Source organism: Micropterus salmoides, unplaced genomic scaffold (assembly GCF_014851395.1).
Source record: "Micropterus salmoides isolate LMB-PRFRI ecotype aquatic unplaced genomic scaffold, ASM1485139v1 Ms_hic_scaffold_1, whole genome shotgun sequence".
NCBI lineage: Eukaryota > Metazoa > Chordata > Actinopteri > Centrarchiformes > Centrarchidae > Micropterus > Micropterus salmoides.
Genome location: NW_024040040.1, coordinates 26,497,812 through 26,996,326, shown reverse-complemented (window position 1 = coordinate 26,996,326; position 498,515 = coordinate 26,497,812). Strand labels below are relative to the sequence as shown.

The window sequence follows — 498,515 nt, the reverse complement described above, 5'->3', positions numbered from 1 at the left end:
CCTCCCTCATTCTCCATTCATCCTTTCACTGTACTTCACTTCTGCTTGTTGGTTGACAGCTGACTTGAATAACATCAGGTTCAGTGCAGCTGACCTGCCGCTCATTCATGCCAAGGATGGTGCATTCAGTAACTCAGTACTGCAGCGTTACTTGGATTAGTATCTGTAATAACATTAGTGTTCTGGAAATAGTTATCTGTTACACTACTAGTTACTTGGAAAATGAGTAAATGTAAAATGAGAAAATGAGTACAGTTCCTGCCCAACACTGCTAACAGTAGGTCTAGCTATGAAATTAGTTTTAATTTAATGTTAGAATATTATACTAATAGAAATACTATAATTACTATAATATACTTCACAGATTCCGTGCAACCAAATAAATATTTTTTAACAATTAAATAATACTAAAAAATTAAACTCAATCAGCAACAGAAAACTACTTCCATAAAAGAGAAAGCAAGTATATAACAAGATTCACCTGAAAACACAAGACTGAACCCTTAAATTAGTAAACTCTTTTAACACCCTCCCTCCTCTGAGGGAGTAAACACGAGCACACAGCTCCACACTGCTGTCTGACTCTAACTGGTCCACTGACCCTGTAGAGGTCATTTACACTTGGGGACATGTCTCCACCACATTTTGAAATGGCGGATTTTGTCCCCGTCACTTTTTGAAAGCATTTGTTAAAAATGTTCTGAAAAACAGATTGCACCAAGAAATGTTAACTAACAAATGAAAATGCTTTGCGAAAGGTTGATTTGTACAATAAGAAAACATGCAATGCAATATAGTTTTCCCTCCTATAAAAAAAGACATTTCCACCATAAATTGGAGCAGAAAATGTCTCCAGAATGCAGGAAATTACCAGTTAAATGCTCAAATTTTGAGGGGGGGGGCGACTCCCAGACCCCTACACATAAATTCCTGCATCACTTTTTAATAAAAGTAGTGTTTCTTGTCTTGTTCTCGTGCATCGTAACGTCTCATGACCCAAATCTATCATCAGGCCCCTGATCTGAGCCCTTATGTCCCCGTCACTTTTCAACACAAGTAGGCCTACTTATTCTCCCCACCAATTAGTGACTTTTGCAAGGCATTGTATGCATGCTACATTCTCATTAGGGGCTGAGCACCCCTAAAGTTCTGGGCCCCGTTTCAGAAAGCGGGATTAGTATATAGACATACATACATACGTACATAGAGTATGTTAAGCCTGAGATGAGGGAAACTCTGAGTTTTCCATTTCAGAGAGCAAGATCAGATAATCCCTAGATCAGTAACTCCGGCAACTGATGCAGCATAAGTTGGAAAACCATCAGTTTCTCTCTAGCTCCTCCCCTCCTTTTCATCCTGTCGATATCAAAGCACATATTTGAACGCATTTACATCTTAAAAAACTTTAAAATCCCAGATAGATAGGCTATTAGTTTTTTACCCAAACATGATCTTGAACACGACCGCTTTTACGATCAATCTGTCATCGATGTATGGACAGATCTTCGCACATTGTGGATTTATCCTCATCCCAGAGTAAAATCTATGTCCGTCTTTAGGTATAACGCTGCAACTCTGTGGACAGTTGCACTGAAAATACGGAATGTGGGCTACATTACTACAATAATCACTGTTTAATATGTAGGCTAACTTATAAAACTGATCAATGAACAGTAATCTTTCATATTGTAGTCGCACTGATTGGAACATTCGTAGTTATCATGTGTTTTGACAGCATTAATAAAATACGAAATGAGCAAGATTTTATTAATGTAAAATAGACGTCTAAAACTTACCTACAGACACATTTTCCACCGCAAAAAATAATTAATAGGCTAACCTGCTGGGTGTGATTGTGACTTTACAATCACAGGTCTTAAATGTGATTTATAGCCTACCTATTTTCATAATCAGGTAGCCGATTGCCACCAGCATTGTATCCCGTTGGGTTACAGCTTAATAAATATAGCCATCCTATTTAAAATCGAAGGTAATGGGCTGTAGCACTTTATCATTCATTAAGGAAATTCCAGTCTGGTAAATGATGAATGAGCAACGCTGTGTAGTAGCCTAATAATGTTAACGCATTGATTCTTCCACTCCAGCGTTTGAGAGCCGATCAGGGTCCACGTTTGTACGCATTCATATTTCTAACTCCACCCGATTAAAATGGAGGCTCTGCCTTTATTTACCCGTTGCCATGGTGAATCGTAGTATCGGAGCTCCGTTGATGATGGCTTTTTTTCATCCCCGCGCACGCGCTTCAATCAGGCTCAACACACTCAGAGTTGATTGAACTTATTCTGATCAGCTGTTCTGGAACTGAAAATTCCGAGTTTCCCACCTCAGGCTCAATCAACCCAGAAAGCTCAGAGTTTGTTAAGCCTGCTTTCTGAAACAGAGCTCTGAACTTTTTGGAATCCCTACATAATGCAGCTACACAGAGCAGACCAGGTTTGGGAAATGTGGATGAGGTGATGTGGCCAGACCCTAAGGTGTGATCCATAAAACTATCCACCCCACTGTTTTGTTTAAGAGTCCACTATAATTTCACTATATTTTTTTGTTGCTGTGAGTTTACAAAAACATGTTGTATCCTGTAATTCTACTTCTGTTTGTTAACAATCCTGAAGCCTCTCTCTTTTTGTGTTTATTGAAATGTCTATCAGCATTTGGGTCGGGCTGACAGATTTGAGCCCAAATGCAAGACATGAAACAGTTCAGTTGGCAACATTTATTCTCACTCACGGAAACTTAAGGCCTACACGAGTGGTGTAGGTGACATCCACAAAGCAGAATCTGCCACAGACAGCATATTCCAAAAACCAACAGAGACATACACAAGGGAACAGAACACTTGACTGACAATGATGACCGGACACAGATCAACAGAACAGACAGCCATTTATACATGGACAAATGAGCAGGGCAGGAGCACAACAGGTGACAAGGATCAGAGCAATCAAACCAAGGCAAACAGGCAGACAGAAACCAAGCATGAATCAAACACCCCACACAGGCCATTTCAAAATAAGACAGGGGAACAGACTAAACACACAGATACACAGACCAGGATGTATGAAACATAACCGGTGACAACTGAGTGATTGCTGGCACCACAGTAGGAGATATGGCTTGGAGGAGTACCTGGTTGTTGAAAAGATGGAGGACCAGTTTCAAGTAGGAAACACGTAGCTACTGCTCACCAGATAGGCATCTGTAAACTCCATGACAGGAGTCAATGCCTTGTTCATGGACTCCAGGACATCCAAGTCACCCCAAGTTAGGACAAGATGACACGTTTTCAGGTCGGCACCTGTGAGGGAGCTTTCTCCTGCACTGAGCCCCACCTGGTAGGCATGGCTGTGATCAGCTGATGAGCAGGCAAGCCCAGTTCTACTTAAGCCTTGGCCAATTCAAGTCTTCTCTTCCATGAATTAGAGAAGGCATTCACCAACTTAATGCAGACACCAACAGTTCGATGCTCTTTGGGTAGTTTCCCACCTCTCTGTGTAAATAAGGAGAAGATAAATGTAATATAGACAAGTCCAGAGGAGAGGAGTAACAAATATAAATGAAAACCGGGCCAAAAGAAACTGTGCAACTAAATTAAAGATTTCTATTACAGAAAGCGACTACGCCATTGACCAAAACACACAGGTTTAAAGTCAACGGCACAGCATTCCACTGTTTTCTATCAAATAGGAAGTTTTGCCTCAGGGGTCGGTCTTAGGACCCATTTTGTTTTCCTTGTTTCTGCTTCCCCTTGGACATATTATCCATAAACAAGGTATTTCTTTTTATATTTATGTTGATGACACACAAATGTACTTGCCCGTCAGATCCACAGATAATGGAATGCTGAGGTCATTTAACAACTGCCTTTGTGAAGTTAAAAAACGGATGTCAAATAATTTCCTCCAACTGAACTCAGACAAAACAGAAATCCTGGTCATCGGGTAAATCTGAGTAAATCCCATTAAGCCTGTTCAATCATGTTTTTATCAACTTAGAAATATAGCAAAAATTCGATCTATGTTAACTTTTAAGGACACCGAGACCATTTTACACGCCTTCATCTCATCACGCCTGGATTATTGCAACAGCCTTTTCACCTGTTTAACCCAAAAATCTACTGATTGACTCCAGAATGTCCAGAACTCAGCTGCCAGGCTTTTAACCAGAACAAAGAAATATGACCACATTACCCCTGTTTTAGCTTCATTACACTGGCTCCCAGTGTGTTTTAGAATTGACTTTAAAATTTTATTGATCACTTTTAAAGCTCTTCATGGCCTCTTGCCTTGTTATATTTCTGACCTTTTAGTCCCATACGCACCAGCACGTACCTTGAGATCCTCGGGCAGAGGTCTGTTGTCTGTTCCAGAGTCTCGACTGAAAACTAAAGGGGACAGAGCGTTTGCTGTCAGGGCCCTGAGGCTCTGGAACAGCCTGCCCGAGGAAATCAGGTCGGCTGAGTCAGTGAATTCTTTTAAGTCCCTTCTTAAAACATACTTTTATAGGAGAGCCTTTCCCGATCTAATTTGATTATTTTGATTATTTTATCCCTTTTATTTTATTCTATTTTACTTATTTTATATTTATCTTAAACATGTATTTTGGTCTTTACAAAGAAAGATTATTATTATTATTATTTCTGTTTTTTAGGGGCACATTACTCCGGTGGTAAAATGCTATAAAGAGAGACGCAGTGCACATTTACGCACAAGGCACAACATTGTAACTTAATTGATTATTAAAATCTCCTGACATGCCGACAGGATCAGTCAGGATCTGATGTTAATTCATGTTTTGTGTTCTTCTAGACATCCAGAAAGTCTCACACACAGTCCAAGTTCATACAGTGAAACTGTTTGGAGTAAAGCAGTCATCCTTCTAATCAATCCAGAGCTCCATCAGAGCATCTAAATGATCTCAGAAGCTAAAAGTTGAATTCTGGAGGGTTTCCTCTGTCCTGTCATGTCATGTTTCTAACTATATTTGTTTTTGTTTTTCTGCTTAAATGCCCCACAATGACTTTATTGCACACATGGAAATATTTAAAATGACTGACAGCAGCCTCTCTAATCATGAAAGTAAACCGTTAAAGAAAACAATCATACATCAATAAATTACAAAATAAAGAAGCCACTGGAAGAGAGACAAATGTGACCCAAGACCTGTTCATCATAGTTTCTAAAAATGCAGGGCAGTAAGGTTCCATACGTTTCATAGTGGCAGCATTAGAAAAAAGCAGACTGGAGTCTGTTAACAGACTCCAGTCTGCTTCACTGATAAACACAGAGCTGCAGAGTAACATTAAGCTTCATGATCAGAGATGGTTTTTATATCACGTCCACACTTCAATCCATATCCCGCCTCTGCGAAGGAAATGGGAGATGACTCTGATTGGTGTATTGCATATTACGCCCAAAACACACCCATGACTAATTCACTGACTAAGTACAACCCTTTGAAACTGGAATTTAAACAGAAAATATGTACATTTCTCTCTGCAGTTGTTCTCTTATGTTAAACGGAACTGGGTTGAAGTAAACTTTTAACTGATATTATGCTGGTCTGGTAGAAGCTACAACAAGCGCTAGCGTTAGCTAATACATGACAGTGTGACATTAGGTATACATATGTGAAAAACAACAGCAGAGAGAAACAGACTTACATAGTTTGGGAGTTCAAAGTGAAAAGCCACTGCTGTAGGTGTGTGTTAATGTCAGAGGATTACTGTGGTCAAACCAGCTGCATGGATTTCGATGTGTCTATTTGTCACATCTATTTGTGCAGTTACGTACACCAATACTCATATTTCAGCCCTCATTTCTCACATTTTATACTGTATTTTGTTAAATGTGTAGTCCAATAATAATAATAAAATGCTTGCCACGAAAAAATATCATATCGTATAATGTGCATGCCACCTAAGCATAATGTTCATTTCCATCACTTTAATTTAATAAACTCAACAATATAATAATGCTGTGTTGATCTAAAAAGTGTTGTTGTCCTGTTCCAGTCACTGTGGGTGTATTTGTATGTAATGAAATTATACCAAACTAGAATGGGCATTTCCTAAAGTAAATGTGTGTGAGAGCTGCCGCTGCAAAGTGCTGCTCCATCAGCAATCTTTCAAATCGCCACCTACAGGTAAAATAGCAGAAGCAGAAGCAGACAGCCTGAGCAAACATACACAACACGATTACATTTAGAAATGCAATCTGTAACTCAGTGGGAACTGATGCCTTAATTTATACTATCAGTGCGTGGTTTCTGATTGTCACACAGAGCTTACTTCCTGTTGCCAGAAGGTGGCGCTATGACTGTAACTGAATATTGGCATGAAGATGTGGGATGGGGCTATTATCAATCACATAAACTTTGGTACTGATTTGAACATGTGCAGCGAAGCTATATCAACTTCCTGTTACATGGCAAAGCATGGTACTTTGCCGCAACTCCACGGAAGTAGATATGGCCAACCTGCAAGAAGTGGTTCATCACAGCATAGAAGTAGTCACTCCCTGTTGCCAGTAGGTGGCGCGACGACTTTATGAATATATTGGCTCTTTTGTTAGCTACATCCACCGCTGCTGACCCCAGTTGCCTGTGTTTGAGCCAATTAAGAAAGTAAGCTGCTTATTGAGATCACAAAAGAAGCTACATTGACATAAAGTGATGACAAGCTAGTTATCATGCTGATGATAATTCTTAGATAATGTTCTATGGCTTCAGTATAGTTTAAAAAATGAAGCCTACAAACTCACCTGAGCATTCAGAAGACATAAAACTATAATAACCCACAGTGAAAATAATTATTCATGCCCTACCATGTAATTCGCAATACAGGTGTAAGCTGGAATCAAAGCAGCTCTTTAATTAGCATATTTCCCCCTGCTCTACTCACTGTTAAATACCTTTTACATTACAGCGCCTGAGAGCCATTCATTTTTGTTTTTTTTGTTTTTTTTTAGCCTGTCCCGCTCTGCAGCACGGTCAACAGTATAAGGAGCTGGATACCATGTTGTGCCAGACAGATTTTAATAAAAATAAATAATAACAATTAATTTAAATAAATAACTCAGTGAAAAGCTTAAATAACAAGACAACTACCAGTTGACAACCACGGACAAACAATGTTTCCATCTAATTGTTATGCAAATTTTAAGTGGACTTTTGAAATGTTGCAAAAAAGAAGAAAAAAGTAAATACGAATATGTGCGTTTCCATCAGCTTGTTTGGAGCAAATAAACCAGGCTACGGCAAGCGTAGTTACATCAGTAGTTGACGTTACATGTGGCTGTAATAAACAAGATGTATGGGTTCCAAACCAGAAACAAAACCATTCACATGGACCTGATGGCCATTGATCTTAGAAAAATGGAGAGAGGTCCTCAGGAATGTGTTTCAAGTGGGCGTTATAGGAATATCCGGCAAGTGGAAACAGCTGATCAGACGTGAGTTACAAGTTCGCTACGTCAGAACTTATTCAGCAAAAGTGCTTCCATCTCCCATTTAGCACATTAATTGTTTTCGACAAAGGTAAAACCACCTCAAGCGAGCGTAAAATCTTTTTTGTGAAAATAAGGATTTTTTTTTTCAGGGACCCGAGACCACATGCCCAGGGGACAGCCACACCCTTCTTTGTAGAATTCAGCAGGAAAACCATCTGGCCCAGGGGCTTTATTATTCGCCATTAGTAAAAGGGCTTCATGGTGTTCAGCCATTGAAGCAGGTCAATCCAGAGCCCTGATCTGTTCATCATCTAACCTTAGCAAATCTATATTGTTCAGAAATGCATCACTGTTAGAGCTACATGGATCAATTTGTGATGTATATTTAAGCAATAGCTCACAATAGGCCGTGGTATATGCTTATTAGACTATATAGGGGCGTTAACTGTGATATAATAAGTGTACATACAGTACCACAGCCTGAAGTGAGCTGTTGCTTATATAAAACGGTTACGGCTAAAAGAAAGTAACAGACACATTACAATTTGACTTTGATTTAATTCATCATTTCTTTATGAATTTAAAAAGTAGTTCCACCAGGCTGCCGGTACATAGTGCATGATGGTTGCTAAGCAACATACATCAAAGGATAGATTATTAGAACTATTTATTTGTATCTCTTTGCACGTTGCTGTTTATTGTGCAGCTGCTAAAAAACTGTCCAGCGTCAGTATAGATTCTCTTTGGTAACTTGTACTTGGCTTGCATGTTTTGTGTGGAGATGTGTGTGTTGCAGTGAGGATATTACTCCACTTTCTCCAGTCCCCAAGTTTCGGTTGCCAGTTGCTCTAGAGAGAGCCTTTGCACTTGTGTCCACTTACAGCCATAATCTCTCGTTTCAAGACCTGCATCTGAGAGTTTTTGAATTGCGGTAGACTGTGGTTTGCGTATCTGCAGTGTCCCCTGCTTGCTTGCAACAATGTTGCCAAGAATTTGATGCCCATTGGCTCACGAGTGTACCTGTAACACACCAAATGCATTTCTAGATTTCTTTATTCTCTTTATTTCTTTTTAATTTGTATTTTGTATCTTGCATTGTCCATATGTATTATATCTTTATAGTGGTGTTACGTGCCCTTTTTTATGCTGTGTTTATCTTTTGTAAAGTACTTTGTAATTTTGTTTGAGAAGTGCTAATAAATAAAGTAATTATTATCATTATTATTATTATTATTATTCGCCTGTGCGTCATTGTGATTCTTCGTATGCTCACTGAACATTTGAGTGGCATATTTTAGTCAGTTTTCATCTCTTTTGTTCATGAACGATGTGGGTTTTCGATTGCCCTCATTTCTCCTGCGCCCGAAGTGTAGCTGAACGTCAAGCCATACTTTGTTTACTGGCCCTTCCGCAGTCTTGGGATGCAGTACTTGCTTGACGGCTTTTAAGTTATCCTCTGATATTGGTGTGTGATGGACCGTAGTGTCTAGTCTCTGTCTTCTCAGTGTTTTCACATAACCAGTGAAAACATTGTTGCTCGCTGGAAACTCTAAGGAAACTCTATCTCTGATGAGGAGGCACCAGGACAGACTGAGTGGTGGGTCGTTAATGTAACAGTTGATGCCAGCACGGAGACCAATGTAGTTGCTCAGGCCATATAGTTCGCCATTACTGTTTCTGACAGTGGGATAGAAATCTTGTAAAATGTAATCGAAACAGTCTTTTGATGTGGTTGGAAAGTCTATTGCTACACCTTTATCCTTACACCACCCTTTTGGTCCAATTGGTTTGCCTCACTGTTCATTCCGGTTCTTTTCAAGTGGGTTGACCTCCTCTTTAGTTAGCTTCACATGTCTGACAGGTGTCTTTTTTTTTTACAGCGAAGTCTTCTCAAGCCACTCCTCCATGGTAAGGCCTCCCAGGAGTTTCTATTTCCATTAGTTTCAAGCCAGCCAGTAATTTAACGTTACTTTCTAATGTTACTTTGTCGCGGACTAATACAGATCCGTGTAAAAGAATTTGACGTCATAGACGTTGTACACGCTCATTATACCTCTATGAACCAATCAGATTGAGCTACCCGTTTTATAAAAGTTTTTATAAAAATCAAGGTATTATTTATGAGTCATATTCCCATCTAAGTCCTCAATGGAGGAAATAGTTATTTTTTCTTTATTCAGTTGTTATTGGTTGGCTGCTGGATCTGCTGGATTTATTACCATGTTCAAAGTTCTCCAAGCGTAGTCTTTGCAACTGGAATTGGGTCTTTTTATCAATAATTTCATTTAATTCAAGCTTCTAAGCTTCTAAAGTTTTTACTTTTTGTTCTAGCTGAGATTCCTGGCAGGTCATCAGTTTCCATAAATATTGCCCACTCCTTTTTGAAATGATAACTGATAATACTAGGTCTTTCAGCAATGATGTATTAAGTCTCCAATTTCTAGTTGGTGGTGTGACTCTTTTTAGTAAGAGTGATAGAAACCAGTGCATGATCACTGAGAGTGGTAGGGTGAATCTCAGTGTCTGAGATGTCTGTCATAATTGAGCTGCTAACCAAAACATAGTCAAGTTGAGAATATGAGTGGCAGACTGGTGAAAAGAAGGTATATTCTCTGAGAGTGGGGTGGTGAGAACGTCAAACATCACAAAGACCAAATTTGCGAATGTATTGTTTATGGGTGTCTGTTGATTTCCAAATACGGTGATTGCCTGCCGTACTGGGCCTGTCAACTACTGGATAACATACCAGGTCTCCTCCTATTATAAAAGCTGTGTCCGAGTGAGCAGAGAGTGATGTGAAGAAAGCATGATAACAGGAGGGGTCGTCAACATTCGGGCCATAGATGCAATGCTTAAATGAGTATTTTAAATAGAAATGTTAACAATAATAAAACAACCCTCTAGATCTATAGTAGTGGTATTATGATTGAAGGGTGTTTTTCTATTTATCATAATGGTGACACCTCTTTGTTTGGAGTTATAACAGGCTGAGTACAATTAAGGAAACTGTGGTGAGGTCAGTTTATCTCCTGTCTTGGATAAATGAGTTTCCTGTAGTATGACAATGTCTGCTTGTAGATTATTTAGATGGTTAAACATTTTTAATTTCTTTTCCCTTGAACGAACTCTGCATACATTCTAGGAGGTGTGGTCATCATTCAACTAAAAGATGTAGTGAAGGCTAGTGTGTGCAGTGGGGTGTATGTGGGTGTGTGTGTGTGTGTGTGTGTGTGTGTGTCTGTGCAAGTGGTGTGCCTGACTGCTTGTGAATTAGACAGTTTGAAAATAGATCAGCTGGTCATTGTGTCAATGGGGAAATGAGCAACATTAACAGAAGAAAGAAAAAGTGAAACAAAACAGGGGAAAATACACAGAACATTATCGGACAGGCAAGTCATATAAACACAGTATACTGTCGAGACGTGCATTGTATTTGTATATATAACTATTAACCTGCGATATATATCATGGATGAATGAAATGAAAGGGGAAGAGAAAAAAGGATGTTACCACAGCGATGCAGTTCACATGTTGCTAGGTTTGTGTCATGGTTGTGTCTTGTCTTGTTTTACTTCCTGTGGCCTTTGTGGCCTCACTGATTATCAGGTCATTTCACCTGTGTGTCATTATGTTCTCCCCTCCTGTTGGATTTAAGTGGTTTGCTGCCTTTGCTCAGGGCTGGTTCATTGTTTCATTCATTGTGCGTGATGCTGTCCCACACTGTGGCCTTTGGATTTATCTTGTTTCATGTTGCACTCCTGTTTCTCCAGTTGTTCTCGTGCCATATGGATTTTGCTTTCTGTTGGAATTATGGACATTGTTTGATTTTGGACTTTCAACTACTCACCTGTAAGTTTTTTTTAATATCATAAAGAGACCTCTGTCTACTCCTGTATGCATTTGGGCCCAAAACCAATGTTTTCCATGTCAGCCTATGAGCTGATCCTGACAGTTTGGTTCCTAGTAAAGCCAGGTAGTGGTGTCCTGGTCGCGGTACAGCTGGCCATAGATGTAAAGTTTATCCACCGCAAGGACAGCCTGTGATCCATCTCCAATAAACTTCTTCCTTATTGGGAACAGGACTCTGCGTCGGTCCAGGATCTCCCAGGGAAACTTGTCGTTCACGCTGAGGTTAGATCCTTTAGAGAGCCGTGGCTTTTAACCAGTTCCTTCTGCTTGAAATGTTCAAACTTTGTGACTATGGGCCTGGGCCTTTGGTTTTCTGGTCGCCGTTCTCCCAGCCAGAGAGAACCATTCATTCCACTGTTGGCAGACTGATTACCCCTGCTGCAATCTCATCTGCTAAAAGAGGGGTTATGCATAATATGCCACTTTTAGCTTTAAAGGAAAATGACATCTGGAGAATATCAAGGTGCTTTTTACTTGCCTCCTTCCTCTGCCCCCCACCCACCACCTTCCATTGATGGACTAATATTTATCTTCAAAATCAGCACAAAGATTCCTCAGTGTGTCATTTAGCAAGGAGTTTTCCTCAGCCACAGGCTTCAAAGGTTACAGTGAGGTTATTAGCCATGAGAAGTATGGAAGATGATTCCATATATCAGTTGCTCTTCAAAGAAAGTAACTGCAAAGGCAGCATACAAGGAACATGATATGATAGGCGAGGGCTTTGCCAGGGAATTAATACTGTGCCATAAAAAGGTGTTAAATGCTCTGCCTGAAGACTGCTTTGGTACAGGACCCGTTTGCTGCCCTGTAGAATATTACACAGCACTGTTAGTTTGGATTAAATACTGCAGGAGCTACTGTATCTGATGAGAGCTGTGGTTAAAGCAACAAGACAACAAATAAAGTTCTGTAAATAGCTTATAATAAAATAATGATTATTCTGAGAGCAGCAGCAGGGCAAAAGCTGTGAGGTTCATCCTTTTGTTGAGCGTGAATGTGTCAATCTTGAATTTTGATATTTATATATACACATATTTTTACAAATTTGATATTCTGTAAATGTGGAAGAGCAGGCCAGCTGCACAAAAAAACTATTAAAATTTATCCTGTGGGGATGATGAATTTCATGAAAATTCAAACATTAGTTTTCAACATTGCTTGTGTCTTCTAGAAATTAAGTTTATTGCAGCTACTTGGCAACAGCAAGTAAGAATTGGAAGAAATGTAATGTCACCTGGAGTACATTTTCTATTAACATAACGACATGTTCGCAACATGTTCGCAATGTGTTCACTGACGACTCCTGTAACCACACAAAGGATTCAGGATGCTGCCTCCCTATGACTGTGAAAATCTCTGGAGGTCACCACATTCTTGCCCATACAAAATCTCAAAGCTGTCTCAAAACTTCTGGACTGACCCAAGTACCAACTGGGAGACTCTTAATGGACCTCTACGACGTGAAGGTGAGAGTCACATGACCAACGGGGTAGCCAAGTTAGCGCTACCACTTAGCATATTTACTGCCAGCTGACCACTTTTTTAAGTGATAGCTGTTGGTTTGACAACATTCTTTCGGAAGGTATCCATTGTTAAAAATTATGTTTATTGTCTTTTTATCACAATGGCAGAGCTGTGCTCTCTTGATTATCTGATATTTCTGCTGTCAGACATTCTGAAGAGAGCTGGTGGAAGTCATTTGTTAGTCAACAGTCAAGAAAGTAACTAATGAGGAACAGTAAAGCAGATATTGTAGAGTTACTTAAGTATGTATTAAAGGGATCCTTAAATCTGGTTTTCAAAATTGGAGAAGTCATGTAAATGGTAAATGGCTGCATTTATATGTGCTTTTATCCAAATCGCTTTACAATTTTTACAACTCATTGACCCACACACACACACACACACACACACACACACACACACACACACACACACACACACACACACACACAGATGGCAGCAAGCTACCATGCAAGGTGCCACATGGAGACAACAAGAGCTGTGAATGGTCAACATGGGCTGCGCATATGTTCTCCTACAAGTTCCTGATGCTGTTATAGATTGTTGATGGTGAAGATGACATGAAGGAAGTAGAAGAAAGATATTTTTAGTAGCACAAATCTACTATAGCAATGACACCGCAAACCTTCTGCTCATCCAACACGTTCTCATCCCAGGTCGTCAAATACCAACACTGCTTTGTCACACCCCTGGTTGGTTAGGTTTAGGCACCAAAAGATCATAGTTTGGGTTAAAATAAGTTAGCATGTTACTTTAAGTGACTTAAACTTCAGTCAGTGTTGACTTTTTGTTTCGCACGGGACACAAACCCCAATGATCTAGTTGCTACAGGGATTAGTAAGCAAGCAGCGCCTCCACTGCTTCCTCAGAAGCAATCTGGAACCAAACGCAGACGCACCTTATCTTCATTGCTCCTATTTCACCTGCTTTAATACAGATCAGTAAGGTATAAATAACCCATAACTACTGAGTACGTCACCTAACATTATTGTTTGTTTTATGTTTTGAATGTGTACAGTAGTTTTGACATGTGTAAAGACAGGAAGTAAGTTTGTCCTGTCGAAGTTTTACCGCAATGACGCCATGTTGGCGCTACGGACACTAGACGTTCAAAGTTTACGGTGGGAAAGTGTTGCGGCGGCTCTTGTACACTGAAGATATTTTAGGTGTTTGTTGGATAAGAGGTTAATAAGCAAAATGCACTATGGGAAAACGCAACTTGCTAACTGTTTCTGTTAAATATATCGTTAAAATATGTAGCATAAGCACTTTCTAGTCAATGCATTTCAGTGGACTGTAATTATTACAGAAGTTTATTGTCAATTCTGACACATTAAAGGGGCAGTATAGGCGATGCCCAAGATATTAGACGTAAATAGGAGTGTAAAAGCAGTTACATACTGTGAGAAGAAAAGGTATTTAAATTACTAAAGATGTTTATTGAATGTGAAAATCAAGGGAAATGTGTTTATCACAGAGACAGTAACTGACCAGAGTGAGAAGATGTTTTATTGAGACAGTGAGAGTGTTGAATATGTGATTAAGCTTGACTGGACCTTGACATTGAACCTGAAATGCTTCAAACAGAAATGTGTTGTGTTAACCCGGTTTTGAGTTGTTTAATAAAACACCTGCAGAAGCAATCTGGAACGAAACGCAGACGCACCGTATCTTCATTGCTCTTATTTCACCTGCTTTAATACAGGTTACATATCTGCTACTGAGGCACCTATCCCTGGGGCCCGTAACAGAAACAACCATTTATTCAGTGCCAGGGGTTAGTGAAGCCAGGTAACGAAAAGATATCCTGGGTATGTTGAACTTGCTTTGCATTATAGGCTCTAGGTGAAAGAGAAGTTACCTGGATGTCACTGTAGCCCATCATTGTTCTATATTACAAAGTAAATTAAAACATGTAAACACAGGGGGATGATCACATACATCTGTCAAGTGTTGTGGTGATACTTTAATTAGACTGGGCTCAGAGACCTCAGAATAAACAACACTCAACAACATGGAATAATAGATGAAATGACAATCTTTACTGCATTAACATCATTCAAAAACAACGTCCTTGGGGTTTAACTAGACGGGAGAGCTGCCAGAGTGCCAAAGGTTGGCAATCAGTCACACCTGATGTTCATTAGTTCATTACTTGTTGGTCCAATGGTGGTAAGTTCAACGATAAACCTCACCATTCACATTACTACATTAAGGTTTGAAATCTGATGTTGAACAATAAAACAAAATCCACGCTACCACTTGTGTCAAGTATAAACCCAGTTCTCCATCCCTCCTCTGTTGCTCCTCCTTCGTTAAAGAGTTCTTCCTTGTCCAAAGTCAAGTATAGATAACATTGTAATCTGTACAGGCAAAATCCTCAGCAGCTTCTACAGATGTCAAGAGCATCCTCACCAGCTCTATCACAGTCTGGTTTGGCAGTTGTATAGAATGGATCCGCAAGGCTCTACAACGGGTGATGAGAGCAACTGAAACCATCACTGGAACCGCCTGAACAGCGCTGGAGAAGACCAGTGTCAACAGGAAGAACCTCAACATCATTAAGGACAGTAGTCACCCCCAGAGTAGCCTATTCACACTTTTATCTTCAGGAAGACGCTACAGGACTGAAAAACACCCACACACACAAGAAACACATACACACGGGCATGGACCTGAACGACTTCTGACAGCCTACCTGTAGACTTTGCACTGTCTCCTCTTGTTTACATGGAATATACATGCACAACTGTGTACTTTTTGCACATAGTTATTTATGTCTCTCTTGTTATGTCACTTGTCACTTATTTATGTCTTGGGTTAGGGTGTTTAATTAATGCCTGATGAGTATTTGCAGAATAAGAATTTCATTGTACTGTGTGCCAACTGTTTGCTGTACATATGACAAGAAAAAAAACGTTTGAAGATTGAAAATCCCTTTGAGGTAAATTTGTGGTTTTGGGCCATATAAAGTAAGTGATTTTAATAGTTTTATTATGTCATGAATTAATTCATACAGTCATACATTCTTGTGTGTGTGTGACTCCATGGACAGATTCTTTTTCTTGTCGGAGTCATATGTATAATACATTGAGACTAGAAAAATAATTAAAGAACAGAAACTGCTCCATATATTTAGACTTTAACAATTCAGAAATGTTTAGTAAATTTCAGTAAACGTGGGAAAGGGATAAATTAAATGTGTCCCAGATATAGTCATGGTACACATATCCCTACTGAGTGCAAATATTCTAACAAATTAACTAATAACTGTTCAATTTATAGTTTGACAGAAGAACACTAGGTGTGAGGTGAACATATCAGTTGTTTCTTACAATGTTTGGAAAGAGCTGGTGTCAGAGTCTTTTGTAGGGTCGGGTCTAAGTCTAAAATAAAAGCAGAGCAGTGGTATGACTGGCAGGGCTCCATCCACACCATCAGATATCAGGGTGGAGTACGACAACGTCCCTAGACAGGGCACAGTCTGTTCCCTTTAAAGTTTACACAACACAACAGCCACACTGCAAGTGTGTGTGTGTGTGTGTGTGTGTGTGTGTGTGTGTGTGTGTACAAAGCAACAAATGGTATTCTAGTGTACTAAATAATGGTGACCCAACAATAAAGACGTTTACAGTTTGGAAACACATATGCCATCTAAATAATGGCCATGCAATACAGACTGCTGTCAAAAAGTACTCTTGTAACGCTTAGATTTACAACAGTTAAGAACCCAATACCATGTCTCATAGATAGACAGGTTTAGATAAAAGTCCAAGTTTACTTTACTTTTAAAAGCAGGCAAGGGTCAAAACCAGGTGGATACTCAGACTATGGCAAACATATCCAATAAGGGGCTATGCAGGGAATCATCAAATTGTGGATAGGGCAGCATGTCAGGCAGGCATCATTAATTTTTTAATGATAATGAGACATTTAGCCTATTTAACAGAATTTTTAAAAAACTCCATCACAATAACATTTAATATACAGAACTTGCAGATTGTGCATTTCTAAGGGTGTTGAGAGAAGTGATGAACAGAGACACTTTTCTTGACGTCACATAAAGCAGCTGAATGATTTTTCCCTCCTTGTTGTCACTTGCTCCTCCTGTAACATGAGCTGCTGCTTGCCCATAAATACTCACATTTTTGTTTTCAACATAGATTGTGTTTTCATTCGCAGCTGCTCATAGTTCACATGAACACACGATTATGCATGTAAAGCCTAACCCTTTCATGCATTGGCATATATTACTATTTAGCCTGTGGGACATACATAAACATTATTCAAAAGTGTCATTATCAATGTATTGATTCATTTAATGCATGGTGACACACCACAGGTTCACTCATTTCATACAACTACCAGACTTTTCAGCTAAGCAATAATCGCCACGTGCTTCCCGAGGCTAAAGGTAAATACTCAAGCTTTCCTATTAACTCTCCCTACCGGCACATGTACTGTTTATTTTCCTCTGTTTGACCTTTCTTTAAAATGTACTAATAAACGTTGACGATTCACGATCTTAGCTAGCTGCCAGCGTTACCATGCTAAAAGGGCTGATTTCGAGACCTTTCTTGACCTCCAGAATGGATGTAGTGACAAAGGTACAAGTTACAAGGTTGTTTATTTGTCATTATACAGCACAAAGCGGCATAATGAAACGAAATCCCTTGAAGTCCCTCAATGCTCCACTCAGCCCTCAAACACCTTGAGAAAAACAACACATAGATCAGAATGCTGTTTGTGGATTTCAACTCAGCATGTTTCTGCTGCCACACCACCAGACTGCAGAGCAGCTTTTCCCCCCAAGCTATCAGACTCTTAAACTTTAATTCATCCTCAGCACTGCTCACTCTGTTATATTGTGTCAAAATAAATCTACCTACCTATCTACACACACAACATATGATTAATTATATATTTAAAAATGGTAACATATAAAATAAAATAAAACAGTTGTTACATATATATATATATACAGACACGTATATACCCAGAACATTCCCCAGTGCGTTTTTTGAATTTGCATCTGGGGTGAATGTAAACAGCAGCAACCAGATGATAATATGAAAGTTTCATCTTCACAAGAAACAGTCTGACATTTGGGTCCATCTTGACTGCGTTTGAGCACCAAGCATCATCAATGTAAAACACAGAGTCAACCTCCTCCAAACATGGACCACCTGCTGAGTGCTTGATCCGAGATGTTGATGGAACAGTTCTATGTAACGATGTGGGCTCAACAGTCTCTGATTGCCGTTGCTTGGTCAACATGAGTCCATTTTGTCCAGAACGGACCTTTAGGAGCAGCCTTAAGTCAAAGCTGGGCCAACATGGCTCCTATCCCGTCTCTTTTTCTCTCCTCTGTGCAATCATCGCACCCACCGTGGTACCTGGTCTGGTTGGTTGGGCTGAGTGGATTGTGGTCCGCTGCTCCTTAATCCAGATTAAAGAAACTTCTCAGTTACCTATCATCTACCTTCCTACACAGCCTTCTCCAGGTGAAACAGACAGACCTCCAACGACAAAGATTTTATTGAGGGAAATGAGGAAGGAATAACAGACAACATTGAATGTAAGTAGGTATTATTTTGGCAACATATATATATATATCTTTTTTAGTTATGTGCCATGCACCTTTGGTCACATCAGGCTGGGGTGATAACAATGGGGAATGCTGGGGTACAGGCACAAAAGTCTCAGAAGTTAGGGGAGGGGCAAGGAAAAAGGATGCAGAGTACAAAGGGCACTTTGTTCTATCATAATTAATTAATTAAGTGCATTTTATTTTTGTACTGTTCATGCTAATTACTTTTTTATAAATAAAAAAACAACATTTTCTGTATTTGATGATTACAACAGAAAACCTGCTCCAGTTATTTATTTATTTTTATATTTCAGTTCATACTGGGGATCACCCAGTTATTATGATTCATCCTCTGGGACTATGAATAATCTGTACCACATTTTGTGCCAAACCATCTAGTAGATGTTGAGATTTCACTGAATAAGCCTGCTGACCTGCTGGTGGTGATGGAAGAAAAGCCAGGGCATTACCAAAGTCATTCTACCAAGATGGCGCCGCAGACGGCCGCATCGGGATTACGCTCCGTAGTGCTTTTTGTGATTTTGTTGATTAACGCTGTTTTCTGCCGTCCCTCTCTGGTAAAAGTTACCAGAGAAGAGCTCTTAAACATTGGACTTTCAGCTGCTCATACTATTCCACCGCTCTTTATTGACCCTGGAACTTTCCCGGAGTTATTAGTTGGAGGAGCGGCAGCTCTGTTTGGGATCCTCCGGAAACATCGCAGGGGAAAACATGCAGGCACGCTGGTTAAACTAAGACAGCGGGGATTTCGCACTGCGCTCCCTTCAATCCACCTGGCAAATGTCCGCTATCTGGCCAACAATATGGACGAATTGCTGCTCCTCAACAGAACTAACTCGGATTTCTGCAGATATGCTGCCCTCTGTTTCACCGAATCCTGGCTCACCCAGCAAATCCCGGACAGCGCACTTTACCTACCGGGATTTAATCTCATCCACGCGGATCACGAAGGGAGCTCACGGGAAAAACACGGGGAGGCGGACTCTGTTTCTCTATAAACGAAGGTTGGTGCACAGATGTCACAGTGTTGAAGAAATCATGCAGGCCTCACCTAGAGACATAATTTATAAACTGTAAACCATTTTATTCACCACGGGAGTTTTCCCTCGTTTGTTCTAGTCGCTGAAATCTGCTAAACCTGTTGTAAAGACTGTGAAAAGATGGACCAACGAGTCAAAACTTTAGTTACAGGCCTGCTTTGACTGCACTGACTGGAGTGTTTTTGAGGCTGCAGCCACTGATCTGGACAAACTAACTGACACTGTGACATCTTACATCAGTTTTTGTGAGGACATGTGCGTGCCGACTAAAACCTTCCGCACATACAATAACCAAAAACCCTGGTTCACAGCGAAACTCAGGCAGCTTCGACAGACCAAAGAGGAGGCCTTCAGAAGTGGGGACAGAGTCTTGTACAACCAGGCCAGGAACACACTGACTAAAAAGATCAAAGCTGCAAAGAGGTGCTATGCTGAAAAGCTAAATAACAGCTTTGCAGCCAACGACCCTGCGTCAGTGTGGAGTGTGGAGCAGTGTGGAGCGACTTGCAGACACTCACAAACTACAAGAGACCATCCCCCAACACTGCTGGTACTCAACGACTGGCAGACGAGCTGAATGGTTTCTACTGTAGGTTTGAAAAGCCCAGAGTCACACCTCTCCCCCACTCCAACTCCATCTTCAAACAGTCACCTTCCCCCTCTGACCTCTCACCTGCACTCAAGATCTGTGAAGAGGATGTGCGCCACCTCTTCCAAAGGCAGAAGATCCGGAAGGTTCCTGGACCTGACGGTGTCTCACCATCGTGCCTGAAAATCTGTGCGGACCAGCTGGCCCCCATATTCACTCAGATCTTCAACAGATCACTGGAGCTGTGTGAAGTTCCCTCCTGCTTCAAGTGCTCCCCAGTCATCACGGTCCCCAAAAAACCCTCCATCTCTGGACTAAATGACTACAGGCCCGTCGCCCTGACATCTGTAGTCATGAAGGCCTTTGAAAGACTGGTGTTGGCCCACCTGAAGGACATTACAGGCCCTCTGTTGGACCCCCTGCAGTTTGCCTACAGGGCTAACAGGTCAGTGGATGATGCTGTCAACTTGGGTCTGCATCACATCCTGCAACACCTCGACTCTCCAGGGACATATGCAAGGATCCTGTTCATGGACTTCAGCCCGGCGTTCAACACCATCATCCCGGACATCCTCAGCACCAAACTCACCCAGCTCACTGTGCCAGCCTCCACCTGTCAGTGGATCACACACTTCCTGACTGACAGGAGTCAGCAGGTGAGGCTGGGAAACATCACATCCAGCTCCCGGACTATAAGCACTGGCGCCCCCCAGGGGTGTGTGTTCTCCCCACTGCTCTTTTCCCTCTACACCAACGACTGCACATCAGGAGACCCATCTGTCAAACTCTTGAAGCTCGCTGACGACACAACAGTCATTGGCCTCATCCAGGACGGTGACAAGTCGGCCTACAGATGGGAGGTTGATCAGCTTGCTCTCTGGTGCGGTCAGAACAACCTGGAGCTTAACACGCTCAAAACTCCTTCAGGTTTCTGGGTTCCACTATATCCCAGGACCTGAAGTGGGAGCCCAACACTGACACCATCATCAAGAAGGCCCAGCAGAGGATGTACTTCCTAGCTCAACCTGCCTAAGGAGCTCCTGATCCAGTTCTACACAGCCATCATCCAGTCTGTTCTCTGCACCTTCATTACTGTCTGGTTTAGATCTGCCACCAAAAAGGACAGGAGCAGACTACAACGGACAGTCAGGACTGCAGAAAAAATAATTGGTGCCAACCTGCCCTCCATTCAGGACTTATACATTTCCAGAGTCAGGAAACGGGCAGGAAACATCACTGCAGATCCATCTCACCCCGGACACAACCTGTTCCAGCTCCTCCCCTCTGGTAGGCGCTACAGAGCACTGTACGGCAAAACCAACAGACACAGAAGCAGTTTCTTCCCACAAGCCACTATGATGAACCGCTGATTTCTGACTCACTCTCAGGTACAATTCCTGTGCAATATTTATATATATTTATTCACCATTCTCTATTTCAGTGCTGTGCATACTATGTCATATTGTATATACTGTATACCAGTACACCTACCTCAGGTGTCATAAGGTCATAGGTCTTATTTATTTTTTCCAGCATCCTTTGCACTATGCTCCATCACACTGTGTACATGTATGCATGTATGTGTACCTGTATATCATATGTACATAATGAGAATAATAGTTTACTCTTGCATCCTTTGTACTCTGATCACTGCACTATCTGTCAATATGTCTATATTGTTTTGTTCATAGTGTGTATATTAGTGTTGTCTATACTGTAGCTTGTGTCTGATTTTATTATTGTGTTATGGTATTTTTGTATGAGTAAGCACATCATGAGCAATGTACAATCCTGAGTCAAATTCCTCGTATGTGTACACATACCTGGCAGTAAAGCTGATTCTGATTCCCTGTGCACCAAGAATGTATGTGCCAAATCTCATGGCAATCCACCCAATAGTTGTTGAGATATTTCAGTCTGGACCAAAATGGTGAGCCGACTGATGATCTTTGCCGTCCAATTAATCCACACTGATTTCCACCACCATTTGCTGTTTGTGTCCTCCTTGATGCATTTTTTAATTTGGAATATTATCAGTTTGCAACAGACAAGTGATAATCTGTCTGACGTCAAAAATACACCAGAAACGCTTCAAAACAGCTGGTCGTGTGTGTTTCCATGTATACACAGGTATATTAACAGCTACCCAAGTATATTTGGCGACCCATTTTAGAATTTTGCAGAGAAACACAGAACGACATCTAATCTGATGTAGCCTAACGTTATACGCGGACAAGGTAGAGATTTTAGATTACAGAGCGACAGTGAACGTGCCGTTGCAGATGTCAGTCAGTACTACGCTGGTTTCGATGCTGCGCACTTGCAAACGGAATAGCAGGTGAGTTTATTAAACACAGCGACTTTAAAAGGATACTGCTGATGGAGAAAATGAGCAGGGCCGATACTCCTGCAGGGAGACACAGAAAGAGGTGGAGCAAGCTGCTAGCTATGCAGAGAGAGAGAGTGTGGGGAAAAGACAAGTGAAGAGAAAGGGGGCAGATTCTAGTAGTGAATAAACACTAAAATAAGGTGGAAAATGACCTAGAATAACATACTAGAAATACAAATAGGCAACAGGCATTTACATCGCTACCGCTACACCCATCCGTCCTCGCCCCCCACTCCGCCAGCCCTGCCCCCACTGTCTAAATTGTGTCGGATTTGCTTGGTTACACAGGCCCTTTTTATATATAGTCTATGTGTAACACCCCCAAACTAGTTCCCAATTGACCAACTAGTGTATAAAATAAGCAGGCAACAATAGAACACGCTGTACAAAATATAACCTCCAAATTTATTTGTATAAAATAGACATGCAAAGGGTTAAAACAAGACTGAGGCTAAGATAGTTAAAACGAGAGTTCAAATGGGGGAAACTGTTAGTTAAACGGAACTGCAGTTTGTCATGGCTGGGTGTGCTCAACTTCGTCTTCCTGCGTGGGCGAAGCCAAACACAACAGGAACGGGTCTGCTGTTGGTCACAGGCTGGTCGGTTGTAGCCTCACTGCTTGGGCCTCTGGTAACTCTACTAAGTAGCGGTGGCTCTACACTGGCAGCTCACTCTAAGTGCTCATCCCTCACACTACCACTGCACTCAAAATTGGCTGATACAGGTCTACCCCGTTACATATGCACAGGCTCTGACAGTGTAGCAGCCCTAGGTGAGATTTGAAATTTGCCCCCCCAGCAGCCGAACTCATAATTGTAGCATTATAGATGAACAGCCAAGACAATAATCATGGTCAATAACGAAGAAATGTGATCAGCCTCCATATAGTCTTGTCAACCTCCACATCATAGCCTAAACTGGGAGACCAAACCCAACCTGGGATCTGGGAATGTGTCCCCCCCCATAAACTGTGTTTCAACCCAGAGACTGTTTTCTTGCATTGAATATATGAGGTAATTTTCCTGAAAGGCAAAAGCATTGGTTTAGTTTTAATGGTGGAGGGGACAAATTAAGAAGAGGGACTGGGGGTTCTCCCCCAGGAAGTTTCATGCATTAAAGACTTAATTTCCTGCATTCTGGTGAAAATTTCGGCACCAATTTATGGTTTATCTATATAAAAGGAAAAACAATATTCAGACGGCAGGCTCTCAGGCATTCTGCAGCTATTGCTTTTAAACATGTTTTCTCCTGTAGATCTACTTTTCTAATTTAAAAAAAATCCCTGCTGAGTCAGCACACATGCGTAGTCTTCTTAAGACTAATGTGCAAGGAATAAATAATTTTATTCCTTGCACATTATGAGCCCCAGTGCCACCGCTCATTATTCTGGATTTGTTGTACCTAAATAAAAAGTTTTGTCACAGCTCAATTGGATGATTGTGAAAGTCATTCTTTTTTTCATTATTGCTAAAGTAGTTGCCTTTAAATCTTAAGGTCTTTGAGGGTGAACTGATCTTCACTGTGGACTGTTCATTCATTGTAGACATTGAAAATGAACTCCAGGATGTAGCTGTCCACAAATACTGTACAGCATGTAGCCTAAGGAACAATCCTTGTCTTATAGCAGACATAGACCATTGAACTGGTTACCTTAGCCATCATCGAAACAATTGCCCCCCCTGAGAGATTTGTCAGGAGCCACCACTGCTTTCTGGGCTACACTGTTGTTAACTCACACACTTGGCCAGTTGAAGCCTGTGTCTCAGTATGTTGAGCTGAGGTATATAAAATAAAATAAAAATAATGGAACAGCTCTTAAAATGGTAGCAGAGATTCTCCTGAAGGAAAGTGCCAAGGGGAAGTGAATGAGGACAGATTAAAATGACTAATGAAGCAGAGCTTTAGTCATCTGTGCTCTCCCCTGTCCTTCCCAATGATAGAGAGACCTTTGACCTTCCCCCTCCAGACAAAACCGAAGAGGGGGTGAAAATGTATTTACTAAAGGCATATTTACCTCCCCCACTGAATCTCCAATCATTGATTTTGTTCTGAGAAAAAAACTTGTTCTGTCTCTGTCCTTCACTTCTTTTCCTTACACCTATTTTTTTGTAACATCATTCTCTGTTCATAGCAATATCGTCACTGACCTTTAAACTACTCACCGTTGGTTGCTTGTAATTTTGTGATTAACAATCTGAGCTTTTTCTACTGCTCCATATATTGCAAGTCACTCTGGATGAATGCTTCAGCCAAATGCCAAAATTGTAAATGCAAATGAGACAGGTACAAGCACTAAAATATGAACAGATTTGATTACTGCTAAGAGCAGGTGGTGCCTTTGTGTGTGAGTGTGTGTATTTGTTTGTGTGCGTGTGTGTGTGTGTGTGTGTGTGTGTGTGTGTGTGTGTGTGTTTTAGAGGGGTTGGCTGTCAGAGGTGCATCTACATTTAGCAACATCTGTTTAAGTGAATATAACATTTAGGGTTTTAAATAAGATCCTACATATTTTATCTTTTTGCATCATGTGAATCATCAATGCATATGTTGCTCCATTAGTTTGACCAGCACTATAATGCTCCATCTCTTTAGGCTTAACTACAACAAATATGCAGAAGAGTGTACACGCGCATGTGCGTATGTGTGTTTGTGTGTGTGTGCATGCGGCCCGTGCAGGGCTCAGTTGGACATCAAATAATAGGCCGTCATTAATCTCTGTCACACTCTCCATGGACTCGGGAGTGTGTGTTTGAGTGTGTATGTGTGTGTGTGCATTAGAAGGAGGGGGAATGGGGGCTAGGTCAAGTGTGTGCGTGTGTGTGTGTGTGTGTGTCTACTCTAGAGATGGACTAAATGTGAACAAGACAAAGGAAGGGTTATGGGCTTTAGAACAATTTCCGAGGGATGTGTGTGTGTGTGTGTGTGTGTGTGTGTGTGTGTGAGAGTGTGTGAAAAAGTGACATATGGACGATGCACATGGGTCTAGCCACAGCATGTCATTGAGGATATCTTATCTGTGAGTGAGTGGCAGCAGTATGAATGTTATCTCTTTTTCTGAAGTTGTTATTATGTTCCCTCAGTCAGAGCCACTGTGACACGTTCTTTCTGTCTGACAAAATCACGAGTGTCACCTTCCTCTCTGTCTTCCTCTAGCATAAAATACTGTTTTCTTCTCACAAAGACGTACTTTTCTGTAGAGGATTTTATTTAAAACTAGGCTGTGTAAGAGATGTGCAGCGCGATCATACGTATCCCATATGTTTAGCCAGTGACTATATAGGTGTTTTCCTACATGTTCAGGCTGTTATAGGAGTTATACGTTTTCTTTATAAGGTGGTTGTTAAACGATTATAATAGAACTTGTTATTCATCAAATTTTCTTATTATAGAAGTAATATGAGTGTAACTTGAAAATGTTATATTTTGTCGTTATAGTAAATAGCAACAGTGTTTGTTTACAGCAGTGGAAGAGTTGCTCCAGTGGGGCGGGGTGTGGCAGGTTTCTCCACCAATCAGCATCACCCTTCCCCGAGCAAGCGCTGAAGAGGCGGAACTTGTGGCTCTATCAGCCAATCAGCGTGTACCTTCCTCAGTGCTGGGAGAAGTTAGCTGTCGGCTGGCAGTCTGGTCCGGAGCCACGATGGATGCAGTACCATGCCTTCTGGTCGTCCTCCTGTTCTGGACAAGGATACAAGAAAAAAACGGTGAGTGCCCTCAGATGTACAATAGAGAGTTGTGTTTTGTGCTTCACAAAAGTTACACTGTCGGGTCAGGACAGTTCCGCTAGAAAAGGTCTTTGTTCAAGAAGCCTGAAGAAGCAGTGTGTGTCTAACTAAGATGGCGCAGGGTCGGCGGCCAGCCTCCTGCTCCCTGTCTGAGGAATGTTTATTGTCTGGGAAAAAAAGGAGCAGGGAGCTAAAAGTCACATTGGGTTTAAAAGGACCGACGGCTATAGCTCAGGATCAAAGCTGGCCCCTCTTTGGCTAGGTTTTGGTCACAGCTTTTGGATTCTACTTTGCCAACAAAAAGCACCGGAGTCCGTTCAATAGTCCTCAGTTTCGTATATACAAAGTTGGCAGCATCACTGAGTTGATGTTTGCTTTTTGTCAAGCAGTGGTTGTTCATTTACCTTGTGAGTGGAGCCTGTCCCCTAGTAGTTTTGTGGAGCACATAATTGAACTGCATAAGTTTGTTGCCTCAGGCTGAATGCTTGTCTTGTTTCCTGTAATGTTTGTTCCTCGGTTGCTGTTTTCTCATCTCAGATGCTGTGACAATAACGTTCTTGGCTTGGGTTAAGTTAACAGATGTTTGGAGTCTTTAAGTAAAGTGGGCAATTAAATTCCTGACTTCACGTTATTTCTCGAGCTAATATTTGTTTTCCAGCCTGGTAGATTTTGTCTCTAGCTTGCTACCCTCTTTCTGGTTAGTAATATGCTGCAAAGAGCGTTCACTGGGACTTTAACTTGCTATGTGACACATACTCCGCATCACGTTAGCCTGCTAGCTGTTAGCTACGGCCATACCGCTGTTGAACTAACACGCTGTGTTTGGACATTTTTGTGTTTCTCTGTAACTTAAGAATACAGACACCGTCACGACTGTCAGGGTCTGGGAGTTTTTCGTGTGATAGGTGATGACTTTAGTCTTCATAGTTTAGAATTGTGGCATATAGCGGGTTTGCCCCACTACGGTTAAACAGCTGGATGTCAAAATATTAGAAACAGTTTCTTCAGCACTTCCTCTTCCAAACAGTTTAACAGTGTGCCAAACTCCATTCAGAATATACCAATTTAATCCTGCGTAGTACTATCGATGTCTTAAGCGAGTCATTTTACTCTTCTGGTGCATTTGGCATATACATTTCTGATCGGCACATCATTTTACTAAAAGTCGACTATGAAAATAGCTGTGCAGTGATAGTTGTGTGGAAGAAGACAGCAGTTGATTTTTATTTTATATATATATTATTTATTTATTTATTTAAGAAAACCTGTTAGATGTCATTCATTAATGCCGAATAACGGGACTCTCCTAAATCTGCACGGAAGAATCTTGAGTCATGTGTAATGGGGTGTTTATGCTTACCCATAAGCTCTACAGTATTGAATTACCCGGCTAGATTTGTGAATTGGATTTGACGTTTATAGCTCCTCATTAGAGGAAGCCACTGATACCAGTCACCACCGCCGCTACCATTCATGCTTGCTGTTGTTAACGATGAGATTTTTATTTTGCAGCGGAACTGTTAGTGTTTCCATTGGGCAGCGTATTGCAAATTAAAAGGCTTTTCTCATAGGTAGTGGATGGGTTTTTTCTTACTGACTGGCAGACTCATGCGTTTCCTTTGTGTGACATTCCTTTGTGTAGAGCGAGAGGGAGAGAGAGAGCCACATCATGAGTGTAGGGGCATGATTTTCAAACGGCATATATAAAGATCTCATCAGAACCTCCCCATGCCAAAAGCAGGGTGTTGTCCTTATATTTACCCCATCCCTGCCTCCAATGCAGGCTGGTTATTAAATTGATATGTTGGCTCAGGGACACACAAGAAGGGAGGGAATTCCATTCTCTTTGTCCAGCAATAGGATTGTCATGGCGTGGGTCCATGGCCAGAGCCGCATCATTTACATCAGAATAGAATTCAGTATTTTAGATGCAGATAATATGACCCACAGATTAGAAAAAGGAACGGGTGCACCAGCGCACATTTCAGAGGTTCTGTGAGTGACATGAATATCAAGGCTGTATATTAGATTTTATATACATTCACAAAATGATGGCTATGATTTAACCAGAGAGCACCTTCATTGACATCTAATCATGTCCTGTTTCTGTTGAGTGTTCAGGACCACACCCCTGCAGCACACACACTTGTATTAGAGGCATTCACGTACAGCAGTGTACTACACAAACAAAAGCATCTTTACCCATCCAAGTGCTGGCAGTGGGCTGAATTAGGTGGTGTCACTATTACTCTCCTCATTCTTCCAGCCGCAGTCATCCTCCCATCTAATAGGCTCTGTTCTCATGCTCTGTCACTTGTTTCTCCCCCTCAGCCCTCCAGTTTAATTTGTCTGCTCTGAGTCTTGTGCTTCTCCCCCTGCACCCTTTTTAGGCGTAGTAAGTAAATGGGCCATATTTAGCTGGAGTGGCTGGTATAAAGGGTGAGTGTCGTGTCAGCACTCTGAGTCAGATGCAAGCCACTGTCAAGGGAGACTCCAAATCAATCCTGACTGTCCCTGACAACAGAGGACATGGGGGATCCGTTTAGGATGTTATCTCAGCTGTTCTTTCTTCAGGGTTGTTACTAGGCTTCGGCGGTATCACAGTATTATGGTAAATCCCGACAGTATGGCCTCCAGCACAGTCAAATATACAGGCATTCCTCTTTCTGTTTAACTGATACGGAGATGCTATATTGAGCTGATGTGTTGTAGTGTACACCCTCAACGTGGGCAGGCGATGTCACTGAAACTGTCTGACATCATCTACAACACGATAACCCCGTTAACTTTTCCAGCAGCTGGTAAACAACATAAAAGCAATGGCAGATCCCTTAATCATGTCATGCGTGAGTGTTGCATAGTTTCACCAGAAGGTGCTCTGCAACTCCCTGTTCAAAACAGTGCTACACATCCACCACAAAGCAAAGCAGTCAGCCAAGCGGAGTCTTCTGGAGCATGCAGAAAAAACAACGGAGTGTAACTGTTACCGGTGAGTTGGTCATTTTTTACGTGAAATACATGACTTAAATAATAAAAATAGGCCTCATCACTTCTCCTCTCCTGAAAGCATTCATGAATCATGCTCACTAACCCTCGCGTTTTTAACTGGTTTTCCTCCCAGGTCACAGCAGTATGTTTAATGTTACAGTAGGTGAGTAGTGGAGGCTAGGCTACTGACAGACGTGATTGTAGATGTCGAGCTGCAGCTAACGATTTTACTCAAAGCTTCTACAGATTAATTTATCGCTGAATCGTTTAAGAAATATGTTTGCTTGACGGCGGCGCCCCCCCGCCCCAGTAATGGGAACAGCTGTTTAACTTAAGTCATGACTGTTATGGTGAGTGGATAGTGCCAAAGCAAGGATTATCAAGAGAAGGACAAGGAGCAGAATACCCTGCTGTGGCAGCCAGACCGTGTGGATTTTTAAATGGGAGTGATTTGGACTGTAGACGGGAGAACGGAGGGGACTTGGCGGCGCGTGCATGGAATGAACATCTTCTGGCGGCAACGTTATGGCGGCGTATATTAAAATTAATATATGCTGACTGTGACGTTGCAATCCCAAAACATTCCAAAATATTTTTTTTCGGCATGTAAATTGTCTCCTTTTCAATTTAATCGCCATTGGCCCCCCAGAACCCATACTGGTCGGGCTCTGTTCAGAATTAATAAATATACAAGAGAACAGCTCTTGCTCAGGCGGGCCTTAGGCCACTCCACTCTGCAGCAGCGCGAGCAGGGAACACTTGTAGTGCTTATGTGCTCTGACATAGGGCTGTGCGATATGACGATATCTATCATTTGACAATAGAAAAACGTCTATTTTTAACAATTATGGTCTATCATTTATTTATAATTGTGTTGCAAATTCCACACTTTACCGTAATATTTTGGTGAGGGAACAATGCTTTGCACCACAGTGAAGTTAATTTGAAGTTGGAATTCGACATCTATCGAATGTCCAACGTAAAACTAATATTCAACTTGAAACTAACTTCACTGTGGTCCGTTCTTATTATAATTGAAGGGAACCGCATGATGTCCCCAGAGACGCCCCTCTGGGACAGAAACTCCTTTCACTTTAGCTATGAAGGGGAAGATGAGCAAGGAGGAAGTGATGAGCTTTATGGTGGAGGGGTTACATCTCTTTGCTACCGTTGAGTTTGATGTTAAATGTATTATTGATATCTGCTCATTCACAGCAATATTCATGGACTTGATCCTCCTTTGATATTTTTACCCGAGTCAGAAACAGCTGACGGATCATTGATCATTCCTTGCTTAGAATATTGGAATCAGAACTGAGATTCATTTAAAACCGTATTCAATAATCATAATTGGAATCGATAAAATTGAAATGACATCCCTAACCGCCCTAACGACCAGACATGAGACTTCAAATAGGCTGAAAAATCTCTGCAGGCTGTCACTGCCTTCTGCCATGTTGCATGCTGCGCCTGCGTCTGGGAGACTGTTGCTAACTTTGGGTGATTCTGAACAGTACTCACTGTCAGTTTAAGGGTTAGTAAGTGCAGCAACTTAACAACACAGTTTAATGATATTAAAATTTGAAACAACAGTATCATTTGTGATTATTACTACTATTTATTCGTTATCCTTCTGTCACATACTGTACATATTTCCACACTATTTTTATATTTCTATATCATTATTTCTATTTCTTTAATACCTTGTTTAGCAACGTAAGCAACTGTAACAAAACACATTTCCCCTCAGGGATCAAATGAAATATTTCCGATTATGTTCCAGATATAAGACTGAGACATTAATGTGCATGTAAACATACTTGTGTGTCATTATGGAGATACTGTCCAACAGCTCCATACTAGTCTGCACACTGGTGTTTTGAAGCATTCTTAATTTTGTCATATTCCACTACCACTCAAAGGAAGGTTAGAATAGTTGAAGCGTCCTCTGGGGACAGCCAGTCATTGAAATTTGAAATGGAGGCTTTAAAATTTACTGAATTCTCTAGGGATGTCGGTGTACTCTGAATTTTTATTTTTTCTAATTTATTGGGACATATATTGTACTAAATGTGCTCTGTAGTTGAAACCAGTGTTCACTCCTAGAAAAACACCAACAAATAAGGAAGGAATATTTTTCAGTTAGGCAGCAGTCATGGGATTTTTCATGCAGGCCACTGTGGGACTTCTGCTTCCTCTTTTCTGGAGGGTTTAAAAGAGATATTGTGGTGTTTTTTGCCTTGGTAATGTAAAAATTACATGGAGACTGCAGAAAGTCAATGTTTTGCACTTCCTGTTTTTGTTCTAGTCCCCCATCTCCAGCTGCTGGGGACTGTGTCCGTTCTGTGTTTCTGTGACATGCTTGTGTAGCGTTGTTTTTCTGGGTGCAGAGTGCTGCCACTGTCAATACTAGCAGTAGAAGAATGCCAGGCATGCGGGTGACCCTGGACGCCTGTTGTCCCGGCCTAAGGATCCAAGACTAATTTGAGAGGTTGCAGCCATGCCAGTGACCATCGGATTCAAAGGCACCAATGCGTTAATGAATGGCCCCCCACTCTGCTCTCCTTCATAGGGGAGCCGGGGAATCACAAGCTCTGATTCTATGTTTATGAGAGCTGAAAGTTTTGCTTGTTCATGTCAGATTGGGACAAGAATTGGAACGAATTCCAAGTTAGTTAATCTCTGTAGACTCTGGAGCTCAGTTCCAGCTCAGCTTCTACTCTTTCTACCTACAGATGTTATAGATACCTCCACACTACTACACTGCTGACAATAATTAAATGAATATTATTAAGAATGGCACACCCGGTCTACCACAAGTTAGACTTTGTGCACTGTTTGTCCAAAGACCTGGACAGACCTGCATCTCAAACATGAAGCCTCCGCCCTAACCTCCTTCGACCAAGACAGAGCACACCATATTGCCTTGCCTGATCTCGTTTGCTTCTTCCAAAGAAATGCAGCGACTTTCTCAGAATGCCATTGGCCCCCTTTACACCAGGCATTAAAATGTGTTTTGGGGGATCAGATTGCAATCAAATAGCGCTTGACCTCATGAAAGTACAGGTGGAAATGCACCAAAGATGCAGTGAGGACGGACTGTGATCTGATTGACCAAACCACCTCTGGAGGTGGTCAGGGATGAATTGTGACCATATTGAACAAAAGTGTAAATGAAAAGTGTCCACATACAACAACTACATGAAATAAAGAATAAATGACCAATAATGTCTGAATATTTTATTACTCTTGCAAGGAGATCACACTGGACACAGAGGCAGTGCCTTCTGTCAAGAGTATGACGCACTACTGTATCAGTGCAAGCGTCTTCTACAAAAGCAGAACAGAGGTCACAGCTGTTTCAGACAGGATGTGGAACTCGTGTAGACACACAAAGAACTCTCACCTGCCGGTGACCTGACCTTTGACAGGTGTATGTCAACGGTTGGAACGCTGTGCACAAACAAGTCATACATTTGTGTTACCGGGATAGGAAAATAAATGACTAGAGACATAGAGGTCTCAGCTAGGTCAGAAACAGAACCACGCTAAGATCAGTTAGTTGTGTGAGGGTTTAGACGTGGGTCATGTTACAGACCTGGCTGAGAAATGCGTGACATTTAAACATCAAATTATGATTTTATAGAGCCGCAAGTACACATTATATAAGAACAACAAATCTTAATAGGTGACAAACGGATATTTTGCTGCACTAAATTTCCTGTCAACAGCTGTCCAGAGATGTTGCTGTTTATGAAGTGAAGACACACATTTCAAGCAACAATTGCCATGGACCAAACAAGAAAAGCAAACTTTTTGGAAGACGACATTGCTGCGATGGTAGAAGAGACTGAAGCCAGACAACACGTATTATTCAGTGGACTAAATAGTGGGTTTACACCAAGCCGAACACGTAAATTCATAAAGCTAACGCAAAGTCCATCAAAGTAAGGTTCTAGAAATACTATTTTTATGTGGTTTTCTGGTATTACTGTACACCAGTTTTGCACCAAGGCCTGCCCTTCACTTGGCCTCTGATTGGCTAACCCTAACATTAACTAACAGAGGCAACGAGTACTAGCCAGTTTTCTGTGTAAGTCATATTTGAGATCAAGCTTGATCTTAAGTCCTTTTCATAATGAGACCCAGGCGTGTTGTGGACGTAGAATGCGGGGCCAGGCGCCGGAGCAGCCAACCAGACTGAGCTGTGAGTCAGCTGCTTTAAACTCTCCTTTCTGGCCTCCATTAACTTCCTCCGGTGCTCTCCACCCCCACCTCTTCCACTGCCCCTGCTTCACTCCTTCAGGAGGGTTTCTCTCTGTTTGTGTGTGTGTGTGTGTGTGTGTGTGTGTGTGTCTCCGCCTTGGATGTGACGTAGTCATTTCAGAGACCGCCCTTCAGTTGGGACTGTCCAGCATATTTTATGTTGAGTAGATGGCGAAAGAAGTACTAGGTGGTTTTCAGGTGAAATGGGATTTGTCAGGGCCCGTGCACATATTTTTAGGAAGATGAAAACAGCGATGTCCATATGGTAAGGGTATGACTCTGGGCTACAATGCAACTATAAAATATTTATAGATTTCTATACATTTTTTTTTTTTTTCTCACTGACTGCTTACTAATATTAAAAAATCGCATTTGTAAGGATCAATAAATAAAATAAACCTATTACTTCCATCACTGGTTTAGTTTTATATCAGTCCATCCTCAAATACTGGCATGTTGTCAGTAAGAAATAAAATAAATCAGTAATGCTCCATCATAAGATTCTGACCTGTTGATAATTCCTGATCTGCAGACCCAGGAAAGCAGTGTTCTTTAAGACACAAAGGAACAGAAAGAAGGAAAGATCAGAGAAAGTACATATGAACAGGTGTTAACCAAGCCCTCTGTGGTGCCGTAACGATGAGTCGGAGTATCCTTTCTGCTGTAGTGGATTAGCCAGACGTGGAAGCAGAGCCTCATTGCAACAACAGACAGCCTTGCCCTGTCTAGCTGACATACTGTCATCTGTGTGAGGAAGAGGACTTTTGGAAGATGACGATGGTGATTATTTAGTTTGGACTCCTTGATCAAGGGCTCATCCTTGAACTCTGTAAATTTGTGTGTGGATGCGGTGCCTGGGTTGGAGCAGCTGGCAGGGTGCAGGCTGACTAACCTTTAGGTCAAGCTGCTGCATATTTATAAGCTCAGCAACTCAGACAGATGTACCCCTCCTCTCCCGTACTCAGTCTGTATGGCCATCCACACCTTCTTCTTTGTTTAGCTGGAACAAAAAGCTGCCTCAGCTTTATTTCCTCTTTTGTGGTAAAACAAACAGGTTGCACGGTGCACACATTGTTTTCATGAGGATGTGTTGCAGTTGATGCAGCTGTCAGCAGAGACTGTCTCCAAATATTTTGCAAATGCAACACAGTAAAAACAGCTATGACATAGTGTGCTAAGGCCAATTTCTCCATTTTCAGCACATAATTTTTGCATCATTGATAACCTGTATTATTTAGAAAATCAATTTGCAGACATACACACATCGATAGAAATAGTAATTTCTCTATATCAAAGTAGTACTGCTGTCATGTCCTGTCTTTCTGAAACTCAAGTTAATGCAGATTTTGTGTGTGGCATGTTGCTTTACTTCTGACAGGCATTTCTTGCTACCTCTCCACTCTAAGCTTCCTGTTCAAAACTGGGTTCACTCGGGTCTGGGGCAGTGAGCTCCTTTGCCCAACACACACATGCATAAAGAGAACACATGTGGTATGGACAAAAGCTTACCTTAATGGGGCTGGATGGATATATGGGGGTGGGTGGATAGTGCGGGTGGGGCCATGACCTATGGAAATGACTGTGGGAGCTGAAAGGGCCCACTGAATAAGGGGGAGTCAAGTCAGACAGACAGGAAGATTGACGGAATGGAGTGGGGGTAGGGCAACATGTGGACAGGAACATGTAGACCCATTGATGTGTGTTGGTATATTATAGCTTTCCTTCTGACCTTGAGCGTAAGCGAAATTATGTTAAACATAAATGTGTTGTGATATTTCTGTGTAGCCTGCTGGGTCACACTGTTGTATACTTTGGGTAAATGAAGTAGTTGCATCGGCGAGATAAGTTTATACTTGCTTATACTTTTTTTTTTTTTTTAAGTTTTGCTTAATCCTGTTTACCCCAGGGACATTAAAATAGAAAATAACAACAACAGGGTTTATAAGCATAATGCCACATTGGAGAGCAAAGAGATTGTGTTTGCCATGGTGGTAAAGGTAATTAATTTAGCGCATGACTGGGGTGAGAAGAGAAGTGTTGTCCATGTGACTGCACATACGACTAATAGCACTCCTTGGGTGAATTAGATGAGGAGCTGCAATTTTTACTAAATGATTATGTTTTTGTCATTAAGACCTTCATCCTGGATACTCTGCAAATGATGCACATAGGATACAGTCCATCAGTGAAACACAAGGGCCCAGTGTCCCACAGCAATTATTTGACCACCACTTTCAAGCTGGATGTTCTCTTTCATTTGCCCAGTCGGGCACGTGGGTCAGAAATGTACTTGTCTCTATCCAAATGTATTGGTGGTTATCAAATAACAACAAGATTAAAGTTAATTGTTCTGTTTAATCTTTATAAATAATAAAGTCAATGAATCAGAACAAGGACACCGTGTGTCAGAGATCCAAAGTAACAAAGATTCTTACAGCCTTTTACTGCCATTTCTTTGGGAGTAGAGATGGTTATTGATGGTTTTATGATTGATTTTATCGAATGGGCTTCTAATTCGTTTGGTTCTCCATCGATGCTCTTGGTTCTCATTACTAAATAATTGGTGTTGGGCTAATCTGTGGCAAAGGGCCCCTCTTCTTAGTTAGGCCACTTATTCTTGGACCAGAAATGTTCTGAATTCCATTGTGGTTAATTTCTCTCTGTACCAAAGTTCTGATAATACAGTGATGCATTTGAAAAAGTCTGGCTTACGTGGGTAAATTGTTTCTGTTGAAACGTGTGTTCATACTGAACAATCTTTTGTATCAGTAAAGCTGTATGCACATATTTAAGAGTATTGGAGCTGCGTGGGTATTGAAAACCTTGGCTCTACCACTGTGCTTTTTGTGTAGTGATGGGGCTTTGCACAGAAAGAATTATTACAGACAGTCAAAGTCGACCAATCGATGGTATGTTGAATAAACATGATGAAATACTTTCATAATTGGCCTCACAGATTGCTTTTATTTCTATGTTTGGAGAGACGTGTCTGAAGTTCTGTCTTTTATCTGCTTGTGTTTTTATATTTAAAAAAAAAAAAAACCAAAATCTGCCAGTTTGTTATTTGTCCTTATTGGCAAAGACTTACTTGACAGTAGCTTCATATACAGGGGAGACGTGTTCCTCAAAAGGTTTGTCAAGTTCAGAGGCATTCTGGTTACAGATGAAGCGAGGCTGAGATGTGAGCTGGGTGACTCAGGTGGGACTGTTGTTTAATTCAGGACGGCGTTTGAAATGTCTAACAGCGCTGCTCTTACAGATCTCAGGAAAGCAAAGCACTGAACATTTTGATTCTCATTGAAAGTGCCTCATGTCAAACTTTTTAAATTTGTGGAGCCTCGAACAGGCCTTTGTTCCACACTCACACAGAGGAACATGTGAGTACTTGAAAATGTACAGTGTTCATTTGAAATGATATTGCCTTATCCAGAGTGGTTGCAGACTGGTAAAACTGGGAAGGGGGCCCCTATTAAAACTCCCCCTGAGTCTTACGCCCCATCCACACTACTACGTTTTCGTTTTAAGACGTAGGCGTAGGCGAATCCGAAGGCTAGTGTTTTAGTGTGCACAGGTGAAAGCGGAGGATGCAGTCTACGCTCACATTTGGCTTCCTGATTGGGTCTCCTCAGTCATGCAAAGCAAAAACAGAATGCTACTGACACTGTTTTTGTTTACAGGGAAAGAGAATACAATACAACACAAACTTAGAGTATATTACTGTCAATGTTTCCCCTACATTGATTTATCTATGGTGGCCCACCACGATATCAACACTGACCACCACGTATTATTTCTTTGCTGCCACAATATGCTCGAATGTTAACGAAATGAACTGAGCTCATCCAAAGTCAACTGCTCCCGATCAGAGCAGCATCTGGTGTGACTCCGGGTGTTTACTCCTGCAGAGCTCAGCAGTCTGTCAACATTAGAGTTCCTGCAATATCTAAACCCTAAACTAACTCCCACGCCGTCCTGCATTCGCTCTGCTGAGGCTCTGCTTCAGACATCCCTACACCGTATGCCTGGCAGCAGAATAATAGGCTCTTAGAGTACAGTCCCAGCTTCCAGTAGATTGGTAGTACTGGAGGAGCCCACACGCTCACTGGAGTGTGCAGGCTTCATTTTGTTTCATTGACAGTGTCTGCTCTGCTGACTTTCTCGGACATCAGCAGTACGTTTTATAAAGTCGCCGAAAAGACACAGAACTTGTCTTTTGGATTTTTCCAAGTTCACAGCAGCAGGTGTGCTGCATGCAGAGGAGGCTTGTTAATGACTGTAGAGCCAAAGTCTTCAATACCCTTAAATGTATTCATACAGCTAAGTTAAATATCCACTTGTCTTCTAAAATCATACCAGATAACACCTCTGTGTTTTTTCTGTGTTCTCAAGTAAAGTCTATATGTTGGAAACTGACATATTTATAAGTAAGTGAGGAAGGTGAATGGACCTGGTAAGGAAAAATGAAAATGTCTGCTACTTGATTCAGCTATTGTACTATACTATGAAACAGTTACCATAGCCCTGATCCATCTGAATTCTATTCCGAAAACAAGCATTTCAAAAGTCGTTTGCTTATCGTCAGACTGCAGACAGCCATGACAAAGCATGAATTCAGACATTAAACACTAGCATCATGATGTAGTTATTTCAGCGTCCTTTTGACCTATAATTAAATTGCAAGAAAACCTGTTTTGGTTCATACCGCTGCTGACTTGCAGCATTTCTACCTGTACTCTGGAGTAATGCAGTTTACCAAGCATTCTGTGGATCTGACTCAACCTAAGAACTAATCATAAAAACATACAATTTCTTGTATATGATGATTAAAACTCTGGCAAAACATAGCGATGGCAACAGAAGCTCACAGCAGAGTTTGGATGAATGGACCTTGATGGTTTGGCCCTCGGTTTTCCACTGCAGCACTTCACCCTCTTCTCCTCTTTATGCTGCAGACAGCCTGTGCACAGAGTGCTAGATAATTCAATTACTGCCTTGGACATTTCAAGGCTGTGTGTGTGTGTGTGTGTGTGTGTGTGTGTGTGTGTGTGTGTGTGTGTGTGTGTGTGTGTGTGTGTGTGTGTGTGTGTGTGTGTGTGTGTGTGTGTGTGTGTGTGTGTGTGTGTGTGGTGTGTGTGTGTGTGTGTTGTGTGTGTGTGTGTGTGGTGTGTGTGTGTGGTGTGTGTGTGTGTGTGTGTGTGTGTGTGTGTGTGTGTGTGTGTGTGTGTGTTTGCCCAGCTTTGTGTGACTTTATGGTTTTTGCGTAGGGGTTGTAGAATTGAATTGCTATTGATTTGTGCAATGCGAAGCCATTGTCTTTTGCCGTTTCTCTTTCCCTCCTGCCCTCTGCTGTAAATCGATGTATTAGATTAAACTTTATCTTCTCTTTTCATTTGAAGCCTCTCCTGGGGTTTCCTCCATGCTGCGCTGTAGCCACTTAAAGCCTGGCCACAGCAATCTGCTTTCTTTCTCTCACACTTTCTTTCCCCTCGTCTTACTCCCAGCAGCGTTTAGAATAATAGCTTTAGCCCTAATCAGATTGTCCAGAATGGCATCAGGTTCATTTAGAGGAATTATAGATGTTCAGTGACTGCACACTACATGCCTCCCAGGACCTGTACAGACCTTGTGTTTTGGATCTGGATACATGCAGACTGAGTTTCAAATAAAGAGAGACAGGTTGTAGTTCACGCCAGGCCTTGGACTGTGTCTGAACTGCATCTGGCCTGGGTGCCTAAGAGCAGTGTTTCCCCTATATGCATTCAGGAGTGGCAGGGCGCCGCTGCTGAATCATGACCGCCGCTACTACAATTTCCCACGATCATTAAACTATGCGCTACAAATGTTTTCACTCGCACACTGTGCGAGCACGGTAACACTCAATGCTTGGATAGCCTCCTCTTATCGTTCTATACAAAACATCTACGTGACAGATGCTGTTATAAGAGAAGCGTAACTCCTGTAAGGAATTGGGAGGTATGTAGCGAGTGTTTGTTTTCCGAGCGGCAGAAAGTGACGGTGAACGCGAGCAAAGGAAAATATTCTGGCAGTAAATGTACTGTGTCTGTTACAGAGCTTCTCAAGACCAAGTCTGTCTGTCTGTTTCCCCAACTGCTGGAAAAGTGAAGCCTGATGGCGCTACTAACATCTCCCCTCCCCTTAAGACTGCGCAGCTGAGCAGGAACGCTTCTACAGTAGGCTGCATCTTTTGGCTGCTATGTAACTTAACATTAGCTCAATAGAAAGTAACTGGTAGCTGTATTTTTATATTACCTACTTTTCCAATGTTGAGAACATCAGGTACAAACTGAGAGTCAACTGGCATAGCCTTCAGCGCTGTCCTGTACAGACTGATTCAATTATTTTTCAGTTTTCAGATGAGTCTGAAAATGTGGTTGTTGAAAAAGAGAGTGCGATGGTGACTAATTAGGGCCTGAACACGACCGTGCGAGGTCCCTATTGAATTTGCTAAGAGTGTGTGTGTATGTGTATATATATATATATATATATATATATATATATATATATATATATATATATATATATATATATATATATATATATATATATATATATATATATATATATATATATATATATATATATATATATATATATATATATATATATATATATATATATATAAAAAATGCATTTCTTCTTCTTCGTTGCATGATTTAGAATAATAAGGTGAGAAATGGGTCTGTTCTGAGTTCATCCTGCACTGCAGCAGCTAATAAAGTCCATTTAATCCCAAAAACGCTTTTCTTTTAGGCAGGCTGGAGCAGAAAACAACTCACCTTTCTCAAGTTGTACAGTAATGTCACATGTGTATGAAGGTGGATCAAACAAGCTAATCTTAAATGTCAAAGTAGAGAGGAGCCTAGTAGGCCTATTTATTTTCATTCATTACACAATATGAATAAGCTATGCAGACAGTTGTAAAGAAAGAACATCTTTTTCTTCTGTTCTCTACTTGTTATAGTTACACAGTATTAGGGGTGTGGGCTGTATTAAAAGTATCCACTGTTCTCCCATGCTCTAACACACAGTAACGATGAAATGTGTGCTGTTCTCACATTCTTCCTCTGTATGTACACATAAACAACAAGGCAGGGAAATATAAAAGGAATTTATTTTATAGTTTGGGTACATTATTGTTCAGTGTACATGCTCACATCTGAAACAAACTTTACGTGCTTGATAACTCTCCCACCCCGCAGACATCTACACGCCAATACCGATTTATATTCATAGCGGCAAGTGCTATGTAGCTCCACACAGGGGACACAGGAAGTGACATATAACAACTTCATGCGGCGTCGGAACCGCGTAGGAAATTCACAGCCGCACCGGCAGAACTCCAGAATATGCAACTCGGCCGGCTCACACGCGGACGCGCTACAAGTGTGAGGGCCCGCCCAACGCTGCTTGCAGCTTTAATTTTCTGCTGTATTTTGTCACTATAGAAACCACCCTTCTACAGCAAAATGAAACACTTTGTTGTTTGGTGACATATTTCCCCTTTTCCACATGGTGTCTGGCCAACAGTTGCTCCCACGGCACAGTGCTGATGTGGTTCCAGCCCTCTCAAAGTCAAATTTTATTATCTCTTGTGGTTTTGTATTCAATATGCCTGTGCTCTCTGTTTCCTATCCACCTACTATTTGATGGCACACAACTGAATAAAACCACTCCTCAATTTTAAGCAGATATTTGTTTTGCTAGGATTTAGCATTGTCTTCATGATGCTTTCTTTTTCCCGCTCCCCTTAGCAGTAAATACATGTGAAGAACACTTTCATCATCATTTGATCTGATTCAACCATGGAGCCCTGTTGTATTACCAAAAAATACTTTAAATCCCTAAATGGTTTCATGATAAAAATATCCACATCATGTTGTAGTTTTAAATGTCCTCTTAAGCATTGGTACAACCAAATAGTTGCAGTTCTTATTCAAATTGCTAACTAGAGCATCTTGTTCTGCGTGGAGGCAACATATCGCCATGTTTTCTGGCCTTTACCTGAAAGAAGAACTTTAAGCCCAATGTCCAAGGGGGGGGGCTCCGATCGATCGGTCACTGATCGTAATCGGCTGATAATGGCTTTAACTAGTTTGATCGTTGGTCTCTAAAAAGGCTGATCAGAGACACAGAACCACGACACACCCGCTCATTGGACTGTTGAGCTCTCAGTAAGACAGAGCAACTGTGGTGGTGGTAGGTGGGCTCGGTAGCTGTGTATTCTAGGCTATTTCTAGTAAGAGGAGGTTATTCTAGGTCATTTTCCACCTTTAGTTTAGTGTTCATTTACTTGAATCTGCTCTTCTCCCCACACTCGCACACACCTAGCCTGCATCTCTGGCCGGCTTTCCCCGCCTCTTTCTGTCTCTCTCTCCCTGTAAGTGTGTATGCTGACTTTCTCTATAAGCAGTACGTTTCATAAAGTTGGAGTGTTTAATAAACTCACCCGTGATTCACTTTTCAAGTGCGCCGCAGGTGGATCGAAACTGAAACTTAAGGTTAGCGAGTGACATCTGCAGAGGTGCGTTCACTGTCTCTCAGTAATGTAACATTTCCTGTCCCTTAACGTAATACTAGATGACCTCTCTCGCGCGATATGAACAGAACCGTGTCTCAAAAATCGAGGTCTGAACCAAACCGTGGATTTTGTGTATCGTAATACCCCTCGTAACTATGAGTAATATCAATATACTAACAGTATAATGTGGAATTAACATTGTACTTTCATTTATTTTTAAATTTCCCTTATTTTCAAATCTCAATGATGACAGTTTTGACTCCTCTCTGTAGCCCACTCTCCCTCTCTTTGCTCCTCTCTCTACCCCCTAAAGCCCACAGAACCTGCCTGAGCTTTCCAGAACAAAAAGCAGCTACTTCAGAGTTTATCATCGACTCAGGATGCCTATGCTCCTTTATCTCCTAAATGTTTTGGCTACAGCCTTTTTTGTTGCAGTTTTTATAGTTGAAGTAAATTTATAAAGATGCTGTTTGTTCTGTTTTTGTAGTTTATTCCACAGGAAAGCTATATCTGTTAAGCTATAAGATGTTCGCAGTAACCAGGCAAAGGCTGCTATGGTTTAAGTCTGTAAGACAGAAGGAGTGGAATTTGTTGCCCATGTTTCCAGGCAATAAAATAAACATTTCATTCAGTATATGTATAGTATTCAGTATCATTTCATACTTTATCATTTGTTAATTTTAACACTTAATACATTGTTTTTAGGACTAATTAAATAAATATACAGTATACTGTAAAATGCTACATGATAAATAAAAGGCTTCAAATGGACCAAGTGATCGTATCGGCCGATACTGCTTTCAGCAATCGGTGATCGGCCCAAAAAACCCTGATCGGTGCACCCTTTAGTGTGTGTGCTTTCACTCCTGTCCCATCCCACTCTTTTAGTTTAATACCGTGTTTCAGTACTCATCCCTAAAGGGGCCTTTCTTTCTTATTCATTGCATATCAGGGAGTCTTTCACTTGTACTAAAATATAGGAACGCAAAAAAAAAATGTGGATAGGCCAGACGACATCTGGAGATGTAACTAGGGGTTAAGTAATCGTTAAGCATAATGCTTCAGCGATGCTTCTCAGCAGCAAGCAAAAACGAATAGCTGATACAGAGATCTTTAATGAAGATCACATCATCACCTTTCACTGGGAAGACATTCAAGTCACGTCTAGTAGCTTCACCAAAATAAACTACTGTAATGGGTCATGCATTATTTTTATTTTTTTATTATCTACAGGTGAAACTCGAAAAATTTGCATATATATTAGCATATGTACTCAGTACTTGGTTTGGGCCCCTTTTGCATGAATTACTGCCTCAGTGCAGCATGGCATGGGTGCTATCAGCCTGTGGCACTGCGGAGGTGTTATGGTAGACCAGGATGCTTCAATAGCGGCCTTCAGCTCTTCTGCATTGTTCGGTCTCATGTCTTTCATCTTTCTCTTGGCAATGCCCCATAGATTCTCTATGGGGTTCAGGTCAGGCCAGTTTGCTGGCCAGTAAAGCACAGTAATCCCATGGTCAATGAACCAGGTTTTGGTACTTTTGGCAGTGTGGGCAGGTGCCAAGTCCTGCTGGAAAATGAAGTCAGCATCTCCATAAAGCTCATCTGCTGAAGGAAGCATAAAGTGCTCTAAAATGTCCTGGTAGACGGCTGCGCTGACTCTGGACTTAATAAAGCACAGTGGACCAACACCAGCAGATGACATGGCTCCCCAAACCAACACAGACTGTGGAAACTTCCCACTGGACTTCTCAAGCATCTTGGATTGTGTGCCTCTCCATTCTTCCTCCAGACTCTGGGACCTTGGTTTCCAAATGAGATGCAAAATCTGCTCTCATCAGAAAAGAGGACTTTGGACCACTGAGAAACAGACCAGTTCTTTCTTTCTTTAAGACGCTTCTGACGTTGCTTGTTGTTCAGGAGCGGCTTGACAAGAGGAGTACAACATTTGAAGCCCATGTCCAGGACCCGTCAGAGTGTGGTGGCTCTTGATGCAGTAACTCCAGCCTCAGTCCACTCCTTGTGAAGCTCCCCCACACATTTGAATGGACTTTTCCTGACAATGCTCTCCAGGCTACGGTCATCCCTGCTGCTTGTGCACCTTTTTCTTCCACACTTTTCCCTTCCACTTAACTTTCTATTAATGTGCCTTGATACAGCACTTTGAGAACATCCAACTTCTTTTGAAAATACCTTTTGGAGGCTTTCCCTCCTTGTGGAGGTTGTCAATGATGGTTTTCTGCCCAACTGTCAGGTCAGCAGTCTTCCCCATGATTGTGAATTCCACTGAACCAGACTGAGAGACCAATTAAAGGCTCAGGAACCCTTTGCAGGTGTTTTGGATTAATTAGCTGATTAGAGTGTGACACTTTGAGCCTACAATACTGAACCTTTTCACAATATTCTAATTTTCTGAGATTTTGAATTTGGGGTTTTCATAAGCTGTAAGCCATAATCATCGAAATTATATCAAATAAAGGCTTGAAATATCTCTCTTTGCATGTAATGAGTGTATATATTAGTTTCACCTTTTAAGTAGAATTACTGAAATAAATGAACTTTTGCACGATATGCTAATTTTTCAAGTTTCACCTGTATAACACTATTTGATTCAGCGTTATAGTTAGGGGGGGAAATTAACACCCGCTAAGTGCCATTTTCCATTTGGCGCCTAAATGGTGGAATGCTACCTGCTATGTTTGTGGGTAAATGTTTTTGGTACAATATCGCCATATAATATCTTTTTGACTGTATGTAACAGCACATCAGCGTAGCTGTTTGTTGTGTGTTGCACTTAAATTGGAACCCGCTGTACCAAGGGATCTAAAATGTAATGCTGCATTTTCAACAGCTTTTGAATAGTTCTGCTGGCTTTCACAAGCTATGTGCATTGTAAGTACTGCTGTTTGATTACATCACTGCAGTGTATGTGTGCGACAATTATTTTTAGTAGTAGTGGCATATTCTCCCTTGCAGTTTACATGAAGAAATGTTCCATCGTTTCATTCGTGCACTTTACAGTGTAGAGCAGCCACATTAAGCAGTTTTCACAACTAAAAACATTACCGACTGTGCAGTACGACCCCATCGCACCAGTTTCAGCCTCTTTTCACAAGCTCCCTGTTTGTTTTAGGATTGATTATAAGATTACTTTTGACATGGCTCCAGATTAGCTTTTTGATCTTTTAACTCCTTTGAGATCTTTAGGCAGGGGTCTTTTGTCTAGCCTTGAAACTAAAGGGGGACAGAGCTTTTGCTGTTATGGCCTGAGTCTCTGAAACAAATGAAATCAGGCTGTCAGTGTCTTTATTTAAATCTCGTCTAAAAATGCGCTTTTATCGGAAAGCATATCCAGATTTTATCTGAGGTGCCTGTTTATTTTACTGTTTTTGTCTTGTTTGATCTTCTCTTATATTCTGCGTAGTTTAATGTTATATTTGATTATTTCTTTTTTTTTTTTCTTCTTTTTTAACCCCCCACTAAAAGCTGCAATTAATCTCGTATCTCCACACCTGCACCATGTACAGTAGCATTATCTATGGCTCCTCCTAGCATGTGAAGTTAACTGTCAGGCTTTGTGTCGTAGCCGCTGGCTAACTGAGTTACTTGGCACAGGACTGTTAGCTTTTGTTCAGTGTACATGTAATGTTACTGAGGTGTCCTTCTGTTAGTTATAGTTTTATTTGTTTCATGGTTAACATGAGGTTATTGTGTAACCATAGTTCCCAGCCACTGCTAAATTTATGTTATTAATGTTACGCTCCTCACAGACAGTCTTTGCATGCTAACTAACTACTTTCAATTTGGCATTGTTATCCGACAGATCACACACCACACACACTTTATGCTCCCCCTTCATTGTGCTAGCGTCACTCACTGAAATTAGGTAATTGGCTATTAGGACTGGAAAATAAAACAACAATAATTATCGCGATATAATTTTTTTTCAATAATATAACAAATATTCAATAAAGATTCAATAAATGTTTGTTATTCACTTGAATCAGACTTAATTTTTTTTTCTGAAGATGTTTACTTTGAGGAAAAAGGACTGGAAAAAAGCTTTTACTTCATTTTACTCGTGCATATTTCTTGACAAAGACTTTATCATAATTGATTTGAATGTTCTACCTCAGATTTGTGAAGTGATCCACTGTTTGGCCCCAAGTGTTGACCATAAAGAATATTTTAAACTACAATTAACCATCAGGTTTCTTCAATTTTCACTGAGGAGCCAAAATCAGCCTTTAAACTTGAAAGAAATAACGATTTGATACTTATGGTGATGATTATCGATATCAAAAGATATGAAACCTTTTATCGTGATTAAAATTTTTGACCATATCGTCCAGCCCCATTGGCTATCAATTTTCTCTTCATTATGAGTAGCGAAGTTAACACAAGTTAAATTCTATTATTAATTATTTAATATAACTACTGATGCCATTTAAACCCTAATTTCCAACAGTGCATTTCTAATTTACAGAACAGTGTACCATGATAGAAGATTTTGGTGATATCCTAATTGAAATATATCTCAGGCAACACAATAGATTGGACCCACTGTGGTGCTGGATCGGTAGCAGAAGAAATTTACTGACATTAATTCTTGACTGAATCAATTTCTGGGGAGTCAAAAGTCTAATTGCTGTCTGCAGACCTATGCTATAGACAGACACATTTAAAGTGCAACCCTTCACATTTAAAAACCCCTGTGGACATCTACCACAGCTGTAAGCCACATGCTTGTGCACTAAAGTCTAATTCACACTACACGATTTTTAGCCCGTGTTATCTTGACAGAACAGTTCCACTCAGTGAACTGAAACACGGCCAAACGTTCAGCTCAGCTCGCTAACGAGCACGGTCTTTCATGAAGGATAAGCCAGTGAGCTTGAAAATTGACCCTTCGCTAAGCCACGCCCCAAATATGCAGCTGGCCATTCACAGCGCAGTACAGGATTCACTCTAACTGAGGTCCGACACTTTCATGGCTGCGCTCCATTGACGCATTATGCAATAATGTAATAATATAATTTTCTAGCTTTTTTTTTTTGCCAGTGTTTTTCCAAGATATGGTCAAACACTGTTCCTGGGGCACTTGTAGTAATAATAACAGTCGATACCCAGAGAGGTTGAAAGGATAAGTAAGATTTATTCCCTTTCCAAAACCTAAAACAAATCCAGAAAAATATAGGCTGTGGATTGTTCCTAATGTTAGTTAGCTAACTTACTACTGAATGTAACATTTAAATAGACTTTCTGTTTTTGCTTTTTAATGAGTAGAGACCTACCCAGCTTTACAGGAACAGTGCTAATCCTTAATATTGTTGTCCTTTGTCTCAATCGTCAGGTGATACAAACGCATTATGCAAACCTTTCAGTCTGCTTCTTTCTGATCGCTTTTTTGTTTTTCTAGGCAAAGGGTAAATTTAGTAGGAGGAGGAGGATGATAATAATAATAATAACAAACTTTATATACAAATCTAAACAAAGTGCAATGTGCTTCACAGAGAGAAAGATGAAATGAAGTACCAGTGAAAGACTAAACAAAAATAAAAATAACAAGAAAGTGAAAACCAATAAACAGGCAACCCAGATAAAATCAGGATATGCTTTCCAAAAAAAGTGGCTTTTTAGAAAAGACAGCCTCAGATAGCCTAATTTAAGTCCCAGAGCCCTGGGAGCCCTAATGGAAAAAGCTCTGTCCCCTTTAGTTGTCAGCCTGGACTCTGAAGACCTGCCCGGAGATCTCAAACTATGAAAAGGTTCATAAGGAATTAAAAGGTCTAAAATGTAATCTGGAGTTCTGTATAGTCTGTAGTCATTTCAAGGTTTTTTGATTAAGAGAAGAGGCTGTTTCAGTAATCAATACAAGAGGAGATAAAAACATGTACAGCATTTTCTGCATCTCTGACATTTCAAGTAGATCTGAGGTGAAGAGGATTGGGCAAGCTAGGTGATAGGAATGAACACAGCCTCCAGATTCATGTCCTTTGCCCAGTAGCCATGAGCACCCACCAGAGGAGAGGAGGTAGAAAGAGAATGGGATGAGGGATGAGACAGGAGGGGGGGTGTTAGTAAGGAGTAAGCAGTGGGCGAGGAAGAGATGGGAGGCGTGGATGGAGGAATAAATGTGGTCGGCCCCTAACTGCTGACAGGCTTCTTTGTATGTTCCTCGGTTGCCTGGCTGCTACACAGCGAGCAATGTGCAATATATAACATGGCTGTAAAATGGTGTTTCATGGATCAATGTGGTGGGAATGTCAGGAGGCAGTGCTGGCTGGCTAAAAGGGACCAGCACAGACTGAACCTTCAGATAGTGCTGCAGTTAATTTGCATGTTGAGCGAAAAATTTGAGACTACAAAGAAATGCTGGTCCACATACCAATAAGTGACCGTTCAGAAACAGGTTCTGATGTTATGACTTTCTCCATGAATAAAAACACAGAATTAGTTCTGATTCCAGAACTTGATTTTTTTTTTTTTAAATCAATTGACTAATATGACTATATGACTGAACTTTTTAATCAGACACTCCAGTCTCTCTTCCAGCTTCTTCAGTGTAGAATTTGCTGCTTTTCTCTGTTTTGTCATTGTAAACTAGGGCCGAAACGATTCATCCATTAAATCGATTACTAAAATGCATCGACGCAAACTCTTTGCATCGTTGCATCATCAGGTGATGCAAACGCATTATGCAAACCTTTCAGTCTGCTTCTTTCTGATTGCATTTTTATTTTTCTAAAAATTAGACAATTTTTCTCACTAGTTATAGACAGTGGCAGCGCCGTGATAAATCCGACAGGTCCAACAGCTTACATTTACTCATTTGGCAGACGCTTTTATCCAAAGCGACTTACATTTGAGGAACAACATACAAGTATCAACAGAGCATCAAATACAGACTACATCTGACAATACATACTAGTAAGAGCAGCAATAAATACAAGTAAGAGCTCATAGTACATATCACATCAATGGGATAAATACCTAGGTTAAACAGTCCTGGCCCAGTTTAATATTGCGTCTCGGTGCCATCGTGAAAAAACATTGCTTTCTTATCCATCACGTGTGAAGTGAAACCAGATTTGACACTCGAGACATAACGTTACATTAGGGCTGGCCAATAAAACAATGATGGTAATCGCATTATAATTTTCAAGAATAACAATATAATGTTCAATATATCATCAAATATTTGCTTTAATTCATTTGAATCACAAACAAATGGCACTTAATTTTTCTGTTAAGATATTTTGTTGAAAAAAGATTAATAACAAATATGATTAATATTTGTTGAAAAAGATAATAGTTTTGAATGTTCTACCTCAGACTTGTGAAGTGATCCACTGTTTGGCATCATGTGTTTATCACATTCTGACCATAAAGAAAAGTTTAACCACAAAATTAACCATCTGGGTTTTTCAGTTTTCACTCAGGAGCAAAAATCTGCCTTTAAACTTGAAAGAAATAATGATTTGACATATATCCTGATAATTATCGATATTGAATGATATGAAATGTTTTTATCGTGATAACATTTTTTGCCATATCGCCCAGCCCTACGTTACATTATAGGACTCTCTGGTCTCGATAGCAGTATCAATAAGCTCAGAACTTTTTCGGGTTTTAAGAAATTTTGGAATCTGGTATTGACTCCTCTGGATCATCCAAATGGTCATTGGCAAACTGAAGACGGGCCTTGACATGTGCTGGTTTAAGCAGGGGAACCTTCCGTGCCATGCATGATTTCAAACCATGACGTCTTAGTGTATTACCAACAGTAACCTTGGAAACGGTGGTCCCAGCTCTTTTCAGGTCATTGACCAGCTCCTCCCGTGTAGTTCTGGGCTGATTTCTCACCTTTCTTAGGATCATTGAGACCCCACGAGGTGAGATCTTGCACGGAGCCCCAGTCCGAGGGAGATTGACAGTCATGTTTAGCTTCTTCCATTTTCTAATGATTGCTCCAACAGTGGACCTTTTTTCACCAAGCTGCTTGGCAATTTCCCCGTAGCCCTTTCCAGCCTTGTGGAGGTGTACAATTTGTCTCTAGTGTCTTTGGACAGCTCTTTGGTCTCGGCCATGTTAGTAGTCGGATTCTTACTGATTGTATGGGGTGGACAGGTGTCTTTATGCAGCTAACGACCTCAAACGGGTGCATCTAATTTAGGATAATAAATGGAGTGGAGGTGGACATTTTGAAGGCAGACTAACAGGTCTTTGAGAGTCAGAATTCTAGCTGATAGACAGGTGTTCAAATACTTATTTGCAGCTGTATCATACAAATAAATAGTTAATAATAGTTAATAGTTAAAATCATACATTGTGATTTCTGGATTTTTTTTTTTAGATTATGTCTCTCACAGTGGACATGCACCTACGATGACAATTTCAGACCCCTCCATGATTTCTAAGTGGGAGAACTTGCAAAATGGCAGGGTGTTCAAATACTTTTATTTTTTTATTTTCCTCACTGTATAATGCTAGCACAAATGAGGATTTAGGCAGGAATATGCATGGACCAAAGGGGAAAAGCAAACTTTTTGGAAGAGGACAGCGATGGTAGAGGAGATAGAAGCCAGACAACACACATTATTCAGTGGACTAAACATGTTGCTTGGTAGAGATAATTCCTATCACATTGTTCATAAAGCTAATACAAAATTCACCACAGGCTTAAGATGCTTGACATTCAAAGTTAATTTGGTGCAATGAATCGATGTAGTCAACAAAAATCGACCAAATTATTTGCCAACAAATTTCATTATCGACAAGTTAGTGACATCATTGATCTGAAGCATCTAAAGAGGAGGCCTGTTGGCTCTCTGGATGATGAAGACTTGTTTCTGTAGCTGGCTGAATGTTAAAGACTGTGACAGCCCATTCAACCTGCCTGCAGACGTCGTCCTTTGTCACAACCATGTGACAAAGTAGTAATGTTTTGTATGTATGTATATATATGTGTATATGTGTGTATATATATATATATATATATATATGTGTATATGTGTGTATATATATGTGTGTATATATATATATATATATATGTGTATATGTGTGTATATATATGTGTGTATATATATATATATATATATGTGTGTGTATATATATATATATGTGTGTATATATATATATGTGTGTATATATATATATATGTGTGTATATATATATATATATATGTGTGTATATATATATATGTGTGTATATATATATATATATATATATATATATATATATATATATATATATATATATATATATATATATATATATATATATATATATATACGGCTGGAGAATGTGATGCTGGAGTGTACACAAGTTTAGAAACACCAAACAATTTGATACTTTCTCAACTACAAATAAATTGTACAGCTTGTGTGTGTCCACTGTGGTATCGGTAGGAAAGTCCATTAAAAGACATCTGAATGAAGACTTCATCTTTGTTGTCTTTGTTAGCACAAGGGCTGAATGATGTTGAAAAGAATATCAAAGTGTGATTATTTTGACTGATATTGTGATATGATTTGTGACATTGGAATAAATTGTCACTTTTATATCATTATTCTAATTTTTGCTGATCAACATATTAAAATTATTATGGTGTAATTTCTGCAGGGAACTGCACCAAACAAAGATGTTTTCTTAAGTCTATAGAATATGATGTGTAGGCCAGGACATCCCTGCAGCCGGACAGTGTTTAATTTAAAATGGTGTTTTAACACACCTTTTACAAATATTGCACCTCCTGCGATTTGAAAATTGCAGTAGGCCATACTGTAGACTCTTATCAACCACTAAAGTTAAATGTGTGACCAGGTTTCTAGATGCTTGGCATGAGACAGGTGGAGGAGGGGAGCTGGACTGGTGAATCACAGGCTAATGACGAGACAACAGCTCAGATTCCATGCTTGCATAGATACCACACTATTGTCTCTCACTCACTCACTCACTCACTCACTCACTCACTCACTCACTCACGTACTGACAAGCTCTCACACCTCACTGTTGATAGTCAGAAACTAACTACAGCTCTACTCTGTCCTAACACCTCCACCCCCCAGAGAAACACACACACTCTTCATATTAAAGTAGGCCAGAGCAGCCTTGGGAGCAGCAAGACAGGCTATTGGTGCATGTTGTGTGTGTTTAGTCTGGCTGTCTGCCTGGCGTCACTCTAAGCAGCGCCTCAGATTAGTTGACCACATTCTGTCAGACAAGGCCAGGCTTGAGTGTCTGCCCACTCATACTTCCTCTATCATATGTGTGTGTGTGTGTGTGTGTGTGTCCCAGTGCTCATTTTAACAGTGGAACTGTCCTTATTACAACAGCGCCACACTACTTCAACAAGTGTCAAATCTTTTAGACTTAATTAGAAGCACACTGTCCTCAATACTGACGTTCTTCCACTTGATGTGGTTTTCTCTGGGATTTCTGAAAGTCCCAGATGATCCTCATTTGATACAGTGTGACTTATGAAAGCATGTATAATGTTAACCAGTAGTAATTTGATCAGTGATAATTTTGTTTGACTGTCACTGGTGTCCTGTAGTGAGAGCTGCTCCCACTGTTCCGTTCACACTGAAAATATCACTGCTTTTAAAATCATTTCACCTCCCTGTTGTGGTACATATCCATGTAAAAAGTTTTGGTTTTATTTGTCCAGGTGGAGTAATATTTCTGCCTCCACCCTGATACAAAGTAGGTGAGTCAAGTCTTGTTTGTGATCGGGCTGTTAAAAAAAAAAAATCAGACAAATAACTCACAAGCACTTAATACAAATGTATTTGGCCTAATCTTAAATTATATTGTGGAATGTAACAATTAATTATCAATCAACCTGTCAGCTAATAGTTATTGAATTTATAATGATATAAAACAAATGCAGCAAAATCCTCACATGCAACTTTCCATAGAAAGCTGTGGATTATGAAGAAATATTCTCCATGAAGACTGTTGAGCATCTGATTTTGTTTTTGGTTTTTTTGCGCACAACAAATGGAATTCCATTCAGAGATGGACATCTCAAAGATATCCAATGTCTGAAACTATGCTCATATCCAGGAACCACTAGAAACATGTCGCTGAAAATGAAGCGCACCCATGTGTATATCCACCTCTGCTAAACACGGCTTTTCTAAGCTAAAGCTGACTAACTACTAAACATATGCAGAAATAACAATATTACAGCAGTTTGTGTCTTTAACATATAATAGACGTGTAACTGGTGTGTTTATCCTGAACACTGATTATCAGTGCTTGTTTTCTCTTTAACTGTCTCTGGTGATGCTGCTTGTGCCTCTGAGAGGAAGAGTGCAGTCTTAATCAAATGTAGGTTGAGGGTGCATTATTAGCTGTTGTGTGTTGTTCAGTTGTTGCTGGTGTAGTTCTGTGACTGCAGCTGGGCATTTGAATCTCTGCAGGTGACTGCTTTTAATACATTTCCCCTGCTCGGACCAAGCCAGCTTCACTTGTTTTAACTTTATGATGAAGAAAAGTTTGTGGAGGAAAACGTGGTTCAATGGCAGAAGTGACTGTGTATGTTTTTGTTTTGTTTTCCTCTGCGTCTGCTGCTGACTCATCTGTGTTACTCAAAAACAAACAGCCGCTGTCTGCATTTAGAGAGCGATCAGTCTTGTTGGCGTTCTCTCTTCTACACACTGACTGATTTGTGATCTGCTAGAAGAGCCCTAATCAGTTGTGTGTGTGTGTGTGTTAGTCACAGAGATCCACACAGGACTTCTGATGCACTGCTTAAGAGGAAAAGATGATGAGCCATTTCAGACATGGAACACTTAACATTAGTGGCTTCAAGCTGCTAAAGTGACCACTTTTCATCTAGTGGCACCATGAGGTCGGCGTTTATGGGCTGGAGAAAAATGTCTCACCAACTATTTGATGAATTGCCATGACACATTCATGTGTACATGTTAATCTGAGGATGAGACGTAGTCACTGTGGTGATCCCCTGACTGTCCCTCCACCGCCACCATCAGGTCAAAAGAAAAGGGCATTGTTTGCTCATACTTTGGTTTATGATCAAATAACTGCAAAAGTAATGACCTTCCCATCAGCCATTCCATCCACAGCTGTGCCTACGTACAGCCTCAGTGCTGCTAGCATGGCTGTAGACTCTGTCTGGTATGATGATAGTGGAGGGGGCCTTTGTTTCTGCTGTCAAACACAGTGTGAAACCAGCAGTAGTACTCATTCATTTCAATGAAAACACTTTGTTAACACAGCAAGGATGTTGACACAGGGGCCTCCTGCAAAGAATAAAACGCTGAATCGTCCAGCACAAAAAGGATGAACTTTTCCAGAAATGCCACATTCAGGAGCAAGGTGCACATTCAGACGAGATTGCTTTGCACCTTGAATGGGGCACTTCTCCTGTTTACCTGGCCCTCAGTGAGACGGAGGACACAAAGATTGTCACAATGATAACTCTGTAGAGTTGTAAAATTCTTCTTCTCCGGGCGCTGCACAGCACCCTTGATGTGTTAAATGCAGAGAATGAATTTGGCTACATGTGACAATTAAAAAGTACAATAAAGTACATTTCTAATTAAACCACACAGGCCCTGTCTGAACACCCAGTAACAAATTAAAACATTAATTCTTAACATCGTAACATACAGGAATGAAAGTGCCATAAGGAATTTTGCAGGACATTGAACCACCACTTCCCAGTAGCAGGGGCTTTTAATACACTACCACATGTAGAACCTTTGAGCGGTTTTCTAGTCTAGACATCTGAGACATACCTCGATGAGACAGTGCTGTTTGTTAGTGGGACAGACTTATCTGAGGTTGAGTCAGCAGACATGAGTATCAGCTGGCTTTTATATAGCAGTTTCCTGCCGTCCACTGCTTGATACATTGTTCCTCCTTCCTTAATACCACACAGACACAGACACAGAGACACACACAGACACACACACACACACACACACACAGTGGCTGTAATTGTTTTCACTTTGTCTGTCTGGAATTCACCTCCAGACAATACCATGAATTCCACAATGGAGAGCCGGCTCTTGCATCAAAACTTGGATACTATTACACTAGCAGTCTGATGTTGTTTTATTTCTTCCCAGTAATGCAATGGACAGTTTTACTGGCATTTACTTCCACCGGGGTACCTTTCATACTCTTGATCCCATCCATATGTTTGTGTCAACGTCAGATACTGTCTGCTCATTTGTCTGCCCTGTTAATTATTCAGAGGTCTTGTCTCAGAAGGTGTGTGTGTTGCTTTACCCTGACCAGCCATGCACGATGTGTTTCTGAGCTGCATAATGATACCAGACTCTCGGCTCTCTGCCTGCCCTGTGCTGGGGGCAAGGACACTGTGGAGACAAGAGAAAGTGACCTGGTTTATTCATAGCACTACTAATGGTCTGAGGCCTCAGGGATTGCTAAGCAGACACCCTTATATTAAGCACATTCCTGGCTCTGCTCCTATCTAACCTGCTATTTCCCCGTGTTGAAAGGTGATTAAAGATGACCTGATCTGTGGTCCCAACATCTTTTCAGAAATGTAGACAAACAGCCATGATGCTTCACATGCCCATGAGTTCAATTGAGTTGAAACATGAAGAAAAATTATATAATGTATGTGCTAACCCCCTAAAATATCCCAAATCAGCGAAACCCCCGAAGGTGCATCCGAACATTGTGTGTCTGGGTTTTTTTCCTAGCTGACTGTTAGCAGCATCATTAGGACTGCGAGATGCTGCAGTGGTTAGCTTTAATTAGCAATGCAGAAGATAAGAGTGTTACAATTGGACCAGCCTGAGGCCTGGTGCACAATGCGGCATTTTTTAGACTCAAATATAATTGTTTCCTCTTTAAGGCAACTTTTTTGCATCATATTGTGATGAAGCAAAATGAAATTGTTAAACACATTAGAACTGTATGCTAGTCCTCACCATATAAGTATAAGTAAAGCCGTTCACCAGCTGATGTTGAACAAAACTCATGATCAATGATGAAACTAGATTGGATTTGGACTCAAATAATATCAGATAAGGGAGCAGGAATGTTACAAATGAGCTGTTGGGATGAGAGCTTACCTCATGTTAGGTATCAGGTGTACTGTCGTTATCTGGTTGGTAGAAAAAAAAACTTACTTGATATGACAAAGCTCTCTTTTATTTGATTTAAAACATCTGTAATATGTACTGATGAGAAGATGGGATTCTGTTTGTACTGGAACAACGTGAATAAAACTGTAACATAAGCTTCTTCTTCCAGCATGAGCCGTATGATTCCACTTCACCTGTGTCAGTATGTCGTCTGTAAAGATGAGGGTACTTTAAACTGAGTAATGGTGGGTAGAGTTACCAAACATTGTTACGATATGCATGCTCAGGTTTCAACTCTTTAGTACTGCGTCCGCTAACTAAGAACTAGAAAGCATAAATGAGAAGGCTGGGATTTTCAAAAACTGTCTATCAACAGATCCCCTCCCCGTGAAAACCAACTATGTGGTTTGTTTTCTCACAAACACATAGTTTCATTTTCTATCGGCTCACTGTATTTTTTATGAAGCGTTACTCAAACAGGAGGAAATGCATCTGTTGGGGACTATTTTCAGCAGTGGATGAATCCACATGTGGTGCTGTAGTGAGTATCAGGGGCAGCAGGACGGTGTATGAGGGACTGAGTCAGAATAAACTACAGTGCGTGTGTTCATGGTGATGAAGGAACATGTGACCCAGGTCAGCAGTGGGGCCCACTGATGGGTTTAACAGTTTCTGGACAACAGTGGAGCTCTACGGCTCAGAGGAAGGAGAGACATCAGGTTATCACACACACACACACACACACACACACACGACATTCACTGTTTGTACACCTGGGATTTGTTGACAATAAGAAAAATCTAGAATCACTTCTTGAAATGTCAGTCCCATTATTTATTATGCTTATACGTCCGACATTACAGAGGAGACGGAGTTGTCAGTGTTTGTTTTCTACAGCTGCCCCCGGATGTTACCAAAGAGAAAGTATTTTACTGACAGAACATAGTGAAGCACTTAAATGACTAAAGGTAGTTATTTTGAAGAACACTGTGAATACACGCACATTTCATAACAAAGTCTAGCCTAGAAATTGGATAGGACTTTGGCTGTCTGTTGTTAATAGCAAGTCAATATTAAAAAAGGAATTATTCCAAGTAAGATCAGACTGTTGCAACATCACAGCATTTTCTGGAAAAAAGGACTAAAGGGCCTGACTTACATGTCCAGCTGTATAAGGAGTTTGCACGACGGTAAACAAAAAAAAATCTTTCTGATGCCAGCCATGTGCTGTCCAGCTGTACTACAACTGTGTCCGTGTGCGTTATGTGTGCTTGACTGGAGTGATGTAATGTGTCACATTCCCTCAGTGAGAGTTCCTTCCCAAACACGCACACATCAGGGAGGAAGCGCTGTACAGAGGGTTTCTTAAACCTCTCAATCAGTGAAAAACAGAGCTCAGTACAGTGAAAAAAATTAACTTGTTTATCTCAGCATAGGAAAGTGAAACAAGAAGTGCATATTCATTTGGTTATTTTTATTAAGAAATGTTCGAAAGATTTCATTTTCCCACACAATGGATTAAAAAAATGTTAACTTGGCGTGCAAACTCCATGAGATGTACAGTAGAGATTATTGAAAAGTAGTGTTGAATCATCTCAAGTACTTTCAGCTTTATAGGTTTTCTGTCAAGGCAAAATGTCAGACATCTTGTTCTCTAAAATGGGACAAAAGTGCAGAAAATGTTTAAACCTTTTGTTGGATTCTATTCATATCTACTTTTGACATTTGAATAAAAACAATTTCAGCCTTAATTCTATATGGTCACATTTTAACTTTCTTTTCTCTTCCTCCAGCCCTGCAGTGTTACTGTGACCGTTGCAGTGCCAACTCCAGCTGCACGACTGATGGCGTCTGTTTCGTCGCCATCCGCAAGTCAGGAATCCGGTTTATCACCGAGCAGCGCCAGTGTGTACACGAAACTGAACTAATCCCGCGAGACCGGCCCTTCATCTGTGCCCCGTCTGTCAAACATGACACAGGCATTTACCCAATGTGCTGTACCTCAGACTACTGCAACAAAGAGCCCAAACCGGAAAACTTCCCTGGTAAAAACACACACACTCTAGTTAATATACTTGTTTATGACTTTGGTGCACAATCCAAGCCTTTCAGGACCATTCTGACAATACAAGGCTCTCACAAGAGGCATTAGGAGAAAGAAAAGTATAAACTACAGACACAAACTAGAGCATGAGTTGCAGTGCAACCTGCACTGACAAGTTCTTCCCCTCTATTGGATTAAGTGATGATCATTGGGTGTGGGTCCTCTTATATTATGTTACTAGCACTGTTTATAAATATTTAGGACCCGAGCACGACCGTGCGAGGTCCCTATTGAATTTGAAAAGATTATATATATATATATATAAATTTTTTTTCTTTTCTCCAAAGTAAGCTCCATTTTGGCGACCTAAACATACTCTAAAACTCACCAAAATTTGCAAACATGTCAGAAGTGGTGAAAAATTTCGTATTTTATGGGTTTCGCGCATGGGCGTGGCAAAATGACTCGCTAGCGCCACCTAGAAAATTGGAAAAAATTAGCCCCTCGTTCACGTTCAACCTACATGCACGAAATTATCTGGGGACATGTATCATATCAAGACGCACAAAAAAGCCTCAAGAACCCATAGCCTAAAGTCAACACGAAGTCGGCCATTTTGAATTTTACGGCCATTTTTGGATGATTTACACACTCTGTACTTTAACAAACTCCTCCTAGGTATTTAGTCCGACCAACTTCAAATTTCTGCTGTGCCTTCTAAAGGCATTGAAGATGAAAATTTGTGCTATCTGTGAGTTTTTCGTCAATGGGCGTGTCCGTGGCGTGGCGTCAAAGATCAACTCTTCGCCACGACACAGGAAATTGTTGTAACTTCAGTGTACATGCTCACATCTGAACCAAACTTTACGTGCTTGATAACTCTCCCACCCCGCAGACATCTACACGCCAATACCGATTTATATTCATAGCGGCAAGTGCTATGTAGCTCCATATAGGGGACACAGGAAGTGACATATAGCAACTTCATGCGGCGTCGGAACCGCGTAGCAAATTCACAGCCGCACCGGCAGAGCTCCAGAATATGCAACTCGGCCGGCTCACACCCGGACGCGCTACAAGTGCGAGGGCCCGCCCAACGCTGCTTGCAGCTTTAATTATACTTTGTTTCAGTGTGGTATGGTTATCATCTAGTAAAGTACAGTGTCTGTATTTGTGGAAGGTGAAGGGATATTTTGTGTAAAGGTGTGTCTTCAGCTGCAGGAGAGAGGAGCTCCAGAGAGGTGACACTCAGTAACAGAAGTATGTTGACTGTGTACATTCACCGGCCAAGAGGCAGGTGAAGGGGGGTGCAATTTCTGCGTTCAGTCAAGTGAGTCAAGTAAACTCAGGACTTTCACTCAGGAGACAGAGGTTTGAGTGCCGAGTCGAAGTTGATGTGTTGAAGTTTTAAATGTTTCATAGGTGACCTACATCACCTGACAAATGTAATTTACTTATTTTAACTTTATGCTTAACCTATTGACTTATGTAATGTACTTCAGGTCCAGTTCACCTGTCGCTGGACTCGTACTTGCCAATGCTCATACATATCGTTTTGGAAAAACAGTATGTTGTTTAGGGACAATTGACAATCAACCTATTTTGTCATTTAAGTATGAGGACGTATTGGTAAAACATCAAACTAGGGCTGCAGCTAACGATGATTTTAGTACTCTGTAGTTTCCACAGATTATTTCATCGATGCATTGTTTTAAGAAGTACTTCTGCTTGGCAGCGGCGGCCATACTCTTTCTTCTTCGTCCCTCGCTATTTTCTCTCTCTTCCTCCACTACAGTCACGCCATGTTCACACAGGGTAAGCGCAAAGTGCGACAGTAATAAATGTCCGTGCGAAACTGTGTTATAGTGTTATATGGATTAAACGAAGCCTCAATGCAAAGAATTTTCGTTGATGCATTTTAGTAATCGTTTTGATCGATGGATCGTTTCAGCCCTACTACAAATTTGTTGTTGTAACTCAGTGTACAGTTGATAGCCTCAGATACAACTGCATTGGCTAGCCAGAGGAAGGCGGTATTATATTTATGATTGATAATCATTTGTAGGCACAGGTTGCAAAGCGCGTCTGTTTTGTGGGTCTGGACATTTGGGCAAGTTGCTGATGTTATTTCTTTGTACATGCTGACATTCAGTGCAATTTATTTTGCAGCATAAGGCTTTGCTCAGACAGCACGTGTTTTTTGCAGTAAGAGGCACCTTTTTTTCTGTTGTTTTCTATTGGCAGTGAGCATTTTGCAGGCTGTTTATGCATCCTGGCGCCTCCTGTTTTAGGCACCTGCTATGCTTCATGTGTTCAAAGGAGCGCTCAGAGCGCACAAAGTTGAAAAATATTCTGAGCAGAAAAGCGCCTGGCGTCGTTCCGTTTTTTTTTTTGCATTGTCCAATCGAATGAATGTAGAGGCGGGCACTCAGTTGTGCTGACGGAAGTTTACAGTTGCTTGGATTGTCCAGAGACTCCAACAAACTGTCCCTGACTCATCCTAAAATAAGCCTTGAACCGACCATCATTAAGACGAGGCTCCTGGACCAACTGGTGGTGCTGCCAGCAGTGTCTCCTCTTTCTGAGGGTCTCATGTACCCACACGGATCTCCGTTTCCTGTCTCCTGCCTGTTTGTACACCTCTTAACTCTCAATCAATGCCAGAACAAGCTCCCTCTGTTTGTCTGTTTTTAGCAACAAAAGACACAGACCTGTGAGTTGTGATCAAGTTTCTGCTAATATGATATATGACCGCAACAAACCAAAGATTACAGAGCGCTGGCACTATAATCTTTGATTAGACTGACAGGACAGCTGATTCGGCGGTTGCCTAGCCATATAAAACAACACAGCGCACTGTACAAATTCAACTGAAAAGGCACCTCGCATTTTTCAAACCTGCAAAACGTTTTCTGTCTAAAGGTGTTCAATTTAACAGAAGTATCATTTATCATCATATAACATTTTTCTTTAGAAATGTTATGGTGTGTTCACATACAATTTCCTCGCGGGGGATTTATCGCTGGACAACTTCCAAGTGTTCACACAAAACGCGATAATGCAAATAAACACAACTTGCCATCTCTACAGCTGTATGAACCCAACATTTTACTGTGATTTAATTGCAATAACCGGATCAAACTGATGCTGAAATAACTAAAATATAATGCAGATTTGTTAAACATATGAATTCATGCTTTGTCAGGTCTGTCAGCAGAACAACAACTTTTTAAAGGTTTGTTTTCTGAATAAATTTCAGATCGATCAGGGCTATGATAACTTGTTCACAGTAAAGTACAACAATAGCTGTAATAAAGTTACAGACACACATTTTCTGAACTCACCAGGTAGTTCAACTTCCTCGCTTTCTTTTCTCCAAGCAATGTCCAGTTTTGTCCGGTTTGTATATAAATATGAAGTAGTAGTCCAACAGATCTCTGGGTGCCAACCGGCGCTAACAACATTGGAACCGGAAATTCACAGCTGGCTGCTGAGAGGCCCCAGTGAAGATAAATCAACGTTGTAATCCGAAAAACTAAAGTAAAAAGCTAATTTAATAAAAGCAGTTTTCTCTGAGCTCCTCCTGCAGGTAAACGGCGTAGTTGTCAGAGCATAATCCAGTCTGACTCTGGGGGTTTATTTGTCCAAAAGCTGCAGCGCTGCTCTTTCTTCTACACTTCCACATAGTTTAGCAGCTCTCTGTCGGCCAGCAGCATGTCACTCCCCCGCTCTGCCTGGTTCTCTCCAAAAAACGCTCTGAAGCCGTCGGCGACGTCCAGACAATCTCAAAGCTTATAGGCATTCGCAACATAGCGCCAAGTGAATTTCTTGCTCAAGTTGAAAAATTTTAACTCGTGCGAGCCAGTGATGATTGCAATAATGCATCTTCCGCACCTCCCGGAGCGAATTCGCATCGACTTTGTATGTAATCAAGCCGCACAAAATGCTGGATTTTCTTCAGCGCAAACACACAATTACTGCGTTACAAGTACTTTTTTTTGTTTGTTTGTTTGTTTTTGTTAAAATTTCTTTAAAGTAACAATACTTTTACTTGACTACAATATTCTAGTACTCTTCTCTCCATGATGGTCTGTATGCTCCAGGAGGTGATGGTCTGACACCTTTCAATGTAATGTAATCCACTAGATCAAACTATAGGCTCTAAAATGAGTAGTCAATGAGTTGTTGAGCATTTGAAGTTTGTCGAAGGTGATAAAATGTGGTTAAAATGTTGTTCATTAGAGAGAACGAAGTTCAGTTAACCAAGTTGGCTCAGTTTTGTAGCCGTGAGACTATTAACCATTCACTGGTTAATGCTTGGGAGATGGAGCATGTTGAAGAGAAACTCCCGGGACTTCAGACTCTTATACATGGTCACGTTTTAATTGACGTATAGGTTTTAGTTTTACTTGTCATGCGACACGTTCGGCAGAAGTAAAATAACAATAACAACTAATACTGTGAGGAATTGGGCTGTCTGTTTATTTGCAAAGTATGTAGGGTTACCAGAGTGCATGCATGCCTCTCCTGGCGGATTTGTCGGTCTGGTCTCTGTTTCACAGCTGTGTCTGGTTAAGCAAAGAAAGTTGTGTACTCAAGATACCGCCGCATTCCCAATACAGCTGCAAGTGTACCACTGCATTTCCCTCAACTCACAGAAAATAACTATAGCCTGATTTATACTGAGATCTGACCAAAGTTAATATATGTGCACAAAAAACTGAAGGCAACGACAATAATGGAAAGAAAGCTGCCTGCTGCCATTTGATCGATGCCTCAGTTCAGTCAAAAGTCAAAGGCCAAAAAGGAAACAAATACGCATGAAAGGCACTGTAGTTGCATTGGAACATTTTAATATGACATTGCTGTCAGTTCATATTGAGAAGTGCATATATCTTACTGTAAAAGTCATCCTAAAATGTACAGATGTAAGATGTACAGTGGAACTGAGCATGAAGACTTCACAGCCATGGGTTGTTTGGGGAGATAAAACCACCCAAAAAGCCAGTTCAAATTATCTTTTACCCAGTATTATCACATACAACAGCAGTTTATATTTTACTGCAAATGTTGCCTCTTATCTCCAACCCAATATAACTGACGTACACTCGCAGCGTTCACTCCGTTACATGCAGGAGTAATAATGCACGAAATTAATGCTGTACTAAGTAACGATATTTACAGCAGTTTGTTGTTGTGTCACGTCTGGTATGGTTCTCACCCTCAGCAGTACTGAGAATCTTTCCTAAGAATCACCATGTTTTCAATAACTGGAAGCGGTCGCATACAAGCGTTGGGAAAGTGTGTGTGTAATACAGTGGAGTTGGGAAAGAGCAGAAAGAGAGCATTAGTGGTGCTTTTAAACAACACAATACAGTGAATGAGACCATTATTTGTGTCAGATCATTTCTAAGTAATACTTTTCAAATCTCATTCACCTTGCCCTGTTAGACAAAAGAGGAAGAAGCCTTGACAGGTTATTTGCAGGACTTTAAAAAGTGTTTAATTCAGTTTCCTCAAAAATAGGCTTTATTTAGAGCAGTTTTGGTTATTTCTGTATTTGTGTTTCCCTCTGGGCTTTCATGCTGGGTTAAAGTGGGTAAGATTCAGGAACCTCTGAATGACAGTAAAGTCTGAAGACAGGTGACTGGTTGTTTGCTTGTGTCACCACTGTCAGTCAAATCTGATCAAACCACACCCATGCAGTCCTGACGAGCCGGGTTTATGACTCATAAATAATAATGTTAAATGGCCTGTACTTGTATTTCTAGTCTTCCAGCCACTCACAGCGCTTTACATGTCATATTAACCAATTCACACACTGATGGCAGAGGCTGCCATGCAAGGTCCCACCTGCTAATCAGAATAATAGCAAGGATATTTTCTCTGTACTTCCTTAGTTATTTATGAATATTTAATGCTACAGAAAAATTCTAAAGTTTAAAGCAAGTTTCAGGGAGTGTGTGTGTGAGAGAGTGAGTGCTACAGGCCAAATCTCCCATCACCGAGCAGATGGAATGTGCCCCCGCACCGTTTGGCCCGTTGGCTTCCTGGCTCATGGCTAGCACTCTAGCCCTGCCACTTGCCAGCCATGCCACCCTTCGAGCAGTTTACGGTCTCATTTGATCTCTCACATGTTGATCAATTTTGCCTGTGTGTTGATCTTAAAGCCAGATATAACCCACTATACTCTCAGGTCATACCTTTTGATCTGTGGTCTGTCATATGTTGTAATCTACTGTGTCTGTCTCCTTTCCGTGCTGCAGTCCCCACAGTAAAGACTCCACCTCTGGGCCCCGTGGCCCTCGCAGCAGTGATTGCTGGCCCGGTGTGTGTGCTTTGCCTGCTGCTGGTCTTGGCGTTCTATGTTTGCCACAGCCACAGGGGTCTGGGGGCCGGAGGTGCTGGGGCCCATCATCACCACCACCATCGGGTGCCCAACGAAGAGGACCCTTCCATGGACCACCCCTTCATCACTGTTGGAACAACTCTGAAGGACCTCATCTATGACATGACCACCTCGGGCTCTGGATCAGGTACAATGCTGCACCCCAAGGTCCTGGTTTTCCTGGACAGTCTGTTTCTCAGCTCAGATTTATTTTGAACTGCCTGCAGTTAGCCCATATGTGTTCTGCAGGAACTGTAACATCTAACTACTGTTGTTGGGGGTGGAGTAGAGCTGGGCAATATGTCAAAAATGTTATCGTGATATATTTTAGTAAGTCATGCTTAGAATCTCTCATTTTCATATCAGTACCATGTCTTTTACCAACCGATTGCTTCTTAACAATGGAAAAAACGGTCTGTAGCAGGGCTGCTATCAGAGTGCCCCCCAGCAGCTGGTTACATTAGCTTAGCATTAAAGACAGTAAGCAGGGGGAACTATACCACCAGTACCTCTAAAGCTCACTTATTAACACATTCTATCTAGTTTGTTTAATCCATACAAAAAGTGAGTGTAAAAAGTACACTGTTTGTAGTTACGGGCGATCGTGTGCTGGACTATTTTGTGGCCATGCACAGTCACTGGCTGGAATCCAGGAAGTGACTGTGCTAGGCCAGGAAATAAAAAAGTCTTTGTGAGTTGTGGAATAAGCTCTATTTAAAGAGGTGGTATTATGCTAATTTTCACGTTCAAAATCTTATTTGGGGGTTGTACCAGAACAGGTTTACATGGTTTAATTTTCAAAAAACACCATATTTTTTGTCATACTGCACATTGCTGCAGCTCCTCTTTTCACCCTGTGTGTTGAAGACTTTGTTTTAGCTGTGGAGTGATACATCTTGTCTCTAAATGATCTTTGTTGGGAGTTGCACATGCAACATGTTGCCGACCAGGTTGGCAATTTGCACTGGAGCAAGAGTTTCAGAGTAGTGAGTTTGAACTGAGCTCTGTCTCTACATCACAGTAACAACTTTATGTCAACTGACTGCCTGGAGGGTAGTTAGTGTTCAGTTAGTGTTTTTGAGGGCGTGTCGGACTAGCCGCTCAGGGAGCATTATGACACGTATTTTCATTGTGACGTCACAAGAAAGGGAAGTAAAAGTTGGACTACAAATGAGCTGTTTTCAAGCAGTTCAGAGCAGAGTTTTGTGGGAGATGGGAAGGATAAAGGAGAGGGGAAAAAGCCAAAAAACCATAATACCACCTCTTTAATATATTTTAGTAATGACTGAGGATGCTACTTTGTATTTGCTGTGATTCATTCACAATGTGTGTTTCTGACATTTAAAGGTCAAACTATAACTTTACTACTTAGTCCAGCTTACAGTGTGAGCTACAGGTCCACTAAAGGAAATTACAAGGACTATGTTTGTGCATCACTTTGATTTGTTTCACATTAGGTGTTTGTGTGTTTACAATTACACAGGATAACGTGTTACTCAGTAACGTTATTACTTTTCCCAGTAACTAGTAGTGTAACTGATTACTTTTCGAAAACAGTTATATTATTACAGTTACTAATCCAAGTAACGCTGTGTTATTGCGTTACTGAACGCACCGTCCTTGACGTGAATGCGCGACAACAGACTTGGTTGTTCGTGTCAGCTGCTAGCCAAAAACTAAAGGAAGAATGGAGAACGAGGGAGAGAAACACAGTCTAAGATGCAAAGAACATTGTTGTCTATTGTAAACTCTGTGCGATGAGCAAAAAGCTTTCAACCGCGAACATTTCTACATTTACTTTATTGAATCTGATGCATCTGCTAAATCAGCAGCATCATGAAACTTACAGAAAGAAACTCCGGCAGCTGTCAGTGATGCTTGAACTCGTTGGGAGAGGGTGGCGTTACGTAACGTTATGTAAAAATACTGAATAGCCTATTGCTCTTATAAACAGGCTCCATGTGCAGAAAAACAGTAGTTCAAAAGTCGGGATTTACTTGCTTTATTTTTTTATTTCAGCCGGTGGCGTAAAGAAACGTTAAACCTATAAAAAACACACTCCTGGCTGCTGTTATGAATATGATAGTTAAAAAGTCAGAGACTGCTTTCTCTGGGCTTGAAGGGGCGTGGTAGTGAAACCAGTGTTTCACATACATTGATTTATTTGTCGCGGCCCACAAATAAATCAATGTATGGGATAATTATCAACGCTGACCGCCACATATTGATTTTCAATTTTTTTTTTAATTAGCCACAGTTATGGTACCATTCTGTGAGAAACACTGTTGAATGTTAAGTGGATGATTTTTTTTCTTACTTTCAAAAGCTTTCTGTTAAAAACCGCTTAAACCCTAGCCTGGGCAAAAAATACCTAAAATATCATACCCAGTCGCGTGTGTGCACACATGTACAGCAGCACATCTTGAAGTATGAGTCTCTTACAATGTCTGGCTGGCCCACATTCAGGCTGCATAAACACACACTCACTGGCAGAAGCTGTTCTCTATGCTAGCCATATTTTAGCACCTCTCTGTGGAGACTGACACCAACATGCTGCCAAGGAAAAACTGGGATTCAGTTTTTCTAGCTATTTACATTATATTGCACAATACGCAATTGTGTGTGTGTGTGTGAGAGAGATTGGTACAATATATGTGAGCTCTTGTGTGTTTGCATAACTGTGTGGGCTGTTTAAATTACTTTGAGTCAGAATATGTGTGTGGTGCCACAGAGTTATGGTTATTGTAAATGTAATTAAGATAAAGCACTCATGTAAATGACAAACAGTGGCAAAAAGAGTGGAGCATTTTCCCACCAGAACATCTGTGGATCAATTGAAGCAGGATAGTTTAAGTGACTGTACATATAAATCACTAAATTAAAAAAAGTAGATTCAGAGTTAAGTAAGTTAAGTCCCTCTTTAAGATAGCAGTTCAGACAGGTCTGGCTCTGAACCACAGGCTGGACAATAAAAACACTGAATTTCTAAAGCAAACAAAACTAGGACATTAAGCATATTAAAAATAGGTGAAGCAATAAAATCTATATATACATATTCCTGTCTGCTTCTCACCAGGCCTGCCGCTGCTGGTCCAGAGGACCATCGCCAGGACCATCATCCTCCAGGAAAGCATTGGGAAAGGGCGTTTTGGGGAGGTATGGCGGGGTAAATGGCGTGGTGAGGAGGTGGCTGTGAAGATCTTCTCTTCCCGCGAGGAGCGCTCCTGGTTCCGTGAGGCTGAGATCTACCAGACTGTCATGCTGAGACATGAGAACATTCTGGGCTTCATCGCTGCTGATAACAAAGGTGAGAAACCTCCAGAAGAGCTCTGAGAGGCCGTAGTAAGATAAGACTGCACAAATACCTGTGTGGAAAGGATAAGGGTTAGCATACAGTATGGAAGAATAGAATAGAAATCAGACTAGGGCCAGCAGGACAGACAGGAATAACTTTGTACAAAGACATGAATGGAAACACAAAGAAACCCCATTACATAATTGTGAGGCCATCAAAGAAATCAGTTTTGATTTGTATAAATTCCAAACCTTTGTAAATTACATCTTCATCAGACTAAGCTTATCATATGCAAATGACAGTGTGGGTGAATAGTGACAGTGTCAGAAAGACAATAGTGAACCTTGAGCTGTCGAAACAGAAAAGCAGCTCTGTTAAAGGTGAGGTTGGTGCAGGCGAGCGTTCGCTGTGAATAGACAGGCTGGTAGACAGTGTGGGGGAGGAACAGTTCACAGTGAAGGCCAAGCAGACAGTACCACACAGTCTAACAGTAACACACACTCGCACAGGAGCCCAGGAGCAAATGGATTTTGTGTGTTCATTACAATTTCACTGATAAGAGGCTCTGCAGTTTGCGGCCTATATGTGTATGCAGGATATGATATAGTCGGGGTGCGATTTGCGGGGTGGATGCGTGGGATTTCCCCCTTTCTGGTTTGTATATCCCTGCCTCTGCTATATAATTTTTATCCCCGGTGGGGACAAAATGTATCCCCCCCTCAGAGTGATAAATGCTACTTCACTAGAGATGCAACGGATCACAACAAAACAAAATGGACTTTCATAAAGAAGAAAAAAAATCCCCCCCTCTGTTTTTTGTTTTTTTCACAAACCGCACCCAGGATATAGTTATGGTGTCTTGTTCTGTGTGTGTCTACACAAACACACTTCACTATAATGAGTAGATAGAATTTTCTTTTTAATACCATCTGCAAAAAACCTCAAACCACATTTAGACAAAACATTTTAATTTTAATCCTGATTGATGCAGTTTGCTTCAAAACTCACACACCTCCTTCTTCATGACTCAGTCAAATCAATCAAAAAAACACACACACATCAAACATAAATAGCTGGAATCAGGGTAACTCATTCTTTCCAGTTTGATGTTTGATTAAAAAAAATTAGGTTAACCTGCACCCCATCTCCACGGCAGAATTATATTTCTTTTTCTCTTCCCTCAAAGCATTACGGGAACTCCAGTAGGAAAATCTCAGAATGTACTTCTTTAAAAAGAGAGACAAGACAAGTAACAATAATCATGAAAATTGTCTTTGTTTAGTCGAGTTTTACATGACAGTTCACGTTCAGAAAGTCAGATTAAATGTGGTTCTCACATCTCTTCTGTCTGTCTGTTCATATACAGGTATTTTTGTTTTGAAAAGCAAAGTCTTTTTCTCATGAACACCATCCCAAAACGTGTATAGTACTACTCACATGGAAATTGATGGCATAGAGTGAGCAGCCACGTAAATTACTCTGAAATGAACATATGGCATGCAGAACTAAGACATGTAGGGACTATGTCATAAGATTAAATCAGTCAGGCTCTAGTGGAGGCAAGTTCTTCCTCCAAGAGCAGAACAAGGACAAAGCCATTTTTATCTTACACCATTTATCTCCTTGCTCCTTCTTCCTGTCTGTGTGTAGATAACGGAACGTGGACTCAGCTGTGGCTAGTGTCTGATTACCATGAACACGGTTCCCTGTTTGACTACCTGAACCGCTACACCGTCACTGTGGAGGGCATGATCAAGCTGTCCCTGTCCACAGCCAGCGGCCTCGCCCACCTCCACATGGAAATAGTGGGCACACAGGGTGAGACACACACTTTTACATTTACTGCATGCCTTCCTGGGGATACTTTTCATATACGTGCAAAAACTGTTTTTATTTTCACAATGAATAATTTTATATAAATGTTTTCTTGTGTTAAATTATACACCCTACTTAATGAATAACATACGTTACCTTATTTCACATGCAGATTCATATGTTAATAAAAATTAAACTGAAGCGTAACATGCCTTCCATATAAAACGTCCTCATGAAGATGTCACCTTAACAAAGACCTTAAGTGGACACAATCTCTGAAGTGGTGAATGCTGCTGTTCAGTTTCATTTTACACCAAGAAGCAATACTCCGAGGCAGCATGAAACAACAAAGCAAGTTGAGGTGAAGACGCGTCAACTTGATTTGGAAACGTATCAGCTCGAGGTAAAGTTTGAGGTTCTTCTGAGATGGAAGGCTGTACGCTAAGTAGAGTGTCAGCAGAAAAGGCTGGAACTCCTCTAAGTGTGGACAGAGACGATGCTTTTTGTCAAAGGAAACGTCCGTCTGTGGCCCAAAGACACTTAATGTGTCTTGGGTGGATGGTTTAACGATCTGTTATCAAAAAGGGTAAATGCATCCAAGAAACACATTCTAAGACACATTGCAGCCAAAAGCTGTAAAGTTGTAAATGCATCCATCTGTCCAAGGCGCATAGTATTGAAGTGAAACTACATCAGTAAGTGACCTGTGTGGATAACTGCAGGGTCCGTCCCCTGGGATAGAAGCAGCTGAAGTGACATGAAACTTTCACTGAAATATATAGTATAGTATAGCGACAGCAAGAAAGGAGGCTCAACATGCTGTTGGTTGGGGCATGCTCTTAATGTTAATGAATTTAAGGTGGAGTACAGGATTAATACATTTAAAGGCTTACCAGAAGCACTGTAGAACGGTTTGTAAATAACACAGACTCTGCAAGTTATCAAAGCAGGAAATTCATCACAGGTTAACACAGGTACAAATATAGCATTAATGTTCCCGGAATGTGCACTTGTATGTATTTGAGGGGTCGACACTGGGCTGGCTCCCTTTAACTGAAGGAGAGAGCTGCGTGTTCTACGCAAGGCAGCTGCCCCTCACAGACTCAAATAAAAGTGTATTAAATCTGGATTTTGGATGGGTTCAAAGCAAACTTGTTGACTTCACTGTATCTAAATATATATTTTGTTGTCTCCAGGTAAGCCAGCTATTGCCCACAGAGACCTGAAGTCAAAGAACATTCTGGTCAAGAAGAACGGGACTTGCTGCATCGCTGACCTGGGTCTAGCCGTCCGCCATGACTCAGCCACCGACACCATTGACATAGCTCCCAACCACAGAGTGGGAACCAAAAGGTATTCTGCACAGACCTTTAAAATGCCAGCAGTTTTTATTTCTTTGAAGCAGTTAACTAAAGATTGGGCATTCACTCATCCATCTTGTTCTGTCTCCGCTGTGGTTCTGTCAGGGGGTAACTGGGATTCTCTGGCTCGGCCATTTAGGTTCTTTGGCTATCTTTCATTATGACATGAGCATCCTTTTGGGATAAACTCACCTCTGCTTCACTGTGTAAGCAGGCGTGATGTTGTCATTGTGAGTGAGTGTGTTTCACAGCACCACAGTGAACTGGGGGTGTAAATAAAAAGTCGGACCATTAGAGTGTCAGGCTTTCTGCCTCCACTCTTCAGACTCAAAGAGCCGACTCTATTTCAGCTCTCAGGTTTATCAGGACTTCAGGATTGGTTCAGATCAATCATCTTGTCACTTTTGGCTACCCTTGTCTCACTTGGTGCTCAAACTAGCAGTGTTGATCTGCAACAATTTTAACAATTGATTAATTTCAGCTTCCCATATGTTCGTATTTGTTGGTGATATTGGTCTTTATGCTAGTTGACTTAATGTCTTTGGGTATTACACTGTTGGTGAGACAAAACAAAACATTTAAATATATTTTACATTGGATTCTGGGAAATTGTAAGTTACCTTTGTCTGACATTTACAGACACAATGAATAATCGATGAATAAAGAGCATAATGATCAAACTGTTTGATAATGAAAATGAAATCAATGCATTAATTGCAGCCTTAGGTGAAACATACTGATGGTAACCACACCGCAAAAAAATGTACGTTTATAATGGAGTCTCCGCTACTACGTTTAAACCGTGTGCAGCAGAGCGAGAGGCGAAAAATTGTTTCAAAAGAAAACATTTGAAGATTAACTGATACTACTTTGTCAACAAAAGTGACAATTAAATCATTAATCACAACTATTTGTATGTCACTTAGTCATCAACTCAAATGTGATGGTTGTGACAGCCCTAGACATTTCCTTGTTTTTAATAAAAAATCAGAACATGCATGCAAAAACAAGAGTTGGAGACACTAACCTCATATACGTATGCTGGTTCGTCATTCTAGATTGAATAAATGTCAGTGGTGGTTCATAGAGAGAGAGCTGAACTTTCACATTTCACACCAAGCAACACGTTATCCAACGTCTTACTTTTAGCATGGACTGATTCTTTGCTGGAAGTTAGTGGGATCAGATCTATATGTAACGTGGATTTCAGCCCTGAGGCTTACTGAATCATTTAGTGGCACTGTAATACGCCGGCAGCATCAAACCACAAAAAAGAGGGAGAGAAAAGCAGAGCAGGTCTGACTGTGGGAAGGAGGAAGGGAAGGAGTGCCCTCTATGGCCTTAGTGTGCTGCTCACTTTCCAACCCTACAGCTATACAGGTCTACATAACAAGAGATGTGTGGACAGAGACACACAAAGGAAAAGAATTCTGAGGAATTATTAGCTGGGCAGAAAGAGAGGAAGTAATATATACTTGTTTTTTTGTGTGTCTGCTGTAACACTGTAGCATTTTATCAGCCTCTGAATAAAAGTCACATTACTGACCTTTAGCAGGATTTTGTTGGATTAATAAAAGTTGCTCATTCAGGGGTTTAGCTGCTATGACTTACTTGGTCTGGTGTGACCAGTAACTTGTAGTGATGTTAACTAATACTTATTATGTAACATTACTCAAGTAATGACTCTAATATTGCAAAATATGTGAGCGTGATAGTTCAGCTTTGATTTTTGAAACGTCAATTTGCCATTTTAGTATTTCTTTGCCAGGATCAATAACTTCTTGGCGTCTTCACTGGTTGCCTGGCAACTGCTCCCTGTCTAAATGGTAGAACAGCGAATTGTCATTTTTACAGCATCATGCATACATGATAACATGCAAACAGTACGTGGTTACCAAATGATTTGCATAAATATGTACATGGCTTATACAGATCAAATATAGGATCTCTTCCTAAACACATTTCACAATCAGTAGATGGATTTATTAACGGTTTGGTTTTTTAAATGCTAAAACAACATATCTGCTATCATAAAATACTGTGGTTTGTTTGTTTGATACCGGGGTTCGATTGACAGCTTTCACATCAGCCCAAACAAACCATGCTGACTGTGCAAAAGTACCAGGGATTTGTTTTAACCAAAGCAAACCGGTTAGGTGTAAAGGCACCTCAGTGTGCTACCAGAGGGACTTTGGTAGCACATGATTTTGAGGTTTATTTGTGGTGTGAAAGCAAAGATGTTGGTGAAGAAACACAGTATGAACAGTACAGTTGTGAGCAGCAGTGTGTCTCTGATTCCCAGAATCCCATTAACCAGAGAGACTGTTTCTTCAAGGTTAAACACTAAACTTGATATATTTGGCCGTGTTATCTTTTTAACATAAAAGCCTCTCTACGGACTGAGATTCAGATGCATTCTGTGGGTGTGTTTTTGTTGTTGTTGTTTTAATATTGATGTTGTTGTTTGATATTGAGCTTGCTTTTTAAATTTGATACATAATTACACTTTCTCTGAGTTTCTCTGCAAATATTGATGAAGGTGTTTTGTTTTCTGCATGATGTTTTACTCTTCTAATTTATCTGAAGCAGCAGCAGTTAGCTATCAGATGCCCTCCATTCATTATTTGTCCACCACTCAGTTAAATAATTCAATGAAGACTTGTTGTCTTATGCCCAGAGTGGGAGTTATTTGATCACTCTGATCCATCTCATTATAGCTCATCAGAGACTGTGTGCATATCGGTGCCCACAGGTTTACTTTTCATGGATTTATCTGGTTTCTGTGTGAGCAGAGATTCAAAACGTCAGCCAATTTGATGTGGGCAGTTTTTTGAGGTTTTCGGGTTTATTTTGCAGCACCCTAGTATTATTTTGTCTGTTTTGTTATGCTTATTGTCCTGTTTAATTATGCTTATCTGTGTTATGTATGTACATTTAGAGCAAAGTTCAACCAGAGTCAAATTCCTTGTATGTGTACATGTACCTGGTCAATAAAAATGATTCTGAAATAGTTTGGTTACAGTCCATTATCTTTCTGCTTAGGTATATGGCACCAGAGGTCCTGGACGACTCCATAAACATGAAACACTTTGAGTCTTTCAAGCGAGCTGACATCTACGCCATGGGCCTTGTCTTCTGGGAGATTGCCAGCCGCTGCTCTATGGGAGGTGAGGATCAAATGACAGGCGGGTGGGTCAACGAAGGCGAGGTTGACAGATTAATGTAGGGAGTGATGGATGAATGGAGCAAAATAGTAAGTGAGTTAATTATGGAAATATTGACACACAGGTATGTTTATAGATCTGACTGCTTCAATATAAAGCCGGAGTATTTACATATTTTTCTGTCAGGTATCCATGAGGACTACCAGCTGCCCTACTACGACCTGGTTCAGTCAGATCCATCAGTGGAGGAGATGAGGAAGGTGGTTTGTGAGCAGAAGCTTCGGCCCAACATTCCCAACCGCTGGCAGAGCTGTGAGGTAGGACAAGTGTCGCTGTCTCTGAGTCTAACTCACTTTTCAGAGGGTTTACAGGGATGTGGATGTAGACATGAGGCAGAGACACTGTGTGAGGTTAAAGGGACGAAGGAAGTGCAGTGTTCACACCGCTTACCTGAGTCATAACTCAGATCTGTACACACAGACAGGATACACATATTTCTAAATTCAGAGTGACATCACGGTTTTTAAGTTTTCTTCAGTAATCCAGTGATGCCTGTCGGCACACCTGTGGATACACTCCTAACAAGAGCTGCTTATAACTAATTCATCTAATTTTAATGGTGCCAATTTTCCTAAATGTAGCTGACTCTGTGACAACATTATCATTCATTTTTACAGCCACCAAAGAATTATGCGAGTTGTGACACAGTCCTCTGGCTTTATTTGAAAATATAGGTAGAAGTCAGAATTTGTTATTCAGCCCAGGTAGACCAGTTGTTTCTATCTGTAAGTCTGAACCTGGAAGCCCTGGAGTTCATCTCCAGAACACTGCTACAGCTAATGGTTAGAAACTATTGGATAGGGTCCAACATGGGTAAACACTAGCTCTGCAGAGAAGTAGCCGTAGCTCTGTTCCTTAGCTGTACCCCCCCCAAAAAAGTCCACTTTCTTGTCTACACAAATACTATTGCACAGTTAAATTGCATGGTGGTTGGTCCAGCTCTAGTCAGTTTGCTTTCAGTCAGACTGAACCACAGTCTCCAGCTATTTGCTGTTTAAAACAAACTTCTTCATAAATACAGACTCTTATAATCCAATTCAGTTTTATTTTTATAGCACCAATTCACAACAGAAGTTATCTCATTGCACGTAAGCTTAAATTATACTTAAAAACAGCCAATCCTGTTTCCCACACACACTGGAAATAAATGCTCATCATCATCAGCTGTAACATTTGTGATCTGGAATGAATCAGTCTTCTTTTAGGGGTCAAACTCAGTGGTCACTGTTTTAATACACAAGGCTTGTTTGTACCATAACAATCCTATTCCCACACCTCTGTCCCAGAGACGATCCTGAGAAATTTCCCTCAAAGCAAGCAAAGCTTCTGCGCCAAAGGCATATAGATTTAAGGGACCTGGAGTTTGTTTCTCTGTAGAGGTTGTTTCTACAGACAGCTTAGCAACATCACTACCTTTTGATTACAATTTAAACAATGAACGCTTGTTCCTCCATGTTTAATCCTTTCCATCTCAGACTCAGAGCTACAGCATGATACTGTTGTTTTCTGCCAATATTCTATACAAATGGTTGACTAGGGATGTAGCAGAATATGAATAAGTGTGCTCCGAACTGATGTGAACAGCATCGGAAATAATTTTTTCATATTTTTAGGTAACCTCTAACCTGTCTCCCTAGTGACACAATTTGCCTCAAACTCAAGAATCACAACTTAGTCAAATGCTTAGAAATCATACTAACTAGGTGCTCCTTATAACGTCAGATTATCAAATTCCTTCGTTTTGTTTATTATCAGGAACTTTCTTAACTATCTTTAGTTTCAAATCCAGTTCATTCTTATCCATATATCCACTGGTACAGTGCAAACAGGACCTCATCCGATTGGACCCCCTTTCTTATTTTTAGGACCTGAGCATGAAACGTGTGAGGAAATTATTCAAACTGAAGGAATGAGTCACACTCATCAGGTGGGGCGAAGAATTAATTGTGTTTTTTATGGGTCTCGCACATGGGCGTGAAAAAATGGCTCGCTAGCGCTCCCTACAGAGTAGTCCACGGCCAAAGTTTCACCTACATGTATGAATTTTCTGTGGTACGTAGCGATGGGGATTGTTAATTTTTATTGATATTGATACCTTTATTGAGACAGCTTAACGATCCGATTCTTTATCGATACCACTAATTATACTTCACTATTATTTAGTGATGGTTATTTGGTAAGACCAGACCCCACAGAGTATGCCTGCAGGGTATGAGGAAAACATTCAATGTGCGATAACGTTGTATATTGAGATGGCGTATCATTTGCGATAAATAAACATTGAATCGTACATATTAATTAATATTGTTTTTAATTTAATATTTTAAATACCGCTAAATGTTGTTTCTAGAGCAGCAACGTTAATGTTTACAACAGCAAAGTAACTTTATCTGACATCACAAGTAATGTTAGTGAGTAACGTTAGAAAGAATAACCTTTTTATATACAGTCTATGGTAGGAACCGACAGAGAGCAGGCAGAGACTGTACCCTGATGATTTTCTTATCCATTGCATTTCAAATTAAATCACATTTGACGCCCGACACTTAACGTTACATCATAGCAAGTCTCGATAGCAGTATCGATAAGTTCGTACCTTATTGATTTTCGGGTTTTGAGAAATTTTGGAACCGGGTCTCAATCCCCATCCCTAGTGGTACGTGTATCATATCCAGACGTGCAAAAAAGCCTCTTGGAGCGATGTCCAACACACAACAGGAAGTCTGCCATTTTAGATTTAATTTTTGGCAATTTACACACGTTGTACTTTTAATGAACAACTCCTAGCGAAACGGTGAGTTTTCGTGGAAAACCCAAACACATCTACATGCTAAAATTCAGTTGTAGTTGCAGCACCACCTACTGGCAACAGTAAGAAAGCTCTGTGTGACACTCATCATGTGATTTAAGTAAAGTTTTCACGCAGGGTAAATTGAGGGTAAATTGCTTAGGCCCCATCCACACTATTGCGTTTTTGAATTACCTGCACCTCCCGTCCAGACTACAACGCCGAAAACAAAGACCTAAAACGGAGAAGTTTGGAAACTCTGCAGACCCCGTTTTGCGTTTCAAAACTCCGGAGAGTGTTTTAGTGAAGACGGGCCACAACGGAGGACTTTAGAAACGATGACGCAGCCGGTCGCGCACGGCTCTCTGATTGGGTCTTGCAAAGCAGAAACACGATGCTGTTGGCCGGGTTTTTGACATCATATTTTTATTAAAATATTCTGTACCGTGCAAATAACACTCATCTGCCTACACTTGTACTGTGCATGTTGCCGTTTACTTTGCAACAACTCCCTGTCTGTTTTCTGCCGCCACACTCCCGTGTTACATTCAGTAACCGTCCCAGCTCGTTATTGAGCCATGCAACAACAACAAAAAAAACGGTCTGATGCTTAGTCTGTATTTATTTATTCTTTCGCCAAATCTTCTGTAACTACGGAACAGACCGTCTGCTTCATGTTTACACTGGCATGCACATGCCCAGTGTACCTGAACGGGTCCTAGCTGTGCGTTTTTCACTCGTTTTAATGTAGACAGCGATCACCTCCAAAACGCAGCGGAAACACTGGTGTGGACGGAGATCGTATTCGTTTTAATTCTCAGTTTGTAAACTTAAACAGAGTAGTGTGGATGGGGCCTAATTTTCCCTACCAGTCAGTCAGAACTGAAGAAGTCCTCTGGATGGGGGCCAAAACATCTTCTAGTATCTTCAAGTCCAGTTGCCCTTGACTTTAACCTTCTTTGGATAAGGTATAGTTAACAGGTGCTCTGTAGCCTCATATAGGGGACACAGGAAGTGATGTTGAAGACCTACCCAATGCTGCTTTTTTAATTTTAATTATTAAATATTGTCAAATTCTGCCTCTCATTTCTCATAGTACCAGACACACTTTGTACCAACGTGATCTTTATCTGGGCCTCATCTTATTCAATACACAAGCTCCAGTTTAAAGAAAATAATGCAACATAGCCTAATGACATTCTGACATTAATCAAAATCACCGTTACCATGTGTGTACACATACAAGGAATTTGACTTTGGTTTTCTGTTGCTCTCAATGCCCCCACCCACATTTTTAGCTTTGTGCTCCACCCCTAGTATTGAACAGGTCAGTAAACTTTGAGCAGCTCGTCATTTCACAACCTCAGTGGGCCTGGGCCTCAATGGACATCTGTCTGTGACCAACACACAGCCCACAGAGTAATGGCATGAAAGCTGCTGTGCACATTCACGCCATCATCAGGCAAAACCTTCTGTAACCAGCACTTCTAATAAACTCCTGGTTGGATTAGCATGCAATGTGCTATGTGCATTTACTCTCCAGAAATGTAAACATCTGTTGAGTTTGCAGACCATGTGATCTTCAGGCCAACCTCTGCACGTCAATATTATCTCCTGGGATGTATAGATTAACTGACATGCATCACACACACAGAAAGAGCCACTCATGTTCACAGAAGAGTGTTGCACAATTAACCACAGACTAGCAACAATGATACCCATCCAGACAGACAAACAGGTGTAGCAAGCTGAAACTAGACGGACTACATTTGCAGACCCAGGGGTGTTTTTAAAGCCAGCTCAATCTACTGCAGCAGAAATGGGTGATGGAGAGTGCTGGTGTGCAACTCCAACTCTGAATGTTTGACCAAACTGAAGGTCCCCAGAGTTGAATTTCGCGAAATATTTTTAACTTTCAACAGAAAGGGGTCGGACGGGAAACGCTATCAGCTGTAGGACTGTGATGCACTAAAACAAGTGTGGCCTTGTGCAAGAAAATCTGTCTTAATGAGCTACACGAGCCAAAAGTGTAATCAGCACCTGTCATGTAAAGTAATTGGTTTATGAGAATAGAGCAACCAAATGTTGCATTCTTTTAACAAGAAAGAACTCTGTAAAGTGCTGACAACTCCAAGGCCTTGTAATCTCTACACAGAGAACTTGTACCCGCTACACTGTTGAGCAGACTTGCTCAAAGCTGATTGGCCTGTTGGGATCAGACAAACACACAAAGGGACAAACACAATCCATAGCTTCTGCTACTTGCTGGACGAAAATATGTAATCAGAGTTTTGTTAATAACAATTTATTTCAGTTTTTGTCAACTTCATAAGAATAACAGGCAAATACATAGATACAGTTTTTTTTATAGATAGATAGAGATATAGATATATATAGATAGAGAGATAGAGATATATATAGACACACACACCTGGGGGGGGGGGGGGATTAAATAAAAAAGCTGAAAAACGAGTGTCAACAGATGCTTGGTGCGGCAGGGCTCACTGAGCAGTTTGGTGAGGAAGAAAATGATGTGAATAAAATGCTACGGCCTTTGTCTGTCACCAGATCTGAACTGTCTCTGATGCTGTATGTCCTCTTGTTCTGTCTGTCTTCTGGACTGAGGTCTCTCTTGTGCATTTTGACAATTTTGATTTAACTGAACTTTCCCCTCAACTTATCTATGCCCCCACATATATAAATATACAGAATACCCTCACAGGCATACACCACAACAGTTGAAAAACTAAATATGAGTTATGTTTAGTTTTTCTGCTGCATAGCTTTCATAATTCCCACACTAGACATTATAAGCATGCCAACACTTCTATACATACTGCACATATTCCCCCATATGCATCATTTCCATGTCAAAGTAGTGTGAGCAATAATGCTTCTGGTCTGACAGCTACACAGTTTACTCGCGGGAGGAGCTCGGAGTAAACTGCTTTTATTAAATTAGCTCCTTACTTTTCGTTTTTGGGATTTCAACATTGATTTATCTTCACTGGGGCTTCTCAGCAGCTAGCTTCCGTGCACATCCAGTTCCAGTGTTGTTGTTGTTAGCGTCGTCAGCTCTGTTGGATTACGACTTCATATTTATATAAAAAACGGACAAAACTGGACATTGCTGGGAGAAAAGAAAGCGAGGAGGTTGAACTACCTGGTGAGTTCGGAAAACATCAGTCTGTAACTTTATTCCAGCAATCGTTGTACTTTACTGTGACCAAGTTAGCATAGCCCTGATCGATCCAAACTCCATTCAGAAAACAAACATTTTAAAAGTTGTTGTCCTGCTGTCTTGCTGACAGACCTGACAAAGCATGAATTCATATGTTTAACAAATCTTTATCATGTTGTAGTTATTTCGGCATCAGTTTAATTAGTTTATTGCTATTTAATCACAACAAAATGTTTACTTTGGGTTCATACAGTTGTGGTAAAGGCGAGTTGTGTTTATTCACGTTATCGCCTTAAAATTGCCTTCTCGCGGTGTGTGTGTGTGTGTGTGTGTGTGAGAACACATGTACTCACGCGAGGACAGCGTCGTGAGGCGAAAATTCGCGGTTGGTCTGAATGTCGCATAAGAACTACACATTCAGAGTCGAGTCTTGCAGAGGTGTTGCTGTTCAAGGCATTGGTTTTAACAGTGGCATTCCCAGGAGAGATTTCTTCAGTTGGCTCACCATTGTACTGTTCAGCCCATATATCAGAGTAGCAGATTAAAGTAAATTAAGCCGTGCCTGGAAGCATTTGTATATCTGAAAACCTTTATATAGGAAAGGAGCTTCAGCTAGCTCTGCTGAAGGAGAAGGCGTGCGTGCGGCAGCTTGCTTGTCCGTGGCAGTGTAGAGTTGGCACTAATCCACTTGATGAATAAAGGGCTGGAATGTGTCGGCTGTCTTAATGAGCACTGGAGGAAGTTGGTAGATGGAGCACTAGCATCTCACCAGACAAACACTGAGAGAGACACATACAGACATTGACTCATACATACCAGATGCTGTTTACAGCCCCACCAACAGAGATGTGAAGGAATTGGTGTAAACTCTGGAGGCTCATTTTCAGTGTCTAGTCGGAAGTCACCACTTTAGTGAGGAGAGACTTTCTTTGGGAAAAAGTTAGTCACCCTCATTTTCCAGAACAAACAAATCCTTGATTAAGTTAGAAAAACTGGAAAATAACAGACTGAAAATGGACCGAGGCATATTTTGTCTGTTTTTTAACTCGCTAACAGAAGCAGGGATAGGTGTCAGGATACAGCTGTGAAATGACTTTATTTTCACTAATTTCATACCTTCTCTTCAATCAGAAGGCATGAGTCTCGAGCCGCAGGATTTAAGTCATGTAAAAACTTTATGGCGTGGAATGCATTCCAAAAGAAAGACTACAGAGACAGTTGTGATCTGACTGTATTCGGTAAAACCTTCCAGTTCACAGCAAAATGGATTGTTGTAAAGAATTGAAATAGTTTAGATGACACTTAAAGCACTGGGTGATAGAAGCTGTTGTTACCTGCACCTACTCCTAATGATGGTGTAAGTAAAGTCTGCTCTTCCAATATTTATTAATGTCTGTATTGCCTGGTTTCTGGAAGGCTACAAATAACTGAATACCTAAGGGGATCAGTTATCATCCACAGAATCATCAATTCCATGATGGAGCCATGAGTAATGAGACACAGTTTCAGTTCTTTGGACCCTGGGAAAAGCAGCTGCTGTTCTGGTGACAGCTAATGAGGATCCAGATAAATATGTAAATCGCGTTCTGTTCACCAGAACAGACCAGACTTGTGTAGAGTAACAAATTAGAGACGCATCGCAAGGATTCACAAATATATAAAGCTGAATATATTCATGTTAGAAAGCTAAAAGACAGTCCAACTGACAGGTATCACAGAAACATGTAGATACAAATATAATGGGACCACCACATCATGGTGACATCTGGAGTTTGTCTTGAAGAACAATCTATCACCTCCCTAAAAATATGGGTGTAGCCCAGCTTAACTCAAAAACAGAAATGGAAAGTGCTACACTGCCCACCAAGTCCACAGCTGTTGTATTTTTGTACAGCAGATAGATGGATTTCCCAAGACCTCAGACTGTTCCAACATCCTGTAGTAATTAAGTCATATTAACCTTTGTTGTCTCTCTCCTCTGCAGGCCTTGCGGGTGATGGCGAAGATAATGAGAGAGTGCTGGTATGCCAACAGCGCCGCCCGACTCACGGCTCTCCGAATCAAGAAAACCCTCTCTCAGCTCAGCCAACAGGAGGGAATCAAGATGTAGACACAAACCAAACGCGCGCACGCACACAACACACACACACACACACACACACACACACACACACACACACACACACACACACACACACACACACACTCTGACTGTCATCCATATCCTTAGCATTACGGCATTACTATCGCCATTATTATTCATCGATTGTTCCTCCCCTTTGTTTTGAAGGGAAGTGAAGACTTTTCCCCCTTGTGCTCTTTTTTTTCTTTTCCCATCTCATTCATTGACAAACTGATCAAGTCCCGCACCTGAAAATGAGGAACTGTTCGTGTATGTGTGTGTTGCACTGGGAAGACATATGCACATGACTGGCTGGATGGATGGATCTAATGAGGGATGGTTGTGTCTGAGGGGGATAACAGGGGGGCATTAAAGGAAGCCCCAACTCATCGTCCTCCATCTTCCTCTGCTACATTCATCACATGAAGTCTCTGAAAGACTCATTGGGGCAACTGGTGTCCATCTCAAGTCCGCTGCTCATCACACCCAACAAATAAGGCTCAGATCCCGTCAGGTAAAGAAAAGGCCAGACAGGCAGCTGGCAATCACCAGAGGGGCCTCTGAGCTGCCAGAGCTTCGCTCTCATCGCCCCACATCTTCATCATCATAACACATTTGTATATTAGCATGTCATTCTTCACATCAGAGATTTAAGCTACACTTCAGTAGGGCTGCAAATTACTCATTTACGTCTCTGAATAATGTTGGGAATTGTGAAAATTCAAACGTCCTCTCATCAGAAACACAAATGTGTTTAGAAGTGTTAATGGAGATTTTGGAGTCATCCAAACCACCTGTCATCAGCGCAATACGTTCTTTAACAAATATAACTATGTGCACTGATCCACAATACTAATGTGGCATGGTTTTAGGGTAACCGCTCCAGGAGTTTACATATGTCAGTACAGTGAGGGATGGACTGGGAGGCAGCGCTGGTCCTTGCAGTGGTGTGTGGAAAAGTTTTTACCACTACTGAATAGTTAATGTTGATATTTCTTTACCACTTAATTTATAGCTCTTTTTTTTTGTTATTTTCTGTCCATCTTTTCCAGAATCTCATGTTGTGCTAACCCATTTGGTCCTTTCCAGATCGAAGTAAAAAAATCAGGCTGTCCAATTGGGATAGTGAAAGTCAGCAACTGAAATTCTTAAAACTTGAACATGGGGGCATCAAGGATAAGCAATCAAGCCTAAATGAAATGTATTGGCCCTCTGTTCTATCAAGTTCAGTGTGGCTCAGGGGGTAGAGCAGTCGTCAATTTATCAGAAGGTCGGTGGTTCATGTCGACATGTAGTTGGGCGACACCAGATAGCCTAGTCACAGCTTCTAACCTGCCCACTCATCATAAAAGTAGCCCCGCATTAGATGTAGGTTTATCAACCATCCAACAGTTCAGGAAAATCCAAAACCATGGTTATAATACTTAAAGATGATCTCCATCAAGTCTTTTGAATAATATAACACTATGTTAAAAGAATCTGTACTTAAATGAACTGTTGTAAGCTTTTATGAAGCTTTAACTCAACGTTGACTGCATAAAAGGGCAGAAAATTCCTGCCTTGTTGTAATCTACTAAATGTCAGTGGGTTTTGTCCATCATCAGTTATCAGACGTTGCATTTGAGACTACTGAATCCCGTGTCCTGTCAAATTACTCATTGTGGAAAAACTGCCCACATGGTAAAAAAAATTGTCTAAATTATCACAAGCAACTCAAGAACCTTTTTACCTGCCCTATCAAATAAAACATAGTTCAGTTGGGCCAACAGTCTGGCAGCAATGATCATGTATAACCTCATAAATGAGACAGTTACATGTTTCAGTATATACATTTAGTGGTGTTTAAATTTCAGCATTAAGTAGTGGTTACATTTTAGAATGAGATATTAGGTTGCTTATAAAATTGAAATGATTATATATTTCGGCTTCCGTATGCACGGCGTGAGAAAAGCAGTTTAATATCAAAAGATTAAATGGTCATTTGCTTGAGTTAAAATCTAAAAGGCATTCTTGGAAAAAATATGCACTGCACATTTAGTTCAACACGCCTTGTGAAATATACAGATTCATGCATTCACCTTAAACACATTGTTCTTGTGGTTATTGGTGTGCTGCTAGAAAAGGGGGCAGCAGAATGACCGTCAGGGCTGCTATACACAATTCCTCCTAATCTCCAAGCTGACAGTGACTCAGCCATGATCATCAGTATTTCATAGTAAAGATGATTCAACACAGAAAACAGCTTTGACGTGAAGTTGTTTGCAGCCCTACTCTGGAGTTCTATTACAGTAGCATTGGGCACTGAAGTCTGTAAGCCCGCTGAGGTCCAGACAAACAGTGGCTTCATCTGTTCTTCATCTAGTCGAGTTGTAAGCAGGATCTCTCATCTCTGCAACAATTTTGCACCTGTTTTTTCATTTGTTACTGTTGCATTTCCACGTCTCCTTCTGTAATGGTAGGGAGTCGGACAGGTCAGTTTTAATTTATTGTGTTTTTAAATTTTCTTTTTGGTGGCAGGGGATCTTTTTTGCAAAACTAAACTGGACATGATGACCTCATTCATTTTTGGCAAACATGCTGCAACATATGCAATATACAGTAGATAAATGTGTCTATTTTCTATACTCTGCTCTGCTGAACCACAAACAACAACAACAGCAGCAACAACAACAATTAGCTGCCACCATGCCTTCCAAGCCAGCTGTAACCGGAAAGTGCCAGTGCTTTTACAACCCGACTCCTCTCATGTCGGCTGCTGTGGAGTGTGTTTGCTCTTGTGTGTATGCAGCACTGTGCGTGCGTGTGTCAGAGAAGGCCTGCGTGAGCCATGCGGCGCATACAGCAAGCTCGTACTATGCACACCCAAGAAGTAGGGAAGGAAAGCAAGAAGGGACACACACCGCACATCACAGCCCCACAGCCCAGCCGACTCTGGTGCCATTTCGTCAACCCCACCCCCCCCGCCTGAACACCCAACCACCTCAGCAACAACTCATTGTACAGCAGTCTGGAAACTGAGCTCCAGCACCTCAAACTGTATTAGTTGGAAAACCGATGCTACTGAAGCGCACGGTGGCTTTAGAAAAGAGACACAAAGAATTGTTAACATTACTGATGTTGCCCTATAAATGTAAACTCTTGGATTTCTTATTTTGGTTCTTCTCACGTGTTTGCGCCGTTGACAGCGCAGCAGCGCAAATCAACCTTTCAAGTGTTTTCTTCTTTTGTAGGATAATCAACAAATATGAGGTACATTCATTTAAATATAGCAAATGGATATTTACTAAGCCATAGTTTTTCCAGATTGTGTATTATTTTATTTTTTTTTGTGGCAAGGTCTTTTTCTACTAGAATGTACATTTCTGAAAAACAAAAGATGAAAAAAAAATATGAGTAAAAGCTTAGCAAGCCTTAAGGGACCAACACATAAGAGTCAGGATCTGCCCCCCCCCCCCCCCCCCCTTTTTTTTATGAAAAAGAATATATAAAAGTGTGTGTGTACATAGCACCTGTTGTTGAAATTGCCATACATCTAAACCCATTTGATCTTATTTTACAGATTTGCATGCATTTAAGTTCCATCAAAAGCACTTGTCTTCTAGTACACAGGTCACAACCAAGTCCATAATGAGGTACACAAAGTGTTCACCTGTCAGTACATCCAGTAAATCAAATCTGCAGAGAGTCAATTGCTCAAAGAAATCCCACAGAGTCACTTAATTGGTCCGCAATAAGTGCACTTCTGGGCCACTGTGGGGTTTATGTGTGTGGCAATTCGGGTGTCGGTGAGTCAGTCTGTCTCCATTGCTTGTCTTTATGGTTACATAATGTGTTGATGTGCTGCTACTTAGTTGTCCGCCTCACTTTCTGAGTTGAGGTGAGAGCTGTCGTTGGATGTAAATATCCTCGGATTGCCTGAATCTGATCAATTTGTGCCATGTTGCTCTGAAGCAAATCCAGCCCATCGTCATTTGGTAGCCAGTAAAAGAGTTGTCAGCCACCCCACCACCCTCTGCAGCAGCTAATTTCACATAAGAGTTCTTCCCCTCTAACTCAAAGTGCTGATCAGTTTAATCAGCTGCTTTGTTGTTCAGGTAGAACAGAAAACTGCAGCCTCCATTGTCCATGGTGGAAAACCTTGGTGCCAATCTATCGATGGGTATCAGATTAGCTAGGGCATCTCTCTGCTGGGATGCCCACACATAAAACATCTGCTGGAAATGCATTGAAACATACATTATATGGACAAAAGTACTGGGACACCTACAGGAATAATAATGATATCCCAAATCTATAGGCTCTCTACAAGATGTTGGAGTGAGTCTGGGAATTTTTGCCCATTCATCCAGAAGAGCATTTGTGAGGTCAGACACTGATGTTGGATGAGAGGGCCTGGCTGGAAATGTCTGTTCTAGTTCATCCCAAAGGTGTTCAATAGGAATGAGGTCAGGGCTGTCTGCTAGCCAGTCAAGTTCTTCCACACCAAACTCACCCAGCCATGCCTTTATGGACCTTGCTTTGTGTACTGGCGCACAGTCATGCTGGAACAGAAAAGGGCCTTCCCCAAAGTGGTCCCACAAAACCCCATAGCCTTATCCCTCCTCCCCCAGAATTTACAGTTGGCACAATGTAGTCGGGCAGGTGTCGTTCTGATATTCACCAAACTCAGACTGATCAGATAGAGGAGTGTGATATGTCACTCCACAGAACATGTTTCCTCTGATCCAGAGTCCAGTGGCGACGTGCTTTACGCCACACCATTCGACACTTGGCATTGTGCTTGGTGATGTAGGGATGCATGGAGCTGCTTGGCCTTGGAAACCCCTGCCATGAAGCACCCTGTGCAGTTTTTGTGCTGATGTTAATGCCAGAGGAGGTCTAGAACTCTGCAGATATTGAGTCAGCAGAGTGATGGCGAGACTTTTACACACAAGTTTGCCTCAGCACATCGCGATCCCACTCTGTAACTTGAAGTGGTCTGCCACTTCGTGGCTGCGTAGCTTTGGTCGCTAAACACTTCTACTTATAATAATAATAATAATAATAATAATAATAATAATACCACTTACTGTTGATTGTGGAATTAATCTAGCAGGGAAGAAAGTTCTCAAACTGACTTGTTGCATTGGTGGATATATATATATATAGGCCATGGGACTGAATGTAACACCTGAATTCAATGATTAAGAAGTATGTCCCAATACTTTTGACTATGTAATGTATTCTTCTAGAAGCTGAAGTCTAGAGGATGGGGTAGGAGAGCAAAGACATACATTTTTGACGTAGTGATTTCTTTAGTAAAAAAAAATCTGTTGAAGCCCTGATGCAGCTGATAATGTAACAACCGATGGATAATGTCAAAATATGCAAACTACACCTCTAAAAAGTGTAATAAAACTTTTTGAGCATTTCATAATGAATGTTAATATATAATGTAATAGCAGTACTAACGCACCTCATCTAAGGCATTCATTCCCTATCAGAGGAAGCCTAGTGCCCACTACTTCAGCATTTTTGTTCACAATTGATGGTCTGTGGCAGTCCCTGCTTCAGTGGAATGGCTATTGGGGCATTTGGGCTTTACACTTCATTCTTGACCTCAGAAACGACCTTTTACAAAACCGTCTCCGGTCAATGTCCACTTACTGGCTTGTTTCCATCTTTTGACTGTATTGCACAGTCTTTATCAGTAGATGAAGTTCTGTCAGCCGACTCGTGAAACACACCATTATATAAATGTTGCAACAGCATCTGCTAATGAAGACCGTAGACTGAAGAACCAGACAGTCTGCATGTTTAGTTAGCTGAAATAAAAGAACATTATCCAGAGCCTTTAAACCGTACAAAACATTTCAAACGTGATGTCCATTTTAGTGAAAGTTACATTATCAGTTGCTACAGGCTTTAATCAGTGATTCTCCTGTTCTCTATGAAAATTTAACCATGACAAAAAAGTAAATTTAAAATAAAAACAATGTTGTGATGTATCCCCCTTTACAGTTCGCGGTTTAGAGTTGTACTTGTGAATGAAGTATCCCTAAATATGTAGAAATGGTCAGCAGTGGCATATTAAGCCTTGTAAACAGCTCATGGAATAAACAAAAAAAGAAAGCTATCCTGATATTTGATGAAAGTAAAGTGAATATTGCTGCTATGTTTAAAAACAAAAGGGTGTCAGGCTATACTGAAATAAATGTGCACAAAAGTGGTCCTATTAGTAGGGGAATCTGGTGCTTGCCAGGGAAGACCAGGGCCAAGGATTCATCTTTTTAAGCCATGTGGGTTTGGTGGCAGGGCTGGGGTTTGGTGGTGGTGCAGGAAACTAAATTTCCAAATCTCAAAGTATCCCTTTAAGTAAGACCTGGCTAGCAGTGCTGGGCCTTTGGGTGGGATCGAGACTGTAGATTATGTGTATTTCATTAGCAGTGTCATTCTCTGGGACATTAGCAACAACAAAAGCTCAACTCAACAGCACCTCTGCTATGCCTCTACTAGGACAACTTTCATTCTGTCTTAAAGTCACCAGCAGCCTTGTACTTTTTCTTTTGAAAACCCAAGATGACTTAACTGTAAAAAGACATGTTTGCACCCAGCTGTTTTTCTCTTGTGGTCTTTATACAGCAGTTTTTCTGTTCTTGATTCAATCTTGCCTTTCTCTCTTGTCATTCCATGTTCTCTAATTGACTTAACAGATATCTCCCAGCTACAAGTGCCACACTTCACTGCAGCCGGTTCCCCGGCTTCACAGCTCCGTACCGCGTGAACCAACTCGCATCCATCCCTGCCTACTTTTTTCTCTCTCTACACTCAGAGACTGGGGTATGTTTGAAACAAAGATTGTTCGTACGACGCATTGAATCGTACAAATGGGGATAACAGCTCACACTTTCAGATAGTCTGTCCTCAGACATTCCTGGTGTTGCACAGAACAGGTGGCGCAAGTAGTTTGTGTGGAGAATGATCAAGGAGTGCTTGAGAGAGATGTTCAGACTTTCTCACCACTGCTTACCTGGCCAATCACTGAAGTGGACGTGCTTGTCAGTTTGTTGCTTTCAGAAAGTTACTGAAATTGTACAGTCTTTATGTACAGTGGCAAGCACTTAGTTTGAAGCATACTGATGCATTTTTAAAAAAGTACTCCATGAATTTAGCATTAAAGAAAGATTCAAAATCTGCAGCAGAACCAGAGACACGTTTTTGTTATTCCTTCCTCCACATCTGATATTGCTTGTTCATTTCTGAAACCACCATTCTAATGGAGGAGAGTCTCAAAGTGTGTTCTGTTATCTCGCATCAAATCTTGGTTCGCTGGTCTACACCGTGGAAGGTTGGGAATGGGAGCAGCAACGTGGCTGAGCCATTTTGTGACTCAAACCCAACAAATGAGATGCACTCGGTTTGGTAGGTCTGGTGAAATATGCAGCCTTTTTACACCAAGAAAGGCCCAAAACAAGCAGTTTGTTTCTGCTCTGTGTGCATTGATGGGGGGCCAACATAAACTATGCCAGCAGCTCTACCGCTTCAAACCACGCACTGAGTAATTCCCACAGCTGTGAATGTATCGGCCCTCTCAGAGTCTCCAACCAATCAGAGCACAACCTGCGTAGCTCAGCCCAAAGGTCGTGCCAGCAACTTTGTTAGCATGGAAATATCTGCCGCACGGGTCTGTTTATATCTCTTTCTCTTGTTATGCAAAGTCTGGGCCAATCGTGTCTGCCCACTCAGTCCCTCTGGATCACACAGGCTGAACGACCTATCTATGCTAGCATGATCCACACACTGTGATGAAGAATGCGTTAGGGTCAAAGCGTTATCACGTTCTCCCTTCATGGTTGCCCTCCATCGTCTCAGAGACCTGCTGGATGATGGTTCAGGTTGATGCGAGGAGGGGTTTGGGTCACTAAAGGGTTCAGACTTTGCTTGGCTTTAACAGTTTTCCTCTCCGGTTCGATGCTGCAGTGAGGCCTTTGTGGCAACAAGGGTAGCAGAAAGCTTTATCATGTTTTATTTGGTGCCTAAGTTTGACAAGACTTCTTTAACTTTTCACCTTGAATGACAAGATTGCATGTGATTGTGTGTCTGCATTGATGTCTGCATATTCTGCTTTATAGATGTCATCGAAACGCTGAGAAGTATCTTAAAAAGCATAATTAACATATTAAAAAGGTCACTTAATCAAAAAGAAAATACCTCCTTTTACAGACCAATGTGTTTTACCTCACTGTGTATATATTCTCAATTTGTTTACTCCAAGTTTGCAATTTATCTCTTTTGTTTCTATGAAATGCTTAAAAAAGTTGAAAGAGAATATTTTGTTTTCCTTTTCGATGGTACTTTTTTGTCAGATGGCATTGTATTGTGTTTGTGTCGTGCCCAAGCAGTATACTATTCCTCTTTTACCATGCTCTGTATATGACTTGTTGGTTGTGTTCTGCGTGAGCTGTACAGTCAAAGCGCTTTACAAATGTCCAAGCCCCCCTCTGAGCTCTGGTACAAATGCCTTGTTCAATATGTTCTTTTGTTTAATGAAAAAAAGGAAACAAAGAGGGGAGGTGGAGGAGGCTGAAAGTGAGAGGAGGAACTGTAAAGCGAAAACCTCAACAACTGTTGAACCCTCCTCACCTCAACCCTCTTGGCTTTCTAAACATATTATAATCTTGACTTTTTTATATAGTGTGTACAGATGAATGAGAGATCAACATAGGAACTAGAGGATTGACACTTACGTTAACTTCTAACATAGCTGGAGTAGAAAATGGTGTGAATAAAGAAACAAAGTTTCACTACAAAATTTGTTTGTTTGTGTTATTTGTTTGTTGTTTGCTTACAGTGATTAAACGACTGCATCTGATTACAGAATGTCAAAGAAGTAGAACAGGGGTCACCAGAGATTGGTTGGGAAGACTGACCTGCAGCGTAGCACAGAAATACTGTTTAGTAGTCCACTAAGAAACAAATTGCTAAAGCTTTAGATTTTTACTGCATACTTTTTTGTACTGCCAGTGTACCATTACAGTACGTACTGGTACATGTATGTAGGGGACAAGGTGTGAAGTTTGGGAATAAGGAGGTAACAATCTCTGAAAATGGATATTGTAAGTATAACTACGAGGTGCCTATTGTAATAGTTCTGGGCACAGGACGACCTACTGAGTGACAGAGTTGGGAGTTTTCAGGAAGATAGGATAATGAGTTCTGAAGCACTTCATGAATCTGCTGCGATGTATACAATACACTACTTAACTAACACTGGAGAGTACAGATGACAAAAAGACGGAATAAGCCCAAATAAGTTGTGGGATGATTACTTAATAACAGCAGGGAACATTAGGTGCCTCATTGTTATCGAACACGTCAATTTTTTTTTTCAACGTATTTTAAATGTAGCTTTTCCAAGACAGATATTTGTATTAATTCAATAAAACTACACAGATAAAGAAACCGTAATATTTTATCCATAAAAGTTCTGTACAATAAAGTGGAATGACAGGAAATAGAACTGAGTTTATTTAATACTTGTTGGAGAAACTTTTGTTTGCAGTGACTGCTTCAGAACTCATTTTTGATTGGTTGCCAAGTTCATTTAAAAAAAAGTCATACATGAGCTATATTGCCACTACATTAACATTACTATTAAAAAGAAACGTCCTGTTTCCACACTGGGGTGCTCTGCTATCACTGTGAAGTGGAACTGGTGGAAACAGGATGTTTCCATTTAATTATAATTTGAATCTAGTGGGAATATAGCTCTATGACATTTTAGAGGGCTTTAATTTTAAAAATCAACATCAGACTGATATTCTCAGACTTTAATTATATTTAGTATTTAAAATATCTTAATTTTTAAATGTACTTATTGTGTTTTTTTTAATCATTTGTTCATTATTGACTGACACAATGGATGTGAATTGAGTGAGTTGAGATCAGTTTAGACGCTCCTTCTGTAGTGCCTAGTGTACACAGGTACTGCAAAACAACGTGGAGGCTGGCTTGACCTCAGTTGAGCAAGTCAGCCGTCAAATTGCCGACCCTGCTGCAACAGAGTGGAGTGATGGCGGAGGTGGTCGAGGTCACCTGCAGCAGGTGAGTGCTGCATCCTTTTCTTGAATGGTGACCAAGGTGTTCAGGTTATGTAATGGCCTGTTGGTATGGTGCTGGTTTAGCCATAAGGCTCAGTGGTAAAGATGTCCTAAACCTATAAACAAATCATTTCACCAGTATCACCTGTACCCTGACATAAGTTGCTTTGAACAAAATCATCTGTCAGATGAAGGTATGGTCATGGTTTATGTTGGAGAATGATCATAGTTTAGTAAAACGTGTTTTTCAGTATTTATCCATGACCATCAGCTATCCCTAACCTTTACTGAAGTGCTGTGAGTGTCCAAGCAGAACCAGAAACAATTTAGTCATGCTTTAGTTTATCCGAGTGGATATTGGTGGGGAAACTAATGAAGTATGTTCAGTCCAAATGTTGCAGATATGATTAATATGAACATTTTGCAACTTTGCACAAACATTCATTCAATTAATTTAGGTGGGTTTAAGATTGAAAATGAGTAAAATATGTCTTTAGGAGACATGGCTGTTTTAAGAGAACATCAGGCGAGAAGACGAGGAGGGTGAGAGGTTAGTGAGCATGACTCCTGACACAAAGGCTGCTGGGTCTGGCAGCACAGTTATGATCAGGCTGCTCGGTGGACAGCGGATCACACTGTGGTTGTACTGGGCAGCTTTCAGGTGCGAATGCGTCTCATGCCAGGTAAAATAAATGTTGAGTGAGTTGAATGACAATTATTTCCCCACCAATATGAAAGCAGCAGCAGTGCCCAAGCTCCAGAGAGCACTTCCTTTGTGTAACCAGAGGCCCTTGTCGATTAGCGATGTATAAACTGTTAATATGCATTAGCGGAATGAAGCATGAAAACTGACACTTAATCCCAATATTGATTCCTTTAACACTGCCTAACCTGAACAGCTCATTTGTGAGTGGAATTGACTGCAAGTTGTTCTTGGGCTGATGGAGCCGGTGGTGCAGTATTGAGGCTTATTTTGATCCATCAGCTCCACCGATTTCAGTGACAGAGCTGATTATGGACTGACAGCTCAGATTTACAGGCTGCCAAACAGAAAGTGACGCTGCAAACAGGCCCATGTCTACTGGCTTTAAAACTCTGACCACACACACACACTAACCTGCTTCATCTTTGCTGAAAACTGTTTCTGGTTTTAACCACATTTTCTTCTTTTGCCCTATTTTTACACCGTCTTTATTTTTACATTTCTGTTGCTATTTCTGTTCATCCTTTGTTCCTTGTTGTCTTTTTTCGTCCACCACCCTCTCCACTTGTTTTGTTCATCAAACACACCTGGATTCACATCACATGTCTGTTAACTAGGCCAGGAAGTTCATCATTTTAGTAGCATGGCCACTTGTGTTGTCAATGTTTGAGGGCTCAAAGGCCAAGTGCCACCAAATAAAACATTGATTTTAAGTTTACAGAAATGATGAATTCATCTTAAGGTTTAAGGATGACTTAAATTTTATTCTTTGTTTTTTATACTGTGTTAATGCTCGTCAGTAACCATAGCCATTCGTCAGGGATGCTGAAAGTCAGTCACAGTTAGGGGGTGCTGACAGAAGTCTACAGAACATCACACTAAGTGCTGTGAGATATTCATGTTTTCTCTATTCATTTTTTGGATGGACGAGTTTCACCTCTGGGCATCCGCTCCCTGCCCCAAAGAAATTTTGACACCAAATTGAGGACAAAAATTAAACACTGAAGTAGAAATGAACTTCTTGGTTGGGACTCTTGGTTAGAATGTCTGCACAAATGTCATGAACTGTGACGGTTGGCTCAGCTACATCACTGCAATGCTGCTCCAGAGAAAAGCAACACCTGTTAAACCACAGACAACCTGCTGAAATGGTTTCCCCATCCTTGTGACCTATGCTATGAAAGAAGTCCCCGTCTTCAGGCTAAGAGTCCTTTTAAAATGTTATGTAAAGGTTCAAACAGAGATCTGTCTACGCCTTTCTTATTTACCTGTTTTATGCATGTTTAAAAAATGACAATGACTTACTGAACAAAAGCTTGCTGGTCATTCCTTGAATCTGATCACATTTTAAGTTTGACGTAGAAGAATTGAGCTTCGACTAATGTCTGAATTGTAGTTTCATGTTTTACCTTATTTAGAAGAAAGCTTGAGTTCTTTCTGACCTTCACTGGACAGTATAAAGGAGGGACATGAGAAGTTTCTGGCGCTGTTGGCTGCATCTCTCTTTGCTGTTCTGATCTCCATAGATTAGAATGTTTTTATATTTGATCTTACTTTATGTCTTGATCTTGAGCATAGCATGCTCTGCAGTGTTAATTTTGTGAGAACTCATATTAGATTTGTTCAACTTTAAATAAAAACTGTACATTCCAAAATCGAAAGATAGTTCCTGTAAGACTCTTCTCTGAGCTCCGACTGCACCAGCCTCTCATCTTTAGATGCATGTTGTATGATCCTCCTTTGGGACAGGTGGACAATTTAGGAGGAATTTCATACAAAATGATCAAATTGGTGTTGAACAGTTGAATGCTAAAACTGAAACCTCTCAGTTCTACTACCTGTTACATGATTAGGCAGTTATAAGTTAACTATATGATCTATTACTGATATTATGAATTATATTTAGTTGGTGGAAAATAGTAATGAAGGGTATTTAATCTGCTAATATTACTAAATATTTGATTTGATCCATTGTAACAGTGTTAAAGAATATTGTTAGATAATCATTAAATCACATCATTTCACATTGTTATATTTGACGTTTTGCTAAAAGTATTAATTTGACTTTGATTAATTCCATAAGACATTGAATGATATTGGATCTGTTGTAACAGTTGTTACGGTTATTGATTGGACTTAAATTGCTTACTAAAGGTGTTAATGTGTAGTTGATTTATTGATATTATGTGAATTCAGGATTTGCTTTCAACAGGTGAATTAGGAACTGTTTCTCTTTTGCTCGTTTGGGCTGCCCAGAGCGACCCGGTCCTCCTGATCATCAGTCCAGCTATGGTATCTTGTCTTATTCACTTGCTAATTTATCAAACTTTCTGACCTCACCTCAGCCCAATAAGAATTCAGAAGACACTGCTGTCTAAAAAACTGGATTGTCAGGAAAGTGGCAGAGGAGAAAATGGCAAAATCAGCCGGGGCAGTGTCAGTGGGTCATCAAGGCCACTGTGGCCACAAGGCATGGGCTCCAGAAGTAGGGGGTCAAAGGGGCCATTGGTTTTTTTGGCCACTTTATGCACCTTTTCTTTGTACGTCACGAATCTCCGTATCCCTACAAACGCTCCTATATGTTGCACCAGACATTTCAGTCACTCCCGTCCACCCCATGCCTAGACCACAGTTTTTTTATTCGCCTGTCTCGCCACAGAGACGCAGTTGTCTGAACCGGCTCCGCTGCAGCTACAGTTTTGACATCTGTTCTATTTTTTCCACAAGCAAATCTGTCAGGAAAACACATAATCTACTTTAAACTATGTTAATGAGAAATGATTATATATGAAATGATCTGATTCGGGTATATGCGTCCTGCTCTTGCCAATCCTTTTGATTTCTCTGTCCTTCTGTCCCCCCTGCTGTTCTCCTGGAGATTTAGTTCCCACGATGAAGTATCTAAATCTGCCTTTCCACTATAATTATTAGATACAGCATCACTGCTGTGTGAATGTGTTTTTTTACTTATTCCACATATTTGTCAGTTGTGAACATGATGGGTCATGTTGTTATTTTTGAGCTGGTTTATAGTTTTTAACCATCAGTGAGGTGACTGTATGCTGTTTGACCTTCTCACTTCTGAACTGAATCTGGCGGCGTTGCCTCATTTTTTGTGTAGTATAAGGACAAACTGAGGGGGCATGGTGGCCTTAGTCCCAACAAATCCACTATTTCCTCTAACGTTGACTGTGCAAGGAGCGATGACAACCCACATTTACATTTATTGTTAGACTGTGACCTCTAGAGACCATGGTAATTTTGACAGGAGAAAATGAGGAAGTCAGGTGACATAGTATACAGCGACAAAGTTCTTGTTAACGCAGGATTTTCCATCAGGAGACTGGGGTTCAAGTCCCGTGAGAAATCAAGTCAACATTGACTTGTTTCAAGTTTTAAGTTAAATAACGTTACATTGCAGATTTAGGTCACATACTTATTTTGACCATAACCACAATCTTTTCCTAAACCTAAAAAAACTGCCACCGTTTGACAACGTTATCCACATTGGGAGGGCTGGAGTCAATCGCAGCTGACATCTGGCGAAAGGCGGTGTACAATTTGAGTCCAGGTAATGGAAAAAAGTAAAAGAAGAAAAACGTTTTAAAGGTTCATTGTGTAAGTTTTACTGGCATCTAGTGGTGAGGGTTGTGAATTGCAATCAGCAGCTCACAGTGCATTCACATGCTCCTCGGATGATCCCATTTCCCAAGTTGTTTAGTCATTCTTTGTTGTGTGTGTTGGACAGCGAGGACCCAAACGCAACACTCAGACGAAACAGGTTTTATTAAGGGGAAAAGGGGTTGAGGGAGTGGAGGTGAGGGAGAGGTGGATGCCGGGGGAACACAGGCACGGGGGACTGAGGAGCAAGTAGGGCAGAGGGGGCTGAGGCAAGGGAGCCAAGGGGCACCGGGGGCCGAGGAAGAGAGGAGGCACGGGAGAACTGACCAGGGGGTGGTGGAGGAGTGTGGTGGCAGGCTGACTGCGAGGCACGAGGGGGAGCTGAGAGGATGCCGCGGAAGACGCCCGAGGGGAGAGGGCAGGTAGGCAAGCCCAGTTGACTCGACGGAGGATGGAGGTGAGTGAACCAGGTGAGGAGCTACGGCGATCAAGCGGAGATTGTGTTGAGAACCGGGGTTGAAATACTGGCAGAGATGGAGTTGATTGCTGGCAGGTGTGGCAGGCAGAGGAGGTGGCTGATGAGGTACAGGTGTGGACTGTCAGCTGGGCTCAGGAGCAGAGAGAAAGAGGGAGAACACACGCAGGGGGAGGGGAGGAGACAGAGACAGGCAAAATGCAGGGGAAAACAGAATGCAAGAAAAAAGGAGAAATAGACAGGACACTCACTGTCAGCCAGGCTGCCACCACAACATTCTTCTGACGTGTGACGTGTGTGTGCTCATGTGCTCTTAAGTCTGAATGTGGAATCAACATGGACGCTACTACAGAGATGTGTTGGATTTGCATTATCAGAGCATATAAACATCACACAGACATCTAGTTCACTCTAGATGGACAGAAAACTAGTTCTAACCATATTACAAATGACATGTTTGCAAAATATGTATATGCAATACGTGATTTTGCACAAATCAAAGTTCTTCTTCGCAGTTATGTAGATATAAATGGCTCATTCTAAGGTAATAAAACCATAGCAGTTCTTTATGTAAGGTCTTTATACACCACTGAAAACGTAGTTATGGATATTATACTGCTTTTCTGTCAATGGATCCTCCTAAACATTACACACTGAACCTTTAAAAAAGAAAGATATGAGACCTGTAAAATTGACTTAAATAACTAAAAAGTAAAGAACTTGTGTGCTCAAATTATTATCTGTTTGTTCAAGGACTTTGGGGGCTGTATAGAAATAAGTTGCAACCTCTTTTAAATCAAAGCATCCCACTTCTTCATCAGTTTAGAGTATTTCCCCGTTACTAAAGCAGTGACACATTATTGAGCATTATGTGTTATTCAGGGATGTGGAAGGAACGTCATCAGGAAAAACATCACCAGGTAAAAACCTAAGATTGGTGAAGCAAAATTCTTTGGCAATGGTGATGGGTCAGTAGATATGACACATTCCTTTGGTGTGGGAGACCCGGGTGCAATTCCAACTGTGACACATCCATTAATGTGTCCCTGAGCAAGACACTTAACCCCTAGTTGCTGCACAGGTGTCCCTCTAACATACATAACAATTGTAAGTCGCTTTGGAAAAAAGTGTCAGCTAAATGTAAGAAACAAATCACCCACAGACATACTGCTACTCAAAACTATGTTGTCTGTATTTAATCTTTAATAAGTAGGACATGTTCATCGTTAATCAGCAGATCTAACTTTCCTGTGGCTCTCCTTTTACTTAGGTCTCCCTCCATACACCAGGCAAATGCCTAAACACAGCGTATATACAGCGCTGTTTCTCTCCCTTCCCCCTCTTCTCTGTGTGTCACAGCCGAGGCTCAGGGCAAGCCGTGGGAATAAAAGGTCAAAAGCAAAATGAGGAAATCGATGCAGTGAATCATTAAGTGCGCTGCTGCTCCTTCTGCCTGCACCTCCACACACTGCAGTGTATTGCTTTGCCCAAGAGCCATTAAGCTGAGGACTGCAGCAGCACCTCCTATGGTATAAACATGTAAACTACAGTAGACCCTCAGGGGATTCCATATAGAGTATATTTAGTATATAATATGTTCTGTATGGAATGTTGTGTTGCAGAGGCTGGACAGATTTCCCAAGAGAGAGTGAAAACTGTGCTGCAGTAGGTTTCAGGAGCGTGGTATGCATTAAGATACAATACGCACAAACACTGTGTCCTGGTGCGGACATCTGTGCGTCTGAAAGGAACACACGAGTGCATGCTCTTCCCTCTTCATCCCTTGGTAATACTAAACATTTCTAGTTTCTCCTCAAAGGGCACTGGCTGCAGCAACACCCACAAATCATCCACAAATGATTGAGTCATCCTCCAGGAGCTCCTTTGCCTTTTTACTGTACTGTTGGTAATGATGATATTTCACCTGCATTGCATTGCAACACTAAATACGCCTGAAGGAGGGGATGGGCACTTTGTTAAGTTGCCTGGGAAGCAGGGAGTGGTACTGAATTTTCCTCCTGGGTCTGTTTGTGCCGAGGCTAAGAATAGCTTGACAGCCTCTCGGCAGATCGACAGTGATGTATGGATGTTGGCCTGATGCTGCTCCTGCTGCTGCACACACGCACACACACACACATACATACACACACACACACAAAGAGTTCAGCATCTGTCAGCAAGCTGAGGCCTGGCGTCTCCTGCAATACTTATGAAAAATAAATGTGCTGTTTAGTTGATGTTAGTGCAGCAGCAGCTAATGCATTAATAATTATTTTAAAAGGAGAGATTATTTCTTTAATAATGGAGCCCTGTGATGTCAGAAAGATGTTTGCAGTCATGAATACTGTGATTCTGCACCATCTATACTTACATTTTTATTACATTTATTGCTGACCATATTCAAATGAAATCTATACCATACTATATACTATATAGTACTTTTTAATTTTTGGATGTGATGATATTTTTCTGTTGTAAATCATTTCCCTACAATGAACAAACTCTTGCTTGTGTTGTGTAATCCCTCACAGTGAATATTAACCCTTTAACGCCGATCATCACACCTCTTCCTTTCAGACTGCAACTGAGATAGTGTTTGTACTCCCCCAATGCATGTTTGTGCATATTCAGTACGTACCTGGGAACCTTTGCCTGTTGTCGCTAATTTGCATCATACCTGAATTTATATCTTTTCTATGTTCTATAGACAAATTAACAATTTACACTTAATTTAACATCAACTTGAAAGAAAATGAAAACAGAAATAAGTTTTTTTATATTTTTATTGTAAATAAATTCAGGCGTCAAGGGGTTAAGTCTGCATTACTTTCAGTCATTGCTGCATTATCATGGCATGAAAATTCTGCTTAAGTACAAACTCATTTGAGAAGCCTGCGCTGCATTATCTCATAACAATGTAACTCTGACAAAATGAATTACACATGGAAGTTTAGAGACTTGTGAGTTACACTTTACTGAAATTCCCCTATTTAGCATTTCTAAGCAGTATGTAAACATTTAATACATGTTCATAACGCACTATATAAGCAGGTAAGGACATTGTAAGTGTTTATTAATACACAGTATTTGTCAACAATTATAACTTATGAAGACATATTTTATGTTATTACAACTGTTTTAATAGATTGTCATTCGTTATCTGCTTATACAGCAGCCTTCACTTACAGATGTGCACAGAAGGAACTGTAGCGGTTGACAATACATTAATTAACACTTACAACTAACATCGGATTACATAATGTTATAAACCGTTTGATAGATGTTTATATATTACTTATAAATATTAAATTACTGACTCAGGATAGAGTTTTGTATCTTACAGAATGGAAACTAATGGAAACCTAAAATGCAAATGTTCTACAATACTGTAACATAGTTTGTAAAAACCTGTGATATTAGGTTGATGATGACAAGATGATGTGTTTCAAGTCTGTTTTTATTTAGTCAAAATCGGGTTGACTGGGTTAATCCATGTCATTTGCATCATGATGTTATTTTCTAGTTTATGTATTTATTTTTTAAGAATTGAATCTATCACATATTCAGTGTAATTCACTGCTGTAAAAGATGGTTGTACACGTTTTTGATTACATCACTTGTGATTACAAACTAACAAGACAACACTTAGCTAACACAGACGAACATCAAGCAAGAGCAACAACACAAGACACAGCAATACTACTGACTAGTCCAACAGAAGGAAAGCCACTCGCCATCTGTCTTGCAGCCTTTTATTAACAAAGCTCTCGCAAACATCCAGCAGGCTATTGCTTGGTTGCTCTCTTTTTGGCGTCCTCCATCAATGTCTTTTTCACCTCTGCCACTGGCTAACATTATGTCCATAGAGGCTGCTGAACCCGGCAAGCAGCATAATTTTGCTTGAAACGCAGGAGCACTTACAGTAACGTTAGCAATGTCTGAATGTGTTTTCTTGTATGTTGGCTAACATCAACTCCAGGTTAATAGCTAGCAGCTAAACCTCTGTCAGTGAAACCTCTGGTTGATTTTGCTTGAGTCGACAACTTTGCTAACAGTAATTCACTGCTGTCATAAATAAAGACAGCTATACACCTCTATGATTACATTACTTATGATCAAAAACTAGCAAGTCAACACTTAGCTAACACAGCCAAACATCAAACAAGAGCAACAACACACAAGACACAGCAATACTACTGACTAGTCCAACAGAAAGAAGGCCAGCTCAGCATCTGTCCCACATCCTTTCAGCTCTTTTAGCTCACGCCAATGAGTAACAGCCAGTCCCGTATTTACTCTTGTCCGGTCTCTTTCTCAGTCACTCTCTCTTTTTCTCTGACGACGTCTTCTTCAGTCTCTTTGCTGCTTCTGCCATGATATCTGTAAGTTCTTTGCTGAGAATACAGAGCTAGTTTGCCATAAAGCATTACGCTGCTGTCACCAAAGGTTTCGTGCACAGGATTCCGATGCCTTGAGAGGCTATGACAGAGATTTCATTCTCCCTACAAGTCCATGTACCATCAAAATGGTTCGAAGCTGCTATTTTAAGATAAAAATACTACATTCTATTGCTTTAAAGCTGCAGTAGGGAATTCTTTTATATCCTGACAGCAGTACATGAGACAGAGAATCAGGTTCCTCTGGCTGCTCCTGATGCCATAAGCAAGAATCCACCTCTCCCTGAACAAAACAACCAATCAGGGCCAAGAGCAGTCTCTAACACAGTGTCAGTCACTGCTTGTGCAGATGCTGTGCAGCCCTTCTCCTCACATGCTGTTACTCAGTCAAGCTCAATATTTTCAGCAAATGCAACGTCTGAGAAACAACCAGCAGCAGTGAAAGAGCTGCCCATACCCCCTCTGCCAACAGCATTAGTACAAAACACGTCCCGGCTCTACACGGAGCTTCAGGCTCATTTTGTTTGATGCCATGCCGCTCGTATTGATGAGTAGCAAAGAGGCATGATGACAAACAGTGGGGAATAACTTTTTTTATGAGGGGTGTGGGGGCAGTGGTGTACAAGCCTCTCATCCTGCTGTTAGATGTTGTTTCAGCTGCCTCTGAAGCCTGGGCCTCCAAGTGTTGGAGGGGCGTCTCTGAGAAGTCAAGTCAAAGCGAGAGCAGGGTCTTTGCGAGACTCTCACCATGGAGAGAGAACCCTAAGCAGGAAGACGTTTCCACATCCACCGGTCCTGCTTGTGGGTTTGGTGGGCGGGGCTTAGAGGAATGATACAAGCAGCAGAGAGAGATGCGAACTGTTTTGCATTATATGTTCAGCTGTTTCTAGCTACTGCTTTAATCATTTAATAATTTACAAGAAAAAAACAAAACAAAAACCAGAGCAAAGTCTTAACAAGCAGGTACAACTACTCTGCTTTCCTATACTGCTCATCATCTTGTGACCCCTAGGTATAACTTGCAACCTTGTGTTAATGCATAACCCAAGCGCTGTGGCCACCAGGGGCCCTCCCACAAGAGAATACAAAATGTGAAGTCAAATTTTTGGAAAATAATTTCAGCATTTATCTCGAAAAATAGATTCAGTTTTTTGATTTCATTTAATTTGGTGATTTTAAAGGATCATCACGTCTTGACTCATAAACCAACATATCATTGTACTCATAAGGTTTCATACTAAATAAAATTTTGAAAAAAACATTATTTGAGAATCGGGGAGGTAGTGATGAGTGTATTGTTGCTGGGCGGCACTAGCTCGGACCAGAGTTGCGGAGCATGGACTGGTAGCTGGAGAATTGCCAGTTTACCTCCTGGGTAAGCCCCTGAAACCCCAACTGCTCGGCGCCCCTCACTCTGACATCTCTCCGCGTGTTGCAATGAGTCCTGTTTGTGCGTGTGTGTCTTTACTAACATAATAATAACAGAGTTTCCCCTCGTGGGATTAATAAAGTATATCATCTTCTTCTTGTGGGCTGATGAGGAAAAATGCAGCTGTAGTGTACAATATATGTGCATTTGACTCATAACAGTTTAAAATAGCACTGTAGCAGCAGGACAGAGGGTCAGTGACCTCCTAAGGGGAGAGCAGTGATTGGTGGTTATGTAGGGACTGAACCCTTCAATAGAATTTGACCTCTGACCCCTTGTTTTGTTACCTCAGAATAGTACTGTACCGTTCTATGGGTTGGAGCTTTATTTTGCAGACTCAAACCCCTCTATGGTACCTAACAGATACCTAAACATGTCCTATATAAGCTATGTTTGATGTACAGAAAGACAGAGTGGCCATCGGGCTGGGTCACTCTCCAAGCTGCTGCAGAGCTTGTAATTGATGCTGAACTCCTTGATTTAATAAACTTTTATGATCAAAAACAGTTTCAAGCGGATTTCTTCTCAACACATCATCGCAGCATTATTGTTCGGACACCACACAGCACAAACTAAGGCAATTATAGAAAAAACTGTAACCACTTCAAATTCCCAGAGACTAAGTTGACATCTTCAGATGTTTTGTTTTGTCTGACCAACAGTCCACAACCCACAGATATTCAGTGTGCTATCATAGAAAACAATGAAAACCAGAAAATATTGCCATTTGAGAAGCCAGATTTATGTGATTAATTGATTCATTCAACTCTTCTCTTTAAATGCAGTACATCAACTTAACTGTTTCAGCCACCATCAGGTATTTCCTCTGGAAGTGGACTGGAGCCCGGTCGTGATCACTTGGATCATGTTAGGCTCACTGCAGTCACAGGAAGTCACCACTGGGGGTTGCTGCACATCAGTGTGTTAGTATATTGTATCAAGTATACCTTACCTTACTGCTGACCATTTTCCAAAGCACGCTGTCAAAAAGACTGATTTTCTAGCTACCAGGCATGGCTTGACCAAAGATCAGCACAGACTTGAAGCTTACAGAAGTTCCAAGCTGTCTGCAATCGCTCCAGCTAATCAAATGTGCCACACTGCTGCTCCCTCCTGCCAGCTGCAAAACACACTTAGTAGGTTCAGAGCCACAGTGAAGTACTTAATTAAAAATTCTACAACATACATTACAGTAAAAACAATGATATGTAAGAACATAAGGTGGAGGTTTACTTTAAAATTAATTTTGACCTCCACTGGAAGCCAGGTTGTGCTGCAGGGTATTTTTAAGTGAAATTGTAAAGCATATAGTCTTCAAATGAAGTGGTTAGGCTGCACAGGAACATGTTAAATAAACCTGTGATCAGCAGATATAGTCTGATTATACACCAGTTAACAGCCACGCTGGTTTGACAGTAGCTAATGTGAAAATGAATATGCAACCAGTGACAAACCAAATAAGACACTCATGAGAAATGGTTCATACAGACCATAGCGTTGTCTTAATTCTGCACTACACATTAGTTCTAAGAAGTTTAAAATGTGTAGCGTGTTCACACTAGAAAGGTGACAAGATTAAGTAAACTCAAAACAGTCAGCATGCAGACTAAAGCGAGGCTTGATGTTGATGGACGCCGAGGAGCTGCTCCCAGCAGCAACAAATTCAAACACATTTCAGATGGCGATGAGACGAAAAACAATATTCAATCAAGTGTAAAATTCAAGTGTAATAGCAGCGTTTCACTGCCCTCTGACCACAACCACCACTGATGAGCCTGGCTGTTCATCCTGCTGCTGTTCTGTGATTGGCAGTGTCAATCAAGCCCCAAAATAAAGAAAAGTGCAATTATTAAATGCATTGATTTCTTCTTCATTCATTCATAATTTTTTTAATCTTTGTCCAAATAAAGATTGCACTTTTTGTAAGCTAGCTGAAAAAAAAGCATCATTGTATCCTTTGCTAAAAATATAAACTGGACATCTCTTTGTTTATTTATATCTTGGTGACAATGTTGTGTTTGCACGTCATGGGACTACATGTAACTACAAGGCTACCTGTCACACTTTACTTTATATTCCTGTCACCATGCACTCCTGTAAAAGACAGCATGCTCACAGTGACTTTTCCCTTTATAAATATTAGTTTAAATCAATCAAGCAATCAACATTGTACATACTGTTTATAATTAGGATTTGATGTACAATGTTCACTAAATTTTGGAGACAAATCAAAGAGTCAGCTCTCTGGCTATCAACATTTTGTATTAGCCCTGTTGATATTGGGATGCAGTGGAGGGTAGGGCTGAACGATTAATTACATTTGCGATATTATCGCGATGTAATAAAACGAGATTTTCTAATCGCAAAGGCTGCGATTACACTCTGGTCACATGACATCCAAGCGGAAAGCAGACGTTACGCTGTACTTTGCCTTCTTGTTGTACAAGTTTGACAGAAGCTGACACTACATAGACTTTAGTGTCACGCAGGGAATGAAAGTAGCAGCCGCCACCCGCCGGTAACTGGGTGGTGGTGTTGGTGGGTGAAATCGTCGGGCCATCTGCGGCTTTGACGGACAGGAAAAATGCACAACAGAAAGACACGTGTAGTAAGGTAAGCTAATGTGGCGATCGGCGCCTGCGTCACTACGGCACACACAGCCACCAGTCAGCTCAGGAAATATCTGTGAAACGGCGATTCAAACCAAACTCACACGTCCGAAAGAGGCGCAGTTTGTCCCGAGTTACAGCCAGTGCGCTGCTCACCAGCATCGCAGGCTGCGGGGGTGGAGGACTCCGGTGTTGTCGGAGAATTACTAAGCTTGTCTATTAAACACGAGAGGCGTCACTTGGTTTTACTTTCGTTGGCCAACTTTTGAATTGAACCTCAAACTGAGTATTTTTTGTTTGCTTACTGGGATACAGAAAGATGGACTAAGAGATTTGAACTGAGATAAGGACTCATTAATTGGTGGTTGAACTGTGGGTTTTGTATTGAGCACTTACTGTGGTGAGTTAACGTTAGTTTTTCTTATGGTCTGTAAGTAGGTCGACCTGATGATATTATATCACATTATTTAATGCCATTGACACTCAAATTATCTTTCTCATATTACAATTTGATATATCTTCTCCACCATTGCTCATAATAATAATAATTCTACCTAATTCATCATAACACAAGAAGGAACAGTGTAGTTCTATCTATCTAATATTGTGTATACACTGATTTACTTCTTGTCCATTTTGAATAATACAGGACGTAAAGAGTTTAAAAATTAATTGCATATTGTCGCAATATTGGTAAAAAAAAAATCGCAATTAGATTATTTTCCAAAATCATTCAGCCCTAGTGGAGGGTGAACGCACATAAACAGTTTACTCACCTTTTTCAAATGCAACATAGGTTTACTCACCTTTTTTGAGTTAAACATCACCTAACTTTGAACAGTTTAGCCAGCTGACTCTGTTCCACCGCTCTTCATCTGTCATCCGCCCCCTCTTTCTTCTCAGCCTTTACCCCACCACTCTGTCATTTGATTGGATTGGTCAGGATCTGATCTGATGTATTGTTCTATTGGATTTATACCTGGGAAGTAAACTGAGTTGCATTCCCTTTCTACTTTCTCTCCTTCACTGAACAAAATTATAAACGCAACACTTGTTTTTGCACCCATTCATCATGAGCTGAACTCAAAGATCTAAGACTTTCTCTATGGACACAAAAGGCCTATTTCTCTCAAATATTGTTGACAAATCTGTCAAAATCTGTGTTAGTGAGCACTTCTTCTTTGCCGAGATAATTCATCCACCTCACAGGTGTGGCATATCAAGATGCTGATCAGACAGCATGGGTACTGCACAGGTGTGCCTTTGGCTGGCCACAATAAAATGCCACTCCAAATTACTTAATAATTTACAAATTATTTGTGAACACTATTTGAGAGAAATAGGCCTTTTCTGTACATAGAGAAAGTCTTAGTTCTTTGAGTTCAGCTCAAGATGAATGGGGGCAAAAACAAAAGTGTATGTAGTTATAACATCTTCAAATAAAAAGTTTTTTAATTGTAAAAATGTTTTTAATTTTGGTAAATGGTGCAGAATGTTTACAGCTAAAGTTACTTTTGTAAAACTAACACTGGGGGCGTCAGTGTCAGACATTTACAAATTTACAAAATTACTACTTTAATTTAAAGAGTCAGTCCACATATATTTGATTTTTTTCCCCCACACATTTTTTATTACTATCTTTCCCTTAAAACTGTTTACGGTGAGGTCTGTGGATTATACAGAGGAACAGGGGCACTGTTTCTGGGAAGAGATCTGCTGCTGTATATTTCTTGTCTTTAAAAATGAATTTTTTCTGTCAATCTTTAATTGCTTTTAGCACCACAAACAAAATGCTATTCATCTCTACTGTACTGTGGTGGAGACAGATAGCTCACAACTAGCAACTGGCACAGGTTACTGTATTTCCATGATTTTCCATGGCTCCCCGCTCTGATGAAAGCAAAAATACACATTAGACAAGCTCTGTATGGGGTGTGTGTGCATGCTGAATGTGATTATAGCAGCAGCAGTGTTGTCTGTAATTAGATGAGAGATCAAGCTTTGCTGTCAGCTTAATTATTGCATAATTGGAAGTCTCTGTCTCACCCTCTTTGTCCTCAATGCTCCTTTCAAAACAGAAGTTTTGCCTGAAGCTTTTATACAGCTCAGATTTACAGGTCAAGTTGACAGTACAGCACAGGATGCAGTACTGTCAACTTGACCTGTAAATCACAACACTTCTGCATTTAAGATTGTATAATAATCAAAATAAGGGAAGAACAGAGAAAATGGCAAATGACAAATACAGAGAGGACTAGGAATGAAACGGTATGAAAAACTAAACGCACTAAACTGCATAACGTGTTATCATGTGCAGTGGAGGAATAGACTCTGCAGACACACACAGCAACAGAACAACGTGTAGCGTTTTTATATACAGTCTATGGTTTTTACAAGAGCAGCAACACTGAGAGCTTCAGTTTACACGCTGTTAGCAAGTCAGAGAGACAAACCAAAGCTAAAAGTTAACTCACCCTGCGTTCACTATAAGGTTATTTTATTCAATCAAGTTTCCCTCAGCACTCTCATAAAAACTAAAATACGACTGGACTTCAGAGTGACTGAAAAATCTCCACAGCGTTGTCTTCCGCCGTGTTGTCATTGACCCAAACAAACCCACGTTGCATTCTGCGCATGCGCGCCTGCTTCTGGGAGACGCTAGACAGTGTTTGCCGTGAGATTAAAATAGCGCTGTTAACCATACCCGGTTATCATGGTAATTAAAATGTGTACGGTAATAATAACCGTCGGGAATGTTACCATGGTTTACCGTTAAACCGGTAATCATTTCATCCCTAGAGAGGACACGGAGTGTAACTGCCCTCTATGTTTAAAACATAATGCAGACACTATCTCGACTGATGTCTTTACGGTTTCTTTCTTTCTTTCTTTCTTTTCCTCCGTATCCAAATACCGTAGTACACCGTGAAAAATATAACAAATAGATAAACATAAGTACTTTTATAGACATATTACTTTAGCTAACATCAAACATGCTACAACAATAAACCTAATTAAATACACAAATTAAACTTTCAGTCACTCTATACCAATACCTATATACTACACAATAACCTTTAAATCACACACTTAATTAATACATCAAAGCTAAATGGCTCTTTGTCAATACATAGCTAAACAACTTTCAGCAATAAACATGAACACTTCACTCCCGCAGCACCCGCACATAGACAACTATACACACCTCGTTTCGCTTCCCAAGGGCGTTAAGCTTCCTTTGTTACTATCTTCACTAAGTTGGCGTCTCTGCCATGTGCTTCGAGTCTGCTTGCTCTGCTTTCGTTTGTGGTTTGCGACCAACCGTAAACTGGTAAGTACAGGGTTTATCTACAGTTATCCAGGGGTTAGTTTAGCCTAGTGGCAGAAACTATACTGCCCACTGGTGGAAGCCACTGGTACCTGCGTGGAGTGATCTGCCCATGCGTAGGCCATAATCCTAATAAAAAACATCTTTTACATATACAAAATATGTTCACAATGATTCAAATCAATACACCTTCAAAGAACTCCAAGCTTACAGTTACACAGAGGATTGCCAAAAGTACACATGTTTATTAAAACAACAATGAAACTAATAACTTCTAATATAGAATGTGTCAGTCAGTAACATCAGTGGTGTAAATGTGAGTGATGAATAGTGTGAAGTTTGGGTGTTGAGGAGAGGTAACAAAACATAATATAACAAAACAAAGATGTGCTGCTGCTGCTGCTGCTGCTGGCAGTAGTAAAAGGGCCAGGGTATTTATCCTCCCACAGCGTCTGGCCCAGGTGCTCAAACATTCAGAGACAAAAGAAAAACTGTAAACTGTCCCACAGTCATCACACAGTTAAATACCCCACGGCTGGTCCGTCACAATATAAAAAGAAACAATGTCGTCTACAGCAATGGTATGGTATATCTCAAGCTTAGTATAAATTATATGTATTACATGTGAATATATGAAGATATCTCAAAATAATATGACCGTACCAAACTGGTGCAATAACTAAATGTGCAAAACAATTCAGATGGTGTACTTGAATTTAAACTTTGGTGAAATAATTATTTTCACATAGCACCCAAATCAAAGTATAGGGATGGATTAAGCAATTGCATTATAACAATGTCCCATGTTTACCAAATATTCCAGTCATTTTTTATTTTTAAACCAAAAACTGTCACTGTCACTTTATATGACACATTAAACTCTATTTCTCCCTGTAGCTCTGTCCTGGCAGTGTGAAGAAGGCTAGAAGGTTTGTGATGCAGTGTAGTGACTATAATCACAAGGCTAGCTAAAGTCCACATCTAGGCAAGTCCAAATGACCAGCAGTGTTCTTCCTCCACCTGTTTTATCCAGGATACTCTGGGAGCTGAATCGTTTGAACTTGGGATAGACAAGTAACCTAGAGGGCATTTCGCCCCAAACAGTTGTGGTAATAAATTCCTTGTTTTTTTCCCCCTCTCAGTCTGAGCTTCTCATCTGTACCAAAATGTACAGCACATTGCTAGTAGATTTGCAATGATATAGAACAGAGTAGTCAAGGCTCTGGTGAGCTAATAATCAGGAATGAATGAACAAGCCTTTATAAAAACATGCCAAAAATGATGTAGGCCAAAATGGTGCACAAGTAGGGCTTCCACCTAATAGTCAATAAAGCCATTAATCGAGCCATTAATCGATGATAATGCTTGTTCCATGATAACATTACATTTAGCTGACGTGCTACATTGATGTTAGCTCGCCTGCTGCTTTCAGTGACTAACATTACTATCTGTGTATCTTTCACTGGAGGGTCAGTCGTGAGCACAGCTAAATTTTTAGATGATAACATAACAGTGAGCTGGACTGAATATTATAATGAGATTGATTGCCACACTTTATAACAGTTAGACCGCAGTAAGTAACTTTACTGTAGTGGATGGGTCTTCCTCTGTGGTGTTGTCCTGCGTCATTAGCAACTGCACTGCTTTGCCGGCAAGCTAACGTGACTCTCTCAGTGTTTCTCCAGTGATGTTGACCGTTTTCACCGACATCATGTGTATTTTTATTGGCCTTATTGTTGTTTTGTATCCCTACATGGAGTGTATGTTGGAGTCTGTGTTTGCTGGAAGCCAGTTGTTTTGTGGTGTTAGTGGACTGCATGTCGTTAGCTGCAGTGTTGTTGCTGTAGTAGGAGAGTCTCAGGAGCGTGCACAGGGCTACTTCCCGACCCTGTGCACGCTCCTGAGACTCTCTAAGGACGTCTTACTTGTAGAGACCCATACAGGTACAATGAAGACACTTGAATATGGGTAGGAGAGGAGAGAGAGGAGCTTGAGAGACACAAATATGTTGTGTCTTTTAATGTATTAATTACATTTAATAATGTAGTAATAATAATGAAATAATTTCTTTAAAATCGAATCGTAAATGGACGGATTCAGTCAACCAGTATGGGAAGATTTTGACTGTTATTTACTATGACACTAATATTACATTTTATTGCACATGTTTGTATAGAACTTATTTGTTTTCTTAGTGAGAACGTGTTGAGGGATTATGTTCAGAGTCTGCACTGTTTTTGTACTGCACAGGAGCCACAGGCAGGTGGTCGGGGTGGATGGTTTGCAGATACTTTGAATCCCACATACACCGTCCTGATGCCCCAAAAACTCACTACAGCGCTAAATGTGTATTAGCCCGCAAGTGAAAACAGTCCCCAAAAAATGCACTATTTCCTCCTGAAAAACTAGAGTGAGCAGCTGTTTTGCAAGATAATTAAACTATATACAGTAAAAAAATATATATTTGTCTTTTTGCCTTCTTAAAGATTTAGGTCTTTAGTAGGAACCACTGGACTTGGGGCTGAATGGCAACAGAGAAGGGAAGTCAGAAGCTTTTGCAATTGTTGGTTTTGGTCTTTTGTTTGTGGGATTTGTTGAAAAGGAATAATAGAATTGTTACAGCCACCGCCTCTATCTGTGTATATGTATCTGTTGTGCAGCTGTGTGTTATGTTAAGCAGGATGTGCGAACCCTTGCCGAGGATTGGCTGGCGCCAGACCCGCCTACTTCCTGGTTCCGGCCGGTGGTCTGATTGGTGCGGCGCCTGGCAACCTCCTCCAGTCATCTACCGCTTTCCAGATCATCCCCTGTTTAAATAGCTGCCTACCTGTGTGAACTTGGCAGTTGTGATTTTCCCCTTGATCAACTTGCCTCGTTCGTATTGTTGTGAACTCAACCAGACGCACTTCAAAGAAGGTCAGATGGTGTCAAAAGAGGGAGGGAAGTTTCCCTCCCCGAGAGTTGACCTTTTCACATGTAAAACCCAGAGACATCGCCTGGTGTTGGTAAGGACCGAAAGACACTCAATCAGACAATGAATCGCTTATTGTGTATTCAAAGAGCCTTAGTGAACCTTTCTAGCCGTAAAGGTGTCACTAAAGACAGTCCACAGGACAGGAAAAGGGGCGATCTGACCCCTTCTCCCTCCAGCAGGTCACCTCCAGCCTCAACCTGACTCTTTTCTCTCCACAGAACGGCTGAGCCATAAACCACCATTTCATTCTCTGATAACCGGTGCGATAAGCCAGGAATGCAGAGAAGAAAGACCATAAAAACCCCTGTTACTCGAACCAAGCAAGGTTCCAGTATAACTGTGTTTATTCTGTTTAAATAATAACCTTGCTAAGTGAGCAGCAGTGTTAGCCTCTGAGTTTAGTAAGTAATAACCCTGTTGTTATCCTTTAGTGATGTTTGAAGACTAGCAGACCCATAGGAAAGTAATCTTTAACTAGTTTTCTAACCTCTTTCTGTGTTGTCTTAAGTCATTCCTGTTACTCCCTAGTAATCACTGTCTATTCAATGCTAACTAATGCTTTAGTTAAATGTTTCATATACAATTTCTTACTAAATTATCCATGGAAACGCTCGTAAGCATCACCAGCCTCCCAGTTAAAGTGGAATGTCTACTCTTTTCTTGTGTGACCCGAGCGCGACCAAGGGGACAAGAAAGGTATAACACGCAAGTGTTTAAAACTCGGCTTACACTGACAGAATAGTTAAGTAGGCCTAACTATCACCATGTAATTGCATAAATGAAATTTTACTGTAATGCTTACATCTAAATTGTCTCATGAGTTAAAACCAGTAACCAGCAAGTATACTGAGGACATGTAATCAAGCTTTGTTACGTTTTATATAACCATTAGAACCTTTTTCCATAGTGTTTAGCCTTGTTTTAACTGTCTTTATCCGAATGTTTAGAACTAAGTATTTTTCCAAATGTCGATATTGTGGAGAGAGAGAGATCAAAGAGAAATACGCGCAACGTATATTTCTTTATCCCAAAAAGTTAACACCTTAGCGACGTTTGGGAGACCATCCCCAAAATTGACGTCACTACCTAGCGGAATCAATAAAAAGGCCTTGCTGTCTTTTGTTCCAGCTTCTTCCTTTTCAAAGAAAACTTTTTAACTTTCTTGAAACTAAACGTATACGTTCTCTTAACTTCCTTTACTTTTGAAAGTCCGATTTTTGTTGCGTACTTAAATCTCCTTCAAACGAGCTGAGAAAGCTACGACCCTGAATCCCCAAATTTCTTAGCGGGAGATTTGATTTTCTTTATTCTGTTTGGAGCTGCCTGTTTAACCTCAGCAACATTAAATAGCCTATATTCCCGAGGCCTCGCGAACCTACGGTGAATGTGTGAGTTTATTTGATTTTGTTGTTGCAACCTCATCCGACCGTTGTGAGCAACTTTGGACCAGAAACTCAGAAGCCTTCATTTATGGCCTTGAATAAATGAAACCACGGCTCTGACGACAGAACCCTGAGTGGGCCCTATAGCGACACCAAACGAACTGAGATCAGAGCAAAAGCCTTGGCTGACAGCCCGTTGCTGCAAGCACTTCCCACAAGAGGACTCCGGACCCAATCCACCGGTTTCAACCCAACTCGAAAACGCCACTGGGGTCGGGCCAGAACCGACTTCCCGAGCCAACCGGCAGTCGAGCCTCGCCACGGGACCTGCGGCAACGGTAGGCCAAAACAAACAACACTCTGTGACTCGTTGGTGTTCTATGGGCTCCATCCACAGTTAATAACCCTTAGATTAGACAAATTAAATCTGCAACCCAATTTCGGTCATTCGTTCCCTCATACTCGTAGAATTCTCTCCCTCTACAATAAACTGAAATTCAATCGAACCTTACATAGGCTACCCTGTTTTAGTACCTCCTTGTTGTCGTATTAACTGTTATCCCTGTAATATCACCACATTTACCCACAATTGTACCCTCTTTTGTTAGCTAATAAATTCACCTTGAGCACAGCGATGTATGTTTGTGTGATATTCAGAATCTCAGAATCTAGAGTCCCTATACATAGAACTTACGCTCAGATCTGAGACTGACTGACTGACCTTACGATTTCAGAATAACAACTAATGAATTAACCGAACTTCATATAATTCTCAGGCTATACTCAAGGACCTAAAGCCTTGGGCGGACAAGCAAATCTTTAGGTGGTGCTCCTAATTTCGAGGTATAAATTAATATTCCCGAAAATATAAATTTTCATAACTGTATTAAAATTTTAGGTAGCCGAGGTCTGCTACAAATGGTGCCCCGTGTGAGGCGTGTAAAAACTCTTAACTCTGATAGTACACACACATCCTTGACGCTGTGAAATTATAAATTGAAATACTGAAATTCTCCCACATATATTGGGTTTTAATACCAACAGTTAACCAATAATGAAGTCGCTCCTCAGAATGCTTTCTCTCTGCTAGATGTCTGACCTATTGCTGAAATGTGTGTGTAAAGTGGCCCTCTACTCCTTAACCTGCTTTTGAAATTTAATCCTGTGTTTATGATTCAATAATCTGTAATTGAGCTAAACTGTACCGCGTTCCAGCCGCAGAACTAATGTCTGATTGAGTAAGTTACGGTAACCGTATGAGATTGAACTACACTTAATTGTCTGCTGACAAGTAGACAAATCCGCTTTGACGAAATAAATTCGAGAACTAAGATTGTGAATTCACTGTGAATTAAGGCCGGTTATTGTTTGGCAAAAGATTATAGCTGCGCTGCGCCAGTATAATTTGTTTGCAGCTATAAATAACGATTAGACGCGCGGAGCCGTTGATCGTTAGGTTATTAGCAACTACTCCCGTTTCTATTTAAACTAGCTACTTAAATAGTAAACAGCTGCTTGCAGTGGAGTTATACAGCGTCCGAAACTTGACAAGGAGGCGTTCCTGCCCCGAGCCAAGCTACGCTAAAATTGAGGCTTGGATCAAGCTGAATTAAATAAACGGGAGACAATCCCCTTTTGACCCCGCGAACAGGACTGGTATCGAGAGCTGAGGGGAACTAGTGCGAACTCTGATTGGTGAACTATTGCGTTGCCACGGCAACGATCTGCTAACTGCGTTAGCCTGAGGCTAACAGCTACTGGGTCCGAGGACCATAGTCAGAGAGGAAGCCTCTCTTCTTCTGCTATATCGTGAAACGAACCGACCCACAGCGCCCCAAGTGGCAGGTCAGGTCCATTGAACGAAACAGCCCTAAGCTGCGCCACAGCTCCCCTCTGGGCTGGCGGAACAAATTACATGCTCTGCACTAAATCGATTTCTGCATCACTAGTGGCAGAAGTGGGACTATAGAGTCTGGCGAATTACACCAGACTTTTGTGATCAAATTTGGATAACTGACTTTCAGACACATAAGCCAGTGTGTTAAGTTAATTTGGAGTGTTGCTCCCTGAGTGCAGGATAGAGCCCAAGCTCTCCTTCTTTGAATACCTACTAATTTTAAAGATCTCTTGGGTGTTGCTTTAGCAAAAGGACTGAGCCAACTTTGCACCCTAACCGGGAACTACACTGAATAGTTCTAATAATTTGATGCAATCTTTTATTCAAAGTTGGCTTAGCTAATTTAGATCCAGCTATGTTGGAATAAAAGTTTATTCTCATTACTGCTGCAATATCCCTGATTTGAACTTTCCCATTTTGAAGCCTTTTCTGTAGTGCTATTTTTGATCCTTGCAGGAATAAGATAAATACAGAATAACATCTTGATTTGAATTTTGTTAACCTTTTATTATCTGGACTGTTGGAATTCGGAAGCCCACATTAAGCTTAATCATTTGGATTGATAGCTTTCCCACTAGGCTTTCTTTAATCCCCATTCATTATAAATGTAATTTGGACTCTGACTTTTATAGCAATTGGAATTTTGATAACTTGATAATTACCAAAGGGTAATTAAGACTTTCAGTTTAATCAGTTTTGATTGTATCTTAAATTTAACCCACATTAATCAACTTGGGGTTTGTGTTAATTTGACTCTGAACTTTGATTTTAGAAACCTACTTATTTTAATCTCAAATTGTATTTTAATAATCTTTCTTTTCAATTTGGACTTTGATTTTAGAAATTTAATTAGTTTTAATCTCAGAATTTTAATATTTCCAATTTTGAACTTGATTCCAAAATATATATATTTTTTTAATCTCAAACAATTTTTTTCCTCCAACTTTGACTTTGATCATTAAGGACTTTGAGCTTTGATTGCCAAACCAGTTGTAACCTTAACTGTGAGTTGATCTAGAGCATTTAACTTTAATCCCAAGTGTGATTTAATTTCATAAGTTTTCCATATTTGTTTTATTAATTTTAAAGTTTTGTATTTCTTTTATTTCCTTTCAGTCCAAATTTGTTTTGTGTCCCAGTTAACCATTCAAGTCTGATTTGAAAGTCAGCTTTCTTCAACCTGACACACCTTTTGTTTTCCCCAACTAGTAAACACACTGCGGAACTAACAGACTCAGGCCTGCTGTACCAGCAAACACCTGTAGTTCACTTGATTCCCTTAAAGCAAGTTGTATAGTTGAGAGTCCATAGATTTGAATTCAACACTTCTTTTCTTCAGATCCCCACCTTTCAAAATAACTAAAGGACCGAATACACAAGTCCAGTAAACCATAGCAGCAACACCCCTTTTAATTTAAGAACATCTCCTCTGAGTTAACACACTTGCTTATTGTTGGGTTGAGACCCAAAACAAAATCCCTAACCAGAAGGTGCGATCACCTGTTTTCAACATGGCAAACCAAGGCACATCGGAAAAATCTGTGAGCAGTGGGGGTGACCCGCTGGACAACTTAGATCCAGCACTGGCAGACATGACTGATGATTTGATACCTGGCTACTCAAATGACATCCAAAACGTTGATGCTGTTGAACTTGAAACAATTCTGGCACAGCTGGTAGCAACTGCACTAGTCATTCCACTGAAAGACAAAGCCCTTGCCCAGATGCTTGGGAAAATGGCGATTGTGATGTCTGCACAATCTAAACACACACATAAACTGTTAGCACAGTCAACAGCCGCACAAAAATCTGCCCTCCAGGAAAATCGAGCCCTTAAACAACAGCTGGAAAGCACCCAACAGCTGCTCAATGAAGCGCAAGAATGCATCACTGAGTTGCAAGCTCCTCGTACCTCCCAAAGCGATGACGAGGATGACGAGGAGAAATCTGAACTGAAGGGAAAGAACTCCCAGCTTGAACATTTACTCCATCAAAAAGAACAGGAGTTAGAAATAACTAAATCAAAACTTAACGACACAACTAAGACAGGTAAGGAGACCCCCACCGGCTCAGGTTAAAACGACTCACCTACCTCGGCCGCGTCCACCGCTCGCTACTGACCACAGTTTGAGCCTTTCTGATAGGGACCTCGACAAAATCGCTCGCCATATAACGCGTTTCCAACCTAGCGCTGGGGGCTCAAACGAAACCAACATCTATCTAAAAGACATCGACTACTACTTACGTAATTTCCCTGCTGCCACAGTAGATGATAAGATTTACCTCATCAAGGTAACCTCTAGCCGAGAGGTTAGTAGTTTCATCGAACGCCAACCTAGGTATGTCAGAGAAGATTATGACATACTCTGCCAAACGCTGGTGGAAGAATATTCTGATTTGGGATCACAGGCAGGGTTGGCAGCTGCAATTGCAGTTAAGCAAGAGCGTTCAGAGCCTCCTCAGCAATACTATCACCGTTTGCGACAAGCGTACTTCGGTACCAAAAATGAGCCTGAAATGGAGGAAGAGGTAAACTTTAAATGCCTTTTCATTCAGAATCTCCATCCTACAACTAGTCACCATTTGGGTGTCGCAGCATGCCCCCGCAAGGTTTCGAAAAGCAGAGACATACCATGACTCGGCACTCTGAACCTCGGGGCCTCTTAAACGTCAACGTTAAGTCCCCCCATATGGAGCTGGAAGGAGCTTCGGGTGGCGAACCACCTGCCTCTGCCACCCATCCCTCACAAGCTCCCCAGCCGACTCAGGATCAGAGGCACGCACTGCCTCGCCGACCTGAACAAGGTTGGGGCCACTCACGGCCACCCTGGGCTGATAAGAACCAGAACTACCAGAGGTCTGAGTTCCACCGACCCATGCACACGGCCAACCGCTGGGGCAATCGGCCCTTTCACGAAAGAGTGGGGAGATACAACCAGCGCGAATCCCAAAACATTTCTAGCTGGAACAGGCGATCGCAAGGAAACACACGCCCAAGATTCCCCAATAAGGACAAAAAGAAAGACGACACTGAAGGTAAGTCTGACGCACCTGCACTCAGTGGGATAACTGCCCCTAGCGCAATCCTTGTGGTACAGTCCGATTCACAGGGAAGCCCTCACAAAGAAAATTCCCCAACCATTCAAGGAAGCCCACCTTTTCAACAGTTCTTGTGTCACCTGACTGAAAAGGGAGTGGCACGAAAATTCTTTCTGTCAATCACACTTGAGGATGAACTGATGCATGAAGCACTCCTTGACACCGCTGCAGACATTACCTTAATGTCCTATGCTCTTTTTAACAAACTGCAGGCCATGGTTCGAGCCTCTAACAGAAACCTGAAACTACAGACTTGCGCCCTTGAGGTCCAACTATATGGTCCCGCAGGGACCACTCTAACAGCCATGGCATTGATTCGAATGACCATTGGCCCGATGGTACTCGTTCACCCGGTGTACGTGTCTCCTTTTAATACCATTCCCCTGCTCATCGGGAAGGATTTCCTCAACCGCTTTGAACCACTTCTTGACTTCCAGAACTTGAAAATCTGGGCACAGGTCAGACAACCTCTGCCGATCTCGCTTACTCAACCCGCCACAGCTCACTGCTGCATCCTCGAAACTGATGCCTTGCAGGCCCCCTTGTGGCCTCAAAATGAACTTCTGGCCCAGCGCGAGACCTTCTTGTGCGCATTCACTGCCCCCAAAGGGACAAATGACTGTCACATGCAAGTGATGAATGGTGTCCAACTTGAAGACACACATATTGACAACGTGACTCTGGCCTTGTGGGCAGACAAATCAGCCATCAGCCAAGAGCTGTTTGAGGCACTTTCAAAAACCAGCCCCGATCTCCAGTTGGCCAAGAAATCTTTCCGCTTTCCTTTGGACCCTCTTCCCAATAGGGTGCTAACAGCAGTGGGCGTCTGTACAAAAGAGAGCTGACTCACTCTGTTCTAGTCATTCCGGGTCTTCCATACCACGTCTGTGTCGGCAGTGACATACTTGTCAGACTAGACGTGCAAATAGACACGGTCAACAACATCCTCTGGTCCTTAACAGGTGTCCAGAACACACCTGCCCCAGATTCCGAAAACATGATGTCTGGCCAAACCATACCTGAAGCTTGCCAGGTAGCTACTGGGTACCATGCAATGGTACCGGCAAACATGGCCAACGTATCCATACGCGTGGACATGCGTCCGGGCCAACACCTTAACCATTCGCAAGCATTCTTTCAGCCGTCTCCGCTTTTCTTTGGACTAGGGCTCTCCATCGAGGCTACACCTCTGATGGAACTAGCCGCTAGATCAACTCACCTGTTGGAGGACATCCTGATCCCTAAATCCACCCCGTTGGGATGGTTGATCAGCACAGAATTCCATGATTTTGAACTCAGGATCCCAGTGATAGGGAGTATACCTCCCTTCCTGTCCCCTGATCTCTCAGAAGAAGAAGTGGTGTATACCAAACCCTCTGGGGCTATTGCTATCTTTGCCTCCCTGCCACTAAACGATGACTTTGTTTGCAGAGTCGACCTTAACCACGACAACCACATGGTTCTTGAAACAATCAGCGTCACGGCTATTAACGTGTTGCCAGAACCACAGTCGATGCCCCTCCCACAACACATGGGAAGAGGGCCCGGCGCCACTCCACATGATGCCACTGCTGAACTTGATGCAAAGTTTACAGCTCAGGTAGACCAAATCGTGGCGGAAGCCAACGCTTTGCATACTGATGAAGAACGCACAAAACTCCGCGACCTCTTGTTCAAATACAAAGCGTCCTTTGCCAAAGATTCCCTTGACTGTGGTCTAACCACACTTCATTCGGTGCGCATTCCCACTCCTCCGGACGCACCACCAACTTTTGTACGTCAGTACAAAATACCACTCGCATCTTACAAACCCGTTCAGGAAATCATAGACGACCTGCTAGAGAAAGGGATCATCCGACCCTGTAACAGCACTTACTCGGCTCCACTCTGGCCGGTGGTGAAACCAAACGGCAAATGGCGACTGACCATTGACTACCGCCGGTTAAACCAACAGGTTCCCCTGTCCAGGTGGCCCATGACTCAGTTGGGCCAAGAGCTCCCTAAAGTCAGGGATGCCAAATACTTTTCGTCAGTGGACGTGGCTTCTGGATTCTGGACTATTCCAGTCCATGTCGCAGACCAACACAAATTGGCTTTCACCTTTGCAAATAAGCAATACACCTTCACCAGGTGCCCGTTTGGCTACGCCAACTCACCTGCTGAATTCAACATCTTCCTCAACAAGGCGTGTCCCGATGCCGCTAGTCGAGGTACCCTCATATATGTCGATGACATCTTGATGAGGAGTTCCACTCTGGACTCCCACTTGCTGGAAATAGATCACGTGCTCGGACAGCTAACCGCCGCCGGCGCAAAGATCTCACTCTCCAAATGTCAATGTAAAACCAAAGTCAACTACGTCGGCCTCCTCGTAGGCTCCGCTGGTGTAGAGCCACAAGCAAGTCGCGTACAGGGCATCTCCAATATCAAAGCCCCTGCGAACGTGTCAGAACTCCGCAGCTTTCTGGGAGTCTGCAATTATTCCCGACAGTTCATTGAAAATTACGCAGACCTAGCCAAACCGCTAACAAATTTGCTCAGGAAAGATGTCCCCTTCACCTGGGACAAACCACAGGAGCACGCCATGCAGGCGCTAAAGGAGAAACTTGGTACAGCTCCCTGTCTAGCTTACCCCGACTGCTCCAAAGAATTTCACTTGGAAGTGGGGTTTTCTGCCCACTGCTTGAGCGCTGGCTTGTACCAACTGCATGACATGGACAAACGAGTCGTTGCATATGCCAGCAAAACACTGCTTGCCCCAGAACTGAAATACACCGACTGCGAAAAGGCACTTCTAGCCACGTTGTGGGCCGTCAAAAACTTTTCCAACTATCTCGGTGGTCAGAAGGTAATCATTGAAACCCATCACCACCCGGTGACTTTCCTTAATAGCCAACGCATTAGGGATGGGGTAGTCACCAATGCCCGCGTCGCCTCGTGGTTGATGACTCTTCAGAGTTTCGACATAGAGGTGCGTTATGCACAAAATAGGAAATCACCTTTGGGCACAGAGCTAGCAGCCTGCCGGCGCTGCTCTGACGATGCCCTCTCACATGCCGCGGTACTTTGCAACCCCGCACCCCCCAGGGGACACACGCCACCACTACTTCGATGATAACGTCTGCAAAGGCATGATCACGGCATATGTGGACGGCTGTTCCTTTCACCACGAGACACATGTCCGCGCTGGCGTGGGCGTGGCATGGATCCACGACACCCCATACGAATCCCGCCGGTTCCACTTGGGATCTCAGTCATCCCAATACGCTGAAATAGCGGGCGTCCTGATCACACTTGAAATGGCAGTTGCACACAACGTCAAAACTCTTGTGCTGTGCACCGACTCCAACTATGCACGCCTCAGTTTCTCTTGTCACCTACCAACATGGCAACACAACGGTTTCCTGACAGCAGGACGGAAACCGGTCAAACACAAAGAGCTATTCATAGCTTGCGAATACCTAGTAAACACACGACTTGCGGGTTTACTGGAAGAAAGTTAGGGGCCACTCCTGAGTCCCTGGCCAGGACAAAGACCTGAACGATTTGGCAGACGCATTAGCCAAACAAGGTGCCATCGACGGCACACCCTGGCAGTTCCAGGCAGACTCGTGCCCGAACCCGCCCACCCCTACAGTCTGCGCGGTCACCAGGGGCTCAAGCGGTCCATGCGCCTCAGACCACTGCCCCTCATCCAACTACGGTCTCCGTAGCTCCTGCCTTCACAAACTCTGATTTGGTCGCTCTGCAGGCTCAGGATCCTGCCATTCACAAAATGGTACTCTGCCTTACTGAATCGGAAACTCCCAGCACCTCGGTCGATGACCTTGCTTCCACGCCCGGTCTCAATGATCTCTACCGCGTACGCCGGTCTCTCCGCCTCGTCAAGGGCCTCCTTGTGTATGTCTCTGAGGCCCTCACTTCACCTGCATTCGTGGTACCTCAGAGCCATAGGGGGGTTATGCTAATACACGCCCATGACTCGCCATGCGCGGGCCACAAAGGCACCAACGCAACACATCACGCACTCAAACAGGTAGCGTATTGGCCACACATGCGAAAAGATGTAGCAGACTACATTTAAAGGCTGCCTGGTATGCTGCCAATTCCAACCTGCAACACCGCTTCACAGAGCCCCGTTACAACGGAAAGGCATCTCTTTCCCCTGGTCAGACCTACAGATCGACTGGGTGGGGCCTCTAACCAAATCAGCCAGAGGAAATAAATATTTCCTCACAGTCACTTGCGCATTCACCAAGTGGGTGGAGGGCTTACCGGCGCCTAACGATACGGCCCAAACCACCGCATACTTGCTAATGAATCACATCTTTTCACGATTTGGTCTCCCCTGTTGCGTCGACTCAGACAGAGGCACGCATTTCACAGCTGAGGTCATGCGACAGCTGTGGCAGCTGCTCGGTGTGGAAGCCAACTTCCACATCAGCCACCACCCTCAGTCCTCTGGCCAAGTAGAGCGAGCAAACCGAACAGTGGTCAACATATTAAAGAAATATGTGACTGCTAATCACAAGGACTGGGATGTAAAACTGCCCCTGGTGCTGATGGCAATCAGAGCAACGCCCCACACGACAACAGGGATTTCTCCCTTCGAAATGATGACAGGCAGACAAATGACTCTCCCATTGCATCTGCTCTACCAGCCAGGCGAAGCTAGCATCGCCACCGCATATACGACACACCAGTATATGACCGATCTAAGTAAACACCTCAGGGACACGTTCGCCTTTGCCCAACAAAACTTGAACAAAAGTGTAGAAGGGAGAAAAGCCTACTACGACCAAAAGGCGTCCCACCATGAGCTCCAAGTGGGAGACAAGGTGTGGTATTTCAATTTCGCCCCACTAGCGCAAAGGGACAGCCAGAATGTAGGAAGGCGTGCTCGCAAGTTATTCCCCCACTGGACAGGCCCTCATGTGGTCACAGACAAACTCTCACCAGTCGTGTACCAAATCAGAGTACAAAAGGGTCACAAGGAACCCACCTTCAAATGGGTTCACCGCAACCAAATCAAGTCACACCAAAACCCCATGGGACACGTCGGGGACGCCAGCGTCCATTTGAATTAATAATTAATCAGTAACGAGAGCGGTTAGTGGTTAAAGAAAGAGATTCTTTGTGCGTGCCAGGTTAAACATACATAACATTGAGAAGCCAGGTATCTCTTACTCGGGCTACCATTAACAGCTCTAACGACTGCCAAGGATTCATCTGCGAGGAGTCCACCCACCACTCAGGTACGAGTGGGGGGGTTGTCTAATCAAACTTCGAAACACACAGATTCCCAGAATTCACGATCTCATAGATGACCTCAAGCTCTCATACGGGCCAAATAAAGGAAAGGGGGGAAACTCCAGCCAATAGACCCAGTGAAATCCATTATGACTGACTTGTACTATACATTCAAAATGGCCCTAACCGCGTGCGTTCTATCCAAACAGATGACGTTTTGGCTTGTTCTGCTGACACTCAACCTGGCAATCACCACCATCCATCCTGGGATTGTGGAGCCAGGGCCGAATTCTGGGGTGGTACTTAAAGGACAGCCTGGGCTGTTGATTACCAATTGCCGCCTGCACACACAGAAAGTGTTTGTAAAACTGAGCCCTAAGGAGGTATGTAAGAAAAACCTCCCAACCTCTGCCAAAGAGGCCTCCTTCTACACCAGCCGCTGGTCCAGAGTGGTCGCAGAACACGCGGAAGCAGATATAACACACGTGTTGCGGCAACTGCAAAAGTTCACCCTAACCCAATCAGAACTAGGGGGGTACAATCACCGATCCAAGCGGTTCATCGGAGGGTTGCTCACTGCAGCTGCCGCCGTTGGAACCCTTTTCAGTATAGGACTTTCCTCAGTCAACGCCGTTAGTCTAAACACAATCAGGCGCCACGTCAGCGAAATAGAGTCTGAACTCCCAGAGATCAGGAAGCAAGTTTACTACCAGCAGCGGCAAGTAGAAACTCTAGGAAAGACCTTAAAGGACCATTCTAGTCGTTAACACCCACAGTGCTCTAAACAGAACCCTGCTAGCAGTAAACGATCTCATCCTGGCAGTCAGGGCAGATTATGCCCACACACTATTGGTCAGCATGCTAATGGCAGACATGTTGCGAGAGACTAGCTCCTCCGTGGATCAATTGGCCATGGGAAAAATCCCACCTTACTTAGTGCCGGTCTCTCTAGTGCAGGACCTACTAGCGGCCGCCACTAGAGACACTGTTACCCCACTCCAAACACACTTGGCTTACACGCTGGGTAGTGCCGTGCCCATCCACGTTGACCCGGAAGAAAGGGAAGTAGCCTTCCTCGTCAATCTTCCCATAATTAACTCGGAAAACATCTATAGACTCAAGGATGTGGTCAACGTGGGGCTCTGGCAAGGTAATACACACGTTAAAGTGGAGACACCTGCTGTCGTTGCCTACCATGACAGCGACCCTGAACTACACCTGGCTCCAAATTTACATATGTGCACCCTCACCAGAGAAATCCACTATCTGTGTCCCAGTAAGCCGTTCCTTCGCGACAACACGGATGGGATCTGCGGCCTCAAACCCATGGCGGAACACGCCCGGTGTCCCACAACACTCACACCCCGGGCCCAAGTCACTAAGACTCAGGCCGAAATAATTGGGAACCGCTGGCTAGTAAACACCCCCGCTTGAACTGCCACCCTGACCTACAACCTGCATGACACCGCCACTCGTATCCAACTACCCCACCAAACCATGTGGGTAGACGTACCAGAGAATGCCATTCTACACATAGAAGAGGTAGCCCTCTATCATTTGAACCCAGAGCAATATGAGAGCGAGATTGAAGTACCTGACTTCTTTGGTACCTGCTCTCTAGAGTTAAAACCTGACACTATCACTCAGATACAATACAAAGGAGCCCAAACAATTGATGTGACCCCTATTGATGACATGCTCCGTGAAATTGCCACCACAAATTACACCCTTAGTCAACCCCTAGCCCACTCATGGTCCGGGCCCGACTCAATCTTAGCCACCACCATCATTCTAGGTTACTTGTTCATTTTTGGGTTGGCTTTCTTCTATATCAAGCGTACCCAGGCTCTGCAAGGCAAACTAGACAAATGCACCCGGGGAGTGGCCGCCCTAGTAGGTAACAGGGCCTCTAAACGAAGACCAGCTGCAGATCTAGAAATGGTGGAGGAGGACCGTGAATCCTGATCCCTTCTAACTCACCAGCATCTGACCAACACCTGATCAACACCGGACCAGCACCTGCGCTGGTTGCTCCTCATCTTCGACCCGGTGTTCCCTATCAGAGCGAATACCGGCTCGAAAGGGGGGACTGTTGTGAACTCAACCAGACGCACTTCAAAGAAGGTCAGATGGTGTCAAAAGAGGGAGGGAAGTTTCCCTCCCCGAGAGTTGACCTTTTCACATGTAAAACCCAGAGACATCGCCTGGTGTTGGTAAGGACCGAAAGACACTCAATCAGACAATGAATCGCTTAAGGATTGTGTATTCAAAGAGCCTTAGTGAACCTTTCTAGCCGTAAAGGTGTCACTAAAGACAGTCCACAGGACAGGAAAAGGGGCGATCTGACCCCTTCTCCCTCCAGCAGGTCACCTCCAGCCTCAACCTGACTCTTTTCTCTCCACAGAACGGCTGAGCCATAAACCACCATTTCATTCTCTGATAACCGGTGCGATAAGCCAGGAATGCAGAGAAGAAAGACCATAAAAACCCCTGTTACTCGAACCAAGCAAGGTTCCAGTATAACTGTGTTTATTCTGTTTAAATAATAACCTTGCTAAGTGAGCAGCAGTGTTAGCCTCTGAGTTTAGTAAGTAATAACCCTGTTGTTATCCTTTAGTGATGTTTGAAGACTAGCAGACCCATAGGAAAGTAATCTTTAACTAGTTTTCTAACCTCTTTCTGTGTTGTCTTAAGTCATTCCTGTTACTCCCTAGTAATCACTGTCTATTCAATGCTAACTAATGCTTTAGTTAAATGTTTCATATACAATTTCTTACTAAATTATCCATGGAAACGCTCGTAGGCATCACCAGCCTCTCAGTTAAAGTGGAATGTCTACTCTTTTCTTGTGTGACCCGAGCGCCACCAAGGGGACAAGAAAGGTATAACACGCAAGTGTTTAAAACTCGGCTTACACTGACAGAATTGTTAAGTAGGCCTAACTATCACCATGTAATTGCATAAATGAAATTTTACTGTAATGCTTACATCTAAATTGTCTCATGAGTTAAAACCAGTAACCAGCAAGTATACTGAGGACATGTAATCAAGCTTTGTTACGTTTTATATAACCATTAGAACCTTTTTCCATAGTGTTTAGCCTTGTTTTAACTGTCTTTATCCGAATGTTTAGAACTAAGTATTTTTCCAAATGTCGATATTGTGGAGAGAGAGATCAAAGAGAAATATGCGCAACATATATTTCTTTATCCCAAAAAGTTAACACCTTAGCGACGTTTGGGAGATATCCCCAAAATTGACGTCACTACCTAGCGGAATCAATAAAAAGGCCTTGCTGTCTTTTGTTCCAGCTTCTTCCTCTTCAAAGAAAACTTTTTAACTTTCTTGAAACTAAACGTATACGTTCTCTTAACTTCCTTTACTTTTGAAAGTCCGATTTTCGTTTCGTACTTAAATCTCCTTCAGACAAGCTGAGAAAGCTATGACCCTGAATCCCCAAATTTCTTAGCGGGAGATTTGATTTTCTTTATTCTGTTTGGAGCTGCCTGTTTAACCTCAGCAACATTAAATAGCCTATATTCCCGAGGCCTCGCGAACCTACGGTGAATGTGTGAGTTTATTTGATTTTGTTGTTGCAACCTCATCCGACCGTTGTGAGCAACTTTGGACCAGAAACTCAGAAGCCTTCATTTATGGCCTTGAATAAATGAAACCACGGCTCTGACGACAGAACCCTGAGTGGGCCCTATAGCGACACCAAACGAACTGAGATCAGAGCAAAAGCCTTGGCTGACAGCCCGTTGCAGCAAGCGCTTCCCACAAGAGGACTCCGGACCCAATCCACCGGTTTCAACCCAACTCGAAAACGCCACTGGGGTCGGGCCAGAACCGACTTCCCGAGCCAACCGGCAGTCGAGCCTCGCCACGGGACCTGCGGCAACGGTAGGCCAAAACAAACAACACTCTGTGACTCGTTGGTGTTCTATGGGCTCCATCCACAGTTAATAACCCTTAGATTAGACAAATTAAATCTGCAACCCAATTTCGGTCATTCGTTCCCTCATACTCGTAGAATTCTCTCCCTCTACAATAAACTGAAATTCAATCGAACCTTACATAGGCTACCCTGTTTTAGTACCTCCTTGTTGTCATATTAACTGTTATCCCTGTAATATCACCACATTTACCCACAACTGTACCCTCTTTTGTTAGCTAATAAATTCACCTTGAGCACAGCGATGTATGTATGTGTGTTATTCAGAATCTAGAGTCCCTATACATAGAACTTACGCTCAGATCTGAGACTGACTGACTGACCTTACAATTTCAGAATAACAACTAATGAATTAACCGAACTTCGTATAATTCTCAGGCTATACTCAAGGACCTAAAGCCTTGGGCGGACAAGCAAATCTTTAGGTGATGCTCCTAATTTCGAGGTATAAATTAATATTCCCGGAAATATTAATTTTCATAACTGTATTAAAATTTTACGTAGCCGAGGTCTGCTACAGTATTGTCCTTTTATAGTGGTAATTGTGTTAACTGCTGTAGAAGCGTTCTAGTGATAAGAGTTAGTTCTTAGTGTCTGAGTGTTTCCTTCAGTGTGAATTGTGTTAAGGAAGCAGGGCTAGTACCTTAGTGGGGGATTACTGATATCGACCAGACACCTGCAGTTAAGTTTGTTAGACACACTAGTCTTAGAGGGTGCTGCTCATTTTATATTTTGTTTCTTACTGGGCAAGTCAGTGTTTTGTTTAGTTTGATTTTGGAGTAGCAAGTGGCTATCTCTCAGTTGGAGAGACCTCCTTAAGTTATATTTGGTTCTTTGATTTAAGCAGCATCCACCACCCCTTTTCCGTTCTGTTTGTAAACCCTGTCAACAATAAACAACTTGCACTTTTACCAAAAACACTCTGGTTCATGTTGCTTCCCTTTCCCCACGAGCCGGGTTGTAACAGAATAACATCCAGTGCTTAAAGGACAGAACAAAATCACTTGAGATCTCCAGACCTCACACTGAGAGCCACTGTCAGGGCAGTCCACAATATTGCTCTGTTGCTATATTGCTTCACGTATCTCTCAGCTGCTGACCGGTTTTTGTATGTGTATATGCAAAACATGTGATTATCTTGTAAATTACGGTAAAGCAGTAGTTAAAATGAGCACCACCTTAACCAAATACAATAGTAAAATGCTCCTTACACATGAATGTATAATAATCCAATAATGTGTTATAATTTAACAGAGAACCTCAGTACTTCTTCCACCACTGGCCTTGGTTGTTAAAGTTGACATTAAGTTGGTCTTAAATGTGCGGGCCAAGCCTGAATCTTCACGTGCTGAACTGTAATGTGTATTGTGATACATTGCTGTATACCATAGTGCCTTGTTATACTACTACTGCGAGTAACCAGAGTTGGACATTTTCAAATCCTACACATAGACACTTTAAAGCTGCAGTAGGGAATCCTTTCAAAACAACTTTTTGTCATATTTGCTGAAACTGTCATTATATCCTGACAGCAGTACATGAGACGGATAATCTGTGGAAAAAATCAGCTTCCTCTGGCTCCTCCTACTGCTCCTGATGCCATTTACAAGAATCCACCGTGCCCAAGTCAAAACAACCAATAAGACCCAGGAGCAGTCTCTAACGCAGTGTCAATCACTGCTCGTGTACACGCAGTGCAGCCCCCCTCCTCACATGCTCTCACTCACTCAAGCTCAAACATCTTCAGGAAACGCAACGTCTGAGAAACAACCAGCAGCGGTGAAAGAGCTGCCTATCCCCCCTCTGCCAACAACAGCATTTAGTATAAAACACATAGTGGGGGAAAAACCTTTGAGCTAGCCTCTCATCTTGCTGTGAGATACTGTTGCAGCTGCTTCTGAAGCCTGGGGTGCTCTACCCTGGGCCATGAAGCATCTTCAGCAGGCAAAGACGCTGTAGTGGTTTCTTCACAGGTCTGAATTAAAAGTTGATTAGACTGCTGAAAGTAGCAGGTTTTTGCAGTTAGTCCTCACTAAAACAAAGAAAGAGGAATACATCACTCCAGTTCTCAGATCTTTACGCTGGATTTTTGTGTGTTAAAGTATGGATTTTATGTAAAAATAAGTCCATTGGTTTATGAAGAAGTGGATGGTTTTAAAACAAAATACATCTCTGATCTGTTACATTAAGAACCATCCAGATCTCTCAGATGGGCTGGAGCAGGTCTGCTTACTATCCCCAAAGTCAACTAAACATGGACAAGCAGCAGTCTTAGTGCAGCACAAGTTTGCTCCAGCTCTCAGGTCTCCTGTTAACATATGTTAAATGACCTTGGTATTGAAATACACATAAACGTACCTTGCCTTATAGAACAGGTGAATGTTAATATTTTATTCATATTTAAATATTCAGATGTTACCTTTTGGAAAGATTGTTGTTGTCAAGCACTATTAACACACTGTCACAGTGCATGCAGATGATTGCTTCACTGCATTTGGAGGGGGAACAGCTCTCAGACTCTCCTGAGCATCAGGAGATGAGATTTTCTTTTTCTTATGAGGAAGGTTAATGAAATGCTTTGGCTCATTTTCTAGGATCATCTCCTGATCCAGGACTCCTGATGAAAAAACACATGCATCCATGAGTGCATACATAGATAAAGGGAGAAACCTGTGCAGTTATATATGTGCATATGTTAGCTTTGTGTGTTGGACTGCTGTGTTTTTCATGCTTGGTGAGACACACTGACGAATTAGCCTTCACTGAAGCTAGGTAATGAGAAATTTGAAGCTCTGCCATACTTCTGCATCAGCTTTCATTTTTCAAATTACCAGCCCACTGTCTGATCTGCAAAGCAATGTCCCGCTGGATCTGAAAACAAAATGGCAAAATGAACAGTTCATACACCATTACCACAGCAATAACTCACCGAAATCATATCTGGCTGAGACAAAAATAAACCTCTGAGATTACTAAGGTAAGGCATCATCTTGGTTCACACGCAGCAAGAAAAACAACTGAGCCTGCAGTTCTTGTTAATGTCCTGCAAGAGCTGCGTAATGTTATGGAAATGAGAAGCAAATGTGTGTCATTGGCAGAGGAGCCCAGATGAGAATGGATCTCTATGCCCTCTGGGGCAAGTGAGGAAAAGAGCAAATGATAATGTAATAACTTAATCCTGTAATAACAGGATTGTGAGAAATGTCACAGAATCCCTGCCTGTTTGGGTCGTGACTAGACCGGATTCTACTTTTTTTGAGACTGCTACAGCAAAGTGATGCTGGAGTGAGCGGTCCACACACTAGCCAATTTATACTTCTGCATCAAATTTACATGGTAGCCTACGAGTAGCCTCGTATCCTATGCTGCACCCTACGCCAAACTGTATGGCATACCCTATGTTTTACTTTTATGTCATAGCCTGACCTCCACTACAATTTAACTACACATCACGACAATGCAGAACGCTAGAACTGTGTTTGATCGGCTTGGTAGCATCGCATTTCCAGTTTGTCCTTCTTTGCAGCCATTTTCAAATTCAGTTGTATTTCAGACGTTCAGTGAAGATAACGAATACAGACTCAACACAAGAAACTCAACACAATGGAACATAGAAACCCCACCGCTAATAGCATTTTTGGCAATGTAATTGCATAGCAACGCAGACACCAGTGCACAAGTATAAATGCTCACATGGCTTAGGCTTTGCATGTAGAGTCGATGGAGAAGTATATATTGGTCTTAATAGAAGTGAAAAGCTTAACGGAGCTTCCAGCTGTCCCTCAAAGTCTTGACAAAATTAATATCCGGTCTAGCCACCAGGGTTGGGTCGTACACTAAATTTGATTTAAAGAGGTGGTATAATGCTTTTTAGCTTTTTCCCTCTCCTTTATTGAGTTTTGAGTTTTTTGTGCATGTATAAGGTTTGCAAAGTGAAAATGCCCAAAGTCCACCCCAAAGGGAGTTCCCATATCCCACAGAAAAAACTCTGCTCTGAACTGCCTGAAAACAGCTCATTTGTAGTCCAGAGCTCAGTTAAAACTTACACCTTGCTAGTACCGGGTTGGACCTCCTTTTCCCTACAGAACTTAATTCTTCATGGCATACTTTCAACAAAGTGTTGGAAACATTCCTCAGAGACTTTGGTCCATATTGACATGATAGGATCATGCAGTTGCTGCAGATTTGTCGGCTGCACATCCATGATGCCAATCACCCGTTCCACCACATCCCAAAGTTGCTCTATTGGATTGAGATCTGGTGACTGTGGAGGCCATCGTAGAACACTGACAATAAATTGAGTTTTGATTACCACATCACAGATACCCACAGACTCTGTCAACAAAGACTTTTTGTCATATGTAAACTCAGGACTCTCTCAGTCATACCACACCTACTGCTTCTCCTGTACCATAGTATCATTGAACCCATCCTCTTGTACTGTGCCGCCTGTTACTTCACCATGCTCTCTCTCACCAAAATCACTTCCTCCAAAATAATAGATCTTCCCACTCCCAACCTTCCAGCCCTCATTAATACTGCCACTGCTTGTAGAGCAACTACCACAGCACAACATTCCAGCCACCCTCTCATTTGTCCACAAAACTGCCGCTCACTGGATATTTTCTCTTTTTCAGACACGTTTACTCTGTTTGCTCTGATTGTGCAGTTGTTGTAACTTCAGTATACATGCTCACATCTGCACCAAATTTGATATGGATAATAACAGTCCCGTCTTGAACACATCCATCTGCTATCATTCACTCAAAGTCATAGCGCTGCCTGCTGGCAACAGGAAATGTCATGTTTTATGCTATGATGTACTACTCCTAGCAGGTTGGCCATAGCAACTTGAAATCTGTCCCAGAAAACCCTTAACACATTGACGATGCCATGTTGTAAAACTTGTGAGTTTTTGTTTAATCGCATGGCGGTGAAGTTCCAAGCGTTGCCCTGACACAGGAAGTTGTTGCAACTTGACTGTACGTGCTCAGATCTGTACCAAATTTTAGACATTTAATAAGAGTCCGGCCCTGAACACATGTACATGCTGACATTCACCCACAGTCATAGCGCCACGTGCTGGCAACAAGAAATAACCTTTAACGAAGCAGCCCAGGTAGGTTTCACCTTCATGTATAAAATTTCTGTGGCACATATATCATGTCCAGACATGCCAAAAAGCCTCTTGGAGCGATGCCCTAAACCCAACAGGAAGTCGGCCGTTTTGAATTTTATGGTCATTTTTGGATGATTTGCGCACTCCGTACTTTAACTCCTCCTCCTAGAGATTTAGTCTGACCGACTTCAGACTTTCCCTGTCTACTCCAAAGCCATTAAAAGTTGTACAAACGGTGAGTTTTTGTGGAACGACACAGGAAGTGATGATTAACACCTTTGTGCAGCGTCCGAAGCGTGGCAAATTCACAGCTGCACCAGTAGAGCTCCAGAATCTGTAACGCGACCGTCTCCCACCTCAACGCGCTACATGTGCGTGGGCCCGCCCAATGCTGCTTGTAGCTTTAATTGAACATTGGATTTTCTCCTGTACAACTGCTGGATTTCTCCTTGACCCATTTTGTTCTCTGTTTTCTTTTGATTATCAGCTCTCCCCATCGGAGAACAGTTCTGTATATGGTGCGTAATTGGCTAATTTTAGAGCAAAGAAAAGGAAGAGTCAAGGGTCACCAGTCTAATTCAGCAGACTGTCAGCAAAATCATCAAGATAGAAAGACTCATTGTTACTATTTTTGGCTGCAAATGATGTTTACAAAACTAGTGAGAGGATAGCTTCTGCTAACCCTCAGGCCACTACAGGCCCACCTCTACTTTATCAGCCTCCTGGGAACTGCAGTGCGCTGGTTCTACCATCTGCCTTCCCTGTACAATATCCCTTTTCTTCCCCTTTTCTCCCACTTCCTTTATCCTCTCCATCTGAGACTTCAACTGATGAGACAGCCACTGATTCATGGTATTATCAAAGCATTTATATGTGTTTGGAGCAACTCTCCAAGGGTAGAACATCATTACTGACTTCATGATTTCATTAAAAGTTTCCCACTCACTACAGGACAAAGAGGGAGGGAATGCAGAACACAGTGATCAGGCAGTAGCACGTGGTAAATGCTGTATTAATTTGGCAACTGAACCATATTAACTGCTCAACCAGCAGATGTTTCAAAGATGTGGCATGATCTCTGTAGTCCCCTTTGGAAGATTCTCAGGCTAAATGCAATAGGTTAGCCTAGATTTCAGTTCTTTTTCTACAGCAACAACAGCATTAGTCAGGAAAGTCTGGAAGTACATTGGTGCAACAACATCAGTTCCTTTTAACCAAGACCACAACTGTTCCTGACATTAAAAGAGTACTGCCCTGATTTAGTATTGCACTCGGACTCATGATTGGCAGTTTAAAGGGGAAAAAAGTATCACAATTAATGCAGCAGAACCAGAGATTTTGTTTCATTACCCACAATGAAACTTGATTGCCAGCAGTTTGGTTTGAGATTAAGTGTGTAATGCTAGTAGTGGCTATTGTAGCCTGCAGCCTATAGCAGAAATAAGCAGCAGGCTACAGAGGTCTGGGGAGCTCACTTCTTTCTAACTCCATAACACGTTTTTTTCTTTTTCAAACTTGTAGTTTTCAGCCCCAAACGATGCTGAGATCACTTGAGGCAAATTATCAGACTTCACACAGCTCCCTCTGGAGACACTATATGCTTTATACTACTTTTTCACATATGCAGTAAAACTCCTCAAAATTTGTAAAACAAAAAAAAACAAACAGGAAAAACACTACAATACTTTTACACCATTCTCAAGACATTTTATGGCAAGTGAGGCTCCTGGAAAGGCAAATGTGTCACTAGTATGTTGTTGCCCATCCCAGTATCCCTAGAATTACGTCCATAGTGATGATTCCACACAACATTATATGGTAACGCAGGAAGTGGCATGCCCTTTATGTATCAAAGCAGAAAGTAAGGATGTGACAAGTGGGGTGATGAATGCTCATTTTACATTATGCTGTTTTAGATTTAACAACTGAAAGAAAAAAAATGTGTTACATTTTTAACCTAATGGTTAATATTAACAGTCTAAACATTAGCTTTGATTTATTTTGATTTACTCTTTAAAAAAAGCCAGAGTGCCTATTCACAATGAAGTTCCATAGCTAATGTAGTGAGTATCAGCTGTATATATCAAATTAAACAGATCAATCTAAACAAACATCTAGAATCATATATATATATATATATATATATATATATATATATATATATATATATATATATATATATATATATATATATATATATATATATATATATATATATATATATATATATATATATATATATATATATATATATATATATATATATATATATTATTACACAAATGTAGATTCTCATTCTGTTCTTTTTAACATTTGATGAATGAACACATGAGCAGGAACAGTGAAACCATAAGAAAGTCATTCTTCCGTGAGCGTTATATAACAAGAGTTGGTTTTCACATTGGAGCTTTGCACCTCAGATGGGGTTGAACGTGCATACTGTCATTAGGGTTTGCTTTTCTTATTAACTAACCACTATCATTCTCTTACCTTAACTATAACACACACAAATATTGTAGAAAGAACGTAATCAGGTTTTTCAGTCATTCAGTTTGGGTTTTTTTTTGTCACCTTTACAGCCTCTTGGGGGCGCTAAAAGAGCTTGCTCTTGTTCAATTGAGCATGAACAGAAGCTCCATATTGACAAAAGTCAGTGGCAATATTTATTATTATTTGTGGCCAATGTCAGAAAGCTCAACATTTGTGCTGATAATTGTGCTGACATTCCTAATAATCATATAAACATCCCATTGTAAAAAACTTTCTATATATGATAATAAATGAGAAGTCAAAATTGTTTAGGTTTCCTCAGAATGGGTCACTGTAAAGCACTCTGAAAAAAATCAAACTATCTTAAATGAAGATTCAATTTGAAAACAAATAAAAAATTACTGAATGATTCAATTAAACAGAAAATCTAATTTCATTGCGGTTGGGCAACAATGATTCAATTTCTATTTAAAAAAGAGGTCCACACTAGCAACATAAGAGCTATAGGCTTTATCGGTCTTACCCTAATGTTGATAAGTCCCATTTGTTAATTCTTTCATCCATTTCCTCTGACGGAGAGTGGCATGACAGAAAGAGACCAGATAAGAGACTGAATGCTTCACTGTAAGGCAGCATCCCAGATCAGGCTGCTTTAGATGTTCGATTGCATATTGGACCGGATTCCTGCCACTCTGCTCTGGAGATATAATGTAAGGGCAAGAAATATCAAATGCCAGTAGTGGTCTGATGGAAGAAGGGAATCAGGAAAACACTTAGTAAAGTGCTCTTGGAAATTCTGACTGAGATGAAAAAAAAAGGGATCCTTTGTAAAACTGATGATATCTGTTGGGAATCACATTAAGTATGACTCAGTTATTTCTCTCTGGATGTTTAGATCCCAACGTTTGGTGCTATAATGAACACTGGATATATGAAAAGATGATGGGGGGAAAAAAGGGATGGAAAAGGCACAAAGGGAATTGGTCTTGTGTGTGGTAGGGGTGGGGGTGGGGCGCGGGGATTGGATTTGTTTGCTATATTGCCTAATCCCCACACCAACACCATCTGTCCCCATCTACATTTGGAGACAGCTGCCAAGACCCGACTGCTGGGTACTGAAGGGTACTGGCTATTACTGGCGGGTACTAGTAGGCTACTGGGAGGGAGGCTGGGATGTCGGGGGGTTAGGACGCCTTCCGCAGCCTGTGGTCTGTACAGAGCGTACGGGGTCTGTCTCTCAAGCCGAGGTGGAGGAGGGGGGGTTAGTTGCCCAGTAGCATCAGCAGCACTGTGATGGTTCAGTGTGCTTAGAGAGGAGGGAGAGGCAGAGAGGAAACACATGGCTGCCTGTACCGCCTGCATGCTCTGACTGCGGCTTCCACTTTCCATTCACCGGCAAACAGGAGAGGCTGGACACTGGGATGCTGAGAGATGCTGCTGGGAGGCTGGAGTCTGCCATAACCACATACAAACACGCTTCGAACCAGAGACGAAGACCGGGACCAGAGACTGCTGATCGGACAACCTGCTTCACACACTGCCTCTCGGTAAGCCCCATTCTGGATTCACCTGTCATTATACCTGCAGTGTTTTAGAAACCGTAGCTGGGGATGCTAAAATTACAGCGCAGCAACAATTGTTCTCTTTTCCCACTGAGGCAGTGTGATCTGCATGGCATTGTTCTTACTTAACCTTCATTTACTTCTAATATAGGCTAGGGCACCAAAATAAAGGAGGAGCAATGTCTTACAGAATTCCATTATTTCATGTATAAACCATTGTCGGGGCCTATGTGGAAAGCGTAGCCTACTCAAGGTGACATTAGTCAGTTAGTAAGTTTTTACGATCAGCTGTTCAACTTAATGCCTCAATTAGTGCCAATAGCTTTAGCTGTTTTAAATGTGTTAGTTGTTTATTTGAAAGTTTCAGCTGAGCAAACTTTTTCTTTCCGGATTAAGCTCCCCAGTCTTTATTCCAAATATGTGAAGCACAATCAAAGTCATTTAGCTTACTGGTTAAATAATCGTGAGACCAGACTGCAAAATGTATAATATGGTCATTACAATGCAGCCATATGAGCTATAATGTCTTCAAAATAAAAGTCTTGGCTATTTTGACAATTTTGCATATTTCTGCTATTAGGCCTACTATCTACCACTCTTTAGCCCTCAGGAAAAGGATCCTATGACTAGGCTTTTTCTTGTTTAAAATGTATTTAAACATTTTGTTCTTCCTTTCTTGTGTAGGCTATAGGCAGTAGCCAAGCCTGTATATAAGTTTGCTCTGCAGCAGACTTTAAACACAAAAACACATTTTCACAATATCCCATTCTCATATTATTAATTCATATCACTTTGGTGTGGTGTAAATTTAAACATTGCATTTTCTGAAACACACGGCCGTGCAGTGCGCCTGAGAAGTTTTATCCCTGCCGAGCCGCCGTAGCGATGGGAGATAACGTGTCCAAGCGGCTGAAGCTGATCTCGGCTACAGAGGCAGAGATGGAGGAGCGCTCTTTTCCAAACCCGTACCCCGACTGGGACCAGGGAGTCCTCACCTCCAGCTCCGGAGCAGACGTAGATTACAGTGAGCCCTTTGACGTAGAAGGAAAGGTAAGAAAGTTTGTGTTTGCAGCATTTTAGCCATCTGCGGGTGTTAGCGCTGCAGACAGCGTCGTAGCAAAGACTTGCCACTGCTTACTGTATAACGTTAGCTACTTATCTAGGACTTTGGCTCGACCATTCATGAGTCTCAGCTTATGTTGTTAGTTAGCTTACTGTGTGTAAAGTCATGTCTGTCGTCACTCAGGTAGTTGCAGCACGAGTTTGTTTCTGATTGGCATCCCGTATTTTCAGCCAGGAACACTATCACATGTATGAAATGCACACTGTCGAGCCAACACCGACATATGTGCTGAGAAAACGATTTGAGTCGTCCCCGCAAGCAACAGATGACCGTTAAACGTCTGGGTCAGTTTCGGTTTAACGAGTGGCCTGTTAACTAGTGATGTGCGGATCGATCCTAAAGTATCAATATTTCTGATACCAACGTTTCCTGCTCTAGGATCGATACTCATATAAAAGGATCGATATCTAAACTCAGTAATTTGGAGTGAATGTGTGTTTTATCATAAGTATCTTGCTGTCCGCCGGATGGTCTAATTATAGGCTACTCGGTTGACAGGAACTACTTTTCCTTCCGCCTGTCAAAGTCATGCTTGCGCTACGGCTCTGTGACGGAGCTTCTTTGAAGTGAGCCGCTGCAGCCGTTTTAATATCCAGCGATTGAATACTGACTACGGCTGCCTGTAAAAACAGTCAGGTCTGGCTGTATTTTAGATGTGAAGATAATAATGACGCTGTGTGGGCAAAGACAGTGAAATACTTCGCTAAACATCTGAGATTAAGTCAAAATAATAGGATGATGTTATGAAGCGGCAGTTTTGAGCAAGATATTTTCAGTATAATTAAAGAATATGACAGTAGTTTGATGTCTTGTCATTATGCAGCTATTATTTAGGATTGGTAAGGCTACAGCCTACTCCTTATTTCTCTCATAAATACAGAAACGGGAGGAGGGAGGTCACATTAAACTAGAAATAACATATGTAAAAAGTGTTGGTATTGGTATCAGCAATACCAGCCTGGGTATTACTTGGTATTGGATCGGATAGGAATTAAGTGGTATTGCACATCACTACTGTTAACTGGTGACCGTCAGCCGAATGCGTCCGTGGTTGTCGTAGATACAACACGTTAAACCGAAACACCGGCTGGTGAACAGTAACTGCTACTAGACAATATGGGCGGGAAAACGGTCACATTTAGTTTTTGCCCTGGCAGAATGATGTAGGCCCAAGCAAATCCGTGATTACAAGGTAACTTTAGGTGAGTTAGGCTAATAGTTTGGTTTCTTTGACATGTTCTAAGCGTAGCTACGATTTAGCTCCAAGTTGGACGAGCTAAAGATCACTTCACAAGTACGAACATATCTGACTTTATTTGGAGTTTTGTGGTATTAAATCTTCAAATTGATAATGTGTTGAGTTATATTACATTTTACATTTAACGTTAGCGTAACGTTATGGCAGAGGTCGCAGCTTCTGGAGCAACTAAATTAAAGGGGCATTATGTAGTTTCCAGCGGCCACTAGCAGTGTGGTTCTAAGATTGCAACCAGGCGTGCGCTCGTATGCGTGCTCGCTTGAAGTCATGAGCGAGCATAATCCGAAACACAACCACTGTCATACAGAAATCCTGCAATAAACGCAGAAACACCAGCGTGCAGGCTGTGGCTTTTCACTCAGACATGTTCAGGCTCTGTTACTTAAATGTTCCTGTCTCAGAGGCAGATCAGCACCAGCTCCGTAAGTTACTTAATTCAGCGCAGCGAGCCGCATATCGGCACAATCCTCCCGAAAAAAGGCAGAGTGACAGCGACTATAGACAGACAGAGCTGGAAACTCAGGTAAACTCCCACTGCAACATTACAGTAATAGTTTTATCAGCTGCAGGTTGAACTAATCCATGCTCGTTACATGATCACGTTACAGTTACTGCATTTAGCCGACGTGCTACATTGTTAGCTCGCCCGCTGCCTTTCAGTAACTATCTTTACTATCTGTGAATCTGACACCGGAGGCTCAGCAGTGTCAGCACAGCTACATGTATTGGATGATAATGAAACAGTTAGACTGCAGTCAGTAACTTTACTGTAACTAGTGTTAGTGGATGGCTCTTCCTCCGGGTTGTTGTGACCGTTTTGTTGCAGTGTTTTATGTTATGTGGGTCACGTTGGTTACAGCGACTGAGAGGTGGAGAAGCTGTGTATCTGAGTATTGGTAAAACCACAATAAACATAAACTGAACGTTGAGAACGTGAAAACAGCTGCAGGTCCGAGCTACTGTAGCGTTAGCTGGCTGCTCCTGGCTGCATCACTATAGGATAACATTAGTAAACAAATCGCTCCACATTTGCTTTTTGCCGTTACATCCTTTATTGCAGGCTAAATCAACAGTGGGTACACAGGATAGTAACATGGGTGGCGTTAGTTGGTGAAGTAATATGGAAAGCTAACGTTATATAACTTTGCGTTAGCCGGCGAGCTAACGTGACTTTCTCTGTGTTTCTCCAGTTTTACTAATGCTCACTTTGTTCTTACTTGAAATCATCTGAACCTGTTTGGTCTGATGGGCTTCAGCACATAAACCTTTATCGTGTTTTGGATCCTTACGTGGAGCCTGTGTTTTGCTGTGAGCCGGTTGTTTTATGGTGTTAGTGGGCTGCATGTCGTTAGCTGCCGTGTTGTCGCTGTAGTCTGAGAGAGGCTCGGGAGCGCTCGTAGAGCTGAATCCGACCCGGAGACCTCACATTAAAAGCAGAATAGTGGCAGATGCAAGCAACGGAGAAAACAGGCGTGTGCTTCATTTCTGAGTGAGTTTTGAGTCCACTGACAATAAGGCAATGACAATTTGATTTATTAAAATCAAAAACTTGCATATAGCCCCTTTAAGGGGTTAAATGTCTTGCACAGGGACACACTGGTGGATGTGTCACAGTGGGGAATTGAACCCTGGTCTCTCACCTTTTACGTACTTACTACATAATAATGATTAATGTGAAGGTATTTCTCCTGTATTTTTGCACTGGTAGAAAAGCCATCTGTATTTGTATATTTTTATATTGCACCAAATCACAACATAGTTAGGCCTCGCTCTTTTCATATAGAGTAGGTCTAAACCATACTTTGTAATATTATTCTGGGCTCTACAGTGCAACCATTTCACACACAAATGCCCCTAAAAATAAATAACGTCACAGTGTAAAGACCTCACCCTACTGTAAAAAAAAGTTTGATGTGCTGTTATGCATGAATGGTTAAGATTATTGAAAAATTATTATATTATTATACTTAGAGACTAATGTTCACCATTTTTCTTGTACAAGGATTTAATGAATGAAAACAATCCACAAAAATGAAAGTGCTGTTGCTATATAGTATACTATTATATGAAATGATCATTGGAAATATTTTTTATTTAAGGTTATATTATACTAATTTCTAGAGCCCGACCGATTTATCGTTGTGCAGTTATCATCGGCCGATATCAGCTAATTGCAGATAAATCGTTATCGGTGTTTAGAACAGCCGACTTATTCATAAAAGATCCTTCACTCATGTCATGAGTGCATAGTTTGCACACCAGAGGGCACTCTGCAACTCCCTTGTGTTCACGGTGAGGTGAAGTTAGTTTTTTATACTGCATCATGTCTTGGTATTTTGGTATGGTCTCAACATAACAAATGTTAGGGATAATATTTGTTTTTTATGTGTTTCTTAAAATAAGGGAATAAAAGAATAGCGGTCATATATCGGCAAATCCTCAAATATTGAAATCCGTGTCAGATTTAAAAATGCTATATCGGTCGGACTTTACTATTTTCTACTAGTTCCTCCTCCAGGTTGTGGATAAAGCCTCTGTTTCAATATTTTAAAAAGCTTTGACGATATTTTAAGGCTCTTGGCAAGTGTCTAGATCAGTGGTTCTCAACCTTTTTTGGGCCAGCGCCCCCCTATCCATTATTTATTGTTGTTGTTACTATTTTTTGTAAAAAAATGGAAAAAAAACATAATTGAATGACAAACAACATATTAATTCCTTTCCCAGGTAACAAAAAAGCCAGAAACTGTGTGTGAAGCCAGAGACTGTTTTCTTGGGTGGGACACTTAATAAGTGGGGGTATGGGGGTCCTCCCCCAGAAGATTTCGAGCATTAATGCTTAATTTCCTGCATTCTGGTGAAAATTTCTGCTTTTTCTGCACCAATTTATGGTGGAAATGTCTTATTATATAAAGGGAAACACAAAATTCAGGTGGCAGGTTATTCAAAATATATATTTTTTGATATTGACTACCAGCTATATACAGCATGCTAGCCTTGAAAACCCAGCTGTATTCCAACATTAACTTAGCTCTCCTTATTAGCTAGGCTCCTTACATGCTTGCTTTTAACTTTTTTTAAGCAGGGTCTCCGACACTGACAGCCTTGTGTTGGACGGATTTGTGCAGCTGTGTTCATGAGGGACAGAGAGGGAGGGGGGGATGAGCAAGAGGATGTGCTGCGCGAATACGTGCTGCCTGCAGCTCTGCAGTCAAATACGATTTTAAATAGGCTTAGTAAAACCAATCGAAAATCAATGTGGTGGTCAGCGTTGATATTGCGGCGGGCCACCACAAATAAATGAACGTATGGGAAATTTCTGTAACTTACCTGCTCATGTTCAAAACTCTCTGCACATTTAGAATCTCTCCCACGTATCTGTGTTCTCTGACATGTAAAAAAATATATATATATTAGGAGACTAACGTCATTAGCCTATATAAGAGAATTTATAATATTTTACCACGTGCCCTATACTGCATTACGTTACTGATTCGCTGGAAGTATCCCCTCGACCGTATGGCATACACAGAACTGGATGAGACGGGGAAAAACTAAACTAACCGACAACACCTGTGATCAGGCAGAAATGTCACGAACAAGAACACAAATGTTAACTTCAGCACTTCTGATTAAGTGCCGCTTACAATCCCCAACAGAGCAAGACAGGGCTTCAGTTTTTAATGTTACATTTTTAAAGCCTACTGAAACTACAGTATGTCCGCTTTGGCACAAACTGTGTGTGACTCACAGCGCGAGGTGGGTCCACGTCACTCGCTGGTGTCGCAGCGAAGTTGCTTTCAGGGTAAGTCCAATAGCGGAATATCCCTCTTGTAAATGTGTAACCACTGCAATAACAAGATGTTCACGGTGTATTATAATTAAAAATAAACACTTTTCCACTGTAATACCAAGAAAGAGCGTGTCAATTTTCCAGAGATTACACATTAAATGCCATGTGGGTAAAATTTTACAGATAATACTGATAGACAGACATAAGGACCAAGCGACACAGAAAAGCTCTGGAGATATAGGATGAGAACCAGTCCAGGGCGCTCCCAGAGACACCCACCCACTGCCTTTCAGCCAGGATGCAGGATCCACAGCATCAAAAGCTGCACTGAGATCCAGCAGCACCAGAACAGAGCCTTCACCCACGTCAGAGGACATCATTATGTCAATAAACTAGTCCTGACATCAAAATACTGAGTGAAGTTTAGAAAGAAGACAGCAATTCGTGGCAGTCCTCCTCGTCCTACCTCTTCTCCTGGAGCTGGTTTCTCTCAACAAGCAGCTGAGTTTACAAGGATTTGCTCAATTTTAAGGTACATAGCATCTCAGCTAAACAGGCTACAGACAGAGAGACTTCATTTTAGCTTGTTTATGACAAACTAGCTGTTGGAGCTACTCCCTTGTTTTGTAATTTAATTTAATAATTAAATTAATTTATTTTATTGTTGTTTCGCCTTAAATAATAAGCATGATTATTTTATTGACATGAATGTTAATTTGAGTATTTTTGGGGGGGGCTTTTGTTCTGAAGGTATTGGGCATCTTTTTTGCATGTGAATCTACATATAGGGGTAATCACATGTAGGACAGGCAGGCACCGGGAAGGGTTCATGGTTTTTTACCAGGGCAAGAGAGTCTGCAGACGCCATTTGTTTGTATGCTTGCTGAAATGGAAATAAAGCGCATAAACGCGATGCTTGCCTGGACATTGGACTTATTTTTTTCCCTGTGTAAGATTCGTTCCTTAGGTGCCTCAGTGGCCATTTGATTTTGAGTTTGTTTTACTTTATTTGATTTCTTGTTTGATTTTAAATTGAGGATATCTCCACTACACAAGTAAAAAACCTACCTTAATGTGGACATTCATGTCGATGGACGTCGTGGAAGCTTGGATCACTCACATGAAAGAGGATTTTTGAGTTGTTGCCTGTAGAGACAGTGGCCCACAGACCTCACACAAAGCTGCTCAACCGTCGGTATGTGAAAAATATTTACTCTGGAGGCTGTATTGGAAAATGGCTTAGCTATTGCCGTGTTGGAGTCATTGTCTCACTGCATGATGATGAATATTGGACGTTTTTAATAAAATGTTTTGAGGGACTTTGGAGGATGCGCGTAGTAATTGTGCAATACCTCGACGGAGACATTCACGTCATTCATTCATAAAAAAGCTATGGCATTGAAGCGTCCTAATGCAACAAATTAGTTTCTCTGTGGTACTGCAAATACATTGAGTGGAAATTAAGCCGGACTTAAAGGGATTTGAGAACAAGGAGACGATGTCGCAACAATCTAGCACATCAAAAGTGAAGAGTGACGCTTTGTCTGCGTACTCTGAAAAATGGAGCGTCAGGTTCACTGAAAAAGGGTTGGCATTTTATGCAAAAACGTGCCAAGAAAAGAGGTCTTTGAAATGCAAGCAAGCTAAGAAGAACATGGAACAAATAGGTGTCTTGATGGAATCCACTGATAATGTGGACTCTGTGCAATCCCAGTTGGGAAAATGCATTAAGTGTTATGAGGAAGCTAATGACACGCACGAATCCTTCTTGAGTTTGAATTTACCAGAGAGTGAAGTTCAAAGACAAAAATGACCATGTTCTGTGTTTTCACCGAAGAAGTACAGGGTTGTCTGAGGCTGCTCATGCATATGTGCAATCAGTTGATATTGATACCGAACATCCTGACAACCAAAGTGTAACTTCTGATGGGATTGACCCTGAAGACAGTGCATCTAACATTTCATTTGTAAAGGAGAACAGCCCCAGATTACACTCTCAAGTATCAAGAGTATCTTCAACCTCATCTGCAAGGATAAAAGCAGAAGCTGATAAAGCAGCACTTATGGAACACATGGCTGCATTAAAAACACTTGTTAGAAGCAAAAGAGGAAAAGGAACAGTTGGCTCTGGAAACCGATCTGGCTGCAGCCAATGCTAAACTTCATGTGCTGGAAATGAATTTAAAGTGTGGTTCTAAAGGATCTGACGGAATGAACTCCTATTATTAAAGGAACAGGCAAAGAACAGGCCGCCTGAATCCTTACGCTGATCATTTAATTCCAGAACACAGCGACATAAAAAATATTCACAGTGAACCTCACCCTGAGTCCCAGGCTCTGATTGTCAGACCTAAAAAAGTGGAAATAAAACAAACAGACACCAGACCTACAACAAGTGACACCCAAGCACAAAGGACACAAATGGTTCATGATGCTCCACAAATGGGACGGGAATCCTATCTTAACCCAGCATGCAACAATAACACCCGGAATGATATTGTGAGCATTATGCAGCGACAGAGTTGGTTCAGCAAAATTTAGCATCTGCTCTGCCAATGAGAAATATCCCTGTGTTTGATGGTGACCCTCTTCAGTTTCAAACCTTTATTAGAGCTTTTGAAAACTGCGTAGAAGAAAAAATCAATGAGTGACTGCTTGAACTTCTTGGAGCAGTACACCAGGGGTCAGCCAAGAGACCTGGTGAAAAGTTGTCATCACCTGCCTCCTCAGCAGGGATACCAAAGAGCCAAATCCCTTCTTGCAGAACATTTTAGCAATGAGCACAAAATCGCCTCTGCTTACATGGACAAAATTCTTACCTGGCCCCTCATTAAGCCAGAGGATATGAAAGCAACTACAATCATTTTCTCTGTTTCTTCGAGTTTGCTCCAATTTCACACAGCAAATCATGTATATGAAGGAGTTGGACATGCCAACCAACCTCAGAAGCATTGTGATGAAACTGCCTTATAAACTAAGGGAAAAACGGAGAAATGTTGCATGTGATCTGCAGGAGCAAAGTGGAGGCAGGGCTGTGTTCACTGACCTTGTGACCTTTTGTTGAAAAACACGTCAAAATTGTCTGACCCACTTTTTGGTAATATACAGGATTGTCAACCTACCAGCTACATTAAAGCCTCCAACACTGGTCATGCAAAGCAGAGGAGAAATGGAAGCACTTTTGCAACCAGTGTCAGTTCAGTAAAAGAAGGAAATAAAATCTACATTGACGATAAAATCAAGTCCTCTTCTGCCCAAAGTAATCTCAAATGCTGTTTATTCTGCCAACAAAACAATCACTCACTGGATAAATGCTCACGGTTTAAGTTGAAGATGCACCAGGACAAGATAAATTTCATAAAGGAAAATGGAATTTGTTTTGGTTGCTTAAAAGTTGGTCACACAAGCAAAGACTGTAGGAGTCGTTTGTAGTGTGTGTCACCAGAAGCACCAATCAGTCCTTCACATTGAGCGAAAGGGTACATCTTTCGAAGAAGCACAGGAGTCTGTGAGCTTTCCACTGAGTGTGTCACCTGGACAACAGACCTGTGGTCATACAGGGGCCGGTGACGAGGATGATGCTGTCGTCTCAATCGTTGCAGTTGAGGTTAAAAGCCAGATGAGTAATATAGTTGTGCAGACCTACGCATTTTTGGATCCTGGGAGTTCAGCTACCTTCTGCACTGTTGATTTGGCAAGGAGACTTGGCCTAAGAGGAAAACCAGCAAACATTCAATTGAGAACAATGGGTCAAAAGAAAATCGTGGACTGAGAGCAGAGGAATTTCTCACACACAAGAAATGGATTAAAGGTCCAGAGTTCCTCTCTTTGTCAGAGAAGGAGTGGCCAACCACTGACGTGGATCTAGCTGTGATTTCAGCTGAGGACAGCCCACAGCCCACAGACCATCTCATTAATTATTTCTCATCTTGGAGGAAGCTTAGAACATCTGTAGCCTGGTTCCTGAAGCTTAAAAGAGTTATTTTGCTCCTGAACCAGAAGAAAAAAGAGCTTAAATCCACTGAGAATGACAAGAGACACAGGAATTAAAGGGTTTGTTGAACAGAGACTTCAGAGCTTCAAAGCCACACTTAACTTCAGACAATTTTGATGAAGCAGAAAAGGCAATATTTCAGAAGGTTTGAGAGTGAAATCGCCATCCTGAAGAGTGGCTTGGATAATGTCCCCAAGGATAGTCCATTGTACAAGCTGGATTCTATATTGAAAGGTGACATTCTCATTCGGGGGTCGCTTACACAAGTCTGCGTTACCATCAGAAACTAAACATCCTGTTATCCTTTCCAAAGATCTGTATGTTTCCCAGCTTATTTTACGTCACATCCATCAACAACTAGGACACGCTGGTAGAAACTACATGTTGAACAGACTTCAACAAAAATATTGGATAATCAATGCCAACTCTGCTGGAAGGAAAACAATTGCAGAATGTACAGCACGTAGACGCTATAGAGGAAAACTTGGAGAGCAGAAGATGGCAGACTTACCTGAAGAGAGGGTTATGCCAGACAAGGCTCCATTCACAGATGTGGTAGTTGATTACTTTGGCCCCATAGAAGTTAAAAGAGGAAGAAGCTTTCTTAAAAGGTATGGAGTGCTTTTCACCTGTTCGACCAGTCGGGCAATACACCTGGAAGTGGCACACTCTCTAGATACGGACTCCTGCATTAATGCTTTGCGGAGATTCATTTGTAGAAGAGGTCTGGTGTCCAGCCTAAGGTCTGACAATGGCACCAATTTCATTGGAGCAAACAAAGAGTTAAAGCAAAGTCTTGCCGCTTTGAATAATGCAAAAATCCAGGGTGCCTTGGTTCAAGATGGGATTAAGTGGAGCTTTAATACACGCACAGCCTCATATCAAGGCAGCGTTTGGGAGCGTTTGATCCGCTCAGTAAGAAGTATACTCACCTCGGTTCTTGGACAGCAGGTATTGGATGATAAAGGCCTGCAGACGCTGTTTTGTGAGGTAGAGGCAATACTAAACGACAGACCCATTACAAAGGTCTTCGATGACCCTAATGACCTTGAGGCCCTCGCACCAAACCATATTCTTCTGCTAAAAGGGAAAACCCGTCTTTCCACCAGGACTCTTTGCACAGAGTGACCTGTATATCCGAAGAAGATGGAAGCTGTCAGAAGCTTTTTTGGAAAAGATGGACGTTTGAATACTTACTTCTAATGCAGGAACGACAAAAATGGGCTATACCAAGAAGAAGCTTCTCTCCTGGTGATATCGTAATCATTGCTGTTGCCACGGCTCCAAGAGGATCCTGGATGATGGGCCGAGTTCTGAGTACTAAGTCAGACTCCAAAGGATTGGTCCTGTTTGCTCCTGGAGGCCACAGTGTAGGATCATGGACATATATTCTCTCTTTTCCTCCTCCTATTCTATTTTCCTTCTGTTTATTTCTATTTAGACAGCCACAGGAAGAAGACCAGAAGACTTTATGTATTATAGTTAGGGCATAGTCAGAGAATAGCTCCCTTTCAGAAAGAAAAGTAATTGTGGGTTTACACATTTCACAATTAGGGGCCGGAGTGTTGGAGCTTTTCCCTTGTTTTTAATTTAATAATTAAATTAATTTATTTTGTTGTTGTTTCGCCTTAAATAATAAGAATGATTTGAGTATTTTTTGGGGACTTTTGTTCTGAAGGTATTGGGCATCTTTTTTGCATGTGAATCTACATATAGGGGTAATCACATGTAGGACAGGCAGGCACCGGGAAGGGTTCATGGTTTTTTACCAGGGCAAGAGAGGCTGCAGACGCCATTTGTTTGTATGCTTGCTGAAATGGAAATAAAGCGCATAAACGCGATGCTTGCCTGGACATTGGACTTATTTTTTCCCTGTGTAAGATTCGTTCCTTAGGTGCCTCAGTGGCCATTTGAGTTTGTTTTACTTTATTTGATTTCTTGTTTGATTTTAAATTGAGGACATATTGCCACTACACTAGCTATTAGCCAAGCCAGCACATGTGCTTCTTTAAAACCAAAACACAGCTGCGGTGGATGAGACAGAGCAGATTAAAATATTGCTTTGTGTACCTTCCCGTTTGTTGTACTGATGCAGTAACAGCCTTTTACCAGTACTGATGGTTATGCTGCACTTACTTAAAGTAATGAGTGTAATTATGGTCAATTTGTGTAACCTACACTGATCAGCTCCGCTAGCTCCACTCGGTGTATATGTGGAGCTCTGCTGAGGGGAGGGGCTGCAGAGTGATGGCTTGCTCATTGGCTACTTCCGCACAATAGTCAATGCTGATAGGCTATTACTTGTGACTGGTAACCAGTCAGCCAGTACTGTGGGCGGGACATTGTTTTGAGGGCTTGAGCAGACCCTGAGAGGCGGCATTTTTAATTAATTATATCTATCTGTTTATGAAATGACCAATGCAAATTATTGGAAAAATGCTTGTCGCTCCCTCTGCCAGAATGCCTGTGCCTCCCTTCCTACCCGCTCGCCTCATTGAAAATGAATTACAAGGTGCGTAAATCGCTTCCTGTGTGAAAAGGCTGTAATGCTGCAATGTTTTGTGTCAAAATTTGACCCAGGTCAACTTTTTGGGCCTGATGACCCTGCATTTACAACCCAGCTGAGCCAATGCAGTCGTTCCAATTCAAATTAATGAGAGGATAGCGTTTTTTCATGCAGTGCTGATGTCTGTCTGACCATGGCCTTATTTTTTAACTCAACTACTGATCACATTCACAAAACAACACTTCAGTATCGTGTGTATTGTGCAGAAAATATACCCCAATGGTACTAATAACAAGTATCGTATTGTATATTTTGAGTCATGTAGCGGCTGCAGCCAGAGCTTTAGGCTTTTCTGAACATACCATTGTTATGCTAAACAGTAACATTTGTTGTTGTGAAACAATCCTGCCTGTCACTTTGCGTCTGCTTTGTTCTTCCCTCCACCATTGATCCCTTCATCCATGACTGTAGCAGTCGCTAAGAGCAGAGAGAACAAGCAGGCTCAGTCATAATCCTCCCTATTGGATTACAGTCTTTAGAACTGTTTGTTCTGTTAGGAACTGACTGAAAATATATATTTTGTGAGAGCATATACTGTGTGTTTATTATATATTTGGTAGTGTTTCTGGTGGGTTGACAATACAAAATGGTCAAGCAACGTATGTGTTAGTGTTAGTTCATTTATGTCCAGTTCATTTTCTTACTGTTGCTACTCCTTGCATGTAGTATAGTTTACAATAATAATGACAGATTTACCATCATGGTGGTGGCGCAATGGAAGAGACACATGCCTTTGGTGTGAGAGATCTGGGTTTAATTCCCCACTGTGACCCATCCACCGTTGTGTCCCTGAGCAAGACACTTAACCCCTAGTTGCTCCAGAGGTGTGCGACCTCTGACATATTTAGCAATTGTAAGTCGCTTTGGATAAAAGCATCAGCTAAATGTAATGTAAAATTTCTTAGCAATTTTTGTCCTTAATTTCAGACAGAGGTAGACATAAACAGCTTGTAGCTGCAGATTGCGTAAGATGTAGCTAGCTAGTTTGACTCATTTTGGATTTGTCAGTTTGATCCCAACCAAAATTGCAGTTGTGTAACCTCCCGGACCACCTTACGGACCAAACAGACAAATTTTGGTCCGATGAAAAGAGATAGTCTCGGTCCGGATCAAATTGCCGCTATGTATATAAATCGGTATTGGTGTGTAGATGTTGGCGGGGTGGGAGAGTTATCAAGCACGTAAAGTTTGGTTCAGATGTGAGCATGTACACTGAAGTTACAACAACTTCCTGTGTCACGGTGAAGAGTTGATCTTTGACGCCACGCCACGGACACGCCCATTGACGAAAACTCACAGCACAACTTTTCATCTTCAATGCCTTTAGAAGGCACAGCAGAAATTTGAAGTCAGTCGGACTAAATCCCTAGGAGGAGTTCGTTAAAGTACGGAGTGTGTAAATCATCCAAAATTTGACGTAAAATTCAAAATGGCCGACTTCCTGTCGGGTTTAGGGCATCGCTCCAAGAGGCTTTTTGGTACGTCTGGACATGATACACGTAACACAGAAAATTCGTACATGTAGGTCAAACGTGCGGCAGGGGCTGCTTCGTCAAAGGTCACTTCCTGTTGCCAGCAGGTGGCGCTATGACTGTGGGTAAATGTCAGCATGTACATTTGTTCAGGGCGGGACTCTCATCCTACATGTACAGTTTGGTGCAGATGTGAGCATGTACACTGAAGTTACAACAACTTCCTGTTTCATGGCGAATCATCAACGCCACAGACACGCCCATTGACGAAAACTCGCAAATAGCACAACTTTTCATCGTCAGTGCCTTTAGAAGGCACAGCAGAAATTTGAAGTTGATCCGACGAAGTGTGTAAATCATCCAAAAATGGCCGTAAAATTCAAAATGGCCGACTTCCTGTTGAGTTTAGGGTATGGGTTCTTGAGGCTTTTTTTGTGTGTTATGATACATATCCCCAGAAAATTTCATGCATGTAGGTTGAACGTGAACGAGGGGCTAATTTTTTCCAATTTTCTAGGTGGCGCTAGAGAGTTATTTTGCCATGCCCACGCGCGAAACCCATAAAATACGAAATTCTTCACCAGTTCTGACATGTGTGCAAAGTTTGGTGAGTTTTCAAGTATGTTTAGGCCCCCAAAATGGAGCTTACTTTGCAGAAGAAAAAAAAAAAAAAAAAAAAAAAAAAAATCTTTACAAATTCAATAGGGACCTCGCACGGTCGTGCTCGGGCCCTAATAAAAACTGCGTTAACGCGCGATAAAATAAAATAATTTTGTGATAATTATTATTGTTTTATTGCCCAGCCCTAATTTGAACTAGCCTCGACTGTAGTTGATGCTGCAGGTAGTAATGCCATAATAATAACAACAATATAGTGACAAAGATATGCATCTGTTTATTCCTCATTCATTCTTTCATGTCAAAGCTCCTCGCTGAACTGTTGACAAACCAGTGAATGTCAAGTTTAGGTAGACGCAGCCCACATAGATGGGTCCTTGAGTCCAACAAATAGCCTAGCTCCTGCATGTAGTGAGAGAGCCTCACTGAGAGCTGTAGCTGCTTTGATTCAGGAAGTTCCAGCTCTTATCATACAGTTCACACTTTAGGCTAAATAGAGACAAGAGATAATAGAGAAATAATTAACTAAATATCCACCTGGTCTGACCTTTGCTGCTAAATCTGTAAATGGTAAATGGAGCCTTGTGGAAAGTAACCTAATTAACGTAGTGTGTTTCCTGAAATGAATCCTAACGATGAAGTCTAGGTCATAACCATAGACTGTATATAAAAAGGTCATAACCTATTGACTGATATCTGAGAAATGATTAGGCTTTCTACTACTGACTGTTGGTGACAGACAGAATACACCTTCAGGTGTTTTGTGACCTCTGAAATTAGGTAAATGTGGACCTGCAGCTCATGGGTTCACACAAACTTTATGTTGAAAAACAGTCTTTGTTGCTCTTCAGAGGAAGTCATTAGTAGCAGTTTGGTGCCATCTGTGGAGGGCAGAAGTGTAATCTGTGCAGGTGACATTAGCAGTCAGTTAACAGTCTGGCATCTCCATTTGGGAATCTGTCTAGCTCCTGCTGCTCCACAGAGGCCCTTTTAACACGTTGCAGTAGGAAAAGCACAGGTGTAAATAATTAAATGAATGATGGCTGAATTCCATTTAACTGCTTCTGTTTCAGGCATCTTCCATCGGCGATGGCTGACAGATGGTCGATGGTTGAGCTGGCATCGTGATTGTCCATCCCGATGTTTCAATGTAGACATCGTCCGATGGAAATTTTGTAGACATTGCCCAACCCTTATTAGTAACACCTGTGTTTTTACTACTGTGACAAGTAAACATGTCTGCAGTGAAGAACTACTGTAGAGGTTTTCATTAGGAGTTTGTTCTGTCAGTCAACTTATCAATTTATTTGCTTAAAATCTGATATATATATTCATTTTAGCCATGAAAAATGTTACTGGGTAATTGTAATGTATGGATAAAGTTACTACTTGTGCTGAAACAATGAGTACAGTAATTGGTCCAACAGAAAATTAATCAAGAAACAATTTTGACCATTGATTACTAATTAAATCATTCGTCAAACACAAATGCCAAACATTTTCTTGCACAAGCTTCTCAGATGTGAGTATTTGTGAGAAAACTGAATAACTTGGAGTTGTCAGACAAAAGAAGCATCCTGTAAATCTTTCACAATGTCTTGATGATGAAAATAATTAGTTGCAGCCCTAGTTAAAGGTGCCCTGTGAATGTTTTCTTTTATACAAAGAAAAGTTATGTTCACAATCAGTTTAACTCTGTAAAACTCACCGTGTGTATCCTTCAGGCCTTGCACTCTTTCTGGTATCTACCTGTTAAAGAAAAATGCAGGAACAAAATGTTCCCCATTTACACGTGTCTGTTGATAAATCCAGATAAGGTTTAAGAACACTTAACACTATATTGCTAGTTTTGGGACGCCTGCCTTTACATGCACATGAAGGTTAATGACATCCCATTCTTAATCTTAGGGTTTAATATGGAGTTGGCCACCCTTTGCAGCTATGACAGCTTCAAGTCTTCTGGGAAGGCTGTCCACAAGGTTTAGGAGTGTGTTCACAGGAGTTTTTGACCATTCTTTTAAAAGCGCATTTGTGAGGTCAGACACAGATGCTGGACGAGAAGGTCTGCCTCGCAGTCTCCGCTCTACAGGTGCCGGTCATATAATTAGAATATTATCAAAAAGTTGATTTATTTCAGTAATTCCATTCAAAAAATGAAACTTGTATAATTTATACATTCATTCCACACAGACTGATATATTTCAAGTGTTCATTCCTTTTAATTTTGATGATTATAACTGACAACTAATGAAAACCCCAAAATCAGTATCTCAGAAAATTAGAGTATTGTGAAAAGGTTCAATATTGAAGACACCTGGTGCCACATTCTAATCAGCTAATTAACTCAGAACACCTGTAAAGGCCTTTAAATGGTCTCTCAGTCTAGTTCTGTAGGCTACACAATCATGGGGAAGACTGCTGACTTGACAGCTGTCCAAAAGGCGACCATTGACACCTTGCACAAGGAGGGCAAGACACAAAAGGTCATTGCTAAAGAGGCTGGCTGTTCACAGAGCTCTGTGTCCAAGCACATTAATAGAGAGGCGAAGGGAAGGAAAAGATGTGGTAGAAAAAAGTGTACAAGCAATAGGGATAACCGCACCCTGGAGAGGATTGTGAAACAAAACCCATTCAAAAATGTGGGGGAGATTCACAAAGATTGGACTGTAGCTGGAGTCAGTGCTTCAAGAACCACCACGCACAGACGGCCACAGCAATACGTGGGTTTCAGCTGTCGCAGTCCTTGTGTCAAGCCACTCTTGAACAAGACACAGCGTCAGAAGCGTCTCGCCTGGGCTAAAGACAAAAAGGACTGGACTGCTGCTGAGTGGTCCAAAGTTATGTTCTCTGATGAAAGTAAATTTTGCATTTCCTTTGGAAATCAAGGTCCCAGAGTCTGGAGAAAGAGAGGAGAGGCACAGAATCCACGTTGCTTGAAGTCCAGTGTAAAGTTTCCACTGTCAGTGATGGTTCGGGGTGCCATGTCATCTGCTGGTGTTGGTCCACTGTGTTTTTTGAGGTCCAAGGTCAACGCAGCCGTCTACCAGGAAGTTTTAGAGCACTTCATTCTTCCTGCTGCTGACCAACTTTATCGAGATGCAGATTTCATTTTCCAACAGGACTTGGCACCTGCACACAGTGCCAAAGCTACCAGTACCTGGTTTAAGGACCATGGTATCCCTGTTCTTAATTGGCCAGCAAACTCGCCTGACCTTAACCCTATAGAAAATCTATGGGGTATTGTGAAGAGGAAGATGCGATACGCCAGACCCAACAATGCAGAAGAGCTGAAGTCCACTATCAGAGCAACCTGGGCTCTCATAACACCTGAGCAGTGCCACAGACTGATCGACTCCATGCCACGCCGCATTGCTGCAGTAATTCAGGCAAAAGGGGCCCCAACTAAGTATTGAGTGCTGAACATGTTCATACTTTTCATGTTCATACTTTTCATTTGGCCAACATTTCTAAAAATCCTTTTTTTTTGTATTGGTCTAAGTAATATTCTAATTTTCGGAGACACTGAATTTGGGATTTTCATTAGTTGTCAGTCTTAATCATCACAATTAAATGAAATAAACATTTGAAATATATTGGTCTGTGTGTAATGAAGTTTCACTTTTTGAATGGAATTACTGAAATAAATCAACTTTTTGATGATAATCTAATTATATGACCAGCACCTGTAATTAATCCCAAAGGTGTTCTAGTGTGCAGTCATGTTGGAATAGGAAGGGGCCATCCCCAAACTGTTTCCGCAAAGTTGGGAGCATGAAATTGTACAAAATGTCTTGGTGTGCTGAAGCATAAAAAAGTTCCTTTCACTGTAACTAAGGGGCCAAGCCCAACCCCTAAAAAACAGCCCCACACCATAATCACCACCTCCACCGAAATTTATACTTGGCACAATGCAGTCAGCAGGGCTCTACGCTAACCTTTTTCCCAAGGAGCACATGTGCTCCTAAATTAAAAAATTTAGGACGCGGGGGGTGGGGATTATTGTAGGTTGTAGTTACTCGCACATTGTGCTCGTAAATAATTTTTCCGGTTCGCACGTATCGATTTTTAGGGGCATATACGAGCAAAATGGTCGCACTGTAGAGCCCTGGTCAGGCAAGTACCGTTCTCCTGGCAACCACCAAACCCAGACCCGTCCCATTGGATTGCCAGACAGAGAAGCGTGATTTGTCGCTCCAGAGAAAACGTCTTCACCGCTCTAGTGTCCTGTGGCGGCGTGCTTTACATCACTGCATCTGACGCTTTGCATTGCTCTTGGTGATTTAAGGCTTGGATGCAGCTGCTCGGCCATGGAAACCCATTCCATGAAGCTCTCTACGCACTGTTCTTGAGCTAATCCGAAGGCCACACGACTTTTGGATGTCTGGAGCTACTGACTGCAGAAAGTGGGCGACTTCTGCGCACTGTGTGCCTCAGCATGCACTGATCCCGCTTTCTGATTTTATGTGGCCTACCAATTCATGGCTTCCATTTTGTTATAATACCACTATACCACGCAACCTATCACAGTACCACGTTTGAATTCACTGAGCTCCTGAGAGTGACCCATTCTTCCATAAATGTTTGTAGAAGCAGTCTGCATGCCTAGGTGCTTGATTTTATACACGTGTGGCCATGAAAGTGATTGGAACATCTGAATTCAATGATTCGGAGGGGCGTCCTAAAACCTTTGGCAATATAGTGTACATGCTTCTCTGTTGGCCAGATCACAAATATGATGTTAGCTCCCTCTCTCCTCTGTCAGGTGAGTGCACTATTCCAGCGGAAGGTCCAGAATAAGATCAAAGATCTCCTCCAGCAGATGGAGGAGGGCCTGAAGACTGCCGACCCCCATGACTTCTCCACTTACACCGGCTGGACAGGTCTGTCTCCAGCGCTAGTAAACTGTAAAGACTTGCCAGTTCCATGTGTCAGGTTTAGCCTGTGACTCCCCAATGTACTATTTTTACTGCAGGTATTGCCTTGCTGTACCTCCAGCTGCACCGGGTGACCCATGACGCCTCCCACCTGCAGAGGGCATTGGACTATGTGAAGAGGACCATGAGGATCCTGAATGGCCGCAAAGTGACATTCCTCTGTGGTGACGCGGGGCCGTTGGCAGTAGGTGCGGTGGTCCACCACAAACTGAACAACACTGCTGACAGCCAAGACTGTGTGTCCAGGTAAGTGGCTGGGACTGTGGATGTTGGTATGGATTCTTCAGCATGAAAGGTAACTTTCAGGTGCCTTAACAGTCTTTCAGACACAACACGACAATAGCAGAAACCCATTATCTCAATTTATCTCCAAGGTAATAAGAAAAAGCATAGTTCTGATGGCTTTTCACTGATTGAAGCAAAGTGGTCAATGCAGCACAATGCGCCACTCGGCGAGCTTGTACTTTGAACTTTGGATGAAGGCAGCTCAAAACCTGTAGTATCTGAAAGGGCCTTAAAGTGGTGGTTGACGGTATCTAGCTACTGAGTGGCCAGCCCACCCATCCTTTAGATTTTTCTTTCAGGTGAGTAAAAGTCACAAAGCACTTGACATCTCATTAGTATAGTGTAGCCTTACTACATGTCTTTTATAAATAGAAATTTATATGAAAGTGTGTGCTAGATCAGTGGTTCTCAAAGTGGGTCAGGGGTCCTTGATGGGGTTCTAGGGGTCCCCAGCAAAAAGGGGAATAATTTATTTTTGTTAATTCCATCCATGAGTAACACAATGTGAATATGACAACTTGGGTCATGAGGTTCATCCACTTTCTGTAATAAAAAATCTAAAAGCTGAAATCCTATTAGATGGGGAACACTGGGACAAAATCTTATCAAATGGTCCATGGTCTAATTTGTGTCAGTTTAGGGGTCCCTGATGTGAAAAAGTTTGAGAACCACTGTGCTAGATAATATACATAGAAGAAATAAAATTATAAATTCCAAAACACTTCACTTGACGGGAGGAGGTGCCCAAGTGAAGTCTCTGTCGGAAACACAGTTATGATCTTTTGAACCGTATTACTGTCTTTAATGGTGACCTCAACCCTATCCATGAATTCATCCATCTAAAAACAAGTACCTTAAATTAAGTAACCTTAATTGCCATTAAAATGTCTTAAATCAATCTTTTAAAAGTGGGAAATAGGATTTTAAGGATCGTAAAAACTCGTGTAAAAGGTCAAAATGATTGGTAAAAAATTTTTTTTTAAAATCATTTACGGAATGCCTGTTAAATTAACGTTATGCAAATCAGGATACCAGGACCAACTACACTCACATTTTGTTTGCTCAGAGCAGACGCTCCCAGTCTGCCAACAAACTCCAGGTGTAACTAAGTGATGTTGGTTCATGTTTTTTTTCTCTAGATGTGGTTATTGTGAAATTGGTCTTTAGGGACTCTGCCTATCAGTGTTGCTTGAACTAACACCAGAGCCTGTGTGTCTGTCAGGCTGCTCCAGCTGCAGCGGTCGGTGCTGACTCCTGACTCTGAGATGCCGGATGAGCTGCTGTATGGCCGAGCCGGCTACCTTTATGCTCTGCTCTACATTAACAAAGAGATACGAGCTGACACGGTGGATGAGAGCACCATTACAAAGGTGACACACACACACACACACACACACACACACACACACACACACACACACACACACACACACACACACACACACACGCATTTTTTTTTCAAATGTATCACTTATTTGCTCAGTGCAAACGCACATTTACAAGTCTGATTAAGCACACAGATTCTGAATACGCATTTGCAGATTCCTGCTCACATTCACAAATCTCAGTACACATTTAGAGATTTTTTCACACATTGACAAATCTGATCACACAGACACAGATTGAGATACAGTTACACACACATCGTTCAATAATGGCACCATAACAGGCTGTGGTGTATTGAAAGTAACCCAAGCTTATTTTAATAGCTGTAGGCAGCTATTGTTAACCATTATGCTGGGGGTTGATTGTAGTGACCAGACATGTGCCCCCATATACCAACATTGAGTTTATTTTGGAAACCAATTTTTATTTAGTTTTATGTATGTATGAATGGATGTTAGTTAAACAGTACATAAACGTGCCCTGAGAGCCTCTCTTATGATTTGTTAATTGAACTGAATAGTTTGTCACATTTGAGTTATTTGATTGTTGCAACAAAAAGTCAAGACTGTTAATTTTATAATAATAATAGACAAACTATGTAATGGAGCCTCTAAATTTCCTCAGACATCTCTAATTTGATATTTTGTGTGGGCAGTTTTTTTTTTAATGGCACCAAAATGATTTTTCTAGTTCTCAGTGTTTTAAAGTTACACCTTGTCAGATCCTTTCCAATCTGATAAATAATGTTGAGGATACTTTATATAATATATTGGCCTGGCGGCTCTAATGTTCATACATGCATAGAATGTGTGTCACCTTTGCCTCTGCCCTCTTTCTACAGCAGAGCAGGTGAAACTGTGCTTGGAAAGAATCTTCAGATGATAGACACATTATTTATGTATATGGCTGCTGTAATAGCCATCTGTTAGACATCGAGCTGTGGTAAAAGTGGACACGCACACACTCATTGCAGAAACTGCGGGACCAGCTGTCCCCTTTGGTAAAGTGCCTGGCTAAAACCAATGCACTGTACACACACTAAGACACTGTGACAGAAGGGCTGAGAGAGTAGGCAGCAGCAGTGGGCTCACAGACGCAGACGTGTTGGATAGATGTATTATTATAACTAATGAAGGAATAAACATGTGAATCTTTAAAGCTCCAGTTTACTGCAGCACTACACTGCTCTTCATCTCACCATCATTTGTACTCGTATACCCGTCACCACCACACTGCCCAGAAATACTGCTCGCTTTACCAAACCGTGACTCTGCTTCAGGGAGCAGTTTAGAGTGGGGCTGAACGATATATCATTTCAGCATCAGCATGGCAATGTGCACATGTTCAGTAGTGACATTGCAGGACACACAATGTCAAGCAAATGAACTCCAACATGTCAAGCTGCAACTTTTTTGCTGCTTGATACCAAACGAAATCTCACCCTTTCACCAGAGCACATAGCGAACTGATGGCTGTGTATCCCCTGCCTGTAAACATGCACGCCACGCGGCTATGGTCACACTGTTACCTTGATGCTAGAGGCGTTCAGTTACGCCAAGCAGCTTTTGAGTGTGTGTATGTTATCAGCTGCACCTTGCCCCGTGCTGGTAAAAAGTTACAACGTTACTGTCACGGGGCTGCTCCCTGCCCCATGTGAGACACGCTTCCTACACACAACACACACAAAACTTGCAGTATCCAGATCTCTCTGTACTTACAGGCGAGAGGCCTGTTTATCTGCCACCACACAGCTTAAGCAGACATTTGGGCAATGTTAGAAATAGCAGATTACATGCGAACACAACTGCGACATACATGTGCAAGTTTATTAAGAAAAGTATTTTCTCCACTTGTACTTGTTGCTCTGTTGCATATAAGCTGATCCTGAGGGGCAGTAGTAGTAGGAGGGGGTTTGTACCCAAACGATGAACGTTATGATTGTTAATTGTATGCTGCTACTCTTGGAGGTGATTGTGTGTGTGTGTCTGTGTGTGTGTGTGTGCGTGCGTGCGTGCGTGTTTAGAATATAACATAGTTTTGTGCTTGGGTTGGTTATAAGCATTAGTTTGTCTTCTTTGACTGACAGCTTGCAGCATAAAGTGCTGAAGGGAACATTTCAGCAGAGGGTTATGGTTTTTCGATGTTTGTGTTTTTCCACCAGCAAATTGTGTATTGTTTCATTTGCAGTCAGAAACAGTCTCTTCACTTTGTGCCAGCTCAGAAGTGTGTGTGTGTGTGTGTGTGTGTGTGTGTGTGTGTGTGTGTGCGTGTGTGTGCGTGTGTGTTTTTCAGCAATTGCAAATCTAACTATCAGGCTGCATTCCTATGGGAGATTATTATGTTGGCATGCCTGCTGGGTTTGGTTGAGTGAGAAACAAAGATCAAACCTTCCATTGCTGAAATTAACAAGATAAGTAGTCTAAAACCCTGGTACATTAGCAGTCCATGATTATTAAAACTATTCTCAGATGCTCACCAGTGGGCTAAAAAGGTAGAGAACACATTAGGGCTGAAACGATTCATCGATTAATGCTTCGTTTAATCCATGTAAATTTACAGCACAGTGTTTCGCAGGGACATTTTTTACTGTCGCACATTGCACTTACACTGTGAACAGCGCCATAATACGTCATTTATGGCACTGTTTGTAAAGTGGAGGAAGAGAGAGAAAATAGCGAGGGAAAAAGAAGAAAGTGTCCAAAGTATGGGATTATTTCAAGCTAAATTCAAAAACAACTCTGTAATGTTACCGTCCGTCCAAATTACCCTCCTTTTAAAATTCTGTGAAAAATTTAATTTTACAGCAACACTTTTAATGACAAAAAGGCTGGAGCATGTAGGCCTGTACTCCTTGTATTGAAAATAATCTCTGGCTCCACACTCCAGTCCAGTTGGTGGCACCTCTCGGCTAGTTTGCCAACCGCCAATAAAAAAAAGAGAAAAGAAGAACAAGTTTGGGGGGAAAAAAACAAGCCTGATGGCGACGGGCTTATCAACGACGTTGTTCACTGGCGACGGAGTAGCCTATCCACACACGTAGCTGTCACACGACGGTCTCCTTTGGTAGGTTATCCGTGGCACTATGGCGGGTGGATAGTGCCAGAAATTTAAAAGGAGGGTAATCTAATGGATATAATATTTATCAAAGATATTAATCAACTTAATTTTGTAAGTTATGTCAGCTGAGAAGTTTACAGCAGAAACTTGAAAAACTCAATTGTGGGGTTTACTTAATTAAATATTACATTGAGTGTGTTTTTACATTTATTCATTAATAGACTATAGCTCTAACTTCAAAAATATAACTGGTAATATTTGTAATTTAATTGAGTAGCCTATAGGCCATGAAATTATGCTATATTGTTGTATTATTTGTATTGTGTATGTATTTTTTAACTGGCATGATGTTTACTTTTGGGTCTATTCTGTAGATTAAAATTGTGCTTTTATCATTTACTTTGTGTACCCAACTGTCATTTATAATATAAAAAATAGACCAACACCAAGCTACATGTTTTATTTACATCAATGTTTTCCTCATATTTGATGCTGCCATAAATGTTTTGTTTTTCAACAGTTAACCATTTTAAAAACACAGCTTGAGAGGCAGTTTAATTGAGTCACGGTGGCGCTGCAAATTCAAACATGAGAACCAATCAAAAGCATTGGTTGGGGAAAAGCAGAACAGCAACAAACTTTACTAAACAACTGTGGCTGGAAATGGCAAAGGAAGACAATGTGCACATGAAATACACGCAAAGCCACAAAATGAATATTATTCAACATATAGCCAAGCTTTTTAAAGAAAATATTCAGATGGCATCTTAAGCATTTTCATAAGAAATTGTGATTAAATTACATATTTTACCAGTCGGCCTAACTGTAACAGATAACACTTACATTTACGTTTGTCTACAGTTGAACATTAAATGGTGTTCTTGGTATAGAATCATGGGAGCTTTATATTTATATGAGCATTGACAATAAGCTATGCAGAGTGGGAAATTACGTTTGAATCATTCTATAATAGTATGCTGGTTTCTCTTAGCGTAGCATCCCGATGGAAAATGAAGAACTTCACTGAGGGTCTTAAGATTTTTAATTTGGTGTTTTGTACTTCAACAACAATGTAATTGCTAAAAAAAAAAAAAGTGCAGACATAAGGCAACATAGTATCTTAACTCCTTTAGGATTACATTGATTAGTAACACATTAGCATGATCAAAATAATCCAAATCATTATGCAGAAATATACATTTAAAATACATTGCCAATAAAATAACCACAGGCAAATGCCTATAACAAATAATAATAGAAACTGAATAAGCATGAAACAGCTCTAATACTTCAATGATTACTTTTATAAGTAACTGCAGGCCTAATACAACCATTTTCACATTGTGGGGAAGTGAAAGCATTATCTTCTTCAGTGGAATTTTATAGGACAGTGAATCCAAACAATAAAGTACAACACAGGCTATGAACTGTAGGCTACTCCAGAGTTCCCAGTCACCACAAGAATAAAAGCATTTCACACAGGCTGTACAAAGCATGACTTGAATTTACTCAATAAAGTTAAAATAGGAGTTACTCTGACAATGGTGTACTGGTGGCGACGTACCTAGTGACGACGTGAGTGTCACACGGTTGTAAGGCGACGTGCCTAGTTCAGATGTATTTAGTAGGCGTATATTTATACAGGAATTCGAACATACACCGCCGCCAAGTCGCCGCCGGTCTCCCATCTGCAGTCCCAATCACTCCCATTCAAAAATCCACACGGTCTGGCGGCGCCGGCAGGGTAGACTGCTCCTTCTCCTTCTCCTGGTAATCCTCGCTCTGACACTATCCACCAGCCATAGTCGGGAGCTGCAACTTTTACCGCCCCTCCAGCTCTCTCTGGAGCTCAGACAATCCCTGCTACCTGCGTGTGCTAATCCATCCTTCACCCAGATTCTTTGTCTTTATAACTGTTATTATAAAGATAACAGTTCAACAGCTGTTTCGTGTGCAGGAACGCTCATTTCCCGTTTGTTTTCTTGACAAAACGTGGTCTGAAGACCAGCGTCGTGTGACAGAGCCGCTGTCAGCTCCTGTAGTGTGTGTGTGTGTGTGTGTGTGTGTGTGTGTGTGTGTGTGTCTATCACCGATCAGTCACGTAGTGTGAACGCCAAAACTACTTCAAGACTGCCATCATATGACGGCAAGTTGTTTGAACGGCACATTGACGTTTTCCACAATACCGTATTGATATTCCAGCCTATCATATCGATACATTAATTTAAAAAAACAGTGCTTCTGCTGGTTAGCTTAATGCTGACATATTGAAATCTCTGTTAATGTGCTAACGGATATTAGCATCGACTAATATAATCTTAACATAAACTACACATTTTGCTTCACATGCTGAACATCCTGAACGACATACTGTGCAAATACTTAAAGAACATGTTTCCTGAGCTCTGTGTGAAATAAAAAAAGAGCTGCTAATTTCACTGTCTTGATCTGCTACTCTGCTGCTTCAGCACTCCACACTGACTAGCTAAAGCAACCCCAAAGGGTCAAACTCAAAATTCCCAGTTGCCTAAAAATACCTACCACTAGGTGGAGGAAGGGCAGCACAGTGCTGTGTCACTGTACAGTTATCACTATAATCTGATGTACATATTAGACTGAGGTGGTACATAGCAATTTGTATTTTCAGCAAAAAAATCAGTAAATTCAGTGATTTTGCATTTTTATGTGCCTTTTATAACATGGTCCATATAACTGGTCCACCAATAGGCAAGATATTGACCCCTTGAGACACAGCCACCCTCATTTGCATAATGAGCAGAAATGCATCAAAAAAATTGAGAGACAGAAATAAATACCGTTGGGGACAAAAATATTAAAACACACACATAAATAAATACATTAAAAAAAAGTAATTAATAAATAAAGTTAAAGATTATAACAGAAATAAATAAATAACGTAATTAATACAAAGATGAATAAAATGTCTCATTGTATAATTATAATTATTGCCTACATTTAATTATTTACTGAATTTTATGTGCATTTGATAGGATGTTAATTTATTAATTGAGCATTTATTTATTTCTGTATTTATTTCCCTTAATGTCAGGATCGGTCCTCCATAGCTTTCTGCCTTAATGTAAATATTCAAGCTAACAGTGTAGAGCAGTCTGCATTTAACTAGTCATTCTCATTGGTGTAGCCTGATGAAGGCAGATCAGATTATGCAAACACAAAAAAGACAAACTACTCTCATTTCATGTGGATGTTACTGATAAGGTTTCAACCACAGATGATCTTCCTCAGGTAAATTTGTGAACACACCTGTATTTAATAACCAATAAATTATGTAACATCACAGAATTATCTCCTAATTTGATTTGTTTGCCAAATCATAATTTAATATTGGGGACAACAAGAAAATAAATTGTAGTTTTAAACAATTTTTACTTATCGGAGTACTAACGGACTATAATATTAATGCAATATTTAGTAATCACACCTGATAGATACACAGTGGGAATATTGTCCTGGTGTAAATGTGGCAGGTTATCTAATCAGGAGATGATGACTTGTCATTTCATCACAAATAAATACAATTGTATGTTCACTTCTTTACCTTTACCTGCAAAGACCATCTGAAATAATTCTAGTCACATCCACATCAAATAAAAGACTTTGGGGAAAGGACCCATTGTTTATTATTTTTTATTTAAGTTTCTCACTACTCAAGTAAATGTTTTAGTAAATACTTTTGTACTCTTACTCAAGTAGTTATTTTGATGACTACTTTTCTTCTACTTAAGTACTTGTTTTTGCAAAGTAACAGTACTTTTACTTGAGTACAGTTTTTGGCTACTCTTGCCACCTCTGGCTATAAGATGTAACACGCCAGCAGGCTGCTTTCCAGGCTCCAAGAACTGCTTGTGTCAGCATATACTGACAGCACTGACAACTTAACATTGAAGTAACTCTGAGCCTCTCTGTCGTTCCTGTCCTCTGCTTTAGATTTTGTCTTGACACTGCATCCTACTCCAAATGCAAATTTTTAAGTTTAACACTTTGGTTAGTTAGTTCTTCTTGGTTCTGGTAGGCCAGTCATATCCAGAGCTCTTAACTTAGATTTGAGCTGTACAGACTTGTTGGTGCTGAATCCCACAGGCTTCGGTTTGTTTGCTGTGATTGACACTACAAACAGATTAATTAGTACTACATTATATTTCCTCCTTTCAAGAGAGACAGTTGCTTATTGATTTCGTCTTACAGTTGAATGTATATGAAACCAATGACGAGGAAGGTTTAATTTCTCTCCAGAAGATTAGCTTTTGTTGGGGGGAAAAAGAGAGGAGCATTTGAGACAAGTAGAGGCAGTGATGGCAGTATAGATGTATAGGAGTAAAGGGACGTGTAAATGAACAAGCTGGCTGTAAATCTGCTCTGGCATGACGGAGGCAGTGCTGCTGCTGCAGAACTGTTTCCATTTCTTTTTCACTCACTCTATCCATCACAGGGACAGCATAAACTGCTGACTCAGAACCTCCAGCACCTAGACACACACGCGCGCACACACACACACACACACACACACACACACACACACACACACACACACACACACACACACACACACACACACACTGTATATAATCTTTCAAATAAAGCTTTAAACCCACTCTGGGTCCAATCTGGGTCAAATCTGTACACAACAATCCATAAACCCTTTCACAACCAATTTACCATAGAACTGAATTAGGTGAGTTGTCTTCTAAATATTGCGTTTGTTTTCCTTCAATATTTGCATGATGAACATCTGTATATATTAGCGCTGGGCTACGATTTATAAATTTTTATTGCGACTACTCGCATCATGTTATGCGCAAAATTGAATAATGAATTCCAAAGTAGTGTATTGCGCACATTGAATTTAAATGTATTGCAATATACACAAAACTGCAATAACGTGGTTTGGAAACACATTAAAAAAATAAGGTGCTTGTTACCTGCAGTATTCCCTTTACACAGTAGCAATAAAATATTTGATGTAAATCTCAACTTAAACATGAATGTAATTAAATATTAAGCCAAAGCTATTTGCCACTGCCAGGGAATTACCTTTTATTTAGCAGGGATGTGATTTTTCCGGATTAATCCGGAATTCCGGATTTTCCGACCTGAAAATCTGACCCACGTGAATCATGCAGATCTGTAATAAAATAAAAGAAGGGGGGTACAGGATAAATGAGCTGGCCGAGTGAAATGGAAAGGACATCTACAGGCTGACGTGTGTAAAGTTTTCTTCTTTTTCAAGTATCAAAACGATGTTTCTTTGCGTTCAGCTGCCAATTCCACACCTGCGCAGTGTGTACCACAGTCGCTCTCGTGCATCAGTGATACGTAACGTGTTGGGCAGTAATACTGCAATATTACTTTTCCCAGTAAAGAGTAATGTAACGGATAACTATTTCCAAAACAGTTATATTATTACAGTTACTAATCCAAGTAACGCTGCGCTACTGAACGCACCATCCCTGACGTGAATGTGGAACCGCGCTGCAGCTCAGCTGCACCGGACTTTATGTTGTTAAAGTCAGCTGTTAGCCAAGAAGCTAAAGGAAGACTGGAGAACAGGGAGAGAGAGGTATTTTCATCAGCTGTAAGTAACGTTATTGCCATTATTATGTTACAGTCTAAGATGGAAAAAAAACATTTTTGCATCTTTTGTACAACCAGCAAAAAAGTTTTTGACACGGAACAATTCTACATTTATACTTAGGCTAATTGAAGCATCAGCTAAAGCAACACTGCAACGTGAAACTCAGAAAGAAACTCCGGCCGCTACTGCCAGTGATGCTTGGACTAATCGGGAGAGAGTGGCGTTATATCATCCAGTAGTAGAGTAGCTAATATTACTTTTTTAAGGAGTATATGCTGAGTAAGTAGTTGGTAATAACTATATTATTTCTAAGTAACTTGCCCAACACTGAGTTGACAATAAGTATCGGATAAATTGGGTATGTTTTGATTATTGCTTGTTATAAGCTAATGTTTACTTTGACTTTTTTGTTGTTGATTGATCAGTCATATGGGCTAAATAGGCTACACTGAATGGTTGCTTTTTAAAGTCGTCCTTATGTTAAAAGTTTTGGCAAGTTATAAAAATAATTCTTGTGAATTGTTGTGACCGGGTTTATATAAAGCCGTTTCAAACAACCTTTGCTGCTGTCTCTTATTTATTAAAAATAAGCTATTAACTTTTACTGAACTAATTTGAAAGTTAGTAGTTAGTATTATTTAGTTATAGACTTATTTCATGTTGCATGTTGCACATTTAGCTGTTGAAGTCTGGTAAAAAATTAATACAAAATAATAATTATTATAGAGAGGTGGCAAAGGAGTAGTGGATTAGACACTTGTCTGATTCTCACTGCAACACATCCACCAAATAAGTTATTGTCATGGGTCCTGCTGCAGCCAGTTTAATCGGGGTGTCTCTACATATTTTCCTGCTTTTTTGCCCTTTTTGTGACATCCGACACACAACGTTAGTTAGCAAGCTTCAAATGAGGCTTACCGTTCAGTTTCTCTCAACTGTCCCAGCATCCTAGACAAAGTAGCCGTGCAATATGCTAACGCCAAGTTAGCTAACCTAAGTTAATAAACAAACAGTAAAACAACACAAAACATTTCAACACTTGCTTCCAAGTTTGAAGTCAGGTCACGTCCAGCCCAATCTATCCTTGAACCGTTACAGAGCTCATTGCGGGTTTTGGAAAATTTGAAGCACTAATTTATTCATTTAACACGTCCTGAAGTGTGAAGTATGAACATTGCGGTTATTGCGGCGTTTACCATCCTCCGCGGTAGGCTCGACCAGTAGTGCGGTATTTCAATTTTGCGGTTATTGCGACAGCCCTCGCAGAAACCCCTGTCTTTTAGGTAGGACCTAAACCATTACAGAGCAGTGTCACAAATTCTCACCTAGGATTAACACAGGACAGTCCAAGAGGATCTCATGGTCAATAGGAATCTGCATAAATCCAGGAGAACAAACTTGGATTTATGGCCAGCATCAGCTGCCATCAATAAGTCTAATAATTTTTCAAAGATAGCATTTGATCTGCTACAACTTTTTCTAAAACCTTGGCTAAAAATGGGAGCGTCATTTGACATTTGACATTGGGGATCTTTGTACCATGGGACAAAACTAGATCGAAAGCATGACCTTTTCGAGTGAGTAGTTCCAGTCAGAGCACGTGATACGTTAAAAGATTTAAAAACTCCAGGCCCAGGGGTCATCAGGGCAGCAGACATGGATATTAAAGTCTCCAAGTATCAACAGCTTATCGAACGTAGTCAGAGTTCCAGACAGCAGTCTATACATCATCAAGCCCATGCAAGGAGATTTTCGTTTAATCAGGAAGGGAAGCGCTTCAAAAGAGCTAGATAGCCCCAGATCAGTGCTGGTGCATTTGAAGCATTTTTTATATAAAAGGGCAACCCCACCACTCCTAGTTAGTCTTGGCTGGTTTAAAAACAATAACCGGGTTTGCTGACTTCCAGTAGGTGAACATGATTATTTGGTGTCAGCAATGGCTCTGTGATCATAAAGAGATCTAAATCATTCGAACAGATGAAATTGTAATATAAAAAAGATTTGTTTACAAGTGATCTCACATTAAGAAGGGCTGACTGTAATTGTGTGGGTGGTGTTGACATGGGAAGGCAAGAGACTGTGATTAAATTGTATATACCTTTTATTAAAAAATAGCTGCTGCTGTCCCCTTTGCACAAATGGTAGTTATCATGTTCAGTTTAGAATAATCTGTGGAATGCTGGAGGTTTGAACTGGAGAGTCAGCATGGACAAGAATTCTATATAAAATAAGCATATCTTGCCGAGAGCTAATGTGTGCCCTTTCTGTTAGGGGGTAGATAATCTGTTTTAAGCAAGTCTCTCCTATCCCAAAACACATCAAGGCAGCTGAAACTAGTAGCAGAGCAAAGCCCCCAAAGCCACAGATTAAAACAAAAAAAGGCTTCACACCCTTTTCTCAAAGTTGAAATTGGCCCAGATTTTTCCATAATTCTGCTGACAACCAAACAAACGAACAGCAGTGAAAACATGGCCTCCTTTGCGGAGGTAAAAATCTAACAAAGGGCCTTAATAAAGGTTAGGGTTGCTGGTTTCATTTTGGATCCTAATTCTGGTTGGTAAAATCCCCAGGTTCGTTAAATTCCAATGCTAACAAATTACTTATCTTGCTACCACCAAATCTCTCATCAAAACCTTTGTCTCCTCACTTTTTTGATTAGCAAAGATTTTGCCAGGAAAATGACAACATCATCGGTGGCAGATCAGAGCAGCTGTAACTGATTAATGTGAATTCTGTAAATCAAACTTGTGGCTGTTGTCTGGTTAACGTGCACTCTGTCAGCTGTCTGTACTCAGCCAAGATTGTTGGGAGGGAAAAGACGCCTCACTCTGAGAGTCTGTTGGTCTAGTGGTTAAGACGTCCTTTACAAAAACATTGCGTCATGGTACCTTTTTGTTGTACAGTAGCTCTGCTTTAATCTTGAGAAACTGCAGAGCTGCAGTCTCTATTCTAATCTTTAAGTTATGAGACCTTATCAAGACAACGTGATATTCTGCCGTTTTAAATAGTACTTTTAGCAAAAGTACAGCTGATCATGTCAGCTGATTGCTGTGTTTTCTGGGGGATTTGTTCTAAACTGTGTTGCCAACAGGGGAGCGCCCTCTGCTGGACCAACTATACAACGACAACACTCATAACACTGAAGGATCAGTCTTCCATCTCTGTTTCTTTTTTTAATTGTAATTCACCTGTTATAAGCCCCAATACCGATTTATCTGCAGTTAGCTCATGTCGCCACACCGATTTACCAGTGGGCTCTATCAGAGGACTTTAATCTGGAGAACGGTTGCCTTCAGCAGGAATTTGTTCCTTCTGCCTCAGCAGCCGTGAACAAACTGCTTAAATGACACCGTTGTGAGCTGGGATACTTGACAGGGCATGGATGTGCGCATAAAGATTTTATGTATTTTCTATATCTGCATGTTTCTGTGTTGTACCGGCTGTGAAAACAAATCTTCCTCTGGGACACTAAATCTAATCTAATATGATATCTTCAGGTGGTGACGGCCATCGTGGAATCAGGGAAGAACATGTCAGCCGAGCAGAAGAAGACTGATCGCTGCCCTTTGGTCTATGAATGGCACAAGAAGCAGTACATCGGTGCTGCCCACGGCCTGGCTGGCATCTATTACATGCTCATGCAGGTAGGAGAGTGTAGAAGGCAGAGCGGGTCCACTGGTTGGTTGTTGGTGTTGTGATCTGATGTAATTATGTTATGTGATCAAGGAGTCCATTTTTTTTAATAATTTTTTTTTCTTAAAATTATTTCAGTGTGCGCTACAAACAAATATTCAAATAGTTTACACATCCCAAAAACTTCTGTCACTTAGTGTCATCTCTTGTGCTCTGTGGTCAAATTTCCGTATGGTTGAGGGGCAGTTGTGGCTCAGAGGTAGAGTGGGTGTCCATGGGCAAATACACAAGTAGTGGGTGTGAATGGGTGAAGGTGACATGTAGTGTAAAGCGCTTTGAATGGACTAGAAAGATACTATACAAATACTGTCCATTTACCATTTGAGATATCCGCACCTTGCTGTGATTGGGAACCTTTGGTCGATGTGGTAGAGTATTGCAAAAACTTAGTTAATGACCATTTTCTTTTTAAGGCAGCCTAAATTTTCAGAAAATAAATGTTGTTTTTTTTTGCTTTTAACATTATTCAGTTTCTTTCTATGTCAAGTAGGGCTGTAACGGTTTTGAAAATATACTTTGGCAGGTGGAACTATACCTGTCCAGCCTGCCCAAGTAAAGTATTTGTTGAAAACACTTAAGTTAGTGCAAGCTGTAGGCTATTAGTGCCAGAGGTGTTCCAAACTCATTTCACCTCAGAGGACATTTTCTTAGATTGCAGAAACAATATTTAATTATAAAAAATGAGGGAAAATGGTCTAAACAAGTAGACCAATATACTGGCTATTTAGGCCCATTTTGCCATAAACCATGTTGCAGTACAGATAATCTTTCATTGATGGTTATGTGTCAAAATAGGGATAAGATGGATTTATGCTTTCAATCATAAAATTCTTCAGTGATTCAGCCTCATTATTTGGTAAAAGAAACCGTTTTTTAATTAGTGGACTTGTGCCAGTACACAGTGCGGCAAGAAACATTCATCAGTAGGTCAGTTGTTTAGTGTTGGCGTAAATGTCTGGTCTTACTGTCCTGGGCTGAGAGCCAGTGGAGGAGCTGCCACAGCCATGCAACAAATAAGTGCTATTGCCTACTTAGCTAAACTAGTTCTCTGTGGCTTGCAAATGATGGTCTAATCACTCAGTGATGAGTGGATCTCAGTCTGACTGCACTCTTATGGGGCATGGCTCAGGAGGTAGAGCGGGTCGGCCACTAATCAGAAGGCCAGTGGTTCGAACCCAGCTCCTCAAGCCCACATGTCGACATGTCCTTAGGCAAGATACTGAACCTCTAATTGGTAGAGACCTTTACCAGGTGGGTCAATCCTCTGGCTGAAGATTATCTTTATTGCAACAAGGTTTATGGGCAAACCAACAGCAAATTGTTTGGTGGGTGTGTGTGTGTTAGTTTCCATCTGATGAGCAGTTGGCATGACTGCCTCTGCCATCCATGTATGAATGGATGAATGTATTGTAAAGCACTTTGAGTGGGTGAAAGAGTGGAAGCGCACTACAGTATACAAGCACAGTCCGTTTACCCATACTCTGGGGCTACTGCACCTTCAAGTGCTGTTGGATTTATTGTTAACAGCCATATGTTTAGGCTTAGGTGAACAGGTGTATGGTATCTCTGGGGCAATTTCCTTTGCCATGTAATTAATTCTTGGCAACATAAAGCACGGAAATGAAGTCAAAAACTGACATGGAAATAATAATAATAATGGTAATAAATTATTTAATTTTCTCTTTGCCTCTGTATTTTATAGTTTCAGATATGTGGGGAAGAGTAGTGGATCTCATTTATGATTCCACAATGTGTTTAGGTCATTGAAATCAATCCAGAGTGCACTGTGTTGTGTCTCTGTTCCTGTTCACCGATGTTCTCATTAACTGACTGAAGTGAATAATTCATGTCTACATCCATCTGAGGGTGTGTGTTGAGTCCATTTAGACCTGTTAAAGAATCTGCTTTGTTTTCAAAGTGTGCTTTCAAAAAAGAGCAAAAGGGGCTGGGTGACCATTGATCACTATATCATTTCATAATGCTGCTTCAGTGTTTGAAGAGAATTCTGCAAACAAAGCCTGAAAAAGGCAGGTGGCTAATGTAGTGGACCAACAGTGTGGATTTGTGCATTTTATATTAAATAAATTGGGACTACTCCAAATTCCTCTTCTCTCCCTGGGAGAAAGAAAGGAGGGGTAAAGATATCAACTTTCAACAGACAGCTGAAGAGACCCAAAGGAAAAGGTGAAAGGTGTCTCTCCCTAAGTGCTGTCTCTGGGCAGTTGATCGTAAAACTGGCCACCTTTGGCAACAGCCGAGATAAGCCTCTCGGTGCCTGCATTGTTAAAATGACAAAGAAACTAACCAGATATTACAAACAGCCAATCGAAACTCTTCAGTAAGAGAGGGCAAGAAACCCTAAACTGCCCCCCCCCACCCCCCACACACACACGTAACCATGGCAACTGACCAAATGCTTAAAGTTAGAACGGTCCAACCGTTTGACCATTGAGGTTTGATTGTGGGAAGATATTTGATTATAATACGCGCAAATAGATTTTCTTTTCCTTATATAGACATATTAAAGTTACTAAGACAGCCAGTCTTCTCAGCCGGAAAAACGGCCCTCCCTCCGGGAAACGGACTGCCCTCTGGGGAACCACGCCCCAACCGACAAAACAGCGACACACGCACATGTTCGCTCTCTTCCTCTCTGCCACCCTCCTCTGCTCCTCTGCTTGGTCCGGGCTTTTCAGCAGCGCTTCGGCACGCACCTGGCGTGCCCCCTCTCCCGGCAAATCCTAAGAGTTTGGCCCGACGCAACAAAAGCTTTGGTGCCGCGACTTCAGTTTCCCTCAGTTCCAGCAACTTTACTTATTTTATTTTCTTTCTTTTGTTTTGTTAAAAGTTATCAGTCCGTTACGTTACACTGGTCTAATTCAAGAACAACCAAGTTCCCTTTTTAAGCTTTTTCGTCAAGCTAACTTCACCGAGGTCAGACCAAGTTACATGGTTTCGCCAGCGGCAACAAAGGACACCTGAAGAACAGCCGAGTTGCCAGACGGAGGACGGCCAACCCTTGAGGGTTTTTCTTCAATCAGACACGGAGAACCTTGGAGAATTCCCTAGCAAAAAGCCAGGAATCGGACAGCTAGCGTGGGACTCGTGCAACAGGCCAAGGCAGGCCGCCGACCTACCGTAAGGCAAAACAAGGCATTCTGTGGCCAGTGATGTCCAATAGTTGTTAATCCATTATCTTTAGTCCAGCATATGTAATCCCTGAAACTCCCAGACAAATTTAACCGAGTTATCATCCAATTGCATTCATTAGTTGCCATATGAGTCAAATGCTTCCCACAATAGGAACCCCTTCTCATTGTTTAGCCATTGTTTATTTCTTTGTTGTTTTTAACCGCACCTTAGTTAGTTAATAAATTCACTGTAATCAAGGAATTGTGTGTGTTGCCTATTTCTAAGTCCCTGCCAAGAGAATTTACCCTTCAGATGAGATTGACTGATTGATTTAAGATAATTGAGCAATTATTAACTAATTGATCACTAGTGAATAATTGTATAATTATTAAAATGCTACCCAGAGGTCCGGAGACTTTGGGTTAATAACAACTCCGGTGGTGCCCCACGAAACAAGAGATTTATGGATTAATATTTTCTGAATATTAAAATACATAATTGGGTATTCTCATAAATTTATTAAAAATCATACTAGCTTTAGACCTGCTACACTAATTATAACACTTAGCTCAACATAACCATTCATTCAAATGATACAGCTGACCCAAAGAAGTACATGCTTGTATTTTAAATAAACAATGATTGGTTATTATTGCAAGTTAACTGCAACATTGTGCTCAGTTAGAACTAGTTCATAGGACGTGTTGTCAAAAGTCAAATCTAAAGTATTTGAAGTTGTTCTGAACGGCTAGCAGTCTGAAAAAGCATACTGGCCGCTGAACAGTTACACCTGGATGTTTAGCAGTTTGGGTTGTTACTGCACTATGCGCTGATATTACATTACATATTTGTCCCTTAATTGTTAAACTCTCTCCCCATAAGCGGAGGTAGCATGGGTGCATGGAGGGGGGGCCCAGCTTGGTGATGGGCCCCCTACGTGGGTATGTTAGTTGAAAGAAGATGCGGCCTGGCAAGAGGAGCATTCTCTCCTGGAGTGTCCCCGCACGAGGGTGTGGGCACCAAACATCCAGACTTTGTCAAATGAGAATATGTAAGTTCAGTCTGTCACAGGGCAGCCTCATTCCCTTAGACCTATAGACCGTCATTCTGATGCAATTCTTTTCAGTTTAGTTTTTATCTTCAATTAATCTTCTACAACCATGCACCACTTTTATTATATGAAATAAGAAGCTACTTTTTATATCTTAATCTTCATAGAGATCCTTTGATTGACGAGGTTGCTGACGTATTGCGGTAAGCGTGTCGACTCATTTCCGTTTCCGGCACTTGTGTGTTGGTACCGTGTTGTGCTGCTCTCGCTAAATACCAGTTAAATTTGTTAGATTACAGCAGCCAACTGTCCGCTAAACACTTATTCTTACAGTTCACAGTTCTTTCCATCTTTTAGTGACTGCTGTTCAATTTCATAGTTGTTCTAAAGTTTTGGTAGTTGACGCTACAGTACTTTAGCTTAGCCGTTAGCGACTTTAGCTTAGCAGCTAGCGATGGCTTCTCCTACCTCTCTCTCCCCTACTTTCTCCTGCTCGGTGTGTCAGATGTTCAGTTACTCCTCTGCCTCCTTTAGCGATAATAGTACGTGTAATAAGTGTAGTTTATTTATAGACATGGAGGCGAGGCTCAGTGATTTAGAAGTCCGGCTTCGCACCTTGGTAGATCAGTCTTTAGCTACTGTAGCTAGCCAGTCCCCGGTAGTCGGTGCAGAACGGCCTGAGTTTGCCTCTGGTAGCCGTCCCCCGGCATCCCCTGAGCAGCCAGGAAGGGGTGGCTGGGTGACTGCCCGAAGGAGGAATAGTCGTAAGCATTCAAAGTCCACGGGGCATCATCAACCTGTTCACGTCTCTAACAGATTTTCCCCACTCAGCGACACACCCGCTGAGAAACCAACTCTGATCATTGGCAGCTCCATTTTGAGAAACGTGAAGTTAGCGAAGCCAGCGGCCATAGTTAAGTGCATCCCTGGGGCCAGAGCGGGCGACATTGAGTCTTATTTGAAACTGCTGGCTAAGGATAAACGTAAATACAGTAAGATTGTTATTCACGTCGGCGGTAAAGATTAATGTTGAGTCGGTGTGTACATATGCAAAAACAATGTTGGACACCGTTTTCTCTGGACCCCTGCCAAATCTAGAAATCTGGCCAAGTTTATTAGTGGACCAAATCCATGACAACCCAGAGTTGAGACCAGGAGGCAGAGTCGCAGTCTAACACACTTCTCTGCTCCTCCATTTCAGGAGTTACTTAGTGAAAATCCTATAGTGACGGTGTCTGCCCCCCGACCATCGAAATTATTTAAATCAAAGGTAAACAGAAGAGGAGCTGTGCATAAAAACCTCATAAAAATTAAAACCACAAGAGCAATAGTGCAAACTAATAGGAAAATTAAATGTGGAATCTTAAACATCAGATCTCTCTCTTCTAAAGGTGTACTAGTAAATGAACTAATATCAGATTATGATATTGATTTATTTGGTCTTACTGAAACCTGGCTGGGTGATGGAGAATATGTTAGCCTAAATGAATCCACCCCTCCCAGTCATATTAATACTCACATTCCTCGAGGCACAGGCCGAGGAGGTGGAGTTGCAGCTATCTTCGACTCTAGCCTATTAATCAGCTCTAAACCTAAACTAAACTATAACTCATTTGAAAGCCTTGTTCTTTGTCTTTCGCACCCAAGTTGGAAATCACTGCAACCAATTCTCTTCGTTATAGTGTACCGAGCACCTGGTCTGTACTCTGAATTCTTATCTGAATTTGCAGAGTTTTTGTCAGCTTTAGTCCTTAAAACGGACAAAGTTATTATTGTAGGGGATTTTAATATTCATGTGGACGTTGAGAATGACAGCTTCAGTGCTGCGTTTATCTCTCTGGCTTCTCTCAGAGTGTTCATGAACCGACTCACTGTTTTAACCACACCCTCGACCTTGTTTTGGTGTATGGTATTGAAATTGAACATTTAGTGGTGTTCCCACAGAATCCCTCTTTATCTGACCACTGTTTGATAACTTTTGAGTTTGTATTGCTGAACTACACGCCAATGGGCAAAAATTTCTATACAAGATGTCTGTCTGATAGTGCTGTAGCTAAATTTAAGGATGCGATTCCATCAGCTCTAAATACATTATCTAGTCACAAAGTAACGGAGGACTCCTATGCTAATTTCAGTCCCTCCCAAATCATCTTGTTGATAGTGCTGCAGGCTCGCTGCGAATGACACTCGACTCTGTAGCCCCTCTAAAAAAGAAAATAATAAAACAAAGACGGTTAGCTCCATGGTATAATACTGAAACTCACAAATTAAAGCAAATATCGCGGAAACTTGAGAGGAATTGGCGTTCCACCAAACTGGAAAATTCTCGTTTAATTTGGCAAGATAGTCTTAAAACTTATAGGAAGGCCCTCCGTAATGCCAGAGCAGTGTATTACTTTGCTTATCATTAATAGAGGAAAATAGGAACAACCCCAGGTTTCTTTTCAGCACTGTAGCCAGGCTGACAGAGAGTCACAGCTCTATTGAGCCAAGTATTCCCATAGCTCTCAGTAGTTACGATTTCATGAGCTTCTTTAATGATAAAATTCTAACTATTAGAAACAAAATTCACCAAGACCTGCCCTTAACTGGCACCAACTTATCTCTAAACTCAGGAACCTTAGAAACAGCTGTAGAACCAGATATATGTTTAGACTGCTTTGCTTCCCTCAATCTTTACCAACTAACTTCAATAATTTCTTCATCTAAACCATCAACCTGCCTCTTAGACCCCATCCCGACTAGGCTGCTTAAAGATGTTTTACCCTTAGTCAGCACCTCTATACTAGATATGATCAATCTATCTTTATCAACAGGCTATGTACCACAGTACTTTAAAGTAGCTGTAATTAAACCTCTTCTGAAAAAGCCCAAACTTGATCCGGATGTTTTAGCCAACTATAGACCTATATCTAACCTTCCATTTCTCTCTAAGGTTCTGGAGAAAGCAGCTGCTAAACAGCTGTGTGACTTTCTACAGAGCAATAGTTTATTTGAGGATTTTCAGTCAGGATTTAGAGCTCATCATAGCACAGAGACAGCACTGGTGAAAATTACTAACGACCTCCTTATTGCATCAGACAAAGGACTTGTCTCTGTACTGGTTTTATTAGATCTTAGTGCTGCATTTGATACCATTGACCATCAGATCCTATTGCAGAGACTGGACCACTTCATTGGCATTAAAGGAACCGCTCTAAGCTGGTTTAAGTCCTATTTATCAGATATATTTCAGTTTGTACATGTTAACAATGAGTCGTCCATGCATGCCAAAGTTAGTCATGGAGTTCAAACCAGATGAAACTCATCAGTTAGCTAAACTTCAAATGTGCCTTCAGGATGTTAAAACCTGGATGACCTGTAATTTTCTAATGTTAAACTCAGATAAAACTGAAGTTATTGTTCTGGGGCCTAAGCACCTACGTGACGCATTATCTAAAGATATAGTTTTCCTTGATGGCATCGCCCTGGCCTCCAGCACCACCGTGAGGAATCTTGGAGTTATCTTTGATGAGGACATGTCGTTTAAGTCTCACATTAAGCAAATTTCAAGGACCGCCTTTTTTCACCTACGTAATATTGTGAAAATCAGGAACATCCTGTCTAAAAATGATGCAGAAAAACTAGTCCATACATTTGTTCCTTCTAGGCTGGATTACTGCAATTCCTTATTATCAGGCTGCTCGAAAAAGTCCATTAAGACTCTTCAGCTGATCCAGAATGCTGCAGCTCGTGTTCTGACAGGAACCAGGAAAAGAGATCACATTTCTCCTGTTTTAGCTTCTCTGCATTGGCTTCCAGTAAAGAATTTTAAATTTAAAATCATTCTTCTTACCTACAAAGCTCTTAATGGTCAGGCACCATCTTATCTTAAAGAGCTCATAGTACCTTACTACCCCACCAGAGCACTGCGCTCCCAGAATGCAGGGTTACTTGTGGTTCCTAGAGTCTCCAAAAGTAGACTAGGAGCCAGAGCGTTCAGCTATCAAGCTCCTCTCCTGTGGAACCAGGTTCCAGTTTGGGTTCAGGAGGCAGACACCATCTCCACATTTAAGAGTAGGCTTAAGACTTTCCTCTTTGATAAAGCTTATAGTTAGGGCTGGCTCAGGTGAGTCCTGAACCATTCCTTAGTTATGCTGCTATAGGCCTAGACTGCCGGGGGATTTCCCATGATGCACTGAGCTCCTCTCTCCTCTACTTTCTCTCCCTCTGTATGCAATCTCATCCCATTATTGCATGTTACTAACACAACTTCTCCCCTTTCTGGTAGTCTTGTGCTTTCTCGTCCCTCTCCTCTCTCCTCCTATCACTTTCTGCAGGTGTTTCTGGCTCTGGAGCTGTGGAGTCTGGATCTGTGGCTGTGGGTCACCTGCTGCCCCCGTGTTCCTGCTCGACACCCTCTGCTACAACGACCATTGTTGCTAGTCCTATTATTATTATTGTTATTATAATCATTAACATTACGATTGTTATCATTAACACTACTATAAATATCTGTACTATTTTTCATTTAGTCTATAGCAACATCATCACCTTTACTGTCTGTACCGCTGCCTCCCTCCCCTCTCTTTCCTTCCATCCCTCTCTTTTTCTCTCTGTTCCTCTCTCTCTCTCCCCCTCTCTCTCTCTCTCTCTCTCTCTCTCTCTCTCCTTCACCCCAACCGGTCGAGGCAGATGGCCGCCCACCCTGAGCCATGGTTCTGTTCGAGGTTTCTGCCTCTTAAAAGGAAGTTTTTCCTTGCCTCTGTCGCCTAGTGCTTGCTCTTGGTGGGAATTGTTGGGCTTCTGTAAATAACATCATAGAGTACGGTGTAGACCTGCTCTTTTATGAAAAGCGCTGTGAGATAACTGTTGTTGTGATTTGGCGCTATATAAATAAAACTGAATTGAATTAAACCTATATGTTTTCATAAAAAAGGTTGTGTGTTTTTCATAAAAACACACAACCTTATCAGAGCTAATGATAATGACCTGTAGAGTTATACATTTTATATAGTCTTGATTTGGGTGTGTACAGTGGTCATTTACATTTAAAAGGGTTGCAAATCTAGTTCAAGTAAATTTTAGCATGCCATAGTCAACTTTAATCATATAAAGTGTAATTTCCCAACAACAGAAATTAGGCTACCGAAAACGCTGTGTGGCTAGTAACTTTGGAAAACCACTAGCTACAGTGGCTGGTGAGCAAAAAAGTTAATGTCAAGCCCTGCTTCTACTACAGATCACAGTTCTCTGTGAACCGGTTTTGTTCCGTTCTTTGCACAGGTTTCATATGCCACATAGAGCATTTAAGAATAAGAGCGTTTTGCTTGGCTGATTTTCTGACTTGTTCAGATTTTGTTTTTCAGTTGTCCTTGATTTTTGTGCTTCTACCATGGTAATTCAGCTATGTAGCTAAATTGTTTCTTGTTTTGTCTCTTACTTTGTTTATTGTTGATATACGATCGGGAGTCTGTACAGGCTATTTTATTTTGAAAATCAAATGGATTTTCTATGCTGACTTCCTGACCGGTTCATCTGCTTTGTGCTGCTTGACGTGGCTTCCGTTAAAAATACACTGGCTGCATATGTGGTGCCATACTGAGACAAGTTGGCCAGCAGAAATTAAACTAAACTGTCTGTTTCTGTCTCTCTCCAGCCCGGAGCAAGGGTCCATCCAGACATTTTGTCAGAGTTGGTTCGTCCCAGCATCGACTATGTCCGCCACAAGAGGTTTCGTTCGGGGAACTTCCCATCATCGCTGAGTAACGAGAGTGACCGGCTGGTTCACTGGTGCCACGGAGCCCCAGGTGTCATCCACATGCTGATCTTGGCTCATAAGGTGAGACTGGTTTACACTCTGTATTATGTGGCTCATGGTGTGCAGCAACAGTTCAGCAGTCGACCATCACCAGTGTCCGTCTGAACTGGCCACATGTTAGAGCTCTTGCTTTAATAAACCACCTGGTCCATCTCCTGAACAACACTGGCACCTGGTGGCATGGCCCTGCACTGCATGGACACTATATTGTGTTCCGTATATGCTGAAACGTGTAGTATGCTGCCTTTTTTTTAAAGACAAAAGTTGTAAAAGTGGTTCTGTTGTATTAAGAACATACTTAATCCTGTCACTGATTAATATGAGAGATGATTAGGACAAAGATGGGATATGAATCCTCCCCTCCTGACTAAAAACCAGCTGTGTTTACTGCTTCATTTCAGTAGCCTGGCTATGTACACACACAAACTACAGTAATGCATTGCAGGCGAATTTCTTCTTTCCTTTGCCCATTAGAGAGCAAAAAACGAATAAACCAGTGTGCTGCTGCTCTGGCATTCTTATTGCTCTCCCTAATGCAGAGACTCTTTGGCACCACACAGAGAACAAAGCACAATAGACACGATTGTTTATCACGGTCACGCTATTAACTTATTAATGGAACACACAACATTTGTTGTCACAGAAGGATTATTTCAGTGGCTGCATGAATTTTGTCAGGTGGAGTCTACATGCTATTTTAACTTGAAGCTGTTATAATTCATTTCTCCCCACCAAACAGTGATTTGCAGTAAACTGAAGGAAAACATGAGCATGTTCATAAAGTCACTGTTTCACTGAGTAGTTATCATGGAGATCTGTTACCACAGAGGGAAGTTACAAACTGTTTAAGTCTGTAATTGTCTCCTACAAAGGGACAATGTCAAAGGCTGCGAGGAGTGCATCACATCACTTTTGTTGCTATGCAACACAAAGCTTGTTAGTACCATCTTCGTGATTTAATGCTCACCTTAAAGGTCCCACGAAATGGTGATGTGCTTTCTTTTGAAACAGGTCAGTGAGGAGTCACATCCTTTAGCAATCCCAATGCATCCATCCAATCTGAGAAATATACAGAACAGTGTTTCATCTTCATCCTTAACCAAACACACACAAAAACATACGACTACATACGCATAAAACAAAAACACACACACACATCACCAGGTTTTCACAATGACTTCACCTGTAGTCACCTGTCTCTGCCTTTTGGCTGGACTAATGCAGACTGGCTTTTTTCCCAGTATGTTCACACTGTCTCTGTCTCTGTTTATAGCAGATATATTTTGTGCTGATACTCAGTGTCTTTGAAGCTTAGCGTTGGACGCCGTGATAAAAGTTAAACAGGTCCGACAGTTTGTCGGACTTAGCGACAGTAACTAAGGGGGGGTGTGGCTTAGCGAACGGTCAATTATATCCTGTGTAGTTCTGTTAGAGTGGCCTTTCACTAAGCACATGACCTTAAGATTTAGAAGATCAAGCAACTCAATCACAAATAATATTATGAATTTTCAGAATGCTGACATCTCATAAACTTGAAGTGGAAGGGTGTCCAGCTCATCTGATCACACACTTGAGCTGCCTTACCTTATTAACAGTGCTTGATATGAGGTTTGACTATTCGTTTGGCTTCATCTGTGTCTCTCCAGGTGTTTAAAGAGGAGAAGTACTTGAAGGAGGCTGCAGAATGTGCTGAGGTGATCTGGCATCGAGGCCTGCTCAGAAAGGGCTACGGAATCTGCCATGGCACAGCTGGCAACGGCTATGCCTTCCTATCCCTTTACAAGCTCACCCAGGAGAAAAAATACCTTTACCGCGCCTGCAAGGTAAGAGCAAGATTCGTAGTATATAGGGGGTGGTGATGGAACAGTGGATAAGACACATGCCTTTGGTTTGAGAGACCCTAAATGAAGAAATGTAAATGTAAATCCCAGATAAGGGTGCTGCCATCTTGTGCTGGCGACGTCATTTGGAGCCAGAGTCTGCTCAGTAGTGATCAGGGTTGGAGGAGAGGTATTGAGGTCCCGCCCTTACACCTGACCGACTCAAACACGAGCAGAGCTCGGCTGTCAGTCGTGACGTGAAACCCCCTTTTAATAGCATTAAATAACTAATTAAAACCAAACTTATCAGAAAAATGAACAAACATCAGATGAGAACTATGTGTTTGAGGTGTACTTGGATTTTTGTGTGGCCAATGTCCCATCTGCTAACATGGAGGGGGCGGCCATCCAGATGTTTGGCTGCTGTCCATCTTTATATACAGTCTAGAATTTATAACATAGACAAAATATTGTGGCTGCAAATTTCAGGGATATCAATTTCCAGTAAGGAAGCAGAAGTGATTGTGAATCAGTGTCACCTGTTTTGGTGCAAATGAAAGTGACAACAGGTGCACTGGAGAGGCAACCGCAAGACAACCTCCAAAAGGGAATGGTTCTGCAGGTGGTGGCCACAGACAGGTGTTCTCTCCTTATCCTTCCTGACCAACTGTTCTCTAGTTCTGTGTTTTGCTAGTGTCCTTGTCACTACTGGTAGCATGAGGCGGTACCTGCAGCCCATTGAGGTTGCACAGGTAGTCCAGCTCCTCCAGGATGGAACATTCATATGTGCTATCGCAAGAAGGTTTGCTGTGTCTCCCAGCAACATTTGCACTGAATGGGTTGTTGGTGGCAGTGATTTAATCAAGTCATTATTTGATGTATAATTTTCTTTCTTTTTTTAATATTTTACATTACAATTTAACATGTGTAGATGAATTTTGAATGAATGTACCACAAATGTCTTTAAACATGTTGTTATTACCTTCCTGTAGTTTGCGGAGTGGTGTTTGGACTATGGGACCCATGGCTGTCGCATCCCAGACAGACCATACTCTCTTTTTGAAGGTACCAAATAGTTATTTTTCATCTTTCCACCAGATTGACTAAAAAACTTGGCAAGAACAACATCTTTAGAATCAGTGTATTAGCAGGCCTGTAATTTGTATTGCAAACATAATGTCTGCTGCTGCTACCTCTTCTTCCATCAAAGGTCAGTTATATATATTATTATAATTGACTAAGCCACGCCCCAAATACACAGCTGGCCAATCACAGCGCAGTACAGGACTCGCTCTAACTGAAGTCCGACACTTTCATGGCTGCACTCCATTGACTCGTATGCATAATGAGTCGTTTTTTTAGCTTTTTTTGCTGTATTTTTCCAAGATATGGTCAAACGCTGTTCCTGGGGCACCCGTAATAGTCGCTACTCAGAGAGGTTGAAGGAGAAGTACAATTTATTCCCTTTCCAAAACCTAAAACAAATCCAGAAAAATTCATGCTGTGGATTGTTCCTAATGTAATGTTAGTTAGCTAACGCTAGCGAATGCTGAATGTAACGTTAAATAGACGTACTATTTTTGCTTTTTAATGATTGTAATAGTGAACAGAGACCTACCCAGCTTTACAGGAACAGTGTTGATCCTTAATATCGTTGTCCTCTTTCTCAATTGTCAGGTAATACAGCGGTTCACTTTTACTCTGTGATCGTTTGCCTTTAGCTTCTGTCTTTATTTTTTTTCACGTCAGCCTGAATACAGCCTTCAAATGTATAATGCAACTGCAAAACGGTTTGCTTCTTTCTGGGATTGTTTTTTCCAAAAATTAGACAATATTTCTCCAGGGAGTGCAGTTATAGACAGTGGCAGCGCCGTGATAAAAGTTCAACAGGTCCGACAGTTTGTCGAACTTAGCAACAGTAACTAAGGGGGGGGCGAAGTTTAGCGAAGGGTCAATTATATGCTGTGTAGTTCTGTTAGAGTGGACTTTCACATAGCTACACTGAAGGAATTAAGCACATGACCTTCTTAACTTGAAATCTTATTCGTATACATTCAAGTTAGTAGAGCCCGACCAATAGATATTATCAGCTATGAACTAATTCCAGATAAATCGGTATCTGTGTTTATACCAGTTGATAAATAACAATTAAAGAAACAGACAGATCCTTCAGTCATGAGTGTTGTTGTTGCATAGTTTGTCCACCAGAGGGCACTCTGCAGCTCCCTGAAAACCACACATCCATCAGCTGACATGATCAGCTGTACTTTTGTTCAAAGTACTATTTATAACAATGAAAAGTTAATTGTTACACTGCATTATGTCATGTTATCTTGGTGAGATCACATAGTTACACATAACAAATATTAGGGCTAATCTTTGTTTATCTTATATATTTCTGAAAAGAAGGAGAAAAAATATCCGTCTATGTATCGGAATATCAGGTTTCAAATCCGCAAAAATCAATATCGGTATTGGTCTTAAAAATCCCATATTGGTCGAGCTGTAAACGTTTCCACCCTGCTTCTACAGCTAACTTCAGCCCATAACATTATTTTTAAGCTGGTCCTGTGAGGGTGAACTCACGCTCCAGCCTGTCTGTCCGCTTGCTATATAATTAGTATACAAATGTTTTTTATTGCATAATGTAATAATCCATCCATTGCCTTCAGAGAACAGGAAACTACAAACTTCAAATTTACTGAACGGCCATGTTTCTCCCCTCAGGTATGGCGGGGGCCATCCACTACCTATCAGAGATGGCTAACCCTGACGCTTCCTGTTTCCCTGCCTTTGAACTCTGACCTGCCAACTGCTGACTGAGGATAATGAAGGGGGACGGGGACAAACAGTTTGGGAAGCTAACTTGGGTCTTTACTCCAACGCTGAATGAGGATGTATTTGTGATTTCAACGTTTGACGTGAGCAAGTAGTGACTGAATTAGACTGAAAATGAAGATCAGCCTGGAACTGAGCAGAGTGAGTGCATTTGAGTTTTGTTTGGTTTACGAGACTGAAAACATATACAAAAAGATAAAGGCAAAATTATCTTTGGACAAAAGTACAGATTGAATGTTGTAGATCCAGTGATAATGACTCTGAAGAAGACTGTTAAAGGAGTTCCCTGTTCTTATAGATGGCTTTGTATTCTGTGAGGGGTCAAAATGTAAGGGTCTTGAAGTCCCCTGTCATCCTCTTGTGGTAAAGACATGGACCCCATGTCTCTCCTCCTCACTCATTACAACTTACAGGCAGCTGGCATGGACACAAAAGAACACACTCTAAGTCTTCTGCCTTTAATATCATAATTCCTAGGCCAAGACAGGGGAGTGTAGATGTGTGTGAAGTAAACTAAAGCTGTTTTGGTTTTTCTCTGCATGCTCACTGAAATTGGCTCTTGGTACCTCATATCCTGTCAGTGTATTGTTTGTCTCTTCCTGTATTTGTAGGTGTGCAGTTACAGTTCTCCTGGTATTTGTCGCATAGTGGGGAAATGTTTTCTCATCTTTTGTTTGAATCAGAAGTCAAAACTATCTTAGTGCTAGTTTTAAGACTTTTGTGAAGCTAAGTTGAAATTTAATTTAATTTCTTTACTTTTTGTGTAAGGGAATATTAACTAGAATGATATGTAAAATATATTATATGGCACATGATGCTTTAAATACTTGGGGGTGGGGAATAGAAAATGTCCACTTTGTCAGCGTAAGAACACAGGTGTTGGTACTGGCCTTAAACTTTCCCTACCACAACATGTGCTAATCCTGTTTTATTTAATAACTATACATCTCTCTGGTTCCTCACTTACAACCTACAGCTGCTCTGATGTAGCTGTGAAATCAGACATCTGTCTTGTGTGCATTCATGAGCTGATCAGAACTGAAACTAAATATGGAGGTGCTGAAGCATGTTGCCTGTGTCATTTGGTGTAAGTTGTGGTTTCATAAACCAAATCGGTCATTCTGAGTAGTTTTCTACTGTCAGCACCAGAGGTGATATGTGCATTATCAGCAGACATATACACTCACTGGCCACTTTATTTGGTACACCTTGCTAGTACCGGGTGGGACCCCACTTTTGCCTTCAGAACTGCCTTAATTCTTTGTGGCATACTTACTTGGAAACATTCCTCAGAGACTTTGGTCCATAATGACATGATAGCATCACGCAGCTGCTGCAGATTTGTCGGCTGCACATCCATGATGCCAATCTCCCGTTCCACCACATCCCAAAGGTGCTCTGTTGGATTGAGATCTGGTGACTATGGAGTAGGGGTGGGGGAAAAAATCGATACAGCAAAGTATCGTGATATTTGCCATGGCAATACTGTATTGATACACAGACGCCAAGTATTGATATTTTAGTATATAAATTGCAGATGGGAGTTTTAACTTTTTGGTACTAGAATAATAAAATCTATTGCTTTTTTAGTCCACTAGAAAACTTAACAGGACCATATAGAGGACTGAAAAAGTGATATGAACAAAGAGAGAAATGTATCTTTTTAGATAAACAGATGTTGACAAAGTTTGACTTTAGGGACCTAATAGGAAGTTGGAAAAAGGTAATAAATTGCAATATATATCAATATATTTAAAATCGCAATAAAATCGAATCGCAACATAAATATCGTATAATAATATCATATCGTGGGGCCTCTGGTGATTCCCACCCCTACTGTGGAGGCCATCGTAGAACACTGAACTCATTGTCATGTTCAAGAAACCAGTTTGAGATTTGAGCTTAGGTAGGCTGTCACGTTTAAATGATGCTCAGTTGGTACCAAGGGGCCCAAAGTGTGCCAAGAAAATATTAAACTACCACCACCACCAGGCTGGACTGTTGATACAAGGCAGGATGGATCCATGCTTTCATGTTGTTTACACCAAATTCTGTCCCTACCATCTGAATGTTGCAGCTGAAATCCAGACTCATCAGACTAGCCAACGTTTTTCTTCTATTGTCCAATATTGGTGAGCCTATGTGAATTGTAGCCTCAGTTTCCTGTTCTCAGCTGACAGGAGTGGCACCCGGTGTGGTCTTGTGCTGCTGTGGCCCATCTGCTTAAAGGTTCGACGTGTTGTGCATTCAGAGATGGTATTCTGCATACCTTGGTTGTAACAAGTGGTTATTTGAGTTACTGTTGTCTTTCTGTTAATCTTGATCCAGTTGGCCCATTCTCCTCTGATCTCTGACATCAACAAGACATTTTCATCCACACAACTGCAGCTCACTGGATATTTTCTTTTTTTCTGACCATTCTCTGTAAACCCTAGAGATGGTTGTGCATGAAAATCCCAGTAGATTAGCAGTTTCTGAAATGCCAAACCATCCCAAGTTCAAAGTCATTTAAATCCCCTTTCTTCCCCATTCTGATGCTCGGTTTGAACTTCAGCAAGTTGTCTTGACCACGTCTACGTGCCTAAATGCATTGAGTTGCTGCCATGTGATTGGCTGATTAGCTATTTGTGTTAACAAGCAATAGGTATACCTAATAAAGTGGCCGGTGAGTGTACTTTAGACTCACTGGCAAAAGGTCAGTTTTTTTGTACAGGAGGAAAACAAAGATGACATGATTAGAGCCACAACAACACTCCCATAATTTACACCCATTCTCGTCTGCGCGATGTCTCTGGAATGCCTGGAAAGAATTTCTTCAATTGTGGTGCAAGTTTCCACGTGGACTGAAGGATGAACTCATTAGAATTTGGTTGTCAGAGGTCAAGGTCACTGTGAACTCACAACTCATGCTGGCCATAACTCAAAAATCAATAAACATATTTCACAGTTGGTCGGACACTGAATAGGTGACACTTCTGACTCTAAGAGAATCCATAATTTAAGAATGATTTTGGCGTTTCCTGATTTCACACACAATGCACACGACACAATGAGTAAACAATAACTAGCAGATTACGGGGTTTCCTCCATCTCTGGAATTATACATATGTATCATCAATAGAGTGATAACTTTCATTTAGCCAAAAAATACACTGTGTTCAATTCCTTATGAGTCCAGACAGACAGTACATCCAATTATCCCGACAGCACATGAATGCACATAAATGCCTCATTGTTTTAGCAGAGATCTGGTCATTAATGTCTTTGCATGAGGATAATGTCACATGTATGTGTTCACCTGTCGGTGTTTCCTGGTTCACTGGTCTCAATGTGTTTTTTGCTGATCCCAGTGGTGAGTGTTTGACTTTGTCCCTGTCAAGTGTATTTGATCTGCTCTTAGCCTAACAGGTGTGAAGAGATGAATGTGTGTTTATTTCCCCTCTTTAAACTGCTGAGCTTCAGTGACAGCAGCAGCAGTGACATTGTTCTTCTTAGCCGCCTTTTGGCTATTCAGTGCTTTCGAAGGGCGAGTGACAGAATTTGATATTGTTGGAAATAAATGAATGTACTCCTTGTTTTTTGATCATTATTTCACACAAAACTGCTACATATATTCTGTTTTCTAGAAATTATGTGTTTATTAAAGGTTCAGTGTGTAATTTTTCTGAGGATCTATCGACAGAAATGCAATATAAGATCCATAACTATGTTTTCAGTGGTGTGTAAAGACCCTACATAATCATTGTTTTTATTACTTTAGAATGAGCCATTTATATCTCCATAACCCCCTTCCATGGACATCGCCATGTTGCATTGTCATGTTTCTACAGTAGCTGAAAACAAACGCTACAGAGCGTGTTTCGTCACTACGTTCTTCTTGTTCTACTTCTTGTAGAATTCAGGCAGTGCAGACACTCATCACTATGTTGAATACATACGTTAGAAGATGAAGTAGTAATAAAATACTGCAGGGGGAGGCAAATAAGTTTTGCATTGGAGCAATATTTTGAACCATTAGATGGTGGATGAGAATATAAACCATAATATTTACTTGTAGTAATAAGTTGTTTGATTAGCTCAGTCAGTAAGGCGCAAGACTCGTCATCCTCGGGACATCTTTTTTTTCTCTCTTCATTAAATGGATTCTGCAGCGGATGTTTCTCAGATCATGGCATGTACTGCACTGTTTTTGTTGCAGTGTTTGATCTGCATCCTTCAAGGAAATTTAGGGGAATCACGTTTTCTGACGGCTGTTTCAGAGGTGTGTCGAGCAGGCTACACACTCTTTTAATGTCATTCAGAATTGAAGTAAAAGCTCGGTTCAACTCCAAATACTGCATTACAGTAAGCAAGCTTCTCGCGCTTTTATTTTGCAGGCAAAACCACTAAAGAGGAAGTGATTGTGAGTAACTGTTGCTGTCATGACTGAGATCTATTTCAGCACCACCATCAAAGTATTTTATTTTTTATTTTTTTGCCGCTATCAATGCACCATAATCTGGCAGCGGGCCAGATATTGTTGGCAGGCAGTTTTGCCAGTCCATAATCAGAGAGAATGACTGTTTCCTTGTCAATGTTTCTATAAACTTTATCTAATGTGTGGTTTATAATGGACTCTGGTGCAGAAACTGACATTTTTCCACACTCTTGGCTTACATTTTCCATGTTATCTGTCAGTGGCCAAGTCACAATATCATATGGTTTTACTGAAGAATTAAATAAATATCTCCTCAACAGGTTATCGGTATCACTCACACTCCGTTAGACTGGTTCACATCCTATCTTTCTGGCCGCACTCAATTCGTTCAACTTAAGTCTTAAATCCTGTCCCTCCCCCCGTTACTTCAGGTGAAATAAATGAAGAAAAGTAAAAGTAAGTGAAAAGTAAGGGCCCCAGGGCTCTGTCCTGGGCCTTTACTTTTCATCATTTATCTCCTTCCCCTGGGCAATATCTTCCACAAATTTAATATTCAATTCCACTGTTATGCTGATCCCCTCACTGACTGTATCTCGGAAATAAAAACTTGGTTTACCAATAATTTCCTCAAATTAAACAGTAATAAAAATAAGGTCCTCCTCATTGGAACTAAACCCACTTTATCCAAAACCGACAGCTTTTCTCTTAGTATTGATAATTCCTCCGTTTCACACTCCCCCCAGGTTAAGAGTCTGGGAGTCATCCTTGACAGCACTTTACCTTTTCAGTGCCACTAATAACATCAGTGTTAACATCAATAACATTACCCAGTCTGCCTATTTCCATCTACGAAACATCAATCGCCTCCGCCCTTAGAGCATTCAGCTGCTCTGCTCCCCGTCTCTGGAATTCTTTACCACCCGAACTTAGAAACATCGATTCATTCTCCCATTTTAAATCGCAACTCAAAATACATCTATTTAAAACTGCCTACCTCATTTGATGTAAAAAAAAATTTCTAGCTTGTTTTAATGTTCTATTTTCTAGTTTTGCTGCTTTTAAATGTTTTTGCATCCCTCTACGGTGTCCTTGAGTGCCGAGAAAGGCGCCTTAAATAAAATGTATTATTATTATTATTAGAATTTCTTAATAAATATACCTAAAGAACCCTCATTTCTTCACTGGCCACTCTCTGCTGTCTCAGAAGAGACACCTGTTGTGCTGTGTCAGCCCACGTAGTTGTCCCACGCTCTTTGAAAGGTTAGGGGGCAGTGGTAGACTGGACAGATGGTTGCAATTCAGACCTCTCACCACTAGATGTCACTAAATATTACACACTGAACCTTTAAAATTAAGTGAGGAAAAGTTGGGAATCAAATGAAGTATATGGAATTATCTTTGTGCCTCAATTAACGACATTTTGAGCACAAGAGATTTTTTAGCTTGCATAGAAACTATCCTGGAAAGAATCATGTAAAAAATCCTAACTATATACTAATAACCTCTCTGACTGTGTGATGGTGCCTGACCATTAAGAGCTTTGTAGGTGAGCAGAAGGATTTTAAATTCTATTCTGGATTTTACAGGAAGCCAATGCAGAGAAGCTAAAATAGGAGAAATATTATCTCTTCTCCTGGTTCCTGTCAGAACACGTGCTGCCGCATTCTGGATCAGCTGAAGAGTCTTAAGTGTCTTATTTGAGCAGCCTGATAATAAGGAATTGCAGTAACAAATGCATGGACTAGTTTCTCAGCTTCATTTTGAGACATTTTGAGCTATTAGGTAGCTGTTCAGTCCTGAGTTTCAGTCAGCACTATCAGACCTGTAGCAAACACTAATGCTAGCTACAGTAACTAGAAAGCACATTGGCTTGTAATTGGTGAGTGTTCATTTTACCTACAGACTGATAAAAAACTTTTTATCTTGAATTAACATAAATAAATGCTGTTACCCATTTATTTATGTAAATTCAAGATTAATTTTGTTTTGTTTTTTTACAATAGGTACCGAAGATTTGAGTAGTTCCTAGAAAAACAATTGATGATGAATCCTAAGTAGTGAATAACTGTTAAAGAAGTGACTGGGATATACTATATTAAGGAGTCATTTCTGATCACCTCTGTTCCTCACTTGTTCCTCAATACCTACTTACAGTTTTATGTACTTTATTGTGAAGTGTTGCCATGTTTTAATTGGTTAATCTGTCCATCACTTATCTGGATCCAGGTCACATTCATTCATTCATTATACTACTAGGAATTATTGTTACATACTGCTGGAAAGTACAAACAAAAATGTGATGTGTCAATAAATGTATGCTCTTAAAAATATGCCTGGTGTTCTGTCGTTCTGTGATCAGAATTATCCTTCTGTGTGGTATTAAAACACTGTACCCTCAAAACATCACCACATCACACAAGAAATTCAAAAGCCTCTCAATGAAAACATGCAGTCTATTCATTTTATAATGTCAAATCACAGTATGACCAAAACTATAAGTAAACCCATCAGTCAGTATCACATTTTATCAGAAGTGAAGTTTATTTACATATATTTCACAATGTATGATGGGATGTTGACAGTCTCAGAGCAGATGAAAAGGAGAAGAGGGGGTTAACACAGAGAGGATAAAACAGGAGAGGGAATGCAGCGATGCTTTAACAACTCCAGTACCTGTTGCATAGTTGGACATGATTAAACAGACTACCTCTTCTAATATTGTGCTGTGTAATGCCAATACCCAACAGCCTGAGACCAAAAGAGATGTTGTTGCTGCATGGGGCCTTGGTCTCGTCCTGAAACCTGCTACTGGTTTCCTGTGGTGAGACCAGAATCCAGATTGGGGTCAGAATGTTCTCTAAAGTCCTGTGACCCTGTACGCAGGATAAGCGGTTGAGGATGGATAGATGGATGGTTCTCTGAAGTGTCCATCTACTATCTGCTCTACAGAGGTGTGTGCACTACACATGTTTTTTGAGCAGGAGACAGGAGTCTAAGTGGAATCTGCTCCAAACGCTCATAAATGAATATTTAATTAAATGATCCCAACAAAGTGCCAATGCATGTTGTACAGGATCTTTTACAACCTTATCTAGAATCCACTGGATGTTAATCTTTAAATATACAAAAACTGGGCTGGAAAAGGAGAAATACACCTAGACCGGACAAAGGTAAAGAAAAAAAGTAATTATTAATGAAACTTTCTTGCCTTAGCACCCCCATCAGCTCAGAATTTCCACTTGTGTAAGACATCCTCTGACTTTTTACTACACATATATTGGCATTAGTACATTTGTGTCATTTTACTTTTTTTTTTATTTTATTTTTTTTACTTAGTCGTGCAAGCCTTTTTTTGAGACCGTTGATTTAAACATAGAAATGTCACCAGCCTGAGGTGCACAAGCTGTGGAACCCATTATGACCCCCGGATGTAATTACAATAACTCAGTGTCCTCAGTTCACATCGAGGGGCCTCATGTAAGAACTAAACAAGCATGTGTGTGTTGGTGATTGAAGCCAAATCCTATCGCATTACCCAGTTTCTCCATTCTCCTATTTGCAATATTTTGAAGTGTGAAATGCAAGAATGATCCAGATCTGTCACACCAGTCAGACAGTGATAGTCTGTGTGTTATACATGTTTGACTAAAGAATTAAAATGCCTTCATCTGGATGAACATAAATGTATTCTGTGAATATCCTGTATTCTGTACAGTACCAGTGTGATGTGCATCACGACTTGCCAATTTACTGAGTTTTGACAACAGGGTCTTGTGATTGAAGCAAACCTGGGGAATAATATAAGAGGTTTGACATGAGGCCCATCGTGTTTTCAGAGTTGTTGGTGCTTGTTGAGTGACAATGTAAATGGCATGGAAGTAGGGACAAAACTAAGCTACAGAAAAAGGTTGCTACCACATCATCATCTAGGTATTTATAGCAGCAAAAAAGTCCAAGAGAGAACGAAAAGCACAAGTTCCTCCACTGGAGCAGTCCTGCTGTTCTTCAGCAAAATGATCACATCACTCTGTACAACCTTTTTACAAATGCACGCTTTAAGGAACAATGAGTATGTCACTTCAGCTGTGATCAATATACTTGTTAGCTCTTTCACGTGATGGTCAAGATACAGTTTGTTTGATAAGTCACTGGGTGACAAAGGGGAGATGAACTGATTCTAACTGAACTGATAGTACTGATCTTTTTTTTTTTTTATCCTATTGTCATGTTGGCTTTCAGTCTAGCTTTCAAAGCCTTTCCCAGTCTGATAAGTAGACTTCGGACAGGAATCCTGAATTCCCTGGCATGAAAAGGGTCACACTTTACCACACTGTATAGTGCTGACCCCTTGAATGTTGAAAATATTGACTCATGGAACAGTAGGACATTTTCTGTATGACTTTAAAGCTGTGAAGTAAAAAAAAATAATTATAATTTATTCAGACAAAGAAAGATTTCTTCCACTGAAGTTGATACTATCATGTAAAATCAAAGATGGTGCACAACTGCCTAGTCTAATGTGAACAAGGGGGTAAGCCAGGGATCAGACAGTGAAGCAGACCAAACCCTGCAAGGAGGGATCCATGTAGGCCCAAAAATGAAAACCCCATGACACCCCGTCGCACATGAGAGATGTAACCGTATTGCTTAGATTATAAACTCTCGGCAATCAAAAAAAACAAACAAATATCAGAGTAATCAGAGACGCTGCTTTGGTGTTTGACAGGTGAACCTTGTAGGTCAGGTTGAGTCAGACAAACACACAGAGCCATGAAACTTTTTGTTGGCGCATTTATACAGCTACCAGAATTACGGTGTTTCTGCAGTTGTTCTTCGTCATTAAACCACGGTTATGCTGCGCGATCATGCGCAGTAGACGCTGGTGCCAACAGGAAGTAGCCCTGTGTTAGTATTTTATTGGTCCAAAACTGGCTTCACACCTCTCCATTCAAATCAGAGGGATGGCTTTGTCCAGTAATATACTGTATGAATGTGAGCTGCAGGCGACTGCAGGGGTAGGGTATAAAAACAGCGCCGTCAAGACGGACACATTCTACCTACGTGAGCTTACTGTGAGCTGAGATCAATGACTGATCTCGCAGCATATGCAAATAAAAATGCCGCAAGACCAGGCAATAGTGTGGACTGTGGATCCTGGACTGCGCTGTACACATTGAAGAGGACAGGAGCCTGCAGATTGGTGTTTACAGAAAACCCACACACACAGACCAATACCTACTCTTCGATTCACAGCACCCACTGGAGCACAAGCTAGGGGTCATGAGAACACTGCACCACAGAGTGGAAAACATACCAACAAGCGCCCAAGCCAGAGAGAAGGAACAGAACCACCTGAAGGGGGCACTTACAGCCTGTGGATACCCTAAATGGACCTTTGTGAAGACAGCCACAAGATCCAAGAAGAACAAAACTACAGGGGAGGAGGAAAAGAAGGTCAAACGCAACAACATTGTGATTCCATACGTGTCTGGAGTATCAGAGAAACTCAGGAGGATTTTCAACAAACATAACATCCTTGTGTTTTTTAAACCCAAGAACACACTAAGACAGATACTGGTACACCCCAAAGACCGCACACCCAAACACAAGAAAAGCAATCTAGTGTATGCGGTCCAATGCAGTGAGGAATGCACAGACCTCTATATTGGGGAGACTAAACAACCACTACACAAACGCATGGCTCAACAGAGAAGGGCCAACTCCTCAGGTCAAGACTCTGCAGTCTACTTACATCTGAAGGACAGAGGACACTCGTTTGAGGACCACCAGGTGCACATTTTAGACAAAGAAGATGGATGGTTTGAAAGAGGTGTCAAGGAAGCCATCTACACCAGGGTTGAGAAGCCGTCATTGAACAGGGGAGGGGGTCTACGCCACCACTTATCCCCCACTTACAATGCTGTCATTTCATCACTTCCCAGGAAACTCAACAAACGTAACCTATTGGCCTCAGGTGAAGATACCAACGATGGTCGTTCAGTCTTGGCCACAGGTAGTCTTAACGACTGTAACGACTGTCGTCACAGCAACAAGGAACACTAACGAACCAGCGGTATTGATGACCCGGGATAACGACCCCACTGAGGTTAAATAGCTGAGTTTCCCTGCCAGTCAGTCAGAACTGAAGAAGTCCTTTGGATGAGGGACGAAACGTCTTCCAGTATCTTCAACCAAGTCCAGTTGCCCTCGATTTTAACCTTCGTTGGATAACTATGACCTGGATGACTGAGAATCTTCATAGACATCAGGCAATAGTGTGGTTCCAACTTGGTGCACCTGGAGAAAAGCAACTGCAGCCGCCGGACTCGGCACCTGCAGCCGCCTTGCACCCTCAAGGTTTCAATGTGATGTTATGGTGACGTTTTGCAGCGCCGGCGAAAGTCGGACACATTTTCTAACCAGCATGCCTTATTTTTAAATCCAGCATGCATCACGTTAAGGCAGCGCTGAGCAGTAGTGTTGTGTCGTTCAAAGAACGTTTCGTTCATTTGACCTAATCTTGTATGTGACTCAGGAGGAACGGGTTGTCTCAGTGAGTAATTCGTTCATTTTCACGCATGCGTGAATAGTCTTGGACTCTTAAGTTCACTTGTTACACAGCAGCTGAAAGGTCTCTGTCAGCACAGGAAACAGAATTGATTAGTTAAGGACTCATAACTGTGGGTCTCTGGGTTTGAGTCGTTCATTTGTCACGTGACATCTCGCCTTCTGTGGAGCAGGAATGAACTAATCGTTCAGCGCTCACATGGGTCCTCCTCGGAGTCTGTCTTCACTCGGCAGGCTGACTTACTGCCAGCACCGGGGAATGAGAGGCAAGTCTGTTGTCAGGTAACAGTCACTGGACTGACATATATCTAATATCTATTTTGATTATTTTGTGATATTTAATAAAGAATAACATTATTACAGTGTTTACAGCCAACAGCTGATGAGAGTTATTCTGGGTCCACTTCAGAGCCCTGACAGAGTTCTACCGGGAGCTGAATTACCACAGAGGTCGTCTCCTCTCCAAAACAAATGGACTGGCTCATTAAAACATTAAAATACAGCCACATAGCAACGTTAGCGTTAGCCCTGTGATGTGTTTACAGCTAACAGCTGATCCGGTCCGCCAGAGAACTTAACTTTTACTTTTTATTTATCGACAGAGCTGTGCTGTTGTTTCACAGCTCCTCACTGGTGGACAACCTGCAGTGTTTGAGATTATTATTAAATGTGTGTTTTATTCATCTAGTATGTCAAGCTTATTACTTCTGATGTTAATATATAGATTTTACTCATGGATAGCCGTCAGGCTACTGTGTGAATGAGCACTTTCTATTTATTTATATACATATATAGTCTGGTAGTATACTCAGGAAAGATTGTGAAAATGGACGGATTTAGCCAGAGTAGTGGCTTAATCAAATATTGACAACATTTCTGTGGTCTTTACTTGGTTTGAATTTGGTTGTGGCTCCATGGGGAATAGAACCTTGATAGAGAAAGAGGTGAATTTGTGCATTATACTTTGTCAATTAGAGCAAGCCAGGCAGCTTTCTGTATTTGAGAACTGTTTTGTTTTTAAATCGCCCACTAGAGGGCTGCAGCGCTACAATAACCAGCCAAGTTAAAATGAACGAAATGACACAAAAAAAGATTAGTTCATTTTAATGAACGAGATTTGGTGACTCGAGTCTTTCAAAAGACTGACTTTTACCATCACTACTGAACAGCGCCGCATGAAGTCAAACACACCTACTGACTGGAGTGCAGCAGAGTGCTCAGTGCTGCCACTGGTGGCTGAAAGGTATACTGCAGCAATCCCAATGAATAAAGGAAAAAGTAAATTTTTGGTAAATAGGCTTATAATACGCTTAAGTGCAGCGCCATCTTTGATTGTACTTGGTTTGAATAAAATAAAAAAAAGAAATTGGCCTTCAGCATAAATCCTCGTTTTTTTCCCCTGTTACTTCACCTCCCTCGGTCACTGGTGTTTACAGCTTTAAAGATTTCCTACCATCCGATGAGTTTGTATTTTCTACATTCTTCCCAAAACACGTTTTACGATCTGTGATATGAAAGTTCAAGTTCCAAGAGACAGTGGTGTGCACATTAGTCCTGGATGAGGGTAGACATAAGATGTTAGCAAGAACTTGCAGATGACGACTTTGAACTTCCATATCTGTCAAGCCCCAGCTGTTAACTCTAAATTCAGCACAGGTATATAGTGTCCTTCTCTACTACAGGAAGGATGAGAGAATGTAGCTATTTTACATTCAGCAGACAGACTGAGACAACTGCACTGAACAAAATTATAAACGCAACACTTGTTTTTGCCCCCATTCATCAAAGCTGAACCCGAAGACTTAAATATTGTTCACAAATCTGTCAAAATCTGTTAGTGAGCATAACACGTTGTCCATAACACGCCTGCCCATACCATAACCCCACCGCCACCATGGGCCTCTCGATCCACAATGTTGACATCGCAAACCGCTCACCCACACGACGCCATACACGCTGTCTGCCATCTGCCCTGTACAGTGAAAACCGGGATTTCATCCGTGAAGAGAACACCTCTCCAAAGTGCCAGATGCCATCGAACGTGAGCATTTGCCCACTCAAGTCGGTTACGACGACGAACTACAGTCAGGTTGAGACCCCGATGAGGACGGTGAGCATGCAGATGAGCTTCCCTGAGACGGTTCCTGACAGTTTGTGCAGAAATTCTTTGGTTATACAAACCGATTGTTGCAGCAGCTGTCCGGGTGGCTGATCTCAGACAATCTTGGAGGTGAAGATGTTGGACGTGGAGGTCCTGGGCTGGTGTGGTTACACGTGGTCTGCAGTTGTGAGGCAGGTTGGATGTACTGTCAAATTTGGAGATGGCTTATGGTAGAGAAATGAACATTCAATGCACAGGCAACAGCTCTGGTGGACATTCCTGCAGTCAGCATGGCAATTGCACGCTCTCTCAAAACTTGCGACATCTATGGCTTGTGCTGTGTGATGGAACTGCACATTTTCCAGAGGCCTTTTATTGTGGCCAGCCTAAGGCACACCTGTGCTTTCTGATTAGCATCTTGATATGCCACACCTGTGAGGTGGATGGATTATCTCGGCCAAGGAGAAGTGCTCACTAACACAGATTTTGACAGATTTGTGAACAATATTTGAGAGAAATAGGCCTTTTGTGTCCATAGAGAAAGTCTTAGATCTTTGAGTTCAGCTCATGATGAATGGGGGCAAAAACAAGTGTTGAGTTTATAATTTTGTTCAGTGTAGATCTTTCCCTCTTTCTCAGTCACATTGACCACACTAGCACGGCATGTATGTGTGTGTAGTTCATGTGGTCTTGATTTTCATACTGTAATCCATCCTCAAGCAGAAGTGACAGTATGCTCACTGTAACACACACAATAACAGGGAGTGTGTATGAAAAAATTAGGTGGACAAAATTAAAAATATTTTACTTATGAAAAGAAGTCTAACAAAGTGCAACATCAAATAAGTTAATCAATGGTAATTTAGTTAAATATTTATCATTTACGTTATGTCCTGATTAAGTTGAGTCCTCAGAATGTTTTCATAAATAAATAATGTTTATCCTTAAAAATACAGCCAGTGGTGCCATTTTTCTCCCAGCTGCTACAGTAAAATGTGTGTGGAATAGTTCAGTTCTAGGAAATACACTTATTCACTGTTTTTGCAAAGAGTTACAGGAAAATGTCTGTATGTTGGGATATTTCATGTCTGAGTGTTAACAACAGAGCTCGAGTCAGGGCGTAGTTAGCCTAGCTTAGCATAACAACTTGACACAGAGAAAACAGCAAGTCTAGCTCTGTCCAAAGTTTCAAAAGCCACCTAAAGCTAACTAACATGCTGTGTGTTAATCCGAACACACTCGAAAATTTAAAAACAACAATTTATGGTTTTAGGTGGAATTTCGTGCTGGAAGGATTTCTCAGTAAATAACAGCTGGCTGCCACCTTGGAATAATGCCTGAGTACTGCCAAGTCATAATAACAAGAGGTGTTCCTATTTTTCTATCAATGCAGCATCTGTAGCATATAAGCAGAGTTATTGATCCAACTTCGTCCAAGGCTAGACTCACGATGCTAGCAGTACAGGGCTAATAGCTACAGATAGCCTCACTGGGTTAGCTGCCAGAAATGTATAGCTTGATCACATCAGTGCCTGACAGTTGCCTGCAAGGAGTGGTTATCTTCCAGTATAATGTTATGGCATAACCGATTTTACATGGTATCTAAAAAGTGAAAGATTCGGTATATGCTAGTGGGCTGTGGTGGAATACAAGTGGCATGCCACTAATCCTCGGCATATGACACTAGACATATGACATAACATCACCAGCAGCCACTTCCATCTCAGTGTCACTCTGTCAATGTCTGATTCATCATGTGGTGACTGGTAAAGCATTCGTTGCAGGAGTCTGCCTGCTGTAGCAGTTCATTGTGTCATTACATAACTGGCCTACACATACTGTGATAAAAAATGCATCAAGAACTCATCATTTAGTAAAGATCCCATCTTGCAGTAAAATGCTGGACAGAAAATAAGTCCGTGTCATCCTTGAAACTGCTTTTAAGAATGGTTTGTACGGTTTTTAGAATAATGTATTTGTACTTTGTACAGCTGTTCAGGTGAAACATTTCTGAACAATTACTAAAACGCTGTCCATTAAGACAAAAAATATCCAGCATTTTAATACATTATGATTATCATTTTCTGTTCCATTCTGCACAGTTGGGGGGTGGAGGAGACAGGTGACAGCGGCTGAATCCAAAACCTCAAACTGAAAGGGCCCATCCTCGCTCGTCTTCACAGATCCACATAAATCAAGAGTAAATGAAGCACTGCAGATGAAGCGTTGTGTGTGAGTGGATGAGTGTGTGTCTGTGCATCAAGATTCTGCTTTTCCACAGGACAAGAGATTGTGTGTTTTCCAAGTCCTACATCCACAAACTGTAGAGTAAAGGTGCAAACAACTGGCAGGCATTCCTCTTCCTCATCCTCGTGTGACCTTCCTGATATATCCAGCCTCTAACTGCCTCTTTCCAGCCCCTTAGTTCTTTGTGGACGTTACTTCTTGTCGCCATTTTGAAATATCTGTTCATAGGGCGGAGGTGGGTGGTTGCAATAGGATGGAGGAGGGGGATAAGAGCCCATCATAAGGGCAGAGCCAGGCTGTGCAGGGTACACCGGGTGTGTCATGGTAACCCCTGGGTCGCCACCCGTCATCCCGTTGACCCCAAAGCCCTGCATACTCCCTGGCTGCTGGGAAACTGGAAAGAAGAGAAACAATTATCATTTAGAATCCGTCCACTTGCTTATAGACTGTGTGGTCTGTCGTCTTTTTGATACACCTCATGGTTCATTGTTTCACTCAGTAGCACACAGCATGTTCCAAAAACACCTGATTTAGCACGTTTTGGGGGTAAGTTCTTCAAAATAAGGCCAACATTGCTTACATTATTTAGTTTAATTTTATTTAATTTGATCTCTGTACCATTTTAATTGCTTGATTTTATTTGCTGCAGTCCTGAAATGTTTTAATCCTGGTTCAACCATGTAAAGCACTTTGTAACCAGCAAAGCTCGCTGCTGGAGCCCTACTATCTTCTTCTTTCTTACTAAGTGTTTGTGCAACAAAAACCACAAGAACAAAACTCACCAAAACTGGGAAGTGGGTTGCAAATTCCACCCACTACTCAGGCACCTAAAATGACACTCCTTGACCTCAAGGTGGCGCTGTAACAATCAAGTTTACATTTTTGCAATACAAAAATCAAGCGAGCTGAATGACTGTTACCTGAGATTCAACTCCCAAAACATTTCTCAGGAATGTGACGGTGTTCTGCAGTCCCTGAAGCCACCTGCTACTTGGAAGTGGACTCACTCCAGGTAGCAGGTTGCACTCTCTTCAGTAAAGGACACACAGGCAAGCTTTTCTGCTCAAAAGCTGTGCAGTACAATTAATAATGTCATTGAACACTCACACTGTCCCTGCTCTGTGGAAGATATCAATTGTAACTCCATTGCCTAAAAAACCCTGTAATGACTTTCGTCCCATAGCTCTAACCTCGATTTTAATGATACTCATGAAGCACGTTGAATCAATGTTAGATGTGTACCAGTTTGCTTATATGCAAGAACTTGCTCATGACGCAGTCCTTTACATCTTGTAAACACAGAAGCTTACGCTAGAATCTTATTTGTTAGTTCATCTCTTAACACAGTGCAAACCCACATGCTTTTAGAGAAGCTTAAAGATATAAGCATTAATACTACCTTGATGGTTTTATCATTTTTTAACTGACAGGACACAGCAAGTTCAAGTCATAGGATGCTATTAAGTTGTATCACCCATACGTTTTCACATTGTACACCAATGACTGCAGGAATATACATCCTAATAATTATATAATGAAATTTGCTGATAATACAGCCATCCTAAGCCTTTTGCACAGGGATATGTGTACCAAGACGAGTGGTGTGACACCAACCATCTCATTTCAAACATCCAAAAACAACAGGAGATGGTCTTCGACCTGAGGCGAGTTATTGACCATGAGCCAGTGGTCATTAAAGAGGTGGTATTATGCTTTTTGGCTTTCCCCCTCTCCTTTATTGAGTTATATTTCTTTTTTGTGCATGTAACAGGTTTGCAAAGTGAAAAAGCCCAAAGTCCAGCCCAAAGGGAGTTCCCATCTCCCACAGAAAGCTCTGCTCTGAACCGCTTGAAAACCGCTCGTTTGTTTAAGTTTGTACAGTGTTCAAGGCGTTTAAGTTTGTACAGTGTCACAGAGTCAGATCATAATGATTTTCTACCCTGCAGTCTTAGAGAGCATCATCAGATATGGAATTACTGCATGGTTCAGCAACTTAACAGTTGTGCTGAAAAACAAGCTTGCCAACATGCACAAAACACAAGTATAGGGAGGCGAGAATATGAGTCAATACAGAGCCTGTGTGACCAGGCAGAAAGGAAGAAAATTCCGAAATGCAAATCCAATCACCTAAAATGATCATTTGTGCCAGCCTCCATTAAGCTGCTGGATAATGTGAAACAGAACAATGTGCATTAAATATCTGATCACTTTACTTGTTATCTTGGTGAAATATGGTGATGGGCGATAAAGATACTAGCACCTTAGCACATGCACTTTACAAAAACCTCAATTTCACAGAGCAATGTGCAATAACCACACTAGCACTTTAGCACTTATTCCATGGCTCAGTTTCTATCCAAATAGTCATGTGAAACATGTATTCACTGAGGGTCTTAAGCTCCAACAAGTGTTTCTGAAAGCTGATTTATATACCTCAACAGAGCATCAGCATATAGTGAGGACCGTATGAATTCATTTAGAGATATCATTATGCACTCATTCTGCGGGGTGGGGAAACCTACTCACAGCTGTGGTCAAAGGTTTATTTACACTTAGACATGTATGTTTTGGCAGTATTAGGATAATTATTTCAGCAGCTGTGTTCTGTAACAGAATGTTACAGAAAGTTCATTGTGAGCGGCTGAAAATATAGTGAACGGTCTAAAATAAACATAAAGCACAGCTAATATTTGCTCGCATGTCCCTTAGCTCTCTTCACCTAAATCAGCCATTTTCAATGTTATCAACGGGCTTCTGGCAGAATTCCAGCTAGGGCTGAACGATTAATTGTTTTAAAATTGAAATTGCGATTTAAAAGAACGCGATTAACTAATTGTGAAGACGGTGATTAAAATGTAGGTTAATTATCTGACCCGTTTGAAGCAGTCATGCAGTTCCAGATTCATTCCATTTTCACCCATGTGTGACAGACTTGCTAACCAATCACAAGCGCCATGCTTCTCCTGTTACGGTCCTACTCTCCAATCAGAGAGGGCACAGGGCGTGTACATTTTACAACAACAAATGAAACTAGAGAAAAATGTGGGATAATGGCGTCAGGTGAACAGTGTGAGTGTATAGCCTGCCCTAAGATGTTGACATGCTGTTAATTTGTCATTTTGTGTGTTTTAACTACCGATAACAGCTCTTTTTGAGACCGTTTTTCTCTGCTCTGTGCAGGCTACATCCACATGGAGCATTTCAGAATAAGAGCATTTTGCTTGCCTGATTTTGCTGACTTGTTCAGATTTTGTTCATTTGTTCAGTTGTACTTGCTTTTTGTGCTTCTACTATGGTTAAGTATGGTACGTAGTTAAATTGTTTCGCTTTTTGTCCTTTTTAACTGTGTTTATTTATTGATACAGTCTATGGCTTATTGTCGATCTGGAGTGCGCACAGGGTGCCGAGAAATTGCAATTCGATTTTTTCCCCAAATCGTTCAGTCCTAATTCTAGCTGGATCTTTGACCACTCTTTATTGAAATGCAATGGTTCTGCTGTGAAATGCTGGGTGTGACTGAGCCTTAAAGAAGACAGTCTACATGTCAACATGTCCAACAGTCTTTTGCATTATGTCAAATGCCTGACTGCATTAGCTTTAGCTACTAAATCAATTCCGGTACCTAAACCAAAACCATTCATCTAATTAATAAATGAGGCTTTCAACATGGTTGTCATTCACATGATGTCCTCACTTTGTCCCTTCTTTCTCTGTTTGTCTACGCTACCACTGGCACAGTTTCAACACCTTAGTCATCTCTTCTAGGATCAAATGTTTGAATGTTTGAACAGGAACACTGACTTCACTTTGGAGAACAAAAAACTGGACTTCCTCTTCTGGGTACCTTTCTAGTATCTAGTCTGCCTGCAGAATTTGGTTTTACATGGTAATTACTGGAACGTTCCAATCAATTTTCTGCTTGGCTGACTGACACAGAATAAAACTCCATTCATTTAATATTCAGCTGAGAGTGTTTTATCAGCTGCCCTACTTCCCCCCAAAACTTTTTATATGAAAAATCCTTAAATGCCCCCGATGTCTTCTATCCTCCTCTTTGTACCTTCACAGCCATCTGTACACATAAAAGTGCTTTTATTTCAGATATATCAATTTCCGTCTATATATTACATAGTTTGAACTGTAAGATACCTGCTCAGCATCTATTTTGGTCATGATTTGTTTATTGTTTGTTTGGTCGATGTACTGTTATCTTATTTATTTCAAAATGTATTGCTCGGGCTAGACTGTGTAGACAATCATCAGCCGTATTGTATCATTGTCATCGAACATCAGAACAGATAAGACTGAAACAGATCATACAGACTTACCCTCAGCCTAACGCAATAATGTTGCATATTATATTTGGTCTCACCTTATTTTCCATTCATTCAAGCTCTTTTCTTTTCTTGAAGCACATTTACAGCTAACAGGATCATTCTGATGGCTGCTGTATAAACAGATGTTAGAAAGGGGCTACTGAAGAATGAACCACATCATATTATCTCTGACTGCAGTGTATAAACATTTTCAAATATCTTGTGGAGCTAACTTCTTGTCTCAGGACTGTGGAGTTCTCTTGTTCTCTTACATTCAGTGCTACTCACCAAAACTTATTGTGTGTACCCTTGAGGTCTAAATGTGATTACTGCATTTCCTTCCTCATAAAATAATTTAAATCCTAACTGTTTACATCCATTACTAGATTGCAGCCTTCTTCACTGCCTTTGTGGGTATATTGCAACATATCTTGGTGGGTTTCTGTCACCTGTAGATCAGTAGTGGGGCTCCATTAGCAGTAATGTGTATCACATCACTCACATGCCCATGTGCATCGTCCTGCATGAGATACATTACATTACATTTACTCATTTAGCTCACGCTTTTCTCCTAAGCGACTTACCCTAGACTCACAGGCGGCATGTGCGCCGCATTACGGCTGCGCCACGGTTTTGACCCGTCCTCAGTCCTGCGTCAACTTACAGTGGAAGCGTTTCAGAAGCGTTTAAGCAGCTGAGCGTTTAGCCTGCCTCACGTTGTTGACTTTTTGTTTATTTTGTGTTTCATTTTTTGTGCTTCTACAACCGATCACAGCACTCTGTGAACCGTTTTCCCTCAGTTCCCTGCAGGGCTGAATTTCCCACATGGAGCATTTCAGAATAATAGTATTTTGCCTGCCTGATTTGCTGAATTGTTAAGATTTAGTTGATTTGGTAAGTTGTCCTTGGTTTTTGTGTCTGTTTTAACTGTGTTTATTGTTGATATACAATCTGGTGTCTGTGCATGGTATTTTATTGTGAAAATCAACCGGATTCACTATGCCATTCTGTGTCTGACTTCCTGCCTGGTTCGATCTGCTCTGTGCGGCTTGACGCGTCTTCCATCAAAAATAGACCGGCTACCTATTCTCCGCGCAGCAGAGCGGAGACGTGCTGCAGCGATTCTGGTGTGAGCACAAGTATTGACTACAGTGGCAGCGATTAGGTACGGCGGCCACGCCGCCTGTGTGAGTCCGGGGTTACAATTGCAATTGCATGTCAGAGGTTGCACACCTCTGGAGCAACTAGGGGTTAAGTGTCTTGCTCTTGGACACAGTGGGAATCAAACCCGGGTCTCTCACACCAAATATTAGTGTGCATTACGGTTACAGTTGTTGTGTGATCAAGATGGTGATGACTGCTGAACTCTGCAGAAACCTGTCCCGTAACCTTAGCAGTCCCCAGTAGATCACTAAAGGAAAGTGAAAGACAATTTCTTGATTTACAACGGGCCTGCAAGAACTCCCAGGCCATGAACAACGAAGGTTGGGAGCAGACTCTGACAACATAAGCCAGTTTAGTAAGTCACAACTTCCTTGGGCTGACTATGCCAGGACAACCTGATACCCCTATCTCTTGAAAGGACATCTCAGGAGCTCTGTTTTCCATCTAAAGGAACTCTGGACTCCTACACTCTGTGATTTGATGTACTGACTACTTCTGATTACTGCTACGATTTTTTTAATGCCTTTAAGTCATTATGTCTCGCTACATCATTTCCACACAGATCCAGTGTTTTCGGCTCTTCACTGGAAGCCAAAGTCATTAATATCCACATGCTTCATACACATATTCACTTTTTCACTAAGGCTGTTTCCATAGCATTTTTTGATGCACAAATGTAAAATGCATAGAAACAGGTGGCTGTAACTGAGGGGGTATATGTCTGGTGTAGACTGCTGTATTGATTCAAATTGTTCCATCAGAGGGACATGAGAAAGACGCGTGAAAAACACCTGTAACTAGGGCTGTCTCTAAATCAGGATTTTCTGACTGAGCAGTTTGAGCCTATGCTTCAAATATTTTACACCTTTGGTTTCTGCTTTCTTAGAAACTAAAAAATTATGCAAGTACTTAACATTAGTACTTGTGTTTTTTAATCAATGTGCCTTATATAGAATGATGAGAAATATTTGGCTTTTGCCTAAAATAGTCCACCCGCCCCAGACTACACGTGAAGTCTGGCACTATTTACTGAATCCTACTGTACCTGGTGTGGTAACAGGGTGCCTGGTGAAGGAGACGTTGAAGGCTGGCTCATCTCTCAGAGGGGAGGGATACATCCTTCTCCGGATGAAGAAGCCAGCACCGCAGCAGAACAATACTCCCATCATCAGAAGCACCCTGAGTGAAAAACATAGGACATCTCAGACCATTTTTTCACCAACCCAACATCATTAACACCCCCAGGCCAGTCAGGCAGGATTTGAGACTCCAGTGTGGAAGGAGGATGGAGACAATAGATTTGGGCTTCAATTGAATATTTGGGTCTAATTATAATCTAAATGCTCTGTAGGTAGGGATGCGCGATAATACCACTATCTGTGTCTGTTCAACAAATTAAATCATCTGTATCCGTAGCTGTACTTGGGATGGGCGGGGCTTAACCGGAAGTGTTATTTAAGCCAGAAATTGGTATGGGCTGATCAGAAGTTGATATATTTATAAGAAAACTATTAACAGAACAGCCTCAGAATTGAGCTTTACAGCAATGATTTTTATAACAATAGTAAGAGAACAATTAAAAAACTGTTCCTATATTTATAGTTTATTATAAAACAGATATTGACACATTTTACTTTAATGATACTCGTACTCGTAAAAATCCACAGGCTTGGTTCTGCGGGTACTAATGAGAACTGCTATTGTATAACCATCAACAGACAGACAGACAATACTCTATCCTAGCTCAAGCCACATATGTCTGATGTTTATAATACTTAAAAGCCTTTAATGACATATTATAAATGCAATACTTTGTGTATTATTGCCAGACAAACATGACTCTACACTGATAGTGAATATACTGTGAATTATCTGTCCACACAAGGTGATGGTGGAGTGTGTCTCCTGACGTTTTCCAAACATTTGCAAAGCATGAGCATCAAAGCTCATTCTTTACTTTGGAAATGATAGTTTCATAAAAACTGAGGGTCCATTCGTTTTTTCCAAAACTTTCAACCACAATTCATGGTATTTGTCAGCGAATAGACCTTGCTCTGGAAAATGTTAGTAAGTGGACCTTGAGTTAACATCTTTTGCAAATCAGATTCTAAGGCGATCTTAACACAATGTTGGCACATGCAAAAGACTAGCTCAAAAAGTGTAATCAAAATTAAATAAGTATACATGTTGCAGAAGTATACCTCTTCAGCACACAGATCAGTGTAGAAATGCTTTTCCTCCATACAAGATTGAATGTGTAGTCACAATAATAAGTAATAATTGTAGAGCTGAGAATTTAATTGCAAGCATGATTTGAAATCAAATCACAAGAGCTGCAACTTGTATTATTACTTAATAATCAACAGTGTCTTAAGCTGTAAAAGCAAATCAAAGTTTAAAAAGGGCAATTCCTGCAATCGTCGAGGTAAAAAACTAAGGCTTACCAAGCCTGTTGCAGGCCACATTTTGGTCTGACATGGCGCAAAAACTGAAAGGTTTGGTCTAATCTTGAACCGGAGCCTCACAAATTAATTCCATACGTAGGCACAATACAGGGAAACATTGTTTGTTTGTTATGTTCACTGCCATCTTTTTATGTCATTAACAACTGAGTGAGAATCAACTGTTTGGGAGAGGAGAGGAAGGTAGGGAGGGGTTTTACTTTGTAAGGAGTGTTACAACAAAATCTTCCAAATCATAATCGTCCTGTTTATTGTTTCACCTGGCGGAGAGTGTGTACTCTCTAGTTGATATTAATTTTGTGAGTTTGCCTAACTACATCTTGGCTGTCTACCACTGAGCAACTTTCATATGAAAACACCTTTGACGCTGTATCCAGTTCTCTTTATACATCCATGCTCAGGGATGGGTTGAGAATAGCACTAGCCTTTCCCCGCTGATTACTATAGTTTGCTGACAAGGTACAATAGATTTTATTTATGTATATGAGTAGCAAATATGTCACCAAGCTTCTAAATCCAAATATTTCGTGAAGACACATGGATGATTTTCAAAGTGGGCTCGTCTTTGGTCTGTCATTTTCCAGCGAACATTACACACAGCCCAAACTGTAACTCACCAGAAGTACCATAGTCTCTGGATGGACAGGGCTCTCACACAGCAGCGAGTCCCACAACAGTCCTCATAGGAGCGACATCTGCAGCAAAAAGACACACAGAAAGGTGTATTGAAAATTATGAGTAATTTTCATTTGTTAAACAACGAAACAGTAGTGTCAAAATTCTAAAACAAATGTGAAACAATCTACAATTCACACTGTGACACGCGTCGAGGAATGAGGTGGTCGCACCATATATTCTGCAGCTCTTTGGGTGCGGCTCTGAATAGTCACACGCTTCCAACGTTGCACAGAGGACTTAAATGTCACTTCCTGTGTCCCCTATGTGGGTAACTATATGTCTCAGTATGTTAAGTGTGGAACACATTGTGCAAATTTATTTAAATCGCATGATGATTGTCAGACAAAGCTTACTTCCTGTTGCAATTAGGTGCCACTACGACTATTACTGAATTTTGTCATGTAGGTGTGTTTGGGGCGGAACAGTTATCAAGCATGTAAAGTTTGGTGCAGATCTGAGCATGTACAGTGAAGTTATGATGACTTCCTCTTTCATGGCGAAGCATGGATTTAAAGATTTATAACATGACATCATCAATGCATAAAGAGTTTTCTAAAATAGTTCTGAAGTAACCTGCAAGAAGTGGTTGATCACAGCACAGAAGTAGTCACTTCCTGTTGCCAGCAGGTGGCGCTATGACTATGGGTGAATGTTGGCATGTACATGTGCTCAGGGCGGGACTTTTATTAAACGTGTAAAATTTCGTACAGATCTGAGCATGTGCAGTAAAGTTACAACAACTTCCTGTGTCATGGAGAAGAGTAGAAGTTTGCCGCCACACCACCGCCACCGGCACGTCGTTAACTGAAAACTCACAAATTTTACAACATGGCTTCATCAATGTGTTAAGGGTTTTCTGGGACAGTTTTGAAGTTGCTCTGGCCAACCTGCTAGGAGTAGTTCAACACAACGTAAAATGTGTAATTTCCTGTTGCCAGCAGGTGGCGCTATGCTTTTGAGCGAATGTTGGCATGTGAATGTGTTCAGGGCGAGACTGTTATCATACATGTCAAATTTGGTACAGATGTGAGCATGTACACTGAAGTTATATAACTTTCTGTTTTGTGGCAAATCGTTGTTTTCGATGCCACGCCAAGGTCACGCATGTGGACAAAAACTCACCGTTTGTACAACTTTTAATCGTCAATGGGTTTAGAGTGCACAGTGAAAATTTGAAGTTGATCGGATTAATTCTCTGGGAGGAGTTTGTTAAAGTACGCACCCTGTAAATGGTGAAAAATAGGTTAAAACTGCACATTCAATTCAAAATGGCGGACTTCCTGTTGTGTTTGGGGTATGGGTCTTTGAGGCATTTTTGTGTGTCTTGATATGATACATATCCCCAAAAAATTTCGTTCATGTAGGTTGAACGTGGACAAGGGGACAATCTTTTCAAATTGTATAGGTGGCGCTAGCGAGCCATTTTGCCTTTTTGGACCATTCTTCCACACAAACCGTCTTCAGCTGTCTTGTCATGTATATTTGTTGTGTATCCTGAATTTGGAAAGCACTTTGGTCAAGTAGGGTTGTTTTTAAATTTGCTATATAAATAAATTTGAACTTCTTGAATCTTGAAGGTTCCATGGGCCTCTTCTATGAACTCTGATCTTGAGTTGATCTTTAGAGAAGTACGATTTATTCTCTTTCCAAAACCTAAAATAAATCCAGAAAAATGTCGGCTGTGGATCGTTCCTAATGTAATGTTAGTTAGCTAATGCTAGCTACTCAATGGAACGTAATAAAGCCCTACTGTTCTGCTTTTTAATGATTGTAATAATGAATAGAGGCCTACCCAGCTTTACAGGAACAGTGTTGATCGTTCATATAGGCGGCCCGCAGGCCAGAACCAGCCCTCCAGCAATAACATCTGGTCCATGGCCAGATTGCTTTGATAGCAGAAAAATAAAAAATAAATAAATTGATTGCGGCTGGTGCTGAAATAGATCAGTCATGACAGATACAGTTACTCACACAATCAATTCCTCCTAAGTGATTGAGGCTGCAAAATAAAAGCGTGAGAACGTTTATTGCAGCAATGCTTTATGTTGAGTTTATTGAAAGCTTTTACTTTGAAGAGTTCTGAAGGACATTCAAGAGTCTCTGACTTACACCTCTGGGAAGAGTGTAGAAAGTTGCGTGGCGCTGCGGAGAACCCCAGTTACAGTAGTGCATGGATCATGTAGCCTAATATTCACTCAGCCAACGATCACGAACCGTTCACAGCCTGTCGGCACCGGAGAGGGAGTGGGGCGGACCAGGGCCAGGAGATCGCGGAGCGACTGGCCCGCTGCAGTCTGTCAGTGATTGTTCCTCTGGTGGGATGAAGTCTGACGCCCCGCGTGATCCATGATAAGATTAATGTCAATAAAGCATGCTGTCAATATTTTAGAGACCCCCCAACATATCACAAATCATGCTTTTAGAGGAGATGATGTCTTATTAAGTTACGCTCCTCCTGGCTCCTACGTAGTTCGCACCCTGAATTTTAAATAATTTGACTTTGTTCTGGCCCGTCATATAATGGCTTGAAAAAGTTTTGCCCCGATGCCAGACTGATTTGCCTACCTCTGCCATATGGTGTTGGGTGTATTACTTATTATTTTCTTGGAAACAATTGTACCAGCCAATTCCAGGTCTTTCTGAAGCTCTCCACAAGTGGTCATTGGCTCTTGCACAACTCTTCTGATAATTATTTTCACTCCTCTGTCAGAAATCTTTCAAGGAGCTCCTGGTCGTGGCCAGCTTATGGTGAAATGATGTTCTATCTGCTTCCGGATTATGGCCCCAACAGTGCTTAGTGGAATTTTCTTAAGTTTAGAAATCCTTCCAACCAACGCCATCAAAACATTTTGCAACAATAAGGTTGCAAAGGTCTTGAGAGAGTTCTTTTACCCATCATAAATAGTTTCTTGTGTGACACACCTTTTTATAAGCCATCAATTGAGACTGAACCAGCTGATATTAACTTGCACTGGCAAGGGGCATGGCTGCTTTCTAATTACTGATAGATCTCAGCATGGGCATAAATTTCATCTCACAGTAGGGGGGGACAATAAACATAAAATTTCTCAAGAGCAATATTTGAGGGGGACACAAACAATACAGCCACAATTTTACTTGTATAGATACGTGTACACAGAGAGAAGTCTTACTCGCTATTTTCTGGCCAACAACACAAAGCAATAGTTGTTTATATATATATATGTTAGATATTTAATGGCAGCAGGCCAACTGATCTGCCTCTACAATTGTAGATCTATGGCATTAGCCTAATATCGGTTCACACACAGGATTATCGCTGTAGTAAGAGATGCACAGATTACATTTTTCCTGGCTGATTCCAGTTACTGCTTTTTAAAAGATCTGACCTGCCAATTCTAATTCTAATCCCATTTTATTTATTTCTAAGATCTATAACTGATAGCATACACAAACATTTTTGTAACTAGGCTATTTATTGGAAAAATCTATTTTTGTATCGTATCGATATCAAAAATCTTTGAAAAATATCCAGCCCTAGGCTTTAATGGATTTAATGCGGTGTTCAACTATCCTGTTACAGGGCCACATTTTGCTGGTTGTGCAATAAGTAAACAAAAGCAAAAGCTTTTATGTTATATTTATGTTGAGTTACACTACAAGAGGGCACCTGCAAACTGTAAATGAAAACCTTATAGCTTATGTTATGATAATTGTCATTTTCTTCAGTCACAATTATTAGAACTTCTAAAATACGTTACTTGTAAAAAGTATTTCCTTAAGGCCATGGTACCACCTCTGCCTTATTTTGAGCCAGAAAAAAACCCTGGCAACATTAACATTCATTTGGAGTTCAATCAGAACAGTAAAGTGGTATATATATATATACTGTTTTACTGCAGAACAGAGAGCCTCCCTACAGCACACTGATATTTCCTCCACTACAACAGGCCTCAAAGCAAGACACACAGGTGTATTGTAATGTTGCCATTCATCACATTTTCTGCTTTGTAAAGATATCTTTAAAAAGATTCAGTGTAAATGGCAAACCCAGCAGCCTATGAGCCACATATTCAGAAGAGAGGCCAACTGTGATTGATCAGTCTATGGAGAGCAGGAGGAAACCTGCATTAATGCAGCTGAAAATGTGTGTGTGTGTGTGTGTGTGTGTGTGTGTGTGTGTGTGTGTGTGTGATAGATTACTGTGGATACCCAGCACGACAGTGCATTCCTCAGACTTCCTGTCCTGCCTGGCATTTCAACACTAGATCAGGGATGAGCAACCATTGTCCCTGGAGGCCTCAGGGTCCACAGTATGAAAACCAGTACACTCTTTGCACTGTGCCACATAAATGCATATCCCTGCCATACTCGCATCGTGTGTATATACAAATATCCTTTGTCATGAGACTGGTGCGAGATTCAAGATGGCAGCCCCCAGCTGCTAGATTGCAAACACAACTAATATTTTTTCCCCCCACAAAATAAACCCCTTTTGTACACCCTATCAGCTTGGAATAGCACAACCGTTCGATCTGGAAGACCTTGGGTACTATACTGATGAATGTTTCAATCAGAGGCAAGGACAACTTTGTCTCCACACCAACCAGCAAGAGGTGCGGGCAATCCTCCAATCACAGCTCCCCCGACAAATGATGCTGTCCTGAGGTCAGCGACATTTTATTTTCAATCCACAATAAACTCTACCTGTCCACAACAAATTCCAGCAAGCAGCTACACAAAACTTGGAATTCAGCCAGAGACAACTAGCCCATATTCCATCTACAATCACGCACCATGAGAGCAGAGATAGGGACTCGAGTTTGAGACTCGGATTCGAGTTGCACTTAAGTCGCACAAACAGTGACTTGAGACTCGTCCTCAAAATACTTCAGACTTGACTCAGACTCGAGGTGCGGGACCCGTGAACAATGTTTATTTTTAGGAAACGTCTGATGAGCATGCTGTTATTACCTTCCCTCCGTTAGCTATAACCTGCATACGTAACACGTAGCATCTGCACGTGAGAGAAGACAACAAACACCGGCAGCTGCTGAGCATCAAAGTCATAAACTTTGGATTTAACTTCATACAAGCCCCAAACAAAAGAAGCGCTGAACGCAAAATAGGTTAGTAACAGCATTGGCCATCTATAGTTAGCTTGCTTCTTGCTTTAGCTATGACCTACGGGAGGTTAACTCTGACTGTCATTCATTATGAAAAGATGAATGAGCATTTCCTTGCCAAACTTGTGGTGGTTGATTAACGTAATAATTTACGTCCCGTACATCACGTTAATTTTGGCTTTGGCTGCAAACAGGTTACAGGTTAATTGTTGATCATTTAATGTTACAGTTTTATTTAGTTAACGTTACACTGGGTTTGAGAGTCTGCGGTTAATGTGCTAGTTAATAAGCTGTCATTAATTGCATTAATTGCAGTTTTATAAGCAGCCTGGTTTGAACGCAGCAGGCGATTCAACATTCATTATAGCCACGAGAAACTTGAGACTTGACTTGGACTCTAGCTTGAAGACTTGAGACTTGACTTGGACTCTAGCTTAAAGACTTGAGACTTGACTTGGACTCTTGCTCAGAGACTTGAGACTCAGCCTAATGCTTCTCAGCCATCTCTACTTCTTCACAGGACATGGAGTCCAGCACGTTTGGATGTGCCGGTGTATAGAACTCTCTCTCCCACTGCCCCCCTCCCCCATCACGCGATCTGATGCGAACATGGAAGCCCCTTAAACCTGCATTCTATCAAACAGCCAGCAGGGGGCGACTCTTCTGGTTGCAAAAAGAAGTCCGGCTCAATTAGAACTAATGGTAAAATGACCCTACTTCTCAGTTGAATAATTACCTAAGTAAACACTTTCCTGATGAGTTTATGGTCTCAGTCGCTAGTCTTCTTCAATACAAAATGATGTTCATTTAGTAAATTATGGTCCCATTTATTTTAAAATAGACCATAAAGCAGAGTATGTTTCAGGACGGGATTATCTAGTCGTTACCATGGCGACCTGTCAATCAGGCAGAGGCGACTCATACCCATAGCACTGTGTAATGTGTAAATTTAACCAGTGCTGTTGAAAAAGCTTATTAGGAGTTGGCTGTTCACTTTCTCTGGTTAGTATATTTTGTTTTAAGACTGTTGTTCGCTAGACAAAGTTATCAGCCCTGATAAAATGACAATTAAGGTGAATTACAGATGCACCTAGCTAAGCAAGCTAGCTAGCTCCGCACACGGCTGTTAGCTCAACCGTCCAAATATGGTCAAGTCGGTTTTGGTTGCAAAAACTCAACATGGCGGCACCCTATCGGCCAAACTCGAGGCTTCAACGGCAGTCCACAAACCAAAGGGTGACGTCACGATGACCACATCCATTTCTTATATAGTCTATGGCAAAAGCACTAACTGTGGAACAATGTTGTGTGGCAATCTCCATACCACTTTCATTGTGTTCCATTTACAGAGCCAGGGCTGTGTAGGAAAACCAGATTTGTTTTCAGAGCACACAAAAAACAGAGAGCTAGCAAACCATGAGGAAATATTTGCTAGCACTTTTAACAAAAAGTGTATTGGATTACAATCTCTTCCGACCCCTTTAACAGCCAATTCCCCCAGAAAACACAACATGAAAGAAGGAAAAAAGCAGTAATTTCAGTCGATAATTTGTACATTGATGGCAAACTCTACTGTGAGAAAAATATTTATTTTCTATTTTCTTCATCTCTGTTCATCTTGTCTTTGACCCATATCTACCCATTCTCATACTTATTCCACTCATGTTCCACACCTATAGAACAATGCACACGTGCCCACCCATCTACACACAAACATACCCAGACACAATGCACATATGGATGTACACAGACATGGACAAAACACAAAAACTATTCAAACAACAGACTCCCACATACAGTCACCATAAATTCGTTCATGACGTCATTGGGCTGTAACGACGCCGTCAGCTTAACGGAGCAAAGTGATGTGAACAATAAAGTTACTAAAACAACACAACATCAACGCTGCAGTAAAACCTTCACAACCTCCACTCTTCACTCAGCCAAAAAGGTTGTTAACTGCAGCATCTGCAATGCTGAGCTTTCATGGAAACACCGTAGCATCTGAAGAGGAGGCACATAATGTTGTTGCTCTGTGGATGATGAAGACTCATCTCGGTAAGCTAGTTAGCAAGCTAGCTTCACATTAAAGCCATGTTACTTCACGTTATAAGCTGTAACGTTTAGGGATCGACCGATATGTTTTTTTCCAGGCCAATCCCGATCCCGATTATTAGTAACCGATATGTGGAACCGATATACATTTGCTGTAAAATCTAATAGTAAATTAAATGACTTAGAGATCCACAGAGATTGATACATTTATTGATTGATTATTGATTTGGTTCTGTTCTTTATCTATACTCTAAATACTCTATACTCTATACTCTAAATAATTGACTTTTAAAAATATTATTTAAAAAATAATATATTCAGAACAGTAATCAAATTTAATATATTATTATAACCAACTTCAGAGCAGCAACAAAAGTAAAGTTTACAGCAGCAATGTAACAATATAAAATCAGTATCTCACTGGAAACAAATGGAGCATGTTAAATACTATATTACTGGCAAGAAAATACTGAGTAAGGGCCTGTGTCCACCAAAGTGTTCTTTACCAGCTGAAAACAACAGCTGCTCTTCTGAAAACGCTTAGCTGGGAGCACTAGGGTACGTTTTGGAGGCGCAGCATTTTTTTTGGCTCAAACCATAGACTTCGTGGCAGGATGAAATGGTGACTGCGTAGGTTCTAACCGTACTGAACGCCAGACCTCTGTCCGTGAGCAGCTGGAGGAACAAAAGCACCACCGGCAGCTGACAGCTGCAGCATCCAACTCCTGGTCCAAACACCAGTGTTGGAACGCCAACCATTTGGAGGTGTAAGAGGACTGAGTGGATGGTCGAGAGACCTAAATCCTCTAGGAGTTATCCGCAGGAGTTATCCGCTTATCGGCCAGCCCCAACTCCTGACCGGAGTTAACACGGCTGACCCGACAGCAGTTGCTGGAGGCAGGGAAACCAGGACGCCACAGGGGGTGCGCAAAGGCGTCCACCCCAAGTGGGGAGTCGTCCTGCAAGCTCAATGAAAACCACAGGGCACACTGAGCATTGTCTCGTTTAGCAAAAAGATCCACCTGTAACACACTTAACCTGAGCCAGATCTGGGCTATCAGATCAGGGTGAAGGCGCCACTTGTCTGGGTGAGGGCCCCCCCTTCACATGATGTCTGCGGCCACAACAGCAGCCGCCTGGCCAGGCTCAACAGCTGCGGCATGCACACCCCGCCCTGGCGGTTATGTAGGCTGCTACAGCCTTGGTGCGGACCAGCACCTGCGGGTTCCGCAGCAGAGGGGCAAAGTGTTGGACCACTTTCCACGCCGTGAGAAGCTCCAACACGTTAATGTGGAGAGGCATGTGTGCCTGCTACAGACCCCCCACCACCTGAGAGAGGCAGGTCCTGCCCTAGCCCATCACGGAGGCGTCTGTACAGACCAAGATATGGGATGTGGCCCTGCCCAGGGGGACCCCGACTGACAGAGAGAGGGGGTCCCGCCAGTAGGCTGGATTCAAAACCAGACAGAGGAATGGCAACCAGGCGCTGCTTCTGTCTCACTGGGTCCACATTCAGGTGGATGAACCACTACTCCTCATGTACAGGAGGTCCAGGGGGACCAACACCTGAGCCACCGACATGAGGCCTAGGAGCCTCATGACCGAAAGCGTCCTTACCACCCATAAGTAGTTACCACCACATCCTCTATCCTCTAGCCATGACGGAACATTGTACGGCCTGCATGTAAACCTTTTGTTCCTTCATGGAACTTGCGAGCTGTTTTGAAGGCATGCTCAGAGTTGCCTTTCGAACCCTTGGAGTGTACTAACTTAACTAACTAACTTAGAGTGCTCTCTCTCAAAACTATCCTGGTGCTGGCACTGACGCCAGCCAAACCAATATGTGAATTACATGCAACCTGTATGCTGTTTTCCCCTAACTGGGAAGTTGATGTTGCGCCCTAACCATGGCCCTAACCCTCCTTTTGTGCCAAAGGTTAGCGAGTGTATAGCTTCCCCAGGCTGGAGCTACTGGCTTTACACCCACCACCTTTTGCAGAGGAGAGTGGAAGGCAGCTTAATTCACTCTCTTCCGTAAGAGCCTCATGCATCTATTTGAACAGGGCTAGGGGATTTAGGAAGAGTATCTTGGGCACCTTCAAACAGAGGTAAGGCTCTGACACACCAGCACCTGTCACACTGGGTGGTCGAGGCTATAATAAATGATAAATATTCTGCTTACATGTGTGGAGTATGTGCAAGAAATACACTTGAGAATGGCAGGTAGGGCACTGGGGGCATTTATAACGGGGAATGGGCTGGACTGTACAACTCAAGATGATTGGTCTGACTCCTGACAGACGTAGTGGTATTGGAGCTTCCATGATTGGTCACAGCAGAAGGTGCTTCCCATAGTGAGATATCTCACTCAGTTTTCAGAGAACTGGAGCGTCCCTTGTAACCAAATGGTTTCTTGCGTACTGGTGAGCACAGAAACTTTTACTACTTTTAAACTACAACTAATGTGGAACAGCTAAAGCCATTTTATTGTTTCAATTTATCAACCTCCTTGTCCAGCAGGACAGTTTTTGTCTGAGTTTACCAACTGACTTCTATTATTAAGCTAAACAAAGTGTTAGTTAGTGATTTTAACCTGCACAACAATGACACCACAAATTGTGTAAATTGTGTACATTTTTATTCTGCTCATTCACTTTGCAATAATTGCAATGATTAATAATAACTATAATTATTACAAGGCTATTTATAAAAAACATTCTTACTTTACAGCATTTTTTGACACCTGTCTAAAGCTGTTGCTATACTGCACAACGTTAAGCAATTCTGACTCTAGCAGAGCCGAGGTGGTGTGGTGCACTTGGCTATCCATTCCAAACGCGTTTTTTGTGTGCAGAGTTTCAAGTTCATTGGTTTAAAGTTGAAGGAATGGAAAATTGTGGTACTTACATGAAGTAGATGGGGTATCCGCCTTCAAAATACCAGCAGTACTTTTTGGCTTCTACACACTGTAAAACAGAAAGGCAATTATTAAAAACAACTGAGACCAACAGAAGTTTAAGGCTGAGCATTCATTGGCCTGAAAGCAAACACCATTTTCTACTGAGACGAGGAACAGAGACATATTGACACATCAGCCACTTTTAGCTAGCATGGATGGCCACGACTCTCGCCACAGAAGGGTCTGGCTGGGTCTGCACTTCCTGGACCCAAGGCTGCAACGGGCCTTTAGGTGCCAAGTCCATGGATGTCCAAGAGAGAAAAGGAGATGTCACAGTAAAGCTAATGTTGGATCTCCTTAGCTCATGTGCTGATCGGTATTAGCTACCCAGTTCAATGGAAGGTCAATGAATGAGATATACCTTAGACTGTTGGCTATTTCATTACAGTTGATGAGGGAGCACATACTGTACTTTTGACTGTTAATCAGACATTTCAACTACAGGGAGATGCATACAAGCTAGTTTTGTGCAGCAAAAGCTGTTTTTGCAAGCAATATGTGTAATGTTGGAAAAAATCACCTTTATCAACATAGTACAACAACAAGAATTATATATTATTAAGCGCACAAATAATAATATTAATAATAATAATGATAATAATAATAATACACACACCTGTACAATCAACACTCTTGTCAAAGTAATTTAAGTAAAACATGCCATAATTAACCTTTAATAAACCTTTTTTGGCTTTATGTGGCTTACAACTTAAAATTTTGGAAGGACAATGATGCATAAATAGCTTTACTCAACAACAGCACATCCTGTTTGTGTTCCCTGCACTCTTGTGGCCTAGAGGGTGCACAACACGTAATATTTCAAAACCTCAACGGCTCGCAAGCTCAAAATATTTAAAGGTGCATATTCTGTCATACATGAAAACATTTTTAGAGCAGTATATCCAGCAAGGATCCCCCTGCATCCTTTGTATGTGAACCTTTTCTTTTTCCATTACTGGCTTCAGTTCACGTTGCACAGAGCACCGATAATGTCCGACTGGAGAGTGCCTTTAATTAACAGTATTTGAAATGACCTCCTGAATAAAAATACAGCCTGTTTTTGTAGTGCCATATTGAGGATTTTCAGCCTTATCATTCAGCGCCCTGCAGAGATGCGGTGCAGGATAGACTGAAAGTGTTGAGAAGAAAGAGAGAGGGAAGGTGAGACAGGAGAGGTAAGGAGCCGGTTGAAGGCGAGGGAGAGAGAGGAGAGCATGCTAAATGAAGTGAATCATATTGCAGGAACATGCCTTGCCTCAGGGTGGCAGGCAGAACTTTCCATTATACTAGTATCTAAAAGATAAAACGTTGCACTGGAGCCTGCAAATGAAAACATGCAGTTTTTAGATATGGTTACAAAATTCACGACATTCACTCATATCATGTTGTTATGCACTAAACTCTCTTAACTCATGGTGTTGATTAAAAAAAGGCACTCTGTACAGTGGAAATTAAAAGTAGCACAGTAGTAGCACTTTCTGAGAGCAAATTTGATGTTCCGTCAGCAGGTAAAAGCAGCAGTCAGTGAATCCTCAGTAACATGAACAAACCCCATACCTGTCTGCAAAGTGATATTTTACTACACTGTGGTGTCTGTGGGGATGGGATTTACATGCTGTAGCTCTGTGTTACAGTTATTTTCAGTCATATCAGATTTTTCTTGCCCCGAGAAAGTACCATATAGAAAGCAGGATGTCAGTTTATGTATTGTTGTTACAATTGCTTATTTTATGCTATTAGCATGGCTGTAGGGAATCCACTGCCACTGTCTCTGTCAGTTAGTTGGTCGGTCCAGACTGAAATATCTCAATGACTATTGGAGAGATTGAAATTAAATTTGGTACAGATTTTTATAATGATCCCCTGACCTTTCCTCTAGCGCCACCTGCAGGTCAAAGTTTCACTCATCCAGTAAAATTTCTCAACAGCTCTAACCTTACAGGAATACTCATTTCATTTATTGCCTATTTGTTCTTGTGAATTTTTTCATTGATCTCAATCTCCTTTCTTCCCCACCGCAGCATGGAGAAAAGGCCATTATATGGGTGGTTCTTTTCCGTAGTGATTCTCTTAGCCACGGTTTGCGTTAGCTGGCACGTGTAGTTGTCCGGCAAATGAAAATATCAACAGCCAAAATGTCCAGTGGAAAATATGCCAAATAAATAAATTACATAGCATATTAAATAGCATAATACTGTGTGACCTATTCAGACCGACCTGTCTATTATATTTTTTAGCTCTATTTAGCTTATTAACAATAATTAATTGTTAATTCAATATTGTTAAGGCTATTGGTGCTAGTTGGCCAACACATACCATAGCTTGAGGACCTGCCCACTGATACTGTCTGGCCTTGCTGCTTTCTTGGTGATCACAATAATAGTCATTTAGCTGACACTTTTATCCAAAGCGACTTACTATTCCTATATATGTCAGAGAACCCAGGTCTCCCACACCAAAGGCTTGTGTCTTATCCACTGTGGTGGCTTATCACCACCGACAAACTTGAAGGCCTTCCTGACGTCATACTGAAAGGCTGATAGGAGCGAGAGGTGCACTCACCCATCCATTAACCTCTGCTTCATCTGTTTGTGCTCATTGGCTGCCAATGGCCTCAAAATGAGCATAAAAGTTGTTCAGCACACTAGCTAGAGACTCATCAGTACTTGATAAGGAGGGTTGGGCTTGTAATCTGTCATAGTTCTTAGACTTTGCCACATGCTTCCGGAATTGTAGTTCTTTCTTCCTGTTGTCCCTTAACTGCTCCTCGTCCTTTGTGGGTTGCTGCTTTATAATCGTCCCTACTTTCAGATTTCATCCCTAAGTTGTAGGCTGCAGTACATGTGTTTAACTGAGTATAGTTGCTTCTGTTGCTTAACAAAATTAAATCCACCACAGACTCAGTGAGTCTGTTGATGTCATCCGTGACATCGATGGTGGTGTCCTGGAACGTGCTCCAGACTGCATCATGCAATCAGGCCCTCTGATCAGCCTGATCATTTCCTGAACTCTCTCGTCACTGGGGGCCTGCATCATAGTTTGTTTACATCAGCAAGATGGCTGCATGGTTGCTCTTCCTAAACGCAATTAGCCATTTTTGAATGGCATGCGCCAGTGACTTAGGGTATTTATTCCCCATGTGCGCCACATGAAAGTCAGGCATAAACTTCTTAAGGTAAGGCTGACTGAAGTCTCCAGCAACAATGAGCGAAGCATTAGGATACCTGGTCTGTGAGCACTTCAAGTATTTGCAAAGATGTGACAGGGCAAAATCTGTGCACACCTGGGGTGCAATGTAGACATCTGTGATAATGACCGATGTAAATTCCTCTGTTCTGTCAGATCTGTATACAGAAAAGAGTCATCTGGTTGAATGGCGCTGTCAGGTATTCCAGGATTAAGCCAAGTTTCAGTGAAACTAAGGACATCACAGTTCCTGATATCTCACTGGAACCTGATGCAGGCATAGAGGTTGTCCAGTTTCTTATCCAACGCCTGTACAATGGCTTGCAGGATCCTTTGGCAGAAAAGATTCATCTGGTTTGGATCACAGTCAATGTTTAATCCCTCCACCTTTTAAAATGTTTAATGTTAGAATAATAATATATTTATAGGTTACACTTTATTTGGATAGTCACCCTACAGATTACAGTAAGAATGGTCTCCATGGTGGTTAGTTTCTAATTAGTTAATGCTAAGTACTAACTCATCAATAATCATAACCACTCACGCATAACAACCAGTTCCACTTTTCGAAGGTTTGCTGTTGCACGTCAACCTCTATTTAATGTCCTACCCCATCCAGGCTGTGATTGGTTGGTTCACAAAAAGTGACAGAGACGAGCAACTTTATAAAAAGTTGAACAAGCGTGAACAAAAGGCACCCAATCTCTGTCACCCGAGAATGGGAACTGGTCAGTAGCCTTCTGGTTAATGTAGTTTATTTAGGGCCATATGAACCGCCCAGAGAACCTGATGTGGAGAAAAGAGAACCAGCAGCTTGTGAGAAGTGCCCCTACGCAAGAAAAACTCATGGTACACCAAAGAGTACAGTCATGTGAACATAACTCAACAGTGTAAGAGGCCCTGAGTGACAGCTGGTTAGCCTTCCAGACTATGGGAGGTAACTCCGGTGTTATCAGAGAATCACTAAGCTTGGTTTTATTTTTGTTGGCCAATGTTTGTATTATCATTTTTTTTTGTTTGTTTGCTTGCTGGGATCCAGAAGATAAGTTTTATAGTATGCTTTGTGTTTCTTGTTGCCTGTTGGTACCTTTGAAAAACTTGGTTGTTAGTGATTGTTAGGAAAGATTGAGTGATTGTCATGTACTCAAAGACATGGGTCCTTTGTGCATGCAAATATGCATGTAATTTTTTTGTATGAATATATTGAACATTGAATGATAACATAATTTACATTAAATGATGTCTAAATGAGCTTAATGTTAATCCTTCATTTATTGCATACATTTCAAAAGTGGCCACAGTGGCAGGCATCCCTGACACTGTGTGGAGAGGAGAGCAGCAGGGTGTTATGCCAGGTCAAGCTGGATTGCTGGCTCACAACATGGCAACACAATAGGTTATTTGTCAGGCTTCTGGTGGAGGATGGGTCCATTCTGTGACACTGAGAGTAAACAGCAGAAACAGACACACAGGGAGAGACAGAAAGAAAGATGGCAGGGGAGATGTTAACAAGGTAGAGCTGCAGCAAAAAAAAGCATCCCATCCCCTTTTAAACCCACTCAGTTTAATTCCATTCAATTCAGCTTTATTGGCATGAATGCATAGAACAATATTGCCAAAGCTTAAAATATAATACAAAAACAATTAATTTCATACAGTTAAATAAATAAAACAGTAAAAGTGTGTGTATATATATATATATTATATATACTATATTAATAAACAAAAAATATCAGTATCAAAGAAAAAGAAAAATCAAGTATCAAATGTATAAAACAAATAAACCCACGAAGTATTTATGCTTCATTTATGCTATTTATGTTCCTTTTTCCAAGGAACAATTACTAAAATAACAAATAATGAAAATAATAATCATTTGAAAATTTTACTGTATTTATTTATCCATCTAGTCTGAGTTTCCACTGGTTGTCCTCAGTTTTTGGCATCATGGACTCTATTTGTCCGGACTGTGTTGTGCTATCACTGTGGTCACTGGTGGGAAATCTCATCACACAGAGGAAGTGCGTAATCAGATCTTCACAGAGTTATACACTGTCATCTGAGGAACAGTGAGCCACTCCATTGTAAGTCTCTCTTCTCTTCTGTCTTATTTTAAATCACAGAGTAGCTGATTGCAAGTATTTAAAACTACAGCCATGCTCTGTGAGGCTGTACCAAACCAGTGCTTTGAGCTAAATGCTTCTAATTAGCACTAAACACAAAGTAAAGTGAGGCTGATGGGAATGTCAATAGTTGTACAACTTGCTTGTCCTGCAAAATAAAAAAACATGTGATCACCAAAGTCAGTAGAATAAATTCTTTGGGGACCATTAATACATATGTACCAAACGTATTGCCAATGCATGTATGTGATTTTAAATCCTTGACCTGTTGTTTTTAGTGCTAGCAACAGCCATTAGGATTCACCCTCAGGGGAACATGAACGAATGTACCAAATTACAGGGGAATCTATTTTATATATTTTAACAGTCAACCTTTTTTGTTGCTGGAGGAAACACTGGGGAATCACCAAAGTCATCCTATACATATACAGATACATCCTCTGGGGACCATAGATATCTGTACCAAACATCCAGAGAATCCATCCAATGGCTGTGAAGATATTTCACTAAAAAGGTGCACTAGAAAGAAAGGTCAGGGGATCACCTTAAAATAAATCAGCTGGAATGTCTGTACCCAATGTCATGGCAAGTCATCCAACAGCTGTTGAGATATTTCAGTCTGGACCAAAGTGGTGCACCACTTGACCAACACTGCCATCCAAATTAGAAGGGTTCATCCTCTTGAAAACATATATGTACTCAGTAAACTACCGTGATGTCACTAGAGAGACTATAAGGATACATCGGCTGGGAGTTGTGAATAACCACAACAAATGTAATGTTTTTTGAGACCTTGGGTATACAGAGGGTTAAGCAAAGCTTGAGACAGGATGTGACATAACCTTCATGCAAGTACCATCCATTTATCAGCCTTCCTCTCTGGCTGCAAGTCAATGCTGTTGCTGATCTCAATGCTACTGAAGCAGATCTTATGAACAGCCCAGGCTCTGATATGAACACTCTTGATCCTCCCTCTAAATCCTTCTAACAGCTTTAATTCAGTTAAAGTTTATTTATATATTGTCAGTTCATAAGACCGAGCTTTAGGCCTCTCACATTCAGGGCATTAGCTTTGATATGACTCAGTTAGGGTTAGGGTCACCTCTGGCAGGATGGATATGAGTGTAGACGAGATAAATGAGGACTATTTCATAAGCATACCATGTAAAGTACATGCATAGAAACAGGACAATACTGCAATGCTAATATATAATATAAAAAATATATGTCTGATATAGAAAAACAAACCGTAGCTAGAATAACAAAACTCCTTTACCTTGTTGATAATAATTTACATTAGTTTGGACCTAACTCTTATCCCGTCCCCAGCACTCTGCTAATGGTTCACTGTCTTCTTTAATTACAGCCCAGTGAAGGCATGGACAGCGGAGGGAAATGTCTCTCTGCGCTCCTGCGGGACAAACATGACATTACGCAACCAGAGAATGTGTTTTCCTGCTTTAACAGCTGCTCAGATGGGTTTTGGCTAGAGGATGTAGGTTGGGTGTGGGGGGAGGTTGAATAGTTCAAATGGTTCTACACTGCGCATTAAAGCTTTAGAAGTGAGAGTGTGTGTGTGGTGATCAGGATGTGTGTCGTCTTTGAAGCTGCAGGATGCTGTAGATAAGAAGGTTAAAGGAAAATAAAGAAAAGTCAAACATCACTGAACAATGCAGTGCTCCAGATGCACGGCCTTTGGAGTTCATTTGAATTTATCTAGCTTGTAGTGTGTTGCAAACCCTTTCTAATCGGACATTTGGATCATACTGTCCACAAAACATGCAAATGGTATCCTGAATTTCAAGGCAGTTTAGCCTTTCATTATGGTCCAAACGATGCCCCACCCTGCCAGGATTGAACTATAAACTCTATAAACCTTTGAATAAAACCCTATGCATCCATCCATGCACCTCTCCCCCTCCTTCCTGTCTTATTGATCTCTGCTGACCACACAGATGCCTCTGCCATTAGCAGGCAACCGGCCAACAAGCATCATCTGATGGTCAGTGTGTGTTTGGCCTGAAGTGGAAACAACCATTAGGAGGAAACAGAGCTGTGGGGCGCCTGTGCTTCTTGCATCATGTACAACAAGTATTGTACATCTGAATCTACTGGTCTACTTGTATGTATCAGTGGCTGACTGGTAAACTCACTGCCACCACTGTAATATAAAATATTTTACTTTTAAACTTATTTGTGCACAGCTTTTGCCAATAAATATAACCAGTATCCTGTGTCATCAAAATGGCACTAAAATAAAGGTCACAATCTAATATCAACTATTTAATGAAACTTTTAATGAAAAGACGGCTAGACATCTTTTCACTTGCAAATTACCAAAACCACATAAATGAGCTGTGCTGCTGTATGCTGCTTCAACAATAAACTTAACAGAATAAGAAATGGAAAGCAATATGGAAGATTTAAAATGTCAAAATAAAGACAAATAAAAAAAGTAAATAAAGTGAATTTTTATATGTATTTCTGTTATGCATGCTAATAACTGTGTAATAATTAAATAATAACCTATGTTAAAAGGAGATTTATTTGGCTTGTTGTCTTTAATAACTAAATGAATAGTTTTTTTCATTGTGATGCCACGTTAAAATCAAAATCACAGAACACACTGTGAAAAGGCTTGTTAAGATTTCTGTGTTGTCCAGAAGAGACCTGTCATTGCTAAAAACAAAGCACTTTGTAAAATAATATATATTATTATTTTCATGATTGTTTTTGCCTGTTTATCAGAATCCACATTTAGGCTGCTTTTTGCTAATCGGCTTTTCAAGTTATTGTCCAAGTTACCTCTGAATTGTAGCCTACTGGTTTTTGCTCCAGATCTGGCAGTTACAATGTTGTAGTAATATTTTTAATGATGAGCAAGGTATCCTGACATGCTGATTTGATCAAGTTCTAAATGTCTAGTAACATCAGATTGCTTGGTCTACTTTTATAATTTTATTTCCATATACACTGGGCCGATGGTGAACGATACCAAAATCAGCCTGCAGATCTCTTGCCTGCTCAGGACTCTCCAAATGTTTCCTGGTGGACGTTCCACTTTTCATGTTTGAGATATCTAATAGATAAAGCAGTTCATCTGATTGCAGTGCATGGAATCCCTGATTGAAAGTTTGTTGATTTTGTTCATCAGACATACATTTTCCCATCTAGACAGTTGAGGTCGGACTAAAGTGGTATGTTACTGTTATTTTTCCCAGAGCCTGTGTCAGAACCACTTTCACACTAGTGTTTCACACATTCATATAAACAACTTTCATCTGCCAGAGGGTGCGATTGCCAACTGTGATCAACCCAAACCTCCCTGCTTTCACTGACAGTGAAAGTTTGTCTGCCACCACAGTGTAACATACATAAATCAGCCAGGGGATTAGTCTGTAGAGAGAAGGTCCTGTCATCATTTCCAGTCTAGCTGCTATTCCACTGGGTTCTGTAACTCTGTGTAATCCCTAATTGAGTGTTTCTTCCATCATTCTTTATAAGAGGTTATTTTTTCCAAAATAAATAAGTATTTAAAACCTTTGTGATTGTGACAAAGTCAAACAAGCATTAAACTGTCAACATTAAAAATGACTTGAAATGATTTGTTGTGATTCAATTTCAAAGCAGGCAGACAAACAGCAGGGAACAAACCTTGATCTTACTGATGTGATAATAAAATCATATTGTAAATATAGGCACAGGACATTGACTGTTTATTATCCAGATGACACACAACAGTCTTGCGGTAGCAAGGAGGGTTACAGTGGCCTGACTTACTACTGTTAGTCCTTTCAACACTACAAACACCACGCTAAGACATTAACATACAGTATGTTAACCAAAACCACACACACTGTTATCGTCACACACCCAGACCTGTTCATCAGGAAATAGTGGGCAAAAAATTGATTCTTAGATGCATCATGATGCTTACGTGGAAGATTCTGACACGATTAACAAATGTCAAAAAACTGATTATTTATGTTAATTGATAACGTAATGTTGACGGAAAGCAAAAGGCGGAACTGGCGTAAGTGCAGCGCCGAGACCATCTGTGGTGCGCACACAACAGAGACCAGTGTTCCCCCTGTATTCGACACACTACCAGTGCAGAATGAATAACCTCCCTTCTTAAATGTCACACAATCATTAATATCAATGTGCAAATGATGATTTTAACTCGCACACTGTGTGAGCATGGTGACACTCAACGCTTGGCAGCTCTCTGTGTATCCTGAGTGTGAGGCCGAGCAACAGAGAGAGAGCGAGCAGCAGAACATGACGGTGAAAGTTAGCAGAGAAAAATATTAGCAGTAAGTTTCAGTCTGGTAGTAAACGTGCAGTGTAGGTCACAGTGTGTCCATTAATAAAAGTCTGTTGTTTCCACAACTGTTGGAAAAGTGAAGGCAGTTAGCGCTAGCTAACATCTCCCCTGTTCAGCACATTTTGGGCTGTTATGTAACATTAGTTAAATTTGTAACAATTTGTAACTTACTTACTTGTCAAGGGTTGAGAACATTAGGTACAAGCTTAGACTAAACTGGTGTACAGCTCTGTCCTGTATACATACTGTTAGGGTTGGGCGATGTCTACAAAATTTTCATCGGGTGCGCAGGTGCCCGGGCACGCACGCGGGGGCAGCAGTCGTTTTATGTGCATGTGTGCTAGCACAGACTTCAAGACTATTAACTTACATTACAAGTCGCAGTGGATATGCACAGACTAGGTAAAGCAGCAGTGAACACACAGAGTGCAGATGTTGGTTTCAGTTGTTTGATTGATGCGTCATTAATAAGCCAACGTGCGACTCACCTGCTGCCGTGATAATGGATCGCGGGTGTGATGTCTGTCAGCCATCGCCGATGGATCGTCTATCGGCCCAACCCTACATATTGTACATCTTGATAATTATATTTCAGTTTTCAGAGGAGTCTGACAACCATGGAGCTGAGGTTAATGCAAACTAGTCCTTTTAAGCTAATTAGGAGATGTTTCTTTTGGATTTTACTGCACAAATGTAATGCTTAGTAATTATCCAAAGATCCTGTATAGAAAAGATGCATCAATAATCATTTTATAATTGCATCGCATCCCTCTGAATCGAAATGTGAGGTGACCAGAGATTCCCACCCCTAGTGGTTTCCTCTCCTTTGTTTGTTCCTGGTTGTTGGTTCCTACATGCCACAAGCCGCAATACACCAATAACAGCAGAGATTTCTATGGTGAGTGTTTTCACTCATCACTGTGAGTGATCAGTGTTTTAAAAAAGCTGCGCCCAAGTTTCAAATGTTAAAAAAAAAGAATCGGCCCGTGCCGAGTGTCCAGATACCATGGTCCTCACTTCCAACGTCCTCCACTGGTTTCCGCATCATAATTGCACACAATATTTGCACACACACACACACACACACACACACACACACAGACAGTGTAAAAATGTATGTAATAAATTCACTTTCCTGATAGGGGTGGGAATCTCTGGGCACCTCACGATTCGATTATGATTCAGAGGGTTGCGATGCGATTATAAAACGATTATTGACGCATCTTGATGCATCATTTTTTTCTATACAGGATCTCTGGATAATTACTAAGCATTAAATGTGTGCATTAAAATCCAAAAGAAACAAACAACTGCTAATATTTTTCTCTGATAACTTTCACCGTCATGTTCTGCTGCTCGCTCTCTCTCATTTGCTAGGCCTCACACTCAGGATACACAGAGAGCTGCCAAGCATTGAGTGTCACCATGATCGCACAGTGTGCGAGTTAAAATCATTTAAGTAGCGAGGTTATTCATTCCACACCGGTGGTGTGTCGAATACAGGGGGAACACTGGTCTCTGTTGTGTGCGCACCACAGACGGTCTGGGCGCTGCACTTCCGCCAGTTCCGCCTTTTGCTTTCTGTCAACATTATGTTATCAATTAACATAAATAATAGATTTGACATTTGTTAATCAAGTCAGAATCTTCCACGTCCGCATCGCGATGCATCTAAGAATCGATGTTTTCTCCCACACCTAGAAACCACCAATAAACATATGGAGATTCTGACAGAAATTTGTGCAACAACATGATATTTGACTTGAAGAAAACAACATATCTGATCCCAGAAGCTCTGCTCAAAACCTTCATGCACTCCAGGTGCAGACTGCCCTCAAATAGTGCAAACAACATTCCATCACGTTCACAGTCTCAGTAACCACACTGAGAAAGAGCCCCGGTCCTCGCATAGGAAGTTAAAGGAACATCCTGTATCCCATCATGAAAGAACATCAAATGAAAAATAAAAGAGCATATATAATGGAGGACAAACTGCATAAATGTCCCGCAACTCTACGACACAACATGGCTATTCTAAGCAGCATTACACAAAAGACTCTCCAATGAATCCTCTTTCAACAACAAAAGTCCTTCTGAAGAACTCCATCAGAACCCAAGAGCAGAGACACACAAACACAACACAGACCATCCCTACATGTTTTCTCCCTCCCCCTCTATGCTATGGTCAGTCGTCCCAGTTGTGATTTTTTGTTACCGTCTCCTTGTCTCATGTCTCTGTTTTCAGTATCTCTTTATCCTTTACTACCCACCCAGATATCTACCATATTTACACATTCAAACACATAACTCATTCCTAATCCTGATCCCATTATTTTCTTTTTTTTATGGAACATTCATGGCATTTGCTCACAGAGAAAAAAAATACGTCATTAATCATCTACTCAAATTGAAAGCAGACAAGTCTACAACAAGAAACTCACCTAAATAATTCACAACAACAAATCCTAACAGTCTATTTTACCACCTACAATAATGAACAAAAAGGTGTCTCCATTCTGATCCATAAAATAATACACTTTACTCACTCAACACAATATTAGACCCAGAAAGAAGAGTTGCTTTAATAAACAAAACATTTACAATTGAGATCCTTGATGGCCCAAACAATGCTGACCCTTCATTCTTTCACACCTTTTTCTCACAAATAACCAACCACACCTCTAACTCAATAACCATTACCAGAGTTGATTTCAACACTGTAATCAACTGATCATCACAGTCAGGTAATTCAAGACTTTCTCAGTCCTCAACAGCAATAAAGTAGTGCATGGTTGATCGCTCTTGACGATAATGTACAAAATAATTACTTGGACTTTGTTTAAAGGAGACCTATTATGCTTTTCCATATTTTATGACTTATCTACAATGTTACAATGTTGGATGTTCATGTTAACAGTATGTCCCATACATTCATTTATTTGTGGCGGCCAGCCACAATATCAATGCTGACCGCCACAGATTGATTTTCAATTTTTTTTACTAGGCCTACTAAAATCGTATTTGATTGCAGAGCGCCGTAGCGCATTCGCGCAGCACATCTTCTCGCTCGTCCCTCTCTCTGTCTCGCTCTCTCTCCCTCATGAACACAGCTGCATAAATCTGTCCAACACAACACTGTCAATGTTGGAAACCCGGCTTAAAAAAGTTATTAGCAAGCATGTAAGGAGCCTAGCTAATAAGCAGAGCTAAGTTTTTGTTGCTAGCACGCTGTACATAGGTGGTAGTCAATATCGACAGCACGCGCACTGTGTTAAACATGGCCAAAGCTTCAAATAATGAGGTTAAAGTATTTAAAGCAAATCCCAGTGAGCAAAAACCTCAGATTTCCTCCTGTTCTGAATGCTCTGTTTTCAACTGCTTTTTCTGCCAACGGCTCCACTCAGCAACAACAACAGCCTGGTAATCAGAAGACAGTGGGCTTAAAGAGACAGGAGCACCCACAGCTTGTTTCAGACAGGCTGAAATGAAGGCCTGCATGAAGGGCCAGTATAAGTATAAATTTTTTGAACTTTGAATCATGCAAAGCTGTTATACAGGAGTCACAGAACTACAATATAGGACTGGAAAAGCAGTATAATAGGTCTCCTTAAATATAATCACATTGAACCATCCTCCATTCTCAACTCTTATTCTCATTTCCTGTGTGAAGTCTATGGCTGTGCCTCAGATGTGCATCCCAGCCTTAAGTAGTGTTCTGGCCGACACTCCAGGTTGAGTAGTGGCAGTAATACACATGATGGTGCCTTACAGTGTTGCAACACAGCAGCTTTCTCACATACACCATAATTACAATGCTAATTAGAAATCATGCACCTGCAACACTCAATCTGAAGACTGAAGCATTAGTTACATCCCACCTTACATGGTGCTGGCGCCGTTGAGCCCCAACATATTACGGCGGGGGAAATTACTTGACTCGCGACAGCCCTACTTAATAATACAGACAAAAAATTCTCCAACAACCATGAACACAATATTAAATCTATAAAATCAGTTTACATTAAATAGAAATCACTCATAATGACAGTAAGGAATTCAGCCGGGAATTATACACGATCTCCTCAAGCCACACATGATCCTTTCTGAACTTTTTAGAGCAATCTGTTTTCCCCTGAAAATAATCCAACCTAACAACTATTAACTGGTTTCTAGATAATCTGCTTTTAGTGCAAAGATCCACAGATCAATTAGAAATGTTAACACTTTCTGACTACACCATGCTCTCACACAACTGCCTAATAACAAAGCATACAGGATGACATTCCACCGACAACATCTGCAGACTCAACATGTCACAACGCAACAAAGATACAGAGACGCAGAGAAATCATTTGATAAAGTGTACTGGATTTTCCTTCTGACTGTACCAAATCTCGGTTTGGCAGAGTCGTTCATTCGCTGGTTAAAAAGAGCACACAGTACATCAGTGGCCACTGCACAAGCGTGCCAGACAGGTATGCCCACTCTCTGCCTTGCTTTTTGCCATTTCCATTAAACCGCTTGCTTGTGCCATACAACAGAGCCATGAAATAAAAAGGAATTTATGCCACAAACATAGAACATAATATCTTAATCTATTTCCAAAATCCATAAAACTCGCAACAGGAAGTACTCAATGTTATTCTCACAAATCTCAGACTACACCATAAACTGGTCCAAATCCACTATTCTTCCAATGTCAATGAACTCACGGTATCAACAACTCCTCCAGACTGTAAGAGTTAATTCAGCTCACCCCACTATTTGAAAAACCCGGATCATATGTCTTGGGTTAAATTAGAACAAGCAGAATGCAGCAAGAACACAGAAAGCTCTGTTTACCCTTCATTGGCTCAAACAACAAACATCACAATTGCTTCAAAAGCAGGTGAAAAACTCTCAAACTAGCAAATGACTTGACTTCTGGCACATACACCCCTCTCTGACTTCAGCTCAACTTTATCACATGCCAACAAAAGGAATCACACATATTCAACACTGATTTTAAAACAACTAATTTATCTCATTTAAAGACCTGATGCAGAGGCATGGGATCAGAGGGAGAAACTTTCTCCCATACTCACAAAATAATCCACTCCAACCACCCCATCCAGCAGGACAGATTATATAAATATACAGATTAATTATATATCAGATATTCTGCGTCCACCAAAATTCTTTCAAACTTACATAAATTAATCTCCAGTACAGATAACAGGATCCACCTGCCGACTGCTAAATGGAAAAGAGGTTTATCTATCCCCTGTGACACCAGCCTCGGAACACAGGTCTGCAGAAAATAATTTCAAATGACAAAGCATACAAATCTACAACTAATCCAGTATAAAAGCCTTCATAGAACACACATTGCTCAAAACAAACACATAAAATGTCTCTCAAACACAGAGAATGTTCACAATGCACTCTAGGCAACACTATTAAAGTCAAGTCAAATTTATTTATAAAGCACATTTAAAAACAACCAGAGTTGACCTGCTGAACACAGTTATACAGTAGAAGCCATAAAAATTAAAACCAGATAAACACAACTACGTATCGTAACACTTCTGGGTTAAGATCACGCTTAAACTCTCCGCAGTAATGGGTTGCAGCATTCCCCTCTCGCCCTCATTATGCATACTCATCCTCAGTGGAACTTCCACCAAAACACACACTGCTTGCCCAAGCTATTGCCAAGACAGTAACCCTTTCAAACTGGAAAACTAAACAAACAACAAGCATCAGTCATTGGTCAGTTTTCTTACTTAATTTATCAATAATCTAAATCTTAATTTAATTCTCAATTTTGTCCCTTAGAAAATGCCCTACACCACAAACCCACTCATATCTCTATTCCCAGGCAGACCCGTACAGTTCACTACCTCTCACATCTTCTCCCTCAACACCTCATCCATTTACACCCTGCTCACTCACAAAGCTAATTATCTACCCCCTCCTTTCTTTCCTAAGCCCTTTCTCTAATTTATTATATGCATGCATTATCTTTTTACTCTGTCTCTCTCTTGTTGATGTTATCATTATAACATAGTCATTAGTATAGAAATACCTATCATGAAAGCTATTACACACGCCATTATTGACAGAAAAATTAGATTATTATATAGACTATTATGTAAGCTGGAGTGAGTGAGGGACTTTTACATAGAAATGAAGGTCAGTTACGTTCAAGCCAAACCACACAATGCTAATTAAGCTTCTCATTGCCAGGTAAATCTCCCAGCATTCACAGTAGAGCTGGCCTGAATGTCATTTTTTGAGCTTGGAAGCTTCGACAGTAATTAACAGTGAATAATCAAAGCTTCGACGGCGCCGCGCGAGGGAGGACAACAAACGGACAACAGCGGTAACTGACGAGAGAGTAAAAGAGAGAGAGCGCTTAGTTTCTTTATTTACATGTAGGCTATATAACAACAGCACGTTATTATTACCAAAAGTTTGTGTTGAACTTTTCCCGCAGCTTGGCTAGTAGTGCCAAGTGCAGGACTAAGAGAGGAGACTGGAGTTAGAGTGATCGAAATTGAGCCGGGGAAGAGCGAGGCAGACTGGAAGCCCGTAGCTGAGAGTCCAGAGGGTGAAAGGCTGAGTTGAGCAGGTCCAGAACAGATCTCGGGAACATATTAACCGGGCAGAGGTCCAGAGAGAGCAGACAGAATGAGCACCGTTTCCGGTAGCAGAAAGTAACAACACGTTATTATTTAACTTTTTTATAGCCTACTAAATGTTCTTAAACCCCATAACTGCCATCACTCAGTTTAAAGAGCGGCTTTATTTTGTTTTTCCTTTGATGTGAACTGGAGTGCTAAAAATTTAAAATCAAATGTGTATCCAATGATCGAATATTCGTGTACAGTCCTAATTCACAGTATAGTGGAGTTTTTAAATCTGGTTTCTGAGGTGACATTTCCGTGCTTGCCCACAGGTAATGATGCGTTTATATCAACCAGAAATGATTGGTTTGCCAGAGCTTAATGGGGGGAGCAACCCAGAGCCATGTGGAAAGCTCATGACCCGCCATTGCTGTGAAAAAAAGCCCACTGAATGTTAATCATTGAGAATTGTTTACTGGTAATTATGGTTGTATGGTTTGTGTTAATATGCTTTGGCACCGTTGTGCTGTATGAAGTCATGCCAGTAAATCCACTCTAACTGAAACTGGAGAGATGACCCAGCTCTGTCTCAGCATAGCTCAGGAGCAGCAGTAGTGACGGAGGAGCTACAGCAGCTAGAAGTATGGCAGAGCCTGTGGTGGAAAAACCAAGAAAAGTTTCTGATGCTCCGGATAAAAAAGATATTGTGGTTCAGAGGAAGGATCACAGTCACAAAAAGAAAGCGATGGACTCAAAACTAGCAATCGAGGCATGGGTGCACCAAAAGGCGAAATTACTACTTCTGTCAATGGAGTCTGGTGGCTTTGACAAGAGCGATTTAGTGACTGTTTCAGCTTAAAAGGATCTTACTCTTTAACACAGGGTCCCTCTCTGCAGGGATCCTTTCCACAACGTCAGACACTAATAACTAATAACAAGCTGAGCCTGTCAGTGGCACAAACAAGCACTTCAGTGGACGTACTTTGACGGGGTGAAACTGCCTGCAAGGATTAAGTTGTAGCCCTGTTTTGCTGCTGCTGCGGCGCACTCGCTCAATACTGGACCAGTTTCAAAAAAAGTTGTTCCAGTTAGTCACACAGACACAAAAACATGGGAAAAATACCGTAGCTACCCTTTAATATATCTCTTTGTATCAGTTGGCATAAAAAAACTTCTCTCTTGGCCATACAGAAATAACAAAAGTGCTAGGTGTTTTTAAAACTACAGCAGGGGTACTGTTTTGTTCTCTCCTTGGAAGTAGTTTCTTGTGAAAGACATATGGCTCAACATATTGGCTCGTGCTGACTAATTTTACTTTGTATTTTCTATATTAATTACACTAACATAAGGCAACCAACTCTAATTAACTAATGCATGCAGGATATGCTGGCTAATGTCGAAGTAATGTTTTGCTATAAACAGTAAGATAAAGTACCCCTATACTGTACCTCACCAAAAAGCATTTCCAAAAACTACAATACAATCAATGACAACAAAACCATACTAGAACATGAAGACTATTTTCATAGACCTGAGAAGCAGACATGAAACATGAAGAGGTCAAAAACATAGACTACTTGTCATATGAATGGGGGCTGCAGATCTTAAGTAATATCCCTAAGCCAGTCTGGTAGTATTAAAGGAGGAAATACTGGTTGTCTATTACCCTGAAAGGCCTGAGAAATAGTGTTGTGAATTATTTTGGAGCATTATAGCCTAAATTGTTATCATTAATTACTAGAGCAATGGTGGTCGACATTGTCATCATTTAAAGTGTTATTTTATAGTGTAAAGTTAGGATCACAGTGTTAAAACTCTATAGCTGTGTGTGCTCCTTTTTGTATCTAACTGCCCAGGCTCAGCAGTAGCACGTGTGTGTGTGTAAGCAAGCTTGTGTGCTTTGGGAGAAAAGGGAGGGAGCACAGTGAGGCAGCATCAAAAACACTTGCAAAGGAAAATATAGAGGCAGATTTTGTGAAAATTGTATTACAAAACATACATCAATATAGTCCGTCACAGTAAGAATGTCCTGTTTCTAGCACAGAGCACAAACAACACCAATTTATTCCATAAAAGACAGGTTATGGAAGAAATGGCATGATCAAGCAGAGGGCATGCAAAGGACACAGAGAGGAGGAGCAGGCAGTCAGGGAATTTCCCACCAAATGCTTGGGCACTTGAAAATCTTGGACTTGCCCAGACTCAGGTGCAGGAGGAAAGAGAGCCAAGAGATGATGTGAAGCCAAGAAACAGAGCTATAAAAGGAGGTCCAAAAGGAGGTGAAAGTCAGTCGTTACATGGTTTTCATGTCGACTCGGGTCTCTGTTCTGGTAACAGAATGGGGCTCTATTTTGCACCGTTCTCTGACACACTCCGGTGGAACTTTAGTTTTCTAATTGGTGTCTGTTTTTGTTGATAATAAAAATGTTGGTAAAAGTTCAAGCTTTCTTATCTGGCCCTAGTTCAGTTGTGTGGGCTTTATGTAACATGATATATTTCAAATAATTTCATCATCCTGCGTCATGAAACACAAAAAAGACCAAAAGCTTCTCCAATTAATCCAACATCTGTCTAAAATGAGGTTTTATGCAGTACATAGAAACTGTTTATTAAACTTCTAACTCACTGTTCAAATGTTGTTCAGATGTTTTTCTGTTGTTTTGTTCTTGTCGTTCTGTCTGTGTGTTTGGCAACATGAATGTCTTTGCCGGAGTTGACCAGTCAGCAACATTTGATAATTTCTGATTGATGCCATGAAATGACCACAATTCTAATTTCCCTGTTGGTAATTATGACCGATGTGCAGTAAATAATATGGTCCTGAAAACCTCCAGCCATAGGCCATCATTAGAGGTAATGTAACCCTGACTTTGAACATGCACACTATTTACCCCATATTGCCAACTCATCATCATAAAAATAAAGCTCAACACTAAATAGCTATTCAGTTCAGAGTGAAAATCAAGTCAAATCTATACATCAAAACACAATCAAAAAGTTCAAACCCACCAAAAGCATCCAAGTTGCAGAAACAACAGTAGATGAAATGAATTACTTTGTATTTACATCAAAATCAAGATTTGAATATGACTACAATTTTCAAATCACAAGAGCAGTGTTAATTATAGCTTACGTAATTGTCATCATCTTAACAAGCTGTGGGAGGTGCAGGGTTTAGTCAGTGGGCGCTGGTTTTAGACAGCAGCTGTACTGACAACTGTTTACTCAGCTGTAGCTAATCAACGCTAATTTAGTGAGTTGGCGGTTGCTGGGCTAATGTGTGCTGCGTTCCAGGCAACTCGGAACTGGGAAATTTCCGACCTCCAACTAGCAAAATTACTATAGAACGCCTCTTGAAGTCGGATTTCCTACTTGAACTCGTGGAGAAAAAATATGTACCCCGACTTCACGAGTAGCAGCAGAATGACGTCACACAACAATGGCAGCTCCCATGGAAGCACACATTGTAAATGGTAAACCATAAACTAAAAGGCAAAGTAAAGTATTAAATAAAAAAAAACATATAGTATCAAATAGTAAAACTGATATTGATATTTTGTCATTGTTATTAGGTAGCGGGTTACAGTAAAGTCATCTTCTCTACCCAAAAATTACTCAGGAAAATGTTAAAAATGCCCAGAAATGTGAAAACATTTGGAAATATAGCCAACACCTTTTGCTGACTTTTGTAGCTATTAGGACACACGGTTAACGAGTGGCCATCCTTTTAATTAACACCAAGTGCATGGCTGAGGGTTTAACTGTGCATAAACTTGCCAAAGAAACGTTTATCATGGTCAGCCATGTTTATCGTTTATAATTGGCACCATGCACCACTATGCACCTGAAACAGTTTGAGGTCGGATGTCAGATATTTCAACTTGGATGTTTCCCAATTCCGAACAGTCTGGAATGCGGCATTAGTTTTCAGTTACGTGACATGCGCGGTGACCTGGAGGACAAAACGACAGACCAACACCATGACTCCCCCGTAGAGACGCCACAAAAGCAGTCAAATTTTATTTGGATCACCTTTCAACTTAAGAAAAAGAAAGATATGAACAAACTGCAAGTGTTGGGCATATCCGATCCATAAAACGTTACAGCATCCGCTGCCACATTTCTATCGTTATAAACCACCAGGTCCCGCTCGTTATTGTTTACTTTTACCTTCTGGGGCCTCACCTAACTCAGCCCAGGCTTGTCTACTCCTCAATCAGTGCATCTGAAAGCACAAACCATCCAGCATTTTGGCAATGCAAAAAGTAACTAACTCAAAGTAGCACTGTATCACTTGCATATTGGTAGGCAGCGGAAAATAATGTCTTTTTTGCCCACCAAGGGAGAATTTTCCTTGTAATGTGATGTCAGGTGAAAACTATGAATACCTTACTGTCTGGCCTTACCGCAGGGGCATTATGGAGTTTTCAGCGGCCACTAGCGTTGCGGTTCTAAGATTGCAACCAGGTGTGTGCTCGTACGCGTGCTCGCTTGAACTCATGAGCGAGCATAATCCGAAACACAACCAGTTTCATACTGAAATACAATGAACGCAGGAACACCAGCATGCTGGCTGTGGCTTTTCTCCAGACATGTTCAGGCTCTGTTACTTCGATGTTCCCGTCTCAGAGGCACCGTACCTTTCATTCAGCGCAGCGAGCCGCATATTTGCACAATCCTCCCGAAAAAAGGCAGAGTGACAGCGACTATAGACAGACAGAGCTGGAAACTCAGGTAAACTCCCACTGCAACATTACAGTAATAGTTTTATCAGCTGCAGGTTGAACTAATCCATGCTCGTTACATGATCACGTTACAGTTACTGCATTTAGCCGACGTGCTACATCGTTAGCTCGCGCGCTGCTTTTCAGTAACTATCTTTACTATCTGTGAATCTGTCACCGGAGGCTCAGCAGTGTCAGCACAGCTACATGTACTGGATGATAATGAAACAGACTGCAGTCAGTAACTTTACTGTAACTAGTGTTAGTGGATGGCTCTTCCTCCGGGTTGTTGTGACCGTTTTGTTGCAGTGTTTTATGTTATGTGGGTCACGTTGGTTACAGCGACTGAGAGGTGGAGAAGCAGTGTATCTGAGTATTGGTAAAACCACAATAAACATAAACTGAACGTTGAGAACGTGAAAACAGCTGCAGGTCCGAGCTACTGTAGCGTTAGCTGGCTGCTCCTGGCTGCATCACTATAGGATAACATTAGTAAACAAATCGCTCCACATTTGCTTTTTGCCGTTACATCCTTTATTGCAGGCTAAATCAACAGTGGGTACACAGGATAGTAACATGGTTGCCGTTAGTTGGCTTTACTAATGCTCACTTTGTTCTTACTCGACATCATCTGAACCTGTTTGGTCTGATGGGCTTCAGCACATAAACCTTTATCGTGTTTTGGATCCTTACGAGGAGCCTGTGTTTTGCTGTGAGCCGGTTGTTTTATGGTGTTAGTGGGCTGCATGTCGTTAGCTGCCGTGTTGTCGCTGTAGTCTGAGAGAGGCTCGGGAGCGTGCGCAGAGCTGAATCCGACCCGGAGACCTCACATTAAAAGCAGAATAGTGGCAGATGCAAGCAACGGAGAAAACAGGCGTGTGCTTAATTTCTAAGTGAGTTTTGTGCCCACTGACAATAAGGCAATGACAATTTGATTTATTAAAATCAAAAACTTACATATAGCCCCTTTAAAGACCATTTATTAAGTCATCTGTACTGCCCGATGGAAACAGATATCCTGCCCCCTGCTGGGCAGGCAGCAGCTCTACGATCCTAGCTGAACATGTTCAGGTGATTTCAACACACATACATGTATACAATACATGGTTCCTCTTTTGCTATGGATTTGATAGACATTGTGAATTATTTTAATATTGTTTAGTTAAGGGTTCCACTCACTCACACCCTGGACACTGCTCTGTCCTCGGGTTTAACTCTTGAAAATGTGGATCTCGGTGAGGCTAGCTAATGTGTTTCTGACCAAAAAGCTATTATTTTTAAGGACTTCCTTCCACCTTCTGCTCCCACATGTCTACTTATGTTTCTCCCTTAACTCAAACTCAGCTGACAGCTTGGATCACTGGATCCATATGTAGCAATAACCAAAAACCAAATATGTCTACAGATGATTTACTAAGTAAGTTGTACTTGATTCCATAGCACCTGCAAAAATCAGGCGACCAACTCACAGATCGCCCTGGCTAAGCAACAATACTGGAACACTAGGAAGAGATTTCAGCTGCCGCACCACCAGGCTGCAGGGCAGCTTTTTCTCCCAAGCGATCAGACTCTAACGCGATTCAACTCTAATTCATCCTCAGCACTGCTCCAGTGATGATAGTTTATGTCTGTTTACTATTTTTATAATTGCTCCTATTTTAATGTCTACTATGTAGCAGAAGGGAGTTACCAACTCATTTTCACTTTACAACCTGTTATATTGTGACAAATAAAATCTACCTACCTACCTAGAGAAATAAAGAGAAAATGTAGACAAGTTCCATATTATCCTCCCAGTATGAAATTTCAGATGGCCTTGTCACTGCCAGCCCTACTGTTGCCCTGCGGCCGACAGACATGCTGCCACTCTGACACCAGGTGCCAGATGCATAAAACTCTGTGTAGGTTCACAAATAAAATGTAGAAATGTACAGATATCAGATTTATAAACCCAAACATATGCATCACTGTGTTGAACAAGTCTTTGTCTTTGTGACACTGGGAACTACTGCACAAGCCTTTAATTATCTGTTTGCATATCAGTACTTCTGCCTGCTGCACCACTTGTTGGTGTTGTCGATGAACAGAACACAAGCACAATTTCACTGACTGGGTTGCGTTGTTAAGGTTCTCTACCAGTGAGCAGTCATTACACACAGCTGTATCATTCATCCATCACATTTACCTGTACCGGAAGCACGCATATTCTCACTGCACATTCTGTTTTAAAAATACTATATGTGGGAAATAGAATTTGCATGGCTTTACTGCGGTGTCACCAGCTGTCTCCCACTGAAGTTAATCAACTGAAGTTGGGGCGTAACACATGGGAGGTTCATACTCTCTGACCATTTCCCCCCACCACTCCTACTAGTAGGACTCTAGTGTCATGAACACTATTACACTGGGCTTTCACTATGAATAGATTTAGCAAACGAGAGCACAAAACGCTCAAAGTCTCCTTGGGAGAATACATACCATGCAGGTTGTCAGTACCGCTTATCAGAGTAAACTCGGCAGTCCCAATACATGGTCTAAGGGCTTGATCCCCTCTAGGCTGCCTGCTCACATTCAAAATGGATGTGCTCACTAAATCAGCTGAATAAAATAAAATAATGATGATGAGAGTTAATAATACATGTATAGACATAAGTGTCAGCAGTACTGGAGAGGCAGGAAGAGTGGGGATCGTGATCACATTGTCTTACCTTCAGAGTCCTGTAATATAACATTAGAGCTCATTGTCACTCCCTTTTTCTCCATAAATGATCCTTAAACCCCCAAGGACATGCAGAACATTATGAGTGCACGTTTCGTTAGATAACGAGAAGAATGATACTTTGTGGCACCAAATCAATCTGTTAGGTGATTACACTTAAAAACCACATGATATAACATAAAACATAATGAGACAAAGAAATATTGAATATCATTGCCTACAGTTAGATTCAGTCTCCTGCCTACCAGCTATACTGTGTGGGTGTATGTGTCCTACAGGCCCGGTCACCTAATGAGTGGTTATGGGGGTCTGGGCACAAGGACAAAGGACGACACTATCACAGGTAACTCCAGCAACACGCTTGGCGTTCCCTGTTTGCACAGAGCATCTCCTAACAATTGAATGTGGCTTTATCGTCAAAAAAAGGACCGCTGTAGTCTCCACTCCTCTTTTCAGCATCACCTCTTTTAATATTTCCTTTCTGTTCCCATGTTCTTTACATCACAATGGAGATGGTGGCGAGGAGCAGTGTTAGCGATCTAAAAGTTAAGAATTTATTGACATTAAGTGTTTCTTGGTGGGTCACTTAGATGCCGAAGTTACCAGGAGATGTCGTATATCTTACAGAGATCCTAATTTGTCCTCTACCATGTGTGTAATTTTGGCTTTATGCGAAGGAATATTGAATTATGTTAGTTTTGAATTTAATTTGGCGAACAGCGCTCTCAAAACAACACCAAGCGGCACGTATCGGAGTCACATCTCTGGCAGGCAGACCGATCAGCCCCCAACAAAACGGCTTCTTGTCGCCACATAACAAATATACTGAAAGGGAAATCCTTCAGCCAGACGACACCGTGGGTCATGATTGTAACGCCGGCCATCACTCACCTCTAGAAACAGCCAGAATATCAGGGCTGCATCGGCCAGTGGATGCCTCATTTCTCCGCCGGTAGGAGAAAGGAAGCTAAGGTCCGCTTCTGGAGAAAAGAATAAGCAGGAGGAGAAGAAGCTCCTTTCTCACTGTGTTGGTTTCATCCCGCTACTGGAAACACCCAGAGATCAGATCCAGCCGGTCCACACAGTCCTTCGTGTGACAGGACGGATGAAGGCAACCTGGGTGACGGTCAGACGGTCCACAGACGGAGATTAATGACACGGTGGGAGGCTGCATTAGCCTGTGATGTTGGCTTATCCCACGCCCCTTTCCCAGCCCACCAGCCCAGCCCAACCCTCTTGCAAGAGGAAAGTTATAGCCTACTGCCTTTGGTGCAGAACAGACTGGGTGGAAAAGCAGATAGCACTAATATATAGGCCTAATGGCTAACTGCTAGCCGTTTGCCCACACAAATAACTAGCCTACGAATAATTTCTAAAACGTCATCCAGTTAACCTTTCTATGTTCTATGAGAAGAATAAATTGTGTAATAAAGCCACTTAACAGTGAATTTATAGTCTTAACCACCGGAGACTACCACACTGTCCCTTCACTTATTTAATCATTTATAAACAGCAGGGGGGACATTTTCTTTCTCAGAACAACCAGCAGGGATTCTCTGCTGCAGTCATGGGTACCAGTTCCTGTCTTTTCCTAAGCATTAAGAATTTTTTAAATTTGCATGGGAATGATTAACTGAGCTTTGGCTAGCTTCAGCGCTAATGTGTTTAGCTAAATGCTGACCATTACACTAACAATTACAAATATTTCAGTAGTTTTACAAGAGATAGTAACAGCCTTTATCTGAAGTAGTTCTATAACAAGAATAATAGGTAGTTTAGGAGCCAAAGCATTTTCACTGTAAATACTGACCACTCTTTTCAGCTGTTGAAGTGGTTTTTAAGTGGGCAGAGGGGGTTGGACGCTGTACAGATTCTGAAGCCCCTGGAGACAAACTTGTGACTGTGACAAAGGGCGAGGCCGAAATAAATACAATGCAATTAAGTTGACTTGTTTGGTCTGTAGGTCAGGCTGTGTTTAGTTTGCAGTTCATCTGCTCCCTAGTGGCCAGAATTATGATTACTTCAGCTTGAAACAATACCACTTTAAAGGAAAACGCTGACATTATTTTAGCATTTTTTTTGCCACTATTGCCTTTACTGGGAGGTTGATTGTGTAGATCCAGTCAGAAAACATTAGGAATGAGAGAAGGGATTATGACCTACAACAAAGGTCATCAGCTAAAATCAAACTGGGAACACTGAACTTGATATGGGTCTTAACCCATGTCATACAAGTTCTTTAATCAACACATCCCAAACAAACAAACAAACAATGCAATTATCCTATTAACATCTATATCTCCACAAGTCTTTCTTCAAACACTACCAAATCGACACAGATATTCTGTAGATGGCCGATATAAGGTGTTTCAAAGGGTTTTTAGATCGGTCAAACGGTGAGTCTGCAGTGATATTTAGTATCTTGCTGTAACTTGTACAGAATGCACAACATTTTCTTTTTGGTTCAGTTTTGGATCAAATGTCATCAAAATGTATATATATATATAATGTGTGTGTGTGTGTTGCCATGCTTTGGGTACATTAAGCTCCATCCATCTCTCTCTACCATTACAGTCTTTGTCTTTGAGTCTGCCTGCTTCCGTAATGGCTTGTAATGGCAGTCATAGTTTGTAAAGGGCTCTGTATATTTCAGTGTACCTATGCAGTGTGCATTTCTGGACGCTTCATTCATATGTCACAAAGTGGTGGGTTTCGGATTCAGCACCATGGACAGCACCTGAGCTGACCCAAGCAATAGAGAGAGAGGAGACAGATGGACAGCTGCTGACAGAATACACCGCAGAATCTGCAGCATTGCCTTTTTGATTGGTTGGTCAAACAGAGCAGGAAACATGTAATCTGAGTGCTCTCAAAACCAAAAGAACACCACTGGGCGCAATTCTGGCCTAGTGGTCTCAGTCAGGATTACAGGTCACCTGCCACACTGTCCCAAAAAGACGAGTAATTTAAGTTTTGATCGTGTTTTTACCATCTTATAAGTAAATAAAAAATACCATCAATGTTAACGTTTAAGGACACTGAGACCATTTTACATGCCTTTACCTCATCCAACTAGATTAGCAACAGCCTTTTTACTTGCTTGACCCAAAATCTATTGATAGACTCCAGATTGTCCAGAACTCAGCTGCCAGGCTTTTGACCAGAACCAAGACATAGGATGACATCACTCCTGTTTTAGCTTCATGTCACTGGCTCCCAGTAGGTTTTAATTTTATTGATTACGTTTAGGCCTCACACCCTGTTATATTTCTGACCTTTTAGTCCCATCCACACCAGCACGTACCTTGAGATCCCCGGGCAGAGGTCTGTTGTCTGTTCCAGAGTCTCGACTGAAAACTAAAGGGGACAGAGCGTTTGCAGTCGGGGCCCCGAGGCTCTGGAACAGCCTGCGCAAGGAAATTTAGGGTTACTGAGACAGTGAACTCTGAAGTCCCTTCAAAAAACATACTTTTATAGGAGAGCCTTTCCTGATTTTAGTTGTTTTTTATTATTTATTTATATATTATATTAATTATTATATTAATAACTATTTTGTTGTATTTTGTCTTCCTGCTTTTACCATGTATCTTATCTGTTTTATGTGTTTTATTGTCTTTGCTCTTTTGTGAAAGCACTTTGTAACATGGTTTTGAAAAGCTTTATATAAAAAAGATTATTATATTATTATTATTGTTTTCTGAGAGTCACAAACACTCCAAAATGACTTGTCTAGTCTCGAGTCCAAGTGTTAACAGAGGCAGTGAAGCAGCTAAATGGAATTCAACCATCATTCATTTTATTATTTAAACCTGCTTTCCCTACTCTCACATGTCAAAATGTCGTCAGGGATTGGATTAAGTAATTTTATCTCAACAGTAATCAAATTGATAATTTAATACAATTATTGTGTTTCTTGGACAAATATCACATTCATGAAGCTTAAGTTTCTTCTAAGCAAGTTGCAAATAATGCAACATTTTACATTTTCAGAGGAGAAGAACAGACGCAGATGACTTGAGAGATTAAAGTAATGAAAGAATTTGGACTTTGAGGCTGCGGAAATGCAAACTTGATTTTTACAGCATCACCTTGAGATCAGAGAGTGTCATTATATGTACCTGACTACTGGGTGAAATCTTCAACCCACCTGCAACAGTTTGTGTTTCCAAGATTTAAAGTTTAAACTGCACAAACACTTTTAAGCAGAGCAAAATAAGAATAAAGTGTCACGGGATCCAAATAAAACAGAGACCTTGGACTCAGTATGATCTGAACAATCCTTATTCTCAGCAAGTCTGAATTGGTTATCTGGGGATTTGAACCCTGAAACTTCAGATGTCCAGAGTGGGTGACTGACTGACTGAGCTACTGGTGAGAAGTTGTTTCCAGACACCTTCTCACAAGTTGAGGCAGTGACGTGTGAGACGTGTGCCAGACCTGGATAGTTTGTCAGTTTAAACAGTTTAAAATGCTTACAACAGTCAAGATGTTGGTGTAGTGTTGTAGTCAAGACCGCCCATACCGAGGCCATGTCAAGACCAACACCAAAGTTTATCGAGACCGAGACAAGACCAAGACTTTTAGGGGCTGAGACCGAGTCAAGACCAAGTGCGATGGAGACATACAATAGAATGTGGAACGAGATCATAGGTACTTCTCAAACTGATCTAAAACATCCACATTCCCATTAAAACACCCACATTCAAACACTAAGAGCTGAAATCAACGTAAGCATCTTTATTCAATGCTCCTTTTCCATGCTGACCATCGCGGGGAGGGGGGACAGTCGTTAACACTAACAACACATTTTTCATGAGGGTTATTGGTTGCATTTTAAGCAATACGTCAATATATCAAAGTTAGGATGTTAACAAATAAATCAGACAATGCAAAAGCAATTTATTGATATTCCCAAAGTTATGGTGTTGACTGGTCTTGAAATTAAATCCTGAGTCTGAGGCCGAGACAAGACCGAGTAACTCAAAAAAAATGTTGTGCATTCTGTAGAAGTTACAGCAAGCTACTGAATATCACTGCAGACTCACCATTTGACCTATGATGATCTAAAAACCCTTTGAAACACTTCATATCAGTCATCTAGAGAATATCTGTGTCGATTTTGGTAGCGTTTGAAGAAAGACTTGTGCAGATATAGATGTTAATTGATTTAGCATATTCTGAAAAATATAGAGTGACAGACTTCTGAGTTGACCATAGGCTGCAGTGAGGCAAATGGTTGTCACAAATCAATGGATGTGCTGAAAAGAATTCAGTTCTCTAGGCTGTACAGGAGATTTTCTTAGATTTTTTAAAGTTTGAAATGAGAAATGTCTAGAAATTTACATTTGTTGTAATAAGCCACGCCCACTTTGAGCAACTATTACCAAATTTTATGCATCAACTAAGTAGTGACCCTAGATCGTGCAAACCGAATTTTGTACGAATCCATGCAGCAAAATACAAGGTATAAACTTTTTCAGAACATCCCAGGACTGCTTAGCAAAGCTCGGACCGAGCACCAAGTTTGGTTACAATAGCTTAAAGGAGACCTATTATGCTTTTCCACATTTTATGACTTATCTACAATGTTAAAATGTTGGATATTCATGTTAAACATGGCCAAAGCTTCAAAAAATTTGGTTAAAGTATTTGAAAGAAATCCCTGTGAGCGAAAATCTCAGATTTCCTCCTGTTCTGAACGCTCTGTTTTGAACTGCTTTTTCTACCAAGAGCTCCGTTCTACGTATTACCGAGCCAGAAGGAGCTGGTGTTCCATATATGGGCCTGGCAACGGCTCAGTGGGCTTTGAGAGGGGGGTCCTTACACACACCAGAGCATTTGCAGCTTGTATCACACAGGCTGAAATGAAGTATAAGAAAATAAAATATTTTTTTGAACGGTGAATCATGCAAAGCTGCCATATAGGAGTCACAGAACTACAAAATAGGACTGGAAAAGCAGTTTAATAGGTCTCCTTTAAGCCAATTTTGATTTACGAGCATTTATGTATTTAGATTTAGATTTATGAAAAAAAAAACAGATTGACATTCTTTTGATAACTTTTGATCAGCGACGTCCATAGAAGTTACAGGTCGATTGGTGAAACCGTTTGGGACGAGTCTGCAAATATAGGTTTTAGAGAAAAGTGATAAAAAGTCACATAATTTGACATTTTTAGAGCAGAAGACCATTTGAGCAAAGATGCAGATGAATCCAGAGATTAAAATGATGAAAGAAGTTTGACTTTAAACGAAGCCGTTTTCGAGATAATTGCAGAAACGTAAAGTGGATTGTTATAGCCCCACCATGAGGTCTATGAGGGCCATTTTTTTTGCCTGAGTAGTGGGTGGAATTTGCAACCTATGTGCCAATTTTGGTGAGTTTTCGTGCAGCAGTTTTTGCTGCCCAAAGACCTTTAGCGAAGAAAAAGAAGAAAGAAGCCTAAAAAGAAGCCAGATGCAAACTTGCAAATCCTACTATGACCTGCCCTACTCTGCCTCTGATTGGCTCAGCTTGGTGAAGACGTTTTTCACGTAGCCCTCGCTGAAAGAATAAGACGTTTTTGCTGTTCTGCTGTCTTCACCAAATTAGCTCACAGTTGTTAAACTGTAATAATTTATTTAAAATCCAGTCCATTTGTTTATAGTAGCAACTCATTCATAGTGTTGGGGAGTAAAACCATTACGTAATCAGGATACAAAAATAAAGTAACTGTATTCCGTTACAATACACTGACCACTGGGAATACAGTACTTCATTTTAAATCTTCTGTCTTCCAAATGGTTTTTGTCTACTGCTATGAAGCTTAATAGGAAAGAGGGCTGATTAGATGTAGCTCTGGTGCAGCCACTTGTGATTTGGCACAGAGATTGTATTGCATGAGAATCAGCAGTAGTGCTAATAGGGAAAATGTTCACACACATACACACACACACACACACACACACACACACACAGATACACACCAAATCTTTATCCCTTCAATTTTACATTTACTCAGTTTCCCCCGGTTGCCCCCACAAAAATTAACCCTGATGTAGTAATTACTGAGTATCTGAGAGTATAAACACTCCAGCCACAGTAGCTCAGGAAAACTAGTCAGCTCTTTCACTTCAGTGGGTTACATTCCCTTTGTAAAGGATTAACTTCAATATATAGGCCTCATGTGGGACAGGCAAATCAAGAAAAGCACTAAGGCTTAAGGACAAACACGTTTAATCAAATGTACAAAGCTAATACAAATACACATAAAACAAACTACACTGATAAAAGTAGCATACTAACCATGTCACATAAAACTGAAAGTATCTCCATAATCTCCATTTGTGTATGAAGATGATTTATGATGCTGGTATGAAAGGAGGCAGCAGCAGCAGGCTGATGGATGAATGTGACCTTGAAGATGATTTTGTCACTTAAGATGATTTTGGCTTTTTGTCATAACCTTCATGTTAATGTTTGATTTATATCTTTCAGTCTCAGGGAACAGGAACAGGGAACACATATAACTGCTGATAACAGCAACACTGTCTATTAACTTTGTAAGTTGTATATGTATGTGTCACTATTATCACAGGTTTTACAAGTTTCATTCACTTATTTATTTATACAGTTTTAGCAAGACTCAAAATCTACCACCTAGTCAACAAAACTTGGTTAGGTTATGGACAAGACCGTGGTTTGGGTTCAAATAAGTACATTATGCAAGTAGTAATAGTAGTAGTAGTAAGTAAGTAAGTAATGTAAGGCAGGTGATGCATGCCACCTACGCAAAAACTTGAAGTAACTCAGCATTGACTTTGTTTCACACTTGACTCGATCCTAGGTCTCCTGGGTTTGGTCCCATCATACAACCAACAGAGGTCGCTGTTTAACAATAAATGTTAAGCAGCAAACAATCGACCTGCTGCACAATCAACCTAAAAGGCCTTATCTCTGGTGAGGACGGGCTGGAAAACAGCATGTTATATCTTCTTAATGCAGCGCTAGGGTAAGGGTTAGCTGTATATGGTATCTTAATTCTAAAAAATCTAATGAAGACCTAAAACGTGCACTGTGAGTTGTATAATAAGGGAGAAAATAGTCATAAACACCAATAATAAATAAAATAAATATTGCATTATAAAACATGCTTAGCTGTAGGGAAAAGTCAGATACTGGTGATACCTGCACCTCAGCACAGAAATGACTGTCCGGATGTGGCACTCCTATACAGATGATTAGAAACCTGTATATTGTCAGAATCATGCAGAGATAACAACGGCATGATGTTCCATTTCATAAAACCATAATAAGACATGAAAGGAAATAGTGCTCATGTAAATGTGCTTTTTCCCAGACAATGAAATGATGATGACATGAAAGAGACCACAAGTTGAGGGAAGTTGAATTAAGTCAAATGTCCTGAGACAGCTCTGATCCAGCAGTGTGTAAAAGCAGGCGCTGTGTGTCCGTCTGGGTAGAGATTTATTTTCTTCACCAGCAGCTCCACAACTCTGCTGTTTTCTCTCAGATTCCCCCTGCCATTCTTCATGTCTTTGTATTATTTGTGGCCTTCAGGCTCATCTGTAATAAGACTGTGTTTTCAGTTTGTCTTGTTGTTAAGCTGACTCAGTCCCAGTTTGGTATTATTGTTTCTACTTTGACTTCCTCTCTCTGAGGCAGCCTGTTGGTGTCTGTAGATGTTGTGTTACAGGCTAGTGTCTGTAATGCCGGGTTTAGAGTACATGATATTGTGTCTAAATATGGTCTCTGTGTCAGATTAACAGATTACACGTTGGTCACCAACCAATCATAACTTGGCACCTTTCACAAAGTGCGAAGTTGACCTGTCCTCTGTTTCACAATTCGACTATGCTGCACCAACAACATCATTTGTTAGCTATTGGTCAACATTTGGAACACATTTTGGAATTTGTTGTGGGAGAAACATTATTACTTGTTGTTGCAGAAAACTCATTTCTTTATGGGGGGACATAAAGTATTCTCTTCTCCAAAACAACTATACAGACATTAAAATGCCAAAACCCTCACAGTTTTATATTTGTTGAAGTCTCTGCACCTGAAGTCCACGCCAGCGTTCTGAGGCCTGGAATATAAATACCAATGCTTCCATCTAGTGGTCTGTGGAGGTAATGGTGCATCTTAGCAATGTGCACATTATCTGTAAAAACATGCCTTTACATGTTCACAGAATAAGGCTACAGTTCATTTCCATTAAAAAACAACTACAACAACAGAATAATAATATCTTGAATGAGTCTGAAGGTGCAGCATCGACGTGGTAATAAAACACCGTCAATTACCTCTTAGAATAAGATCCACTCACTGGAAATCTTCTGGAGCTTTTCAGCCACACCTGGTGGTTGTATATGGTAACGCCTGTCTCTGTTCAAAGATAGTGTCAGATGTCCTCTGATCTTTCTCTAGTCATCCACTGACTCCTGGATGATGACCTTTGACCTCTTCCCAGCAGACGCTATGAGGCTGTAGGCCATGACCTACAGCTGGAGAGGCCCGGTGCTCTGACATGGATAACTGAGTCAGTCTGACCTGACTTGAAAAAGTCAAAAATGGATCTGGAGCTGTTGTCATAGTAACAAGTATTTCAGCTTAAACCTGCTGAATCATGAACTCCTACCTCTAACCCGCCGACTCATTTTCAGATGCAAATTACATATTTGGGAGTAGTAGTATAATGAGTAGCAACACTATTTTACATTGCATTATATTCCTTTTATCACCAAACAAATATGTTGTTTTTATTGCACTTTTATAGTATACTGCATGCTATATCAAAGTACTCTATTATATACTTAATAGGACTGTATTCTTACTGTGTAGTTTGTGTATATTACATAGTATGCGCATATGTATAATGTAAAGCACGTCATTATTAGTACTTATTCCAATGTATACTATACTAATTGACACATCATGGCTGTCGGAGTTTCACCACTGGACTTCTACTGCACAAATATTTGCACATTTTCAGTTAGAAAGGTGAGGGATATATATATTGTATATAACCTTAAGTCTCTAAAATTTATGTAGTTTCTTAATCTGTTCTCATCTCTCTCTATGCTGCTGTAACATGGGCATGTATCATTTATTATCACATTTCCTTACACTAACCAAAAAGTTGTTGACCATACATTTGCATTGAAACAATTAAAATTAGTAACATTTGAGTTGATTTCATAAAGATAAATTCTAGTAGACTGACTACATTTTATTCATCATCCAGTTCAATTTATAAGATTTTGATCTGCTTTAGATTTTGGCAGGATTTCATTTCATAGTTCCAATATGTTTAAGGTAATTAAATTAACTACTGTGTAGCTGCAGTAAAAACGTGTAAACATAATGACACAGGGACCCCCAACATGAGCTTCTCATCCACATTGAGGCCCTTACCATTTCTGTGTTACTGAGCTTTAGTTTGTCATATTACCAAACTGATTTGTAATTAATCTAAGAATAATAACATGTAAGCCATGGTTAATTTAAAATACAAAAAGAACTAACAACAACCATAGTGACCCCAGTTCACCTACAAGGAGTTTATTGTGCTATTTATCAGCATCAATCAGTCACTCTGTGATTGTGTTCTTGAGACATACCATTTGGCTACTAAAGCAAACTTTTCCATTCACAAATTATAACACAAACTCCCAACACACTTTTGAAATATTTATTTACAGTACAGAACGTTCATGTACAAATCTGTTCCCGTATTAATACAGCTTATTGTTTCATACACATACATTTACAGTACCGACCCACTGGAAGTGTAGCGTGTCATTTTCAGAGTTGAACCATGGGAAGGTCAGTCTGCAATGTCAGAGGAATATGTGAAATGGCTCTTTAAACAGTACTGTTGAATATAACTCTTAAAAACAACACAAAACTTTATTATGTACACAGAATTAGAAAACTCCAACATTCTGCCTCAGAGAAATCTGCAATATGACACAGAAACACCTGAAATAAGGAACAGCAAGCGTTAAAATAATCAAATATTTTCTCCAAGCATGGCACCAAAAACAAGACAAAATAGAAACAGGGCTGAGTTGATAGGAGCAGGTTCTGTTCAGAGGAAAGCAGCACACACAAGTTCGTGGACAGAAATCAACAAAGATTTGGCTTCTGAATTCAAAAAGCATGAAAAAAAAAATAGAAGTCAGTTCCTTCTTGCTGTTTTGTAATAAGTGCAACAAACAATCCCAACTGCAAATCAGTCATCAGTACACATGGACATATCTGACTGTATACAAGCTCTACACACAGTCTTTCATGCTGCAGAGAGATTTCCTCAGCTTACACCTCTCAGCGGTATCACTACATGAAGCAGATGTATCATCTCGTATCTGTGGCAGGAGTTCATTTCTTAATACAGCCTGACTGATACATGAGCCTAGTCAGTATCTGACACCAGGGCCTCTAAGAGTTCTTCATTCTGACTGGGGACCACTGATTTGTAGTAACTGGACAGAATAACCAGACACCTATGACACCAGTATTAAAGGCCCTGAAAACACATTTTCACACATTTAACATGAACACAACAGAAAAATCCACTGCGGCCCAAAAAGTATTTTCCCCAGAGACAGCGGTTATAAAAGAGAAGCCTCCGGGTGTGAACTCAGTCAGGTTATTCTTTGTATTATGAATTTTTAAACCAGGAAGGTATATGTTTGTAAAACTTCCGCAGAGCCTGGAAAGGTGGTTATAAAGTGTGTGACACGCCAATGTCTATTACTTATGAACATGTGCGGTGGGGCCACACAACACCAAAGCAAACCTGAAATTTATTTATTCATGCACCTTTAATGTTGTAGGGAGACACTTAAAAATGAAATGAAACCAAGTTTTCAGGGGCTTTAAAGTCTAGGTACAGTGAGCAAAGGGTATTTGTGTAATCAATATTTACTTTTTAGGTCATCAGGATTTTTAGCCCACCTTTGAGAAACGTACTCCATTCTATTTAGCTAGATGTAAATGGGTATGGCTTCATTAAATCGGATAATCCATTCCAAGACTGTAATGGATGTCACGGAGGCTTAAAACCACCGAATGCACAGCACAACGTACAGCATCAGAGAGCATCAGATACATGCCTCAAGCACTTGCTGTCTGTGAGCTGCTGAAACACTGAAACTGGACCGACACGTTGATCAGTCAGTCATGTGGCTGCACTGTTTCCTGCCCCTCTGGGTCTGTCTCTGGTCATCCTACCCTGCACTCGCACACGAGTAACTGAAAAGTCCAGATACTTCTAGAGAGTCTGCTGTGGGATGTAGACTCCAGCAGACTATGTTCTAAATAATAATAATAATAAGAATAATGATGTAGCGGTTCTGGAACTCTTGGTCGTAGCACACAATTTTCTTCAGCAGATGTTTGCGTGGTTGTCATGGAACTGTAGTTCAAATGTCTTTATTTTTCTCAGACTTCTCACCTTTACATTAAAACTGGGCAATCTCCATCTGCTGAGGAAGCTCGTGTGATGTGATTGAAAGCTCCAAAAATATGGTGAGACTGTTTTGTCAGTCAAGTAAAAAGGTTTCAATCTCAATCAATGTTTTACATTTTAATGCCAGGTTTATTTCATTATTGAGGCTTTACATGTGGGAATTCACAACAAGCGGTTTGGAGAGGTCACATTCATCTAAATTCTTGTGTATTCTGTATGTGCCCCCTACCTATTTAAGATCCAGGCCAGAAGGTCTCCCTGTTGTTGAATGTTGGTCTGAGATGACAGCCCTAAGGAACATCTCACTCTTCAACACAAAAAGTTGAAGATCAATTTCGAAACTCTACTGTAGCCTCTGGGCATATCTCTCTCTAGTGTGTGTCTACATTTGGCCAGTTGTTCAGGGGGAAAAGAAAAATCCAACTGCAAACCAAATGAAACAAGAGACATAAAGCCAGTGTAGCTGTTTATCAAGGTGATGCATTATGGGATAAATACGTGAGTAAATGCACTTAAAATCCAACTTAAATAACATCCGATTGACTGTAACAGCATCTGATTATACACATACAGTTTATATGGAGGGGAGTTTGTATAATCAGAAGGTCTATATTTGTTATCGTGACACTAACTGGGTGGGCTCAGTAGATGAACTCTCCAGGGACCTCCTGCAGGGCGCTGAAAGGTTCCTCAAACTTGAAGCGTTTGGAGATAGCCTTCTGCTCGGCAGCCAGGGCCTCCTTCTCTGAGGTGGAGGACTGGCGGCACTGACCCAGGGTGTAGGCAGCCATGACTATCAGCTCCTCCGTCAGCGGGCCTTCCACCACGTCCTCCTCCACCTCCTCAGCTGTGCTGCTGGGCGGTTCGGGGCTGTTGGTGGAGCTGGATGCCTCCTGGTCCTCCACTGGGACGATCACCTCCACCTCCTGGGTTCCCTGAGGCTCTAAGGACTGAAGCCAGGGGTGTGTGAGACACTGCTCCGCTGTGGCCCGATCCCTGAGCAGAGACACACATACACACATGAATACACTTGTACATTGTTCTGTGTTGAATACATGCTTTCATATTGGTAGGAAAATGGCCCAGCCATCACTTTAACTGAACTAGTCCAGTGAGGACACTAAGGAACGTATGTCTTAGATCACTGGTTCCCAATGTGAGAATCCAGACACCCACTAGGGGTCACCAAAGCTTCACAGAAGGTCAAGAGGCCTTTTAGAGTTGAAGGAGTGTACTTTTACACAGGTAGGTAGTGTACCTACCTCGTTTGGTCCGGACTTTCGGACTTTTCAGTTTGGTCCAAACCAAAATTGCAGGTGTGAAACCTCCCCTGGACCACGGTCCGGACCAAACTGAACCATGGTTCGGTTTGTTTCTGGTGTGAAAACATTTTTTGGATGGTTCGGACTTTCAGACTATTTACAAGAAGTTTGGCGGTTGATGTGTAAACTGGAAACAAACAAATGCACGGAGAAATGCATTGAAATAAGGACACAATTATAAATCTCCCGTGAAAGATCATTTTTTCAAACAGACAGCCACTACAGAAGCGCACTGCCACATATATCTTTGGTTTCTCCTGAAACGGAGGTGCAGGAGGATTGCTTGCTGTCTCCTTTCCTGTCGGTGGTGTTATAATGTTCGCACAACGAGGACGTTTAACTGCGAATTTGAACTAGCCTTAAGTAGGCCTATAGTTGGTGCTGCAGATAGTAATGGCATAATAATAATATAGTGGCAAATATGCATATGTTAATTTTTTATTCAATTATTCTTGTCAAAGATACCCACAGAACTGTTTAATAAACCAATCAATGTCAAGTATAGGGAGATGCAACCCACATAGATGATGACGACAGGATGCAAGTGTGTCATGTAAAGTCCTTTAGTGAATTGCAGCGTGAAACCAAACCAAAACTAACTGAGTGTATCAAAATGTATCAAAAAATGAACTTCTGACTTTGGACCTTGGTGCGGACTTTCAGGTGTGAAAGCCCCCTAAGGTAAACAGATCATTGAAATGGTGAAGACTTGACCAGGGGCCATATTCTGAGCCTCAGTCCGAATGTTCTCAGCATCCAGCTGCATCAGCCTTTCAAGTCACTGCCAAAAATACAGGCATTTATATACGTTCATAGGTGAATTTCACATTTCAGAGATCTCTGGCAAAAACTGACTCAGACAAGAGCCACATGACACATGGAGCTGGCGAACACGGATACAGTGGCGAGAGTGGCAGCGATTGTCTGTTAGTAATTAGTACGCCTGCTAGAAAGCCTTGCTTCACAGAGGCCAAAACCCAAAAATGCCCCCATATGAGAGAAACACTGGTCACACCAGCATGCATTAAAAGGGTGTGCACCAAACTGGACCACTGATTGTCAAAGATAATGCAAACAACAAACTAAAGTAAATCTAAAGATCAGCAGATGGTAAAACTAAATTATAGCGTTATTGTTATTTCCTGGCTATCCCGTTTGTGTTCATAGTTCTGAACTTTTCAAATATTTTTATAGTTGCTTTGTAAGTTGTAACAGTAGAATTGTGTAAGTGTTCTAATAGTTTGTTTCACTCCTTCAGGTGGTCTTCAAAATGATTCAGGTTATTAACACATAAAGCAGTGGTCGGCAATTGGCGGCCCGTGGACCAGAACCTGCCCACCAGCAATAATATCTGGCCCGGGGCCAGATTGCTTTGACAGCATAAAAACAAAAAATAAATAAATTGATAGCAACTGGTGCTGAAATAGATCTCAGTCATGAGAGCTACAGTTACTCACATAATCACTTCCTCTTAAGTGATTCTGCACAAATAAAAAGCACGAAAACATTTTCTGCAGCAATGCTTTATGTCAAGTTTATTGAGAGCTTTTACTTTGAAAAGTTCTGAAAGACATTTAAAAGAGTCTCTGGCTTGCTTGACACACCTCTGAAAAAGCCGTCAGTAAACGTGTGATTGGATTCCCCTGAATCTCCTCAGTGAAATGAAAATAAGCGTCCATAGGTTTATGAATGTGGATCAAACGCCGGGACGTGCACATACACTGCAGGACATGATTTATTGTGAACATATGAAAACGTGTCCTTATAATCAATTTGTTTACAAGGGAGAAAAAAATTTCCAGTTAGTTGGAATCGATTTGAAATAATTTGACTTTGTTCTGGCCCACCATGTAACGGCTTTAAAAAAATTTGTTCCGTTGCCAGACTTATTTGCCGACCCCTGACATAAAGGGTTCTTAACACAGGTTGACTCTGAGCTGGATAAACTTCACATTACTGCCAACCATTTTCCAAAATAAGCTGTAAGAGTTTGTGTTAATGAAAGCGTTCTTCCTACCAGCCAGGCTGCTTTCAGCTGGTGTCAGTGAAGTACACAATCTATTTTCTAATGAATGCACAGTGTATGCCTCCGCTTTCTCTGTTGTGCCTTTTCTAGACAATTTGACCCCATCAGTACCACATGTGTGTCTTGAAGACATGCGAGGTGTGGACTGACTGTGGCTGTTTGCGGAGCAGCATCTGGATGAAGGACAGGGCGGCCCGGTCCAGCTGCTGCAGCTCCTCCTCGGTGTAGCTCACATTGAGCTGGGAAATGTTGAGAAACGTCTCCTGCTTGTCCTCGCCCAGGAACGGAGAGATTCCTGTCAGCATCACGTAGGCCAAAACACCAATACTCCTAAACGCAGCACATGGAGCACAGTGCAGACGGGGTTAGGGCAGGCTGATACAGAAGCATGTACAAAATAACATTCAAATACACCTTAATCTCTAATCTAAATCAGGTTTCTAATAATTTGTAGCCATGCATGGCTCTGTGGCTCTCTGGGGAACATATATTCATGTTCCTAAACACAAAGTGGCTCATTAATTCCCATCAGCCGCTTTGTGTTTACTGCTGTTTACCTCTCTGTACAAAAATAGCACCACTATGTTTTCATCTAATCAGCTGCACACAGAAGAGTTTTCTTACCACATGTCAGTTGCTGTGCTTATGGGCTCATAGTTTAGAATCTCTGGAGCTGAAAACAGACATACTGGTTATCATTCAGAATGAAATCAGTGCAAACATTTGTGAAAGGTGGTAGAGGTGAGGTGGAGCAGCAACTCACCAACGTACTCCGGAGTTCCCATAATCTCTCTGAGCTCCCGGTGGCTGCTGACCATCCTGGACAGGCCAAAGTCCACGATCTTAATGTCACCCAGAGGAGAGCTGCTGGTCAGCAGGATGTTCTGAGGCTGACAGGAATTCAAAGCACACATGTTACTGGTACTCATCATACAGGTTTATAGTAGATAGTAGACAGTATGTAAGTAAGTGCCCTGGGCTCACACAGCTACCCTGCATCTCATTTGTGTAGTTTTCTGGACAATTCAAGACATCATATCAAGAACAAATTTCTCATTTAAATAGAATATGTGACTGTGCTCATATACAGCACTTTTAGGATTTCTGCCATAGAAAAGGACATGAACCTGTTCAGGTCTTATCAGAACTGAGTGGTTCATTGTAGACATCATGGAGGAATGAGAATGGAAATGAATGGACTATACAAGAAATGCAAAATAAAGGTGGTGATGGAGAATCATGTTTGTGTGTCCTCTGACCTTCAGGTCGAGGTGGACTACGTTGTTCTGGTGGAGGAAGGAGACACCCTCCAGGATCTGCCTCATGAGCCTCTTCACATCGTCCTCACTGAAGGCTTCGTCCTCCTGATCTGACACACACTGGTTGAAGATCTCACCTCCAGCCGCACTGAAGACACAGAAGACATACATCAGATTACAGTGCAAACATTTTCACTTGCCCCTTTGAATTTCTTCTGTGTAAAAGTTAGCCAAAAATCTATCCATTTCCTCTGCTCAACCCCTGCAAGGTCAGGGAGGCTGCAGCCTTTCCCAGAATGCACTAGGTGAGAAGGTAGTAGGGTACATGCGAGACAGGACATCAGTCTCACACACTCAATGTAATTTAGAGGAAACTGGAGCCCCCGCAGGAAATCCAGACTTCAGTCTAAGTTCATGTTTCATCCCCTGATCAAAGAGATGGTGGTATGATCCCCACGTCCACATGTCCAAGTGTCCCTACACAATACAAATTGCTCCCTATGATTAGGCCAGCACCTTACATGGTAGCGTGCTGCCATTGGTGTGTGAATGTGTGTGTGAATGAGAGGAGCTGTATAAATGCAGACATTTACCTTACCAAAAAGATTATGAAACTTGAAACCACAAGCCATAATGGACTGGAGGTGGTGGCAGAAATAGCAGAGCACCTCCAAATATAGCAAACTAATTATATGCTTCATTTGAATGAGGCCGTTTGTACTGACTGATCACTTTCTCTCCACCTCTCACATGACAAACAGGGCTGTGACTGTAAAAGAAACAGCAAAATGAAAAATGTCTGAACCAATCGAAGCGACTGCCCTCCTTTAATTTCCTCTGACCTGAGATAAACTCTGATGGATAAACTCAATTAGACTGGGGGCATGATTGAAAGGAAAACGAGGGAGGGCAGTCAGGAATAGACAAGGCGTCCCCTCAGGGTGCTGGTGAATTAGGCTTTATCTCAGAGGAGGGTGGAGCGGGGGAGGAAGAGGAGGGGCGCCTGAAGTGTGTTTTCGTCTTTCAAGGTGAGAAGAAAAGGCCTTTAACCCAGCTAGTGAGAATAAAAACACTGGCAAACAGTCTGGAGGTTAGACCTGATGCGTGGTAATGAAAGTCAAATAGACCTCCATTCTGCACACAGCTATGTGGGCGTAACCTCACAGGTCTGATCCTACTGTGCAGTAAGTGCTCAGAGCAGTCACGTCAAACTTTACTGAATCCTGGTTTATTTCAACTATTATTGCAGTTTCCCACCAGTAATAACAACATTGTACTGTATAAGTTGGTGGATGAGTTCAGGCAGTCAGACAGGTTTTAATGATTGAAGATGAACTGAAGGATTGTATGATACAGAGGGATCAAGCGAAAAGAATGGCAATTCATTCAAGCTACAAATCCGATTGGCAAGTTTACGGCAAGTTAAGAAATTATATAACCAAGTTGAATAAAAGGAAGAGGAAGTTGTATTATGTGATAAATAATTTTAAGTATGACAATAAAAAGCTGTGGAATACTTTTAATGGTATTATGGGTAGAACAAGCAAATCAGCTCCATCCTGTTTGGAAGTAGAAGGAAAATTTCTTACTAAACTGGTTGATATTGCTAATTAATTTAGAAATAATTTTAATTGTAAAGTAAACAAATTTAGAAATGAAAGGGACCAAACACTCTGCTCCTCCATTTCAGGAGTTACTTAGTGAAAATCCTATAGTGACGGTGTCTGCCCGCCGACCATCGAAATTATTTAAATCAAAGGTAAACAGAAGAGTAGCTGTGCATAAAAACCTCATAAAAATTAAAACCACAAGAGCAATAGTGCAAACTAATAGGAAAATTAAATGTGGACTCTTAAACATCAGATCTCTCTCTTCTAAAGGTGTACTAGTAAATTAACTAATATCAGATTATGATATTGATTTATTTTGTCTTACTGAAACCTGGCTGGGTGATGGAGAATATGTTAGCCTAAATGAATCCACCCCTCCCAGTCATATTAATACTCACATTCCTCGAGGCACAGGCCGAGGAGGTGGAGTTGCAGCTACAGTGGGTACGGAAAGTATTCAGACCCCTTTAAATTTTTCACTCTTTGTTTCATTGCAGCCATTTTCCAAAAATCAAAAAAGTTCATTTTATTTCTCAGTAATGTACACTCAGCACCCCATCTTGACAGAAAAAAACAGAAATGTAGAAATTTTTGCAAATTTATTAAAAAAGAAAAACTGAAATATCACATGGTCATAAGTATTCAGACCCTTTGCCGTGACACTCATATTTAACTCAGGTGCTGTCTATTTCTTCTGATCATCCTTGAGATGGTTCTACACCTTCATTTGAGTCCAGCTGTGTTTGATTATACTGATTGGACTTGATTAGGAACATATATATAGATGTCTGTCTGATGGTGCTGTAGCTAAATTTAAGGATGCGATTCCATCAGCTCTAAATTCATTGTCAAGTCACAAAGTAACGGAGGATTCCTATGCTAATTTCAGTCCCTCCCAAATCGATCATCTTGTTGATAGTGCTGCAGGCTTGCTGCGAATGACACTCGACTCTGTAGCCCCTCTAAAAAAGAAAATAATAAAACAAAGACGGTTAGCTTGAAACTCGCAAATTAAAGCAAATATCGCGGAAACTTGAGAGGAATTGGCGTTCCACCAAACTGGAAAATTCTCGTTTAATTTGGCAAGATAGTCTTAAAACTTATAGGAAGGTCCTCCGTAATGCCAGAGCAGCGTACTACTCGTCATTAATAGAGGAAAATATCAACAACTCCAGGTTTCTTTTCAGCACTGTAGCCAGGCTGACAGAAAGTCACAGCTCTATTGAGCCAAGTATTCCCATAGCTCTTAGTAGTTACGACTTCATGAGCTTCTTTAATGATAAAATTCTAACTATTAGAAACAAAATTCACCAAGACCTGCCCTTAACTGGCACCAAATTATCTCTAAACTCAGGAACCTTAGAAACAGCTGTAGAACCAGATATATGTTTAGACTGTTTTGCTTCCCTCAATCTTTATCAACTAACTTCAATAATTTCTTCATCTAAACCATCAACCTGCCTCTTAGACCCCATCCCGACTAGGTTGCTTAAAGATGTTTTACCCTGAGTCAGCACCTCTATACTAGATATAATCAATCTATCTTTATCAACAGGCTATGTACCACAGTACTTTAAAGTAACTGTAATTAAACCTCTTCTGAAAAAGCCCAAACTTGATCCGGATGTTTTAGCCAACTATAGATCTATATCTAACCTTCCATTTCTCTCTAAGATCCTGGAGAAAGCAGTTGCTGAACAGCTGTGTGACTTTCTACAGAGCAATAGTTTATTTGAGCAATAGTTTATCTGAGGATTTTCAGTCAGGATTTAGAGCTCATCATAGCACAGAGACAGCACTGGTGAAAATTACTAACGACCTCCTTATTGCATCAGACAAAGGACTTGTCTCTGTACTGGTTTTATTAGATCTTAGTGCTGCATTTGATACCATTGACCATCAAATCCTATTGCAGAGACTGGAACATTTCATTGGCATTAAAGGAACCGCTCTAAGCTGGTTTAAGTCCTATTTATCAGATCGATTTCAGTTTGTACATGTTAACGATGAGTCCTTCATGCATGCCAAAGTTAGTCATGGAGTTCCTCAAGGATCTGTCCTCAGACCAATCCTCTTCACTTTATATATGCTTCCTTTAGGTAATATTATCAGCAAATATTCCATAAACTTTCATTGTTATGCAGATGATACTCAGTTATATCTATCGATCAAGCCAGATGAAACTCATCAGTTAGCTAAACTTCAAATGTGCCTTCAGGATGTTAAAATCCGTGAAAAAGTCACAGAGGCCTAAGCACCTCCGTGACGCATTATCTAAAGATATAGTTTCCCTTGATGGCATCGCCCTGGCCTCCAGCACCACTGTGAGGAATCTTGGAGTTATCTTTGATCAGGACATGTCATTTAAGTCTCACATTAAGCAAATTTCAAGGACCGCCTTTTTTCACCTACGTAATATTGCGAAAATCAGAAATATCCTGTCTAAAAATGATGCAGAAAAACTAGTCCATGCATTTGTTACTTCTAGGCTGGATTACTGCAATTCCTTATTATCAGGCTGCTCGAAAAAGTCCATTAAGACTCTTCAGCTGATTCAGAATGCTGTAGCACGTGTTCTGACAGGAACCAGGAAAAGAGATCACATTTTTCCTGTCTTAGCTTCTCTGCATTGGCTTCCAGTAAAATCCAGAATAGAATTTAAAATCATTCTTCTTACCTACAAAGCTCAGAGCCCAGAATGCAGGGTTACTTGTGGTTCCTAGAGTTTTCAAAAGTAGACTAGGAGCCAGAGCGTTCAGCTATCAAGCTCCTCTCCTGTGGAACCAGGTTCCAGTTTGGGTTCAGGAGGCAGACACCACCTCCACATTTAAGAGTAGGCTTAAGACTTTCCTCTTTGATAAAGCTTATAGTTAGGGCTGGCTCAGGTGAGTCCTGAACCATCCCTTAGTTATGCTGCTATAGGCCTAGACTGCCGGGGGATTTCCTATGATGCACTGAGCTCCTCTCTCCTCTACTTTCTCTCCCTCTGTATGCAACCTCATCCCATTATTGCATGTTACACAACTTCTCCCCTTTCCGGTAGTCTTGTGCTTTCTCGTCCCTCTCCTCTCTCCTAATATCACTTCCTGCAGGTGTTTCTGGCTCTGGAGCTGTGGAGTCTGGATCTGTGGCTGCGGGTCACCTGCTGCCCCCGTGTTCCTGCTCAACACCCTCTGCTACAACAACTATTGTTACTAGTCCTATTGTTATTATTGTTATTATAACCATTAACATTATGATTGTTATCATTAACACTACTATACATATCTATACCATTTTTCATTTAGTCTATAGCAACATCACGTTTACTGTCTGTACCTCTGTGTGTATATTGTGTAGGCTGCCTCCCTCCCCTCTTTCTCCTTCCCTCTCCTTTTCTCTCTGTTCCTCTCTTGCCCTCTCTCTCTCTCTCACTCTCTCTCTCTCTCTCTCTCTCTCCCTCTATCTCTCTCCTTCACCCCCAACCGGTCGAGGCAGATGGCCGCCCACCCTGAGCCATGGTTCTGCTCGAGGTTTCTGCCTCTTAAAAGGAAGTTTTTCCTTGCCTCTGTCGCCTAGTGCTTGCTCTTGGTGGGAATTGTTGGGCTTCTGTAAATAACATCATAGAGTATGGTCTAGACCTGCTCTTCTTGGAAAACTGCAAAGATTATCCCATTATCTAAGAATGGAAATGGACCGTTTTCGGGCCCTAATAGTCGTCCAATTAGTCTGTTACCTGCTTTAAGTAAGATCATGGAGAGAACTGTTTCTGAACAAATACAATTTTATTTTTCAGTTAATGATTTGAATACAGATTACCAGCATGCTTATAGAGAGGGGCACTCCACTGAAACTGCTCTGGCTCAAATGTCAGATGATTGGCTCTGAGAAATTGACAGTAACAAATTAGTAGTAGTAGTTATTATATTATTGGATTTCAGCGCAGATTTTTATATATTTGGATGGATTTAATCAGACTGCAATTCTTTGGCTGGAGAGCTATTTGACCAACAGGAAACAAAGAGTTTTCTTTAATGGAAGTTTTTCTGATGACAAACCTATTAGCTGTGGAGTTCCTCAAGGAAGCTGCTTAGGTCCATTGTTATATGCTGTGTTTAGAAATGAATTACCATTAATCACATAGAGGGAAAAAGTTAGCATTTATGCTTATGATACAACAGTATACATGGCGGAAACTACGATTGAAAAACTTGCAAGAGCTTTAAATAGAGAATTGCAGTCTGTAGTTGAATGGGTAACGTATAACAAATTAGTTCTTAATGTCTCAAAAACAAAGAGCACTGTATTTGAGACAAGTCATTGTTTAAGAAATGAGCCTAGGTTAAAGTTGTATGTTAATGATGTTACAGTTGAACAAGTCCAAAAGATTAAACTTTTAGGTATTACAATAGATAGTAAATTATCATGGGCAACGCATATTGATAAATTGGTGAGTAAGATGGGAAGAGGTCTTTCAGTGATTAGGAGATGTTCTAAACTTTCACCAAAAAATGTAATGGGACAAATTATTAAGGCATTAATTCTATCTCATCTGGATTATTGCTCAGTGGTTTGGTCCAGTGCTTCCATGACTCAGATGAAAAAATTGCAAGTTGTTCAGAATAAAGCAGCATGTTGTACACTTCGATGCTCAAATAGAACAAATGTAAATACAATGTACAGCTGTTTAACCTGGTTAAAGGTAAAATAAAGATGTACTGCCTCAGTCAAGATTTCAGTTATTAAATTACCAAGGGTATTATATAGACAGCTATTGGAGCTCAGATGTGCATGACTATTATACCAGGCACACTACTGAGGGTAGGTTTGCACTACCCAAAACGAAAACCAGTATGATGAAGAACACTGTAATGTATAGAGCCATGGTTGCATGGAGAACAGTAAAAATAGCTTTAAAATGTCATTGAAGCAACATCTCCTGGCAAAACAGCTTTCCTCATCCAAGGATGCTGAGATTCTAGATAGCGCAATGTAATGTCTAGATAATATTTTTTTGTACTTTTCTTTTTCTTCTGTTTGTTCTGTTGAGTGATTTTTACTGATGAGAGCTAGGTTATGTAGTGTGGTTGTATCGTGTTTGTGTATGGTTGTATTGTCTTTGTTGTGTTGATGTGTGTGACTTTTTGTAATAGTGTACTACACTGTATAGAGTTTTGTGTCTGTGTGGACCCCAGGAAGAATAGCTGTTGCTTCGGCTACAGCTAACGGGGATCCTAATAAATGAAATGAAAATTAAAACTTATTTGGCAAACAATAAAACATTTCCAAATTTTGAGGTGGGCTGAAAGTGTTATTGGTCACAACCTGTCCGTTCATCTGACTGCTCGTCAGTTTTCCCTCACCCACTTAACAAACTTGAGCGAGAACAAATGGAACATATTTTTCAGTGGTATGTTGCACAATGTCAACAATGTCACGGTGTTCCCAGATCTCAGCTGATACTTCAGTAAGTGTAGAGTTATCGTGACTGATAGAAACCAACCCACATTCTGAAACTTGATAATTACACTGACAAATCAAAACAAGCCACTGCACACTCAGATGGCTCTACTGTGATTTATTGTGAACGCGTTTCTCTGGCTGAGTGCTCTTGCAATTTCACTGAAGCCACAGGCGAAACTCGTTCTTCACAATAAGTACACACTGTAAAGTCATCTGATTGTGTGGTGTCAGTGCTAAATCCTGCGATCTACCATCACCTGACTCTTGGTGCTGCTCATGGTGAATTTCTTGTTTTAGTGAGAATTACACTGTTTGTGTCGGTCTGCAGAGTGTACAGGGGAACCATCAGTATACAAAAATGTGTGGAGAAACAAAACCTCCCATCTCATCTCTGCTGTAAACTGGTAGCTACAGTTATCTCACAGGTGCAGACAAGTGAGTGAATGAGCGTCTTTGCAACCAGCACGCCCCAGTCCACTACCTGAGCCTCCTGTGAATGTCATGGTTTGACACTCTTTTCCAGAGATCACACTGCGTTCACATGGTTCCTTTTTTCCTGAAACCCTGACATTAACCTTGTCCCGGTCAAGCTAGTCTGGAGGGTTAAGTCTCCATGGTTACTCAGGACAGACTGCTTTATTAAACACACTATCCTGAAAATAAGTCTGATTTTCATAAGTAAGCCTGGTTAACAGCACATTCAAGCAGTCCTTATCTACAAACACTATACACCGCCTCACTTTGTTGTGTGCAGACCCAGAAATCACACTCTGCTGCTTTGATGAGAAAGCAGTGTGTGAAAGGAGGAAGTGCCAGAAAGCAGAGAGAACAGGAGAGGAGATATATGATTAAAAATGAAGACAGCTGAGGGAATGTGTGTGTGAAATGATTGTGTCACTATCACACACACACACACACACACACACACACGCCGACCTGCATGCATGACTGCTTTCTGCATGTGCATAAAATTGTTGGAATGAAAGTTCATTCCTCAGCGGATCAGACAAAAACTAATCCAGTCTGACAAACAGAAAACGTCTCGGGTTACGTATGTAACCCTTGTTCCCCGAGAAGGGGAACGAGACACTGCGTCGGTGACGACACTATGGGAATGCCTCTGGGCGTGGCAGGGCTGAACTATGAATGAAACTACTCCAATCCTATTGGTGTTACTAGAACGGTAGTGTGTGACGGCGTAACCGGAGGGGTATATAAGCACGCCGGCACACAGGGCACATTAGCCCTTTCTATGAAGCAAGGCACTCCAGGCGGGGTGAGGTGTGGCGGACCGACACAGTGTCTCGTTCCCTTTCTCGGGGAACAAGGGTTACATACGTAACCCGAGACGTTTTCTGTTTGTCAGACTGGATTAGTTTTTGTCTGATCCGCTGAACAGCTATTCTGCGGCCTCGGCCACGTCTGCACCATGGCATCCAGCCCTAGTGGGGCTGGGGGCGAGAGGGAGAACCACAGGGGACAATGCGCCGTCTCTCGGGACGCAAACAAGTCCACGTCTATGGGGCTGAACTCTTCGCATAATAACTCCACCCCTACTCAAAGTCTCAGGACCTCTTCCCCCGGGCCCGCCGAGACTGAATGACAGTCCTCAGATCCATCTTCTCGGGGGGCTGTGGGCGAGAGCGCCGTCTTGCGTCCCAGGTTGGTTGAGGGGGATCCTGTGAAGCGACGCTCTGCTTCTGGCTGGGGCGAGAGGGGCGCATCCAGGAGAAAAGCCCTCTCCTTCCCCTGGATGCCCGAGAGGTTGAGCCACAGATGGCGCTCCGTAGCTACCAAAGCCGCCATGGATCGGCCGACGGAACGGGCCGTTTCCTTGGTCACACGGAGAGCTAAGTCCGTCACTCTACGGAGCTCAGTCAGGGAGGAGGATTCCGCGGACGAGGACCGGAAAAAGGCCTCAGCCGTTCCGGCACCCTTGGCGATCTCGCGTTGCGATCCCCAGGATCGGAGCCGCCGCGACGCCTCAGCGACCCCAGGGCCTGTGGCACGGGGGGAGCGCATCCGACCATCCTCTAGAAAGAGAGCCGCTCGAGACCTCAGCACCCTCAGGGGCAGGGCCTCGCAATGGTCGCAGGCAGCCCCCTCGAGAGCATCACCTTCCGTGATGAAGCGCTGACAGGGAAAGACACACTATCGGAATCGCTTCGACATGATCTGCTTCGTCTCGACTTCAGGTAGGATGATGGAGCTTCCAAACATAGCCAGAGTTCCTGCTGAATAGAAAGAAGCTAATGTGTCCTGTGTGCCGGCGTGCTTATATACCCCTCCGGTTACGCTGTCACACACTAGCGTTCTAGTAACACCAATAGGATTGGAGTAGTTTCATTCATAGTTCAGCCCTGCCACGCCCAGAGGCGTTCCCATAGTGTCGTCACCGACGCAGTTCGAGTTCCCTCGAAGGGGAACCACAACTAAACACAGAAGGTCAGATCCACAGGAGCTTTACTTAATGAATGAAATACATACTCTTTATAGTCACAGAAATATGAGAATACGGCATGGGCTTCAAGAGGCACTTCACACCTGCAAATTACAGAAGTCAGTGTTACCATAAGCTGCAAAATCTAGAAGTCTTAATACTGACTTAATTTACCTTTACTATCTTCAAACACAGTGCTTCTGTTTAAAATCGCCTTCTTTTAGAGTGCTTTAGTGTTATCTCAAAAAAAGTGAGTACATCCCTCACATATTTGAAAATATTTGATTATATCTTTTCATGTGACAACACTGAAGAAATGACACTTTGCTACAATGTAAAGTAGTGAGTGTACAGCTTCTATAACAGTGTAAATTTGCTGTCCCCTCCAAATAACACATCACACAGCCATTAATGTCTAAACCACTGGCAACAAAAGTGAGGACACTCAGTGCTTACTTTGAGCGCCGCTCCGGCACAAGTGCGTTGCGTCACTGCACTACCCTTCTGCACAAATAAAATCCAAGATAAGATCCAATCCAGCCTAAAAGGATAAGTCCAATGCAGTGGTTCTTAACCTTTTTTGGGACAGCGCCCCCTATCCATTATCCAGGTCCCTTATGTGATGATGATGGCTATTTGCCCTGAATATTGTTAATTTTTTTTTTAGTGTTGTTGTTACTATTGTTATTAAAAACACAGAAAAAACACATAATTGAATGACAAACAACATATTAATTACTTTCACAGGTAACACCTCACAGCAAGAAGGTCATGGGTTCAAAGCCCAGTTCCCCCTGCCTTTCTGTGTAGAGCCTCCCGCGACCTTGTGCGCAGGATAAGCAGTTGACAATGTATGGATGGATCAACTTGTAATATCATTCCTGCTGAGTAAACACACATGATTAAGTCTTAGTCTTTTGTGGGGAAGTAACCAATTTAAATGTGTTTGTGGCCCCTTTTCATCTCAGTGAGAAATTAATCCGTTTTAATTCAGTTATTGACTGGACTTCATTAGCTCATCTGTTAATAACTTATCATATCATAACTCAGTGTTTCCAGAATGACAGTGTAACCGTGGCGCACAGCATGGGGGGGAGGGCATGCAGTCGATATTGACTACCAGCTATATACAGCGTGTTAACCTCGAAAACCCAGCTGTATTCTATTAAGTTAGCTTTCCGTATTAGCTAGGCTCCTTACATGCTTGCTAATAACTTTTTTAAGCTGGGTCTCCAACATTGACAGCGTTGTGTTGGACAGATTTGTGCAGCTGTGTTCATGAGAGAGGGGGAGCGAGAGAGGGCCGAGTGAGAGGAATCAAATACGATTTTAAATAGACCTAGTAAAAAAATCAATTTGCGGGCCTCCACAAATAAATGAAGGTATAGGAAACACTGTAATATTTATTATTGTTAAAATATAATATTTAGGCTAAGGGCTCCCTTGATATAGACGGTGTAATAGATTACATCTGCAGCTCTACTGTGCCAAATGTATGTCTGCTTATTTATTAGCCCAGTACAGAGGGAACATGGTAGTGAATACTGTTATTACTATCTGTAGGGTAACACAGGCCTACATGTAGCCTACTCCAGACCTTTCTCCACCTTCAGTATGTTCAAACTGTTTGGTGCTGCTGTCCAGTATGCACGCACGTTCACGTGGGATGTGAGTAGCAAATGCAGAGAGGCCAACTGTAGTTCAAATTCCCCAAAAAAGCACACCCTTGATTTCATTGCCCTATCACATACATAGGTCTATTACTCCTCTCAGTAATATAAAACAAAACAGTATATTATTACAGTATATTATTAACCGTAATATAAAACAAAAGGTGGTGCAGTAGTCATCATCAATATGTGGATAATTGAAATCTGTATGAATGGAGTAGTTTGTTTGTGTCCAGTGAAATAAGATTAATAGCTCCATGCTGCACATTACTGTCAGGGGATTCCAACAATTCTGGATCTGAATTTATAAACACGTTAATACCCACCCAAATAACTGTAATAATTTCTCCCTATGTCCCTGAGCCAGGGAGTTTGAATTGAGAACTACCTAAAATAGCAGAAACCATCTTTGGGAAAAAGGTCTTGTCTTTAAAAACTCAGCATTCATAATTAAATCTTTCAACCTTTGATCTCTTGCTACAGCACCATCATTAGGGTGAAATGCTTTCATATTATCTGGGATCACAACCCTGCCTGATAAATATTGCATTAATTTATTACTAATTTGCAAAAGCTGATATGCTTTGAAAGAAACATAATGTCGCCCAAATAGCATTTTTAATCAACATGTGAAACATTTTTAATGAAAGTACCTGCAAAGTAATAAAATTAAATCAAACTGAATGTAGGCTTGCAAACATTCACTGTTCTTTGTTTTCCTACTAAAAAGTCAAAGCACTTGGTTAAGGTTAGAGAAACATTGTTCCCCTTCGAGGGAACTCAAACTGCGTCGGTGACGACACTATGGGAAGGGCTGAAATCATGAATCGCAGTGCAATATCTCCGAGGGCGTCGGGACGGCTGAGGCCTTTTCCCGGTCCTGGTCTGCTGACTCCACCTCCCCTCTTCCCCGTTCGGGAGCCCATTTCTCGGCTTCTCACGCCCGAGGTATGAGTCCGGAGAGGCTTGCACAGTCTGATTCTGAGGAGTTAGACGTGCTTAGCATCATGGAGGATGACTTCCGGGAGCCGGACCGACGTCATCAGTCTGCACCCAGCTATGATGAACTATAGGCGGGCCGGCAGTAAACTAAATGAGCGTTTTCTGTGGCACCGAGCACCGCCCCCGCGCCGGTCCTTGCCATTCTTTCCTGATTTGCACAATGAGTTGTGTAAATCATGGAATAAACCCTTCTCTATTTCCCCTCTGCTGGATTACAGCAATGTGACAGAGATTAAGCAGCGCAGCTACGGAGCGATGCCTCGGGTTGAGGAGGCATTAGCGAGCTACCTTTCTCCCACCCTAGCGTCATCCCTGAAGCCGCCGGTCTGGGTCCAGGACGGCAACGGCTGAAGAGAGACGAGCTCAGCCCTCGTCTAGCTCCTACCGCCAGAGCCAGAAGCGAAATGTTGTTTCCATGGTCCCCCTCAACAAACCTGGGACACGAGGCGGCGCTCTCGCCCACAGCCCCCCGAGAAGACGGATCTGGGGACCATCATTCAGTCTCGGCGGGCTTCTCGGAAAGAGGTCCTGAGGTTTCGAGTAGGGGGGCCCACTACCACCCCCCCGCCTCCTGCCCCTCCCCACCCTCTGAGGAGGGACCTGCTGTCTCAGGCGGAGGGCCAGGTCTTTCACCCTTGCCCCGCCCTGTGGAAACTGTGGGTCTGGCCCATGGCAGTGGTTCTCGAAGCGCTGGCTGAGGCCCCCTTCGAACCCCTGGAGTCGGCTGAGGCCAAGCACCTGACCCTTAAGATGGCCTTTCTCCTCGCTATCACCTCTCTGAGGAGGGTGGGAGATCTCCAGGCACTTTCGGTTTCTCCTCGATGCCTGGAGTTTGCCCCGGGGAGGGTCAGAGCCATCCTGCACCCTTGTCCAGGCTATGTCCCTAAGGTTCTGGCCAGACTGGCAGGGTCCACAGTGCTGCAGGCGTTTCATCCCCCACCTCATGTGACGGCGAAGGACGGGAGACTTCATCTGCTCTGCCCTGTCAGAGCACTGAGTATTTACACTCTGAGGTCTTCCCGGTGGAGGAAAGCAGACCAGTTGCTGGTGTGTTTCGGGTCCCCCAAGGCTGGGCTCCCCGCTTCTAAACACACCATCAGCAACTGGATCGTTCAGACTATTTCCCTGGCCTATCAAGTTTGCCTTCACTTATGGCCATAAGGGCGCACTCTACTCGAGGCATGGCGGCTTCTAGGGCCCTCCTCGCAGGGGCGTCACTCCAGGATTTGTGTGATGCGGCTGGCTGGGCCACCCCTCACACTTTTATCCGGTTTTACAGTCTGGACCTTCCTTCTGCACCCGACACCCGTGCACTCTCCTCCTAGTCGTGCCGTCAGGTTCTGCACGCTGGGGGCAGGTGGGGTTTTGGCGCGGCCTAAGTGGGTATCTCATTCCCATAGTGTCGTCACTGACGCAGTTCAAGTTCCCTTGAAGGGGAACGTCTCGGGTTACGTATGTAACCCTTGTTCACCTTGAAGTGGAACGAGAAACTGCATCGGTCCGCCACACCTCACCCCGCCTGGAGTGCCTTGCTTCATAGTAAAGAGCTGATGTGTCCGGTGTGCTGGCGTGCTTATATACGCCTCCAGTTACGCCGTCACATGCTACCGTTCTAGTAACGCCAATAGGATTGGAGTAGTTTCATTCATGATTTCAGCCCAGCCACGCCCAGAGGCGTTCCCATAGTGTTGTCACCGACGCAGTTCGAGTTCCCTCGAAGGGTAACAAGGGTTACATACGTAACCCGAGATGTTCACTTGTTAAATATTGAACCGGTCAAAGCTGACTTGCCACCAGAACTTTTTATTTATTCTATATTTAGTCAAAATGAAGCCCTCTCCTTAACCTCTGCACAAAAATATATGATGGAAATGGGTATGCATACTTGTTATAATAATAAAAAGATTCTTGAAAAAAGGACTGCAAGAAGGCAAATAAAATCAGACAATTAAAAAATGATACAAATTTAAAAAAAGGATTGAAATAACAATGATTAAAAAACTATTAAAACATTAAGAACAATAAAAACAATGAAACACTGGAAACAAGCTGTGTGCATTTTTAAAATGTAATTAGTGATTTAAAAGATGCAATGTATTCTGTGAGCCTCAGATCCTCAGGCAGGGAGTTCAGAAGTAGAAGAAGAACTGTTTTTTAATACAGAGGAGGAACAGATCCGTCTGCCCAGTAACTGCCTGGAATCAACACATCCACTTTCTAACTGGATCAATTCAAATAAAAACACCCCAATTAAAGCACCCCTCCAGTGTATTTTGACATTTCTATGATATTTCATATTTCATGGTCATTTCCTCACAATGTTGATTACCCACATAGTTCGCCAAATATTTTTTGACAAAAGGCTTAATTTTGTGCTCAAAGTTGCAAAAGTTGCTTAGTTGTTAAAACGGGGTTGTGACGTATGACTATAGTAATTCCATAAGTCATACGTCATTCTCCAAGCTTGCGCAGGCGCACTGTCACGCCTCGTTAAAAAACATCGTTGTGAGCCAGCTAACCAATTTATCATGTAATTTACTTGGAACTTACAGTAGGTATTTCTCTCTGTGTCTGATGGTCGGGTTGTCTTTCTAGTTTAGTTAGCCAGGTGTAGTTAGCTAGCATAGTTATTGCAGAAAGTTAGCTAACAGAGGGTCTTCATTTTATTTTTTATTTTCCTTGGTTTAGTGTGCTGTTCATTTTCATTTTGGCATTTGTGCGTGTGGTGTTGGAGGACAAAAGCGTCGCACTTTCACCAGGGGGCACCCACCACACCCCCGCAGTAAAGCGCACCATAAAACGTAGTGGGAGTTATCGTGTGCAGTGCGTGACAGGACCATCGACTGTATGATTGATAACAGCTGATACTCGCACATTAGTTTCTATCATAGGTAAGTAATAGCTACTCCTGCCAGACGGTCAGTTTTTGGTTGTCATGGTAATGTATTACGTCCGACTATTAACCACACCCGCATTCTCTGTTTGAGAAAGAACGTTCACCAAAAACGGCAGTTAAAACTGGCTGGAATAAACATTTTGAATGAAGACCAAGCAGCCTCACCAAATGGGTCATCTAGAAACAGACACTAAAAAACATCTCTAACGAAGCATGCCGGCCTGCGTGCTGCCCCTGAAGCCCAGCAGGAGGTCAGGGCGGGCAGTGGGAGCGCACTCAGATTTTGATTGGCGAGTTGCTAATGTAATTAATGAAATCAGTGTCAGCTCAGTGCTGTGGGAATGTACCACTTCAGCTTTGATCAGCCTCCCGTTATGCTCCGCCTCAGATGGTTTAGTGACAAAAACAAAAACGTGAACTTCAGCTGACCTAAATAACCTTCTTCATATCTGACCTGCTGCAGTCAAGTTATAAACACAAAAACACTAAAACTAAACAATCTGAAGGAAGCACTCAGCTGAAAGACGGGGCAAATCTGAAAGCAGGCCTACTACATATGTCCATTCAAGGATGAACGGAGAAAAGGGACGGCAAACTCTAATTGTTCCACCACAATAGAGGTAAAAGGAAATGCACCAACAGAAACGATCAGAGGACAGAGGAAAGCATCTCCACAAAGGACAGCAGAGACCAAGAGACAAATGTGCGTGACAGAGAGTGGAATGATAAAGTCAGCATGAGGTCAAGTGAATGCCTTGTAGCGGCCCTTCATCCTGCACTCATGTATTAACATCCAGCAAACTGGACTTTCCCACATGCAGAAAAACAGCAGCTTACAGTTTGGTAATGAACGCACGTTTGTCCAAATGCCTGACGTCTGACATCACCATTAATTATACTTTCAGCTGAACTGACCTGCTGCCCCAGGACAAAAATGAGCTGTGAACCCCCACTGAGCCAACCCGGAAACCACCCGTCTCAGGAACTAAAAAAAAAAAATCGATAAAGCATAGTATTGTGATATTTTCATTGATCTTTTTAGATAATCAGATGCTGATAAAGTTTTCCTTTGGGGACATAATTTGTTGGATAATACGTTGTAAAAAAGGTAATACATTGCAATATATCTCAATATATTAATATCAGTATCAATATATATAGCATTATATCGAACATTTGTTTTTATAGTTTTTAAGGTGGTCTGGGGCATTTATCCTTTATGCATCACAGCTGACTAGCAGTCAACAGAACTACAGTAACAGAATCTATAAAGTTACAAACCAGTCTGTCTGAGTGAATATTAACCAGTCGATCTGAGTCGTCATTTTTTCCCCTGTATGACTCTCTCTCTCTGGGCGAGCGGCCATGCTTTGGCTGCTCACGTGCGCTCAACGTTATGAACTCCCAACTGGAGAGCGGCCACGGAGCTCTCTACTGCTCTCATTGATTCCCTCTGGATGCCCTCATCTTTCTCTCCATCACCCTCTCATTTACACTATTCTTGCCTCTTTCTCTCCTTTTGTCATCTCTATCGCTCTTTCTTTCTTTCCCCTCCAGGTTTGGCCCCTTAGCTCGTTTTCCTCACCAGTCCCTCCCACTATGGCCTGAATAGTTTCTGCCCCCTCCTCCCTCCCTCTATTTTTCAATCCTCAATCATCACCACTTGCCCCACTGACTGAAATATCTGTCAGCCAAATAAAAGATGGGGGAAAAGAAAAAAGCCAGAAAGAATGAAAGCATTCTGCTCTATTTCCCTCTGTTTCTAAAAAAGCACAGAAAGAGGGAAAGGGGAGGGGGGGGGGGGGGGCAGAAACTCTAGCAGTCACACAGGGATCACTTCAATCTTCCATCCAACACTCATCATTCATTCAAATGACTCATTTATGTTTATTAGGGTCTGATCAATATAACAATTTACAGACATACTTAACTGATGGAATTTTTGGCACGTCAGGATAAATTCATTGTTAAGTTGACAGTTGGAATAATAACAGAGTGGTTGTTAAAACGTAATGTGTTATGAAATGTAACAGAGTTCAAGTGGCATATTGTAATGAAACTTCACTTCAGGTACTTGAACTTCAACAGAATCTTCAACTCCTTCCACCACTAGGCTTCTGCGGTATCACAGTATGCCGGGGATTTAGAAATCAAGAAGCAAGAATCTGTGGAAGAAGGTTCTTATTTATCTTAACAAAAACTTTGTTTGGACACGTAACCAGTAGATTTAACCAGGTCATGTGAAAGTAGAGGCAGAAGTACCCAACTCCTGAAACTTTATCAATCCATCCCATCACTCCACTCTAATGAGTCAGTGCGACCCTGAGCCCAGACCCCGCAAAGCAGTCAACCATACTTCTGAGTAGGGGTGGGAATCACAGTGTACCTCACAATACAATTATATTTGTACAGTATGTCACTCAGGATGTTCAGCATGTGAAGCCAAATATGTACTTTATGTTAAGATTATATTTTTGCAATCACGATGCTAATGTCTGTATGTTAATGGAATTTCCAATTATATGTTAGCATTGAGCTAACACTCAAAGTGCTATGATATGATGGGCTGGAATATCGATATATGATGGTATGCTATATGATTTTGATGATGATATTGCTGTATCGATTCATTAGCACACCCCTACTTCTGAGGCTGAAAATAACACATTTATAAAATAGTAAAACAGATGATCCATTTTGGATAAAATGTCCCAACTCAGTGTAAAATAACCACTAGACGTAAAGTTAGCAAAAAAACATCAGGGAAAACATCCACTGTATGCCAGAGCAGTTACTGTACCCTTTAATAATACCATCTTGTTAAGATGTTGCTATTTTCAGAAGAAAACTGCAAAAACCCTTAACAAATAAACAGCATGGTGTCTGCTGCAGGCGCATCATTAGAGTGATCCATGTGGCGATTTCCATTCAAGCAAACAAATATTGCTCCCTTCATTTATGACTATTTCTTAATGACCTTTGTCCAACTGTAGGGGAATTATTAATGGATTTAATAGACCAGCCAAACTGTAGCCTCCTCCTATGTGTGTATGTGTGTGTGTGAGCATGCCTGCTAACTGTGTGCGTCTGTGACAAGGAGAGCTATCCTCATTCAGGGCAGCAGTTAATTCTAGGATTATCCTTTTTATGAACAATGGCTGGGATTGGGATTATGGATTGGGGGAGGACTGGCCCAACTGGAGCATTTAAAAGGGCATTTATGGGATCTCCTTAACAGGACAGATTGCACTGTATGGCATGCGCTGCTGAAAGCAAATAATCCTGCAAAACACTATAATCCACACAACACTGGCAGCCTCTGCTACATTCAAGTCTCATTCCTGCAAACACAGAGGGAAATCAGAGAGGCAGACTGGCAGTGAGACAGGACACAAGCTTGATGATTTTGACCTTTAATAAAAACGTGTTATTGCAGTAATTGTGCACCCATAGCATTATAGTTATTATAGTCATTCATTTCAGTATTCCACCTGTTTTACTTGTATTTCCACACATGGATGGGCATGAAACTGTCCTGGGTGGATCATCAGATGAAGGTTAATGTTCTGCTACGTGTGCCACTAAAGCTGTTTCTACAATCTGCAGCTGAAACCAGTTCAGTTTCTGATCCTGGGTACATTTTTAGATGCATTCAGCTGTGTTTTGTTCTTAACTGCAACAACAAGCTCTGATGTGCACCTTTTGACTGGTTTTGTCTCCATAGAAATGACAGCAAAGGCTCATGGGTAAAATAGTATTTAGAGCCGCCTGCTAAGACAAACTGAAAAACATGATTTTTCCAAAATAAAGTTAAAGAAAAAGGGAAATAATCAATTTAACTATCACATGTGACAAAGAACAGCAGGAGAAGAAAAATGACCTAAAGATTTTGTCTATTATAAATATATACCATGGACACGAACAATGGTAAAATGGGAATTTAAAACAGCAGTTTCTCCCACTTCACAAGTCTATTTCCTAGTCCCGAGGACTCCTACTCAACCTATCGTATGAAGTCTTCCTTCAGCCCATTCAACACATAAATCCAGTTGGCCTCCAGCTTCAACAATGTCATTTCAACATCACCACCTCTAATATGATCTGCTGTATCCTTTATGGTGTAAGAGCCTCGCGGGACTTTGTACTTCTATTGCTTGATGCGTCTGTCTGACATAGGAAAGTGTCTGTGAACTGAACACACTGTCAGTGGCTGAATGTGCAGAGGTCATACACCACCCATCACAGCAGATCCACAACTTGCCAATACATCTAATCTAGCAGTTTGCTGCTCATATGTGTGTGTGTCAGTGTGTGTGCGTGTGTGGTGGGGATTCTGGGTGTCACTATGGTGAGGGATGCAGGAAAAATCCAATATGGCATGTAGAGCGAGACAGACAAGGACAGAAAGAGAGAGAGAGGAAGTGAGAGAGACCTTCCTGATCAGCCTGGCGTGCTATGACCTGACAAACACACACACACACACACACGCACACACACACGCCCCTCAACTACTTTTTGCCCAAGGGCCAGATTTTTTCAAAGCAGATGCTTTGAGGCCCGGACTTTCAAATAAAAACACTGTATTTATTTAGGCCTAATTATTGTTTCCTATTTTCACAAAACGAATGTTATTTTTATTAGCCTATATTTTCATGAGAAACATGGGATGCTTAACAATAAAATGCTCTCAGACCTCGGCCAATGAGGCAATTCACTGAGGAGTGGTGGTTCAAATCTGTAATTCAGAACACAGTGCTGACTGGTAGGAAATATAAATTAACTTTAACAGTTTTTGTTATGCAGTTGCACCGTTACTATGCATGCGACACCTGCCGCATTTGCTGTTACTGGTGGTTTATTACAGGATTCCCAGAATTCAGGGGCCAGCAAAACAAAGTGTAGTTTTAATAAAGAAGTCAGGCAGTAACCGGACTTTTCCCATCATTCTGTGATTTTACGCTGCACAGGGCCTGAGTGTGCCAACAGCAGGCCCGGGGAAGGAGCTGGTTAGCTTGGTGTGCAGCTCTTCATCTAACAGCTCTCCATTACTGCCTGCAATATTTCATTCTAACGCATTCTGACGCAGTAAAAATAATATAAAAAAGGAAATAAAAAAGTTAATGCAACATTTTCTTTTCAAAGAATGATGCCATCAAGTACAGAAATACTGTGATACTTTGATTAGTGGCCATTCTGCAGACTGGATGGGAAGCTTTGGCAGGCCGCCAGTTGACAAGCACTGCACTATGGGAACCAGGTCAAACAAGGCCTAGACGTGAGCAGTAAGATGAGATCATTGACAACTGGTGGGGCTACTGTAGTCAACACCATACAGTATCATGTGTGCATGTGTGTATGTGTGTGTGTATCCCACATACTGGGTCAAACTTAGCTGTGCTCCAGTTGGTCATTACATTATTTGATGTTACTGATGGATTTAACAGATCACTGCTGTCAGTCTGTCCACCATCCCTTTCAGCTCTCAGCCATAAGTCCGGGACACGGGAAACTCAGTCCACCCATATTCTACAACACAAGCTGTGTGTTTGTGCATGTGTGTGTGTGTGTCTGTGTGTGTACAAAGCACACAGGCGAGGCACATTGTTGGAATAGCGTGTTTGCTGGAGCATTAAAGTTTGGCCTGAAGCTCTGCAGGACTAAAAAGCTCTAGCTACAGGGCCTCTCACACTTTCCTGTTGAGAATATCACACTGTTTATTTCTATGTTTAGTCACAGGCAAACCCAACCTCAGAGTACTCATTGGATACACTCTGACTTACCAATAATTACACACAAAGACACAGGAAATGATTATGGCATCAGGTATTAGGCCCGATGGAAGGACAGGGAAGATGGAAAAACACAGATATCAGTTATGAGACAACCTTTTTTTATAGCAGACATTATGTCACAGCAGGAAAAGCGCAGATGACACTAATAACATTAACAACAGCATCTCATTTAGGTTCACTAGGTATGGAGAGTACAATGAAATCACCATCGTCAATTCTAATAGTAACACCGGTGCTTTTCCTTATGAGAAAGTCATATATAACAAGTTCTTTATCCAAATGCAAATGATGTTATTAACTTTCTAACTTCATCATCACACTGATAAGTTAAGCGCTCTGCAATTTGTATTCACCACAGAAACAGTGGCAAGCCAGGTGTCAGCTAGCTAACACCCAGTATAACTTTACACCAAAGTGAAGTCTTGTAATCTGATATCGGTGGATGTGGTCCTATCAGGTCTTATGATCTCCTCAGACATGTGAACATGTGCAGGACCACAAACCTTTACTTGTAGACACATAACAAGACTAACTAACCCTAACCCTAACAAAACAATAGGCTGAGTATCTACCTGACTCCAACTCTCATTCAGATCTGTTTTACCCTTCTCCTTTAGCGTTTTGGCTCTCCCCCTGCGGTCAGATGATAATCAATATTTTATGCACACTAAAAAACTGTTCCTCCTGGCTCCAGGGCCTGTATCATGAAGCAGCATTAATGGACTCTCCAACCATCTTTGGGTTTACCTCTTTTCTGGTGTCACAAAGCTGGCATGTGTCTACAGCCTGAGTACTGACCAATCGGCTCACTGGTCAAACTGAGCGTTCATTCCAACAGGCGTCTGAAAGGAAGTACTGTCACTTTACAATAAAGTGACAATTACCATGCCAGATACAGATAAATGCTTTTTGTACAGCCACGTGTCCACTTTGTTTTAAACAGAGAGAGAGAGTTCACCACACAAACAGACTAATGAATGATGAGATTATAGTTGCACATTAATTAATTAATTAATTAATTAGGCCACATCTTTTTTTTAAAGAAAAAATAGCCTTTATCAGGCAATCATTCCTATTCTTCAGGCCTTCTTTGCTCATATATCTGTACCTTCCCTATTAGCTTTGTCTTTACTTTACCTCAAGTGCACCACTTATTCATCACTTAGTTTACAGTGCCTTGCGAAAGTATTCGGCCCCCTTGAACTTTTCAACCTTTTGCCACATTTCAGGCTTCAAACATAAAGATATAAAACTGTAATTTTTTGTGAAGAACCAACAACAAGTGGGACACAATCATGAAGTGGAACGAATTTTATTGGATGTTTCAAACTTTTTTAACAAATACAAAACTGAAAAATTGGGCGTGCAAAATTATTCAGCCCCCTTAAGTTAATACTTTGTAGCGCCACCTTTTGCTGCGATTACAGCTGTAAGTCGCTTGGGGTACGTCTCTATCAGTTTTGCACATCGAGAGACTGAAATTTTTGCCCATTCCTCCTTGCAAAACAGCTCGAGCTCAGTGAGGTTGGATGGAGAGCGTTTGTGAACAGCAGTTTTCAGTTCTTTCCACAGATTCTCGATTGGATTCAGGTCTGGACTTTGACTTGGCCATTCTAACACCTGGATATGTTTATTTGTGAACCATTCCAGTGTAGATTTTGCTTTATGTTTTGGATCATTGTCTTGTTGGAAGACAAATCTCCGTCCCAGTCTCAGGTCTTTTGCAGACTCATCAGGTTTTCTTCCAGAATGGTCCTGTATTTGGCTCCATCCATCTTCCCATCAATTTTAACCATCTTCCCTGTCCCTGCTGAAGAAAAGCAGGCCCAAACCATGATGCTGCCACCATGTTTGACAGTGGGGATGGTGTGTTCAGGGTGATGAGCTGTGTTGCCTTTACGCCAAACATAACGTTTTGCATTGTTGCCAAAAAGTTCGATTTTGGTTTCATCTGACCAGAGCACCTTCTTCCACATGTTTGGTGTGTCTCCCAGGTGGCTTGTGGCAAACTTTAAACGACACTTTTTATGGATATCTTTAAGAAATGGCTTTCTTCTTGCCACTCTTCCATAAAGGCCAGATTTGTGCAGTATACGACTGATTGTTGTCCTATGGACAGAGTCTCCCACCTCAGCTGTAGATCTCTGCAGTTCATCCAGAGTGATCATGGGCCTCTTGGCTGCATCTCTGATCAGTCTTCTCCTTGTATGAGCTGAAAGTTTAGAGGGACGGCCGGGTCTTCGTAGATTTGCAGTGGTCTGATACTCCTTCCATTTCAATATTATCGCTTGCACAGTGCTCCTTGGGATGTTTAAAGCTTGGGAAATCTTTTTGTATCCAAGTCCGGCTTTAAACCTCTCCACAACAGTATCTCGGACCTGCCTGGTGTGTTCCTTGTTCTTCATGATGCTCTCTGCGCTTTAAACGGACCTCTGAGACTATCACAGAGCAGGTGCATTTATACGGAGACTTGATTTCACACAGGTGGATTCTATTCATCATCATTAGTCATTTAGGTCAACATTGGATCATTCAGAGATCCTCACTGAACTTCTGGAGAGAGTTTGCTGCACTGAAAGTAAGGGGGCTGCATAATTTTGCACGCCCAATTTTTCAGTTTTTATTTGTTAAAAAGGTTTGAAATATCCAATAAATTTCGTTCCACTTCATGATTGTGTCCCACTTGTTGTTGGTTCTTCACAAAAAATTACAGTTTTATATCTTTATGTTTGAAGCCTGAAATGTGGCAAAAGGTCGAAAAGTTCAAGGGGGCCGAATACTTTCGCAAGGCACTGTACATCAAGAGGCACCATGCAGGCATGAATGTCACCATGGAAAATAATACTTTTCCTACTTACTGTAGATGTCTGGGCAAAAATACCAACTGCATTTAAAGTACTATACAATATAATTCCAACACTTACAGATAGTCTTAGCCTTGCTTTAATGTAATTTAAATGTAACTATTATGACTGAATATGGTAGAGCTTTTAATTGTTGGATTATATTGTATTTCACCTCTTTTTGTAATATCAATTTGCAGTGAGTATATTTCCAGTGAATTTCACTGTTACAATATGAAGTACTTCCTGTGCCTTATGAGTCAGAATCAGAAGGTCGTGGTTCGATCCCCGGCTCCTCCAGTCTGCATTTCAAAGTGTCCCTGAGCAAGATACTGAATTTGCTCCTGCAGGCTGTGTCTTTGATGTGTGAATGTGTATGAATGTGAGTTTTAATCTGATAAGCAGACAGCACTTTGCAAGGCAGTGTCTGCCATTAGTGTGTGAATGTGTGTGACTGGATGAAGGTGACATGTAGAGACTAGAAAGGAGGTGTACAAGTTGTTATGGCAGAAAATCGTGTCCTCTTACATTTATTATTATTACTATTATTGTTATGTCTTGTGTAGATATTTAAGTGCTGTGTTTTTATCCTTAACCTTTCCTTCTTCTGTACTCCTAATGTTAGACTGTCCACATTTACTAGGTTTGGTCAGAGCTGTGAGATTGTTTTGGTGTTTTCCCTCTCTCTGTTCCCCAAAACATAGAAACCTAGACTGTGTAAATGATTATGCATCCCTTTGCTCAGGGCCAGACGCCTGAAGCTGCCCAAGGCGGCAGGTCTCTGGACCAGCTGTATATATTCTCTTTTGTTAGATAAATTCTTCAAAGACGGTTCAGTGTAACTCAATAATTTGCTCAACCCCTCACCAGGAATATAATTCCCACGACACGACAAGTACAGTCCATTTACATTATATCCATGTTGCATACATCTTGATGTTGCTTTTTGTAAAAACTCTTTCACATGAACACACTCATGGCTGGATATTAACCCCAGCTTTATAAGTATCCAGAATTATTATGTTCATATTTCTGTCTTCTGTGAGGGTTCTGGTGTCCTGTGCAGGTTGCATACTCACAACTCCAGGACCAGAACCATTTCAGAAGCCATCTCATAGACCTGGTGCAGGTTGACCACCCGGGGGCTGGCTGTTGCCAACTCCAGCACTGCGATCTCATGGATGATTTCCATCCGGCAGTCTTGGCCTTTCCGTCTCTTCCTCATGAATTTTGCAGCGTACTCGTGGCCTGTGCATTTCTCCACGCACTTTCTGACCACAGCAAACTTCCCCCTGGAAGACAAGAAGGCCATCAGTACACAAAACGGCTTTAAGAAAAGACCACGCTACCCCTTCTGATGGTTTTGTTCTCTGGTTGGTCACGTAAGTTAATGAGATCTGATTAACTATTTCTATTATTATTAAGCATTTACAGATTGCTCTGGACTGAAGTGGTACTAAAGAGAGTGAAAGACGAGGCCTGAACTAATACAGAAAATCAGCCAGCATCACTTACTGGGCGTCCAAGGTAAATCTCCCTTTGCTAGTAGTTTATGTACTCATTTACTCTGTTCAGTGTTAAATAAGCGACTGCCCTGACACTGTGTTATATTCAACAGTTTACTCTGAATCTGCCAGTGTGACTGGATGAGGAATGCTTTCATCAGATGGCTGGAAATGAAAGATTCCTGCCTCCCATTTCTTTGTGATGTCACAGTTTATTGAGAAAAGTCAGATGGGGCAAGACAAGCAGTCAGACAGGTTTTTAAGAAGTCAACAGTTTATGCACACAACTATGGCATGGAGTTCCCTATTCAAACCTTCGGGGGAAACCAACATGTAAATCCAACATTTATACAGACCCCGACCACGAGCCTGGCCTGAGCAGCAGAATGGAAGACAATATGTAGAAATATCTCATTTCAGTTTGATCAACATTTGATCATTTTGGGCAGAAAGCAGGCATCTGTGAGATCATAAAAATTACTCTGGAGATGAAACTTGCAGCTGGATAACTGGGGAAAAAATATTAAAAGTATTTTCTCTAAGGTTGCGTATGGAGCCCTACGTGACCAAATCACAGAGTGACGTATGAGAAGTAAACTGCAATAAATGTTTACAGAAAGTGTGTGAGTATTTTTACATTTCTTCTACGTTATCTGTTATAGTTTCATTAACCTGGGCGTCTGAACCGTTTGTGACAAGTACGTGGTCATAATGTTATGGCTGATTGGTGTATATACCACATCAAATGTTGTGACAACCCCTGGACTGACTGAGATATTTCACAACGTCTAGGGCTGTCCCTGACTAAGGATAACAGTTGAATCAGAATTGTCAAGTCAGGCCTATAGTCGACTAATAGATGAATCATGTGTTGTGTACGGCGACTGCGGGGGGGGGGGGGTTGAGCACCCCCATATTGTCAAAATGAGATGATCGTTGCTTCGCTTCGACTGTGAGATTGACAGTCGAATCAGGCTCTGCCCATCAAAGCATCGAATCTTCAACTATTTGGGGTCAGCCCTGTGAATGTCTGTACAAAATTCCATGGCACTCCTTCAAATTGTTGTGGAGATATTTCAGTCTGTCAGTCAATGAACTGCTAAGTAGTGGAAAGTAGGAGTAGAGCGGATTACATGACAACACCGTTAGGCAGGATGGAAATACACTTTTCTTACAGGGAAGGTTCTCAACTGACAAGGTAGAGAGTGAGTTTAAAACGCAGCTTCACAGGTGTTTAAAACATTATGCAGCGCACTTGCATTTCTCTTTCTATAACAACCGTGGCCTGACCCAGTTTTCTTTCAAGCTCGGTGTTACCGTGTAAGGACCAAGGCGCTGTGTGAGCGCACATGTGCCTGCTGCCCAGGGGAAATCCTCTGAAACTCAGCTGGTGATGGAGATGACATATCAGGACAGTGCCTTCCCTCTGGCTACTGTAGGCAGTCAATGCTCCAATAACCAGCAGCAGCACCCCGGCTGAACCTGACCCCCCCACAGAGACACAAGAGTCATGCCAACACTGCTCTCCCTTCTTCTGTAAACAGGGCTTGGATTCATTCTGTGACTTGACATAGACATAGATTGGATATAAAGATTATAGCAAATAAAAATGTTTTGTCTTTGCAGTTTTAGAAGTTGTCAGAGGCACACTACTGATTGAAATTTTATAATACGCAGAGACAGCAGGTGTCGGAAAGAAAAGCTGTTGAAACTTGATCTATCAATTATGGATGTTCTTCTTTGTCCATGAGCCACCGAAGAGAAATAATGTTAAGTTTCAACAAATGTCAGGCTTGTTAAGGTCCCAGCAGGCAGCTGTGCTGAGGGTCTCCACGCCACTGTTCCATTTTCATTTGACTGGCTATGGTCTGTTCCTGCTGGCCACTGCATATTCACAAAACAGGGACAAAACACTGTCCTGAATGATAGATTCTAAACTTAACTGAGTTATCCTCCACAAACATGTTTCAGAAGACATTTAGCTCTTTGTGTGGCTGTTCAGAGCTTTTTACATTCAGAGTCTTACCTCTGTTAAACACGACAGCCTCTTTAGGTGGGAAAGCTAAACCAAAAAACAGCTGGAAGGACAAAGCTCAGACAAAGAAGGAACATCAGGGCAGAAAAAGGTGACTGATGACTGAAAAATACATTCCTCTCTGGTTGATACATCAACTTCAATCTGACCTTGGTACTTCAAACAGTAAGGTAATATTCAAGGCTGCAACAATCTACAGAGGAACAGTGAGGTTTCACTGGTCATTTCATTCAGTGCCACTGAACTGAAGCCTAAAAAAGGAAAATGTTGTTATTAAAATAATCAAACTATGAACTCTATGAAAAAAACCCTAAAGATTTACAGCACTTCTTCCTAAACTATAATTGGAATTAAAAAATAGTTTTTATTTAGGCTGCTGGAGGATTATACGGGACGAAATAGGCATAGGCTTTATTCATCGACAGATTGTATTTCCCCGCTCAAAGCAGTGCTTATAGTCAAAGCAAAAAGCTCATAGTGTCACTGTGAGCACTGATCAATCATCACAGATACCATGAATATGTTTACAACATATAAACAGCAGCAGATTTGTGAGATTTAAACAGCTGCGCACACAAGAGGAAAAATAAAGAGACTTGAAGCATAAAACCCCAGGGACACGCAGTCAATGTGGTTTGAGACATTTGATAAAATGGAAGTGTATCTGTTCCATGAAACATAGAGGTAGCTAGAGCTGAAATGATTAATAGATCAGTCGATCGACAGAATATTTATCAGAAACTATTTTAATACCCAGTTCTAAAAGGACCTGGTTTCAAACTTTCTCAAAACCCGAAAATCAATAAGGTCTGAGCTTATTGATATGTAACGTTAGGTCTCGAGCTGATTTAACTGGAAACGCGATGGACAAGAAAGCTAATGTTTATTTAGTGATGGCACCGAAACGTGGTATTAAACTGGCCCAGGACTGTTTATCATCAGGCTGCAGCCTCTGCTGCTCTCTGTCAGCTCCTACACTCCCACACACCCACACACACCCCCACCCCACCCCCACCCACACACACACACACACCTCAATATATAACAATGTTATCACACATTGAATATTTTCCTCATACTGTGCAGGCCTACCTCATGCCCATTGGGTCTGCTCTTACCAAATAACCGTCACCAAATAATAGTAAAGTATTGATAGTGGTATCAGTAAAGATTAGAATTGTTAAGCAGTCTCAATAATGGTATCAATATCAAAATAAAATTAACAATCTCCATCCCTAATTTTGATAATTGATTAATAAAAAAGTAATAAAGTTATAGTAAGTTATAAAGCCCGCTCCTCAAATATAAGGGTTTTCTGTTTTTCTGTTTTCTGTAACTGTAATATTTGTGGGGAGTGAACTGATATCAGCTTGGGGTCTGGGAAACTGACCAAACAACTAATTGATTGATCAAGAAAATCATTGGCACATTAATTGATAATGAAAATAATTGTTAGTTGCAGTCCTAGAAGAAGCAATACCACAATTTAAGAAAAGACAAAACAGACCTAAGGTATCAAAAAGTGCAGCAAAAATGGGGTCTGTTACATTATATTACCGGATTATTATTATTGATGGATTAACATGTACGCAGCAATTGCAATAATTTTACTCATTTTACATACTGTCGGGTGATTTCATTTACTGTATAACATGCCTTGTATTTTACAAGCTCATTGTAACTTTTTGAAATCTTCATTTGCAAAGTAACAGCTGCCAAACAAATGCAGTGGAGCAAAGGAATAAAGTAGCATGAAATAAAAACAAGTCCAAGTACCTCTCCTACAGAAACCAAAAGGAAGAAATGTTTCATATTTTGGTTGCATGATGCCAGCCCCGAGTTCCTCATTAATTTGATGGAATAGCGTTTCAGTATCCGTCCACGTAGAAGGAGCTGTTACTTGGACACAGCCTACATGAAGCGGTAACACCAGCGTTGTGTCATAGGCAGAGCCAATCAGCAAAATCACACTAATCATACTATTATTTTTGACTACAAGAAGGGGGACTAAATGTGATTTCAATTTTCAATCTAAGCTGCACACACAATCCTTCACCTTTTCTAAGTCTTTATATTTCTATTTGCAAAATGCCAGCGCTAGATATACATACATAAATGAATAACTACATCACTTCATGCAGATCATCAACTCTGTAAACTAAACTAAACGGAAATACGTGAAAATAATGGTCTCATTGCGAAGAGCAAACCAATGGCCACAGTTTCAGAACCAAACATGGTGAATGCTGCCTTTCAGCTGCTTTTACATCTCAAAGCAATAAACATAAACACAAAGTTAGAAATGAACAGAAGCAAAGTCACGCTCTGTGCCTCAGACTGAGGTGAGGACGTGTCCAGCTGAGTTGGAAATGTTTCAGCGTTTCTGGAAATGTGTTGTTATTCAGCTGATTTGACCGTGTCCACTGCACACCACAGGAGACAGCTTTAAATAAACATCTTCATCACTTTCCATCACTATAATATTTGAGCTAATAAATGTTTTTCTGTCAGCGAGAGAACACAGTGTTAGACATCAACAGAGTGAGTAGATTTTAAAATAAAGCAACTTGAAGTTCTCAGGACTTTCACAGAGAAGAGTATTTTAATCAGTGTGTGCTACGGGGCGGTGAAAACATGAATTATGGTTAAAACTAGCTGGCTGCACAACAAGAGCAGAAGAGATGAGAGTACTTCACACCATTATTTATGAAACCACAGCTAAGAGCAGGAACAGAAGCTGTGAGATCCCAACACAATGAATAAGACTGTGAGGCAGCCATAGAGACGTGTGAGAGGGTGCACAGTATGATGAGCAGCTCTGGGCCTGAAGCTCAGCTGGCCTCATGTGAGAGTCATGGGGCCGATGCAGCCGGGAGCTACAGACTCAACAGAATACACCAGAGACTTGTTACACATCAGTTTATTGGTGCAACTCTTCAAAATTTATCTGAAAAACTGCATTACAAATATATACAGAAATAACTCTTTATTGATTTTTGATTAATTCTACACTTTGTCAAACTGTATTTCTTAGTTATTATATTACAGGTGGATAAAGAAGAGCTGAAACAACTGGTCAGTTAATCCATTAGTGGATCGACAGAAAATACATAGACAAATACCTCTTAACTATGTATGTCCCTTTTTAAAGAAAAATAGTTCTCTGTCTCTCAGACGGGAATATTTATCAGCTTTCTGAGTCTGTTTTTGCCAACTAGGTTTTGGGGTGTTGGTCAGACAAAACACATCTTTTGATGAAATCAAATTGGGTTCTGGGAACTTTAAATATAAATATAAAATAATTACAGATTAATCAATAATATATTTATTGTTAATTGCAGTCCAAAATCGGTTTAGCAACAATGTCTTGACATTTTTACTGAAAAAGTGATGAAAGTAAAAACAACACAGAACACGGAATTTGTTCAAACGCAACCCACACCGCCTAACCCTGACCTGTGTTGTAATGACTTCCTTGGCTGAACAATTCATCAAAATACTATCAAAATGGTAACATGGGCAAGTTATCTATCTTGATTGATTTCTGTACCACTCCCACTATTGTTTTACAGCTCTATGTGGATATTGCACTGAGCTTCTGTGTCTCCCTCCTCCCCCTCAACTGGTCCAGGCAGATGGCCGACCACCAGATCCTGCTCGAGGTAGGGTTGGGCGATCGTTTCTGTTTTCATTTCGTCTGATCATGACTACTTGAGATCACCGATTGGTGATCTGATGGCCAGGGGGCGGTGTTACGTTGCAGCATGGAAGAAACAGGCTTATTTTCTTTAAGGGAAACCTCCAGAAACACATGTAAATGCACAATACACAGAATTACTGTGTAACTGTGGCGCTGCGTGTGCACGGTGGAGAGAAGAAGGGTGCATTCAATGCATTCGTTTTCTATGAACACACGGCTCCGTTTTAATATGTTTGTGAAAGAGAGACAGTGAGCGAGTGAATGCACTGCGCACAGCTCCACAGTGAATTATGATTTTACTCATAATATTTTTTTATTTTTTACTGAGTTAAAAATCACTGATCATCCCTTCAATCGTCGATAGGCGATACAAGTCTAGCTCGAGGTTTCTACTTGTTAGAGGAAGTTTTTCCTTGCCACTGTGGCCATGTGCTGCTCATGGTGGGAATTGTTGGGTCTCTGTTAATAATATTATAAAGAGTATGGTCTAAACGTCCTCTATGAAAAGTGCAATGGGATAACTTCTGATATGAAACACTAATAAAATTTAACTGACAACAACTGGCAACAGGGTATGCAATGCATGATACATTTTCCCCTAACTTAGAAGATCAAAGAGACAGTCCTCCACTGATATCAATTCTATCTCACCATCACAAAATAAACCTGTTAACACAGTCCACAGAGCACCCTCACCCCAACATTCACAATATGTTTAATTTTACATGTTCCACACGTCATTTCTGACAGTGATCATGAACTGAAGGGTGCACAGAGGAAACCAGCAGGTATGTTGGCTCCAAACAAAAAGAATCAAGTAGCTCCCAACACCCGGCTCTCCAGACAGCACCGACACCAACCACCATCTCCATATCACTCACCCTTCAGTCTCATTAGCTATGAAAGTAGCTCTCATATGAACACTGTCAGGCACACTGCTCAGTGTGTGTGTGTGCACAATACGACACATATAACCCCCGTGCAGCCTAAAAACTCCACACAGCATTAAGTCAACTGACAAATGGAGCAAATATAGCTGCACAAGTGTTCTGAATGACATCGTGAATTTCAGCGGAAAGGTTTAGTTATTTACTGACTTTGCCTCTAGTTCCCACTTAGTGGGTGATTTTGTGGAAGCTGAGGCGATAACATGTTAGCTGAGAGTGGAAGTGCTAACAGTAACATGCATATTATCTTTAGACAGCAGCACATGTATTTATCTTGATATTGCGATATCCAACAGCTATGTTAGTATCAATGACTAAGAAACTACATGCTGGCGAATCCATTGTGGCACACTGTACGTTGCTCCCACTGCAGCTTCAGATCTCCTTTCATTGGACACGTTGAAGGATGATGTTGTTGATGAAGCAATTTGACACCTTCCTGTTTGAGACTTCCTCAGATCCACTCTCACAGAGGCCTTTCTGTCCACACAGCTAAGTGACTGCTGCATTTCCTCTTCATTTCTCAATCCTTCACTTTTTCTAACACACTCTGATCACGCAGAGCAGACATGACAATATTCAGTCTGCTGAAGGAAAAAATTAAAAGTTACTGTGGAATAATTGGTTTTAGTAATCATTTGAATAAATCATATTCATTATCTAAAGGAGAATATAAGTATTATACCAAATAGGAAGACTAGGAGAGGATGAAGAAGAAAGACATGATTATCTGGGTTAGTTAATGATGTGACTCAATGTCTCCCTCCAGGACTGGGTTGCACCAGCTGTGTGTCTATAGTTTTGTGTGAAACTAAACTGAAAACTAAAAGTCAAAACAAAATAAAAATAAGAACTAATGACAAATCCAAAACTAGATGTGTCTGGACGTTCTGGGGTTTGTGAAGCTCGGTTGGTTGTGTCTGCAGATGCAGAGTGAGTGGTCCTGCTTCTTTAACGTGGTGGTAGCGCAAGACAGAATTATGACTATGATTTTTATTTTTCACTATTTAAGCATCCTTCTCTGTGTTCCCGTATGTCCAGGGTGTGTTTTGGTCATGCCTGGGAACAGCCCATAGATAGAGTCTGGGCCTGCTCTTTAGAAAGTGTACTGGGCCACCACAGCCTTTTCTAAAGCAGCATCAGCACATTTCCAAAGCCAGCAGCCTCGTTCACAGACTACACCCTGAAAGAGATGGCTTTGGTGTGTGTGTGTGTGTGTGTTTCCATTTGTGTGTACACAGACCAAGCCAGAGGTGATGGCATGATTACAATTACTTTAAAGAAGTTACAGCCTGAAGCCTTACAGTGCTGTGTGCATTTCTACACGGCTAACATTTGAACACATCTGATGGAGAGCTCAGGGTCTACATGACCTAGTTATAGTGTAAGTGTTTACTAAGTGCACCACTTATTTAAGACTGCTTGCACCGCACAAACTAGTTCTTCTGTAGAGCTTAAGTGTAAATGTTTAAACTGCAGAGTTCTGAGTTAGCTTGAGCAGTTTTATGCTGTCATCAGTGAATCACTTCACTGGCAACTTAGACACCTTTGAACTAATAATTGCTAGGTTCAGACCCAGCCCTGCTAGTTTCAGTGTCAGGTTTCTAAAACCATGTCAGTGGATCCTTGGTTCTAACCATGTGGACTGTGGATCCTGTTTGCAGGCTCGTAGCTGGGCTCTGTGACAGGCTGCCAGGCAGCCCTGGATGAATTTAATGAAATAAAGATTTTCACTGGCTTGGAGCCAAACACTACCATCATCAACTGATTCCCCATGTGCACACCAGGGTTGGCTCAAAGCCACAAACACACGGGCAGGATGACTGATCCCTATCGGTTCCCACAGCCAAATGTCAGCCATCACACATGTACTGTAAGTTAGGCTAGGTTCCATCACTGCCAATAAATAGTACACGACAGACTATACAGTTAGAGACCATACAGCTAATGAAGGACAACGTGACAAGATAAAGCTCTGACAACAGATCTCGCAGTCAGTATTTCCAATTTCACACCCTGATATATTTTACACAGATTATGATGAAACACGACCTTGGTCATGAGAGGATGGCAGAGTGCAAAAACTAATAAAAGGAAGTCATCAAGCTTTCACATCAAACGTGTCTGACTAACTTACAGCTAAATGCAGGTCCAGTTTTATGCCTCCATTATGACCCTTTTTAATCTTATAATTCATACATGTTCACATCACTATCAAAGTAGCAGGTCAACACAAGGCTCAAAGTCACCTCACCAGTGGGGGTGAAGCAACTCATTGATTCACTGAAAGAAAATGATTATTTTGCCTCTGTGATTTTTGAGCATCAAGACACACACCAGGTATTATCACTTATCATCGTCTCTGCTCTGGAGTTGATTTAAGCTTTGCCTACGTGAGAAGACATTCAGTGCAATAAGTCAAAATTAAAAATAATGACAATATCAACAATCAGCTAATTTTGTCTAAAAAATAACTCTAACCAAAGTCATGAAGATGGGTTCCTAGTTTGATGTCCTAGCCAGATGACGTGCAATCACTAAAGAGCTCTGCCCAGGACCATATGGAGTAATAAGAGAGAGGCCATATCTGTCACTAAGACCCATCATGAAAAAAGCTTTGGGTCTTAACCATATGGAAATCAGCGACTACCTCACCATTGTCGTAGTCACTAAAGGAGCTTGGCTGTGGGCCATCTGCGACTGCAGAGACATCCTGGAGGGTATTACCTTAAACTCCCCCATCCTCAGCCTTTTCTACAAAAAGTAGCCAGCGAGCTGGGTCAAACAACCACTGTTTCAATGCACAACATATTCTTACAGTCTTCTTAATAATATCCAGTTTCCTTATTGTTTCTATTCATGAAGAGAGTTTTCAGCAGCACACACTGTAGGCTGTGAATGAAATTTTTTTCAGCAGCGAGCTCTCACATCTCAGATGAACACTCCAACAAGAAGTGTTGGTACCAACACTCACCTGCGTAATACATGAAAACTGATACAAATAGATACAGTACCAGTCAAATGTTTGGACACATAAAGCCAGCTCAGCTTTCCCTCTGATGGTTAATATAGAGCTTAAACAATATAGCTGATCAACAGAAGAATAATAACCAGCACGTATTTTCAGAATCAATGAATCCTTTAATTCATTGATAAAGCATTCAAACATCCTCTAGTTTCAGCCTCCAATGCGAAGATGTGCTGCTCTTTATATCACTGTAACCTGAACACTGGCTGTTAGACAGAACAAGAGACTGTGGGATAATGCAAAAGGCATTTTCTCCTTTTTGGACATTATAGACAAACCAGTTAATCAATTCATTGGGAAAATGAAATTAATTGCTAGTTGCAGCCCTAAAATAGTTTTTTTGTAACATACTGAAGTACAGCCAGCGTCTGCCTGAATGTTAGGAAAGTTATCTAAAAGCTTGTGGTTTACAACAGTGTCAGCAGTAACGCAGGGCTGTACAAGCGAGCATTTCGCTCTCATATGAAAAACAGGTACTCCTTCTCTTGCTATCTGCTTTTTACAGTCAGAATGAAGGTGGAAGAAGTATTTACTGATCAGAGGAATGTACAAAGTAAGCTTAGCAGGCCCAGTGAGGAAGGGAGCGGGGCAGCCAACAGGCAGGAAAATCTGCGCTCAGTCCACAAGTGCAGGGAGTTTCCCCACAGAGTAGGAATGCTGGGAGGTCAACTGGACGGAGAGGCGTGAGCTGGGCAGCATCCACACCTCAGTCCAGAAGCTGCTCACCATACACCGCACACTTGACGCTTTATATACACACACGCTGCTAGAACACGGTACTACAGGCAGAATATTCTGCATGCTCGTTTCACGACCCTGCTTCAGTTTTACGTCCCGATGTCCAGCCGGGAATTTCACCCGCAGAGACAAACCGTAGGCTGGAACTTTCCACAGAAAAAGATTGGATTCAGAAATAAATACAACAGACTATTCAGGGTATTTCACTCGCATATGCCCCTAAAAACAGATTTTTGGTGATGTTGACTCACACCCAGAAGAGAGCAGTGCATGGGCAGACTAAGCCCAGTTGAAGGCCAAGACTTTAATCTGAAAAAGCCTCATGAATGGAATTCCACCACTGAGTTCAGGAGGCTCAACCAGGGAACTGGCCAAGAGTCAGGGAATAAATACAACCAAAGAACGGCAACCCCTTCATCTGTTATTACGCTGATTAACCACCAGAACAATAAAACAGCTTGTTGGTGCACTGTGTTACTACTCCTACAGGAAGGTGAAGGGAGGGCCCTGCAGCAGCCACAGCCAGTAGTCTTCCAGCAGACCACTTCACAACATCAGAGCTCCGAGCTTAAATATAAAGGCATGCTCACTAGCCAACAGAAATTAAGTATTCTCACATAATGACTGCTTTGAAAAACACCTTCAACTGTGTTCAGGCTCAAAGCCAGAAGCAATCAACGTTAGCTCTGAAGTAGTCAATTAATTTATTGTTCCATCGACAAAAAATGTATAAACTATTATAGTCCATTTAAGTCATACAAGAAGCAAAAATGCCAAACAATCCAACCTGAGGATCTGCTGCTGTTCAGTCATTGTTGGGTTATTCTGTTGATCAGACAAAACAAGCCGTCTTAAGACATCACTTCTCTGACATATTAAACAATGAAGTAATTATTAATTAATGACAATTAATCTATTTACCTTAGTCAGCCGTACATGAGCCCTTATTATTAGGGCTGAACAATTAATCATGTTTGTATAAAAATCTCAAATTCAAAGAGCTCAATTTTCACTTCACAAGAGCAATGACTATTACCTTACATACTTAACAGTTTGTATAATGACAGTTTAGGCCGGTGACAGTTGATTTCACGAGACTAATTGACAACTGTGGGCAGTTACTCAGCTGTTGTTGACATGTCTCTACCACGGCGACCTGTCAATCAGGATAGAGGACACTGGTATCCAAAGCTCTGTGCACAGTTAACCAGCCGTGAACTTGTTTTTGGGTGCTGTCTGTGTTTTTGTCTCAGAGCTTTGACCCTTTCACAGTGCGTTTTCATTTCATGAAAGTTAATTAACAAAAAAGTTAATAACATTCGGTCCTAAAACTCTTGTTCAGCGTTTGTTTGTACTAAAAGATGCTGTTAATTTTTTATGGTAAGTAGAGTACATTTTGTTTAAAGCCTGTTTTTCGATAGCCAAAATCCCAGTTAATATCACAGTTAACGCCTCGTCCAAATATATAACAGTATGGCGAGGTTTCAAAACGGTAGCCCACAAAGCAAAGGGTGACGTCACTGTGGCTAGAAGTAAGAAGAGAAGTGAAATTTTGACAAATGCAGGCGTATTATTTAGCACAAGAGCCGACAGAGTGTGTCGCCCACCGTAGCTTTTACTGCGTGCTTGCAAAGGGAGTGGTGAGCGGTGACTGATATAATCAGAATCGTTTTTCCTCCTTAAATCTTTATTTCAGAAAAAGAAATAAAGTGCACACAGGACATCACGAAGTATACAGAACTTTGATTCATGCAAAATCACATATTGCATATACATATTTTGCAAACATATACTTTGTAATATTGTTATAACGGTTAGTTTTCCATGTAGAGTGAACTAGATGTCTATGTGTTGTTTATATGCTCTGATAATGTTAACACAACTTGTAGTGGCGTCCATGTTGATTCCACATTCTGACTTAAGAGCACATGAGCTCACACTGAAGTCGGAAGAACGACTTCACAACTTGGGAAATGGGACCATCAGAGGAGCCCGTGAATGCACCGTGAGTTGCTGGTTGCAATTCACGATCCTCACCACTAGATGCCACTAAAACTTACACACTGAACCGTTAATTCGTGTATGAATTTTTCAGTTATTCCAAGCTACATTTAAAATGTATATCTACAGCGTTTGTCAGAGCAACAAGCCCTTAAACTTAATCCTGCAAATGTGCAGCTAATTAACAGTCAGCTGGATCATGACTGGGGCTGAGGTGATTCATCGACATCATAAAAAATATGTCGCTTTGCAGAACTTGTGTCAGTGCGTCGCTGCAACCAGTATTTTAGACAGAGACCCAACAATGTGGTGCTCTTCAGGCCTACACTCTGTGAATTGAAGCAAAACCATCCCATTGTGCTTTGTCAAGACAGCACCAAAAATCCTGTTTACTTTTTGTCCCCACACAAGCCTGATACAGTATATCAGGATGAGCAACACGAGGAGCGTGTTTCTGTTAGTAGTCACATAAAATTGATTTTCTAAATGTTTATAGGTTATAAGTAATTTCTGCACCACTGCTATAATAATAATGTAATGATACAACATGTGTCAACTAAAACAACGCCTTAAAGGAACGTTACAGGCTGCTGTTACAGTCAGTAAATGGTTTCGGTTATTTTCTTTGTCCCACACAGATGCAAAAATACATTGTAGGTGATTATCTTACTGCATGTTACTCAGTGGTAAAATAAATCAATTTTACGTTTTAAGTCAAGGACTTCAGTAAAACTACTGATTGTTCAGTTCAGGAAAGGACTGACAGAGTTTGAATGAATCTGTCTCACAGCAATCATTCTGAATTTGAGGTCCAGTATAATTCTGATAAGGCATCTGACAAATAGGGTCTGTTATAATTTTTATCATAACACAGCAGTGACGTGGACTCTTATTAAGATATGCCACTGTCATCATTATTTGAATGTGCTTTGCCAGTATGATTGAATAATGCTGAATTATTGAGGTTGAGAAGTTTTTTATATTTATTTTAGGATGCAAATGATTCTCAGAGCGATGATGATTTTAGATAAGACGGTGTAAGCTCTTGGATTTGTTAAACCAGGCCCAGGAGAATTTCAAGCTAATTGGCCAACTGTGCAATTCTCTCCACCTCCCAGTAAAGATAGCACATCCTTTGAATGGCTTGGTTATATCTGACCATTACTGAATAAGTTCTGTAGTATAATTTGTAAAAGTAACAAAAAGTGGCAGTATTGTTCAGCCCTGGCCCCTTATGACCCGCTAAATAAATAAAATGTGATTAAAAAAACGTGATTTAAATATAAATATATGTAAGAGTGTGTGAGAGAACCTCAGCTCCACTCTGAGCGTGGTTACATCAGACAATACAAGACAACATCTTGATCCAGCGTAACGCCTCGCTGTATCAGCTTATCTACCAACAATCTGCCCTTTCTACAGTGCTGTAGGTCACAGTGGTAGATTACAACCTTTCATGTTGTTCCATTGCAGCTAATCTCTGTCACAATGTCAGGTCATGCGATGCAAAACCACACACACACATACACACACACAGGCTTTGTTGTGGCCCTCTGAGACTCAAACAGACCTTGCTTCAGTCTATCAGGAGATTGTTGGATGAAGTAACTTTGATTCAGCCAAGTCTACAGTGAGCTCTTATCTCTGAGGCTGTCCCCTGGTCACCACACACAGCCACAATGCTAAGCTAACAGAGAACCATGTCACACTGACAGTCTGTGTGTGATTCATCATAGTAAAGCATATTCTAATCAGAAGGGGATTGGTCTTGTGACTTTGTTAGGGGGCTATATCCCAGCTCAGTTTAGACTCCAGCACCTAGGGCATTTCCTCTAATCATCAACTTTCAGAAACCCTGTGTGAAACATGTTCAAACTCGGACACAGCTGCCAGACTGCTATCAAATACTGGGGCAGATGTTTTTTAATCTGATGAATGCTTTTATTCACATTCTAAACTGACACAACTAGAAAAAAGATCAATCAAAACTTGCCAATCCCATAATCAGATCATATTGTATCAGCAGTAAAAGTAACATACTGATACTGATATTGCTTTTGAATCCAAATGTACGTCTGTGGACCAGCGCGCCTGTTCACTTTAAGATGGAAGGGGAGATTTTGTACAATTGTAGTAAAGAAATGCAGAAGAACTAAGTCCCAAACATCGCTGTTACAGTCACATTAACCAGCCCCGGGTGCAGGAGGGGTGACAGCTGCCCAGTAAACAACAACAACAACACACGCACACACACACACACACACGCACCTACACTCCAAACAGCCATGCACAGAGGAGTTGCATGTTCTCTCGATGAAACACTTCAAAACCACAAATAATATTTCCATTCAACTTCACAAGTATTGCGTAACTTCACCCCGGACCAGCAGTCTGTCTGATACCGGACTGTGCAGGTCGCCTCACCTTCCGAGCTCCTTCCCGGGGATGACGGCGTAGTGCTCGGTGAAAGGTTCGCTGCAGATGGTGGTTTTTATTTCGGACAACAAGCCGCTGGCGCTGCGGTCCTGGCTCGGTTCTGCAGCCGGGCTGAGCTGGATGCGGGTCCGGCTTCTGGTGTCCCCGGCGCGCGGACATTCGGGGATCATGGCGTCGGTTAATTGGAGCGGTTGGTTAACAAAAGTCTGGATTAAAACTTACAAAGGTAATTCAGCACACTGCTATTAAACAACACGGGCGACAGACAGAGATCAGTGCAGGGCAGCCTGAGGGCTCACAGCACCAGCTGAGTCCACAACTCTGTCAGGGAACACAGCGGACAGGCTCATGGTGATCTAGTTCCTCCGGCTGGACTTGTCCTCTCGGTGCGGTCTTCAGCTGGATCCTCACTGACACACCGGACTGCTGCTCTCAGTAACCACGGGAGCTGCTGCTGATTGACAGGCGGGCTGGCCAATCGGATGGAGCCATAGAAGAGCACAGCGGATCATGCATCCGATCCCCAAACTGATCTCAATTAGTAGTACAAAAAACTGATATTGATATAGTAAAAAGAAATAAAAAAAAGTGATAATGATTAAATGTTATTTTATAATAGTTACGTTAATAATGACAGCGTTATGTTAAATACAGTTTTTTTTGTATTTTTTTAAAGGTCCATTTTTATTTCCTACTGCCATTTTCAACAATGAGACTTTTACTCACTTTTTTCACAATGTTTTATTTTCATGATAGTGAAGATATAAGATAGGTAAGTAGCCTATAGTTTGGCAGGATCTGGTGGGGATTGTTGTTGTAAGTAAAGTTCGATACTTGTGCATCAGGAATCAAGGTTATGGTGTTTGCCACTGGTAGATGTGAATTAATTATACTGCGGGCGGTTGTAATTACACTAGTGGTACATGTGCTACTTTACTTGAGGGAGCCCCACAAAAATGTTAACTAAATTACCAGGTAATCATGAGATAAGAGAGATTAGGCTACTTAGCAACTACTTAGTATAATGTATCACTTAAAGAGTAACAACTGATTAAAGGGGCCATGTGTAGTTTTCAGTGGCCTCTAGCAGTGAGGTTTCAGATTGCAACCACTATCTTTCCAAGAGTGTGCTCATGCAAGTGCTCGAACTCATGAGAGAGCCAAAAGAGAGTAAGACACAAGAGGGACAGCTTCACACAACATGCTGGAAACTCAGGTCAACTCCCACTGCAATGTTACAGTAATATTTTTATCAGCTGCAGGTTAAACTAATCCATTCTCACTGCATTTAGCCGACGTGATACATCAGCGTCAGCTCCCTTGTCGGCTTTTCAGTAAACAACATTATTTGTGTCTTTCACTGGAAGCTCAGCCATGTGAGCACAGCTAAATGTTTTAGATGATAACAAAACGGTTAGTGAGCTGGATTGAATATTGTAAATGAACTTGCTGCCACATTTTATAACAGACTGCAGTAAGTATTGTTACTGTAGTGGATGGGTCTTCCTCTGTGTTGTTGTTCTGCTCCATTATGTTGCACTATTGTGTATTATGTGGGTCATGTAAGTCACAGTGACTGAGAAGGTGGAGAAGCTGTGTACCTGAGTCTCAGTGGCCCAATTTTAATTCCCAGTCCGCCCTGTATGCAGTCAAGTCAAACATGCAAGTAAGTCTAAGACTGCTGGACATCATATTTCTTTCTTCATTCTTGATTATTATTTTCACAATGTTGGACATCAATTCTGTCAGTTAAGATTAATTGTACTCACCAAAGTAATTGCTGAAATCTGAAAATACACATGACAAATCAATGATCAAATGACAACTGAGCGAACGCCTTCAGCTCATGAAGGCCACAGAATGTGGCTGACAGCCACAGTGAAACCAAGCTAGTTGATAAGATTTTTTTGACAAAAGGTTTTTATTTCTCAAAAGTAGGAGTGGAGTGGGATAGCTCATTTACCTTGAGAAGATAATTTTGTTTGTTAAATTTATATTTCCAGGGTCAAGAATGAACCTTGAAATTTGATTGTCACTTTTTAATGTTCTTATTTTTGAACTTTTCTTTTTTGGGCATTTTTCCCTTTATTGGATAGTGACAGCTGCAGAGAGAGAGAGAGAGAAAAGAGAGAGAGAGAGAGAGGGGGTATGGCATCCAGCAAAGGGCCCTGGGTTGGATTCCAAACCGGGGCTGCAGTGGTGCCCATGCTTTTTAATCTTCACGTCATCTTTAGTTTCAGTCTGTACATTATATCCACACAATGGCAGAGAAGTAACAAAGTGACCTTTTTATTGAGAGTCATAAACAGTTGTATTGTGTGGTGGGGTGATTGGACAGTCTGAGTATTTAGGAACCCGTTCTCAGACAAATCAGAACTGTACCTTTCCACATTATTTACATGTGTATACACACAGACACACAACTAGAAACAAAACAAAAACATACACATGCTTCAGTGTCACCCTCCAGCAAAGCTGCCCCCACCTGTCGACTCATTCACATGTTCCCTTGGTTAAAGTCCCTTTTTAAAATGAAAATAAATAGACAAATAAATAGGTTGAAAAGACAGAAATACCAAACAGCTGCTACAGTTTGCCACCACCTTATCTTTTGGTAGACATCTCATGATTCTTACTTCTCCAAAAGCTTATTTAAATATTTCTATAATAGCTGTGATCAATATCCACGTTATAGGAGCATTGTTAACCATTCTTTTTCCAGAATAAATTCCACTGTTCAAGATCTACAATGTATGAATTCAACATATCAACCCAATAAAAACAAAACTTCCGTACACTGTCAACAAATTACATACAAAAATCTCTTATTTTTATCTTTGTCATTTGTTGTCTTAAACTGCCCAAAACACAGATTACTTGCTGGATACATGCAGCTTTGAAATGTATGAAATAGTGAGACATCTGTGACATTGAATACATTTCTGAAAACATAGACAGAACCTCAATACTGAAACTGACCCAAAGAAAGTGGTGAACAAAAAAAGAAAGTTTCTGTGAGCTGATTGGAAAAAGAAATGTTTTCTGCACTGAGCGACAGATGACCAGCTAGCTGAAGACATAATAGAAAAGACAAAACGCAAAGGCTCTAAAAGTGAAGGCAAACTCTTTGACTGATGCTTCTTATGACAACATCAAAAAACTGCAAACTAACAAAACATTCGAGGGGAGCTTCAGGACTCCCCTTTACTTAGAAATATGATACAGTATAAATAACAGTACAAAAGTTTGTAGAAAAAAAGACAGAGAAGATGCAACATAATCACAGCCTTGTCCTCATGCTTGTAGAGATGAGTGGATAAGGCCTCGCCACTGCCAAGGATGAGTGCAGCACTAACGTACAGTGATTCGAATCAAATTCATTCTTGCTTTGCCTAATCTTCATATATCTATACCTTCATCTGCAAGAATTAAGCTTCTGTAGTGCCGGATTACCCCATTGTGATCATTTCTGTAGCTAGTACGCAAATAAAGCACCATTTAGGTAACATCACACGTCATTTGAGATGTTTATCTCAGTAGTGTTTCAAATGAAAATGATAAAAAAAGTGAAGTTTGAACCTGTATACTGTTCATATGACGTGTATATTCAGTCATGTCATGAAATCTGACTACCTGTTCCTTACACTTAGTCCTGTCCGGGGGCGGGGGGCTCGAGCCTATCCCAGCATGCTTTGGGTGAATGACAGGGAAGGACAGCATCCAAGTTGCCATTCTCTGTCAGGGCTAACACTTTTAACCCTGGACCCATTTACACTTGGCATTTCAAGGGCATCATATGTTAAACCTATCGCCAGACAAGAATGTTGATACTGGATGATTGTGTGAAACCCTAGATGATGTTAACTGACAATAGTTTTACATCCAATGCCAATCAGTTAAAAAAAGGTAGGGTAGGGTTGCAGTAGGGTTAGGGTCAAGGAAAGATTGTCGTCATGGCAAATAAACTACGGTTCCAGTGTGGTTGGGGCTAGGCAAAAAAGGGTTAGGCCAACCTTAATTGCAGGTCTGTGATGAGATGCAATCTCTGGTCTCCTGCCTGAAAGTTCGACGCACTAATCATCCAGCCTCCACACCGTTACTTTCCAACTTGCTACACAAAGGCCACACTACTTACTGCATTGAAACTGGATGTAAATTGTGCCATACTGAATCATCTAGCATGGACATAAGCCCCGTGGATACTGGGCTGCACATCTGGACAACCTCCACATGTGACAGAATATCATTTATACTTTGTATTGCATGTGCAGCTGTCTTGCTTTTCTTGCGCTAGATCCAAATGTGGGTAGGTCCTGTTCTGTACAACTGTCCAACTAACATAAATACGCAGACGACGATTATTGGACTCGTGCTGTACAGTTTAAAAAAAGTATCAAAACCAATGCAGCACAACTGGAGACATTGTCTTTTTTATTCCAGACATTGTTGTCGCGAAATCCGGTGCCTGCATTACCCACGATGCAATTCGACAGCCAACAGGGATTCTGGTGTGCTATGCTAGTAGCAGACATGAGCAGTGGGCTACAGATGTGTGGGGAGCTCACTGCTCATTGAGATTTCAATGTTGTAACCGACGCTGACGCAAGTGACATCACTTTAGAAAATTTATCAGACAGACAACAGAATCTCCAATGAACTGGACTTATGTTTGGCGTGTGAGAGGAAAGTCACAGAAAACTAGGAGAACATGCAAATCAAAAAGAACCAAGGCAAAGATCTGAACTCAGGACTTTCCTTATGTCAAGCTCAGGTACTAACTAAGTCCTCAACCCCACAGGCCACATACCGAGGGACACTTTCATTACTGGACTAGAGATGCTGCAGTCGGTCATTGTCTGAGAGAACATGGTAAACTGTGGAATAGATTGGAGTAAAGGTCCAAACTATTGCATATATTACACTGGTTTGTCCACGGGCCCCATTACACAAGTTTATTCCAGAAAGGCCGGATTGGTTCAAGGAGCTGAGCCAATGATCCCAGGCCCTTAGAAACCTACATGCGGCTTTGAACCAGCTGTTCCGTGCAAAGAGCAACACTGTGGAGACGTTACAAAGAGAGGGAGTTCATCAATGGAGGTCTTGAATAAGAGTACAAGCAGCTCCCGCTCATACGGCAGGAGCAGAGACGCCGACAGAGGAAGCACCACTCTGGCCAACAGGATTCAGCCAGCTGCGGACACAACGTCCACATGCATTCTTTGTCGTCAAGGATTCATGAACTACCTGTTTGCTTGATCACATGGTCACCTTCAGTCTCACAGAAGCCCTTGTGTTGGAGTTGATGGCTACTTTATCAGGGGATGTGACATCTCTGCTTTTGAAAGCACTGCAGAACAAGACACTTTCAGTTCTCTGTCAGTAACATTGCTGTCTATCCAGAGGAGAACGTGAGAGTCTGTGGCCGGCTGCTGTCCTCACTTTGGACTGAACTTCTTGAGTATCAGAACTGGAAAAGGTATTGTAGTAGTTATTCATCCCATTAGATCCACCTGTTTAAAGGAGTACACTACACCCTTTACCTTTTTTGATTTGCAGGCAGTGTACTGTATCTGAATTTCACCAAAGGACAAGCTGTTTATGAAGTAATCCTATTTCACTCTTTCCACAGTTTCACTGTGCCAGACCGTGTCAGACCAATTCTTGAAAGGCTTTAAGCACTTCTCTTGTGTCTCTGCTCATTACTGAGGAGCTTGTTGAATATTTTAACAGCATTATGGACACTGACGTATTTTTCAGTGGCCCAGCTTCTACTCACTGTAGTCATCTTATCTGAATCCTCATCGGGTCCTCAGGTTCCTCACATTTACTTATTTATTTTCTTATCAATTTGCAGGCTTCTTTCTGGCCTCTTTTAAATTATCTACAAACACATTTTTACCTTTACATCTATCTGTGTAAAGAAAACAGGGATAGCCCAGCCTCTCTTCTTAGTCAACTTGCAAAGTGCAGGATTTATTAATTGCTGTCATTAGCCATGATGTCTTCAACTTAAGCCAAAAAGCTAAGTGGTCTAGAAAAAGTAATCCCTGTTGCTTGAACTTCTGCAGCTCTGTCTATTGTCAAAATGTCCCCTCTCATCGGGGGTAGCTACAGCACTGACTGGAGCAAACAGACAAGATCTATATAATGTAAGCATCTTTACATTGTTTATAGTTTCAGAGTTGATTGTAAAGTTCCACTGGTCACCCTGAAATGACTGGTGTCTGGCACCAAGCTACATCACTCTAATTCCTTGTGTACACGATCCTCAGGCAGGCTCCTATCGGCCCGCCAAGGTCCAGACAAAATACATAATGATCCTCGTAGGCTCTTCAGATTAAAAACCACTCATGATTGTTCCTTTGGCATCAGGGCTACCAGACTTTGCATCTATCTGATGAGCTTTTGGAAATCTGTATTATGCTTTGAACCACTTCTTTAAAGCCACATTTAGATCTATCTGAATGTGTTAGAGCAGCAAACCACCTGAGGATCTGGTGTGCTGGAATTTGCACACTTCATTCGAATTCAGGTTTGAATTCACAGAAAAGTACAAACGTAAATGTAAAAATGTGTGTGTTCTAAGCTCTTTTAAATGTTAACTGCTTAATTAGCCAACATTATTACTATAATTATAACTTCTCCAATTCTTGTTTGGTGTAACAAATGACAAACCTGAAGATCTGTTTTATGTGCACGCTTAATGTTATTTGTCCAGTATAAATTTCTTTCCTAATTTCTGTTTCTATTAAATGCTTGTTTTGTCTAAATTTGTTTTATTTTTCTTTCTGATTCTATTCTATTTGTTTCTCTTTGTTTTTACTTTATCATTTAACTCTTTTCTGTGAATTCAAATGTTCATCCCAGGTGTAAGGATAAATTTAAATATAAGTTCCAACAAGTTCTCAAGTATTTAGCTTTCATAGATTTTATGTAAAGTTCTAGTTGTGTAGCTATAGGTTTTCTTGTTGCTGTTAGTTTGTTGTCTGTTAGCGTTTTCTATTACTGTAGAATTTTACCTTTGGATGGATGATGCATTTTGCTACATGCAACTTAAATGATCTTGATTCAATTTTACATACCCCTTCTTCAGATATGCATATACTGGATATATATATATATATATACACATATATAAATATTTAAAAAAAACGCTGTTTTAGTGTTTCATATTCTTCAGTCTTAGTGATTAATATAAAAATAACCGTAGTCCTGCTGTGGTGCTGTCACACACACACTGTCATACTGTGGACTCTAACACACGGTACCATAACAGTGATGTACATAGATCCACATGACCAAAAACGTTGTTGAGTACAATCCAGGCAGTACAGCACACGAGAGCTGCTTTTTCTCTTGCATTTTAGCCCAGCCAGCGTTGCACAGAGAGGGATGCAGTGTTGGTTTGTCTCTCACTCCAGGCCAAATGTGCTGGTTTCCTCCACCGCAATCAGCAGTTTCTCATACAGCATGGTGTAGGAAGGGTACGGAGGCAGGTCCAGGCGGTTAAAACACGTATGAGCTCTGAGAGGGAGACAGAGTGAGAGACAGGCAGCCTGTTAGAGAGAACGGAGGATCACAAGGGAATAACTGAAGCACACCAGATGTATCTATTTTGGACGTCCAAATATAAACACGTTTTAATTAATGCAAACCTGTTGGTATGAGAACTCAAAAGGAATTTCTCAATTCAATACTGAAATTTCATCACATCTACATACAGTATATAAGATTTATTGTGCGCATTGTCCCCTGCTCTGCAGTGAAACCTGAGCCCTGCTCTCTGTTTCTGCTGAGCACGTTCACATTTTAATGTGTGTTTGCCAAATGAAAGTCCTACTGTAAGGTCAGAGGAACACACCTTGCACATTATCAGATCTACCTGCACTACAGATGAGGGGACATACCATAATAGTTCTTCTACTGAGCTGGTGCACTATAGTGAACTGGGCAATGTCCGAGCTTTACACTGTATGTAAAGCTTCAGGTGCCAGTAAAGAAATAATATAATCTAAACCAAAATGCTTGAGGTGGCAGGCAGTTTTAATAACCGCCTTGCACTTCTGAAAGGAACAACCTTAATGACACGTCTGCCTTCCAAACCTCTCAGGTCACATTACTGGTCCAAAGTGCTAAGTATAGTACATGACCTGCAGTGACAACAGCCCAAAAGTATTGCTTTGCACACGAAAATACACAAGAGGTGACTTTTTGTGACAATTTCATTGGCTGTGATGCTAAATGATGCCTCCTGATGATTTTACAAACTGAGTTGCTGTTTTGCTCAATTCAGAAGGATTTATTTTACAAGAGAAAAAGGCTTTGTATGAAAGCAGAGTTATGTTGAAACAAGCTGTAGAGACAATTTAAAATTGTTTCCCCGTTCTATTCTGGTTTTGTATTTCATTTACGTCGACATGTGGGAAACAAGAGTCTTAACGGTGTTTACTGACAGTGAGGTGGTTAGTGTTCTCAGTTCATACATTTGATTTCACATTTGATTGTTTCACACTCAGCTCTAGGGTACTGTGATGGCATTTTCACTGTTTTCTCATTCTGTATTTGTATTTCATAAATTATATCACAGTAAAGTGGTACCTAGATATCTGGCCTGAGGGCAAACTTCTCCGATGTGCGCCCAGGTCAGTGGACGGAACTTGTAAATGTTAATGAACCAAGTTACTGAATGGGGATGTGACGTCCTGACTGAAGACCCGCCTTGATGAGCAGAGTAACAGATTGCATTTCATTTCATTTTGGCACCAAAAGAGCACGGTAACATGAAAATGTAATAGACTGGGGGTGCTGCGCTGCATTTATATTATATATAAATATTGTCTGCTGCAAGTTGTCTGCAAGTTAAGTCTTTGAAAATGAAATGCCAATTGCCATTTTCATTTTCAAGTGTGACTTAATACTGCTTACACAAATGGAAAATCAGGTTACATTGATTATATTGCATTTTCATTTTGAATTAACATTTGAATATTGTCCACTGTAAAACATAGTACAACTCATTTTAATATGGTCATCCAATGCCCATATAAGTATGTGGAAATTGCATTTTCATTTAAAGTTTTACCCAAATAACACATACATATGTGGAACATTATAATGCTGTTGTGGAAAGTTTTCATGATCATTTTAATATAGCCCCCAATAGATTCTGGTTGTTGTCACTGCAGTAAACTGGCTGGTGATGTTCTGATTTTTTTGTCATAAATCCCATTAAAAAGCCAAACCAACAATATGTTAGTTTGTCTTACAAAACTTTCTGTCTGCGTCTCCCAGCTCCAAGCCCATTGGTTCCTACTGAAGATGTAAAGCTTAAAAAAGGATCACAACTAAAAACATTTACTTTAAAAAAGACTCAGATCACTAGTTTTTATGAAACGTTGCTCAAACAGAAGGTAATAGAGCATTTCTTGCGGACTGTTTCAACGGCGGATATATCCACAGGTGGTACTCCAGTGAGTATCTGCCGCAGCAGGATTGTGTATGATGAGGGAACCTTCTGAGGATTGCTTGACAGTCCGGATCATTTTTCAACTTTACAAAACCCCTGGTTGTGTCTAAGTAGTGGAGCACACCTTTCATCAAGTAGGCAGCAGGGCTTTGACTTTAAGGAAAAAAGTCTCATTATTAGAATATTTAATGAGAGTAGGCTTGGCAGCATGGCTTTAAGGGAAACAAGGTTAGATACCTGGGTAGTGATGTGACTTTGCCCCACTTCTCAATGCAGAACCGTCGGAGACCATTAGATCCCCGCAGCGTGGCAAAGCCTTCGTAGGGCACGCTGGACGTCCCGGTGACAAACTGCAGCAGACGAAGACGCTGCTCATTGTTGAACCGCTCCACAGCGGCCCAGAACCACCGCATCACTATGTGCCCATCATGGTAACCTAGTGATCGGGAGGCAGGTTCACTCTGGTTAGGGGCTTTGCATAGACGAGTGTAGGTTATACCAGTTCTTTTATGAATGCATACTGTATTTAAATGTAACTTCAAAAGGTCAATATTGGCATTTTGAGTACAAAAAACAGAAAACATTCTGACTCTGAACTCTGGTAAACTCCCCTCACTACAGAAAGATCCAATCACACCAGGATTATGTCCACTGGAGACTCGGAGCTGCTTGCTGGGAATGATATCAGGCTGATACAACTCTTGTGTCTGAATGGTAAACGTGATGCTGCTTAGCAGGAGGAAACAGCTAGCCTGGCTCTGTCCAAAGGTAAATTTGCTACCAGCATCTGTACACTTGTGTGGTCTGTCAATATTATTTAGTTTGAAATTTGGCAAAATACCCTTTTTTTTGTTTGTTTGTTTGTTTATGTGGTAAGCTTAGCTAAGCTGCTTGCTGCCTGGCTCCAATTTTATATTAAGCATACAGACAATCAGGGGGGTTTCTCATCTTACTCTGGGAAAAAATGGAAATACACTTAATGTCAAACTAATAATTTGGCCAAAGTGTACAGACTGCATTCACACCCGCCTGAGACTCAAACACAGTGTGAGTCAGGCTACATCCAGATGTAGGACGTTTTTCTGTTAATGCTAGGAGTAAGAGGGGCCTATAAGGATTTTAGGAACAGTTTCGTACACACCTCCTCTGTACTCTGTGTTGCTCCTCCAATCACTGAGGTCGATCTCTACAGTCCCGGCGATGACCAGCTCCAGCTCCCGTGCATCGAACACTGACACCAGCCTGGAGTCTACCACCTGGGTTGGAGGAAAACAACGACTTATTATGTTATCTTCTTGTCTCATTGTTGGGTTCTGTTTCAAATGTTGCTCCCTATAGCTGGCTTACAGTAGACCTACAGCCTTATAGTGAGTATTTATAAATGACAAAAAAATCTTCTCTGAGAAGTGAAACAGTATTGTTTACCTCGTAGAAGCCTCGGACCAGCGCCTCTGTCTGCTGCACCACTCCTCTCTCCACCCTCCATTTGGTCATTCGCTCTATGTAATCCTTCTTGTTCTTCTCAGTCACCTGGAGGTTGGAGCCTCCCGACTTCAGCTCCCGCTCCGTCACCTGCAACACAGGAGGCACTGGGTCTAGTTAACAGTTCAAGTCATCTAAGCAGCATATTAACAGCTTGTCCTTGTGGATATCTATAATAATAATAATATGTATATCCTAAAGAGCACAACAGCTCACATGCATGTGGTTTACATTGTAACTCAAACACCCGCTGACCTGGCCAAAGACCTCCTCGTTAACGGTGAAGGTGAGGTCCAGGATGTCAGTGATGTCGTTGTCTTTCATCCACTGCAGAGACTGGTGGAACTCCTCGTCCAGATACTCCAGATCAGACAGGTCTGTCGGCCTGAGAGACACCCAGCGCTCACACATACAGCCCACTAAATTACACAGTGCCCGTCTGCTAATCAGTTAGCCAGCGCAGATTCATGTCAGTAGCTGGGAGCAAAACACTGTACCACAGCTGTTGAATTTATTCTAATTTTAAAGAGGTGGTATTATGCTCATTATCAGGTTCAAAATCCTATTTAGAGGTTGTACCAGAACAGATTTACATGGTTTAATTTTCAAAAAACACCACATTTTTTGTCATACTGCACATTGCTGTAGCTCCTCTTTTCACCCTGTGTTGAAGGCTTCATTTTAGCTACGGAGTGATACATCTTGTCTCTAAATGATCTTTGTTGGGAGTTGCACAGTTCCTAGTTAAGGACTATTAGCCAATCAGAAGCAGAGAAGGGCGGGTCAGTGAGAAACCGGTAAACACGGCTTCGGTTCAGCATGTATATGTTTCCCTTTACCAGCTTAGCAACATGGACTGGAGCAAGAGTTTCAGAGTGGTGAGTTATTAATCTGTAACAAATCTTCATCCATAAAGTTTTAACTGAGCTCTTTCTCTACATCACAGTAACAACTGTGGAAAGGTGTGTGCTGCAGCTCAGTGTTTTTCCACCAGTGTTTTTGAGGGTGTGTCTGACTAGCCGCTCCGCGAGAGTTGTATGAGGCGGCTGGACTACAAATGAGCTGTTTTCAGGCAGTTCAGAGCAGAGTTTTCTGTGGGAGATGGGAACTCCCTTTGGTGTAGACTTTGGGCTTTTTCACTTTGCAAACCTAGTATATGCACAAAAAAGGTATATAACTCAATAAAGGAGAGGGGAAAAGCCAAAGAGCATAACATCACCTCTTTAAGCTTCGCAATTGGATGCTTTTGAAATGCGTCTTAGGATTTGTAGTTTACTCATCTTCTAATGTTATGTACACAGGCTTGTATCAAATATATTATAACGCAGCTGTTCATCTTTTGTAGTGATGATTCAACAGGGAGAGGTTTATGTCTATCCAAGCCTTTAACCATCAACTACTTTGTGACTTGTCCGTGCAGCAAATATATGGGATTTTTCTTCCAGAACCCGAGATGCTTGAAATAACTCCTTTCACACCACAACTCTATCGTACCATTGCATTTTCAGAAGAGTTCTCTGCATGCACATGAACAAGTGTCTGTGTGTCTAGAAAGACAAACATATACCCTCACAAGATTAGATTTCTATAAAGTTAATTTCCTTCTATTGTTTTAACGACAAACGTTATGGTACGTGTGGGTGTGAGTACTGACTGTCTGAGCAGGGCCTTGTAGAAGGGTCTCGTGAAGAAAGCATCCAGCAGGTACTGATGTATCAGAGCCAGGCCCAGGATACGACCACTGAAACGGAACCTGGACTCACGCACAGAAAACATTAGAATCACTTTGACAGTCTCACATGAACACGTAAAATGAGCCAAATGTCTCTGCCGACGTCAGACTAATTTCTTTAATACACACAGTATATATCACATTATATTATAATATTTCTCAGTCACGTAGAGCAACATGGCAAACTATAGGGGTTTTCATTATTTCCCTTAATAAATGACAGTAAATATTATTAAGTTTTGATTATGTACAAAAACTAAAATGAAACAACCTCTTAAGGACACATTCAATGTGTGCTCACGTTTCATAGTTAATTCACTCAGTAATTTCAGCAAGTTTTACCGAATAATGATTCACTGTGTGTGTGTGTGTGTGTGTGTGTGTGTTTGTGGTGCACAGCTTACCATTCCAGATGGTTCTCAACAAATGCTGACATGGGGCTGATCTGAACGGTGTAAGTATCATTAGCTGAGTATTCAAACAGGCCGTAGTACGGATTGAACAACTCCTGAGACAAGAGGAAGAAGAACTCTCTGGACGGACCACTGTAGTCCAATCTGAAGAGACAAGAAGAGAGAGAAAGGACATTTTTACGCATTTGGTTCATGGTGTATTTGTACAGTTAAACTGATAATACAGTCTTCCTCTGATCTACATAAATGTGGAATGAAAATACCCTTGTGACAGAGAAAACATTTTGATGCATTGTTTTATGCTTACTGTGCTCAAATCATAATAATTATGTAAATGCTCAGGACCTCTGTGAAACATCACCACTGCCCTCCAAGCATGTCAGATGCAAACCCAAGTGATCAGATTGAGATTATTTATTATTATTTTATCATGCTGTGATAGAGAGTGTAGTGCGTTACGGAATCGTACTTTGATTTGGTAACATATCAGTGACCCTCCCATCTTAAATCCTGAATCTTGAGAGCCTTGCTTGATAGGGCTCCTCTCGAGAAGCTTTAATGGCATGAACTCTCTTCTCTCTCTCTCTCTTTATTCTTAATCTATTTGTCCCTCTCACTTTGAATTAATCAACCACTCTCTCTCTTTCAGTCTTCCTCGCTCACTCTCAAATCTGTTCCTCTCTACCTCTTTCATACATTTCATTAACAAACCTTTTCCTTTTTCAGCCTGCAGATTCTAGTCACACTAAGAGTGTGTTGTCATGACCACTCCTGTGCGTCATGTGAAACCTGCAGCTTCCTGCACCGACAGAGTGTGTGTGTGTTGGTGTGTGTGTGTTTGTGACTCTCACCCCTCCTCTCCCAGAAAAGTGACGTAGAGTTTGTTCCTCTGCAGCTCTTTGCGGGAGTACGCCATCACCTGGTTAAAAGTTCCCTCCAGCAAGTGTTCTCTCCTGATCAACAACCTGCAACAACAAGGACAGCCACACATCTCACTGAGACTATCTCCATGCAGGGTACAGCTTTAGTCTCCCCTGGACCCCCTCCAAAGTTTGACCAGACAACAAAAGAACTATAGTCTATAAAATCTTTGAATGATTTGGATTTTTCACATTTTATTGATCCAACTTCATTTTTTGTTAAATTTTTCTAACATGCAGGTCTGAATTTAGTTTCAAAGCGTTCCCTACAAGGGCAGGAATACAATTCTGTTGGTAGGTAGTTAATTCCTGAAAGTATTTAAATTTAAATGTATTCTTTACTGGAACCCAAATTCCCAAAACACAACTTTTAGAGGACATTACCTCACTGGCCCTTTCTCCCTGGACAAAGCACAGTGAACATATACTACTGTACTACTATATGTTGTTACACAATAGATCAAATATCATAAATAAAATGATGCAGATCATTAAACACATACTGTATTTCTGGGGCCAGATTGGGATTATTTTAGAAATGTCGGAAAAAGCACTCTGAGCTGTGTCTGATTTACTACCTGGATATTTACTACCTATTATCTACTGTATAACTGCTACAATTTAATGGGAGCATATAATAAAACAGTGTTTGGAAAGTCTATGGTTCAATAAGTTTAGTTGTGTAATCTGCACTGAGTCTTACTTGATCTTGCCTGGTCCCTGGCCGTAGCCCTTGGCTTCTAATTTCCTGTAGAAGTTTCTTAGTTTGGCTTCAAAGTCTCTGCGGTAAGGAGCTGGAGCCCTGGCCCTCTGCAAGCCTGCGTGCCCACGCACGCACACACACACACACAGAACAGAAATAAAAGAAGAAAAGAAAATATACAAGAGAAGTTAATATGAAACACTGCAAAAGGTCTTTGTTTAAAATGAAATGATTTAAGGCGCGAGTTTTGTGAGTCTGTGAATGACAGGTAGAGACTTTTTTCATAAGAGGCAACATTTTCTGTAACACAATGGTGGAGGAAGTATTTAGATCCTTTACTCAAGTAAAAGCACAAATACTATACTGTATGTCAAAATACTTAGAAATAGATTCCTGCATTCAAAATGCTGCTTTCATAAAAGTACAGAGGTATTATCAACAAAATGCCATTTAAGTAAAAGTACTGATTATGTTACATCCAGAGGGTTTTATTATTATATTATTGGATTTTAAAGTGCATCTAGTGGTAAAAAAGAGACAATATTTCCAGATATTATACAATATATAATGTAGCAGAGTCAAAGTATAACATAGCATAAAGCACAATATATGAAAAAATGTTCCACTGCTTATGATCATGACTTTGGATAAATGTTCACATTTAATGTCAGCTAGGCAGGAAGCTCTTTTCAGAATTCAGGGCTTTATAGCAGTTAAGTGATGAAATGGCTTTAAAGTGTGAGCCAGCTTTCCTTTTGTCACCCAGCAACCAAAATAAGAAATGACAGACAACGACAGAGATCATTAACAGATTCCTTTCACATTTACAGAGGATTTACAAGCAACCGGCGGCACTTGTAGAAGCAGCAGCTGGCAGCTCCTTCAAACTTTGCTACACTTTTGTTTTTGACATTTAATGTGAAGATGAAACTTGCATATTATCATCTGGTTGCTGCTGTTTACATTCTCCCCAGGTGCAAATTCAAAAACTGCACTGCAGAATGTTCTGGGTATACATGTGTAGCCTAATAGTTATTATGTATATAAATAACTGTATGAATTGCTTTATTTTATTTTATATGTTATATATTTTAATATACTTTCAATTACATATTAACGACTGTGTGTGTAGCATGAAGGGACTACTAATTTTGTTTCGTTATACAACCTTGTGCTGTATAATGACAAATGAACAACCTTGTAAATAAGACTGTGTGTGCTGCTTTTATTAATTAGGAAAGGACACCTTGAAAAGTATGTTTTCAGTAGGAACATTAGGAAGGACATTTATAGAAAATAGTTGGTGTCAACTATCTGAACTCCAAAAATGTGTGACTGGTTGGCTGGCAGACTTACCAGGAGAGTTCTGTGGTGAAGAGGTGGGGGAGCAGCGAGGAGAGAAGCTGAAGCCAGGGTGGATGGGGTGAGGCGGAATATAGGACATGATTTCCTCTTCATATAAACTACAAGAACAGGACACAGAAACGCACAGAGGACATCATTTATCTGAACTACACAAAGTCCAAGCCTCAGTTGTGAATTTAGACATTTGGGAGTAAATCACTCTAAAAGAGAAGAGGTGTTACCCAACATGGGCACACTGGGTTACCTTAAAAGGATGACTAGATCGGCATCACATGACAGCTTCTCCACCCCCTGAGTACCTTCTGTCCGAATGTAGTGGATTTTCTCCCTAAACAGTCAACAAAACATAGTCTTTCTTATTTGTTCCTTTTCTATACTGACTGTAATTCAAAAGGTAAACATTTGGGTTTGGTACTGAGATTCATGGAGTACTTTTGTGATCAAAATGTACTTAAATGCAGGTTCTAATCACAGCCTACCAATAAGCTATAACTGAGCACAAGGCACGAGCCATTCATCCATGATATAACACATATATATAAAGCAGCTTAATCATTCTACACTGACAGTTCATTTCCAGCTGTATGTTGGAAATCTCAAACCAACTTGGGACAAAGACTGGACAAACTACACAAAGACCGCTTCCGCCAGCTTGCACACATCTTTTAGTCGTTGACAGTAAGGAGGGAGCGCAAAGTTAACCACAGCTTAAATGCATCAGGAAACACAATGGTCCGTAACCACTGAGCTCTGGAGGTAGATGACTGCAAATCCCTCGACAACGGCACCTGTGGCCTGTTCTGACTAAAACATACATGGATGTTAGCCAGCAGCTTGCACTGTGTGTATACAGAAGCATTTGTGCTGAAAAACCAAAAAAGGAGGGAAAAGGCACAGAGAGGTGAGGTGCTCGGTTTATTTACCGATATGTCTCCCCCTGGATTAGTTGCCAGTGTCAGTCAAACATCAAACATGTTAAAAAGAAAATTGGTATGAATGGTCAGGAACGAAACAAAGTCTAACCAATCAGCCCTGGTGTTGGTTGGTTAGGTGTAAGGGTGGAGCGGTTCATTTGTGTGTGATCCAACCTTGATGTGGCCCAACTACAAGGTGTACTCAACAAGTTTCAATAGCCTGAGAATGAATAAAAGTCTGTCCTGGACTAGCAACAAGGTCTTGTTGATATTTGGGAAAATACGACCTATTTTCTGTTTCATTCTCATGAGGCTTTCAGTGATGCATTTTGGTTTGCTTGAATGTTTTTCTACGTAAAGAAAAACTGTATGGGGAAATGCAACATGTTTAATAGATAATCCACGGTGTCAGACCAGAGCAAATGAACTACAGGTTTGAAATCGCTCTAAATGCACCGTAAGGGCACAACCGGACAGAGAGTCTCTCAAAAGGTGGGTTTTGATCTGCGTCCACTCATGCCCCATCCACACTACTGCGCTTTAGTTTTAAAACAGAGACCTTCTATGATATTTGCACCTCCCGTACAGACTGAAACGGCAAAAACGAAGACCTAAAACGGAGTTTGTATCAAGTTTGAAAACGCTGCCGACCCCGTTTTTTATTTTAAAATTTTAAAGTTTTAGTGAAGATGGGCAAAACCCAAGGACTTTAGATACAATGACGCAGACGCTCACGTTTGTCTCTCTGATTGGGTCTCATAAGTCATGCAAAGCAGAAACACGATGCTACTGACAGAGTTTTTGATTTGGTATTTTTATTAAAATATTTTGTGCTGTGCAAATAACACTTAAAGCCTACACTTGTACTGTGTATGACGCTGTATTTACTCCCAGTCTGTTTTCTGCCGCCACGGCCACTTTACATTCAGTAACAGTCCAAGCTCGTTATTGGTCCATTCAAAAAAAATCTGGTGTGGTTCTTCGTCTGTGGTACTTTATTCTTTAGTCAAATCTTCTGTAGACCATAGACCATCTGCTTCATGTTTACACTGGGCATGCCCAGTGATCGGCCACCTGATGTGCGTTTTCAGTCGTTTTAGTATAAAAGTTATAAAGTTATAAAGAGTTCCGGAGTAGTGTAGATGGGGCCTCAGACCCTGGTGTGGATTGTTTGTGTGAAAAACGACAGATCAGAACTAAAATATTTTCTGCCTTGGTCTGGATGAAATGAACCAAACTACAAGAGTTAAAGTGACCTAAGACACAGTGTACAATTTCTTACTTGATGACAGATTATGAACCCTAGCACTCTCATCCCACCATTTAGTTTAATTTCTGTTGCTTGGGCAGTGCGTGAGATTTCAGAACTGAAGTGCAGGAAAAGAAGAAAAAGTAGAAGATGAACAAGAACAAGAATCATCTACCACTGAACTGCAATGAACACAAAGAGGGAATTAAGTAGTAAAAATTGTATCTTTGAAAAATACCAAAGAACTCTGTAGAAGCATCACAATAGCTTCAGATGAATGTGTGAATTTATGCATGGAACAAGCATTGTGGACCAGGAACTCTCACCTGATATGTATGATAGGATAAAAACCAAAGCAGACAGCATAGATGAATTCTTTAAGAAAGAAGCATACCTCAGTGCGTGGTTTCTGCTGAGGCTGGGCTGTCGCTCCTGCAACATGTCAAATATGTTTGGCTGTCGAAGGAACGCCACTATCTTGTCATTGTAAGCTAGAGAGATGGAGACAAACAGAGAGAAGCAGTCAGGCAGTGGTCCAAGAAAGGGTCATTAGAAAAAGAATCAGTAAGAGATAAACATTGTGTTCAAATGACAGACATTACGGCGGTGCCTACACGGAGCGCTGAGTTGTTGTGAGTCAGCATGATGCTGACTTCGTATGGCGGCTACCAGGCTGTTTCCAGGTCTGGCCATCAGAGAAGCCCCCCGACTCCTGGACACATCAGAGGCCTGGGAACAAACACCAACAGGACACCGCTGACTCTCACAGTCTGACATTATATTATAAGCACTGTCCTCTTGTTTAATAAAAACTACAGGGAGCAGCTGTTTGAGGAAATAACTCAGCTAAAAATTAAACTATATATTTGGAAGCTGTCTTTTCAGATTTATGTCTTCAGCAGGAACCAATGTGCCTGGACATAAGCAGAAGCTCGGGTAATGATAGAGCTGTAGTTTGGGATTCAAATGTAACTAGTGTGGATCCATGATTGGACAGGTAGTAAAGGTGTGTGAGTACCTCCCCAGCGCTGTAGCTGCGTAGTCTCTGCAGATGCTGTCTGTGGGCAAGGTGGCCGGGCAGCCGGCCATTCTGCAGAGGGATGCGAGGGTCGATGAAGGTCGTGGCTCGACTGTTGTGGTCCACAAAAAAAGACTGAGACAGAAAAAAATGGACTGAAAACAGTGATTTTAAATGACCTGCCTTTGACATAATGGCTCTTTGTAATAGTATTTTAATGAATTTCATTCATTCATTCTCTTCAGTATTTATTTATTATGTTTTCTTTTTCTCTTTTCCCTTCATACATTCTTGAGCAAATCAGTTCATTCATGCACACACATTCACACGCCCTCAAACCGGGATCTACACTCAACATGAACTTATCATCGTTCCTTCAGCTTGAAAGAAATGATTGGCTGGCTTAGCTGCCTAACTGCCTGTCTACCTGTGCACACTCTGGCCGTGCACTCGCTGCACATGAACATGTGTTCTGGATACTGGCTTTGGTGGGATTTATTCCTTGCTGTCTCTTGCTGGTTTCTCCATCGTTGCCTAACGCAGCTTTAAGTGTCCAAAATACCAAGGCAAATTTGGCAACATTTTTACTGTAATAAACTTGATTGTGATTCTACATGAATTCTACATATGTGACCTACCTTGCCCTGGGGGTCAGTCTTGATCTCCCAGCCTCTTGGCAGCTCCAGCTGAGTGTCTGCGAACTTGTTGAGGAAAACCACCAGGTCCCGGTTATGTTGGTAGCGCTCAAAGTTCCTGGCATCACGACGCACCTTCAGGATCATGTGTTTCACACAGCTGCTGCTGGTGAACATTCGGTAGGCTGCCTGGAGAGAGAACACCTACAAGTTCACCTTTACATTTATTAAAGTTAATAAAGCACTCAAAAAGCTGTTTTGATCTTATTTTGGCTATGCATTTGTGAGTGAGGGAAGAAGGGTGTGTGTATCTAAATAGATGCTTTCCTCAGTGTCAAGCAGGAAATGTTTTCAAACTTTGGATTCATTTCCAATGCTGTGACATCTGAGATTTCAGTTGGCTGATGAAAAACAACTTTTTCAATTCAAGAAATTCCTAAATTCATATGAAAGACTGTGGTTGGAGATATTCTATTATATTGTCAAATTCTACAAATTCACTGAAAGGACTGAAACACAGGTAGAAATCAAAGGATCTAAAGGATTTGATCAGTTTTCTACTGAAGATGTAAATCTTTAAAAATAGCTCACAAATAAAAAAGGCGGTCATTCCATTAAAGCGGGACTGGGTATTGCATTTCAGAAGCATTTTTGTGGTATCTGAAATCAATAAGTCAAATGCTCGGACACAAAAGTGAAATCCAGTATCTGTGGTTGTCGCAGGACCTGCCTGTTTTCCTACCTGTGTGCACTCTGCACTGTAGTTTTTAGTGCATCTTACTTAAACCGGTGCTCTAGTGAGTATCAGGGGCAGCAGGACGGTGTATGTGGTACTGAGTCAGAATGATGATGTTAGAACGTGTGACCCAGGTCAGAAGTGAGGCTCACTGATGGGTTTAATAGTTTCAGTGGAGCTCTACGGCTCAGAGGAATAGAGTACAGTTTTTTCATGAGATTTGATGATAATAGAAAAATATAGAATATCACCAGATGTATTTTTAACCTTTTCATGACATCAGGGTCTGCTTACTGTTTGCATCATCCATGCATACTTTCAGCAGAAGGCTATTTGTTGACTTGTTTGTTGTTTGTGCTGTGGAAAATGTTTGAGACTGGCACAGTGTAGTTAGTCGACTGAAAGCAGAGACGTGGCTCTTTACTAAAAGAGGGACATGTTTTCAACCTCCAGTATGGTTATTTTAATCCAGTGGTCTATACTGTCAGTTGCTATTTCAACAAATACATCTATACAAACTGTAACTAATTTAGCACAATAAACTGTATATAAGCAATGCATTGTGTGTGTGTGTGTGTGTGTGTGTGTGTGTGTGTGTGTGTGTGTGTGTTGGTTAGAGTAAGGTTAGCTTTAGGTTAAAGTTAAGGTTAGGATAAGTGATGGAAACACGATGGTGTGTGCGTGAGGTACTCACATAATTACTGTGCAACACAGTGAAGAACTCTGGGTGTGTGATGAACTTGACAGCAGGTGATTGGAGGAGATGGCTGATCTTCTGGTGATTGACAGGGGAGGCGGGGCCTGCAGACACAACAGGGCAATTACTTTCTCTGTATAGTATTTTAAGGCAGTTTACAGAAGTAGGGTTTGACCGAGGTACATGGTACATACCAATAATAAATATAATATTGAATATGTTTAAGGAAATTACAGTGGGAAAAAGTACTGCATCAGAAAATAAGCTGATAGAAAATAGAACCAGTATTTATGCCTTCAAATGGTGAAGAGTCTGTAGTCCCACAAATGAGCATGATCACAATCCTACTACAGGAATGTACCTGTCTGAGGAGCATCTGAATCAGTCTCTGTACTGCCGCTGCGCTCTAACCTCTGACTCCCACCGTCCTCCTCTGTGGCCATGGTCCTCTGGATGTTCTGGTACCTGCACAAACAACAAGTCGTCCTCATACGTGTATGAAGTATGAAGTATGAAGCATGTTTCTTCATTTGGCTTGTGAAGTATTGCTGGGTTTGTCAGGGGGATCTGCACCTTTCACAGAAACACATTTCACATGTTTGGAGACCTGTCTAGCTACTAGTGCTATTTATAATCCTTCCATCCAGCTTATCCTTTACAGGGTCACTGGGGGGCTGTACCCTAGACCCTGAACCAGTTCATCACAGGGCTGACACATAGAGACAAAAAAACATTCACACTCACCTATGGGCAATTCAGAGTCACTAATAAACATGCATGTTTTTGAATTGTAGGAGGAAACCATGCAGACGGTTTTGAATTATGTTACTGTATTTTTCATATGAGCTTAATTACCATAAAATGCTTCCTAAACGTTAATGGTTTGACTTTCTTTTCCAGTCACCAGATGTCAGTATAACTCCACTACAGGCCTGTATGCAGCTTAGAATACTGAAGTGACTGAGGCTTTGCACCCACTCCCTCATTTCCTCTTTACTTGTTTCCTTCTTTCAGCACTTTTCAGTTCAAAAAGATTGTTTGGTTAACAACAACTCAACTAAAAACCAAATATTCAGATGTTTTTTGGTATATAGTACTGGACAGTTAAATACGTCATGTGATCATGGTGCAATAACCCTGTAACACTAAAACATCTATTTATTATATTTATTGTTGTAGGTTAAAATACTCATTGCGCACTGTGGTTACTGTACACAGACAGACATGAACCACTTTGCACTCTAACACAGCCTTGCATCAGTATCCCTGTTTTTTTTTTGTTTTTTTTATGTGAATATTTAGCAGTTTTCATATTTAATCATTTTAAATTATGTTTATTTTGTTTTATTATTTTATGATATGATATTTCATTGATATGATGTATTGCTGCCACCATGACAAAAATATTATATCATATTAACCAATTTAGTTCTAAAAGAGAAACAAATATGCTAGAGATTAGAAAAATTGTCAACACGTGCCACATGATTGATTTAGGTTAGAGTCTACTTTGAAATAAAGTGTTAAAGTGTAAGAGGTCATATAGGACAAGATAAAGGAGGAGATACAGATCCTGTTGTTTGTCGATATTGGCTGACACTCGAGTGCCTGCTGATCATTACAGTTGGAGCTCCCTCTCTGTGTCCCCAGTCTGACCTCCTGTTGAGCTGTTCCATCTGCTGGGTGGATCCTGAGCGGGGGATGCCGTGGTTACACTTGCTGCCGTGTGTCGGTCTCTGCCAGGTTGTGGTCCGGTTCACATGGTCCACATAGAAAACTCTGCCATGGCTGTCGATCCGAGCTTCCCAGTCTGTGGCAACAAAGAGGTGGGGGAGTGTTATTCGGTCACATTTGAGTGAGTTGGATGTAAACAAACCTCTTCCTTGAATGTCGTTAATCCTAAAGACAAATGAAACGAAGCTCAAGAACTCATCCGAACTGGTTGGTATTATAAATTGATGATATATAAATTGTTAATAACCTCTGGTTGACAAACAATATTGACACCTCCTTCTACTATACAATTCTTTTCAACTGCATTATTATTATCTACAAAAGATCTTGCAATTTTTGAAGGTACTATTTGGGTTATTATAATTCACGAAATATACTTGCAATGACGCCACACATTCTCACATCTAATGAGATACATAAAGACAGCATTGTGTGGTTCAGTAACAGCATCATTCAAACTCAGTAGTTTAATACACTGAAATTACAAAAATATCACAGAAATCCTACCTTTCATAATCACTCACTCCATATTTCAGTATCCCCACACACATTTTCCAAATCGTTTTGCTTTGACACTACCCACTCACAAGGACTGTGTTTCTACTATAAAGAGAAACAGGGAGAGAGGTGTTTTCCCCCTTCTGCTGATGCTGTCAGAGTAGCAGTATCCTCTGGGCTCTTCGTAGGCACCTCACCTCACCGATATCACTGATTCTCGGGAGATGGGTACCAATGATCTTCTGAGCAGTTTTAATCACCCCGCTGCAGAGCCCTCTGGTCCTGGGCCGTGCACATCCCATGCCAATTTGTGATGTTTCCAGTCAGGATGCTTTCTATTGCTCCTCTGTAAAAGCTGACAAGAACTTGGCACGGGAATTTGGCCTTCTTAAGCTTCCTCAAGAAATCCAGTCGTTTCTGAGTTTTCTCCACGAAAGCTCAGAAACGATGACCATGTCAGGTTCTCTGTGATGCTGATTCCCAGTAACCTGAAACTATTCACCTGCTCCACCTCAACACCACTGATGTAGACAGGAGAGTGTCTCTTCTGCATTCTGTTTCATGTGTGCATCCACGCAGTCTCGCTCACTCATATACACAATTCCCCATGTCCTTAAATGAAGTGATTGTGCACCATTTGTGAATGTCTCCCTCCCTTTAATGACATGCAATTTTTAGCAACCCGGTTACTTTTCCAGAGGCTGCTGCAGAACTATGTGGGCTTACAGGCTCAATCCACTTTGTTCTTTGAGACAGAAGATAAAAACACCTCAGTGAAGATGACTTGGCACTAACTCTGGAGGCAAGTAGTGGAGTACTGTAATTATGACCACTTATGTTAGACCACATACTGTCTACAACTGAGGGTGTTTTCAGATTAGATTATTTATTGTCCTTTTTAGGAAATTTCACCCCTAACCTGTTTGATGCAGTGGTGTCTGGTGAGTTTGCATGTTTGGTTCTGGTTGTGTAAATGCAAAGTGGACCAACCACAGGAAATGGGATAGAAACTTTGTGTGAATTAAAAATCTTAAACCAGCATTAACTTAATTTTTTTTTGTCTCTTCAGGGACTGTAATTCTATCTTGTTTCAGGACACTAAATACTAAAATATTCTTAGGGACTATATGAAAATTAGTAGGGTGGGGAGGGGCCTCATCATTATCAGTGTTTCCCATATGTTCATTTATTTGTGGCGGACCGCCACAATATCAACGCTGACCGCCACATATTGATTTAAATTTCTTTTTACCAGGCCAATTTAAAATCGTATTTGATTGCAGAATGCTGGAGCTCATTTGCACAGCACATGATCACAATACACAATAAAATAAATTAGCAATTAAGGTAAACATAACAAAATGATGCGTCTGGTTTACCAAAATTTCCATCCAACCATAAGCTGACAAAAAAAAAAGCTGACACATGACATTTGTTTTGACACATTTTGGTAAACTGTAGTTCTGCTCTCGGTTAAGATGCAGAATAAAGTAAAGGTGGGAGGTGCTATAGAATATGATGCGCTCTCAAGAGATCCCCCTACTCTCCCAAAGAAATGTAGACTACCCTCCCCCTTTCTGAACCATCCTCCTCTTTTCATACAGCCCCTTAAAACTTAAGACTTCAACCAGAAACAGGTTGAAATCATATCTCTGAACTGGTACTTTAGGATTCAATTATAGACAGAGTTGAGAAGGACACTTAGTAGTACTAATACTACTAGCAGCACTAATAATGATGCACAGCAATGACTTAGACCTAGTACTAATAGTACTACAACTAATACCAATAGTACAAGGACAAATACTAATGCTGTTTTCATCTTTTTATTCATCGTTGTTGCTATGTTCTTGTCTTGCAGGTTTTCTTCCGAGCATCTGTGAACTGAACCCGCCTGACTGCTACCTGTCTACCTTCCTACGTACCTACCTACCTATCTGTAAGGTATATTTCGTCATTAAACCAGACTGTCTCTCGCATTTGGGTCCTTCTCCTCTCTCGTACCCATGTGGCAGTCGTTCAAAACTGAAACAGTTGTTGTTTAATGCACCATGTCATTTCTGTAATTTGTGTAAACTGTTGTTAAGTGGGAGACTGGAAAGCTATTGTTGGGGCCATCGATATTCCACCATTAGGACTTCATTTGGCTCATAAATGGGCACAGTGAATGTGTGAGACAAGGATTGGAGCAGCTTTTCTCAACCCTGCCTAACAGCTGGAGGAGGAAGATGATATTTAGGTAATTAGTAATTTTAAATTTGGCTTTGTAGTAGTCCTGCTCCATTTCATCACACTTAAGGTGGTTTTAGGTGATCGAGTGTTCTAATAATGGCACTCACTTTTCATCCAGTTTCTACAGAAACGAGGCTTAAGTGTGATCAGCCTTCATTCTCTTGCTCACACACAGTTGCAGTGCAGCTGAGTGTCACTCGATGTAAATGCAGTCCTGTGCCTGTATTTTCGGTAAGTGGATCCAGTCCATGGTGTCAGATTATTGAATACACTACTTACAGTGAGGAAAATAAGTATTTGAACACCCTGCTATTTTGCAAGTTCTCCCACTCAGAAATCATGGAGGGGTCTGAAATTGTCATCGTAGGTGCATGTCCACTGTGAGAGACATAATCTAAAAAAAAAATCCAGAAATCACAAAGTATGATTTTAACTATTAACTATTATTAACTATTTATTTGTATGATACAGCTGCAAATAAGTATTTGAACACCTGTCTATCAGCTAGAATTCTGACTCTCAAAGACCTGTTAGTCTGCCTTCAAAATGTCCACCTCCACTCCAGTTATTATCCTAAATTAGATGCACCTGTTTGAGGTCGTTAGCTGCATAAAGACACCTGTCCACCCCATACAATCAGTAAGAATCCAACTACTAACATGGCCGAGACCAAAGAGCTGTCCAAAGACACTAGAGACAAAATTGTACACCTCCACAAGGCTGGAAAGGGCTACGGGGAAATTGCCAAGCAGCTTGGTGAAAAAAGGTCCACTGTTGGAGCAATCATTAGAAAATGGAAGAAGCTAAACATGACTGTCAGTCTCCCTCGGACTGGGGCTCCATGCAAGATCTCACCTCGTGGGGTCTCAATGATCCTAAGAAAGGTGAGAAATCAGCCCAGAACTACACGGGAGGAGCTGGTCAATGACCTGAAAAGAGCTGGGACCACCGTTTCCAAGGTTACTGTTGGTAATACACTAAGACATCGTGGTTTGAAATCATGCATGGCACGGAAGGTTCCCCTGCTTAAACCAGCACATGTCAAGGCCCGTCTTCAGTTTGCCAATGACCATATGGATGATCCAGAGGAGTCATGGGAGAAAGTCATGTGGTCAGATGAGACCAAAATAGAACTTTTTGGTCATAATTCCACTAACCGTGTTTGTAGGAAGAAGAATGATGAGTACCATCCCAAGAACACCATCCCTACTGTGAAGCATGGGGGTGGTAGCTTCATGCTTTGGGGGTGTTTTTCTGCACATGGGACAGGGCGACTGCACTGTATTAAGGAGAGGATGACCGGGGCCATGTATTGCAAGATTTTGGGGAACAACCTCCTTCCCTCAGTTAGAGCATTGAAGATGGGTCGAGGCTGGGTCTTCCAACATGACAATGACCCGAAGCACACGGCCAGGATAACCAAGGAGTGGCTCTGTAAGAAGCATGTCAAGGTTCTGGCGTGGCCTAGCCAGTCTCCAGACCTAAACCCAATAGAGAATCTTTGGAGGGAGCTCAAACTCCGTGTTTCTCAGCGACAGGCCAGAAACCTGACTGATCTAGAGAAGATCTGTGTGGAGGAGTGGGCCAAAATCCCTCCTGCAGTGTGTGCAAACCTGGTGAAAAACTACAGGAAACATTTGACCTCTGTAATTGCAAACAAAGGCTACTGTACCAAATATTAACATTGATTTTCTCAGGTGTTCAAATACTTATTTGCAGCTGTATCATACAAATAAATAGTTAAAAAATCATACATTGTGATTTCTGGATATTTCTTTTTTAGATTATGTCTCTCACAGTGGACATGCACCTACGATGACAATTTCAGACCCCTCCATGATTTCTAAGTGGGAGAACTTGCAAAATAGCAGGGTGTTCAAATACTTATTTTCCTCACTGTATCTGTTGGAAAGTGCTTGACCAAGTTCAACTGCAATTGACTGACATACTTAAAGCAAGGAGAAATGTGCTTCACAATATTATATCTGGTGACATTCTGTAGGAGAGGAGTAGTGCTGTGTGGCATTTTGTTTAAGCAATTTGTCAAGTTAACACACTTGCTTTACATCTGGTTGAAGCTTCTCAAATGTGTTATTTGTCTCTTCTATATAATTTTAGACAGAACATTTTTTGAATTTTTATCCAAAATAATGACAAGATTATTAATTTTTAACTCATCACTTAGCGGTTTAGTGTGTAAGTTATAGTGGCATCTAGTGGTGAGGGTTGTGAATTAAACAGCTGCTCACGGAGCATTCAGGTGTTCCTCGGCTGGTCCCATATTCTGAGCTGTGAAGTCGTTCTTCCTACTTCTCTTTTTGCAATAAAGGAAAAAAAGATGCAGGAGAAGCTACAGTGGCCAATACGCTCTGTCAGCTCTTGTGCTAAATAATATGTGTGTTCCTCCATTTATCCAAATTCTCTTCTTTTCTTGTGTCTTATCAAGCAGTCAACTACTACTACTCCTTCTAATGTTACTTCTTCTTGTTCTTGTTCTTCTTCGTACGTCGTACGTATTAAACGTAGAGACGAAACACAGTTTGTCCATTTGGGCTACTGTAGAAATGGCTCATTCTAAGGTAATAAAAACATAACGGTTCATTATGTAAGGTCTTTATACACTACTGAAAACAATGTTATGGATATGATACTGCATTTCTGTCAATATTTCCTCCAAAATATTACACACTGACCCTGTGGCCACTTCCCTGTACTGTCCTTGATTCAAAGTGACAAATGACAATAAAGATGGGAAACAACATGAATACTGAAAGGCTATTGAAACCTTAAGGTCCTGGACCATATATTAAAAGGTATATCGAATTTGATTGACATACTATATATGTTCAAATCTTTATCTGGGCCGACAACTTGGAAGAAAATTTCCCAAAAAGGAAAGCTAGCCATTAAAGTCTTGTATACGTTTTGAACACAGATGCAGGCCTGAGATTTCTTAAGATACGAGGTCTGACATGGGATAGAACAGCTGTGAGGAATTAATTCTGTAATAGGGATAGGATTTTTCTTGTCTCTTAAAGCTTAAAGGGGCAATACAGAGTTTTCAGGGGCCACTAGCTATGCAGTTTTTAGATATCAACCTGGTGTGTGCTCAAACTCATGAGATAGCATAATCCGACACAAGGGAGACCGCTTCACACAACATGCTGTAAACTCTGGTAAACTCCCACTGCAACATTACAGTAATATTTTTATCAGCTTGATATTGAACTAAACCATTCTCACATTAATTGCATTTAGCTGAAGTGATACATCGGCGTTAGTTCCCCTGTCGGCTTTTCAGTAACCAACGTTATCTGTGTATCTTCAGGGTATATACAGGAATCCTGAAGTAAAATTCAATACCTTTTTAAGACCTTTTCAAGACTTTGTCAACATAATTCAAGATTGCCGCGCCACTTGACATGTAACCGATTAAATCAGCCACAAACCTTTAAAAGGGAAATTTTTAAGTTTTTAAAAGGAATTTAAATATATTTATAACATATTTATTGCCTATATGTCATCAGGTTGTAACACCACCTAAAAATTGAGGCATTCACCAACTTTCTCAGTTGCCTATAACAGCCTGTATAGGCCCATTGTTTTCTATGTGAAGGACTGGTCAGATTTCCTGCGAAAAGCAACTGTCTTACATAAGCTATGACGTTTATGTACGCAACATTACAGCAAATCATGTGACACAGTGTAATTTTGTGTTTTAGTTACTTTCATCGACCACTTGATCAATACAGCAAAATTCAAATAGGGCAGGAGGGAACAAAGATGAAGAGAATAAACTGAGTGATGAATAACGTAAGTAGTGTAGGCGGTGTAGCACAGGCACAACCTGAAGGAGGAACTAGTCTAAATGACTGTATTAGTATAATATTATAACATTAAGTTATTAGTTATAGTCATTGTTAACTTAATAGTAAACTGTAAGTTTGATATTAATGTATTCATTATGTTCAATATAATTTCATATAAGAGTATATAACTTACCTCTAGTGTAATATTAATTCAAATTACAGCTGCTTCAGTTTGGGGTTGTTTTTTATTCATTAACTTTATGCAAGAAAAATGCTCTAGGCTACGTGAGTCTCCAACCTTGATTTTAGGCAGGCTACTAACTCGTCAATAATCATAACCATTTATGCAGAACATTAAGTTCAACATTTATAAAGTTTGTTGCAGCACATCAAACTTAAAAAAAAAAATCCCGCTCCATCCAGGCTGTGATTGATCTGTTCCCAAAAAGTGACATTAACAAGAGCATCGGCTTTATGAGAAGTTCAACGTGTTTCAATAAAAGGCAGAGATTTAGCTAAATAGCCAAACGTTAGCCAAACCCACACGCTCCGTGAATTTTCCCTGTGGTCTTCTGTCTTACCGATTCAGCTTCTTACAGCGCATCTTGCTCTTGTTTTTCAGGAACGGGGCCGTTCAAAGTGGCCACAGAGCGACTGGCCAACCAGGTTAATTCCGTTACTCCTGATCGCCACGCCGACTACGTTTTGGACGATTAGCATTGAGGGTCCAGCGGGGTGGGAGATTACGGTCGGTTGTACTCGTAAATCATTTTCCGGTTTGCACGGATCTATTTTTTGGAGCGTTTAGTGAAATAGGCGCACGGTAGATTCCTGCGCCTAACGTTACAGAAACGAATCACACAGTCGCTACTCACTGCCTGTCTAGTATTTTTGGCTACGCATTACAAATAAATACGTTCACCTACACTTTTAGCGAACAAACTTTTGGACAAACAGGATTTTCACACTAAAAAAAATATCTTCAAAATTGAATACCTTGTAAAATGGCGATTAAGACTTTTTAATACTTTTTAAATAGCCTTAATTTTCGCAAAATTGATTTATTACCTTTTAAGACTTTTTAAGACCCCGCGGACACCCTGATCTTTCACCGGAGGCTCAGCAATGTGAGCACAGCCAAATGTATTGGATTATAATGAAACAGTTAGTGAGCTGGACTGAATATTATAAATGAGATTGTTGCCACATTTTACAACAGTTAGGGTTAGGGTTAGCTATTACTATTGTGAATGGGTCTTCCCCTGTGTTGTTGTTCTGCTCTGTTACGTGTTGCAGTATTGTATATTATTGGGTCATGTAAGTCACAGCGACTGAGACGGTGGAAGCCGTGTACCTGAGTATCGGTAAAACCACATTAAATCGATATTCAACGTTACAAAGCAAACAGCGCAAGATCCGTGCTAACGTTAGATGGCTGCTCCTGCCTTGCATCACTACAGGCTAGTAGAAACAAATAACTCCACATTTGCTTTGTACCATTACATAATTTCTTGCAGGCTAAAACCAACACAATACCGGTGGTACACAGGATAGTAATGTGGTAACTTGAGCCAACTAAAGCACAAAATTACAATAAATTTCACATGATTTGCAGTGATGTTGGTTTACGTGTCCAATGGGATGAAAGCCAACTCTGTGTCGGTTTTGATACAAAACAAAGCAGAGGTTTCTCTGTGACTCACACTGTTCCAATGTTGAATGTGTTTTCACCCGACATCATCTGATTCTCTTTGGCCAGACAGACTTCAGCACATAAACCTTTATTGTTGTTTTTTATCCTTACATGGAGTTTGTGTTGGAGTCTGTGTTGTGCTGGGAGTCGGTTAGTGGCTAACTTTTTTAGCTGCGGTGTTGTCGCTGTAGTACGCAAGAGTCTCAGGAGCGCATATGCGGAGAACCCGACCCGATTCCTTCACATAATTGGCAGAATAGTGGCTCTTCCAAGCAACAGAGAAATCAGCCTTGTTGTTCACTTCTTTGGGAGCTTACAGCTCGTTCACAAATAGGCAGTAAAAAAGTTATTTATTGATAAGTGTTTTCATTGAAAAACTGCATATAGCCCCATTAAGATAGGACACGCAGTTCTGGTTCTGTAATGAGGCCCCTGGTGTATAATTCCAGAGAACTAGAAAACAGATTGTGCACCTAGTCACAAAACATGTTTTAAAAAATGTCTGTGAGGGAAGCAGCTCACTGGTTAAGGACTCTCAGTTGGATGGTGATGGTGATGCTGGAAGATGATGTAACAGCTAAGTGGAGTTTGGGCCTTTGGCAGCTGACCCTTCTGCTCTAAATCAGCGAAGACCAGCGAGCCATCCAACCGTCCAGTACTGAGTGCAGATCCAACCATGAACCAAACAGCACAGACCAGTAGAAAGCTGTACATCTAAAATTAAAGGGGTGTGCAAGATGGGAGGATGACATGATGACGGCAGACAGAGGAATATTTTTGGAAAGCAAAACATAAATGACAGCATGCACTTGATAGAGACACACACACAACAGCCACTCTCACAGCAAACCAAGGTGTAGGAATGTGACTCCAGAGTAAGACTGGGATGTGTAGGTTCTTACTTGGAGGTAAGGCTTGGTCAGTGGCAGCAGGAAAATGGTTTAGGTCATGGCTTGGTCGCAGGACTGGAAGATGGCCAACAGGAGGGGAGAAGCCTGAGCCTACAGGACATCAGAGAGACAGTATGGGATACATTACTGTAAGGCTGGGGATACACTAGACTACCTGTCAGCTAGGAAAGGAATGGATGCTGGTGGAAATGGTGTAATGCAGTCTAGTATCCCCGGGAATGATGTTCATATTGGGTGGTTTTCCAGCACATCATTTTCATCAAATGACACCTTTCACATAACACAAAGTCATCTAACTCAGAAATTATTTTAAACATTGGAACTGAGTTTTGCAGAATCTGATATCTATGTTCTGTTTTGTGACAGGATTGGTAATTCCGATTGATCATCTGTCTCCTGATAATGTCACTAAAGCCTAGTTCACGCAACACGATTTTTAGCCCGATTTGCCGGTTGGCGAGCTCGGTGACAGGGTGTGATCAGGGCTAAATCAGGGATCGATCAGCGGTCGCCAGTCGTTATGTGTGAACTACTCAAGGACCCATCAACGACATCTCTGACACATCGCTGACGCCAGCCAGATATCTAGCATGCCAAATACCTGGAAGAGTCGGCCGACTCGACATCCACATCCAGCCAATGACAACAGGCAGCTGCTCTTTCACTGCAAAACACTTTTTGCTCACCTCCAACTACTATGTGATCTGGATGAGGGGGAAAATGTGCGTTGATGCAAAGTGTAATTACACAGAACATGCATTGAGACGGGACTGTGGTAAGATCAGCTGGAGTCAGTGACACAAAACAGGTGAAAAATGGATAACGTGAGTAGATACATCATTGTAATCACAGTGGGCAGATTTGGGAAAGAAAAATCAAAATGGGCATGACTGTGAGAAGAAATGCCTTTAACACAGCCCCTGCTCACTACAGAAATAACCTACAGGACCTCACAGATCTTCATGATTTAAGCGAAAAGCTGAATGATGTTTGACAGCAATGGAAAGTTCTCATCAACTACAACATGACTGCAGGAAAAAGATTTATTCTGCCTCATGCCAAAGAGTAGAGGTCGAAGAAAAACAAAAAAAGAACTGCAGTAACATCCCCAGCACCTTCCACACTTAGCCAAGTTATCTGCCTGAAATGAGAACCGATCACTCTGGGTCCAGATGAGTGGCATAGAATGATCACCTGTTCGACAAAGGTGCACATCATCTCAAAAGAGGACCTCCTCGGTTTGATATGTGTAAATATGCCAATTCACAGTCAGATGTTATCTTAACACATACAGTGAAAATTCTCCTGCAAAATGCTTGTTAATCCAGAAACATTATCATGACTTGATGCTACTTTCCTGGGCATTTGTTAATATGCTCCAATTTTAGCAATCGTGCGCGATATGGGCAGAGAGCCCTGTGGGTTTAGGAGAAGGTTTGTAATAATAATAATAATAATCCTTATTTGTAGAGCACTTTTCAAAAACAAGTTACAAAGTGCTTTAACAAGTGTAAAGAATAATACAAAAAAAACAAGATAAGAGCATGAAAAATTAATATAAAATTAGTAAAATACAATAAAAGGGATAAAATAAAGTCAAATAAGATCGGGAAAAGCTCTCCTATAAAAGTATGTTTTAAGAAGGGACTTAAAAGAGTTCACTGACTCAGCCGACCTGGTTTCCTCGGGCAGGCTGTTCCAGAGCCTAAGGGCCCTGACAGCAAACGCTCTGTCCCCTTTAGTTTTCAGTCGAGACTCTGGAACAGACAACAGACCTCTGCCCGAGGATCTCAAGGTACGTGCTGGTGCGTATGGGACTAAAAGGTCAGAAATATAACAAGGTGAGAGGCCATGAAGAAATTTAAAAGTGATCAATAGAATTTTAAAGTCAATTCTAAAACATACTGGGAGCCAGTGTAATGAAGTTAAAATAGGAGTAATGTGGTCATATTTCTTTGTTCTGGTTAAAAGCCTGGCAGCTGAGTTCTGGACAGTCTGGAGTCGATCAATAGATTTTTGGGTTAAACAGGTGAAAAGGCTGTTGCACTAATCCAGGCATGATGAGACGAAGGCGTGTAAAATGGTCTCGGTGTCCTTAAAAGTTAACATTGATCGAATTTTTGCTATATTTCTAAGTTGATAAAAACATGATTGAACAAGCTTTGTGGTGTGCTGCTCGAAATTTAAATTACTATCAAACCAAACACCAAGGTTCTTTGCCACAGGCTTAATGTGATTTACTAGGGAACCAGCAGATGGCAGTATTTGATTTGCCATCTGCTGAGACCCGATGACCAGGATTTCTGTTTTGTCTGAGTTCAGCTGGAGGAAATTATTTGACATCCATTTTTTAACTTCACAAAGGCAGTTGTTAAGTGAACTATAGCAAGTATATTTGTGTGTCATCAGCATAAATATGAAAAGAAATGCCATGTTTATGGATAATATGTCCAAGGGGAAGCAGATACAAGGAAAACAAAATGGGTCCTTAGACCGACCCCTGAGGCACACCATATTTAAATGGACAGAATGAGGAGACATAGTTGTTTACAGACACACAAAACTTCCTATTTGACAGGTAGGATGAAAACCATTCTAGGGCAGTACCAGAGATCCCCACCCAGTGCCTCAGTCTGTCTAACATGATGTTGTGATCAATGGTGTCAAAAGCAGCGCTAAGGTCCAGGAGTACCAGGACTGAGCACATGCCTTCATCAGCAGACATTAAAAGGTCATTGGTGACTTTAAGCAGGGCAGTCTCAGTGCTGTGGTACTTCCTAAAACCAGACTGAAACTTTTCAAATATTTTATTTTCCAGTACAGTGAGCAACTGTTTGGACACAATTCTTTCTAGAATCTTTGCAATAAAAGGCAGTTTTGAAATTGGTCTAAAATTATGTGGGAGGGAGGGATCTAAACCAGGTTTCTTTAAAAGTGGGTTCACGCAAGCCGTTTTAAAATAATCAGGGACACAACCAGTAGATAGGGAGCTGTTGAAAACAGATCAAATGGGGCCCAACAGAATCCATTACTTTCAGTAAAAATTTTGTAGGTATTACATCAAGTGGGCTGGAGGACACCCTCATTTGTGATACTGTTTTTAAAAGCTCAGACAAGTCGATGGGATAAAACTGGTTAAAACTCTCTTGTTGCTGGTGAGGAACCTCTGAGTAAGAGGCAATGGGGGTAATAGAGGCTCTGATTGACACCACCTTATTGGTAAAATAAGATAAAAACAATTCACAGTCATCATTACTTCCAGCTGAGGCACAAGGAGGGGTTGGGTTTACCAGCTGATCCACAGTCTTAAACAGAAACCTGGGATTGTGTTTATGTGTAGTAATGAGTTCAGAAAAATAGTGTGTTCTCGCATCCTTAACCATGTTATTGTAGTTAATTAATAAATCCTTCAGACTGAGGTAATGAACTTGGAGACTGGATTTTTTCCATCTGCGCTCTGCTTTCCTGCATTCCCTTTTTAGGCTGTGAATGCTGTCATTTATCCAGGGTTGCTTACTAGCTTTAGACGTAGGCCTAACCTTTAGAGGAGCAGTAATATTTAGTGACGACAAGCAGATATGATTGAAGTGATCGACCAGATTGTTGGTGTTGGAATCAGACAGGTTTTGGCTTTGGCTCTGAAAGAATGCACAAAACTTTGAAACACTTTGTTCATTAAAGATGCGAGAACACACAGAGCTTGGTGAGGCGGCATGAGTAACAGGCGAATCGCAGCTAAAAACAATACATCTGTGGTCAGATATGGTCATGTCCACTAATTCCACTGAGGAAATGCTGACACCCAGGGTAAAAACCAAGTCCAGCGTATGACCACGGTTATGTGTTTGCCCTTTGACATGTTTTTTGAAGTTAAAAGAAGTGGCCATATTTAAAAAGTCAAGTCAAGTCAAGTTGCATTAACATTGTTGGGGTCATCAACATGAATATTAAAATCAGCACAAAGAACAATTCTGTTATTAATTAATTAACTTAAAACCAGAGTAGATAAAAATTCAGGAATTTCTGATAAAAATCCTCCGGGCGGTTTTGGGGGGCGATAAATTATAACAAATATGATAGGTTGCAGCCTTCCAAGTTTAAGAGTGAGAACTTCAAAGGAGTTAAATTCATCACAGCGTACTTGATGACATTTTAAATTTTCCCTATACACGCTCACTAGCCCACCACCACGACCACTGACCCTCGGTTGACTAAAACAATCATATTGAGGCGGACACAGTTCAGCTAGCTGGCTATAGTCATTCATCTGCAACCAGGATTCAGTTAAAAACATAAAATCTAGATTTGCAGACAAGATAAAATCATTTAAGTTAAAAGTCTTACTTGACAGTGATCTCACATTGAAGAGAGACATTTTAAATGAGTTTGTTCTGGGTGCTGGAGTTGGTGCAGTTGTCCTAATCCTTAAGAGATTACTAATATTTCTGTGTGGGATGTGCACATTTCGGTTTACTGGTCTATGCGTGATGATGACAGGAATAGAAGTCTTTGGAACAGTGCTGGGAGCAGACGGCTTTACATGCCAGCAGGTGGAGACAGTTCTTAGTGGCAGTGAGGAAGAGATGTGTTCAGTGAGCGGTGGTGTGTCCAGGTGTGCTGCATGAATGATTAGTCATTCACGTAAGTCATGTGTGGACCGCACCACATGCTGTATGTGCGCAGCTAACATTTCTGAGCCCCGTTTGTTTGGGTGAAGTCCGTCTGTCTTAAAAAGAGACATTCTTTGCCAGAAAATATTAAAATTATCCACATAACACACACGATGAGCCCTGCAGGCAGACTGGAGCCAGTCGTGGAGGCCAAGGAGTCTACTGAAGCGGCCAGCACCGCGACCAACTGTGGGAATGGGACCAGAGATAAAAACGGACTTTCCACACTGCTTTAAAAAGTTAAGAAGACGGTTAAAATCTAATTTTGTCAGCTCAGACTGCTGAAGAGCTGTGTCATTTGTTCCGACATGGACTATCACTCTTGTGATGGAGGACGGGAGCGACGGCATTAGGTCCTGGAGTTTTTTTAAAATGTCAGCCGTGGTGGCACCGGGGAAGCAGTGAGTGGTGGCGTTAAAGAAACGGATGTTTCTGGTTATGGAGTCACCAATTATTAGTGTGGTTGGGGAGAAAAGAGGACGAGGAGATGCCGGTTGTGGGGTTCCAGAGCAGGACTGAGCAGAATCTACTTCAACACTGCGTGCGGACTGAGGATGGAGTGTGTGAGCTGCCGAGTGTTGTGTTGGAGTAGCAGTAACAGACCTGAGAGAAGGGCTACCTGACGGTGCAGGGTAGAGACGGCCTCCGGAGCGTCTGAGCACAGCCTCCTTCAGGATCCTACGTCGGGAGGCGGAGGTTTTTGACCGGGATGACGGCTGCCGATCAGGTCCGGCGGCAGACCGGCGGCCCAGTGCAGGAGATGGAGCCGGTGGAGGAGATGCAACAGTGTCGGGAGGCACTGTCCGCCGACAGAGATCCGTATCAGGGAGACTCGAAGCCGCAGGTGCATCCGCTGGATGGACCGGAGTGTCGTTAGACAAGGCTGCATAGCGGTTGGAGAGGCAGCCCCATCCGAGCCTCTCTTGCAGCCACGGACCACCACTTCAGCCCAGGTTGACTGATGCTTCGGAGTCGAGCAGGATGAAAGCCTGGGAAGACTAGAGGGGTCCCAAAACACGGTGTCCTGGATGTTGGCGGTTGCGCTAAGAGAAACAATCTGTTTGGCTTGTACTGAAGCCACATCCATAAAGCCAGTCAGCAGGGAATCTTTCTCTTTGAGTTCCTCTGAAAGTCGTCGGATGTCTTCCATAAGGTCAGCAATCTTCTTGTTCGCTTTCTTAAGGAGTGTGCAGTCCTCATGGGGCAGAGTTATCTCGGCTAGCATAGTCACCGGAGCTTTGTTGCGATCAGTAGCGTTGATCGCGTTTTTACGGTCATCTAGTTTAAAATCCATGTCGGATGACTAAAATCCTTAACCCGCGTAAAACTTAAATAAAGTTAAGTTAAATAAAAAGGATATAAAAAATGTAACGAAAAAGAGTGGATTAAAACTGGATAAGAGTCCGGTTTAAGACGGAGCTTCCGACAGGTGGCTACAGACGCCAACACATGCGCAGAGTGCAGAGTGCAGATTGTATCACCAGGCACTGGAATAGATGAATCAATATGGATGATAATAGATGAGCCAAAAGAATATCAAAATGGGAGAAACAGCAAAATGGGCCCTGGATAATGGACATGCACGATACGTGTTGTCAATATGAATACAGGTGATTTTTTTTGTTATTATTTAAACTCACGTAATACAGCTTTTTAATGGTAATTTTGACATGATAATGCAAGACTAAACGTTTACTAACTGCGACTTAAGCACAGAGCTTTAAATCACTCCTGCTTTCCAGCACAGCTGTTGTCCACTACACACCCACCAGGCCAACACAAACTCCACTCTGCAGATATCTTTAAATAGCTCCATCTCAGCACTTAGCACAGCATCACACACTTCCTTGTTTACTCTGCTGCATTTTGGTCTTCTACCATGTTTATGTCATGCTGGAGGAGGCGAAAGACTCAAATCTTGTGTTCTTTATACCCACGTTCAAAATAATTTGCATTTACAATTTGAAAAGGATTCCTGAACACAGAACAGCAGCTACGGTATTTCGCATTTCAAAGAAGCTATTTGAATTAGTGTGAATGCAACATATCTGTGTTACGATACAGAGGCTGCGAGAAATGATACCGGTGAGAATCAACTCTTACAGTGGAACAAATAAAGTCTTGGCCCAGGTTTAAAACAGCAAATATAAACACGCACTGTAGCGATCTAAAATATGTAATCAATCAAAAAGAATCATATCAATAATATCAGATATGAATATAGACGGCTGAACCAGATTAGAATTTTACAAATAAAAACCCTTCAGATGGTGTGTATTTTGGTGTGTTTAGATGGGAACAGGAGGGGAAAAGAAAAGAGAACCATTTGAAAGAACCGACCTGGCAGGGAGTCTGGCAGTGTGCTGATTGCATCTCAGAGGAGGGAATTTCATTTTGTGTGACCTACTTTTCTATCACAATCCATGACAGTCATCACGTAAAATGTACAAACACAGTATAAAACATGAACAGTCTCATTTTACTGCAGGCCATATGGAGCCGCTGAAGCCAATTCACTGGAATTGAGAGGTTTATTTGTGCATTTTGAATTCGGTTATTTAATTAAGTCAAGTTAGCTCCTTTTATATACAGCCACGGCCAAAAATATGGGCACAGAAAATTGTCGCAATTCCAAATGCTTTGGTATTCTCATCTTTATTTCTTTTGTTTGCATTGACACAAAAAATGATTGGGACCTTCTCAAAGGTGTCGAACATGGTGGAGGTTCAACCTCCAACCTATAGTCGAACATGGTGGAGGTTCACTTATGTTTTGGGGTTGCTTTGCTGCTTCAGACACTGGATGTCTTGAATGTGTGCAAACATAATGAAATCTGAAGACTACCATAGAATTCTGGGGTTCAATGTAGGGCCCAGTGTCAGAAAGCTGGCTCTCTGTTAGAGTTCATGGGTCTTACAGCAGGACAATGACCCAAAGACTTCAGAAAGCACCCAAAAATGGTTCAAGACAAAGCACTGGAGAGTGCTGAAGTGGCCAGCAATGAGTCCAGATCTAAGTCCCAAAGAGCTCCTGTGGAGAGATCTTTAAACATCAGCTGGGAGAAGAACCCATCAAATCTCAAATACCTGGAGCAGATGGCAAAAGAAGAGTGGTCCAAATTTCCAGTACCGAGGTGTAAGAAACTCACTGATGGTTAAGGCAGTGCTACCAAATACTAAGTTGAGGGTGCCAATAAATTTGTCCAGTCCTGTTTTTGTTCTGTGTGGAGTGTCTCAGATTTGGCTTTTTGTTCTCTGCTTTTTTGTGTTCCAATGCAAACAAAAGAAATAAACAGGAGAATACCAAAGCATTTTTAATTGCAACCATTTTCTGGGAGAAGTGGTGCATTATGTGACAGACATGGAGGGCCCATGACTGTATATATGATCATATGTTTGTCAGTATTATCTTCTTTAAAGCCCTTTTCAGACATGAATGTTGAACCATACGTAGCCATGTCATACCACTCTGCTGCTCTTTTTAACACAAAATACTGTTTTCTACTGTCTTCTACTTCAGTGAAACATTTGTCAGTTAATAATGCTATTTCCTTATTCCATCTTTAAATTGTGACTTGTTAGACTTCACAAAACTGTCTTTTTTGTCCTTTATTTGATAGTTGGTACTGCAGAGGGAGAAAAACTGAAAAAGCTGGGAGAGAGGGGACATGCAACAAAAAGATCCCTGAAACTGAAGTGATGAAGTTACAGTTATGTGGTACTGTATGTGTGACCGTGGTAGACTGCCTGAACCACTATCATCGACTTGCAGATCCAGAGAGCATCCGCAGACCCACCGTTTTAGACATACGCCACCAGCTTTAGACATGTGCCAACATGGAGAACCAGGAGAACCCCCGCAGCTATAGATGCAAAAATTATCCACCAGTTTTTTGGAGATTGCTAAACTCTATAAACAGTCCACTGTTCTAGTATTTTATTAAATAAATGTGTCTATGTTGTGGAAACTAATCTATCACGTGTCTTATACGGAGGGTGTAGAACTGCTCTCCACCTTGCTAATGTTTTTCACCAGGACGACCTTTAAAAGTAATTTCAAAAAGCTTTTAAATGTATCTTTTAGTTATTTAACTTCATAATGTCAGCCTATCACATCCCATCTCACACTTTAATTGAAAGATGTGTCAGCAGTGTGCCACCTAAAAATTAAAGGGCTGACCGGCCAAAACATGGCAGCTGATCAACTGAAGCTCCAACTGTTGTAAAGAAATGCATGTTTCAGTCTGAACACAGAATGAATGTGAGACTCAAAAACAGGATAATGTTTTCTCTCACCAAAGTTGATGCTATCACTGGGCCCCGCCACGGCTGGCTCCCCCTGCTCCCCTCGCCTGGCCTCCTTCCACCTCCCTGCGCTCCTCTCTCCTCCTGCCCCACCCGCCTCCTGGCCCTCTGGCGTGTGGCCAGCGTCAAAGGCGCTCTCCTCATCTTCGTCTTCATCCTGGGAGGAGAACACAGTGCTGCCGGAGAGTCTGTTGCTGTCCACTGAGGAGAGGCGGGTGTGGCTGCAGAAGCGGCCCCTCCCCTCGTAGCCCGAGTTGCTGTAACATGACGTGCTGTAACAAGAAGTGCTGTAGCAAGAGGTGCTGTAGCAGGAGGTGTCGCAAAACTCACACTCGTTCTCACCCGGAGGCCGGTGAGTGCTCGGGCCAATTCTTCTTCCTCCTCCGTTACTGGAATCCCCCTCCTCGCTCTCCAAGCAGGAGGGAGAGATCCTCCTGACAGCCGCATGTCCTCCGCCTACTCCTTCACCTTCCAGGAGCTGGTTCAGCTCAGAGAGCCGTTCAATGGAGAGGCTGCGAGGTAGGGAGCGACGGCAGCAGGGGCCAGGACACTCAGGGACCTGCAGGAATACGACAAAGACAAAGGCAATAAGTCAGGTTTTAATTACTCATTGACAAGACACTGTTGTCTTTCTGTTATTTCTGAAATGGAACAGTCGCCTTTATCTACACAGACGGTCGTCAGTTGCTTTGAGCAGTGTCATTTCAGTGCTATAAGCCAGATCAAAATTTATCAAATATATTGTGTCCCTCAACCAGTTGAAGCCTGATTTTAAAAATAAAAGTTTGGAAATGGGGCTGTGGTTAGCTAAATCAGTGGTATCTAGCAGAGGGAGCTGGTCCATAGAGGCAGAGGAGGATGGGAGAGGGAGATCAAAATAAACCATTACTAAATGGTGATGGGGGGGCCGATCTTGTAAGCCATAACTTTACTGCTTAATTATTTGCTGAACGTAAGAAAGTAGAGAGAAGCAGATAACTAGTGTAAAATAATTTCTACAATCCACTCTACAATTTGCAGCCACTGGTATCTAGGGAGGGGGGTTTGAAGAGGGGGTTTCTTGAATTAATCTGGTATGCAGGCAGAGGAGAAAGATTTCAGAAATGTAGTAGGAATTCTATCAGCAGGACAGGATGATGGAGGCATATGTGAAACTATATCGGAGATCCTAATGGAAACAGGGCTGGTGACTATCAGAGTGAACTTAGGAATTGTCATGGAAACTTCAAAGAAGAGAGAGCGGTTCTTTGAGCTAAATACTAATATGCATGCTAACGTGCTCACAGTGGCAATGTTACCACGCTGATGTTTAGCAGGTACAATGTTTACCATGTTCACCATCTTAGTTTACACATGCTACATAGGCTAATTAGCCCAAAATACTGTACACAAAGTACAACTGAGGCTGATGGGAAGTGTCTTTTTAGATGCACTTGTACTTGCACTCAAGTAAGTCTTTTGACAATTACTTTTACATCACATGTACTTGTTGTTATACAGTAACTTTATTACAGTTTGTGGCTACTCTACCCACCTCCGTAAGTCCATTACTGGCCGTACCTGAGAGGGAGACTGAGTTGTATCCTCCTCTTCCTCATCCTCCTGCCCCTCCTCCTCTTTGGAGCTTTTAAGTGTTGGTGATGTGGAGGTGGTATCTTGAGTGATGCTTGAGTTCTCACCCTCCCCTGTGTCCTCCTCCTCCTGGCTGGGAGCTCTGTGTTGGGCCGAGGGGAGACTGTGGAGTAGGTGATGAATCCGGATGTAGTGGGAACGGGGTGTCTCCGGCTCACCGCAGGCCGATGCGATCACCGTCTCCAGTTCTGACACCGGAAGTGAGCAGGGGCGGTTTTTACGCCGTGAGGGAGCATGGGAGTTGTAGTTTGAGAAGAGCGACTGGCAGGTGCAGGGGACGCAGCTTCTTTTTCCCCCCTCTGTCACCTCCTGCGGGGACCCTTCAGCTGGTTGTTCAGTGCCCTCGTGGGATGCCTCCACAGCAGTAGCATCAGTGTTTGTTGTTGCTGCTTCAGGACTGTCTGAGTCTGGCTTCGGCTGGCTTTCCTCTCCAACCTCCATTTCTTCTACTGTGACCTCCTCCTCAGCTTGTGATGCAGACTCTGCTCTCTGCTCCTCCTCTTCTTCCTGCTGCAGCCTCTCCTCACCTCCTCCCTCTTCTCCCTCCACTCCTCTGTTCTCCTCCTGCTGTTCAGCCAAGATCTCCGCCTCCTGCTCCACCTGGGGCTCTGTAGTCCTAAGCTCCTCCCTCACTGTGCTCTCCTCCTCCACAGTTCCTTGATCCACCTCTGGTGTCGCCTCAGCCTCCTCCTTAGCAGGTTGGACCTCCTCAGATGTGGAGGCCTCCACTGTGGGGGCTAGTGGTGCAGAGGTCTCAGGGTCTGAAGGTGCATCCAGGGGGAGGTCAGGCATGTCAGGTCCCACACTTAGTGTGTCATCATCAAGTGCATCAGCAGCATGGATGTTATTTGCTCCATTTTCCTCCTCAGAACAGGCTTGCTCTATCACGAGGGAGACCTCCTCATCATCTAAAGAAAGAACACAGGGAGACGTTAGCTGTCCACCAGACCCACATTTGATAGTTGCTGCCTTCAAACTGGATTTTGTTTCCCATATTCTTGATAGTTGTTATACACACTTAATATTTTCAGAACCACAATCGACAGATGAACCCACAGTGTAACTCGACTGCTGCCAGTTTGGTGGGAGACTGGGCTGCGTGATGCTAGTAGTGGCTAATGTAGTGTGCAGCAGAGATGTGCAGCGGCTGCAGAGTCTGCTAAGCTCACTTCTTTCTAACTCCACACCAACATTTTCTGAACTGAACTGAATATAACTGACTATCAACCGTGTTGTTCTGTTGGAAGATGCAGTGACTTAAACTAACGGTGAAGAATGTATAAATCTTGTAATACAGATGGACACTATGAATATTTTACAAGCACGGGCCAGGTAAAGGAAACCTCAAGACAAAAGGAGTGTCATTGCGAAACAATAATCGCTTTATTTCGATTAACTTGTTTTTATAATCATTGGCAGCATTAATCAAAATTGTGATTAAAATTCAATTAATTGCACAGCCCTACTTTAAACTACTTTTTCACATGTGCACTAGAACTCCCCAACACCTGGACACACACAGAAGATTGCTAGATTGCCATCTGCACTTTTGGTCTTCCTCTGCAGGGTATTGTATGCAGCCTGGCAGGTGTCACAAAACAATTCATTTGCATGACAATTTAACAAATAATATGCTTGAATTATAGATTTGTACTGCTTGGTTAGTGCTCCTGGCTGTTGTAGCAACAGTTATGGCAACAACAACATCAACAGAAACAAAAAACTAATACTAATCATCTTTATAGTGATGATAATAATAAGTAATAATAATGATTGTGTATACAACCCAAATCTAGACTATTATGATTATTATGACTATTATTATGATTGTTGAAAACGTACATCACACATATACATATTGACATTAGCAGGTGGATATCAGGAGTGTAGTTGAGTGCTACTGTGTGTGCTCATCAAGTAATGCAGTGAGGACTGGCCCCCATGCTCTTACTGAGAGAAGGAGGTTGTTGGCCAAGATCTCGTGATACATGGCCCCATCCATCCTCCCCTCAATACGGTGCAGTCGTCCTGTCCCCTTTGCAGAAAAGCATCCCCAAAGAATGAGGTTTCCACCTCCATGCTTCACGGTTGGGATGGTGTTCTTGGGGTTGTACTCACCCTTCTTCTTCCTCCAAACACGAGTGGAGTTTAGACCATAAAGCTCTATTTTTGTCTAATCAGACCAAATGACCTTCTCCCATTCCACCTCTGGATCATCCAGATGGTCATTGGCAAACTTCAGACGGGCCTGGACATGCGCTGGCTTGAGCAGGGGGACCTTGCGTGTGCTGCAGGATTTTAATCAATGACGGCGTAGTGTGTTACTAATGGTTTTCTTTGAGACTGTGGTCCCAGCTCTCTTCAGGTCATTGACCAGGTCCTGCCGTGTAGTTCTGGGCTGATCCCTCACCTTCCTCATGATCATTGATGCCCCACGAGGTGAGATCTTACATGGAGCCCCAGACCGAGGAAGATTGACTGTTATTGCCTTCTCACCAAGCTGCTTGCCTATTTTCTTGTAGCCCATCCCAGCCTTGTGCAGGTCTACAATTCTATACCTGATGTCCTTACACAGCTCTCTGGTCTTGGCCATTGTGGAGAGGTTGTAGTCTGTTTGACTGAGTGTGTGGACAGGTGTCTTTTATACAGGTAACGAGTTCAAACAGGTTAATACAGGTAATGAGTGGAGAACAGGAGGGCTTCTTAAAGAAGAACTAACAGGTCTGTGAGAACCGGAATTCTTACTGGTTGGTTAGGTGATCAAATACTTATGTAATGCGATAAAAAGCAAATTAATTATTTAAAAATCATACAATGTGATTTTCTGGATTTTTGTTTTAGATTCCTTCTCTCTCAGTTTAAGTGTACCTATGATAAAAATTACAGACCTCTACATGCTTTGTAAGTAGGAAAACCTGCAAAATCAGCAGTGTATCAAATACTTGTTCTCCCCACTGTATATAGCAATTGTAAGTCGCTTTGGATAAAAGCATCAGCTAAATGTAATGTAAGTCCTTTTGAATCACTTATCAAATCCAATTCTGTTCTGCTTAAATGTGGAGTTGGTAACCAGTTAGATATAACTGAAACCCAAAGATTAAACTGAGATCTGTACATTACCGTGTTTCAAAGCTTAATGTCTTTAAGTTTAAAATATGTTGCTATGGAGAGACAGTTGACCTAGGAGAGCAAGATTAACAGCCAAGGGGATGTAGCAGGATTGATAATATGACTGTCCATGCTGCTAGATGGCTTGATGCCTCGTGTACCTGGGTGAATAGAGGAGGTCAGCTCAAAGCGGAACTGCAGCTGGCCGCAGACATGATCCGTCGGCAACCTCCGACCTAGCGAATAACTCACTACCCGATTCCTGCGGACAAAATAGACAGACGGAGAAAAAGAGAACAGTCTGTAAAGTAGAAATGCAGGGACAATGAAAAATAGGAGAATTGAAAATGCAGACGTTGCCGTGACATTATTTATTTTGACCAGCGAGAACCTGCAGTAAAGGAAACGCAGGCTATCTGTTCAGATAGCTAATGAAATGCTGGCAAAAATCAGATGGTCACGTGAGATTTAAACTTGATACAACCTCCCACATCCTTCATCTCATCCTCTGTCCGTGTGGGCTTGTGTATTTGGGAAAACTTCCACAGCTCGACTGACTTGAATCATCGAGCACTAGAATAATATTTAGAATAATGACAAAGACACAGTCCCTCTGCACTCAACTTCACATCATAAAAACCCTCTGCATGAATGTGTATGGTGTGTGTGTTTTACCCAATAGCATGTTTTTCCAGCAGCCTCTGGACAGGGACCGACAGCTTCCCCAGGAAGCGTTTGATGATTGGCCGACTCTTTGCAAACTTATCCTTCACCTCGATCTCCAAGACATCAGTGGGCAGAGACACAAAGTTAAACCTCTGGAGATCCAGACAAACAGAGGAAAGAGCATCGTGAGGACTACACCAGTCAGAGTCATCAGAGTGGGATGATTTTACAACAATATTGCCAAAGCTACAAATACATTACAAAAGAGCAATTCATTTCATTAAACAAGTAAATAAAACAGTAAAAGTGTGTGTGTAAAAAAATTAAAACAATATACTACAAATTAAAACAAAATAAATAAATAAAACAGTAAATGTGTATATATTAATAGACAAAAAATAAAAAAATAAATAGAAAAACAACTACAAAATCAGCATCAAATGTGAAATCTAAAACAACAAACAACTCAAAGAAGAATTACTAAAATAACAAACAATGAAAATATCTGTTTGCCAGTAAACAGAGCTCAACCCCTGGCAAATCAGAATGATTAACATTTGTATGGATGTGTTTTGGCAGCTCAAAGCATTTGGTGAAAGTCAAGCGAAATGCTTGTGGTAAACAAGACTAAGAGTCTGCAACCATGCTAGCAGCTGAGTGAGGTGTGAGGGCCTTTGAGCTATTGTAAATCCTAATGTAAGCATGCTAATTTGATCATAATGGTAATGCAGGTAATGTTGACCACTGTGAGGCTGTGTTCAGGCTGACTTTAGCCCTGCGTGAAAAAAGCAGCTTCCTCATTCCCCTGAATGAGGCCAGTTCATAGGAGGGTTTTGTTATAGATGGCTCCGGTGAAAAACCACAGGGTTGCCTGGCGAAAAAGCTGAACCTAGCACTGCATTGTGCTAGCACACATTCCTGGTAATTACTTTGAAACAGACTATTTCTACTGTTTACCTGGAGATGGTTGTAACAAAAGTTGTGATGACTTGGCAGAGAATGACTTACACAAAGTCAGGGTTTTTGTAGGCATAATATCAGGTGTATGATTAAACAGTTATACCAAACAGGTGCCAATGATCATCAATTCAATATGTAAGGTAAGACACAATCATTAAGTGAAACAGACACAGCTGGGTAGGAGGAATCCAGCTCGGTGAGGAAAAGCCAAACTCAGCTAACAAGTTGAGGCTGCTGAAGATAATTTACAAGTCAAAAGTCATACACCGTGGCAAGACTGAGCACAGCAACAAGACACAAGGTAGTTATACTGCATCAGCAAAGCCTTTCCCAGGCAGACATTTCAAGGCAGACAGGGGTTTCCAGATGTGCTGTCCAAGCTCTTTCAAAAGAAGCACAAAGAAACAGGCAGCACTGAGGACCACAGACGCAGTGGTCGACCAAAGAAACTTACTGCAGCAGATGAAAGACACATCATCCTTACTTCCCTTCACAACCTGAATATGTCCAGCAGTGCCATCAGCTCAGAGCCGCAAAAAAAGTCCAGAGAAGTCTAGTCAGAAGTGGCCTTCATGTTAGACTTGCGTCCGACATGCCTCTGACATGGAAACAACGACAAGAGACTCAACTATGCTTAGATACAAAGGAACTGGGGTCCAGAAAATGGCAGCTGGTGCTCTGGGCTGATGAGTCATAATTAGAAATACTTGGCTGCAGCAGAAGGCAGGTTGTTTGCCAAAGGGCTGGAGAGTGGTACAAGAATGAGTGTCTGCAGCGAACAGTGAAGCATGGTGGAGGTTTCTGCGGGGGGCTGCATTTCTGCAAACAGAATTGGCGATTTGGTCAGAATGAATGTTCTCCTCAATGCTGAGAAGTACAGGCAGATACTTATCCATCATGTAGTACCATCAGGGTAACTGGGTGCAGAAAAATGGCAGCAGGTGCTCTGGACTGACAAGTCAACATGCGAAATATTTGGCTGCTGCAGAAGGCAGGTTGCCCAAACATACAGCGAAAGTCATTAAGAACTATCTTCAGTATATTTGTCATTCACTTTGCATTTTGTTAACTGATAAATATCATCTATTAATATGTCTATTTTTGAAAGGATTGTTACTTTACAGCATTTTTCACACCTGCCTAAAACGTCTGCACAGTACTGTAAGTGTCAATACACACCAGGAGAAGGAGGTTAGGAAATAGATGTTAATTATTTTACAATTTCTTGGAGGGTTTTCTTCCTACAGTGATATGAAAGTACAGTTCAACATGGTTCAGTTGAGAACATTTCTAACACAATATTCCCAGCATGGAGGTTATAAAAGGTATTTTTTTAGCATCATAAACGTGTAAGCATCTGATCATGGTGCTTCAGGGACTCTTTCTTGTTCTTTACAGCACCAGACAGGCTCTGCTGTAGTACAGGGCAAGCCTGAAACAGATGTCCCGATATAAAATGTACATGTATTTACATTACATGAAGTTTGCTCAGGTTTCTATTATGGCCTGAAAAATATAACTCCTGTTCTGGTTTGTTATTGTAATTTGGCTATCCTGTCTTCGCTATTCATTTATTGTATAGCCAAAGAAGTCTGTGCTTAAAAGAAAAAAACAGCATAGATCCTAACTCAACAGTATGTAAGGTAAATATTAACTCAATATTATGTACAGTAAATGGACTGATTCAGCTACTGTGTGTGTACTAGCTGTGGCAGCTACACTAGATTGTAGCTGCTGTCCTTTGCTAACCTTGGACTAAAGCCAGTATTACATAGTATCAGTCACTCTGTGTCATAGTGGCTGTGTTTGGTTTTTCAGATGTGGTTGATTGTAATATGCATACTTGTATGTCCTGTGATATTCAGTTTTCAGATTTAAAAAGTGCATCTAGCTGCATGAGGTGAAATGAAATAACACTGTGGTGCTAAGAAAGAACAATGAGAACAGGAAGGGAAAAAAGGCTGGGCTGGGGAAACCAGTGTGCAGGGTGATAAAGAAGGAGGATGAAAAGGAGGTGAATAATTTACAAGATGAGCGAGAAGGGAGCAGACACAGCAAAAGTGTGTTTGTGAGTGGAGGATGCGGGACAAACTCAATCTGTACAGAAGAGAGAGAGAGAGAGAGAGAGAGAGAGAGAGAGAGAGGAACAGCTGAGAGGAGGAGGGAGTATGTGTTGTTGCAGCAGCAAGGCACAATGCTAATCTGTAGGAAGTGGAGTGACATGTAGCTGTAGAAGAGGACGAGAGGAGAGATAGGAGGAGGATGGTTATGAAGGTAGAAAGGGAAAGGACGAGTAGAGGAGAATCAGCCGAGCCAGTATTTATCATATGGAAGCTGTGAGATTAACTCTTAACAATGCTTAAGAGCCAATTTAGGAAGTAATAAAGATGAGACAAATTTATCATGCAACTCACAGCAAAGTGAAGGAGAAAGCTTTAAAAGCAGCTCATGGGATCACCACATGTATGTGCAGATCAGAAATAGCCAATCAGTGACAAGGTTTAAAGGGAACTTCCCACAATATAGCACCGCCATAAAGACACTTTTACACATTAAAACTGTCGCTAGTATGGGTCAAGCTCCACAACACTGGCTCCTACATTCCGTACTCTGTATAGGGGTTCAGGGGTTTGCTCAGGGCCTCCTTCTGCAGTGCCCAGGAGGAGAACCGGCACCTCTCCAGCTACCAGTCCACACTCCGTATCTCTGATCTGAGCTGGATTCGAACCCTCTGGTCTCTGTGGATGATTCCAGATGTGTATGTGTGATGATGTGTATAAGGCGTGTAGGTGTATGTATGTGTGTGTTCGTAGGTTAGCATAGGAAGACACAAACAGGAAAAGGCACACAAAGCAAGATACATAAGATCCTGGTTGCCGCAGCTAGATACTGTAGATAATGTATTTTAATTCAGTGGTGTGGTTTTTACATTTTGCGCCAAAACAATTTCTTTTACACATGTACTTAGTGAATAAAGTCTTAAGTTATATTTGTCTTTAGTCAGCGTGAGGAAACAGGACTAAATCTGGGACCAAAGTTGGGGTCAGGACTGATGAGCAGTGCAAGACATGGAGCTGCATGTCAGGTAGCCTATTCGTTAAATGCTTTAAATGTTTTAGTTAATTCCATTATATTTGAACACAAAACAGACATTGTTAAGATGAAATTCAGGCATCCACTGATGCTTTTCGACCTATGTGAGGGACAAGAACTCATATTTCCAATCAACCATATCAGAAAACCAAACAAAGCCACTATGACACAGAGTGACTGACTGTAATGCTGGCTTAGGTAGAGCTCAGTCCAAGGTTAGCAGAGGACAGCAGCTTCAATCTAGTGTAGCTGCCACAGCTAATACACACATAGTAGCTGAATCACATTTTGGTGTCAGTACTTTAGGTTTCAGTTAAATATGTGTGGCTGAAAACACAGAGGATAAGCTCAGCATTCAACACAACCTCCCCCATGAATGTTAGACTTCCTCACAAACAGACCCCAGTCAGTTCGGATTGGTGGACACACCTCCTCCACTCTAATGCTCAACACTGAAGCCCCCCAGGGCTGTGTGCTCAGCCCCCTTCTGTTCACACTGTATAGCCACGACTGCATCCCTCAACATGGAGAGAACTCTGTTATGAAGTTTGTGGATGACACCCCCATCATCGGCCGGATTTCAAACAGCGATGAGACTCATATCTGGAGGCAATTGATAATCTTGCAGAGTGGTGCTCAGAGAGAACAACCTACTACTCAACGTCAGCAAAACCAAGGAGCTGATGGTTGATTTCAAGAAAAAGGAGATAAAGACACACTCTCCTGTCTACATCAGTGGTGCTGAGGTGGAGCAGGTGAACAGTTTCAGGTTCCTGGGAATCAGCATCAGAGAACCTGACATGGTCATCTCACATCTCCATGCTGGTAAAGAAAGCTCAGAAATGACTGGATTTCTTGAGGAAGCTTAAGAAGGCCAAATTCCCACATGAGTTCTTGTCAGCTTTTACAGAGGACCAATAGAAAGCATCCTGACTGGAAACATCACAAACTGGCATGGGATGTGCACGGCCCAGGACCAGAGGGCTCTGCAGCGGGGTGATTAAAACTGCTCAGAAGATCATTGGGACCCATCTCCCGAGAGGTGAGGTGAGATGCCTGCAGAACCCAAAGGATACTAAAGGATAGGGGTGTAATGATTCTCCAAATCCACAGTTCGGTTCAGACCTTGGTTTTCTTCTGTTTAGATTTTTTTTTGAGGGGGAGGATTATTATTATTATTATTAATCATGACTTGACCAAAACAGTCACGTGATACATGCAGTTGGAAGACAATAAAATAGGTTTAACGTTTAATATTTACAAAACATTGGTCCACAACTTGCCCTAACTTTAAATACAGTGTTTCCCACATACAGTATACTTTACTTAGGTGGGCTGCCCACGTATATTAACAGCTGCTTAAGTAGGCTATATTTGGCGACCGATTTTAGTATTTTGCAGAGAAACACAGAGAGAGAGTTGTCTGGTATATCGTTACAAGATGCAGACATGGTGGACATTACGGAGAAACAGCGAATGCACCAGTGCAGATCACTCAGTAACACGCTGGTTTGGATTCACATGTGGTGCACCCATTGTTATGAAAACTTTACTGTGGGTGGGTTTATTAGACGCGGAGACTTTATAAAAGGTACTGCTTATGAACAAAGTGAGCAGTGAGACTCATAGAGGGAAAGAGAGAGACAGAAAGAGGCGGGGCAAGCGGCTGCGTTTGCAGTGACAGAGCAGAGTTGTAGGCTAGGTGTGTGTGTGTGGGGGGGGGGGGGGTGAAGAAAAAGGGAGCAGATTCAATAGGCGAGTAATCACTAAAATAAGGTGGAGAATGAAGTAGAATTAAAATGATGAAATAACCTACTAGAAATACGAATACATTTTACACCACTACCCCGCCCCCGCAGGGCTGCCACCGTCACAGTTGTCTTAATGAGAGCTCAATAGTCTGTGAGCGGGTGTGTCACGGTTCTATCCCTTGGAAATGCGGCACGAGAGCATGGAAGTTTGTGTTGCGGTTTCGGTCTCGGTTTCTGAGCCGTTACAGCCCTACTAAAGGACAGTACCCACCCAGCCACAGCCTGTTCACCCTACTGCCTTCTGGGAAAAGATATAGAAGTTTCAGCTGCCACACTACCAGACTGCAGAGCAGCTTTCCCCCCCAAGCTATCAGACTTGCTCAATTTCATCCTCAGCACTGCTACACTGAATATTGTTTATTTCTGTTTACCATTTTTATAATTGCTTCTATATTAATGTATATATTGTCTGCTACATAGTAGAAGGTAGTTACAAACTCAATTTCACTTTGCAAACTGTAATTTGACAAATAAATCTACCTTGTAAGTCAATGTTTGAATTGATTAAAAGTAGAAATTTAGGAAATAATAGTAGGAATATTAAGTAAAAATAAAACCAAACATAGGGATGAGAGAAAGAGAGAGAAGCAGCCCAATGCAGTATCACACAGAAACAGCTTTTTAAAGATCTTTTAGACTATGGAAGAAAAACTCTGTTGATCATTATCGTCAACAACCAACCAATCACACTATCAGATCTAGCACACTAAATGGCATTACTCTTGGTCAGCCCTCATATAATATACTGGTGAGGAAAGATAAATATGATTAATTAGATAAATCATTCAAAAAAGCTTTATAGTGTCACTATTTATAAAATACAAAATGTATTCTTCCAGTATTAGACCGGTTTCCTGGGATCTGTTCTTGTCATGGTTTTTCTTTGGTACTAATTTATGTTATTATATAATGAATTAATGAATATAATGAAGCAGAATTGTCTGTTATATCTGCACAATACTGGACTGCAGTATGGACAGTATGATGACTGAGCTAGCATGCTATGGAGACCCATTAGCTATACAGTACATTACTGCAAAGCAAGCTGAGCTCCACTCAACATGGGAGCTGTTTGGAAAAGGAAAGTGGCTCTGGGCTGAGTGGATGCTGCCAAATCAGTGTATGGAGTCTCCTGAGGGACATAATACAAGGCAGAGACTGTGCTGGAGAGCATTTTGAGAGCGACACTGCAGTCAGACAGAAAATAGCTTCAGATTATGCACAAAGCACTGAGTCATTTCCAGAGTTGTTCTGGTCCAACCTGTCCATTTCATCCGACCCTCCCATTTCACATTTTCCACCAGTACGCAGTCAACCAGAAAAAAAGGTAAAACTTCCATTAAAAGTCCCAATTAGAAGCCGACCACTTTTACTAGCCGGATGTGGTCACATATTTTGACAAATAAACGCAGGTGTCAATTAGATGCCGGATTTGGTTTATATAGAAGTTCTTTGGGTTTTTGCATTTCAGTCTCATCACTCTCATCAGTGTAGTTTCCAGCAGCAGGCAGCTGTTTGCAGCAAAAAATACTGATTAACCCACTGTGGGTCAAAGTTTTTCTTAACGGATAGGAGCCTCTGTGTAGGTATTGGTAACTCCATCTGCATGGAGTCCCTCAAAGTTCAGTGCTTGGTCCATTTTTATTTTCTATGCACCTTTTTATGCATAGACTTAACCCTTTCTTCCAGTTTTATACAAAAAGTACTCAGCTATATCTTAATTGTAACCTTGTTAATAGGAAATTAGCAACATCTTGAGTTGTAATGAAAGACATTCATAAATGGATTTCTTAATATTTCCTGTAGTTAAACACAAATTATACACAGATCATGAATCCTAAAATCCTGTTGACAACCTGCTCAGAATTCTGCTGCTAGGATGGACAAGGGAACATCTCTACTCTGTCTTTTGTTCTCTGTCTTGATATATTTTAAATCTCTAATGGGCCCTGAATCATTCTGCTGAGCTGCTGGCCCCCTAGAATGGGTCTAAAATTACACTCGGGAAATATCTTGAAAAAAGTTGATTTATGTTAAACATTTTAAGATTAAATTACTTTAACATATGGACATTTTTGCAGTACAAATTTGTTTTGTGAGACAGACAGCAGTTTAGTCAAATGTGGTGACAATCTAAATTGCGGCTAAGTATTATTTTCATAATTGATAAGTGTGCTGATCATTTTGTTGATGAATCAATTAATGTTTTGTCTGGAAAAAACAAATGTGCATTATAATTTCCCAGAAGGCATCTTCAAAATCTTTTAATACAAAGAAAAGCAGCATCCTGACATTTGGCAGGCTAGAACCTGTGACTGTGAAAGATAATTAAACAATGAATCAAACGTCAAAAGAGTTGATTTTCTGTCGATCAGCTATTTGACTACTTGACTTTCAGCTCTAATCTAAATATTGTATGACCATAGTCTTCATCTTACTGTTAAAATTTATCTTTAGCTCGTGGTGTTCATCACATTCAGGACATATTTTGTCAGCTAATTCTGCTTCTCGTTGTGCACTGTTAATCTGCCAGGAGGTTTCTGGTGAAGGGACACCTTTCATTTCAATATAGATTTCTAATAGAGGATACTCAGGCAGGAATGACAATGACCCTCAGTGACACAGATTTGATTATGATGTACTGGAGGAACACTTTTTTAGGTTACATGACAGGAAATTACATTAGTGATATTACTTTAAAGGCCTTTCTTATGCCGCTGAGCCTCAAAATATGAACCGTTAGTTTTAAGCAGAAAGCTCATTAAGGGATGGTGGAATGAACCAAGATGACTGAAATAAAGTGGTACAGACACTAGAGCACTGGACATCATAATAAATATGGTACCAGTAATCATAAAAGCAATGCCTACAGGAAGGTTGAAAACATCTGTCAGTCAACTAAAATCAGCCTAATTTTAGGTATGTGTGTTCACTTATACAGAAAATGACAAATTTCTTAAAAAGTTAAATATTGTATGACAGATTAAGTTAAAGCTGGTACAGAATCAAAGAGTCAAAGTGTTATCGCTGAAACAATTTGAAAAGTTTAAGCCCTGTAGGCAGTTGAATAGTAATTTCTGATGGCCAGACATATGTTTTTTTTTCTGGAATTTTTGCTGTAGTGTATTTTTACTTATTTAGGTATGTGTGACCCCCTGCATTCCCATGAAAGTGAATTTCTTCTCCTGCACCATCGAGAGCGTCCTGATCATGATGCCTGAATGCATAATAGGTGGTGCTCTACCCTGCCCAGAGGACATTAACTAGGCTAGGCAAACTGTTTAGGATCTTAATCCCCCTGTTTTGTTAAAAGAAATCGATGAATTTATTCGGGTTTATTTCCAATATGAAAAAGGGTGCAAAAATAGATGCAAGAGGACATTGTTCACAGCAGATGCTGGAGATCAATGTGATCATTCTGGCTGAAAAAAAGTAAAGACAGACTCATTTAGAGTTCACTCACTGACCTGCTTTTAATGGTTAAAGTGACCACTGAATTTCATGTAGCTTGTATTTATGCTTTTTATGTGTTAATAATATCTTTACATAAATATCAAATGTTAATATTACTCAAAGCCTATTGCCACTAATCTGCTGCATTAATTGCAACAACAGGACTGATTGGTAATGAACCTTGCAGAAATGTATGGTTTGAACAAGAAAAGTCCCTAAATGACTAAATCAATTGGCTGATCTTGTTTTCCACAAAACATGATTTTCATGGATTCCATTGATGTGAAATATACCGTGTTTGTGTGTGTGTGTGTGTGTGTGTGTGTGTGTGTGTGTGTGTGTGTGTGCGTGCATGTGTGTGTATACGCACCTCCGTGCTCCACTGTGGGTTAACTGTGTTGCAGACCACTCCGGAGCGTTTCTCCTGGCCGTGGTGTGGCAGAGAGGGGAAGATGCTGTGCTTTCCAGGCTGGATGGAGAGCTTCAGGTAGGGGTCTGGATTGAAGAACATCCCCTTCTTCAATCCAACTGCCTGGAGGTCTAAGGGGGGCGTGTGTGTGTGTGTGTGTGTGTGTGTGGGGGGGGGGTTATAATAGAAAACTCTGTTTTAATAGAAATTATAATAGAAAACTCTGTTTTAATAGAAATTATAATAGAAAACTCAGGTTCAGACCAAAGTTGAAATTGACAAATCCCAGGATTTTCATGAGTGACTCGTAGCTGTCTCTAGGATTCAGATGACTGCTGATATAAAACTACTATAAAACATGAAATGTGGAAAATCTTGTGAAGGGTTATGAGCGGAAAAAAGTGGTATCGCCCTTAGATACACACAGGAGAAAAACTAGATTGTTGACCTTTGCTGTAAAGAAGGGTTAATGAAACGAGTGGACATGCTCTGGGTTGTAGCTACCATTGAGGTCATTTTTCTGAGAAATAGGGGTTTTTAATTAATTATATATAATATATATAAAAATTCTGTCTGCAATAAAATGGACTGGGACTCATGAACTCTAATGTGGTTTGTTTAGAAAAAACATGTTTTTTTAGAAGTCAAACATCCTCACTGATCTAAAGAAACAGTCCATGACAGCTGAACCCTGTGGACAGCTAAAATAAAGATCTTTATTTGTGCCAGTAAGGTCAAGGGAGTCCAAAACCCACCAAAATCTATTTTTTATTGTTTGTTAAAAATGCATCAACGAGAGAAAGCAATTGGCTGATTCTCCATCAATACATTTCCTCTGTTTATCCAGGGCCTGGTTGTGGTGGCAGGGTGGTCCAGACGTCCCTCTCCACAGCAACATTTTCAAGCTCCTCCTGGGGATCCCGAGGCATTCCCATACCAGATGAGATACATAATCCCTCCAGTGTGTTCTGGGTCTACCCCGGGGGTCTACCTCCTATTAGCTGGGCGTGCCCGGAAGACCTCCAAAGGGAGGAGCCCAGGAGGCATCCTGATCAGATGCCCGAACAACCTCAAGTGGCTCCTTTCAGCAGAGCTCCCTCCGGATGTCAGAGCTCCTCACCCTCTCTTTAAGGCTAAGCCCAGCCACTCCACGGAGGAGACTCATTTCAGCCACTTGTATCCACAATCTCATTCCTTTGGTCCTCCTTTGGAGGACAGGATACTCGATATTCTCTTGTAAAATGTAACTGCTGTTGCAACGAACGCTAGAGACAACATAAATGACTTTAATCTACAATTAGCTTTAATCATCAATTCGAGTGTAGACACAGTATTTTAGTGTGAGGGCTGATTAAAATGACTGCTAGAGAGAGCTACAGCTCAAGGGAGGCGTCAGATGAGGACAGAGAACGCACTGATCTTACAAAGCAATACAGAATGGATGGAAAGAAAAAGAAAGAAGCTGGTATCCTACCTGACAGGGAAAAGTTAATGAGTCTCCTGTTGCCCAGTCCATGGTTGACCTCAGGACTAACCACTGGCTTTAATACCTGAAGACACAGGCAGACATGAAGACTTAAGAACTGTCCTCAAATAAAAAGAACATGAAAACACACTCCATCCGTCCTTCTCGTCTACGCCAGCGTCCTCAATCCTTCAATCCCTGAAACTTTAATGATACCCCTGAGAAAAGTGGGTCACTGCAGCCAAATAACGGTAACAAATAATAGTACAGTAATAATACACATTAATCTAAAACTCAAAACTGAGAAGTGTAAATGAAATGCAACTAAATACATTTTGAAGATGATTTATGATTGATTTCAGAGTATAAAAATGTATTTTCAATATCTCTTCAAAACAGAAGACATACATGTATGTTAAGGTAGGAACAAAACGCCCAATCTCACTTCAACACAGCCTTTTTAAAGCTCCATTTTCAGTTTTCCTGACAGCGTCCTACGATCAATACTCTGTCTTCATTATCCTGACATTGATTCTGTAGCCAGGAAGAGGAGGAGCATGGGGGATGGGAGGAGAGACAGAGAAGCTGATGGAGAGAGGAGGAATTGGAGGAGAGTGTAAATCCTGCTGGGTTGATGTTTTGCTTGACATCCCTTACATACTGGTCAAATAATAGGATGCCAAAAACAGAAATGATTAGGTAACCTATTCAAGCATTAGTCACAGGGACACTGCACTGTCATATTCTTGAGTTTCACAAATTCTGGATTATTCCGTTTACTCCCCCAACGCCTATTTTAGGGCTGAAACGATTCATCGATTAAATTGATTACTAAAAAGCATTGATGCAAATTCGGGCAAAAGTACTTCTTAATCGATGCGTCGATTAAATAATCTTTAGAACATTCTAAGGTTCTATAATGGTTGACTTTTGTAGTTTTTGATTGAAATGTCTAAAGAACTAGATGTACTACCATTGAATCGTGATGGATTTCCATGAAATGTGGTAAAGACATTCACGTTACCCTGACGATGAGTTATAATAACTTTGGTTATCCCTCAATTTTCCATCTAGCACCATCATCAGGTCAAAGTTTCATGTTGTCCAATACTTTGGTTTATGACCAAATACCTACAAAACCCATGATGTTCCCATCAGCCTCATCCCACACTAACAAGCTAAACTAAGATGGTGAACATGGTAAACATTATACCTCCTAAACATCAACAACATTTTAATTTTGTGAGTATGTTAGCATGCAGGAGTTGACATCTAGCTCAAAGCACTGCTGTATCTAAGCACGGTCTCACAGAGCATGGCTGCAGAATCTCAGTCTTGTTAAGATACCTTGTGAAGGAACAAAATGCTATCAGCAGAAAATGATAGTGTGATAGAGGTGCCAGAAGAAAAGTCAGAGGGTTGCCAAAGTATTAGAAATCATGCTCGGGAGAAGCTAAAATTTATTCAAAAGATCATCACAATCTGGCCAGTGGTCAATAATTTATGGTGATGAACTGACCAATATCCACATCTTCACTCTGGTAATGACTAGACAAGTGATTTTTTCATTAATGTGACATGCATTATAGTGTCATCTCAGATGCACTGACAGTTTGGTTAACCATCAGTGCAAAGCAGTACGACAAAGGAAGCTAAGCAGTGAAATGGAGACAGAATAGGAACATGTAAACAGCCAGTGTGTCAGTCCTCCAAAATACTGCAGTATTTCCTCATAAAACTCTATATGAGCTCTGAATGCTTATGCAACTGGCTGGGAACAAAAAACAAACCAGCAGTGAAAACAACAAGATAAAGGCATAAAGGAAATGACAGATGCTTTGACCAATTCATTTTAATGAGACGCTGAGGACAGTGCTGCAGCGCTGGACTCCTCAGTGATTCTAATCTCAGAGACAAACCAAATGACAACTTCATCCATCTGCAGCACACTTTATATAATCTACATACATCTGCAGAGAGTAGAGAAAGACCAAGTACTCAGGCGCTTTAAAAATATATAAGGAACAGTATGTACAATTCATGAGCACGCTTTAGGTGTTCTTAATCTCAAATGATGTGAAAGGAAATAATTTACACAATAAAAGCACGTCTCCTTGCAATCATGACGAGTCTAAAAGAGACAGCCTGCATTTACAAAGTGGATCCACATCTGATTACAGGGCAGAGACACCCAGGCTGAGCCTCTATGTAAGTGTGAAAGATTTCTGAATGCATCCCTGTGCCTTTTAAGACAGAGAAGCTGAGTGATCTAATTCAGTTAGAGTGGTTGAACAGAGACACAGGGTAATGTTGTGTGTGTGGGGGGGGGGGGGGGGGGGCATGGCACCATTTAAATGACAGCATTTAAATGGTGCCATGTGTAAGAGGTGAGACTACTCTCCACCTGCCAAATTCTTACTCTAAATAAGTAGGGGGCAGCAATTTCACAGATCGGGTCATAACTTATATTATAAGCTGAGCTAGCTGTGCAGCTAACTTAGCGGCCCTATTAACTGACTGAGTCCAGAATGGCTGCCAGAACTGGAGCCCGGCAAGTGGCCAATGGAACTGGGCACAGCAGCCTCCCATTGGACCGAATACAGTCTCAGAGACCGATGGAAGCCAGTTTGACAACAGGGAGTCCAGGGGCTCCAACCAGGACTCTGACTCCGGGGACGACAAACACACAGTGAGAGGAAGGTCAGGCATCAGAGAGGCAGCGACAGAATATTTCACATCTAACTCAGTGAATTTAGGGTTTATTTTGACCAAACCAGCGTTAGTGATTGTTGGAGCAGTGGAAAGACTAACCAGTCGTTTTGGTGAGCTCTCTGCAACACAATACAGACGTCAGAACCATTACTTCTTCACATTCTGTTGATCTTTTTTTTGTTTTAAACTACAATTCTGGCCATTTCTAACACATTTCACCTCTACTGTTGATCAGTCGTCGTTAGTAACAGGACTGGTGCTATAAGGCCTTTACTAGATGAACTAGTTCTGACACATGAAGCAAAATCTGAAATTAGGATCAACTGGGACAAATGTTCACCAAAGAAATTTGTGCCTTCAAATAGCCAATTAGAGCCAGAGTGTTGAAGCCATCATGCAGATTTCCCTTACTTATTTATGATTATGCTGAAGCATCATGCAATTTCTGTTCTGAAATCTGAGTGATGTTATCCTTTGTTGAAGTTTTGTTGTTCTGCTGTCGTTATAATAACCATGTGGGACAGGTGTCTGACTGTGTGACGCCCTCCACGCCCTTCACTCACCAGGAGTGGAAGGGCAAATAATTCTCACTCACAATAATATGACTGTGCAGAATTACTAAGTATTTGTGTTTTTTGGATTGTTGTAAAGTGATCCTTAAATAATGGAGAACCGATGAACGCTTCGGGAATTTGTGAATGTGCATTGCTTAACAGACTGCTCCTACAGTTTGAGTGTGGTATTATTTATTCAGTGAATTATCTGAATCATCACCACAGAATGAGGTGACCCGACAACAACAAAGCCCTCCGATAAAGGTTAATGACAGGAACAGAAGTATTTGCTTAAAAGAAAACCAAATAGAATTCCAAAAAGTGCCAGACTTTTATGTTATATTTTGTTTATTAATAGTGATTACATTTTTATTGAAGTTCACTGTTAGAAATGTACTGTCAGCTAATATTTACTGTACTATCTGATGGTGATGGTAAACAACATGTATCTGCCCAGTATTCTGTACAGTGTCGTCGCCTATTACCAGATACAGTTTGATGAGCAGAAGTTTTGGTGTACGTCTCAGTACAGGCGAGACCTGGCAACCTCACTCATGACAAGACTCTGCATACAGTCACTCCCTCGCAAACCACAAGTTGTTTGTTTGTATACAGATTTAAAAAGTTTTTGCAACCAGCAGCACAGGACGTGACCATATTTAGACAAGACAGTGAAGCTAACACCCGTGTGTGGAGCTAGCTAGTTTGCTTAGCTAGGTGCATCTGTAATTCACGTTAACTGTCATTTTAACAGGGCTGAAAACTAAATGTACTCACCAGAGAAAGTGAGCAGCCAACTCCTAATAAGCATTTTCAACGGTACTGGTTAAACTTACACAGTGCCGTGGGTACGAGTCACTCTAGCCTGATTGACAGGTTCGCATGGTAACGACTTGTCAATCACGGACAATCCCAGCCTGAAGCATACTCTGCTTTATGGTCTATTTTCCTCTAATTCCTCTTCCACGTTCTCTGACCGGAAGCTTCCTGCTTGATTCTTCACCTTGAACAGAGCCTGCTTCTAGTCTAAGCTAAGCTAACCCTGTCCTGACTCCAGCTCTGTATTTAGCACACAAGTGATGTTCTCATATCACTCTAGAAAATACAGCTAAAATATTATGTAAAAAACTATTCCTTTAATATATCATCAGGTCTTGTTATCATTGAATCAGAACAGAACAAACTGCTCACCTACAGGACGTTGTAGGCGTAATATCATATTTCATAAGCAAATATCAATGTACTGTGTTTTATCACATGTTAAGGTAAAGGAACTTTATTGTCACATACATGTTGCGAAATTCATTCTCTGCATTTAACCCATCCCTCAACGGAGCAGTGGGCAGCCGCTATACTGCTCCAGATCTATGTCACTGTCTGGTCAAAGGCACTGACTGAAGAAACCTAACATGTTTTTGATGGTGGGGGAAACCGGAGCACCCGCAGGAAACCCACGCAGACACGGGGAGAACATGTATGCCTCCACACAGAAAGGCCGGGGCAACCGGGGTTTGAACCTGCAACGTTCTTGCTGTGAGGCCACAGTGCGATCCAATGGATCACCATGCCTTCTGTTATACTTCAGAAATTCAATCAGACAGTTAACAGATTGTGAATGTCAGACTGATTAACTGACACAACAACATTGTTGGTTTGTAACCCATGCAATCTGACAGATTTGCCTCTCAAGGTGAAAAGGCAAATGACAGAATGAGTTGTCACAAGTGTACAGTATGTGTCAGGAAAGAGAAAGACATGGACAGAGTGAATATTTAACATTACCCAGGCTATCCAGCTAAGCCTCATCCTCCTCCCACTCCTTCTCTCAGGATGACTGGGAGACAGCAGCCCCAGCCGGAGACACATGCCGTCCATCACACACATACAAAGTCCAACGCTGTGTCTTCTCTGACAGTTCAGCCAGCTAGAGTCAACAACAGGCAGAGCCGACAAATCTCCCTCCGCTGCTTTGCCTTCTGTCCATCTCCTCTACTCTTCTCCCCTGTTGTGTCTGCCACCAGCAGTTTGACACCCCTAGCCTCCAAAAACCTGAATGACTTCCCTGGAGTGGACTCTCTTCTACCATCTCTACTGCTCCCTCCCTCCCTGTCTTCCTTCCTATGGCGGTTATTTTTAATCCTTTGTCCTGAGGAAGCAGGTACAGATCAAGTTCTGGGCCCATCAGCACTTCCAGGGGCCCACAGCAGCAGAACAGGAAGGCAAAGACTGAAATCCAATCACCCGGCTGGACACCCTCCTGATAACAGGGTCTGACTGATAAAGGCTTTAGAAGGGCAATGACAATATTGACATGCTGATGTAATATGTGCTACTACTGCTTGAAGATTTTCACTTTAATGTGACCACTATCTAATTTGTACCGGGAACACTGCTTATCCAATGGCCAGACACTATCTGGCAGCATCGGAGAGTTACAGATATGGAGGCCGTAGTTTTGTCTCAGAAGTGTTGGAAGAGTCAGATGCCTCAAGCTACGAGAGGTACGTACTGGATCTACAGCTGCTAAGCCATGCACAAGTCACCAACAGAAACTGGGCTTTTGTAACAGCAGAGATTAGATGCTAAGTGTGGTTCACTGATAGATGTCAGTGGACAGGACATGTTGTGAGCTGCTGTATTTTCTGTCAAACACAGTGCAGTGTGTGACTTTCTGTGCTGTATTTTGGTCCATCTTTGCCTGTTTGTTGAAACACTATGTTCCACCACAGGCCAACAAGCACGACGCACAGCGCATGCTCGCCGACCAGATACTATGTGTGGAGCAGACTAACCCGGACTCTTTACTTATTGTCCTCTGTGACTTTAACAAAGTGAATCTCAGCCATGAACTCCCCAAATACAGACAGCTTATAAAACGTCCAACCAGACAGGAGAGTACTCTGGATCACTGTTACACTACAGTAAGCTGTGCCTGTCATGCCGTCCCCCATGCTACACTGGGACCCTCTGACCACGTGATCGTCCACCTGATTCCTGCATACAGGTAGAAATGAAAGCTCAGTAAACCTGTGGTGAGGACATCAAAGCAGTGGATCAGTGAAGCTATGGAGGACCTTTAGGTGAATTTGGACTGTACATCTCGTTATCCAAGTGTTGCTAGTTTATAATACTTGTGTGAATTGTGTTTGTGTCATGGTTTTGGGTTTTGGTTGTTTATTTGTTCCTGTTTATCCTTGTTCATGCCATTCCCTGTGTTTGTGGTGTCACTCCTTGCCTCTGTGTTCTTGTTCTGTTCCCGGGTGTTTATAATGCATGAGTTCTGTGTTCTCTGTTTTCTGTTACACTCATCCTGGTTTATTGTTGCAAGCTTTCCTTCCTGTTTTATGTTGTAATCGTCAGGTGTTCGTTTCTAGCTTTGTTCCTGTTGTGTCTGATTAGTCCCTCATGTCTTTCACCTGTTCACTCCCTCCCTGCTCGTTTGCCCTGGTATTTAATGCTGCGTTCCAGACCGGTCAGAACTGGGAAATTTCCAAGTTGAAATATCCAACTTCCAAACTCAAAGTGTTTCAGGTGCATGACGCTAAATGTACCTAACCATGACAATCATATGTTTCTTTGGCAAGTTAATTCACAGTTAAACACTCAGCAGTGCAGTTGCCTGGAGCGCAGTATAAGTACTCAGTGCTGTCTCAGGTAACCTCATATTTAGAGATTGTTTTATGTTTTTATGGTAGGCTTACTTATAGTGTACTGTATGCACTGGTTACATTTTATTTTATTTTCGTGTGTGTATCTTCTGTGTATTTGTGTTGTTATTCTGATCATTGTATGTATGTTTTTATCTTGTGCCCTGACTACAAATCGAGTTTCCCACTTGGGATAATAATAAATGAACTGAACTGAACTGAACTGTTCTGTCTTTATTGCGTCCTTGTCGTCGTATGTTGAGTGTTCTGGCTGTGCTCTGTTCACGGTTTCCGTGGCTTGGATTATTTCTGCCCCATTCGGATTTTCCGTTGTTGGGCCTTTGCTACTGACCCATGTAAGCCTGTTTTAGTTTTGGTAAAATAAATTACAGGATCTGCATCCTGCTCGCCTTTTTCTGCATTTGGGTCCACACCTCCACTTTACCTGCATCTGCTCTCAGCCAATTCCTGACAGTTTGTTTGCACTAGTTTGTGACTCAATGGTTATTTAAAGGGTAAATTCAGGATTTTTCAACCTTTTCCACATATGTGGGTGTTGAAATGACTAGTAGGTACAGAAAGTTTTGAATCCATGCAGTAGATGCTTTAGCTGGCAGCTGAACCAGCTACAGTGGCTGCAGTGTATTCCTTCGGGGCGACTACGCCCATCAAAATGACGTAATGTTTTTTACCAATTTGCTGGTGCATGGTTGTTTATTATTTAAATAATAAAACCATTCAGTATTTGTTATATTTTGATTTAGAAAGTTAGGGAAGCAATATTTAAGTGAAGCCTGATGTTTCCTTACACACAAACTATGCTACTATGTTATGTGCTCTAGACCTGGATTTTTATGCCACACTGTAACTGTTAATGAAGGCAGCTTTGTTGAGTATCTGCCAAATAACTAAATTGATTTTTATTGCAAATTCTTCATGTTTTCTGCTACACTGGAATACCCAGATCCCTCTGCAATACAGTTCTTGTCACTGCAAACAAGTAAAATTAATTTTCTTCTTACCAGCGTTGAGAAGTAACTGGTTTAACTACACTTCCCAGCTTCTTTGGGGTAGTGCTGTTTCAAAACCATCTAATGTCTGCAGTAGCAAGCAATGTTCCCACTATGTAGCAACCAAACACTACATTGTAGCTGTAGCGTCATTCTCAGGAATGATTGCACAAAATGATTGCACTCCGCTAAAGATTTTGAAAATTAAAATCTTATCTCTTCTTTTTCTTACATTTAAATTTCTCAATTTTACTTTGCAGGAGTAGGTTATTATCATGACGGGGAGCTGTAGGTCAAATTATCATATGTGCAAATGTTTGACAAGTACTGCGTTAAGTGAAGGTGATCACTACTACACTACATCACATTGCCTTGACTGATTCATCTAACATGGATACAGTTGTCCCACAGATGCCAATAGTGAGTAACACAGAACCTTTATATTCAGTTAATTATTTCAGCACTCTTTTACAGCTCTTTAAACAACAACAGACACAAACTGCTGTAAGTGAAAACACATGTACACTTGTGTAATGAAATGATGGGTTCAGACTACAGGGTAACAAGCCATACCCATATATCTGTTTACACTGACAAACCGCTCACTACTTAAATACACATTAAAGCTTTCTACAGCCTCGGTCTGTGCTGTCATGTAATTATCATTTTACACTGGACTATTTGAACGTGAGGACATGTAACGTAATGTAATCTAATATAATCTAATGATCAATGTCTTGAATCTAAAAACAAGGACTACTTATGGCGTAAACTAGGATGGTATTGACACTGACGCAAATGTCTTACATTATTGATAAACAAAGCTATTTACTGCAACATCTGCGGTCATGTTGCAGGAGTAGAACGCTGGCGAGAATGTCTTTGTGGATCTATGAGTGAAATTGCAATAAGAAAAGGCAACACTGACCTAGAAAGCTTTCAAGCTTTTTCCTTGCTTCCCCTGCCAAGAGATCAGAAAAGGTCTACTCCAGCCACAGGGGTTTCAGATACAGTGACTGCAACAGGCCATTAGTCTAAAAACTGCTCCAAATGAGTGGTACAGAGCCTATGTGGCTCCAACCTGAGGAGACTGCTGAGAGCCATGTTATGGTTTCACAGCTCAGCAAAAGAAGAAGTAAGCTGCCAAACACACAGGAACTATATATGTGAAGTACATGAGCGCCAAACGAAACTCCTTGCTGAGGAGGCTTCCAAAGGCAAAAGTGAGACAAAGGCCCTGAACCTGGAAGGAAGCTGTTTAACAGTAGTAGTCTGTATCTACATCTTTCTGCACGTCAAAGCAAAGCTCTGACCCTAGACCTCCTGGTTATTGAATGAGGACTAGACTGAGATGAAGGCTGAATACCTTTTTGCCAGGGTAAAATAAGCAGTTAGGTCTGAGCTACTTCTGAATTAGCAGAGGTAGCTCTTTACACAAGTATTTTTACTTTCTTTAAAGTAGACATCACTGTTGCGGTGGCAGCCCGGCTGACGGTGAGTGCCCTATGCTCTTTTGTTTCTTTTTTACTTCGTCTCGCATTTCTGTTTTCTCCCACGTGTTTCCTCCCCTCTCCCTCTGTGTGTGCTCTCTCCCTCTCCGCCCTGGAGCCCGCCTGATGACCCGCACCTGTGTCTCGTCAACCTCCACCCCCGCCCGCCACACCTGCCTGCCATCAGCCTCATCTTCAACAGTATTTCTACCCCGGTTGTCCACTCCATCTCCGCTTGATCGTCGTCGCTCCAGTCCTGGTGCCACTTCAACGTTCCAAGCTCTCAGATACCTTGTTCCCTAACCTGTTGTCTCCCGAGACTAACCCTGTTTTTTCTTTCTCCCTGCCAGGTCCACTCACCTCCGCCATCCAGTCAGTCAGCTGGGCTCGCCTACCTGCCTTCTCCCCTCGCCTCGCCTCGGCGGCGTTCCCCCGGCTTCCCTCCACGCTCCTCACCTCTCTCGCCTCGGCCTCCAGCCCCCTCTCAGTCGCCTCGCTCGAGCCTTGCCAGCCCCGCCAGCTCCACGCCCACGTCTGCCGGCGTCCAGCTTACCTCTTTTCACCTCCCGTCTCCTCCGTCCCCTCTTCCCTTTTTCCCTCAATAAACCTCTTTTGTAAACTGACAAGCGTTGTGTTTGGGTCCGTTCTGTCCGAAACCACAACACATCACACTAGATCGTTATTATCAAGCTACATCACGTCACGCTGATCAGCTCAGTTACTCTGCTAATTCTACCAACACTAATTACTCCATCCACCACCCCAAACCCCTCCTCATTTCACTGTAGTTATATTGTTATCTTGCTGAGCTCTGTGTTCATCTATGTTTCTATAAATCTGATGCTGTATCCTAAGTGTGCGCTCTCAGCAGAATCTTCCTTGCTGCTCAGATTCTTTGAAAGCACCCAAAAAGAGCAGACCATAACCATTTGCAAAGAAAAGTCAATTCTTTGATGTGTCTCTGAAATATACTCAGTTGCTTCTGGTATAGCGTCTTTCTTTCATCAGAGGTGTAGCTGCAGCATAGCTACTTCAGGAGTAGCTTGTGGCCTGAAGCTGCTGTACAATTATAAAGTAGCTTCTTCACCACTAAGGTCGACTTGACTGCTGTTCCTACTGAGACAGAAGATACTGAATGACCAGTGAAGCCCCACAAAACTCAGAAAACTGCATATGTCCCATTAAAGCCCTGAGGCGAGGTGAGACTCACAGGTGCAGAGCCATTCTTGATGGTGACGCTGGGTGTGGTTGCCCTCAGTGCTCCAGTGACACCGTGGTAGTACCTGAAGCAGACCTGGGTCTCCGCTGAGGAAGACACACAGATAGAGAGCAAATCAAACAAGAATTAGTGTCCGTTCTATCTGAATCTTACTCCACATTGCACTTCAAAAGGCCTGATGATTGACAGTGATTTATTTATTTTCCAACATGCTCTAAACAGTTTCTGAGGTTTGTTTGACGCCCTGCTTGATGTCCCATGTGATCATGTCCATTTGAATTGTTTAGATGAGAGTCTGTAGTAACTTTACACTGAATCTACTCCTACACAGTTATACACAGGTATATAAAAAGACATGTACAAGTATGTAGTATGAATATACTGTGTGTACAGGTATCTAATTAACAGTTAAGACACATTTTGGTAATATTGTAGTCATCTACTATCTACCTAACAAACTACGGAGGTGGTGGTGGGTGGGGTTATTACAGATGTTCTGACACGTCCTTAGTGGCTTTGAATGATTCATCCAACTGAATCAATATTTGAAATGGTACATTATAATTTATTAATGATGACTATTTAATATTACATAACACATGTTTGCTGTACTTTAACCAGTTAAAACTAAAAAAGAAAGCAACAGGAATGAGGTAAAGAAGAGATGTTTTTTTATTATGGATTGTAATGACTTCACTCATTTGTGAAGTTAGCAGTGATTGCTGATAGGGGATATCTATCTACCTATTTCTGGGAATCAATGGTATTTTGGAAAATAGGGGAAGTAGAGCGAAAAAGGCTTGGGGGAAAGGAGAAGATTAAGGTCATAGTAAAGCTCTGTGTTTGTCTGTTTGTTGGACCAGACATGAAGAGGGGGAACACACAGCACCACTGCATGCAAGCGATTGAATGTATACAACTATGTCTGCAGTCAGTGTCTGACAGCCTAAAATGGTTTGATAACACTCAGATTATGAAATCAGTTCTCTAATCTACATCAGATAAAACAAATATCCACAGCATGAACAGTTAGTAGGAGACATAACTGCAGCTTGGTTAGCTGCTTGTAGTTGTTAAAGGTAATAATCATTGCAACAACTATAGCACAGGGCAGTCATAAGCATTTTCTATAGTTTATTTATTACTAAATTGTTTTATTAGTTATGTTGTGCTGGCCAAGATGACTGCTGCATGGATTAACAGAGTAGATTTGATTTCTCTCTCATCTTTTTTGTCAACTAAGAATTTAATTTTAGCACCACGAGTGGCTTCACTAAAAGGGTTCTGAAAGTGGTTTCATGAACCAAAGATTAGGACAAGAGTCTGTACCACAGAGAGGAGAGTGTTACCTTACAGCAAATGGTCTATCATTAGAAACGGCTACTCTGGCCATGTATGCTCATTATTTAACCAAGTGAGAAATTATCGTAGAGGTCAAGTAACACAACAAGTCCAATTCATTCTAGGGAGGTATGGACCAAAATCCACTAAATGTCTTATGAGCTGATGCACAAATATTCTTCATCATGGCCCAACTCTGATCTCTGTACTGGAAAAACAAATGTATACCGTAGGGAATGGAATCTAATAGCATACACAGTATTAGAGATTTGTTTTAAGACTGTGTATTTATGTCCTGTGGAGATTTAAATAAACAATTTCCAAAAATTTCCACACAAGAAATTATGTAACATCTAGACTCAATAGCGTCACAGACAACAGTTGACTGCATTATATTTATAGAAATATACATCAGCTGCTCAGAAATAGCAGCTGTTATTTAACAGTGTACTTGGCTAAACACAGGACTGTTCGCTTTTGTAAATGTGCATTGTAGTTTGTTTCATCTGGTGTCTTTTGCTTTTGTTTGACTGATAAATAACTGCTTGTGAATATACGAAGGTTACGATATGGTAACCCTAGTTCTATTAGCACAGGCGGAGCCCTCTACTGGACTCTATGGGTACTACCTCTCCTCCTATCACACGCACGTACTCGCCCACTGAAATTTTGAATACTGTAAGTAGCCGACCACTTGGACGTCGCTACTGTACGTCCGTACCGTATAAATAGCGGTGTCCTCACTGCTCAGCATCCAACCAACCCTTCAGCAGACGGCGGTGGAGCGGCAGGGCTCCATCGTAGAGGGCTCCGCCTGTGCTAATAGAACTAGGGTTACCATATCGTAAGCTTCGTTCTATCTCACACAGGCTCCGCCCTCTACTGGACTCTATGGGTACAGTGGGTGGAGCCCGATGACTGTCCGCCCAGCCGCGACAAGCCACAGCTCACCTCACTGACACGATCGGCCCCAGGTCACCAGTCACAGGCCCTAGGCTGCCTCCATCCTAAGCGATGGGGCAGTGGGCCACCCCTCAGAAAGGTCACTAGACCGCTAGGGGTTTGGCATGACCAGATGGATCTGATCCAGCCAGATCCAGCACCTGAACTGTCCTGACCCCTACAGGGGACATCACAGTCAGTGTAAGAATGTTTTCCCCGACAACCGGTAGTCTATGGTAGACACCAGTCGTCTTCCTCACAGATCCTGAGTCGCACCTGTGAGCACAGATCCTGAGAAGGAGCCCGACACATCCAAGAGGTAAAAACGCACTAATGGACATGGTGAAGACCACAATGCCGTTGTGCAAATCTCCTCGACGCTCACCCCGTTGAAGAGGGCCGTTGACACAGCCACACCTCGTGTGGAGTGAGCCCGGCCCACCGAGGGTGGGTCTTTCCCCGCCTGCACGTAGGCCTGTGAGATACAGTCACAAAGCCATCCGGCTAGGCGCATCTTGGATAGAGCTTTACCGATCGCACCGTCACCAAAGCAAACAAGCAGTTGATCAGTGCTGATCGAATGGGGGCCGTGCGCTTCATATAATGTGTCAGGGCGCGCACAGGACAAAACCGATGCAGCCTCGCCTCCCTAGGCCCAGGGTGGGGCAGAGGGTGGAAGACATCCAAATGTATGGTCCTCGACCTGAACAAGCTTCTTATGTTCTTAGGAACAAAGGAGGGGTTCGGTCTTAACACTGCTGCACTGTGGTCACCACGAAGCAGCATGCAGCTGGGATGAACTGACAGGGCGCACAGCTCACTCACCCTCTTGGCAGAGGTGAGAGCCAGTAACAAGGCTGTCTTGAGAGATAGCATCTTCAAGGAGGACTGTTCCAGGGGCTCGTAGGGGTTTGACCTCAGAGCCTCTAGTACCAGTGGCAGGTCCCACTGGGGTGCAGAGACACGTAGCACCGGTCGTTGTCTCCTCACACCCTGCAGAAAACGCTTCACGAGGGGGTGGGTGAAGACAGGTCTGTCGCCAAACCCCTCATGACAAGATGAGATAGCTGCCGCATACACCTTAATGGTTGAGTGTGACAGTCCCTTCTCCATTAGGCCCTGCAAGAAGAAAAGGATGGATCCCACTGAGCAGGTTATGGGATCCATTTCCTTCTCAATGCACCAGCGCTGAAAGCCCAGCCACTTAGCTTTGTAGCAGGAAGTGGTGGAGCCTGCCCTCGCCGCCTGGATGGTATGTACCACCTCTGCGGACAGCCCAGCCTGTCTCAACCTCTCCCTTTCAGGAGCCAAACCTGGAGAGGTTGGCCGAGCACCGGCAGCGTGCCTATGGCTCCTGGCTCCTGACTCCTGTGACAGAGCCCCCCAGACCTGAGACACAGGCCAGGGCTCCGTCACTGCCAGCTGCGTCACCTCTGCGTACCACCCCGCCGATCTGCGGCTGGGGGCTACCAGGATGACTGACAACCCTTCCTGTCTCACCCTCTCCAGCAGGGGGGGGGGGTGAGATGGAGTGGGGGGAAAGCATACAGCAGCCCTTTTGGCCATGGCGCGTGTGCAAACGCGTCCACGCCCAAGGGCGGGCTGTTCTGTAGTAGGATCGAGAACCACAGCGGGCAGTGGGTGTTGTGCCGTCTGGCAAACAGGTCCACCTGCGCCGTCCCGAAGCGAGACCAGATCTGCTGTATTATATCGGGGTGCAGTCTCCACTCGCTCTGTGGGGGACCGCCCCTCGACATGAGGTCGGCCCCCCTGTTCTCCGAGCCTGGGACGTGAAGGGCCTTCAGAGACAGCAAGTGTGCTGCAGCCCATGTCCATAGGTCCTCTGCTAACGTCAACAGAGCTGCGGATCGGACTCCGCCCTGTCTGTTGATGTAGGCGACTGTTGTGCGGTTGTCTGTCCTCACCAGCACGTGCCTGCCCTGGACTAAGGCTTTGTGGTGCTGGAGGACCAGAAAAACCGCCTGGACCTCCACTGGGGGGGCATCACCATGCATCGCTTGTGCCTCTTGAGGTTTAGATGCAGGCTGGTAAACCAGCGTTGTAGCCGCCGCATGTGTAGCAGGCCCAGGGTAACTACTGGATGGGCTGCTGCCATGAGCCCCAGCAGCTGCATTACTGCCAGCGCCGTCACAGCAGTTCTCAGCTGGAGCTTGTGGACCGCTTGAAGAAGGGTCGTCTGTCTGAGTTCCGACAGATGAGCTCTCAAGCTGGCTGAGTTGAGCACAACCCCCAAATACTCCACCTCCTGGCGGGGATAGGGGGAGCGCTTCTCCCAGTTGATTGCAAAGCCCAGGTTGTTCAGATGCAAAATCAACTGAGCTGTGTGGAAAATTGCCCATTGTTTTGACCTGGCCATGACAATGAGGTCGTCTAAGTAGAAAAAGACTCTCATGCCCTGATCACGCAATGGTAGCAGTGCGGCGTCTACGCACTTGCTGAATGTGCGTGGGGCCAGTGAGTAGCCAAAGGGGAGTCTGGTGTATTCGTAAGCCACCCCCTGGAAGGCAAAACGCAGAAACTTCCTGTGTTTCCGGGCTACCTCGACATGTAAGTAGGCGTCTTTCAGGTCTATGGTCGTCAACCAATCGCCGGGCTGCACTAGCTCTAGCAGTTTCCTGAGTGTCAGCATGCGGAACGGTTTCCGTGCAATATGCTGGTTCAGGTAGCGGAGATCCAGGATGGGTCTGAAGCCTCCAGTCTTCTTGGGGACCAGGAAGTACGTGGAGTAAAGACCCTTGTACGTGTCATGGGTTGGAACGACAGAGATAGCCTGTTTCTGCAGGAGCTGTTGAATCTCTGTGGTCAGGAAGTCCACCTCCTCCTGAGAGGACAGGTTGGCTTCCTTGATGCCCTGGAAAGACGGTGGGATACGGCAAAATTGTAGGGAGTAACCCCGCCTCAGTGTGCCATCCATCCAGTCTGTTGGCTTGCAGCAGCGTCTCCATTCCGTGTGGAAATGAGTCAGGAGACGCGCTGTTAGCTGAGGAGCGTTGTGGATGAAACGCTGGAAAGCTTCCTCGGCCCTCACCGCCGCCAAACCCTCCATAAATGGGAGTTTGGCCCAAGGGGGGCCGCAATCGAAAGGGCCGAACCGGTCGTGGTGACCAGCGGCCGGTCGCTCCGTTGACGTCATTGCCTGCGACAGTGTTGTCGTAGCGTCTACGGTGATGTGTTCACTATCAGCAGAACTGTCGAGAGGAGAACAGTGTTGGCCACTGTGGGAGAGATAGTGTCCCCTCTGCGGCCAAACGGCGCAGCGAGCCGCTCACAGAGGCAACGAGCAATCTTCCCTGCTTTGCCATGACGGGAGAGACGTGGCTAGTGACAGCATCTCTCCGGCAATAGTGGGATAGGCTGCTGCTACCACGGATACTCCGTGATGCGCTGCGACCTCTCGTTGGAGCAGTTTTCGGCAGCTTAGCGTGTATGTCTGTGTGGCACGAAAACACTGCCGGTGAGCCAGCAGCGCGCCCAAGCGGGTTCACGTAGGCGCGCTGGGAATGCAAGCTAGGATCAGATAGCTGCATTGTGCCGCTTCTACGGCAAGAGCGGCTCGTTTCTTGGCCGTCATGCCGCGGAAGCGGAGTGTGTCGCAGCTCAGGCGGCGTAGCAAGCACTGTGGATGCCCGGGCCGCACCACCATCTCGTTCAGCCCTAGCCGGGAGAGCGTTGTGGGCCACGGGGCAAGCCGTTAGCTTAGCGTTGGTGAACGCGCCGTGTTGAAGTGGCGTGTTCAGCACAACACTTTGCTGGGAAGGGGTTGGTGGGGAGGAATTAGCTCTTTGAGGAATGTAGGTTGTTTTAATCAAAACATTTGGTACATTTACACCCTTGTCACAAGCAGCACACAACTTAAAAATATAGTGGCTTGGACATGAGACGGACGGGAGGGGCTCGGCCACATCGGCCGGCTCTCCCTCCTCAGCCAGTCATTTCAGCGGCCGCTTCTTCCCCCAGCCGCAGGTAGGCTGGCGGGGGGGTCTAGGCTGCTCCTCTGGCCGCGATGTAGATCCCCTCGCCTGTGTGGGATCCCTGGGCGGCCCGGTGTCTCGGGGAGGGCGCGGTGCATCCGTGGATCCGCACTGAGTAGCCGGTGATGAAGACAGCGGCGATCTGGCTTGGCGGCGAGCACGACGTCTGAGGGTGGCATTACGACGACAAAGCTCGCTGCCGTTGCCGTGAGCCAGCGGCAGGTGGTGACTGAGCTGCGCCTTCCCCTCCTCCAACCTTCTGAAGCGCTGAGTAGCGGAGGATATGGAGCCAAAGAGGCCGTCAGATGAGATGGGGGCACCCAACAGCTCCTCCCGGTCCTTCCCATGGAGAGCGGTAAGTCCCAACCACACGTGGCGAGAACCTACTGTGGCCAGAGACATGACGCGCCCAGCAGCGGTGGCCACACCCTGGACCAGGTTGTTCATCTGACCGATGGCTCGGGGCAGGAAATCCACCTGGTCCGATGAGGAGGGGGTGGCGATCGGGGACTCGGATGCCACCATGACGCCCAGCACACCCAGATTGTTGGCCGCTGCGGCCAGCTGCGCGCCCAGTTGGAATATTTTTTCAAAATACTCCAATGTCCCCCTGTCCTGCGCCAGCGGCGGGCGGGGCCTCCTTCCCGCTGATCAGCCAGCAGAGTGAGGAAGAAGGTGGGCAGCGAGGGCCTCTTCCAGCGGGGGCACGCACGGAACAGCTGTTTCAGTGTGGCCCTGCACGCGCAGGAAATCAATCAAACCCGCAACGGGCTGTCAGTGCGCGAGGCGCGCACTGACAGATATCTGGGAGAGCCGGGGAGACGAAGGCGGGCTGAGCACGGCGAGTCGGCCCGTAGAACCCCTCCCGGAGCCGACTCACCGGCTTAGGCGGGATGGGGGGGGGCAGTGCTAGCCCGACGCGCCCCGACGCTATAGCCATAACCGCGGGGAAGTTGTGACGGACTGAAGAGGAATTAATTTGCTCTTTAGACACGGCCGAGATGGCCGCGGTAGAGGTGGCTGACGCAGATGACAGGCTGTCAGCATCATCGTCGATCAGCGGCGGCGGCAGGGACGGCAGGGAGCGTGAAGCCGAATGAGGCGGTAGATCGGGGGCCGGAGCATCCTTCTCGGCAGGGAGGGGATCCGGGCCGGCGTCTTCCTCACTCTCCTCACAGATGAGGGAGAGCTCACACTGCCGGAAATGCTCCCAGCGCTGCTGACGCCGGATGAGAGGAATGGCTCGGCAGTCAACACACGGCGGCGGTTGGCATGCCATCTCTGGCGTGGTCCCTGCCGAGGCATTCAAAGCAGGATCGATGAGTGTCTACCCCGGCGATCAGACCGGGGCACGACGGGCAAAGGCGAGCTTCAAGGAGCGGCGACTCCATCCGTGGAGGTGAAAGTCAGTGGGCGGTTCGCCGTCTGTCTGAAGAAAAAAAGATGCTGAGCAGTGAGGACACCATTATTTATACGGTACGCACGTACAGTAGCGACGTCCAATTGGTCGGCTACTTACAGTATTCAAAATTTCAGTGGGCGAGTACGTGCGTGTGATAGGGGGAGAGGTAGTACCCATAGAGTCCAGTAGAGGGCGGAGCCTGTGTGAGATAGAACAAGCTGTTTCTCTTAAGAGAGTGAATATATCGCTAACCTCTTCTATGTAAAACTCCAAATCCTTCGGCCAAAACAGAATAGCCAGTAGCACACCAAGCAATTTCTCTTCTTCTATGGTCTGGTAACTTAACCTAACGTAACTTAACTGGGCATAGCATAGAGTAACAGCGTACATGGCGTAGCACAGGACTGTTGACCTTTTGTCAGTGTACACACTGATGGGTTTTTCTGAGGTTTATTGTTGTGATGTGTTTTCATTGTTAGGTTATTTGGTACTCACATGCTAAGGTGATGTTAGTGATGCTTCACTGACACAGGGGGTGCATGCAAACTAGCCATCCTCTTTTCTAACCTGGCACCGTTATCCTACACAGAGCACATACATATACTTTGATTTGACACAACCACACACGGTGCAGTGCAACTTTAAAGCTCCCACTTCACATGCTTTCTTTGTTTCTTAGCTTGTGTTCATGCTCATGCATGCAAGACTTATGCAGCTAGAACAAGGAGACATACGATAATGATGACAAGGAAGACACATGATACATGATAAAGATCAACTGTATGTGTGACTGGAAATGAGCACAGGAGCAGAGAAATGCACTTCTTGTGTGAACAGCCATGCTAGTGCTTCACCTCCTGTCTGAACCTGCAGTTAACCTGAATTAATTTGATCAATCACATTTGATTAACAAAAACAAGAAGATGTGTTTGTATTAGTGGAAGCAGTACTGCATCAGTGAGTTACTATGATATTGGCAGTAGTGTAGTGATAACAGTGAAAGCAGCTGTATTATTTGCGTTAGTTTTCAGAGGCATTCCCATACTAACAGTGTTAACAGCTTCAGTCCTATAAAGCCTAAAGCTTCTGAAAAAGCCACCTCCACCTGGGATACGAGGCTGGGGTTACTAAATGGAAACAACTGCACGGCTTCACAATGATAAATGTATTCAGTTTCATGTGTGCATCCACATAGTCTCTCTCACTCACACAATTCCCCATGTCCCTAAATACTGTGATTGTGCACCATTTGTGACTGTCTCCCTCCCTTTTTATGTAGGCTTACAGGCTCAATCCACTTTGTTCTTTGAGACAGAATATAAAAACACCACAGTGAAGTAGTGAATGTACTGTAATTTTGACCACTTATTTAGTATTTATTGGAGCTGTTGGTGTTTCTGGCCACCTGACAAATGTAAGTCACCATTCACTCTCCTTTTAACTCCTTTGGTCTTCATGAACTCCTGAGAAAAATATCTGGCTCTTTAGCTGCTAAATGCTCCATTATGTTCACCAGCTAGCTGCTAACTTCCTCTGCTGTTCAGTGCTGGGCAGGTAGGGTTCCATGGTTAATCAGAGTTTTTCAAATAGGCACCTGCTGCTGGAAAGGAGATTGGTGCGAGCTGTAATACTGAACCAAAACAATGAGCAGAAAGATGATAGAAAGCTCTGTAGAGCTGGGAGGAACTGCAGAGCGACATTCATTTAACACCAAGTCAATGTCAGTATAAAAATATTGATTATTGCAGCTATAACGAATGTTACATGACACAATCCATGTGCTAATCATGGCATCTGTTAAGGCAGAATTTCCCAAATCTGTCCCTGCTTCAACACATGGGAGGGGAGGAAACCATGTGTAAAGGAAATTATCCCCTGTATAATTTTTTTTCAGCCAATGGAAAAATATCACAGAAAACACTATTAGCGTTTCTAACTTCTGATTGTGCGGGTAGCCTACAGCACGCTTTAAAAGTCTACCAGTTTGAGTATGAATAAGACTACCTCCTAGCTTTGTGAATATGACATATATAAATATATATATCACATTATAAATATTGGCTACAACGAGAAGTCAAACTGGATTAGGTTTTAATTTTATTTGCTATCAGAGCTCATCCATTGAAAATAAATCTTATGGAGTTGATTATGTCTAGCTGAAGGATTTTTTATATTTTAGGGAAGATCAATCTTACCCCCACTGATGCAAATCATTGGGTAGCAGTAAACTCTGAAATGCTGCTTCACTACCTCCCAATTTCCTTGCTTCAAACTGCTTGAATAGAATTCTACTTTAAATAAAAAAATAATCTTCTGCATAAAACCCATCCGAGCACTAGGTAAGGGTCAGATTTATTTACAGAGCACATTCAAAAGAAACCAGGTTTGTGACAAAGTGTTTTACAGCAACATAAGTGAGGAAAAATCAATATCACAAGACACAAGTCCTGAAATATACAACCTGAGGATAAAACTAAATCCAGCGTATTATTTTTGACAAGTTTTGAACTGGTTATTGACTGAAAAAGATGAAAGAGTCAAAGAGAAGTAAGACAGAGAGACAACAGATGTTAAAGTCACCAAGTATTAAAATCCTGTCATGATTTGGGGAACGAATACGAGTTAATAGTTCAGAGAATAAATTGATGAAGGCATTCAAATGTTCTGGAGGTCTGTAAATCATTAATTTTGAAGCATAAGGATTCAAAGGATGTAAACTGGACAACAGAGACCAGAGAGCAACTCTTCTTAACCACCTGGTTAGAGAATTAAAAATCATGGGATAGAGTCACTCTGGTTTATCCGTGTTTAAGAAATGAGAAACACATTACGTTTGTTAGACTTGTTGGATAACGACCAAGGGACCTCACATTCAGTAATCCAAATCTGACAAAACTTGGATGAACAGAGGCAGCGGGTGTTATATAACGAAGACTTCTAAAATGTATAGTTCTGAGCCAGTGAGGCAGGGTCATATTTGTTGTGATTCAGGTGTAACAAGGTTTTTTTAATCATATCTGTATTGCAGGGGTTTAGGGCCTGTGGTAAGTTAGGAAAGGAAAATTGACATTACTAATATCAGAGGTAGCACAAGTACTATTAAAAGATGCCACCGGCAGATTCAGAGTTGGTTTTACTGTGTGTCAGGGTGAAGAAGAGGAGACCACGCAAGAAAGTAAAATCAGGAGAATATTCATTGATGAAAGGCTTGGGCATCATCTATTTTTTCAAACCTTCCTGGCATTATACATTATACAGTATATGAGGGTATTTGGATAAAAAAAAGTAGAAGCTGAGCTGCTGGCGATAGAAGTGACAGTAGGATGCTGAAGTGTTTCTTTTTTAACCAGCAGCATTGCGACTCCACTCAGTGAGTCAGATATACACAGGGAGACAAGATGAGAGACAGTCGGAGAAATAAGCGCGTCAGAGAAGTAATTTCACTGGCGTGCTCTAAAAAGGGAAGAGTAGATTACAGTAGTGTACAGAGAACTTTTAATCAAGACTGGCAGACTCTAAAATGTTTATTTTCGGGGATTATTTAAAAGCAGCAATGTGAAGCGGCACTAATGTTAGAAGACAAAGTACAGAGAAACTTACCCACTCAAATCCGAACTGATCCAATCTAAGAGCCAATATGATCGATCTACCAGAAAGAGGAGCGTCTGTGTTATTGATGGTATTTAAAATCATACCTTCGGGATTTCTAAATACCCTGGTACACTGTAATACCTTGATACTGAGATGCCCACCAAACCATACACCATACACAAACACACAGACAGTTGTGTGTGGAGAGGCCTGAGGCATGGCAGCTTGCATCTGATCTTAACCCTGACAACCCTCCAATTGCCAGCTGTTGTTCGCCAGATTTTTGTGCCATCCGGCCAAGGTATCGAAACTTCGGACTACTAGTCTACTTCTCTAACCTCTGGGCCACTTACGTCAAGTTGTCCACCTAGGATTCCACCAGCCCACCCTAACCCTAGCAGGCTAAAGCTGGCCCTGTTCACTTGGTACCCCTGTTAACACACTATTGCGGGAAATTTCCAGCTGTTTGTCATTATTTATAACATACCATATGAGGTCCAGCTGAAACTTACTTCTTGGTCTGCACTGTGCCAGTGTCTACACAGAGAAGAGTGATGTTTTATTTCATCACTACAACATTTGCAGCACCTTTAAGCAGAGTCACTGAATGTCTCCATATTTCTGAAGAGGATACCACTGTCATTTATAAAAATAACGCACAGATGGTTTTATTTGAATAGCTCATGAATAAAAACGTTGACAGACTGCATCTGACTGGTAGAACCGGGCAAAACATTCTTTATAAAACAGATAACAGCTTTTTTATTCGCTCAAAAAAAGTGAGTTTTTGTTACTCACAGTCACTGAAGTGGGAGCTGGAATCAATTTTCCAAACGATCTGTCCCTTGTGAGATCCATTGATGCCTCGGTTCTTGTAGTCCAGAAAGTTCTCAGACAAAGCCTCATCTGGGAAAAGAGATTAAACTGATGAAATCACACTGCAACGCTAAACCTCCAGAATCCTTTAAAAAACTCCCCTCTTGAACAGGGGTTAACCAATATAGTTTTTTTCAGGGCCAATGCTGACACCAATTATTAGCAATCAAGGAGACCGATGACTGATGTTTGACACAGATACACATTTGTAGTAAAAATAAAAATCTTATATAACAGAAACACCAACACAAAACTGCAACACATACCAAAGTGTGCAATTTAGCTGCATGGTTGTTTATAATTACACTCAATAATATCTTGTGCGTGGATGTAGAGGTGTCAACAAATAGGGCATGCTGGTGTCGAAAAATGCTACAATGCTACACTTAAAGCAAATCGATACCACTTAATATCTAACCCTAACCCCTTTTCCAATTCAGAAGAATGGTTTTCTTAGTGATTGTTCCAAGTAGGCTGTTCAGTGGTGAGTGGCGGTCAAATTGAAGGGAGTTCCCCTTGAAAGACATACAGATGGGGAGACAGGAATGCTGCAACCCAGAACAGAAGATAATTTGTTCCTCTATTAGAGATGGGGCAGGATTTTTGAATTTTCCAATAGTTGTGAAATGATAAAAAAAATCTAAAAGTTGCGACTATCATCTTGTGAAAATTTTTCTTCCTTTGTTTTTACCGGTGCCTGATAGTAACACATCACTACCGGGCGTTGGTAGTTCGGCTACGGCGCTGTGAGATGGTCAGGATGCTCAGATGCAGCCTGACGCGCCCAGTAATTTATTTTCAATTAGAGGCGAGTGGGTAGGAAGGGATGCGTGGGCAATCTGATAGGAGGAGCAATGAGCAGCTTTTAATGTTTTCTACATAGAAAATATAGTTGTATCAGCAGAGATTCAGTAGTGCACAGAAGTTTTTGACATGGTTACTACCCACAGAGTGGCTGGCATTTACTCGCAGAGTACTGCCTGTCTGTTCACATGGATCCGCAGGCTGAGCGTCACTCCCCGTCTGAAAAGGCCTTATGTTAAAGTTGTGTATTGTGTTCACTCCTGCCGAGGACATAAAGTTCCTGTTTACAGCGTCAACTCCACCATGTCTCACAACCATCCTTCAACAGTGGAGAGGCCAGCTAGTTAATGGAAACATGATGGCGCCGCAGACGGCCGCCTTGGGATTACATCCCGGACAGCGCACTTTATCAACTGGGATTTAATGTCATCTGTGCGGATCGCGAAAGGGAGCTCACGGGAGCTCACAGGAAAAAACACAGGGAGGCGGACTCTGTTTCTACATAAACGAAGTGCACAGATGTCACAGTGTTGAAGAAATCATGCAGGCCTCACTTAGAGACATTATTTATAAACTGTAAACCATTTTATTCACCGCAGGAGTTTTCCTCGTTTGTTCTGGTCGCTGTTTACATTCCACCTAAGGCCTGTGTTAGTGAGGCGTTACTACACCTGGCCGACCAGATAACTAACGTGGAGAAAAACACCCAGACTCCCTGCTCATTGTTCTTGGGGACTTCAACAGAGCAAACCTCAGTCATAAACTTCCAAAGTACAGACAGCATATTAAGTGTCCCACCAGGGACACTAACACACTGGACCACTGCTACACACCATTAAAGGACGCCTATCGCTCTGTTCCCCGTGCAGCCTTGGGACTCTCTGATCACTGTCTGGTTCATCTTATCCCAACACACAGGCAAAAACTGAAATCTGCTAAACCTGTTGTAAAGACTGTGAAAAGATGGACCAACGAGTCAAAGCTTTAGTTACAGGCCTGCTTTGACTGCACTGACACTGAGTGTTTTTGAGGCTGCAGCCACTGATCTGGACAAACTAACTGACACTGTGACATCTTACATCAGTTTTTGTGAGGACGTGTGTGTTCCGACTAAAACCTTCCGCACATACAATAACCAAAAACCCTGGTTCACAGTAAAACTCAGGCAGCTTCGACAGACCAAAGAGGAGGCCTTCAGAAGTGGGGACAGAGTCTTGTACAACCAGGCCAGGAACACACTGACTAAAGAGATCAAAGCTGCAAAGAGGTGCTATGCTGAAAAGCTAAATAACAGCTTTGTAGCCAACGACCCTGCGTCAGTGTGGAGTGGCTTGCGGACACTCACAAACTACAAGAGACCATCCCCCAACACTGCTGGTACTCAACAACTGGCAGACAAGCTGAATGGTTTCTAATGTAGGTTTGAAAAGCCCAGAGTCACACCTCTCCCCCACTCCAACTCCATCTTCAAACACCTTCCCCCTCTGACCTCTCACCTGCACCCAAGATCTGTGAAGAGGATGTGAGCCACCTCTTCCAAAGGCAGAAGATCAGGAAGGCTCCTGGACCTGTCTCACCATCGTGCCTGAAAATCTGTGCGGACCACCTGGCCCCCATCTTCACTCAGATCTTCAACAAATCACTGGAGCTGTGAAGTTCCCTCCTGCTTCAAACGCTCCGCAGTCATCCCGGTCCCAAAAAAACCTCCATCTCTGGATTAAATGACTACAGGCCCGTCGCCCTGACATCTGTAGTCATGAAGTCCTTTGAAAGACTGGTGTTGGCCCACCTGAAGGACATCACAGGCCCCTTGCTGGACCGCATGCAGTTTGCCTACAGGGCGAACAGGTCTGTGGATGATGCTGTCAGCTTGGGTCTGCATTACATCCTGCAACACCTCGACTCTCCAGGAACATATGCGAGTATCCTGTTCGTGGACTTCAGCTCGGCGTTCAACACCATCATCCTGGACATCCTCAGCACCAAACTCACCCAGCTCACTGTGCCAGCCTCCACCTGTCAGTGGATCACAAACTTCCTGACTGACAGGGATCAGCAGGTGAGGCTGGGTAACATCACATCCAGCTCCCGGACTATCAGCACTGGTGCCCCTCAGGGGTGTGTGCTCTCCCCACTGCTCTTCTCCCTCTACACCAACGACTGCACATCAGAGACCCATCTGTCAAACTCTTGAAGTTCGCTGACGGCACAACAGTCACTGGCCTCATCCGGGACGGTGACAAGTCGGCCTACAGATGGGAGGTTGATCAGCTGGCTCTCTGGTGCGGTCAGAACAACCTGGAGCTTAACACGGTAAAAACTGTGGAGATGACCGTGGACTTCAGGAGGAGCCCCCCAACTCTACCCCCCATCACCATACTCAACAGCCCTGTGTCTGCTGTGGAATCCTTCAGGTTTCTGGGTTCCACAGGAGCAGACTACAACGGACAGTCAGGACTGCAGAAAAAATTATCGGTGCCAACCTGCCCTCCATTCAGGACTTATACATTTCCAGAGTCAGGAAACGGGCAGGAAACATCACTGCAGATCCATCTCACCCCGGACACAACCTGTTCCAGCTCCTCCCCTCTGGTAGGCGCTACAGAGCACTGTACGGACACAGAAGCAGTTTCTTCCCACAAGCCACTCCGATGAACCGCTGATTTCTGACTCACAGTGTCAGGTACAATTCCTGTGCAATATTTATATATATTTATTCACAATTCTCTATTTCAGTGCTGTGCATACTATGTCATATTGTATATACTGTATACCAATACACCTACCTCAGGTCATAAGGTCATAGGTCTTATTTATTTTTTCCAGCATCCTTTGCACTATGCTCCATCACACTGTGTACATGTGTACCTGTATATCATATCCACCTTCAACATGTACATAATGAGAATAATAGTTTACTCTTGCATCCTTTGCACTCTGATCACTGCACTATTTGTCAATATGTCTATATTGTTTATTCATAGTGTGTATATTAGTGTTGTCTATACTGTAGTTTGTGTCTGATTTTATTTTATTATTGTTTTATTATTGTACTACTACTATGGTAGTTTTGTATGAGTAAGCACTTCATGAGCAATGTACAATCCTGAGTCAAATTCCCTGTATGTGTCCACATACCTGGCAATAAAGCTGATTCTGATACTGATTAACTACGGAGCTTCAAAGAATGGTCGAATAATTCCCAATGACTATCAAATAGTATTTTTGCCTAAAATGCCCATTCCTATCTGTATAGGTTGTGTTCATGTTTTTCCTGTTTAGTCTGTTTTCATAGGTTTGGTTTTGTGTTCTGTGTTCTGTAAGCTTTATTTGATGTTATCATGTTTGGGGTTTTGTAGCTTAATCTAGTCTTTTGTTCATCACAATCTTAGTTCAGTCTGTCTTCCCTGTTAGTTGTAGTTTATTTGTATATGTGTGATCTGTCTGCTTATGTTCTGGATCAGTTATTTATATTATTCTGTTTCTTCCTGGTTATTATTAGTTTCCCTATTGCCTTATTGGTGTCTGTCTGTTTTCCCCTGCTTTCTCTCTGCCTGCCTGTGTCTCATTAGTTCTGATTCCCCCTCACCTGTGTTGCTCCCGACCCGCTCGTTAGTCCCTGTGTATATATGCCTGCTTGTGTCTTGGTCACATTCTTGAGTCTTGGTTGAGTGTTCTCCCGTGCTCTGTTACCTTTGGATAGTACTTTGTTCCTTGTTTTTGGATATTGACTGTGGATTATGTTTCTGTTGGAATTACCTTTGTTTGGACTCTTGCCTCGAGCTCCCGTGGAAGCCTGTTTAAGTTAAGTTTTGAGTTAATAAATATTTTCTGAACTGCACCACCTCTCGTATTGTCTGCATTTGGGTCCACACCTCAGTCTGCCCTCAGCCTAACTCGTGACAATAACAACCAATGAATCTACCGTCTACAGTATCACACAGACTGAACACACCCACTGGAATTATACTGTTACAATTATATTGTCATCATATTTCTGTTGTAGACTATAGGGTTGCACGATTATGGCCAAAATGATAATCATGATTATTTTGATCTATATTCAGATCATGATCATTTATCACGATTATTCATTGATTTTAGGGGCAACATATTTTTATTGCGCTTTCAAATTTAGATAAACAGGCAACTGTTTTCACATCCATGATGTGCTGCCTTTTCGCTAATTTACAAATCTTTGCATAAAAACAAGACTGGTCCATAAAGTGCAGCATCTCCTAGAAGCAAAATATAAAGTATCTTTATGGCATGACTTGTTTAGATTTTGTTGATTTTGTAATCACTGCTTGCTTTTTGTGCTTTTTCTAAGATTAAGTAGGCTACGTACGGGACGTCACTTTGTGTTGAAAAGTGGTGGGGATATAAGGGCTCAGATTAGGGGCACAATGATACACTTGTGTCAAAAGACCTGACAATGCTCAAAAACAATATGAGAAGGTTTTTTACACTATTTTGTAGAAATATGAAATGCTAAAATATATGAAAGTGAAATCTTCTGCTCCAATTTAGGGTGGAAATAAAAACAAAAAATTCAGCTGCCAGGTGACAATTCATTAATAGAAAAATATAACGCAGTAATCAGCAGCCTGTTACTTTTTTGGACAATGCACATTTGTTTCTTCTATATTTAAATGGCTTTGCATGTTTTCCTATTGTGCAAATACACCTTTCTCAAGGTATTTTAATGTATTAGTTAATATGTCTTCGTGCAAGCTATTTTTCAGACCATGTTTAACAAATGCTTGATGAAAAAAAAGTGATGGGGACAAAATCAGCCATTTCAAAATATGCTGGGTACATGTCCCCAGCATCCCCAGTGTAAATGGCACCTATGGCTATGTATATAAATGGTTCTTTTTTGTATGTTTTAACTATGATTTTTATTTATTATTTATATCAGGAGTATGCAGTATGCAGTGGACACATGTGTGCTCCTGGACTTTACTGTCTACTCTGTAGCAACAGGAGGGTGCACACGCAGCCAAATCGCCCCCTTGGCTGGAAGTTTAGGAAGCGTTTGATTTGATATGCAGCAGACTTTTCCATGAGCTAATTTTAAACGGCGATATCGCCGTCGATCATGCTCATTTAATTGTGGGAAGCTAAAATTGTAATCGCAATCAATATTCCATTAATTGTGCAGCCCTTGTAGACTATATAGTAAAAAATTCAGTTCAGTTTGAGGGGGGTCATGATGCCTGATTAATTCACTCAACAATCAAATGACTGTTGGAGGGTGGGAAGTCAGTGAGGGATAATGCCTTGGTTTTTGCACTAACACCAGCTCGTTGGGTGAAGGATTTAAGGTTAACTGGCACAAAACAAAAAGGGCTACAAAGAGGATACACAAGAAGTTGCAAGGTAAAGACACACCTTATAAATCTGTTACATGGTAATTTCAGCCAAACCTTAATTTATTTTGATGTTATCTAGCCAAACAGATTTAAATCATTCAATATCATCATGAAATATCTCACTTACCAACAAGATACATGCCGATCCAGTCTCCAGCATCTACCTCCTCCTTGATATCCCATGTGATCACCAGGTCTTCAGACTGGCCTATGGTGTAGTGGGAGGAGCTGATGGTGAGGGTGGAGCGAGCATCTGGGGAGACCAGATCAGTGTCACTGGTGGACCGCGACAGCCCCAGCATGAAGGCCTCCTGGTTCAGACCGTTGACAGCATAGGTGTCTGGGCCGTAGCTGTGACGAACCGCGTCCTTACAGCGCTGGCGGGTCTGGCTGCTGCGGGTTGGGGAGGCCATGGCCGCCAGACCCAGGAACCGATTCTGGTACAAGTTCTGCAACAAAATACACAGTAGGAAGTTTTCAGCTAAATAAAGACGTCAAAGATTTTATTCTGAACGCAAAGAAAAAGAAGAGAAAGCATCTAGGTTAACCCAGGTTATTGGAGTAATATCCATAAAAGTTTACAAATACTAAAGCAACATTCTGGTGTGCTACGCATGCTGTTAGCTGATGATGGTAGCTGGTGATATTATTCACAAAATATTCACAAAAGTGAATATATGTTACTACGGAGGGCTGTAAGGGCTGCTTTGTGTGGCTGTTGAGTCTTCTCCTGCACTCTACACTGCTGACTGTAGTGCAGTATAATTGTCTTAATGTAAAAAAACTAAATTGAAAAATATTGCTGCTTCTCAGAGTCCAAGGTTGTTCAACCAAAACTTGGCAGTGTTGCCAACTCCTCAGTAAGGAAAGTAGCTATTGGCTATCCTAAAAGTGCTAGAAGTTGCTAAATGATGTCATCACCTTGTATTATTGCCCTTGTGCATGTAATTTTGATGGACGTAGGAAGTAGGAGGAATAATGTCGTGGGAACGAGTAAAAAACACCCTAAATATGTTTACTATAAATTAACTTTCTTCTGTTGATTCTGTTTTTTTGAATGTCACAATTTCAACTCTCTTCCTGTCTTATTTTTTTTATTTTAATTTCTTTATTGTAACTCCAATACAAAGACAGTACATAAATATAGACCAGGGGTTAAGATGTTAACCATTGGTGTTGCCAGGTCATGTTTTGCCTGTAGCTCAACAACAGCAACAAAAATATTTTCCATATTAATATGCAAAAATCCTCATGACACAGCCTTTCTCGCAGGTCTTCATAGAACAGAGGCTACTAACAATAATATTGCTCCATTTTGTTTGAAGTTCATGTAACATGACCCCCCCACCGTTATTCCTCGGCACAGCAGAGGAGCAGGTGTTAAAATATTATGACTTCATTCTCATCAGATAACAATTTTATTTCTTATAATATTATGACTTTTGTCTCAAAATATTATTCTGCAAATGTAAGAGAACGCAGATATGTGGGAGAGATTGTTAATATGCAGAAAGTTTTGAGCATGAGCAGAAAACTGCTGAAACACAAGAGCTGTTAAAGTCCAGGAGTTTCTAACTGAATTCAAATTAATTAATCTAATTTATCATTGAGGTCAAAAGGTGCCACACTTACAGAATACCTGAGAGCTTTACTGCATTAAAATACACTATTTTTTAATTTTTATTTTGAATTTGAATTGTCACCTGAACCATGTGTTTCCTTTTATATAAATAAAGACATTTCCTTAATAATTTGGTGCAGAAAAAATCACCAGAATGCAAGAAATGAAGTGTTTAAAGCCCAAATTTTATTAGCAGTGTTAATTATTATCAGTAGTAATTATAAAGATCACAATAAATGTATTTATATGACTGGCGATCTGTCCAGGGTGCACTCTGCCTTTTGGCCAATGTCAGCTGGGATTGGCTTCAGCCCCCCACGACCCTGCGGGGGGCGCTTAATGATGGATGGATGGATGGATTTATGGCCTATGATATTTAATAATTAAATGGGGGAAAGTTTTTTGGGCTGGGCTAAGCCCCCAGTGTTTCAAGAGCCTGGAAACTCCCCTGATGTTAACCCTTCTCCTCTACCCGGGCTTGGGGTCCGGCAAAAGTTCAATCAAGCACGATTCATTTTGCAGTCTCGAAACGAGGGATGAACATCTCCTGTTCTGAATACAGATGAGAGGGACTGCTGCGTGAGGACTGGGCCGCCTCTGAATGCTTTGGGACGGGGGAGGGGCCCAAGGCAGCACAAGCTGCAATTCAAATGTATGTGCAATTATTTATGGGGACAATACACAATAAATGTACTGCAACAGTAGGATATTAATATACCATAATATTCTTTAATAGGGGACAATTCACAATGAATGCATTCTTGCAGCACATGTACAGTACTTGAATTGTCCTCTATAAAATAAGTTATTAGCATAGCTGATCACTTATCATTTCTTCCCACAGATCTTCTGCAGGACAGCCTCCATATGTTGCTGAACACACGTTATAAGTAGGTCTGTCTGAGGCTGCTCTCATGAGAGCAACGCTCCTCCTTCTTTACAAAGCCTGACCGGACGTAGCTTTCTCATTTTCTCAAAGGGATATCTGACTCTGCCCACACCACCACAAAGACTACACACTAAGACTAGCTTGCGTCTTGCATCTGCCAATGTGTTTGCACTTTTGAGAGTTTGTTGAAGAAATTAGCTTTTGCTAGCACCCTGACTTCGATATGACGGTGTTTGTGTGTGTGTGTGTGTGTGTGTGTGTGTGTGTGTGTGCGCAGGAGGCGTTGAGCCCCGCCCTTAGTGAAACACCAGTAACACAGAGCAGAGGAGAGAGGCAGCGGCGTAAATGACACTAAAACACCGCTGTCAGATTTACATCAAATGCGTCCACAGTTTGGCAGATTCCACAATATTCTGTTTTACAGTTGATCACATTTTCATTCTCAAATTCCGTAATGCCCTTCAAAACAGATTTTCAAGTAAAAAACAACAAATCCTTTAAGAGGCTAGAACAAGAGAATGTTTGGCATCGATTATCAAAATAAAATAGTTGTTTTTCTAACGATCAACTAATGGTTCCAGATATATATTATATGACACAAAACATAACAGAGGACATAACATAAACAAAGATTATCCCTAACATTTGTTATGTGTAGTTATGAGACCTCACCAAGATAACAAGACAAAATGCCGTTTCAAAAGTCTGTGGTGGATTTGTGGCTTTCCTGTTGCCAAATGGGGAGTTGCAGAGCGCCCTCTGCTGGGCAAATTACGCAATGACAACACTCATAGCATGACTGATTAGTCTTCTGTCTCTGTGTTTCTTTTTCACTTGTCATTTATCGGCTGTTATAAACACAGCTACTGCTTTATCTGCAATTAGCTTATATCGGTCGATAATATCGACATGCCGATTTATAGGTTGGGATCTAATTTTAAGTATGTGAACTAATCCTCATGCAGTCCTGCTGAATGAACACATCCTGCTGCCTTTAGGAACAAAATTGGCATAATCAATAAAAAGTCATGTTTGCTTGTTATTCTATAGACATGGACTTTAATAAAGCACATATATAAGAGATAATAAGGTTGTAGGTGGCCCATTTCCTTATTCTCTGCTGAGGGAGAGTGGTCTGTCATGTACTTCATATCAGTAGCTGACATGCTGGTAACAGGGACAACCCACGGAGCTTATTATGTGTCATTTGCTGCAGTGTTGTTACATAATTTATTAAGTTTAATAAAACATGTCCACTGAAAACTTTTAAGTTGACATCTGTTAATCGTTCCAGCCTCTTCAGTTTCTCCCTATTTCAACCATTGTTGGACCTAGAAAGTCTGTTTTTTGTCTCTTACATTTACTGCTGATGTTTTAGAAACTTTTCTGTTGCTGCACTAGAAAGAAAATATGAGTTCCATGAAGCTGAAACCCACAGTAAATCCAACCTAATTCTGTGGCTCACAACACTGAATAGAGTTTAAAAAATATGTATTTTTAAGGCATTTGAATGGCTAGTCTCAGAAGTACTGTTTCAAAGACGTCACATGCCTCACTGTAAGATCTGTAAGTGAGGCACTGTCAGTCAGTCCTGGCTCATGGTTGTTGACTAAGGACATGTCCAGAAAAAAATGACAACAAGCATTTCTGCAATGGCTGTTTTGGATTAATTTAGCATCTCTGGATGTATTTAACAAAATACCACACATTTTGATACACATCCTTAAAATTATAATCCTGAAGATTTTCAATGTACTAAACACTATTTTTGAAACATATACTGTATATACTGCATTTGTATTATAACTGCCATTGTTATCAGAGGAGTTTTCACAGATGACTGAAATTGAACACAAACCATCAGTGATGATAAAATCATAGTTTAACACCAGTACCTACAGTTGGTGGGGCAGGTCTATAAAGCTCTCCCAACATTTGGACCATGTACCTTTAGCCTTTTAGCATTAGCATCATATCCATCATAAGCAGCATCATAAGAGACCCTTTTTCACATATATACAATTATTATATTATTATAGTGTAATATATTATTATTATCATATAATATATGCATATTTGCGGTGTTAGAGTGGAAAGCTTGACTGGTGTTGCAGGACAGAACTTAGTGTAGGGTCAATTGTGAACCCACCCAGTTTTGTTATAACAGATAAACAAATAACAGCAAGACATTTAAAGTAGGAGACCAGAAGTGAAGCACCCCATAATATCATGTAATACAAAACTGTTTTCTTTATCTAGCTTTGGTTGGACAAAATATACAAATATAGAAGCATAATACAATTCAACATAACAACACAGCAAAGTTTGTCCTTACAAATCACCATGACGTTGAATCAGCACTACGCTCATAGGTATTTTTAGAAGTTCAGTTCAGTTTTCACCGTACACATTAGTATTAAAAAAAATAAATTAGAAACTCAACATCCTGCAGTTGTTTTGCAGCTCTTGGTGCGCACTGTTGTCCAATCCAGAGATGTACTGATGTGACGAGTGGTTGTCAAATGTTATTTCTCTAATCTCAATCAAGCGGCAACCTCTGGGTCTGAAAGTGAAACCTTGCAGACGGAACTTAAACCTGCATTCTCTCTAACGGCCAGCATGGGGCAATTCCGCTGGTTGCAAAAAGAAGTCCGGCTGCATTAATGGCAAAATGACCCTATTTCTCAGCTGAATTTTTACCTCAGTAAACACTTTCATAATGAGTTTATGGTCTCAGTCGCTAGTTTCAAATCTTCTTCAACACAGCATGATGTAATTTAGTAAATGTTGGTCCTATTTAGGTGGAAAATAGACCAGAAAGCAGAGTATGCTTTAGGGCGGGACTACCTTGTGATTGACATGTCGCTACCATGGCAACCTGTTAATCAGGATAGAGGCGACTTGTCTCCGCTGCTCTGTGTAAATTATTTTATTGAATAGCTGTCAGCAGGAGAGAGAGCACATCATGTTTGAGTCAGTTAGTATGTTTTGTTTTAAAAGTAAATTACTTTGTTAACCTTTTTATTTTTTATAGGCTAATTTTAACTGATTACATTTTAGTTTAGTTTTTTTTATATCGAGGATGTATTTAATAACTGATTAAACATGTTAACAGAATAACATAACTTTTAAGCCTTTGGTTACTTCCAAAATGTAAAACATTATACATTACTAATTACTGTCATTTGAGAGTAATTAGTTATATTTCAATATTACTGTCTCTGAATTGTAATGCTTTACACTACTGTTGCGTTACTTGAGTTACTTTCACTGCTATTTAATGGACACAGTATTCTGATTGTTAGATGTGCTGCATAGGTGGGTTCTAGTGATGTATAGTAATACATTACATTTGTGGATCAGGTAAGTCTTTGTTATAAAAATAACCTTATGATTAATAGCGCAGGGGGTGCTGTTCGCATTTACGTACGAGATACACACAGAAATTTACCCATGATCCATCAGGGGAGCTACCGTCTTGTTAAGAGGAGCTTCACTGTAGTTTGCACCCTGCCTACAATCTCAACCATCGGATTCCAGCAACAAGAAATAACATTACTCTTTACTCATGGATTTGTTTTTCTGGTGCCAAAATGTTTCTCAGTGTTGGTAAATTATTAAAAAAACAAAACCACTTAATTTCAGGTTAAAATCCGTTTTAACACGCGTTACTGAGATTGTAACAGGTATAATATTACCGTTTTTTTTTGTAATAATAATAATAATTACTGATTTACAGCAAAAAGCAATACATTACTGTAATTGCCTTACTTTTGTAATGTGCTACTCCCAACACTGTCAGCGAGGATGCTGCGATTACAGCAAGATGCAACATTATTATCAGCAAGTCCAAATGTGAGGGAGAATTTTCCATCCTGGGATCTCGGATCAGAGAATGCTCCAGTTAGAAAGGAGCTTCAGGGCACGACTCTGTCAGCCTTGATAGATCTATAGGTCTAAATACTGAAGCACTTCCTGCGTGCAGTTGCTGATGAAGACAGGTTATCTGCACGCACAGTACAATTTTCATGTGCTTGCTTGTGTCACCATGTGATATGAATATTAGTACTGACCTTGATACTACAGAGCTGCATCAGCATAATGACCAGTCAACCCAAAGCACACCAAAACCTGAGGGAAGTGGGAGGAGAAGGGTGGGGAGTTACAAACCAAACCACAGAAACAAAAGGCAGTGAATGTAGCAGGTGAAAGTCAAGTATGGCATTTATGTGCACAAGATGCATCATCATACTTTCATACTTGATCTTTCTCAGATATGAACATTTGAGAAGGAGCAGAAGCACAGATGGACAGACAAGAGGAAACAGGGAGACAAAGACACAGTGACCTCCACACAGAAGCATGGAGAACAGAGATATACAGCAAAGAAGAGACATAACATCAGAGCATCTGATGACGTTGTATACGGCAACAAAAACATCTACAAAGTGTCCATGTGCATCTATGGATGGATGATTGTTTGCATTGCTGCAGTGGAGAGGCAAGCCTGTAGTGGAAGAAAATATTAGCAGGAATGGGGAATAATGGTATATTATAAAGTACACCTTAGGAAGGATATGATGCAATCAGAGTTCGGCCAGATGACAGTATACTGTAAACCGTGTGATGGTAGGAATGTGTCCAGAAATTTGGCAATACCATTTCATGTGTTTCTTCTGTGTTCAAGGCCACTAATTTGGTTATTAGTGGCCAAGATATGGCAATCTTGTGAGGTCACCAAACTACATACACTACCAATTAAAATGATGAAGAAACTAAGAAGAAGTAGATTAAGTGCAACCACCTGTGTTGGTGGACCATGGCTGTGTAAGGGCTTGAAAAGACATTGTATAATTTGTTGAGAAAAAATGACAAAACAACGGTCAAAAATCACCCCATGCCTGACATATTTAACTGACATCTTTTACTGTGTAGTTTCTGTTGTATTCGGGGCATAAAATAAAGTGCTGGGTGTATTGTAGAAAAATGAATTAAAAACAATTATCCCCCAAAGCTTCCATAACCTAAGCAGAGACTGAACTGTACCCCAGTTCCAATCATTTTAACGAACCTCTTAAAATGTTCGGAATTGGTATGTGCACACAACTGCTATGATAAAGTTCATACTCATACAATACACTGTCGGAAAGCTAAAATAATTGTGATTCAACCTTGCACCATGCATAATATTTTCAACTGTAATAACCCCAGTTTGGATCTAAATAACTACAATATCTTGATATAATATCTCGACTAACACCTAATTCGACCCAGTAAGAGCCTAGGCCTACATGTCCTGTCCACAGCCTACAACAGCCAACGAGAGCCCATGCTGTAAGGAAGTATCAGCCCCTATTATTTTGTGGGTAGGCCAAGACAATTGCAACCAATTGTGCAGATGACTGGCACTTTGTGTAGCCAATACGTTTCTGAAAAAAACGACATCTATCTTTAACTAGGAAGATCATGATCTACTGGCCAAAAAACATCTGTTATGTTCTAATATGGAGTGATGCTTTTGAAAAACAAAAACTCTTCAGACACTCTTGGAAAACTGTGGTATTGCTATAAAATTTTAACTTTGACTAGTTAAGGCTTCGTGCTGTGGCCCCACAGTGTTTTTCAGCTAATAAGTCCATTTCCGTGTTTATAGTCAAATACTTTACAGAAAACAGTGCTTTTACTTTAAAATTCTGTGGTTAGCTTAGCTTGAATATTGTAGGCTTTAACCAATCATAGGAGGTGGTCTAAATCTATGTAATGAGTTTCAGTGATTACAGTTACCAGGTTTATCAGTTACCAGTGAACTGATAAAGTTAACAAACCATCAAACACAGCTTGAATGTCAGGGAATGTCGACCCTATTCTGACTTCTGTCTGCAAAGAAAACACAACAAACCCTTCTGTTCTTGGTGTGTTCAAGGACAATTAAATTCATCAGACATGTGATTAGCAAAGGACAAAATCGATTACGACGATTACCTTGACGAATCGCCCCAGCCTTACTCTACACCGTAAAACTTCGAATAATAGCCCGTGATTGTTAAGTGATTTGCTAAAATCACTTACTTGACCCTGCCTTGGGACAGGCCTTTAATTCTTTTTGCGCAAAACTGAAACTACTATCAAACAGAATAATATTTATGTAAAAATTATCAAATAATATCAAATACACATCATTCATTTGATCTAGCTCCAACAGACGGCTTATGCGCTTTTATTTTGAAGGCAGCAACCTATCGAAAATAACCACATGGTGCAGGATGACAAAAGGTAGCAGACAGAGAGCGATGGACTTCTCATGATAGGATTCACAACTTGGATTAATTTTTATGAAAAGCTGTTTTGATTATTTTGATCGGTGGACCCTTACAGACTAAAGGAATATAAATAATCAAGGAACGGACACATTCGGACTTAACAAGCGCTTCAAAGTTAACATGAGTCACCCCCTTTTCCTCCCTTGTAGCCATGCAGGTTACACCGGTATATGTAGAAGTATTAGACTTTGGGTCTTGTTTTTTTCCGCTAAATGAACTTAACAGTGGTATTGTGGAGAATTGTGGAGAAAACGGATCTAAGGATGTTCAGCATGCCCATACTGACATACTGATCATACGTTTAAACATTAATATTTGTATTAACAATCTAAGCATCTTAGAAGCAGCTAAAGCGGGCGACCCCGCGGGGTTTAAGATGTTTTATACATCCAAAGAACTTCTATAAAAAACAGACCAGGCGTTTAATTGAGGCAGGCGTTTATTTGTCAAAATGTGTTCCCACACCAGGCCAGTAAAGGAGATAGGCGGCTATTTGGGACTCGGCTATTAATTTAAGTTTTACAGTAATAAAAATTATTAGAATAATAACATCAACCATGACAATAACTAATTTGAATAATATATATATATATATATATATATATATATATAGCCTATAATATTTCCTCCCCAAACTTCAACAGCTAAATTTGCAACATGAAATAATTGAGTCTAACTGTCAAATTAGTTCAGTTGACATTAATAGATTATTTTTAATGAATAAGAGACAGCAGGAAAGGTTGTTGTCTGTTTAAGACCTGGTGGCCTAACGGTTAAAGAAACAGTATTTATTTATTTTTTTGTCAATTAATTAAATTTTTTTTTTGTCAATTAATATACATACACACGTTTATGCTATTATCTATTTATTTTATTTAAATTTTTAATATATAATTTTTTTAACACACGCACACACACACACACGCTTTAATTACTTTACACTTTAATTACTTGTTTAATGTTCTTATGTAGTTTGTATGATGCTTTAGCAATATTTTTAGCTAATTTGAATTTTGAATTTTTATTCAGGAAACTCAGATCAAACAGCCAGATCAGTCTCTGTCTATTGATAAACTGTAGGAAAAACCTCACCTCTGATAGTGGGCGGGTGTGTGCGTGAGACGAGAGCACCATGGTTACCACCCATAGAGCACCTTGCGTTGATTCCAGGAGCACTTGTGTGCCTGTCTGTTTAGAGCGACCCCGCAGATCCAAGCCGTCTGAAAAATCCTTTACATATAAACCCCGTCACAGCCATTCACAAGAAATTAATTTATAACGTGCCAAAACCTTTAACATACAGACGACCTCCCCCCCACCACCCATACAAAGCAGTCTCTCTTTTTTAATAATTTCATATCCATAACAGCAGCAAGGAGTATGGTTTTTACAAAACATATAGGCCTAACATTTCTCAACGCCACTGGCTGAGATTTAAAAATAGCAAGTAGGCTTGATCCCTACTTTTGAACTAGGCTACTGTTTTTCTGCACATGTAGCCTATTTAGGCTATAAGAGCAATAGCCTATTCAGTGATTTTATAAAACGTTGCTTAGCCTAACACTGTCACACCTAACACACTCTCTCCCCATGAGTCCAAGCATCACTGGCAGTAGTGCCCGGAGTTTATTTCCATAAGTTTCAGTTGCTGTGCTGCTTCAGCAGATGCTTCAATAAATTCAATCTAGAATTGTTCGCGGTTGAAAGCTTTTTACTGGTCGCACAAAAATGACAGCGGACAATGTTCTTTGCATCTTAAAGGTCTTTTCACACAGGAAGCAACAGTCCGTCTGCGTAGCCTGGCTCCATCTCTACAGCAAGCGTTCCTCTTCCGCCACCACACACACACTACACATGCGCACTGACGACCCAGGATTAGGGTTACAATTTTGGATGTATTTACGCACTTTAAAAACACTTCTTACAAGTTTATTTACAGCAATAAACGTTGAAATGTATATTATAATAGGCTGTATTTTAAGTTATTGGGAGAAAACTGGTAGTTCTATGTAAAATCAGACGTTGAGCACCCCCATATCGCCAAAATGACATGATCCTTGTTTCGCTGCGAAGCTTCAACTGTGAGATTGACAGTCGAATCAGGCTCCGCCCATCGAAGCATCGAATCTTCGACTAATGGGGGTCAGCCCTAGAATAGACTTTAAAATTTTATTAATTACTTTTAAGCTCTTCGTGGCCTCTCATATCTGTTTTGTCCCATCCGCACCAGCACGTACCTTGAGATCCTCGGGCAGAGGTCTTTTGTCTGTTCCAGAGTCTTGACTGAAAACTAAAGGGGACAGAGCTTTTGAAATCTGAAGACTAGGTTTGGCCCGAATGTCATTTTCTGAGCTTCAAAGCTTTCGATAGTAGCAGCTGCACTCAAGAGGTCCCGTTATGCCAATTGTTTAAATGTGTGTTGATAAGCAGGCTGTCATTTCAGGAGCTACAGCTATGTATTTCATAGATAGAAGCAGAACAGCAGATGGATTAATGCGCAAGAATTTCTGCCAAGTGAGAGAGGATCGGATGGGGGAGAGATAACGGTGGGCATGGGTGCGTAAGTCTGTCTGTATGTGAAAACGTGAGATAGAGAGAAAAAGAGAGAGCACTCCATTTATTTATTCTCATAGCTAGGCTAACTAAGTGATTCAAACCGTTTTTAACTTGGTTATGGCAAGGCTAGCAGACCCAAGTACAGGACTAAGGAAGGGAGGAGTTACATAAAAGAGTAATATTTATTGCAGGGTTAAAGAGCGAGGCAGAGTGAAAATAGATGCGTGCCGAACTGGGTTGGTGGCTTCTGTACAGAGCAGGGGGAACCGTAGCTGAGAGTCCAGAGTGAGAGAGTCTGATCCAGGCAGATCCAGAGCAGAATCCGGGAATAGTTTAGCCAGACGGAGGTCCAGGAGTAGAACAGACAGGACGAGTCCTATTTCCAGTAGTGAAACTAAAACACGTTATTATGCATAATTGACTTTTAACTTTTATTATAGCGTTCTTCTTCTACAATCGGCCTAATATAAGAATTTAAATGTGTTCATTATGTCGTTGTTTGTTTGTTGTAGCCTGCAGTTTAATGATTAATTTAAAATTTAGGAAATTTGACTGTTTTGATCTGTAATGAAATTAAGCAATTGTGAAATTAATAAAGGCCATAACTGCCACACTGCTGTTGTCATCACTCAGTTTAAAGTGCTCCCACACAGCTGAGGACTTTTGTTTTCCCTTTGATGTGAACTGGTGCATTACATTCACTGCTATGGGTGGAGGTCAGGCGCATGGAAAAAAAACCACCTCAATATTCGAATCTTAAAACTGAAAATTGAATGTGTACCAAATGATCAAATGATCAAATGATCAAATATTCAAATATTCGAATATTCGGGTCCAGTCCTACTGAAGTCCCTACTTTTATAGAAGAGCCTTTCCTGATTTTAGCTGATTTTAATTATTAATTTATTTTTCTTTTAGCTGTATTTTCATTTCTTATGTTTCTTCCTGCTTTTATTGTGTATCTTGATATCTGTTTATGGGTTTTGCTATTGTAAAGGCACTTTGTAACACGGTTTTGAAAAGTGCTCTATAAATAAAGATTGTTATATTATTATATAATAACAGTTATTTTTATTATGAATTTAAGAAATATCTCTTCAGCTATCTTGTGAGGGACTCCAGCAGTGGTCCTCTATAACTAACAAAGGAAGTGGGAATTCAAATGTGTAGACACAATGGTTTTCACAATGTGACACACATATGCAAATACTTAAGAGCACAGGCACACACAAAAACTATTCAAACTCATGTTTCACAGCCTTGCTCAAATCCCCACAGTCCTCATTAGTCATGTAGTACAATGTTAGTATCATGGGCCTGAATAGCTACATTACCAGACATGCATAGTAATATCCCCAGCTGTCCTTTTTACTTGCTCTGACACAATTAACCACCATAATAGTGTTCAGCACAACTTGATTATTAATTCAGCACACATGTAGAGCCGGCAGAATAGGAGAGACTGGGAATACCTGCTGTAAATGAAATGATCCAGTACCATGGCTAATGATCTCCTGACCACCCTGCAGCATGTTGCTCACCTCAGGATGGGTAACCATCGCTATGATCTAATCCTCGCTGTCTTCATCAACCCTTGGCTCTGCGGTTGCTCTACTTTCCACTTCAGTGAAAGCTAGTATGCACTTTATGTTTCATGAAAAAGCTCCTGAAAACATACAGTTATTACAGATTGACATATATTACTGCTAAGACCCCAACAGCCAATGGTGTCTTTTAACCTGAATTGATTCTCCTGAGATGATTGAATCAGATCATGGTAGTGTGATTACGGATTAGAAAACATTAGAATTCATAGAACACTGAATATCTTTAAATTCCTTGTAGAGCTCTACTGGTTGCCTGTCATCTCCAGAAAGTCATTGCGCTCAGGCAAAAATAGTCCCACACATAACCCCCATTAAAATACAATGTGTCATTTAACCACTGAGAACTAATGACCAGATGAGATATGATGTGTTAGTTAATGAGCCTTAAAAGATGCTGGTAGCTGGCTGAGTTTGTTTGACAGATACTTTGTCAAAGCAATGGCACTACATAAAGTTAGAGACCTTTTATGTTATAATGAGAAGTTTTGAGAATGTTTTTGCTTCATTAGGAAACTGTGGTGGAACAGGACTGCAAAAACGGTAAACACAGGACTGTATAGGGAGTCATATCACTATTAAATTCAAACAGGAGGTAGCCTGATCATAAGCGTTTCTCAGGCATGTGATTGGCAAAGGACAAAAAAGCAGGAAAATATACTGAGACCCCCCCACACCACGATCAAACTGGTGGCAGCTCTGTTATAGCATATGGATGGTAAAGCAGCACCCATGACAATAAGTTATTTGGTGGAATCAAAGACAAGTGTCTCATACACTGCTCTATCACCACCTCTCTATAATAAAAAATAATTAGAATTATAACATCAACCATGACATGACAATAACTAATTTGAATTAAATTTGAATTAAATTCATCATTCAAAGGACATCTAGCATGAACACACCCACAATATTAACAGGATTAAATAGGGAAATTACGTTGGGTTAGAGGCTCTGAATTTTGGTTTTGATTACTTTTCAATTAATTGTCCAGCCCTAACATATATATATATTTCTAAACTTCAACAGCTAAATGTGCAACATAATTAAGTCTATAACTAAATACTATAACTACTAACTTTTAAATTAGTTCAGTTGAAGTTAACAGATTATTTTTAATGAATAAGAGACAGCAGCAAAGGTCGTTGCCTGTTTAAGACCTCGTGGCCTAACGGTTAAATCCATAACAGCAGCAATGAGTATGGTTTTTACAAAACATATAGGCCTAAAATTTCTCAATGCCACTGGCTGAGATAAAAAAAATTAAGTAAGTAAGCTAAATCCCGACTTTGGAACATGTCTATTTAGGCTATAAGAGCAGTATTCAATGATTTTCTGAACGTTGCTTAGCCACGATTCCAAGCACCACTGGCAGTAGCAGCTGGAATTTATGTATACAAGTTTCACATTACTGTTCTGCTTCAGCAGATGCTTCAACAAATTTAATCTAGAATTGTTTGCGGTTCAAAGCTTTTTGCTGGTCGTACAAAGTTTACAACGGCAGTGTTCTTTGCATCTAAAGGCCTTTTCACATGGGAAGTGATTTACGCACCTCGTAATTCATTTTCAATGAGAGGCGAGCCTGTAGGAAGTAAGGCACGAGTATTGCGACAGGCGTAGCAACAAGTCCAAGTCTGGCTTTCACAAAGACTTGTTAAGACAAGTTAAAGATGCATTCATACACTTTATACTTCATCACTCATCCAACATACAGCTGGATCCCCTCTCTGCACAGGGTAACAGTGAACTGCAAATCAATACAAATTCTATACGTGCAGCGCTGGATGATGAAAGCACAAAGTGTGCATGTGAGGCTCTTCTGTAACTGGATTCTGATGTCTCAACTGGAACATACAAGGTTTTGGAGAGACTCTTCTGCTGTTCAGTTTCTGTATTAAATTGGTAAAATGACAGCAGGGCTGCAACTATGCTTATTTACATAATCAAATTTTAAAGATCATTTTCTTGCTGGTTTTGGCCACCAAACACTTAAAACCCAAAATCATATTAGACAAAGTGGCAAATCTTTTCACTTGAGTAGCTGGAACCTGTGAATGTTTATAGAATATATATAGAGTAGCTGAAGTGCTAATTCGTTTGTGATTCATATGAATTAAACCAACCATTTATTGAACATTTGTTATTTTGTTACTGAGGAAAATGAGAAAACCAAGATAGGTTTCTGATGCTCCCGATAAAAAAGAACTTCTGCGTTCAGAGGAGGATCACAGTCTCAAAAAGAAAGCGATGGATGGATGAGGACTGAGACGGAGAAGGACTAAGGGCAGACACGATGTCCTGTTACTGCTCTTGGACAGGTTGTATTTGTAAAATATTTACAGTACGCTATGTAGCTGTTACAGTTACCTAAATAATGGATTACTGTTTAGGAACTATGGACATTTCTGAATGTCATGAGCAAACACCGACAGTGTTTGTGTAATGACTCTCACTGCCAGAAGGGGAGAGTAAACCGCAGGTTTAACTTGATTCTGTGGACTCGTCAAAAAGAAAAACAGTAAGATGGAGGGATAACTGTGTTAGAGATGTTTGATGATGTGACGTGATATGATGTTTTCAGGATGCTTTCTATTGCTCCTCTGTAAAAGCTGACAAGAACTTGGCGTGGGAATTTGGAATTCTTAGGCCCTGATAAAATAGAAAGTGTTTTGCAGGTTTGAAAATGCGAGGTGCACAGCGCTGCTTTTTTGGGTTGAATTTGGAAAAGAGCAGTGCGCTGTGTTTTTTTATGTTGCTAGGGAACCACCAAATCAGCTGTCCTGTCAGTCTAATCAAAGATTATAGTGCCAGCACTCTTTAATCTTTGGTTTGCTGCTAAGTAAGAACTGTGATATTAGCATAAACTCACAGGTCTGTGTTTTTTGTTGCTAAAAACATCTGCTTTCAAATAAAATAGACAAACGGAGGGAGCTTGTTCTGGCATTGATGATGGTGAGAGGTGTGCAAACACGCAGTAGACAGGGAAATGGAGATCCGTGTGGGTACATGAGACCCTCAGAAAGAGGAGACACTGCTGGTGGTAGTTCTACTAGCTGGTCTTAATGATGGTTGGTTCAAGTCTTATTTTAGGATGAGTCGAGGAGTCTTTGGACAATCCAAGCAACTGGAAACTTCCATCAACACAACTGAGGGCCCGTCTCTACATTCATTTGATTGGACAATGGAATGGTGCTTTTCTGCTCAGAGTTGAATTTTTTTTCAACTTCGAGAGTGAGATGTTGAAAATAGTAATAACATTAACAGGCACAGGTTTTTAGCACACGACCAGGGATGTTATCTGGCCCAGCTGATTTACTCGTATTCACTCTCAGCAGGACTCTCCTCACATCTGCTGTGGATACTGACAGTGGCCGGTCCTCTGGAGGTGGAGTAGACTTTACAACTGATTCCTTGTTGAGGAGATCAAAGCGAATAAACATAAAAGGTGTTTAGTTCATCTGGTAATGTGGCCTCACACATGATGGGGGAGCTCCTGCTTTTGTAGCCTGTGATGTTTTTGATGGCCTGCCACATATCTTTGGTGTTGTTGGTGTTGAGGTCTCTCTCCAGTCTCTGCTGATGTCTCCGCTTTGCCTCCTTGATGCCAGCTTTCAGTCTCGCTTTGGCGGTGCTGTAAGCTTCTTTATCACCCAACCGAAAAGCAGCTGTTTTGGCTCTGGATAGAGAACCCACCTCTCCATTCATCCAGGCCTTCTGATTGGGGAACGATTTTATCGTCTAATAGTGTGTTCACACTGAAAGCAAATCCAGCATTTCGTGTGGCTTGATTACATATAAAGACAATGCAAATTTGCTCGCGTGTGGAAGATGCGTATGTTCACCGGCTTGTGTGAGTACAAATTTTTCACCTTGAGTAAGAAATTTGCTTGGCGCTATGTTGCGCCAAACATTGAGATTGTCTGATAAACTTGCCGTGACGAACATGCCTGAGACCACAGCCGAAGGTGAGCGGCTGTTAAAATCAGCATGGACTTGGCGCTGCAGGTGTTTTTTTATACAGTTTATGGTGCAGGCACATAAGGGGAAAAAAGGCATGCTCTTCTCTTTCTTTCGGTGTGTTGCTTGCGTGTTTCACTGCCAGCAAAACCATACAAATAGTAATTTTTTTGCCGTGATCTGGTTAAAAAAGTATCGATTGAAATACTGGTTTGACTGGGGACTTTTCGATTCTACTCGATACTGGGCTGTTTTTGGTCGATACCATAGAGGTATCCAGTAGCGATACCCATCCCTATTGGGCACTGACAGTATCGACTACTAAATTTTTGGTATTGTGACATCCCTACCAAAATGATCCATCCAGTACCACACCATCCTATCATATAAGCACTTCACCAAATCTTACAATAGTTTACTAGTGAAAACAGGCTGTCTTCCTCTTTTATCTACTGTGTGACCAAAAGGGAAGCCTTGAAAAGCGCTACAGTAATTAGTCTATTAAATAAATTAGTAAGTCAAGAAAAATAAATATTTGCAACAATTTGATCACTGATGATCACTGACTGATCATTTCAGTCATGTTTCAAGCAAAAATGCCAAACATTTGCTGGTTCAATTTTTGGTTCAGTGTGTGCTGGGAAAAAAAGCTATTTGAAGATGTCAGATGGAGCTGTGGGATATTTGAGATAGGCATTTTTATTTTTTTTACAGGTTTTTGACATATCACACACTCAAAGATTAAGGTACACAAATAAAAGCCTTAGTCCAGCGGTTCTTAACCTTTCTGGCAGTCCGACCCCTTTTTGAGGTTGAAAATATTTTGCGAGAGGCGCCTTTTTTAAATTGTTTTCTATTGGCAGTGAGCGTTTTGCGGGCTGTTTATGCGCCCTGGGCACTTCGCATTTTGGCAGCTGATTCATAAAAAAACGCTGCGCTTTGCTCGTTTCTAAATTCAACCAAAAAAAGGCATTGCTGTGCACCTCGCGTTTTCGAACCTGTAAAGCACTTTCTGTCTCTGTCTCACAGCGGCTGGCATTACTGCCACCTGCTGGATTAAACAGTGCAAAATATTTAGTCCGTATTTAGTCCACCCAAAGTGATTCCATTTACAATGATGGTCTGTCTAGTTATTTTTAAGTTATTGTTTTTCTATGTTTGTATAGTATTGTATTTTCTATAGTAGGGGGGTCCTGACCCCCAGGTTAAGAACCACTGCCCTAGTCTATAAGAATCTCATCTCCCTTCAGAAGTGCCTGGTTTTATAACATGATTTCTGTTTGGTGAATGTCACAGGTACAGTGACTTATGTCTTTCAACAATGAGATCTCTCTGATGCTTTGAAAGCTCTCTGCAGACCATGGATTTTGCTCGGAGATGCAACTAAGAAAATCCTACTAGAACAGCTGAACTTTATTTGTGATTAATCAGAGTCACTTTAAATGATGGCAGGTGTGTAATGACTTCTAGTTAACCTGAGTTTGAATGTGATTGGTTAATTCTGAACACAGCCACATCCCCAGTTATAAGAGGGTGTGCACACTTGTGCAACCAGGTTATTGTAAGTTTTTTATTTTTCATTTTACCCCCTCAAAGATTTCAATTTGTTTTTCAATTGAATTGTTCACATTATAGGTCACATTAAAGGTGGAAAAAGTTCTGACATGATTTATCTTTGTCTCATTATTTTACATCATAAGAACCTGCTATTTTAACAGAGGTGTGTAGACTTTTTCTATCCACTGTAAGTAGATCTTTCACTACAACCCTCTGTTTGGTCATGACTGAAACTCAGTTATTAGCACAGAACAACAGTGTTTGGTCCCCATTTGTCTGACCAGAGCCAGTGTAGCAGTCACTCAGGAAATAATCTGTATCAAATTGCTGCTCATTTTAATTTTCACAATGCACAGCGAAAGGCAGCACAAAAGCCAAAACTTGCTATTTTACATATTACGTAACCAGTGTCAAAGGTCAACCCCAGTTTGGATTGATAATGGGAGATAAATTCCAATTTGCTTACACGTACAGCACATAAGTAAAGATGCTCTGGTACTAGGCCTTTAGTATTGTCCTAAGACTAGTAGGCTATTCCTCATAGACTACATGAGTTCACCTGTGAAGCAAAGCACTGCAGAGCTTCATTCCTTTAAGAGGCTTAAAGGACAAGACCATCCTTACACCAACAGAAACCATAAAATCACAGTTTCTCTGCATATATGGGTCAGAATCATCCTTAGCTGGCACCAAACAAGGATATGCATATTTATGAGTGTGTTAAAAATAACTACAGGGAAATCACTGGCATCCAGAGGTGGAGTGGAATAAAAAAAAACACCAAAACCAAATTTCCATCCTTACTGTCCAGAAAACAATAAAACAAATAATAATTTTCTCACCTTCTTGACAACCATCATCATTTTTCTTTTCATTCTTTTTTTTATTATAAGCTACTGATTTACATAACCCCAAAACAAAGGGGAAAACAAAAGGAAAAGGCATCCATCGTGTGTTGCTCCAGTATTTAACGTTAAGAGGATTTTGAGGATGGGAATCCCCACACAAACAGGGAGGGGGAAGCCTCTCCTTAATGTATCCCAAATCAAGAGCAACTAGGACGAAGGTCTATGGCCTGACATCTCCAGCGCCGATCCAAAACGCCAAACACCATTCCCGAAAATGAATTACTTTAATATTGCCTTGATTACTGACAATTATGAAACATCTGCATGAAAGATGACTCAAGATTTTCTCAGACTCGTTGATTCGGCACACGTCCAAGAGCTCACAAAACTCAATTTAGCATTTTTTTACTTGATATAACGCCAACTTTTAGGAATGATGTTTGCAAAAGTAGAAAAATAGCCTACGTTAAGCTACACGAGAACGATGTTGGACCGTAAGGTGAACCACCGCTAACAACCGTTTCACTTGCTTGGGAGAATGTGTGCTTCATACTGAAGACAGAAACACAGACAAGGTTTTAAGTACCTGCCTGTTACTTCCCAGTTAACGTTAACCAGCGGGTGTTTAACACAGCTCAGGAACCGTTTCCCTCACACGGGAGATAACGACATATATATTATGCGGGCTGCGCTGGGCCGCTGGGTGATGATGGGCACCATCACGTTACACAGCAACAATGGAGACGACCTACCTGGGATAAAATAACCTGCCGGTGGATCATTCTCCAAAGGTAAGGACGAGAACTGGAACATGTACACGCCTGCTAGTTTCCACCGAGCTCCATGTCGACGGTAAAATGCAGGAGGGACACAAACAAACAGCGTAACGTTACCGAGTAAAGGGCCGATGACACACACGAGAGAGCCTTCAGTCACATCCTTTCTTCTTTCTCTGGACCAAAGTCAAGCTGGCCAAAATACAGCATGCATTTCCGGCCTCAGCCTAACATGGCCAGTTTAAAACCGTGACCTGTGAAGTTGATTTTTACATAAATACATTATTTTATTACTAGCAGCTGTCAAAGAAAAAGTTTGCTTCATTTGAAATGCTGTTAATCTATGAATGTAGGCGATTACAAGTTAAATTATGCTTTTCTTTTGAAGGTTCCATTTCCGGTAACATGTGTCGTATCTTACTTGACGAAGCTGGGTACCAGTGCCTCACAGCCAATCAGAAAACGCGCTATTCTCCTCGCGTGCGCTGCCTCTGCCACCGTACACATAGGGCCTTTCTCATTTCCCACATTTGTGCCTCGTTGATCTCAACTCCTGGTATCGCGTCTTAGTCCCTCCCACCCGAGATGCGAGCTGGAGGAGGCGAGGAGGCACACATTTGGGTTAATGAGAAAGGCCCATAAACCTTTTGAGACGGCCTATGACATCAACATGTAGTCCACACCACTCTCTCCTCCCGTGCACTGCAGCTGATGTGAGGAGGCAGGAAGTAGCCTACTGCTCTCTTCAGCGCGTAGCAGGAGGTAAATACTGCAGAATATTGTCCACCAGGTTTTTGGTGTTAAATACTTAAAGAAAATACTCTTTCATGTGACAGATATTACTTGAGAATCAGAATCAGCTTTATTGCCAGGTATATGATTGGCCTACACATATGAGGAAATTGACTCCGGATTGTACAATGCTCAGGATGTGCTCACTTAAACAATAACACAAAAAATCAAACACAGGTTACAGTATAGAGAACACATACACAAAACAGACAGATTGAGACAATAGTGCAAAGGATGCAGGAGTAAATTATTATTACCATTATTGTTATTATTATGTACATGTCGGAGGTGGATGTGATAAACAGGTGCACATACACATACAAACATACATGTACACAGTGTGAGTGCAAAGAATGCTGGAATAAATAAGTATTATGTGCGGTGTTATGTACATTAGGTGGATTTGGTATACAGTATACAATATAACAGTATGAACAGCTCTGAAATAGAGAATGATGAATAAATAATAAGCGGTAGTCAGTAAACAGGTGGCTGATTAGAGACAGAGTTACTGGGTTATTGCACAGCAATTGTTCCTGAAACAGTGAGTCAGAAATCAGCTGTTCATCAGAGTGATGGCTTGTGAGAAGAAACTGTTCCTGAGTCTATTGGTTTTGGCGTACAGTGCTCTGTAGCGCCTTCCAGAGGGGAGAAGCTGGAACAGGTTGTGTCCGGGATGAGATCAAGAGGGTCCAATTGCAGACCTCCACTCTCAGGTCACTTCCGCTGCAGACCTCCTCTGTCAGGCTGGTCAGGACAGGAAATACACGCAACAAATACAAAATAAAAGCGTACGATTTGACAGGAAACTTTATGAAAAAATTATGAAGTTTAATCATGTAGACACTTATAGGGGAAGGGATTTTGTCATTGATTTAGACTGAATTATTTAGTCAACATTGTAACAGGAAACTAGCAGGCTAATTCTTTAAACATAGCATATTTATTTGAGCCTATTCTAATTAGCACTAACATGCCATTGTAGCAACAAAGCCCACTGTATATTGCTTCAGTCATTCAACTAGTAACAGTATCTTTTTTTACAGGCACTATTTATTTATTCTGTCAAAATAGGACGTTAACTCCGTCAATACAGCCAGCCACATCCATTCACAGAAAAATATATCGTCATTGATTAAGAGTGAAACTCAGCCTCCCTTCCAGGCTTCTTAAAAACACATACACACACACACAGAAACACACACACCCACACACACACACACACACTTCTCATTCATAATTTCCCTTTGAAGAGTAATATATACTATGGCATATTACTGCTATCAGCTGAATTTAATAGGAAAACATTGTGGGAACTGGACTACAATTTGAGTTTCGCGGGGGTCTGTAGTATAACGAACGTTGCCGGCGAAGATTAATGAATAAATAAATAATACAAGCCTGGACAGACACAGAGACAGAAACGTCATTGATCACTATGTGGTCAACACTTTCTCTCACAAACAGCAGCACACTACTTGCCCCAGATGTCTGCGATACTGCAACAAAGTTTATGTTTCAAAAGCCTGAAATAAACCAACAAAGACTACTGCTCAAGGAGATTAATCATGGTGTAATGACATGTGGTGCGCAGCATAGTTCATTTGGAAAACATGTTTATTTTAGAATGTTTATCTTATTAATGTAAATAATAATTTCAATGAAAATACATATATGATTAAAAATAATGGTTGTAGGTAAATGAATTAGTGACCCCCACAGATGCATGATTTTACTGCTTCCATAAGAGTTCAGAACCTACTTATGGACTGTAACTAGAACCCTGCTGGACTAAATGGACTACAGCTTGTGGACTATCAAACTGTAAAATCTGTAAAAATGAACACACATGCAATACATGTAGCCCACTTATATATACTTTTACTTTTACTTTATTCACTGTATACACACAGATTACACAGTTAGAAAAGGAGTTGGCAGAAGTGACTGATTAGCATTATGCAAAACATTTTTTTAAAAGTCTGAATGCATGGGTCTTGGCATGTTCCATCAAAATATCCACTATCAATATTTGTACATCTAAACCATGCAAATTAGGATATGCCAACATTGGCTGTGGTGAGGAGTAGTTCCCCTTCGAGGGAACTCGAACTGCGTCGGTTATGACACTATGGGAACGCCTCTAGGCATAGCAGGTCTGAACGTGAATGAAATCACTCCAATCCTATTGGCTTGTTGCTAGAACGGTAAGGTGTGACGGAATAACCGGAGGAGTATAAAGCACACCTGTACACACTCATCATTAGCTTTTTTCTATTCAGCAGGCGCTCTGTATGTTGTTTGAAGAAAGCTCCAATCCTACAAGCAGTGTGTCTTACCTGAAGAAGAAGTCTACCAGCATGTCCGGCAACCAGATGTACAGAAGGTGTGTTTTTTTCTTGCCCTCTGTACATCACGGATGGAGATTCTCATGAGATGTGTGTCTCATGTTTGGGGATGGAGCACGCCCGGGCAGCTCTCGAGGGGGCTGCCTGCGCCCGTTGCGAAGCCCTTTCCGTGCGGGTACTGAGGTACAGCATGGCTCTCTCTTTTCCGAGGATGGCCGGATGTGTTTACCCTGTGGCATGGGCCCTGCGGCCGCTGAGGCGGCCCGGCGGCTTCACTCATGGGGTTCACAGCTTGATCTGTCGGAGGATTTCGGGATGGCTGAGGCTTTTTACCCGACCTTCATCCGCTGGCTCCGACGCTTCCTTTCCTCGTTCGGGAGCCCGTTCTCGGCTTACCCCGCTCGCGGTTTGGATCCGGAGACGCTGCAGCAATCCGACTCCGAGGAGGCGGACGTGCTCAGCGTAGTGGACGATGACTTCGGGGTGTCGGGGCGGCGTCATCTGGCGGCGCCCGACTATGACGTGCTGCTGGAGGTGGTGACTAGAGCCGTGGCTAAGCTCAACATCAACTGGCCACAGGAGGAGCAGACACCACAGGCTAGTGGTAAGCTTGATGAAAGGTTTCTTAAGCACCACGCGCCACCTCCACGCCGGTCTCTGCCATTCTTTCCTGATTTACATGATGAACTGAGTAATCATGGGGCAGACCCTTCTCTACACGGCTTTCCACACCCCTATCACTGAATTACAGTAATGTGATGGGGGTTAGGGACCATGGTTATTGGAAGATGCCTCGGGTGGAGGATGCGCTTGCGAGCTATCTCTCCCCTCGACTTGCGTCCTCCCTGGAGAAGCCGGCGTTACCCTCCAAGCCATGTCGCACCACATCTACGCTCGTGGGGAAGGCGTACATGGCAGCAGGTCAGGCAGGTGCGAGTTTGCACACAATGGCGGTGCTTCAAGTTCAGTGGGGGGGTCCCTCTGAGGAAGATCTGGCGGAGCTTCGCAGAACCATGGAGCGTTAGACGCAGGGCGAAGCGTTCTGCCAGTACCTCCCTCGCCGGTCTGGACCCAAGGCAGCTGAGGCTGCCAGGCGTAGGTCCCTTCCCTCTACGAGCTCCTACGGAGAGGAGAGGAAGCAGAGTGTCGCTTCTCGGGGGCCCCCCGAGGAGCTGGGCCAGCGAGACGGCGCTCTCACCCTCAGCCTTCTGAGAGACGCGATCTGAGGACCGTCATCCAGTCCCGACGGAGCTCAGGGAAGACCGGGGTAGGGGAGTCTTTCTCCCCTCCCGCACCCCCCCACCTCCCCCCCGGAGGCCGATCGAGGTCCCCTCCGCCGTGGCAACGGGTGATGTTATCCCACCGTTTACACGTTCAGGACGCACCTGCCACCATCGTGTCCACGCCGTACTGCCTGCCCCGAGGGTCTGCAGTCAGGCGGCGTTCAGAGTCGCTCACCGTGGATCTTCGGCGGCTCTCCCCTGCCGATCTGGGGCTTCAGGGGTCCACCAGAAGATCACATGAGACACCGACCACCAGCCCCGAGGGGCTGGTTCCGTTGGCAGACTTTGCAGGGGCTTGGCGGAGCCTGACAAACATTTCTCCGTGGGTCCTGCGCACTGCCATACATGGGTTTCGACTACAGTTCAAAACCCGCCTCCCAAAATTCAACGGGGTGGTTTGGACTGTGGTCCGCCCGGAGCAAGGTCCGGTGTTGGGAATAGCGTAATACCATCTGGACTGCTGCACATGAGACCCCTGCAGTGGTGGCTAAGGACCAAGGGTTTTTCCCCGAGGGGAAATCCTCTCCGTCTGATTTGGGTTACGCGCAAGTGTCTTCGTTCCCTATCAGTTTGGAAGGAAACTTGGTTCCTGTCCCAGGGGCCCGTGCTGGGAGGGTCTTGTCGCCGGCTGGTCATTTCGACAGACGCCTCCCTCACGGGCTGGGGCGCTGTCATGGACGGCCGCTTTGCAAGGGGATCCTGGCAGGTGCATCAATCCGAGTGGCATATCAACTGTCTTGAGATGTTGGCGGTGTTCCAGGCTCTAAGGAGTTTCCTGCCCGATCTCCAAGGCCACCACGTCCCGGTTCGTTCCGACAACACAGCGGTGGTGGCCTATCTGAATCACCAGGGCGGTCTGCGCTCGCGCCCTCTGTACAGACTGGCGCGTCAGATCCTCCTGTGGTCCCAGCAGAGGTTACTATCGCTCAGGGCGATGTATCTCCCGGGGACGCAGAATCAGGGAGCAGACCTGCTGTCGAGGCTGGGGCTGAGGCACGGGGAATGGAGACTTCACCCCGAAGTGGTGGAGCTCTTGTGCGAAGAGTTCGGCCCCATAGACGTGGATCTGTTTGCGTCTCAAGAGACTACGCACTGCCCACTATGGTTTTCTCTCGTTCCTCCAGCCCCGTTGGGTCTGGACGCCATGGTACATTCGTGGCCGAGGCTACGTCTGTACGCTTTTCCCCCAGTCGCTCTACTCCCGGGGGTTCTGGAGCGGGTCCGCCAGGACAATGTCGGCCTACTGCTCGTAGCCCCGTTCTGGCCAACCCGGGTGTGGTTTTCGGACATCATGATCGCTCCTGGACGGCCCGCCGTGGCGGGTCCCTCTGGGCAGAGACCTGCTGTCCCAGGCGCAGGGCCGGGGTCTTCACCCTTGCCCCGCCATATGGCGACTGTGGGTCTGGCCCCTGAGGGGGCACAGTACCTAGAGGCGGGTCTAACAGCCGGAGCAGTCGAGACCCTCCTCAGCTCCAGGGCCCCGTCCACACGGATCCTCCGTGGTGCCCGGAGGATGAGACCTGCGACTCGGTCCAAGGTTCCCACTTGGGATCTGGCGGTGGTTCTTGGGGCGTTGGCTGAGGCCCCCTTCGAACCCCTGGAGTCAGCTGAGGCTAAGCACTTGACCCTCAAGATGGCCTTTCTCCTTGCTATCACCTATCTGAGGAGGGTGGGGGATCTCCAAGCGCTTTCGGTTTCCCCGCAAGCCTGGAGTTTGCCCCGGGGAATATTAGGGCTATCCTGCACCCTCGTCCAGGATACATCCCTAAAGTGCCTTCTTGTGCGGCAGGGTCCACAGTGCTGCAGGCATTCATCCTCCACCTCATGTGACGGCGGAGGACGGGAGACTTCATCTGCTCTGCTCTGTCAGAGCACTGAGTATTTACACTCTGAGGTCCTCCCGTTGGAGGAAGGCTGACCAGCTGCTAGTGTGTTTTGGGTCCCCCAGGGCTAGGCTCCCTGCATCCAAACATACTATTAGCAACTGGATTGTTCAGACTATTTCCCTGGCCTAGGTGTGCAGTTTGCCTTCACCTGTGGCTGTGAGGGCTCATTCTACCAGAGGCATGGCGGCCTCTCGAGCCCTCCTTTCCGGAGCCTCTTTGCAGGATGTTTGTTTAGCGGCTGGCTGGACCACTCCGCACACATTCATTCGGTTTTACAGTCTTGACCTTCCTTCGGCACCTGGCACTCGTGCGCTCTCCTCTTAGTCGTGCCACTTTATTGCACACTGGGGCAGGCAGGGTTTCGGCACGGTTTAGTGGGTATCTCGTTCCCATAGTGTTGTAACCAACGCAGTTCGAGTTCCCTCGAAGGGGAACGTCTCGGGTTACGTATATAACCCTGGTTCCCCGAGAAGGGGAACGAGACACTGCGTCGGCCCGCCGCACCTCTCTCCCCGCCTGAAGTGCCTGCTTCATAGTTTAAGCTAATGATGAGTGTGTATAGGTGTGCTTTATACTCCTCCGGTTATTCCGTCACACCTTACCGTTCTAGCAACAAGCCAATAGGATTGGAGTGATTTCACGTTCAGACCTGCTACGCCTAGAGGCGTTCCCATAGTGTCGTAACCGACGCAGTGTCTCGTTCCCCTTCTCGGGGAACCAGGGTTACATACGTAACCCGAGACGTTTCTTTCTGTGGATAACTGTTTAAATAACCATGTGTGTTAAATCTCCCCCTTCTCCAAAACAGCTGATTCAAACTATCAACTCCTTATGAATGTTGAAGCTGCTTAAATCAGCTGTGCTGAAGCACTGAGAGATTAAATCATGCAGGACAGGAGGTAACTTTCTCCAGGAGAGGGTTGGGAAACACTGTCGTAGTAGCGCTACATAAACTTCAATTCAACTAAGATGAATTCATACAGCCAGCAAAGTCTTTGCATGCTGTGTAAGTGTGAAAAAGCTACACCGAACAGTCTAAACGATTTAGATATTTATTTTATCTTCTTTTGGATAAATAACTAACTTGAGCATCATAGTCAACAAATGAAGACAAATACAGACCTATGCCCTTGTTAAATCCTTCACAAAAAAACGTTTAATAAAGCGGAACACACAGTAGCTTCATAAAGTCTATGAGTAGCTTACATTATCCAAAGAAAATAAAGCTAATCCTACTACTTCAGCAGCATGTTTAAGAGCTCTTCTCTGGTAAAAGTTACCAGAGAGGGACGGAGTTAATAAACAAACACAAAAAGTACTACGGAGCGTAATCCAGAAGTTGCCATCCTCCACAGTGCCATCTTGAAGAAAATATGGTTAACTTCAGATTGTCAAATACAAGCTACTAGAAAATACTGTTGAAGGTGGTAAATATGCTACTACTGGGAATCATTGTTCAGATAGGTTTTAGCTGGTAAATACTGTAAGAAAATGCTGTTCACCTTAGCCTTAATGTGGTAAATTCTACTGTTATCTTTTCATTTTTTGAATTACACATTTTCTTTATGAACTCCATATTTACCATGCATTTAATGTGCTAGTTGGCAACAATCAGTCACATAAGTGGCTTTGCTCTGAGTCTTGATTGCCTCTGTGATTGAAAGTAGCAAACTGCTGATATGAAAATGGCCAGCAACAAAATGCAGTAAAACATAGCTGACCAACAAAGAGGGAAACAGCTCAGTCTGTAGCCACTTCTCACTTCTCCTGGGTATTTCTTATGAACTCCCCAGACTTTCCATTCCCCATTCATGTCCCAGATGCCCTCAGACTTTCCCACCAAACCCAGCCATCTGACTCCACCTGCTCACATCATTCCCCCATTACCCCCCACAGTATTTATACCAGCCCATCTTCACCTGGCCAGACTGTTAGCCACCTGAACCTGTGCCTGCACCTGTCTGTCCTGTTAACCTTTGGATCCATGGCAACCTCTGTCTAAACCTGCTGCCTTTACCTGTAAGCCTGTGTTTCACCATTTCACAAAGTCTCCTTCTCTGCCCGGTTGTCTGCATTTGAGTCCTTTTTGGATCCTCAGAAGACTCAGGAGAAGGAGATATAAGCCAAGAAATAGAGGAAACCAGGATATCTGAAGAAACAAAAACAGTCAGAAGAACATGAACAGGTGGAAAGAATCAAAGACAAAGTGGAAGAGCTAGAGAGACCGTGACCGTAGAGTGGCAGAGAAAGTCCCAAACAGGCAGAAAGTGTGATCAGCAGAGGGCTCTGGGCTAATCAGCCGCAGCAGAAAAATAAGATGCTAATAATGCTTCTGAGGAAACTGTGGCTCCATCTGTTGCACTTGGAAAAATGGAAAAAAAAATTCCAGATGAAATGAAAGCAAAGACATAGATTCACTCGAGTGTCTTCTATTCTCTGGACAGCACGACAGTAAATCTGTTTTCAAGCACCACTGGGTATGTGATAAACTCTTGATTTAAAAAAACAAACTAAACAGGTTTATTACTCCCACATATACCAGCAGATGCACTGTGTGCTGGCAAGTGGTTTAATGCTTTTTGCTGTCCTAAATATTTTGGCGTAGACTATGATTACTGTAAGCCCCACAGCTGACCAAGTGAGCATTTCTGCTGTGACATGGAAGGCCTATGGCTAAATTAGGGGGGAGGGAGGTTTTGAATTATTAATAAAGTTAAATAAGTAAAGTTTGTGATGAGAGTTTAGTTTAGTTTAAACAGCTAGCACCTATATATGTTGTCCAGTGTGCTCCAGGCGCTGTGGATTTGGGGCTTAAATGTGTGTAAATTGAAAGCCAGCACCATTCTACACTTCCTTGTGTGGGTACTGTTAAAGTTAGTTAACGTTGTCTGTGTGACTCATAGAGTTACAGCAAAGTCAGTTTAAGACTCAGAAAGTCTCTGTTTATAGTCCCATGGTGTGAACAGTTAATAGCTAGATAGCTCAAAGCTAATGTTTTTTTGGTTAAAGTAGTCACAACCACAGTGAATTGAAGCACTGGAACCATACACAGATGGATATACACATTTCTGTGGTTGTGGTGAGAGAGAAAGTTCAAAATGATGTTACGTGTCAACAGCAATATGCAAAGAAAATTATGCAAAAAATGTATGATCAGATTATATGTAGTTTTCTAGCTGCATATAATATGTTTGGATGTGATGTCAGTGCAAAGAGTTTGAGGGGAGGATGGAGATCCTAGAATCGTCCGTGGAACCAGGGCTTCAGCTGCTGTAGTGGGATATCAGTGTACTGCAGAGATCAGAGAGAGTGGGTCGTTCCTCTGGTGGCATCTGCTGGACAGAAGCTGTTAATGACGTCACTGAATATCTGCTCTGCCACTGATTCCACAGTAATCGGTTTGTAAGACTGTTCCTGAACATGACTATATCTGGAGTCTTTCAATAAAGACAGTGCTTTTGTGTAGGAGGGAAAGGGAGATCGAAGGAGGAGAGAGTGGGAGAGAAATTGCCCATATGAATGTAAATGAGAAGCATTTATATCTTCCTGGGCTGGCTGAGCTTGTGGTCCCTTGATATCTCCCCATCTCCCTGTCATTCCATCCCCTCACATTATCTCCTATTCCCTTTCATTCCTCTTCGCTTCCACTCACTCACTGTCTTCTCCCATCCTTCTCTTCCCCCGGCTTACACTGTCACCTCCTACTCCTCCTACTTCCAGTTCTTGGTTTCATTTTCCCAGTCCCTCCGTCAGCTCCTCTCCATTACGGTTGATTCATTGGAGTACAAGGAGCAACAGCTGCCTATTCATCTTTCCACTGACTGAGAGGAAGGAGAAGGAGGGAGGGGAAGTCAGGATTACTTTTCTTGTGATGTCCAGAAACCACAAAATTATGCCTACTACTGCTACTGCTTGAGTTTGATTTTGACAGAGATAAAGAGAGCCAGTTCATCAGGAGTTTGGACTTTTGATATACTTTAATAAATCATCTGAAAAGTAACATATCAGCTCCTCTTAGATACCTCCTAAAATAAAACACAACCACTTCAGCTTCAAAAACAGGCACTGCAGCTCAGGCTTCAACTAGTTGACCAGCACTGACGCAGATATTTTGGAATAGAGGTTGTTGACTCTGAAATACTGGCCTGTATATTTTATTAGGGTGTCTAGCTGATTATCATTCATTTATGAGCTGCCCCCAAGAGGCAATTTGTAGTACAGCCAGCAGTCAATTACAACACTCAAAGCCCAGCAGGTGTAACAGTGGTGAAAAAATAATTGTGCTCTCAAATTACGATTTGTGCTCGTGAATTGCTCTAAAAAGGGTTATTTCATGCAGGGAAAAAACTCATTATTTTGAACAATGAATGCTTTCAAAGTATTAAATTTGTGCAGACATTTTAAATATTTTTTGTTTGCTTGATGAATAGTATTCAGAGAGCATTTCACTGATCTGCAGCTACTCAGGAATATATATGAAGCTGATTTGTGTATGCTTGAGCTTTCAGATTGCAGTTTATTCAGTCTCCTCATGAAGGCATGAACATGTGCAGTGCATGTTTGATGTATCGTCCCCGATGATTGCAGGGGCCAAGCTGTTCTTTGTTGTTACAGCATAGAGGAGAAAACTCCTTTCAGGGCATTAGGGGTGTGCCCCGGGGAGGGACAAGGCAGGCTTGGTGGTAACCTCTTGGTGGTTCAACTCAGGACATAAACTGAACAGTGCTCCAATTATATATATACAAGTTGTAAAGTGGTGTGCAACATAGATTTAAATCATTCATTCACTCTTTAAAATGATATTGTTTTAACCAAAGACAACTATAATGATGAGTTTGCACTCCAAGATAGCAGAGGCTTAGGATCAAGGACATGCCTAAAAAGATAAGAATCATGCCTAAAAAATAAAAGTGTGAAATGTATTGAAAGTATTGTTAAATGGTCTATAGAGCACCATGGTTGATTTAAAGTGTTTGTGTTGAGTTAGGGTTAGGGATTAGGGGTAGTGTTTGTGTTAGTCTTTTTTAAAAATGAGATCTGACATGTTTAAGTTTTAATGGTGTCAAATTATGCATGTATGTCTTTAAAAATGTATGTTGACCTTCTGGAGGTTCTAGTGGTAAATTTTTAAGACTAGATCATCCAAAAACATAAAAAAATTTAAGTGGCAACGTGTTATAGTCAGAAATTTTACATGTAAAAGCAAAACTATTAACAAATATTTATTAAACTAGAACTAAATCAGTACACAAAAGAAGCCAATGAATAAGAAATCCACCATCAGAATGTGCCAGAAAGGGTGCAGTCAGTGAACAAAAAGGAGGAGATCACATAGAAATCCTGCCTACTGCAAACTGCACAGTTAGTTCATTCTAATGCCTGCTAGGATGTAACTCGGGTTTTGTCTTGTCATTTAATAAAAGCTCTTTTTGCACCAATTTTTGACTGACTCCAGTAAGTTTTAGGACCCCAAAGTGCTGTCTATTTATATGATTGGTGGAGACAGGTTTTGGGTTTTTAACTGGCCAACCCCGAACTTCAACAACTGCTGGACAGCTGCAAAGATTCACAATACAAGACAAGCAGTAAGGAAGATTTTGTGGACGCCTCATCTGCCTGCAGCTCCTGCGTATTTAAATGAAAAACGCATCACGCAGACCCTGTTCTGAAAACTTTAATGATGGACAAAAGAGGACTGAGTTTGCAGTCTAGTATCTTTGTGGACCCTCCTCACATGAGGGCCCACAAAGATACCAGAATGAATAGACATAGGTGCGGGGAGGGAATGCCTATGTACAGATCCAGAATTTTGTGTTACTCCCCAGGCTCCCGTAGAAGAGATCAGGCTGAATGGATTTGTTAAAGAAAAAACTTCTTCCCAAAGAAGAGGTACAGAGTCAAAGATGTGTAGAATCAGTTCTCTATATGTGGCCACGAAGAAAAAGATCACGGTTCTCTCTCGACCTGAGCATCTTCTCTTCTTAAATACAAACAAGTACAAACACAACAACCTAAAATTTCTTTTTCACGGATTGGATGGACATTCTGTACAGGATTATTGACTTGCTCAGCCGATTTTCTGATATTTTCCCGGTCTTCGTTTAGGCTTGCTGCCACATCAGACCCGTTTGATGTTATGGGTATGACGATGGTGGAATCATCTGCGTAGAGAAATATGTTGTTCCCACATTGTTCCACAACATCTTCTATGAAGATGGAAATAATAATGGGCTTATCAAGGCAAGAGCAGCTGCCTTAACATTAACAGTATAAAGAAAGATTTATGTTGCTACATTTTATGAAATGAAAAAACATGAGGATGAGAATGTACAGCGGTTGGTGGAAGGATGAAAAAGATTGATTTTACTATTGTATAGCACTTTACAGTATCATTAAAAACATGTTTAATTGCTTTTATTGACAGTTAAATAATATGTTCTAATTAATAAAACCTGATCTAACAACAGTGAGGTGAAGAAGTCCCTTGATGTGAAGATTGTTATGTTTGGTTTCATCACAGCAGTGACATTCATTTGGCTGCATATAAAGCAGACAGATTCCAGTCTGTTTACCTTTAAATTGACACATTGTCTGCAAATTCTTTAAATGCAATCGCTCTCCTTATTAGAGTCAGTTCTCTAGAGATGTTGTGGAGCCATCAAGAGGCACCTGAAAATTGTGCTAAACCAAAAACTGGCAAAGATGTGGGCTTTAAAGTAAAGTTAGATTTTTTTTTACTGGTTGTAAAGAGTTCAAAGCTGTGTGTTTTGAAGAAAAATCTTTCCCCCCCAAAGACAGTATTACATGACTCACATATCGAGCTCTTGGAACGCTTGGATGGGCATAAAAAACTCCCGGTTAAATCACCAGTACAAAGAAGAACTGTGTTTGAAATTGTTTTTGATAAAAGTCAAGTAGTTTTTGAGGTATAAGGCTGTGTACCTAAAAATACTGAGGTAAAACAGATCAAATATAGGAGAAATAATTTAAACTGATGGTCCTAACATAGACCTATAAGATCATTAAATGACCCTGGTCCCTGATTTTATATGCTTAGCAATATTGAGGATATTGTTAGAATTAAAAGACCATTATTCACTCTCCTTTTTGCTTGTTTGAGAAAATTCTCTTTAGCTGCTAAATGCTCCACTTTGGTCACCAGTTTTTCACTAACTTTGCCTGATATTTGGTGCTGGACAGGTAGTGTACCCTTACCCTGTTAATCAGACTGAATTGCCACTCCCCTTCACTTAATTCATTCAGCTTGACGTGTTCGTGTTAGACAATTTCTTGTTGGGAAGAGGGACCGTGTTGTTTTGTTCTGACTAATCAGTAGCAGGAGATGTATCTGCCCCACCAACATATTTGCATTCAGCACAGAAGTTGCAGTAGCAGTTTACATACCTATTATATATTGATAAAAAATGATGATTTGAGAGTTGTTATTTCTGTAAGTGGACCTGTAAATTGTACAGCTGCATCAATCTCATCCACATTTGTTGCCATTTTTCATCAATGTACAAGGTAGCTAGCTAGCAAGCTGTGTAGGAAGATGATGTCCCCGTTCTTAATCCCATCTGCATCTAGTATGAAGTTGTCATACTGTCAGGGGGCAGGTTATTATGCTATCTTACAATGCACCCAAACTTTTCCTCACCCGCAAAACATCAAAGCTACAACAATAAATAACTTTCAATTTAAAAAACTCTGATGAAGTTTCAGCTTTGTCAAATTTAAAACCTGTTTCAATGATGCCACGTGGATCAGATTGAGGACTTTACTCAGCTGATGTCATTTTTCTATATTATCTAATTGACCAGAGTTGAGAACTGCGAACCGCTTGTCAAGCTGTTACGGCCAGTTCAAAAGAAAACTAGGCCAATACAGCACTACTGATAAGGCTAATAGCTCAGCAGCCACCTATCTGCAGTTATGACTTCATGATTGTTTCTGTGGCTTTCACTGTCCATCAGTGAGTTTTCAACCAGGAAGAAATTTTCTGTATTCGATGCTCTCAGTCACTAGTGAGGAGCTCCACTGCAAAAAGCTACTGATTCTGTCAGTGACCATGATAATTCACTAGTCAGTTTTATTCAGTGTTAAACATGGACTCGTGCAAACATACACTCTCCTCTTCTGAAATAGACCTGGATTTGAGGAATCTTGACTTTTCAAGACGTAAACATGATGGAAGGACTGTAGTATGCAATATCTTCAGATGGATGACAAATTAAAGTAAAGCTGAACACCTGACACTTTATTTTAGTCTTTCACTTAGCATCATCCCATTTCTGTAGTCCTTTGCCTGCATGGCCACATAAGGCTCAAATAAAGCCAAGTGATAAATGAAATACATCAAATGAACCTAAAAGTCTTCGATGGTTTTATAGTGTAGATAATAGATAAACTATATCATAAAGTAACAATAGCACCATCCTCTTAAATAAGCCACACTTTGAAATCCACAAAATATAAGTCTGGAGAGAGAGAGAGCAACAAGGCAGACTAAAAACACAAAGTGTCATAGAGAGAGACCACTTGTTATTTTGTTAGCGTGGGAGGGATGAAATCATCTGCAGTGCTCCCAGTGTCATGCCTTATCCCATCACTAGAGGGCAGTGTGGTCCTTCTTCACAGCCAACACCCTGCAGTTTTTTCTCTCACTGTTTTTGAAGTATTATAAAGGCATGCTGTATGCTCTCTGTAACATCGTGTGGTTCTATCTATCTCCCCCTCTCACACCAGTGCACAATCTTGTATTTACATAAGATGGAGGAGTGTGTATGTGTGTGTCGGTCTGTGTGAGGGAGTGCGACTAGTTGCAGCATTGGGTTGCCTTGTCCGTTCCAGCCAGCGGCAGCAACGCACGGCATCTGCTGCAACGAAGGAACCGTCTTCTAGCACAACCAGCTTTGCCCTGCTCTCCTCCCTTTGCTCACTGTTCAGTATTTGTCTTTTTCAAATCCTGCATTGCTGTGAAGGTGACACAATCAAACAGGCTTTCCACTGATGGCTGCTTTAAAAAACCCTTACCAATATATTTATACTGACGCTCTGAATAGCTGACTCGTGACTACTAATAATGCAGCTGCCTCACACACTACAACTCATGTTACTACTACCTCCAGTACTAGTCCTGTAGCTACTACCATCATCAGTAGGCTACTGCTGCTGTAACTACTACTAATAACACCTCTATTGCAAATGCTACTATCTGTAATACTACTAGTACTAGACAAAAGCCAGTAAGTGGACCTTGATTTAAAATTACTTAGTCACACATACTGATCCCAAGGTGTGGAAGAATAGACTGATCCCAAGAATAACGTCCATGCTCAAGAGCTACTTCTCCGATTAATACTGCTAATTTGATCAGTTCTACAGCAGTAACTATTACTGCAACAGCTGTAACTGTATTTGTTATTAGGAGTACTGATGCTGTAACTACTGCTGCATTAAAGGATATGTTTTGAGTTTTAATACAATACTCACATGCCTGTATATACACTAAAAGAGTTATTGGTCACTTTAATCAATTCTCCTGTTCTTAGTGGTCATGAAGCAATCTCTTCATAGAGCAACTTCACGTTAAAAAGTTCTTGTTCTGTACAAATAAAATGCATTTGAAAGTTCAGCTAGAGCTGTAATGAGGCTTCAGCAGAGTTCAAGTAGGGATCTTTCAAAGTTACGGCAGTTTTAGTACAAATTCCCTCTCTGCTTTTCACAGATGTTTCTCTGCTGAGCTGCGGTGAAGGGATACTTACATATAGGTTTTGCTGGGATGAAACACAGACCTATACAACACTACCACTGCTATCAGTACTACTCTTGTTGTACTTTCAACACCAGTGACTGGAGGGACTTTGCTCAGAAAAGAACCACATAGACAAAGAGTCCTTGAAGGAGTTGCACCTCATGAAAAGGATCTCTGACAGGCTGCAGTAGACATGTGCAGCAGAGAAGAGAGACCTTCCACCACACAACTATACATCCAACTTTGTGGTTCCAAGTGTGGCCTCTAAAGCCATGTCAAGACCCACAACAAATGTGGGTGTTCATTGTTTCGGCAGTGTTACATTTTCATCAAGTTATTCAGAACAATCAGATTAATAATGACTGACAGGCAGAGAAGCAATCTGTAGTGCAGTCAGTCTGCTGTTGAATGACATATGATTGAGTGTCATATGAAAAGTACAGTTTGAGACATATTCTACTGATTTAATTAAGATCTTTGTGTACTCGGCCTTTTCAGATGGCAAAATGTACAGATGTAAAGATTGTCTATGGGATGACCCAGTTTGCAGATTTTGTTGCAAATGGGTTACCTCATACTGATATTTTAGCAGTTTGGTTTGCAGTTTGGCAAACTGATGAGCTGCTGATGCAGATAGACTGATAAAACATGTGAAATTGAATTTCTTTTTATAAAAATAATGACTTATCGCCACTGTACACCATCACAATGCTTCTTCTGCATGGACAACTAGCAGCAGTACATGTTTGACTTTTGCTTTCCAGTTAAAAGCAGATAGGGACAGGAAGGATTAGAAAAATGACATTAAACAACAGTTCTAAACTGGACTGAAAACTAAAGGTCCTGCCCACACATGGACAAACGCTTTAGTCTTTCTCTGCCTGCAGCATAAAGTATTCACTGTGTACATATTGTGCTGACAGTTGCAGAGAGCAATGGTGTTAGAAAACAAAAGAGAGAAATGAATGACACCAATGCACACTTAGCCAGGTAAAGTTGTCACATTACACACTAACATCAGTACGGATGTAATATGGATACGGACATGGTTTTATGGAAAAAGGTTTTTGTCATATATAAGCAAATTAATAAATACACTATTATTACACATAATCCAATTTGAGTCAAAAACAATTAAACTCCACTCCAATATTCCCTACACACAGCATGCTCTGGCTACTCTACTACTCAGCCCTTTAAAGGAAAAATTCTGCCCATTTTATGTGGATTTCCAATCAGTGTTGATGATAAATGTTCTTTGAAGCAATAAATTCCCCAGTGCATGCTATATTGACAGAGAAGCCAACTTTGCCAAAGTAATTCTTCCTGCATCCAGCGGCATCATTTGACGTGACAGTGATGTAGCTGATGGCACGAAAGAACTCTGAGTCACCATGGGGGGGGGGGGCTCTAGATGCTGCTCTCTTCGAAAGACTCATGTAGTAAGGTTAGAGTATTGTGGCGATCAGCACACCCAGCAGTCAGCTCAGGGAATGTCTGTGGCAGCATTTCAAACCAAACTCATCAGTGGGAGAGGCCCAGTCTGTCCTGAGTGACAGCTGGTTACCTAGTTTTTTCTACTCTACCTCTGATTAGATCAGCCTTATATTCTTACTCTAACCCTAACCAATCTCATTCCTCTTGCCTAGGGGAGGTAACCATGGATGTATAAAGAGAACTGGATACTGCAGTGAAGGCAAGGCTCTATTAATTTCTATGAAAGCTGCTCAGGGGCACATGAAGCCAAAAATGTTAAAGCACACTAGAGACTTCCGCTGATGAATTAATGATTTAAAAATGAAAAATTATTAATTAAATTTAGATTTAATACAAAAAGAAACATCACATGAACACACTGTTTACTGGACTGAAACACCAAATGATGCCAAACAATTAATAATGTTGCTTAAAAGATGATATGTCAGTGTTTGGTTCACAACTTATTTCCTCCCAAAATGGCCAAAGAAGAATTTATTGCAGGCTCAAGCATACCGTGTTTCTTGGCAGATGTGCCCAAAGAATCAATCCAAGTTTGAGCCCTTCATCAAGCATGAAGAATCTGAAAGTACAAAATAAATAATTGAATACAATGATCAAAGTGAGCCTTTCTTGGTTCAACAGTTTAAATCTTAAAATCATGCTCTGAAACATATTTAAAGGGAGTGACTAGCGTAGCTAACCGCTTGGCTGGGTCCTAGTGCTATGGACATCCACACTTGTGCTAAACATTTTTCCATTTAACCAGAAAGAATTTATAGCTCCATGTTAATTCACTGTTTTAAGGCATTGGGAGAGCCAGCTTTGAATTAACTAGATAAGACCCTAAACATATCCTGAGTTGCTGGAACCAAATAGTTCTCTGTGGTGGGAACATAGTGCAATAAGCTTTTACCTTCCTTGTTAGTAAGAGATGATGTGTTTTGACGGAAACCATCATTCCTAGCTAGTGCTACAACTGCCACTAAAAGACAGCCAAATATACAGTACAGACTAAGTCAACGTCAACACGAGACCCACTGAAAGTGGATATTAGGTCAAAACAGGCCTTTTAGTCATGGAAAACTCCACACTGTCCAGACTAGTTACAGAAGCAGGGAATTCCTCTGTCAAAATCTTGTACAATAAACAGTAAAATTTTCATCCTCTTTTGCGTGTCTGAATTCTTACATTTAAAATATTATATTCCATGCTTAATAAACAAATTCATTTTATTGTTATATATGATTGTTACTTATAAAAGGCAAATGTCAAAGGATTAGTCACGAAAAGCTGATTACCACAGCAGGTGATATTTGCAGCCTGAAAGGAACATGCAAAAGAAGAGAACACAAGTTCTAGGTTCAGTAAACTGCAGGTCACAAATGCTTCCTCTGCAACTAATTGAGAAAAAAACTACCTTTTCCTTCTTTGTCAGTATGACTGACTGTATCAGGAATAACATCACACACATCTAAATCATGGTCTAAATGTTGAGTTGCTTTAGGCTAATATCACTGCACTTATGAATATTGAGTTGCACATGAGCCCCTCATCCAGTCCCCTTGACATTATCCCCACCAGACTGTCCAGAGAGATAATAGGAGCCATACGCTCTAATGTGCTCTCTATTATTAATAGCTCTCTCTTCTGGATGTGTACCAGACCATTTTAAGACATCATGTGTTGAGCTGCTGCTCAGGGAACCTGGCTTGGAATCCACAGACCTAAAAAACGTTAGACCAAAGCTGTGTCTCATTTTATCATTTTATTTACCAACAAGATTACATTGTACTTCTCTTTATACTACTCACAAAAACAAACATTATATACACAAATGATACTCAGAAGATAGGTGAATAAAAAATAAGTCATAGAAATAAAACTAAAACTGTGTACATTATGTACTTACTTCTCAAATCAAACCAACCATGTTGCACTTATCGGAAATTATGATCGCAACTTTTCACTTCTTCTTTTGATGGCGAATTGCAACCAGACGAATCACTATCACCAACATTTGACCACAATTGTTGCTCGCCAAAACATCTGCTGGCTCGTTTGCTCACTGCCTTTAATTCAGTTTTACTTAAAATGAACATACATTTACTTTTACTTCCGTGTGGTCAATCGCAAAAGCTGCAGCTTCCTTGACTACTATTTTCACAAGTTTTCAAATACGTTGGTGGTCCCTCCCCTAACGCTACAAAGCCAAGATGGCAACCGTTGAGTATGAGAAGTGACTAGGGCTGTCTAAGGATTGTAATAGGCTGCACATTAACTTATTGGGAGAAAACTGGTAGTTCTATGTAAAGTCAGACATTGAGCACACCCATATTGGCAAAATGGCATGATCCTTGTTTCGCTGCAAAGCTTCGACTGTGAGATTGACAGTCGAAACAGGCTCCGCCCACCGAAGCATCAAATCTTCGACTATTTGGGGTCAGCCCTAGAAGTGTTCCACACTTAAATTTTGGACTTTTGTCTTTAAAGTAGCAAGTGTAAGTATGGAGGGACAAGAAATGAGACAGCACAATTTCCTAAAAATCCATCACAGCTTGCAAGTTGCTCCAGAAGTAGATCCTAATGCAGTTAGCTCCAGTAGCTAATCCAGGGGCCTAATTTAGGTGTTTACTTTCGGTCAGACTCAGAGACAAGTGTTTGATATGATTTTTGTAAACTGAGGTGTATTTGGAAACTGCTTGCCCCGGTATACGTTGTTTTGCCACAGTTGCATTTCTGGAGTCTGTACAACAGAAGTGGGGGTCGGTCCTGTAGCCAGAGGGACCTTCTTGGATGGTTTCCCCGGGCAGGCCCCTTTTTCCCTAGTTCACAAACCATTAAAAACATTTACATTTACATTTACTCATATGGCAGATGCTTTTATCCAAAGCAACTTACATTTGAGGAACAACATCAATCATTAACAGCATTAATACAGCACGAGATCTACAACTGACAATACATATTAATAAAAGCAGCAATAAATGATAGTAAGCGCTAATGGCACATAAAACATCAATGGGGTAAATACCTAGGGAAAGAAGTTAGAGTTAACAAAAAGTGCAATCAATACAAGATAATTGTAGGGGATCGAAGAAGAAGAGCACAGGAAGTGCATGTTAGTTGTTAGGAGTTAGAGGTGTTATAAGAGAAAAACAATAATAGTTTCATTGATGATTATCTTCATTTATGCATGAAAGGTTATTTAGCCAACAAAACCACAGCACTACAGTTGAACTGCATTAAACTCTTGTGTAAAAGACTTTGATAATGTCCTTGCATTGTTAATCTCATCTTGACTTAATTTTGACATTTTGGCACGTTGGCGATGGGCCCATGACCCATAGTCAACAGTCAGAAAATAATTTCCCTATAAAAGCTGATATTGTGTCTAAAGTGATGCACTAGAGAATTTTCTATTTTATGTAATGCTTGTGATATTAAGCTTGAGCCCAAGTATGATATCACTTTAGTGTAACAATGGTGATATCAACTAAGCCTGTCCCAAGTTACAGTCGGGGGTTCAATATTTTGCACAAACGCAATATTTCAATTTAGCAGTGTATTTACTAAGACTATAGATGTGAATGATCCTAGCTGCGGTTCATCTCATTTGCATTATGTTCTGCTAAATAAGGTTTGACACTGGGCTGTTTTAACATGTGTGGCGTATGTCGTGAAAGTAATAAAGTGCAAAAGAAAGTGTTTCCTGCTGTTGAACTCTGACACTAAATATTGGTTAGAGAAGATGACACTGAACTGATACTGAACTGCCTGAAAACAGCTCGTTTGTAGTCCAGCCTTTACTTCCCTTTCTTGTGACGTCACAATGAAAATATGCTCGCTGAGTGACGAGTCCGAGACACCCTCAAAAGCATCGGTGTCAAAAAACTGAGCTGCAGCACAGCTCTCCTCTCCCTTCCAAACACTAGCTCCCCTTTAAGCAGTCAATGGACATGAAGTTGTTAATGTGATGTAGAGACAGAGCTCAGTTAAAACTTTATGGATGAAAGATACTTTTGTTACAGATTAATAACTCACCACTCTGAAACTCTAGCTCCAATACAAATTGCCAGCCTGGTCGGCAACATGTAGCCTACAGTTGAATCGAAGCTGTTTACCGTCCTTTCACTGACCCCCCTTTCTCAGCTTCTGATTGGCTAGTAGTCCTTAACTAGAAACTGTGCATGTGCAACTCCCAACAAAGATCATTTAGAGACAAGATGTATCACTCCATAGCTAAAACGAAGCTTTCAACACACAGGGTGCAAAGAGGAGCTGCAGCAATGTGTAGTATGACAAAAAATATGGTGTTTTTTGAAAATTAAACCATGTAAACCTGTTCTGGTACAACCTCTAAATAAGATTTTGAACCTGAAAATGAGCATAATACCACCTCTTTAAACAAACAGGAAGCTAGTGTTGGAGACAGAAAGGTAAAGCTATGTGCAAAATAACTGTTTCACCGTTGCTCTGTTGATTTAGGCTGTAGTGCAGGACAGAGAGCTTTGGTAAAGTAACTTTTAATGCATTTTTTAGTTTGTGTTAATCTCTCTCTCACGCACTGTTTCTCCCTGCTATTAATAGTCCCTCACTCTCCCTGTGTGTATATCTGCTTAACCAGACGTTGCAGTTCAGCTTCCCGCAGTGGTCGACCTGCAGTGATAAATAGTTTCCATTTCCATTCTCTCCTATATCTTACGCCCCTAAACTGTATGTGTTACAATACATGAGATCAAACATGCAATTTTCAGTGGTGCAGTGCCAAATCTCTGTGTAGGACAAACACAATTTGACTACATTAAGTATCAAAGCATTTGCATCCTAATTGTATAGTAAATAAAATTTACAGTCAATACTGCACACACACCTGCCTGTGACACAGTAATTTACTGTGTTTGTGCACAGTTTTTTTTTTTTTTTTTTTTTTTTTTAAACCTGTCCTGCCCAGCAGCCTGGTATAGAGTATAATGACCTGGATACCATATTGTGCCAGACAGATTTTACTTTAACAAGAGAGTATTAAAATACTCCTTTGTCTGTTTTATTATTTATTTAATTATGTATTGATTTGTCACCGGGCCGGACAGGGGGGCAGACACGGGGATGGGGGGGCACAAACAGACAGCACAGAGAAAGGACAACACCTGCAAGAGAAGGGGGAAAGGGGGATGGAGGGTGGGGACAACAGGGAAAAGCTGTGGGAAACACCAATTGCAGAAAGCAACGAAACCTGCAAGAGAACAGAGAGGGGGGCTTGGGGAGGAGAAAAACAACAACAAACAAAAACACAAACAAAAAAACAATAAAAATAATAATAATAGTAAAAGACAACCAGCCGAACAGCAGCAATAAACAGCTGACATATTAATGACATATTAAGACAACTAAGAGAACAATGAAAACAAGAAACAGTCACACACACTAAATAAGCAACACAACACAGCCACGAGAGCTGGAATAATAATTAATTTAAATAAGTAACTGAAAGAAAGGCATCAGGAATAATTCTACCAGGGACAACCTAAGTTTGTTTGTGTCTGTGTGTGTCTGTGTGCGTGTGGGTGAATGTGTCTGTATGTGTGTGTGTGTACGTGTGTGCGCATAAGCCTGTTAAAGAATGTAGTTGTTAGAGAGAGTGGGACGCCACGACTGTAACAGGCAGGCAAGAACCCCAGCAGCCAATAGGGGTGGAAGAAAGAAAAAGAATAAATCAAATAAAAAAAAACAAAGACTCCCAGATGCACCGCGATGCAAACGCAGAAGACCCCGACCCAAATGCCAGTTGACAACGTAATGCCGACGGAACGCAAAAGAGGAAGAGCAGCGCCCGGACCGACCGCGGCGCAGACACAACATAGACCAGTGGCCCCCCCATCCAGCACCCCACCGCCGCGCAGCAAACAACCACAATGCCCAAATGCCACGCAATCATCAACACCAATGCACAAGTGACGAGCCCAACGCGCACACTGCGCGAGCACGGCGACACCCATGCCCAGCAGCCCCCCGCGAATCCCGCGTGCGAGGTCGGGCAAATGAGAGAGAGCAAACGGAACAACACGACAGCGAAAGCCAGCGGAGAGAGACACCAGCAGCAAGTCCCAGCCCGGCAGCAAACGCGCCGCACAGGTCACCGTGCACCCGCCAATAAAAGTCCACCGTCCCCCCAACCGCCGGAAAAAACTAAGGCCGCCGGCGCCAGCCGACATCCCCCATGCCCAGCGCGCCCCCCGGCCGCCATGCAACACCAGCCAAACCAGCAACGAGGCAAAATCAACTAGCTCAGCTGCATGCCACCAACAACCCACCCATCCATCAAGGGCCGAGAACTCCAGGCACAAACCCAGAACAAACCGGAGCACAGCCCTGCCCCGCACCCACACTGCACATCCCGAAAACTAACTATATACCTCAGTATCCAGAGGGGTCCAACAACTGGCCGACAGAGAAATGGGCAAGCACGGATCCGAGGCCAACGAAGCAAAACAGGAACCGTGCCCCAGACCCCCACACACTCCCGAGGCAGGTCAGTGCAGCCCCAACCCAAAGTCCAACAATCCCCCGTCCTCGCCGGGGCCCCTCCGGCAGCCCCACTGCTAACCCCTCACCTCACCGCTCCCCCACAATCAGCAGCACTCCGAGCACCACCAGCCCCCCATGGGAGCAGGTCCGGGGCAGCAAGGACCCCACCCAAGGACAGAACGGCCCAACAGCCCAGATCCGAAGATCGGCCCACACCCAGGAGGCAATGCCACTCAGGCCAGGTCAGGCCAGAAGACCCCCACCCCTGCTCCCTTCCCTCCCTAGCAGCGAAGCATCCCACACACAAACCCCCACCATCCCCAAAGAAAAGAGACAGCAATCACCCCGCGACAGCAGCAACAGCCCCTCAGCCCTAGGGAGTCAGCAGATGCAAATAGCCCCTAGGACTCAACACGACCACACTCCAGAGGGCCGCGACGCGACTGCAAGCAACCATCGACACACCCCAAAATTGCCCCCACCCCCTCCGCAGCCAGAGAGACCACAGACCCCACCCACGGCTACACCGTGACCCACGCCGCACGTTCACCACCAGACCGAAACCCACCACAAGCATCCCCCCCCCACCAACCTCCACCGCCATGCCCGCCGCCCGCCCCCTCCCCCCAACCCGGACCCACACACAGGACACACAGGGAGGCAGCCAAGCACCGAGCGCCACCACATCCGCACAGCGCGCGAGTCAAAATCACCACCCGCGCACCGATACCAACAACCTCGCGACACCTAAGCAGAGTGGCTACCCACCCCGCAGCAGCGGCACGCCGAATACAGGGCAAACACCGGTCCCCCCGTCAAGCCCGCGCCCTAGGCAACCCGAGCGCCGCACCACCGCCCCCCTGGGACGGCGTAACTTAGCCATATCGATAGGTCTTCACATATCTTCTGCCAGAACTTTTGAACAGGTGTACATTGCCACATGCATGTAACTATCAGATATGTTACCTGAGCAGTTCCGGCAGATGTTTGACTGCATAAGTCCCATTCTGAACATCCTTTGTCCAGTATAGTGTGTTCTATGGAGAGTTTTATACTGTATAAGTTGTAGATTGGGATTTGTAGTCATTCTAAAGGTAGTTAAACATATCTGCATCCAAAAGTTTTGGTCTGGACTAATGGATAGATCTGTTTCCCATTTTAAGAATGGGAGAGAGATTGAACTATCTGTTTTTAACAGTAACATGTATACTTTTGATAACAGTTTTGGAGGCGAGAGTTTAAGAAAGTCTGTTATCATTGGAGGTAAATCTAAGTCCATTATTTTATCCTTAAATCTAGCCTGAATTATGGATTTAAACTGTTGAAATTCCAGAAATCTATTATGGCTAATTCCATATTGTGCCACTAGATCCTGGAATGGAATAAAGTTACTGCCTTGCATTACATGCTCTAGATGTCTTATCCCTTTGTCATACCACAGTGGGGAATTTAGTGTTTTCTTATTTTGCAGGATGTCAGGATTATTCCAGATTGGGGTAAATCTGCATGGGATAGGTGAAGACCCAGATATTTTGAGAAGTTCCCATCAAGCTGCCAAGGAAGTGCTTATGTTAATGCTTTTAAAGCAGGTATGAAGTTTGATGCTGGAACTGATGAATGGCATATCGGAAATTTTAATTTCATTACAGAAGGTTTGTTCTATGTCCATCCATGAGTGGTCCAGGGGGCTCTGATTGATCCATTTTGAGATATATTGTAGTCTATTAGACAGGAAGTAATGATAAAAATTTGGCAGTTCTAAACCACCACAGTCTTTTGCTTTTTGCATAGTTTTTAGACTGATTCGTGGGGGTTTATTTTTCCACAAAAATTTTGAGATGTTTGAGTCCAGTGATTTAAACCAGACAGCAGAGGGTTTGGTGGGTAACATTGAAAACAGATAATTGATTTTAGGTAGGACCATCATTTTTATGGTGGAGACTCTTCCCATGAGTGATATAGGTAATGATGTCCACCGTACAAGGTCATCCTCTATAGATTTAAGTAAAGGCGTGTAGTTTAGCCATGTCAGTTCTGACAGCCTGGAGGAAATATTGACACCCAGATATTTAATATTCCCAGACTTTAGCGGTGTGGTAGATATACTCTGGAAATCACACTTTACAGGTAAAACTATGGATTTACTCCAGTTAATGGAGTAGTCTGAGATGGATGAGAATTTATCTATAAGTGTGATTGTCTCAGAAAGAGAAGTTTGTGAGTTTAGGAGGAAAAGTAATACATCATCTGCATAAAGGCTTATCTTATGGTGTATATTTTCTGTTTGAATTCCTTTAATATTATTATTTTGCCTGATCGCAACTGCTAGTGGTTCTATAAAAATAGCAAATAGCGAGGGAGAGAGTGGGCAACCCTGCCTGGTACCCCTCTGGAGACTAAAGCATGGAGAAGTATGATCATTTGTTTTGACAGAAGCTCTTGGGGAACTGTATAAGATTTTAATCCAATCTATGAAAGAGTTTCCAAATCCAAATTTATATAAAGTAGCGAATAGAATAGAATAGAATTTCCAATTTACTCTGTCAAATGCTTTCTCTGCATCTAAAGAAACAACTATAGTTTCCAGGTTATGAATAGTGGCATAGTCTATTACGTTAAGTAGCCTGCGTGTATTGTTGGTGGAGTGCCTAGGTTAATAAATCCTGTTTGGTCAGAGTGTATTATACCAGGAGTGACCTTCTCTAGCCTTCTTGCTAGGGTTTTGCAGATGATTTTAAGATCTGCGTTAATAAGTGATATTGGGCGATAACTGGACGGGAGTGTGGGGTCTTTGTCTGGTTTAAGGAGCAGGCTGATATTAGCAGAATTCATTGTTGGAGGCAACATGCAAGTACCCCTAATTTGCATAACCATCCTATAGAATGTGGGCGCAAGTATTTCCCAGAATTCCTTATAGAGTTCAGCGGGAAAACCATCTGGCCCAGGGGCTTTATTATTCGGCATATGTAAGAGAGCTTCCTGGAGTTCAGCCATTGAAACAGGTGAATCCAGAGCCCTGATCTGTTCATCATCTAACCTTGGCAAATCTATATTGTTCAGAGCTAGATGGGTCAATTTGTGATGTATATAAGTTTTTATAATAATCTCTGAATGCATTGTTGATTTCTTCTGGGTTATAAGTCAGATTCCCAGCTGAGTCCTTTAAGGAAGAAATAGTTATTTTTTCTTTATTCAATTTCAATTGGCTGGCTAAGAATCTGCCGGATCTATTGCCATGTTCAAAGTTCTCCAAGCGTAGTCTTTGCAACTGAAATTGGGTCTTTTTATTAATAATTTCATTTAATTCAAGTTTTGATTTTCTCAGATCATTCAGCATGTGTTCCTGTGGGGAGGCAGCAAGGGTAGTTTCTAATGTTTTTATTTTTTGTTCTAGCTGTAATTCACAAGATCTCTCTTTCTTTTTTTTGTATGATGAATAGGAGATTATTTTACCTCTCATGACTGCTTTTGCTGCCTCCCAAAGAAGACATGGCGAGGTTCCTGGCAGGTCATTAGTTTCCATATATATTGCCCACTCCTTTTTGAAGTAATTTATAAAATCTAGGTCTTTAAGCAATGATGCGTTAAATCTCCAACTTCTAGTTGGCTGTGTGACCCTTTTTTTAGTAAGAGTGATAGAAACATGTGCATGATCACTGATAGTGATAGGGTGAATCTGAGTGTTGGAAATGTCTGTCATAATTGAGCTGCTAACCAAAAAATAGTCAAGGCGAGAAAATGAGTGGTGGACTGGTGAAAAGAAGGTATATTCTCTAAGAGTGGGGTGGTGAGAACGCCAAACATCACAAAGACCAAAATCGCTCATGTATTGTATAAGGATGTCTGTTGATTTCCAATACGGTGACCACCTGCCGTACTGAGCCTGTCAACTGCTGGATTACATACCATGTTGAAGTGCCCTCCTAATATAAGAGCTGTGTCTGAGTGAGCAGAGAGTGAGTTGAAGAAAGCATGAAAAAAGGAGGGGTCGTCAACATTTGGGCCATAGATGTTAGCAATGCATAAAGGAGTATTTTGAATCGAAATGTTAACAATAATGAATCGACCCTCTGGATCAATAGTACTGGTATTATGATTGAAGTGTGTTTTTCTATTTATCATAATGGTGACACCCCTTTGTTTTGAGTTATAACAGGCTGAGTACGAGTGAGGAAACTGTGGTGAGGTTAGTTTATCTGCGGTCTTGGGTAAATGAGTCTCCTGTAGTAGGACAATGTCTGCTTGCAGATTATTTAGATGGTTAAAATTTTTTAATCTCTTTTCCCTTGAACCAACTCCGCGTACATTCCAAGAGGTGATTATAAGTGAGGTCATCATTCAACTAAGGGATGTGGTGATGGCTAGTGTGTGCAGTGTGCGTGTTGTATCATTGTGTGTGTTGTATGCGCCTGTATGTGTGTGTCTATGTGTTCATGTTGTATGCGCCTGCGTGTGTGTGCTAGCGGTGTGCCCAACTGTTTGTGAATTAAACAGTATGAAAATTGCGCAGCTGATCGATGTGTAAACGGCGGAGGAAGAGCAACATTAACAAAAGAAAGAAACAGTGAAACAAAAACAGGGGAAAATACACAAAACATTATCGGACAGACTAGTCAGATAACCACAGTATAGGCTGTTGAGACGTGCACTGTATTTTATAACTATTAACTTGCCATATGTCACGGAGTAATTAACTGATAGGGGAAAAAATGATCGCATAGTGATACAGTTCACCTGTTGCTGGACTTGGTTCTTAGTAGAGCCAAGGAGTGGTGTCTCGGTCGCGGTACAGCTGGCCATCGACGTAAAGTTTATCCACAGCGATGACAGCCCGTGATCCTTCTCCAATAAGCTTCTTTCTTATCGGAAACAGGACTCGGCGTCGGTCCAGGATCTCCCGGGGAAACTGGTCGTTAACGCTGAAGTTGGTCCCTCTCAGCTCCCTGCCGCGGCCTTTAACCAGTTCCTTCTGCTTGAAGTATTCAAACTTCGCGACGATGGGCCTGGGCCTCTGGTTCTCCTGACGCCGTCCTCCCAGGCGGTGCACCCGGTGGAAGCTGATGTTCTTTACGGTCTCGGCCGGGAGCTTCAGTTGATTTTGGATGAAGCTTTTAACGGTCTCCTCTGGGGTTTCATCCGCCTGCTCCGGGATACCCGAAATGACCAGATTATCCCGCATACTACGAGCCTGGAGATCGATGATCGCTTCTCTAATGTTTTTATTGTCTGCCGAGAGCCGCGTCATTCCCTCCGTGAGGGATTTAACCGAACCTTTGAGGACCTTGTTTTCTGCCGCGAGCTCAACCACCTGTTTCTGGCTGAACTCCAGGGATTCCCGCAGAGCCTGAAACTCTTTGTGAAGTACTTCCACAAGAGATAATCGGGCATCAAAGCTGGACAATTTCTTGTCTATTGAATCCAGAATCTCTAAAATCTCTAAAATCTGCACCTTGCGAGGAGACTGCTCCAGGTGAGTCTTCAGTGCGGTTTCTTTTTGATTTCCCCATGACCACTCGATGAAAACACTGGTCAATATAAACTTCAAGGTCCTCCAAACACTCGTCCTCGAGGTCCTCCAGTGCGATTTGACTGCTCTTATTTGTTAATTCGCTTAAAATTGGCGGATTGTTTGTTTAATGAATTGTTTGTTTAGCTGCGCGCTGCCATGTTTGAATTGCACCAAGTCTCACGAGATTACACAAACGCTCACCGTGTCATCTGTTTGTGCACAGTTAGTTACAGTATACTAATACACGGTAACATATTGTGTAATCAAAGAGTTATTGTGAAAATCACAGTAATCAGGCTGCTACCCTAAAAGTAACCAACAATGTACTGTAGATAATCACAGTTATGATAGTTGTACTGTAGATAATCACAGTAACCAACAGTGTGCAGTAAAAATCGCAGTTGTCAATTTAATACGATAGATAATCACAGTAAATGACAGTGTACTGTACAAAACACAGTATCCAATTTTTTACTGCCGATAATCACAGTGAATAACAGTGTCATGCAAAAACAAAAAATCACAGATATGCTCCTCAGAACAGTACAGAGGGAAAAGTGCAAATGCTTTTTCACTACACGTTGACTTTTGTGGTCTAAATATTTTTCGATATAAAGATCTTCATCTCAAATAATGTCATCAGACCCCACTTATTTCTGTTTGTGGCTAGATCTATTATTTATTTATACGTAAAGTATTTCTATAATTATTTGTATCTGTAAAATGGTCGTGTTTAAAGTAAGTGGCAATCCAAAAATATTAATACAGATATATAGTGCAAATCAAACAAAGGATACTTTTGAATTAAATCTATTTTTATTTCTATTAGGATTAAATCAATTTGGCTGATTTAAATTTTTTTTTTGATTAATATATGAGTTTATGCAGCATTATCAAGCCTGGGTAGCCTACAAACACCCAGTCTCACATTAAAATGTATCTCAGCTACACTGGTCCACATTGCAAAACGTAGGTGTACAATGACAGCTCTAAAAGTGTGTGGTTGTTGCATTTAAAAAAAAATGGGTTTTTTGCCTATTTTTCTCTTTTCTCTTTTCACGTTTGGCATCCAATTCACTTGACTCTCTCAAGTCCTCCTGCATGAGAACAAAAAACATGGCGAACATTTCTCTAATTTTCCTGCTGAATCCCACTGGTAACCAGCCAAAGGTTGTGACAGCAGTAGACCTCTGGGGGGCAGCAATTTGCCAGCAAGGCATCCAGTCTTCCAGAAATACAGAAAAATGTAGAAGAAAGTGACCATCGTTACAATTTGTTTAGGCCACAAAGTTCTTCATTTCAGCATTTAAGTGATCTTAACGTTGCAGTTTGAACATGCTTTGAAAGCTCACTGCTTCCATTTCATGTCATTGAAAGGACTGTTTGTGTCAGTGTGCATAGGGTTCACATGTGTATGTCTGTGTGATTGCGCGGTGCGTGAGTTAGTTCACAGGTGGAAAGCTGTGGTGGATAATGGTTGTGAACGGGGTATAAATAAACAGTAACCAAAGATTTACAGAATGTTATTAGGCCTTAGTAGGTCTTAGTAAAAATAAAAGTTGCTAAATGAACTCCTTATGGCCTGGTCAGACAGAAAGTGTGCTGCGTTTTTAAAAATTTTGCTTGGCAACCACCGAATCAGCTGTCCTGTCAGTGTAATCAAAGATTATAGCACCAGTGATCTGTAATCTTTGATTTGCTGCTAAGTAAATTAGCTGTCAAATTAGCAGAAACTTGATCACAACTCACAGGTCTGTGTCTTTTGTTGCTAAAAACATCTGCTTTAATAAAATAGACAAATGGAGGGCTCTTGCTCTGGCATTGTTTGAGGGTGAGAGGTGTACAAACAAGCAGGAGACAGGGAAAGGGAGATCCGTGTGGGTACATGAGACCCTCAGAAAGTCTCCTGACAATCCAAGCAATTTTAAACTTCTGTGGGCCCGTCTCTCCATTGATTTATTTGGACAATGGAAAAAATGCGAATGAGGTCAGGCGCTTTTCTGCTCAGAGTTGAAATTTTTTTAAAGTTCTTGCACTCCCTCGAAAACAGCCTGCAAAATGCTCGCTGCCAATTGAAAGCAATTAAAAAAGGCATTTCTGCAAAAAAATGCATTCTGTCTGATCGGGGCTTTATTAAGATTGATAGCAATCCAAAAATACCTTATCAAAATATCACATGTTCGTCTTCTGTTCAGCACATTTGGCATGTTAAACCAGTCAGGTGATTCTAAATATTAACCATTTTCACTTCTACTAGGTTCCTGGTCAGGATTAATCCTGACTCCAGCAAATGTAGTGCCAAGGTCCACAGAAGCCGGAAAGCTGGAGGAGCTATAAGGCAGAAGATGTCATACATGCATCATCAGGGACTTCACAGAGTTTGACTGGCAAATAACTAGATGGAGGTTAGGATGTGATAATAACGTGTCTTTGAAAGATTTTCCTCAAGTGGTATTTTTCCATGAAGATATATTCGGTTTGCATTAGTCCAAGTTTTGAGACCTTAGTCTCAATAATATCTTTTCAAACTACTTTCACTGTGCCCCTGAGACTATGGATAATCTATCCACAACACACCTGAGACAGTGTTCATTGGAACTACTTTTCACTGAAAAAATGGTCTTTACATAAATCTTTGACAGTGACGTGGGAATTTTCAAGATTTTTGGGTTGAGTTGACCAAGAGAAGAGGGGAAAAAATCACTCTTAAAGGGACAATATATCGACAGTATTTAATCCTACAAGCAGTACGTACAAACGAATAAACTGCACAACATAGGAATAATTTATGGTGTGTATAAATGACCACAGAGTACTCAAGGATTGGAGCGTAGATATGCTGACAGGAATCACAGCAAGTATATTCCCATTACAGTATTGTCTCTTGTTACATGAATAGTTGGTATTCAATATTATATTAGTATGCAAACCCCCCTTTGTTAAGCTGCCTTGGGTACCTTGAAAGGTGCTATATAAATTTAAGTTATTATGGGAACGGACGGACCCGATACCAGGGACGTAATCGATTTTCGCTGTTCTAGCTGTTTTCCGTCCAAAAACTGTGGCGCTTTGTGTCCACAGAGATCGTCTGGCAGGCCGCCATCTTGGTGAGGTCGGCTGCGGTCTTAAATTTTGTTTGTGTCACGAGGTATGAGAGCAGAAGAAGAGTGTAATCTGGCAGAGGCGATCTTTATCGGTCTCTGCTGGCGACCCGTAGGAGCTACACAGACATGCAGGATATGCTTGAAATCGAGCTGAAAGTGAGCCCACCCACAGCCCTGTAGGATGTTGTGGGTGAGCTGTGAGCTGTAAAGCATGGGAGTGCTTTTGGTCATATATATTGACTTTTGAGTTTTTATCAATATTTCAATGTTTTGGAAGCTTTATGTTATTTGGAACGTGGTTGTGTGGAGAGAAATAATGTTTTGAAGATAAAGTGAACATATAAACATTAAATATGGCCAAAACATAGACATTCGCCTGTTATATTTTTGAAAGATTGTGTAATAACATATTGTTTCATATCAGTTTCTTTTCATCAAATTTACAGTTACAGTTGTATTCAGGGAGTGACCCCTGCCATCGCTCCACCACCAGAAGATGTACTGGGGTTAAAGGATCGAAACATCCATGACTGGTGGTCCCCAGCTAATGACCCGTTTTATACCCAAAGAGGTGGAGCACACCTGCACAAAAGGCACCGGTGGAGGTGCGTCAGGCAGCAATGCCCAGCAGGTCGTACAGCCTGTATTTCTATAAGTGCAATCTGGAGGCATCCAGTGACTACTGTGAAAGGGCAGTTGGCATCCAGGGAAGACTGGAGGGCATCCAGGAGAGACTGGATGACTGCAGGAAAGTCTGCATCGGGGGTGGCAGGCTAGTTACCTTATCCACTGGTCCTTAATAGGACACCCTAAACAAACTATGAAGACGAATAAAGGAAAACAACTCGGTGGCCCTCCGAGAGGCGGGGTGGAAGAAGGGCCAAACCAGACAGATTTTTTGGTAATGACTGGAACGAACACAGGCAATGATGTCAAGATTTTGAGAAGATGCAGGTGTGGATGGGAGAAGGTGACTACCTTCAGAGGTTTAAGGATTCACCAGGGAAAGAAGAAGTGTCAAGTGGGGGGCCAGCAGCAACATTGCTCTGCAACTGCAGGTCAGACAAGAGGAGCCCAAAGCCAGGTCGCTAACCACAGTGCTGAGGGTTCCAACGTTGCTGAGGGAAGGCAAGTAGAGGACACTGGAGAGTCCTTGGTCGATACGTATTCCTCTGAGGGTGGCACAGGAGAAAACACCCTTAGGAAACCATCATCATTTAACCCCAGCAACCAGGAGCCAGGCCAGAGGACAGAGAGGAAAGAACCTGGGCGGAGGCAGCTAGTTAAATCGCCGAAAGCAAATGAGGTGGCAGTGTGGCAGCAGCTCAATGAGGACCTCAGCGTCATTCTGGAGCAATAACTGCATGGCCAGGTGGAAACCAAGCTGAATCGCATTGGAGACATCCTGTACGAGGAGTGCAGAAGCAGGTTCGGACTAGTGGCTGAGAAGCAGAAGGGGAGGAGGGAGAGAGAGATCGAGCAACTGGTGAAGAGGCGGCGCCAGCTCCAAAAGCAGTGGAGGAAGGCAAGCAAAGAGGAGAAGGAGGGCCTGAAACCACTGTGGGAGGAGGTGAAGAAGAATCTAGCCAGCCTCCGGAGGGCAGAGCGCATCCGCAAACGCAGAAGGTGGAAGGAGAAGGAGAGGAGCAACTTCTTCAAAAACCCCTTCAAGCATGCGAGACAACTACTGGAGGATAAGAGAAACGGGAAGCTGGAGATCACAAAATCACAGCTGGAAAGTTTCATCAGGGAGCAGTACAGTGACCCAGCGAAGTCAACGCCGCTGGGACCACCAGGTTATGTTCCTCGTCCAGCCAAAGTGGTATGAAAAGCGAGAGCAGCCTCAGCTCCAGGCCTCAACGGGATATCTTATAAGCTGTACAAGTACTGCCCAGGGGTCCAGAGACACCTGTGGAACCTCCTGAGAGTGGCCTGGAAGAATAAGGTCATCCCTTCAGAGTGGCGATGAGCTGTTACAGTGTTCATCCCGAAGGAAACAAACTCTACCACCATTAGCCAGTTCAGGAGCATCGCACTCCTGAATGTTGAAGGCAAGATTTTCTTCTCCATCCTGGCTAAGAGGTTGACCACCTACCTCATAAGCAATGGGTACATCGATACTAGCTGCCAGAAGGCAGGCGTGCCAGGCTTCCCAGGGTGCTTGGAACAATCTGCAGTCATATGGGAGCAGATCCAGAGGGCAAAAAGAGAGAGAGGTGACCTGCATGTGGTGTGGCTGGATCTTGCCAACGCATACGGGTCCGTCCCCCACCAACTCATCGAGTATGCCTTGGACTTTTTCTACATCCCTGTCTGCGTTCGTGCCCTGGTGACCAAGTACTTTGAAGACATCAAGATGTGTTGCACCCATCAAGACTTCACGACAGGCTGGCAACAGCTGGAAGTGGGCATTCAAACCTGCCAAATCACACAGCCTGTCCCTCAGGAAAGGGGTTAGAAGCGACCATACCATCTTTGTCGCAGGAGGTGAAGAAATCCCTTTGCTGGCAAATCAGTCCGTCCGTAGCCTGGGTCGCAATTACACAGCAGACCTCTCTGATAGGCAGTTGGGGGAAACAGTGAGGAAGCAGCTCGCAGATGGCCTTGCCAGGATAGATCAGAGCCAGCTCCCCGGCAATATATATATATAAAGTATGGAGTTACCAGTTCATACTGTACACAAGGGTGATGTGGTCGTTGAAGATGAACGAAGTTCCCTCCTCGGCGGCAAATAAGATGGATGGGCTAGCAAACTCATTCATCAGGAAGTGGTTGGGTCTGCCAAGATGCCTTTCAGATGTAGGCCTCTTCGGCAGGAACACACTACAGCTGCCACTGTGATCCATTGGCCTGGGATACAAGTGAGCAGCTGGCCCGAAAATACAAACAGGGAGGAAGTGGAAAGCCCAGGAAGAGGTCGACATGGCAATTAGCAGGCTGAAACACCGTGAAATAGTCGGCAGAGTCCAGGAGGATTGAGCAGGCCTTGGCAGGAGCGAGACTCCCCTCTTCTGGTCAAAGGCCTCCAAGGAAGAGCGGAGAGCCATGGTGGTGGCAGAAGTGACAAGGACCAAGCATGAGCGCCTTAACATCAAGGCGGTGTCTCAGAGCCGGCAGGGAGGCTGGATGTCATGGGAAGGTTTTCACAGACAGGCATTTGTCATGGTCTGATCTGTGGAAGATCCCCCAAGCCAGGCTCAGCTTCCTGATCAGATCCACCTATGACACCCTACCTTGTCCCAAAAACCTCCACCAGTGGTTCGGCACTGAAGAACTTTGCCCCCTTTGCAGTACCAGCAATGCAAGCTTCCAGCACATCTTGTCTGGCTGCAAGACAGCATTGTCCCAAGGCCGCTATAGGTGGTGACATGATCTGGTGTTGAGGAAGCTAGCAGAGGTGGCAGAGGCATGTAGACAGGAGGCTAATAGTAGACCTTCCGCGCCAACGAGAAGCCCCATCCTGTTTGCAAGGGCCGGAGAAAAAATCAACCCTCACCAGAGAGCAACTTCTAGAGTCCTCTTATCTGGCAGTGAGTGGAACATGAGGGCCGACCTGGGGAGGCAGCTCCAATTCCCCAGGGAGATCGTAGAAACTTCGCTCCGGCCAGACCTAATCATGTGGTCAGAGCCATGCAAGACCATCTTGTTGGTGGAGCTTACTGTCCCATGGGAGAAGGGAAAGGAGGCTGCCAACGAGCGGAAGCGTGCCAAGTATGCGGACCTGGTAGAAGACTGCAGAGAGGCTGGCTGGAAAGCCACCACGTGTCCCGTTGAAGTGGGATGCAGGGGCTTCGTTGGGTCCTCAATGGTTCGCCTGCTCCGTGAAATGGGATGTACAGGAGCAGGGTGTCGAAAAGCCATTAAAGAACTGGCAGAGGAGGCAGAGAGGGGCAGCTTTTGACTGTGGCTAAGGAGGAAGAATAGGGGATGGGGGCCAAGTAACACCTAGGGCATCAGCAGGTGGTGGCAGGGAGTGACCCCTGCCATCGCTCCGCCACCAGGAGATGTACTGGGGTTAAAGGAGCGTAACATCCATGACTGGTGGTCCCCAGCTGATGACCCGTTTTATGCCCAAAGAGGTGGAGCACACCTGCACAAAATGCACCGGTGGAGGTACGTCAGGCAGCAATGCCCAGCAGGTCAACCATCAGCCTGTATTTCTATAAGTTAGGTGTATTAGAAGATATTCAGGTGCATTATAATCTACTTTAGGATGGTTTTGATGGTTTATTGCATCAAAATAAAGCTTTTTTTACCAGGCGAGGATGGAAATATCATATTTTTTCTGTATTTCATATCCATGTAGTCTGTAATGGTAAAATAAATATGTTAATCTACAATGGATTTATATTCCTTAGCTTCTGACCTTTCAAAGGTGTTTTTCCTAGAAATAGGTAACAGGTACCATGTGGTTATTATTATTATTTGTGTGTGTGTGGGGCAGACCACCTTCAGAATCGGCCTTCATTTTTTATCTCAACTATACACTTGTAAGGTTTTATAGCTGCATCTTTCATGATTGTGATGCTCTCATGGTGACAAAATTTGTCCAAAAACAAACATACATTACAAAATGAGTTTGTGTTGTAGTTTCTGCTACTGTAGGTGTCTCTAAGACCATATTTTGCCACAATGACGTAGACAAACTCACAATTTGAAAACAATACCAGCTACGAGGGATAAAATGGTTGAATAAGCTGTAGCGATGGGTTCTAAAACCCAGTATTAAATGGACCATGGGGCCAAGTTATGAAAGACCAAAGTGTCAATAATCTCGGTACTGCCAGCGGTATTGAAGAAATTAGGACAGTTGTCTGTGATGGATTTTTGCTACTCCAAATCCTACGGAGAGATCTGAGTCTTTCCGTTGGAAAACCTGTCATGTGCAAGGGTCAGGGCTATAGCTCCCACTTCCTGTCTCTCACACAGACATTGTGCTCTGAGTGGCAATGGAGGAGAGAGCCAAATGTACAAATGTCTGTTTGTACTTCTCCAGAATCAATGCAGACAATGCTTGTTGCCAAGGGCAACAGATCTTTTGCATGTAAAGGTGGGAACATGAGCAAAGACATCCACCGAAAGTACATGACGAACAGGCCGAGAAATGCACGTTTTTGACTACCTAGCTCGTACTTCATCTCCAGTTTTCCCCTCCTAAATATATATATTGTTATGTTTAATTTTTTCTCCTAAAAAGGTAACAAATATAACCCTTAACAGATTTATTAAAGTACCAAATCAATAAACAGTATCATTAAGAGTAGTAGCACCTTTTTAACTGGAGAGGGTTGACTGTAACCAAAAAACCTTTTGAAATGATCAGAAACAGGGATGGTTCTTCATAATCTGCAACACAAAGTGCTACATTTCTTTCAAAAAGTATGTCTCCTTTCCTCTTTTGTGTAGAATAGTCCATGACTCCACTCCATGAATGCAAGATTTCCAAATTGATCTACCACAGGTCTAAGAAATATCACCAAAATGACTGTCCTTAATACACTTTATCAGCTTCATTTCTTCACTGTTTATCTTTCAGGGATCTGCTCTTCATTTTGCTGTGGAACAGTACTGTGAAAATGACAGACTAAACAGTGATGTAATCACTAAAATCCCGAAAAGCAAGGAACCACAGACTTTTTCTTTTCTATCAGCAAGTCACCTTTGTTCAGACATGGAAAAGGGTGTGTTCTGTGTGCATGTGGATTTGTCTTTGGAGATGTTGATGTTGAGTTTTAAAGTCAGTAAAAACTGATGCAGATGTTTGGTCCAAATTTGATAAGGTATACGAATTGCTATGCACTGTATACTAATCTTTGTAGTATACAATTTTTGCAGTTAGCATTAAGGTTTTTATTAAGATATAACACCTAGGCCTATTTTGTTTTTTTTATATTGTTTTCCTGGATAAACTTTAAAAAGACTCAAAACCTGATGCGAATTAATATGTAGTATAGAGTTGGGGACTGCGGTTGGGACACAGAGTTACTTTTTAAGCTGTCTACCTCAAGTAGTATATTTATTGCCTATAGAATATATGCCAGTTCTGTCATAGTACTTATTTTATTGACACCTTACTACCTCCCCGACAGTCCCAAAATGTATGAGTGGGCTTTGGTTCAGAGGAATTGCCATTTATGCATTTGGTTGTTTGTATTCAAAGTGTTTTAAATACTGTGTTTTATGGAAGGGAAATTATAATGTATTAGCCAAACAGTGCCTTTTTGACCACAGAATGTCTCTATATGGTTTGATAGAAGAAATGGCATTATATTTATTGTGTTGACTTGTTATTGCCACTATTTTTAAATATGCAGTCCTCTGTTTTAATCCATCTATTGTTTTATGGTTTGTAATAGATTGAATATGTTAAGAGCTGCTTGTCAATTTTGCACATTTTAAGACATGGACGATGATTGTAAATGTAATGGAATACAGAATTCAGTGTATTTTCTATACACTTTAAAGCACTAGAAAAACAGTCAAGAATAAATCGTTACATTTATTGTTTGATGTCTCTCTTCAGTTATTTATATTTAAAAAATGTGTCAACACTTTTAACATGCAGTAACTTTTGGCAGTTATTTACTGGTCAATTGGTGCCAGTTATTTACTGTGAATTTCACAGTAGGTTTCTTACAGTGCATGTGATGATGTAATATGACATAAAATTACTGCAGATATTTTCACTCAGTCGTACTAAAGAATTTTCTGCCTTTTACTAGTTGACAAAAGCTGATCATATCAAGACAAATCCATCCTCAGTGACTGACTAAGAACCATATATGAACAGCTGGACTGAGCTGGTCCTTCACTCTCACCATATTGTACTCACTACATCTCACTTAACACTTATACCGTTGGTGAATCTTGTGAGTTAGGACTCTTTCTCAATGTACATGGGAAGTCTGTTGGGCTGGAATGAAAGGACATTTGGTCTTTTGCCATTTACTGTAGCTCTGTCTTGACAAAGCAGTGCTCCCTATAGCTGCTATCATTATCAAACATCCACAAAACAGCACTTCTAAAGCTGAATGCCTCAGGTTTCTAGCTGACTTTGAGTTTAGGCCTAACTTAGAGCAGCATTACTATCCTGACAGCCTAGAGGCGTTCCCTGAGCTCCCTGTGCACACTGGCTAATTTGTAAGAGCCAGCACTGCGACACTGTCTTTTTGCCTTTAACCAAGTTTGGATGTATTTAACAACAGTGTGCAAAAAGGTCTGAGGAACAACTGCTCATGTACTATTTCTGACTCATCCAAGTCATACAGTTTGGTAGAAGGTCCTTAATTAATCAAAAAACATTTTCCTCAGACAGAAAAAATGAGGATCATTGTTTAACATTGCCAAACAACAGTATTTTTAAACTCCTGTCCCACAATCCAGGGAGAAAATACAAAAAGCTTTCAGCATCTACAGGTATTGCACTGCGAGCACGACGACCCCCCAGGTTTCATGTTTTTCTGTGGAGAAAGCCACAACTTTATCCTTTCTAAATGGTAGCCAGCCAATATTTCTGCCATCTGGGCTGCTGTCCCTCACTTTAAATCTACAAAATCCAAGAAAAACATGCCCGTAGCTTTATGCTGCTATGGTTGGATACAACATATCCACTGACAAGGACACAAACTGTTCAGATCATGTGAGCACCACACTGAGGTCTTTTGCTGCTAAACATTCGATTACTCAGCTTTATGGTGAAGCTTGGTGTTTGGTACATTGATCTAAAGCTTTGTTCACGCAGAGTGCTGAGAAGCCAAACCCCTCCTTGCAAAGCCAACTCATATCCCCCTGGCATAGTTTATTCTACCTAAAGAATAAACAGAGTATCTGAATACAGCAAAAACTGTCTGGAAAAACTCCACTACCATTGTTCCAGAGCTCCTTGTGTAAAATTCATATGTGGACCTTAAATTAATTAGTTATCTTGTAATCGGTTATTCCATTCATACATCAATTTACTACTGCTTATCTAGGTGATGTTTGATGATTTATTAATGATATTATTAGGATTTTTTGTTATGTGCTGCTAGGAAGTACTGACAAAAGTGAGATATAAATGTCAATACATTGTTGCTAAATGCTAAACATCAGATCTCTCTCAACTAAAGGTGTTCTAATAAATGAATTAATATCAGGTTAGAATATTAATTTATTTTGTTTTACTGAAAACTGGCTGGGTCATGAAGAACATGTTAGCCTAAATGAATCCACTCCCCCCAGTCATAATAATGCTGACATTCCCAGAGGCACTGGCCTCAAGCCAATTTATCAACTAGAAACCTATACTAAATAATAACTAATTCATAATATGTAGAATTATCAGCAATTTGATTACCACTGTCAGCAATGACTGAATAATAAAGTAAGGAACCTATGGTAATGACCAGAAGCATGTCATTTTGCCAACAATGAATAATGACCGGATACTGTGAATGAAAAGCGCAGCTAAGATATAAAACAACGGCAAATAACATCAGAAGTGCCAGAGAGCAGCAGATAGCTGTGAAGCAAAGCACAATCATTTTGTATCAGAGGTTCTGCTTGAGGATGGACTGTAGTGATTAAGGAGAAATGCTGATGTTCCCCCCACACACACGGTTTAAACCTTTATTGGTAAGCTGCTTCAGGACATAGCGAAGTGGATAGCTACATACTGCATGCTGATTAGTATTGGGAAGATGTCAGTCTTAGGAATGTTCTTAAATTCACAATGTAGTTCTTTGCTCCGTGGATCAGACAGCACTCTGCGAGTAAACAGCAGGCGCTCTATGGATAGTAACCATGGTAACGGCTTCTGTGCGCAAAACAGATGTAGCCTATTTAACTTAAATTATAGGCAACATAATTTTACCTGATAGATATCTAAAACATCTAGTTTTGCGGGGATGTTCTGCCATGTGAATTCCCTCCTGCTGATGTCCTATTTAGTAAACAGCTATAGATTCTGGAAACTCCCAAACAGCGAGGTCTGTCTTCAAATGATTTGTGCTGCACATCGCGTAAGTAGTAAATGAAGGGCAGCTTTGCACCCTCCCAGATGTTGTTTTATCCCTTCCTATACTTTAGTCTATACTATGCAATAATGTTATCAAGTATGGGTGTCTTGGATGTTGCTAAGAACAAAAGCCAGAGTTAGTGAATCGGGACGGATTTATGTTTGAAAAAACAAAACAGATGGCGATCACAGAGAGATGACAATCCTCAATATGAATATGTTATTACGGGGTAGATCTGTTTTAACTGTCTGATGCAGTGAACTTTTTTGAGGACTGAGAGAATAGGAAGTGATCCTGTCAACAAATAGACATCTGTCGGCTTGACATGAGTATGTTATTATGGTTGAAGATCCGCATGTGGCTAAATGGTCTTATAGTAAATAATAATGACAATTAAACTTTCTCAGTAACAATATGTTTCAAATGCGCAGGAATGTGTGTGTGTGTGTGTGTGTGCGTGCGTGTGTGTGTGTGTGTGTGTGTGTGTGCAATAACCTGCTGCATTGCCAGAGAGGAGAAAAAGTGCATTTATTTTATTGAAGTAACATGGTGACCTACATAGAAAGAAGAAAAAAGCTACTTAAAAATGTCTCCTATTAGGATAGTATATTGGGTGACATCTATCTCAGCTTAAATCACATCCTAATGTCGGACGCACAGGTGTCGCAGATAGATAATGCAAACTCAGGTTACTTTTATGTTACTGTTTCTACATTTTAGAAACCCCTGTGTTAATATTGTATGACGATTAAACTTTCTCAGTAACGAAGTGTTTCAAATGTGTGAGTGATTTTCTTATTGATCGGGGGTTTTGCCCTCTTGTTTGACTCTTAACTAGTAGACTGAGTTCTAGTAAATCTTAAGGACAGTGATTTAAGTAACATTCGGCTTGTCAGAGAGGAGAGAAAAAACACTTATTTTAGTCCTAAAGTTATGGTGGATGCTATATTAATGTCTGCTGGATACATGCATACATCCTCTTTTGATGATGGTGCCTGCGTAATATGTGTGTGTGTGTGTGTGTGTGTGTGACTCTGACGTGCAGTAACTCCTATGTGAAAAGTAGAGAGTCCCATCCCTTCCAGGATGTGGTGGTGAGAGGTGTCGCAGGTTTTATTTTTCTTCAACCGTAGCTAAACTGTCTTGTAAATAATAAAGACAATTAAGCTTTCTCAGTGATTGAAGTAACCTACAGTGCTACCAGAGAGGAGGAAATAAACAACTTTTATTTAAGTTATCTCGGCTGCTAGGAATCCACTGGATACCTTTTCTTATTTAAACAAATAGAATTGTGACTTCGTTTATATTCTAAAATACTGTGTTAATAGCTTAACTCAAAACAGTGTGCATGAGTGAACCTTAACACCTGTGTCATCCACATAACGCAAACAATGTCTATAAACAATGTAGATAGTAGATAGTGCGCATGTGCCAACGTGCATGCAGCCTGTTGTAGTTGCTCCGTCGTTCGTCGTTTTCTAACTTTAACTTTCTTTTTATATCTCACGTGTGTGATTTTTGGTCTATACCTAATTTAAACTAGACTCTCTCTAATCATGCAAGTTGAGAGAGTTTTGGTAAGCCACGGCACCGTTGCGCAGCAACTTCATGGCAGCTTTGTTTACACCCGGGACCAGCTGATCGCGCTGAAGCCGACCGGGACGCCCAGGCACACAGACATCCCCACCGACATCTGGAGGAGGACACACAGAGGTTGCAGAGGAGGAACGAAACGGCATGGAAAGAGAGAGGGGTCCAGACAACAGAGACTTAGGAGAAGGAGATTTGAGCCGTGTCTCCCCTCTCTCGTCATGGGCAATGTGAGGTCACTGGCTAATAAGATGGACGAGCTAACAGCGTTAGCCCGGAGTCAGAGGGAGATCAAGGAGTGTAGTTTAATGTGCTTCACGGAGACTTGGCTACACTCGGATATTCCTGACCACAACGTCTCCATTGATGGCTTTCAGACTGTTCGGGCCGATAGAGATTGCACCGAGAGCGGTAAACGTAAAGGTGGCGGGCTTGCTGTTCTAGTTAACAACAGATGGTGTAATCCCGGTCACATTACAGTGAAACAGCGTATCTGTAGCCCGGACACTGAACTGCTTGCTGTGGTACTCCGGCCATATTATCTGCCACGGGAAATTTCACATGCCATCGCTGTAGCCCTCTGCCAACCCGACGTCGGCGTGTAACGTCATCCACACCGCCATTGCTGAGCTCCAGACTCAACACTCGAGTGCCCTCATAGTGATCTCAGGTGACTTCAACCACATCACCATAACCACCACACTAACCAACTTCACCCAGTATTCAATTCAATTCAATTCAATTTTATTTATATAGCGCCAAATCACAACAACAGTTATCTCACAGCGCTTTTCATAAAAGAGCTGGTCTAGACCGTACTCTGTGATGTTATTTACAAAAGCCCAACATTTCCCATCAAGAGCAAGCACTAGGCGACAGAGGCAAAAAACTTCCTTTTAAGAGGCAGAAACCTCGAGCAGAACCATGGCTCAGGGTGGGCGGCCATCTGCCTCGACCGGTTGGGGGTGAAGGAGAGAGAGAGAGGGAGAGAGAGAGAGGGATGGAAGGCAGCCTACACAATATACACACAGAGGTACAGACAGTAAAGGTGATGTTGCTATAGACTAAATTAAAAATGGTACAGATATTTATAGTAGTGTTAATGATAATAATCGTAATGTTAATGATTATAATAACAATAATAACAATAGGACTAGTAACAATAGTTGTAGCAGAGGGTGCCGAGCAGGAACACAGGGGCAGCAGGTGACCCGCAACCACAGATCCAGACTCCACAGCTCCAGAGCCAGAAACACCTGCAGGAAGTGATAGGAGGAGAGAGGAGAGGGACGAGAAAGCACAAGACTACCGGAAAGGGGAGTAGTTGACTTAGTAACATGCATTAATACAGAGGGAGAGAAAGTAGAGGAGAGAGGAGCTCAGTGCATCATAGGAACCCCCCCGACAGTCTGGGCCTATAGCAGCATAACTAAGGAATGGTTCAGGACTCACCTGAGCCAGCACTAACTATAAGCTTTATCAAAGAGGAAAGTCTTAAGCCTACTCTTAAATGTGGAGATGGTGTCTGCCTCCTGAACCCAAACTGGAACCTGGTTCCGCAGGAGAGGAGCTTGATAGCTGAACGCTCTGGCTCCTATTCTACTTTTGGAGACTCTAGGAACCACAAGTAACCCTGCATTCTGGGAGCGCAGTGCTCTGGTGTGGTAGTAAGGTACTATGAGCTCTTTAAGATAAGATGGTGCCTGACCATTAAAAGCTTTGTAGGTAAGAAGAATGATTTTAAATTCTTTTCTGGATTTTACTGGAAGCCAATGCAGAGAAGCTAAAACAGGAGAAATATGATCTCTTTTCCTGGTTCCTGTCAGAACACGAGCTGCAGCATTCTGGATCAGCTGAAGAGTCTTAATGGACTTTTTCGAGCAGCCTGATAATAAGGAATTGCAGTAATCCAGCCTAGAAGGAACAAATGTATGGACTAGTTTTTCTGCATCATTTTTAGACAGGATGTTCCTGATTTTAACAATATTACGTAGGTGAAAAAAGGCAGTCCTTAAAATTTGCTTAATGTGAGACTTAAATGACATGTCCTGATCAAAGATAACTCCAAGATTCCTCACGGTGGTGCTGGAGGCCAGGGCGATGCCATCAAGGGAAACTATATCTTTAGATAATGCGTCACGGAGGTGCTTAGGCCCCAGAACAATAACTTCAGTTTTATCTGAGTTTAACATTAGAAAATTACAGGTCATCCAGGTTTTAACATCCTGAAGGCACATTTGAAGTTTAGCTAACTGATTAGTTTCATCTGGCTTGATCAATAACAATGAAGGTTTATGGAATATTTCCTGATAATATTGCCTAAAGGAAGCATATATAAAGTGAAGAGGATTGGTCCGAGGACAGATCCTTGAGGAACTCCATGACTAACTTTGGCGTGCATGGAGGGCTCATCGTTAACATGTGCAAACTGAAATCGGTCTGATAAATAGGACTTAAACCAGCTTAGAGCAGTTCCTTTAATACCAATGAAGTGGTCCAGTCTCTGTAATAGGATCTGATGGTCAATGGTATCAAATGCAGCACTAAGTTCTAATAAAACCAGTACAGAGACAAGTCCTTTGTCTGATGCAATAAGGAGGTCATTAGTAATTTTCACCAGTGCTGGCTCTGTGCTATGATGAGCTCTAAATCCTGACTGAAAATCCTCAAATAAACTATTGCTCTGTAGAAAGTCACACAGCTGTTTAGCATCTGCTTTCTCCAGGACCTTATAGAGAAATGGAAGGTTAGATATAGGTCTATAGTTGGCTAAAACATCCGGATCAAGTTTGGGCTTTTTCAGAAGAGGTTTAATTACAGCTACTTTAAAGTACTGCGGTACATAGCCTGTTGATAAAGATAGATTGATCATATCTAGTATAGAAGTGCTGACTAAGGGTAAAACTTCTTTAAGCAGCCTAGTCGGGATGGGGTCTAAGAGGCAGGTTGATGGTTTAGATGAAGAAATTATTGAAGTTAGTTGGTAAAGATTGAGGGAACCAAAGCAGTCTAAACATATATCTGGTTTTACAGCTGTTTCTAGGGTTCCTGAGTTTGGAGATAATTTGGTGCCAGTTAAGGGCAGGTCTTGGTGAATTTTGTTTCTAATAGTTAGAATTTTATCATTAAAGAAGCTCATGAAGTCGTAACTACTGAGAGCTATGGGAATACTTGGCTCAATAGAGCTGTGACACTCTGTCTGCCTGGCTACAGTTCTGAAAAAAAACCTGGGGTTGTTCCTATTTTCCTCTATTAATGACGAGTAGTACGCTGCTCTGACATTACGGAGGGCCTTCCTATAAGTTTTAAGACTATCTTGCCAAATTAAACGAGAATTTTCCAGTTTGGTGGAACGCCAATTCCTCTCAAGTTTCCGCGATATTTGCTTTAATTTGCGAGTTTCAGTATTATACCATGGAGCTAACCGTCTTTGTTTTATTATTTTACTGTGTGTATGTTACTTTGTGACTTGATAATGAATTTAGAGCTGATGGAATCTCATCCTTAAATTTAGCTACAGCACTATCACACAGACATCTTGTATAGAAATTTTTGCCCAGTGGCGTGTAGTTCAGCAATAAAGTTAAAAAGTTATCAAACAGTGGTCGGATAAAGAGGGATTCTGTGGGAACACTATTAAGTGTTCAATTTCAATACCGTATACCAAAACAAGGTCGAGGGTGTGGTTAAAACAGTGAGTCGGTTCATGAACACTCTGAGAGAAGCCAATGGAATCTAACAGAGAGATAAATGCAGTACTGAAGTCATTCTCAACGTCCACATGAATATTAAAATACCCTACAATAATAACTTTGTAGCATGGCTAATTTAGTTATGAATTTTAATAAATTTATGATAATTAATACCCAATTATGAATTTTAATATTCATAAAAATCAACCATATTCCTCGTTTCAGGGCACCACCGGAGTTGTTATAATCCTAGAGTCTCCGGACCTCTAGGTAGCTTTTAATAATTCTTAATTAATTATTACTAGTGATCAGTTAGTTAATAATCGCTCAATTATCTTAAATCAGTCAGTCAGTCTCATATCTAAAGGGTCAATTCTCTTGGCAGGGAAGTAGAAATAGGCAACACACACAGTTCTTGATTATATTACAGTGAATTTATTCTCTGACTAATGCGATATAAAAGGGTGGTTAAATACAGGGAAAATAAACAATTGCTGAACAATGAGAAATGGAGGTTCGATTGTGGGAAGCATTTGACTCATACGGCATAGGAGAACTAATGAAAGTAAGCTATGAGTTTAGGAGTTAAAAGGAAATATTAACCTTACAGGACATCTGACCACAGAATGTTGTTAGATCTTACGGCTTGTCGAGGGCCTGCTTTGGCCTGTTGCACGGGTCCCACGCTAGCCGCCCGATCCTGGCTTTTTGCTAGGGATTCTCCGGGGTTCTCCGTGTCTGACTGAAGAAAACGCCGTCCTCCGTCTGGCAATTCGGCTGTTTTCAGGTTTCCTTCGTTGCCGCTGGCGAGACCACGTGGCTTGGTCTGACCTCAGTGAAGTTGGCTCGACGAAAAAGCTTAAAAATGGAACTTGGTCGTTCCTGAATTAGTCCAGTGTAACTTATCGGACTGATAACTTTAACAAAACAAAAGAAAAAAAGAAAATAAAACAAACTGAGGGGCAGATCGATGTCGCGGCACTTCGCGTGTGTAGCTTCAAGCGAACAAAGGCCTGTTGCGCTGGCCGACTCTTAGGCGTTGCCTGGAGAGGCACGCCTGACGCGTGCCGAAGCATCCAGAGAGCAGAGTGGAAGGCCAGGGCACGAGGGGAAGAGCAGAGCAGAGAGCCGAGAGGCAAAAAGAGAGAGAGAAGAAAGGAGAGAGCGAACGACGTCGCGTGTCGCTCTTTTGTTGTCTGGGGCGTGGTTCCCCAGAGGGCGTTTCAGGTTTCCCGAGGGACTGCCTTTCTAAACTTTTAATGTCTAAAAGAAAGTCTATTTGCGCGTATTATAATCAAATATTTTCCACAATCAAACTTTAATGGTCAAACAGTTGTACCGTTCCAAATCAAGCATTTAGTAACAGGTAACAATTGTCACATTATTGGTCAGGATATTTATACATTTAATGGCATTTCCAACGATGGTATGTAATACTTATTTCATCCACTTGGGGGAGCTCAGGTTACATGAGGAAAGCTTAGATTAATCCAAGACCATCTCTCCTTAGGAATTGGGGAATTGAGTTATTCAGCCTTAAATTCAAGCTGGCGATTAAGAGTATAGTAGGACATTTCTTTATCATCATTTCTAAAGGAATTTTGTGGGAAAGTATTGTGAACAAGCATTGATTACACATTAGATGACGGAGTGTCTTGCTGAAAATAAAAACACTGCAAAAGTAACTTATTTAGATTCTTTTCAGCACTAATATCAACAACAGATAGCAACAACATGGTAACATAACTACTCAAATAGAGGCAAACGTAATCAAGTAACTAAAAGATTTAATTAAACAGTTAATGCTTTGAGTATTTGGAGACTGCAGTCTTTGTTTACATAAAGTTCAGGACGGTCCTGGATTTTGTCACTTAGGCTGAAGGGGTATCCCTTTGATGGGGCAATGAAACACAGAGCAAGGTCAGTTGCCACAGCTACATGTGTGGGGGGGGGGGGCAGTTTTGATAGGCTGTTCAGGGAAATGCTAAACGCTGGCTAGTGTCCCTTTGTCAGTTTAACAGTCAGGCACCACTTTATCAGCTTCGTAGATCAAAAAGGCGCCAGTTTTACGATCAACTGCCCAGGCATAGCAGTTATAGAAAGCAACTTTCACCCCCCCTTCCATTGGGGTCTCCCCAGCAGTCCGTTGAAAGTTGATCTCCAACCCCCCTGAGGAAAAGAGGAATTTGGAGTAGCTCCAAATTTATTCAATAAAAAAATGCACAAATCCACTACATCTTTGTCCGTTTTAAGGACTAAAGTTGACAAAAACTCTGCAAATTCAGATAAGAATTCAGAATACGGACCAGGTGCTCGTACACCAAAAATAATTGGTTGCAGTGATTTCCAACTTGGGTATGAAAGACTAAGAACAAGGCTTTCAAATGAGTTATAGTTTAGTTTAGGTTTAGAGCTGATTAGTAGGCTAGAGTTGAAGATAGCTGCAACTCCACCTCCTCGGCCTGTGCCTCGAGGATGTGAGTATTAATATGACTGGGAGGGGTGGATTTATTTAGGCTAACATATTCTCCATCACCCAGCCAGGTTTCAGTAAGAAAAAATAAATCAATATCATAATCTGATATTAGTTCATTTACTAGTACACCTTTAGAAGAGAGAGATCTGATGTTTAAGAGTCCACATTTAATTTTCCTATTAGTTTGCACTATTGAAATAGTGATTTAAATTTTTATGAGGTTTTTATGCACAGCTCCTCTTCTGTTTAACTTTTTAAAGTTTTTTTTTAATTTTTTTAATAATTTAATTTTGGTTGGGGGGCAGACACCGTCACTATAGGGTTTTCACTAAGTAACTCCTGAAATGGAGGAGCAGAGAAGTGTGTTAGACTGCGACTCTGCCTCCTGGTCTCAACTCTGGGTTGTTGTCATGGGCATGTGAGCTGCCATACTAGAAAGAAGAGGACCCTGGACCTGCTGTATGCTAACGTGAAGGATGCATACAGCTCTTCCCCCCTCCCCCCCCCTGGGCAGGTCAGACCACAACCTGGTTCACATCAATCCCTGCTATGTGCCTCTGGTGAAAAGGCAGCCTGCGACCACAAGGAGTGTGAGGAAATGGTCGGAGGAGACCTCTGTCTCATAGGGATTCAGGGATGTTTTGAGGTGACAGACTGGGATGCACTCTGTGAGCCACATGGAGAGGACATTGATGGGCTTAATGAGTGTATCTCAGACTACATCAACTTCTGTGTGGACTACACTGTCCCAACAAAGACTGTCCATTGTTACCCAAACAACAAACCGTGGGTAACAAAGGATATCAAGGACATCCTGAATGCTAAGAGGAGGGCTTTCAGAGACGGGAATAGGGAGGACATGAGGGCCATTCAGGGGGACCTGAAGGTAAAGATCAGGGAGGCTAAGGAGAAGTACAGGAGGAAGTTGGAGCGTAAACTCCAGCAGAACAACATGAGGGAGGTCTGGAGCGGCATGAGGAACATCATTGGCTTCAGACCGACTGGCAGCAGAGGAGTTGAAGGCAGCTTGGTCAGGGCCAACAAACGTAATCTGTTCTTTAACAGATTTGACTCAATGGCTCCTGGGGAGCCCATCCCCCCACTAACTCAGCTGCTGTCTCACCTCTAACACCTCAAACACCTCTAACCCCACTACTCCCCCCTCGTCCTCACTGTCCCCCACCCTCCTGTGAGACACCAACCTCCAGCTCTCAGGTTAACAGCTCTCACCAGCCTGACGACTCCTCCTCTCCCCCTCCTCCACCTGTAACCTCTGTGTGCCTTACTGCTGACCAGGTGAGAAGACTGATGAGGAGACTCCACTCCAACAAGGCTGCAGGCCCTGACGGTGTCCGTCCCGGGGTGCTCAAAGCCTGTGCCCCCCAGCTATGTGGAGTCCTTCACCGTGTCATCTTTCCTCGTTCCTGTGCCAAAGACGCCACGTCCCAGTGACTCCAAGGACTACAGACTTGTGGCACTGACCTCCCACATCATGAAGACCCTGGAGAGACTGGTTCTGGATCAGCTGCAGCCCATGGTCAGGCCTTTTCTGGACCCACTACAGCCCCGACTGGGAGTTGAGGATGCCATCATCTTCCTGCTCAACCACATCTATGCCCACCTGGACAAGCCGGCGAGCACTGTGAGGGTCATGTTTTTTGACTTCTCCAGTGCTTTCAACACCATCCGGCCGGCCCTGCTGGGTGAAAAGCTGACAGCGATGCAGGTGGATGCCTCCCTCGTGTCCTGGATTGTTGACTACCTGACTGGCAGACCACAGTATGTGCGCCAGCAACACTGTGTGTCAGACTGCGTGGTCAGTGTCGTGGAAATTGTATTCCTGGTGAGAGGTTGATAATTGAGTTACAATGAACCGTTGTCTTTGAAGAATTTATTTAACAAAAGAGAATAAACAGAGAAGTACTACACCAGAATCAGCTGGACCAGAGGTTCTGTCTCCTAAGACAGTCACTAACGTCTGGCCCAGAGCAAAGGGCTGCATGATCATTTACACAGTCTGAGCATCTATGTTTTGGGGAACCAAAAATCCTTGACTGGTCCCAGTCAAGGAAGGAGAAGAACAGCTAGTGAGGAAAACAATCAACAACCCCACATCTCTGACCTAAAGCCCACACATGTGGACAGACTGGAAAACAAGAACAATAATAAAGATTTAGAAGATTTAAAACAATATATAAGACATAATAACAGGAGAAAAATAGCACTCTTGCATAAAAGATGATAAGTGTAAGAAGAAAACAATTTTCTGCCCTTACAGTCAGCAACACCGGGGCCCCGCAGGGGACTGTCCTCTCTCCCTTCCTCTTCACCATCTACACCACAGACTTCAACTACCACACAGAGTCCTGCCATCTTCAGAAGTTTTCTGAAGACTCAGCTGTGGTTGAATGTATCAGCAAGGGTGACGAGGCTGAGTACAGGGCTGTGGCGGGAGACTTTGTCACATGGTGTGAACTGAACCATCTGCAGCTCAACATGACAAAGACTAAAGAGCTGGTTGTGGATCTAAGGACAGCCAAAGCACCAGTGACCCCTGTTTCCATCCAGGGGGTCCCTGTGGACATTGTGGAGGATTACAAATACCTGGGAGTGCACATGGACAATAAACTGGACTGGGCCAAGAACACTCAAGCCCTCTACAGGAAGGGCCAAAGCCGTCTCTATTTTCTGAGGAGGCTGAGGTCCTTCAACATCTGCAGGACGATGCTGAGGAAGTTTTATGAGTCTGTGGAGGCCAGTGCTATCCTGTTTGCTGTTGCATGCTGGGGCAGCAGGTTGAGGGTAGTGGACGCCAACAGACTCAACAAACTGATCCACAAGTCCAGTGACGTTGTGGGGGTGAAGCTGGGCTCTCTGTCGGTGGTGTCAGAGAGGAGGATGCTGTCCAAACTACATGTCATCTTGGACAATGTCTCCCACCCACTCCATGACTTGCTGCTCAAACACAGGAGCACTTTCAGTGCAAGACTCATTCCCCCAAAATGCACCACAGAGCGCCACAGGAAGTCATTCCTGCCTGTGGCCATCAAACTTTATAACTCCTCCCTTTAAGTGTCTGACACTTAGTCAGTTATTAAACTAGACCTCATTACCTATTTTCTGCCCAATATTACCTGTTTAATAATTAATGTGCAATATTCTCTGCCGCTATTTATTCACTTGTCCTTTTTGGTTCACCATAATAAATGTATGTAAATAAATGTAAATATTGTACATACCCACACACCTTTATATTTGTCTTGTGATAGCGTGATTACGGATCTACAGCCGCTGATGTTTTATCTTTGTTATTTTCATCATTGAAGTATACTTTAGTCTATATGATGCAATACTCTTATCAGGCACTAAATGTTACAAAGAGCAGACGTCAGACTTGGTGAATCAGGACAGGCTTATGTGTGAAAAAAAAACAACACATGGCGATCACAAAGTATTTGGCTGAGGTATAAGCCTTAAGTATTCCTAAAGTCGCCCCAGCCCCCCATAAGGTTTGGCGGACTGATTGTCAGACAAAGCAAGAGCTTCATTTGGTTAAGCTATAGTCTACCTCCTATATTTTAAGATAGACGTCATCAGTAAAATAACATATTAAGTAGCCTATTTAAAATATTTATTAGATAGCCATACTGCATGTGCATATAATATCCTCTTAACATTTAACAGTAGCTACACAAAGTTTAGCTATTTATTTAAAATAAGCCCACATTGTGGTTGTTTTTATTTTCTCTTCATTTATAATCTAAACTAAATGTGATAGCATGCATGCACTAAATGTGATAACCATGAAGTATGCACAAAAAATGTTTCTGGTACCTAAACAACAACTTAATATTTTAAGAAGACCTCCGCCACACGAGTATATTCGAGAGACTGTTGAAAATGAGTTGGATCGTACAATTAAAGACATTCTCGATCAGAAGACTGAATATCTTCATGAAAAAAAAAGATATATCAAATGGACTGAGCATGGGGAGTTTGTGTTTAACGGTAATGTTATTAAAGGGTCACATGTGTATGATTTGATAAGAAGAGTGACACAACGTATCCGACAGCCAGAGACCTACAAGTTGGGATGAATATCTGCAATCGTTGGCTATAATAAACATACCTTTATCAGTTGTACCAAATCAACAGGTCAAAAGAAAAATTTACGAGTTTAAGAGAAAGACTTCTGGAGAATCTTCTTCGCTTATTACTGGACCATCTACACCTCTTGTTACCAGAGGGCATTGATTAGCAAACTATGAAACAAGTCCATTTGTATCTCCTAAAATGCGATTGAGTGATTAGATAACTTTTTTAACAATCGTTATTGGTTTTAAATAAATACATAGAGATATAACTTTATCATTTCAGAGTGTTTTTATTTCATCAGAATAACAAAAAACATTGTTGTACATGTTTCAATCTATTAATCATTTTGATAATGATTCACACAAGCTTCTAATATTAATTCACACAATTAAAAGAATCTGATACTTGGACACACTGGTTACATTCTGCATAATTATTTTGTCCACATGCAACCGAGGGTCGTATTTTTTTCACAAATTTGCACACCATAAAATCATTGCATGACCGTTTATTACTATATTTAGTCATTACATTGTCATAAGATAACCCTCTATCCATATGGTAAAGAAAAAACACACAATGCTGACCGCACACTACAGAATACGCATCTTGCACTTGTCTAACAGAATGTTGCGTGGACTTACAATTACTGTTGAGAAAGACAGAAAAGGATTCAGGAAAATGTGAGTATACCAGAGAGTTCCCAAAACTGTCAAAGAATGATCCCACACCCTGCTTGTCAATATACAGTGGGTCTGTGTTTACCACCAACATGGCGGGTCTCTTTTTAATAACTGATTTAGGAAGCTGGTCACTAGCAAATACTCCAAGAAAGACGCCTTACTTCACTACCTTATCAATTACTTTTGACAATTCTATCGTATTCATACTATCGTTTGTTAAAGTTAGAAAAAGTCAATGAGAACCTGTCTTCTTGATGATATCTCAATTATAGAATCATATGTGGCGTAAATGACCGCATTTATTGTGCGTTGAAGCGGATTTCTAAAACGAGCCTCTAATCTAACACTGCCGTTTTTAATGAGCGACATATGATCTCCGCATCCTTCATCAGGGCTCAGGTTAAAACAGAACAGACTATATCCATTACAAAATTCGTTGCGGGTTATGGCCATAGCGTTGTTTTTAAGATACTTTCCAGTTGCCGAGTACAATTGGTGATACTCCCTGATGGCATTCCCTCTGGCAAAGTTGGGTTGAAAGGATTTTTGAAGGATATTGCTGGCTGTCAACGTATAAACATAAAAACTCAAATCCTACTACAATAAATTTAGGTATTTGTCCCAAGAATATATTTTCTTTTTATCATTAACTTGTCTTGAAAAAATAAGTCAGAATGTAAAGGGGATATTATCTCCACTACGCGGCCACCTTGTATGTACTCCATTCTTTTAACTAGTCCCTCATTGCGTCCTCCATCCGTTGCGTCGTCCATTTGACCTGCTGTATCCATGCAAAATAGTCCGGATCCAAACTGTGTCTGCAGAGCGTCCTTTCCATAGTTCAAAAGGCACTCTATTATACCTCTGTAAGAATATGTGTTTGATTGCGTTACGAGTCGGTCCCCAAACGATATGTCAACCTGTGAAAATATTGTTGCTGTATTCTGTTAAATCACCACCCGCTTGGGCTGTATAATATGCAACGTACTTGTCCGCATTGTGAGCGTATGGCTGGTACATGTTTGGTCCTTGTCTAATACTGGTATTTTACAGGCCGAAAGTATAGCTTTATTATCACTTTGCCGTATGTAAAAGGGATATGTTGATTCTGATCTGACTTGAGAGAAATCTCGAAACTATCAATGTGGGTTTTGCAGAGCCTCAGATAGTGTGGTCTGTCATATGTATTTGCGATCAAATGGCGTTTTGACCCCAATATATGTACTATTCTTAAAAGAGGGACATAACTATCCCCTACTGTTTGATAATCAACAACATCGGTATAAACAAATATATTATACATCCCTACATTAAAATCGGCAGGATGTGGTGCCAAATATGGCATCTGTGTCAACACTGTTAGTTCGTGGCTGAGATATAAATGTTGCAATTCCCTCGTGAGTTTTAAAAGCCGCTCCGGGGATAAATCCCAACATTTGTGCAAGTTTTCCATGAAACGTTAATTCTACATCTCTCGTTGGTAAAATGCTTACTCTGTTGGCAATGTTGTTGTAATCAAGCTCAATGTGACCCATGTCGTTTTCAGATAAACAACTGTTTAGTTCAGTTATTATCTGTGACATTGTTGTATAGAATCCCTGTGTCGCTGATAGAACTACCCTCTTGTTGGATTTTTTATCAAACACAACAAATTTTGAGTTTTCTGATGAAAAAGATTTCCATGTTTTTGGATATTGTATTTCTATCAAACTCACCTCATATGCTGATTTAAAGTGTAAAGGCTTGGATAGTTTTGTTTTAAAGTTTGCTATTGTATTGCTCAGGTAAAATAATGCAGAGTTGCTGGACAGGGTGACAAAAAATCCTCTATCCATTTATACGTGTGTTTGTAAGCTGCTAAGGTAGCTGAATGACCTGTTTTTCCGAAATCCACGAGTTAAATTTATCTGCCCATCCGACCCATTTTACTAACACCATGTCCAGGCCTTGTCTTTTCTTTCTAGATAAAATATTTTCTATTTTAAACGTTTTGTTTTTATCTATAATAACGTTTTGCATCTCTGGCTCACAAAATGTTCCCTGTAATATTTTGCCGTCATAGTCTTTTAGCCTGTAAACAGGAGGGTCCCTTGACAGGCATTCCTTTACAATAAAATATTCATCAGTATAATTTTGCTCATAACCTCTTTTAAAAGGGCCGCGTAGTTTCGAAATTCTTACAGTATCGCCCACCTTATATTTAAAACGAATTACTCTTTTATCTTTTGTTTTATACAAGTTGTTAAATACGATATCTTCAGTGTCTTTTGCTAAATCAGTTTCATTTTAATACTATGATGATAACTATGATTGTAGGAGATGACTAAATCCTGCAATATATCTACGTATCGTATAGAATTATTGGCTGTTAAATAACGCCACATTTTAGATTTCAGAGTCCTGTTAAAACGCTCTACTACAGATGCTTTAGTCTCATTTGATGTGGTAAAGTGTACGATACTATTAATTTTCATTAACGAATTGAAATCTTTGTTAAAGAACTCTTTTCCCTCGTCCGTTTGAATTTTATGCAGTATTCTACCTTCAGCTAAGATATCTTTAAAGGATGCTGCAACGCTCTTATTTTTTAAACAACGCACCCATGTGTTTTGAAAACATGTCTATACATGTTAATAAATAGTGTACCCCGTCATTTTCAGCAGAATAAGCGGACATGTCAACTAAATCTAGCTGGAATTGCCAATCTACTGATTTCACTAAAACCTTGTTTCTCTTAAAATGCACTGGAGCCGTCTTGTGTAGAGTATAGGCATCTTGCTTCATGAGCCAGTTTTCTATGTCTGAATCGATGTGCACCGAACTCCAGTAGTGTCAAATATGGCCTTTTTAAGTTTTTGCATGCCTCCGTAACCCCCTGCGTTTTCTGTATATAGTCATAGTATATATTTCTCATCATCTCCTCCATGATCTTTGTTACAAAGACTGACACTGTTCAACGTCTGTGTTGAAGTATTTTATTTCCAACGACCTACGCAACATATTCGTCAGCAATGATTACAAGTATACACTTTCAGAAAAACAGTACAATCAGCAACATCGACATGTTGTTTTCTGGTTAGCATTAAAACACACAAATCAATGCTAAAAGTACAAAAACAAAACACATGACTCATATGAAATTCATTATCGTTCACAGGAAAAACATTTGCTATATCGAGTAGAGTAGATTTCACATCTGCATATTTATCCGCTGTCATTTGCACCATGGTACGCGTTCCCGAGGTCATTCGTCTGACACATTATGTCTGTCTGTCTAGAACAACATAGTATCCTGTCTGTGTCACATATTGCATTGTTAACAGCTTCACACAACAGTGCTCTCATCTTACACATGATGTATCTCTTTTTGACACAGTTTAGTAGACTAGACACATTCCCAATTGTTTTTAGTGTTTTTCCCCCTTCCAGACGTCCAGAGATTTCTTAACTACTGTGCTCACACTGTCCTCCACTCTAACTACCCGTTTCAGCGAAGCAATGAGAAAAGGGTTCCTCAGCCAAATCTGTAGAGCACCTGCAGCAATGTCTAGAATACTGCACTCACACGTTGGCACCAACCCAAGACCAGGTAGTACGTACTTTTGAGCATCAGCGAAATTTTTGTTAAAAAGCTTCTGTGTAATTTCCCCCTTATGTCTTTTGATATAAAAGAAGGGTAGCGGAGGTTGTTTTCTACTCCACTCATCTGTATAAGTGCAGTAAACACGTTTGTTTAGCTTTTTGCAGCAGTATGTCGTGTAAATAATAAGCTACAGTTACCTGTATAATACTGCTAGCAGTAGTGTTAGGAGATGTGTCCTTGTCGCAACAGTCCAGAGTGTCCAAACATGCACCCTTAAACGGCTTGTCCCAGCTCTTGTCCTCTTCTGATTTTTCTTCAGGAATGAGAAATGTTAAGTTTCTTTTCCCCAGTGCTTTGCCGTAGTCATCTACCCATGAGTTATCGACGACGTGTCCTGGAGTAATGGACAATATTTAGGGCTGCTTGATAGACCCTCACCTGCTGCACATGTCCTCGTACCTGTACAAAACATTTTAATTAGAACAATACCGTCATGGGTGTCTTCAGGATTGTCAGTGGTATTGTTTGTTGTTCATCTTGCTTGCTTGCTGTTGATCCCTACATAACTAACATAAGGTTTATACCATCTGAATAATTTATCAATGTGCAAGAAGACTTCAAGGGTTCTATCCCATTCACCCACTGGACCACAAAGCCGGTGCTGAACCACGTCTCCCACTCTTTAGATGTGATGGGGTAGCCTTTTTGTTGCTCTGGGGTCCCCATCTTTGCATTTTGAATGATAGAATCGTCCTTGCATGATCTAAAAAAGATGTAAGAGTAGGAGCACGGTAGAGCTCTCCAGGCACAGACCTGCACCATTGCGTGATGTAGACACCTTTTGAAGCAGTCAAATCATTACAGACTTTGTTTCTTAAGTAATTCCAGTCTTTGGCTGAAAAACTAATGTGCGGTGTGCTTTCACGAAGAAATATTTCATCAAGCTCTCTTGTATAAAGATGAACTGTTCCATGCTCAAACAAGAGTCCTGACATTCTAAAATCTTCCACTGCCCATTCAATCTTGTTCAACCACACTACGATCCTTTTTCAATAAATAATTTTTTTTATTAATTATTTTTATCACGTGCACACCTCTTATGCGCGCCATGCACGTTCTCGGGAGCGCGCATTGCTGCCCTTATATACTACTCATGTACAAAAAGTTCAAGACAATTCAATTTCAGCAGTGGTTGGGTGTGTGTGTGAGGCGGGCACTTCACCTCACTCTAACAGGGACACTTGCTACTGAACATAGACTGTTCAGCTGCTCCCTATCAAAAGAAAAATGTTTCTGCTGATACCTGTTCAGAAAAAAACACAAGAGAACAGATGTTAACCTGTTGCTCAGAAGGTGCCTGTTATGATGTTCTGATCGTGGCTCTGGACTCTATCTTGTTTTAACAAGCTAGATGAAAGGTAATGCCCTGGCAGTGGCAAATAGCTTTGGTATTATATTTGATTTGATTACATTAATGTTTAAGTTGAGATTTACAAGAAATATTTTATTGCTACTGTGTACAGGGAATACTGCTGGTAAAAAGCACTTCATTTCTTTAAAGTGTTTGCAAACCACGTTATTGCACTTTTTTAAAAGTGCGCAATACACTACTTTAGATTTCATTATTCAATTTTGCGCATGACATCCTGCGAGTAATCATGATTAAAAATTTTAATTGTTGCCCAGCACTATTTAAATGTTTTAGAGATTTAGAGATATGCTTTACAATGGGCCTATCCGTCATATGGCAGGATCTGGACCATCAATGACAAAAAATTTTGTTTTGTAGGTATTCTTGATTATATTTTAGAGTGTGTCATTTCCCGGAAAACGATTTTGTTGATGAATTATCTTTCACTGTGGGGGCCTTTATTAATCTAGTGACCAATGAAAAGCTTTCGTAATTTTTATGACTCTGCTGAAAAATAGGGTTTATGGGACTGGGCCCCACTGAGTACTGTACAAAAGCACAACTTTATTCCCTGATTTTGCTGAAACTGGATCATAGTTGAATATTTTCTGGTTTTCTCTCTGATGTTCCCGACTGCTCTGCCTCAACTCTGTGGAGTTCCCTGATGGACACATAGCTTTACTTGTTGCTGTAGAAAGTCAACTTACTGCTGCTAACTAACTGCCATCATCCAATTAGCTCAGTTAGCCTCCGGCTACTGGTTAAATTAGCTCACACGGCCCATACTGAGAGCACAGAGCACCGGAGTGTGTTTAGGTTTACACCTTTACTCAATCACTGTAGGTTTTCAGGCCAGGGACGGGGACACCCAGCAGGGAGTGATTGCGGGGAGCTTCAAATAATGAGGTTAAAGTATTTAAAAGAAATCCCTCTGAGAAAAAAAAGTCAGATTTCCTCCTGTTCTGAACGCTCTGTTTTGAACTGCTTTTTCTACCAACGGCTCCGCTCAGCGACATCAACAGCCTGGTAACATGCTTCAGGTCTTGGCCAATCAGAAGACAGTGGGCTTTGAGGGGGGTTTGTTAAATAGACAGGAGCATCTACAGCTTGTTTCAGACAGGCTGAAATTAAGGCCTACATGAAGGGCCAGTATAAAACAGAAAATTGTGTTTCTGAACTTTGAATCATGCAAAGCTGCTATACAGGAGTGACAGAACTACAATATAGGACTGGAAAAGCAATAAAATACAATCTGCGTCCACACCAGCGTTTTAGCTGTGTATCAGAGTTGATCTCCATCTATATTAAAACGACTAAAAATGCACATCTAGTGGCCGTTCACATGCACTGGGCATGCACATGCCGGTGTAAACATGAAGCAGATGGTCTATTCCATAGTTATAGAAGATCTGGCGAAAGAATAAAGTACTACAGGCGAATAACCACACCAGATTTTTTTTTGAATGGACCAATAACGAGCTGGGACTGTTACTGAATGTAAGACTGGGAGTCATCACAAAGGAAATACGGCGACATACACAGTACAAGTGTAGGCCATAAGTGTTATTTGCACAGCACAAAAAAAATAAATAAATAAAAATTCCATGTCAAAAACTCTGTCAGTAGTAGTAATGTTTCTGCTTTGCATGACTTATAAGACTCAATCAGAGAGCCAAATGTGAGTCATCGTTTCTAAAGCCCTCCGTTTTTGCTCATCTGCACTAAAACATTACCCACAGTTTTAAAACAAAAAATGGGGTGGCCAGCCTTTTCAAACTTCTCAGTTTTAGGTCTTTGTTTTTGCCAATTTAGTCTGGACGGGAGGTGCAAACGTAGCAAAAGGTCTCCGTTTTAAAACAAAAATCCACTAGTGTGGATGGGACCATAGAGACATAGATGCTCTCACCGCCTTCTTCTTTAGCCTGGAGAAGTCTGTTTATCAGACCAAACAAATGGTCTGTCTCTGCCTCTGTGGTGGTACGGCGACAACTGACCTGGTTGAGATGACACAACATACCAAAGAGTTTCACAGCACCCTCTTCAGGATGGAGGACTGTTACAGAGTGTGTGGATGAGTCAGCTGGGCTGCAATGACAGAGATGTTCTGGATGCCAACACCTCTTTCTGTCAAACTGATATGGAGATGCTGTATTGAGATGATGTAGTGTACACCCTCAGCGTAGACAGGCAGCGCTGCTGAAGCTGAAGCTATCAGGGCAACTAGCCGTGAGGTTGCAAATTGCAACCAACTGTCTAGTCTACCGCTCCCCCCTCCCCTTTCAAAGATCGTAGGCTGCTACGGTGGCAGACACAGGATGTGTCATCTGAGACAGCAGAGAATAGTCACTCAAGAAATGAGGATTCTTTAGGTACTCATTTTTGTTGCCAGCAGTTTAGACATTAATGGCTGTGTGATGTGTTATTTTGAGGGGACAGCAAATTTACACTGTTATACAAGCAGTACGTTCACTAATTTACATTGTAGCAAAGTTTCATTTCTTCTGTGTTGTCACATGAAAATATATAATCAAAGCACTTTTGTGAGATACTGTATATTGAGAAATTATATTTACTTAATTATTCAGTAACACCATATGTTATTGCGACTTGGCTACTAACAGATAACATGGAAAATGGAAGCCAAGAGTGTGAAACATTGTCACTGTTTCTGCACCACAGTCCATTATAAACCACACATTAGATAAAGTTTATACAAACATTGACAAGTTACATCTCTTGGTGATTATGGACCTTCGCCAAAATGCCCGCCAGCAATAATATCTGGCACACAGCCAGATTATGGTGCTTTAATAGTGGCAAAAAATAAAAATAAATAAACACTTTGACTCATCACATAAATCAAAGAGAGGCGTAGCAATCTTAAAGGTCCCATATTTTACAAAATGCACTTTTTGATTTCCCATTGTGATTACAGCAGATTAAGATATATCCCTAACTAACAAAGTAAAATACATAGGCTATGTTAATATTATTGAATAAGTGAACACCATAAAACAAAGTCCATTCACAGAGGAGCATCCTGCAGGTCGTTATTGATATCGTGGTTTTATCTCACTGCCAAAGATTAATGTCACACTCTTTATTGTGTGTCCTGCTCTTTGTTTCAGCTGCTGCAGAAATGTTTCTCTTCATCTTAAAGACATGCTGCTTTTTCGAGGACTTTTCATTTTGTCACACATAAATCTGTGAACTGCAACTGTCATCATAGACACTCCAACACACACTGTTTTATGAGCATGCTGTCTTTCTCCATTATACTAAACTGTTTTTCATGAGAGGTGTAATGTTGCTTGACCATTGTTCAGTAAAAGCCTTAAACAGCTGTGCAGCCTCCGGTAACGTTACTGCAGTTATATAATAGTCACCCATCGGCACCATGGTCGGCTCTTGCGGAGCTTCTCAACTACGAAAATGTTTGAACACAGTTTGTCAATTTTTGTAAAACTGACGATATTCGAAATCTACACAGCTCATGTCTCAGAAGTGTATTTAAAGTTCTGTTCTTGGCCTCTAAAGAACAAAATGCTTTGCATTAGGATCTATACTGAACGTGAGCTGAGATTAACGTCATCACCTTTTGTGCTCGGTGTCTTCTGGGACAAACCATATTTGGAAGTTCAACTTCTGTCAACTTCCTTCAGGTCTGCGGACTGCAGCTGGATTTACTTGGACTTGTGTGCCCAGCTGTCTAACCCGATGGACTCCACATGCTGCACCAAAGTGCCTGTGTGAGCCTTACTCATTATACCCATAAATTGACCTACTAAAATATGACGGTTGTTATTGCACAAGAACACACATCAGATCACCAAAGCAAAATCAAAACAATTAAAATAATACATTAGAATGGGGGGTGCCTAACAGAGTCCATTGACAAGGCCAACATTACTGTGGGTCCCACACCAGCCCAACATCAGTGTTGATGATGCTCTTGTCTACATGCTCCAGAGGGTCTATACACATTTTGAAAACTCTGATGCAACTGTAAAAAATATGTTTTTCAACTTATCAAGTGCATTCAATACCATCCAGCCGGAGTTGCTGGGTGAAAAAATGAGGAGAATGCAGGTGAAGTCAGGGCTTGTTTCCTGGGTGACTATTTAGCTGCCAGACCTTAGTACATGGGGCTCCAAAACTGTGTGTTGTATGCAATACAGGTGCTCTACAGGGAACAGTTGTCACCTTTCCTGTTTAGTCTGTACACATCTGACTTTAAATGTAACTCTGACACCTGTTTTCATCAGAAATATTCAGATGATTCAGCCCTTTGTGGGCTGAATCAGTGGAGGATGTGAAAGTGAATGTAGGGGCACGGTTAGTGACTTTGTGGACTGGTGTAACAATAACCACCTAAGGCTCAATATCTCACCAAAGAAATGGTCATTGATTTTAGGAGAAAGAGGCCCAAACCACACCCGGAATAGATGTGAAGCTTGTATCCAACCTAGGAGTACACCTAGACAATAAAATTAACTGGTCCAGCCACATGGAGGCGCTATATAAAAAGGTTTAGAGCAGGCTACATTTTTTAAGAAGGCTGTGATCTTTTAACATCTGCCAACATTTGCTGTGCACCTTCTATAGGACTGCTGTGGCCAGTGCTCTTTCCTTTGGTGTGGTGTGCTGGGGGGCGGGCGCTCACACATCTAACAGGAACAGACTAAATAAAAATAAGCATCTCAGATTGTAAGAGAAATTACACATTTGAATTAGTTCAGTTTAAAACACCACAGGCTCTTTGGAGATCTCTGACACTGAATAATACTTTGAAAGACAACAACGTTTTAGAATAAAAAGGTTTCCATTAGAAGCTCTTATCACTTGGGCATTATGAAGGTTAATCCAAAATGAAGAGTCTCTGAATAATAGTCCACTGAATTCCATTTACATGTGCAGCCTCTGAAACACCATTGTCCCCAGCATCTTTAACATCCCTCTCTGGCTGTAGGATGTTGTGCTGCTCACACAAGTTGTGCAGAATCCTCCTTGCTATCTCTGCAGTTAACAGACTTCTCAAAGCAGCACATGAAAGTGATGTTTCCATTGAGATGTGGATGTCAACTAAAAATAAAAAGGCAGCATCAGCACTCTGGTGGGTTTTGATGGTAACGACAATATTCAGCCAAGTGGCCAGGTTGAACTCAAAATCCCTGTGTCCTGCTGGAGAGTGGCCTCAGGCTGTTGATAGAGAGGAATCTCGTCCCAGCTGAATGTCACTTATTGGTGGAGGAGGGTGGCAGTCCCTTCAGGCTGTGGATCCTCATGTGTCCACAAACAGCCAGGTCAGTAATTAAATTATAACATGAGTTAACACAATATAGGCCATTTGGTTTGGTTGTTGTTTAGCAAGGATAATGTGGCACACAGCTTCTAATATTACTGGATACGTAATACAATAAATGACTATTTGGAACAACAGTAATTGCACTGGACCAGATTCAGAAGATCCAGTACCAGACTTGAACAGGAGGTAGAAATGGCTATTTGCAATATTTAATGACCACACCAGAGACAAAGAACTGTTGACTGGGACATATTACCTGGAACCTGGAATCTTAACTATCAATTTTCAAAGAAAACATCTGGTTCAATATTTGTCAGAATCAGAATCAGAAGGAGCTTTATGGCCAAGTGGTGTTTTACACATATGAGGAATTTACTGTGGTGATAAGGTGCTACACGTAGACAAACATACAATTGACATAAATAAATGTAGAAATATATAAATATGGAATGGAAGAACAACGTTGCAGATATATACATGTGCATTATTCTGGGTCTGTGCCATGCAGAAGTAACGTAACTGAGGAGAATATTGTGTACATATATGTAAATATAAATATATAAACTGACAACATAAAAATATACAACAACAAAGATCAACAATCAACAACAAATATGTGCAACATGCCAGGTCTGTGCATGACACGAGATGAAACAGTATTTACATGTGCAGAGACATTTGTATAATTTGCAAGGGGGGAGTGTCAGTGGGGGACCCGGGCCTTGTTAATGAGGCTAGTTGCAGACAGATAGAAACTGTATTTGTGGTGAGAGGTTTTGTTACTGATGGACCGCAGCCTCCTGCCAGAGGGGAGAGTCTGAAACAGTTTGTGTCCGGGGTGGGAGGGGTCAGCTGCAATCTTTCCTGCTCGCCTCAGAGTCCTGCGAATGATGCGTACCAGATGGTGATGGAGGAGGTGAGGATGGACTCAATGATGGCAGTGTAGAAGTGCACCATCATTGTCTTTGGCAGGCTGAATGGACAGGAAGTACATCCTCTGCTGGGCCTTTTTGATGATGTAGGTGATGTTTACCTCCTACTTGAGGTCCTGGGAGATGATGGTGCCCAGAAGCGGAAGGAGTCCACAGTGGTGACTGGGGAGTCACACAAGATGATGGGGGAGGGTGGGGCTGGGCTCTTTCTAAAATCCACGACCATCTCTACTGTCTTCTGAGTGTTGAGCTCCAGACTGTTCTGGCCACACCATGTCACCAGATGGTCGATCTCCCACCTGTAGGCGGAATCATCCCCACCTGAGATGAGCCCAATGAGAGTGGTGTCGCCGCAAACTTCAGGAGCTTGACAGACTGGTGACTGGAGGTGCAGCTGTTGGTGTACAGGGAGAAAAGAAGGGGGGAAAGAACGCAGCCTTGAGGGGATCCGGTGCTGATGGTCCTGGAGTCAGAGACATGTTTTCCCAGCTTCACGTGCTGCTTCCTGTCCGTCAGGAAGTCTGTGATCCACCAGCAGGTGGAGTCAGGCACGCTCAGCTGGGAGAGCTTGTCCTGCAGCAGGGCCGGGATGATGGTGTTAAAAGCAGAGCTGAAATCCACAAACAGGATCCTGGCGTAGGTTCCTGCGGACTCCAGATGCTGGAGGATGAAGTGAAGGGGCATGTTTACTGCATCATCTACAGACCTGTTGGCTCTGTAGGCGAACTGCAGGGGGTCCAGGAGAGTGTCTTTAATGGATTTTAGGTGGGACAAAACAAAGCGTTCAAAGGACTTCATAACCACAGAGGTCAGGGCGACGGGTCTGAAGTCGTTTAGTCCTGTGGTCCTTGGTTTCTTGGGAACAGGGATGATGGAGGAAGTTTTGAAGCAGGCTGGCTGTGAGGTGTTAAAAATGTCTGTGAACACCGGAGACAGCTGATCAGCACAGTGCTTCAGGGTGGATGGGGAGACAGAGTCCGGCCCAGCTGCTTTGCAGGGTTTCTGCCTCCTGAAAAGACCATTGACTTCCCTCTCTGTGATGGAGAGAGGAGGGGAAGGGGTGGAGCTGGCCAGCTCTGGGGAGGGGGGGAAAGAAGTGGTGGACTGAGGCTGAAGCTGATCGGAGGAGTCACGGGGGATGGTGTCCGATTGACTCTCAAAGCGGCAGTAGAACTGGTTCAGCTCATTTGCCAGGCGAGAATTGTTTATGGAGTGGGAGACTCTGGGTTTATAGTTTGTGATCTGTCTGAACCCCTTCCAGACAGAAGTGGTGTCGTTTGCAGAGAACTGGTTCTTTAGTCTCTCTGAGTACAGTCGTTTAGCTTCTCGCACCTCCTTGCTAAACCTGTACTTTAATGCCCTGCACCCGGACCTGTCACCACTCCTAAATACCTCCTCCTTTTCCAACCTTAGCTGTCTGAGTTTAGCTGTGAACCAGGGTTTGTCATTGTTATAACTCACCCTGGTGCGTGTTGGTATACATGTGTCGTCACAGAAGCTGATGTCTCACTACAGGTTTACAGAGCTTTAGTTTTTGCCTGGAATCACGTGATCAGAGTGTCCCAGTGGAGCGCGTGTGACGGCGTGATAGGCACTGCTAACTGTGGTTTAGCAGTGATCCAAAGTGTTCCCCTCTCCGGTTGGACACTTTATAAACTGTCTGTATTTGGGGAGTTCTTGGCTGAGATTTCCCCTGTTAAAGTCATCGAGAACAATAACAAGGGAGTCCGGGTTTGTCTGCTCCACACACAGTATCTGGTCGGCACGTTTGCGTGCGGCGAGATGTAAACACCGACCGAGTGTAAGTCCCATGCCGAGTGAATAAAGAAAACTCACGGGGGGAGTAAAAAGGTTTGCAGTTAATGATAAGAAATTCAAGATTAGGAGAACAGTGCTGCTGAATCACTGTCAAGTCGGTACACCAGCCATTGCTAATATAAAAACAGACACGTCCACCTTTTGTTTTGCCGGGGGGTTCTGTGTCGCGATCCGCTCTGTACAGTTGGAAGCCAGCCAGCTGCAGCGCGGCACAGAACAGAAGATGAATAAAAGTCTGCAGTTCGTCCAGTTTGTTGCACAGTGAGCGCACGTTGGAGAGAAATATTGCCGGTAGCAGTGTGCGGAGTCCCTGCCGGCGAAGATGCACAAGGGACCCAGCTCTTTTTCATCTCCTGCGACAGCAAGAGAACCCTTCACCAAAATCTCCAATAATTCCACTGATGACGCGAGAAAAGTGGGAATTAAATCCGTGGGAGTTGTTCCCCTGATGTTCATGAGCTCCTCCCTGGTGAAAGAGCTTCGGGAATCACAGCCAAAAACTGAATTAACACACAAAAACAAAACAAAACAAAACAAAGACTAACCTAACACCGAGGCAGCTATACTCAGCGCCATCTGTCCTATCCCTTATTAAACTGCAATGCAGAACGTTTGCCTCCACCATCTGGCAGTGAGAATAACTGACACTGATTTAAAAACACCTGGTGGTGATAGGTTAATTAGCATTGTGTGAACTCGTTTGGCAAAAGCTTGAATGTAACAAGCATTCTCTTATACTGGTGCAGAGCCCGTTCACAGGGGCCGATGTGACATCTTCCTGCGCTTTTTGTTCAAAATGTGTGTCTCATATTGGTTTTTACCCACAGCAGTGGTCAGCAAGAGGCCGCACGCGGACCAAATAAATAAATACATAAATACTTTGATAGTGGTGCTGAAATAGATTGCTACAGCAGCAGTTACTCACATTATCACTTCCTCTTAAGTGATTGTGCTCACACAAACCCTGAGAAAGTTTTTTGCAGCAATGCTTTATTTCAACTTGAATTGAGAGCTTTTACTTTGAAAAGTTCTGAACAACATTCAAAAGACTCTGTGGTGTGTTTGACACACCTCTTTAAAAAGCCTCAGGAAACGAGATTGGATTCCTCTACCTTTCCTCTACCTGGAGATTTTCACTTTCATTATATACAATAAGAAGCTACTCTCTTCTTCTCTGTTTATCTTAATAGATAAATGTTTTCAAAAAAGGAGCTTTACACACAACCTTATCAGAGCTAATGATAATGTTAGTACATTTTAGCACACCAATTTTGATTTTCCAAAAACAAAAATGTGGCTAGTGAAAATGCTGTGTGGCTAGTAGCTTTGGAAAACCACTAGCCACATTGGCTAGTGAGCAAAAAAGTTAATGTCAAGTCCTGGTGATGATGATAACTGTTTCAACAATTCACTTCCACATTGGAGGCTGTAAGTCCCATGTCGGCGAGCAAACCCTGCTCTTGTTGTTGCAGAGCTGAGCAGCAAAAGCCCTGTGCTTCCTGCTGTCGCTGCTGCAGAGCTCCGCTTAGCGTTGTTCTCTACTGTATTAATTCTGAACGTGTTGCGTGTTCAAATTGTACCAAATATGACACACCGGCCACTTTTGAAGTCGACTAGATGAACGGTTCCTGACATAACAGAAATACATACACACGCACACACACACACACACACAGATTTCCCTCTTTATTAGAAAGATGTAACTATTTAGCTTTAAATAACTACTATCATAGATCTATCCAACCTTACAGTAGTTCACTGGTGATCACCATTAATACAATGACTTTGTGTAAGGCACAATAATACATCACAATCAGAAATGTAAATACTCAGTCCATCCAAATACACCAGTGATGGTTATGACTTTGTGCTTCCACAGAAATTTAGTGTAAGAAGATTACAAGGAAATCGTCTCTTCCAAGTCAAATCCAATGTGGCAGTACATCAGAGTCTAGAAATTGGGGTGTGTGTGAGTGGGGCTGGGAGTTGAGCATACAGTGGGTACGGAAAGTATTCAGACCCCTTTAAATTTTTCACTCTTTGTTTCATTGCAGCCATTTTCCAAAAATCAAAAAAGTTCATTTTATTTCTCAGTAATGTACACTCAGCACCCCATCTTGACAGAAAAAAAACAGAAATGTAGAAATTTTAGCAAATTTATTAAAAAAGATAAACTGAAATATTAAGTATTCAGACCCTTTGCTCAGTATTTAGTAGAAGCACCCTTTTGATCTAATACAGCCATGAGTCGTTTTGGGAAAGATGCAACAAGTTTTTCACATCTGGATTTGAGTATCCTCTGCCATTCCTCCTTGCAGATCCTCTCCAGTTCTGTCTGGTTGGATGGTAAACGCTGGTGGACAGCCATTTTCAGGTCTCTCCAGAGATGCTCAATTGGGTTTAAGTCAGGGCTCTGGCTGGGCCATTCAAGAACAGCCACGGAGTTGTTGTGAAGCCACTTCTTCGTTATTTTAGTGGTGTGCTTAGGGTCATTGTCTTGTTGGAAGGTAAACCTTCGGCCCAGTCTGAGGTCCAGAGCACTCTGGAAAAGGTTTTCGTCCAGGATATCCCTGTACTTGGCCGCATTCATCTTTCCCTCGATTGCAACCAGTCGTCCTGTCCCTGCAGCTGAAAAACACCCCCACAGCATGATGCTGCCACCACCATGCTTCACTGTTGAGACTGTATTGGACAGGTGATGAGCAGTGCCTGGTTTTCTCCACACATACCGCTTAGAATTAAGGCCAAAAAGTTCTATCTTGGTCTCATCAGACCAGAGGATCTTATTTATCACCATCTTGGAGTCCTTCAGGTGTTTTTTAGCAAACTCCATGCGGGCTTTCATGTGTCTTGCACTGAGGAGACGCTTCCGTCAGGCCACTCTGCCATAAAGCCGCGACTGGTGGATTGCTGCAGTGATGGTTGACTTACTACAACTTTCTCCCATCTCCCGACTGCATCTCTGGAGCTCAGCCACAGTGACCTTTGGGTTCTTCTTTACCTCTCTCACCAAGGATCTTCTCCCCCGATAGCTCAGTTTGGCCGGACGGCCAGTTCTAGGAAGGGTTCTGGTCGTCCCAAACGTCTTCCATTTGAGGATTATGGAGGCCACTGTGCTCTTAGGAACCTTAAGTGCAGCAGAAATTTTTTTGTAACCTTGGCCAGATCTGTGCCTTGCCACAATTCTGTCTCTGAGCTCTTCAGGCAGTTCCTTTGACCTCATGATTCTCATTTGCTCTGACGTGCACTGTGAGCTGTAAGGTCTTATATAGACAGGTGTGTGGCTTTCCTAATCAAGTCCAATCAGTATAATCAAACACAGCTGGACTCAAATGAAGGTGTAGAACCATCTCAAGGATGATCAGAAGAAATAGACAGCACCTGAGTTAAATATGAGTGTCACGGCAAAGGGTCTGAATACTTATGACCATGTGATATTTCAGTTTTTCTTTTTTAATAAATTTGCAAAAATTTCTACATTTCTGTTTATTTCTGTCAAGATGGGGTGCTGAGTGTACATTACTGAGAAATAAAATGAACTTTTTTGATTTTTGGAAAATGGCTGCAATGAAACAAAGAGTGAAAAATTTAAAGGGGTCTGAATACTTTCCGTACCCACTGTATGTGTGATGCTAGCCTTGGTTTTATCCTAGCATGGCAGGAAGAGGGTAAGGTTTGCATTTCTTGGCTCTGAGATCTTGTCCAGGCATCTGGGGGTCTCGTCCGGGCTGGCTCGCCATCACTTTCAATCAGAGGTGGAAGAAGTACTAAATTTTCGTGCTTAAGTAAAAGTACAGATACCACACAAAAAATGTTGCTCAAGTAAAAGTAAAAGTCATCCAGTATAAACCCACTCAAGTAAAAGTAAAAAAGTACTAAAAAGCACTAAACATCAAAATCTATTGATGTTACACAGCGCAATCTATCTTTTTAAATTCACTCAAGACAGGTTTGAATACAGCATTATCAGTCATAGTGAATCACAATAAGGAAAACTGAGGACCAGTGGATATTTCCTATATGTGGGGAGGATGAGTCTGAGTTATTGGTCTGCTGGTGTGGTAGTATCCCTTTCAGACCGTCTGACAGACACAGAACCTCGTTTTGGGTATGTTAAGATGAGACAAGGAGGCGGAAACCAAAACTAACTGAAACACTTCTCACACATCTCACCAAAAATACACACATTAACTTCAGCGCCTCTGATAAAGTGCAGCTCACAGTCCCAAACAGAGCAAGGCTGGCTTCAGTTTTCAGATGTTTATATTGCAAAACTCTACCAGCTACGTTACCACTCGTTCACAAACTGGCTGCGACTCAAAACAGAGCTGCTGCACAGTCACACCTGACACCACAATGCTCTCACTACAATCCTCCCTCTGTAAGAAGCCTGAATGGAAACCTCTTCTAGAAAAATCCAGTGCTGGTTTGAATGGACCTCTTAACACTAACTCAGACCTCATGAACTCTGATAAGACTTGGAGGGAAGTTTCCCTCCCCGAGAGTTGAACTTTTCACATGTAAAACCCAGAGACATCGCCTGGTGTTGGTAAGGACCGAAAGAGACTCAATCAGACAATGAATCGCTTATTGTGTATTCAAAGAGCCTTAGTGAACCTTTCTAGCCGTAAAGGTGTCACTAAAGACAGTCCACAGGACAGGAAAAGAGGCGATCTGACCCCTTCTCCCTCCAGCAGGTCACCTCCAGCCTCAACCTGACTCTTTTCTCTCCACAGAACGGCTGAGCCATAAACCACCATTTCATTCTCTGATAATCGGTGCGATAAGCCAGGAATGCAGAGAAGAAAGACCATAAAAACCCCTGTTTCTCGAACCAAGCAAGGTTCCAGTATAACTGTGTTTATTCTGTTTAAATAATAACCTTGCTAAGTGAGCAGCAGTGTTAGCCTCTGAGTTTAGTAAGTAATAACCCTGTTGTTATCCTTTAGTGATGTTTGAAGACTAGCAGACCCATAGGAAAGTAATCTTGAACTAGTTTTCTAACCTCTTTCTGTGTTGTCTTAATTCATCCCTGTTACTCCCTAGTAATCACTGTCTGTTCAGTATTAACTAATGCTTTAGTTAAATGTTTCATATACAATTTCTTACTAAATTATCCATGGAAACGCTCGTAGGCATCACCAGCCTCTCAGTTAAAGTGGAATGTCTACTCTTTTCTTGTGTGACCCGAGCGCCACCAAGGGGACAAGAAAGATATAACACGCAAGTGTTTAAAACTCGGCTTACACTGACAGAATTGTTAAGTAGGCCTAACTATCACCATGTAATTGCATAAACGAAATTTTACTGTAATGCTTACATCTAAATTGTCTCATGAGTTAAAACCAGTAACCAGCAAGTATACTGAGGACATGTAATCAAGCTCTGTTACGTTTTATATAACCATTATAACCTTTTTCCATAGTGTTTAGCCTTGTTTTAACTGTCTTTATCCGAATGTTTAGAACTAAGTATTTTTCCAAATGTAGATATTGTGGAGAGAGAGATTAAAGGGCAATACGCGCAACGTATATTTCTTTATCCCAAAAAGTTAACACCTTAGCGACGTTTGGGAGACCATCCCCAAAATTGACGTCACACTACCTAGCGGGATCAATAAAAAGGCCTTGCTGTCTTTTGTTCGCTCTCTTCAAAAAAAAAAACTCTTTTTTGTTTCGTACTTAAATCTCCTTCAAACGAGCTGAGAAAGCTACGACCCTGAATTCCAAATTTCTTAGCGGGAGATTTGATTTTCTTTATTCTGTTTGGAGCTGCCTGTTTAACCTCAGCAACATTAAATAGCCTATATTCCCGAGGCCTTGCGAACCTACGGCGAATGTGTGAGTTTATTTGATTTTGTTGTTGCAACCTCATCCGACCGTTGTGAGCAACTTTGGACCAGAGACTCAGAAGCCTTCATTTATGGCCTTGAATAAATGAAACCACGGCTCTGACGACAGAACCCTGAGTGGGCTCCGCTATAGCGACACCAAACAAACTGAGATCAGAGCAAAAGCCTTGGCTGACGACAGTTGCTGCAAGCGTTTCCCACAAGAGGACTCCGACCCAATCCACCGGTTTCGAACCCAACTCGAAAACGCCACTGGGGTCGGGCCAGAACCGACTTCCCGAGCCAACCGGCAGTCGAGCCTCGCCACGGGACCTGCGGCAACGGTAGGGCAAAACAAGCCACACACTCTGTGACTCGTTGGTGTTCTATGGGCTCCATCCACAGTTAATAACCCTTAGATTAGACAAACTAAATCTGCAACCCAATTTTGGTCATTCGTTCCCTCATACTCACATACAATATAAACAGAAATTCAATCGAACCTTACATAGGCTACACTGTTTTAGTACCTCCTTGTTGTCATATTAACTGTTATCCCTGTAATATCATCACATTTTCCCACTATTGTCCCCTCTTTTGTTAGTTAATAAATTCACCTTGAGCACAGCGATGTATGTGTGTGTGTTATTCAGAATCTAGAGTCCCTATAACATAGAACTTATGCTCAGATCTGAAACTGACTGATTGACCTTACGATTTCAGAATAACTGAACCATTAACAACTAATGAATTACCAGAAATTCGGGTAATTCTCAGGCTATACTCAAGGACCTAAAGCCTTGGGCGGACAAGCAAATCTTTAGGTGGTGCTCCTAATTTCGAGGCATAAATTAAGATTCCCGGAAATATTAATTTTCATAACTGTATTAAAATTTTACGTAGCCGAGGTCTGCTACATCTATATATTAATGTTATCAGCTGCATCAGGCCCATTTAAACTGGCTCTTCCACGTTTCTTACAATACATTTCAAATAAAATACTATTTATAAAATGACTGGGCAGAATATGTGATGCTTATTATTTACTGAGATGTGCATCCATGTTGCTCAGTCTGTCTAGCTAATCAACAATTCAATAGTCAATGTGAATCCACTGCTTCCCATCTTGCATTAGTCCAGAGTTGTAACTAAACTTCACTTCTTGTTTTACTTCTTGTGTTCACATCTTGTTTTAAAATGATGTATGAGGAGTGTCATCACATCCTGTCTGGACTGGTCCCACAGATGTTTCTTGCACAAATGCGTGAGTTTAATTTCGTGCATGCACATATGAACGCATTTCCATGCGCAACGCGGTCATCTTTCTGTGGTACACTTGATAAACACCGTGGCCCGTCGGCGTTTATCAAACGTAATAAATAGTTGTATTTCACTCAACATTGTTCAGTCACAGTCTGGCAAGAAACCAAGACCCAGACAGACAAGAGCTGCGCTGCTCAGCTGGTTAGCAGGACAGATAGACAGAGATTCACTGCAGCACTGCAGCACATAAGGCTAAGTGTGATCTACATCAGACTTGTTTACCTGACTGCTGTTCCCGCACTTCACTCTCATTGAGTTTTTCTCTTCTCGTGCCTAGAAGGATAGTCCCTCTTCATGCTCTCATCAAAGTTATAAACATTCATGTTCACCTTTGACAGGAAAGTGAGGCGGGGCTCTCCAGCTCTGCGCTGGCCTGTCACTGCTGGCTGAAGTAGATTCGCGCCAATGTGGCTTTATCTGTTTTACATTTGTTTTTCTGTGCTGCTCCACTCAGGTGTGCTGCATAGGCAACTAATAACAATGTAACGAGGTCTGGTGCAGAATGTAACGGAGTAAAAAGTCGATATTTTAGCGAAGTGAAATTAAAAAGTTGCGACAACTACAAATACTCAAGTAAAGGACAGATACAGAAAAAAAACTACATTAGTACAGTAAAGAAGTATTTGTACTTCGTTACTTTCCACTACTGCTTTCAATCAACTCAAAAAAACTATTCAGGGGCTCCACTTTCACTCAGCAGGATTCAGGGAGCAGATTGTTTGGGACTTCATTCTTCAATTTTTTCCCCACAAATTAGGTAAGGTATACTTTATTGTCAAATACACATACATGCAGCAAAATTCATTCTCTGCATTTAACCCATCCCTTAAGTGAGAAATGGGCAGCCACTGTGCAGCACCCGGGCACCAACTCCAGATCTGAGCCAATGGCACTGGTCAATGGCATTGACTGGAGAACCTGACACATTCTAGTCAGCAAGATCTTTGTGTGCTGTCTGCCCTTTCCCTTACTGAGGAACTAATAGGATTTCTGTTACAGATTGACATATGCATAGGAAGTATTAGATACTGGTTCATTATCATAATATCTGGTAGTCCTTTATTCAGAGTTAAAGGAACTACTTGTTAGCTATTCAATAATAACCAGCTCCAGATTTGTTTCCTTAGCAGTTTGTGTACTTGTATGCAGCTCAGCCATTCATTTACCAAAGCTGCCAGATGGTCAGTCTTTTCCATCCAGGTGAGTCAGCACAGAGTTTTGACAACATCTGCAGTCCTATAATTATGTCTTTTGTACTCAAACATGTCCTCATCCTTGGGAATATTCAACGATTCTTTCAAAAGGCTTAATTCATTCTAATTCCCACAGAGCAGATGCTGTCATTAAAGCCCATTTGACTATTACAGGTCAGTGGATAGGTGAGCTACAGATTAATGGTTAGTTTTATGTTGGAGCAGATTCATCTAATTTTTCCAATCACACATTTCAGAGTAGTCATTACCCCATAATTGTTTACACTGTGCAGTGTCCACTAAATAGGGTGTAATACATGAAGCAAATTGTGCTGAAATGATAATGAAATGATTAAATAATGTAATATGACTTTATATATATCATTAGGTCCTTTTTAAGCTCTATTTAGCCGGCTTATCCTGAACAATGCTTCTTCTTTTTTACACACAATCACACTTAGCTGCCCGGTAAAACAACAGTGTGATCTGTTGGCCACTGGACAGCTGGAACAATAAGGGATTAAGAGCCATTTCAGCAATAAGATGAGAAGAACAAACTTCTGTTCTGTACCTTTCTTTAATCTTTGTTTTTTTGTGTGAAATATTGGATCTTCAAACTGTTTTTCAAATAATTTATTTAGTTATTTAAAACCTTGTGAGGAATTTAGACAGGAAATCACTCTTCTGGTGAAATGGCAAACTCAGAAATCTGAAACATGGCAAGGGATGCCAGACACTCCTTTTTTGCATGGGGTCACAAGTTCAGATACAGCACCAACTTTTAATATGTTTTTAGCCATGACATTACAGACAGTTGGTTGATCCTTTGACTTTCCTCCAAGACCACCAGTAGGTTAACACTTAGAGCTTTCACTGAATTATCTCAACAACGATGATTCGGAGGTCAACTTCTCCTTAAGTTCTACTCTAGTGATCCCTCGACTGCCCCTGTGTCCAGTACCTGCAAAACGTCTCGGGTTACGTATGTAACCCTGGTTCCCCGAGAAGGGGAACGAGAGACTGCGTCGGTTACGACACTATGGGAACGCCTCTAGGCGAAGCAGGTCTGAACGTGAATGAAATCACTCCAATCCTATTGGCCTGTTGCTAGAACGGTAAGGTGTGACGGAATAACCGGAGGAGTATAAAGCACACCTGTACACACTCATCATTAGCTTAAACTATGAAGCAGGCGCTTCAGGCGGGGAGAGAGGTGCGGCGGACCGACGCAGTCTCTCGTTCCCCTTCTCGGGGAACCAGGGTTACATACGTAACCCGAGACGTTCCCCTTCGAGGGAACTCGAACTGCGTCGGTTACGACACTATGGGAACGAGATACCCACTAAACCGTGCCGAAACCCCGCCTGCCCCTGTGTGCAATAAAGTGGCACTACTAAGAGGAGAGCGCACGAGTGCCAGGTGCCGAAGGAAGGTCAAGACTGTAAAACCGAATGAATGTGTGCGGAATGGCCCAGCCAGCCGCTAAACAACATCCTGCAAGAGGCCCCGGAAAGGAGGGCTCGAGAGGCCGCCTTGCCTCTGGTAGAATGAGCCCTCACAGCCACAGGTGAAGGCAAACCGCGCACCTGATAGGCCAGGGAAATAGTCTGAACAATCCAGTTGCTAATAGTATGTTTGGATGCAGGGAGCCCGGCCCTGGGAGACCCAAAACACACTAGCAGCTGGTCAGCCTTCCTCCAACGGGAGTACCTCAGAGTGTAAATACTCAGTGCTCTGACAGGGCAGGGCAGATGAAGTCTCCCGTCCTCCGCCGTCACATGAGGTGGAGGATGAAATGCCTGCAGCACTGTGGACCCTGCCGCACAAGAAGGCACTTTAGGGATGTATCCTGGACGAGGGTGCAGGATAGCCCTAATATTCCCCGGGGCAAACTCCAGGCTTTGCGGGAAAACCGAAAGCGCTTGGAGATCCCCCACCCTCCTCAGAGAGGTGATAGCAAGGAGAAAGGCCATCTTGAGGGTCAAGTGCTTAGCCTCAGCTGACTCTAGGGGTTCGAAGGGGGCCTCAGCCAACGCCCCAAGAACCACCGCCAGATCCCAAGGGGGAACCTTGGACCGAGTCGCAGGTCTCATCCTCCGGGCACCACGGAGGAAAAGTACAACCAAGGGAAGTTTCCCCAAGGACCCCTCCCTCAGAGGTGTGTGGAAAGATGAAATAGCTGCCACGTACACCTTGAGGGTGGAAGGGGAAAGACCAGCAGAGAACCGGTCCTGGAGGAACTCAAGTACCTGAACCACCGGGCAGGTAACAGGGTCCACCGACCGCTCCCTACACCAAGTGGAGAAAACACTCCACTTCAGGCCGTACATCCTCCGTGTGGACGGGGCCCTGGAGCTCAGGAGGGTCTTGACTGCTCCGGCTGTTAGACCCGCCTCTAGGTACTGTGCCCCCTCAGGGGCCAGACCCATAGTCGCCATATGGCGGGGCAAGGGTGAAGAACCCGGCCCTGCGCCTGGGACAGCAGGTCTCTCCTCAGAGGGACCCGCCACGGCGGGCCGTCCAGGAGCGACATGATGTCCGAGAACCACACCCGGGTTGGCCAGAACGGGGCTACGAGCAGTAGGCCGACATAGTCCTGGCGGACCCGCTCCAGAACCCCGGGAGCAGAGCGACTGAGGGAAAAGCGTACAGACGTAGCCTCGGCCACGAATGTACCATGGCGTCCAGACCCAACGGGGCTGGAGGAACGAGAGAAACCATAGCGGGCAGTGCGTAGTCTCTTGAGACGCAAACAGATCCACGTCTATGGGGCCGAACTCTTCGCACAAGAGCTCCACCACTTCGGGGTGAAGTCTCCATTCCCCGGGCCTCAGCCCCTGCCTCAACAGCAGGTCTGCTCCCTGATTCTGTGTCCCCAGGAAATACATCGCCCTGAGCGATAGTAACCTCTGCTGGGACCACAGGAGGATCTGACGCGCCAGTCTGTCCAGAGGGCGCGAGTGCAGACCGCCCTGGTGATTCAGATAGGCCACCACCGCTGTGTTGTTCTACTCGGAACGAACCAGGACGTGGTGGCCTTGGAGATCGGGCAGGAAACTCCTTAGAGCCTGGAACACCGCCAACATCTCGAGACAGTTGATATGCCACTCGGATCGATGCACCTGCCAGGATCCCCTTGCAAAGCGGCCATCCATGACCGCGCCCCAGCCCGTGAGGGAGGCGTCTGTCGAAATAACCAGCCGGCGACAAGACCCTCCCAGCACGGGCCCCTGGGACAGGAACCAAGTTTCCTTCCAAACTGATAGGGAACGAAGACACTTGCGCGTAACCCAAACCAGACGGAGAGGATTCCCCTCGGGGAAAAACCCTTGTTCCTTAGCCACCACTGCAGGGGTCTCATGTGCAGCAGTCCAGATGGTATTACGCTGGACGCAGCCGCCAGGAGACCCAACACTTGTTGAATGAGCCCTCACAGCCACAGGTGAAGGCAAACCGCGCACCTGATAGGCCAGGGAAATAGTCTGAACAATCCAGTTGCTAATAGTATGTTTGGATGCAGGGAGCCCGGCCCTGGGAGACCCAAAACACACTAGCAGCTGGTCAGCCTTCCTCCAACGGGAGTACCTCAGAGTGTAAATACTCAGTGCTCTGACAGGGCAGGGCAGATGAAGTCTCCCGTCCTCCGCCGTCACATGAGGTGGAGGATGAAATGCCTGCAGCACTGTGGACCCTGCCGCACAAGAAGGCACTTTAGGGATGTATCCTGGACGAGGGTGCAGGATAGCCCTAATATTCCCCGGGGCAAACTCCAGGCTTTGCGGGGAAACCGAAAGCGCTTGGAGATCCCCCACCCTCCTCAGAGAGGTGATAGCAAGGAGAAAGGCCATCTTGAGGGTCAAGTGCTTAGCCTCAGCTGACTCTAGGGGTTCGAAGGGGGCCTCAGCCAACGCCCCAAGAACCACCGCCAGATCCCAAGGGGAACCTTGGACCGAGTCGCAGGTCTCATCCTCCGGGCACCACGGAGGAAAAGTACAACCAAGGGAAGTTTCCCCAAGGACCCCTCCCTCAGAGGTGTGTGGAAAGATGAAATAGCTGCCACGTACACCTTGAGGGTGGAAGGGGAAAGACCAGCAGAGAACCGGTCCTGGAGGAACTCAAGTACCTGAACCACCGGGCAGGTAACAGGGTCCACCGACCGCTCCCTACACCAAGTGGAGAAAACACTCCACTTCAGGCCGTACATCCTCCGTGTGGACGGGGCCCTGGAGCTCAGGAGGGTCTTGACTGCTCCGGCTGTTAGACCCGCCTCTAGGTACTGTGCCCCCTCAGGGGCCAGACCCATAGTCGCCATATGGCGGGGCAAGGGTGAAGAACCCGGCCCTGCGCCTGGGACAGCAGGTCTCTCCTCAGAGGGACCCGCCACGGCGGGCCGTCCAGGAGCGACATGATGTCAGAGAACCACACCCGGGTTGGCCAGAACGGGGCTACGAGCAGTAGGCCGACATAGTCCTGGCGGACCCGCTCCAGAACCCCGGGAGCAGAGCGACTGAGGGAAAAGCGTACAGACGTAGCCTCGGCCACGAATGTACCATGGCGTCCAGACCCAACGGGGCTGGAGGAACGAGAGAAACCATAGCGGGCAGTGCGTAGTCTCTTGAGACGCAAACAGATCCACGTCTATGGGGCCGAACTCTTCGCACAAGAGCTCCACCACTTCGGGGTGAAGTCTCCATTCCCCGGGCCTCAGCCCCTGCCTCAACAGCAGGTCTGCTCCCTGATTCTGTGTCCCCAGGAAATACATCGCCCTGAGCGATAGTAACCTCTGCTGGGACCACAGGAGGATCTGACGCGCCAGTCTGTCCAGAGGGCGCGAGTGCAGACCGCCCTGGTGATTCAGATAGGCCACCACCGCTGTGTTGTTCTACTCGGAACGAACCAGGACGTGGTGGCCTTGGAGATCGGGCAGGAAACTCCTTAGAGCCTGGAACACCGCCAACATCTCGAGACAGTTGATATGCCACTCGGATCGATGCACCTGCCAGGATCCCCTTGCAAAGCGGCCATCCATGACCGCGCCCCAGCCCGTGAGGGAGGCGTCTGTCGAAATAACCAGCCGGCGACAAGACCCTCCCAGCACGGGCCCCTGGGACAGGAACCAAGTTTCCTTCCAAACTGATAGGGAACGAAGACACTTGCGCGTAACCCAAACCAGACGGAGAGGATTCCCCTCGGGGAAAAACCCTTGTTCCTTAGCCACCACTGCAGGGGTCTCATGTGCAGCAGTCCAGATGGTATTACGCTGGACGCAGCCGCCAGGAGACCCAACACTTGTTGAAAGTGTTTCATAGTGATGGCGTGGCCTAACTTCACCCCTTTCACGGCAGCCAATATGGTGTCGACACGTGCCGGAGACAATTGTGCCCGCATCGTTGTCGAATCCCATGCAACCCCTAGGAACGTAGCCCGTTGGGTGGGCGCCAGCACGCTCTTCTTTGCGTTGAGCCTCAGCCCTAAACGCCGCAGACGAGCCAGAACGACATCTCGATGCCGAACCGCCAACTCTCGAGACTGGGCTAGGATGAGCCAGTCGTCGATGAAGTTGAAATCCGGATGCCCCGGAGCCTCAGCGGGGCCAGTGCTGCATCCATACACTTGGTGAATGTGCTAGGGGAAGTGCCAGGCCGAATGGAAGAACCCGATACTGGTAAGCCACACCCCCGAAGGCAAACCTCAGGAACTTCCTGTGAGAAGGACGGATGGAGACCTAGAAATAGGTGTCCTTTAGATCTATCGTGACGAACCAATCCTCAGATTGGATGTGCGTCACGGTGGCGGGGATGATGAGCATCTTTAACCTGAATCTCCTCAGAGACCAGTTAGAACCCGCAGATCCAAAATAGGGCACGCAGCCCTCCGTCCTTCTTGGGGACTATGAAGTCTCTGTCTGGGGGGGAGACACGTTCCACGGCCCCTTTCCTCAGCAGAGTACAAACTTCCTGTCCCAACACCGGACCTTGCTCCGGGCGGACCACAGTCCAAACCACCCCCTCTCTTCTGTTGAATTTGGAGGGCGGGCTTGAACTGTAGTCGATACCCATCTATGGCAGTGCGCAGGACCCGCGGAGAAATGTTCGTCAGGCTCCGCCAAGCGTCTGCAAAGTCTGCCAACGGAACCAGCCCCTCGGGGCTGGTGGTCGGTGTCTCGTGTGATCTTCTGGTGGACCCCTGAAGCCCCAGAACGGCAGGGGGGAGCCGCCGAAGATCCACGGTGAGTGAGTCGGGATGCCGTCCGTCTGCAGACCCTCGGGGCAGGCAGTACGGTGCGGACTCGATGGTGGCAGGTGCGTCCTGAACGTGTAAACGGCGGGATAACATCACCTGTTGCCACGGCGGAGGGGACCTCGGTCGGCCTCCGGGGGGGGTGGGGGGGGTGCGGGAGGGGAGAAAGACTCCCCTACCCCGGTCTTCCCTGAGCTCCGTCGGGACTGGATGACGGTCCTCAGATCGCGTCTCTCAGACGGCTGAGGGTGAGAGCGCCGTCTCGCTGCCCCAGCTCCTCGGGGGGCCCCCGAGAAGCGACACTCTGCTTCCCTCCTCTCCGTAGGAGCTTGTAGAGGGAAGGGACCTACGCCTGGCAGCCTCAGCTGCCTTGGGTCCAGACCGGCGAGGGAGGTACTGGCGGAACGCTTCGCACTGCGTCTAACGCTTCGTGGTTCTGCGAAGCTCCGCCAGATCTTCCTCGGAGGGACCCCCCCTCTGAACCATCTCCTGTAGCAGGTTGGCTTGGTAGGCTTGAAGCACCGTGGTGTGCAAGCTCGCACCTGCCTGGCCCGCTGGCATGTACGCCTTCCCCACAAGCGTGGATGTGGTGCGACATGGTTTGGATGGTAACGCCGGCTTCTCCAGGGAGGACGCAAGTCGAGGGGAGAGATAGCTCGCAAGCTCATCCTCCACCCGAGGCATCCTCCCATAACCACGGTCCCTAACCCCCATCACATTACTGTAGTTCAGTGATCGGGGTGTGGAAAGCCATGTAGAGAAGGGTCTGCCCCATGATTTACTCAGTTCATCATGTAAATCAGGAAAGAATGGCAGAGACCGGCGTGGAGGTGGCGTGTGGTGCTTAAGAAACCTTTCATCAAGCTACCACTAGCCTGTGGTGTCTGCTCCTCCCGTGGCCAGTTGATGTTGAGCTTAGCCACGGCTCTAGTCACCACCTCCAGCAGCACGTCATAGTCGGGCGCGGCCAGATGACGCCGCCCCGACACCCGGAAGTCATCGTCGACTGCGCTGAGCACGTCCGCCTCCTCGGAGTCGGATTGCTGCAGCGCCTCCGGATCCAAAACCGCGAGCGGGAGAAGCCGAGAACGGGCTCCCGAACGAGGAAAGGAAGCGTCGGAGCCAGCGGATGAAGGTCGGGAAAAAGCCTCAGCCGTCCCGAAATCCTCCGACAGATCACGCTGTGAACCCATGAGTGAAGCCGCCGGGCCGCCTCAGCGGCCGCAGGGCCCGCACCACGGGGAAAACACATCCGGCCATCCTCGGAAAAGAGAGCCATGCTGTACCTCAGTACCCGCACGGAAAGGGCTTCGCAACGGGCGCAGGCAGCCCCCTCGAGAGCTGCCCGTGCGTGCTCCATCCCCAAACATGAGAGACACATCTCATGAGAATCTCCATCCGTGATGTACCGAGGGCAAGAAAAAACACACCTTCTGTACATCTGGTTGCCGGACATGCTGGTAGACTTCTTCTTCAGGTAAGACATACTGCTTGTAGGACTGGAGCTTTCTTCGAACAACGTACAGAGCGCCTGCTGAATAAAAAAAAGCTAATGATGAGTGTGTACAGGTGTGCTTTATACTCCTCCGGTTATTCCGTCACACCTTACCGTTCTAGCAACAGGCCAATAGGATTGGAGTGATTTCATTCACGTTCAGACCTGCTTCGCCTAGAGGCGTTCCCATAGTGTCGTAACCGACTCAGTTCGAGTTCCCTCGAAGGGGAACTATTGGCATTCCCATCAGCCTCAGCTTTGTATTTAGCGCAAATTAGCAAATGTTAGCATGCTAACAAACTAAACTAAGACTAAGTTAGTTTTAATATAAAATCATGATCTGAAAAGAAACTAATTTAACTTAAGCTCTCAAATAAATGAATGTGTATTTAGTTATGTCCTTTCCAACACTGATCCTCCCAACACTCTTTGACTTCACGCTGTCAGGTGTTATGAAAGAAGGTTTAGGACTTTTCTACACTGAGGTAGTGGAGGTTTTTCTGATGAGTTGTGATGCAGGGGAGGTGGAGACCTGCCAATGAGATCACATAAACTGTAGTCTGTTTTTACTGTCATGTTATGAGGACAGTCATAACTACAATGATAAACTGAACTCTAAAACTGTCAGAGACAAGAGTTGGCTACTCATAGGGAAGCGTAACATTATGCCAAAGACTGTGAGCTGAGCCAGCCACAGGAACCGCCAGCTCACTGCTCCAATCAGTATCACTCTGATTCTCTTGACAGGGCCAGACTCTGTTCACTCACTGGACTCAGTTAGTCCATCCTACCACATACTGTGCATGTCAGCTCTTATCAACTTATCAAACAGTGCTACCTTTATGTAACCCAGAATTACAAATGTATTAAACTTGGTCATGGAAAGAAGTGATGCAGAACAGTACACATACCCAGCACATACACCGCTAAAGTCTGTCACTATAGATGCATCATGGAAAGTAGGAACACTTTCTGCCAATCAAAGGGATTTTCCATTCTATGTCATCAAAATGGGTCTCATAGGTCTATTTGTTAAAAGCCAACATGATTAACAAGGTGCTGTAAAAAAACATCCCTACAAAATAATAAGTTCCTGAGACACACAGGCAGACAAGCACACAATCATTCTAGTGCTGAGGTTCAACTTCACTGCTTATAATAATGTTATCTCGGTCTTAGTGGAATAAACAAACACAACTGCAGATTTGGGCTGCCCTCGGTCTCTCTGGAGGAGCAAGTTGTTTAATTAAAACATCACCAGCATAACATGTGTTTATGTGTGTAGTTTTGTTTCAAGTTTCTTTTGAGGTTATAAAAAGGTAGTCACACATTCAGTTTGTGTCAGAAAATCCTGTATTAAAAACACATGAATGTACGTCAACCATGAATCACGAATCAAAACATGTGGCAATAATGGCCATAATTATAAAGTACACTACTAGAGCTGCAATGATTAGTTAGATTTTTATAATCAACAATCGTTTCAGGAATGTTTCAAGAAAAAATACCAAATATTAAGTAGTTCCTGGTCTTCCATTTTGATTTTTTGCAAAACAAAGCAAGACATTTGAAGACGTCACCATGGGGTCTTGAGAAATTGCGATGGGTGTTTTTTTCTAAATGTTGCTGCTGTTAATAGTTAAGTGTCTTATTTGGGTATCTCAGGTACTCTTCATAATTTGTTCATTCCTTCTCTTAGTGCCAGACAGTTTTGTGTGGTCCAAGTCCTTGGGGTCGGCTCTTGGCTCTCCTTCTGGGGAAATCATCAGTAATAATTAAATTTTTCCTCCAGAAGGCTCCATAAATGACCTTGCTAAAAATAACCCCTGCTGCAGAGAACAATTTTTACTGAAGAAAACAAGGAACTGTTGAACCAACTTGGTTGACTGGTTGGCATTATAACATGTTTCATGGTAAATGGACTTTTCTGGACCACTTAAAGTGCTTTACAACACATTCACGCATTCACACACACATTCAATTCAATTCAATTCAGTTTTATTTATATAGCGCCAAATCACAACAACAGTTCTCTCACTGCGCTTTTCATAAAAGAGCAGGTCTAGACCGTACTCTGTGATGTTATTTACAGAAGCCCAACAATTCCCACCAAGAGCAAGCACTAGGCGACAGAGGCAAGGAAAAACTTCCTTTAAGAGGCAGAAACCTCGAGCAGAACCATGGCTCAGGGTGGGCGGCCATCTGCCTCGACCGGTTGGGGGCGAAGGAGAGAGAGAGAGAGAGGGAGAGAGAGAGGGAGAGAGAGAGGGTTGATTGTTCTTATGTAGTATGTATGATGCTTTGGCAATATTGTTGTTACACATTCATGCCAATAAAGCTAATTTGAATTGAATTGAGAGGGCAAGAGAGGAACAGAGAGAAAGAGAGAGAGAGGGATGGAAAGAGAGAGAGAGGGGAGGGAGGTAGCCTACACAATATACAGAGGTAAAGATAGTAAAGGTGATGTTGCTCTGGACTAAATGAATAATGGTACAGATATTTACAGTAGTGTCAATGATAATAATCGTAATGTTAATGATTATAATAACAATAATAACAATAGGACTAGTAACAATAATTGTAGCAGCAGGTGACTCGCAACCACAGATCCAGACTCCACAGCTCCAGAGCCAGAAACACCTGCAGGAAGTGATAGGAGGAGAGAGGAGAGGGAGAGAAAGCACAACACTAGAGAGAAGTAGAGTTAGTAACATGCATTAATGGGATGAGGTTGCATACAGAGGGAGAGAAAGAAGAGGAGAGTGGAGCTCAGTGCATCATGGGAAGTCCCCCGGCAGTCTAGGCCTATAGCAGCATAACTACAGGAAACCTGGGGTTGTTCCTATTTTCCTCTATTAATGACGCTGCTCTGGCATTACGGAGGGCCTTCCTATAAGTTTTAAGACTATCTTGCCAAATTAAACGAGAATTTTCCAGTTTGGTGGAACGCCAATTCCTCTCAAGTTTCCGCGATATTTGCTTTAATTTGCGAGTTTCAGTATTATACCATGGAGCTAACCGTCTTTGTTTTTATTATTTTCTTCTATCACACCTGTAGGGCTATAAACTGATCAAGCCTGTTTGCTTGATTTAACACCCAACCCCCCAGCTCCATTTGAGAGACTGTTGTCATCTGTAGGAATAATAATCCATTTACACAGAAGGCGGTTTATGACTGGACAGAGATACAGCATAGCATTCAGGTTTGTGTTCTTCCTTCCATTAGGGTTCAAACTATTAACAGCGTTGTTTACATTATACAAATTTGAATTTTCTGTGATTTTTACAAATTCAGAATGTCTGATGTCACAAATGTATTTTCCTGTATTTTGAAAATACAAAATACATGTATTTTATCTTGTTATATTTTCTGGCACCAGTATTTTGGATTTTGTAACAAGATACATTTTTGTGTTTCTTTGCCCATTTCTGCACACATTCATACATACATACATCTGATGGCAGAGGCTGCTATGTAAGGTGCCAACTGCTCATCAGGAGCAATACAGATGATGTATCATGCTCATGATGATACCTATTCACACTCACAGCCATCAGGAGCAATTTGATTCTGAATCTTGCCCAAGTACACTTCGCGCGACCCTCCAATTACTAGATGACCTGCTCTACCTGAGCCACAGCCAGTCATGCATGAGCTTACATACTATATCCACAGTGATTGGTCAAAGGTACCCTAGACCTGCAAATAAAGTTCACTTTTCTTCCACCATAAACCTAAGCTAAGCCTTCCCTAACCCTAACCAAATGTTTCAGTTTTTCTAACTCAATTTCATGTCTGAGGTTTCAGATTTGACTGAACTACGATTTTTGACTCAAATTCACCTCATGCAGTATCTTTGCCTCACGTCACCCCAGCCCCCTTGTGGAGGCTTTTGGCCTGTGGAACGTTCATATCTATTACAGACAATGTTCTGTAATTTACCGATGGCAAAATGCCGTTCAGAGAGATGAGTTTAATCACTGAGGAGCACAGTGAATAATTCATTCCCCACCCCTCCCCCTGTGTTAATCCTGTCTGCATGGAGCTTTGGTTTAGAGTTAGCCTGGTGGTGGCAAATTTCTTAGGCTTCTTTTTTTTTTTTTTTTTTAATCTGTCTAACTTTCAATAGACCAATCTAAGAGCAAAAAAACAGGCTGAAACATCTTTATGGATCTGCAAACTAACTTCTGCAAACTAACTCTCTCTCTAACTTTCTCTGATAGTAAATATGACACTTTGGAGACTTGCCAGACAGGACAAGAACTTCAAACTCATCTATTGTTGGTGCTGCTGTCCAGTATGCATGCACATTCAGGTGGCAGCCGGTAAGCACTAGTGCACCTGCAGAGATGTCAACTGTAGTTCAAACTCCCCTCAAGCACATCCTTGATTTCATTGCCTTATCACATACACAGGTCTATGAAATAAGATTTGTGCCAATTCAGTCAAATAAAACTTAAAAATCAAACAAAAAAAAATTTGAGAGAGAATTAAACTAACTGAAGCAAAAAAACATTTCTCAAAAGTAAAATGTAACTTGCAAACAAACTTTTGATATTTTACTTTTTTGTGAATAACTTTTGTTTACAGCTTCCTCTGCGGCTTTCTCACTAATCAGAATTTTGCTCTCACTGTTAGCTTTGCAGTCACGCTGCCGGCTCTCTCGTTTGCGTTGCTTTTTGTTTGCAGTTCTGACACAACCATCTCTCATAGGCCCCATCCACACTACTTTTAGTTTGCAAACAGAGAAGTAAAACAAATATGATCTCCGTCCACACCAGCGTTTCCAGTGCGTTTTGGAGTTGATCTCCGTCTACATTAAAATGACTGAAACTCACCTTGGCCTACTTATAATTCCAAGGTACTCCTGTAGGTATACATTTCTGAACTCAATGATTTCTCTAGCTTAAACAACATGGATTCAAAGCCACCAGAGCTTACAATTACATCAAAATAAAATCCAGTATTAACACTAATGCAATCATTTCAGCTAATTTCAAAGAAGCTACGTATTTACTGTCTCTATGTGTATTTACTTGTTAAAGAGGTGGTATTATGCTTTTTGGCTTTTCCCCTCTCCTTTATTGAGTTATATATCTTTTTTGTGCATGTAACAGGTTTGCAAAATGAAAAAGCTCAAAGTCCAGCCCAAAGGGAGTTCCCATCTCCCACAGAAATCACTGCTCTGAACGCCCTCAAACCAAGCTAGTCTGAGCGGAGGCCTTTGGCTCGCCATTGTAGAAATGTTGTACCTGTACCTGCTTGCAGGTACTTTTTTTCATATCACCTCACCTCTGTCGAGGTTCCAAGCGAGCTGAGGGATACTAAAATGTAACGTGAAAACGGAAGACTGCTGACTGGTCAGAGAGAACATTATAATATTCACTGCATCATCATTGTGTGCTCCAGACAGAGGCCAGCAACAGAAAGTTTTATATTTTACAGTTTTCATATGGAATTTCATCACTAAATCGACTTCTGAGAAGTTTTGAGGTGAGAAATCAGCTGTGTAGATTTCCAATATTGACAGTTTTACGAGAAGTGACGGCGGAACAAAAATGTGCTTGAATATTTTCGGAGTTGAGGAGCTCCGCAAGTGGCGGTGGGGGATTCCTGCGCCAACCCGCGGGAGGAGCGTGTGAGGCTGGCCAGCCACCCGCTCACAGAGCCCTCTGCTTCCACCGTCACACAGACCGCTGCAGCAACAACGGCAGAGGAAAACACAGCTGGAAGGTTTTCATACCGCTTATCTGTCTTTACATTCTGAGGAATGTTGAAACGTTTTAACTTAAGCTGTGTGGATTGCTGGTGTGTGTGTGTCGCATTGAACATTATGCCGCGGCAGTTGTGTGTGGCGTCGCTATGACGACAAGCTACGCACTATCTCTGGGTACTATCTGCAATGGAAAACAGAGCAGGGCCGAGTAGAGTCGAGTCTATCGATTTGCGCTATGGTAGCATTTTTGGGCAAGGCAGCATAGATCGTCAGAACACCGGCAACAGTTCAACGTTTACTCCTAATGGTAAGATGTGGAACAATGATGTTGTGAACTTGTGAGTAACTTATACCATCTGCTAGGTTACGGTCTCAGTCTGAAGCGGCTTTGATTTGGATCACACTACCTTGTTTCTTACTTCCCTTCTCTGCTTCTGATTGGCTAGTAGTCCTTACTACTGCGAATGTGCAACTCCCAACAAAGATTTTGTACAAGTAAGATGCATCACTCTGTAGCTCAAGAGTGGCGCGTACAACACATAGGGTGAAAAGAGGAGCTGCAGCAATGTGCAGTATGAGAAAAATATGGTGTTTTTTGAAAATTAAACCATGTAAACCTGTTCTGGTACAACCCCTAAATAAGATTTTGAACCTGAAAATGAGCATAATACCACCACTTTAACAAACTGCGAAAGTACCACATTTATTTAATGATTAATAATGAATTAATAACAGCCGAACTGCTGCAGTCTATTTAGATTTACATGTTCTATTTCGTATAGGCTTCGCCCTCTAAGGCTATCGCTATTGGGTTTACCCCTTCCGCGCGCCTGCGCGGCACTGAAAATTTTAGTCTTCGCCCACCCACAGCGTGGGCCTCTTCTAAGTCCGCACCTTGTATATATACAACGGTGAGACCTGGCCTTCGGCTCCCAAATGTCTTTTCTTCAGCACTGAGAACCAAGGTCCAGTGAGGCCTTCAACTTACAGGGCTGCGCCCATACTCATAGAATCCGGGTTACAGTACGTAACCCCCGTTGTATTTCGTACAGGGTGAGTCAACGCCTCACTGGCCCATACGGTACCACCAAGCACAACTCACCTGCCCAGAGCCATAATGAGCCACCCAGTCGCCCGCTGACTGTGGCATTGGTCTCGGCTTGCAGGCGAGCACCAGTGCCGCGCAGGCGAGTAAACCCAATAGCAATAGCCTTAGAGGGCGAAGCCTATACTCATAGAACCCAGGTTACAGTACGTAAACCCTGTTCCAAGGCCCTGGTATAGTGCATCCTTCAGTGACAAGGCTGACAGAAACAGAATGGAGCCATCATAAATTCAATGAAATACCTAAGTTTTAAGCAGAAGTATCTGCAGTGAAAACCTTATTAGACATTTTATACAAAAATGTTCTGTTCAGACTGGCATGATCTACAATATATAATACTAAGACTATTGCTAATAATGACGTGACAGGCGCATTTCATTACTTGATAGATCGGATGAAGCTGGTGAGTAAGTCCATGGACGGTATGCTGGATGCTTAACTTTTCTGTACAAGTATCACTTGTTTCAAATGATGAATATCTTTGCGGAATGGAAATGCATTTCTCATGGGTAGAATAATTAAAGGATGTTGACATATTGAAAATGTGAAAATATTACCTTCTTTTGTTGTGGATTTAATCATTTTCTTATTTTATTAATCAACAAAAGGGATATATTTCCTGATGCTGCTGGCATCATATTGCTCAATCCTGGCCAGCTGTAAAACTCTCACTGAAGTTTTGTCATTGAATTTTGCATACCTGCACTGATGAATTTAATAGTGACAGCCTGATTTCCCTACAGGGGTCATTAACGTTTCATCAGAAATTTTCATCGTAACTCAAAAATCTCAAATATAAAATGGTATTGCATATGCCAGCAATACATACTTTGATCTCTGTTCCAACAGTCTTCCTTTGACTGGGAATTGGTCTCTTCAGAGGATTCCTGAGCTTAAGCACTTAGTAGTTGTTAGAAGAGTAGTGAATATCCATAAATTGGCTTTGAATGAATGAAGTATTTTATTTCAACAAAGATTATTTCCATTTAGTTGTATATTATGGTCACATGTGAAAGGTGGCCATGAATCAAAGCTGTCTCTCAAATTGGCATCACTTCAACCATATTTCCTACTAACCCCTCTCTAAAACTAATTTAAATGATTCCACTGTTTCACAGAATGTGGCTTCTGATCCTTCATAAGGCATTGTTCTAGGTGAGAAAAACAATCCCTTCATTCCCTGATATGTTGAAGTCCCCAGAACAATGATATTGATTTAAAAAATGTATCTATTCTCAGTCCAAAGTCCAAACTAACCCTAGCTGACACCACAGCCATATTACCAACACACATCTCTGACAGTTTTCTATATCCTCCCTCAAGTGTCTTAAGTTTGTTCATCTGGGGTCTGAACAGCATCTTGCAATACAAACAAGACATATGACTCAGTGGATTTGGAGCCCCTCAA

General features: G+C 41.9%; 5 protein-coding genes across 5 annotated transcripts; 2 read left to right on the top strand and 3 right to left on the bottom strand.

Moving 5' to 3' along the window:
* Positions 1 to 26,090: 26,090 nt before the first annotated feature.
* On the top strand, positions 26,091 to 91,145 carry tgfbr1b (transforming growth factor, beta receptor 1 b). The gene is made up of 9 exons (XM_038723189.1): positions 26,091 to 26,229; positions 57,930 to 58,181; positions 64,447 to 64,716; positions 67,645 to 67,875; positions 69,514 to 69,681; positions 70,875 to 71,031; positions 74,082 to 74,206; positions 74,390 to 74,520; positions 82,217 to 91,145. Exons 1-9 carry the CDS (start codon positions 26,166 to 26,168, stop codon positions 82,340 to 82,342), a joined length of 1,524 nt encoding a protein of 507 aa, XP_038579117.1. The 5' UTR covers positions 26,091 to 26,165; the 3' UTR covers positions 82,343 to 91,145.
* Positions 91,146 to 136,207: 45,062 nt separating this feature from the next.
* lancl2 (LanC lantibiotic synthetase component C-like 2 (bacterial)) lies at positions 136,208 to 186,218 on the top strand. The gene is made up of 10 exons (XM_038723196.1): positions 136,208 to 136,708; positions 137,569 to 137,773; positions 156,307 to 156,424; positions 156,517 to 156,724; positions 157,986 to 158,133; positions 170,318 to 170,464; positions 180,335 to 180,517; positions 182,143 to 182,319; positions 183,309 to 183,381; positions 185,044 to 186,218. The coding sequence occupies exons 2-10, from the start codon at positions 137,609 to 137,611 to the stop codon at positions 185,118 to 185,120; spliced, it is 1,296 nt and encodes a 431-aa protein (XP_038579124.1). The 5' UTR covers positions 136,208 to 136,708; positions 137,569 to 137,608; the 3' UTR covers positions 185,121 to 186,218.
* Positions 186,219 to 199,027: 12,809 nt separating this feature from the next.
* Positions 199,028 to 244,435, bottom strand: vopp1 (VOPP1 WW domain binding protein). The gene is made up of 5 exons (XM_038723227.1): positions 243,804 to 244,435; positions 219,174 to 219,232; positions 209,046 to 209,123; positions 207,012 to 207,145; positions 199,028 to 200,880 (listed from the first exon to the last, which is right to left on the bottom strand). Exons 1-5 carry the CDS (start codon positions 243,852 to 243,854, stop codon positions 200,678 to 200,680), a joined length of 525 nt encoding a protein of 174 aa, XP_038579155.1. The 5' UTR covers positions 243,855 to 244,435; the 3' UTR covers positions 199,028 to 200,677.
* A 9,156-nt stretch (positions 244,436 to 253,591) lies between these two features.
* On the bottom strand, positions 253,592 to 300,493 carry stk17a (serine/threonine kinase 17a). Its single transcript, XM_038723208.1, has 7 exons — positions 300,068 to 300,493; positions 284,769 to 284,981; positions 259,995 to 260,142; positions 259,499 to 259,625; positions 259,360 to 259,408; positions 258,886 to 259,065; positions 253,592 to 256,383 (listed from the first exon to the last, which is right to left on the bottom strand). Exons 1-7 carry the CDS (start codon positions 300,247 to 300,249, stop codon positions 256,029 to 256,031), a joined length of 1,254 nt encoding a protein of 417 aa, XP_038579136.1. The 5' UTR covers positions 300,250 to 300,493; the 3' UTR covers positions 253,592 to 256,028.
* A 1,859-nt stretch (positions 300,494 to 302,352) lies between these two features.
* On the bottom strand, positions 302,353 to 407,137 carry LOC119905827 (E3 ubiquitin-protein ligase HECW1). The gene is made up of 30 exons (XM_038723177.1): positions 406,920 to 407,137; positions 393,396 to 393,453; positions 386,940 to 387,261; positions 380,556 to 380,663; positions 368,481 to 368,575; positions 357,867 to 357,942; positions 356,354 to 356,523; positions 346,676 to 346,818; positions 346,162 to 346,262; positions 342,821 to 343,800; positions 341,252 to 341,819; positions 332,278 to 332,376; positions 323,066 to 323,219; positions 321,771 to 321,874; positions 321,407 to 321,513; positions 319,980 to 320,165; positions 319,342 to 319,476; positions 318,938 to 319,052; positions 318,718 to 318,814; positions 316,405 to 316,488; positions 316,152 to 316,258; positions 314,796 to 314,910; positions 314,024 to 314,137; positions 313,164 to 313,316; positions 312,682 to 312,780; positions 311,283 to 311,412; positions 310,971 to 311,117; positions 310,687 to 310,801; positions 309,783 to 309,981; positions 302,353 to 307,603 (listed from the first exon to the last, which is right to left on the bottom strand). Exons 2-30 carry the CDS (start codon positions 393,420 to 393,422, stop codon positions 307,492 to 307,494), a joined length of 4,962 nt encoding a protein of 1,653 aa, XP_038579105.1. The 5' UTR covers positions 393,423 to 393,453; positions 406,920 to 407,137; the 3' UTR covers positions 302,353 to 307,491.
* Positions 407,138 to 498,515: the final 91,378 nt, after the last annotated feature.

Excerpts from the sequence above, each read along its gene's own strand:
- stk17a (XM_038723208.1), bottom strand. The coding sequence starts at position 300,249 with ATGATCCCCGAATGTCCGCGCGCCGGGGACACCAGAAGCCGGACCCGC. Across the intron at positions 284,982-300,067 it reads CCCGGGAAGGAGCTCGGAAG|GGGGAAGTTTGCTGTGGTCA; the intron begins GTGAGGCGACCT and ends CTTGTCTTCCAG. Across the intron at positions 260,143-284,768 it reads ATGGTTCTGGTCCTGGAGTT|TGCGGCTGGAGGTGAGATCT; the intron begins GTGAGTATGCAA and ends CTGTGTCTTCAG.
- tgfbr1b (XM_038723189.1), top strand. The coding sequence starts at position 26,166 with ATGGATGCAGTACCATGCCTTCTGGTCGTCCTCCTGTTCTGGACAAGG. Across the intron at positions 69,682-70,874 it reads GGAAATAGTGGGCACACAGG|GTAAGCCAGCTATTGCCCAC; the intron begins GTGAGACACACA and ends TGTTGTCTCCAG. Across the intron at positions 74,521-82,216 it reads ACCGCTGGCAGAGCTGTGAG|GCCTTGCGGGTGATGGCGAA; the intron begins GTAGGACAAGTG and ends TCTCCTCTGCAG.
- LOC119905827 (XM_038723177.1), bottom strand. The coding sequence starts at position 393,422 with ATGCTGATGCAGCTCTGTAGTATCAAG. Across the intron at positions 343,801-346,161 it reads GACCTCCTCTATTCACCCAG|ATGATGAGGAGGTCTCCCTC; the intron begins GTACACGAGGCA and ends TTCTTTCTTTAG. Across the intron at positions 323,220-332,277 it reads TGACCAAGCCTTACCTCCAA|ACTGGGAAGCTCGGATCGAC; the intron begins GTAAGAACCTAC and ends TTGTTGCCACAG.
- lancl2 (XM_038723196.1), top strand. The coding sequence starts at position 137,609 with ATGGGAGATAACGTGTCCAAGCGGCTGAAGCTGATCTCGGCTACAGAG. Across the intron at positions 170,465-180,334 it reads TCTATTACATGCTCATGCAG|CCCGGAGCAAGGGTCCATCC; the intron begins GTAGGAGAGTGT and ends GTCTCTCTCCAG. Across the intron at positions 180,518-182,142 it reads TGCTGATCTTGGCTCATAAG|GTGTTTAAAGAGGAGAAGTA; the intron begins GTGAGACTGGTT and ends GTGTCTCTCCAG.
- vopp1 (XM_038723227.1), bottom strand. The coding sequence starts at position 243,854 with ATGAGGCATCCACTGGCCGATGCAGCCCTGATATTCTGGCTGTTTCTA. Across the intron at positions 219,233-243,803 it reads TATTCTGGCTGTTTCTAGAG|TGTGTAGAAGCCAAAAAGTA; the intron begins GTGAGTGATGGC and ends TCTGTTTTACAG. Across the intron at positions 209,124-219,173 it reads GGATACCCCATCTACTTCAT|ATGTCGCTCCTATGAGGACT; the intron begins GTAAGTACCACA and ends TTTTTGCTGCAG.